Below are 576,716 nucleotides of genomic sequence, written 5' to 3' on the forward strand. Positions count from 1 at the left end.
TTTCCTGACCAAACCCGATCCTTTCCAGAATTACTATGAGGTATGGCCATCCCACAGTGTCAAATCCCTTCTCGATGTCTAGGTACAATGCCACGGGGGGGTCTACCATCCGTCTGTGTCTGCTCAAAAATGGAAAACTGTTGTGGAAGGTTGAGAAATGTATTCTTACCCAGTATAAACCCATTTTGGCCTGGGTGTATCAGTCTGTCAATTATCAAGATAGCCCTATTGGCTATTACCAGTTGTCGCTCTATCTAGCATAACATCATATACACAGTTAAAGTCTACACCCCATGTGCATGTTGCTGCCTGGTTCTGCAGGGGAAGGCCATCTAGAAAAAGTGGTTGATTGCTACCACAGGTGTAAATCTCTACTAGCATTAGTGGCTCCTCATCTAGTACATCCTCTCCCACAAAGTACCATCCTTCCTTGTCGGTGGCTCTATGATGTATCACTGGTAGGACAAAGGGGGGAATCTATATTATTAACCCCCCCGACATCTGCTGAGTAGGCAGTGCCCACTGTCTGTTCCCTCCATTACTTTGTCAGTTTCCTGAAGCTCTGAAGATATCAAGTGTGTCTTCTGTAAGAATGCAATGTGCACCCCCTATGTTTTAAGTATTTATGGATCCTGTGACATTTCAGGAGTGTAGTCATCCTTCGCACATTTCCGGTTGGGTCATTGCATGTATGGTGTGCCTCCCACTATCTGTTTTTGATAGCTTTCAGGAGTACATTGAACTTCCCTTTAGGGGTCTGCAGTGTCTGCTCCAGAGGGCTTGCCCTTCATGAATCTGTGAGGTTTATACTTCATGTGCCTGCTGCTCCAATCCATCTTTTGGTTCAGAACCTCTGTTCAACCCACCACTTTTGTAATCTCCAGCAATTCTGGTGCCTAAATTGGTAACATGAAGAAGACAACTTTTTTTTATTTCAACACCCTGAGTTTACCTGGGAACAATGAGAGCGTTTAATTCCATTTTACATAAATTCTGTTTGATGTCTAGGAAGGATCCATGGTATTTCTGGACTTTTATAGTGTTGTCTGGAAATATGCTCACTTTCCATTGTTCACTTTTCATGGGCCCTTACGCTTAGAGATCTGCAAAATGTAGTCCCTATCTGGGTAATTGAGTAGCTTAGCCACCACTGGTCGTGGGCACTCTTACAGGTGGTTTCCTAGATGGTGCCCCATGCCCATTCAACGGAGAAAAAGTGTGAATTATCCCCTCCCAGTACTATGTTTACCAACCAGTCTTCAAATTTCAGCAGGCCAGTGATGCGTACATTGTTGCATCTCGACTGGCCCTCCTCATTGTCCTCTTTCACTTTGAGTGTCACAGCTTCTGTAGGTCTGTTATTTGTGTTTGCATATTAGTCATTTATCACTGCATAGTCGGCAATGTTCATTTTGCAGAGTCTACTATGTCCACAGGTTTTTTGTGAGGTGCTCCCAATAGTCCCATCTCAATAGTTAGGGTGTTGAGTTTAGCTTCCAATGTTGTTTTGATGTCTTTAATAGCTTGCATAAGTGCATCGAACTTCCTTGAATGGTTTTGCAGCATCTTCTCCACATTGCTGCCCAATGTCCTATTCTGGGCTTGCAGACCTAGCTGATGCCCCTGACCCCGGGATGGTGCCCATCTTGCAGTCCTTCAGCTTCACTATAGCTCAAGTTCACCCTGTATTGGGTATACATTCTCTGAGCCACACTCTGAATAGTAGGATTCTCACCTCACTTCAAACAGGCCCACTCACCATCACCGGGAGGCACTGCCACCGTCTTTATCCATGTTGTCTGGTATCGATCTGGCCTCGTATGGACTCTGTGCTGCGATTCCCACACTGGGCCCCAACCTGTCTCACTTGAGGAGGTTCTAGGTGGGCACACTGTGTGTTTTCTGTTTGGTGTCTCATAGAGGGTTCAAGGAATGACATGCCCCCTCAATGCTTTCGCACCATGGGGTTCTGTTGTGTCAGCATGCCACCTCCTTTGCAACTCAATTTGTGCCAGTCGCTTTGGGTCCTCTCCTCTCATATTGTGGCCTGATTCACGGGCTGCATGTTTCAAGCTCCCAGAACTGTGGGCTGCTATTCCATCCAGGTAGGACCCTAAGGTCCTCCTCTGCACCAAGGAGGCCTCATGCTGGCTGGCCGAGGATGGGAGGCTTGTCTCTCTGGTGCTGTGTACTTGAGTCAGTGCAGCATCTCACTTCCACGCCGAGTTGCACAACTACAGCTCTCTCTAGACCTTCCTCCTGGCATCAAAGAAGGCTCATCTTTGTAAAGGAGCCTGGGGCTTCAACGCGTGTCGCCTGCCACCATATCAGGTGTGCCTGTCGGCCGCAATCTTGTGGATGGAAAATACCTTGCAGTTTGAAATAGTTCAGAGCCTAGATAGATTGCTTTTTCATAATACAGTCAGGACTGGATTAAAGCACTGAAAGCTGACAGATGGAGATGAGAGTCCAGGAATAGGAGAATTGTTTTTGAAATCTTCAGGTGGAAGAATCAGCTGCTGGCACCCGTGGTGGCTTGATGTTTAAGAGATTTGAAGAATGCAAAGATTTCTTACAGTGCTAGTGGGTACTACAGAAGGAAGTGCATGATTAAAGGCCAACACACATTTTTCAACTGCTCTGGGTTTGCAGGGTAAGTAAAATTTCAGCTTTGAGGTGTTTAGTTGTAAAAAGTAAGTGGACATTCACCATTAAATGATTACTAAACAGTTACTCATATTGGTTTGATTATTATTTATTCAGCTGCCCCAGCATGCACCCCAGCACGCTGAGCATGCGTATTTGATTGAGGCACTTCACCCACACCACAAGACGCGCCCGGGCCAAGGGTGAGTCCCTCTGCGCACGTCCACTGCTGGTCAAGGCTGGCTGGGCCACACATCTAGGCCCCTTTTGTTTTGTATCAAGCCTCTGACATTGTCCTGTTTCTGCTCAAGTTGAACTTCCCCTTGTTTTAAGGTAAGAGACCATGGGAAAAAGGAAATCTGCTATGCTGCCCACTAATGATTGTCCACTAACTGCTTCTATCACAAGCTTTCTTACTACCGCCATGGGATCACTCAATAGCGAATCCGCAGAGGAGAGGCTGCAAAAAAAAAGTTACAAACTAATGTGGTTGCCGGTACCACTGTGGCTTATTTATTTTAACACAAACTATGATTAATGAAGCCACCCCTATTAATTTCAACCCATGTGTATCTAATGATGACCTGGTTACCGTCTCTAGCAACACCCAGGGGGACTGCAATGAAAATACTAGTTCTCCTCCACCAAAAAACACCAGAAGCATCAAAAGTTCCACTTGTAGAGTTGTCGCTGGGCTCTGATATTCAGTGCGCGCGCCGCCCTGGAGAAGAGTAAACAAGGCCTCAATATAGTTTATGGATGGCCCCCAGCAGGATATTGGCATGTTGCATACTTTATTAACCTGCCTCGTCTGCCCGCACATCCATATTTATTACTGTTACACGTCACAGCCTGGACTCACCTAGGCCCTCATTACAACCTTGGCAGTCGGTCTTAAAGCGGCGATAATACCGCCAACAGGCCGGCGGTAACAAAAATGGGATCACGGCCACGGCGGAAATCACCAACACATACAGCCACTTTAACACACTGACCGCCACGGCGGTAGCAACAAACACTGCGGCAGGAAGTGCCAACAGCCAGGCGGAAGACAATGTACCGCCCACACTATCACAACCCGCCAATGCGCCAATCCGCAAGCTTTTCTGGGGCGGTACCAATGCCATCAAAAGCACAGCGGAAACAGGACTTGGAAGGGAAACCATTCACCTCTTGACAATCCACAAAGAACCAGGACGCCATGGAGCCCGAGCTGCAGGTCCTGCCGATGCTGGTCTACCTCCTCATACACAACAGATATCAAAGGCGGCGGCGACGACCCCGGTGAGTACTGCACCTAGCACACAGGGGACAGGGGAGGAAAAAGAGAGTGACACACACACGCAACACCCCCACCCCCACCCTCACCCACAACACCATACACACAAATACATGCAACAACATTACATTTACACCCCGTAACCCCCTGTAAGAACGCAAGGACAAAAGGAATATAGTCCAATCAGTGATATATTAGAAATAGGCAGATATACGTATTGAATATAAAATCAGTCTTTACAAATATTTACAATATGTACAAAAGGCCGTACACTGTCCTCTGCAAATGTCCGTGGCCCAGTGGGCCAAATACCATGGGCAAAGCCCACACTTGACTCCTGCCTCAAAATGGAGAGAACAATGCAGGGGCATCAGGTCGTAAACACACAGGCACCACAGGGGGAAGATGGTAGTACACCACTGCTCCTGGAGGGGGCTACATGCCCACAGCGATGTCCTGGGGAGTGCAAAGCCACAGTCTCACAAGTCTCTCAAGTGGGTGGTTTCCCCACTGCTTGGTCCTGGGGAGTGCAAGGCCACAGTCTCTCAAGTCCCTCAAGTGGGTGGTTTGCCCACTGCATGGGAAGCGCAAGGCCACAGTCTCTCAAGTGGGTGGGTTGCCCACTGCCTGATCCTGGGGAGTGCAAGGCCACAGTCTCTCAAGTGGGTGGGTTGCCCACTGCCTGGTCCTGGGGAGTGCAAGGCCACAGTCTCTCAAGTGGATGGCTGCTACACTGGTTCTGGAGGGGGCCTTGTGCCCAGTCTACTTCATCCTGCCAAGGATAGGGAGAGTGGATGCATATCTCCACTGGTTCTGTAGGGGGCCGTGTGCCCAGTCTGTTTCATTCTGCCAAGGATAGGGGGAGTAGATGCAGTTCTCCACTGGTTCTGGAGGGGGCCTTGTGTCCAGTCTGCTTCTACCTGCCAAGGATAGGGGGAGTGGATGCAGTTCTCCACTGGTTCTGGACGGGTCCTTGTGCCCAGTCTGCTTCATCCTGCCAAGGATAGGGTGAGTGGATGCAGTTCTCCACTGATTCTGGAGAGGGCCTTGTGCCCAGTCTGCTTCATCCTGCCAAGGATAGGGTGAGTGGATGCAGTTCTCCACTGGTTCTGGAGGGGGTATTGTGCCCAATGATGCTGCACTTGGAGTGAGACAGTTCACATTCCCTCACCTGGGTGTCTGAGGCACAAGATTTGCAGGGAACAGGTAGCATGATACTCCATGGAGGCAGGGCCAGACTCCATCCTGCGGCGACTAAGGCTTCAAACTGATGGTACTGTCAGTGCTGATGGGGGTCCTTCAAGTGGTGGTGGGAGGCTCCAGGCCGTCTCCTTCAGCCTCGGACGGCTGCCCACTGGGGATGCTGCTGCTGACAGTAGTTGTGGCACCGGCTGGGCAGGTGGCAGTGCAGGTGGTGGTGCAGGTGGCGGTGCTTGCGGCGGTGCCTGCGGCAGTGCTTGCCAAGGTACAGGTTGCGGGGCTGTCTGTACTGATGGTGGGCACCAGTCCCTCACCTGGAGCCTCCGAGGCCTGTAGTGCCTTGCCTTGGGTTTCCTTCCCCTTCCCCACCTTGGCAGATGCTGCTGGAACCTTGCTACTGGCAGCTTGAGTTTTGGAGAAGGCCTTGCTTGGTGGGTCGTGCACCTTGGCCGTGCTGCATGCTGGCTCCTTCTTCACCTTGGAAGGTGGCGGAATGGGTTGGTCCTTTGCAGGTGTCGGTGGCACACTGGCTGCCCTGACAGGTGCCCCCTTTGATCCTCTGAGACTTGCAGGTACCACAGAGTCCGCCGACTTGGTGGCTGAGGTGCTGGCCTGGGATCTGAACACCCTGGCCCGAGGGGAAGGAGGAGGGGAGGCATAGGGAAGAGGTCAATGTTTGCCAGGAAAAGTTTTTTAGACACACTGGGAGGGGAAGATGGAGAGGGTTTGGGAGTGGAAGAAGAGGTAGTGGTTGTAGGAGGTGTACGTCTGCTGAGTTTGGGTGAAGGTGCATAGGCTGGATGCTGTTGTGAGGTGGATGGCTGTTGGGTGGGTGTGTGCTTGCGTATGTGTACTTTGGGAGGAGGGGTCACAGACACAGGGAGAGGACACAGGGGATATGTGCATGGTTGTGGGGGTGGTGACTGCTCGTGAGGGCTGTGTTGTGATGGGGTGCTGGTGATGGAGGTAGTGGATGAATATGTAGTGCATGCAGGTGTGAGTGGAAACGCTACTGGGAGGGAGGTGGACGAGGAGGAGGAGGGGGACACAGTGGAGGCAGTGGATGTTGGTGTGTTTGAATGGGCATGGTGCTTGTGTGAGTGCCTGTGAGATGAAGAGTAGTGCTTATGTTTGCCTGAGCAACTTTTGTGTGGTGATTTAGGTGCATGCTGGTCTGAAGGTGTGCTTGGGATAGGCTGAGGTAGAGGGGATTGGGTCTGGGTAGTGGAAGTTGATGGCGGAAGGCTGGACACAGGGACAATGGCTGCCATCAGTGCTGAGGCCAGAGCCTGAAATGCTCTCTGTTGGGCCGCCACGCCAGAGGGAATGCCCTCCAGGTATGCATTTGTTTGTTGCAAATGCCTTTTGACACCCTGGATGGCATTCAGAATGGTTGACTGCCCAACAGTGAGGGATCTCAGGAGGTCAATAGCCTCCTCACTGAGGGCAGCAGGGCTGACTGGGGCAGGGCCTGAGGTGCCTGGGACGAAGTGTCGCGTTGGCTCTCATTATCCTAATGAGACTACTGGATTTTTGGGTGACAAGGTCGTTCTCAGTGCGGGGGAGTAGGTCTAACCCACGTAGAAGGACCTTTGCCGCCCTCAATCCGGTTTTGCTCCGGCTAACTAGCAGTGCCTCATCTCTCCCAAAGGGAAGGGATGATTGGGAAGCCGAGCGCATGACATCTTAGAGCTTCTCAGGGAAGTCGTGGTCACTCAGATCCCAACCAGTTCTCTCATACACAGTGTGGTCTCATATACAAATGACAGAGGCAGTTTAAGTTTTATAGATTAATTTAATAAAACGACTGCATTTTAGATAACAAGGCATGAGCCGCAATAACCAGAACCATACAACACAGTAGGATTGAAATAGTAACGAGGAGAGTAAAACATAAGAATAAAGCTATCATAGTGCTATCAGACTACGTTCTCTCTTCTAAGTTCTATTTAGAGCACAGCATGTTAAGCTCTAAGCTTGCCTTTCAGGTTCCCCGGGAGGACATCAACTCTCATACCTGAGCAAAGGCCTGTGATCTGGATCAGCATCTGCAACAGGGCAGTCAGCGTCTTGTTGTGGTTCCCTGGTCGGAATCTCCCTCTTACCGGTACTAGGACTAGGAAGTGATTTTATAATCAACACGCCGGTGTTCTGAGAAACGTCCCTACGTAAGAATGTGTACTGTCTACGAATCCTAAAGACTAAACTCCTACCACGTATATCGGCAATGTACCAGACGGTATCCTTGACTGCAGCACAGAGCAAGCAAGAATGTATTGTTTGAGAACTCCGGTGCTGAAGTAAGCTAAACAGTGTGATAGAAGAAAATAAAACAAGACTGTGAAACTGGTTATTGAAAAATAACAGTACGAGGCTGAATAAAACGCATCTAGAACAAAGTGCACAGAGGCCTAATGCTTTAAGCAAACGCGCAAAGGCTATATTAAAAATGGCTACACTATAGAAGGAGATGCCCACCTTCCTGGGTGAGCAGGCAGGAGAAACACGCTGAGGGGCTGCTGGGAGGGAGGTGCTGGTACAGGGGTGGCGGCTGTACCTGTTATTGGGGTGGCCAGAGAGGTGTCCGCCACCACCAGGGAGCTTCCGTCAGAGGAGGAGTCGCTGTTAGTGGTGTCCCCTCCTGTCCCCATCGTGGAGCACCCCTCGCCCTCCGTCCCACTGGTGCCTTCACCCTTGGTGGATTCGGCCTCCAGGCCCATGTGGGTTGCAGCTGCCTCCGTCGCCGGTGTCTCTGCTCCTCTGCCAGTTGAAGCTAATGCGAATCTGCGCAGCTGTTATCGACTGCCTACCGCAACAGCACACAATGCCAACTCACCTACCTCGTTTACACTTGTCCATCCTCACAGGTCAGGCAGCCGCCATTTTAGGGGGGCACAGGGCATGGCACCTAACTGCGTCACAGCAGACATTGGCACAGCAACTGACTCTCGACTTCACATACTGCTTCTGTAAAGTAAATTCAGCAACATTAGTGCAATATATGTAGAAATATGACCCTATGCTCACCGTTCTCTTCCATAGACCACAACCGCTGAGGCAGATTATGAGATGGCGGCATCCTCTGGTGTACAGACCCCTGGTGGACCTGTCGACAATGGAGAACAGACACATTCTCATCACATACAGACTTGATCGTGCCACAATCCAAGAACTGTGTGCCCAATTGGAGCCAGAACGGATCTTAGGTATCCGCCAGCCCACAGGTATCCCCCCTCTAGTGCAGGTCCTGTCAGTGCTCCATTTCCTGGCAAGTGGTTCCTTTCAAATCACAGTGGCCATGGCATCAGGGATGTCTCAGCCCATGTTCTCCAACCTGTTGACCAGAGTGTTGTCAGCCCTGCTGAAACACATTCGCAGCTACATCGTGTTCCCCCAGGTAGATGATTTGGCCACAGTGAAGGCTGACTTTTATGCCCTGGACATATCCCCAACATCATTGGTGCCCCGGAGAACTGAACAGGTTTACAGGAATAGAAAAAGCTATCACTCTCTGAATGTGCAGATGGTGTGTTTGGCGGACTAGTACATCTCCCATGTGAATGCCAAATATCCTGGCTCTGTGCATGACGGATTTGTATTGAGGAATAGCAGCAGCCCATATGTGATGGGCCAACTCCAGAGGCACCGGGTGTGGCTAATAGGTGAGCCCAAAGTCCCCACCCAGCATAAGTTAGTGTCTGTGTATGGGGTTGTCACTAAGGGTTGGTGTGTGCCTAGGTATCCCTCGATAATTGCAGGTGACTCTGATTACCTCACCCTCTCATGGCTACTGACCCCAGTGAGGAATGCCAGGACAAGGGCAGAGGAACGTTACAATGAGGGACATGGGCGAACAAGGAGGGTAATTGAGAGAACCTTCGGCCTCCTGAAGGCCAGGTTCCGGTGCCTCCATCTGACAGGTGGCTCCCTGTACTACTCACCCAAGAAGGTGTGCCAGATCATCGTTGCATGTTGCACAACCTGGCCTTGAGACGCCAGGTGCCTTTTCTGCAGGCGGATGTGCCTGGAGATGGTCTTGTGGCAGTGGTGGAGCCTGTGGACAGTGATGAAGAGGAGGCAGAGGAAGAAGAAGTTCACAACAGAACAAATATAATACAGCAGTACTTCCAGTGACACACTGGTAAGACACTGTAACTTCACCTAACATTTCAGTAATCTGTTGGACATTGTACATGGCAGCCTCTTACCCTATGTCTATGGCCACTGACTGTTCCCTTTGGATTCTCTATTTTCAGATCTGGGTGCCCCATTCTGGCTCCTGCTATATGTACTGCTGCCCACCAAAGGTCATCCTGTAGTATATTTCACTGTACATATATGTTGCAATGCTTTGAGAATGTTGTATTAATACAGTTGAGATTCATTACACTGACTCCAGTATGGTATTTAATTCAAGGGTGTTTATTTATGTGCCAATAAGTATAGAGGTCTGTGCAAGGGGCTGGGGTGATGGTGGAGGAATGTCCAGTTAGAGTCCAGTCTCTTGGTATCACAGGTACATTGTCAAAGGGGGCATAGGAAGTGGAGCAATGGCAGTTCAAGGTGGACTGGGTAACAGAGTGGGACAGAAGGGTGACTATCAGGAGAGTCCTATTTCCTGGCAGGGGTCTTGGCAATGTTCTCTGTCTTTTGCCTGGATCGCAGGGACCGTTTGTGTGGTGGTTCTCCTTCTGCTGGGGGTGGGGTGCTGGTGGCCTGTTGTTCCGGTGGCGGGCCTCCTGTCCACTAGCGCCGGCAGAGGTGGAAGGCTGTTCCTCAGTTTGCTAGTGTCAGGTGCCCTTTGTTGTGCCACTGCCTCCCTCATGGTCTTGTCCATGTCAGCCAGCACCCCTGTAATGGTGACCAGGATGGTGTATATTTTTATTAGGTCCTCCCTGATCCCCAGGTACTGTCCGTTCTGCAGCTGCTGGGTCTCCTGCAACTTGGCCAGTACCTGGCCCATGGTCTCCTGGGAATGGGGGTATGCTCCCAGGATGTTGGAGAGAGCCTTGTGGCAAGTGAGTTCCCTGGGCCTGTCCTTCTCCTGTCGCACCGACGTCCTCCCAGCTTCCCTGTTGTCATGTGCCTCTGTCCCCTGAACCGTGTGCCCACTGCCACTGACCCCAGGTCCCTGATTGTCCTGTGTTTGTGGGGTTGCCTGGTGGACACACTGCTGTTTGACGTGTCCTGGGGACAGTGGCATGGGCCCGCTGGGTGGGTACTGTGCTGGTGTTTCCTGAGGGGGGGGCGGCTCTGTGGTGGTTTGGGACTGTAGCAGGGGAACCGACTGTCCAGAGGTCCCTGATGGGCCAAGTTGGTCATCCTGATCCAGGCGTGCAGAGCTGCTGTCGTCACTGTGGGCCTCTTCGGGGGGGGGGGACTGGATGTAACTGGCACCTCCTCTCTGGTGACGTTGAGTAGGGGTCCTGTTGGGATGCAAATGCATTGTTAATGTATCTGTGTGTGCCATCTTGTACATGGGTGTGTTTCCCTGTATGATTGTGCTTTCCCTGTTAGCTTGGCCTTATGTGGTGGTGAATTTGTGGGCTGGCTGAGTCTCCCTACTTGGCATGCTTTGGTGATGGGTGTCCATGCAGGTCTGTGAGTGGTGTCTATGCATTGGTGTTGCATGCAGGGCTTGGTATTGGGATGGGTGGGTTGTGATGGTGGGGTAAATGTGAGGTGATGGAGTGATGGGAGTAAGGGTAAGGGTGGGGGTATGTAATGGTATGCAGGTAGGGTGGGGGATGTAGTAGTAAAGATTTGACTTACCAGAGTTCAGTCCTCCTGCTACTCCTGCGAGGCCCTCAGGATGCATTATTGCCAAGACTTGCTCCTCCCATGTTGTTAGTTGTGGGGGAGGAGGTAGGCGTCCACCGCCAGTCCTCTGTACAGCAATCTGGTGTCTTGCTACCACGGAACGCACCTTCCCCCGTAGGTCATTCCACCTCTTCCTGATGTCATCCCTTGTTCTTGGGTGCTGTCCCACGGCGTTGATCCTCTCCACTATTCTCTGCCATAGCTCCATCTTCCTTGCAATGGATGTCTGCTGCACCTGTGATCCGAATAGCTGTGGCTCTACCAGGATGATTTCCTCCACCATGACCCTTAGCTCCTCCTCAGAAAACCTGGGGGGTCTTTGGGGTGCCATGGATGTGGTGTGAGTGATATGTGAGAGGATGTGTGGGGTGATATGTTGTAGTGTATGCTGTGATTTGCGTGAATGGTGTATGGGAGATGGTTCTGTGCCTCTGATTGAGTGGGTGCTCATTGCTTGTCTCTCTGTGCTTGGTCTCTTTTTTTTCACTGTAAGTGGTTGCGGGTATTGTGAGTGTGTGTTTTATATTGTATTGGGTGTGTGGGTGTGGTGTGTGTATGTGTGTCAGGTGTGTGTCGTTTGAATTGCCCAATCTGGTGTAGTTTTGTAAGTGTGTGTGTATTTTGAGCGCAGCGGTAAGTACTGCCAATGGTTTACCGCGATTGAAAGACCACGGCGGTGATTCGTGGGTTGTGATACTGTGGGGGTATTGCTGTTGGCGTAACAGTGTGGGTTTTGGTACCGCCAGTTTATCACTGAACTTTGGTCTGGCGGACTTGTGTGGGTGTCTGTGTTGTGGTGGAATTCTATGCGTGGGTCATGATACCCGTGGCGGATTACCGCCGCGGTCACGGTATATTGGCGCCCGGCAGCACGGCAGTAAGTGGCATTTACCGTCAAGGTTGAAAAAAGGGCCTTAATGTCCTGGTCAGGAGGTGGGGAAATGGGACTGAGGGGGCGACCACCCCTCGGTTGCTGGGTCTGGGTGGTAGCCCCTGCACTCCAGTTCACGTCACTGGGCGCAACACTACATTCTCCCCAACAATGAGACTGACTTAGTTCAACCATTTAAAAAAAAAAGTTGTAGCAAAGATTAGCGCTTGCCAAGCATGTGGACTACTTCAAATTTTAAACCACAAAGTCTTTGAGTTTTACGGATGGTATTGGGCTGCTGCTTAGGTGGTACCTTGTGCGGACAGTCCAGTCTGGGATCCCGACATCCGGGGGCTGAGAAGGTTCGTCTAAGCTGTCTAGCAATGGGCCACCAAAGCAGGCACTTGGGACATAGCGTCCTCAGGAGTAACAGAGATGCTTTTGTCTGTGATGGGGGTCGGCTCTGGTGACTGGGTTGTGGGATGGAAACGCTTGAAAACAGAGTTGTTGCTGGTGACTACTTCGGTCCCTCGGCAGGTGACTACCAGAGAACCCTGGTGCCACACAATAGTCCAGGGGTGAGGGTCAAACGGGAGCCTGAACTTGCTTCCAGGGTTTCAGTCCTTCACTAGTACTTTGTCATTGACTCAAAGGTTTGAGGTCTTGGCACCGCGGTGGCGACTAGCCTGATCATTCGTGGCTTTTCTTCTCGCATAGGTCTGGTCTTCAATCAATGGAGCCAGGTGCCCAGCCTCGGTGATGAGGAATAGAGTCTCGCACCACTTGCCCTATGGAAAGCTGGGCTGAGGAACATCTAGTCGTGCCATGGGGAGTTAGGCTATAGTTCCGTAAAAACAAATAGATGGCCAGTTCAGGAGGTTGATGGGACGCATTGGAAATTCTGAGGACCTTGTTAAGGGTCCTCATGAACCGCTCCACTTCGCCATTCGCTTGGGGCCAGCAAGGTGTTATTTTCCAATGGAGAATTCCCAAAGACGCCAGGTCAGATGCAATCTCTCATCCATGAAATGGTGGCCTGTTGTCAGTCTGTAACTCCTTTATGAGGCCATGAGTAGCTATAATTTTTTTCTATTTTAGGGATCACTTCAGTGGCTGTCAAGGACTGAAGCATCTCTGCCTCTGGGTGTTTTGAGTAGTCATCAATTAGGACTAATGTATGTCGACCATCTGTCAGGCTTCTGAAGTCGAGACTCACTGTTTCCCACGGCTGTTGAGGTCCTGGTTCTGTGGCAATGGGAGCTGGAGGACTGGGGCTCCCTACTGCCTGGCACCGTTCACATGATCGGATCAGAATTTCCACCTTTTCATCCATTAGGGGGAACCACACCTTGGCCTTTAGTCAGTTCTTTGATTTCACCATGCCCTGATGACCTGCGGGGGCTAACTGAACGGCTTGGTCAGCTAGGCTGGAGAGGATAACGAGATGATGTCCCTGGAGGAGGCACCCTTCAGGATCCACGGTGAGCTCTTCTCAAACATGGTGTAAGCTTTCCATAATGCGTCTGGAGTGCATTGTGAGTTGGGGCCACTCTCGTTTAAGGACGTGCCACTGGCCACTTCGGACGGCAGCGAGTGCTTTTTGTAGACACTCATCCTGTAGGGTGGCTTAGCGGAGCTCCTACTAGAAATGTGTTGAGGACAAGACCTTTCTGAAACATATCTCACATATTCGTCTGTTTTCTGCGCTTCTTGCTCTTCTTCTTCAGTCGTTGATCACGGTTGGTGCGAGAGGTAATCTACGGGATTATTAGAGCTGGGGCGATATTTTACTTGGCAGTTGCATTCTCGCAGTTGGAGCATCCACTTCTCGATTTGAGGGGTGGGTTAGACGCTGTTCCCTTCAAGAGAGAGATTAGGGGTTTGTGATCTGTCATGACTATGAAGGGCTGTCCGTACACATAGAGGTGGAAGTGCCTGCAGCCCCAAAGTATCTCAATAGCTTCTTTTTCTATCTGCGAGTACCTCTGTTTGGTCGGGGTGAGAGACCGACTGGCGTAAGCAACCGGGGACCAGTCTTCTTGATCTTTCCTTTGCAGCAACACTGCTCCTAGCCCCTTCAGACCGGGGTCTATGGCTATTGTGTTGTCTTTGGAAGGGTCGAAGTATCTGAGGATGGTGTCTGCAGATAGCGCATCTTTGGTGGCTTGGAAGGCGGCATCTTGTGCGGCCCCCCACTCGCATGTTGTCGTTGATTTGGTGAGGTCTCCTAGCGGCTGTGTTAGAAGGGTGAGGTCTTAGATGAAACTGCCACAATAGTTGACCATTCCTAGGAAGCGGCGCATTTCTGTTATTGTTGTCGGAGGAGGGGCATCCTTAATGTCTTGGACATTGGCTGGATCAGGAGCAACATCTTCCGACGAGAAGACGTAGCTGAAGAATTGCAACTTCCTCTTGAGAAGCTCACACTTACGGCAATGGAGAGTCAGGCCTGACTCCTAGATTCTCTGGAGAACCTTTCTTAGGCGAGCCTGGTGTTCAGAGAGGGTGCGGGCATGCACAAGAATGTCATCACTGACATTTAGGACGCCAAGGAGGTTGGCCAGGAGTTTGTGTATTGTGTTTTGGAACACCTCTGCAGCGCTGGAGATTCCAAAATTCAGCCGGCTAAATCGAGGGAGCCCCACTAGTGTTGACCAGGACTCCTCAGCAAGAACCAACTGGTGGTATCCTGACCTCAAATCCAGCTTCGAGAACCAGCTGCCTCTGCTCATTCCACTGATCAGGTCATCGATGGTGGGGGTGAGGTGTCATTCCCTTCGGATTGCTGCGTTGGGCAGCCACATATCAACACAGATTCTCACCTCTCCCGGCTGCTTGGGTTTCCTGGCGACTACAATTGGGGACACCCACAGCGTGGGACCAGTTACCCTTTCGATGATGCCTGCCGCTTCAAGGTTGTCCAGTTCTCATTCGACCTGTGGTGTCAAGTAAAATGCAATTCGGCAATGGCGAAGGGCTACTGGCTGGATGGTCTTGCCAATGTGCAGTTTGATTTCTTTACTTTTGAGGCAGCCAATACCTTCAAAGATGCCTGTGAACTCTTTCAACATCTCTGTGATGGACCCTTCATAGACTCCAAAAGTGAAAGACACTATGCAAAGTGCTTCGGCGGCTCCACATCTTAGCAGCATGCCATGGCCGTGCTTCGCCACATATACGTATTGTTCGATTGAACAGGGTCCGTAAGTGAGTGTTGTTTTGAATTTTCCTCCCATTGCGAGTGGGGAGGACTGGCTATATGCAAACACCAGAATGGTTGTTGGAGTCAGGCATGGAGGTGGTCTCATTTCTTCATAAGTGTCGGACATCATGATATTGATTGAGGCACCAGTGTCCACTACCGCTGGAGTCGAGTGTCCTCTGATTTGTATGTTTCATCTGGATAGCTGTCGTACAGTACAGGACGCTATCATGAAGATGGAGTGAATGGCGTGTTCTTCATCATCATCATCGTCCATGTCACTGGCTGGGACTCGTGTGTTGAAGATGGCGTTGGTGGCGTAGTTCAGGGCCTTTAGTTTGGCTGACCTGCACACTTTCAGAAAATGGTTCATTTTTCCACATCCTGCACATGTCTTTCCCTTGGCAGGGCATTCCGATGGGCGGTGAGATGGTTCCCTGCAATAGCCACATGTTCTTGGCAGGGCATAGCGCTGTCTGGGTTTTGGTTTGCCGGGTGTCACTGTGACTGTATTCACTGGTTCTTTCTTGACATGTCAGTGTAGAGCTGCTTCCATGTGTGACGCCCTAGGTTTAGACTGCTCTTTTGTCCTTCCCATAGTAAGTATGCCCGCTAGAGATCTTCCAGATTCTTCCAAAATTCTTTCTCATAGCTTTGTGGACACACACCCTTGTATTATCTGTCCTCTGATTTCCTCGTTTTCGTTTGCAAATTGGCATGTGCTGGCTAATTCTTTCAGACGCATGTGAAAAGTGTCTATTGATTCTTCCGCCAGTTGCCGTTCTTGACGAAATATGAAACGTTTGTAGTCTGTCTTGGTTCTAAGTGGGCATTGAGGGCAGCAATTAGTGTGAGGTGGGTCTTTGGGGTGGCTTCATCGATAGTCTTAGAAATTCGCTGTATGTCTTTCCCTCCAAGGTGGAGGAGCATCACTCTTTTCTGGTCATTCTCCAATTTGGTTGCTTCAAAGAAAAGGAGGACTCAATCCACCCAGTCCTTCCACCTGGAGGCTTGAGTGGATGGTGCACCCTCAATGACAAATGGTTCAACTGCTGGGATGGTGGCCATGTTGTGTGAATCTGGTTTGCGTACTTTGGGCCAGATGTAGGTAGGCTTTTGCACCTCGCAAACGGCGAAAAACGCCGTTTGCGAGGTGCAAAAGCCCTCAAGCGATGCAGAAACACATTTTGCGAGTCGGAACCGACTCGCAAAATGTGTTTCCGACTCGCAAATGGGAAGGGGTGTTCCCTTCCTATTTGCGACTCGCACCGTGATTTAAGTTGATTTGTGACCGCGAAAGCGGTCGCAAATCAACTCGCAGTTACCATCCACTTGAAGTGGATGGTAACTCATTCGCAAAGGGGAAGGGGTCCCCACGGGACCCCTTCGCCTTTGTGAATGCTCACAAAATTATTTTTTCAGAGCAGGCAGTGGTCCTATGGACCACTGCCTACTCTGAAAAAAACCGAAACAAAAGGTTTCGGTATTTTTTTCTATTTGCAGCTCGTTTTCCTTTAAGGAAAACGGGCTGCAAAGAGAAAAAAAAAACTGCTTTATTTAAAAGCAGTCACGGAGATGGTGGTCTGCTGTCTCCAGCAGGCCACCATCCCCGTGAGTGCCTAGACTCGCTATGGGGTCGCAAACTGCGACCCACCTCATAAATATTTATGAGGTGGGTCTTTGCGACCCCATAGCGAGTTGCAGAAGGTGTCTGAGACACCTTTCTGCATTCCAAATTGCGACTTGCAATTTGCGAGTCGCAGGGACTCGCAAATTGCAAATCGCAATTTGGAATCTTTCTACATCTGGCCCTATGTCCCTTCACTATAGTAATAGACTGTGCGCTGGTGGTTTCTGACACTGTGCCAGTTGGTGCCCAGCATCTAGTCAGGGGTATTTATCCTGAGCTTTAATAGTGTTCTCCAGCATGGCAGGTGGGGCAGCAGACTGACATGTGCACCTGGTTCCTTTATATGTGGCACCAATTGTCTCCAGGCCTGTGGGAGCGATGGTGCCTATGCACACACTGCAGGTAGTGACTGTACCTTTTTGCTTCCTGGAGGCTGGCAACTCCGTGAGACAGAAAAAATGGCGCGGAGTAAGGCAAACGTCTCCTGGGGATCGCCGTGGGGTCAGGAAGTCACTCTGGTGTTCTTGGAGCAGCAGGAGAGCAGGCCACGCACCCCAGTGACACTCCGGCCGGGGATTAGGAGAAAGGCAGCTGTGAGGTTCGGATTGCGGGAGGCTACAGGGATGCCTCTGGCGTGATACGTGCTGCAGGTGGGGCCCGGGGGTCGTCCCTCGTCACCAGTGTAGAGTCGTCGCTGGACTCTGATATTCAATGCCAGTGCTGCGCTGGAAAAGAATAGACGAGGCCTCAATATGGTTTATGGATGGCCACGAGCAGGGTATTGGCATGTCGCATACATACCCTCGCCTGCCCACGCATCCGTATTTATTACTGTTACACATCACAGCCTGGACTCAATTATTGTCCTGGTCAGGGAGGGTGAACGTGACTGAGGGTACGACCACCCCTCTGTTCTTGGGTCTGGGTGGTAGCACCTGCGCTCCATTTCACGTCACTGGGGACAACACTACACCACTGTTACCCGCATTAAAAAGCAAGAGAGCTCCACCAAAGTTATTACTGCATCAGGGCCCTTTGAGCCTTCCTCAGACAGCAACGAGATGGGCATTCTGGGGGAGAGTCCACTTTTACTACGTTTACAGATATCGTCGAGGCTGCACTGAAAAATTTATTTAATCCGATATTATTGGCTATCCTGAAGAACATTGAGTCCTCATTTAAAACTTTTGTCTGACCAGGAGCACACGAACATGGCCGCGAAAAATTCAGTGCCCATGTTAGGTCTGCATGTACCTTTATGCCCAAAAAAACGTTTTTGAAGGCTGGTCATCCCTTTGGGTTTCCCGACCAACTCTAAATAAATCTACCTTGAGAATGCATGCTTGTATTGAGAAGGAATAAGAGCCCCTGGAAAAAAAGACATTGAGTGTTGCTTCCACTGTGGATCAACTAACTGTTAACAGCATTTCTTCTGTTGAGTCTAACTGCACCCATCCTGTCTCAGCTGCTGGGGCACCGGTGCTAGGTTCTAAACACAATTTGACACCAGAGGTTGACACATATCACTATTATAAGTGTATGTTTTGGAACTTGGCTGGTGTGCTTAATGAGGTGAAGAATGTTGAGGGGAATTAATTTGCTAAGGTTTCCAATATTGTTTGTTTACCAGAAACCTGGAGTAGAGAAATAGTGTACATTGATGAGTCCCTCTCAATTTATACCCCAGTGGAATATTCTAGAGGAGGGAATCATAGAGGTGGTTTGCTAACTTTGATCTCAGCCACCCTCGATAAAAGGGTTATAAAATCGAACCCCGACTCCTCTTGTTTTCAAGTTAGCATGTATATACCATGGCTTGTTGTTGCCAACGTCTACCATAACAACTTCTCCCCTAATATTGTAGATATTGCAGCCTCTCTTCTACAGGCCCTTAGTAAATTTTAAAGTGTACTGAATATGGAGTTTATTGTGATTGGAGTGGTGGTGATTTAAATTGTGTATTATTCCCATTGAATGAGTCATCAGTCTCTGGGATGCCGGGTGTGAGATGGAGGATACACCCAAATTGAGCATAACGCCTGTGGGGACATTTTCAATTCTATTCTGAATATGTTTTCCCTTTTCCTAACCATTGACCTCATCTCCTGTTCTAACATAGGTCATGTTACCTATGTGGGAGGAGGCCGGGGTCATCCTTATTGATTTCATCACACTTTCCCTGCATTACAAGCCCAAACCACTGATTTCTCAATCTTGCAAGTTTGTTTAAGTGACCATTATCCTTTGACTCTCTATTTTGATACAGGAATCAGACAGTTATATCTTCTATTATGCCAATAGCACTTAGTAAAAACATGAGGATCCTACACAGGTGGGCAATGGTGTATCCAGGTGCTGCAATGGAGGAATTATTAAGTAGACGTAGGGAGGCAGGTGTAGCTTGCTTGGACAACAAACTAAATCCCAGACATTGGTTGCAGACATTTTAGGAAATCTGTTACATAGTCACTGACATCTTGTCATCTGAAAAAAAATAGTAAGCCGAGGCCACAAAGGTGGTTTGACTGTAACTGCTCAAAGACTCATAGAAATCTTATTTTATTCTTTAAACAAGGGCCTTGAGACAGGGGTTAGTGAGTCTTTGTAGACATACCTACAAGCAGGCAATCACACAGAGGAAAGCAGCCATTAGGCAAGACGTATGGGAAAGGTTGCATCAAGCAAGTACAATAAAGAACCCGTGTCTGTTTTGGCAAACAATTAATGATCCTTATTTTAAAGATAATCATAACTCACACATTGATGTCACCTTCCCCCCACATGACTGGGTCAGATACTTTATCAGGTTATATAGCTGCAACGATGGCCAAATGGAGCTAGTCATTGGTAAATCGTTATGGGCTGGCTCAGAGTAACTTTACCAACTCATGAGGAGGTGAGACATGCACTAAAACGGAATGCAAGAAACAAGGCTTCTGGCTCTGATGAGGTGCCAACTGATCTTTTGTTTAATAATCCTGACCTATGGGCACCACTACTTGCAAACGTTTTGAGAAGCGTACTTATTGAAGTTTCACCAAGTTCTAATCAACTGCTATTATAGTACCTATATTTAAAAAAGGTGGCAGAGCAGACCCCCAATGTTATCGCCCAATTTCCCTAATTGACACTACAAGTAAGATTGTCAATATTGGAGTAATCAATGTTGATACACACAGCAATACATTCACATACACAAATGAAGTTGCATCACCATTATTAGATTCCCCCGTTGTGAAACGCTCCATCAACCCTGGCACATAGATACGTGGTCAGGCAGGCACTGAGACCTGGGACTGAAGTTACTGACTAACAGTTTACAGGTGGGGTAACACATAGCCAGCAGACAAATCTGCAAACAGGAAAACTTAGATCATATCCCAAGGATAAGCACAGCAACACCACAAAACAGACCCAGGAGATTGGCCTCAATAAAACACACATGGCCAGAGGGGTTCACGCATTCCCCAAAACACCATAAAGTTAGATGCCACATATATTTAGGACCACTTAGCCAACCAGAACACAGCACACACAGCAACCACACGCCCCCTCAGGCCAGACATCTGGACACGTACTTGCTGGCACGCATAGTGTCCATGCAAGGTCGAGGCTCACTTGCATTAGTTATCTGGACCTCCTTTACGACTCTTTGATAACTGTTCAGATTCTTAATCGAGAAAGGAATGTCTTTTACTACCTCATGGTACTCAGAGAAATGTACAAAAATCTACTTCAACTGATGTACATTGAGAGACAGTCCTCAGACTTCAGTTCTGCAACTGCTCACCCGGCCGTAATGTTTAATTAAACAAACTGTTCCTGCTCTGCCAGACGCTTCTTGTCTTTTGTTTTTTAAAGTAAATTCACATTTGAGCAATAAGCTTATGGGTAGAATTTTACTTTATCGGGTGGAGGCATGGGTGGCAGAACGGGGGTGTTTCTCCTATGTGCAGTACAGGTTTAGACGAGGCCTTGGCACTGTGTAACAGTGTCTCAATCTTCATTTGATTATAAGTAAATATACATTGGCAAAGAGTGGCACTCTTCATCTAGGCTTCATGGACCTAACTTCAGCTTTAGAGTGGGTGGAGAGAAGGAAACTTGGTCAAAATGCTTGAAATGGGGATAGACAGCACAGGTATACTTTCTAGCTCAGATGTACAAAAATATGACAGGGCGTGTAAGGTCTGGTATAAATGGTGAATGTACTGAACCTATTGAAATTAAACGTGGAGTGAGGCAAGGATGCGTATCTGCCCCATTTTTATTCTGCCTTTATATTAATGATCTTGAGAGTCATCTTAGCCTAGGGGAGGTAGAAGCTCCGAAGATAGGCTCAAGGAAACTGCCTGCCTACCTTGCATGCTGTCCCTCTAGGGTTATTTACGGACCTGGGGTTTGGGGATATTGCGATGTCTCCAGCCTTTCAGGTCGCAGAAAACTTTTTTCCGATAAAGCTTTTGTTAGTCCCTAATTGCCTCGCTATCCTCCTTTGCCACACTGAGCTAGGTAGGCATGGTGACACTTTAAGACTGCATCAAACTAGCACCCCTAATGTTATGGGGCGGAATGTGGGTCAAGGAAGTAATCAGTCTCAATCAGCTATAATTATTGATTGTCTCGTTCTTGACGGCCTGCTTTGTTTTATTTACAGCTTTTACAGTCAGAATATATTTGCTTGATGGTTTACAAATGTATCTGCTCTGCTGTTTCTATGAGAAAGTTAGTGGGGAAATGAATAGTCTCTGTTTACATATGCACAAGTCACTTTGATTTTTATGTAAGTTAGGGCCTTTCAGTTGAGGTTATGACTGATTGTTTTAGAGATTTAATTCAAAGCGAGGTTTACCTTTTAAGATATTGTTTCAATTAGTACGAGATAGAGCTCTTGACATAAACCTGATAAATATAAATTCCTATGTCCGCACTTTGCATTTTATAATCTCAAACAATAATTTGGGCTGCCTAATTACATTTGCACTTTGCACTTCTGGTTAAGATTACTGAGTAGAGCTTTGCTGGGCTCTAGGAACTGTGGCAGTATGTGAGCAAGGGTTTTTTGAGACCATGTACTGAATAGGCAATACTTTATGTAATGTACTGTATTATTATTTTATGTGATTTTATTTGAATTTATCTTGTATAGTCTTTGTTTGACCATATAAAGGTAGTTTTGACTGACTGACTGGTTTAATTATCACAGAGAGATGGATTTTTTGAGGAACAACACATAAGCCCTCATTATGACCTCAGCGGTCTTTTCAGAAGACTGCCAAAGCCACGGGCGCCAGAAGACCATCAGTGCTGGCGGTCTTCCACCCACCATATTTTGAGTACTGACGGATTTCCGCTCCAATTTGGGTGGAAATTCTCCAGTAGTCGTGCTGGCGGTCGGAGGCGCAGGGGTAGTTCCACCACTGGCCCTGCCCAGCCTAAAAGGACTCCACCAGCCGTATTACGGCCTGTAATACAGCCTGGCGGTGTCCTGATAGTAGGGCGCTGCCAGCGGTGGAAGCGCCTGTTCCCTGCGGGAAGACCTTCTCGCCGGTCACAGTAAGTCGATTGTCCGACAGGGGAGGGGGGCGGGAGGGTGGTGGGTGTTGTGTGTGTTAGTGGGTGTTGTCTGCGTGTGTGAATGTAAGTGTTTATGGGTGTGTGTATGCATGTGTGTATGTGTGTGTGAATGGGTGTTTCAATGCGTGTTTGAATGCGTGTGTGTATGCGTGTGTGAATGGGTGTTTGAATGAGTATATGGTTGTTAAAGTGAGTGCGTGTTGGAATGTTTATGTTAATGCGAGTATGGATGGGTGTGAGTGAATGCAAGTATGGATTCGTGTGAGTGAATGTGAGTATGGATGCGTGTGATTGAATGCGTGTATGTAAGTGTAGGTGAATGTGGGTGTGTGTGGGTGCGTGTGTGTGTATGCGGGGATGGGCGTGCTGTTCTAGAAGAGGGTTGGGTGGAGGGGGATGCTGTTCTGGAAGGGGGATGGGGGTGCTGGTATGGAAGGGGGTGGTGGGGGGGTACTGGGTTTGCAGGGGGGTTTGGGGGAGTCATCTGCTGGTGACAGGAAATAAATTTCCTGTCACCGGTAGCCTTTCCACCAGGGTTTTTGTAGCGGTGCTACCGCAGCAGAAACCAGACTCGTTATACCGCTGGCGGACTTCAGTGGATCACCGGAACGGAGATGCTAATCTTCGGCACAGCTGTTCAACTGCCCTGGCGGTATAAGCGGGATGTGGCGGGTTGGCAGAGGCCAACCCGCCACACTCATAATTTGGTGATCTTCACTGCCGGCCTGTCTGCGGTGAGACCGTCAACATGGCCCTGGCAGTCTTTGGACTGTCAGGGGCATAATGAGGGCCGTAGGAAAGATGATCTAAAGTCAGCTGCATAAATATAGAGTTGTTCACCCTTCTGATGGAGTAAATTTGCTAGGCAGTGCATGTACAGACTAGGGGGTTTACTTACAAGGAGCTTGTGCCACCATTGGCAGCACAGTCAGTACTCCACATTTACAAGGTGGTGCATCAAGGCCAATGTGTCACTTTTATGAGTCCTGCATCGAAATCCACTAGCATCTGAACTGGCTGCATCGCTCAAGTGTTAATGTTTTCAGGGTAGACATTCCTGGGCAATTTCTATTGCCAAATTGACACATGGATATTTACAGGTAAATGGAAAAGTGATGCAACACGGGCAAGTGTTGCGCTGAGGCCCAAGTGCATCAAAACTCTTGTGCGTCAGAAACCCATGCATAGGAAATTACGCATTGGCTTAGTTCCATAAAGATAAGCTAGACAGAGAATTCTGACAGCTGGGAGTCGCAAGGAGAAGACCACAACCACCACCACCCCAACCACTCCCTCCCCTCACTACCGCAAAAGCAGCACAGGAGAAGGGAGCTCAATTATCGGCAGCAGATTTCCCTTATTGATCTCAGGGAGGATGAGGTCATCACATACTACCGACGAAGAAGGGAATCCATTGTCCAACTGCTACACCAGATACCGCCAAAGCTCCCCCACCAACTGGGAGGTCCACCAACATCCCTCTGCAGGTCAAGTTCATGGCTGCCTTTCTCGTTCCAGATTACAATAGCCACAGTGGCAGGTATCTCCCAGCCATCTTTCTCAGATTTTCTACCCTCTGTCCTGGATGCCATCATCTGCCTAACACCGCAGTACCTCCTCTTCCCCACCACACAACAACTACAGTTTGAAATCAAGCAAGGCTTCTATGTCATCGCTGGGTTTACACATGTGCTGGGTGCTATGGAATACACACATGAGCAACTGGTTCCCCCTGCAGCCATTTCCTATCTATACAGGTACCGGAAGCACACATACTCCATGAATGTCTGGGCCATCGTGGGCATCGAGGCATGTTCAACAACATCCTGGCCAAATATTCCAGGAGTGTGCATGACGCATACATCTTCTGGCACTACATCATTAATGAGCGGTTCCAGAATGTCCAATATGGGAATGGCCTACCTGTTCGTAAGTACATCTGAAGTACATGACAGACCTAATAACAAATAATGATAAATGACCAGTTGGTCATATCCGTGTGTGCTACCTGAGACAGTGCATATGTAGGAGGGGTGTACCTCATACTTGCACCATTCATCTGGGCCCATCTGCAATGCAAACATGCAAGTCCCAAGTGTTCTGAGACACGCTAAGCCAAAGCTGTCTGTCTAGCAATAATGGGGAGAACCTAAGCAATGTAACACTTTGAAAAATGTATGTCCAAATGTAATCCCATGGTACGTGAGGTATCTCATGTATCCCAGACCAGGGAACCTGTGTAGAATGCATCACATGTACACACCAGATTACACCTAAAGGAAGTAAACAATTCAAAGGCTCTGCCATTGGTACGCAGTGCAGCTGGTGTTTGTCCGTCGACCAAGGACATCACGTTGAGCAGGTTGACTCAGTACGGTGTGTCCTGCCTTGGCTGATCAGTCCGGTGCGGGATCGGAAAGCTCTGCCACACACCAGGCACAAGTAGTCTGCTGGGTTGGTTGGCAAAGAGTTGGCTATGAACTTGTGCAGCTCACGCTTCTTCTGCTCCTCTGCAATCCTGCTCTGCTCGTAGTAGATAGCGCCTTTGCTGATGCAGCTTCGCCAGGAGTGGTGGTCTTGTGCTAGGATTTCCCAGGAGTCCGGGTCAATACCAAAGCTCTTCAGAGAGACTTTGAGTGTATCCTTGAAGCACTTTTTCTGCCCAGCTTGTGTGCGTTTGCCTTCTGCAAGTTCACCATAGAACAGTCTCTTGGGGCGTTGTATGTCTGGCATACGTACAAGGTGGCCTGCCCACCTGACTTGGGCTTTCAGCAGCAGGGTGTAGATACTTGGCAGACAAAGCTTGAAAGAGGACATCTGCGTCTGGAACTTTGTCCTGCCAGCCTTCTTAAGCAGTTCATGTGGATACGATTCAGCTTTTTAGCATGGCGTACATACATAGTCCATGTCTCACAGGAAGACAATAGTGTGGACAGTACGACTGCCTTATACATCTTCAGCTTTGTGGATAGTTTGAGGCCCCTCCTCTTTCACACAAAACTCCCACAACCAACCAAATGCAGAGTTTGCCTTGATGATGCATGTGTTTACCTCATCGTCAATGTTTACAGATCTGAAGAGTGTGCTGCCAAGGTATGTAAACTTGTCAACAGCCTTCAGGATTTCTCCTTCAGCGGAGATAGTTGGTTCCCTATATGTCTTCTGTGGTGTGGGTTGATGCAAGAATTTAGTCTACTTAGTACTGATTGTGAGGCCGAAATTCCTGCAGGCAGTGTAAAAAACTGTTCATACTCTGCTGCATCCGGGCCTCTGTGGCAGTGTTGAGTGCACAGCCATCTGCAAACAGGAAATTGCGCATGGAGTCCTTTTCAACCTTGGACTCGGCCTGTAGCCTCTGCAGGATGAAGACCCTGCCATCAGTTCTATATCTGATCTTGATGCTGGTTCCTTCGTCATCGCAAAATGCATCTGACAGCATTGGCCGAAAACATCATGCTGAACAGCTTTGGTGCCAGTACACAGCCTTGCTTGACTCTGTTGGTGACTGGGAAGGCATCGGAGGAGTCTCCATCGCCCAGTACTCGAGCAAGCATACCGCCATGGAATTGGCGCACCATAATGGTGGCCATACATCCAAGTTATTTTTTTTTCACAGAGGGTGTACAAATGTAAATTAATTTATAAACACTTCCCTTGTGTAAGGACTTTCATTCGACCTTCACTGTAAAAATCTAAACATTGACACCTCACCTCTTTGAATTTGACACATCACAAAGTTCTGTAGCTAGGTGTTATTCCCACCCAAGGACACCATCATGTGGTCAAAAACATGTGTGCAGGGGGGCATTGCCAATGGCCAGACAAGATGGACACTACTTAGAGCGGCTCCAATCCCCTACGTAACAATCAGCCTGAAAACATCCGGAGCACGATCCGCTCACGTGTGAAAGGGGTCACTCCCAAGTCCAGACCTGAGGGACCTGCTGAGCCGTTCTGAGGAGAATATGGACCTGGACAGCTGGGGAGATACCCGACATGGCCCACCATTCGACATGAGCCTAAGCGGAGGAGCAGCAGCTTCACGACAGATTGAGGACCGGCGGCGATGCTGTGGGCTGCCGGTGCAGACAAGAGAGGACTCCTGAAGAGGACCCGCGCTGAGGGCCCCCCCCACAGGGTGCTGTTACTGGGAGGGGATCTTAACACAACGCACTGTGAGACTCAGGACTGCTGGCCCTCCCGGGAACCAGGTTCCCAATGTCACTCCTTGTCGGATTTTCTGGGAGCCATGGGGCTGATAGACATGTGGCAGACATGCCACCCACAGGAATTACAGTACACATTCCACTTTGGGGCCTACGGTAGCATGTCACGAATTGACTATGTCCTTGTCCTTCCACACATGACCCCTTGCGTTAAACAGGTTGACCAATTGGCGAGAGGCATATCAGACCACTCCCCCATCTGCCTGGTATATGGGGGCCCGCCTGTCTTAGAGCAGCGTCGTTCGGTGCTCAGCCCATGGTACCTCCCAATTCCACACATACAAGAAACTCCGAGCAGGACAGCGAAGCACTACTTTGAGGGAAACACAGGCTCAGTAGAGTCAGCACAGATACTTTGGGAGGCCTACAAGGCAGTGAAAATGGGTCAGGGGATTTCATTGATTGCAGGCCACAAGAAAGACAAGAGGTTGTGCCTAGACACACTGGAGAAGGAGATTCTAGAACTAGAGGCCATACGTGTGGGCTCAGGGCGGGAGACAGTGTGCCATCAACTGGCCTTGAAAGAGAAAGAGCCATCAAATACCACACCCTCACCCTCACTCCCATCACTCCACCACCTCCCACACCCCCCACCATTACATCTCACTCATCCTGATGCCAAACCCTGCATGCCATGCCAATGCATGGACACCACTCACAGACCTCCATGGATACCTATCACTAAAGCATGCACACTAGAGAGAGAACTAATAATCCCATCATACACCAACGTACACAAGTGAGAGCTCCAGGGCAAATACAAACAAAGCGGGCAACCAACCGATGCACCATATGTCACACACAGAAACAATGTCAGTGGAGAAGAGATGCCAGCACTATACAGTCCCCCAACTGAAGAGGCCCACAGTGATGACAACAGCTCTGGTCGCCTGGATCTAGATGACCAACCTGGTCCATCAGGGACCTCTGGACAGTCAGTTACCCAGGCACAGTCACACACCACCACAGAGCCTCCCCCATCTGGAAACACCACCACAGCACCCACCCTCCGTACCCATACCTCTGCCCCTAGGACACATCAATCAGCAGTGGGTCCACCACTACAGGCATACCTCATACCCAAGACAATCAGGGACCTAGGGTCAGTGGCAGTGGGCACACGGTTCAGGGGACAGAGGCACAGGCCACAGGGAAACTGGGAGGAGTGCTGTGCGCCAGGGGGAGGACAGGCCCAGGGAATTGACTCTCCAGGAGGCACTTGCAGAGATCCTGGGTGCCTACCAACATTCCCACGAAATGCTGGGCCAGATCCTGGACAACGTGCAGGAGAACAGGTGGCTGCAGGAGGGACAGTACCAGGGGATCAGGTAAGACTTGCAGGCCATCAACACCACCCTGGTCTCCAAAGCAAGGGTGCTGGCAGACATGGCCAACATTACGAGAGAGGCAGTCTCACAACAGCTGGCCCCTGCCACTAGCCAGACATCTGAACTGCCTTCCACCTCCACTGCCGCTAGTGGACAGGAGGCCCCGCCACAGGACCAACAGGCCACCAGCACCCCTCCCCCTGCAGAAGGTGAACCACTCCGCAAATGTTCCCTGAGATCCAGGCAGAAGCCAGAGACTATTTCCAAGACCCTCACCAGGAAATGAGACTCTCCTGATTGTCACCCTTGTGTCCCACTCTGTCACCCTGTCTAGCTTGAACTGCCATTGCTCCACTTCCTATGTCCCCTTGGACAATGCACCTGTGCAACAAATAGACTGGAACTATACCCAGGACTTTCCTCCATCATCACCCCATCCCAATGCACTTGCCCCTCTTCTTCTTAGCACTTCAATCAATACCCTTTGAAAAAATACAAGTATGGAGTATGTCAAAGTTATTTAAGTATGTATTTGTTTAATCAGGTTCAAACATTGCAATTCAACTGTACAGTAATGTTCACATTGGAAAAAGCTGTAGCTGGATGCAGTGATCACACCAGGAACATTAAAGGGGAACCAACATCTGCAAAATGAGTTGCCAAAGGGTACAGTGAGTTGGCATAGAAGTGTGAAATAACAGCATGCCAGTGCCAAAGATAATCTAAGTAATGACAATGAAATGTGAAGTAACACTGCCTTACCTGTATGTAATTGGAAGTATTGTCGTATCACTGCTGTTCTGTTGTCCTCATCCTCTGCCTCCTCATCCTCACTGTCCACAGGGTTCACTGGTGCCACACGGCCATCTCCAGCCTCCTCCTCCTGCAGAAAAGGCACATGGCGTCTCAAGGCAAGGTTTAACAACATGCAGCATGCCACGATTATCTGGCAGACCTGCTTGGGTGAGTAGCACAGGGATCCCCCAGTTAGATGGAGGCACCTGAACCTGCCCTTCAGGAGGCCAAAGGTCCGTTCAATTATCCTTCTTGGTCGCCCATGTGCCTATTGTTACGTTCTTCTGGCCTTGTCCTGGCATTCCTCACAGGGGTCAGTAGCCATGATAGGTTGGGGTAACCTGAGTCACCTGCAAATATCGAGAGACAACATTTAGACACACCCTATCCTATATGGCCCACACCATACCCCTACACCAACATCTACTGGGTGGGAACCAGGGCTCACCTATTAGCTACACCCGGTGCCTCTGTAGTTGGGCCATCACATTTGGGATGCTGCTATTCCTCAGGATAAAGGCATCATGCACTGACCCAGGATACTTAACATTGACATGGGAGATGTACTGGTCCGTCAAGCACACCATCTGTACATTCATGGAGTGGAAACTCTTTCGATTTCTGAACACCTGTTATTTTGTCCGGGGGACACAAATGCAATATGAGTTCCATCAATTGCCCCAATTATGTTGGGGATATGTCCCAGTGCCTAGAAGTCAGCCTTCACTGTGGCCAAATCCTCCCCCTCAGGGAAAACAATGTAGCTGCACATGTGTTTAATCAGGGCAGACAACACTCTTTTCAGCACTATTGAGAACATTGGCTGTAACATTCCTGCTGCCAAGCCCACTGTCACTTGGAAAGAACCAGTTGCCATGAAATGGAGCACAGATAGGATTTGCACAAGAATCGGGATCCCAGTGGGGTGACAGATAGCAGATATCAGGTCAGGCTCCAGTTGGGCACGCAGCTCTGTGATTGTGGCCCTGTCAAGTCTATAGGTGAGGATAATGTGCCTGTTCTCCATTGTTGCCAAGTCTGACACGGGTCTCTACACAGGGGTATGTCTACATCTCCTATTCATCTGGAGCGGTTGCAGTCTAAGGGACAAAAGAGTGAGGAGCCTCTCACAAACTGAACATCGGAGCCACAACAGTACAATACATGATGTTAATTTGTAATGGTTAGGTGGTATTTGTCCTGTATGTTCTATTTTTAACTGTGACGCAGTTATTATCCAGGGCCTGCCCACCCCCCTGTCCTGTGTGGAGGGACAGGTGGAAGGGAGGTAATTCCGCTGACATTGTGCATCGTTGCGGTAGGCAGTCGGGAACCACCATGCAACTTCTCATTGGTTAACATTGGGCCCTATGGGGTACAGTGGCCAATGGTGATGTACGTAGGCGGTGACGGTACTCACTGCCGCATACGTGACCACCATTTTCTATCTGTTCACTCACTTGCTACCTGACCTTCAACAGGAGAGGACTTACACTGCATGTACTGCTTTGACCTGTGTCTGGAAACTACCATGGTTCATGTGACTGGGGAAAGGGCCCCTACCTTCACCTCAGTGGAGTTGGAGCGACTGGTGGCTGGGGTCCTATTCCAGTACGGACTGCTGTATGGGCCTCCAGACCAACAAGTGAGTACACTGTGGGCACGATGCATGTGGCATGAATGCATGGAGTGGTGTGTGTGAAGGCCTCGTGTAAGGGGGGTAAGTGAATGTCCCTTGGGCGGCGTACAGCTTGTGTGCTGGGCCATGTGTGTGTAAATGGTGATGTGATGGGGTATGGTGGGCCATAAGTGTAACTGGCAGGACGGTCTGACTGATAACATTTCCTGTGTGTATTTCTCTGGAGGTCAACGTCCATCAAAAGAAGGGTATATGGCGTGCCATTGCCAAAAACGTGCACACCCTGGGGGTCTACGGCAGTTGGAAACGGTGGGAGGACCTGAGATGCTGGGCACGGAAGATGACAGAGGTCCAGCTGGGGGTAGCCTCCCAACGAGGAACCTGCATACTGGCGGTGGCCTATCCGGAGCAGGATGGGCACTTGAAGGCATCACAGCAGCCACAAGGGGTCGAGTACAGTGCCCATCATTACAACTTACGCATGGTAGGGGGGTACCCGGGTGAGGGATATGTGTCAGTGGGTGCCCCTAGGCCAGGCCTGACATTGCAGAGTAGGTCCCATGTTGTCCAGGGTTCTGATTGATAATCCTGCTACCTAGCTAGTAGGCATCCACAACTGGTCAGGGCTGTGTGGGTCCCAGGTGTGCTGCATTTGGCGATATGTTCCCCTCCCCATGCCTTGGTGGCTAGCATTATAAATGGTAGTGCAATGCATATTGTGTAGGGCTGTTCCCTGTGTGTGACAGTGGTGTGTACGCCAACGGTGGTGTTGGTGTAGCCATTGACCAAATGTATCCTTTGTCTCTTCCCTCCCCTTTTTGTTTTGTCACCCTGTCCTTATGTGCATTAGCATCATCTGGCGGAGGGGCATACGCACCGGCGACGGAGGGAGATGCATCCCACAGGACCCAGGAGGAGGAGTCCACCGACGCTGAGGGCACCAGTGGGACAGAGGGCGAGGCGAGCACCATGACGGAGACAGGAGGGGACAGTTCGGACACAGATACCTCCTTCGATGGAAGCTCCCTGGTGGTGAGGGACACCTCTGTGCCTACCCCAGCTACAGGTACTGCCACCACCCCCATACCAGCACCGCCCTCCCAGCAGCCCCTCATCGAGTTGCCTGTACCAGCTCACCCAGGAGGGTGGGGATCTCCTTCACCTCAGCCACCTCAGGCCCTGCCCCAGTTAGCCCTGCTGCCCTGAGTGAGGAGGCTATTGAGCTCCTGAGATCCATCTCTGTCAACCATTGTGAATGCCATCCAGGGGCTGGCAGCCCAGATGCAACAGACTAATGCATTCCTGGAGGGCATTCACACTGGCTTGGTGGCCCAACAGAGATCAATCCAGGCTCTGGCCTCCTCTCTGATGGCAGCCATTGTCCCTGTTTCCACCCTCCCCCCTCCAACTTCCTCTTCCCAATCCCATTCCCCTCAACCCCAACCTACCCCAAGCACATAGTTAGATGAACATGCACACAAGACAACACACAAGAGTGGCACAGGCAAACACAAGCACCACACATCATCCCACAGGCACTCACACATACACCATTCAGATGCAGACATACCAACATCCACAATTTCCACTGAATCCCCTTCCTCCTCCTCCACCACCTCCCTTCCAGTTCCGTCTACACTCACACCTGCATGCACTACATCCTCATCCACTACCAGTATCACCACCTCACCTAGCAGAACACACACCTCACTGGCAGACACCTCCACAACAGCCATGCACACGTCCCCTGTGTCCTCTCCCACTGTATTTGTCCTCCCCCCGGGTACACAAACGCAAGCACTCAGACACTCAACAGCCATCCAACTCACAACAGCATCCAGCCCATGCACCTATACCCAAACACAGCAGACAGGCACCTCCTACAACCACTCCCTCTTCCCGCCCCAATGTCCCTAGGACACCCACCAACCCCAGCCGCCCCAGGAACAGAAGCACAGGGCACGATGCCCCCTCCAGAACCAGTGGGTAAGACCCCCACCAACCCCAGCCTCCCCAGGATCAGAAGCACAGGGGACGATGCCCCTTCCAGAACAAGTGGGAAAGTCACCCACTTGAGAGACTGTGGCCTTGCACTCCCAAGGATCAAGCATAGGCCATGTTGCCCCCTTCAGAGCATGCGGGCAAGTCACCCACTTGAGGGACTGTGGCCTTGCACTCCCCAGGACCAAGCACAGGGCATGTTGCCCCCCCAGAGCATGTGGACAAGTCACCCACTTGAGAGACTGTGGCCTTGCACTCCCCAAGACTAAGCACAGGGCATGTTTCCCCCTCCAAAGCATGTGGGCAAGTCACCCATTTGAGAGACTGTGGCCTTGCACTCCCCAGGACCAAGCACAGGGCATGTGGTCCCCTCCAGAACCAGTGGTCTTGTTCCATCTGCCAGCTGAGGTGCCTGCCTATTTTCCATCTGATGCCCCTGCAGTGTTCTCTCCGTGTTGGTGCAGGTGACAAGTGGGGCCTTGGAATTTGGCCTGAGGCCCTGTGGTCCACAGAAACTGAGGACTGGGCAGTGTCCCTTGAACTGTACATATGTATATACCATTACATTGCATCTTTGTATTTCTATTGTGTTGTTATTATTACACTCACTTTTGCACATTACTGTTGTCCTTGCATTATTCCTCAGGGGTACGGGGTCAATATGTTTTATTACTGCAGCTGATTATGTGTATGGAGTTGGGGGTGTGTGATGCGTGTGTGTGTCACTCTCCTTTTCCTTCCCCCACCCCCTGTGTGCTAGTTGGATGTACTCACGGTGCTCGTCTTTGCCATTGTTGGTGTTCGTAGTGGAGCAGGACGTAGAAAATCATTGGAAATATTTGCAGTTCGGGCTCCATGGCGGCATGGTTGCTCCCTGTGTCTCCAAAAGTGAGTCCTTTCCCCTCTATGCAGTGTTTCTGCCAGGCTTTTGATGTCGTTGGTACCGCCCCGGAAAAGGTGGCGGTTTCCTGTCTCATAAAATGGTGGGTGGAACATTGACTTCTGCCAGGCTGTTGCCGGCTACCGCCTTTGTGGCTGTTGTTTCCACCCTGGCGGTCGGTGTGGTAAAGTGGCTGTCTATCTGAGTTCTCACCACCATAGTCATAATTTGGCGGTAGTTACCGCCAGCCTGATGGTGGTATTACCACTCCTTTATCACCGACCGTCAGGGTTGTAATGAGGGCTTTAGTTCACTGGGTTGGAAAAACATGATTACACAAATAACCCAGCTGTGGGACACTGCATGCTTGGGCACCCTGGGCACACACCTGGGATTTAACAACTAGGACACTATTGGTATAACAAATGTGGGAGATATGTGAAAAAATGGCTCAGTCCTTTCTTTACTCAGATCTTCAGGTAGAATACCAGTTGGCAGCCACAGAAACATACTGATACCTACAAATCTGACACGCACTGGAAGGGGTGCTTCCGAGGGGGGTGGACCCCACTGGGTCCTCCCCGCTCGACGAGCGATTACTCACTGACTATATGCCCAGGAAGGCCATCTCTCTCGCTTATCAGAAACTCATCAATAACTCCCCTGATTTTTTCAGGGCCTTGAGGGGTCAGTGGGAGTGAGACCTGTGCGGGATGGATGACGGAGAGTGGCAGGAGGCTCTTGCTTCCACGAGGTAGGGGGCGGTGTGCTCTAGATTCCGCCTAGTCCAGTTGAAAATCCTCCACAGAAGTTACTATGCCTGCTCGACATTGGAGAAGATGGATAGTGTAGAAACCCCCCTTTGCTCTCGTAATTGCGGCCAGGAAGGGACCTTCTAACATATGCTATTGAGCTGCTCGATCATACAAAGATACTGGGAAGCAGTGCAGCTATGCCTAAAGGCTGTTGAACTTTCCCCTGAATGTTGCTTGTTGAATGTCTGGGGTGAAATGGACATTGCCCGACTGGACTGGGTATGGATGACTCTGGGACTGATCATAGCGAAGCGTAACATAGTCCGTGTGCGGATGGTGAGTCGCTCACTTGGCGGACTGAAAACAAGATCTAGACTGGTGCATGCTGGCGGAAAGAGTTGTCTATGCGAGTAGAGGATGTCCAAGGAAATGGACTGGGGTTTGGGGAAAATTGAACACCTGCAGAGGGGGTTTGTGCTCTCCGCCTAGCCCCGCAAGAGCGGAGAGATGCAGTCAGACATAACCGTATCTATATGTAACGTTTTGATTGTGCCGAGAAGGGTAGGGAGCGAGCTGGCCTTAGGGATCCCCCTGAGGGAAGTAGTGCGGCTAAACTGTATCCTAAGATTGTCTACAATGCTGCTGCAATGTTATTTGTTGTTGTTCACATGCAATAAAAAGAATTACAAAAAAATAAAACATGTGTGCATATTACCAACGTGTGCTATATGCATCTATGTGTGTAAGACTCACACCAAACAAAGGTAGCAATGTGGAAAATTATGCATGTCGTGAGTATGTGTGCTGCAGCTGTGTACTGACTGTGAGATATCCTACCACAATCTAAAGGGAGAGCAAATGTAAACAGTGTGCTGTGACTGAGTGTGTGTGTTGTACGTCTTTACATATTTTTACAGCCTTACACTCATTGAGTTCAGTATAGGGAGCAGATTGTTTTATGACTGTGAACAGAGGCCTAAATGATGAACATTGGCACACACTACAACCCAGTCAGTATACATATTCTACACAAATGTTTGCAAGTACATAGATACATCAATGTCGCATCTCACATAACACATATATAAATGTGGAATCCTAACCCATGCCGGTACTGGATAGGCAACCTAGCCACAAAACAGCCACACGTGACCCAATAGGCAAGGATGCAACTGTTACATGCAGAATGGATGGGATTGTGTTGCTCTGTCTTAATCTGAAACAAACAATGCTGTGATTTCTACAGCTCCATATATGTGTGCTACTTTGTTCCAGACACAAAGCAAATCTAGTAGACAAATAGATCTCAAGGTAGAACTATGGCCCTCATTGTAACATTGGTGGTATATACCGCCTATCGCCCCGGCGACGGCTGCCAAAAGACCGTTGCAGCGGCTAGCAGCTGTCAGCCGTATTATGACCACAGCCGGATTTCCGCCAGAGGAATGGCAGAAATCCGGCTGTGGCCATGCCAGCCGATGGCGATAAGGTGGCGCTGCACACCAGTAGAACGTGGCGGGCCGTATTATGGCACATGATACGGCCTGGTGGTGTTCTGCTGGTGGACGCTGCTGCTGGCAGCAGCGCCATGTCCCATCTCCTGCCAGAGGACCACCTCACAAAAGGTAAGTTGGGTGCTACAACAGGGGTGAGGGGTGTTGTGTGTGTGTGTGGGGGGGGGGTGTGCATGTCTGTGTGTGTGTGAATATAGGTTAGTGGTGTGTGTTGTCTGTGTGTGCATGTATGGATGTGTGAGTGCATGTATGTTGTGTTGTGTGAATGCATGTGTGCTTGTATGTATGTGTGTGTGGATGTGTGTGTGAATGAATGTCTGCATGCGTGCTTGAATGTGGGTATGAGTGTGTGAATGCATGTGTGCGTGTGTGAATGCATATGAATGAGTGAAGGGGGGTCTGGAGAGGGAGGGGGCTTGGGGGGGAAACCAGGGGAGGGGGGGGTGAGGAAGACCCCTAGCCGTGACAGGGAAGGGATTCCCTGTCACTCATAGTACCTACTGCCATGGTGGTATGCGGGTCATAATCCCGCAGGCGGCCTATTGACGGACGCCTGGCTGGAGACTGAATTCTCCAGCCCGGCGTTCGTTACAGCCGTGGCGGACGATGTGGTACGTTGGTGGTTTGGCCTGTTGGCAGTACTTTTCTCCATTTTGCCACCGTCTGCCAGGGTCATAATGACCCCCTATATGTGATGTAACTCCTGGCAAGGTAGATGCACCGACGCATCCCAGGTCAGAGTGGCATAACATGTCAATAACTGCACATGCAACCATTTGGTGTGAATGCCCACCCAAATTCTAAGTTCACATAAGCCCTCTCTGTTTTTGATTATTGTGATCCATGGATTTGCTAAACATATTACTACTTGGAAAACATTACACTTGTCAGGCCTACTCAATCAGACCTTGGGAAGAACAAGTTAATTGTTAACACTTTTGGCTGACCCTTTTCTGCATGTGTAATGTGCATATGATGAACATATAGTGCTAGACACCAAGGCAGGACAGCAGATGTGTGTGCACCAGTACATCATATGGTGGTCGTTGGCCATTATAGTCTGCTATATATATGCCATGCACATATGAGCAGGTACCCTATTGGCCTAGGAAAAAAGCGTACACATCTAGACAGCCAATCTATGAGCTGGATGCCACATACACTGTGGACAGGCTGAAGTAGCCAGTGTATGTCATTGTCAGTGTTTTTTGCATTGTAACACTTCCTTTTTCAGTAATGCATATAGATAGTACATTCACAAGCATGGTCACAGTCATATATGACAATGTGGATATTATTTGCATAGGAATGCAACATCTGTGAACAAAAAATGCCTACTGTGCCGATACCTACACCAAGGCAGGCATAATACAAACTGTAATTCATATTTAAAATGTCAAGATATGCACAATTAACAATGTCTTTGTATGCTACGTCAATATATTGCCTGTCCTAGTGCCTGCACCATGAACGCAAGGAGTCACACATATGCGCACTATTGACATATACATTCCAAGTCTACAAGCATGTCAGCAAAGAGAATATGAGATAGAAAAGTGATCCCTGGGAGTAATTTCCTGCATTGCAGCAATCAATATGCTGTACCACACACAAAGGGCTAATTGCGTCAAGGAAAACACATGCATTGGCCCAAAGCTTGGCGTATTGCACACGGAGCGCCATTCGGAGGCCACGCATCAACGTCAAAGCGTCAAAAACAATGCATTGTACTTTGTCAGGTGCTGTGTGAGACTCACGCATTGCCTATTTCATTAGCGATGCGTCAGGAAAAAACAACGTTGAAGTTGGAAATGTGACACTTTAGTAGAAAACATGAAGCTTTAGTAGGAAGAGCATTGGTCAGAAGCCCCGTATGGCCACAGTCATGTATGACAATGTGGATAATATTTGCATAGGATTGCAACATCTGTGAACAAAAAATGCCTACTGTGCAGATACCTACATCAAAGCAAGCATAATACAAACTTTAATTTATATTGACAATATCAAGGTATGCACAATTGACAATAAGTCTTTGTATGTTACAGCAATATATTGCCTGTCCTAGCGTCTGCACCGTGAATGCAAGGAGTCACACGTATGTGTACTGTTGACATACACACGCAGCACATTCTAAGTCTACAACCATGTCAGCAAAGAGAATTTGAGCTAAAAAAGTGATCCCTGGGAGTATTTTTCTGCATTGCAGCAATCAATAAACTGTACCACACACAAAGGGCTAGTTTGGTCAAGGAAAACACACATATTGTCTCAAAGCGCAACGTATTGCACACGGAGCTTCATGTGGAGGCCACACATCAACACCAAAGTGTCAAAAACAATGCATTGTATCTTGTCAGGTTGTGTGAAACTCGTGCATTGCCTATTTCATTAGGGATGCGTCAGAAAAAAATGACGCTGAAGTAGGAAATGTGACACTTTAGTAGAAAATGTGAAGCTTTAGTAGGAAGACGTTCAGTCGGAAGCCATGCATAAACGTAGAAGCGCCAAAAACAATGCATTGTGCATTGTCCTGCGTTGTGTGGAACTCACGCATTGAATGTTGTTTCATTAGCGATTTGTCAGAAAAAAACAACGCTTAAGTAGGAAAGGTGACGCATACGTAGGAAACATGAGGCATCCACACAAGAAATGAGGCAATGTTTCGGCCATGCTTCAAACAAGGAAGTGTGAAATTCCTTTCACTTTCACATTCAGTCATTTTGTCTGTGCTGGATGTGCTTGGTGTGTGCTCTTGAGATTTGGTTTGTTATTGGTCTTGTTGGTGTCTCTGCTGTCCCTGTTGTGTAAGTAAACTGTAATTTGTGAAATGCAATTGTGTTTTGTATAGTTGTGTCTACTGTATTGTAGGGTGTCTATCTATGGGTTTGTAGTCTTAGGGGAAGGGGGAAGGATTCGTTTTTGTAGCTTTTCGGGTTAAGGTGGCTAGTTTGGATTGGAAGATGTCAGGCAGAGGCAGGTCCAGGAACCTGATGGAGTAGGAGTTTGGTGGGCTGCTGTGGCTGTTGATGCATTACCTGCCAAACATGATTGGCTGTGGAGGTAGGGTGAGCCAGGCCAAGCCTACCGTACATGAGAGAAGGTAGCCTTCCACATGAGCTGGATCTTCAGTGTCCAGCGAACTGTCCACCAACTTAAACACCTATGGGCTGATTTTGTCATCCAGAAGCAAGATCTCCTCTATCACCTGGGGTTTGAAGTTGATGGGCCTATCGGTAAGTCCCTATATTCCATGAGCTTGTAGCTGTGTGGCTTTCGCACACGTCAAAATGTTTTTTCTTTAGGAAGGCACAGAATGTATTTGGCTTGGTATGGCCTGTTACACGCTAACTCAGTTAAATAATTAGAGCATACCACAGGTGCCTGTTGACAGTGGCTTTACAATTGTCAAAACACCTTGATGTGCAGGGTAGACCCATAGGTGATGTGTGACCCATCTGGCACTGTGCCGGGAGGATTGTCACTCAACCTGCTAGGTCATTCCTGACTTTAAACTGTATCGACCAGGATCCATATAGGTTGCAGGGGAGCACACTCGCATGTCATCAGGCCACAGGTCAGCAGGGTGTTTGGTTGACCCCAAACATATCATAAATTGTAAGAAATGGTCATAAGTCCTTCATGAGCCTGTACAGGGCGTGAATGATCATTGTCATTTGTAGTGCACTGGTCACATGTAAGGAGCTAAGTGAAGAGGAAAAACAAGCATGGGCACTGTCTGGTGTATGTATCATTGTTAAGAGCGCATGTTAACATGAGAAGGCCCTAGCATTGTCTTACTCTGCAAAGTGTGGTCAGTCAAATTGGAGTGTTCACATAGCCATCAAAGCAAGGCACCCATGCACCATGTAGCAGGCTATGTTGTTCCTGTACCTTGCGTGCACTCTGTGCATCTGATATGTGATGTGCCTGTTATCTGAGTACAATGCAACATGGTACACAAATGTCCATCATTTGGACATTCCAACTTTGCCTTATGCTACATATCCAAAGTACAGACATCACCATGCATTTGTGAAGTAGATGAACTGTGCTTCACACATACGCAGTGTGCATTTTCAGCATTCACAGAGCAATGTACAATGCTTTTGTCTTGTAGGTGGGTCTGACCCATACACCCATGGCGAGTTGGACAGCTTAAAAAATCTAAATGCTACCAGTGAGTGTCACCTGATAGTATCTGTGCACTGTAAAGATTGTGTGTGTTCACACATATTGGTTGCAGTGAGATGTGTGAGGGGTATCACTAGTTAGTGGAAAAAAGCTTTACCTGATATGTAAATGCACAACAGAAGTATGACAAAGGCATATGTGATTGATAGGGCAAAATTACAATATTCCTGCTTTTCCAGTGTATGCAGTCCCACATGATGAATGGCTTTGAATCTGCTGTGTTAATGTTGTGCCATCTAAGGTGTGGATGTTTATGGCACGTGCACCATCACCTGCTCTAGAACTGAAAGATGGTCATAAGTTCAAATGCTTCTCACCCATACCACGAACAGAAACAAACAAATATTTTCCAAACTCATGTGGCGGAAAAGTTGCATGAGATAGGCTGTGATTTTCCTGACACAGTATGTTTGCCCAAGTCTAATTTGAACAGGTCACAGGTGTGGTTGGGGAGTAACACATATACCAGACAATGCTACCAATTCTCAACTGCACATTTAGGACCTCATTACAACCCTGGCAGTCTTGTTAAAGCGGTGGTAATACCTCCAACAGGCTGGCGGGAAAACAAATGGGATGACGACCACGGCGGAAACCGCCAACACATACAGCCACTTTAACACTCCGACCGCCACAGCGGTAGCAAGAAACACCGCAGTGGTAACCGCCAACAGACAGGCAGAAGACAATGTACCGCCCACCCTATCACAACTCGCCAATCTGCCAGCTTTTCCGGGGCGGTACCAACGCCATCAAAAGCTCGGCGGAAACAGGATTTGGAAGGGAAATCACTCACCTCTCGACAAGCAACGAAGAACCAGGACACCATGGAGCCCGAGCTGCAGGTGTTTCCCATGCTGGTGTATCTTCTCATACATGACGGATATCAAAGGAAGGCGGCGACGACCACTGTGAGTACTGCACCTAGCACACAGGGGAGGGGGGAGGAAAAAGAGGGTGACATACACACGCAACACCCCCACCCTCAACCACAACACCATACACACAAAAACATGCAGCAACATTACATTTACACCCCGCAGCCCCCGGAAGAACAAAAGGAATAGAGTGCAAATAGTGATATTTTTAAATATGCAGAAATAGTTAATGATTAGAAAAACAGTATTAACAATTATTTACAATATGTACAGAAGGCCGTATACTGTTCTTTGCAAATGTCCATGGTCCACTGGGGCAAAAAAATAATGGGCGAAGCCCACACTTGACTCCTGCCTCAAAACGGAGAGAACGCTGCAGGGGCATCAGGTCAAAAACACACAGGCACCTCAGGGGGACAGGGAGCACCTCAGCTGGAAGATGGTACTACGCCACTGCTCCTGGATGGGGCAACATGCCCACAGTGATGTCCTGGGGAGTCCAAAGCCACAGTCTCTCAAGTGGGTGGTTTGCCCACTGCTTGGTCCTGGGGAGTGCAAGACACAGTCTCTCTACTGGATGGCTTCTCCACTGGTTCTGGAGGGGGCCTTGTGCCCAGTCTGCTTCATCCTGCCAAGGATAGTGATAGTGGATGTATTTGTCCACTGGTTCTGGAGGGGGCATTGTGCCCAGTGATACTGCACTTGGGTTGTGGCAGTACACATTCTCTCACCTGGGTGTCTGAGGCACGAGATTTGCTGGGAACAGGTAGCATGATACTCCATGGAGGCAGGGCCAGACTCCATCCTGCGGCGACTAAGGCTGCAGACTGGTGGGAGTGCCGGTGCTGGCAGGGTTGCTTCAAGTGGTGGTGGAGAGGGTCCAGCCCGTCTCCTGCAGCCCCGGACGGCTGCCCACTGGGGATGATGCTGCTGACAGTTGTGTATGGGGCAGGGATGCTGCCGGTGCTGGCCGTTGTGCCGGTGCTGCTAGTGGAGGAGAGAGACATGGCCACTGTCTGGTGTATGTATCATTGTTAAGAGCGCATGTTAACATGAGAAGGCCCTAGCATTGTCTTACTCTGCAAAGTGTGGTCAGTCAAATTGGACTGTTCACATAGCCATCAAAGCAAGGCACCCAGGCACCATGTAGCAGGCTATGTTGTTCCTGTACCTTGCGTGCACTCTGTGCATCTGATATGTGATGTGCCTGTTATCTGAGTAAAATGCAACATGGTACACAAATGTCCATCATTTGGACATTCCAACGTTGCCTTATGCTACATATCCAAAGTACAGACATTACCATGCATTTGTGAAGTTGATGAACTGTGCATTACACATACACAGTGTGCATTTTCAGCATTCACAGAGCAATGTACAATGCTGTTGTCTTGTAGGTGGGTCTGACCCATACACCCATGGCGAGTTGGACAGCTTAAAAAATCTAAATGCTACCAGTGAGTGTCACCTGATAGTATCTGTGCACTGTAAAGATTGTGTGTGTTCACACATATTGGTTGCAGTGAGATGTGTGAGGGGTATCACTAGTTAGTGGAAAAAAGCTTTACCTGATATGTAAATGCACAACAGAAGTATGACAAAGGCATATGTGATTGATAGGGCAAAATTACAATATTCCTGCTTTTCCAGTGTATGCAGTCCCACATGATGAATGGCTTTGAATCTGCTGTGTTAATGTTGTGCTATGTAAGGTGTGGATGTTTATGGCACGTGCACCATCACCTGCTCCAGAACTGAAAGATGGTCATAAGTTCAAATGCTTCTCACCCATACCACGAACAGAAACAAACAAATATTTTCCAAAATCATGTGGCGGAAAAGTTGCATGAGATAGGCTGTGATTTTCCTGACACAGTATGTTTGCCCAAGTCTAATTTGAACAGGTCACAGGTGTGGTTGGGGAGTAACACATATACCAGACAAACGCTACCAATTCTCAACTGCACATTTAGGCCCTCATTACAACCCTGGCGCTCGTGTTAAAGCGGTGGTAATACCTCCAAAAGGCTGGCGGTAAAACAAATGGGATGACGACCACGGCGGAAACCGCCAACACATACAGCCACTTTAACACTCCTACCGCCACAGCGGTAGCAAGAAACACCGCAGTGGTAACCGCCAACAGACATGCAGAAGACAATGTACCGCCCACCCTATCACAACCCGCCAATCTGCCAGCTTTTCCGGGACGGTACCAACGCCATCAAAAGCTCGGCGGAAACAGGATTTGGAAGGGAAACCACTCACCTTTCGACAAGCAACGAAGAACCAGGACACCATGGAGCCCGAGCTGCAGGTGTTTCCCATGCTGGTGTATCTTCTCATACATGACGGATATCAAAGGAAGGCGGCGACGACCACTGTGAGTACTGCACCTAGCACACAGGGGAGGGGGGAGGAAAAAGAGGGTGACATACCACGCAACACCCCCACCCTCAACCACAACACCATACACACAAAAACATGCAGCAACATTACATTTACACCCTGCAGCCCCCGGAAGAACAAAAGGAATAGTGATATTTTGAAATATGCAGAAATAGTTAACGATTAGAAAAACAGTATTAACAATTATTTACAATATGTACAGAAGGCCGTACACTGTTCTTTGCAAATGTCCATGGTCCACTGGGGCAAAAAAATAATGGGCGAAGCCCACACTTGACTCCTGCCTCAAAACGGAGAGAACGCTGCAGGGGCATCAGGTCAAAAACACACAGGCACCTCAGGGGGACAGGGAGCACCTCAGCTGGAAGATGGTACTACGCCACTGCTCCTGGATGGGGCAACATGCCCACAGTGATGTCCTGGGGAGTCCAAAGCCACAGTCTCTCAAGTGGGTGGTTTGCCCACTGCTTGGTCCTGGGGAGTGCAAGACCCAGTCTCTCTACTGGATGGCTTCTCCACTGGTTCTGGAGGGGGCCTTGTGCCCAGTCTGCTTCATCCTGCCAAGGATAGTGATAGTGGATGTATTTGTCCACTTGTTCTGGAGGGGGCATTGTGCCCAGTGATACTGCACTTGGGGTGTGGCAGTACACATTCTCTCACCTGGGTGTCTGAGGCACGAGATTTGCAGGGAACAGGTAGCATGATACTCCATGGAGGCAGGGCCAGACTCCATCCTGCGGCGACTAAGGCTGCAGACTGGTGGGAGTGCCGGTGCTGGCAGGGTTGCTTCAGGTGGTGGTGGAGAGGGTCCAGCCCGTCTCCTGCAGCCCCGGACAGCTGCCCACTGGGGATGATGCTGCTGACAGTTGTGTATGGGGCAGGGATGCTGCCGGTGCTGGCCGTTGTGCCGGTGCTGCTAGTGGTGGAGAGAGACACCAGGCCGTCTCCTGCAGCTTCGGACCGCTGCCCACTGGGGATGATGCTGCTGAGAGTTGTTGTGGCAGCGGCGGTGCAGGTGGTGGTGCAGGGGGCGGTGCAGGTGGCGGTGCCTGCGGCGGTGCTTTCCGCAGTACAGGTTGCGGTGCTGTTGTCACTGATGGTGGGCACCAGTCCCTCACCTGGAGCCTTCGAGGCCTGAAGTGCCTTGCCTTGGGTTTTCTTCCCCTTCCCCACCTTGGCATGTGCTGCTGGGACCTTGGCACTTGCAGCTTGAGTTTTGGAGGAGGCCTTGCTGGGTGGGTCGTGCTTCTTATCCGTGCTGCATCCAGGCCCCTTCTTCACCTTGGCAGGTGGCAAAATGGGTTGGTCCTTTGCAGGGGTCGGTGGCACACTGGCTGCCCTGACGGGTGCCCCCTTTGATCCTCTGGGACTTGCAGGTACCACAGGTACCATGAAGGATGCCTCCTTGGTGGCTCAGGTGCTGGCCTGGGATCTTGACACCCTGGCCCGAGGCGAAGGATGGGGGGAGGCGTAGGGAAGAGGTCAATGTTTGCCAGGAAAAGTTTTTTAGACACATTGGGACGGGAAGATGGAGAGGGTTTGGGAGTGGAGGAAGAGGGAGTGGTTGTAGGAGGTGTACGTCTGCTGAGTTTGGTGAAGGTGCATGGGCTGGATGATGTTGTGAGGTAGATGGCTGTTGGGTGGGTGGGTGCTTGTGTTTGTGTACTTAGGGAGGAGGGGTCACAGACACACTGGGAGAGGACACAGGGGATGTGTGCATGGTTGTGGATGTGGTGACTACTCGTGAGGGGTGTGTTATGATGGATGTGCTGGTGATGGAGGTAGTGGATGAAGATGTAGTGCATGCAGGTGTGAGTGTAGACGCTACTGGGAGGGAGGTGGAGGAGGAGGAGGGGGACACGGTGGAGGCAGTGGATGTTGGTGTGTCTGCATGGGGATGGTGCTTGTGTGAGTGCCTGTGAGATGAAGTGTGGTGCTTGTGTTTGCCTGAGCCACTTTTGTGTGGTGATTTGGGTGCATGCTGGTCTGAAGGTGTGCTTGGGATAGGCTGAGTTAGAGGGGATTGGGTCTTGGTAGTGGAAGTTGGAGACGGGAGGCTGGACACAGGGACAATGGCTGCCATCAGTGCTGAGGCCAGAGCCTGAAATGCTCTCTGTTGGGCTGCTACGCCAGAGTGAATGCCCTCCAGGTATGCATTTGTTTGTTGCAAAAGCCCTGCTAGACCCTGGATGGCATTCAGTATGCTTGACTGCCCAACAGAGAGGGATCTCAGGAGGTCAATAGCCTCCTCACTGAGGGCAGCAGGGCTGACTGGGGCAGGGCCTGAGGTGCCTGGGGCGAAGGAGATGCCCACCCTCCTGGGTGAGCGGGCACGGGAAACACGCCGAGGGGCTGCTGGGAGGGCTGTGCTGGTGGGGGGGAGTGGCGACTGTACGTGTTGTTGGGATGGGCACAGAGGTGTCCGCCACCGCCAGGGAGCTTCCATCGGAGGAGGAGTCGCTGTCAGTGGTGTCCCCGTCGTGGAGCTCCGCTCGCCCTCTGTCCCACTGGTGCCTTCACCCTCAGTGGATTCAGACTCCAGGCCTATATGGGATGCAGCTCCCTCCGTCGCCGGTGCCTCTGCTCCTCCACCAGATGATGATAATGCACACAAGGACAGGGCGACAAAACAAAAAGAGGGGCGAGAGACAGAGGATACACTTGGTCAATGCCAGGAACAACACTACCATTGGCGTTCACTACACACAGTGAGCTGCCCTATGCACTAGGCCAAGCCCAATCAGTCACTAAGATTGTCACCAGCACATGGGGTACAATTCCTAATGCCAGCATCTGCATGCCTGGCACCCACAGGACTCTGCCCAATAGTAGATGGCCACTTATACCATTGGGGTAGGAGTGATCCAGAGCCTGCACACAAGGGACCTACCCTGCCATGATCGCCCTGGCCTAGGGGCACCCACAGCCCACATCCCCCGCCCAGCCACCTCCTAAAGCACGCAAAGCCATGAATCTAAATCTGTACTCACACCCTTGTGGCTGCTGTGATGCCCTCAAGCACCCATCCATCTCCGGATAGGCCACCGCCAGGATGCGGAACATCAGGGGTTCATGGTGCGATACGCACCCCTTCCATGTTGGGAGGCCAGCCCCAGCTGGGCCTCCACCATTTTCTTGGTCCAGTGGCGCAGGTCCTCCCATCTCTTGTGGCAGTGGGTGCTCCGCCTGTGTTAGACCCCAGGGTCCGCACCTCCTTGGCGATGGCATGCCAAATACCCTTTTTCTGGTGGGCGCTGACAAGGAAATCACTCACCCGTCCGGACCGGCATACCCATTGCCCACCAGTTCCCACCCAGGCTCTGACGATCATACACTGACCACCTCTCATGCAGCACTCAGGCCAGGATGCCTCAGCACCCCCCAACATGTGGCTTACATCCACACTGCTCCAAACAAGCATTGTCCACACATCATGCTCACAGTGTACTCACCTGTTTGTCTGGAGGACAGTAGAGTAACGTGTACTGGGGTAGGACCCCATCCACCAGTTTCTTCAACTCCTACACAATGAAGGCAGGGGCCCTTTCCCCAGACACATGAGCCATTGTCGCTTCCAGACTCAAGTCACAGCAGCACTTGCAGTGTAGGTCCTCTCCTGTTGACGGTCAGGTAGCAAGTGAGTGAATAGTTAGAAAATGGCGGTGACGTCCACGGCGGTGCGTACCGTCACCGCCGGCGTACATCGCCATTGGCTACTGGAACCCATAGGGCCCAATGATAACCAATGCAAAGTTGCGTGGCAGTCATCGACCGCCTACCGCGACGGTGCACAACATCAGCGCAATTACCTCATTTCCACTTGTCCCTCCTCACAGGTCAGTCAGCCACATCAGGGGGGCACATGGCATGGCACCTAACTGCGTCACAGCAGACATTGGCACATCAACTGACTCTCGACTTCATATACTGCTTCTGTGACGTAAATTCAACATTAGTGCAATCTATGTGGAAATATGACCCTCTGCTCACCGTTCTCCTCCATAGGCTACAACCGCTGAGGCAGATTATGAGATGGCGGCATCCTCTGATGTACAGACCCCTAGTGGACCTCTCAACAATGGAGGACAGACACATTATCATCACATACAGTCTTGATCGTGCCACAATCCAAGAACTGTGTGCCCAATTGGAGCCAGACCTGATGTCAGCTATCTGCCAGCCCACAGGAATCCCCCCTCTAGTGCAGGTCCTCTCAGTGCTCCATTTCCTGGCAACTGGTTCCTTTCAAACTACAGTGGCCATGGTATCAGGGATGTCTCTGCCAATGTTCTCCAACGTGTTGACCAGAGTGTTGTCTGCCCTGCTGAAACACATGTGCAGCTACATCGTGTTTCCCCAGGTGGATGAATTGGCCACACTGAAGGCTGACTTTTATGCCCTGGGACATATCCCCAACATCATTGGTGCCATTGATGGTACACATGTGGCATTTGTCCCCCTCCGGAGAAATTAACAGGTTTCCAGGAATAGAAAAAGCTATCACTCGATGAATGTGCAGATGGTGTGTTGGGCGGACCAGTACAGCTACCATGTAAATGCCAAATACCCTGGCTCTGTGCATGACGCCTATCTTTTGAGGAATAGCAGCATCCCATATGAGATGGGCCAACTCCAGAGGCACCGGGTGTGGCTAATAGGTGAGCCCAAGGTCCCCACACAGTATGAGTAGGTGTCCGGGTATGGGGTTGTCCCTAAGGGTTAGTGTGTGTTTAACAGTTGCCCCTCGATATTTACAGGTGACTGTGGTTACCCCAACCTCTCATGGCTACTGACCCCAGTGAGGATTGCCAGGACAAGGGCAGAGGAACGTTACAATGAGGCACATGGGCGTACAAGGAGGATAACTGAGAGAACCTTCGGCCTCCTGAAGGCCAGGTTCCAGTGCCTCCATCTGACTGGTGGACCCCTATACTACTCACACAAGAAGGTGTGCCAGATCATCGTGGCATGCTGTATGTTGCACAACCTGGCCTTGAGACGCTAGGTTCCTTTTCTGCAGGAGGATGAGCCTGGAGATGGTGTTGTGGCAGCGGTGGAGCCTGTGGACAGTGAGGAAGAGGAGGCAGAGGAAGAAGATGTGGGCAACAGAACAAACATAATACAGCAGTACTTCCAGTGACACACACGTAAGAGACTGTAACTCCACTTAACATTTCGGTAATCTGTTGGACATTGTACATGGCAGCCTCATACCCTATGTCTAAGGCCACTGATTGTTCCCAGATCATGACCAGCTCTCTCTTTAGGCTATGATTTAGGCCTCTTTGTTAGGAACTGCATAGTTCATTTTTATTTAAATATGTTGGGGTTTTCATATTCACCACTTTTATCCCCACCTTTCTGCTTCTGTTATTTCTCATTGTCATAATCATTGCAGCACATGCATTTTTTTGCAGATTGCAGTCTTTTCAATAAATCTATTGAAAACTATCATGGATCTTCTTCATTGCCTGTGCATGTGTGTGTAAGAGATTTATTTCTAACAAGAGAAAAGGGTAAGATTTGTTACACCGCAACTTCCCTGAGAGGACTCCAGAGTCCATGTGCTAGGTTGCCAGAAATCACCTTTACTTTTTATCGTTTGGATGCGGTGCTGCTAAGGAGCCTGGGGGTTTGGGCAGACAGCTTCCAAGTGGCGTAGGAGAGACTCAGTCACCTATGAGTAGAAGGCTTGCTGCCCCTCATCCAACAGTTTCGCTGAGTGGCAAGAATCATACATGACACTGCTTCTCATGACGGTTGGTCATGATTCATTCCATCGAAGACTTGTTTAGGCTGGACATGCCACTTGTGCTGCTAATACTAATTAATGCATGTAATTGATGAGAACTTGGACAACTTCAGCTTGATGTGATACATATGTCCTTCCTCTCCAACAGACAACATTACACCAGAACAGGAGAAGGCCTATTGGGTCCGCCTAGAAGGAAACCACCACATCAGGCATGTTGGCAAGGGCTTCAGGCGCAATGGGTGGAAGCATGAGGAATGGAAGGCAGCAGGGACCTTGAAGTCACCACCTTGGGGACAGAATGTGCTGGACAGGGCAAGCACCAGGCTGAATGTGGCAATGTCCCATGCTGCAGATCCAGGGGCAGTTCCAGGACCCTCTACAGCCGGGCCGGCAGTGGCACCACTGTCTGTCACCACTACACCAGCACAACAGTCTGAGCTCGAGAAGAAGGCCCTGAAGGACAATGCAGAAATCAAGTTGAGGCTGGCTGGATTAGAACAGTAGGTGGACAGTCTATTGACAATGGTCTGGAAATTGCAGCAGTCTGTGGATGTATTGCAGAACAAATGTAGGGCTCCTTTAGACTTGCTGCCCCTCCCCAGTTTTTATTTTTTTTAAGTAGGTATCAGCATTTTATCATAGTTTGGTATAGGTTTTAGATTCGGAATAGCTTAGGTTAGTTTTAGTAATTTTATAGATTTGGATGTTTAATAGTTGTTATGTGGGGATATGAGTAGGTAGGTTATTTAGCGGGAGGGGTCAAGGCTTAGTATATGTATAAAAGATAAAACATTTAAAATATATATATTTGTGTAGGATTTCATGTTTAGGTAGCTTGTGTTTAGGTGTAGTTTATGTTTGTCTTGTGTGCAAACATGTCTTGTGTGGTATATGTGTAGAGTAGGATAAATTAAAGTTAGAAAGGTTGGGTTAGTTGTAAGTTAAGGTAGCATAGGTAATTTAGCAAAGGTTAGTTGAAGCATAGTTTACAAAGATTTACCTAGTTAGTGTAGGTTAGTTAGGTTTAACTTTTAAGTATTTTATGGTGTTTTCAATAAAAAAGTGCATTTTCATAACTGCTTACTTATTGACTGGGTGGCAGTTGTTATACCTGCTCTGGTTGGTTCGAGCACATGCTCTTGGTTTCCCCAACAGTGTTTTTATATATGTGTAACTAGGTAAAGTACTTAAGGAGTAAATACTGTCAAGTGTGCAATGGAGTCACTTAAAGGATCCTCCAATGTGATTGTCCACTGTAAGTGGCAATCTTGCTGTGAGTGGACACAGCTGGAAACAAGTATTCATCTACTGTTGCACTGTGTATGTAAGTGTTGCTACATGTTGTGAATTGATGAATAAGTTAAACACCTGTGACTAATCTAGGGTGTGCTGGGTCACACAGTGATTCCAGCCACTTATATACTCTCCCTTGCACCTATTTATTGTCACATCAGTGTTGTTTGCTAGCTCTATATCAATGGAAATGTTCACCACCTGGGCAGAAACTTCATTCAGTCCTATGATTGACTGATTCATAATTGTAGCACTTCATGAATGTTGCCTCGGGTAAATAGTTGGTAGTTTGGATGCACATAGATTTCACATATACTATTTCTCTTGGTCTGTGCAAATTTTCCCATGTGTCTATTAAACACATTTCCTATTCGAGAGTAGGTTGTGTCTTTAGGGGCAGCACATCCTCCATGGTCTACTTAGTCCGATCATGAACAGACATACAACATGCTGGTTCCGCTAAGTGTTTTTATCGACATGTGAACCAAGGAGCAAGTGGCAGCCTTTGCAGCAACAACCCCAACATTGTTTGTGAGCGATAGGATGTCCAGAGTCCATGGGGGATACATTGCATGGGACATGTGGAGAAGAGGAGTGTTTCAGTGAGGAGGATGAATAAACTGCCATTGGATGAGATAGGCCACGTCAGCAGTCCACAAATGGGGGACATCAACAGGTGGGACAGGAAATTGAGGACACTACTAATTAAGAAGTACATTGGCATGATCATCAGCACAGCTCAAAAGAGAAACTGGGCATTTGGCACACAGAAATGCTACCACGCAGTTTTTCGGTGGAAAGAGGTGCAGTCCACATCTTCTTTCACTGTTGTGTCTGGTGTATCCCATGAGGTGGGTGTTGTCAGTGCCGGAGGCGACAGTGGCACACAGACATCAGAGGCAGAAGATGTGGATTCCCCTGTCTGCAGCAGCATTATCTCCACCAACCAGCAAGGCAGCACTGCACTAAGAAGAGTCTGCTGCTTTACCAGCACAGCACCAATTTCATGGTGGTAGGCATCCATTGTTGCTATGTAGGTGTCCTGCTTCCCCTCCATGGACTCCAGAATGCTTCGGATCACTCCCAGCTGGTTGACAACCTTATAACCTTGTTGGTGGCACTTTGGCAGGGCAGTTGTTTGTGCCTATGCCTCATGACACCAAGAATGTCAGCCAGGGACTGTTCCACGCCACGGAGCAAAGGGTAAATGCCTCTTATAGCTGCTGAGGTATCCTTACTGGGACTGAGGCACCTTTGGACTGCCTATAGGTTTCTCGCCAAAGTCTCCATCCCTGACAGCACCTCATCTACCACGTCCCGCTGGACTCCTACCGTACGATGTTGGAATACTTGGGGGTCCTCCGAGTCCAGGACTGGGGTGGGCTGGCAGGTGGTGTTTGTTGGGTGATAGGTGGATCCTCTTGAGACCCCACAATGCTGTTGACCCTTCCTGCAAACAGAGATGGCGTATAAATGGAGGCCAGGATTTGCCAGAATGTGTCTTGGTCAAGGGTTGGCAGGCTGTCATCCTCAGCAGGATCCTCATCCAGGACAGGCATCTAGCCAGGAGGTGTAGGTACATCCTCTGCAACTAGATAGAGATACGTTATTGGTGATCTATGTTAGATGTTGACAAGAGTAACCTGGTTGACAATGAGACTTGCTACTATTTAACTTTCTTTTCAACATTGATGTGTAGGACATCTGTTAGCCATAGGATGGGCACAGTCAAACAAGTTAGATTGATAGCACTGACGCTCAACCCATTTGATAATTGCCAGAGATGGTTATCTGCAGAGTATCACACATTGTTTGACTTAGGCCTGCTCACTTGTACATGTACCTGCCTCCTCTGCCACCCCTCATTATAGGCCAGGGGCTCAACTTAGTGCCACGCAGTGATGATACCCAGATCATAGATTGATTCTCATGTGCCTACGACACCAACAATATGCGTGACTACAGTATATCCAATGGCCTGACATGGCTGGCTTTTATTGAGAGCTATGGGTCAAGTTGTAACCCCCACATGGTATTAGTGGTGGAATTGGTGATATGTATCTACTCAGGTTTGCCACATAACTAGGCCCATCCACCTCAGGATTCAACCATCTCTGACTCCTGCCCTTTGTGGTGGCAAACTAGTTCTTCATCCTTGTCCTTGACATATCCCTGTTTCACATCCTGCACTTAAATATATGTGGTATGGTGAGACAATTTTCCTTCAGACTCCCCCGGCAATGTGCTTCATCTTCACCCAGTGCCACTGCACATGAAGGATGTTGTACCCTAGTGGGCTCTTCTCTGTCATCCCTTCCCTGCTTCAACACAAGTGTGACACTGTTAAGCACAGCAGTGCATGCATATTGGTTAGGCTACCTTGCAGGAGACATATCCTATCTGACCTCCTTGCAATGCAATGTCTCCCCATTTAGACACAGTGTCAGTTCAACATACTTAGCCAGTGTATACAATGCACTGCACTACCAGGGGCCCACCAGGGCCACACATCTTTTGTTTCAAAACACATGGCTCTCTGGTGTGCATCACTTGCATTCACCCTCACACCCAGTCTGATTTAGTAAATGGCAGGAGTTGTTGTGGTCCCTACCATGGCAGTTGACCCCTGTGTGCTCTCACCCCACACGATGGGACAGTTGAGTGCTGTGTAGTTTCATGCTGGTTTATATACAAGTGGCTATTGGCATGTTCCTATGTGTTGATACATCACATGCCCCACACCTAACTCCCCTCAGGTGAGCTGTTTCTCCTCTGACAAGCCCATTTCATTCTCTTGCTTTATAGTCCAGATTTGCATGCATGGATTCAAGTATGAAACAGTGACCTGATGTAAGATGGCTTACATTGTCACCATCAGGTTGTGCAGGGTTCAAGTGTCAATGCATCATGTGTTGTTCCAGTCCATATTTTATTACTTTGTATTGTGGGACTTTTAGTTCTGGTAACTCATGTAACTCATGTTGTACATTTCACTACATGTGCCCGTATACAAAGGTGGACCTGGAATGGTGCTGCACTTCACACAAGGAAGTGGGAAACATGACAGAACTGGACTAAGCTGTGCAACATGTAACTGGGCAGTGTGATTTACATTTATGTGATGTTTAATGGGACATGAGCCAGATTCTTGCCCTTTGCCCTGCACACAGCGCAGTGGAGCGCTAGGACATGGGAAGCTGCAGTGCACAACATGACATTTTTGCCCACATTGCTTCTTATTGGGTATTACCCTGTAAATCTGGCTGTTCCTCATGACCAGCACTGTCCTGTCCTGGTACCCCTGCCACCAGCTTCTCTGGGATGACAGCTGCCACTCGCTCCACCAAGGCATCCAGCTCCTCCTGGAGCTTTAGGCTTCCTCCTCTGGTCTGCATGGCTGTCTTTAGGTTGTTGGCTAGTTTCTCCTTCGTCTAGCGCTTATAGTCATGCTAGTGTTTGTTAGTCAGTGACTGTCCTCTTCGCTTGTCCCATGCTGTTGATCTTGTCGACATGGACTGCCAAATGGCCTCTTTCCTCCATAATTGCAACTTAAAAATGACAAAGTGCTGATGTTAGTGCTCTGTCACATCAGTGGTCAAGATGACCTTCTCCTCCTCACTGAAGTTGAACTTCCTCTTCCCCTGGGAGTATTTTTAGACACCTGGCTTTTGTTGTTGCAAGAAGCGTCAATTGTTAAAATGTTTTAGATGCATCACTCACTGAAAAGTGACTCTAAGGTGGTTTGCGTCACTTTACATGCCGCTGCCTCATATCACTTTTGCTCCTGATGCATCAGTTTCTACTGTGACATCACGCCCACGGATCTGCTAACATTTTTTACGTAGCTCAGACTTTAAAACATGGTGCTCCACACCATAAATACGTCACATCCATGGCGATTAATAATGACATGCAATACAAGCTATTTTGATGCTTGCTGCAGAAATTCAGCGATGCGTCAGTCCTTGTAAATATGGCACTGGATAACCATGGCAGGGAAACAACATTTACCATGCTGCCTTTACAACTGTCCTTACCACGCATTACACTTATCACACAGTCTTTACAACACATATGCCTTTACCACACATGTGCCTTCACCATGTATGCCTTTACCACACATCTTTACTACACATTTTTGGGTAAGTATATATGTAAGTATACAGAGGTATGGGCATGTTTTTGTTCTAAGATTTTAGTAACTGTGTTTGTTATGTTTCAAATATATACAGATATGTTATAAGTTTTACATATAGCTTTACTTACATGTTACTTAATAGAAAAATAATTTTGTTATTTTTTTTAAATTAACAAAATAAAGTGCCAGATTGCGAGTCTATAGGTCCAAAGACCGCCAGGTTCGTGGTGGAGGTTGGACTGCCACAGCTGTTGCACCTGGCCTGAGGTAAGTAATCTGTGGAGTTAACATTGTAATTTTGCCCGCCAGTCACTGTCTAGCACCTTCTCTGGTGTAAGTACTTGGTGGTGTTAGAATAATAATTTTACCCCCAGTCACTGTCCACTACCAACCCTGAGATAAGTACTGGGCGGAATAGGAAGAGTACTTTTGCCCCGCAGTCACTGTCCAGCACCCTCCCTGAGGTAAGTACTCGGCAGAGTTAGAATAGTAATTTTTCCCCAGAGTTACTGTCCAGCACCTGCCCGACATCAGTACTAAGCTGATTTACAATAGTAATTCCCCCCACTTGTCACTGTCCAGCACCCTTCCCGAGTATTTAATACGTTTTTGATTTAATTAAGTATTGCTATTATCTTTTTTGTAAAAAAAGGCCACATTTTAACCTACATTGCTGTAATAGTTGAAAATGTACCCATTGTCTTGAAAATGTCTGAAAAATGAAAAAAATGTATGTATAATTATTTGCTGCCGTGACAGTGTAGGTAATTTTACAGTGCATTAATTGTTAAGGTTATACTTGCTTTTTTAGATAGATGGCAGTGTTTGAAAAAGGTGTACCACTAAATACAAAATGGTGGATGGCTGTTTTTATGTTTTAGGGTCTATTTTATAATTCACAATAAAACAAGCATTGGAAAGTACTTTTTTCATGAATTAAATCATGACTAAATATATATAATTTTTAATTTGTGAAATATTACACATTTTTTACCTTCTTCACAGTAAGTGGCAGCCATTTGGTTGGGGAAAAGAGTTTAGCATATGTAGAAATGAAAGAAGGATGACTGTTTATATGCTTAAACCGTTAATTTATTTTTGAAAACCGCTTTGGCCCATACCAATCCCTAGATCAAGATTGTTCACTGGGGATTTCTTCCCAAAGAAAAGATGGAGAGAAGACCTGAGTTTCCCCTGGGTTGAAGGGTGAAATAGTGGATGCAGTGTAGTACCTGCAAGCTGGGGCTAGTGTGGAGGTGAGGCTTGCACATACATGGCCATTTTTTCTTGTGCCTGTGGACAAAGGAGATGGTTGGCCAACAGTGAAGTGGCATGCGATGCGTCTTCCTACATGGTTCCAACAATCTTCCCTTACACTGCAGTGCTGGAGGCTACTGGGATGGTGTCAGCTCAAAATACGGCTGGAGCGAATTACATTGTTGTCAAGCTGTTGAGACCTAGGTGCTGCAATGTAATAGAAATCAAAGTAGGACCTTTGACATTTGAAAGTGTAGCGAGGCCTAGGCTTTCACACAGCAAAACATGTTACATTGTAACTTAAAGGCACAAAGAATGATTAAACATAGACAGATGAACATATATAGGTATCTGCTGCTTAGCATGGGCTCATTGACATAACACAGGGCTGTGTCTTACCTGGCAGTGCAACAGAAGCTAGTTGGACACAAACCCTATGATGTCAGATGCACACAATTGCTGCCTGAAGGTGACTGTTGATGTGTGTCCTTTGATTCAGCAGCGGAAGAAACAAATATCAGACTTTACTCTTATGATAGTGTGATCATTGACAACTGTGATAGGTGTAATGACTTGTGTTGATGCTGATTTATATTAAATAGGGTTATTGAGTATTCCTTTCCTGTGGACAAATAGATATTTGGACATAACAGTTGTTTAAGATGACAAAAGATGTCAGTGAGATGCACGTGGATGTGCATTATAATAAATGGACTAAGGCCATAAACTTACTAGATTGACAAATGGCACAGGGTCATTTTACTGCTTGCAGGATGTCCCCTGGTTTGGGGGTGTTGTGTCACTGGAGTTGTGGAGAAAGACAAAGGCAAATTACTGAATTTTATACTAGAAACATATGTGGGTGTGTGAACAAGCCACTGTTATGCAGTAATTAAACATCAAAGTAGTTGTTCCTGGGTGACAGCTACTGGTACTAAGTTGCCAGTTAGAGGCTCATATGAAAGCCACAGGAAACCTTAGTATGGACTGTGATGAAGGACATTTAACTCTAAGGTTGCCTGTAATGGGAACATTGGTGGATTGAGCAGGAGAGAGGACACATTCACCTGTGCTTTCTACTGAAGTAGTGACATTCAAAGGTGAACAACTATATCAGACCAATTGCTTCCCCCATTATATCTGTTGGTAAAACATGCTGAACATAGATGCATGGACCATTGCAGAATCACCTAGATGTAGACTTACCAGTCTCCATCATGGTTCTTGTGTCTGAGGCCACCCCATATGGCAGCACAGACAGCACAGCAATATTGGAAGTAGCAGCAGGTGATCTTGAAGCTGGCAATATAGAATTGTAAAGGAGAAAATGACATGATCAGGATGAGCATACTTAATGCCTAGTCACTGATAGTTTCCCTATGAGGGAGAACACTGTCATATTGTCCCAACACAAACAGACTAAAAACATTTAGGGCACTTGTGAGGCACAACACTCAAAGTTGGACACCTCTCAGGTTTGTGGTTGTTTTAGGGATAACAGTGAGATGTACCTGGATAAGTATAAGGGGTACATTTTATTGTTCATCATGGTAGGAATCCTGCAACAAAAGGGTTTGTTATAAGAGTGGGTGAATTATTCAGTTCTGCCGGCAGAGTTTGCAGCGTGTGATCCACTTGGAGCGCAAAGTTCCAGCAAAACTATGCTAACTGCCATATGGGGGGGATTTTTTTCTGGTGCACAGCTCTCCAATGTTAAGTTGGTGAGTGTGAACAAGAATTTGAATCCCTAATGCAATTTTCAGGCGTTAGAACATTTACCAGTGAGATTACTCATTTCGGGCGGTCGCTGCATTGAGAAAGTTGTCACTAGAGTAGAAAATCTACTCAAGTGGCAGAAAGAGGCAGCTCTCTATGGCGTGCTGCTTAGTGCCATTCACTCTGATTTTACAACACAGAGCAAACTCACAGTGCTAAAAATCAGTATAAGCAGCACAACATGCCTGAATTCTGCCCACTTGCAGAACTCCCTACAATCTTACTGAATGTTTATGTAACTCTGGAGAATTCCGTGGAGTGAAACTCCGTGAGTTCTGCCCAGGGCTAGTTTGGTGCTGCAGCAGCTATCTCTTACAACACAGCAGGCATGAGGATTTACAAAGTAAACATAACATTAGTATATTCCGTTTTCAGTCTATGGGGAAAGAAAGTATGTGAGTGAAATAGTAGAATGTTTGTATATGTGTGAAGAGTGAGATAAGTAGTGTTGGATTAAGGATCTAGTTGATACGTAGAGGTGCATTGCTTCTACGTGGCCCAGTGTTGGGAATTCCTGTGACAGGCAGGCCATACAGCAGGACAGGGTGCATAGTGGAGAGTATACTTTCATTGAGGGTGGAGGAAATGAGATCATGATATGGGCCATCTATATCCTGGCAAATGTATCCCCTTGTTCACCTTCCACCTTTTGTTCTGCAATTTCTTCTTCATGGCCCCTGCAGTGCATACCTCCATCAGAATGCATTCACAATGTCAGTGACCTCCTGCCAAATGGCTGTCTTCTCTGCTCCACTGACGGCGTGTGGAGGCAGACCATGTTGTTTCCTTTAGTGATCCTCTTCCAAATTAACTGTAAATTTTGTCTCCTCCTCAGTGAAATTCCTCTTTCTCTTGAGTGGGATGATCTGGACCATAATGCCTTTAGGTGACATGTTGCTACACAATGCCTCACACCATGAGGGGAAAAGGGCAGAGCCCAAGGTTTGAACTGAATGTATGTGCTTTCAGTGATAATGTTTGTCAGGTGTGTGTGATTTCCCTCACATTATGGTTGTTTTACTATTCTTTTTAATTTGTAGTTCTACATTACCTAGATGGAGCTAATCTAATCTTGTCCCATGTACACCTAAAATCCAACTGTGGGATTATTAATAGTAACTTTATGGTCGTACTTTGAATCATGGGTCCCCACCCCCTCATGTAGGGGTGTGGGGACAGAAGCTCCTTGTGCTAGGCTTTAAGCTACATCCAGAGATGCTGATTTGTATATTGCAGGAGATGGGGGAGTCAAAGGAGGAAATCTATGTCTGCGGAGAGCTCTACACATAGATCTACTTTTATGAATGAGGCTCAATATGTATGCCATGAATTACATAAGTGCCATACATGTTAAACTTAAATCAGCCATATAAGCCTTTGTTATTAGAGCAGATTACATTAGCAATGCAGCATATATCAAACTTAACGGCCTCAAATACCACAGCTTAGTCCCTTATCACAATTAATCTGACAATATAATGAGTAAGAAGTTGTAGGTATCAGCCTAACATAATTAGCAAGCAGAGATAGCTGTTTAATTGTTTAATAATGCTGCTCAGCCTTTGCTTTTACAGATTGGGCAATGTTTTTCTCAATAAGAGCAAGTCTGGAATGCCCCACAATGAGAATGAAATGGAATTCCAAAGTTGTACCCTCTAAATTGAGAACATGCATACCTTACATGATTTGGATCCCAAATATTGTCTGATTTCTACTGTGCTGACCTCAGCAGTGTTGATGTGGTTTACAATTCTACTACTGTTCAGGTAGACAAATGCTGTAGAACAGAAGAACTTATGCAACATCATATTCAGAAATGAAATGCCCATGTGCGTGTGTGGTTTGTGGCACTGTCCTTAATCAGCTAACAAGATTAGGACCGAAGGCATTCCAAAATTAGAGTCTGCAGTATGAGGAACCATTTATGTTTTTCTTGTACTGCTCTAAAAGCTGTAGGAAAGTGTTATCTGTGTAGATGGAGTGATTGTTCCAGAAGTGGGCCATGATAAGATGCACTAATAATGAACTTTGGATCCAACTGGAGCAATATGTGCTTCCAGAGTTCTCCAAGCCCACTGCCAAACCTACACTGCCAATATGCTGGTTGGAAGTACACATGAGGCAAGATGAACAGCACAAGCGGGAGAAAAAGAGACAATTGATATCGTCACAGTGCCTGGAGATGTACTTGGTCTTCACTGCAGCAGTGTTGATATCTAAAGGCAAGGGGAAACATTTAGGTGTTGATTATGAATTTGGCAGTAATTATCACCTACCGCCACGGTGACGGCCACCAGCATACCACAGCGGCAGCGACTATCCGACTGCCAGATTATGAGTACTGCATGACTTCCGCCACAATAAGGGCGGAAATCCGGCAGTGTTCATACTGGCGGACAGTAGTGACCTGGCGCTGCTACCACCAGCACCGCCTCGCCGGTAGAATGCCGCCAGCCGTATTTTGAGCTGAAATACGACCTGGCGGTGTTTTGCTGCTGGGGCGCTGCTGGCGGTAGCAGCGCCCCTTCCTGTTCCCTGCCGGAAGACCTCCTCGCCCAAGGTAAGTCTGGCTTCCGACAGGGGAGGGGGATGGGAGGGTGGTGGGTGTTGTGTGTGTGTGTCTGAGTGTGTGAGTGCGTGAGTGAATGCGTCTGTGTGTGTTGTGTTGTATGCGTGGTTGTATGCGTGTGGGTGAGTGCGTGTAAGAATGGTGAAGTGAGTGCATGTCTGCATGTCAGTGTGCCTGTGTGTAAAGTGTGTGTGAGTATGTCTGGACGAATGCGTGTATGCCAGTGAATGAGTGAATGTGTGTGTGGTTGTGAGGGGTGGGGGTAGGTGTGTGGTGGGTGTGTGTCTGCATGTGTGTGCATTTAAGGGTGTGAATGTGTGTATCGGAGGGTGTGGGGTGTTTGAATTAGGGGGTGGAGATGGGTGTTTGGATCGAAGGGGGATGGGTGGTGTCAGGTGTGTGTTGGTGGACCAAGTGAGCGGGCTACTGGTGACAGGAAACTAATTCCCTGTCACCGGTAGGGCCTACCACCATGGTTTTCATGGAGTTGCTAACGCCACGGAAACCTTGGCAGTAGGCAGGCTCATAATGCCGCTGGCAGTACTCTGTGGGCCACAGGGTCAGAGATTGATATCTTCAGCCCACGGCTCATACCGCCATGGCTGTATGAGTGCGGAAGTGGTGGGTTGGCTGCAGCCAACCCGCCACACTCATAATGTGGTGGTATGTACCACCAGCCTGTTGGCGGTATGTACCGCCAGCCTGTTGGCGGCACTACCGCCACTTTAACCCTGGCCGTCAAAAGACCGCAAGGATTAAAAGGGCCTTAATATTGCTATCATTCTGACTCCAGCACCTAACAGCAGGTATTATATCTGATATATATTTTGATAATCTCTGCATTTTTGACTCTCAGTTGTTGGATAAAGTTTTTTGTTTTACATCTTTTGAATCTATGTAACATATGCTAAGTGTACTCTGGGCTATTAAGGTTGTTTGAAAAAAATGACTACAATCAGTGTTAAGCAGTAATATTCTATGATTTGAGTTATTTTTAACTTGACTGGTTCATAAACTGCAACATATTAAATGTGCAGTAATATATAATTCACCAAACTACCATCAACCATTTTCCTATCTAAATCAATATGTTAATACAATGGTGGTCATTCTGACCCTGGCGGTCAAAGACCGCCAGGGCGGAGGACCGCGGGAGCACCGCCGACAGGCCGGCGGTGCTCCAATGGGGATTCCGACCGCGGCGGTAAAGCCGCGGTCGGACCGGCACCACTGGCGGGCTCCCACCAGTGTACCGCCGCCCCGTAGAATCCTCCACGGCGGCGCAGCTTGCTGCACCGCCGCGGGGATTCTGACCCCCCCTACCGCCATCCAGATCCCGGCGGTCCGACCGCTGGGATCCGGATGGCGGTAGTGGGGGTCGCGGGGCCCCTGGGGGCCCCTGCAGTGCCCATGCCACTGGCATGGGCATTGCAGGGGCCCCATAAGAGGGCCCCTACATGTATTTCACTGTCTGCCGCGCAGACAGTGAAATAAGCGACGGGTGCAACTGCACCCGTCGCACAGCTTCCACTCCGCCGGCTCGATTCCGAGCCGGCTTCATCGTGGAAGCCTCTTTCCCGCTGGGCTGGCGGGCGGTCTGAAGGCGACCGCCCGCCAGCCCAGCGGGAAAGTCAGAATTACCGCCGCGGTCTTTCGACCGCGGAACGGTAATCTGACGGCGGGACTTTGGCGGGCGGCCTCCGCCGCCCGCCAAGGTCAGAATGAGGGCCAATGTGTTTCTATAAGATCCAAAATCTATGCAAGAAGAGAATCCTTTGCACTACTCTCATAAAAACAAACAAGTGCAAAATATGAGTTCATAACCATAATGGATAACCTGAAAACAATGTATAGTGTTGCGCCTACTTTGGAACCATGAAGCCTTGTTCTAGGTGGCACACACACTCTGTGCATTCCATCGGCCTCTTCTGAAGACACGTGTGTGTGAGTAACACGTCCATGCACAGCACCAGCGTACAAAGGTACGTATCATGACAATTAGGCAACTCAGTGCAGTTGGTTTCTTTTTTGACAGTCGACCAATCCTTCCAGGTACAGGCACACAGTGATCCAAACAGTCAGGCTTGGAGGGAGGAGGGCTAGTCATTCCTATCAAGGGATTAGGTAGCTCGGAGGCTTCACAGTAGCAGGGTCACAGAATATACCTGTGGCAAGAGGAGGAGCTGCATTTTGATGACATGCTTTCAGTGCAATGGCAACAGCAGGTGCACTCCATGTAACAGGTCCTGGAGTGCTTTGGATTGCATGTGCAGAACAGCTTTGGTTGCAGGTGCAGGAGTACTTCAAATTAAAAGAGAAATAATTTGGGTTCTAGGTTTGGTGTCACTTTATTTGATGGTCTGCTTGCAGTGTGGTGCGTAGGTCCAAGGGAGGCAGTTCACAACACTTCACAGCAGTATCTGAGGTGATCAGAATCAGGTTCAAATTTGTCACCAGGATTTTAGTACTAACTTTCGCTGGTGTAAATTCTCATGGGTCCAGTCTCCAGGTTCTAGATCATGTCAAGCTTCCGTCAAGCTAGTTATCAGTGCAGCTTGAACCTGAGAATGGAAGCTACTGATACAGTGAGCCAGTTATTTGCAATGTGCAAAATAAGCAAATCTGGAGGCACTTGAAGGTTAGTAGGAAGCCTTCTAGACTGATTGATAAAATTCATGTGGACACAACCAGTCTTTTGGATGGTGTGGCTAAAACTGATATGATTGTCAAGGTAATTGTATCAGCTCAGACACATAGCTACACTTCGATCCATTCTGAAAATATGCATAGTAGAACCAGCACATAAACATAGGAACAATATTTAGGTTTTTGAATGAAATTGAATGATGGGGTTTCATGGGTGTAATCAGCAGCTGGACTTGTTTTGACTAAGGGCCATATTGTGAGTCTGGTGGTCTCAAGATTGCCAGACTCGCGGTGGTGGCTGAACCACTGTGGCAGTGGCAATCTGACGGCCACATTACAAGTTTGGTAGTCGGACCTGCCAAAAGACTGCTATCTCTGCCAGGATCTCAGATCCTGATGGGTTGATGGTAATCTTGGTTGTAATCAGCCACGGTGGCGCTGAAGTCAGCGCCACCATGCTGATTACAACCTTGTTCTCCACCAGCCTTTTCATAGCGGTTCAACCGTCATGAAAAGGCTGGCGGAGAAAAAATGCTGGGGGCCACATAATTACCCCTGCACTGCCCATGTTATTAGCAGTGCAGGGCCCCCAATGCCCAGCACTGTCAGAATGCACACTGTCTGCACTGCAGATAGTGTGCATTCCACGGGTGCTGGGTGGGGCCCCCTCTGCGACGACAAGGACCTCAGCTCCATGTGGAGCAGAGACCAATGCCACCGCACAGTTTCCAATGGGCCGACTGGCGGAAACCTTGGTCAAGTAGAAAACTCATAATGGGGCTGATGGGGAGACCGCCAGCTCCGCGGTGGTCTCCTCACCACGGGTCTGACGGTTGGGTTGCCAGACTCATCATTAGGACCTAAGTCTGAAATGGATTTTCACATTATGCTTGTTATTTTAAAATTCCTGAAATTGCACTATTATGCCTCCTCATGTGATTACCCAAAATTATACCACAGGATTGCAGGAACAACATGAACAATAAGAATGACAAAGGTTTTTGTTTGCGGCATTTTTGTTCTTCATGCTATATATTATAGTATGAAATGCATCTTTGTTTTCAAAATTAAAATGAGGAGGCATTTCACTTTAAGATTTAGGCCCTCATTACGACACTGGTGGGCCACATTACGAGTGTGGCGGTTTGGCCTCTGCCAAACCGCTACATCTCCGTTGGTACCGACAGGATGGTAGGACAGCCGGGCCAAAGGACAGCACCTCTGGGCCGGCTGTCCACTGAAGACTGCCGGCAGTAATACGAGTCACCTTTCCGCCTGGATTTCCTCGGCGGTAGCACCTTCACGAAAACCCTGGCAAAAAGGCTGCCTGCGACAGAAAATTCCTTTCCTCTTACTGGCAGACGACTCCCCCAAACCCCTCACTTTGATTCCATGAACCCCCCTTCCATGACAGCACCCCCGGCCCCCCCTCTCCCTGCATACACACACATCCACACTCACCTGCATACAAGCATTCACCAACACTTACATACATGCATTCACCAACACCCATACATACACTCATTCACCAACATGCATACATGTACTAATTCACCAACACGCATACATACACTCATTCACTTGCACCAACAGACATGCATTCACACACAAATACCAACACATACTCACTTCAACAATCATACATGCATACACACATGCATACAGACTTACATTCACACACACATACACACTACACACACACTTACATTCACACATGCATACACACTTACATTCACACACGCATACACACACTACACACATACATACACACATGCATACACACACGCAGACATACACCCACTCACACATGCACACCCAACAACCCCCACCCTTACACCCCCTCCCCTATCGGACAATAGACTTATCTTGTCCGGCGCAGAGGTCGTTCGGCAGGGAACGGGACCTGGCGCTTCCACCACCGGCAGAGCCCCTCCATCAGGACACTGCCATGCCGTATTACTGCTGGTAATACGGCGGGCGGAGTTCTTTTGGTGTGGCGGTGATGGCTGTGGAACCGCCTCTGTGCCACCGACTGCCAGCACAAATGCTGAAGAATTGCCACCCAAATTGTGGTGGAAATCCTTCAGTACTTGCAATATGGTGGTCGGAAGACCTTCAGCACTGGTGGTCTTCTGGCACCTGTGGCTTCGGTGGTCGTAACGAGGGCCATAGTGCTAAATGCAAGATTGGCACATTTCATAATTATTTGTACTTTTATGTAATTACACAAAAGCAAATTACACAAATTTCACACATCTCTTCACTTTTTCCAACTTTGTAGGCTTGACAAGTAGTGCTGGCATGACAATACTGCTAGAAAATGGACAGGAAGTAGGATGTGGATCAGTGGATATCAGCCACTTGCATGCCGTTTGTACTGACAAGAGCAACAATGTAGCATAGTCAAACTAAATTAGGGCATTCAATTCTGGGGCAACACGTTTCCCTGTTTATCTCTCCATCCTCCATTGTGGTCCCTTTCATAATCATGTTCTAACCAAGTGTTCTTTTCACTGTTGAGGACACTCACTTGTAGCAGAAGGGCACAGTGATGCAGCACATGTAGAAAGTAATTTCAAAATATGGGTGGTAGGCCAGCCTTTTTGTCGATCAGCTCAGCAAAAGCATTTGGACACTTCTTCTTGGGTGATATGGTGAACAGAATATTTAATAATAGCAACTTTAGAACACACCTGGAGAGCATTGAGCAAACACTTTAAATAAATCTCATTTTTTGTTGGGGTTCCCGCAGAGGTGAAAAAGTCCTAATGCATACATCAGAAGCCGTGAGCAACAACAAATGTGTATTTTGAAGCAGTAAAAATGATTACAGATTTTGTGCAGCTGATATATATGAATGGATTAGGGCTATCAGCAACTTGAGCTGAGTATGCATGAGTTCTCAGTAACATCAAAGATTGTATAAATAGCATAACTAGCAATCAGGACACATTGAACGCATTTATGATTTCTAAGGTAAGAACCATCAACAAAATATATCAAAACACAGTTCAGCAAGGGTGTATAAGTGAGATCAATATGAAGTGGGCAGTGGACAGCAAACAGTCATGCGGCTGCCCTTCCACTGCTGTATGGAGCAATGAAGGAGGTTTTTTTTTTTTACAAAAGTCATCATACCATTGTAGTGTGAGAGAGCCACCACACAAATACAGTATTTCATAACCAGGATGTAAGAAATTTGAGTTTTAGTTGAAGAGGGTGAGAACCCTCCTCAAATAATAATCACAATTGGTGTCGGGATGAACTGCAATGACAATCTGCAGGCGTGGCAGGTCTCACAGCAAATTTCAGAGTACCAGAGACCACCCCCCACTCAAAGGGAATGAGAACCACCGGTAGGTGACTCTCACGATTGTCAGCGACTATGACCTGGTGGAATGTATTGGGGATGACTTGCCCGGGGGGCGGGGGGCTTTGCCCTGTTAGAACACTTGGAGTCATCCTTGTAGTGACCATACTTGGTGCACTCTAAGCATTGGGGTACAAACCTCCCTTTCCTCTTATCAAAGAACCCCGGTTTCTTTTCAGAATGAGGTTGGGACTGGTTACCACCATCCCCCTGGGAATTATTTTAGGGGCCTCCTTATTTTTAAGTTTTTCTCCCCCTCTTTCTTCTGATGGGAACCCTGACCACCTTTGTGGGTGTCCCTCCCAGAAACCTTTTTGGACACTCTGGTGCTAGCCCAGATGTCCGCCTCCTCAGCAAGCTTCCTGGGATCAGTCGGCTTACTGTCAATCAGGTGCTGGCGCAACTCTGTAAAGCAAACACTGAGCAAATGCTCTCTCGGGATCAAATTATACAACCCCACATAATCATTTACTTTACTGCCCCACACCCATCCATTCACTACCTTACTGGAAAAATAAAAAATTCTACCCACGTTTGTGTGGAGAGTTTGGTGCTGTCCCTGAACCTCTGACAGTAATTTGTAATCAAAATGGCTTTCATGAGCGGGTATGTGTTCTGATTCTTTGGGTCTAATGTGAGGAGTGCGTCCCTCCCAATAGCTGGAACATGTTTCCACAGAACCGCCCCACCCCACCTCCATTGTTCCCGAGAAACCCCATGGGCCCTTAGTGCAACTTCATATGTAGCAACCATTTATCAATGCCACATCACAAATCTGGCACTACTTATTTGGGCATATGAACCTTCTTTTCTCCAGCAGGTCCTGCATGTATGCTGCCGCCATCACTGCTGGACTCAGACTGCCTAGATTTGAGGTCCAGCTCTTTGAGACTCAGTTCATAAGCCAGAAGAAGTTTCTTTTCAGCCAAGGCCCTTTCAGCCTCAGCTTGCTTGGCTTCTCTTTCAGCTGCAGTCTGAGCTCTCCTCTCCTCTGCTTCTCTCTGAGCTTTCCTTTCCTATGCCTCCATGTTTAACCTTGCCATTTGGAATTGGAACTCTCTCACCTCCATCCTTTCCTCTGCGGTCAGGCCACGACTAGGGACACTGCTCCATGGTTTAGCAAGGGGCACAATTCCAGGGGTAACATCCCCCACTGCTGGTGGCAAATCCTCTGGAGAGCACTCCTCTTGCTCATTCAATTCAACATTCTCCTCTGAACGGGCTTCTGACCAGGCCTTCAGTGTCTTTTGGTACTGCTCCTTCTTGGGGGCACCCCAGATAGGTACTCTCATCCCCTCGCAGAACCCTTTCATCTGCTTAACAGTGTATATCTCCAGCTCGGTTAGGTCAAACTCTCCAGCTCCTCCTTGAGACGCAGCCAGAAACATGTTGTTTGAGGACCAGGTTAAAATATCAAGCAGTAAAAATGAAATTGGTATAAAAAGAGAAAAAATCAAGTTGACCTTTCACTGTGGGTAGGTAGTGTACACGTAGCTATTGTATGTTATTGCACAAACACAAGTCCTGTCCTCACCGCTGATCACCAATGTTAGAAATGGAGTCTCTAGTTGGCAGAGGTATAAACCCTTTTCCAAGTAGGGACCACAATCCTAGTCAGGATAATTTACACACAATCCAAATTATCCTGTCCCCACCCTCTGGTAGCTTGGAACTGAGCAGTCAGGCTTAACTTAGAAGGCAATGTGTAAAGTATTTGTGCAATAAATCATGCAATAACATAGTACAAAAATACACCACACAGGTTTTCAAAAATATAAGATATGTATCTGAGTAAATTAAGGTCAAAACGATCAAGATTTGATAAGCACAAGTTGAAATATCATTTTTGAAATGATAAGAAGAGTCTTAAGTCCTTGAAGATCAACAAATGTCTCTTGTGTGCACAAAGTACCTGGTATGTGTCAAAATTACACCAACGGAGACTGCAGAGGAAGAGATGCGTGGACAAAGGAAAGTGTGTGTCAGACTTCTGGACGTGCACAGACGATGCGTCGATTCTTCCCACACTGCAAGAGCTTTGAGTCGATTTTGGCACGAAGTCTTGAATCTTTACTGCGATGATGGGTCTTTTGATGCCCTGGGACGATGCGTGGAAATCCTGAGCATGCAGGACTAAGTCACAGGTGCTGGTCAATCCGGTGTCGCAATGCGTTGGAGTTTATGTCGCACGGCAGGCACTGTGTCGATCCCTCAAGCAGGAAGTCAGCTGTGCCGTTCCGGCTCAGTGATGCGTCAATCTGGGAGGGCTGTGCGCCAAAGTTCTGGTCGCACTGCAGGCACTGCGTTGATCTCCACTGGGGGAGCCGGGCTGCGTTGTTCTGGTTCGGCAATGCAGTGATTCTTTCACCACTGGGCAGGCTGTAAGTCAATTCTGGCAAGCTGTGTGTTGATATTCGCCGCACAAGGAGTTTCCTTGAAGAGGAGAAGTCTATTTGGCTCTGAGACTTTAGAAAGAGGAGGCAAGCTCAATCCAAGCCCTTGGAGAGCACTTCTCAGCAGAGGCCAGCAAGGCAGTAGGGCAACAGCAAGGCAGCAGTTCTTCACAGCAAAGCAGTCCAGGTGAGTCCTTTGGGCAGCAAGGCAGCTCCTTTTGGCAGGTTGCAGGATCTGGTTCAGAGTGTCTGTCCCAGGAAGTTTCAGAGTTGGTGGGGTCAGGGACCCAGGTTATATACCCAAAAGTGCGTTTGAAGTGGGTGAGACTTCAAAGAGTGGTTTTGAAGTGCACAAGGTCCCCTTTCAGTACAGGTCTGTCTATCAGGGTCCCAATAGGGGACTTGGCAGTCCATTGTGTGAGGGTAGGCCACTAGCCTTTGAAATGTAAGTATCAGGCCCCTCCACCCTTCCAGCCCAGGAAGACCCATTCAGTATGCAGATGAGTGCAGGTTTGACTCAGCATCCTGTGTTTGTGGTTGTCTGGTTGAAATGCACAAGGGAGCTGTCAACCAGCCCAGCCCAGACGTGGGTTGGAGACTGGCTGTAAGGCACAAATGGATTTTAAGTGCAGAGAAATGCCCATTTTCTAAAAGTGTCCTTTCTAAACTAGTAATATAAAATCCAACCTCACCAATAAGCAGGATTTTGTATTACCATTCTGGCAATACTAATATGACCTGTTTACACCTTTCTGATCAGAATCTACCACTCAAACAGTATATGAGGGTAGCCCTAATGTTAGCTTATGAAAGGAGCAGGCCTCACAGCAGTGGAAAATGAATTTAGGAGTTTTCTACTACCAGGACATATAAAACACACAGGTCTATGTCCTGCTTTTTACCTACATAGCACCCTGCCCTATGGGTTACCTAGGGCCTACCTTAGGGGTGACGTATATGTGGAAAAAGGGGAGTTTAAGGCTTGGCAAGTACGTTTCAATGCCAAGTCTAAATGGCAGTGAAACTGCACACACAGGCCTTGCAGTGGCAGGCCTAAGACATGGTTAAGGAGCTACTTATGTGGGTGGCACAACCTGTGCTTCAGACCCACTAGTAGCATTCAATCTAAAGGCCCTGGGCACATGTATTGCACTTTACTAGGGACTTACCAGTAGATCAACCATGCAAATTGGGTATGAACCAATGTTACCATGTTTTAAGGGTGAGAGCATATGCACTTTAGCACTGGTTAGCAGTTGTAAAGTGCGCAGAGTCCTTAAACCAGCAAAAACAGTGTCAGAAAAGTGGAGGGAGGCATTCAAAAAGTTGGGGGTTAACCACACTAAAAACAATTTTAATGTGCAGTAGCTCACGTTGCCATTAGCAATCTTAGCTGCTGGCTGGAGAGCTGTTCTGCCAGTTCCATAAGCAACATAGGTGGTCATTCTGACCTCGGCGGTAAAAGGCGCCTACCGCCGGTCAGAAATCCTCCATAATCCCGCCGCGGTCGCGGAAACCCGCCACGGTCATTCTGACCCGCAGAAGGCAAACCTCCGAAAATCCGACCGCCACAACAGACCGCCAGACCAGCGGTCGGCGGAAAAGTGGAGGTGACAAAACCTCCACCGTCACGCCAACAGAAATAGGCCCATGCCATTACGACCCACGAATCCACGCGGCGGTCTTTCAAACGCGGTATTCCATTGGCGGGACACACCGCCGCGGTCAGAATACACACAAACAAACAAAACTCAGCCACATTGGACGATTTGAATCCCACACACCTGATACACATACACACACCACTCCCACACACACAATACAATATAAAACACACACCCACATCACCCACAAACCCCTACGCTAAAAAATTCTGAAAGAAGGCCAGAGCGAGACACCAGCATCCACAAACTAACAGCCACAGCCACTCAACACCATCACCCACACACTATCCACACACAAAACAACACACACCACCACATTCAACTCACTTAAATACACATACTCCCACCCCACACATCATACACACCACCCCATGGCACCCCAAAGACAACCCCGCTTCACAGACGAAGAACTCAGGGTCATGGTGGAGGAAATCGTTCGGGTAGAGCCCCAGCTGTTCGGCACACAGATACAATACACCAGCATTGCCCGGAGGACGGAGCTATGGCAGAGGATTGTCGACAGGGTCAACGCAGTGGGACAGCACCCCAGAAATCGGGAAGACATCAGGAAGCGATGGAACGACCTACGGGGGAAGGTGCGTTCCATGGTATCCAGGCACAACATCGCCGTGCAGAAGACTGGCGGAGGACCCCCACCTCAACCCCCACAATTCACATCATGGGAGGAGGAAGTCTTGAACATCCTGCATCCTGACGGCCTCGCAGGAGTCGGCGGAGGAATGGATACTGGTAAGTTGAAGCTTCACTACTGCTTCCCCCCCACCTGCATGCCAAATCATACCCCAACCCTCACTCCCATCCTCGAACCCCACCCTCACCCCCACCCCCATCCTCACCCCCACCCTCACCCCCACCACCATCCTCACCCCCACCACCATCCTCACCCCCACCCCCAGCACACCTATTCCCCACCAATGTCTCACCATCACAACCCACACATCCCAAAACCTAGGCCTGCATGCGTCCACTAAGCATGGACACCCATCACCAAAGCATGCCCAATGCATATACACATCCCCCCCACAAGCCACCCTCACCAAAGCCCCCACACACGAATGCCAGCACTTGGGGACACGAGAACCCATAGATACACCCATATGCCACACATTGAAACTATAACCATACCTCTATACCCCTGCAGGACCCGACCGTCAACACACCGCGGCGGAGGGGCCAGAATTCTCCACACCCCCCACCCAAGAGGCCGTCAGCGATGACAGCAGCTCTGTCGACCTGGACACCGATGACCAGCCCGGACCATCGGGGACCTCTGGACAGTCGGTTCCCCTCACACAGGCACAGGCCACTACAGACCCAAACCCCTCTGGGAACACCAGCACAGCTCCCACCCAGCGGGCCCATGCCTCTGTCTCCAGGGCGCGTCAATCTGCGGTGTGTCTACCACTACAGGGCACCCAGGATAACCCACCACCCCAACAACAACAGGGACCTGGGGGCAGTGGTAGTGGGCACACCGGCCAGGGGGCAGAGGCCCAGGGAAACAGGGGAACTCGGAGGGCAGCTGTGCGACAGGGGGGGGAAGAGAGGCCCAGGGAACCCACTCTCCACGAGGTCCTCACCACCATCATGGGAGCATACAACCGCTCCCAGGAGACGATGGCGACGGTACTGGCCCGGTTCCAGGAGATCCAGGTACTGCAGGAGGAACACTATCGGGGGTACAGGGAGGACATCAGAGCCATCAACACCACCCTGGTTACCATGGTAGGGCTGCTGCAGGACCTCGTCAACACCAGGGCGGACACTCAACAACACCCAAGGGCCCCTGCCACTAGCCTGGACCAAGAACAGCCAACCACCTCCGCCGGCGCTAGTGGACAGGAGGCCCCCGCACAGCAGCAGCCCACCAGACCCCCACCTCCTGCAGGAGAAGAACCACCCCGCAAGAGGGCCCTGAGATCTCGCAAGAAGACAGAGTAGGATGTCAAGACCCCCGCCAGCAATGGATACCACCTGATGTCATCCCACTGTCCCACATTGTCACCCTGTCCATCCTTGAACTGCCCATGCTCCATCTCTCCACAGGCCTCTGGACAATGCACCTGTGTGACTGTTACTCTGGACTCTGCCATGGACATTCCTTCACCATAGCCCCCACCCACTTGAAACCACCCATCCCATTTTGAGCACTTAAATAAACACCTATTTTGCACCAAAATATCTGGAGTCTGGCTGTGATTTCAATATATTGTAATTGACATGACAGTGCAAATATGTCCTTGTACATGGTGAAGTCAACAAACAGCTGCCACAAAGCTGTAGTCCATGGGGAAACGAAGCACAGGGCTCGTAGTGGGGACCCCAGATCTGAAATAGGGAGGGAAAAGCCAAAACTCAGTCATCATACACTGGGGCAAATAGACAGGCAGCAGAGATGCAGGAGAGTAGTTAACATTTACTAAATTATCTTTGAAATGTTACCTGTGTCCTATTGGAAGTACTGTTCAATGATTCTGTCCCTGTTGTCTGTTTCAGCCCCGTCGTCTTCCTCCTCGTCACTCTCCTCAGGTTCCACCGCTGCCACAACACCACCGTCTCGACCATCCTCCTGCAGGAAAGGCACCTGGCGGCGCAAAGCCAGGTTGTGAAGCATGCAGCAGGCCACGATGATGTGACACACCTTCTTAGGTGAGTACATTAGGGATCCACCTGTCATATGCAGGCACCTAAACCTGGCCTTTAGGAGGCCAAAGGTGCGTTCGATCACCCTCCTAGTACGCCCATGGGCCTCATTGTACCGTTCCTCTGCCCTGGTCCGGGGATTCCTTACTGGGGTCAGTAGCCACGACAGGTTGGGGTACCCAGAGTCCCCCACTAGCCATACACGGTGTCTCTGTAGCTGTTCCATCACGTAAGGGATGCTGCTATTCCTGAGGATGTAGGCGTCATGCACTGACCCAGGGAATTTGGCATTTACATGCGAGATGTACTGGTCAGCCAAACACACCACCTGGATGTTCATTGAATGGTAATTTTTTCTGTTCCTGTACACCTGCTCCCTGTCTCTTGGGGGAACCAAAGCCACATGGGTCCCATCAATGGCACCAATTACGTTGGGAATATGTCCAAGGGCGTAGAAATCACCCTTCACTGTAGCCAATTCGCCCACCTCAGGGAAAATGATGTAGCTCCTCACGGATTTCATCAGGGCAGACAACACTCTGGATAACACCTTCGAAAACATGGGCTGAGACATCCCAGAAGCAATTCCCACGGTTGTCTGAAATGACCCACTTGCCAAGAAATGGAGTACTGACATGACCTGCACCAGAGGGGGAATCCCTGTGGGTTGGCGGATGGGGGACATCAGGTCGGGCTCCAGCTGGGCACACAGTTCATGGATAGTGGCACGGTTAAGACGGTAGGTCAGGATAATGTGGCGTTCTTCCATTGTCGACAGGTCCACCAGCGGTCGGTACACGGGAGGATTCATCCGTCTCCTCGCCCAACCCAGCGGACGGTGCCTAGGAAGGACAACATGGAGCACACAGTCAAGCAACCCACAGGTACGTACTCACAGCTAGCACAGTAAACGATTCTCTATGCAGTGAATGGCGTGTCTGAGTGGCTATGCAAGGCCTAGGCCTGTGTGACGCAGTTGAAATTGAGCCATGTGGGCCCTGGAAATGGCGGCTGCCTGACCTGTGAAGTGTGACAATGGGATGTGAGGTCAATGCGCTGGCGTGGCACACCGCGGCGGGCGGCGGGCGAAGACCGCGGCGCCAAGCCGCATTGGTTAACATTGAAGCCTATGGGTTTCAGGAGCCAATGGCGAAGGGCGCCGGCGGTGGCGGGACGCACCGCCGCGGTACGCACCGCCGCGGACGTGACCGCCATTTTCTATCTACTTATCCACTTGCGACTTGAACTTTCACAGGAGAGGACCTATACTGCAAGTGTTGCTGTGACCTCGGTCTGGAAGGGACAATGGCTGCTGCGCCTGGGGAAAGGGCCCCTGCCTTCACTGGAGAGGAGTTGGAGAAACTTGTGGATGGGGTCCTCCCCCAGTATGCACTACTCTACGGTCCTCCAGACCAACAAGTGAGTTTAATTCAATCTGGATTTGGGGCCACTGGCTGGCTTGGGGGCCTGGCGGGGGGCCTGGCGGGGATGGGGGGCATGTTGGGCCTGGCGGGGGGCCTGGCGGGGGGCCTGGCGGGGATGGGGGGCATGTTGGGCCTGGCGGGGGGCATGGCGGGGGGCCTGGCGGGGATGGGGGGCATGTTGGGCCTGGCGGGGGGCATGGCGGGGGGCCTGGCGGGGATGGGGGGCATGTTGGGCCTGGCGGGGGCATGGCGGGGGGCCTGGCGGGGATGGGGGGCATGTTGGGCCTGGCGGGGGGCATGGCGGGGGCCTGGCGGGGATGGGGGGCATGTTGGGCCTGGCGGGGGGCATGGCGGGGGGCCTGGCGGGGATGGGGGGCGTTGGGCCACTGGCAAGGAAAATGCTGACAAACTTGAACGTGGTATTTCTCCCTCCCTGTACGTGTCACATAGGTCCGCGCCCATGAGAAGATCGGGATTTGGCGTGCCATCGCCAAGGAAGTCCGGACCCTGGGGGTCCACCATCGACGGGGCACCCACTGCCGCAAGAGGTGGGAGGACATCCGCCGCGGGACCAAGAAGACCGCCGAGTCTCTGCTGGGGATGGCCTCCCAACGTAGGCGGGGTGCCTGCCGTCAACTGAGCCCCCTGATGTTCCGGATCCTGGCGGTGGCCTACCCTGATTTGGATGGGCGCGTGAGGGCAGCACAGCAGACACAAGGGGGTGAGTACAAGCATTATCTACTCTGTTGTCGCGCAGTGGAGGTGTCTGGGTGGGGGAGGAGGGCTGTGGGTCCCCCTAGGCCAGGGCGATATCTGTAGGCTGGGCACCCCCATAAGCCCCTGTGTCCCCAGCCACCACCCTCAGTAGTTTGTCAGTACAGCCATCCCTGGGCCGTGTCATCCATGGGTGCAGTTGTCAACTCTAGGCGTGTAGGGCATGTTCCACGGAATGCGTAGCGGACCCCAAGTGCGCAACTTAGTGCAGGGGGCATCTGTGTCTGTCATGTCCGCTAACTGTACCGGAGATCCATGTAATCAATATCCCTTTATTTCTCTCTCCCCCCCCCTTTTGGTTTGTCTTTCTGTGCTTGTGTGCATCAGCATCATCAGGCGGAGGAGAAGTGGCATCGGGGCAGGAGGGAGCTGCATCTCACATGGCCCAGGAGGGCCATGCCACAGAGTCAGACTGGACCAGTGAGACGGAGGGCGAGGGGAGCTCCACGACGGGGACGACTGGACCCTGCAGCGACACGGACACGTCCTCGGAAGGGGGCTCCCTTGCGGGGGTGGCACCATCCGTGCCCCCCGCCATTACAGGTACAGCCGCCACCCAGCGCACCATCTCCGCCCTCCCAGCAGCCCCTCAGCGTTCGCCCCGTGCCCGCTCTGCCAGGAAGCCGGGCATCTCCTTCGCCCCAGGCACCTCAGGCCCTGCCCCTGTTACCCCCGCTGCCCTCAGTGAGGAGGTCATTGACCTCCTCCGAACGCTCATTGTTGGGCAGACTACCCTTTTGAATGCCATCCAGGGGGTGGAGAGGGAGGTTCATCGCAGCAATGCGTACCTGGAGGGCATTCATTCGGGTCAGGCTGCCCATCAGCGATCGTTCCAGGCTCTGGCCTCAGCACTGACGGCAGCCATTGTCCCTGTCTCCTGCCTGCCTCTACTAACTCCCTCCTCCCAGTCTCCTGTTCCTCTGCCTGTCCCACCCACACCATCAGACCAGCCTGCACACACCTCAACACCCAAGAGAAGCTCATCCAAACATAAGCACCACAGATCACGCAGACATTCACACACGCAACATTCCGATGCAGACATGCCAACAGTCACTACCACCTCTGTGACCCCCACCTCCTCGTCTCCCTCCTCCCTCCCTGTGACGTCTACACTGACACCTCCATTCACCTCACCATCAGCCAGTGTTTCCATCACCAGCACACCCTCCACTCCAGTCCGCACACGTGCAGTCACCACCCCCACTGCCATTTACACGTCCCCTGTGTCCTCTCCCACTGTGTCTGTCACCCCCTCTTCCACACCACACAAACGCATAAACAGCCATCCACCTCACGACAGCCTATCCCTCCTGCACCTGCACCCAAAGACAGCAAACGTGACTCACCTACAACCACATCCTCTCCCTCCACTCCCATTCCCACTGTACCTACCACTCTCCATTGTCCCAAGAAGCTCTTCCTCGCCACTACTAACTTCTTTCCTGACCCTGAGCCCCCCCTCCTTCTCGTCGGGGTAAGAAGAGCACCTCAGCCACCACCAGCCCTGCAGCCCCCTTGACAAGGGTGCAGGGGTATTGGAGCCCGCCAGCCCGCATGTCTGGATCTTCGCCCAGCAGCAAGGGGACAGCCAGCCCACCCCCTGGGAAGAGGAGCAGAAGGCGGAAGGGGCGCCGCAGGAGCCCGCCTTCTACATCCCCCCCGGACACCACCCAGAGACAGTCACCAGCCACAGCTCCAAAGGGAGGAAAGGGCCACAGGCCCATGACTAAGGAGGGCAAGGGCAGCAAGTCGGAGAGGTCAGGCAGCAGGCCTGCTGCCCAGGAGGAGCCCACAACCCCCATAGCCGCTGCCCCGGGAGGAACCGGCACAGCTGCCCCGGGAGAGCCCACCACCCCCATAGCCGCTGCCCAGGGAGGACCCAGCCCACCTGGCCAGGAGGGCCCCACCACCCACAGCCCAGGTGGGCATTGAAGGAGCACCATCCCCGCTGCCCAGGAGGGCACCACCAGGCAATTAGCAGTTGGACATAGACCGGCCGCCGTCTCCAGAACCGCTGAACTGGGCCCCGGCGTCTCAAGCACCGCTCCGCTGGGCCCCGCCGTCTCAAGAACCGCTGAACTGGGCCCCGCCGTCTCAAGCACCGCTCCGATGGGCCCCGCCGTCTCAAGAACCGCTGAACTGGGCCCTTCAAGGCAAGGAGCGCTGAACTGGGCCCCGCCGTCTCAAGCACCGCTCCGCTGGGCCCCGCCGTCTCAAGAACCGCTGAACTGGGCCCCGCCGTCTCAAGAACCGCTGAACTGGGCCCTTCAAGGCAAGGAGCGCTGAACTGGGCCCCGCCGTCTCAAGCACCGCTCCGCTGGGCCCCGCCATCTCAGGAACCGCTGAACTGGGCCCTTCAAGGCAAGAACCTCTGGCCCTTTGGCAGACGTGGCAGGGCAGGATCTATCTCGGGCAGGGCTGCAGGATGTCCTCTGGCCAACTTGCCTCCTCCAGTGGCAGTGGGGTCTGTTATGGACTGTATGGACTGTGGCTTTGCTCTCCCCAGGATGGCCCAGTGGGCAGGCCACCCACTGTATGGACTGTATGGACTGTGGCTTTGCTCTCCCCAGGATGGCCCAGTGGGCAGGCCACCCACTGTATGGACTGTATGGACTGTGGCTTTGCTCTCCCCAGGATGGCCCAGTGGGCAGGCCACCCACTGTATGGACTGTTTGGACTGTGGCTTTGCTCTCCCCAGGATGGGCCAGTGGGCAGGCCACCCACTGTATGGACTGTTTGGACTGTGGCTTTGCTCTCCCCAGGATGGCCCAGTGGGCAGGCCACCCACTGTATGGACTGTTTGGACTGTGGCTTTGCTCTCCCCAGGATGGCCCAGTGGGCAGGCCACCCACTGTATGGACTGTTTGGACTGTGGCTTTGCTCTCCCCAGGATGGCCCAGTGGGCAGGCCACCCACTGTATGGACTGTTTGGACTGTGGCTTTGCTCTCCCCAGGATGGCCCAGTGGGCAGGCCACCCACTGTATGGACTGTTTGGACTGTGGCTTTGCTCTCCCCAGGATGGGCCAGTGGGCAGGCCACCCACTGTATGGACTGTATGGACTGTGGCTTTGCTCTCCCCAGGATGGGCCAGTGGTCATGGAGTCCCCTCGTGGATCTGGCGTCGTGTACTCAAGTGGCTGAGGTGCCCCCCCTTCCCTTCCCCCTGAGGTGCCTGTCCTATTTTCTTTCTGATGCCCCTGCAGTGTTCTCTCCGTGGAGTTCTTGTCGTGGGACTGGGCCTTGCCCCTTTGCACAGGACCCCTGTGATCCACGGACAGTGGTTGGACTACATTTAGTAGCTGTATATATTTTGTACATAGTTTATTTATTTATTGGGATTACTGGTGTACATATTTCAATATATCTGCCCGTTTATGATCTCTTCTTTTGGTCTTTGCATTATTTCGGTGGGGGGTGGTTTGTGGGTTGTGACAGTGATCTGTGGGAATGCATTGATGTGTGTGTTGTAGTGGGTGTGGGTGGGTGGGTGTGTGCCGGTAATCTTTTCCCTCCCCTGTGTCGTAGGTGCAGTACTCACCGATGTCTTCCGCGCCGCCGGGCGTGCTCCTGGTATATGAGCAGGTATAGGAGTGCGGGGATAACCTGCAACTCTGGTTCCATACTGCCGGAATCTCGCGTGGAGTGCGTAGAGGTGAGCGTTTTCCCGTTCGTAGTCTGTTTCCGCCGTGTTCTTATCGGCGGTGCTCCCGCCCCGGAAAAGGTGGCGGATTGGTGGGTCGTAATAGGGTGGGCGGTACATTGTCTGCCGCCTGGCTGTTGGCGGGAACCGCCGCGCTGTTTGTTTGTACCGCCGTGGCGGGCGGAGTGTTAATACGGCGGACTGTGTTGGCGGTTCCCGCCAGGGTCAGAATTGCATATTTTAGACCGCCGGCCTGTTGGCGGCTTGGCCGCCGCTTTATCACCGACCGCCAGGGTCAGAATGAGGGCCATAGTGCTGATGCAACAGGCTCATATTTATTTATGTTTCCTAGCACTGTTATGTGCAGGACCTCTTTGAATAAATAACAGTTACATATCAGCAGTCCTCCATGTCCTGCAATTGTCATGGTGGATGCAAAAAAAGTCCCCCGTGTATCACTAGGCATGACTAGGATGGTTGTTCTATCCCACTGCACCACCGTATGCCAACTCATCCACTTCATTCTATCAAACTGAGAGGGCAGGCCAATTACTTAAGATTTGTGGCTGCAATCTAGGTTCATCAATGTGAGACAATATATCGCTCCAAATACTAGTAAATAGCAAAAAAACTACTTTTAGAGTTAAACGACACTGACATATGTGACGTCCATTAAATATTCTTATCTTTATAAAGCATAAATAATGAACAGTGTAATTGTTCCTTATGCCTACATTATATCAATTCAGAGAAAGTCCTCACCCGGATTCAGAATGAGCTTTCATACAATGTAACATATAAAGCTTAAACACCACCCAGTCCCAGACTACCCTAACAGGTGCAGCAACCTTCACAGCAGTTTAAACCACTGTCACACCAAAAAACACTAGAACATCATAAGCAAAGGAACAAGAAGCAGGAAAAAGGTTAAAACATGCCCTGTGAAGGTGGATGTTCAAAGCTACCACATACAAAGGAGGAGGGTTGTAGAGAGTCACCCCACAAACAAATAAGAAAGCTCCACAAGAAAAGGAGGAAAGTGTCAAGATCCATAAGATCAATGGTAAAAGAAGAGGACGCCTCTGAAATCCCAGGTAAATTAGCCATCAGAAAGAGAAGAGCCAGTGAAGAACTCAAGTCAGTCTTTTGCAAGGAACTTAATGAATTGTTGTGAGGAGACTATACATTCAAACTTGTAGAATACTTGGAATCTGGGGAGATTAAACAATGAGAGAGAAACTCATTCCAAACTGTGAACATACCCAAAAGACATACTGCAGGCCATCAGTTATTGGGGGCGAACTACATCATAACTATCAGCAAGGTGTCTGAAAGTACAAAGAGACTATGGGGGTCATTACAACATTGGCGGTAAATGCCGCTTACCGTCGTGCAGAAGACCGCCAACACACTGCAGCGGCCGTGGGATTCTGCCACAGCTATTACGACTCACAGCTCAGAATCCGCCAAAATTTAGACACCCACACAAGTCCGCCACACCAAAGGTCAGTGATAAACTGGCGAAAACTAAACCTCCACTGTCACGCCAACAGGAATACGCCCACACTATCACGACCCACGAATCCACGCAGCGGTCTTTCAACCGCGGTAAACCATTGGCGGTACACACTGCCGAGCTCAAAATACACACACACTTACAAAACACAAACACATTGGACAATTCCAAATACACACACCTGATACACATACACACACCACTCCCACACTCCCACACCACTATAAAACACCTGTCCACATCACCCACAAACCCTTACTACCTAAAATATTGATGAAGGCCAGAGAGACAGCACAGCAAAGACAGCCCCACCATACAGAGGCACACAACACCATCACATATCCACTTCCACATCCACGCACAAAACACCACACACCCCTAAACATCACACCACACATCACAACACACACCACCTCACACATCACCCACACCACCCTATGGCACCGCAAAGACACCCCACGTTTTCTGAGGAGGAGCTCAGGGTCATGGTGGAGGAAATCATCCGGGTAGAGCCACAGCTATTCGGATCACAGGTGCAGCACACCACTATAGCTAGGAAGATGGAGCTATGGCACAGAATCGTGGACAGGGTCAATGCAGTGGGACAGCTCCCAAGAACAAGGGATGACATCAGGAAGAGGTTGAATGACCTACGGGGGAAGGTGCATTCCGTGGTCTCAAGACACCACATCACGGTTCAGAGGACTGGCGGCGGACCCCCACCTCCTCCCCCACAACTAACAATATGGGAGGAGCAGGTCTAGGCTATACTGCATCCTGAGGGCCTTGCAGGAGTAGCTGGAGGAATGGACTCTGGTAAGTCAAATCTTTCACTACTTCATCCCCCAACCTACCTGCATGCTAACACATACCCCCACCCTCACCCTCACCCCCATCATTCCAACTCCTCACATATGTCCCACTATCACAAACCACAAATCCCAACACCAAGCCCTGCATGCAACAACAAAGCATGGACACCCATCACCAATGCAGGTCCACTGCACATACCCACACATACCCCTAAACAATTAGCACACAAGGTCCTACACAGGAGTGCAAGCACTGGGTACAGGGTCACCCACCCATTGCACACCATGGCACACACAGATACTAAAACTATGCCTTTACACCCCTGCAGGACCCCTACCCAATGTCACCAGACAGGAGGTTCCAGACATGTCTACTCCCCCCACAGAAGAGGCCCACAGTGATGACAGCAGCTCTGTCCAACTGGATCGAGATGACCAGCCTGGCCCATCTGGGACCTCGGGACAGTCAGTTCCTCTCACACTGGCACAAGCCACAACAGAGCCTCCCCTCTCTGGAAACAGCAGCACAGCACCCACCCAGCGGGCCCATACCTCTGTCCCCAGGACACGTCAAGCAGCAGTGTGTCCACCATTAGGGAACCCAGGCTAACCCACCACCCCAAGAACAGCAGGGACCTGGGGGCAGTGGCAGTGGGCACACGGTTCAGGGGACAGAGGCCCAGGAACACAGGGGAACTGGGAGGGCTGCTGTGCGACAGGGGGAGGACAGGCCCAGGGAACCCACTCTCCACGAGACCCTCTCCAACATCAAGGGAGCCTACCACCATTCACAGGAGACAATGGCAACGGTACTGGCCAAGTTTCAGGAGACCCAGCGGCTGCAGGAGGAACAGTATTTGGGGTTCAGGGAGGAACTCAAATCCATCCACACCACCCTGGGCACCATTGTAGGGGTGCTGAGGAAATTCGTGAACACCAGGAAGGACTCTGTGGCACAACAAGGGGCCCCTGACACTAGCCTGGACGATGAACTGCCCACCACCTCCGCCGGCGCTAGTGGACAGGAGGCACCGCCACAGGACCACAACACCAGCACCCCACCCCCTGCAGATGGAGAACCACCCCGCAAGCGGTCCCTGATATCCAGGACAAAGACAGAGAACAATGCCAAGACCACTGCCAAGAAATGAGACCACCCTGATTGTCATCCTTCTGTCCCACTTTGTCACCCTGTCCATCCATCAACTGTCCCAGCTCTACTTCCTATGCCCCTCTGGACAATGCACCTGAGAAACAAATAGACTGGACTCTGCCATGGACATTCCTCCACCATCACCCCTGCCCATTTTTCAACCCCCTCCACTATTTAGCACTTAAATAAACACCCTTAAGTAAAAAACTATCTGGAGTCAGTCTGTGCTTTCACAAATGTGTATTTTCAATAACTGAGGAAAATAGCAATATCCATTGTATTGTCAACATACCTATGTCACAAAGCTCTAGTCTATAAGGAAACATAGCAGAGGTCACACAGTGGGACCCACATCTGTGAAATCGAAAGGGAAAGTGACAAATCAGGGTCCATACACTGGGTGAAAGTGACAGACAGATGAGAGGTAGAAGAAGTGTATCAGATGTAGCAGGCAGTGATGTCTTCTTACCTGTGTCTCACTGGAAGTATTGATGAATCACGGTGTTTCTGTTGTCAATATCCTCTTCTTCTGCTTCCTCTTCTTCACTGCCCACAGGCTCCACAGCTGCCACAACACCTCCTTCAGGACCATCCTCCTGCAGAAAAGGCACCTGTCGTCGCAAAGCCAAGTTGTGCAGCATACAGCAGGCCACAATGATCTGGCACACCTTCTATGGTGAGTAGAATAGGGACCCACCCGTCATATGGAGGCACCTGAACCTGGCCTTCAGGAGGCCGTAGATCCTCTCTATAACCCTTCTAGTTCACCCATGTGCCTCATTGTAGCGTTCCTCTGCCCTTTTCCTGGGATTCCTCACTGGGGTAAGTAGCCATGATAGGTTGGGGTAGCCAGAGTCACCTGCAAATGTCGAGGGACAACTGTTAGACACACACTAACCCTTAGGGACAACTCCACACCCAGACAACTATTCACATTGTATAGGGTCCATGTCCTCACTCATAGCCACACACAGTGCCTCTGGAGTTGCCCCGTCACATAGGGGATGCTGCTATTCCTCAGAATGTAAGCGTCATGCACTGAGCCAGGAAATTTGGCATTCACATGGGAGATGTACTGGTCGGCCAAACACACCATCTGCACATTCATAGAATGGTAACTCTTCCGGTTTCTGTACACCTGTTCAATCCTGCGGGGGGGACCAAGGCCACATGTGTCCCATCAATGGCACCTATGATGTTGGGGATATGTCCGAAAGAAATAGAAGTCACCTTTCACTGTAGGCAAATCCTCCACCTGAGGGAACACGATGTAGCTGCGCATGTGTTTCAGCAGGGCAGACAACACTCTGGACAACACGTTGGAGAACATAGGCTGGGACATCCCTGATGCTATGGCCACTGTCATCTGAAAAGACCCACTTGCCAGGAAATGGAGTACTGACACCACCTGCACTAGAGTGGGTATACCTGTGGGATGGCGGATACCTGACATCAGGTCCAGCTCCAACCGGGCGCACATTTCATGGATTGTGGCACGGTCCAGTCTGTAGGTGACAATTACATGTCGCTCTTCCATTGTCGACAGGTCCATCAGTGGTCTGTACATTGGAGGATGCCGCCATCTCCTCACCTGCCCCAGTGGGCGTGCTCTATGGAGGAGAACAGCGAGCAGAGGGTCAGCCAACACTGAGGTACGAAAACACAACTTTATTGCACACATTTTTCAATCCTCTATTGGCCTGTCTTAGTGTGTATACAAGGCCTAGATATGTGTGACGCATTTAAAAATAATGCCATGTGGCCCCCTGAAATGGCGGCTGCCTGACCTGTAAGGTGAGACAATGGGATATGAGGTAACTGCGCTGGCGTTGGACACCGTTGCGGTAGGCGGTCGAAGACCGCGGCGCAATCCAGAATTGGTTAACGTTGGGCCTATGGGTCCCAGGAGCCAATGACGATGCACGCCGGTGGTGACGGTACGCACCGGCGTGGACGTGACCGGCTTTTCTATCTGTTCACTCACTTGATAACTGACCTTCAACAGCAGAGGACCTACACTGCAAGTGCTGCTGTCACCTCAGTCTGGAAGCGACAATGGCTCATGTGTCTGGGGAAAGGGCCCCTGCCTTCACCACGGAGTTGGAGAAACTAGTGGATGGGGTCCTCCCCCAGTACACGCTACTCTACGGTCCTCCAGACAAACAGGTAAGTACACTGTGAGCATGCTGTGTGGGCAATGCCTGTGTGGAGTGGTGTGGATGTAAGATACGGGGGGGGAGAATGAGGCATGCATGAAACGATGGTAAGTGTATGTGCGTCATGTCAAGGGTAGGAATGCGGGACAATGATTGTGACGGTCCGTACGGTTATATCTTCTCCTTTTCCCCTGTACTATTCCTGTAGGTCAGCGCCCACCAGAAGAAAGATATTTGGCGTGCCATCGCCAAGGAAGTCCGGACCCTGGGGATTCACCACAGACAGAGCACCCACTGCCGGAAAAGATGGGAGGAGATTCGCCGCTGGAGCAAGGAGACGGCGGAGGCCCAGCTGGGGATGGCCTCCCAACGTGGAAGGAGTGCTGTCGCACCATGACCCCCCTGATGTTCCGGATCCTGGTGGTGTCGTACCCGGAGTTGGATGGGCACTTGAGAGCATCACAGCAGCCACAGGGAGGTGAGTATACTCTCATTCAGCCGAACAGCGCGCATTGGAGGTGTCTGGGTGGGGGAGGTGGGCTGTGGGTACCCCTAGGCCAGGGCGAGTTTTGTAGACAAGGTCCATTCGTAAGGCAGGCCATGTGGCATGTGGCACCGCACCCCGCCAGTGTTAGGAGCCAACTACACCTAGCCAGGCTCCTGTGACTTCTATGTGTGCAGCAATCGGGCATAGGCCTTGTACCCCATGACCCTGTGATTAATTAGGGAACTCTAAGGGCATGGCGTAGTGCAGATGGCTGATGTGTCTGTAGTGTCCACCAACAGTAGAAGTATTGCATGCACTGAACATGTCTTTCCTCTGTCCCCCACTTTATGTGGTCTCCCTCTTATGTGCAATAGCATCATCAGGCAGAGGAGCAGTGGCACCGGAGCAGGAGGGAGCTTCATCCCACATGGCCCTGGAGGGCGAGACTACGGACTCCCAATTCACCAGTGGGATGGAGGGCGAGGGGAGCTCCACGGCGGGGACAGGAGCTGAGACTAGCGACACAGACTCCTCCTCTGATGGGAGCTCCCTTGCGGTGGCGGGCCCCTCTGTGCCCCCGCATCTACAGGTACAGCCGCCACCCCCCTACCAGCATGGCCCTCCCAGCAGCCCCTCAGCGTGTGCCCCATGGCCGCTCACCTAGGAGGGTGGGCATCTCCTTCTCCCCAGGCACCTCAGCCCCTACCCCTGTCAGCCCTGCTGCCCTCAGTGAGGAGGCAATTGACCTCCTCAGATCCCTCACTGTTGGGCAGTCTACCATTCTGAATGCCATCCAGGGTGTAGAGAGGCAGTTGCAACAGACTAATGCATACCTGGAGGGCATTCATTCTGGTCAGGCAGCCCAACAGCAAGCTTTTCAGACTCTGGCCTCAGCACTGATGGCAGCCATTGTCCCTGTGTCCAGCTTCCCCCCTCCAACTTCCTCCACCCAGACCCAATCCCCTGTAGCCTATCCCAAGCACACCATCGGACCAGCATGCACACACCTCAACACACAAGGGTAGCTCTGACAAACATAAGCACCACACATCCTACAGGCACTCACACAAGCATCATACCCATGCACACATACCAACATCCACTGCCTCCACTGTGTCCCCCTCCTCCTCGTCTCCCTCCTCCCTCCCTGTCACGTCTCCACTCACACCTGTATGCACTACAGCTTCAGCCACTACGTCCATCACCAGCACGCCCATCACCACACACCGCTCACGTGCACTCACCACCCCCACTACCATTCACACATCCCCTGTGTCCTCTCCCAGGTGTCTGTGAGCCCACCTCCCAAAGTACACAAACTCAGTCACTCACCCACCCAACAGCCATCCACCTCATGACAGCATCCAGCCCATGCACCTTCACCCAAAGTCAGCAAACGTACACCTCCTACAACCACTACCTCTTCCTCTACTTCCAAACCCCCTCTATCTACCCGTCCAAGTGTGTCTAAAAACTTTTTTGTTTATTTAAATGCTCAATATTGGAGGGGGTAGTGAAATGGTGAGGGGTGATGGTGGAGGAGTGTCCATGGCAGAGTCCAGTCTATTAGTCTCACAGGTGCATTGCCCATATGGGCATAGGAAGTTGAGCTGGGGCAGTTTAATTATGGACAGGGTGACAAAGTGGGACAGTAGGATGACAATCAGGGTGGTCTCATTTCTTGGCGGGGTCTTGGCATCGTGCTCTGTCTTTCTCCTGGATCTCAGGGACCGTTTGCAGGGTGGTTCTCCGTCTGCAGGCGGTGGGGTGCTGGTGTGGTGGTCCTGTGGCGGGCGTCCTGTCCACTAGCACCTGCGGAGGTGGTGGGCAGTTCATCGTCCATGCTAGTGTCAGGGGCCCCTTGTAGTGCCACAGTGTCCCTCCTGGTGTTGATTACTTCCTTCAGCACCCCTACGATGGTGCCCAGGGTGGAGCTGATGGTTCTGAGTTCCTCCCTGAAGCCCATATACTGTTCCTCCTGCATGCGCTGGGTCTCCTGAAACTTGGCCAGTACCGTTGCCATCGTCTCCTGGGAGTGGTGGTAGGCTCCCATGATGGAGGAGAGGGCCTCGTGGAGAGTGGGTTCCCTTGGCCTGTCCGCCCCCTGTCGCACAGCAACCCTCCCAGTTCCCCTGTGTTCCTGGGCCTCCGTCCCCTGGACCGTGTGCCCACTACCACTTCCCCCAGGTCCCTGTTGTTGTTGGGGTGGTGGGTTATCCTGGGTTCCCTGTAGTGGTGGACACACTGCTGATTGACATGTCCTGGGGACGGAGGTATGGGCCCGCTGGCTGAGTGCTGTGCTGGTGTTTCCAGAGGGGGGAAGGTCTGTGGTGGCCTGTGCCTGTGTGAGGGGAACCGACTGTCCAGAGGTCCCCGATGGTCCGGGCTGGTCATCTAGATCCAGTTGGACAGAGGTGTTGTCATCACTGTGGGCCTCTTCTTTTGGTGGTGTGGACATGTGTGGACCCTCCTGTCCGGTGACGTTGGTTAGGGGTCCTGAAGGGGTATAAAAGGATGTTTATTAAATCTGTGTGTGCAACGGTGTGCAATGGGTGGGTGACTGTGTACCCCAGTGCTAGCATTCCTGTGTGGGAGCTTGTGTGATGATGGTTTAGGGGGGTGTATGGGTATGTGCAGTGGGCATGCTTTGGTGATGGGTGTCCATGCTTTGTTGTTGCATTCAGGGCTTGGTGTTGGGATGTGTGGTTTGTGATGTTGGGACATATGTGAGGAGTTGGGGTGCTGGGGGTGAGGGTGGGGGTATGTGATAGCATGCAGGTAGGGTGGGGGATGTAATAGTAAAGCTTTGACTTACCAGAGTCCATTCCTCCACCTACTCCTGTGAGGACCTCAGGATGCAGAATCGCCAAGACCTGCTCCTCCCATGTTGTTAGTTGTGGGGGAGAAGGTGGGGGTCCGCTGCCAGTCCGCTGAACCGCCAGGTGGTGTCTTGAGACCACGGAACACACCTTCCCCCGTAGGTCGTTCCACCTCTTCCTGATGTCCTCCCGATTTCTTGGGTGCTGTCCCACTGCGTTGACCCTGTCCACTATTCTTCACCATAGCTCCATCTTCCTAGCTATGGAGGTGTGCTGCACCTGTGATCCGAATAGCTGTGGCTCTACCCGGATGATTTTTTCCACCATGACCCTGAGCTCCTCCTCCGAGAACCTGGGGTGTCTTTGCCGTGCCATGGGGTGGTGTAGGTGATGTGTGGGGTGGAGTGTGTGGTGATATGTAGTGGTGTGTTGTGTGAGGTACGTGGAAGTTGTGTGGGTGATGCTGTTGTTCTTGCTGGTGGTGTCTCTCTCTGGCCTTCTTTCAGAATTTTTTGTCGTGGGGGTTTGTGGGTGATGTGGGCGTGTGTTTTATATTGTAATGGGTGTGTGGCAGTGGTGTGTGCATGTGTATCAGGTGTGTGTATTTCAAATTGTCCAATGTGGCTGTGTTTTGTAAGAGTGTGTGTATTTTGAGCGCGGTGTTGTGTACCGCCAATGGAATACCGCAGATGAAAGACCGCCGCGTGGATTCGTGTGTCGTTATAGTGTGGGCGTATTTCTGCTGGCATGACGGTGGAGGTTTTGTTTTCACCAGTTTATCATTGACCTTTGGTGTGGCGGACTTGTGTGGGTGTCTGACTTTTGGTGGATTCCGAGATGTGGGTCATAATAGCTGTGGCGGATTTCCGCTGCCGCGGCGGTGTGTTGGCGGTCTTCTGCACGGCGGTAAGCGGCTTTTACCGCCAATGTTGTAATTACCGCCAAAGTAATGTCCTGGGAGTGAAAAACATCTAACATCGTTTTTCATTGCTGTAAGGCCATATCTCCGATAGACTAAGAGTGGGTTAACTTTAGGGGTGGATGGAATGTGTCATTCTGCCCATGGAATTTGGCAAGTCTATGTTTCTCCTGTATCAAGAGGCTGTGGGTGTGGGGCAGGATGTTTCTCTCCTGAGCAGGATGTCCTGGGGGTCACAGTTAGCCTTCTTGAGCTTCAAAGAATAGCCTCAGGGCTTGCTCACCCCCTTCCTAACTTCTAAGTACTGCCTGCCCTGCCACTGACAAATGCAGCTCACAGGTAGGCCACCTGCCCTCAGCTTAGGAAAGGGGGAAGGTTAGACTAAGGGTGCAGCTGCGCATTCAGGAACTTTCATCAGAGCACTTTTGGACCAGTGGAAGATTCAGAAGAAGAGCTGCCCTGCTGATCCAGGAAGGAGGATTGGACCCCCTTGTCTTGAACTCTCTCTCCTTAGAAGTGACTCCAATGATCAGTTGGATGACCTCCTGTCTGAGGTACAGGGGCACAACAATCATTCAGCGTGCTGTCCTGCAACTGCCCAGCTGACAAGCACCAGCTGGATCTGCTTGGACTTGCTTGAGTCCTGCTGCTGGCCTCTGCTGGAGTGAGTCCTGAACCCCAAGAGGTGCACCTCCAATGCCCTGGAAGCTTGAGTGGTATCAGAGATCACTCTTCCTGCCTCAAAACTAGAAGTCATGAACTCCAGGTGAAAATCCAGAGGTTGTTTAGCTCTTTGCAGCCATGAACAAACTCCTTGCTTCTTGCGACAACCATCTGTGATGCCCTCTACTCTAATCTCCAGGGTCAATGTGCTGATTGCATCAGTCCTGATATCCAGCTCCAACAGTGACAGTTCACATCGAGCACCAGTGCAAAGCTCCAGCTACGAAGGACTCTTGACCAACTCCCGACCTGCTCCTTGCACCCACAGCGGCCTCCTTGTGTCAACCACCAATGTGAAGTATCTTTGCAGTTCTCCACATGGTCTTGGACTTAAGGAGAGTTAAACTCTTCAGCTGGACGAACCTGGTCCCTGTATCTGTAGTGCTACATTAAAAATGTTTAAAATTGCCTCCGAGTTAGGCCTGAATGTTCTTGTACCAAGCTACCGGTGGATTAAGCACTTGTTTATTTAGTGATTTTTTTGGTTCACCCTTACAAGGATTGTGTTTTTTACTTTAATGGAGCTCTCACCTCCTTCAACTAATAACCTAATTTCTTACAGTCTTCCTTCTCATGCGACTTACCCTATATAGGATCCTTACATTGTGTAGTGGATGGTTACACCTTCCTTTTTCTCTTACATCCTTTGGAAGCTGGGATGTACCTTAGTGCTAAACATCTTTATTGTGTGCATGCATTAACTTGATCTTAACCTAGACAAACAAGGCAACAGCTATTGCATGTACATAAAAGACCTTCTGGTCAACATTTGTAACTCATAGAAAGCAGGGTCTTACTATGCATCATGGACTACTTTGCTGATGTTGAACATTGGCTGCATATAGTTCAACCTTGAGCTCTCTGCAGGATCTCCTCAAACTTGTGGGTGGCAAAAGGCTTTCGGGATTCTGTGTACTTTTCATTGCTAATCAGTGGTAAAGTGCTTCTTTTCACCCCCTAAACATGGTACAATTGACTTACACCTGACTGATACATTTAATTACTTGTAAGACCCTAGTAAATGATACCACATGTACACAGGACCTGTAAATTAAATGCTACTAAAGGGCAGTAGCAGTCACTGTGCCACCCACTAATTTTGGCCCTCATTATGACAATGGTGGTAAATCCCACTTACCGCAATGCCGACTGCCTCCAACATACCGTACATATTTTGACACACACACAGCAATCCGTCACTATTCAGCCACACACAAAAGTCTGCCACACCAAAGGTCAGTGATAAAGTGGCGCTATCAAAAACCACACCATTACGCCAACAGAACTACGCCCACAACATTATGACCCACAAATCACCACAGGGGACATTCAATGGCGGCAAACCATTGGCGGTACATACCGCCACACTCAAAATACACACACTCAAACAAAACTACACCACATTGGTCAACTCAAACTACACACACCTGACACACATACACACCACACCCACACCACTATAAAGCACCGACCCACATTACCCACAATCCTTTACGAATACAAACAATTGCCACAAGAGAGATAGCAAGACCACAGACAAGACCACAGCCACACACCACCATCATCTATACACCACCCACGCATCCCACATCACACAGCCCAACACATCACCCTACACAAACTCACCCACTCCACTCACACAACACCCATGGCACCACAACGACACCCCAGGTTCTCTGAGGAGGAGCTAAGGGTCATGGTGGAGGAAATCATCCGGGTAGAGCCACAGCTATTTGGATCACAGGTGCAGCAGATATCCATTGCTAGGAAGATGGAGCTATGGCGGAGGATCGTGGACTGGGTCAACGCATGGTACAGCACCCCAGAACGAGGGATGGCATCAGGAAGAGGTGGAATGACCTATGGGGAAAGGTGCGTTCCATTGCAGCAAGACACTAACTGGCTGGACCCCCTACTCCTCCCCTACAACTAACAACATGGGAGGAGCAAGTCTAGGAAGTAATGCATCCTAAGGGCCTGGCAGGAGTAGGAGGAGGACTGGACTCTGGTAAGTCAACTCTTTACTACTATCACCCCCCTACCTGCATGCCATCACATACCCCCACCCTTACCCTCACTCCCATCACTCCACCAACTCCCACACACCCCACCATCACAACCCACTCATCCCAAAGCCAAGCCCTGCATGCACCACCAATGCATGGGCACCACTCACAGCCCTGCATGGCCACTATCACCACAGCATGCACACTTGAGGTAAACAGCTAGCCCACCAAATAACAACTCACACAAGGCAAAGCTCCCAGGGTAATAACAACCATAGAGAGCAACACACCCATGCACATGATGTCACACACAGATAAAATAACACTGCATTTACATCCCCACAGGTATCCCAGCCAATGTCACCGGCGAAGAGGTTCCACTGACATCCAGTCCCCCTCCAGAAGAGGCCCACAGTGATGACATCAGCTGTGGTCGCCTGGATCTGGATGACCAACCTGGTCCATCAGGGACCGCCGGGCAGTCGATTACCCAGGCACACTCGCACACCCCCACAGAGTCTCCCCCTCAGGAAACACCAGCACAGCACCCACCCATTGGGCCCATACCTCTGTTCCCAGGACATGTCAGTCAGCAGTGTGTCCACCACCACAGGGACCGCAGGTCACCCACAAACCAAAGACAATCAGGGACCTGGGGTCAGTGGTAGTGGGCACACGGTTCAGGGGACAGAGGCACAGGACAACAGGGAAGCTGGGAGGACTGCTGTGCAACAGGGGAAGGACAGGCCCAGGGAACCGACCCTCCAGGAGGCACTCACCACGATCCTGGGAGCATACCAACATTCCCAGGATACGCTGGGACAGATCCTGGACGAGTTGCAGGAGAACATGCGGCTGCAGGAGGGACAGTACCAGGGGATCAGGGAGGACTTCAAGTCCATTAACACCACCATGGTCCCCATTGCAGGGGTGCTGGCTGTCATGGCAAACACTATGAGGGATGCAGTGGCACAACAGCTGGCCCCTGACACTAGCCAGACTACTGAACAGCCCTCCACCTCCGCTGCTGCTAGTTCGACAGGAGGTTCGGCCACAGGACCAAAAGGCCACCAGCACCCCTCCCCCTGCAGAAGGAGAACCACCCAGCAAACGTTCCCTGCGATCCAGGCAGAAGCCAGAGACTATTGCCAAGACCCCCGCCAGGAAATAAGACTCTCCTGAATGTCACCCTTGTGTCCCACTCTGTCACCCTGTCTACCTTGAACTGCCATTGCTCCCCTTCCTATGCCCCCTTGGACGCTGCACCTGTGTTACAAATAGACTGGACTCTAACTTGGACTTTCTCCCATCATCACCCCAGCCCAATGCACTTGCCCCCCTACTCCTTAGCACTTAAATAAACACCCTTTGAAAAAATACACGTATGGTGTATGTCAAATCATTTAAAAATGTATTTGATTAACAAGGTTCAAACATTGCAATTCAACTGTACAGTAATGTTTACATAGCAAAGACCGGTATTTGGCTGCACTGAACACAGCAGGAGCAATAGTGGGGCACCAATATCTGCAAAAAGAGATGCCAAAAGGTACAGTGAGTGGGCATAGAAGTAGGAATCCACAGCCTGCCACTGACAATGTCACACATCAAACTGTCTATGATACAGTGGCGGCTGGTGATATTTGAAGGTGGTGGGGCGGAAAAGTTCAGGATGAGTGACCTGTGGTGAGTGAGCATAGAGAGTGAGTCGGAAAGGGGTTTTGTGGGGGGGGGGAATGTCCCTCTGTGAAGATTTTGAAAAAGAAGTGGGCAAATTATGCATTTTCAAGCACATTTCAGAAGTCAAGAATGTTTATACAGCAATTGACAAAGTGTAGACTTATAATACTGAAACATAAAAAAATGCTCCACATCTTGCTCAATTACAATTGTTCAATATCTTAAATATTAGCTGTATAAATTACAAGTTAAACAGTCTTCTATCACTGTTTGCTGCAGATCAAGTTGCACAGCACATTTGCTATGTGATGAAGAACTCAGACTACCAAGACTCATTTTTGCCTTTCCCAGAAATCGAAATTCTATTCAAATCTAGAACGTTGGATGGTACCACCTTTGTACAAAAATTCATCACATACATGCAATAGAGCATTAACCACTATTAATATTAACTACATGGGTACACGTATAACACGTATTCCACTTAGCCATATGACTAACTGTAGTTATGCCGGTGTGGCCTTGGTTATGTAGGAGAGACAGGACAAGAGTTTTGCTATAGATTCAGCAGCAGTCCGTAATAAAAAAACACAGGCCCCTATGGTACAGCATTACATTAAATATAGCGATGGAGAAAATAGTCTTACGTGGGTCATACTGGAAAAGAGAAAAACATTAAAGGGATAGAGAGGTATACTGGATTTTTAGTCTGGGCATGCACAAACAAGATGTCAAGGATCCTATTGAAAAAGGCTATTTAAAATGGGTTGGTGTAAATAATGAAGTGTTCCCAGTGAACATCACCTGTGGTGTGTCCCAGGTGTCCTAAGGATGGTATTTTCATCCACAGATATGTAAAAGCTTGTTCGCCTCTGTTAATGGTTTCCAGTAGCGTGTCTATGGTAAAAATGATGTGACGATGTTGATAGTTATTACCATCTGGACTTTTCGCTCCCTTTTTTTGTCTTTTGGTAAATATGTACCCATTTAGTCAGATTAGTGTGCCCATTTCTATTATTTCTATTGGTCACGCATGATTAGGTTCTCTAGTTTCATTGTATTAAAGATTATGGTGCACCTGGTAATATAGCAATGGTGTTTTCTATACAATTTGGAAAGCCTCGTGTTTTTCTTGATTTAAATACATAGGGAAGGCAGTTTGAGATAGAACGTCTTTATTATTTAATTGTTTTTTCCAATATAATTAGATCAGTCAGTGATGGCAGCTGAGGTAAGGTGGGTTGTGAGATGATCCTTGACCCCCCCCTCCTAAAAATGCCTATATAAGGTTGGTTGCATTAAGAGCTAATTTGGGTTGACTAGCTTACTAGTATACCTTGAAGGTACTTTTGGAGGAGGCTTTGTTCTATTCTGGGTATTTATAGAATGATGTACACAAAGGCGTGATCCCCTTGTAGTGTCCGCCAATAATAGTATTGCTCCGGAGTTACGTTCGAGCCATTCTAGGACAGCTGCTGAGGTTATGCCGGTTTGGTATCGGGATCTGCGGCTGCCCATTCACCTCCCCTCCCATGCACATATCGTGATAGGCCTCTAGTGCACATGTCGGGCTGGTCGCGGAAAGGCAGTCGGCCAACCTGAAATGCTCACTTTGAAATGCAAGTGTGTGTTGAGGTAAGCCTGTACGGTATTTTTAAGCCCCACCCACTCATCACTAAGCAACCCTAGGGCTCCTGACGAATAAAAAATATGCACAGTGCCTGCTGCCGGAAAAAAAATATTCAAACTTTAATTTTATTTACATTAAATTCAGGGACTGGGGGGGACCAAAATATAGAGGGGCTGCGCCCGACGCTCTTATATAGGAGCTGCCACTGAGAACTACAAAACAGCGTGATCGAAAGTGCTTGATGTCTGATGTAAGAGCCATTGTTTTAGTGCAACACTGTGTTTGATTGTTTGTTTTATGTTCTGTTTTAATTATTACTAGATAGCTTGTTTTTAACAAGAGTGGGTGTAGATTGAACCTTACCTATATTTCTCAACAGCTCCCAATCTGTTGACAGAGTGCTGAATTACACAAAGTGCTTTGTTGGCGCTTATTCTCATCTTTGTGATATTTATCACCTTATCAACTATATTATGGATGTGCTATTTTGTTCTGTTTCTCTTTTCAGCGGAAAGTGCTGATAGAGTCACTCTGGGATCTCGTGAAGGAGTGATGTGAGGGGCAGTTCTCTCCCCACCACGCTGCTCTTTTACTTCTCCTGCTGTCCCTCTCCCCTTTCCTCTGTCTCCCACAGTCTCACACATCTCCTGTAGTTCTCGTCACACAGTTTCTCCTCTCCGCTGTCTCTCTCTGTCACTTCCTTCCGCAGTCTCGCACACATGGTTCAGGGTTCTTTCCCCTCACCGCCCCTGATTCTCACTCTTATTCCGCCTTTTCTCCTCTCTTCGCAGTTTCACTCATCGTTGGCGGGGTTCTCTCGCTTATACGCACTGTTTTCTCTTGTTTTATAGCGCGCTCCCCAACTCCCTCTAGAACGTGCCTCCTCAAAATTAAAAACCGGTATGCTGTCGAAATTGCACGACAGAATCTTTTTAAGACCATTTTCAGATCTAGAAAATACATTTGGTCTGTTTAGTTAGTACACCCATATACTCACAGACTGGATCTGGTAACTTCACTTCTTTAGAAGAAGGTAGTCTACAGGCTCCGACCGACTCCCAACAGCAGCGCGGGAAGCTGACACCTTGTGTTTGCTGCCTTCAGCCTCTACCCCGCCCACCATTTCCCAACTTGTCACAGGGCTGGACCCACCCTCGTGACGAATTGGGAAAGGGTGGGGTGACCATCCTCTACTTCCTGACTGACGTGAAGCCCCTAGCGCTACAGGGCTTCAGCCTGAAGCGCCCGGGGCTAACTTTATCCACACGTCATTAGGGGGTGGAGACTGGTCCTTGGAGCTATGTCTTTGCCGAGCTAATGACCTCACAGGCCTCAGGCTGTGAGCTTGTCAGCCCCGCAAACATAGACTCAGTCAGGGGAGGGCCTGCCCTGCCCAGAGGAAAATGCATTGTCATCATCCTGCCAATCTCATGTCACGTGACAGGAGTAGCCCTGGGCCAGGCCCCAGCCCCGAGCAAGAAGTGTGTGCATTTTTGTTTTAGGGAGTTAGGGTAGTTTGTTTTCACTTTTTTTGTTTTTGTTAGGAGGGCGGAGCCCCTACGCCCTCATGCAGAAACCGCCACTGCTATGATATGCTAAATAACACTGTCTTACCTGTGTGTCATTGAAAGTATTGACGAATGACTGCACTTCTGTTGTCCTCATCCTCTGCCTCCTCATCTTCACTGTCCACAGGATCCACTGCTGCCACACGGCCATCTTTAGCCTCCTCCTCCTGCAGAAAAGGCACATGGCAGCGCAAAGCAAGGTTGTGCAAAATACAGCATGCCACGATGATCTGGCAGACCTTCTTGGGTGAGTAGCACAGGAATCCACCTGCTAGATGGAGGCAACGAAACCTGGCCTTCAGGAGGCCAAGGGTCCTTTCTATGATTCGTCTTGTTCGCCCTGTGCCTCATTGTAATATTCCTCTGCCATTGTCCTGGCATTCCTGCCAGGGGTCAGTAGTCATGAGAGGTTGGGGTAACCAGAGTCACCTGCAAATATCGAGGGACAACTGTTAGCCACACACTCACCCTTAGAGCCCACAACATACCCATACGCCAACATCCACTGGGTGGGAACCAGGGCTCACCTATGAGCCTCACCCGGTGCCTCTAGAGTTGGGCCATCACATTTGGGATGCTGCTATTCCTCAGGATAAAAGCATCATGCACAGACCCAGGATACTTATCATTGACATGGGAGATGTACTGGTCCGCCAGGCACACCATCTGGACATTCATGGATTGAAAACTCTTTCGATTTCTGAGGACCTGTTCATTTCACCGGGGGGGGGAGTGGACAAATGAAATATGTGTCCCATCTATTGCCCGATTGATGTTGGGAATATGTCCCATTGCATAGAAGTCAGCTTTCACTGTGGCCAAATCCTCCACCTGGGGGAAAACAGTGTAGCTGCACATGTGATTAATCAGGGCAGGCAACATTCTTGTGAGACTATTGAGAACATTGGCTATGACATTCCTGCTGCCAAGCCCACTGTCACTTGGAAGGAACCAGTTGCCAGGAAATGGAGCACAGATAGCACTTGCACAAGAGGGGGGATCCCAGTGGGGTGACAGATAGCATATATCAGGCCAGGCTCCAATTGGGCACACATCTCTGTGATTATGGCCCTGTCAAGTCTATAGGTGAGGATAATGTGCCTGTCCTCCATTCTTGCCAAGTCCACCAGGGGTCTGTACACGGGGGATGTCTCCATCTCCTATTCATCCACAGCGGTTGCAATCTATGGGGCAAAAGAGTGAGCAGTTGGTCATTATCTGTACATTCTAACCACTACAGTGCAATGCATTTTGTGATTGTTACAATATTGTGGTGGGATATGTCCATAATGTGTATTTGTGTACTGCGATGTAGTTAGGATACATGGCCTGCCCCCCCCGATATGGCGTCAGCCTGTACTATATGGAGGGACATGTGGAAATGAGGTAATTCCGCTGATGTTGTGCGCCGTTGTGGGAGGCGGTTAAAAACCGCCATGCGACTCCTCATTGGTTTATATTCGGTCCTATGGGGTACAGTGGCCAATGGTGATGTACGCCGGCGGTGACGGTACACACTGCTGCAGACGTGACCATCATCTTCTATCTGTTTACTCACTTGCTACCTGACCTTCAACAGGAGAGGACCTAAACTGCATGTGCTGCTGTGAGCTGTGTCTGGAAACGACCATGGCTCGTGTCACTGGGGAAAGGGCCCCTGCCTTCACCTCGGCGGAGTTGGAGCGACTGGTGGATGGAGTCCTACCCCAGTACCGACTGCTGTATGGGCCTCCAGACCAACAGGTGAGTACACCGTGAGTACAATGCATGGGGCGTGAATGCATGGAGTGCTGTGTGTGAAGGCTTCATGTAGGAGTGGGAGGGCGGATGGGCCCTCAGCAGCGTGCAGCCTGTATGCTGGGCCATGTCTATGATAATGGGGATGAGATGGGGCCTAGTGGGCCATAAGTGTAACAGGCAGGGCAGTCGGACTAATACCTTTCCCTGTGTATATTTCCTCTGCAGGTCAGTGTCCATCAAAAGAAGGGTATATGGCATGCCATCACCAAGGACGTGCGGACCCTGGGGGTCTACGGCAGGTGAAGCACCCACTGTCGGAAACGGTGGGAGGACCTGAGACGCTGTGCACAGAAGACGGCGAAGGCCCAGCTGGGGATTGCCTACCAACGAGGAAGGGGTGCCCGTCGAACCCTGACCCCCTTGATGGCCCGCATACTGGTGGTGGCCTAACCAGAGCTGGATGGGCGCTTGGGGGCATCACAGCAGCAACATGGGGGTGAGTACAGTCCCTTCATTACTACATATGCCTGGTAGGATGGTATCCGGGTGGGGGATGTGGGCCTTCGGGTGCCCCCTAGGCCATGCCGGACATTGCAGAGTAGGTTCCATGTTGGGCAAGGTTCTGATGTGAAAGTCCTCCAACCATGCTAGTAAGCATCCATTACTGGGCAGGTCTCTGAGGGTCTCAGCTATGCTGCAATTGGTATTAGGTGTCCCTTTCCATGGGCTGGTGACTAGCATTGTGACTGGTAGTGCATTGCCTAATGCGTAGGGCTGTTTCTTGTGTGTGAGTGTGTTGTGTACCCCAACGGTGGTGTTGGTGCCACCTTTGACCAAGTGTATCCTTTGTCTCTCCCCCCCTTTTTGTTTTGTCACCCTGTTCTTATGTGCATTAGCATCATCTGGCAGAGGAACAGAGGCACCAGCGACAGAGGGAGCTGCATCCCACAGTACTCAGGAGGCCGAAACTACCAACTGTGAGGGCACCAGTGGGATGGAGGGCGAGGCGCCACGGAGGAGACTGGAGGGGGCAGTTCTGACACAGATACCTCCTCCAATGGAAGCTCCCTGGTGGTGGCGGACACCTCTGAGCCCACCCCAGCTACAGGTACAACCACCACCCCCCATACCAGCACCGCCCTCCCAGCATCCCCTCAGCGAGTTTCCTGTGCCCGCTCACCCAGAAGGGTGGGCATCTCCTTCGCCCCAGGCACCTCAGGCCCTGCCTCAGTTAGCCCTGCTGCCCTGAGTGCGGAGGCTATTGAGCTCCTGTGATCCATCTCTGTTGGACAGTCAGCCATTGTGCATGCCATCCAGGGCTTGGCAGCCCAAATGCAACAGTCCAATGCATTTCTGGAGGGCATTCACACTGGCTTTGCGTCCCAACAGAGATCAATCCAGGCTCTGGCCTCCTCTCTGATTGCAGCCATTGTCCCTGTTTCCACCCTCCCCCGCCAACTTCCTCTACCCAATCCCATTCCCCTCAACCCCAACCTGTCCCAAGCACACAGGCAGACGAGCAGGCACCCAGGACAACACACAAGAGTGGACATGGCAAACACAAGCACCACACATCATCCCACAGGCACTCACACAAACACCATCCAGATGCAGACATACCAACATCCACTGCCTCCACTGTGTCCCCCTCCTCCTCGTTCTCCACCTCCCTTCAAGTAGCATCTCCACTCACATCTACATACACTACATCCACATCCACTACCACCATTGCCAGCACACCTATCAGAGCACACCCTTCACTGCCAGTCACCCCCCACATCCATGCACATGTCCCCTGTGTCCTCTCCCACTGTGTATGTGTCCCCTCCTCCAAAACTACACAAACACAAGCACTCAGACACCCAACAGCCATCAACCTCACAACAGCATCCAGCCCATGCACTTGCACCCAAACACAGCAGACCGACACCTCCTACAACCAATTCCCCTTCCTCCACTCCCAAACCTTCTCCGTCTTCCCGCCCCAATGTTTCTAAGAAGCTTTTCCTCTCCACCATTGACCTCTTGCCTACCCCTCCTCTCCCACGTCCCTCATGTCAGGCCATGGTGACGAAAACCCAGGCAAGTACCTCAGCCACCCAGTCCACAGGCACAGTAGTGTCCACAGCTACTCCAGGTGGGAATAGATCCCGGGCACCAGGCAGCCAGATGGAAAGAGTGCCTGCACCAAGTGCTGCAAGGAAGGGCTAGGAGCCATCCCCAGCTACTTCAAGGAAGGGCAAGGAGGCACCTCCAGCTGCTGCAAGGAAGGGCAAGGAGCCATTCCCAGCTGCTGCCAAAAGGAGCAAGGAGCCATCCCCAGCTGCTGGCAGGAAGGGCAAGGGGCCTGGTGCTGGGACTCAGTCAGAGCCCACACCACCAACCATGGTGGTGCAGCCGTCCGAGGCTGCAGGGGATGGGCTAGAACCTCCCCCCACCACTACTACCACCACCAGCTCTGCAAGCAGCACCACTGCCACCAGAACCACCAGCAGCAGCATCAGCCCCAGTGAGCAGCTGTCCGAGGCTGCAGGGGATGGGCTGGAGCCTCCCCCCACCACTAACAGCACCACCACCAGCAGCAGCACCCCAGTGGGCAGCTGCCTGAGGCTGCAGGGCATGGGCTGGAGCCTCCCCCCACCACTGCCAGTAGCAGCACCACCACTGTCACCACTGAACAGCCATCACCGCCGGCTGACAGTGTGTAGTCCTGCATCCATGGGCTGTTGTGCCCCTGCGAATCGTGTGGGTATGACACCCAGCTGAGAGACTGTGACCTTGCACTCCCCAAGTTCTGCATCACTGGGCACGATGTCCCCTCCAGAACCAGTGGGTAAGACACCCACCTGAGAGACTGTGGCCTATCACTCCCCAGGACAGAGCAATGGGCATGTTGCCCCCTCCAGAGCCAGCGGGCAAGTCACCCACTTGAGAGACTGTGGCCTTGCACTCCCCAGGACAGAGCACAGGGCATGCTGCCCCCTTCAGAGCCAGTGGGAAAGTCACCCACTTGAGAGACTGTGGCCTTGCACTCCCCAGGACAGAGTAATGGGCATGTTGCCCCCTCCAGAGCCAGTGGGCAAGTCACCTACTTGAGAGATTGTGGCCTTGCACTCCCCAAGACAGAGCACAGGGCATGTTGCACCCTCCAGGACCAGTGGTGTTGTACCATCATCCGTCTGAGGTGCCCCCGTTCCCTGTCCCCCTGAGGTGCCTGGCTATTTTCAACCTGATGCCCCTGCAGTGTTCTCTCCATGTTGTTGAAGGAGTGAGGTGGGGGCCTTGGACTTTGTGATGTGGCCCTGTGGCCCATGGACATTGAGGACTAGGCAGTGTCCCTTGTATTGTAAATATGTATATACTTTTTTATTTGGTTGCACGTATTTCTACTATATTTATCTTATTACACTCTTTTTGCTCTATAGTAGTTGTCCTTGCATTATTCCTGAGGGGTACGGGGTGGATATGTTATGTAACCGCATCTGCTTGTGTGTATGGTGTTGGGGTGGGGGTGTTGTGTGTGTGTGTCACTCTCTTTTTCCTCCCCCCTCCCGTGTGCTAGGTGGCAGTACTCACCGTGGTCGCTTCGTCGTTGTTGGTGTTCGTAGTGGAGCAGGAAATAAAACAACATCAGGAAGACATGCAACTCTGGCTCCCTGGTGGCGTGGTTGTTCCCTGATTTCCAGAGGTGAGTCGTTTCCCTTCTGTGCAGTGTTTCTGCCAGGCTTTTGATGTCGTTGGTACCGCCCCAGAAAAGATTGGTGTGTCATATTACAGTGGGTGGAACATTGTCTTCCACCTGGCTGTTGGCAGTTACTGTCGTGGTGCCTATTAAATCCACCCTGGTGGTCGGTGTGTCAAAGTGGCTGTCTGTCTGAGCTGTTTCCGCCGTGGTCATAATCCTGCATGTATTATCGCCAGCCTGTTGGCGGTATTAACGCCACTTTATCACCGACCGCCAGGGTTGTAATGAGGACCTTTGTCAAGTCGGTCACTGGAATCTATAGTGCAGTTTTAAACTGCCATTTGGATTGGGAAAAATAAGCCTTTTGCAAGAATTTCTTTTTTAATACTTATAAGTCACCCCTAAAGTAGGCCCTAAAGGCTCAAATGGCAGGGTACATTGCATTTACGAAGGAGGACATAAATATTTACGTTTTACATGTTCTTGTGGTGAAAAACTCCTAAAGTTTTTTTTCACTTTTGTAAGGCTTATCTTTCAAATTGACTAGCACTGGGTTACCTTATTACATTTAGTAAGTGCTAACCTTGGATTGGGAGCAAACAGAGATATGCTGTTCACACTCTAATGAATTGTAACTTAAAATCCTCTTTAATGGTAAAGTCGGATTAAAGTCAAAATTCTGAAAATGAACTTTTCTAGTCCCAACCATTTGTGCCTTCAGCCAGTATCCTAGACCATATGACTGTGAAGGGCTCTGCTGTTGAGAGTTGTGTATTGCTTGCAGACAGTAAAACAAAGTAGACTTTAGTGTGGATAGGATGGCTTGGCAGGGACTGCCTCCAGCCCACATACACTTCAAAGGCTTTTGCCTCAAGGAAACCCAATGGAACCTGAAACCATGCTTGCTCTGCCTTTTGCCCCCCACATACATTTTGGAGCCTTCATAGGAGAAGGGCAAGAAGTTTACAGAAACAGATATGGGGGTAGGACAGGGAGTCCCCCACAAACAAAGGCTGGGACCATGTATAAATATTAGTCCTTCTGAGCCACTCATCAGAACACTCCTAGACCTGTGGAAGATGCAGAAGAAGAACTACCCTGCTGTCAGAAGACTGCTCTGTTGCTTTAATGACTGGCTTGCTGTCCGAGAAGGAAGACCTGACCTGCTTGCCCCTTCATTCCTGGCTGACCACAGTGACTCCAAAGGTCAGTTGGCTGACCTCCTGTGTGAGCCACATGGCCACAACCAGTTTCAGATGCCTCCCTGCAACTGCCTAGCTGACATTCTGCAACTAAGCTTGCCTGGACCTGTAACAGAACGTGCCTGATCCTTTCTGATGACATCTGCTGTAGTGAGTTTCAGATCTCCACAGGTGCCTCACTAGGTGTTGGACTCTTGGCTGGCATCAGAGAGAACTCCTCCTTGCCTAACTGAAGGTTCCATCAAATTTGGCATGAAGCAATACAAAGTCCCAGAAAGCCTCACTGCTCAGCTGAGAGCTTCAACAGAACCCATGCTGATTGACACAAAGCCTCACCATAAAGCTGAGAGCTTTATTGGAACTGATGCGGAGCAAAGGAAAGCCCCTACAAAGCCTCGCCGCACAGCTGAGAGCTTCATCGGAACCAACGCTGAGCAATGTGAACCCTTGCAAAACCTCGCTACACAGCTGAGCTCTTCATTGTAACAGACGCCATGTGACGCAAAGCCCCTGTGCACAGTTTAAAACTTCAATGGAACTGACGCCAAGGCAAAGCCTAGAAAAGCTATGCCACACACAGCTTGCACCAAGGACATAAGGTACAATTCCCATTAGGCCAAAGTTGGTCCTCTGCCGGCTTGAGTTCCGTTGTGATCCTGTTTAACTTGTCATTTTGCTCCAGTCCACCCTGGCAACATACCCTTAGTTGGCCATTTGCACAACATGGCTCTATTGTTTACCTAAAAACTTAAAAATGCAATATCTCTGGTTCAACTAAATGGTTTTTGTTGTTCAGGTATTCATTTGGTATTTTTTATGTTGTGTTTTTCACTTTATTGCTGTGTGTTTGCTCAATGCATACTTTTCACCATTGGTTCCCAACCTGTGGTCCATGGACCCCTGGAGGTCTGCAAAACCTACTCAGAAGGGGCACAATTGCTTAGAAAATTAAATAATATTAACAGATTAGGTCCCCAGCTTTTAGAAATGGCTCAGTGGGGGGATCCCTAGATTCCAATAATGATTCTATGGGGATCTCCTAGTTCCTGTAATGATAAAGTGGAGGTCCACAGAAGTCAAAAGATGGAGAACTGCGGTTTTACACATTGCCTTTAAGTTAAGCCTGGCTGCTTTGTGCCAAAATACCAGTTGTTTTAACCTCTTAGCTGCTGGGTCTTTCCCCCCCCAAGTGCTGAGCCCTTTTTTGGCTATTTGGGGTAGTTCGCGCTTAGGCCTTCATAACGTTTTGACCACATAAGCTATCCACGCCAAATTTGCGTCCTTTTTTTCCAACATCCTAGGGATTCTAATGGTACCCAGAGTTTGTGGTTTCCCCTGGAGGAGACCAAGAAATTAGCCAAAATACAGTGAAAATTTCATTTTTTCAAAAAAAATTGGAAAAAAGGGCTGCCGAAGAAGGCTGTTTTTTCCCTGAAAATGCCATCAACAAAGGGTTTTTGGTGCTAAAATCACCATCTTCCCACCTTTCAGGAACGGGCAGACTTGAATCAGAAAACCACATTTTTCAACAAATTTTGCATTTTACTGGGACATACCCCATTTTTACTATTTTTGGTGCTTTCAACCTCCTTCCAGTTAGTGACAGGAATGGGTGTGAAACCAATGCTGGATCCCGGAAAGCTCAACATTTCTGAAAACTAAACAAAATTCTGAATTCAGCAAGGGGTAATTTGTGTAGATCCTACAAGGTTTTCCTACAGAAAATAACAGCTGAAATAAAAACATATTGAAATTGAGCTGAAAACAACAGCCATTTTTCTTTATGTTTTACTCTGTAACTTTTTCCTGCGATGTCAGATTTTTTAAAGCAATATACCGTTATGTCTGCTGGACTCTTCTGGTTGCGGGGATATAAAGGGCTTGTAGGTTCATCAAGAAGCCTAGGTACCCAGAGCCAATAAATGAGCTACACCTTGCAGTTGGTTTTCATTCTATGCTGGGTATACAGCAATTCATTTGCTGAAATATGAAGAGTGAAAAATAGGTATCAAGAAAACCTTTGCATTTCCAAAATGGGCTCAAGATAAGGTTTTGAGAAGCAGTAGTTACTTGCACATCTCTGAATTCCGGGGTGCCCATACTAGCATGTGAATTGCAGGGCATTTCTCAAATAGACGTCTTTTTTACACCCTCTTATATTCGGAAAGAAAAAATGTAGAGAAAGATAAGGGGCAATAACATTTGTTTTGCTATTCTATGTTCCCCCTAGTCTCCCGATAAAAATGATACCTCACTTGTGTGGGTAGGCCTAGCGCCCGCGACAGGAAATGCCCCAAAACACTACATGGACACATCCCATTTTTTGACAGAAAACAGAGCTGTTTTTTGCAAAGTGCCTACCGGTAGATTTTGGCCTCTAGCGGAGCCGGCACATAGGGAAACGTACCAAACCTGTGCATTTTTTAAAACTAGAGACCTAGGGGAATCCAAGATGGGGTGACTTGTGGGGCTCTGACCAGGTTCTGTTACCCAGAATCCTTTGCAAACCTCAAAATGTGGCTAAAAAAACACGTTTTCCTCACATTTCAGTGACAGAAAGTTGTGGAATCTGAGAGGAGCCACAAATGTCCTTCCACCCAGCGTTCCCCCAAGTCTCCCGATTAAAATGATACCTCACTTCTGTGGGTAGGCCTAGTGCCCGCGACAGGAAATGCCCCAAAACACAACGTGGACACATCCCATTTTTTGACAGAAAACAGAGCTGTTTTTTGCAACGTGCCTACCTGTAGATTTTGGCCTCTAGCTCAGCCGGCACCTAGGGAAACCTAGCAAACCCGTGCATTTTTTAAAACTAGAGACCTAGGGGAATCTAAGATGGCTTGACTTGTGGGGCTCTGACTAGGTTCTGTTACCCAGAATCCTTTGCAAACCTCAAAATGTGGCTAAATAACAAGTTTTCCTCACATTTCGGTGACAGAAAGTTCTGGAATCTGAGAGGAGCCACATATTTCCTTCCACCCAGCGTTCCCCCAAGTCTCCTGATAAAAATGATACCTCACTTGTGTGGGTAGGCCTAGCGCCCACGACAGGAAATGCCCCAAAACACAACTTGGACACATCCCATTTTTTCATAGAAAACAGTGCCTACCTGTGGATTTTGGCCTCTAGCTCAGCCAGCACCTGGGGAAACCTAGCAAACCAGTGCATTTTTTAAAACTAGAAACCCCGGGGAATCCAAGATGGGGTGACTTGTGGGGCTCTGACCAGGTTCTGTTACCCAGAATCCTTTGCAAACATCAAAATTTGGCCAAAAAAACACTTTTTTCTTTCATTTCGGTGACAGAAAGTTCTGGAATCTGAGAGGAGCCACAAATTTCTATCCACCCAGCATTTCCCCAAGTCTCCCGATAAAAATGGTACCTCACTTGTGTGGGTAGGCCTGGTGCCCATGACAGGAATAGATCACACAACGGTCAATGTTGGTCCTTACATGAGGCAGCTGTTGACCCTGGGGTGATCCATTCCTGACGCAGGCACTAGGTGTAGGCACTCAAGTGGGGTAGTGTTTTTATCAGGACAGGTGAGGAATCAAAGGGTGGTAGGAATTTTGTGGATCCCAGCATATTCCTGTAGTTTGTGTGACAGAAATGCGAGAAAAATAGAGTTTTTATTCAACATTTCAGCTTTGCAGGGTATTCTAGGTAAGAAAACTTTGGGGAATCCACACAAGTCACACCTCTGTGGACTCCCCCGAATGTCTAGTTTCCAGAAATGTTTGGGTTTAGTGTGTTTCTCTATATGGCTGCCGCACCCAGGACCAAAAACACTGGTGCCTGCCTTACAAAACCAGTTTGTTTTGCGATAAATAATTTTGATGTCTCCACAATATGATTTGGGCGGTGGAATTTGGGGCTGAACTAAATTGGGGAGCTCCCAAGAGAGCACTCTCTCTCTCTCTCTGCTTGCCGCCGCATTCACCTGCTCTCTGGGTTGGGCTAACCCACTATTAGCCAGTTGCACAGACTGCTTGCGAAGGGACAGCAGGAGGGTCCTCATCACCTCCCTCATAATGTACTGGAAGAGGAGTTATCGAATGGGACTCCTCCGACTGAAAAATCACTCCCAGAGTCTGCGCCATTGTCCTATCCCTCAGATGCTGTCTCAGTATCTATGTCTCAGTCTCTGATCCTATGTCAGAGCTGTCCTCTATAACCCGAGTGCCAGCAGCAGTCCTCCATCAAGATGCCATCTCTGCTATTGGCTAAACTGTTGCTCTAAAACACTAGCCTACATAGACAGTCACAAAATCGATGGTGTGTGTGAGATACGTGCAACAGTAGAGGCCACCTTACCTGCGCTTCTTCCCTCAATCAGCACGTTCTTTCAAGACACTCAAAAAACACCTTGTCACATACCATTCGTCACAGTCTTTAGCACCTCCTGCGCCCAGTCCAACAATCATTATTGGTGCTCCCACTCCCTCCTCCTCGGATTCCCTCATTACCACCCAGCAAAAGTGCTCTTCATCTCTCCATAGCCGCCCTGCACATACATTTCATTTGTATTATAGCGCAGGTAATGGCTGACTTTACTAATGTACTCAGCTATTGACATAAAACACAGATTTGCTCTTTGCAGTTGGCATATAAACCTTCTGCGCTTCTTTATGGCACTAAGGCCCTCATTCTGACCTTGGCGGTCGGCGGAGAGGCGGCGGTCGGACCGCGAACAGACCGGCGGTATTAAAAATGGCATTCTGACCGCGGCGGTCACCGCCGCGACCGACCGCCACTTCCCCACTCTGACAGCCACGGCGGTCATGACCGAGGGGCTGGAGTCTGCGCACTCCGGTCCGGCGGTCGACCCAAGACCGCCAACGGTATCATGACCCTGCTTACCGCCGCGGTTTCTGGCGTTCGGGAACCGCCATGCGAACCATGGCGGTAGGCACTATCGGGGCCAGGGAATTCCTTCCCTGGCACTGATAGGGGTCTCCCCCACCCCCCACTGCCCCCCCGAGTCCTCCCCCCACACCCTCCACCCCCCTGCCACCCCCCAGAGGTGGTACGAACCCCCTCCCCACCCCACCCCGACATGCACATACACGCACCCCGACATGCACACACCCCCAACATGCACATATACACACCTCCTACACACACACATACACAACGGGGACACATACCCGCACACATACATGCCGACATGCGCACCCGCCGAACTACACACATTGCCCATAGGCACAGCAGCACTCCCCGCCCGCATGCACGCACTCACACACCCCCTCTACACACTCACACGCACACCCCCATGCACGCACACATCACACAACACCCCCACACCCCCTCCCCTCACGGACGATCAACTTACCTTGTGCGTTGGTCCTCCGGGAGGTGACAGGAGCCATGGGGAGGTGACCGCCAACAGAAGACCGCCAACAGAAGACCGCCACACAGAAATGTGGGTCGTAATTCTGTGGGCGGTGTTCTGCTGGCGTGGCGGTGGAGGTTGACCAGTCTCCACTTTCCCGCCGACCGCCAGTGTGGCTGCTGGCGGTTTTCCGGCGGAACGCTCCCAGCGGTCAGAATGCGCACAGCGGCATACCGCCGCGGTCGGCGGTCTTCACCGCGGCGGTAACTCGGCGGTCTCGCGAAAAGACCGCCAAGGTCAGAATGAGGGCCTAAAACTGCCACTAGACAAAAGTCTGATCCTTTTGTAGCAGAAACATATTCACAATACTTACTTGACTTTTTTATTGCTGCCTAAAAGCTACAGGTGAAATGCGTCAGTTGAAGTATGTGCATTGCTTTGAAGACGCAAGCTGCAACTGCAAGACAACTGTTGGCAAATCTATATATATCACTTTTATATGTGGGTCTGGTTTTCCTGGAGGCTGATTGCAGCCCCCAGGGAAACCACACACATATTGACAAAAGTGATATATATATATACATATATATCTATCTACATAGATATATCTATAGATAGATCTATATATATATCTATAGATCTATCTATAGATATATCCATGTACATAGATATATCTACATATATAGATATATGTATATATATATATATATATATTTTTTTTTTGTATGGTTTCCTTGGGGGCCAAAATGGCCCCCAGGGAAACCCTACAACAACAACAAAAATATTTGCCCCCACAGGGGGTCGCCCTGCCTACGGGCGACCCCCTGTCCATGTTTTTTTTTTTGTAAATAAATTCCCCCCCCCCCGCAGTGGGCACCTACCTTTTTTTAAAAAAAAATATGCCCCCGGGGGGCGGCCCGTTTTCCGAGGGGGCCGACCCCCCAAGTGAAATCCCTGGCGTCTAGTGGTGTTTCCTGGCCCCCGATCGCAGCTGTGCTGCGATTGGGTGCCAGGAAACACTTTCAGAAGGCCTCGTAAGAAAGGGGAGAGTGCTGCGATCGGGGCCAGGAAACACTTTCAGGAAGGCCTCGTAAGAAAGGGGAGACTCTCCCCTTTCTTACTAGGCCTTCCCGAACGTGGGGAAGGCCGTTTTCCCCATCGGAGCAGGAAGCGGCCGCAAGGCTGCTTCCTGCTCTGATGAGGAAATCAACTTTGTTACATCACGTCACAAAGGGGCGGGTGGGGGGTGGGGGAGAGACACGGAAGCTTCCGTGTCTCCCTGGGACACCAAAAATAAAAAATCCTCGGGTGAACCCCCTCCCTGGTGTCGGCCACTGGTCGTGACCCGCACCAGGGAGGTAGTGCAGGCGTTGGCCAGTGGCCGACGCCCGCAGTGAAGGGGTTAAGTACAGGTTCATTTAGTGACTTTTTGCAGTTCATCATAGCAATGTTTGTGGTAGTTGCCTGTGCGGGGTTTCTACCCACTCACCCAATAGCCCAATTTCTTACACATCTCAACTAGTTATTCTTGAAAGCATCAGCAAAAGATGCCCCGCTTTAAGATCCCAATAAGCCCAGATATGTCCTATTCAATTAGTGCCATTTGCCACACCTAATTTCTAATGAGATAATCACATTTGATGATAGACTGCTAAATTTCACCAAAAAAAATGTGGACAATACCTAATTTGTCAACTTTGCATGAGCCTGTTGTTAATACAATTCAACCATCACATCCCCAATAGTCATCATCTTCAGAATCAACCATTACAAAGGAATCTGTGATAGACTACCATCTAAAAAAATCAGCCTGCTTCAATGATCACAGAATTAAGTTGTCCAACCCATCCTCGGATTGAAGCTGTCTGCAGTGCTTAATTAGTCAATAAAAAACATGCTTGTACCCATAATAATCCTTTGAAAAATGCGGCTGCTGCAATTAAATGTGCGAACACGGAATACTAAGGCACTGCAATCCTGAAGCCATCTCCGGCCTCTTTAATCTATTTACAGCCACTCTCTGTCCTTTCAGCTCACTCTTGCAGCTTTCTGCTTTCTCTCTTTGTGACGCTTTTTCCTTTTACTCTTCCTCCGGCTTTCCCATATGTGTCTTTTGCTCGCAGTAAATGTTTGAGGCAGAAAAATAAGTGCTGACCCTCAAAAATAGGTGCCGTGCCCGCTCCCGAAACCATCGGCTCAAATTAAGCATTTCATGTCTGCCTACACAGTAGATAGTTGAGTTTAAAAACCTATGATTCAAAGACAGTCCTCTGCACGGAGTTGACAATAACTATCCTATATTATCCAACCCAGTGCACCCAACGCCTGTTGTCATGCTGGGTGGCCCCATGCAAGCGCTTTCAGACAAGACCCGTGCATTATCAACGCTTTTCCATATAAACCCCCTTCTCTTGAAGACCTACTTAAGAAAATACTTCAATAGTTTGAAAAAGCATATCTTCCACCAAGCATGTTTTCTTGCCCAGCAGAACTATTTTCAGAACGGTCACCATTACCACTTTCTGATCAGGGGTGGGTGTAACTCGTGTGATTTTCTGTATCAGAACTACTCACAATTACAGCAAAATTACATGAAATTATGTAGAATTATGTGAGGCATATAACCCTGCATTTAGCGCTATTATCTTAAATCGAAATGCACACTCGCTTGCAAAATGGACCAGTGGACGCACTTTGCTCTATGAAAATAGCTCTAAATGTAACAGAACATTAACAGCAGGAGCCAGGGGCTGCTCGCGCTCTGTTCCCGTGTTCTTGCAGTGGGCATTGTTGCCCCAGTTTACCCTAAATTACGTGAGTGATGTAAGCGTGCAATTTTCAGTAATTTTGTATCACAAGAGGACCGAAATTACTGCGATTACTACTTCTTAATCAAAATTTCACTCAGGCCTACTTATGTTGATGGCATTTCAAACACTTTTTGGTGTTGTTCACTCTGTTGATTCCCTTCTGAGCTGCCTAATATTATTGTTGCACAAAGTCAGCACTTTATGGAAACATTGAATACACCGTATGTCAAATATGGCAGTTATAAGTATGTGAATTAGCCAAAACAATGCTTTATTACAAAGTTGCACCTGCTTAGATCTATTTTATCAAATATTTTTTATGACACTGTTAGGACATATAGTAGCAACACCCCTACAAATTTAGACATATGCTAACAATGTTACTGCATATGAAAAGCAAGTAAATAAAAAACAAACGAACCTAGTGCATCACTACGAAAATACTCCTTTAACATTACATGACACGTTATCACTAATTGAAACCATTATGTAAAATATAATCCATGGAGAAATCTATGATGTAATAAAATTGCCGTTTGTTTTTATAATGTTGAACAAAACATATCTTACTGCAGTGATTCCCAAACTTTTTAAAATCATGACATACTTTTTAGAATGACAAAGTTTGTTTCCCACCTATTTTTAATGGACATGAGGGGGGACGATGTTTTAATGCTGCTAAATCTCGTGTGACAGCACATTGCCTATCACAAACAACACATTTTCCTATGAAATTGCCACTAATTTTGCTCAGACATACAGATTTACGGATAGAACTGTAAAGGACAGAAATGGTAATGTGTGGAGATCAGGTTTCTGTGAATATTTATCATTGTGCTTAACCAAGTAAAATATCTTGATTTGTTTTGATCCTATTAAATTCTCTGTTTCCAGCACACTTAAAACAATTTACTGTTTGCTTTCCTAACTGCTGAATGCATACAATTAATTTACAGATTTTTAAATGGTGTTGTTTGTTGCAAAAACACAACATCCCAGAGCCTTTCCTTTCACATTCCCTGGACTCCAGAAAGGTGGTCACATAATCCACTTTAAAAATTCCTCTCACGTTACAGCCAGGGAAACAATAATAAACACCAGTCCTGCAGCAAGTATCAAAAGCCATAGCCTGCCATTGACCTCTGTCTTTGAAGCACCTGTATGACAACTTAAATACAGAATTTAAAGACATCTCTATTTACTACTCCCATTTCCCCATTCCACCAAAAATCAGCTCCTCACTGTTTTGGGCTGCAAATTGGGCTTTCTTGAGTTCGCGTCATGGCTTGCTGTTCCTTGTAGATTGACACAGATCCATGTTTAAAACATCTGGGCTCAATACTATCCAAAGAAGGCAACTGGGAATAGGGGCAGTAGGCAGAGTAAAAAGAATCTCAAATGGGAAGCAAGAAACCCCTGAGAGCAGGAAAGTTCATAAGTTGGAGTAGGGGTGCAAACTGGAGCAGAGAACTAAGGGCCAGGTGTAGCAAAGGTTTTTACCCATTCTGTGTCTATGGGAAAAAGTGTTCGTACATATGGCCCTAAGAGTAGAAAACAGCAAAAACTGCTTCGAAGTGAACATCTAGAAACAATGCTGTGACTGAAAAAGTCATCCTATGTTTGGTAATGACCTTTAAACCAGGATTCTAATATCTGACATGCTGCAGTTGGCTGTGGCTTGGAGAAGAAAAAGGCAGTGACAAGTTAACCAAAGCCAAAAAGATGGACTGGATAGCCAACCACTGAACATCAAGAACCTTGCCATCAGCAGCAGCTGGTATTATATGAAAGTGGCGGGCAAGCAAATTGCCCTAAGGCATCAAAAACAGTGAAAACAGTACACAAACATTACACAAGCATGCACAATAAAACACTTGCATGCATTATATTAAAATTAAAAATAAAATAAATGTACTTACCCGGGCTGCATCGTCCTCTGTGTCCTTTGCAATCTTCGACCAGCACAAGTGGAAGAGGAAACTTCCCTAAGCAATCCTGGTGCTGCTGTCAGGCTGGCAACCAGCATGAGAGCAGCGCCAGGATTGGATGGAGAGGGCTGGTTGGATGCTCTTTCAGGCCCTTTAGGCCTGTGCTTGGTCTCCACCCAGCTGTCCAAGGCAGCCGGGTGGCGTGCTTCAAAGTGTGCAAGTCTACTGGCCAAACTGACATGCCTAGTTTGCAGTGTCTGGCCAGCACTGCTCTAATTCTCCATTCAAAGGAGGACACGTCCATTAGTTCTCCTGGCTCCGAGGCAGGCTGTACTGTTGCGTCGCGCCTTGTGAAAAATAAAATAGCAATGAAATCATTTAATTGGCATTTTATTGTTCACGTTTAGTGCAGCTCGCAGCAGGCGGAGGGGTGACATTCACCTGCCCTCAAGGAGAAACCACAGCTGCTTGCCATTGGGTCTTCCAAAACGGGAGAAGCACCAGGCAGGACACCCTGTTACCTCAGCAGCAGGGAACAAGGCAAGAAAGTGGGAACACAGCTCGATGAAACCCTTCTGCAAGCACAATCAAAAACGTGATGAAAAAACACAAATGGCACCACAACTGAGCCACTGCCCTGGTAAAAAAAAATACTTACAACTTACAACCAGTGGGATAAGATACAGCCAGGGAGATATGAAGAGGATATTAAACCAACTATATGACAGGCGTCTGGATGAAATCGGCGGGCCTGTCTAAAAAGAAAGTCAAAATGTGTTGCTGGAAACTATATTTGTGATGACCCAAGTGTTCGGAAGATAATGAGTATGTACCATTGGACAGATTCAGCATACTGGAAGTCTTGGGTTTGAAGAAACTGCGGGAAACAATGCAAGGGAGACATGAATTTCCCCTGAAAGAAAGATGGAAGACTGCAAAACGAAGTAGCCAACACATGGGGCCACTCAGAATTCACAGTCACCTGTTTAAGTAACTGACACCCAAAGGCTTCCAAGAAAGCATGAACTTTTCTGCTACTAGCAATGAAAATGATTATGAGACATAGAAGCAAGGCACCCAATTTGACAAGCATTTAGGGAGGGATGAGGGAGGTATTGGTGCCTCAAACTGAGGCAACAAGCAAAGTTCCTATCTAGCAGTCATGGACTAATTGAATGAATGTTGTTCTTTGACTCCATTAAATATAGTTAGCCGCACTCTTAATGTGCTTTTGCTCAATGATGTATGGTAGTTAAGTACTATTATTGCTATCAGCTGTTTTTTTTATATCTGACCGAAATAGCCCACACACATCTTTTAATTTGACCACTGCAATGATACTTGAGTCTTAAGTTAACGCCACAGCTCTGCAGCTTCTGCAAAGAGCTTGTGCAAGGAATACCAATGAGTGGACACTGTCCATGCAGTCCGGTGGAGAAGGATGTAAACGTTATGATGAACCTTCCGGACACTGGTGTTGATTTTCCAAAATGCCAGGGATAGTGGAAGTGGCATTACATACCCTTTTACCAAAATGACATCACAAGTAGTGTAACTTGACCATGCTTTTCATGTGACATGTCCTTAACCATGAGGACATCATAAAAATTGACATTGATGAAGTTCCATCATAAGTGCATGAACCCAAGCAAAGGTGTACTTTAGATACCACCTATATTATGGTGATGTCTTGATCTGTGAAAGTTCTGGAATGCAAGACTTGTCCGCAATTGTCACTCTCATTCATTCTCACTCATTCTTACTCACATTCTCCAACACTACCTTACACTCATTCTTATTGATTCTCACTCGATTGCTGTCACTCGTTTTCACTCATTATGACTCCCTCCTACTTACTGTCAATCGATCCCACATTTTCTCACTGCCTATTACTGACTAACTTACACGCACTTGCTCACACATACGCACGCTTGCTCTCACATAAACACACTCTAACCCACAAGCATGCACACAACTTACATTTAAAAGTATTTTTATAATTATCTTTGCTGCCACCAAAGGTCCCATTCGAGCTAATTGTGCTTCACTTTTTTATTACACTAATAGTGAATAATACAATACCATTCACAATTAGTAGAAAGAAAAATGGACAGAAAATAAGGAGTACGGAATCTACCCTATTTTCTTGGATCTGACCTTCCCACTTATGAGGCCTGGGGTTGCAAACACAATGCCAGGAGATGCATAGGAGCAATCCTGGGGTCACAGCTGCGACCACTTGCTACCCCTAAATAATATCCATGAACATTTCATACATTCCCAAAGGGCCATAGGTCCATCAGCACACGAAAACAAGCACAGTCTATTGTATGAACAGCATCCCTGGTAGTTCCTTCTCAATGCTGTCCAGTCCTCCCAGAGCCTGCAGATATAATATGTACCTACCTACCTTGAGGATTTTTAGGTATGAGAGTCCCTGAAGGGTGTGATGCTAGGCAACACTTTGAGCAAACCCTTAGCTGATGTAATAGACTGAAGCAGTTACAAGCTGCAACTGTTACTTGCCCCCAGCTATGTAGCAGCCTCCAAATCCCAAAAGTTGATTTTATCTTCAGAGGAAAATGTCCTGAGCTCAGGGGTCACAATGACAAAGCCAGAGGCGTAGGAGGAAAAGCATGGGGCGCAACTGCTAAGTGACGTTCATGCCTCCGCATTCTACGCTTTAAAGAATATCCATTCGGTATGGGAGAGGAACAGTAAGTTAAATATTTACAAGCAAAGGATACTCTGAAGACAGTGCTACATAACGTTAGGTTGCTCTGTTAACACACCGGTGAGAAACCCACTGAGGAAGGCAGACGTGTTTGGGAGGTGGACTACCTGTGGCCTTTAAATCCGAAGAAAGATAGTTACTGATTGCACTTTGAGTAATGCGTAATAGGAGAGTATGGCCGCCTGACTATCCATATCTGCCTTCTATATTATCTGTTCACTGCTGGTTTATTGACCACAATGTGCCATAGTTATCTTTTTTTTAAACTGTCAGAGATCTCTGCTTGCTTAGCCACCAGATTCATTAAGATGACTGTGCCTGGTGACTTTGATAAGTGGTATGAAACTCCACCCACCAACTCTTCTCAGACTTTCTTTGACTTCCTTTCAGGCTCAACCAGGTGGACTAGAAAGCCACTCATCATTAGGGGCATACTGTCAACCCTATATTTGCTACCTTTAATCTAATCAAGGCCAGTTTATATTTACCTATGAATGGAAAGACCACGCCTTAATCTTAATTCATTTTGAAACTACACATCTCAATACATCTGTATCTATTACCGTCCTTAAACAAACTCATTTCTGACTAAAATCAGATTTGAGGAAGCTAATTCAAAATGTAAACAAAAACTCTGGGATTCTCACCCATGAATTGTAAACCTAGAAGAACTCTCTTTAGCATGTGTTTTAGAAGGTTGATGCATGTTATTTTCCTCTCAGTCATTCCTGCCTTTTCCACATTTCTCAAAGCCTCCTTTTCCTCTGGTACTGTTCCAAGTTGCTCGAAGAAGAACACTGTCAAAGTCATACCTCGTTATGCAGTAGAGAACGACTACAGACCAATATCTGTAACACAGCCAGTTGCTGCCAAGTTGGAGGAGAGATATTTGACCAAAGGCTATCCAACCATGTAAAAAGACAGGAACAACTAAATGCAACCCAGGCAGGACTTTCCCCTGATATTGTATATAGAAACAACTCATGTTTCAGTAATAAATGACCTAAGAACAGCCTAGACAGTGGTCACTCCACAGGGATTAGTCTGTTGAACCTTTTTGCACTTTTCCATATGGATGATCATTCTATCTTAGTTTAACACTTGCTTAGCGTTTGTCAATGATAGCAGGATGCAGCCAGTCACTGGTTCTCTGCATCTATACCACCAGGCCACTGCCGTGTTGTGCTGTGTTCCTTGGGACCTTCATTTTTACTCTTTCTGTTTAATTTATTTGAGACTTTTGTTCAACATCATTAGATCTTTTGGTCCGTACTACTTTTTGCTGACAATACCCAACTCATGTTTCGACTCAGCCACTCTCCAGAAGAGATTGCATATATAAGTGACTAGCTTGTCTTTTGGCCATCCAAACTTGGATCATGCTGAAACCTAATGCTGACAAAAACTGAGGTTCCCAGTGACTTCGGAATACTGTGAATGAAGAGGTTGAACTAGCCACATGTGCTTTCCTCCCTGTCCTGCTGGCATGGTGAAGATCCTTGGCTTTCATTTTGTCAATGAACATTTCATGGAAGAGCGGGCTGATATTTAATGGCATTCTCTTCATTCTGCTGTTAGCAACAGTACCTGGCTTTAAGCTATCCATATTTAGAGGCAGAGATTTTTCTGTGTTGGCCACAGAATAATGAGACCGACCAGGAGCCTCATTATGAGTTTGGCAGTCCCTCTGCGGGACCACCAAACTCACAGGAAGAGCGCCATCATCATGGTGGTGACGTTCCCCCTGAGCGTATTACAATGTTTTCGCCGGGCTGATCGGCGAGAACATTGTAATACGCGTTCCTGACAGGCTGACTGGTGGGAACAGTTCTAGGATATTGGCCTCAGCTCCTCCAAGGGAACCAAGGGCAATATCCGAACACTCCAGCAGCCTCGGAATGCACACTGTCTGCAAAGCAGACACTGCACATTCCAACGATGCTGGGCAGAGGGGGCCCCTGCACTGCCCATGCTATGGGCATGGGTAGTGCAGGGACCCCCCCCAGTGGCCCCCAGCACTGGCTTTCTGCCATCCTTTTCATGGTGGGGTCCCCCCATGTAAAGGCTGGCAGAAAGTGGAGTTCTAATCAGCCAGACGTGCTGAGTTCAGCGCGCGCTGGCTGGTTACAAGCCTGACTGCCGTCACCGCATCCAGAACCATGTTCCTGGTGGGGACGGCAGTCTTTAGGCAGATCTGCCTGCCAATGTTGTAATGGGCAGTTGACTGCCACAGCCGCGGAAGACCGACTGCCACCGCAGGGCTCGTGGTCCTAGGACCTCTAACCTCGTAATGAGGCTTTAGGTCTTATTCTTTGCTTTATCTCAAATTGTACATCTTTTCACAATGCTTTGAAGATTCAAATTTTTCACCTGCTCTGCTGTGTCCTCATTTGAAAATTAGCCCAGTCTCAGTGTCATAGACCATTCCTTTCTTCCTTGTCTCCCACTTCCCTCCCAACCACATCCCTAAGTTATTTTGCGCTCTTCCATACCCAGAGTTGTTTGCACCCGAGATGCAAAAGGCAATTTTTAGACAGAGACTTGAAACTAGAAAAACGTAAAATATAAGTTGTGTCACAACTCCTCATATACCCAAAGGGCCTGATTACAAGTCTGGTGGTCGGAAAACCTGACCACCAGACCCGTGGTAAGTAGACCACTGTAGAGCTGACGGCCTCCCCACCACCCATATTATAAGGTTTACACTAGGCTGACCCGCCATTCAGCCCAGTGGAAACTGTGCGGCAGCATTGGTGTCAGCTCCTCGGAGCCAAGGCCAATGCCGTTGCACGGGGGGCTGACCAGCACCATCAGAATGCGCACTGTCTTCTAAGCAGAGAGTAAGCATTCTGACAGTGCTGGGCAGGGGTGCCCATGCTGTAGGCATGAGCAGTGCAGTGCCCTCTCTGTGGTCCCCTACACTTGTTCTCAGCCAGCCTTTTCACTGTGGTGGTACCATCATGAAAAGGCTGGTGGAGAACAAGGTTGTAATCAGCACAGTAGCGCTGAGTTAATCACCGCCATGGCTGATTATAATCAAGACCACCATCAGCCAATCGGGATCTGTGATCCTGGCGGAGCCTGCAGTCTTTTGGCAGGTCAGCCCACCAATCTTGTAATGTGCCGGTCAGACCACTACAACCGCGGTGGTCCGACCACCACCGTGGGTCTGGCAGTCTTGAGACCACCAGACTCTTAATAGGCCCAAAATGTTCAATGTCCAGTTCTCTCAGTTTGCAAGAAACTGCGAGAAAAATATTCACTGACACTAATAGCAAAGAACTTTAATGAACTCAATACTGCGTTTGTAGCAAACAAATTCAAGTGTTATTAGATATTTATCAAAATGTCATGCATAAAAAGTTTTAAATTGCTTACATCAACCTTGGGAGTTGGGGCCTTTTCCCATTTTTTCCATTAATGTCCTGAAGCCTGACCTACCTACACACAGCATACTTGGGCACCAAGCATGCTCTTTGTGCATGTGATTCTCAGGTTAGTGACAGCAAGAAGTCAAAGGCTTCTCGGGTAAGCAGTGTGTGGAGGCAGAGATCCAGGACTCAAATAATTTCATAACAGAGACAGTGAAGCTCCTCAGCCCATTGTCTTTCCTTTTAAAAAAAGAAACATACTTTTCATAGATACCAAAACATATGTCTATATAAAGTGAGGTCAATCTGGCACAGGGATCTAACAAAGGTGCAATGGGGTTATACTCAGACAGAAAATGAATAGGCAGGACTATGATACATGTAAGAGGTCACCTGACAAGTGCAAGGATCCTTCCCGGTTCTGTAAACCAAAGGTCACATCAAACATATTCAGTTCTAATGAGTTCCTATAGGGCTTAGATGCATGAAGAAGTTCAGGTTAGTGATAGAGGCTCCATAAATGTTAAGGGTCCCTTGGATGGTTTACCTGAAGGATCAGATGCTTTTAGTGTGAAGGCTGAAGAAAACAGCAGTACAAGTGGTCATGTTCCTAGCTGACAGCAGCAGTGCAAGCATATATTGGCTAAGGAATTTGTCTTTTGCCGCAAACAGTAAGACAGACCAAGTGGTCACACCACCCAAACAAGGAACCCGTGCACACCCTTAGTGATCACAGGTTTTCTGACTGTGGTATCAGCTTCCGTCAGAGTAAGCATACATCAGTCTGTGTAAGTATACAATGCTTGGTCAGGAAACATATATGGTGGATGGTATAGCTACTCCTAGACATGGGTCAGCAGTGCCGTTACACTTCCTTACTTCAGTCCACTCTCCTGGACTGTTCCACTCTCCGAGTATGCCGTCTTGGTTTCTCCTCCTCAGGAGGTCCTCTCCCCATCAGACGCAGGCACTCCTTCCACTTTCCCAGCAAGACCTGCAGCCTCTCAGGAACCAGGCAGACACACAGCCCGTTCAGCAACATAGTGCACACTTCAAGTGATGTCTCCTCACCTCTGGTTGTCAAGGACACCAGCCTTGGATCTTAGTATTTCTCCTGTGTACTCTACGGACTACTCCCTCCCTTAGTCATGAAGGATTAGAACCAAGCTTTGCACTAATATACCATATATATTATATTCATTTATACAGCAATGTTCATAGATACAAACCATAAGTTACATGAAAGTGCCCTATCAGGTGCACCTACATAAAAATAGCAATATCATGATGAAGAATGACATTCAGAAACAGAACCACAACTGCACTTCACAAAGCAAGAGAAAAGGAATACATGCGACAAACATCACTGTACTTCACAAAGCAAGAGAAAAGGAATACATGTGATAAACATTACACTAGTGCGTTGTAAAGCATTCCAACATTAAAGAGTCAGAGAGTAAAAGAGCAGATGGGGCATTTTCTGGGAGAATTAGTGATGACTGGATGGATTGGGGAAGCTGAACACATTGTATAGGAAGGAACACTCATAATGACGAAAGTAAAGACAAGGATATTTGGTTAAGTGGATCAGCATTATAATTAGGAGACCAGCGATGAGACCAGAGACGGAAACAGAAGTGCAGTAGAATGATAAATTAAAAAGAAATATCACTTACTGCTAGAACAATCAGAAGAGGTTGATGACTGAGAGAATGAGACAAAGAGTTTAACCATCTTAGAGATAAAGCACGTGGGGCTACATGTATGCAGCATTTTGCACATTGCAAACAGCAAATCTGACCGTTTGCGATGTGCAAAATGCACTTCTGTATGTTAAAACCCATTTTTGCAATTCAGTAAACTATTTACTGAATTGCAAAAGGGATTGCGAGTCACAATTAGGAAGGGGTGTTCCCTTCCTAATTGCGAGTCGCAGTCCCATGTATGATTGTTTTGTGACCGCGAATGAAATCGCAGTTAGCACCAGTGTCAAACCCATTGGGACCCCTTCCCCTTTGTGAAAGGCAGTAAAACCATTTTTTCAGAGCAGGTCCTACAGACCACTGCCTGCTCTGAAAAAATGAAACGAAAACGTTTCATGTTTTGTTTTTGAAATGCATCTCATTTTTCTTTACGGAAAATGGGCTGCATTTAAAAAACAAATGGTTTAATTTAAAGCAGTCACAGACATGGTGGTCTGCTGTCTCCAGCAGGCCACCATCCCTGTGAGGGCTGCCATTCCCAAGGGGGTCGCAAATTGGGACCTACCTCATGAATGTTCATGAAATAGGGCATTTGCGGTCCCCTTGCGAATCGCAAACAGTGTCATTGACCCTGTTCAACATACGGTTTTGCGACATGCAAATTGCGAGTCGCTCTGACTCCCAATTTGCGAGTCGCAAATCATTTCTTTGGTACATGTAGCCCATAGTTACATCTGAGGAAATCATTGACGAGAGTGAAATAGAAAGGCATGAGTATTTCTATAAGGGGATTGGATAAGTATGATGAAGAGTCACCGAGAATATGGAAAAAAGAGAGCTGATCGCGTTTTGATAGCAGTGCGTTTGGTGTTCAGTACAGCTGATTCAAAAGAAGAGTAAAGAGGGGAAAAAACATGTAAAATATAGTGACATTTCTTTCACCTCCTATCTGCTTACAAGGCACTTTGCAGGTGGGTTTAAAAGGACCATCAAGCCACGGCTTGTGGGGATTTAGGACCAGGGATGAACTGAGACGAGACAGAGTGAGGCTACTGTGAGCAAAGATGCAGAGTGAATGCTAAAAAAGAGTTGACGTGGAAAGAAAAAATGAAAAGGTGAAGGCGAGCTACAGACAATGGAATACTGCAGTGTGTTGTTAGTGCTCTTTAGGAATATTTCCTATTTCATAAATCAACAGGTCTTTTTAATGCAGTTAAACCAAGGTGTACGTGAGGTATAAACCATCTATAGCATTCATCAATTTCACACAGGGCCTTTGGGTATTCTCGTAGAATTTATATATAATTCGGCCATCATCTTGTCCTTTATCATCATGTTACCCTCAATAGATAGTGCATGGAATTCTGCAATCACTGTATAAATGTCTGTCACTAATGTCTTTATAATTGCCGACTGGTGACACGCCTAATCATGATGATAAAGAAACAATGTCAGAGCTCAACTATAATAAGGGATGAAAGACAAATCAAAATGAAATGTTGCTTTTCTTTCTTCTGCTCTAGTTTTCTAGCTTAAAATAACTAGCAGAAAGAGCATGATTATTTTTTGCATTCCTTAGATATTATAGATTATAGAAATGTTAGAATCTGTCTGCATGTTTCTACACATTCTGAACTACTGCAGCTTTTGTTTTTAAACTGACTTGTATTGAACTGTTTTTAATATTGCTTTGTAACAAATATCTAACAGGTTTTGAGGTGTTTCATTTTGCACTAAATGTTCTAAATGTATTCTTCATGTTTGCAACATGCTTTCTATTTCATATGAAAGAGCCATGCACCTAATTGCATATTGAAGAGCCCCTCTGCATCGCTCTTGCAACACCAACTTGGTGCACGAGTGATGCAACTAAAAAATGAGATTTATGAAGCCTTGCAAAGCCATATTGTGTGGCCCTGGGTGGCTTCATAAATCTCAAATAATGCCACGCAGCTTAAATAGCTGTGTTGTATTACTCTGCGCCAGAGCGGCATTTCCATGAGTGTAGCGTGGGTGTTCCCACACAACCGCCATGGATTTTGATGCATTCCCAGATTTACCAGATGTGGTAATGCACCAAAAACCTACGGCTCCCCAGGTAAGACGTAACAAGGAGAAATATATTTTTTTCACCCCATCTTTTCATCTTTCTAGGTGTGCTTCATTCTGCAGCACACATAGAAAAAGGAAAAAGCCTCAGAGGACTGTTTTAGGGCAGGAAGGTGCTCCTTCCTGCACAAAAACAATCCTACATGCAACGGAGGCCTCCTTGCACCATTGTGCATGGGTGCCTGCGCTGGTGACTGCCGCCCATTTTGCGCTGTGCTGGGGAAAGGACTCTAGCCCTTTACCTCTGATGGAGCGCAGCAAGGTGCCTAGCTGCACTGCGTCACTGGCTATAAATATGGCCCCAAGGTTTTAAGTGGTTTGTGGAAAAGGTGATGGTGAGACTATATATTACATGGGATAAAGTACCTCTGCCGTACATGATAAGGATAGTGCGAGTCACCCTGGAGTTCCGTAACCTTATAAAGGAACTTGGCCTTTGGCCTTCTTCCCCTATATGGTTATGGAACTCCTCGGTTACTTGTAATATCCTTATCATATATGTCAGGGTGTACTTTATACCTCGTATAATACAAATACCTCTCATGCATCGCCTGGTTGTTTTTCAATATTTGCAGCGCATCAGTATTCATAGTATTGAATGCCTTCATTAAGTTACCTTTAAATGCATAGATTGCTATTTGCTGCAGCCCCCATTAAGATTTACAGGATCTGGAAACTTACCTAGTACTCTGAGCACAGTCCCATTTCCTTTCTCCTTCCGGACAGGAGGTGGTACAATTGTGTTTATTGTGCAGATGTAGGTTCCAGTATCGTTGATTTGCAGGGCTTTGATCACCAAGGAGGATGTATAGTTTGTATGATGACCAACGAAACGTGTTTCTTCTTGAAACGCAGCTTCCAAAGTCTGTCTTTCTTCACCTCCGCGCCATACTGTTTTAGCGTTGTTGTTGTGATAGATATCCCACCGTGAAGACGACCTGTTTGCACTTCGTCCTTGGCACTGGCAGGTACAGTTCAGAATCACAGACGACCCCATTAATCCTATGAGCTTGGAAGGCTGGAGCACACCCATGCCCCCCAGAAAACCTGCTGGAGAGAAAACAAGGTGGTTGTGGAATGAATGACAACACATCTTTAAAACATTCACACAGCGCAGGCATTGAAAATTATTACCTGTATCTAATATGTAACTTAAAATCCGTCAGGTGCAAACACACTGTGAGCAACATGCAGGATTGCTTATGACCTTCTTCACTTATATGAATTTTATCAATAGTGGAAGCGTGAATTGGATCTTCAACTAAGCTTTGAGCCATGGATTTGCAGATTGTACAAAGAAAACTATGGCAGGAGTACTAATCAGTTGAGCTATAACTGTGAGGAAGAAGAGCATCACGTATTTGACTACTTATCGACAGCTTGTTGGAAAGTTGATGGGGGTTCTCCATTATGAATTTAATTACAGAACATTGAGTCACCTACAGGCAATACGCTGTGTGTGTGTGCGCGCGTGTGCGCAAAAGAAGCAGGAAGACCTAATGCCGTGCCTGAATACGCAGGAAAGCATCTTTGCCACTCGTAGATTACTTCTTAAATGCACTAAAACTAAATTCCTGTTTTAAAATGAGTACACAAGTTACTTTCTGCACCTGACTGTGCCCACTCAGGTCTCTAACATTCATGTTATGTTAATGGAAACTGATACATATATATTAAAACTTAATAAATATATGGCCCTTTTAAATGCACTTTGCAATATTTGCTAGGATTATGCCAAAAAAAGGCAGGAATTTAATGCAGATTTCCACAGTTTTAATGTCCTGAAAATCGTGATTTTATTAAAGGAATGGAGGCAAATATTCTGCATCGTCTCTTTATTGCCTCAAATACACAGCAGCAACAAGAATTTAGAATTATAATTTTTTTAAACTCCAGTGCCACTTAGAACATGCATATAAACCCTGAACACGCGGCCATCTTTCATCCTTTTTGCTGCGATTAACCAAATGTCCAACTTGAAGTTCCTTTGAGAATCCAACAGTAGTATAATCACACATTCTTGATAGCGTCAAAATCTTCTTCGACACTGCCATCTTAACTTTGTCCTGTAGTATAAAAAAAACACATCAGCAGGGGCACAATATAGGGAGGGATAATATTAGCTTTCGTGCCTTTAATAAAATCACGATTTTCTTCCCATTAAAACTGGGGAAAATCTGCATTTTAGGTCAAGGCCCAGAGGCCAATATTAGGCATGTTCAATGTTCAATGCTCACCCAAAACCCTTTGTACAGTATTTTCTACAGGTTTAAAATAAAAACTCACATCAACACCTGCCATTTCCATGACCTCCTTAACCCACCTAGCCAGGGTATGTGCTGGCACTGCTCTAAAAGGATACCTAAAAGAAATCAACAATTGCGACCATCCTTGTGCTCTCAATTCAGCTGTTCTTCTCTCATAGTCTCAAACAATATACTACACACAAATTGCCACTACTCTCCATTTTAGGATAAAAAATAGCCCTGGAAATAGTCTTTGCCAGCTTCTGTAATTAAAACACACACCCTCAGGTTGATAAGTCCGAGAGTTCACCTCCAAAGCTCTAATAACAGAAATTCTCCTAAAAGACACCAGACAAAGTAAAATCATCAATTTCCAAGATAGCAATTTAAGTGTCATTAACTGATTGCTTCCCCAACTCTCAACTTTCTTCAGTACTTGAGAAGCATCCCACAGTGAAGTATACTTAGCTCTTGGAGGTACCTCCAATTGGACACTCTTAACAATCTTGTGTACCAAAACAGGTTGACCAATCGGAATGCCTTCCACCAACTCATGATCCACTGAAATCGCGGATCTACCTAAATTGACTGGTTCGTACTCCAAACCTTTCCTAAATAACTCTGTTAAATAATTCACCACCTCCACAACTGGTGCAGATATGGGACCCAGCACCCTTGCTACACACCAATTATGCCATCTTCCCCATATTGACCTGTGTGCCTTAGTTGTCCCTGGTGCTCAGGACTCCTTAACAAGTTCTGTAGCCTCCTTCGATAGCCACACTCTCCTGAAATCATTCAAGCTATCGACTTCAACTGCCCTTCTAGAAGGGAGTGAGTAAGATCTGTGAGCGTAAGTAATATGTTGTTGGCGTATAGATAAATTACGGAGCAACCCCCCGGGATAGCAACGCCAACTATGGTGGGATTTCTGCGTGTAAGTGCTGCTAGAGGTTCAACAGCCAAGAGAAATAGCAGCAGCGATAGTGGACAGCCCTGCAGTGTTCCCCGGTTAACGGGGAACGCTTCAGATAGAAAACCCCAGCAATTGGCCTGTGCCTTAGGTGAGTCATACAACCATCAGACTTTTCCAATAAAACTATCTCCGAGGCTGAAACGTTTCAGAGTTTCAAAGAGGTACCACCATTCAATTCTATCTAAGGCTTTCTTGGCATCAAGGGTGATAGCCACTGCCTCCTCCCTGGAATCTCCAGCAGCCCAGAGTGTATGCCACTAATGTGTGGAGGTGGTTCCTCGAGGATCTCCTGGGTACGAACCACGATTGGGTATTATGAATAAGAGATGGGCTGACTTTCTTGAGGCGGGCCGCTAAGACACCAGCCAATATTTTAACATCTCCATTAAGGAGGGAGATTGGGTGGTAACTGCCGCATAACAAGGGTCTTTGCCGGGCTTTGGGAGAACCGCTTTGGATGCTCTATTAGAAAGAGGGTACCGAAAGCCTGTCCTTTCTGCTCCTTTGAAGACTTCATACAAGGGGTCCACTGTTTCAGAACCTTTCCATTTATAGAACTCTGCCGGTAACCCATCTTCCCCGGGGGCCTTGGGATCAGGTAAGTTAGAGAGGGCATGTTTGATTTCTTCTTTGCTGATCTCTCCTTCCAGGAGCCCTCTACCCTCCTCCTTGAGGCTGGGTATGAAGGCCTCCAATAAAGAATGTAGTTAATTGGTCATGATTCTACACAGTTTCTGGGGTATTTAGGGTCTGGTAGAAGTGTCCAAAGGCACCGGCTATGTCCTCTGGGTGTGTAAGGATCGTGCCATCAGGAGCTCGTATAACAGGAATGGCCAACACTGCCTCTTGTTGGCGCAGTTGTGCTGCTAGTAGGTGCCCTGCCTTTCCCCCTGCTCATAATGCCTGCCCTTCAGCCGAAGTAGTGCGTGCTCCGCCTGGGTGGTATAGAGGGCGTTAAGTTCCATCTTTGCTTTCTCAAGGTGGCAGCGTGTGGCCACTAGTCCATGATCTGTCAGTGCATCTCCCCACAGTGCCCTGTCTGCATTATTGCCGATATCTAGTCTGCCCATGCGGTCTAGGACCGTGTCGCTAGCCATATTCCAATCTCCACCCAGAAGGTACTGTGTGGCCCAAATCTCTGTGAGGAGATGATTAAAATGCAGAAAAGACGAATGTTTGGAACCCGTGGGGGCATATACGGAGCCTACACAGAGTGAGAGTGTGTGCACACAGATGCTGAGTTTGGTAAGAATGTAGTGTCCATCCGGGTCAGACCATGATTTGAGTATCTTTCACTGTAGTGAGTGGCGGAGTGGGATTGCAACTCCAAATGTATGTGCTGTGCCCAGGCCCCCAGATGCGAGTGATGTGCTTCTGCTATAAAACACCCAGCCCACCCAGTCACATCATAGTTTCTTAAACTCTGAGGGCGACAAATGTGTTTCCTGCTGTAAGGCAATATCTGTATGCTTAGATTGTAAGTAGGAGAGGACCTTCTTTCATTTGGTATAGAATGTAAAGCCATGAACATTCCACGAGATTGCCGTCAGCGGGAGGGTAGTTTCCACGCCTTGGATTGTCACGTGGGTGTTCTCTTTTAGTTCTGAAAGGTGCGCAGTGGGTGTATGAGCTAGCTATGCTGGGGTGGAATATACGGCGGGGAAAATGGGAAGAGAGGTAAGGCGAGGGTGAAAAGGGGGTCCGCGTCGCACTCCGAATGATTAAACCAAACAAAGATAAGAGTAGAAGTAGGAAGAGTGGGAGGAGTGGGTGAAGGCCGGGGATGGGTATTGAGCAATAGTAGAAGCAGAGGGTAAGAGAAAGGAGAGGTTATAAGAAAAGAGAGATACAAGTGTCAGAAGGAAATGAGAGAATGAACCAGGTTTATCACAATATTTTGGGATATATCTCACAGGAGCTTGGTGCTGTTAATCCATGGGTCTAACCCTGCGAAAACCCGCTGCCGGCCGCGTCCAAGGGAGGGGGAAGGGTACAGTGAGCCGATCGGTAACAACTATGATATACCATAGCTAGGTTGGAGGGAGACGAGGCAGTAGGGGGGGCAGAGCGGAAGAAGGGGTCCGTATTACGCGCAGACATAACTGTTGGCCATTAAGGGGAATATTGTGGGTAATAGAGGAACCAGTCGGAAAGGGGCGTAGGTGAGTACCTGAAGGTGCCATGAAGCACCCACTAGGCAAGAAAGGTGTGATTAGAGAATCATGGTGATGAGGATGAACAACGAGAACAGCAACAGGGGCCTCAACCTAGGTTAACAGGGTGTCAGAAGGTATGTGGTGGAAGGGAAGACCTCACGGTCTTCATCTCGGTCAATGACAGAGTATCAGCAGACATGCTTACAAATATACATATATACCACCTTGGGTTGGTGGGGTGAGTGTCACCACCCCAAACATCCTAGGTATGCTCAGTGCCACGTGGCAGTCCACATCATTTGGGGAGTGGCTTTAAGCTCAGTAAAACAGTGACAGTATTAGTAATAACAGCAGCAATAAGATAACAATGATACATTCTAACAATATAGCACTAACAACATATACAAACAAGTGTGGTACTTTGCACTCAGCCACTGGTCGCCTCAAAGTGTCACTGGCGAAGAACAGGAGGTCCGTGAGGCAAATTCAGGGGACAGTGAAGCCACCAGGGAGTTAGGGCTTCAGGGGGGACCTTGATTTCTCTCTGTCTCTAAGTGGCCCCTGGGTGATGTCTGCCACAGCTTGGAGGGCCACGTCCCTTCCATCTTGGGACCTCTGGGACGGTCCAAAAACCTGCCTTTTTTCTGCGTTGCAGTTTGAATGTGTGAGTCACTAGTATCAACAGCCAAGAGCAGAGTGTAGTCACGTAGTGAGGGAGTATTCGCCGTGGGAACCTCGGACTCCTGATCCATAGGTTGGGTGGAAAGATTATTAAAAAAGAGCACAGGTCTGCGGGGTCGAAGAAATCCTTGGAGTTACCATCTGCCGTGATCCACATTCTGGCCGGTTCAAAGAGCCCAAATTTGATATTCCATTGATGCAACTGAGGCCTAAGAGTGAGGAACGCCTTCCACTTCTTATTCGTCTCTCGGGAGAAGTCTGCAGCAATCTGCATCTCATGACCATCTTGTCGGTATGAGCCGTGCGCCCTCACGGTTGTCAATAGCTGACGGCCCTGTTCATGGCACAGGAAACAGTCAACTATAGGGCGGGGTCTCTCATCGGCTTGTTTGTGAAGGGTAACAATCTGGTGAGCTCACTGGCATCCAAGAGTGGGGGAAAAAGTAAGTCCTGTAATGGTGGGGATAAAGTCACGGAAAAATGCCCTCATGCTGGCACCCTCCAATTTTTCCAGCAGGCCAAAGAATCGGACATTGTCTCTACGGCTCTGATCTTCCAGGTGTGTGAGTTTGTGTTGGAGATATTGCGGTTCAGGTTTATTATCCGGTAGGCTCACCACTTTGCTTTCAACGGCGTGGAGACGGTGGTCTAGATCCGTCGTGACCGTGGCCTGGAAGCTTGCAATATCCACTCTGATTGATTTGGAGTCGGCTGAGAGGTCTGTGATCTTAGAATCAGTGGCTTCCAGGTGGCAACCCACTGCAGAGATTTCCTGCAGTATATGTTCCATGGCAGTATCCGAGTATGTGCCCGCTGGTACATCTGTGGCAGTATTATCCGGGTGTGCCATGGAAGACAACATCGGTTGTGGCTGTGAGACAGCTTCCGGGAAGGGTAGTTGACGTGTGGCTTTTCCGGACATTTTGCCAGATGATTTGCCCGGGGACATCTCTTCAGGGTGGGGGGAAGTGGGGCACCTGGAGAGCCGCTGGGCACAAAACCTAAAATCGGAGGCCCGGGTTTGCTGGGGCAACTGCAAGTATCTCGGCAAGACCAGGGGTGTGCCCGACACCACTCTGGATATGCGCAGTCTCCATTGATTCTTGTTTGGAGTAGGGATTGACAATGATGGGGAGGAAGGAGTGGATGAGGCCCTCAGGGCATCATTACCCACCCTCGAGGTTCTGTACTGTCCAGACACAGGACCACGTTGGCCTCCCCTACTGTAATAAGTGGGTCCTTTTTACTGCCCGGAGGACATGATGACCCCACAAATAGTCTTGTCTACTGCTCTCTGCTACTCCCAGACGTACCCAATCGCTCTCTGTAGGGGAGGGGTATTTCCTTGGTGCCTAAAGGCCCTGTTTGCTGCCATCTGTGAGCTCCCCGGTGCAAGACAATAGGAAGGTGGCCCTTCCAGAGGCACTGCGTAGTCTGTGGGTTCTGGGTGATGCAGTTGCAGGCCCTTTCAGCGCTGGGTGGGGGGGCGACTGAGTCCTGGGCGCTCCTGGTAGTTCCTCGGAGTGTTCCAATAGATGCCATTAAGTACTTCTGATAGTCAGATAGTGATTGCCTTTTCCAAATGATAAGATGTTATCGCCTCTGGGCACTTCCGTGAGCGCTTTGGAGCGAGGGCGCTTGCTGGTGAAAACTCAGGGCCCGACGGCACCGGGTGTGGAAACTATGGCGCCCTAGAGCCCCCTTAAAGTGCCAGAAGCCCGGCAGCATTAGGTGAAGGCGCGTCTGTCCTGTGGGGCGCCAGTATCCTCTGGGGCCACAACTGGGGATGTCTTGTGGGGGGTCCTTCAGAGTAGGGGAGAGACTCAATGAAGGGAGTGAGCGCCCCTCCAGATGGGGAAGGGTCACTATGGCACTGGACTGTCTCTGCCGTGGGGAGTAGGGTGCCACCAGAGAAGAAGGGCACTCCCCGCAGGTGCTAACGGAAATGGCATCAATAGCGTAAAGCCCACCTGTAACAGATATATCTCATTCCCTTTTCTTTCCTGTCCTTTGTTTGTAATATTAGTTTTTCCTTGTTTCTTTTTTTTATTTATGGGCTGGTCTCATTTGCAATGTTGGAATTGCATGGGAATTCGGAATGTGCACCTCGTGGTATGTTCTGAAGGATAGAAGCGTAGGGCCCCCCAGTTCCTGGCACTCAACGGTGCCCGCGGCTCCTGTGGCAATCTAGGTGGAGGCCGTGGGCACTGCTCGTCTCTCACAAGGGCAGGTAGGGGGCATCAGAACATCAGAGGGCCTCCAATTGGTTTTCCAGGATGTCCAGTGCCATCTCTGCAGCGGATTCACTCCGCCAATTCTGCTCCTAGGTCAGGTGCTGCGGCTGAGATTGTTGGTGCATTCGGGTCTTCCTCAATGGGAGCCCGCCACACAACGTTCCATCATCGGACGGTGGTAGGCTAGATATCAAGCCCACGGCTGCTGTCTGAGCCTCAGGCCGCAGGCTCCGACGGCACTGCTGCACCCCCACACCCCCTCAAAGGGGCCTACCTGGTCTCAGGTTCCGCTCCACATCTTCTGTGGTGGGGGAAAGGGAGTGGGCTCCCCGAGGATCCAGCCGGCTCCACCAACTACTTCGAAGACGCACCGGGCTTCAAAGCTTGGTTTGAAAGCAGCCTCCATCTTCGTGGCTAGACCATGCCCCCCCAGAACGTAACTTTTGTGGAAAGATAAAATGCAACAAGGAAACATCAACATATGAGAAATTAATCAAAGCCTCGGAGCTTAGAGTAGACAAAAGGCTTTGAAAGTGTGCAACCATTAATTGTGATTTAAAGATCATAGCAGTTCGTAGTAGGGACGTAGTGGTTGCAGAAGCCTGGGCATGGGTAGTGCAGGGTCCCCCTGTGGCACCCTGCACAGCCTTTCCACCAGCCTTTTCCTGCCCGTGGAGCCACCATGGAAAGGCTGGTGGAAAGGGGACTTGTGCTCAGCATGGCGGTGCTGAGTTCAGCACCACCCTGGCTGAGCATGAGTCAGACTGCTGCCAACCTATCGGGAACCATGTTCCTGGTGGGGACGGTGGACTGACCGCCAGGTTAGTAATGTGGTGGTCAGACCGCCTGAGGTGTGGCGGTACAGCCACCAACGCGAGTCTGGTGGTCCTTGGACTGCCAGGCTCCTAATAAGGCCCATAGTACCTGACATATTTAAGGTGTATTAAATAGGTGAACAGTGAAACAGAGCAAACTATGCATATAATTGATATCAATATATGAGGAATACGTTGAAAGTTTATTGTTATTATGTTAAGGACTATTTTGTTATTATTACAATTAATAATCATAATTATTTTTAAATTATATTGGATTTAACCAACCTGGTGGTATTAGATTTATTTTCCCATATATTATGATGAATTTATGTGCTATTTATCAAAAATATTAAGAAATATATTATTTTCTTTTGGCTATGGTTGCTAATCCAATTTTAGCAGGTAAAAGGGAAAGAGTGATGACTTGCTATCACATATTGGCCATTTCTAGGCATCCATAACTTGCAAAAAAATCATGTTACAACCTATCCCCCCTAGTGGTACCAACGTCCTAAATGTAGGGTCCTGGCTCATGGGCTATAACTTTGTATGCATTTAAGTAAACATCAAAATTATGCATTTTTTTTTATTGAGTTTCACATATAGATGACAACAAGTAATAGATCAACATGAAAGCCTCAGTCCACCAGTGTCTGAAAGTAGATAACTGTTAAAGAGAGGAATGGAGGGGGGGAACATGCACTTCTACAATCGCAATGCAGTAACACTACCATATATTTCATTGGCAACCTCCAGTGGTGGACTACTCTACAGCCCAACTGGTTCTAGCACAGTGCCAGAAATCAGCTCACCTATGTCCCAGGTGATGCGGCCTGTATGCAAAGAAATGCCTGAAAGGGGGCCTATATGTCTACAGGTCACGAGTTTGCTGGCATTAAGTCCCAATAAAGATTTAGTTGTTCCTGACAATATGCCTCATCTTTCAGCCAGTCCGCCTTGCGCCGGCTGCAGTCACGGCCCCTTGAGAGTGCAAGCAGTGGGGTGAACAGGACACTATGCCAGATATCTTGACAATCACACCAAAAACCTCCTGCCAAAATGCTTGAATCAAACTGAAACCCCAAGCGGAGTGCAGAAAGTCTGCAGTCGATAATTAGGGGAGAGGACACGCCTATGTGCACAGCAGTATTTCCAGACTTCGCTGGACAGGAGCATATCTAAATAAGTGACAAGTCTCTTAGGTGTTGGGGCGGAGTATAGCAGCTCCAAGGCCTGAAATACCTGTGGAGGGGAGGAAAGGTCAATCTGCTGCGCACGGAATGCTAATTGGATCTGGAAATATGCACACAGCAGTATTTCCAGACATCGTCAGACAAGAGCATATCTAAATCGTGTGTCTTGGCGCTCGGCCTTGTATATGGAGCAGTAGCCTGCATAGTTCCATATAGTTGAGTTACAAGTCACTTGGGCGCTGGGGCAGAGTATAGCAGCTGCAAGGCCTGAAATACCTGTGGAGGGGAGGGAAGTCACTGGTGCACACGAAATGCTGCCCGGATCTTGAAATAGGTAAACAATATAATGCAGTGTTTTAGGTTTCGCGGAGCACTGGCGTGGGAGTCACAAATTGGCCCTCCGGGTACAAGGAACCCATAGTAGTCAGCTGCATATTGCGAAGGTGCATGCGCACATGCACATTACCCTCCTTGTAATAGGCAGCCTGGGTTGGCCTAGTAGCAACCTGGAGGGCACATACAGAGCTGAAACGCCAGTCGCCATGCAATGAAAGAGCGACTGCCAAGCCAAAGTCGTGCATGCTACTGATACTATGTACGTGCACTGCCGAGGCGGGGAAAAGTATAGTGTCCTGGAAAGTCTATGCAGCCAAATAGAATCCTGTTCAGGTGCAGTGTGTGGCAGGTAACAAATGGGATGGGTCTAGAAGTGAGCAAAGTGTGCCTGGGTGCAGTTGTAACATAGCTCCAAATCTGTAGCCTTCAGTCCACTCAGTATAAAGGGCTGGTTTAGTATGTCCCATGGGATTCTGGGGTGCCTACCCACCCAGACTAGAGATATTAATAACTAGCGGAGACCCAAATGGGCTAGAAGCGCAAGCAAGTATAGCCACACGAGGGAGCCAAATGCCTTGGCGGCATCTATGAACATCGCCGCAACTCGACTCTCAGGGTTCAGTTGTACACGTTAGAGCGGCCATGTACGAACCCCAACTAGTCCGGCAGCACAATGGTAAGGAAGAGAGTCTGAGGTCTGGATGCAATCAGCTTCGCCAAAATCTTGTTATCTACATTTATTAATGACAACGGTCTGTAGGAATCACAAAAGCTAGGATCCTTCCTGGGATTCAACACAGTGACAATAAGCGCATCTCGTAGCGAAGGAGGAAGTGTGCCAATTTCCAGGGATTCCTCAAACACTCCAAGCAAATGCGGTGCCAGCAGCTCAGCATATTCCTTACAAAAGGCTCCCATGACCCCATCAAGTCCCTCTGCCTTGTCACTCAGGAGACCTCAGATTACCCAAATTACATTGTCCTCCGAGAATGGGGAATCTAGATACTGCCTGTCCCCACCCTCCAACCATAGAAGGCTGATCGTATCAAAGTCATCAGTGTACCACTCAAGGTCCAAATTATTCATTGGAATTAAAGCCCTTCCTAATTCATTGAACCTCAAATGCCCCCATATGCGGCGCCCCTGTCGTCCCAGAGCTCCACAATATAATCACTGCCTCAAGGTTTCAGCAGCAACATGGCAAGCACCTTTCTGGCGTGTTCTCCCTCAGTACTAGACTGAGGGAGAACACGCCAGAAAGGCCCTTTCCATCACCTCCTTCCCCAAAAAACAATCTTCACAGTGCACTGCCTCATCCATATTGTGACATCTTGTCCCTAGCCTCCACTAGGAGGGCACTGTCTAGGGACTTGTAATAGCGTTGTTCCAAACACGTAAGCTGACCCTCCAGACCCACAGCTTGCGGCATAGCACCCGGAGAATGTCACGCTGCTTTGCAATACATACTTCCCAGGTAACCACCTTGAAGGCTTCCCAGAGTGTACTGGGAGAGGACACCGATCCCTTGTTATGGGCAAAATAGTCAACAATAGCATCCTGCACCTTCACCCTAAATACATGATCATGGAAAGCGCCCACAGGGAGATGCCATGCAGGGGCCTGCCTAACACTCCCAGGATCCTGCAGCTCCAGAAACACCGGAGAGTGGTCTGATAGAGTTCACAGCAGAAGCCTAACAGCAGCTGTCTGGAGCTTCACGTCTCTAGTAACGAGCCACAGGTCAATGCGGGTTCCTTCCATAAGCGTAACACGTCTAGCTTGCCAAATATCAACCAGGGCGTGGTCTGACATTATAGCGTTCAAGACCATAGCAGAGGCTGGGTGTGGGGGTGCCTGTGATTACTGCAGTCTACAGCTGGATCAGGCACAACAATAAAGTTGCCCCCTCAAAATAGTGTCCCAGAGCCAAGGGTGCCTGCAAAAAATTCCAGGTCATCCAGATTCAAGCCATATACTGACAGCAGCCAAAATGGGAGATCAAAAAGCACTCGTGAGGGCATAACATAGAGCCCCTCTGGGTTGCAAAACACCCCCTGGTACACCATGGTAGCCCCTTGCGCATAATGATTACCACGCCACAAGAATAGCAAGAATACACAGCAATATGACACTCCCCCATCCAACCCGCACGCAGCCGCGACTTAAACACTGAAGCCAACCGGACCTCATGCAGCATACAAACATCTATGGCATGGCGGCACAGGTACGCCCACGTCAGACGCATTTTGTGCATATCATTCAGCCCTCTTATGTTCCAGGACAATCATCTTAACGTTGAACCATCGACCAGATGCAACATACAAAATCACTCATGCCATGCAATTGCACCACCCATCCTGAGGAGTTGCCCAGTTTGCATGAGTGTGGGGAGGGGATATGGAAAGTACAAGGACAACTCTACAACATTGAAATCTGTGTTTAACACCTATCATACCATCTGCCACCCAAATCCGCCAAATGGGCCTTCAGCCTACACCCACCCAAGTTGTCCTCGCAAAAACTCCCAAGCACTGGGGGCACAACAGTAACCATAGACTCATCCTTGGAGGCACCGGAGAGGCCAACAATCCCCTTCCCAACAGAGGGATGGGTGGACAGGAGAAAATAAGGAAGAAAAAATAGACATGGAACCATCAAAGCCGTCAATCATATTGCATAGCACTCAGGGCTGTGGGACAACCAGCGATTCAGTGCCCAACCAACACAGTCTGATGGTGAGTGTGTTGTTGTTATAGATAATTGGACTGCGCTGAGCCAGGTGGAGCACAGTGGAGCACGGTGTTGTGATATCTATAATTTAGCAGGTGCACTATTATGGGTCGGGCCGGAGTCCCCGACAGAGGCCTTGGGCCCAGAATTATATGTGCCAGCTCCACCACCAGCACTGAAGGCACTGAGCCGGAGAAAAGCAACTTCAGCATGTTCTCTACATAGTCCTTGTAGGAAGTTGGTTCTGTATATACTATCTCAAGGTGCGAGATAGAGTGCACAGAGTCCAAGGGTTCCCCTTAGAGGTTGGTAGTGGTAAAATTAGATAATACTAATGCTCTATTTTGTGGTAGTGTGGTCGAGTAGTAGGCTTATCAGAGGATAGTGTTAAGCATTTGTTGTATACACACAGAAAATAAATGAGGACACACACATTCAAAGATTTAACTCCAGACCAATAGGTTTTTATATAAACAATTTTTTTAAAAAAATTTATTTTTAGAACAACAAGATTCTAATTTTAGGTAAGTACATACGTTGTAAGGTACTTCACACAGGTAAGTATAGAACTTTTATTTAAAAAAAGTAGTACACATAGTTCTGGTTAAAATGGCAAATAGCTATTTTAAAAGTGGACACTGCAAAAATCAACAGTTCCTGGGGGAGGTAAGTAATAGTTAGGTTTTCAGGTAAGTAAAGCACTTACAAGTTCAGTCTCCTGGGCATAGGCAGCCCACCGTTGGGGGTTCAAGGCAACCCCAAAGCCACCGCACCAGCAACACAGGGCTGGTCAGGTGCTGAGGTCAAAGGAGGGCCCAAAACACATAGGCGCCTATGGAGAACAGTGGTGCTCCGGTTCCAGTCTGATAGCAGGTTAGTACCTGCGTCCTTGGAGAACAGACCAGGGTTTTTTTGTAGAGCACTGGGGGGGAAACACACAAGCACACAAAACACACCATCAGCAGCACAGGGGCGGCCGGGTACAGTGTGCAAAGTAGGTGTCGGGTTTGCCATAGAAAACAATGGAAGGACCCAGGGGTCACTCTGGTGATGCAGGCAGGGCATAGGGGGGCTTCTCAGGCCAGCCACCAACTGTGCCAGGATGAGGGCTGCCTGCTGGTCACTTCTGCACTGGTAGGTGGTTCCTCGCCATCCTGGGGGCTGAGGGTGCAGTGCTTGGTCCAGGCGTCGGGTTCCTTTGTTACCAGGCAGTCGCAGTCAGGGGGAGCCTCTGAATCCTCTCTGCAGGTGTCGCTGTGGGGGTGCAGGGAGGTCGACTCAGGGTGTCCATGTTGTTGGAGCCGCCTGGGACCCCTCTCTGCAGTGTTGGTTTCTCCAAACTCGAGCTGGGGGTGTTGGGTGCAGAGTGTGTAGACTCACGCTTCTGGCAGGAAGTTGGAGTCTCTTTAAAGTTGCTTCTTTTGTAGTTGTTTCTGGATAGAGCCACCGTCCTCGGGAGGTTGTTGGTCCTTTAGGTGCAGGTCAGTCCTCTAAGTCCTCAGAGGTTGCTGGTCCCACTGGATGCGTCGCTGTGCAGGTTCTTTGAGTCTGGAGACAGACCGGTAGGGCTGGGGCCAAGTCAATTGTCGTCTCCATTGTCTCTGTGGGACTTTCAGGTCAGCAGTCCTTCTTCTTGTTGTAGGTTGCAGAAATCTCATTTCCTGGGTTCAGGGTCACCCCTAAATACTGAATTTAGGGGTGTGTTTAGGTCTGGGGGACAGTAGCCAATGGCTACTGTCCTTGAGGGTGGCTACACCCTCTTTGTGACTCTTCCCTGAGGAGAGGAGGGCACATCCCTATTCCTATTGGGGGAATCCTCCAAAACCAAAATGGAGGATTTCTTAAGGCAGGGGCCACTTCAGCTCAGGGCACCTTAGGGGCTGTCCTGACTGGTGGGTGACTCCTCCTTGCTTTTCTCATTATCTTCTCTGGACTTGCCGCCAAAAGTTGGGGCTCTGTCCAGAGGGGCGGGCATCTCCACTAGCTGGGATGCCCTGGGGCGCTGTAACAACAGGCATGAGACTTTGAGGCTCACCGCCAGGTGTTGCAGTTCCTGCAGGGGGAGGTGAGGAGCACCTCCATCCAGTGCAGGCTTTTTTCCTGGCCACAGAAAGACAAAGGCACTCACTGCATGTGGTCAAAAACCTGTCCGGTTGTGGCAGGCTGGCAGAAACTGGTCAGCCTAACACTGGTGTTTGGACTGGTATACAGGGGGCATCTCTAAGATGCCCTGTGGGTGCTTGTTTCAAGTGGCATCAGTGTGGATTTATTGTGCTGAGAAGTTTGATACCAAACTTTCCAGATTTAAGTGTAGCCATTATGGAACTGTGGAGTTCATGTTTGACAAACTCCCAGACCATGAACTCTTTATGGCTACTCTGCACTTACAATGTCTAAGGTTTGGCTTATACACTGTAGGGACTTATTGCTCATGCAACTAAGCCCTCACCTGTGGTATAGTACACCCTGCCTTAGGGCTGTAAGGCCTGCTAGAGGGGTGACTTATACCTATGTCACAGGCAGTGGGTTAAGAGCATGGCTCTCTGAGGGGAGTGCCATGTCGACTTAGTCATTTTCTTCCCACCAGCACACACAAGCTGTGAGGCAGTGTGCATGTGCTGAGTGAGGGGTCCCGAGGGTGGCATAATACATGCTGCAGCCCTTAGAGACCTTCCCTGGACACAGGGCCCTTGGTACCAGGGGTACCAGTTACAAGGGACTTATCTGTGTGCCAGGGCTGTGCCAATTGTGGGACAAAAGGTACAGTTTAGGGAAAGAACACTGGTGCTGGGGCCTGGTTATCAGGATCTCAGCACACTTTCAATCATAACTAGCATCAAAAAAGGCAAACATTTATGGGGATACCATGCCAAGGGAGGCATTTCCCTACAGTCCTCCATTTGACCCATTTCTGTGGATTTGGGGATGCAAAGATTGTTTCGGCTTGAGCGAGCCTCAAGGTCCTCATTTCACCTCAAGCACACACTCCATCTGAAGAAGTCGCTTATTGGAAGCATGCCACACATCCTCGAAGTCAGAAGTGTGGGTCTCCACATGGTGAAGCCGGATATTATGGTCATCGACTCTGTCTTTTAGATGGTCTATGCGGTCAGTGAAATGGTCCAACTTAGTTTCAATGCCAGCAAGGCTCTGCTTGAGGTCCAAGAACGTAGCCTTGATTTGACGAAGACTGTGCCTTATCCTTCTGAAGCGATTCCATTGCATCCTAGTTCGAAGCCGCTCTGCTACGTAGGAGGACTTCTTCCTGCCTTCGAATTAGAGTTTTTGTTTGCCTGTGGTCAGTTTTCCTGATACTGGCAATCTCCAGGCCCAGCTAGCAACAGTGTAGGTGATGTGCCACTCGAGATCAGCACCCCGCATATCTTCACTTCGCAGTTTCTCGCAGCCAGTATAAGAGCAGCAGCTAAGTAGCAGGTCCGCTCCAGGCAGCAGATAGGGTTAGCCATATGAATGTTCCCTCCTTCCTGCCTGGCAGCCTAGGGTTCCTCACTGCCCTCCAATACAGGACGACTGACACTCCTCAGTGGTTTCCAGGAGGGCCCACCTTATATAGTCCACGGCTAAGTCCAACTGGGCCTTAATCATCCCAGATAGGGCCAGCCAACAATTCACTGCGCAGGATCAAAATCCTCACTCCAGCCCATCAGCTCAGGAGCAGCACAGGCTCACAAGGTCTCCCAGCAGTGCCCCCGTTCTAAGGTAGGGCCAGCAAACACTCAGTTCAACCCCATGAGGGCCACACCTCACCACTCAGTCGCTCACTCCACCAGAGGTACAGCTGTGTCCAGACCCCAAAAGGAGCCCAGCGTAGCCTCCTCAATTCCCCCCTCCATGTGCCCAAGCAGGCCACCCGAGTGTGCAGCCCTCCGCAGCACACCACTCTAGAGCGGCAGGAAGCCACAGCTGCCACAGCACTCCCTCGGGCCTCCTCCCATTATCAGGATCCTATTTCGGATGGGTGCCATTCCAGTCAGCACAACCGCCTGAGGCTACGGCTGGTGCTACCCACTGCACACACGGCTCTGGCGCACAACTCCATGAGCTACGTGGCCTCTGCAACAGCCGTCCTACTCACAAAGCACTCTCATAGTCCCCCACCGACAGTAGTGGGGGCTGCCTCAGTGCTAACAGGCCAGTACTACTATGGAGACGGGGCAATCATGCTGTACCAGCCCTACCAACAGTCCAGCCTCCGGAGGCGGGGCAGTCTCACCATCAGAGCCCCAGAGGCCCCGGCCCACCACCAACGCAGCCGGCCACCTCCCTAACTCCCACGGCCGCAGATCAAAAGGAGGGCAAAGTCTACATCTGGTGCTGCAGAGCTCCAAAGTGCACTTCCACACCATGTTTGCAGTGGCCGAAGGTTCCCGGGATCAGGAGAAATGCAGGATTTATTCTCCCATTCCGCCGAGCCTCACAGAGTGGTGGCCATCTTGCGGTCCGGCCAAGCCATGCCCCACCCAAAATTATGTAATTATCTGTGTATGAGCAGCAACAAAGAAGGAAGATAGCTATGTGTTCAGGGTTTATATGCATGTTCTAAGTGGTTCTAGAGTTTTTAAAAGTTCTAATTCTAAATTCTTGTTGCTGCTGTGTATGTGAGGCAATAAAGAGATGATGCATAATATTGGCCTCTGGCCCTTGCCATAAAATTTACAAATTTCCAAACAGAATCCTTGGCTCAAGCAATGACATGAAATACAATAATCAATTATGACGAGGTAGCCACAAGCCATGAAAATACATCAGTTCTCTAGTATTATGAAGTATCTGACTGAACTGGAAGAAAACTGGAATGTATATGTTTATTCCCATTATTACTTGACTCAAAATGATCCTATTGCTATTGTATATCTCTATCTTTACCACTGTCTGCGAAAATTGGAAAATTATGGTCAGACACTAAGCACATGTAACCAATTGCAAACATTGAGCAAGGCCATGTCACTGGCATGAACTGGTCTCTCATCGCTTTTCAAGAAATTAAACAATTTGTCTCCTGATTTTGGCCTAGTAGCCAAGCTCAACATTCAGATTTGCTTTACAATTATTGGTATGTAATAAACTTCTACTGATATTATATTTCTTTCCCTTAGTTAGATTTATAAAATTAATTATGTACTCCATGGTTCATAGTTTTCATCAACAGTGTAATACATGGGTTCTACATCTGCACCCTGCCAACCTTGCACATTTTCCTGTGCTAGCCCACAGTCAAAGCAGGGCATATAGTAGAGAAAAAGGCATTGCAAAATTTTTGCCAGTGGTTTTAGCACTGGTTTGGGCATCAGCATTCATTTTTGGGGAGCAGAAATTATCTGTAACCATCACATTAACTGTGAGCAAGAGATAAAAAGGTAAGAAAAATGGAGAAAAAACAAGATAGGAAAAAAGAAAGATAGGAAAATGAAGAAATCAATATGGAAAAAGAAAAATAGACAATCATGCTACTTTGGTCCCTACACCTTTTTTTACACATTAAGGATTAGGAACATGATCTGCGCATTCACACATCCACTGTATTCCATTGTGAATTAGGAATGCTGAGAAAACTGTACCTGCAACAATTAGTGAGGATTACACAATAAAATATAGTTTTTGCCACTTTAGGGGATTTATTTTAGAAATTAAACTTCATAAAAATAGATTCCATAAATAAATTTAAATTAAATTATTAATGCTCTAAATTCTATGTTGTCCTTCTTTTACAATAAATATAAAAAATAATTTACATTAATATTTAACATAAAAGTATTGTTCCAATTTTTAATCAACTTTTTTTTTTTACTTTTCCCTATACTTTACCATAGGTAGATCTCCACCACTGGGGAAATTATTGCAAATAATTTTATGTTAAATTCATTTTAAATTAATTTTAAATACTTATTTTGAACATAAAACAAATGAAAAGTCTGCAGTACAAATTACAGATATTTGATTTAAATAGATAACTAATTGAAAAATATTGAGTTAAATTAACATGATTTATTAAGAAGAATTATTAACATAAACTATCACACCTAAAGTATTATTATCTATTATTTTGTATTAAAAATTCTCCAAAGTGGGTGAACGAATAATTAAAAGTAATATAATTACATTTCAATAAAAACAATGTTGCAATAATTTTTTAATTTGAAAAAATAATTAAAATAAGGTAAAATAAAGAAACATGGTTTATTGTTAGTAGTTTTTTTACATTAACTTAAAGGTATTTATATTTTTACTTATTTAAATATTGTAATTTAATTGGACATTATTTGCTACATGGTTTTATTGTAAGTCTCTTTCCCCATTATTTTCTATGGCACGGTGTTGCAGTATAAGTAGTTGGCCATGTATGGTGCTGGACTTACTATTGCTCCTTTTGGAGAGTAGTAGCTAACACTCATAAATTTGGCTCAACCCCGTTTCAGGGAGGGGAGACAAGTTAGTCTAAACTTTTGAGGATTTTTACACTGGGATTTTGTTGATAGCCCAAAGTAGTAAAATTACTCAAATTTGTAAGAGCACATTTACTAGTAGTAAATTTATACATGTAAGTTTACCTTTTTGAATAGGCCTCAGGGAATGCAAACCTTCACCTATACCTCTTCTATTTTCTTTATGGGGCCAGGGAGAGTGGGTAGAAACCTTGGAATACTTACTACTAAATGTGAGGGGAAAGGAGGGCTTTTGAACATGGACGTAATTTAGGGGTCACCTTGGATTGCAGCTGCAACCCCCAGCTTGCCCCTTGTGAACCCTGGCACTGCCTCTGCGACCTGGCCTTAGAGTTGGCAAACTCAGTGCAAGGGACACAGTGGCAGCTCGCCCTTGGTCCTCAACTTCCTTGTTTTCATCAGTCTTTTGTATCACACTAATAGTGAATGATGTAGTGTAATAAAAAATGAAGTACATTTAGCTGAAATATGATCCTCCTTGGTAGCCGAGGTAAGCAAAACACACTTTTAGGTGTGTGTTGTGTGCATGTTTGCTGGTAAGAGTTCCTTATGTAAAAGAGAGTGTATGTATGAGTGAATGTGTGTTTGTGTAAGCATATGTTTCTGAGTGAAAGTAAACATGAAATGGCATGTGATGTTTCTTCTGCTACCCCTGGCATTGTGGTGAATTGACATCCATGCTTTTGAGAGGGTTAGGAAAGGGTTAAGGGAGGGACAGACACCCACACGCAAAACAGTAAGCCCACTGCTATTCACTGTGGGAATAAATCCATGCCCCAATATACAAGGCACCCCATAGCTCATAACACCCAAAGTTTACCTCAGATGATTCTCCCAGTGGTTGATCTTGCATGACAAGGCAACCTCCACAACATCAGTGTAGCAGAGCAACAGAAATAACTAATTGGGATTACCCAATAATTGAATATGAGATCAGAAAGAAGTTAAAGGGTTTTATTACAAAAATCTCAAAATCAAGGAGTGCAGAATAAATGCAATGATGGCTTCAATACAGAGTTATACAGATTGTCAAAATCAGAAATTAATCTAAGTCCCAAATGAACAGCAAAATCATAAAAGAATCAGACAGCCACCTTAATGAAAACCAAAAATGGGAGTCAAGTGGAGCTCTCGTCATGCTCCGTGACTGAGAGCCCCACAGCACAGCAGGATGGTGGGCTTATAGTGCTGGCGAACGCGCTGGCTTAACTTAGTTTTCAAATCTCCCCGTACAATGGAGGCAGGGTGCAGCGAGGTGCAGGTGAGGAGGAGCTCAAAGACTGCAGCCGGTGTGAGGCCGGCGTGAGGACAGGACGGCGGCTGTGCAAGCTTGTGCCACCATTGATGAGAACAGCCGAACGCGCAGGCAGATGCGCTAACATTGAGGGGAGAGGCCCTCGTGCTATGACAGGAGGCAGGCAGCAGGCGGTAGGCCTGCTTGGGAGTGCTGTACTGTACCAGTGGGGGCAGCGGCATGAGGGCAGATTGGGCAAATGAAAGGGGAATCCCTAATGCTGACGGCTGTTGCTTTTCTTCTTTTCCTCTCTCCTGAATGAACTGATTTCCCTCCTGGGGAGGGCTAGAAGCAGAAAAACACCAACACGATGATTTGAAACAAGAGGCTTTTCCATTGTGAGGACAAGCTGCTCTGGAAGTAATACGAGGGGAAGGTGGAGGACAATAGAAAAGAACATTATAAATAAAGCTCTCACCCCTTTCAAAATTAAAGAAAGTTATACACCTCGTCCCCTGAAGTTGCAACCAGTCATATGGTACCATATAATCTGACTATATAGATACCAGCAGTGGCCCTCTGTATATGGCAACAGGAGTCTGTAATTTTCCAAATCAAGTCAGAGTTTGAGGAATTACAATTCAAGCTTGATGAGATGGAGAACAGATCTCGTCGCTCAAATCTGAGGTTCATTGGGGTTCCTGAAGAGATCGAATCATCTTCATCTGTGACCAAGGTAGTCACGACCTCATCTAGAAATTTATTTGACCAGAAAAAGCCACGACCAAAGAGGATCTCTCAATTATGAGGGCGCATAGGGTTCCTTTTAAGTGGGCCTCAAACTCAAAATACTATCGCACCCTACTGGTCACCTTCAGAGACTTCAGGAATATGGGTCAAATTCTGTCTCAGGCTACAAGAACGATCATTTTTTATTCTGGTGATAATTTAAGCTTCTGTGTGTTTTCTGATATGTCTATTACAGCTGTGCATCAGAGGCTTGAATTTGTGGGTCTCATAGATGACTGGGGGCCCCAGCTGGCATTGTGCAATCAGCTAAACTCAAGATGTTGCATAAAGGAAAGGCCCACATCTTTCAGGGTGTAAAGAATGCAAAGAACTTCCTCGCATTATTACAAAGGCAATGATGTGGTTTTGGAAAAGTTGTGCTATTAGGGAGAAACGTACTTAATTGCCTTATGTTTTTCTGTTTATCATTTTTCGCCCAGCTGTCTTGTTGTGTTTTTTTCCACAATCGAGGCCCTCGGAGTGCCATGCCAATGTGCTCTTATCTTGGGTCTGGGGGAAGTGATTCATGGGTGTTTCACTGTTTGGTGGGGCCATGAAGGGTGGGGCCCTCGGGGGCAGAGGGGGGAGCCATCCACTTCTGGTGGGGGGATTCATTCACTAGGGTGGAGAAAAAGAGCAGATATCAACAACAGAAAATACAGAAAAGTTTGTTGGGGGTTTGACTACTGCTTTGTTACATGATGATATCGACTGGTAGAGGGAGTTCTGGGAAAGAGCTAAAGGTTATTTCTTGCAATGTAAATGGTGCCAACAATCATTTAAAGTTTGCTGCTATTCTCAATTGGCTTAGGGCTTCACAATCTCAGATTTTTCCTTTGCAGGAGACGCATTTAAAAAGTTGAGGTAATCAGCCAAATCTCCCTAAATTTGTTGCACATGCCTACTATGCATAGGCTAATGCTGCGGTCCAAGGGGTGGCCATAATGGTGTCTCAGGAATTTTCTGGGACAATTTATCAGATTCATAGACACCCGTAGGCACGATTGGTGGTAATTAGTACACTTATCTCAAATGATCACATACATTTTGTGAGTTTCTACGGTCCAATAGAAGATGATCCAAGTCCCCTACAGGGTCTATACAAGGTGGTGAGTACACTGCTTGGCCTTTTTATTATTGGTGGAGTTTTTAATGTTATTCCTGATGCCCAGATGGACACTTCTTGCAAGAACAAAATGCAGAATAAACCTAGGGTCTCCCGGTGGCTAGGTAAGATTGTATCTGATTTAGCGTTAATAGATGCATGGAGGGCTGACCATTCTCAAGATTATGACTATACCTGTTTCTCAAAAAGATATAATACAGCCTCTAGAATTGATTTTATATTAACTTTGTTCTTTCTTACAAGAAGTGGCACCGCTATGCATGTTAATCCTTTTTCGGATCACACAGCACCTCAGGCTAATGTCTACTTGCCGGATGAGATGCACGCTCGTCCACGTTGGAGCTTTGACAAATCCCTTTTAACAGATGAAGGATGGGTACAGATCCTTAAGACCTCGCTTACTGATTTTTTAAAAACGAACAAAGATTCTGCTTCCATATTTTCCTTTTGGGTAGCTCTTAAGCCTCATATAAGAGGGGAAACAATAACCTACAAAGCTTATACAATCAAGACTGCTTAGCAAAAGGTAAAATAGTTTCAACAAGTGTTTAATCAAGCACAAAAAGCCCTGCAGACCTCCCATAATCCAGAGGCGGCCATAAGACTGACACTCAGGCTAAGTTAAAGGACTACTTTTTATCTCATGAGATAGTCAATCAACATACAAGCTCTCAGAGATGCTGTGAAGAAAGTGAACATGTAGGCACATTTCTGGCTGGGTCGGTAAAAAAGATAAAATCCAACAAAGAGACTATCAAAACTATATTTGATGTAGGACAAGGTATTCTCATCAATTACTCTGAAGATATTGAAAGGGTGTTTCTATCTCATTAATCAAATATTTATACTTCCACTCTTCCAACCAATATCCAGTGGATTATTCAATATCTTGATGCACTGACTATTCCAGTATTAGACGAGACTTCAAGGGCAAAACTTGTATCTCGAATTTTACTTATTAAAGCTAAGGAGGCAATTATGGCCTCATCGAATGGAAAGGTGTGCGGGGAAGATGGCCTCCCTGCTGAAGTCTACAAAGTTCTTCAGGGTCAATTAGCTGGGTGCTTGGTCTCTCTTTTTAATTATTATCTTCAGGGGGTAGAGATACCAACATCCTTTACAGGGGCCTTTGTTTTTAGCTTTCTAAAAAAAGATAGGCCACCTCAACAACCTGATTCTTATCGCCCGATTAGCTTACTTCATTTTGATTATAAACTTCTAACAAAGATCCTGGCACAAAGACTGGCCAAAGTAGCACAAGATTTAAATCATGAAGATCAATGTGGCTTTCTGAAAGGTAGGCTGCTAGCAATATACACTAACTTCCAAATCCAGGCAATTGAATATTATTCCCACACTAATAAACCGGCTGCAATTATAATGCTGAATGCAGAGAAAGCCTTTGATCTAGTTTAATGGGAGGTGCTTTTTAGGATCTTAGCAAAGTTTAACTTTCCAAGACGGCTTATTCAAGTAGTCAGAAATCTTTACTCCAAGGCTCAAGCCAAAATTCTCGTCAACACACGCATTGCTAGAACCTTACAAATCCATTGAGGCACGCGGCAGTGATGCCTCCTTTTTCCTTTCCTTTTTGCATTGTTTATTGAGCCTTTAGCTGTGGCATTATGTCAAGATAATTATATTCTCCCTCCCCTTCCACAGGTGCCCAAATTGAAACTGTTTGCAGATGACATGATCTTATATCTTTCAATGGAGACCACGAATATCAATAGGGATTTTTCAAAAATAAAGATCTTTTCAGATCTGGGGAGGATATAGGACTAACCATGCTAAATCAGAAGCTCTGCTATTTAATACCACTGATAATATTATTCCTTTGGATATGCGGGCTGAGGTTCATGTTTCTTGTCCCATTAGATATTTAGGTACATATGTATAACATAATTTCTCTGATCTTTTCAAGCTAAATTATGTCTCTACTTTTAAGAAAGCTCAACAGTTATTACAGAAATGGCAAGCTTCTTCTTTGTCAATTATTGAACGTGTTGCATTGGTCAAAATGATAATCCTTCCTCTCTTTTTATTTATTTTTTCCAGTGTGATTTTGAAAATCCCTCAAAAATTCTTTAAGGATCTTGATATGATAATTTGGCAGTTTATGTGTGCCAACAGAAAACCACGGGCGCAGCTTGAAGTTCTATCTCTTTCTATCGAAGAGGAAGGTTTATCTCTACCACATTTTAGGATGTACTATGAGGCTGCACTTGCGTCATTCCTTAAGTTTACGCGGCAGCCCAAACTTACCAGATACAAAGTCCCGACTTTCATCTCTACTTGGCTTCTCCAATTTCTACAGTAATATTAAGTTCCCATTTCTCATCCAGCAGCATCGCTTGTCGATGATGGGGCTAAAATTGATTCAATCCCATGTTAATCAATGGGCAGAACTGGGGTTTACTCGATTATGTGATGTTTTAATTGGTAATCAAATTAAGACCTGGACACAATGCCAGGGTGGAGTACCAATTCAAGGCAGTCTTAGATTTTCCTACCTCCAGATCTTGCATTTTCTGCTTCCCCCGTCCCACTAGTTGACTAATCCTCTTCTCTAATTTCCCAGGTGTTTTATGGGAACCAGAAGGGGATAGGCAATTGGTATCGGATTTTGTGCTCCCAGGGAGCATCGCGAGAATTCCCTCATCTTCTGACAAAGATTGAAAATACCACCGGGTGCAAAATAGATCTACAAGTATGGAGGAACTTCAACAGTATATCTTATAAGGCAATAAGGGAGGCAAACTTCAAGAGAATGGCTTTCTTTTCAAAATGGATGCTGTATTTCACTTCAGCACAGATCAAAAAAGTTTACTCAGTCGCTTCTGGTTTATGTCCACGATGTAACAATATTCAGGGGGACTGGCTTCATATATGCTTTACATGCCCCAAGCTTATACCGTTCTGGGACAGAATTTTCCAGTGGATTAGTGCAAAGGTACAGTTTGTACTCATTCCTGATGCTATGGGAGCCCTGTTTGGAACTTCTTGTCATTCTGAGTTAACTCGTCGGGTGAAACAGATTTTATTTATAGCATCACTGATTGAGTTAGCACATCTGACCTTAATAAGGAAACTTACAAGGGGAAGCGAATCGGTCGATGAACCTTTTGACTCACAATTAAGATGTTCTTACTATAGCTCCAGTACATGCAAATCAATAATCAATAACCAATACACATTATCAATAATCAACAACAATCAATAACATTAATAATCATAGAGTCAGTAATTATCACACACCATGACCTTTCAGTCATGAATAACCACACCTTTTTATTAAAAGTTAGAATATTTATTTCCCTATATTAACAATGTGTAGTGAAAATAAGTATGTTTGACAACTGACTTTGTGTTTCACCACTGTGCATATTAGTTGTTCAATGTTCACCAGTAGCACATTACATTTTGTATTCAGTTTAGCTGCCTATTGGCTTTAACGTGGCATTAGACATTACATTCGGTATTCAGTTTAGCTGCCTATTGGCTTTATCGTGGCGTTAGACATTGCAGTTGAGACATTGCAGATGACCTATGTTTTTCCACATGGTAAACTAAGCTTGTGTTTTTCGTATTTTCTCCTACCAAACACAATAGCATGATAAGGAAGCGCATATTTTGTGTTTTTCTTTAGTGAAGAAAGCAGATTGACCTTGAAAGGCGTGTCTTGAAACGGTGGCCAGCTTTCAACACATTCTTGTCAAGGTTTACCCAAACAAGCCAGCATTATTTAATAATTCACATCTGAGAGGGAATGCCTTTTAGAAGGCTTTTTCCCATAATTATTTAATCTATAAAAGGTGTCCCTGGGCAGCCGCGAGGGTCATTTTCCGAGACTTCAGTCAGGAGTGGACGTCAACTGCCTGACCTCCCATGAGGGTGGAAAAACTCTTTCTCGAAGTTGAACAGGGGTCCTCAACTTGCAGGCATGAGAAAAATGAAGAGCAGTGATAGGCCCTACGATGGAGAATTTTGACTTTATTCTTTGCTTGGCAGTTATGCTATAATATAATCACATTTATTTGCTGTGTACATTGCAGTTGAGAATCACTTTGATATATTTTCCTTTCATTGCTGTGACTATTTTTAAACGTGTGCTCCTCTCTCAGGAACCTCATGGTGAAGTAATAATAAATGTCTTCTTTAAACTAAGAAGTGCTTTCCAGAGATTTTTGTCAGCTCAGTCATTAGTGAAAGCAAAACACAATGCTAAGGTCTGGTAGATCAATCTCAAAATCAAATGAAACACATACATAAACAATACTGGCTGTCCACAGCAGCGGAAGAAACGTAATCTTATCAAAGCTTGAGCTACTTTCTAAGGTTTCAGTGCAAATTAATAGCAAAGTCAACTGTGTCAAAGTGATTACATACATTTGAATTCAGCAGATAAACTTATCAAGCATTTTCCCTATTAGCCTAATTTCATTTATTGAGGATCCTTAACTAACACCAGATTAGTATCAGCATGTTGGGCTTCATGCAAAACTATTTAGTAACACCAATTTGGAAAACCATCTAACTATGGATCTATCAAAACAGTGCAGTTGGTACCTAGAAAGGAAAAGCAAATATGCATAATAATCAACAGTCTAATTCATAATACCTATCCTCAATGCAGATCAACAAGCAGAGTCAGTTTTCGTCCTCAGGACATCAGTCGATTAGCAAGGCATAAGGATTCAGCATCAAAGCTCAGAAAAGTTTTTAGGCAATAAAGTTAAGCACGACTCTCGTCAGGATGCAAAATGGGCAAGAATGAGCTATCCCTCTCCTGAGCAATTCTGTTAAATTAAAGCCACTAAAACTATTTCCCAAATCCCAATTGGTCAATTAATCGTATGTTCACACTTTGTCCGAATAAAAACTAAAACTCCAAATCTATGAATTTTATTATTAATCCGTTCACATGTCGTTGGTTGGCTGGCCTGTAATGTCCTCATCATCTGGCTTGTCAGGAAACAATATTGTTACAGCTTCTACTCCAGTCTGTATCTCCGTTGTTCTCCTCCTGAGAAAGTCAGTCTCATACGCATCACATACAAAATGTTACATGAGCAAGAACAGCATTTTCTAGAATTCCTTTCTCCTGAGAACCTTTAGTTATGAGCACATTTAAACAATGCACAATGGAAAATCACAGTTTAACTCTCTAGGGCAGCCATTTCTTAAACGTTAAGAAATACAGCTTTTGACATGAGGCCGAGCAAGTAGGCCAAGACCTTCACTGAGTTAAGGCCTACAATTAATAAAGCTAGGATATAATGCATAACACTTAATATGACATATTACTACATTAGTCAAACATATATTCAACATTTCACAATATTAGACTATTAATAAGTACACTTGTGAACATTGGAGCCCACTCTTCCTAATCACATTTTCAAATGCATGCATTATTTTTCTACATTATTATATTTTCTACACAAACCCCCTTATTCAGAATACATGAACAATCGTTAATAATTTTTATTAAACCACCTGCGCTAGCAATTGCCAAATCTTTAATATTACAAGCCTGGAAATCACCTATTCCCCTGACTTATAGGGTTTGGGAGGTGAAAATGAAAGCTCTGCGCTTTAAGGAAAAACTTTATGCGCAACTAATAGGTGCACTCCGTAAGTTCAAGGGCCTATAGGCACCGATCTTCGAAATACAACACTCAGATCTGGTATTATAGGATCCTAAAATGAGTACTGCTGTATTATAAGGTGGAATGCTGGCTAAGAAGTATAACTCAGGAAAAAATTGATACTAATGCTGTATAGCTGTACGAGCTTTTTCTTGCTCTGTTTGTCAGTCTGGTTCAGGTACCCAACAGTGTCATGTTCTACTCAATGGATTGCTTTGTTTAATAATCATGGTGTATATTTGCTCAATAAAAAAAAAAAAAGAACAAAAAAAAATCTTAAATCTTAAATCTTGCTCACCCCCAGAGTCAAGGGGTTCTAATATGCAACATGTGGGTAAAATGATAAGAGCTAAATAACAGAAACATTTAACCTGTGTAGGCTTGAGGCTTTCGCAAGGAAATGGTGAGGTCTCCATGTTGTTTAGAGAGTGAGTCAGCACATATAGGGTTGCTACAGATCGAGGGGCACACAAAGTGATTCCTGATGTCACTTTATACATTTGCACAGATCTTTTATCCTCTGTGATAATACCATGATAAATAAGGTGCTCCTAGCTCCAAGGGACATATTTGATGGGCACCTGAATCTGTCAAACTCACTTTTTTGTCTAGGAAGGAACACTTTGCATTATAACTATATATATTTCACAGAGAACAGTAGACGTTTTTGTAAAGGCAATATTATACATAAATACAATTCCAAAAAGACAGATGACACATTATGCTTGAGACATCTCTAATGCAACACAAGTATTGGTGCACTATGAAAGGTCTGCCACAGTATGGGTGCACTATGAAAGGCCTGCCAAGTAAATGGAAACATGATACCTCAAACCCTCCCTGTAGGATATGTAGGTTTGCTGACGTTTTATCATCAGGAAGGTGACATAATGAGAAAAGCAGCTCGTAAAACGAGTCACCTGTTTTTAGGATCACCAGACACGAACGAGTAGTGTATAAAGAATATGGGTGGGTGTAACTGTTGTAATTATCTCTAGTGGAATTACTCATATTTATGCGCAATTGGGTGAAAAGCGTAATCCACCACTTAACATTTTCTTAATGCAAAATGCACACTTGCTTTCAAAATGGGCCTGATGATGCATTTTGGGATAAGAAAATAGCACTACATTTTACAGGACACAAACAGCAGAAGTCAGCAGCCACTCGCTCCCTATTAGATTGTTGTTTCTACGTTCCTGTGGTATAATTTTTGCCCCAATTTACTCAAGATGCCGTAATTGTGTAATTGCAGTAATTTTGCATCAGAGGAGTAATGAGTATTTATTAAAATACTCTGATTATTCCGGAATGATTAACATTTCGCCTAGGCTCAGTAAAAACTTGATCGAATGGATTAACACTGTACAAGGGATTGTTGATGGTGTCTCGGGTGCAGTGTTTTTAATTAATGCAATGCATAAGTATGAGGGTCTGAATGAGTGAAGTTATGGATTAGGGATCTTTTTCGATATTGTGTTTTTTTTATAACGTGTTTTAATAAGAATTATTGCTAATACGTCTATAACTTTGGATACTGATTATTAGGATAGAAGATGTACTTTTGATATTGTAACATTTATTAAACGACTATAAAATGTTGAAGAAATGATGCTACTATGCACTGATATGTTGTGTTTATTGCCATGAACCGTTTGATGATATACAAGTTTACAAGTAATATAGGTTAAGCGAGAGTACTGGTTATCTTGTTGTTTTCAATATACCCTTTCCACGAACTTTAAAGCTAAATGCAAGGAATTCTAGTATATTGGAAGATTTGCAGAATAGCCACAGAGAAAAGTTAATGACCTCTCCCTGAGCATCTCCTGTGGGGATTGGCACGATACGTTCCTTGTAAAATTCACAATCACATAGGGATCGTCATAGGGGTCTAAACGGACCGTTACTGCAATGACTTACAATAAAAGGGAAACCATTAGCATCAAAAAATCTGTACTACACACACTGCACATAATGCTCCCCACTCCCTGTGGTCACCACCAGGGCAAGGCACCCATCGAAACTGCAGGCCTAGACAGATTACGGTTTCCTCTAGATCTCCAGGAGCAAGGATGTAAATGGCAATGAGTAATTGTGAATCCTATAGTCTACCACATGACCATGACGATCCATGACCTATATATGAGCTACTGTAGGGCTCACACAAGTCATGATACAGGCACTTTTGTGCACTATCACCCTCCGTCAGGGTCAAATAAGGAACTATGATAGGGAGACATTCCCTGCATATTCAATTAAGGCACAGGCATCCTGTAGGAGTCACCAGGATTGTGAAAAGGACACCTATGATTTCCTCTGGGCATACCAAGAACATTAGGAATCAAGGGCCAGATGTAGGAAGCACTTTGCGAGTCGCAAACGGCAAAATTTGCCGTTTGCGACTCGCAAATGCGTGTTTCCTATGCAGAAATGCATTTTGCGAGTCGGGACCGACTCGCAAAATGCATTTCCGAATCGCAAATAGGAAGGGGTGTTCCCTTCCTATTTGCGATTCGCAATGGTATGCAATTCCATTTGTGACCGCGTATGTGGTCGCAAATGGAGTCGCAGTTACCATCCACTTGAAGTGGATGGTAACCCATTCGCAAACGGGAAGGGGTCCCCATGGGACCCCTTCCCTTTTGTGAATGGACCCCAAAACATTTTTTCAGGGCAGGTAGTGGTCCAAAGGACCACTACCTGCCCTGAAAAAAAACCGAAACAAAAGGTTTCGATTTTTTTTTAAAGTGCAGCTCGTTTTCCTTTAAGGAAAACGGGCTACACTTAAAAAAAAAAAAACTGCTTTATTTAACAGCAGTCACGAACATGGAGGTCTGCTGACTACAGCAGTCCTCCATGTTAGCGAGTGCCCATGGTCGGTATGGGGCCGCAATTTGCGACCCACCTCATTAATATTAATGAGGTGGGTCTTTGCGACCCCATACTGACTCGCAGAAGGTGTCTGAGACACCTTTCTGCATGACATTTTGCGACTTGCAAATTGCGAGTCGCTAGTACTCGCAATTTGCAAGTCGCAAAATGTTCTTTTGCTACATCTGGCCCCAAATGCTTACCTTAATTCTTCACTTAGAGAGGGATGGACGAGATAATATTAGCATGTTCAGTGCATTGGAGACTGGCCTCAAACTATCATTTGGGGACATCATGGGACACCTCTGACTTTAGATGCACACTTTTAATGCCTGGCTCTCACTCTAGGTTTTTTCGGTCACCATCATGCTTTCGCAGGTGTCCACCTGAAGCATCCTGCGATGTGGATGGACCAGTCCTATTTCGAGGCCCAGAAATAGCAACTCTTCCGGGTCTAAGAAGTGGCTGGCCAAGGCCTTTGACCATCTTTGCACTTCTGCCATCATCTGCGCTAGGATCTGAAAAACATAGTCCCATGTAATCTACTATTGCTTTCCACACACTTCTTCTTCCAAGTTGCTGGCTCCCTTTGACATACTAATGTGCCACAGGGCATAAGAGATATCAGCCCCGAAATGTAAAGACGACCGTCAAAAGGCAACCTACAACTGTGTTTTCTATCCATCCTGTCCTTTTTAAGTTTAAAAAACTATTTTGAATTTTTTTGCTGGCGTGACGCCCAATGCACTAGAATTGAATACTTTTTGGGAAATAAGTACCACCCTGTGATTTAATAGAGCGTTTCTGCAAACTATTTGGTGAAACTTGAACTGATTTTTCATAGGAATATCTTAGTATTTAAATTTCCTGCAGAATTTTTCAAAATTGTATGCAGTCTTTGAGTTGCGCAATTAGTCCATGTGCTCAGTAAGTCACAGATCTTGATTTATCCTTGAAGAGCTGACTCGGTGGTCTCTCCTTACGAAGTCCTAAAAGGAGTAACAACTGAATTAAGTGAGTGGATGTGGAAATTGGTGGCAGAAACATGTACTTCTGCTGCTTCCCATTCGTCCGGGGAAATGTATACTACCACATCCAAAAAATATTGCAAGCTTAGGCATCATGAGTACCGGATGTGGTATTACCTCATCAGAATTGTCTCGGCACTCACAACGCTCGTTGTGGCTGTCGGCTTCCTTGAAACTGAACCTATAATTCCTTCAAAAACTATGTTTGCAGAAATAGTTTAAACATCTTCGGAATGTCCATGTTACTCTGTCACAGCCTTTTTCAGCGCCAAATTAATGAGTAAATCCTACCTGCAAAGAGGGCCAGGTCCAGCAGCAAGATGCAAGGGAGATGAGGCCGTGCCATCCTCGCAGGGGAACAGATTCTGATCGCGTGACTTGATAACAAGAGAAGTAACCGCAGGTCGCACGTCATTGGCGTTAGTCACCCGTTGAAAAACATAGAAAACAATTTCTCTGCAGGGCTGTGTATACAACATTAGAATTTTCACCAGGCCGTCAATTAGAAAGATGAGGTTTCAATGCTTGAACATTTGTTTCCTTTAGGTTTGAATCTTTCAAGTGTTTTTGTGACTAACGTTGGAGATGTTCTGTAGTGTGTCACTTCAGCTGCAAGCAGTGGCATATCAACGATGCCACCAGCCTTGTTGGGCTCATACAAAATGAGACCCTCTGCCCTGATGATTAGGTACTGAAATAGAGCCAAACTGGGGTTCAGCTGGCCCTTCTGGCCGATGGGCCCCGTTGCTACCTGCACCTGCTTCACAGTTTATAGCTTCGACTCTGCACCTAAACGAAAATGTGCTCTTTTGTAATTAGGGCTATGTAAAATTATATTTAGGGATGTTTGAAATACACCTTAGACATTTACCATGTCTACACGAGAGGTGCAAAATGTACCATGACAACGTCACTGTTGACGTTTTGTCCTTAAAATAAATAAACAAAACACATCATTTCCGGGTGTAAGTCAGTGTTCTGGAGCCTGAGATGCTCTGGAAGGCTCATTTGAAGCTTCAATCCATTTCAAGGTACAGGAGGCCAGATACTTTCTCTTGAATGTTCTCCTCTATCACTCGGCGTGCACGGAAAGTGTCTGGGGAGGGCTCCCCTGATCCACGAGACTGAAAAGACCTGGCTGAGTGCTGGGTCAGAGCTCTGGTGAACCCTGGGTGTGGCCACTGGGATCAGGGATCTGTATACTGACTTGCTGTGTCGCAATGTGTCCAGGACTGGGTCCTGCAGGCCCAGAGCATGCCCCCCCTCCTTGAATGTTTACATAAGCTCTAATCAGGTCATGGGTAAGAGCTCCAATTAACCCAGGGGCAGAAGGCCCCATCCTGAGTTTCATGCTCTGGTCTGTCGTTTTGTAAAGTGCATGGGACCGGGTGTCACAGGCACATGGAGGTCTCCCCCGCTTGACCTGGTTAAGAACTCTGATCGGACCCTGGGTCAGACCTCTGACTGACCTTAGGGTGGAAACTCCAGGGTAAGGACTGAATTCTTTGGCCCGTCATGTTGCGAAAGTGTCCTACAGGCACTGAGAGGTCTCGTCTCCTTGGCTGGGTGAGGAAGCTCTGACTGAGCACTCGGTCAGAGCTTTGGCAGGCCCAAGGATAGAACCCTCTGTCCCTGTGTTCTATTCTTCGGACCACCATGCTTCAAAGGGCCCAGGATGGCATCACGCCAACACGGGTGGGGAGCTGCCCTGCTTGTCTGTGTTAAGAAGCTCTAACTGGGACCTGGGTCAGTGCGACAACTGACCAGAGTGGAAGTCTCCCTCCCTGGGCTCCATTCTCCTGCCTGCAGTGTAATTTAGAGCCAGGGACGGGGTGCTGTAGGCCCAATGAGGGTTTCTCTGCTTGGCTGGGTTGAGAAGCTCTGACTGGGCCTCAGGTCAGGTCTCTGTTTGGCCTTACGGAGGGCCCCAGTGTGCCTCCCTCTATCTCACCATCTATGCCAATTGTGCAGTGATATAGTATAGTTCGTAGGGAACTGCCAGGTCATCCTAGGTTGAAGGAAGGCTGAGTTTAGTAAGTGATAGTCTGTGTTCTTGTGTGCCTCAGAGCAAGGACAGAAATAGTCTATCAATTTCACAGAAGAAGGTCTAAGGCAGTTCGAAAGGGAGGGAGCTAAAATAACATTTGTAATCGTGGTAACATCACCATTTTGGCCTGGGTGGCTTGGCCCATAACGGACAGGGGCGGGGTGCGTCAGAAGGTGATTGTGTAGCTCCTGGAGGTATGGGGCACTCATATACTGTATTAACTTTTTTTTAACTGATTTTCCAACCAATAAATCTGTATGCCAAAGTAGTGGAATGTGTACGGCTCCCAGTGCATCTCCACTTCTATTTCCAGGGGTCTTGTCACTGATTCAAGTTCATGAACAGAGTAGGGTTGGGTTTACCCCAGTTTACTCGCAAGCGGAATTAAGCGCTGAAATCGGTGAGTGCCTTGACAGTGCTCTCTGCCTGTTTCCCATGAAGGTAGAGCAATAAATCTTCACTGTATAGTGATACATATGGTGTGGTGTTATGAACTTATAGACCCTGTATGAGTAGCCCTATGTTGGAAATGGGGTCTCTAGTTGGCAGAGGTAGACACCCTTGTCGAAGTAGGGACCAGAATCCTAGTCAGGGTAAGTCACACACAATCTAAATGATTCTGTGCCCACCTTCTGGTGGCTTGGCACTGAGCAGTCAAGCTCAACTTAGAAGGCAATGTGTGAAGTATTTGTGCAATAAATCAATAGCAACACATTAACAGTGAGACAGTGAAAACACCACAAAAATACACCACACAGGTTTAGAAAAGTAGATAATATTTATCTGAATAAAATAAGGTCAAAACAACAAAGATCCATTAAGCACAAGTTGAAATGTCACTTCTAGAATGTTTAAAAGAGTCTTAATCTTTGGAAATAAACAGTTGTCTCTTGGTTACACACAGTACCAGGTGTGCATCAAAAATAATTATGCATGCAGACTGCAGAGGAGTTGCGTGGAAAAATAATGTGGCCCGTCGATTTCTCCAATGCGGCACTGATGATGCGTTGATTCTTTCCATGCTGCAATGGGTTTGCATAATTTTTCTGTGTGCAGTCTTGGTTCCTCACTGCGATGCGGGGTATTTTGACACCCAGGGGCGATGTGGGGGATGTCCTGGAAGAAGGCATGGGCACTGCATCGATCCAGTAGACGTGTCAAATTTTGCATTGCATGGCAGGCATTGCATCGAACTTCCACTCTGGAAGTCGGGCTGTGTCATTCCAGTCGGCTGTGCGGCGATTACTTGGTCGCAATGCAGGCTTCATGTCGATTCCGGCAGGTGGTGCATCGATTTTCAAAGCACAAGGAGTTTCCTAAAGAGATGAAGGCTTTTTGGCCCTGAGCCTTCAGAAAACAGGAGGCAAGCTCAATCCAAGCCCTTTGGAGAATACTTATGGGGAAGGCAGAGTCCTTCTCAGCAAAGTCAGAGGCCAGTAGGACAGCAGGGCAGCAGGCCTTCTCAGCAAAGCAGTCCACATGAGTCCTTTAAGCAGCCAGGCAGTTCCAGTTCCTCTTGACAGGGTGCGGGTGTAGGTCCAGAAGTGTCTGAATTGGTGGGGTCAGAGACCAAGTTTATATACCCAAAAATGCCTTTGAATTGGTGGACACTTCAAAGAGTGGTTTTGAAGTGCACAGCTTCTCCTTTCTGTGCAGTCCTGTCTGCCAGGGTCCCAGTCAGGGGTTTGGCAGTCCAATGTGTGAGGGCAGGCCACTGGCCTTTGAAATCTATGTGTCAGGCCCTCAACCCTTCCAGCCCAGGAAGGCCCATTCAATATGCAGATGAGTGCAGGTGTGACAGAGTGTCCTGTATTTGTAGTTGTCTGGGTGAAATGCATAAGGGAGTTGTCAACCATCCCAGCCGAAACGTTGATTGGAGGCAGGCTGTAAAGCATAGATGGTTTTAAAGTGCAGAGAAATGCTCACTTTCTAAAAGTGACATTTCTAAAATAGTAATATAAAATCCAACCTCACCAATAAGCAGTATTTTCTATTACCATTCTGGCCATACTAAATATGACCTGGTGACCTCTTTCAGATCAGAATCTAACACTCAAACGGTATGTGAGGGCAATCCTAATGCTAGTCTATGAAAGGAACAGGCTGCACAATAGTGCAAAATGAATTTAGGAGTTTTTCACGACCAGGACATATAAAGCACATAGGTGCATTTCCTACCTTTCACCTACATTGCACCCTGCCCTACAGGTTACCTAGGGCCCACCTTAGGAATGACTTATATGTAGAAAAAGGGGAGTTTCAGGCTTAGCAAGCACTATTAAATGCCAAGTCAAAGTGGCAGTGAAACTAAACTGCACACACAGGCCTTGCAATGGTAGGCCTGACATGGTTAAGAGGCTACTTGTGTGGGTGGCACTATCAGTGCTGCAGTCCCACTAGTAGCATTTAATTTAAAGGCCCTGGGCACATGTAGTGAACTTTACTAGGGACTTATAAGTAAATCGAATATGCCAAATGGGGATGAACCAATGTTACCATGTCTAAGGGAGAAAGCATATGCATGTTAGCACTGGTTAGCAGTGGTGAAGTGTGCAGTCCTATCAGCAGCAAAAAATGTGTCAGAAAAGTGGAGGGAGGCAGGCAAAAAGTTGGGGGATGACCACTCTAAAGCTGTCAGGTATAACAACTTGTCCGAGCATAAGCTCAAGGGATTCATCTGCCATTGCAAAGAGTACTGGGATAGCAGACACCCCTGCCTAGTGCCTCTTTCAATAACACAGGGGTTGGAAATGAAACCCCCAGGTCTTGACTTGTGCAGTTGGGATAGTGTAGAGAAATGTGGTCCATGTAAGGAAACCCTATTCCAGTCCTATATTGGTCATGACAATGTACAAGTAATCTCACCAAAGAGAATCAAAAGCTTTATCCATGTCCACTGCCAGCACCAGTGCCCTGGAGTAAGTCAAAAGAGGGGGGTGCAATACATGCATGAGTTGTCTGACATTGGTGGCTGTGCTGCGGGTTGGGACACATCTGGATTGATCCGGGTGTATTAGATACTGAAGGTGGGGTAACAATCTAGTGACCAGTATTTTAGTGAGGATTATATTGAACCTAAGTTTATGATTGAGAGCGGTCTGTAGGAGGATACTAGGTCGTCCTCTTTCATGCTTTTCAGGAGCAGGACCAACAGAGACTACTGCATAAAGGAAGGCAGATCACCCAGGTCCTTTTCAGTATTGCAGAGTTTACTTAACCTGGGAGCCAGGACTTTGGAAAATACATAATACAATACAATGGATAGACTGTCAGTTCCAGGGACTTTCCCCCAGGCCAGAGTCTCGATGGCTCCTCGGACCCCCTGCACCTGTATTTCTCTCCCCAAAACTGAGGCGATGTCCTGCCCTACTCTATGACTCCAGAAATTTAGGACATTGGAATGCAAGGTTTGGGGACCAGGACATGGTGGGGAAGTGAAAAGATGGGCTTAATACACCTGAAACGTGACATTAATCTGCTTGAGTGTTCACTCTAAGTCCTGCAGAATTGACAAACAACAGTATTTGTGCTTGGTATTGGGAGGGGTTAACGAGCCAAGCAAGTAATCGACCAGCCTTATACAGCTTGTTATGAGCTTTGTTTATGAACTGGCGATCATCATATTCCCTCAGTCTCACTCAAACTTGAGAAGTTTCTCTTTTGCAAATGATATCTGCTTACGAGGGGTCTTGTATCACTCATTGTGAGCTTTGTTATGAATTGGAGATAGTTATATCTCCTCTGTTTCTCTAAAACTAGAGAAGTTTCTCTTTTGCAGACAGTATCTGCTGGTGTGCAGCAGAGTGATGGGGTCCGCTCTGTCTAGCGTGTCAGTCACTTGTTTCTGCCGGGTAATATCCTGCAGTAAATGTGCACGGGCCCCTGCTGTTGCCGCTATGCAGTGTTCTCTAACCACCACTTTGAATGTCTCCCAATCATACAGATGAGAGGAAGCAGTTCCCAGGTTCTTTGAGAAATAGTCACGAATAGTAGTTGCTAGGGAGTCTCAGAAGCCCAGGTCATCCAGGGGATCCATATTTATTCTCCAAGATGGGATTAGTGTTCTGGGGGTATCCCACCACAGTGTCAGTAAAATGGATTGTGGTCTGAATGAGTTCTAGCAAGGTACTCTGAGTGGAGTACTCTGCTGCATAATAAGCCATTACAGTAATGAGCCCAACTGTACAAAAAGGTCATGCATTCCTGAGTAGTAAGAATATTCCTTGTGCTGGAGGTTGTGTTCTTTTCATACATATACCAGACTTCTCTCCAGCTTCCACCCCCAAAAAGCTTTAGCCACAGCATGCAGAGAAAGTGATTAGCAGAGGATGGGATCTATCAAGAGTCAGCTATACAGTTAAAATACTCCCAAGCACCAAGGTGTAGTGTAATAGCATGGAGAGCTGTGATGACACTGAATAAAGGAAGGTTTTTTATATGTATTTGTGTCATAAAGATAGTAGAGCTACATCTTCCCCTCTAACTTACCCCGAGTACATTGTATCTGCCTTCTGGGTTGGTTAAGACAAGCTGAGCAAGAAGGGTACTTCTGGCAAGGCGTGTATAAGTACTCCTCTCAAGAACATACAGTAGGCTGTACAGTAAATCAGACCTCTCCATCTCTTCTGCAGCTCAATCCCTTCTGTTTTAGAGGGGTGTGTCTCATATTACCGGGTGCTTGCACTTTATGCCTTTGAAAGTATGCCTAGATTTTGTATCTCTTACTCAGGGAGTTAAGGCCACTCAGGTTCCAGGTGAGCAGAATAATAGTGGAGTGTAGGAAGCTGGCTCTGTATATACTATATCAATGTGAGATATAGGTGGTCATTACAACCCTGGCGGTCGGTGTTAAAGCGGCGGTAAAATCGCCAACAGGCCGGCGAAAAAATAAATGGAATTACGACCGTGGCGGAAACCGCCAACAAAGACAGCCACTTTAACACTCCGACCGCCACTGCGGTACAAACACTGCGGCGGTAACCGCCAACAGACATGCGGAGGACAATGTACCGCCCACATTATTACAAGCCACCAATCTTCCACCTTTTCCGGGGTGGATTCACCACGAACAAAATCACTGCGGAAACAGGAGTTGGAAGGGAAAACACTCACCTCTACACATCCCATGAGGAACCAGGACGCCATGGAATCGGAACTTCAGATTCTTCCAGCCCTTATCTTCCTGCTCCTCTATCAGGAGCACGAACGCCGGCGGTGAAGACCACTGTGAGTACTGCACCTACGACACAGGGGAGTGGGGAGGGAAAAAACAGTGACACACACACGCAACACACAAAACCCCCACCCTCACTCACGACAACACACACACCAATACATCATGATACATCACAGTTACACCCCCCAACCCCATCTGGAAGAATGCAAGGACAAAAGGAAATGAGTCGAATGATTGTAATATCTATGAAGACAGTAATCAAAAATATATACATACTGTATATCAAGATATTCACACTATAAACAAATATATACACCAAGAATCCAATTCCAAGGTATTCCACTATCATAGTCCGTGGACCACTGGGCCCAAAAGGCATGGGCGAGGCCCACACTCAATACCTGAACAAGACGGAGAGAACACTGCTGGGGCATCAGATTGAAATAAAACAGGCACCTCAGGGGGAAGGGGGGGGGTGCACCTCAGCCGGATGAGTGCACGACGCCAGATCCACGAGGGGGCTCCATGCCCATTGATGTATCCTGGGCAGTGCAAAGCCGCAGTCTCTCAAGTCTCTCCAGTGGGTGGGTTGCCCACTGCTATATCCTGGGGAGTGTAAAGCCACAGTCTCTCAAGTGGATAACATTCTCAACTGGTATCTGGAGGGGGCTTTGTGCCCAGAGTGCTTCATCCTGCCAAGGACAGAGGTAGTGGATGCCTTTCTCCACTGGTTCTGGAGGGGGCTTTGTGCCCAGAGTGCTTCATCCTGCCCGTGGCGGCCTCAGTAGCGTCGGAATCATTGGCGCTCACTGACCTGCGGTGCTGCTGGCGGCAGTGTCCTGGGCAGCGGTGCTGGTGGTGGCGGTGTCTTGGGCAGCGGTGCTGCTGGCGGCGGTGTCTTGGGCAGCGGTGCTGCTGGGGCGGTGTCTTGGGCAGTGGTGCTGCTGGCGGCGGTGTCTTGGGCAGCGGTGCAGCTGGCGGCGGTGTCTTGGGCAGCTGTGCTGCTGGCGCCGGTGTCTTGGGCAGCAGTGCTGCTGGCGGCGGTGTCCTGGGCAGCGGGGATGGTGGCAGCGGTGTCCTGGGCAGCGGTGCTGCTGGTGGTGATGTCCTGGGCAGCGGGGATGGTGGCGGCGGTGTCCTGGGCAGCGGGGATGGTGGCGGTCTTGTCCGCTGTGCAGATCTTCCCAGACTTGCCGGTTTTACTGTGCCCCTTCCCCACCTTGGATGGTGGCACAGCTGTCTCCACACCCCCAACTGTACCTATGGGAGCGGTTTTGGTGGCTGATTTCTTTCCCCTCTCCCATCGGGCACTGGCCAACTTTTTATGCTTTACAGGTGGGGGACTGTCCGTGCTCTGGCTCCTTGCCACACTGGCTGCCCTGCTGCCTGGCGCACTCCAGAAGCCGGTTACTACTGGCACTGCTGGTCCCGAAGATGTTGTGGCTGAGGTGCTGGGTTGGGACCTGGAGAGTCGGGCCCTAGGAGACTGAAGGGGTGGGGGAGGTGAGGAAAAGAGGTCAAGGTTGGACAGGAAAAGTTTCTTAGGAACTCTGGGACGGGTAGATGGAGGGGGTATGCGAGTGGAGGAAGAGGTAGTGGTTGTAGGAGGTGTACGTTTGGTGACTTTGGGTGAAGGTGCATGGGCTGGAGGCTGTCGTGAGGTGGATGGCTGCTGGGTGGGTGTGTGGCTGCGTTTGTGTACCTTGGGAGGTGGCCTCCTCACTGAGGGCAGCAGGGCTGACAGGGGCAGGGGCTGAGGTGCCTGGGGCGAAGGAGATGCCCACCCTCCTTGAGGAGCGGGCACAGGTTAGGTGTAGTTGGCACTGTACACAGGTGGGGTGGGGTGCCACAGGGCCTGCCTTAAGATGGGTCCTTGCCTACTAAACTCGCCCTGGCCTAGGGGAACCCGCAGCCCACCTCCCCCACCCAGACACCTACAATGCGTGCCAAATCAGCAGAATGAGAGTGTACTCACCCCCTTATGGCTGCTGTGATGCCCTCAAGCGCCCATCCAACTCCGGATACGCCACCACCAAGATCCTGAACATCAGGGGGGTCATGGTGCGACGGGCACCTCTCCCACGTTGGGAGGCCATCCCCAGCTGGGTCTCCGCTGTCTTCTTGCTCCAGCGGCGAATGTCCTCCCATCTTTTAAGTCAGTAGGTGCTCCGTCTGTGGTAGACCCCCAGGGTCCGGACTTCCTTGGCGATGGCACGCCAAATGTCCTTCTTCTGGTGGGCGCTGACCTACAGGAATAGTACAGGGGAAAAAGATAAGTTATTACCGTCCGCACCGTCACAGTCATTGGCCTGCATCCCTACCCTTGGCATGACACACATGTACTCACCGTCGTTTCATGCATGCCTCATTCCCCCCCTATCTTTCATCCACACCACTCCACACAGGCATTGCCCATACAGAATGCTCACAGGGTACGTACCTGTTTGTCTGGAGGACCGTAGAGTAGCGTGTACTGGGGGAGGACCCCATCCACGAGTTTCTCCAACTCCTTCGTGCTGAAGGAGGGGCCCTTAACCCAGACACACTAGCCATTGTCTCTTCAAGACTGAGGTCACAGCAGCACTTGCAGTGTAGGTCCTCTCCTGTCGAAGATCAGGTATTAAGTGATTGAACAGAGAGAAAGTGGCGGTCATGTCCGCGGCGGTGCGTACCGTCACCGCCGGCGTACATCGTCATTGGCTCCTGGGACCCATAGGGTCCAGTGTTAACCAATGCAGGATTGCGCCGCGGTCTTCGACCGCCTACAGCGACGGTGTACAACGCCAGCGCAGTTACCTCATATACCATTGTCCCACTTTACAGGTCAGGCAGCCGCCATTTCATGGGCCCACATACCATTATTTTGGACTGCGTTACACATATCTAGGCCTTGCCTAAACACTCATACAGGCACATGTCGATTTGCTAATATTTCTGAGTATGCTGTGTTTACGTACTTCAGAGTTGGTTGACTCTCTGCTCGCTGTTCTTCTCCATAGGCATCGTCCGCTGGGGCATGTGAGGAGATGGCGGCATCCTCCGGTGTACAGACCGCTGGTGGACCTGTCGACAATGGAGGAGCGACATGTGATCATCACCTACAGACTTGATCATGCCACAATCCAGGAACTGTGTGCCCAGTTGGAGCCAGACCTGATGTCAGCTATCCGCCATCCCACAGGAATCCCCCCTCAAGTGCAGGTGCTGTCAGTACTCCATTTCCTAGCAAGTGGGTCATTTCAAACAACAGTGGCCATAGCATCAGGGATGTCCCAGCCTATGTTTTCCAACGTGTTGTCCAGAGTGTTGCCTGTCCTGCTGAAACACATGCGGAGCTACATCGTTTTTCCTCAGGTGGAGGATTTGCCTGCAGTGAAAGGTGATTTCTATGCCCTGGGACATATCCCCAACATCATAGGTGCCATTGATGGGACACATGTGGCCTTGGCCCCCCCGCAGGAGTGAACAGGTTTACAGAAACCGGAAGAGTTACCATTCAATGAATGTGCAGATGGTGTGTTTGGCCGACCAGTATATCTCCCATGTGAACGCCAAGTTTCCTGGCTCAGTGCATGACGCTTACATTCTGCGGAATAGCAGCATCCCTTATGTGATGGGGCAACTCCAGAGGCACCGTGTGTGGCTATTAGGTGAGGACATGGACCCTATACAGTGTGGATAGTTGTCTGGGGTTGTCCCTAAGGGTTAGTGTGTGTCTAACAGTTGTCCCTCGACATTTGCAGGTGACTCTGGCTACCCCAACCTGGCTACTGACCCCAGTGAGGAATCCCAGGACAAGGGCAGAGGAACGCTACAATGAGGCCCATGGGCAAACTAGGAGAGTTATAGAGAGGACCTTCGCCTCCTGAAGGCCAGGTTCTGGTGCCTCCATATGACAGGTGGTTCCCTATTCTACTCACCAAAGAAGGAATGCAGATCATCGTGGCCTGCTGTATGCTTCACAACTTGGCTTTGCGATGACAGGTGCCTTTTCTGCAGGAGGATGGTCCAGATGGAGGTGTTGTGGCAGCTGCGGAGCCTGTGGACAGTGAAGACAAGGAAGCTGAAGAAGAGGACATAGACAACAGGAATACGGTGATCCTGCAATACTTCCAGTGAGACACAGGTAAGAAGACAACACAGCCTGCTACATCTGATTTAATTCTACTACCTCTCATCTGTCTGTCATTTTCACCCAGTGTATGGTCACTGAGTTGTCACTTTACCTTACGATTTCACAGATGTGGGTCCCACTGTGTGATACCTGTTTTGTTTACTCATGAACTAGTGCTGTGTGACATAGGTATGTTGACATTACATTTGAATGAGCATTTTGCCACTGTAATTGCTAATACACTATTTCGAAATCACAGACAGACTCCTGATTGTTTTGTGCTTTAAGGGTGTTTATTTAAGTGCTCAATATTGGAGGGGTTGTAAAATGGTGAGGGGTGATGGTGGAGGAATGTCCATGGCAGAGTCCAGTCTATTAGTCTCACAGGTGCATTGTCCAAAGGGGTATAGGAAGTGGAGCTGGGGCAGTTTAATTATGGACAGGATGACAAGGTGGGACAGTAGGATGACAATCAGGGTGGTCTCATTTCTTGGCGAGGGTCTTGGCATCGTTCTCTGTCTTTGTCCTGGATCTCAGGGACCGTTTGCGGGGTGGTTCTCCCTCTGCAGGGGGTGGGGTGCTGATGTGGTGGTCCTGTGGCGGTGCCTCCTGTCCACTAGGGCCGGCAGAGTTGGTGGGCAGTTCATCGTCCAGGCTAGTGTCAGGGGCCCCTTGTTGTGCCACAGTGTCCCTCCTGGTGTTGACGAGTTCCTTCAGCTCCCCTACAATGGTGCCCAGGGTGGAATTGATGGATTTGAGTTCCTCCCTGAAGCCCAAATACTGTTCCTCCTGCAGCCGCTGGGTTTCCTGAAACTTGCCTAGTACTGTTGCCATCGTCTCCTGGGAATGGTGGTAGGCTCCCATGATGTTGGAGAGGGCCTCGTGGAGAGTGGTTTTCCTGGGCCTGTCCTCCCCCTGTTGCACAGCAGCCCTCCCAGTTCCCCTGTGTTCCTGTGCCTCTGTCCCCTGAACCGTGTGCCCACTACCACTGCCCCCAGGTCCCTGGTGTTGTTGGGGTGGTGGGTTAGCCTGTGTTCCCTGTAGTGGTGGACACACTGCTGATTGACGTGTCCTGGGGACAGAGGTATGGGCCCGCTGGGTGGGTGCTGCGCTGGTGTTTCCAGAGGGGGCAAGCTTTGTAGTGGCCTGTGCCAGTGTGAGGGGAAATGACTGTCCAGAGGTCCCAGATGGGCCGGGCTGGTCATCTTGATCCAGCTGGACAGAGCTGCTGTCATCACTGTGGGCCTCTTCTGTGGGTGGAGTGGACATATCTGGACCCTCCTATCCGGTGATGTTGGGTAGGGGTCCTGTAGGGGTGTAAAGGCATGATTATTGCATCTGTGTGTGCCATGGTGTTCAATGGTGTTCAATGGGTGGGTGACCGTGTACCCCAGTGCTTGCATTCCTGTGTAGGGCCTTGTGTGATAATGGTTTAGGGGGGTGTATGGGTATGTGTAGTGGCCATGCATTGGTGATGGGTGTCCATGCTTTGGTGTTACATGCAGGGCTTGAGTTTGGGATGTGTGGTTTGTGATATTGGGAACATACGTGAGGAGTTGGAGGGATGGAGGGGCGGGCGAGGGTGAGGGTATGTGATAGCATGCAGGTGGGTGGGGGATGTAATAGTTAAGATTTGCCTTACCTGAGTCCATTCCTCCAGCTACTCCTGTGAGGCCTTCAGGATGCAGTATAGCATAGACCTGCTCCTCCCATGTTGTTAGTTGTGGGGGAGGAGTTGGGGGTCCGCCGCCAGTCCTCTGAACTGCGATGTGGTGTCTTGAAACCACGGAATGCACCTTCCCTCAATCTACCTCTTCCTGATGTCATCCCTAGTTCTTGGGTGCTGTTCCACTGCGTTGACCCTGTCCACGATTCTTCGCCATAGCTCCATCTTCCTTGCAATGGATGTCTGCTACACCTGTGATCTGAATAGCTGTGGCTCTACCCGGATGATTTCCTCCACCATGACCCTGAGCTCCTCCTCAGAGAACCTGGGGTGTCTTTGCGGTGCCATGGGGTGGTGTGGGTGATGTGTGGGGTGGTGTGTGTTGTGATGTGTGGGGTGGGCCAGAGGGCATTGTCGTCGTTTTGGGGGGGCGGCGAGAGAGGAGGGAGAAATGTTTCAGTCGTGGCGTCGCATTGACCTATCCCGGATTTGCATTTTCACAATTGTTGCCTGTGATCTGTTTGGCTTGTCTGTCTGTGTGGTCGGTCACTTCCTGTGTTTATTTAGTGCAGCATTTTTTGAGTGAGTGTTGTGCCGGCAGTCTAAGGTGGACGTGTGTCGTCTTTTTCCTTCAACTGATCTAGGAAGGTGTCCCATATGTCTGCGCCCTTGACCTCGACCCCGATGTCGCGGAGCGTACGCAGTACTTGTACCTCTGCATTTGTCCAGTGTGTCAGGACTTTTGTCCATCTGTGTATGTCTGGGGCGCCAGGTGACTTCCATTCTGTTGCGATGAGCCGTTTAAGCATGACAACCGCTAAATCTGGCATCTGTGTTTTTGTTTATCTTTATTATGCCTTTGGCGTACTCCTAACATGCAGGATTCGGGTGTGGTGGTCAGAAGGAGTTCTGACCATGTAGCGATCTGTTTTGTGACATCATGCCACACACGGAGTAGCGGTGGGCAATTCCAGGTCATATGATAGAAGTCTGCTTCTATGCTACCGCACCTTGGGCATTCAGAGTTAGCCTGTGGGAACATGCGTTTTATGTGAATTGGAGTTAAGTATGTCTGGTGTAGGTAACTGGGTTGAGTATTTCTGAAGCGGGTGTTGCGTGATACCTCCTGTGTGGTTGTGAGGGCCATGGACCATGCTTGCGCTGTGAGGTGTGTATGTAGGGGCTTGTCCCATCTGGTCTTGGCTTGCGATTGTGCTTCTTCTGGGCAGGCCTGTAATGTATTATATATCCAGGAGATGCTTGCGTGTGTGCCAGCACCCATCAGCAATTCATGTAGGGTGGGTGATGTTGGCGGTTCTGTGCTACCGCAGCCCCATATTTTGTGTATTAGACACTTTAGTGCCCCGTGCATGATAAATCCGCCCGGCCCCAAGGTGTATGTTTCCGCTAGCATTACATAGGAGATAAAGCGGCCCTCTGCAAACAGGTCACCAACTAGTTGTATATCTTTTGTGGTCCACGAAGTGAGGACCGGTCTGCCTGTAGTTTATCTATTCCTGGTACAGCTAGTAATGGGATCTTGGGTGAATATAGTGGCGTGTGGGAACCCGCTAATATGTAGCGACGCCAGATATGGTCAGCCACTGTTATCAGAACATTGCTATGATGTGAGGGAGCCTCGCGTCCGATTAGCCAACCCAGCACGTCTGAGCGACCCAGGCATGTTCTAACTTTGCGACTCTCCATGCTGAGGGGATCCTGTAGCCAGTCCAGGATCCAATGTAGTTGTGCTGCTGCGTAGTAGAGTTCGAATTGTGGGCCACCCATCCCACCCACCTCCACTGGGAGACAGATCTTGGCCATGGCCACTCTCCTGCGTCAGCTAGCCCATATTAGTTCGGTGAGCAGCCTGGTCAGCTGTGTAAAGAAGGTTTTTGGCAGTATGAGCGGTAGTGCAGCGAAGTAGTACAGTAGCTGAGGAAGTACAATCATTGTGGCCAAGGCCCCTCTACCCATGGGCGAGAGAGGTAGTTAATACCAGAAAGGTATGGAGCCCTTTATTGATCTGATAGCCCTATTCAGGTTCCCCTCCCTTAAGTCTGAGGCACTGTGGTAAATATGTACTCCTAAATATTTAAAAGTTGTATGTTCCCATTGTAGGTCATTGCCAGTAAGAGTATTGTTTCGTGGGTCTGGAAGCGGCTACATGCGGAATATGCATGATTTGGCCCAAATTACACATAGGCCAGATAGGGCACCATAGAGATTGAGCAGGTGTAGTAGATATGGTAGCGATTCGGTGTTATTGAGTAGGTATATTAATGCATTGTCTGCATATAAGGAGACAATGCGGAATTCCTCTCCGTCTGGGCTGCCCCACCTCGTTGCTTCGTTGCGCAGTCTAGCTGCCAGGGGTTTGATTGCTGATGCAAACAATAGTGGTGACAATGGGGAGCCCTGGCGTGTGCCTCTACCTATCTCGAATTTCTCCGAGATGATAGCACCGGTCTTGACACATGCTTTGGGGCTAGTATATAGTATGGATATCCAGCGCATAAACACTGCGCCGAATCCCATTTTCTGCAGCGTTGCTATCAGGAAGGGACATCCCAACGCGTCGAAAGCTTTCTCGAGTGAGACCGCCACACGGGAGTGGTGCACTTCGGGGGTCTCAGCCATTAAGCGCAATAAATTCCTAATGTTGACAGAGGTGTTACGTCCGGGTATAAAACCGGATTGGTCTGGGTGTATCAGGGTAGGCGATTCTCTAGTACCTTCCCTAGTAGCTTGCAGTCTGAGTTTAATAGTGATAAGGGTCTGTAGGAACGGACGTCCAAAGGGTCACGGCCCTTCTTGTGAAGGACTACGATTGTCGCTTCGTGAAGTGAGTCTGTGAGGCGTCCTATTTCGTACACCTCCTGCAACATTGTTAGGTATGGCTTGAGTGTCTGTGACGGGAAAGTCTGGTAATATTCAATTGGTAGCCCGTCTATCCCCAGGGCTTTATTGTGGGCTAGCTGCTTCAATGCCTGTAGTATCTCCTCCCTTTCTATGGGCTTGTCTAGGTCCACCAACTGTTCTGCATCCAGACGTGTCAGCGGGGCATCTCGGAGGAACTCCGCCAATTGTGTCGGGTGTGGGGGGGGCTCAGCCTTATATAGCATGCTGTAATATTGCTTGAAGGCATCTTTAATCTCTGATTGCATATTTACTATTGTGCCCGTATCATGTCGAATGGCATTTATGGGGTTATACCGTTGCATCCCTTTTACTAACCAAGCCAGCATTCTGCTGGAGCGGTCTCCCTCAGCATGCAGGTGCGCTGTGTAGTGTCGGTAATCGAATTTTCGCAGGCGGGTTTCAGTTTCGCTCCATCGTTTTTTAAGATTGATTATATTGTCGCTGGTGTCTCTGCTCGAGAGCATTTCGCACTCCATATTCCGTAATTTCCCCTCGATGTCATGTAGTTCTAGGTTTAATGCACATCGGACCACTTCCACTATTGACATGCACATGCCTCTCATGACAACCTTGTGTCCGTCCCATTCTATTGCACGTGATGTGGCCGTCTTAGTATTTGTTGAGAAGTAGGACTCTATGGTGTCTGCTAGCTTTTCACGGAAGGGGGGATCTCGCAGTAGGGTGGGTTGTAAACACCGTGTGGGAATGCGTGTTAACTGTCTGCCCTACTACAGTGTGGCAATTAGGGGACTATGGTCCAATAGGGTTTTAGCCAGGTAGGATGCCGAGCATAACAGTAAGTCTATCCGTGTGTGGAGCTGATGTACCGGTGAGTAGAAGGAGTATTCCTTATCGGTGGGGTGTAAGCATCTGCAAACATCATGTAATCCCCACTCTTGTATCCAGGCACCCAATGTTCGAGACAGATTCCTACTCTGGGCGCCCTTTACTGGGGGATGGGATCTTTCCAGCAACACGTCCGCAACGCTGTTAAAATCTCCCCCCCAAATGATAGGTATAGACGATCATGAGAGATCTGTGCGGATGTGGCGTGAAAGAACTCCCCCTGTCCCGTATTTGGTGCATAAATCCCGGCTATTGCTAGTCGTCTACCATCCAACTCTCCAACCAGACAGACATACCTGCCATTGCTATCTATGTGAGTGCCTTGGACCGCGTACGGAACACCCGAGGCAATCCAGATCAGTACCCCCTTTACGTACGTTGAGGTTTTAGTACCATGTATCATGCCTGACCAGTTTTTGCCGATTTCGCCCAGTTCATGTGCGGTTGCATGAGTATCTTGGAGTATAGCGATGTGTATCTTGTGGCGTTTGAGGTAGGTGTGTATTCTGTATCTTTTAGTGGTGTTGGCCAAGCCCCTGACATTCCAGGTTACTATATTATATGACATTGGTATGCTTGGGGGTTGTAATATAGTGTAGCACCAACCCCTGTAGTAACCCTGCCACACCCGAGCCCCCACAAGCCCCCCCCCCTTGGCCCTCCCCGCCCCATGAGTGTGAAAGAATGAAGAGCGTGGTAGAAGAAAAGAGTGAGGAAAAGACATATTAAAACTTACATTGATTAAACTAACTGTGAGCTGCCAGGCACAACTGGTGCAACTAGGAACATTGGTCCCGACTAGGTCCATTCGGTAACCCATCTGGGTTAGGGGGAGTGTTTGATGCTTAGTCCAAGACAGCTCCTAGGTTCCAGCCCATACGGATATGGCTGTCTCCCTTCCTGGCCCCTGTGTTGCTCCGTCCGGAGCCTTTACGTGCATGGTGTAGCGGGTTGTATATTAGTGTATCCCCTGCTTACATTCCGTGGGGGTCTGTGATGATTTGTGAGCAGCAAAGTCTATTCAATCGCCACTATTGACTGGACAGGCAGGATGTGGGCGTCGCTAGGTGTGTTTTTGCGTTGGTGAGGACACGTGAGGTTGTATGGTTGCAGCCAACGCATACTATTTTAAAGGTCATCTGCCAAGCGTGGTGTAAACATTGGACCGGAGGTTAGAGGTGATGCAGAGGGGCCATGCTGACTACTCGCTGAGTCCGAGTCCGTGATGCTAGTGTCTTGGTTGGGCTGTGGTCGTATACTCGAGAACCTGTTTACCTCCTTTAAAACTTGGGCTTGTTCAATCGCTTCTTGCGACTTAGTTGGGCATGACTCAGCTCTAGACTTCGATCTTTTCTTTCGACGTGGCTGCTGGGTTAACCATTCCTTTTGTTTCGGGGTCTCCGCGGTGGGGTCTACCAGGCCCTTGGCGTGTATCCAGGTCCACGCGTCTTCCGAGGTCGGGAATATATGAGATCTGTCACCTTCCACTACGCGCAACCTGGCCGGGTACATAAGGGAGCATGAGTAGTTTTTGTCCCGCAGTACCTGTTTAGCTGTGAAGAAGTTGGCACATTTATGCTGGACCTCGGCTGTGTAGTCCGGGTAAGCCGTGATTTTTGCATTCTCAATGTCTATTGGACCAGATGTGCGGAAGCCCTTCAGGACCTGGTCTCTGTCCGGGTAGTTTAGGAATCTTGCTATTAATGGACGAGGGGGGGGTCCTGGGCGAGGGGGACCCCCCGGGATTTGATGGGCATGTTCCACCGACAGTAAAGGTGAGGTCCCTTGTGTTAGTATGGTATCCTTTAGCCAGCGTTCCAGGAATAATTCCACGTTTGGAAGTTCAATCCGCTCCGGGAACCCCAGGAATCTCACATTATTTCAGCGCGAGCGGCCTTCTGCTTCATCCGCTCGCCTGTGCAGCCGCAGTATTTCAGATTCATGGTGCTGGATTCGGAGTTTCATGTCCTCGATGTCAGGTTGGGCAGTTTCGAGGGTTGATTCAGCTGCAGTGACCCTATCTGTTAATTTCCGATGTTCCATTTGGAGGATGTTGACTTCCGCCACCACTGTATCTATCTTGCCCTCTAGTGATGTCCTGGTGTCGAGTACCGCTTGCAGCACTTTATCGATTTGTGTGGAGTGGGTGGCCAACGGCGGATGTTGCTTCATGTGCGCCCTGTGATCCCAGCCCCGGAGCGTCAAACGACCGGCTCGGGCCGACACGGGCGTCCCAATTTATGTCAGCACTAAATGTGCTGGCTCATGCAGGTGGTGACCTTTGCGTGGGTGTCCGCAGGGAGTCTTCCAGGGGGGCCCACTCAGGGTCGCTGGTTAAAAGTTGTGAGGTGGGCAGTCGTAGAAGAGGCAGAACCCGACTAGCGCTGTGTGGCGCGGAAGGCCGGGGTGGCATATTCTATCTGGGTTCCCTGATGTTTGGTTCCTAGGGCGGCTGTATCAGGGCCCCCAAACCAGGCAACTGTTGATCGAGTCCACGCTTTACAGTGTGTGCTTTCTTGCCCCATGCGCAGCGGAAAGACGCCTTTGTGCCTCCTGTCTCTCACGGGCAGGCCCGCGCAGCATGCAGGTCTCGGCGCTGTTGTTCTCCTTCCCCGACCCTTTTTGATTTATTTGTCGCAGGGGACGCTCGCCGCAGCGTCCCCGCAGTTCAGGCCTCCTTGACTTTGTTGGGCCAGGCGGCCCGTTTCTACGCCCCCACAGGAGTATGCGCCGACGGGCTGCGTCCCCAGCCTGCCGCTCGCGCCGTCCACCAGCTCCAGGCACCTCTGCGATCTCTCCGGGCCCGGCGGCCCGCCTCAGCACCTCGACGAGAGTCAGTGACGCCGGGCTGTGCCACCGGCTCATCACCTGCGCGTCTGATCACCTCAGGCGCCTCCTGTACTCGGATGTCGCCATCAACAGCTCCAGTTGCCGGGACACGCAGGGTCTCGTCATGTCCCCGTCGTGGCCTCCACCCCGCAGTCGGCTCAGGCCGGGACCAGACTGCGCCGACAGCGACATGCACAGCGGCCGGGCCGGCCCGCTGGTGTGTACCAGACCACGGTGTTCCAGACACTCCGCGACCTGGGTTAAAGTGTCCTGGGAGCGGATATTTTTCAGGATCTTTGCGGGACGTGAGCGGAGCTCACTGTTGAGCGTCTTCTCACGTCGCCATCTTGGCCACGCCCCTCTACTGTGGGCAGTCCTTCCTTCTTCTTTTCAGGTCGCCAGGAATCTGATGAACTGGGTTCAGGGGGGCCCTTAAATCCTAGATTTAGGGGTGTTTTAGGGGTCAAAGGGCAGTAGCCAATGGCTACTGACCCAGAGGGTGGTTACACCCTTCTTGTGCCCACTCCCTTTGGGGAGGGGGGCACAAAACTAATCCTATTGTTCCCTGTCCTCCGAACCAAGATGGAGGATTCTGCAGGGAGGGGGTCACCTCAGCTCTGGACACCTTAGGGGTGGTCCTGGCAGCGGTGGTCACTCCTCCCTGTTTTCCCTAATTTTCCCACCGGACTTGCTGCCAAAAGTGGAGCGCCACTAGCTGGAGTGCCCTGGGGCACTGTAATCTGCGGCTTAAACCATTGAGTCTCACTGCCAGGTGTTTTGGTTCCTGTAGGGGGGAGGTGTGAAGCACCTCCTCCCAGGACAAGCTCTGTTTCTGACCACAGAGTGCACAAAGACACTCACCTCATGTGGGCAGAAACCACATGGGGTGAGTGCCTGAAAATGGCGGGCTGGCACAGAGTGGTCAGTCCTACACTAGCAGTTTGGCTAACATTCATGGGGCATCTCTAAGATGCCCTCTGTGTGCATTTTTCAATGATTCCCACACTGGCATCATAGTACGTTTATTGTGCTGAGAAGTTTGATATCAAACTTCCCAGTATTCAGTGAAGCAATTATGGAGCTGTGGAGTTCGTAATGACAAACTCCCAGTCCATATACTCAATATGGCCACGCTGCACTTACAATGTCTGAGAATGGACTTAGACACTGTAGGGGCATATTGCTCATGCAGCTATGCCCTCACTTGTGATATAGTGCACCCTCTCTTAGGGCTGTAAGGCCTGCTAGAGGGGTGACTTACCTATGCCACAGGAAGTGGTTTATGGGCATTGCATCCTGATATGGGTGCCATGTCATCTTTGCCTTTTTCTCCCCACCAGCACACACAGGCTGCAAGGCAGTGTACATGTGCTGGGTGAGGGGTCCCCTAGGGTGGCATAATACACGCTGCAGCCCTTAGAGACATTCCCTGGCCACAGGGCCCTTGGTACCATAGGTACCTTTTACAAGGGATTTAATGGTGTGCCAGGGTTGTGCCAATTGTGGGAACAAAGGTACAGTTTTGGGGAAAGAACACTGGTGCTGGGGCTAGGTTAGCAGGATCCCAGCACACTTTCAATCAAAGTTGCCATCAACACTAGGGAAAAAGTAGGGGAGGGGCTAATCATGCCAACAGTGACACTTTCCTACCCAACCCCGCCCAAACGAAAGAGAATGAGACTAATCTTTCCCATAATAAAGGGTCTTCATTATCTAAGTGAAAGAACTTGGAAAGGGCATCTGCATTGGCATGGGCAGTCCCAGGTCTGTGTTCCATTACAAAGTACATTCCCTGTAGGGATATGGATCACCTCAAAAGTTTATTGTTCTCACCTTTGATTTGCATTAGCCATCTGAAAGGTCTGTGGTCAGTTTGAACAAAGTGAGTGCCAAACAAGTATGGTCTCAGCTTTTTCAGGGACCATACCACAGCTAAGGCCTCCCTCTCAATGGTACTCCAATGCTGCTCCCTGGGGAGTAACCTCCTGCTAATGAAAGCAACAGGCTGGTCAAGGCCATCATCATTGGTTTTGGGAGAACACTGCTCCTATCCCATGTTCAGAGGCTTCTGACAGCACAATGAACTGCCTAGAATAATCTGGAGCTTTAAGAACTGGTGCTGAGCACATTGCTTCTTTCAGGGCGTCAAAGGCCTTATGACAGTCAAGAGTCCAGTTTACCTTCTTTGGCATCTTCTTTGAGGTCAAGTCAGTGAGGGGAGCCACAATAGACCCATATCCCTTCACAAACCTCCTGTAGTACCCAGTCAAGCCAAGGAATGCCCTCACTTGAGTATGGGTTTTTGGAGCTTCCCAGTCCAGAATTGTCTGGATATTCAGTCATAAAGGTTGCACTTGGCCCCCACCTGCAAGGTGGTCCAAGTATATAACTGTGCCCTGCACTATTTGGCACCTAGATGCTTTAATAGAGAGGCCTGCTGATTGCAAGGCCTTCAAAACCTTTCCCAGGTGGACCAGGTGATCCTGCCAGCTAGACCTAAAGACAGCAATATCATCTAGATGTGCTGCACTAAGAGACTTCAAGCCATCAAGGACTTGATTCATCAACCTTTGAAAGATGGCAGAGGCATTCATTAAGCCAAAGGACATAACAGTAAACTGATAATGCCCATCAGGTGTAGAAAATGCTGTCTTTTCTTTTGCTCCAGGTGCCATACTAATTTGACAGTACCCTGCAGTTAAGTCAAAGGTACATAGAAATTTGGCTGCATCCAGTTTATCAATCAATTCATCTGCTCGGGGAATGGGGTGTGCATCTGTCTTAGTGACAGAGTTCAGCCCTCTGTAGTTCACACAGAACCTAATTTCTCTCTTGCCATTGCTGATATGAGGTTTGGGGACCAAGACCACTAGGCTAGCCCAGGGACTGCCAGAGTTCTCTATTATCCCTAACTCCAGCATCTCTGACTTGGTCAGATTGTCTATAAATTTTGTTTTTGACAAGGAAACTGTCTCCTGTGTCCACATCATGGGTACACAGGTGTGTCTGCCTAGGGGTCAAAGAGAAGAGCTCAGCATACTGCTGCAGTCAGCTTGCTGTTGGGCAGAGAGGGTGTCTGAATAGATAACTCGATCTACTGTCCCACCCTTAGGGTCAGTTGAGAGCAGGTCAGTGAGAGGTTCACTCTCTGTTTCCTGCTCCTCATCAGTAACCATCAGCATGGTTATGTCTGCCCTGTCATTAAAGAGCTTCAGGTGGTTAACATGGATCACCCTCTTGGGTGTCCTGCTAGTGCCCAGGTCCACTAGGTGAGTGACCTGAGTCTTCTTTTCCAGGACTGGGTAAGGGCCACTCCATCTGTCCAGAATACAGACTTTCTGCCCTGGCTGGAATTCAACCATTGCAACCTTTTGGTCATGCCACAACTTCCAGAGTTGTTGGGTGACCTCAAGGTTTTTGGATACCTTCTCCATGTACTCAGCCATTTTGGAGCGGAGGTCAAGCATATAGTCCACTACATCTTGTTTAGGGTCATGGAGAGGTCTCTCCCAGCCTTCTGTAACAAGTGCCAGTGGTCCCCTTACAGGATGGCCAAACAGAAGCTAAGAGGGGGAAACCCTACTCCCTTCTGTGGCACCTCTCTGTAGGCGAAAAGCAGGCATGGCAGGAGGACATCCCATCTCCTTTTGAGTTTTTCAGGTAGCCCTATGGTCATGCCCTTCAATGTCTTGTTGAATCTCTCAACAAGTCCATTGGTTTGTGGATGCTATGGTGTGCTGGATTTTTATAGATTACGAAATATGTGTTTCAGGTAAGCTGACATGACATTTTTACCTCTGTCAGAAACCACTTCATTAGGGAAACCACTCTGGTAAAAAATACAATTAGGGCCTTGGCTACTCCAAAGGCAGTAGTTGACCCAAGGGGAATTGCTTCAGGGTATCTGGTAACATGATCCACTACTACCAATATATACTAGTTCCCTGAGGCTGTGGGTGCTTCCAGTGGACCCACAATGTTCACACCTACCCTTTCAAAGGGAACCCTCACTACAGGAAGTGGAATGAGGGGGGCCTTTGGATGGCCACCTTACTTACCACTGGCTTGACAGGTGACACAGGAGCTACAAAACTCCTTCACTTTCTGGGACTTATTGGGCCAATAAAGTGGTAGACAAGTCTGCTTCACGTTTTGGTTTGTCCCAAATGCCCAGCTAGGGATATGTGATGGACCAAAGTGAGGATAAACTCTCTAAACTGTTGAGACACTATCACTCTCGTAGTGACACCAGGTTTGGGGTCTCTAGCCTCAGAATAAAGGAGTTCATACTCCCAATAGACCCTGTGGGAGCAACTGACATCTCCCTTCTCCTGCTCAGCAGCTTGCTGTCTCAAGGCCTTCAAGAGTGGAACAAGTATTTTGCACCTAGCACAGCTGTTCCCTTGTGGGTCCCCCTAGGCCAAAGAGCTCTACCTGATAAGGTCCCAACTCCATGGACTCTGTTCCCTCAGAGGATAAGACATCTTCCTGGGAAGCGATGTCTTGTTTCTTTTGCTGTTCAGAGTCTGGTCCCCCAGTCCTCTTACCTTTTCTCTTAGAAGGTTGGGCCATTTTTCCAGGCTCCAAATCTTCTTTCTCACCCTGTGCTATTCTCTGTGCTCTGATTTTCACGCACAGCTGTTCAGCAATTCCCAGCATGGCTGCATGGGTTTTGAGCTCTACCTCAGCCCTAGCTGAGGACTCCAGATCATTCCCTAGCAAACATTCCACTGGGATTGCAGAAGAGACCATTACCTGTTTCAGGCATGTAACTTCTCCCCATTCTAAAGTCACCATAGCCATGGGATGGACTTCAGTTACATTGTCAGCATTGGTAACTGGATATGTCTGTCCAGCCAAATACTGTCCTGTGAAAAGAGTTTCTCTGTAACCATGCTGACACTGGCACCTGTATCTCTCAGGGCTTCTACCTTTGTCCCATTGATTATGAGTTGCTGCCTGTATTTTAGCATGTTAGGCAGCCAGGCAGCCAGTGTGTCTATATCCACCCCACCCTCAGAGACAAGAGTAGCTTCACTGTGGACCCTGAGTAGTCCTGCAAATGCAAAGTCGTAGACCCCACCGCTGATCCACCAATGTAGGAAGCTGGCTCTGTATCTATAATATCAAAGTAAGATATAAATGGTCATTACAACCATGGCGGGCGTTGTGTTAAAGCGGCGGTCAGACCGCCAACAGGCCGGCGGTAAACAAATTGGCATTACGAGCGTGGCGGAAACTGCAAATAAAGACAGCAACTTTAACACTCAGACCGCCACGGCGGTACAAACAAACAGCGCGGCGGTCACCGGCAACAGACAGGCGGGAGACAATGTACCGCCCACACTATTATGACAGGCCAATCCGCCACCTTTTCTGGGGCGGATTCACCGCGGATAAAAACACTGCGGAAACAGGAATTTTGAAGGGAAAACGCTCACCTCTACACACCCCACGAGGAACGAGGACACCATGGAACCGGAACTCCAAATTCTACCTGCGATAGTCTTTCTGCTCCTCTACCAGGAGCACGAACGCCGGCAGCGAAGACCACGGTGAGTACTGCACCTACGACACAGGGGAGGGGGGAGGCAAAAAACAGGGACACACACATGCAACACCCCCACCCTCACCCACTACAACACACACACTAATACATGTTGATACATTACAGTTACACCCCCCAAGGCCCCTGGAAGAATGCAAAGACAAAAGGAAATGATTGTAACGATTGTAATCTATAAAAATCCAGTACTCCAAAATATATATACACTATAAACAACTATATACACCAATAATACAAGTCCAGGTATTGCACCATTTATAGTCCGTGGACCACTGGGCCCAAAATGCATGGGCCAGGCCCACACTCAATACCCGATCAAAACAGAGAGAACACTGCAAGGGCATCAGATGGAAACACAACAGGCACCTCAGGGGGAAGGGAAAGGGGACACCTCAGCCGTATGAGTGCACGACACCAGATCCACGAGGGGGCTCAATGCCCACTGTTCAATTCTGGGGAGTGCAAAGCCACAGTCTCTCAAGTCTCTACAGTGGGTGGTTTGCCCACTGCTATATCCTGGGGAGTGCAAAGCCACAGTCTCTCAAGTCTCTAAGGTGGGTGGTTTGCCCACTGCTATATCCTGGGGAGTGCAAAGCCACAGTCTCTCAAGTCTCTACAGTGGGTGGTTTGCCCACTGCTATATCCTGGGGAGTGCAAAGCCACAGTCTCTCAAGTAGATAACAGTCTCCACTGGTTCTGGAGGGGGACTGGTGCCCAGAGTGCTTCATCCAGTGAAGGACAGAGGTAGCGGATGGATCTCTCCACTGGTTCTGGAGGGGGACTGGTGCCCAGAGTGCTTCATCCAGTGAAGGACAGAGGTAGTGGATGGATCTCTCCACTGGTTCTGGAGGGGGACTGGTGCCCAGAGTGCTTCATCCTGTGAAGGACAGAGGTAGTGGATGGATGTCTCCACTGGTTCTGGAGGGGGACTGGTGCGGTGCCCAGAGTGCTTCATCCTGTGAAAGACAGAGGTGTTGGATGGATGTCTGCACTGGTTCTGGAGGGGGACTGGTGCCCAGAGTGCTTCATCCTGTGAAGGACAGAGGTAGTGAAGGACAGAGGTAGTAGATGGATCTCTCCACTGGTTCTGGAGGGGGACTGGTGCCCAGAGTGCATCACTCATCCCATGACGGACCCAGTTGTGTCAGTGCCCCTGCCGCTCATGGGCTAGCGGTGCTTGAGTTGGCGGTGCCCTGTTCAGCGGTGCTTGAGTTGGTGGTGCCCTGTTCAGCGGTGCTTGAGTTGGCGGTGCCCTGTTCAGCGTGGCTTGTGCTGGCGGTCCTTCATGGCCCAGCGGGGCTTGAGTTGGCGGTGCCCGGCCTAGCGGGGCTTGTGCTGGCGGTCCTTCATGGCCCAGCGGGGCTTGAGTTGGCAGTGCCCGGCCCAGCAGGGCTTGTGCTGGCGGTCCTTCATGGCCCAGCGGGGCTTGAGTTGGCGGTGCCCAGCCTAGCGGGGCTTGTGCTGGCGGTCCTTCATGGCCCAGTGGGGCTTGAGTTGGCGGTGCCCTGTTCAGCGGTGCTTGAGTTGGCGGTGCCCTGTTCAGCGGTGCTTGTGCTGGTGGTCTTTCATGGCCCAGTGGTGCTTGAGTTGGCAGTGCCCGGTCCAGCTGGGCTTGTGCTGGAGGTCCTTCATGGCCCAGCGGGGCTTGAGTTGGCAGTGCCCGGCCCAGCGGGGCTTGTGCTGGCTGTCCTTCATGGCCCAGCGGGGCTTGTGCTGGCGGTTCTTCATGGCCCAGCGGGGCTTGTGCTGGCAGTCCTTCATGGCCCAGTGGGGCTTGTGCTGGTGGTGGCCTCCTGGGCAGCTGGCCTGGGGCTGGTGGGGCCCTCCTGGACAGCTGGGCTGGCGGGCCCTCCTGGGCAGCTGGGCTGGGGCTGGCGGTGGCCTCCTGGGCAGCAGGGATGATGGCGGTCTTCTCTGCCGTGCAGCTCTTCCCAGACTTGCCGGGTTTCTTGTGGCCCTCCCCCATCTTGGGAGGTGTAACAGCTGACTACATACTCCCACCGGAAATGGTAGTGGGGGTGGTGCCTGCACGTGCGCAGGGTGTGCTGGTAGGTGTGCTGGTGAGGGACGTAGTGGCTGTAGAGGTAGTGCATGCAGGTGTGAGTGTAGTCGAGACCCGGAGGGAGGAGGGAGACGACGAGGATGGGGACACAGTGTAGGCAGTGGATGTTGGTGTGTCTGCATGTGTGTGTTGCTTGCGTGAGTGCCTGTGGGATGGGTGGTGCTTATGTTTGCCTGAGCTTCCCTTGTGTGGTGAGGTGTGTGCATGCAGGTCTGATGGTGAGCTTGGGATAGGCAGAGGTACAGGGGATTGGGTCTGGGTGGAGGAAGTTGGAGGGGGAGGCTAGAGACAGGGACAATGGCTGCCATCAGTGCTGAGGCCAGAGTTTGAAAAGCTCGGTGAAGGGCCGCCTGACCAGAATGAATGCCCTCCAGGAATGCATTTGTTTGTTGCAACTGACTTTCTACACCCTGGATGGCATTCAAAATGGTAGACTGCCCAACAGTGAGTGACCTGAGGAGGTCAATGGCCTCCTCACTGAGGGCAGCAGGGGTGACTGGGGCAGGGCCTGAGGTGCCTGGGGCGAAGGTGATGCCCACCCTCCTGGGTGAGCAGGCACGGGGCGAAGGCTGAGGGGCTGCTGGGAGGGCGGTGCTGGTGGGGGGGTGGTGGCTGTACCTGTAGATGCGGGGGGCACAGATGTTGCCGCCACCACAAGGGAGCTACCATCAGAGGACGAGTCCGTGTCGCTGCTCTCAGCTCCTGTCCCCTCCGTGGAGCTCCCCTGACCCTCCGTCCCACTGGTGAATTCCGAGTCCATAGTCTCGCCCTCCAGGGCCATGTGGGATGCAGCTCCCTCGTGCTCCGGTGCCACTGCTTCTCCGCCTGATGATGCTAATGGACACAAGAACAGGAAGACCACAAAAACGGGGGTAGACAGAAGAAAGACATGTTGAGTGCATGGATTACCGCTACCGTTGGCGGACAAGACAGACACAGAGGCCCCCTGCACTACGCTGCGCTCTTGTGCTCCACAGTTCAATTCCTGGGAAATGGCCTACAAGGCTATGGACGACATCTGCACACGTAGATGACACAGGGGCATGAATAGCTGTACTTGACACTCTACAGTGGTGGGGTGGGGTGCCTCAGGGCCATGCCTTACGGAGGGGCCTAGCCTATGGAACTCGCCCTGGCCTAAGGAAACCCACAGCCCTCCTCCCCCACCCAGACAACTCCACTGCGCGAAAAGTCAGCTGAATGAGAGCATACTCACCCCCTTGTGTCTGCTGTGATGCCCTCAAGCGCCCATCCAACTCCGGGTAGGCCACCGCCAGGATCCTGAACATCAGGGGGGTCATGGTTCGACAGGCACCCCTCCCACGTTGGGAGGCCATCCCCAGCTGAGCTTCCGCCGTCTTCTTGCTCCAGCGGCGAATGTCCTCCCATCTTTTCCGGCAGTGGGTGCTCCGTCTGTGGTAGACCCCCAGGGTCCGGACGTCCTTGGCGATGGCACGCCAAATATCTTTTTTCTGGTGGGCGCTGACCAATATGAAATGTACAGGGGAAGAAGAGAAGTTATTACCAACTGCACCGTCAAAGTGAGTGGCCCCCATCCCTACCCTTGCCATGTGGCACATGCACTCACCGTCTTTCATGGACGCAGCACTCTGCCCCCTTCCTTCTTACATCCAGCCCTCTCCACACAGGCATAGCCCATACAACATGCTCCCTGTGTACTTACCTGTTTGTCTGGAGGACCGTAGAGTAGCGTGTACTGGGGAAGGACCCAATCAACGAGCTTCTCCAACTCCTCTGATGTGAAGGCAGGGGCCCTTTCCCCAGACACTTGAGCCATTGTCTCTTCCAGACTGAGGTCACAGCAGCACTTGCAGTGTAGGTCCTCTCCTGTCGAAGATCAGGTATCGAGTGATTGAAGTGATAGAAAATGGCGGTCACGTCCACGGTGGTGCGTATCGTCACCGCCGGCGTACATCGTCATTGGCTCCTGGGACCCATAGGGTCCAATGTTAACCAATGCAGCTTTGCGCCGCGGTCTACGACCGCCTACCGCAAAGGTGTACAACGCCAGCGCAGTTACCTCACATCCCATTGTCCCACTTCAGAGGTCAGGCAGCCGCCATTTCAGGGGCCCACATGGCTTCATTTTTAACTGCGTCCCACATACCTAGGCCTAGACTCAACACACATACAGGCCACCTTTTGTGTATGATTGGTGTTCTGGGTAAACTGTGGGGACGTACCTCTGAGTTGTTTGACTCTGTGCTTGCTGTTGTCCTTCATAGGCACCGTCCGCTGGGACATGTGAGGAGATGGCGGCATCCTCCGGTGTACCGACCGTTGGTGGACCTGTCGACAATGGAGGAGCGACATTTGATAATCACCTACAGACTTGACCGTGCCACAATCCAGGAACTTTGTACCCAGTTGGAGCCAGACCTGATGTCAGCAATCCGCCATCCCACAGGAATCCCCCCTCAAGTGCAGGTGCTGTCAGTGCTCCATTTCCTTGCAAGTGGCTCTTTTCAAAAAACTGTGGACATGGCATCAGGGATGTCCCAGCCTATGTTTTCCAACGTATTGTCCAGAGTGTTGTCTGCCCTACTGAAACACATGCAGAGCTACACCGTTTTCCCTCAGGTGGAGGATTTGCCTACAATGAAAGGTAATTTCTATGCCATGGGACATATCCCTAACATCATAGGTGCCATTGATGGGACCCATGTGGCTTTGGTCCCCCCCACAGGAGTGAACAGGTGTACAGAAACCGGAAGAGTTATCATTCTATGAATGTACAGATGGTACGTTTGGCAGACCAGTTCATCTCCCATGTGAAAGCCATGTTACCTGGCTCAGTGCATGACGCCTACATCCTGCGGAATAGCAGCATCCCTTATGTGATGGGTCAACTCCAGAGGCACCGTGTGTGGCTATTAGGTGAGCACCTGGAAGCAAGTCAGTGGGAATGGGTGTCTGGGTCTGGGGTTATCCCTCCAAGTTAGTGTGTGTCTAACAGTTGCCCCTCACCATTTGCAGGTGACTCTGGTTACCCCAACCTGTCATGGCTACTGACCCCAGTGAGGAATCCCAGGACAAGGGCAGAGGAACGTTACGATGAGGACCATGGGCGAACTAGGAGGGTGATCGAGCGGACCTTCGGCCTCCTGAAGGCCAGGTTCAGGTGCCTCCATATGACAGGTGGATCCCTATTCTACTCACCAAAGAAGGTGTGCCAGATCATTGTGGCCTGCTGTATGCTTCACAACTTGGCTTTGCAACGACAGGTGCCTTTTCTGCAGGAGGATGGTCCAGATGGAGGTGTTATTGCAGCTGTGGAGCCTGTGGACAGTGATGAGGAGGAAGTAGAGGAAGAAGACATGCACAACAGGGACTCATTGATCCTGCAATACTTCCAGTGAGACACAGGTAAGAATACAATCCTGCCTACTACATGTACTTTAACACTGCTACCTCTCTACTGTCTGTCGTTTTCACCCAGTGTATGGTTACTGAGTTGTCACTTTCCCTTACGGTTTCACAGATTTGGGTCCCACTATGTGACATCTGCTTAGATTCCTCATGGACTACAGCTGTGTGACATAGGTATGTTGACATAACTATTTTAAGAAACATTTTGTCACTGTAATTGCTAATACACTGTTTCGAAATCACAGACAGACTCCAGATCTTTTTGTGCTTTAGGTGTGTTTATTTAAATGCTCAAAATTGGAGGGAGTAGTGAAATGGTAAGGGTTGATGGCGGAGGAGTGTCCATGGCAGAGTCCAGTCTATTAGTCTAACAGGTGCATTGCACATATGGGCATAGGAAGTGGAGCTGGGGCAGTTTAATTATGGACAGGGTGACAAGGTGGGGCAGTAAGATGACAATCAGGGTGGTCTCATTTCTTGGTGGGGGTCTTTGCATCATGCTTTGTCTTGTTCCCGGATCTCAGGGACCGTTTGCGAGGTGGTTCTCCTTCAGCAGGGGGTGGGGTGCTGGTGTGGTGGTCCTGTGGTGGAACGTCCTGTCCACTAGCGCCAGCGGAGGTGGTGGGCAGTTCATCGTTCATGCTAGTGTCAGGGGCCCCTTGTAGTGCCACAGTGTCCCTCCTGGTGTTGAGTACTTCCTTCAGCACCCCTACGATGGTGCCCAGGGTGGAGCTGATGGTTCTGAGTTCCTCCCTGAAGCCCATATACTGTTCCTCCTGCATGCGCTGGGTCTCCTGAAACTTGCCCAGTACCGTTGCCATCGTCTCCTGGGAGTGGTGGTAGGCTCCCATGATGGAGGAAAGGGCCTCATGGAGAGTGGGTTCCCTTGGCCTGTCCGCCCCCTGTCGCACTGCAACCCTCCCAGTTCCCCTGTGTTCCAGTGCCTCCGTCCCCTGGCCCGTGTGCCCACTACCACTGCCCCTAGGTCCCTGTTGTTGTTGGGGTGGTGGGTTATCCTGGGTTCCCTGTAGTGGTGGACACACAGCTGCTTGACGTGTCCTGGGGACGGAGGTACGGGCCCGCTGGGTGGGTGCTGTGCTGGTGTTTCCAGAGGGGGGAAGGTCTGTGGTGGCCTGTGCCTGTGTGAGGGGAACGACTGTCCAGCGGTCCCCGATGGTCCGGGCTGGTCATCTATATCCAGTTGGACAGAGGTGCTGTCATCACTGAGGACCTCTTCTGTTAGTGGTGTGGACATGTGTGGACCCTCCTGTCCGGTGACGTTGGGTAGGGGTCCTGCAGGGGTATAAAATTATGTTTATTAAATCTGTGTGTGTAATGGTGTGCAATGGGTGGGTGACCGTGTACCCCAGTGCTAGCATTCCTGTGTGGGAGCTTGTGTGATGATGGTTTAGGGGAGTGTATGGGTATGTGCAGTGGGCATGCTTTGGTGATGTGTGTCCATGCTTTGTTGTTGCATGCAGGACTTGGTGTTGGGATGTGTGGTTTGTGATGTTTGGACATTTGTGAGGAGTAAGGGTGCTGGGGGTGAGGGTGAGGGTGGGGGTATGTGCTGGCATGCAGGTAGGGTGGGGGATGTAATAGTAAAGCTTTGTCTTACCAGAGTCCATTCCTCCACCTACTCCTGCGAGGCCCTCAGGATGCAGAATCACCAAGACCTGCTCCTCCCATGTTGTTAGTTGTGGGGGAGGAGCTGGGGGTCCGCCGCCAGTCCGCTGAACCGCCCAGTGGTGTCTTAAGACCACGGAACGCACCTTCCCCCGTAGGTCGTTCCACCTCTTCCTGATGTCTTCCCGATTTCTTGGGTGCTGTCCCACTGCGTTGACCCTGTCCACTATTCTTCGCCATAGCTCCATCTTCCTTGCAATGGAGGTATTCTGCACCTGTGATCCGAATAGCTGTGGCTCTACCTGGACGATTTCCTCCACCATGACCCTGAGCTCCTCCTCCGAGAACCTGGGGTGTCTTTGCCGTGCCATGTGGTGGTGTAGATGATGTGTGGGGTGGATTGTGTGGTGATAAGTGTGGTGATATGTAGTGGTGTGTTGTGTGAGGTGCGTGAAAGTTGTGTGGGTGATGGTGTTGCCTGTGGATGCTGTTGTTCTTGCTGGTGGTGTTTCTCTCTGGCCTTCTCTCAGTAAATTTGTCGTAGGGGTTTGTGGGTGATGTGGGTGTGTGTTTTATATTGTATTGGGTCTGTGGGAGTGGTGTGTGTATGTGTATCAGGTGTGTGCATTTCGAATTGTCCAATGTGGTGGTGTTTTGGAGATGTGTGTGTATTTTGAGCGCAGCGGTGTGTACCGCCAATGGAATACCGCGGTTGAAAGACCGCCGCGTGGATTCGTGTGTCGTGATAGTGTGGGTGTATTTCTGTTGGCGTGACAGTGGAGGTTTTGTTTTTGCCAGTTTATCACTGACCTTTGGTGTGGCGGACTTGTGTGGGTGTCTGAATTTTGGTGGATTCCGAGATGTGAGTCATAAGAGCTATGGCGGAATTCCGCGGCCGCGGCGGTGTGTTGGCGGTCAGCTGCACGGCGGTAAGCGGCTTTTACCGCCAATGTTGTAATGAGGGCCATAGTGTGCACAGAGTCCAGGTGTTCCCCAGAGGGCAGAGGCTAAAGTTGATAATACTAATGCTCTTTTGTGGTAGTGTGGTCGAGCAGTTAGGCTTGTCAGAGGGTAGTGCAAAGCATTTGTTGTACACACACAGACAATAGAAGAAGCACACACTCAATTACTTAACTCCAGAACAAAGGTTTTTGTCAATCAAAAACATTGTTTCCTAATTTATTTTTAGAACCACAAGATTCAACTTGCAAGTACTTCAATAGATTTGTGTTTCACACATGTATCAACAGTACTTTGAAATCGATAAATTACACAGTTTTTGTAATTATTGGCAATAATCTGTTTTAAAAATTGACACAGTGCAATTTTCAAAAGCAGTTCCTGGGGGAAAGAAATGTTAGATTGTTTTACAGGTAAGTAGAACACTTACATTTTCAGTATCTGAGTTTTAGGAAGTCCACTGGTTGGGGTTCAAGTTAACCCCAAACACACACCACCAGCAACACAGTGGCTGGTTGGGGGCAGAGGTCACAGATGAGCAAATTTGTCGGGGGCTCTTATGCAGACAGGGTTTAATCAGACTCAGGTCTGCCTGCAGGTAAATACCCGTGATTCGGAGGGCAGTCCAGGGGGGATTAGAGGAGCACTGGAGGGGCCACAAGTAGGCACCAAACATACACCCTCAGCAGCACAGGGGCGGCTGGTTGCAGGGCGCAAATAGGAAGTTGGGTTTCCTATGTTGGTCAACGAGGGGACCCCGGGGGTCACTCAGAGGCTGTAGGTGAGGTCCGGGTGGTGTCTCGGGCACCCCACCGGTCGGACAGGGAGGAAGGCCGCCTGCTGAACATAGCTGCACCGGGTGTCAGTTTCTCCAAGGCCTGGGGGCTGCGGGTGCAGGGTTTTTTTAGGCCTCGAATATCTTTGTCCGCAGCTTCACGGTCAGGTAGGTCCTCAGGATTCCCTCTGCAGGCATCGTCGTGGAGGGGTGGAGAGGTCGTCCCAGGGTGGGCACTTGCTTGCAATCACCTGGGGGCCCTCTCTTGCTGGGTGGACCATCTGGACAGGGGTCGTGGGTGTCAGGTGTAGAGTGGTTAGGACTCACGCATTTGGAGTGAGGTGAGAGTCCCTGGTTGTTGGTTTCTGCTTGGACAGGGCCGCTGTCCATGGGAGTTCTTGGTACTATTGGGTGCAGGGCAGTCCTCTGGAGCTTTTCAGATGTTGCTGGTCTAGCTGGATGTGTCACTGTTCTTTTGCAGGTTCTTTGAAGCAGGAGACAGACCAGAAGGGCAGTGGCCAAAGCAGTTGTTGTCTTCCTTCTTCTCCACTGGGGGTATCAGCTAAGCAGTCCTTTCATCTTCTTGTCAGGTCACCAGGAATCTGGTGAGCTGGGTTCAAGGAGGCCCTTAAATCCTTAAATCCTAGATTTAGGGGCGTTTTAGGGGTCAGAGGGAAGTAGCCAAAGGCTACTGTCCCTGAGGGTGGCTACACCCTCCTTGTGCCCACTCCCTTTGGGGAGGGTGGCACAAATCTAATCCTATTGGTCCTTGTCCTCCAAACCAAGATGGAAGATTCTGCAGGAACGGTGTCACTTCAGCTCTGGACACCTTTGGCGTGGTCCTGCCAGGGGTGGTCACTCCTCCCTGTTTTCCCTAATTTTCCCACCGGACTTGTGGCCAAAAGTGGGGCTTTGTCCCGGGGGCGGGCAGCTCAACTAGGTGGAATGCCCTGGGGCACTGTAATCTGAGTCTTGAGCCTTTGAGGCTCACTACTAGGTGTTATAGTTCCTGTAGGGGGGAGGTGTAAAGCACCTCCACCCAGGACCGGCTTTCTTTCTGACCACAGAGTGCACAGAGGCACTCACCCCATTGTGGTAAGAAACTTGTCTGAAAGTGGTAGGCTGGCACAGACCGGTCAGTCCTACACTAGCAGTTTGGCTAACATGCAGGGGGCATCTCTAAGATGCCCTCTGTGTCCCGTTTTCAATAAATCCCACACTGGCGTCAGTGTGGGATTTATGTGTGGGTATGTGTGGGTTTACTGTCACCAGGCAGGTCGCTCCCCCCATCTGCCACGCATCCCCCTGTGGGTTGAACCTCCGTTGCCGCTTTTGCCGCCTGACTACTCGCTCCCTTTTTCCTATTCCCCTGAGCTTGTGCTCCTGTGCCACTTGTTTTTTTCATTCTGTGCCCCTGTGTTTTGCTTTCTGTACCCCTGTGCTCTGTTGTCCCTCTCCCGCAGTCTTCTCCTGCCGTTTTTTCCCCGGGTTTTCCCCTGGGTTTTTCCCCGGGTTTTTCCCTTGCTGCTGAGCCCCTGCTGCCCCTCCCCCTTCACTCCCGTTGACCGCCCCGCTCCCACCTCCCAGCTGCTCCTCCCTCTGTCCTCATATGGAGGCCACGAAGCGGGCACGCAGCGGGCGCGCAGCTGGCGCGCCGCTGGCGCGCCTAAGGCAAGCCCGTCTGCGCCCGTCCGTGTCTGGACCGCACCCAGCACCAGAACCCCTGGTACCCGCACCACCCGCAACGCCAGACTGCACTACGACGCAAGCACCCTCGACGCACTCAACACCAGACGAGACGACCCCTGCTACCGGGCCACCCCGAAACACACTCAGGGGCCTTTCACCTGCCGGAACTGCAGATTCACCAGCATCCAACCCTCCACACCACCAGCCAGAGAACCCAACCACCTCCGCTGCATCCTCCTCAACACCCTCTCCGCTCGCAAGCACGCCATCGAACTTTGGGACCTCCTAGACTCCACTGCCCCTGACGTCGCTTTCCTGACGGAGACCTGGCTGAACGCCACCTCAGCACCAGACATTGCCATAGCCATCCCACAGGGCTACAAGATCTCCCGCAGAGACCGCATCAACGGAGTGGGAGGAGGAATCGCCATCATCCACAAAGACTCCATCAAAATCTCAACGAACACCGATGACACCCTCACCACCGCCGAGCACATGCACTTCCAGATCCACACCGACCCCAACACCACCCTCAGAGGAACTCTCATCTACAGGCCTCCCGGACCCCGCCCACAGTTCAGTGACACCATCGCTGACCTCATCAGCACCCACGCCCTCGCTTCCACGGACTACATCCTCCTCGGGGACCTGAACTTCCACCTCGAGAACAACAACGACGCCAACTCCACCGCCCTGATCGACAACCTCGCCAACCTCAGACTCAAACAGCTAGTAACGACACCCACTCACGCCGCTGGACACACGCTCGACCCCATCTTCTCCGCAAGCCCCAACGTCTCCTTCAACCACACCACCGAACCACACTGGACCGACCACAGATGCGTCCACTTCACCTTCAGAAAACCCACCACACACCACCGCACCCAACAGCTACCACGCCGCTGCTGGGGCAAGGTCACCGGGGACCAACTGACTACCGCCCTCGCCCTGAGACCACCCACCGACCCCACCGACCCAGACACTGCCGCGACCAACCTCACACAGTGGATCAACGACTGCGCCAACACCCTCGCGACTCTCAAGACCTTTACAACCAACCACACCAACAAGAAAGCCGCCTGGTTCACCGAGGACCTCCGGATCTCCAAGCACACCTGTCGGAAGCTGGAGAAGAAATGGCTCCACGAACGAACACCAGACAACCACACAGCCCTCAAGAGTGCCACCTGCAGACATCACCAACTCATCAGGACCGCCAAGAAGACCGCCTTCAAGGACCGCCTAGACAACAACGCACACAACACCAAAGAGCTCTTCAGCATCGTGAAAGAACTCTCCAACCCCAGCTCCATCACCAACGACATCCCGCCATCTCAAGACCTGTGCGACTCCCTGGCCACCTTCTTCCACCGCAAGATCACCGACATCCATGACAGCTTCAACCCCGACCCCCCGCACCCACCACCGAGTCCACCACCCCTGCGACTACCACTCGCACCAGTCGCCTGACCGTCTGGTCCAGCGTCAGTGACGAAGACACCATCAAAACCATGAACTCCATCCACTCCGGATCCCCATCGGACCCCTGCCCTCATCACGTCTTCAACAAAGCCAGCGCAGCCATCGTGCCCCACCTCCGGAAAACAATCAACTGTTCCTTCGAGACAGCAACCTTCCCAGAAAGCTGGAAGCACGCCGAGATCAACGCCCTTCTGAAGAAGCCCAAGGCGGACCCCAAGGACCTCAAGAACTTCCGTCCCATCTCCCTGCTCCCTTTCCCGGCAAAAGTGACAGAGAAGATTGTCAACAAACAGCTGACCCGCTACCTCGAAGTCAACAACATCCTGGACCCGTCCCAATCTGGTTTTCGCAGTAACCACAGCACCGAGACCGCCCTCATCGCCGCCACTGACGACATCCAGACCCTGATGGACAAAGGAGAAACAGCCGCCCTCATCCTCCTGGACCTATCAGCAGCCTTTGACACGGTCTGCCACTGCACCCTATCAGCACGCCTCCATGACGCCGGTATCCAAGAGAAGGCCCTGGCCTGGACCACATCCTTCCTCTCCGGCAGAACCCAGAGCGTCCGCCTCCCACCCTTCCGCTCCAAAACCACTGAGATCATCTGCGGCATCCCACAGGGATCCTCCCTCAGCCTGACACTGTTCAATATCTACATGGCCCCCATCGCCCACGTCGCACGACAACACAACCTCAACATCATCTCCTACACCGACGACACCCAGCTGATCATATCCCTCACCGAAGATCCCCACACCGCTAAAGCTAACCTCCACCGTGGAATGAAGACCATAGCCGACTGGATGAAGGACAGCAGACTGAAGCTGAACTCAGACAAGACGGAGGTCCTCATTCTCGGACCCACCCCATCAGCCTGGGACGACTCTTGGTGGCCCACGTCACTAGGCACAGCCCCGGAACCCACGAACCACGCACGCAACCTGGGGGTCATCCTTGACTCCACTCTCTCCATGACCAGGCAAGTCAACGCCGTCTCCGCGTCCTGCTTCAACACCCTCCGTATGCTCTGCAGGATCTTCAAATGGATCCCCCTCGACACGAGAAAAACCGTTACCCAGGCCCTCATCACCAACAGACTCGACTACGGGAACGCCCTCTACTCAGGAACTACAAACAAGCTCCTGAGACGACTCCAACGCATCCAGAACGCCTCGGCCCGACTCATCCTCGATGTCCCCTGCCGCAGCCACATCACACTCCACCTGAGAGGCCTGCACTGGCTCCCCGTCAACAAAAGGATCACCTTCAAGCTCCTGATCCACGCACACAAAGCACTGCACAACACCGGACCCACCTACTTCAACAACCGACTCAGCTTCCACACCCTCACCCGAAGCCTCCGCTCAGCCAACCTCGCCCTCGCCACAGTCCCCCGCATCCGAAAAACCACCGCCAGCGGCAGATCATTCTCCTACCTCGCCGCCAAGACCTGGAACACTCTCCCCACCATCCTACGACAGACCCAGGACCTGCTGGCCTTCAGAAGACTCCTCAAGACCTGGCTCTTCGACCAGTATCACCCCCCCTCCCCAGCGCCTTGAGACCCTTGCGGGTATGTAGCGCGCTTTACAAATGCAGTGATTGATTGATTGATTGTGCTGAGAAGTTTGATACCAAACTTCCCAGTATTCAGTGAGGCCATTATGGAGCTGTAGAGTTCATAATGACAAACTCCCAGACCATATACTCAATGTGGCCACACTGCACTTACAATGTCTAAGAATGGACTAAGAGACTGTAGGGGCATATTCTTCATGCAGCTATGCCCTCACCTGTGGTCTAGTGCACCCTGCTTTAGGGCTTTAGGGCCTGCTAGAGGGATGACTGACCTATGCCATAGGAAGTGTTTTTTTGGGCATGGCACCCTGAGAGGTGTGCCATATTGACTTTGTCTTTTTCTCCCCATCAACACACACAGGCTGGAAGGCAGTGTACATGTGCTGAGTGAGTGGTCCCTTAGGGTGACATAATACATGCTGCAGCCCTTAGAGACCTCCCTTGGCCACAGGGTCCTTGGTACTATGGGAACCTTTTACAAGGGACTTAACTGTATGTCAGGGATGCACCAATTGTGGAAGCAAAGGTACAGTTTTTGGGAAAGAACAGTGGTGCTGGGGCCTGGTTAGCAGGATCACAGCACACTTTCAATCAAAGTTGGCATCAACGTTAGGCAAAAAGTGGGGGTGACCATGTCAACAGTGGCACTTTCATACAACGCATAAGTACACACAGCCAGTACAGTGAAACTGCGAATGGCTCATTAAATCAGTTATGGTTGCTTTGACTGCTCAATCTGTTACTTGGATACCTGTGGTTATTCTAGAGCTAATACGTGCCAGCGAGCGCTGATCTCCCGGGATGGGTGCATTTATTAGACCAAGGCCAATCTGAGCTCAACTGGCCACATCGGTGACTCTAGATAGCCCCAGGCTGATCACATGTCCCTGTGATGGCAACAATACATTCGGCTGTCTGCCCTATCAACTTTTGATATTACTTTCTGTGCCTACCAGGGTGACCACGGGTAAAGGGGAATCAGGGTTCGATTCCGGGGAGGGAGCCTACAAATTGGCTACCACATACAAGGAAGGCAGCGTGTCTGCAAATTACCCACTCCCGACTCGGGGTGGTAGTGACAAAAAATAACAATACATGACTCTTTTGAGGCCCTGTATTTGGAATGAGTACACTTTAAATCCTTTAACGATGATCCATTGGAGGCCAAGTCTGGTGCCAGCAGCTATGTTAATTCCAATTCCAACAGCGCATATTAAAGTTGCTGCAGTTAAACAACTCACAGTTCAATCTTGAAATTGAGCTGGCGGTCTGCCAAGAGGTGAGCTACTGCCTGACCCAGCCCCTTCCTCTTGGCACCCCCTTGATACTCTTGACTGAGTGTCATGGGGGTCTGAAGCGTTTAGTTTGAAAAAATTTGAATTTTGAAAGCAGGCCGGTCCCTAAATACTTCAGCTAGGAATAATGGAATAGGACTGCAGTTCTATTTTGTTAGTTTTCGGAACTGGGGCCAAGATTAAGAGAGACGGCTCTCTTCGTATTGTGTCGCTAGAGGTGAAATTCTTGGACTGGTGCAAGACGAACCAAAGTGAAAGCATTTGCCAGGAATGTTTTCATTAATCAAGAACAAAAGTCAGAGGTTCGAAGACGATCAGATACCGTCGTAGTTCTGACCATAACCGATGCCCACTAGTGAACCGGCGGTGTTATTGCCATGACCTGCCGAGCAGCTTCCGGGAAACCATAGTCTTTGGGTTTCCGGGGGAAGTATGGTTGTAAAGCTAAAACTTGAAGGAATTGATGGAAGGGCACCACCAGGAGTGGAGCCTGAAGCTTAATTTGACTCAATACTGGAAACCTCACCTGGCCCGGACACTGAAAGGTTTGACAGATTGATAGCTCTTTCTCAATTCAGTGGGTGGTGGTGCATGGCCGTTTTTAGTTGGTGGAGCGATTTGTCTGGTCAGTTCAGATAACGAATGTGATCCTCCATGGTAACTAGTTACGCGACCACCAGCAGTCAGAGTCCAACTACTTAGAGGGACAAGCGTCATTCAGCCACATGAGATTGAGCAATAGCAGGTATGTGATGCCCTTAGATGTCTGGGGCTGCACATGCGCTACACTGAACGGATCAGTGTGTGTCTACCCTTTGCCGACAGGTGCGGGTAACCCGCTGAACCCCATTCATGACAGGGATTGGGGATTGCAATTACTTCCCATGAATGATGAATTCCCAATAAGTGTGGGTCATAAGCTTGTGTTGATTAAGTCCCTGGCCTTTGTACAAACCGCCCATCACTACTACTGATTGGATGGTTTAGTGAGGCCCTAAGATCGGACCTGCCAGGGTCAGCAACGGCCCTGGCAGAGCGCTGAGATGATCAAACTTGACTATCTAGAGCAGTGGTCTTCAAACTTTTTAATGCCGCCCCCCCAGTTGAAAAATAAAATTCATTCGGCCGCCCCCTCACAATTATTTTATAAAAATAGCAACTTTCAAATATGTCTAAACTTATTTAAACATTGCACTTAAGTACTGTTACTTTTTAAAAATTCAAAAACATGTTACTACTTAAAACAAAGCACTGTTATCTGTATAATGCTTCTGTTGGGCAGAGCCTGGCGCCCCCTCCCTGGGATCACTTGAGGCCCCCTAGGTGTCCCACCCCCCCAGTTTGAAGACTCCTGATCTAGAGGAAGTAAAAGTCGTAGCAACGTTTCTGTAGGTGAACCTGTGGAAGGATTATCAACAAGAGAGTGGCCCGAGCGACTGACACCTCCAGCCTGAAGCCCTCAGCCTCCTCCAAGAACGAAACACCTGTAAGCAAAGTGCCTGGCCCTCCCCTCGTGCTCCCTGGCCGGTGGAGCAGTCTACAGCCAATGGGTTGCTTGAGAGAGGACCAGGTGAGTGGCGGGTTCCTCCACCTCAGAGGATCAGGCCCTCTCATGTGGGAGGGACTGGGTAGTGGGGAGCATGCCCCACCCCCAGATCCAGCCCCTTCTGGAGCTGCAAGACAGAAACCCTCCCCTGAGACGGAACCCGCACTCTTCACGCAGCAGGACCCTGGGAGGGAAACCGAATGGAAGTGCCTCACCGGGCTCGGACCACCCCCCCCCCTCAAAGGCCCTCCCGTGCCCGATCCCCAGCCTGACTGGGCTTCAAATGACTGAGGAGCAGCCCTTCTTAGGCGGCAGGGCAGCCTGGATGAGGAAGTGCCAGGGCCCTGAGGGAACCCTTGCTCCCCTTGACGGGGGTGTGCCGGAGGGAGGCGGGGTCCTCCCTTTCGGTGCCTCTGACCAGGGCAACGGGGTGGTCAGCTATCCACCCAGCCCACTGGCACAGTTCGAGGCCGCCACCTTAAGCCAGTGACTCTTGATGCGCAGGGGTCAAGACCTGGTGAATAATGGCTGGTGTGCTGGTGGGGCGACCCTCCCTCATTGCCAGGTACCCCGGCTTGTCCTGCTCCTGTGCTGCTGGGCTAAGGATTTGAAGAATTGTGTGGTCCCTCCCATTCCTCTGGGAGGGACGAGTGGTGGGTGGGCTGCCTGGCCCCTGAGCTGCTTTGGGAGCCCCCCTTGCCTGTGGGGAGGTTCCTAAGCTGAACGCCGGTGATGTTCTTTGAATCATGGAGGATGACTCCCAGAGGAGAAGCCTGATGGACTGTCTTGCCGCGCGTTTGGTGGACGGGCGGCGCTGCCTTCCTTCTTGCCTCTCCTGTGCCCGCAGGTGGGTGAACATTGAGAAAAGATGCCTGTGACGCTTGGTGGTAGATCACTCGTCTTGTGAGTCAATGAAGAATGCATCTAGCTGCGAGAATTAGTGTGAATTGCAGGACACATTGATCATCAACACCTTGGGCTACGCCTGTCTGAGGATCGCTTGATTGCCAATCGCACGGGGGCGTTCTCGGGGCGTGGCCGGGGCTGTTGCAGGGTAGTTCTGCTCTGTTTTCCCCCCCTCCACCAAGGTCATACCTCCTGATTCCCCGCAGTAAGATCCCAACCCCCGGTCCTGCCGCGGAGGTACGCCGCTGGCATGCCTAGCCTTGCCACCATGCTATGGCGTGTCTGGCTGTGTGCCTTGCGTGGCTGTCTAGATGGAAGTGACCAAAAAAAACACTCCACATGGTCCAAAAGGTACACAAACTCCTTCCCAGTGTCAGTTCTGAGCCTTCCTTGCCTCTGGCACATTTCTAGCCTCCCAGCACCTGTTTTAGTGATATTTACGACATTTTCAGTTTTTCAGGTTAAAGTGGGCAAAGTCACTCCTTCTACCCAGGGAGCTCTGAGTCGGGTAAGATTTCCAGATTTATCCTTGGATGTATCTGAACAAAAAAGAAACACTTCAAGTAGTCTAAAAGGTACACAAACTCCTTCCCAGTGTCAGTTCTGAGTCTTCAGTGCCTCTGGCTGTGTCTGCCCTGTCTTGGTCTGGAAGCTATGGCTGGGCCTGGCTGAGTGGGGAAGCTATCACTGGGTAAGAGCTCCGGCTGGCCGTGGGTGGAAGCCCCAATCCAGTCTGCCAATCCGCAAATATAAATCAACCATTTATAAGTGCTTCTAGGTAAGTAAACCTTGTGGATCCACACAAAGCACACCACATATTACTCCCTTAGTGACCAGTTTCCAAAAAGATGTGACGGCAAGGTGTTTGCTACAGAGAGAGTATGCATGGAATGTAGAAAGAAAAGAAAAACACCAAAACATTATTACACACCCTCCCACTAGTCCATCTCAGGCACACCTGCTGGATTTGGCATGAGGGTAAGTAAATGGATCATAAAAAATAAATTGATTCACCAATGACTTTATGAAATAAAATCCCTAAATATCATTGATAAATCAACCATTACAAGGGCTTCTAGGTAAGTAAACTATGTGGGAGCTACACAAAACACACCACATATTCTTCACTGCTCTGATGAGGTGGGCGCGCCTTGCGCGTGCCACTGTCATCAAATCGCTGAGGGGAGAGGTCGGGGGTGGCGGCAGAAGGTCTTCTGTTGCCATTCCTGGTGGGAGCCTATGGGTGGCCCATGGGGGGAGCACCAGCACTTCCCTCATGGGTCGCTCCCAGGACATAACGGTTATGCCATTGGCACAGCTGTGCTGCAGCCGAGGACGTATCCATTACGCCCTGGGCACAGAAGGGGTTAACAAAGTCAAACTTTGATTTATAATCAACAAAGCAGAGGTAGATGGTGCTTTTCCTACTTCCCCATTTGATCCAAAATGGTAAAAAAGGCTAAGATGTTTATGATGGTATCAGATCCCCTCTGAAAACCAGAGTGGGTGATTGGGATTAACTGATTAGCATCTCCCCAGACAGTTAGATCATGAAGTTATGCACAATATTTTGCTTCATTGTCAAAGAGCATGAGAAGGCTGCAATTTTCTGAGCTTTATCTCCTACCTTGTGAAGAGGGGTAATAGCAGCCCGCACCAGGAATCAGTTATGAACCGCGTGGAAACCACATGGGAATGCAGAGTTGTCAACTTTCTTGCTCAATAGGGCGGCTCTTGCTTATAGATGGCCTGAGGTATTCTGTTTGGCCCGGGGCCCCACCCTTTCTGACTTTATTGATAACATGCATAGTTTCTTCTTGTGACAGTTGCATCTCTTCAGACGTGAGAGAGAAGAAAAGATCCAGCCCTAACGACAGATTGCCATGTGAGCAATGTTGTAGGTGGTCAGTCTCTCCATTGGCAGCTTGATCTACAGCAAAGGCCCCCATCGTTGATGAAGTTACTAGCAAATGTACTGCAGGGAAAGGCTCATCATGGGTGGGTGCTTGACCTCATGGTGTGGCAAAGTGTAATTTTGTTGATGTTTTTGGTGCTGGTTTCATTCTGCACGAAAAATATTTCTTCAAAAATGTAACCCACCATTTTTCCCTAATTGGGATGATCCAAGGGGCCTGCAGTTGGTGATTGAAATTGTTCAGTTTGTCAAAAAAGTCAAGTTGGGCTGTAAAGCAGCTTAGCCCAGAAAGCATCTGTATCTTTCCTTGTGTGGGTCCAAATAGGTTTTGGTATTCCCTTTGTTGCTGCACTTAAAGCATCTATGTTGTTTTTTGTTTTGAGGAATCTCCTACAAGTCAGCTGCAAATCTAAATTGAGCTTATTCTTGGCCAGGCGACAAGCTACTGATTTCCTGTTGAAGTTCGGACGGAGTTCTGGAGATACTAGAACATTTTGCTGAGATGAATCGCACTTGTTTCGGTAGCTGGCAGTCAAGAGGTGGTTTCACACATTTATCCCAGGTTTCTAAGAGAGGTAGGTTGAGATATTCACACAGGAAAGACGTTGTTCTTTGATAGAAGTGTACTTTATTGGTTCAGGTCATAGGATAAATGAAGCCCCATCCTGCCAGGTACAGCGTCTCTCATCAACTGACATGGAGCCTCCTTTGTACTATGTCATGATGCACTCTACATTCCAAGAATGCCTCATGACATAGTTACAGAGTTTCCACAGATACATAATACAGCGCTCATAACTTAATGCACTAACATTACCACATCACCTCCCTTTCACCTCAAACATTAAAACTATAATTCTAAACATAACAACTACAAATAGATCTTCACATATAACATTATAAAATTAATATCTCTAATGTCTAAAAGGTATGTAACATATCGGATGAATATGTAACTCCAATTTTATATTTCAAAACTCATATGTAGTCTTGTAACCGTGTTGGTTTCTTTACTTCTCCTTTCAGTCTAGAGTGCAAATCACCACCTACATCGAAACTAGGTGCAGCAACACAATGCTCGCTGTTCGGTACACCATTAGGTGAATGTTCAAGCAGGGCCGTTTATCTTAATCTCTCCTGGTGATCCACGATAAAATGGCAGAAATGGAAAAATGTATTCATAAATGCTATGCTAAAGTGTATAGTACCTCTCTCAGTGCGGAGAGGAAGATGTCTCTATTAATGAACTGCGTTGGTACTGAAGGGCAGGAAATGTTTGAGAAAAACAGCACTGCTGGAACATTCTGCAAAAATAACTATGATGTTACACCTTCTTACAGAAGAACCTTGCCTTTATGGAATTCTGTAGTGCTTGACAATGTGTTCTACAAAGCAGCTGCGCACTTGTTTTGAAATAAGTCACTAATCAAAGCAACTCGGTGTGCGCATCACCATGTATGTTAATATTATTATTTTTTTATTTCATCAACAACAGATTCTTGGTGTGCGAATCACCGTGGTATCCGCACTTTGTTTTATAGTGGTTTCCTGGTGTGGGGATCACCTTGGAGTCTGTTTCTAAAAATAACAGATTCTTGGTGTGTGAATCACCATGGTATCCGCACTTTTATTTCTAATAGTTTTCTTGGTGTGCGCGTTATCACTGGGGTTTGTTTCCAAATATATGCCGTTGCGCACACACATTTGTAAAAGGGCATAGGGGTCAAAGCTGTCAGAGAGGGGAGATGCCTTCCCACATTGTGCGCATGTCACCAGATGTTGTCAGAGAGAGGAGACGCCCGTTGCGCGTACATCCATCGTCTGTCAAAGGGCACAGGTGCCAACGCCTTCACATGTTGCATGCATGTTATGTGTTCTGTTGAAGAACAATGCTTTCTTACACTGCGCGTCTAGCAATTACTCCTATCACAGAGCGCATGTTCTCGAGCGTCCAGTCATGTGCACCTGCACCAGCACTTGTAAACGGTCGCGAGCCGAACAACAATAAAGAGATCAACAATAATGTAAGTCTCTTTTGACTTGCCTGTAGTTCGTGGGCTCTGTGTTCTCTACAAAAGAAGTGCGTGTTGTAATCACTTTGAGAGTATCGTTCCTCTGTAGGTACTGTGTAGTTTCGATCCTCTGTATATACTGTGTTGAGTCGGGACTTCACACTTCTCCATATCTAGTATAAATCCTCTGTTGCCAAAATGAGGTATTCACACAGGAAAGACGTCGTTTGATGATAGAAGTGTACTTTATTGGTTCAGGTCATAGGATCCGTGAAGCCCCATCCTGCCAGAAAACAGCGTCTCTCACCAACTGACAAGGAGCCTCCCTTGTACTATGTCATGATGCATTCTACATTCCAAGAATGCCTCATGACATACTTACAGAGTTCTCATGGATACATAATACAGTGCTCGTAACTTAATGCACTTATGTTACCACATCAGTTTCAACTTTCACGCTCTTCCAAGGCTGCCCTGACACTGACGGTAATTGTGGCAATAGATGATTCAGAACATTTTAGTTTTTTATAGTTAACAGTGAGCTGGGAACTGAACAGGGATAGCCTGCTTTCAACAACCTTCTTTTTGAGGTCCAGTACTAATGTTTGTAGAAGATGGTCACTATCACAGCACTCCACAATGTGAGCGACCGAACAACAGCAAATTAAGGGAGCAATAGGAAGGTGTAATGGATGATGGAGGCCGAGCGCAAGCCTACATGGGTGGAGTTTGCTGGGCAATGGCAGGCGTGTAATGCTCTCATCCTTAAATGCTCAATGTCAAGTACAACTTTTTCCCCACTTTTGTCCTTCAGGTTCCTTAAAGTTGTTAACTGTGACAGGATGTTTCAGTATTTGTTCTGTTCAATGAGAAACTCTTTGGTAACTTTTGTTCAGATCAGATTAATATTAAAGTCCCCTGTGAAATTCAAGATCCGGAACGCAGAGCATTTGTCAAGATGAGTGCTTTAATTTTCTTAGTAAAAATATCTTTTACAGTAGGGGAAGGGTGGATGTAAACATTTAGTATACGCAGGGACCATTTAAATGCCGTGCTGGAGATTAATATAATTAATATGCCTGGGTCTGGTTCTGGTATGTCTCAATGTAATTAGCCAATGAAAAAGCTAAATAAGTGGCCACCGCCCCGGCTGGACGGACGAATTTCGGTGTTTTTTCTGCGGGTTTGGGAGAACTACCCAGGTCTTCTGCAGGGCAGCTATATATTCCTTATTATGGAAAGGGAAGATGTCTACGCTCCCTAGTTTGTTTTCCAGACCAGCAATATTCCAGGAGCATATCTTGAGGCTTGCGTGACTAGGCCTGATCTCTGTGCTGTGATGTCAGTATCTACTCCTAGTATTTAGGACGCCTAGAAGCCAAGCTCTTGTTATGTATGGATTTTTTAATAGACTGGCTTAGAAGGAGAGGAAAGCGCTGGAAGTGTTGTGTAACGAGGAGCAATATGGGTCAAGAATGTTATGTCCCATTCCTTACTGTATCATTGAGCAATATGGCTGGTGAGGAAAAAGTGACCATCGTCGATTTGTTCAAAGGGCACCTTTTGTCCATAAAGAATTCAACAGATGTAATGTCCTCAGAAGTGATCTGAACTAGTGAGGGGGAGAGCCCTGGACAGCTTTAGTAAATTACCCCAAATTAAGGTCCCGACAGCCCTCAGATTCTAAGTCTGGATAAAAAACAAGCTTTACTTCCCCGTTATGAACTAGAGCGGGTGGTTTGGCTGGAGCTTGTGCCAAACTTGAATACTGAGGCAGGTGTTGTGGTACAGTCGGGGCCAGGGTCCTTGAGCAGATTCCGTGACTGAGACCATGACCATGATTAAGGCTGGTATTCGGGGCAGGAAGGGAACCAGGATTCATCTCCTGGGTTAGCGCAATGTTGCTCATGCCTGGAAAATGAAAAAAGCCCAATACCCTGGGCAGGAAAGGAACTGCAGTCCATCTCCTTGGTTATCACGTTGTTACTGATGCCTAGAACATATTGGCTACTCTTCTGATTATTAGATCTTATAATGGGTTGTTGTGGGGTGTGCAATAGGCGTTTGATGTGCATATTATGGGTTGGGAGGCCTCTAAGTGCTGTGGGGAATACAAGCCAGAATCTGCTAAATCAAAGGACCCATCATGGGTATCAATTGGGGGGAAATGATAAAGGTTGGGTGGCTGCAGATTAAATCTTGGAGGGAACGTTTGTACCATCCTGAACAACATTAGGTGTTTGATCAATCTGGTCATGATCAGGTACATGGAATGATACAACATTTTTTGACAACACAGGTTAAGGCTTTGAAGTGGTTTTCAGTTGGGAAACAGGGCACAACTTTATTCATCAATTTTATGACTGTTTGCATCTTCCTTGATTTCCTTACTCTCTTCTTTTGTCGATTGGTAGGGAGTGTGTGTGTGAACCTAGGGACGCTGAACTAGGATAGAGACCATGGTGAGGTCTCTATCCATCTTGCTTTTAGCGATGATGCATTTATGGTCACTGGCCGCATGCTGAAACATGGCTAAGGCATCAGCCTCAGGTCAGTTTTCCCCTCTTCCTCAACCTATGCGGAGTTCTCTGTACTAAGTTGGGCCTGTGTTGTTACCACTTTCTCCTGTATCTGTGCAAAGACTTCTACTTGAAGATTACCTGTGCAGAGTTTTAAGCCCAAAAATACTGCATTTAGGGTTTTAGGGACAGTGATGAATTTATCAATAATGTGTATGCACGCGCAGGAGGTTTACTGGATGTGTGTTGAGGCTTGGGCTTCAATGACAAAATTATTTAATTTAGACAACTGTAGGAAAGTGCCACTGTTGGCATGGTTATTCCTCCCTACTTTTTGCCTAATGTTGATGTCAACTTTGATTGAAAGTGTGCTGGGATCCGGCTAACCAGGCCACAACACCAGTTTTCTTTCCCAAAATCTGTACCTTTGTTTTCACAAGTGGCACACCACTAGCACACAGTTAAGTCCCTTGTAAAAGGTATCCATGGTAGTAAGGGCCTTGTGGCCAGGGAAGGTCACTAAGGGCTGTCCTAAGGGACCCCTCACCCAGCACATGTACACTGCCTTGCAGCCTGTGTGTGCTGGTGGGGAGAAAAAGGAAAAGTTGACATGGTACCCATATCAGGGTGCTATGCCCACAAACCACTACCTGTGACAGAGGTAAGACACCTCTCTAGAAGGCCTTACAGCCCTAAGGCAGAGTGAACTATACCACAGGTGAGGGCATAGCTGCATGAGCAATCTGCCCCTACAGTGTCTAAGTCCATTCTTAGACATTGTAAGTGCAGTGTAGCCATATTGATTATACGGTCTGGGAGTTTATCATTACGAACTCCACAGCTCCATAATGGCTTCACTGAATACTGCGAAGTTTGATATCAAATCTCTCAGCACAATAAACCCTACTGATGCCAGTGTGGGATTTATTGAAAAATTCACATAGAGGGCATCTTAGAGATGCCCCCTGTATGTTAGCCAAACTGCTAGCGTAAGACTGACCGGTCTGTGTCAGCCTGCCACTTTCAAACAAGTTTCTGACCACATGGGGCGAAAGCCTTTGTGCTCTCAGTGGCCAGAAACAAAGCCTGTCCTGGATGGAGGTGCTTCACACCTCCCCCATACCAGAACTGCAACACCTGGCGGTAAGCCTCAAAGGCTCAAGCCTCGGGTTACAGTGCCCTAAGGCCTTCCAGGTAGTGGAGTTGCCCGCTCCCTGGAAAAAGCCCCACTTTTGGCGGCAAGTCCGGTGGGAAAATTAGGGAAAACAGGGAAGAGTGACCCCCCCGCCCCAGCTAGGACCACCCCTAAGGTGTCCAGAGCTGAGGTGACTCTCTCCCTGCATAATTCTCCATCTTGGTTTGGAGGACAGGGACCAATAGGGTTAGGTTTGTGCCCCCTCCCCAAAGGGATTGGGTTCAGGAAGGGTGTAGCCACCCTCAGAGACAGTAGCCCTTGGCTACTGCTCTCTGACCCCTGAAACACTCCTAAATCTAGGATTTAAGGACCTCCCTGAACCCAGATCACCAGATTCCTGGAGAACTCACAAGCAGAAGAAGGACTGCATAACTGGATCCCCAGCAGAGAAGAAAGACGATACAAACTGAATCAGCCCCATCCCTCCCAGCCTGTCTCCTGCTTCAGAGAACCTGTACAAAGAAAGTGACGCATCCATCGGGACCAGCGACCTCTGCCAAGCTGCAGGGGGCTGCCCTGCATCACAGAGGTTAGAGGACCAAGAACTCCAGAGGACAGCGGCACTGTTCACAAAGAACTTTCTGACAAAGGACTCCAGAGCCTCCCTGGATCCATGAGTCCTGACCACCCTGCACCCGACGCCTCTGCCCCCTATCCAGGTGACCCAACCAGCTAGAGAGAGTCCCCAGGCGATTGTGAGCAAGTACGCACCATGGGTTAACCTCTTCTGCCCTCCACGACGACACCTGCAGTGGAAGTCCCGAGGACCACCCTGACCGCGACAGCCCCGGATGAAGATATCCGACGCATACAAAGATCACTACACCCGCAGCCCCCAAGCCTTGGAGAATCCGCCCTCGGGTGCAGCCCCGTTCAGCAGGCAGACCTCCTCATTGCCCAGCAGTGGTCAGTCCCAACTGACTCCCTGAACCTCGCCTGCAGTGTCTGAGTGACCCCTGGGGATCCCCTGGACTCTGTGCACACTATGAGGGTCATTCTGACCCTGGCGGCCGGTGGCCGCCAGGGCCACCGACCACGGGAGCACCGCCAACAGGCTGGCGGTGCTCCAACGAGCATTCTGACCGCGGCGGTTCAGCCGCGGTCAGAAGCGGAAAGTCAGCGGTCTCCCGCTGACTTTCCGCTGCTCGTTTGAATCCTCCATGGCTGCGGAGCGCGCTCCGCAGCCATGAGGATTCTGACCCCCCCTACCGCCATCCTGTTCATGGCAGGAAAGCCGCCATGAACAGGATGGCGGTAGGGGGGGGTCGCGGGGCCCCTGGGGGCCCCTGCCGTGCCCATGCCAATGGCATTGGCACGGCAGGGGCCCCCGTAAGAGGGCCCCGCAAAGTATTTCAGTGTCTGCCTTGCAGACACTGAAATACGCAACGGGTGCCACTGCACCCGTCGCACCTTCCCACTCCGCCGGCTCGATTACAAGCCAGCATCCTCGTGGGAAGGTCGTTTTCCCCTGGGCTGGCGGGCGGTTTTTCAGCAACCGCCCGCCAGCCCAGGGGAAAACTCGTAATACCCGCCGCGGTCTTTTGACCGCGGCGCGGTATTTTGGAGGGCGGCATCCTGGCGGGCGGCCTCCGCCGCCCGCCAGGGTCATAATGAGGCCCTATATCTCATTTTGATATATTATATACAGGGCCAGCTTCCTACAACAATTTTGTTATCAATATGTGTGATATGGACGGCAAGTATGTGAAGAAGATCCACTTGCAGGTCCAGCTTGAGTGAGTGGTAGTTAAGGGCAAGAAATATGTAATACACTGTTCCAACCAAGAGAGAAAGAAAACAAATGGCGGGGGTCCTAAATTTTAGGAGCAAGAAACCTCACACATCCAAAGGATGTCATGCTTCATCATCGGTACTGCTCCTCGTCAGACCGGCGCTGCAATGTCTGACGGGCACCACCCCTAATGGGGGGGCTCTTTGCCGGAGATCTTTTGCAATGATGGTGCCGTGACCCCAGAAGTAAATGTGTGACAAAGGAGATCGAAAAAAATCGTGGTTAAAATTGGCTCGCAAAACTGCCACTGGGTCGATAGTTTTATTGGACCACATGGACGGTCAGGGCCAAGATTAAAAGATATGTATAGTCAAAACGAGTGAACCAGAGGTAATGCTCAATCACTCTGTATGAGATAGTGAAGGGGGGGAATTGGGGATTTTCCAAAACCTACCCTATCTTGGGTCAAGTTAAGGGCATCCAAAGATGCTTGAAAGGTTTTTAACAGAATAGACCAGGTATCCGAGCTGGCGATACATTCACTTGAGCGCATACTCAATGAGCCATTCGTCAGAGGCAAATGGTTAGGTGACTGGTAAGTGCACCACTGACGGTCTGCTGGATCTGGCAAAGATACATTCTCCGTTTCCAAAGGAAAAGTGCCTTTGATAGTCTCGGCCATGTGTGCTAGAGTAAACTTCATCGACGTGGTGAGGCCTAGCGGGCTGGGGGAGAGTTAACGACAAGAGTCTGCTCCTGAGTGGGTGGGTGTGCTGACAAGCACCTTGCTGCATTTCCTACTCCCTCTAGGGCTGTTGAACCTGCAAGGCTTTGGCCATTAACCTCAGCCTCCACCATTATAAGCTGCTTTGAGCATTGAGGCTGAGGCAGCGGAAGAGGGAGCAGGTCTACCGGGACTACAGGCATGCCTGGAATTTTGAAGCTCGAGGACTGGTTGACCTGTTGGTCCTGTGTAACTGGACATGTGGGTGCTTAGCACGCTCCCTCTAGGCTGGCTACTTCCAAGGTAGTTGGAGGTATAGCTTGGACGTGGTCATCGAGCAGTACCTCTGGGATTAGTGGCTCAGGCAGGCCTTCTAGGTTCTCAAAAACCTGAAAAGGCCCCTTATGTTCCCCCTGCGAAAAGGAAAACCTAAGAGGGGTAGCCTGATTCCTTTGAAATATTTCCCTTATGGAGGCTGAACATAAACAAGTCATGGCTCTGGGGAAAGGCAATGGAGCAGGCTGGAGCTTATGGCTGGTGCCCGTGCCCGCGATGGGTGATAGGTGAGGCTGGGACCAAATCGGCAGTGGCTAACGGTATCGGCTCAATCCCCACTGGCCCTGCGTCAGCCTTTGGTTACTTCAGGCTCCAACCCCTGCGCCTCGCTCCGCTGCTCCACTCATCCATGCTGACTGCATGCTCGCTGCTACCGCCCCAGATGTGCTTCGGAATCTCCTGGAAGTGCGTGCTTTTTGGGTGCTCTTTGGAAGAAATGTTCAAAGGCAGTTCCAGTTAATTACAGAATGATAGAATCTATTTTACTCTCAAGGGCATCTTGAGCAGAGCCGATGGTAGCGAGTAATATGTCTAGTTTTTGCTCAGGGGGAAGAGGAGTGCCCCCAGAAGGGTGCACTGACTGTGGTGTCCTCCCTGTAGTGCTGGGACCGCCCCATGGTAGGGTGAAAGAGTGGATGTGGTGTGGCAGGAGCACTTAGGTGGATGTGTGATTTTTTCCCCACCACAGTAGTCAAAAACAGCGTGCTTGGCCCTGTTTCAAGTGGACAGCTACAGCAGGCACAGTAACAACAGCCTCCATCCCCCCAACCCTCCAGGAGTTACTGAATCAGGTGGGGTGGTGCACTCACCACGACAATTTTTTGCCCTCTGCAGGGAAGGTGGACTGCGGTATTGACAGTGGCCCTTGCTTTGCCCCAGGGGGAAGCAGACTCCCACTGAGCAGGCTCTATGCAATAGGATATGGGTGCTGTTTGTCCTGCGGTACCTGTACAGCAAGGCTCCTCAGTGGCGGGAGAGCAGAAGGCTACAGAAAGTCAGACCTCCATCCCCACATGCTGTAGACAACAAGGCCCCCTCCTAGAGGCAAAGGTGGTCAGGTGGAACTCAGACTGACAGTAGGCGGACAGCCGCTCCTCCACCGCAAGGTGAAGGAGGAAGACCGGGCCCGCAAGCCTCAGGCACTCATCTGCCATAGCTCTGGGCGGTCAGCAGGTGGACATGTCACTCCCACTGCCCGCAGGTACTGTTGCTACTGCAGCTCATGAGTGATCTCTGCCGGCCCTGTGCGATCCCCAACTGCTCCAATCTTGGGTCCTGCCCAGCAGTGTGGAATTCACTTGCAGCAGGCATTTGGGCAACCCCTGCAAACCCTGGGAGAGTGCCATGGGGTGCCACGGAATAATCTCTGGTGCCCACAATGGTAGGGTGGTCATGTGGGCAACAGGGTTTGTGAGATTGCCCAAGGCTAGGGAGAGAGCTTACTCAGCCCAGTCCATTCATTATGGACGCTAATCCAACCCCTCTTCCAAGTCCTGCTATTAACAAATTATTTTCTTTATATCTATACTTCCTGTCTCAATTTCTCTCAGTAATGTAATATGATTTTCTAATATTTACATGTCTGGCTCCACCACATTTGCTTCTATTTGGTGAGGGCAAACTTTATTGCAGGTTCTGACTCTTCTGTCTCATCAGCCACAATCTGATTCACATGATAAGATGGAAATCCTGTAAGCCACACAACCATCAGGGATGATCACAGGGGGGGACATTTATTTAGTGAGACATCCTCACCACCAACCCCTGAAGTGCTTGTTGCTGCCACTCGTGAATTGGAGGCTTCAGTACACAGCCCTGAAAATGTTTCATCAGGTGATTCTAACCACATTACAACACCTGAGGAATCTGTGCATGGAGATAGTATCAGAGAAGGGAGCTTTGAAGGACATGAACTTAGAGCTGTTGTACAGCGACAAAGGAACTAAGCAAATGCCACAAGAGGTCCCTCATTTGAATCACATCCATGGCAGAATAAATTAACACATTTGTTCATAGTCAGCATCAACACAGGGGCAGGTCTGCTGAAGGAAGATTTGTGCCATCTACTGTTAGCCAGGATGACAATGCTGACAGTTAACAAAATGTGACTGTAACAAAGAGAGAGGGAGAGATAGCAAACTAATAAAAGTAACCAAGGTGACAACTTGGTGGACCACACAAGCATCCACCTGCAAATGATTAATGCTAAAGATTAGTGCAGATGCAAACATAGTACTCTGGTATGCATTCAGAAGTCAAAGAAGCTAAGTAAAAAACTGTCATTTATGTGTGATGTAACAAATCCCTGTGCATTATTTTCTTTTAGAGGACAATTCATTGTTACATACTGTTGTGGCCTCTTTCTATCTTATGCATTCTCCCCACTACCTTCATGTTCCTTGCTGCTGAGCCAGGGAGTGAGGTCATTGTATGGTTGAAATATTGACAGTGTTTGTGCTTGGATGAGTGGACAGATGGAGTGAGAAGGGCTGAGCGGCAGGATGATGCTCCTGGTGGGGCTTTATCTGTAACCTACAACTAAGCTAATAAACCTACTTCTTTTCTAACCTACGAGTATCAATCATTGATTACAACACTGGCGACGATTTAAGGAAGAACCAGCGCATGAAAAAAGAAAGAAACTGAACCTACAGAAAATCTAATGAGGAACCAGATTACAGAGGAAAACTAAGAGAAGAGAGATTGAAAATCTAAGATGAAAATATGAAGCAAAAGAAACTGAAAATTGAAGTGAAGAAGAACACCCTGGGAGCCACACCAGTGTCATTTCTACCAGACAGCCTGTACTCAACAGAAGTTAGAGGGCGTGTGACCTGTTAACTTCAAGGCAAGCTGTTTAATCTACTAGGTGCGCAGCAAACAGGGAGTGCAGTGGCCTGCAGATTGAGAAGGTGGTCTGCTCAGCTGTGCCCAGAGCCAGACCTCTTGTACCTGTTTGTATGTACTGGGTATATTGAGGAAATGGTCTGCTGAACTGCGTGTGTACAGAGTTAAAAATGTATAGTGGAAAGTCAGTTGGAGGAACAGCTTGTGTCAGCATTTAAACACTATCAGAAGAGTGATCAGTGAAGCTGCGCAGCAGGCACTTGAAGAGCTGTGCATAAGGGCATACATTGTGAATAACAGTAACAGTCTACCTGTTCACTGGGTTGCTGAGTTTCCCTGCCCCCTTTTCTACAAGAAAGATCTTTGGATACCGGATGTGTTTCCAGGAAGCTTTGTGAGAGGAAGACTATAGCGCTGACCCGGCACATGGGACAGCTAATCTGCAGTGGAGAACGTGTGCCAATTTTTCGTATGAGGATAAAGAACTGTGCGTGCATTTAAATGGAATAAAATGTACAGTGGCAATGTATTTGGGTGAGAAGCCGCTCACCGGCATGGAGTATTTTAATATTTTCAAGGGAATAATTTGACTTTAGCTATACTGTCACGTGCATTTTACTCAATACCATACATTGCTTGAGTGTATTTTTCAATACTGCTACACTGGATTTTAAAGATGCATTGGGCTGAATTGAGTAATGTTATGTTTATGCTGACAATGCTTGCCACTGCTGAAATGAATTTTTAATGCTGCATTGACTTGAGAAATGCTATGCTGCTACTGATGTGTTTTAAAGTAGTTGAGTCGTGGCATGTATGTTTCACGTTTCACATGGGAGGTGCGCCCTGATGCTTTTTTAACATGAAATTTGGCTTACCATATTTTTCGTGTTTATATTGGGCTCAAGTTTTAAAGCCATGCTTGATTTTAGAAAAGTATAATTTGAGGTTGGATGCTAGAGTCATGTGCAGAGGTTTTTAATGTTGTGATATTAGTATCTTGGTCTGTATTTTGGACTGTGTTTTTGACCATCCTTCCTAAGGGGTAAGGATGTGAGGGCAGCATGTTAAGCCCAATGCTAAGTGGGGGTACACCACAGTGATATGTAAACTCCTCCTATGTGGTTAAGGATGTGGGGGCAGTGTGTTAAGCCCAATGATAAGGGAGGTACACCCCAGTGACATGTGTCAATTATTTCTATGGGGCTATGGATGAGGCGGCAGTGTTTTAGGCCCAATGATAAGGGGATAAGTAGTTACATCCCAGTGCATTACAGGGTAGGTGAAACCCTGGTCCTGTTCGAGTATGGGGTGATGGACCTACGTGGTTACACCCCAATACAGTAGAGGTTGAAAAAAATCTAGTCCTATTGAGTGTTGAGTTGTGGAAGGCAACAGGCTGGTCCTGTTACAGTGTGCATAATGTGGAGGGGAACATGTAGTTAGTGTTCTCGGTTGGGTGCGCAGGGAAGTCTTGAGTTACTTGTACACTTGTATTGTTAATTTGTGCAATGTAATGATTAACTGTGTTTTACCATCTTACATCCCATTGGAGTATTGAAGTTATGCAGAGAGAGTGTTTGTTAATGCTTCTGTTTATTACAGAGAGTGTTTGATAACCTGTTCTGTTTATTTCAAAGGGGTGGTACTCATAATTTTGGAGGACGGTTTATGGGGGTGTTTTGCCGTTTTCCATTCTGTTGAATATTTCATTGTTTTCATAAGGGGGGGATGTGTTGTGGCCTCTTTCTACCTTATGCATTCTCCCCACTACCTTAATGTTCCCATGCTGCTCAGCCAGTGAGTGAAGTCATTGTATGGTTGGAATGTTGACAGTGTTGGTGCTTGGATGAGTGGACAGTTGGAGTGAGAAGGACTGAGCGGCAGGATGCTGCTCCTGGTGGGGCTTTATCTGTAACCTACAACTAAGCTAATAAACCTACTTATTTTATAACCTACAAGCATCAATCATTGATTACAACACATGCACATATTTATTTTAGCAGGCATTGGTGGTGCAGCTAAATAATAACTTTGTAGTATTGTGTTGATTATGTAATGTATCACATAAATCTATATTGTTTTGTTTTACATTTAAAAAATGATTGGATAACCTATTCTTTTCTTCACTTAATGCTAATTATTACATATGCAAATGATTTAGATGTATGTAATTATAGTGCTTCAAAATTATTAATATAAATTGCATACCCTTATATATGTGCTACTATCAAGGTTAAACAATCTTCAATGAAAATGACATCATGTAGGGCAAAAGGATATCATCTTATCACTAAACTAATCATAGTAGCCCACTGACAACAAGCATCACATCAACAAAAGTGCTTATTTTGAAATCTATAATTTATTAATATGTGTATCATGAATAACAGTTCAAGTTACAATACCATCTTAATGTGCTTATGCTCACCAAGAAGGTACATATCACCATACCCTTCAGCTTCTAAATGAAGGACTACTGCAGGCCTGTAGAGGAAACCGTCATGGGTAGAGCCTGTGGAATTCGCAACTACATTAATGATACCAGTTGAATCACATACCACTTGGACATTTATTAAATGCCAAATGATGCTATTCCCAGCAGTTAGTGAGGTGAGTTGGATTGTAGAAATCTATGCTTCCAATGCTCCCGAGGGCCCCAGTAAGTGTGGTTGTTTGTATAGGTACTACTGTGTTCAAGGAATAGAAACAATAGAAAGATAATAGGAGACGCAGTGTGCAGTCTCCGCATTGGCAGGGCAGAGATGCTGGTTGGTATGTATATATATGTCTATTATATTTGTATGGTGTGAACCCAGCAAAAAAGGGAGAGGAGAAGTGTAGGGGGTCAAATGCAAACAGAAAGTCAACTAGTAGTAGGATATACTAGATTATTACTGCATTGTAATGCAATGTTCTTCAAAGAGGTGTGTCTTCAACTCACTGCTAAATTGATATCAGTTGAGGCATTCCTTATGGTTACAGGTATGTTGTTTCAAATCCTGGTTGCATACACAGTAAATGTCTGCTGCTTTGTCGTTTTCTTTTGTTATGTTTCCAATTGTCCTGTGGAGTATTAGTAGGGTTTTGTGCTTGCTTGCTTTGCTTTTGCTTTTGCCTGAAGAGTGGGGGGTAAGTGAGATGTTGTGAAGTGTTTTGCGGAGTTGTTGTACTAGAAATAATTGTGGCACTTCTTGTTCAAAAATGTCTGCAGTTGTGGTTAATGGGTTGATCATGGCCTGAGATCCTGGGATAACAAACAAGTGTAGAAGAGACTTGGTTAATTTATTATTTACAATAAGGTATTTGTCATGAGATGTAATTGACAGTGCCAATAGTTTTCCTTGCGTGACTGTGAGTTATTGGTTAGTATTAAGTAAATCCTGAGTGTACATGGAGGATCTGCATCAACCGGAGTGAGAATTGCTGGACAAGTTTCAGTCCTTGTGAAAGTGTGAAAGCTACAGTCAGAAGTGTAAGCCCGTACAGATTTGAAGTGTTTGTGTTCATACCCGTAGTGTACAGACAGGTTGTTGGTTTTTGCTTGAAATATTTAGCATTAGGTGTGTGTGAGAGATTGTGTGAGAGACAATTGTGAAGCGACTGTAGCTGTTGAAGAAGTGAGTGTGATGTTATTCTGTGCTGCACTTTTGTAGGTTAGTTAGCGTGAAGCCATGCTGGTGTTGGAGGACAGTGCTGCTGTGCTATTGTTTGAGAATATCAAGAGCAAGTGATTGTGGGATTGAAGTTACTTCCTGATTTGGTTGAAACTGTTGCAATTCTTTGAATCTGACTGAAAATAAAATATTTTAAGGCATTTTAAAGTGCATTAAGAGGAGATGTATTTATTCCAGTTAGAGAGGATATAGAAACACCACAGGAAGGTACTCCAGGTACCATCCAAAAAAGGTTTTCATGCATGCATTACTGAGAAAGATAGTGCCTTAGCCTTTCCCCGATATGGAATATTTAATTTGAGAATTTTAGACAATTTGGGGCAAATAATGTACGAAATGAAACCGTCACCAAGACTCGTACAATTTGAAGCCTTTAGTATTTGAGAACTTACTGACCATGAAAAAATGTCAGCCAAATACGAGAATAGAAAGCAGGAAGAAATGAGGGCACTTTCAGAAGCCAGATGGGATGGAGAGCAAAAAATGTGAAGGGCAGATATATTAGATGTAGTCAGAATGTTTGCAGCTATTTCAAAGGAAGATGACGAAAGCACTAAATCCAAGACTAAAAAGAAATCAGAAATGTCAAAACAGCAGAAGCTGAGAATAAATAGTGACTCAGATGACAAGTTTATTAATCAGATCCTGATGAATAATCTGCCACCGTACCACTCAGTTGAGGTAGTAGCGAGAAGTAAAGCAACACAAAATGTAACCCAGAATGTGCCAACGGCTCCAGTTGCGCAAACCCTGCATCAGATAGTACCAGGTATACTTGCATATTCAGTGACGCAATTGCTACACCAGTTCCAACTGTTAACACAGTACAGCCCGTACCAAATCCAGTTGTAAATCAAGTCGTACCAAGTCCTAATGTTAGTCAAATGGTGCAGTCACCCTATGTGAATCCGCCCATACAAAACTGCACCTTGAATCAGCCTATGTCAATGTTTAGTCCAGTTCAGTCAACGCCAAATGTTACCCATAGTCAAAAAGGATAACGTTTCAATATAGTCTTAACAGGACAGAGGGCAGGAATGACAAAGCTTCAGAAACAGACAAATCTTATAGGTCTCGATGCATTAGCAGCTCCTGGGACTATAGGTCCAGTTGTTCCCTTGCATCCTTCAGGCTAATCTGTAAGTAATGCTCATTCAATAAGTGTCTGGCCTGTTCCTGAAACACCAGTTACATCTGCTGGGATATCACCAATTGGTATGCAGAGATCAGTATATTCAAACAATTCAGAGATGGAGCGAACAGCTTCTCTTGTTCCACCTTTGACCCCTACATGAATTGCAGAACCTAATCCCATGTCAAATCAAGTAGGACTTATTCGTGAAGTGAGGTTTCCTCAGGGAGATCTACCTCATTTCATGCCCAGACCTGATCAGTACCATATATATTTTGCAGCACCCCGTAAGCAGAAGTACCCCAGAGAAATAATATCTGTTTGTAAGGTTTCATGTCACAACAATTGACTAATTGGTTAAATAATTTGAGTCCTCAAGGTGGAACCTGTGCAACAATTTGCAGAGCCAGAACAAAAGAATCACTAGACAGAGCTAGAGCAGTAAAAGTGTTCAGATTAAAATTGGAATTCAATGAAATGATTTCAGCATTCAGGAAACTGGAAAAGGGATCAGCAATGCACCTTTGGGCATCTGGATCTGTCAGGAATCTGGAAAGCATCTGAACAAAATCCAACTGATCAACAGTATATTAATGGTTATAAAACATTATGATTTGTATCAGTCCATGTCACGTTAAACGGACATCATCCAATAGTAATGGACCACCTGACTCCAAACTGAAACATCCACATCTATTTCCATGTCTGTCATGGGAACATCTTCCATCTGTGTGACTTCACATAAGTTTGAAACAATTTTTATAAAAAGTTGGTCCATGTTCCACAATGTTCTGTTTTCAAGGACAATATGATAAATTGGCTCTCATCACCCTGCCACCAAAAACCTGGCAGTCATGGTCGGTGACAGAAATCCCTATTCCTGTCGCCGGCACACGGACCCCCACATGTCAGCACACATGCAGACACCCCTCTCCACCCATATACACACTTACAAACACCCACCCACCCCTTCAAGCAAGCATGCATTCACATGCACACCCCTCAGCATATGCATTCATCCACACAGTCACCCCCACTTACTCGCATTCATCCACACAGATACCCCCACTCACTCGCATTCATCTACACAGACACCCCCATACATGCGCACACATGCAGACAGACACCCCTATTCATGCACACATACATGCACACATTCACATTCTATCCCATACACTCATGCACTCACACTACACTCTGCTCCGCATACACACACTTACACTACACCCCCTTCCGCTGACACGCACTCACACTACAACCCCCTCCGCATACACGCACCCTCGCACACAGACACCGTCCCGCCCCCTCATCCCATTTTGGACAATCACTTACCTTCTCCGTCGAGGAGGTCGTCCGAGAGGGGATGGGTCCTGGCGGTCTTGCATCGCCAGCACCACCACACCAGCAGGACTCCGCCACACTGTATTACAGCTTGTAATATGGCGGGTGAAGTTCTGCTGCCGTGGTGGTGCTGGCGATGCACCCGCCTCTTCGGAGTGGGACTTCCACCCAGAAATGGGCAGAAGTCCTCCAAAGACTCCTAATATGGTGGGCAACAGACCGCCAAAGTCGTAATGAGGCCCATTGTCTCTATGTCTAAACATGAGGCTCTATTACCGAAATCTTGTCTTTTCATGGGAACTTTGTCTGAAAGAAAACTCATGTTAAGAAACAAATTTCCTGTACAGTCATGAAGTTCAAGCTTGAACAGGCTAATGCCAGAGAATTACAGCAATACATTCAATTAATATTTTAATAAAACGCATGTAATATACAAACTTACGAAGTCAACATTAATGATACTTCAATGTATTGATAATATATTTCATTTTAAACAGGGAAAAATTTTGTTATTGCATTTCATTAGATATAACAGGGAAGTGCATTTCTTTGCATATTTTTAATTGATTATTTATTGGAAATTCAATATTGTTTCAATATGTTCTATTAGTCTAGAGTCTGAATTACAACATAATATCAGTTTAATCCTTCTTGTATGTGATTTAATTCCAATACTATCTAAGTAAACTAATACACAGTTAAATTGCATGTCAGTGCAGCTTCTACATTACAAACAATTAGTGCTTTGATAAACATAAGACTCAAACTGTCACATTTTGAAGACTTTTGTAACACAATCAACACTACTTAAATTTATATTACATCAGGGGCCAATACATTCTCATCAGGATGGGCGAGATGGTATCACATTTCTTCCAGCCCTGAATGACACGTAATACAGCATCTGTTATCCCTTAATGGGTATCAGTGTGAAGTCTGGTAGGTCATGGAGAAGGGCATTACCATCATCCAAATTTGAGAGTACAAGATACAGCAGTTCTAAAGGCACTTTCTGGAAGATACATATTCACTTTCTTTAGAAGAAAGAGCTAGCACCAGACCACCTTTGTTTATTTCACATTGTGTTGCTTGAAGGTGAGATTGGTTCATTTCACTGAGCAAGGTTTGCACTATTGCTTGCTTGTTGTTTTTGGCAAATAACAGGAATTTTGGTTTGGTTGGGATGAACTTCATATTGGCGCTGGACTTCCAGATCTGGATGAGGTGCAGGCAATGTTTGAAGTGTTGGATGTCTACAGTGGAGGAGACTTTCAAGTAGAGTTGTGCATCATTATTTGTGAATCTTGGTACTTTTATCTGTGCGTAGAGCCCCAAGGGTGTCCATGTAGAGGTTAAAGGTGACAAACGACGATATGGAATCCTGGTCGACTATACTGGTGATAGGAATCTTTGGAGACCTGGAGGTGTCCATGTTAACAATCTGGTGTCAAACTGAAAGGTAGGAGGAGAAGCAGTGAAGAACATTGCCAGTGAATTCCATTCAAGACTCCAGGGCGTGGCTGAGGGCTGGACAGCTGAGACGACCAGAACAATCAGGAGGCATGGTCATCTGTGATCATGAGGGCATTGTCTATGATGTGTACACTACTGCAGCGTGATTTGAAGACAGATTGGACATCATGCAGGAGATGGATAGCATTTATATGATTTCGAAATTGAACATGGACTGCTTTTTCAATTATCTTACCAATGAAGAGTAGATGAGTGATGGGTTGGTAGTTGGCGAGGTCATCAGGGTCTAGTGTAGGTGTCTTTAGGAGTAAAATGATATGACCTGTCTAGAGATGACTTGAGTGAGGGAGGCATTGACAATGGTGAGTAGGGGTGAGAGAACTTCCCCGGAGAGAGTTTTGGTGAAGGATAATACATCATCTTAATAGAAAGTGCATTTGAAAGGGTTGAGTATATTGATCAGATCAGTGAGGCATAGCGCATTGAAGGATGGCCGGTGTGGTATTCTCCGAGAAGGGGTGGGGAGTAAGAGTTGAAACAGGCTTGGTGTTAATGGCAAAGGCAAAAAGAACAGATAACGGATGGAATGCTGAACAATGCAAAAATTCATCCCCAGTTTGGGCTAGACTGTTCCAAATTTTGTGTTGCTAGAGTTTCCCTAAGTGGGAAGGAAACTGAAGTGGCAGGGTGAGCAAAAAATCTATGGATTTAACCGAGATCTGTGAGTGGGGGTGTGTGTTTGACAATGTTTAGTATTCCATCCATCATCTGTATATGCAACTATGGTGTTAGTGGCATGTTGGTGGATCTTCTTTATTTTTTTCCCTGAAGAAGATGTTGATGGTATTGCACATGTCTGTGGAATGTGGGCTAGACACTGCCTACCTTGAGCAGGGATTTGCTATTAGGGCAGACCAGCACTCATTTTGGGGACAAGTATTTATTTGTTCTCAATCATCTCTGATTTAGAGCAAGACAAAGATAAATACAAAACAGTGAACAAGGATGAAGAGAAAGACTGAAAAACTGTGACAAAGAGAGAAAGAAGGGCTGTGAAGGAAGCTGCAAGGATACGATAAAGAAGCAGATGTGACTCGGGGTGTATTAAAGTTCCATTAGTCAAGATCCTGCAGGTTTGATGTTCGGAACCCAACCTTCGATAGCACCTGTCGCTGGCTTCCAAACAAATATTTGGGCCTTGGCATTTAGGCCCTCATTACAACCCGGCGGTCGGTGTTAAAGCGGTGGCAATACCGCAAACAAGCCGGCATAAAAAAAATGGGATTACAACCGTGGCGGAAACCGCCAACATAGACAGGCACTTTAACACTGTGACTGCCAGGGCGGTACAAACAAACAGCGCGGCGGACACCGCCAACAGACAGGCGGAAGACAATGTACCGCCCATCCTATCACAACACGGCTATCCGCCACCTTTCCCGGGGCGGAACCAACGCGAATAAAAACACGGCGGAAACAGTACACAGAAGGGAAAACACTCATCTCTCCACACCCCACGAGGAACAAGGACGCCATGGAGCCCGAATTGCAGATCCTGCCGGCGATGGTCTTCCTGCTCCTCTATCAGGAGCTCCAACGACGGCGACGACGACTACGGTGAATACTGCACCTACAACACAGGTATAACATAAGGATAAAAGGAAATGATTGTAACAATTGTAATCAATAAAAATCCATTAGTCAAAAGTCAAAGTCCAGTATATACAAATATGTACACCAACTACACAAGTCCGGATAGTGCACCAATCATTATCCGTGGACCACTGGGCCCAAAATGTATGGGTGAGGCCCACAAATGATACCTGACTCCAAACGGAGAGAACACTGGAGGGGCATCACATAGAAAATATACAGGCACCTGTGGGGGAAGGGGAGGTGGGGCACTTCAGCCTGATGAACGCACGATGATACTGCTCCACGAGGGGGCTCCATGCCCATTGATGTATCCTGGGGAGTGCAAAGCCACAGTCTCTCAAGTCTCTGAAGTGGGTGGTTTGCCCACTGCTTTATCCTGGGGAGTGCAAAGCCACAGTCTTTCAAGTCTCTCCAGCGGGTGGTTTGCCCACTGCTTTATCCTGGGGAGTGCAAAGCCACAGTCTCTCAAGTCTCTCCAGTGGGTGGTTTGCCCACTGCTTTATCCTGGGGAGTGCAAAGCCACAGTCTCTCAAGTGGATAACAATCTCCACTGGTTCTGGAGGGGGCTCGATGCCCAGAGTGCTTCATCCTGCCAAGGACTGAGGTAGTGGATGTATCTCTCCACTGTTTCTGGAGGGGGCCTGGTGTCCAGAGTGCTCCACGTGCAGTGTGGCCGGTACAATTCCCTCACCTGGGTGTGTGTGCCACGAGATTGCCGAGGTACAGGTAGCATGATACGCCATGGAGGCAGCGACATACCCCACACTGCTGCGCCTTCGCATTCTATATGCAAGTGACAACTGTGATGACAGTGTTGCTTCATGGAAGCTGTCCAGGGTCCTGGAACTCACCACCAGCCTCGGACAACTGAGCACTGGGGATGGTAGCCATATCTGCGGTGATGCCACTGGCTGACGATGTCGCGGGGCCGCTGGTGGTGCTTGCGGCAGTGTCAGTCGAGGGGGTGCTTGCGGCGGGGTCTGTGGCGGCGGTCCTGGCGGCGGGGTATGTGGCGGCGGTGCTGGCGGCAGGGTCTGTGGTCGGCGGTGCTGGCTGCGGGGTCTGTGGCGGCGGTGCTGGCGGCGGGGTCTGTGGCGGTGCAGGTTGCAGTGCAGGTGGCGGTGTTCTCCGCTGTACAGGTTGGTGGCGACGTGGACAGAAGGTGTGACATTGGTCCCTCAGTTGGTGCCACCATGCCCTCTTCTGACCTGCCCTTCAGTTTTTGGCCCTTCCCCACCTTTGATGGTGGCGCAGCTGTCTTGCCACTATCCCCTTTCGTTTTCCCTGGCCCCTTCATGGCAGGTGTTTTCGGCTTCTCCCTCTGGGATATGGGCACCTTTTTCACCTTGGAAGGTGGCGAAATGTCCTTGCCCTCGCTCCGAGGCACATTGGCAGCCCTGATTGTTGGCGCACTCCATGAACCCGCAGTTACTGGCACCACTGTGCCTGGGGATATGGTGGCTGAGGTGCTGGGCTGGGACCTGGGAAGCCTGGCCCTAGGAGAAGGACGGGGGTGACGTGTAGGAAAGAGGTCAATATTAGCCAGGAAAAGTTTTTTAGACACACTGGGAGTGGAGGTAGAGGTAGTGGTTGTAGGAGGTGTACGTCTGCTGAATTTGGGTGAAGGTGCATGGAGGCTGTTGTGAGGTGGATTGCTGTTGGGTGGGTGTGTGCCTGCGTTTGTGTTCTTTGGGAGGAGGGCTCACTGACACACTGGGAGAGGACACAGGGGATGTGTGAATGGTAGTGGGGGTGGTGAGTGTACGTGAGCGGTGTGTGGTGATGGGCGTGCTGGTGATGGAGGTAGTGGCTGAGGATGTAGCGCATGCAGGTGTGAGTGGAGATGAGACTGGGAGGGAGGAGGGAGACATGGAGGAGGGGGACACAGTGGAGGCAGTGGTTGTTGGTATGTGTGCATGGGTATGATGCTTGTGTGAGTGCCTGTGGGATGTGTGGTGCTTATGTTTGCCTGTTCCACCCTTGTGTGTTGAGGTGTGTGCATGCTGGTCTGATGGTGTGCTTGGGATAGGTTACAGGGGATTGGGTCTGGGTGGAGGAAGTTGGATGGGGCAGGCTGGACACAGGGACAAAGGCAGCCATCAGTCCTGAGGCCAGAGCCTGAAATGCTCTCTGTTGGGCTGCATGGCCAGAATGAACTCCCTCCAGGTATGCACTTGTTTGTTGCAAATACCTCTCAATACCCTGGATGGCATTCAGAATGTTAGACTGCCCAACAGTGAGAGATCTCAGGAGGTCAATAGCCTCCTCACTGAGGGCAGCAGGGCTGACTGGGGCAGGGCCTGAGGTGCCTGGGGCAAAGGAGATGCCTACCCTCCTGGGTGAGCGGGCACGGGACACACGCTGAGGGTGCTGGTAGAGGGGTGGCGGCTGTACATGTTGATGCAGGGGGCCCAGAAGGGCCCGCCACGCAAGGGAGCTCCCATCAGAGGAGGAGTCGCTGTCACTGCTGTCTGCTCCTGTCCCCGCTGGGGAGCTCCCCTCGCCCTCTGTCCCACTGATGGCTTCAGACTCTGTTTTTTCACCCTCCAGGGCCAAGTGGGATGCAGCTCCCTCCTGCTCCGGTGCCACTGCTACTCCGCCTGATGATGCTATTGCACACAAGAACAGGGAGACCACAAAAAGGGGGGGGAAGACAGAAGAAAGACATGTTCAGTGCATGCAACACCACTACCGTTGGCAGACACTACAGACACAGCAGCCCTCTGCACTACGCCGTGCACTTATAGTTCCTAGATGAATCCCATGCCTATGGGGTACAATGCCTAAGCCCGATTGCTGCACACATGGAAGTCACAGGAGCCTGACTAGGTGTAGATGGCACTAACCACTAGTGGGGTTGGGGTGCCACTGAGCCTGCCTCACAAGGGACCTTGCCTACCAAGATCACCCTGGCCTAGGGGAACCCACTGCCCACCTCCCACACCCAGACACCTTGTAATTCGCGCAGAGTCAGCTGAATGATAGTGTACTCACCCCCTTGTGGCTGCAGTGATGCCCTCAAGGGCCCATCCAACTCCGGATACACCACTGCCAGGATCTGGAACATCAGGGGGGTCATGGTGCGACGGGCATCCTTCCCACGTTGGTGGGCCATCCCCAGCTTTGCCTCCGCCGTCTTCTTGCTCCAGTGAAGGTCCTCCCATCTTTTCCAGCAGTGGGTGCTCCATCTGTGGTGGACCCTCGGGGTCCAGACGTCCTTGGCGATGGCACGCCAAATAACCTTCTTCTGGTGGGTGCTGACCTAGAGGAAAAGTACTGTCGCGCCGCTGTGCGCGGCACGAGCCGAACATTCGGCTCGGGCCGCAGCACGCGGTATGAAGACGCGCCGCGTCCCCAGTCTGCTGTGCACATTTCGAGGCTCCAAATTGGGCATGGGGCCTTCTTTCTTTTTTAGCGCAACTCGCTTCCAGACAGGTCTGACCTCCCCCACTCACCTGTTCTTCTTTTCTTCTTCCTTTCCTGTTGTTTTGTTGTGCCTTCCTTTATGTTTTTTCCTTTTTCCATATTACCCCTCTCTTCCCAGCATTCCTGGTTCCCTACTCTCTATGGCTCCTAGTCCATTATGTTCTATGTGTTTTTCCCTATCTAAGATGGTGTCCTTGTACTTCCTGTTGGTCGCTTCCTGTTTGTTGGTATTTAAGGGCTGTGATTCTTTCTCTCCTTGCACTGCAACACTTTCTGTTTGTATGGTTTCTTCACTCCTGCTTCCTCGTATTCTATATTGGCTCATCTGTTCCAGTGTTTTTTCCTGTACTTTTGCTCCTGTATTTACCTATTAATTTTGTTCCTGCTTTAGGAACCTTTCCTTTTTGGAGGTTTTTTCCCCTTTCAGGTTTTTTTTCCCTCTGGCACTACTTCTGAGGGACAATGCCTGCTCTTGGCGTTTCCATTGCCTGCAGCACAGTGGCTACCAGAAAGAGTCGCTACCTGGGCCAAAGCCGAACATTCAGGAACAAGATCCTCACCACTCGTTCTGCGGACTCCAGGTTAGGGCAGCATGTAAGTCATGACAAGTACAGGGGGAAAGGAAAATCTTTACCCGTCCGGACCGTCATACTCTTTGTCCCCTGTTCCAACCCTTGCCCTGACGCACATACACTCACCGTCTGCACATGGAGGCCTCAGTCCCCCCCCCATGTATCTTCCATCCACACCACTCCAAACAGGCATTGCCCATGCAGCATGCTCACAGTGTACTCACCTGTTTGTCTGGAGGACCATACAGTTGTGTGTACTGGGGGAGGACCCCATCCACTAGTTTCTCCAACTCCTCCGAAGTGAAAGCAGGGGCCCTTTCCCCAGACACATGAGCCATCTTCGCTTCCAGAATTGAGGTCACAGCAGCACTTGCAGTGAAGGTCCTCTCCTGTTGAAGGTCAGGTATCAAGTGAGTGAACAGACAGAAAATGGCGGTCATGTCAGCGGTGGTGCGTACCGTCACTACCGACGTACATCGTCATTGGCTCCTTGGACCCATAGGGTCCAATGTTAACCAATGCTGGATTGCGCCGCGGTCTTCGACCGCCTACCGCAACGGTGTACAACGCCAGCGCAGTTACCTCATTTCCCCTTGTCCCACCTTACAGGTCAGGCAGCCGCCATTTCAGGGGGCCACTTGGCATTAATATTAACTGCGTCACACCAATGTAGGCCTTGAATACACACAGTAACAGACACATTGCGGATTAATAAATGTGGGCAAATGACATGTTGTCATATCTCAGTGTTGGTTGACTCTCTGCTCGCTGTTCTCGTCCATAGGGCACGTCTGCTGGGGCAGGTGATGAGATGGCGGCATCCTCTGGTGTACAGACCATTGGTGGACCTGTTGACAATGGAAGAGAGACACGTCACCTACAGACTTGATCGTGCAACAATCCATGAACTGTGCCCAGTTGGAGCCAGACCTGATGTCAGCTATCCGCCATCCCACAGGAATCCCCCCTCTAGTGCAGGTTCTGTCTGTACTCCATTTCCTGGCAAGTGGTTCCTTTCAAACAACAGTGGCCATTGCACCAGGGATGTCCCAGCCAATGTTCTCTAACGTGTTGTCCAGAGTGTTGTCTGCCCTGCTGAAACACATGCGCAGCTACATCGTGTTCCCTCACGTGGAGGATTTGCCCACAGTGAAAGGTGACTTCTATGTCCTGGGACATATCCCCAACATCATTGGTGCCATTGATGATACACATGTGGCCTTGGTACCCCCCCGCAGGAGTGAACAGGTGTACAGAAACCGGAAGAGCTACCATTCGATGAATGTGCAGATGGTGAGTTTGGCCGACCAGTACATCTCCCATGTGAATGCCAAATTTCCTGGCTCAGTGCATGTCGCTTACATTCTGAGGAACAGCAGCATCCCTTATGTGATGGGGCAACTCCAGAGGCACCGTGTGTGGCTAATAGGTGAGGACAAGGACCCTATACAGTGTGAATAGTTGTCTGGGGTTGTCCCTACGAGTTAGTGTGTGTCTAACAGTTGTCCCTCGACTTTTGCAGGTGACTCTGGTTACCCCAACCTGTCATGTCTACTGACCCCAGTGAGGAATCCCAGGAAAAGGGCAGAGGAATGCTACAATGAGGCACATGGGCGAACTAGGAGATTGATTGAACGCACTGTCGGTCTCCTGAAGGCCAGGTTCCGGTGCCTCCATATGACAGGTGGTTCTCTCTACTACTCACCAAAGAAGGTGTGCCAGATCATCATGGCCTGCTGTATGCTGCAAAACCTGGCTTTGCGACGGCAGGTGCCTTTTCTGCAGGAGGATGGTCCGGCTGGTGGTCTTGTGGCAGCTGTGGAGCCTGTGGACAGTGAAGAAGAGGAGGCAGAAGAAGAGGATATCGACAACAGAAACAACATAATCATGCAATACTTCTAGTGAGACACAGGTAAGAAGATGTCACTGCCTCCCACATCTCATACTATTGTTGGAGCTAGCATAAGTCTGTCATTTCCACTCAGTGTATGGACCCTGACATGTCACTTTGCCTTTCCATTTCACAGATGTGGGTCCCACTTTGTGCCCTCTGCTATATGTCCTCCAGCCCTACAGCTGTGTTACATCGGTATGTGAACAATTAAATTGACATTGCTATATTCCATGATTATTGCAATTACATGTTTGTGAAAGCACAGACTGACTCCAGATTGTTTTGTGATAGAAGTGTGTTTATTTCTGTGCAAATAAGTGGAGGGGGGTGTAAAATGGGCAGGGGTGATGGTGGAGGAATGTCCATGGCAGAGTGCAGTCTATTTGTTTCACAGGTGCATTGTCCAAAGGAGCATAGGAAGTGGAGCTATGGCAGTTTAAAGATGGACAGGGTGACAAAGTGTGACAGAAGGGTGACATTCAGGGGACATTCAGGGGGGTCTTGTTTCCTGGCGGGGGTCTTGGCAATGTTCTCTGTCTTGTTCCTGGATCTCAGGGACCGTTTGGGGGGTGGTTCTCCATCTGCAGGGGGTGGGGTGCTGGTGTCATGTTCCTGTGGCGATGCCTACTGTCCACTAGCGCCGGCGGAGGTGGAGGGCTGTTCATCGTCCAAGCTAGTGCCAGGGGCCCCTTGTGGTGCCACAGTGTCCCTCTTGGTGTTGACAAGGTCTTGCAGCACCCCTGAAATGGTGACCAGGGTGTTGTTAATGGCTTCAGGTCCTCCCTGATCCCCAGATAGTGTTCCTCCTGCAGCTGCTGGGTCTCCTGAAACTTGGCCAGTACCATTGCCATCGTCTCCTGGGAATTATGGTAAGCTCCCATGATGTTGGAGAGGCCTGTCCTCCCCCTCTCGCACAGCAGTCCTCCCAATTTCCCTGTTTTCCTGAGCCTCTGTCCCCTGAACCTTGTGCCCACTGCCCCCAGGTCCGTGCTTTTCTTGGGTTGGTGGGTTTGCCTGGGTTCCCTGTAGTGGTGGACACACTGCTGATTGACGTGTCCTGGGGACAGAGGGATGGGCCCGCTGGGTGGGTGCTGTGCTGGTGTTTCCTGAGGGGGGAGGCTCTGTGGTGGCTTGTGCCAGTGTCAGGGGAACCGACTGTCCCGAGGTCCCTGATGGGCCGGGCTGGTCATCTTGATCCAGTTGTGCAGAGCTGCTGTGATAATGTGGGTCTCTTCTGTGGGGGGACTGGACATGTCTGGTACCTCCTTTCAGGTGACGTTGGGTTGGGAGCCTGCAGAGGTGTAAAGGCATGATTATTGCATCTGTGTGTGCCATCGTGTGCAATGGGTGAGTGACCCTGTACTCCAGTGCTTGCATTCTTGTCTTGGTCCATGTGTGATATTTGGTTTGGGGTCTGTATCTGTAGTGGACATGCTTTGGTGATGGGTGTCCATGCTTTGGTGTTGCATGCAGGGCTTGGTGTTGGGATGGGTGGGTTGTGATAGTGGGGCACATGTGAGGTGTTGAAGTGATGGGGGTGAGGGTGGGGTGGGAGTATGTAATGGCATGCAGGTAGGGTGGGGGATATAATAGTAAAGCTTTGACTTACCATAGTCCAGTCCTCCTGCTACTCCTGCGAGGCCCTCAGGATGCAGTATTGCCAAGACCTCCTCCTCCCATGTTGTTAGTTGTGGGGGAGGAGGTGGGGGTCCACCGCCAGTCCTCTGTACAGCAATCAGGTGTTTGGAGACCATGGAACGCACCTTCCCCCGTAGGTCGTTCCACCTCTTCCTGATGTCATCCTGTGTTCTGGGGTTCTGTCCCATTGCGTTGACCCTGTCGGTAATTCTGCTCCATAGCTCCATCTTCCTTGCAATGGAGGTGTGCTGCACCTGTGATCCAAAAAGCTGTGGCTCTACCCGGACGATTTCCTCCACCATGACCCTGAGCTCCTCCTCAGAGAACCTGGGGTGTCGTTGAGGTGCCATGGTGTGGTGTGAGTGATGCGTGAGGTGATGTGTTGGGTGATGTTTTGGGGTGTGTGGTGTTTTGTGCATGGGTGGTGTATGAGTGGTGGTGTTGTGTGCCGCTGGATGCTGGTATGGTCTTTGCTTTTCTGTCTCTCTGCTTCTTCATAAATATTGATTGTAAGGGGTTGTGGGTAACGTGGGTGTGTGTTTTATATTGGATAGGGTGTGTGGGTGTGGTGTGTGTATGTGTGTCAGGTGTGTGTATATCAATTTGCTCAATGTGGTTGTGTTTTGTAAATGTGTTTGTATTTTGAGCACGGCGTGGTTGAAAGACCGCCGCGTGAATTCGTGGATCGTGATACTGTGGGCGTATTCCTGTTGGCGTGACGGTGTCGGTTTTGTTATCACCAGTTTATCACTGACCTTTGGTGTGGCAGACTTGTGTGGGTATCTTTATTATGGCGGATTCTGAGCTGTGAGTCGTAATAGCTGTAGCAGAATTCCACGGGCGCAGCGGTATGTTGGCGTTCTTCTGCACAGCGGTAAGCGGCATTTACCACCAGGGTTGTAATGAGGGCCTTAGGGCCAGATGTAGCAAGCCGTTTGCATGGCGCAAACTGCGATTTTCACAGTTAGAGCCATGCAAACGGCCGAACGCGATGCTCATTCCCAAATTGCGACAAATTGCGAATTTGGAAATGCGACTCGCAAATAGGAAGGGGTGTTCCCTTCCTATTTGCGACTCGCATCGCAATTCAGAGTTGCTTTGTGACCGCGAATGCGGTCGCAAACCAACTCGCAGTTACCACCTTTGTGAATGTCGTCAAAAATATTTTTTCAGAGCACTATGGACCACTGCCTACTCTGAAAAAAACTAAACCAAATGGTTTCAGTTTATTGTTCATTTTGCAACTTGTTTTCCTTTAAGGTAAACGGGCTGCAAAATGAAAAAAATATTGCTTTATTTATAAAGCAGTCACAGACATGGAGGTCTGATAACTACAGCAGGCCACCATCCCTGTGAGTGCAGGGACTCGCTATGGGGTCGCAAAATGCGACCCATCTCATGAATATTGATGAGGTTGGTCTTTGCGACCCCATAGCGAGTCGCAGAAGGTGTCTGAGACACCATTATGCATATGCTTTTGCGAGTCTGAAATTGCGAGTTGCACCGACTCGCAAAAGCATATCTTCCTACATCTGGCCCTTATTCTTTAATAAATTAGGCCCTTGGGCTAGATGTGTGGGAGGGGCTTTATTCAGTGTTTGATTGTCTTGAAATGTGTTCTGCTTCAGTTGTTGGGTTGATTTATGGTGTTGATATAGTGCTTTGCTTCGCCTGATGTGATGAGCTTCTCTGTGGGTTGTAGGGAAGGACTTCAATAGTTTGAGGTCTTTGGGACGTCTCTTTTTCTTTCATTTTATTTCCTGTCTGTGAGATGGAATATTTATTATGAGTGTTTATTTTTAGCAAAGTATTTAGCAACAATGGTTAAAGAGTGTAGGCTTAATGGCTCTTTTCACTTGCGTGCGCCCCCAGACGCCATAATAAGTGCCCTCCCTGTGCCTGAATGGTGGCATGACACAGGCCTGGAGACCGATTCCTTTGCATGTGTAAAGGCAAGATGGCGCTTTCATCTCTTTTAACATTGCCTTTTTCAAAGATAGAAGTGCCCTTGAGGGCTGTTGTGTGTTGCTAGAGACGGTTTCCTTCGCTTTTCATGAGTATTCAGGTGCAATGCAGCAAGATGCAGTCACTCATACTACTTGACAGTCCAAACATCAAATGCCTATTTTGGGTGGATCCAAATCGAGAATATCACAAACGTAGGCACACCCAAAGCCTCTTTGTGCATGTATGTATTGCATTTTATTATGTTGAAGATGTCTGGGAGACAAGTTAACTTTTCTCTAGATCAGGCATAAAATACATTTGGACTTCAGCCCTGCAAAAGGATTGCTAATGTGAGTGTGTGAATTTTCTAACATGTTCAGTAATGATTTTGGTATGGTAATTGTATAATGAATTAATATGTAAAACGGGTGACTTTTGGAAATGGTCGCCACCGTTCTTTTTCTGTTCCTAACTGAGCAAAGTTCTAACTAAATGTTGTGGTTATTTTCCAAAATTCAATGCTTACATAAAAGTGTATTTGATGTTTTAGTAGATGTGTCCACAGCTACCCCTAGTGGGTTGCTGCATTATGTCTTACAAGGCCATGTTTTAACTGAGCATTGCATAGGTTGAATGTTCGATTGTTTGAGAATGTTACTAATATGTGATTTCTTCCTCGAGGATGGAAGTAAAAGTTACAAGAGTAAAAGTTTCTTCCTGAGAAGAGAAGTTTGGGTAGGTGGAACAATGGAGCTACAGACGAGAGGGAAGACAAAAAGTTACTGTTGAGAAAATGTTCTAGTTAATTTAGTATTGTCCTATTTTAGGTTATCAATTTAGTTCTCTATTGGTTGAAACTTAACCACCCCCATGAACTGACCAATCCTAAGCTTTTTAGAGATTAGTATAACAACCTAGGTGGGTTTTTCTAGTGGCAGAGCAGATTTTAGAGGGATAGATCGAGGTCGTTAGAATCCAGTGTTCCTGTAGCAGTGTGGGTTTAGCTGATGTTAGACCCGTTTCTTCTGAAGACATATCTGATGGTGTCCCCTTGCTGAAGTAGTCTGCATGTTATGGTCAAATAGGGTAACGTATGACATTGTCATGTTGTACGTGTCTCTTCTGCTTTCCAGGTACCAGCTGCAACTTATAATTTGATTGCTGCATATTATTAATATTTTTTATTATTAACTGAGTTAAAGAGTTTTTCTAAATTTGTGTTTCTAAATTCTTTTTACATGAAACCCAACATGTTAATGCTAATTTGTGATTAGAGAGGGCATTAACTTAAAATGCTCATGGTTTATAGTGACATCTTTGAAGTGTAGTACTAATGTTTACTTTGCCATTACTACCAGTTTTGGTATTATTAGTAAGAGTTATTCTTTTGGAGATTATTTGCTAAGTTGTTTTGATTAAACTGAGATATATGAGACGTTCTAATCAACCACTATTAATTCTATATGCTTACCATTTGTGTTTGAGAGTTATTTTCATAACATTAGCATTGTTAATCTAGGGAAATACATCTAATAATTCTTCGTAATAAATTGGTGTGGTTATTGTTTGAGGTTTAATATAATTGATTATGCTGATTATCGTTGATGCTTAAATTCCTCATTGATGACATCCCCTCAAACCTATGTCGCTTTGATCTATTGACCTCGAGCGCAGAATCCACCATACAGTAGAAATAATAGCTAGGATACCGTGGCACTGCAGCACTAATATCACACATTGTAGCGTAGCATTTAAATCCTTTAATATACATCCAACAGATAGATTGGAGTGATACAAAAAGTAATAATCTTCCTGTTATAAATTACATTGTAAAAAATTTCAAGACAGTCTATAGCAGGCATTTCAAGAGTAATCAAAAGTGCACATTGTGGAGGACCAAAGGAGGCTTGCTGAATGTGAGAGCTCATGGGGCCAGCAATGCTCATATGAGGCTCAATGCCCTATATGGAAATAATAACACACAGCCCAATTTGCAGATCTAGACAACAAACGGTCTATCTACATTTATTTAAGGTGCACTTATGTGACTCACCCCTCATAAAGCAGTGGCAGGTTTGTTCCTTTCAAGATCTTGACTGTTTGAGCAGGAACACCTGCAACAGGCTTACATCAGCTTGGGGTCAGCCACTCGTTGTTGCAGTTGGAACCCCTTTGTTATGACTGTAACACACACACAGATAAGTTTAAAAACTGTCATGTTTGTCATTTGGGTCCTTATTTTTAACTCCAAAGACCACGTTCTTTCTCCAGCGACTGGCTCTGTGTATCAACTCTACACAACAGCAAGTAGCATCCAAAGTTATCTGTTCTGTGCTCAGGACATACCTCTATTTGAATCAAAATTAAGAAGATAAGTGGTCAACCAAATTCCTCTCATCGGCATCACTTCTTAACCCACCGCCCAAAACTTGCCTAAGCAACTATGAGGACGATTTACAAAAGTATTTATGAGTACCGGAAATAGTACTACATGATTCTATTTTAAATGCTTTCGCATGCATTTGTGAATCTGCTCTATAATGTCCAGCTCGCCACAAGCAAAAGTGAAAAGAGGGCATACCCCTGTATATGTGTACTACTTGTATATGACTATTCCCTAAATACTCTCATTTTAGACGTTGTAGTATCAAAACACAAAGGCAGGCAAGAGTATGTGAAAGAGTACTACTGGAGTACTACTTAATGTACGCATAAATGCATTTTTTAAATGACCAACCTGTGTTTCTAACCTCACAGTGGATGACCAGTGAACAATGCTAAGCAGATGTGTGCTTTTTCCATGTAAGCACTGCTTGAGCTTCCAGTGTGTGTTGTTTTAATCATTAATGCAAAGACAACTAGTCAACAGTTTAAACAGTTTTGCCACTGAGGTAATAATGAAGGAAGATTTCAGAATTCACATTTAGTGAGTGGTAACACTCTATTTGTGACACATATTTGGGTCAGAAGGTGCAAGGGATGAGGAATAGTAGTTAAACTGAAATACTGTACCGATTATGTAGATATATTTTTGAACTAATTCTCACCTTTATGTTTACCAGTACTCTTGTTAAACAAGACAAAGCAATTTAATCTACAAAGTGGAAACTTAATAATAAATTTTAACTTGTCATCAGTCGCGGCTCGCGGGACAGAGGAATGGTGGGGCGTCGCAGAACGGCGCAGAACAGCGCAGAGGGGAAGTGCAAAAAAAAAGTACCTGTTTTGCTGTGCCCCCCTACCTCCGAACCGCTCCCCGCTCCTCATCTGCAGGGACAGGCTCAGGTTCCCAGCCTGTCCTGTGTCCAATCATACTGCTGCCAGCAGCATGAAAGCAGCGGTAGGATTGGACGGAGGTCCCTGGCTGGACGTGCTGAGGCAGAGTGGGAGCCTCTGCCTCCTCTCTCCAATCCGGCACTACGGTGCCAGGTTGGACAGAACCTACTATGCATGTATGGTTGGCCGTGCCAAGACGGCCTGCCAAACGTACATGCGCATTGAGGGGGAGCCTCAGTCCCTGTCATGCCAGTGACCCCACCCCTTTTGCAGTAAAAACATAATAAACATAGTTTATTATGTTTTTACTGTAAAAGTTTTGCGGCTGCTGCTACTGGCGGGCGATGCTCCTCCTCCATATCAGAAGAGCTGCCCCTGCTTGTCATAGAACCTGTCTTGCTGAGGCGTTTTATTATTTTGCAAGGAACTGCAAGATACTCCTCACACAGATTCCAGATCTGAAGCATATAGATTGCTTCCCTTTGTTCATGTTTAACTGTTATAAGAGAAATGCCAAGGATTGGGTTTGGAGACCAAAGTGCTTATTCATAAATAACATTTGGCCCCTGCAGTGTGTTGTGAGGTGCCTCTGGGCATTATCTGTTTCCATTGATTTATGTTCAGTATCTATTCTGAGCTCAGGATCTTTTTCAGACATTAATGACTCCTCTTTCACCACACGTAAGAATATAGTAAAGAGCATTACTTGGTTCACACCAATGAATTAAAGTTTGTTCTGCTTATGACGGGTTTCAATCTCAAACACTGCATGTCTACTTTTATAAGTTTATTCAAGGGTGGATACTTTTCTACAATCTGAGTCCAGGCCATCCATTGTCTAAGGTAAGGGCAACTGTTTCAGGTGGCATGATGTCACCAAACATTGGAATATGTGGTAGGCATGTGCCTTTGAAAAGCTGCCACCTTCAAATGATGAAAAAGCCAAGGGCTTATAAAACCTCCTTATTGATGAAGACTTCGAAGGATTGAAGAATAACAGAAACTAGGAATCCAGCAGTCAAATTGTTCTGGAGCAAAAAGATAGGATCAGCAAGTGGACGGAGAGAGGAATGGGGTGAAGAAATACAGCTTTGTTGTGACACACCCTCCAACCAGACTGAAGCCTCAAAAACAGGAAAAGGAAATGACTTTAAACACCACATGACATGATTTCTTCCTGATTTGGCAAATCAGGAAGAAATCAAGAAAAACACAGCCATGATGAAAAAGGATAAGAGAAGTGAATGAAAAACCTGGACTAGCTGCTGAGTAGCTTTAAAAGGTAGTTACAAACCCTAAGGCTGGTGATTTCTATTTTGGAGCTGGAGGAACATGGAGCTGTAGCCAGTAGCCCAGGAGCACAAGACAAGGGAGTCCAAGGAGACAGAGACACTCAGCCTGCAGCTGTAGGATTCTTCTGGTGTTTACTGAGGCCTAGCAACTGTGGACTACGTGAGATACCTTGGGTTTCCTACATGCAGATGGCTTAGACACTGCATTTACAATAATACTGTAGTCTCAAAGTATGTGTTCCTTTCCCTGTGCAGGGAGGCTGCCCCAGTGAAGCAAGAAATGTGTGGCCTTACAAAGGCAGGGTTGGAGCCTTAGGGTCATTGACAATTCTGGTATTCTGCAGTATCACCACACTTCAGAATAGAGTCCTATCTCAGACCCTGGAAGCTGAGCTAAAGGGGGGCAGACTTCCAGTCCATGCCAAATAAATGAGAACCCAGTGGAGTCAGTATGGTACATTAAGGAGGAGAATTATTAGGAGTGGAGAAAGACAGTAATGTATATGGAGAAGGGGAAAGAAGGCAGAGGGTTGGGACAGGCAGGGGCACCAGTGCAAAGCAGTATACAAAGAACTTCAGCATGCCTAGGTAGATTGTCTGCCTTCCTGTCAGAGAGTGTGTTTCTTTATTTATAAAATCCACAAACACTCAGCATGGCTGAAACAACACTAGTGAGGAGTGCAGGTGAATATCAGGACAAAACCAATCACAACATAATAGAAGAGTAGGAGGCAAGCAGGAGTAGGATGTAACATCTGATGAATGGAGATCAGAGAAGGAGGCTGGAGTGAGGAGGCAGAGTGAGTAGTAGGTATGGTAGGACCAAACAATAACATCAAAGAGATGTAGATGGTAGAGAGAAGGCAGAGGGAAAGGAAAGTAGACACCAGGAGAAGCAGAGCTGAGATCAAGAAGAAACCTGCAACCAGACACAAGAGAACAGTGGCCCAGTTGATCTGCTGTATGCTCATTCCAGATCAGTGGCCATCAGGTGGTGGGAGCTGATTGTATCTGGATTACATGACTCACTCAACAGATTATGGTTTAGAGAAAGTGTGGACATTGTCTTGAGGAAAGATTAGAAAGGATCAAGAGGCTACCAGTAGTATAGATTCCATGAATTACTTTTTTTTATACTTCAGTGTAACACCAAGTGGGACAGGTATGCCCAGATGTGGGTCCTGTGCACACTGTGCCACTGGAACCAATCTATGCTAGCTGATGAGCCCTAATAAGGGTGAAAACGAGATTTGGTCGCTTGTGCTCCATTTCAGGAATGACCTGGCCTGATAGTTTGCGTTGGACGTTTTCCAGTGGAGTAGGACAAAGACTGAGATAGCATGGTGTGCAAAATAACAATAGAGGGGGATGTGGCCCGAGTGATTACCAGTAGCAAAGATGAAATCAGGCATTCAATCCATCACTTTTTTGGATACACCAGTGAAATGAAGAGCTCTATTGATCACCAAATAAGGGGCCAATACAGCTATGAAAGATGTCAGGAGCAAAGGTGTGTAACATATGGGTGCAAAAGCGAACAAAGAGATGCTCTTAACATAATGCCCGTGGCTATGCGTGAAACACTGCATGGTAAAAGAATGGGTATTTAGTTGATGTTTTATTTCACATAATGTTGCAGCATAAGAGGCTGGGATTTTTCTGACTGAGCTTGTATGCACTTGTTCAGCCATCAGTGAATGTTTTTTTCTAAAGTGTAACAAAAACCATTTGGAGATTGCTGTTTGTTTGTGCACATACGTTTAGATATATGGGAGGCCATTTCGCTATGGTTTTTACTACACACTATAGCCCAAAAATTACAACCAGCCCCTGTGTGCGTCCACACACATTCACATGCATGGGCAGCCATCTTTGAGTGGTTTTGTTATACTTTAATAAAAACCATTCAAAGCAAACAAGCAATGACAAAGTCAGTAGCTCAGCAGCCAAACTATACTATTTGCCTCAGGGTCACCGTTTGGTGTGCTATGACAGGACAGTCTTCTCTTGGTCTCCCCAATCTTAGGGCTACATGTACAAATGTTTGGATTTGCAATTTGCTAATTGCGATTCCATGTGAATCGTAATTAGGGAATCACAATTCCAAATGTAAGAAACTCTATTCAGTTTCTTTTGCCATTTACTGTGGGCCGCAGATAGACCTGCCTCATTAATATAAATAAGGTAGGTCGCAATTTGCAGCCCACCAGGAATCGCAAAAATCACAGGGATGGTGGCCTGCTGGTGTCAGCAGACCACCATGTCTGTAATTGGTTTTAAATAAAGCAATCTTTTCTTTAAAACGCAGCCCGTTTTCCTTAAAGGTAAATAGCCTGCATTTAAAAATAAAGAAAATGAAACGTTTCAGTTTCATTTTTGAAGAGTAGGCAGTGGTCCGTGGGACCACTGACTTCTCTTAAAAAACGTTTCGCTACCATTCACAAAGGGGACCTCTCCCCCTCTGCGAATGGGTTACCACCAGTTTGAAATTGGTGTGAACTGCGATCGTTTTGCGACCGCATTCACTGTCACAAAACAAGCATACATACTAATTAGATTTGGTATTAGGAAGAGATGCCCTGAACATGCCCCTTCCTAATACCAAATCGCAAAACCCAAATTGTGATTCGGTAACAAGTTATCGAATCGCAGTTTGGGCCTTGTACATCCCAAAAAGCATTTTGTATGGTCGCAAACGGGCCGATTCTGCAAACCAGCCCGTGTGCAATAGAAAAATGTATTTTGCATGCGTCTGCTGAAGCAGATGTCTTAATTAGAAATTATTAATGAATGGTTATGTATTTTGAAAAATGACTTATGTAGAATAATGAATAACGTAGGAAAATAATGTGCACGTTTGAAATTGTGACCTCAAAGAATGGCCACCAGTGTTCACGAAATGTACTAAATTATTATTAATCCATATGAAATATTGAAAATGTATTAAGATTAATGTAGTAATATGTTATATTAAGGGTTATGAAATATGTTCTTGCTTATTAATTGTAGGCCTTAACTTAGTGAGTGTCTTGGCCTAGAGTTGCCAGGCCTCCTGTAGAAGCTGCGTTTCTTAGCGTTTAATGAAAAATGCTGACAGAGTGAACTATTTGTGAAATGCTCATTGTTTTAATAAAAAGCTTAGCAGAAACCTTCTTTGGGAACCGACAGACAGGAGATGAAGACTCTAGCAATGTAACTAATCGTGTGTAATGTGCATGAGATGTACTTTCCCTGGATGCAGAATGAAGACACTGACTGGAGATGAAGATGCAATAAAATTGATACCTGACGAGCCGGATGATGAGAACATCGTAAAGCAGTCCAACCAACGACATGTGAACTGTGAAATATTAGAATTCATAGATTTGGTAAAAGGACATTATTGGGTAGAGTAATAACATACGATTAATTGATCAATTGGAAATTGAGGGGTAGGTGTGGGTGACTTTGTTATAACAACTTGACAGAGGAAAAGGACGTCAGACTTATTCTGATTTGTGAGGCAATATTTGGGAGAAGAAGAGATTTGAGATTCTGTCATTGGACTCATACTCTGACTGAGAGCCTGATGTTTTGCTGATTGACTGATGACCTCAGGACAAAGACTGATTCTGCTTGCTGACCCATACCCTGGATAGGTAGATATGACAATGACTGAATTGCAGTTTATGACTTTTCTTTCTAGGTACCAACTGCGCTGACTTAATACTTTTCTTGAGGTAGATGTTTTCTAAATTTATGTTCTAAATTATTTTGCATGAAGTGCCACATGCTGATGCTAATCGGTAAACTGTAAACTTCACACCTGTATAACGTACTACTCACCCGTTAGGGTCTCAAGGCGCTGTACGCATACCACTGTGGAACCCCACCTGGCTTTTCCCTGTGAGGAACCCACTCCTGGGCAACCCCCAGGGTGAAGCCAGGCATCCAAGCACTGTCAGGGCCGTTGTGAAGATTAAGCAAGCTATTGCCCAGAGTTACAGAGTGGGACCCATTAATCAGATTAGGCACCGGAGTGAGAATTATCTGGTCCAAGGGAATTGAGCCCAAGACCCACAGAGGTGGGAATTGAAGCCTGGTCCTGGGCCAGATCTCTGCTTCAGGGTCTGCCGCTCTAACCATTGTGCCACACTTCTCCTCGGTGTTAGCTGAGGTTACTTACTCACATGACGACTGACAAATTACAGAGACAAATGGTTGATTAACTATTTTGCTGAACTTGATGGATATCATAGTTTTGCTGAATTGGGTTTTACTAATGTTTTGTGTTGCCGCCTTAGAATGTCTTTTGATTCAAGCTTTGATTAGATCAAGTCTTTTGCAACTTGCTGATTAACAAGTGTTTTAAAATCTGTTTCCAATTTGAATTGATGAATTAAGATTCCTGACTTAGTATTGTTAATGAAAGGGAAATAAAACCTATTAAACTTATAATCAAGGTGTGGTTATTCATGGTTGAAGAGTCATGGTGTGTGAAAATTATTGACTCCATTGATTGTAGATTTGACTAATGGTTATTGGTTATTGTGTGTTGATTATTGTTTCTGTATGAAAACTACGGTAAGAACACCCTCTACAAATCAAAAGGTTCATCGACCTATACGTGTCCCCTTGTAAGTTTACTTATTAAGGACCGATGCGCACGCATGGCCCTTTGACCGTACCAGAGGCTCGGCAACATGTACAACTTACACGCATTGTGAAGCAGTAATGCCAGGATAACAACAGCAACAACAACAAAACACCCACTCGCTAACAAAGTAAAGTGCTTCTATTTCACTAGAACTATGTCAAAGAATAGCGCGGAAGTAGATCGATGGTCTGCCAAGTATGAATTGTCTGCTGTTAAAGTTGGAAAAATAAAAATCAGAAGTTATACTGGAAAAAATTAATAACTGAGTAATTCTGGTATTTTTGGAACAGTGACATTTAATGCCTAAAATGTTGTTGGTAACAACCCTTTGAAAAGGACAAATAGGGTACCGTCATCCATTTCTGATAATTGTATACAAATGTGTTTATTTTCAGTTATCGCCATTTTAGATGTGTTCAGACCAACTCACAAAAGCAGGTAAGAATACATACAAGATTACTATATGAGAACTATCTGACACCTTCATCAATGTGTCAGATAGTGACTCTTCCCCAAAATTGGTTATATGAATATTGCACTTTATGTTGATATCTACGTCTTTGAAGAAGTCCACCATTTTAAGATGGCTAATTAAGTGACAGTAAACCAATAAAGTACTCACACAGTGATGGTAAATTTCAAGCTATGTAGCTAGATCGCTACAGTCTCTGTGTAGATAAATAGTTGTCTGGACAAACAAGTAGAAAGCGAGACCTAGCTAACTATAAAGAAGATAAATAGAGAGACGATAATTAGACAGTGATGGAAATACAGACACCTATAGGTTACAGACAGGGGTGACATTTTGCTAGACAGGTATTCCTCTAGACATGCAAATGGGGAGATCTTTAGTTGTTTATATTGTTTACATAACTGTGGACAACATATTTCCGGTTCAATAAGTAACATATTTACAACCTTACTTTTATTGTTTTGGTAAATGGTCTTTACAATTAGACAATTATTACAATTCATTTTAAATACAAATATGTATATTGGCAGACAAAAACAGAGTGCATCAGAGAAAAATGTTTTTGAATTGCTTGGAAGTTGCTTTTTGCCTATGAAGTAGTAAGATAATGTATATATTTGCCCACAGCGCTCACTGCTCCATAATATCATTGGTTCACTCTTCTGGTCCCATGTTTGGCTGCTGAACTTTCTGTTTGCTGTTTATTCAAGCGACGGATGACTCCTTCTGCGTTAAATAGAGCACAGAAATGAGAAACACTAGTAACAGCTGTCTTACAATGCAGAGATTTGCTGAGTAGAGTCATGTAACAAAGTCTCCCCCAAAGGAATAGTGGGCGGTGAGAGATAAAACAATTGTGTGCTGTATAAAGTCACAGCTCCCCACACATCATAAGGACGTCATTCTTTAAGTAGTTAAGGACTGTTAATGCCGCTTGTTCACTACAGTCTGTGTCAGTTTACGCAAAACATTTGCAGTCATATGTACACAAAAATAGGAATTACGATTTCCTAATCGCGATTTTTAGTGAATTGCAATTAGGAAATTGCAATTCCTAATGTAAGAAAACGTACAGACTTCAGATAGCAATTCCTATTGAGGGCGCAAATAGACTTACCTCATGAATATTAATGAGGTAGGTTGCAATTTACGACCCATTAGTAATTGCAGCCACCACAGTGATGGTGGCCTGCTGGGGGCAGTAGGCCACCATGTCTCTGACTACTTTTTAGTAAGGCAATATTTACTTTTTTTTCAAATACAGCCCATTTTTCTTAATGGAAAACATGATGCGTTAAGTTTCATTTTTTAAGAGTTGGCAGCGGTCCACAGAACCACTGCCTCCTCTAAAAAAATATTTGTTTTAACATTCACAAAGGGAACGGGGTCCTGTGGGGACCCCTACCCATTTGTGAATAGTTACCAACAGTCTGGTGGTGTCGGGCAAAAAATTATCGTTTTGCAAACATATTTTAGTTGCAAAACATTCATACATAGCACTGTAATTCAGTATTTGGAAGGGACTTCCTAAACACACCCCTTCCAAATAGCAATTCGCTAAACACAAATTGTGATTCAGTAACATTGCAATTTGGGTTATGTACACATGAAAAAGCATTTTTGCATTCGGAAATGGCCAAGTTCTGCCATTTCCCGACCGCAAAATTGCTTTTGTACTTATGGATCATAATCACTTATTCTCTCCGCCCTAATACCTCAAATGAAAAAATACCTGATTTCACCTGACATGCTCTCCCTCCTCCCTTGTACCTCTTTGTGACACACAAATGTAGATGATTCTTCTGCTTCTCTTCCTCTCCTCCCTTGTCCCATTTTTCCGCAGAATGAGCAATTCCTGCTTGCCCAGAGTCCTTGTTTGTAACTCACTAGCAAACATAAAATAGTGCTTATATTCGACCTTCCATCAAAACCTTTCTCTGATGTTCTTAACATCAAATACTATGCTATCACTGGGCCACACTCCCCTTTGATAAGAATGGGAGGTCTGAGATCCTGAGATGAACGTAGAAATGACTCATTGTGACTGAGCCAGTGCTTGAGAGGTCCTACATTTCCTCACTCTTACATACCGAGGGAAAAGTGGGACTCCACGTAACAGCCTTTGCCTACCAACCTCCATGTTCTATATTGAGAATTTGGAGTTCTACCGACTCAGGGGGTGATTTAGAGTTTAGCAGAGAAGGAGATGAACTGTCAGTCTACCAAACATGCAGCTACCCTGCTTCCTTTAAAGTTAGGAGAACTTCTGGATTTCTGAAAGTGGAGTCTCTGGGGGGGCGCACTTATAAAAACCTTGACCCAGTGGCCCGTCCATCACAGAGCTGCAAGTTTACTGTGGCAGATGTCCCACACTTTAGAATTTGTAGTCCACCACTGTTCTTTCCAGCCTGGAATAGCCTAGCAAGACATGGCAGCCCAGGCCAGAAAAATATTTTAAGACTCTATGGCAAAGAGAAAATACTCCCTGTGTTTAAAAATAAAAACCTGCTTTGATGGGCTGCTTCAGAAAATTTTAAAAAAATGTTGGGTCACAGAAACATGCCAGCTTATTTTGCATTTTGGTTTGCCAAATGTTCATACATCGCACATCAGGTGCACTTTCAGCACCTCGCCAAGCAAATGTGGATCCCTTAATAGGGCAGCCATTCTTTCACTAACAGGTGAAGTCAAGAGTGTAAGAGTGTGAATTTTCTAATATGTTTTATTAATAATTTCAATGTATTACCATATAGTGAATTAACATGCGGAAACAGGTGACTTTTGGAAATGGTTGCCATACTTGATTTCTGTTCTTTCGTTGAGCAAAATTCTAACTAAAGTTGTGGTTATTTTACGTGGTTCAAAGCTTACATAAAAGTGTGTTAAATGGCTTAATAGATGTGTACACAGCTAGCCTTAGTGGCTGCTGCATTATGTCTTACAAGGTCAAGTTTATAAAGTTCTTGCATGAGTTGAATGTTCTATTGTTTGAAATTGTCACTAATACGTGGTTTCTTCCGCGAGGATGAAAGTAAATGTTTTGGTTTGAGGAGTTTCCTCCTGAGAATAGAAGTTTAGACGAGATGGCATAACGGAGTCACAGACAAGACGGAAGAGGAAAAGTTACTGTTATGAATGTGTCCTGGTTATCACTAATGTCATAGCAATTTAGGTTATCAATTACAGCTACTATTGGTTGAATTGTAACCACCCCATGTACCGACCAATCATAAACTTTTAGAAGATTAGTATAACAACCTGGGTAGGATTTTTCTAGGAGAGATTATGAGAGACTATAATAGAAGAGAAGACAGTGAGACTCTAGAAAGGGGTTCCGAGATCCTTAGTTCGAGTTGCTGATGATTTGAGTCATATTAGCTGTGGGAGTTTAGCTGTCGATAGGCCCGATTCTCTGAAGACTTACCCAATGGTGTCCCTTTGCTGAAGTAAACTGCATGTTGTTGTACTATAGGTAATGTATGAATTGTAATTGTTATATGTGTCTCTTTTGCTTTTCAGGTACCAGCTGCAACATACAGTTTAAATGCTGCATATTAACAATAATGTTTTTTTTTTCTCCTTAATAACTTGAGTTAGTACATATTTCTAAATTTGTGTTTCTAAATTCTTTTACATGAAGTCCATTAGTGAGGGTATTAACTTTCAAATACCCAAGATTCATATTGACACTCTCTGATTGTTTGTACTAATTTATACATTACCATTATTACCAATTCTAGTGTTATTAATCAGTGTTATGATTTTAGAGATTATTTGCTTGATTGTTTTGATTAAACTTAGATATATAAGACGTTCTAATCAGCCACTATTGATTCTATATGCTTATCACTTGTGTTCAAGAGTTATTTTGGTGATATTAGCATTGTTAATCTAGGAAAATAATTTCATAATTCTTCTTAATAAACTGGTGTGATTATTGTTTGAGGTTCAGAATTCTAAATATGTTGTAAACTGTTGATAATCACATTGCTCATTTATGACATCCCCTCAATCCCCTGTCACTTCGATCCATTGACCTCTTGCACAAAATCCACTATTCAGCTTAAGTAATAGCTAGGATTTAGTGGCACTGCAGCAAGGGCTTCCACAAACTCAAGGTTCTGGCAGATACCCACCAGATTCTAAATGAAACCTGACAATTCTCCCACCCATAAATGGGGTGGGACAGCTATGGGTTTGACAGAAAGGGAGCTCACTATTTTATGGTGGAGCCCCTGAGCTTTTAAACTCTAAATTACCATTCAGTCTGACAGATCTGCTGGCATATGTCCTCCTCTTCCCATCTCTCGTTGATAAGTGAGTTACTACTGTCTCTGTCCCCTTGCTCCCTGCTCCCCTGTAATGCAAGTGCAGAGGAGCAAGAGGCAGCCCCTCCATTAAAACTCTGCTGAGCAGGTGACAATTACTTGTCCAGGTTGTCTCATTTTAGAGAGCCAAGGAACAGGGTTGAAGGCTGAGTGATAATGTTGAACTGACCAGTGGCAGCTTTCTAGGTCTTCTGTGGCACATTGCCACAAAATCACACAATTACGTTATAACATTTTAACTTCTTCCTCTGTCCTTTACAGACAGATTCAGGAAGATTACAGGAAATACAAATGTTTCTGCTGACTTACAAGGTACACACGGAAAACATTTTGCATGAAACTGATGTGGCCAAAGTGATTTTTCAATATTTTTGCATACAAGCTATTTATTATTGGGATAATGCACAATATATGTTAACAATGTACACAAATAGTATATATATCACAGTCTAAATGCCCATGACCATTTAGTACCATCAGCTCCCAGTTCTGTGCATTGCTATTTTTTACACACACATCCACTCACATGTACTTTTCCACACATTCACACACAGTTCAAAGAGGAACAATGTACTTATTCCACCATGTGAAAATCAGAAAAATATAGATTTCTGTTTACCTTTGGTTGTTCACAGCACGTTTTATCTGTAAAAAAACAAAATAGTTCAATAGATCAAAGATTCTCTCTATTGCTGGTCAAATTTTTTTACTACAGACTTCACAACATGCCCCACAATCACACAAGGTTTAGAGGGTTATTTATGCACCAGAGGTTTGTCTTGGGGGGGGGGGGGGGTGTTGTTCCCCACCAGATGCAAGCAGCACTAAATGTGAACAATAAAGAGGCAATGTTGGACCTGGCTTTTTTGACAGGGACATCCCCAAACTTTTTGCCTCCTTCCTCCTATTTTTTCTGACCTGTTGTTGTTGGCTTTTGACCTCTGGGCACTTTACCACTGCTAACCAGTGCTAAAGTGCATATGCTCTCTGTGTAAATTGTACTACTGATTGGTTTATCCATGATTTACTATTTAATTTACTTGTAAGTCCCTGGTAGAGTGCACTACATGTGCCTAGGGCAGGTATATTAAATGCTACTAGTGGGCCTGCAGCACTGGTTGTGCCACCCACCTCAGTAGCCCCTTAACCCTGTATCAGGCCTGACATTGCAAGGCCTGTGTGTGCAGTTTCACTGCCACTTCGACTTGGCATTTAAAGGTACTTGCCAAGCCTAGAACTCCCCTTTTTCTATACATAAGTCACCCCTAATGTGTGCCCTAGGTAACCCCTAGAGCAGGGTGCTGTGTGGGTAAAAGGCAGGACATGTACTTGTGTGGTTATATGTCCTGGTAGTGTAAAACTCCTAAATTCGTTTTTACAATACTGTGAGGCCTGCTCCCTTCATAGGCTAACATTGGGGCTGCTCTCATACATTGTTGAAGTGGCAGCTGCTGATCTGAAAGGAGCAGGAAGGTCATATTTAGTATGGCCAGAATGGTAATATAAAATCCTGCTGACTGGTGAAGTCGGATTTAATATTACTATTCTAGAAATGCCACTTTTAGAAAGTGAGCATTTCTTTGCACTAAAATCTTGTTGTGCCCTTCAATCTACGTCTGGCTAGGTTTAGTTGACAGCTCCTTGTGCATTCACTCAGACACACCCCAAACACAGGGTACTCAGCCTCACTTGCATACATCTGCTTTTTGAATGGGTCTTCCTGGGCTGGGAGGGTGGAGGGCCTGCCCTCACACAAAGGACTGCCACACCCCCTACTGGGACTCTGGCAGACAGGATTGAACTGAAAGGGGGCTTGGTGCATTTCTTAGACACTCTTTGAAGTCACCCCCACTTCAAAGGCACAACTTAGTATAAAACAGGGCCTCTGCCCTACCTCATCAGACACTTGCTGGAGAAGAAACCTGAACCAGAAACTACATCCTGCCAAGAAGAACTGCCTGGCTGCTCAAAGGACTCACCTGTCTGCTTTTCTACAAAGGACTGCTGCCTTGCTGTTGGCCTGCTGCCTTGCTGAACTCTTGTCTGGCTGTAAAAGTGCTCTCCAAGGGCTTAGATAGAGCTTGCCTCCTGTTCCCTGAAGTCTCAGGACCAAAAAGACTTCTCTCTTCCTCTTGGACGCTCCGTGCGCTGAAATTTTCGACGCACAGCTTGTTCCGCGGCAAGAAAAACGCCGCACACCGCCGCTGATCGACGCGACGCCCTCGGGACGACCGAAACTTTGACGCAGGCCTCGCAAGGACAACGCGCCCGACTTCCCGGGAGAAATCGACGCGACACCTGCCGTGAGATCGAAACTTTGACGCACGGCCTCGCAAGGACAACGCCGCCCGATTTCCCAGGAGAAATCGACGCGACGCCTGCCGTGAGATCAAAATTTTGCCGCACGGCCTCGCAAGGACAATGCCGCCCGACTCCCCAGGAGAAATCGACGCGACGGCTGCCGTGAGATCGAAACTTCGACGCACAGCCCCGCAGAACGAGGCGCAGCCGGAAAACAAGCAGGAAAATCCACGCACAGACCCGGGACATCTGGTACTCCCCGCGAACCACAGAAAGAGACTGTCCGCGCGCCGGAAAACAACGCACGACTCCCCGCGTGGAAAATAACGATGCAAGTCCGTGTGTGCTGAGGAGAAATCGACGCGCACACCAGTTTTCCACGTACCTCTTCTCCTGTGGCCCTCTGAGGAGATTTTCCACCAGAAACCAGGTACTTTGTGTTTGAAAGAGACTTTGTTTACTTTCTAAAGACTTAAGACACTTTATATCACTTTTCAGTGATATCTTTACAAATTCATATTGCAACTTTGATCGTTTTGACCTGAAGATACCCAGATAAATATTATATATTTTTCTAAACACTGTGTGGTGTATTTTTGTGGTGTTATGCTATGGTGTTGTATGATTTATTGCACAAATGCTTTACACATTGCCTTCTAAGTTAAGCCTGACTGCTCGTGCAAAGCTACCGGAGGGTGAGCACAGGCTGATTTTGGATTGTGTGTGACTTACCCTGACTAGAGTGAGGGTTCTTGCTTGGACAGAGGGCAACCTGACTGCCAACCAAAAACCCCATTTCTAACAGGCAATTAAATTATTTCATTGTCATTTTATATTTCACAAGGAGCGCCACAGCAGTACAGCCTGCCCCAGAGCCAGGAGAAATAAGGGGCGTGTCCTCCTTTGAACAAAGGACTAGAGCAGTGCTGGCCAGACATTGCAAAGTGTGCATGTCAGTTTGGCCGGCAGACTTGCGCCAGCTAAACTGACATGCGCACTTTGGAGCTCTTAACATGGCTGCCTTGGACAGCTACGACCACAGGCGTAAAGAGCCAGCCTGCTCCATCCAATCCTCATGCTTCTCTCATGGTGGTAATCAGCATGAGAGTAAAGCCAGGATTGCTTAGAAAAGTTTCCTCTTCCACTCATGCTGGTCAGATATTGTAAAGGACAAAGAGGACGATGCACCCTGAGTAAGTACATTTATTTAAAAAACAAATATTATAATGCATGTGAGGGTTTTAATTGTGCATGCTTGTGTAATGTTTGTGTACTGTTTTCACTTTTTTCCGATGCAATAAGGCACTTTGCTCACCCCACCACTTTTATATATCACTGCACGCTGCTATATTTATGTGGCTGAGAATCCTGCCCACCAAACTGATGGTCTACCTGCTTTATTTGGAATAAGACTATCATGTTTCAGCATTCAGAGACCCAGCTGGTGCAATCATTACTTTGGTGGCCCCACAACAGTTTTAAAAATGTTGACACTGTTGTGGTAATGACCACTATGGTGCATCATATTGTAAATACAGCTCAACCTGGTGTCGTTGGGCGGTTAAGGGGGACGCAAGAGAAATGGGGCATAGGGAATAATGCACCACTTTCTCATAAATATGCCAGTAAGAATGCTTTCAGAGGTCTGGCAGCAGATCCTTTGAAGGCACAGCAATCTCCACCAGGAAGACTGGAATCCCTAAATATGGCAGGTTGTAGTCCTCCAGGGCATTGGCTGCTTTGATGGAATTAAATACCGCCCACCAAACCCTAAATGACCCAATTAGTTCACCAATAAAGAAGGGCTCAAAAGGGAGAGCAGGAAAAGAAGTATATTGTTATGAACATTCTCTAATGCATACAGAGAGCCAATAAGTGACACCATAGGTTTTAAGTGAAACTCAGACATAACAAGTGCTAAATATTTCAACTTTAAACAATTGAGGTTTTTTAAAGCCAATTAGCTGACCAGGAATTAGTAGATGATGGTAAACAATAGACAACTGCTGAGAAACTATTTTCCTTTTCCTTATGCCCTCTATATTCCGCAGCACCTCCATACTTGACACTGCTTAGGTGACATGAACCTCTCAGATTTATTCGCCCAATATACCTCTAGAAAACACATCATTTATACCTCCTGAAAATTGTGCTAAATTAGCTATCCTTACAACAGCATCCTAGTGTCCATCAGGACCTCTCCTGCGCTGCTTCAATTTAGGAAGAAGTTGAAGACTCATATCGTTAAATAACACTACATCACAGTGTAATAACTATCCACAGCTTAACTTCCTCCCCTATTACTTGCTTTCTTTAAGCTTGCCTTTGACCATGTACAGCATTCTGCTTCCTTTTGGTTATGTTTGTGCAATAGAAATACCATATACATATAGACATATCCTAACAATGCTGGTATAAACTCCCAACAAGCAGAAATCCAACATCAAACACTACACTCAGCATCTGTATAGCCTTTTATTCAGGATCTCACAGTGGACTACAACAAAGCATCCTCATACACAATAAAGATAAGCATAATAAGAAGGTGCCATACACAGAAAAGATGTTCTAGGCTGCCAGTAGCATAAAAGGTCACTCAACTTACTGTATTCTTATCTAATATGGTGTAGATCACACCATACATCACTGCATTTCTGAAGAGAACTGATGAAAAGCAAGCTAATAATAAATTGAGTATTCTAAAAACAGCCTGCTCAAATAGATGTGAACCAAATATTATGATAGCTTCAAGAAACAGATAGCTTTTTTGGCTATTGGTCAACAAAAGACTTAACCAGAAACATTGAGGAACACCTGCAGAACTTTAATAAGGAAATAGAATATATTGTGGTCAAAGTAGCTCACTCTGGGCCATATGTATAAATGCATTTTTGCAAGCACAAGCAGCACTATTGGTAGAATACGGGCATTTGCGACCTCAAAAAGGCTATTTTATATGCACAAAATACAAATTGCAATTGGGTAGCATGTTAACGAATCACAATTTGTGTTTAGCACATGCATGTCTAGGGTGTCCCGTTCTAATATTGAATTGCAGTGGAAATGCTGTGTGACCAAGCAAAGGTCACAAAACATTCATTTATACCACCACCTCTGGGGAGGTGGTAATCATTCACAAATGGGAGTACTTCCCTTTTGTGAATGTTGATACAAATATTTTTTAGGAACAGGGAAACAATTTTTTCTCTTTAAGGAAAATGGGTTGCAAGTAAAAAGAAAGGTAGCTTTATTAAAAAGCCATCAGGGACATGATGTCTGCTAACTCCAGCAGGCCAACATCCCTGTGATGGCTGCAATTCCTAATGCGTTGCAAATTGTGACCTACCTTACTAATGTTTATGAGGTATGTATATTTGTGACCCCATTAGAAATCACTGTATTTTATACATTAGGAATTTGAATTTTCTAAATGGGATTCACAAAGAATCACAATTAGGAAATCACAATCCATAAATTATGTACATAGGGTCCTAGAAGCTGAAGTGTATACAGATATCCAGGAAGTAATGAAAGTAAAAAAAAAAAAAATTGATTTTGTTGTCTTAAGAAGGGCATGCCAGCACCTGGGGTATTAAAGTCACAAAACAAGAACCCAAAATGAAGAATCAAATGTGTGAGTGGCCCTAGAGGCTAACTCAGAACACAATAACCCATAATAAACACACAAAGATACTCTTTCAATGTATTGCCACACAAACATAATAAACATCAAAATAAAGATACTGACAATCCCATCCTTGCTCTCTATGTGAAATCTAGCTATTCTTCTTTTCCAATGGAAGCTCCAAAAGGTTGCCCCAATGTCCAAATAAGAAATAACAAAATGGGCATATGGCATGGAAGTATCATTAACGCTGCCAGTGCCTTGCTCCAAACGACTAATAATAGTACACACTCTAAAATACCATATTTTAAGTACAGCCCATATGAGGGCGTAGGATCCAGCTGGGCACCTCAAAGTTCAACATTTGTGGAGATTCTGGTATGACTCTCTTCAGGCTAGACCCAGTGGTTAGTCAAAGTGCTGTTCCCCAGTGGAAGAAAGCAGAGACCCAACCTGTGAAGAGCCCATCAATGATACAGGCTCACAATGAGCCTGCAACCCTGAGGAGAAAGAGACTACACCTTTCAGTCACAAAAGTAATGATGCCCAAAATGGTGCTGTGACAGCATAGTGGTCTGAAACAGATTTTCTTCAGCAGTGGGTAGTCCTGCTGGTAGTCTGCAATCTCCACATGGCGGCATGAGAGTCTGATCTTGAGTACCCCAGGAAAGCAGTACTAGAGGAATTGGTTTGGCTAATTGACTCAGCACTGGGAAGGAAAGAGGATTTGCAGGGCAGCACAGGGATCTGGAAATCACATTCTTATCATAATACATGTTGGTGAAATCACTGTTGCTTACATGACACCCTCCCAGGAGGTAGGAGGCACACTCTTGTAGCCTGCTATCATGCCCTTGAAAGGAATGCAAACAGAAATTGAAGTGCAGCTTATTTTCCCCAGCATCATCCATATTGTGGGTACCTGTGAAAATTACCTTATACATACTCACACTGACAAGCCCAGATTGATGCAGTTTGAATCATTAAAGATGGCCATCCTGGGGAAGCGTGGCTTGTGCCCAATCAAGAATGGCAGCATCCCACTTCTCCTCGGAGTGACGCACATTTTCTGTCTACAGAGGCGGTTTTCCCTGATGTCGCCAGCTATTTCCTGACCCAGGGAGGTGGTGTGGACCTGCAGCTTTCCTGGGCTGCCTTTTATGACCTTTCACAGTCATTTCTGTCTATTTTTAAACAAAACACATTCTGTTCAGCTGCAATGAGCATTGTGTGAAGAGAGTGGCAGCAGTGGAATGTTCATGAGGGGCCAACTGCTGCATAGCAGTTACAATAAACAGAGCCTTATAAATGATGTTTCTCTCATTTCCTCTGTAAGTATTCTTCTCTCATCATTCTCTAGTGCATATTTTTGAACTTTCTGAGTTTTTAACATTATGACATTTTTCTTGTGGCTGCACTGCAATGCAGCTAAGGAACGTTTAAGAAGAAATAAGTCTGGCCTTCAATACAACGTTTTGAGAAGATTCACTTTTCGATGAAATATAATGTTTTTTAGCACTGTCTCCCCTTTGGTTTCCTCTCAGCTATAATATGAAAGACATATTTTTTACCAAAGAAGTGTATTCATTTGTTCTGTCCTTTTTGCATTTTAACTGCGGTGTCTGTGAGGGATGGTTTCCCTTTTAATCACATTAGAGATCCTCTCCTCATTGTGGCTCAGTAATTAAACTTGCAATTGCTTTCATCTATAACCACACTTGTTAATTTTTTGCGCATTGCTGTTTGCACAGATTAAAACAAACTTCACATCGCTCTAGATCATCATTTGGCTATTTTACTTCACAAGTTCATGCATTATCCTTTTGATATCAAATTTAAGATGCAAATGCCTTGATCCTTAGATACTCTTCCTCTTCTTCATCTTCAGGAAATGGTGCTCTGCCACATGCAATAGGGAAAGCTTCAGCCGGAAGATTGAAAAAGACCCTCCTTCTTTCACTAAATCTTCCCCTTCTGTTTGCATGGATCTTCTTCTGGAGGAGATAAGAGCATTGTGCCCATGCATTAAGGAGACTAATACGAAACTTCAGAGTTTGTGGGATAAATGCTCCAAGTTGGAACAGCGGTTGGTGGTGGCTGAACAGCGCATATTGGATCTCACCAATTCAGTTCATGAAGTCCCAATTCTTCAGTCCCAAATCTCCTTGTTTCAAAGGAAGGTTGAAGATTTGGAAAACAGGAATCAAAGGAACAATCCACACATGTATGATTTGCCGGAGGAGATGAAGGGCTCTGATCCTGTCTCATTTTTTTGGAACTTTTCTTCTCAAACTATTTCAGTTGTCAAGGTCCTCACCTCTAAACATTCAGAGTGCAAACAGACTTGGCCATGTACCTCATGCAACATCTACTTCCACTAGACTGAGAGGTGTTATATTATATTTTCTTGAATACATCGATTTGCTTAAAGTTTTAACAGCTGCTCAGTCCTAGATACAAATTTTATGGAATGGAAATCTTTTGTACTTCTCTCAAAATTATGCCACGAATACAGCAGACTGACACAAAAATGTACTTTCTTTGAGACCTGCACTTCGCTGTCTTGGTTCCAGTCACCTATATTATAAGACTTCCCCAGATGAGGATCCTGCACATAGACTTTGTTCTTATACTGTTCTGACTTGTTTCTTCCTATTTGCGTCATCTTTTTTGCATTAACCCATCACATGATGTACCGTTAACCTTCTCCTTATGTTTGATATTAGATTTAACCAATGTTTAATGTTTAATTTATACTCAACTTGTTTTTCTTTTTACAGACTTATGTTCCTCAAAGTTAACTTGTGATCACCCCAGTGCGTCTCCTACATCGTTCACCTTACACCATTCAATGCTTATCTCCCATTGTCATCTACCTGGAGCTCAGATGTGTCATCCTTCCATGTGGTCTCAACACCCATCGATTGTTTTTAAGTTCTTTAGAGGTATGCTTTCGCTCATTCTTCTCCTTTGTTCTTCTTTTACTTTTGTCTGTTCTTCTACGATTCCAATCATTTCTATCATTCTATTCTCTATACACCTATTTCCTTCCCTTTTGGCACTACATTTTTCTTCTCTCTTTTCCTCTCTTTTCCTGTGTTGTCTTCTGTTGTACCTAATTTTATGCATCATATGTGTTTTAAGTGCATGCTCAAATAACCGTTTTTACTTTTTTATTCAATGACATTGAAAAAAAAATCTTGGAATGACGAAGAATTTGGTTCACCAATTAAGCGCTAAAGGATCTTGACTCATCTAGCTCAACTTAAATGCTGACATTGCCCTTATTCAAGAAACACACCTTGCTGAATCTGAGTCTATAAAATTAAAGAGAGGGTGGGTGGGCAATACTTTCTTTTCACCAGATGAAGGAAAGATAAATGGTGTTGCTGCTTTATGTTGTATATCACTCAATGTTAAATGTATTTCACAGGCATTTGACTCTGAATGAAGATAGTTGCTCACTTGTCTCTTAGTTGATGGTGTTCTAGTTTCTATTTGTAATGTTTATGGCCCTACTAGTCCTGACAGTCAGTTTTGGTCTGATGTCTTCCAGAAACTTTTACAATGACTTGATGATCTTTTATTTTTGCAGGAGACGTGTAATCAAATTGCTGATCATTTTATTGATAGAGTTTCCTCCTCCACATACATGCCTCCCCAAAGTCAGAAATTGTTCTTCATGCCATTAAACAGCGCACATTGAAGGATGCGTGGAGACTTTCTAACCCAACTCTGTGTGAATACACATACTACTCCCCACACACCATTCTCAATCAAGAATTGATTATATTTTTATTTCACATTCTTTAACACACAATTTACACTCAGCTGATATAGGCTCTATTCTAATTTCTGATCATGCCCTAGTATTCATACTTTAGGTATTCTACCCAACACTGATTTGTCAAATCGATTTAACAATACTCTTTTCCTAGACCCTTCGTTCACATCTGCTTTCTCCTCATTCTTTGACTTGAATGACACAGATCAAATTAACTTTCACTGCATTTGGGACGCATTCAAAGCCTCTGCTCAGGATTTTGTTATTAGATATGTTTCTAGAAAGAAGAAATCTTCTCTTAAAAATAATTTGAATTATTTCAGCATATTAAACAATTAGAACAGTCATTACACTTCTAGGTCTAAGGAGTGCCTTTAAGATCTTATTATTGCTACAGTTCAATGCAATAAATCCTCATTTGATGATGCATCCTCTTTTCTCCTAAAATTTAGTGCCAAATATTATGGGGGTCAGAATAAATCTGGCAAATTGTTACCTAACTATCTCAATATTAAAAATAATAGAAACAAAATTGAATCCATTAAAGATGCTCACTCTAATTTGTTATATAATGATGAAGAGATCTTTTTTTATAAACAACTATACACCCTTGAGCATACCCCTGTAGACTCCAAATTTACTTAAAAATAATCACACTCACAGAAGGATTTTGATAAACCTATTGAATTCTTTTAATTAGAAAAAGACATTAACTTATCCGAACTTGTTATTGAATTATCTTCTCTTAAATCAGACAAGCACCAGGGTCTGATGGATTTAGTACAGAATTCTGTCTCTCATTTTCCCAAACTACTCATTCCCAAATTGTCTCTCCTGGTTAACCATTTTCTTTAGTCAGACAAATCTTCCAGTTCCTATCCTGATGCCCTCAGCCGTCTTATTCAAAAGGAAGGCAAAGATTCTCAGCACTGTAAAAATTACTGACCAATTTCTCCTGTCAATATTGACGATAAAATATTTGTGAAAACCTTAGCTTTCCATCTGGAACCCTTTCTACCTAATTTGCTCAGAAAAAAACAATTCATATTTGCCAAGAGACGATATATAACTGATAACACTTGCTTATTCTTCGATGTACTTTCCAAATCTCAGAAACCACTTCATACTCTAGCAGCAATTACCCTTGATGCAGAGAAGGCATTTGATCATGTCAATTGGTCCAAATTCAAAACTGGTTTAGTTTAGAACCGAACATTAACTCACTCATTTCTCTTTTATAATCCCCTCCTCAAGCAGCCATATATGAAATGGCATATCTTCTCCTATTTCCCTTTAGGTAGGGGGGTCATCAGGATTGCCTTCTTTCTCCTTTCCGTTTTAATATTGCTCTTGACCCTTCCCTCCCTTGTATTAGGAATAATACTACAATACAGGGTTTCACGAGGAACACTCAACAAATTAAGATAGCAGTCTATGCTGACGATAGCTTTCTATTTATATCTCATCCTCATACTTCACTTTTTGCTAGACGTCTCCTCTTATTCTCTCATATCTGATTACAAATCTAACTATTACAAATGTGAAATGTTACCCTTAAATAAATACACTTTAGGACATCACTTTTCAGACACACATTTCTTGTAAAATGCTTCCAAACTCATATATATAGTGTTATGGTTTTTATCTTGGCTTAAAACTTCATTTTTTTTCCAAGCCTGGAAGAGTGCAATATTATGGTCAATCATTGGCATCCACTGAATCCTTCCCGGTGGGGTCGTTTGGCCACCATCAAAATGATAATAGTGCCTATTGTTATCTATACCATATCCAATATCCTCCTTTCCTTCTAATACCCCCCTTTCCATACCACAAATTCTTTTTAGACAAATTAATTCCATACTTTCATCTTTCCTGTTGAATGGGAGGAAACCTCATCTTTCTCTAATTAAATTAAAATGCCCCACAACAGATGGAGGTGTTAATTTCCTTGAGTTTAAAAAATATCACTCGGCCTTCTTATTAAGACAATCAGTTCATTGGATTCAGGATGCTAATGAAATGTTTCCTTTATGCATGCTATTGGAAGAGTCTTTCCTTTCCCTCTTTAATTTCCGTGAGTATTTCGTCTTCTCAAAAAAGCTTCAAAATCTCTATTCCCCTATTTTTTTTAAACATCTTGGTTTGTTATTAAAACTCTCCCATTTGGCACAATACTTCTATTTACACAAAAACACTTTCATTTATTGGAAATCATGGTGGAAACAAGGCCTAATTTGGGTCAAACAACTATTCAATAATGATTGCTTCCTAACTTTTTTTTCAGACCCAATCTATTTTAATTTTCCTTTATCTTTTTAACACAAATGTCTCAATTTTCAGAATATCATATTCAACGCTGTTGCCCGGATTTCCTCCACCTCCACAACACCCCCCTAATATACATCTATATTAGGTACTCCTTTACGTACTAACCCAAAAACGTCTGTTATATACTGTGCTTTATACTACCCTCCCACTGGTAGACCTAATTCTGATACTAAGTTGACTTGGGAATATGATCTGGGAACGATTTGGACCGTTTCTTTCTGGAGACAAATTTGTACAAAAATAAGTTCTTCCTCTCGAGCTGCCAACACCATTCAAATGTTATTTTTTATTTAAAATGGACTTCTCCTTTCCTCAGTCTCTTTACATTGTATTTACCCGGATCACCCAGACTCTTGTTGAACTTGTCACTCACAACCAGCTGACCTCCTACACATGCTTTTTGAATGGCACTCATTCACTCTTTCTAGTCACAGGTCTGGAATCAAAGTAACACTATTTTTTAAACCAACATACCCTTCCCACACACTGCATTTTTTTAGGAAGTTTATCTATTGATTGTGAACATATATCACCTCACATAAAAATCATTGACCTCCTATTAGCAGTTGCATTTCACAAATTATCAGAAATTGGAGGGACTTTTCTAAATTGGAATTCCAGGCATGGTGATATGAGGTCTGTTACAACCACAGACTTGATACAGCATACATTCATCCTATTTCACTTGCCATTAAGCATGCCATTTTATGGAGCCCCATCACAAATTTCAAATATCATCATGATAGGTCATCATCCTATCATTATCCCATTAGAGATGAGGTTTCCAAACCCTCATTGATATTCTTATGTTGTTTTCTAAACTAATGTATGATTTCTTAAAACTTTAAAATACTTCATATAATCATGAGCATGTATTTTATTATTGTTTATTCTTTTATTTAGATTGGTCTATGTATATTTAACACTTTGAACATGTAGTACCTTGCCATTCTTCTCCCCTCCCACTTATTTTATTTGTTGTATTAAGCTTGCATCAACTTGCATTCAGTAAAGTTCTTCCAAACAAAAAAAAAGATGGTCATGCTAATGGACCACCACAAATCAACACAGAGAGTTGAAAATAGAATCTTCTTTGTGAATGGAATGTTGGAGGAAGGGACGGGCCTGTGGCAGAGACTAAACTAGAAGCTAGCCATTTCTAGACTAAACCAGAAGTTGGCCATTTCTTCAACAAAAGTGGAGTCAGTGATGTAGGCGGTAGAGATGATTGTGCTCTCATTTTTCTGCTCTGTTTGATACAAAGATGGAAAGGCTGGAAAAGGCAGCTGAAGCTTCATTGGTCAGAATCTTAAGGACCTCCTTTTCCCCTGATGAAAGGGATACTTTACGGACAGTGTGACATATGTCGTAGGGGCATATCCTTCTACATTGGTCTCCATGGTTGAAGTAATGCGATTGCTTACCATGAGCATTACAGTTGCTCAGTGTTGGGAGGAAACACTCCCCGTGGAGTTGATGGACCTTGAACAATTAGATTGCTTAACTATGTAGTGTAACTAAAGAAGATCCTGGTCCAGCATAAGAACACAATTCACATTGACCTGAACCTCTGCTACAGCCTGCATTTACTTAAGCAAGAGCTTCAAGGAATATAACACAGACTTCAAGCAGCCCTTTCAAATTGAGAGAAGGTGAGAGACAAACACAAGGGAAGAGTACATGTTTTCCACCAACCAAGTGCTGCTCCAGACTTAGTGGTCCACCAGCAACTTGAGATGGCTGGATCTGATATGGCCACATCACATGACTTTTGTTTTGGGGAAAATGATAACGCTGAGACTACTAAGTGACTGTTTCATACAAAAGTATGTACATTGTGTCATTGTGCTTCCCTTTCTCGAACTCCCCTTCAATGAGCTAGCACCAGTAGCCCTGAGGATATGTAATGATCTTGTGTTCGAGACTACACATGCTACATGTGTGAATGGTACTTTTATATTTAAAGACCTCAGCCCATAAATGTCATTTAGGGATTGCAGATGTGACCCCTGGCTTACTCCTTGCAACCTCTGTGTTAGACCTTTCATCCTTGGTGTGGTCTTAACATTTTGCCTCTGTTTCCCAGGTCATTGATGTGTGCTGGACTCTGTTTTTGCTGTTTTTGTTACTCTGGGCACTTTACCACTGCTAACCAGTGCTAAAGTGCAAATGCTCCTATACAAAGTGTGTATGTAATTGGTTCATCCATGATTGCCATATTTGATTTACTAGCAAAACCCTATTACAGTGCACTAGAGGGGCCCAGGGCCTGTAAATCAAATGCTACTAGTGAGCCTGCAGCACTGGTTGTGCCACCCACATGAGTAGCCCTGTAAACATGGCTCAGACCGGCCACTGCAGAGTCTGTGTGTGCAGTTTTAAACTGTAAATTCGACTTGGCAAGTGTACCCACTTGCCAAGCCTAAACCTTCCCTTTTCTATCATGTAAGGCACCCATAAGATATGCCCTACGTAGCACCAAGGGCAGGGTACAGTGTATGGTTAAGGTGGGACCTATAGTAACGTGTTTTATATGTCCTGACAGTGAAATACTGCTAAATTCGTTTTTCACTGTTGCATGGCCTGCCCCTCTCATAGGTTAACATGGGGACTACCTTTAAATATGATTAAAGTGTAGATTACCTTTGGGAGCGGATAGACATGTGGCGTTTGGGGTCTCTGAGCTCACAATTTAAAAATGCATCTTTTAGTAAAGTTGATTTTAAGATTGTGTGATTGAAAACGTTACTTTTAGACCGTGAACATTTTCTTGCTTAAACCATTTCTGTGACTCTGCCTGTTTGTGGATTCCATGTCTGGGTCAGTTTGACAGTTGGGCTGGTTGCACCTCTCCTTTTGTGGTTCTGCACTTTTGGCAGTCACGCACCAATGCACAGACACTTGCTCCATTGTGCAAGGGTGTGTACATTCTCTGATGTATAGGTTTTGTACTGGAAGGGGTCTTTAGGGATTTTCCCACTTTGTGTGTGGACTGTAAAATGCAGCATAGTGCAAATGTGGATATCAGTGGGATACTATCCATTGCAATTCAGGATTTGCACTGGATAGTAAATGCCACCCTAACAGTTGGCACCAGGCTGGCATCACAGAAGTGCAAAGCGTTAGCAAACCTGGGTCTGATTGCCATTATGTATGAGTATGAGTGAGATTCAGAGTGAATGCAAGTTAGTAAGAGAAAAATAATGGGTTTATGGGGTGTAAGAGAGTTCGGAGTTTGATTTTAGGGTCCTGTGAAATGCCTTTCTAGAAAAATGAGGGTCAAGGGGCATATGATGTCACTTCCTGTGATATCCTTAAGGCCAAATGGTATGTGATTTCACTTCCGCTACCCCTGGCATTTTGGAGAGTCAACACCCATACGTCGGCCTGCAGGAACAAGCAGGTGTTTTTGTAACCAATGGAGCGAACTAAGCTGTACTCTATGCATTTTAATACAAATATTTGAACATTAACTATGGCCCTTAACTCGCCAGATGTATCAAATCCCCTTAATCAAAGGACTCCCTGAACACTGCAGCCATCTATCCTGCTTCAGGACAATACCACCACAGACATGCATCCCCTACCAAACGTTTTCCTGATGTCTAACATCTATTCCAAAAGGAAGCTATTGAAAAGGAAAGCAAAGAGTCTACTCAGAACAGCCTTGAAATATAAAAACACTCTACGATCACAGATCAGGGTTTGTACCTGACTAAAGAAATGTTAAACAATGAGTTCTATTAAAGTACTTCTATCCAAAGGGTGCTATAAATAGAAGGGTTAACTCTAAGTGATCAGCTGAATATGAACAGCAAAAAAATGAAACTATCAAGATCTCAATATATGGTACTTGATGATGAGTAATTACACGTATAAGTCATTTTAGGCAAGACTGAAAGAGCCAGAGAGAGACAATGTAGTCCCAAACGTCAACACTGACATGGTTAGAAATGAAAATGAGAGGTTGCATGAGGAACATATATGAAACATAAATCAACATGGCAAAGGATTTGATGGAGTTGATACAGAAATGCAGGAACGTAGATAACTGGGATAAAACAAGTGAATGCATTTAAAGAAAAAGTGAAGAGATCATAATTGAAAACGACCAAAGATTGAAAACCATATCAGTTGTAAATGAGGTGAGAAATGTGAAGATTGAGGTAATTTAAATAGCAAACACATACATGTTTTCTAAATAAAACTCAAAGATGATGGAAAGTTACTTTAGAATTGGGCAAGAAAAAAGAAAGACAAAACCGAAGCTAACAGCACAAGTAGATAATGAATAAACAGAAAGGAAATATAAGTAGGTGGAAGAACATATCACAAGCTTTGGATTGAGCTTAACAATTATTGTAGCCTCAAATCTCAGTAAGGGACAAACAAATAGCAATATGATCACAAGGTGTGTCAAAAAGAAGGGATCAAAATGTTTGTGAGCATTTATCAGAGGGACTGGATTTAAGGCTGGAAACATACCATACATTATTGAGTTTCTCATGAAGTAACCAAAGTTACTCCACGTTATATAAACCAAAATATCCTGATAGCCCAAAAGCAGTGAGACTTAGGGCTCGATGGTCAAAGCATTTTTGTGGTCCTAAATGGCCTGATTCACAGACTTTGGCCCATTTGCGACCTCAAAAATGCTTTTTGGGATGTACAAAGCCCAAATTGTGATTTGGTAACTTGTAACCCAATTGCAATTTGGATTTGTTCAATTCGGTATTTGGAATGGGCAGGTTGAGTGAGTGTCCCTTTCTAATACCAAATTGGAAAGGTATGTACAAATTGTTTGTGGTCAAAATACGGTTGCAAAAATTTTTCTATTTACCACTATTTGACAGTTGGTGGTAATCCATTTGTAAATGGGAGGAGATCCCCAAGGGGCCCTCTCCCCTTTGGAACTGGTTAGGAAGATATGTTTTAAGAGCAGGGAGTGATCCAACGCAGCACTCCATGATCTTAAAAAATGAAATTTCAAAGATTAATTTTTTTCAATTTTTAAAGCATCCCGTTTTCCTTGCAGGAAAACTGTCTGTATTTAAAAAAAAAGGATTGCTATATTTAAAAGCAATCACAGACACGTTTGTCTGCTTACCCCCAGCAGGCCACCATCCTTTATTAATGGTAGCGAATCACAGTGGGTCACAAATTGCAACCTACCTCATTCATCATATTCATGAGGTAGGTCTATTAGCAACCCACTACTAATCTCAAATGAAACTCAAAAGAGTTTCATACATTAGGAATAGTGATTTCCTAATTGTGATTCACAAAAAAATCACAATTAGGTAATGGCTATTCCTATTTTTCGTACATCTAGTCTACAGGGCTATATGTACAAAGCATTTTTGCCAACGCGAAAAGCCCTAGTTGCAAAATGGTGCCTTTTGTGAAAGCAAAAATGTTTTTACTGCTTTACAAACATCCAAACTTCGACTCTCCAGAATCGCAGTTAGGGTGTGGAAATCACCATTTGGAAGGGGCACATTTAGGGCGTCCCTTCCAAATAGCGATTTCTAGTTTTATAAATCACTGTTCAGTAACGAAAATGAGGTGGCAAAACCTTGATATTTTACCACATACTCAAAGTTGGTGGTAATGTATTTGCAAATGGTAAGGGGCCTCAATGGGACCCCTTCCCCTTTGTGAATGGTGGAAAAATATTTTTAAGAGGACCACTGCCTGCTCTTGAAAAGTGAAAACAAAGCGTTTCACTTTTTTTGTTGAAACTTATGAAAACGAGTTGCATTTTTAAAAAAAAACTTCAGTTCAAAAGCAATCACAGACATGGTGGTCTGCTGACCTCAGTAGGCCACCATCTCTGAGATGGCAGGCATTAATAATGGGTTGCAATTTGTGACCTACCTCATGATTATTCATGAGGTAGGTCTCTTTGCGACCAACTAGGAATCGCATGTATGAAACAAAAAGTTTAATACATAAGGGATAGCGATTTTCAAATATCGCTTCGGATAAAATTGCTGTTTGGAAATCCCTATTCCCAATCTATGTACATTTGTCCCTTAGTGCCTGATTACCAATCAGACAGAGAGTAGTGTAGGTGTACCATATCAAATTTCACAGTCTGGTAATTATGCACAGAAAAAGACTTAACTACACGCCTGCACTCCCAAATTTATATTGTACTACTGTCCCCCGACATAAAGAACAATGCAGTATGATATGTATTATTTATCTGTGTACAATGTGGACCGCTTGCCCTGATTGATTTGTAAAAGGTTGAAAACTGCATGTAGCCCTGCAAACTGGGACCAGATATGTGTCTTCTCCCTTTTATTTTTATTCAATGTATGCAAAACTTTCAATAAAGAGCAATTAAAAAAAAATGCACAGAAAAACTCAATGAGGTTTCGACTGAAACACCAACCGTGCCTCATTCCCTGTTTTTTTGTTTCTGACAGAAAACATGTTCCCTTCCGCTTCCCTCACCCCTTTCAGAGGTCCCCATGTACATTTGTCACCAGATGAGCTAAGATTCGATTAGAGTCTTTTTCTATCTGTATTGAGTATGGGATGAAATGATGTATAGGGTCGGAATGAAGATTGTATGTAAGGTAAGGTAAGTATCTTTACTGTTTAGTTAATAAAAACCATTACAGTATATGCATTGTATGCAAAATATAAAATCATATAAAATAAATTGTTATTAAAGGTCCAGACAAACAAATGTGTCTGTGATTATAATTACGAGGCTAAAATGCAACATGCAAATTTCTGATCAATTTTGATTGTAGGAGGCTGAGAGGACAGAATATTAAACAATTAACTATTCATTAAACTCCAAAAAGTACTGCTCCAAAGAAATATTAATACTATAAAAAATGGCAATACTAAAATCAATTGATGGAACCGGACTACAAAATGAAGGGTAAGTAACTGCCATAAGTGTGTTCCCATATTATTCTAAAAAACTAGACCAAAATTCATTTTTGCAAATTTAAAATATTTATCCTGCTATAAAAGTGCCAGAGCATAGACTAAAAGTCCGTACTCACATAACTATCTACAATGGAACTACGATATATAGCATGAAATAACCTGCATAAATACCTGCTATAATCCTGTTATATCAATACGACAGCTTGACCTGGCTCAGATTTGTGCACAAGAGAGAGGAGCTGCCCTACTATAAATGCACATACTTAAATTAGAAATAGCTTGTGCATGCAAAAGCAAAAAAATAACTTGTTTCATATTTAATTGAGGATTAGATGGGTCGAGGCTTCTTCTAATTACCCTTCTGCACGTTCTAATACCACAGACCTTAAAGCCTTTTTTAACAGCATTACCCGATGCAAATGCAAATGGAGACATATGCAGATTAGATGTATAAAGTCCTCTAACCTAGAACCGCAAAGTTAAAAAAAAACATCACGACTGCTTCTCCATGATGGTATATCTGCCAATATTGGATGACTACCATACCGAATAGACATCACATTTCTTTTCATATAGGCTGAGAAAGTCTGGGTCAAATACACTGCAAGTTTCAAGCTTTTATAATATTTGAGCACCATCATTGCCTGCAAATCGTATTTTTAGCCAACAGAGAATGTTGTCTTGAGGCTTTGTTTAATAAATTCCTAAAGGAAGCAAAAGGCAATTACATGTCCCACAACTCTGTTGCTTTTGTGTCCTGTAGTGCTTTTTGAAGATATTGATTATATACCAACGTATGATCATCGACTAAAACTGACCATACTGCACTGCTTAATCAATATTGATCTTTTTTTTTTGTTTGTAGCAGCTTTTTATTTATACATACATTCTTCCCAGATTTTCATTGATCAAACCGAATTCCAATCGTACATACGCAGAAGATGAATTTTGGGGGAGCTGAGGCACCTTCTTGTAGGAGATAGCCTGAAGTCAGCCTCTTTTCTTTTAGGGCAATACTTGCGTGGGACAGTGCAGGCAGCATTTTAGCTGCCATTACGGTTAACAATGGTTTGAATGATGGTCCTTCCAGTTTATTTGCTAGTATATGGAAGGCCATAACCAGGGCTTGATCCTTTTTAGAAGGTGCTGTTTCTGTTCCTGAAAATTAAATTAGCTGTCAATGCAAATGCCCAGGTATTTGTTGGATTTAACCTCCTCCAATTGGAGTCCATCCAACCAGATTAAAGGAGAGCCAGCCTTCCGACCCATTGTCATGATTTTTGTTTTTATCTAATTTATTTCCAGTTTATTTATTTTTACATAGTTCCTTAACTCATTAAATGATCTTTGCAGTCTCACCTTTGTTAGGCTCATTAACACCACACTGTCTGAAAAAGCAAGGTGCATCAGTTGGAGGGAACCCAAGCATGGGGGACGTGAGTTAACTTGGTCCAATCTGGGTGTTAGGTATGCCATGAATAGATAGAATAGGTGAGGAACCAAACACACCCCTGTTTTAAACCCTTATTGGTTGGAATCTTCCTAGATGTGTGTGTACCATCACTTAATTTTACACGGTCACAGGTACTCTATCTGGAGCATTCCACAGTTGCAGCTATGGCCCGGTAATCAACAAAACATAAATTTAGTTTCTGATGTTTCCTCTTGCATTTATCCTCTAATACTGAGATGGCTAGTACATTAGTATTTGTACCGAGGCCCTTCCGGAAGCCGGTCTGATTCAGCGGAATGAGGTGCTTTATTTCTGACCACTCTATTAGATCTTCTAGCATGAGTGATGCATAGCTGCTTGCTTCTGCATCTATTCAAGCAATTAACCTATAACTGCCTTGGTTCTTGCAATCTCCTTCCTTAAATATTCGGTTGATGATTGACCAACACCAGCTAGCAAGTAGGTTGCCAGCCAGATCCACTTCTTCATACAAGTCCGAAAGTGGGCGAGCCCAGTACTCTGGCTCGCATTTGAAAATGGCCTGCGGAATGCTGTTGGGGCCGGTGGCACTATCTCTTCTGTCTCTAGTTATTACTGCTTTGATTCTTTCATGGGAGTACGAATAGTATGTTGCTGCTGCAGACTTAAAGCCGATTAATTTCCTCTGAGATCTGCCCCTTGCCTGGGACTACTCACACCCCGTCTTGGTTATGTTTTGCTGAAACAACGTTTACCAGAGATGCGACCAGCACTTGGCCACCTCTACACATCTCCATCAGGTAATCCACCCAGTCAGACTCTTGCAAATTGGAATTGCTTACAGATCTACCTGGCCTGTTCAAACCATTCAAAATATTTCAAGATGTAAATAACTTTTATCCAGAATGCTTCTTCCATTGCATTTCTATCCACCCATAGCTGTTTCTTGTAATCTTTCCTCAGCTTCTCAACTTACGGAAAGGACAAGGAGTGCTAGCGCTCCACATGGAGACAGAGGCACCACACAGGACACTAGAGAGGGAACTGTGGACAGTGAGGAATACCCTAGCCCCTCACAAGGTCCTGGACTGTCACCCTCCAGCAGCCCCACCCAGGACACCACTGACATCCCTACCACCCAGCTACCAACATCAGCACATGCCAAACGACCCCACACCAGTGTATCCAGGCCACAGACTGGTGTAACACAAGTACAGAGGCCAGAGTCTCCAACCACCAACAGGCAGGATGACGATGGGCCCAGTACAAGTGGTACCGCCAGACCTGTGAAGGGGACACAGGCACAGGGGGATAGGCCCAGTGGGAGGGCATTAGCGGCCCAGGGGTAAGCCAAAGGATGGATGCTGCAGCCCAGGAGGTGATCTCAGAGGTCCTGGGAGCATTCCACCATAAAGAAGACAGGATGGGCCAGATCCTGGCCACCATGGAGCAGAGTCAAAGGCTCCAGATAGCCCAACATCAGGAGACCATGGAGAAGTGGAAATAACTCAATGCCACCATGGCCACTATTGCAGGGGTGCTGCAGCACCACAACCCAACCCAGCCTGAGACCACCACGAACCAGGAAGCCCCTACCACTGCCCAGGACACAGACCAACCATCAACATCAGCAGCAGCAACTTGACTGGTGTCACTGTCTGAGGACACACATGAGACCAGCACCCCTACCCATACAGCCCAGCACCAGACACTCAAAGGGTCCCTCAGACCCAGACATGGCACTGGAACACCTGCCAAGACCAAGGCACCCTCAAAGAAGTGACTTTGGCACAAACTGTCTTGCAAGTGTGCCACCGTGCCACCATCCTCACCCGCCAATAGCAATTCAACAACTTGAAAGGTACAGATGGACATATACCCACTGCCACCAATCGCTGAGACCATGTAGCCAGTATGGACATCCACCATCAGCCCACTCCTTATCACTGTAAAGAGCACCAATGCATCCCTGACAATTATTAAAACACATGTACACCAATTTCAATGTCCCCTGACATTATGTTGAATCAATTATAAGTGTGAATGCATTTGCCAGTAAAATTAAAAATCATACCTTTATTGCAGGAATGGCACCCCACGCACAACATTGTGTGGAGTGAACAGAAATGTACACCATGTTGGTTATCATGTCACATGGCACCTGAAAATCATGTAGCAGTGTCAATGGATACAGACCCCACACCCCCATAGTGAATAAGTCAGACTGACATTATGCAGTGCAGACAACATCATAAGTGAACAGTACCTCATAGGGACTGGAAGTATAGTTGGATCAGGTGGTTCTTGGAGTGAACATCTTCCCCCTCTTCATCATTACCATCACTCTCATCTTCTCTCAGAGGAAGCTGGTCTGGATATACAGCACCCTCCTTCTCCAGTAGGGGGTTAGTTTTCCTCACAGCCACATTGTGCAGCATGCAGCAGGCCACCACTATTCTACACACCTTCTCAGGGCCATAGCACAGGGATCCCCCCAGAGAGATGGAGACAACAGAATCTAGCCTTCAGGAGACCTATAGTGCGCTCTATCACCCTCCTAGTAAGTCCATGGGCCTCATTGTAATTCCTCTCAGTATCTGTTCTAGGATTCCTCACTAGTGTCAGGAGCCAATGCATGTTGAGGTAGCCAGAATCAGCTGCAAAAGTGGGCAAAACAGGACTGTAACTAACTACCCTCAGTTGCAGACAGCCTGGCTGACAGCTATGTACAGAAAAAGTGTCAAACACACTTACTTATGATCCATCCTCTGTCCCCTTGTAGTTGTTCCATCATGTGTGGCACACTGCTGTTCCTCAGGACAAATGAATCATGGACTGATCCAGGGAACATGGCATTCACATGTGAGATGTACTGGTCTGCAGTACACACCAATTGTATGTTCATGGAGTGGAAGTTCTTCCTGTTTCTGGACTCCTGTACTGTTGGGGGATGAGAGCTATGTGGGTGCCATCAATGGCACCTATCATATGGGGAATTTTGGCAAAGGCATACAATTCTGACTTGATGGCACGGAGTTCAGCACTTTGGGGAAACTTCACACATGTCTGTAAGTGTTGTAGAAAATGCATCCAGAAATCTGGACAGGATAAGGCAAAACATTGGCTGTGAAAACACTGCACCCAAGCCCACTGTCACCTAAAATGACCCAGTGGCCAGGAAATTGAGTACAGAGAGCATGGGGGTGATTCTAACCAAAGTACCCCCGCCAGAACACCGCTGCGGGGTCAAAAGACCGCTGCGGTGATTCTGGGTTTCCCGCTGGGCTGGCGGGCGACCGCCAAAAGGCCGCCCGCCAGCCCAGCGGGAAACACCCTTCCATGAGGATGCCGGCTCCGAATGGAGCCGGCGGAGTGGAAGGGGTGCGACGGGTGCAGTAGCACCCGTCGCGAATTTCAGTGTCTGCTAAGCAGACACTGAAATTCTAAGTGGGGCCCTCTTACGGGGGCCCCTGCAGTGCCCATGCCATTGGCATGGGCACTGCAGGACCCCCAGGGGCCCCACGACACCCCATACCGCCATCCTGTTCCTGGCGGCCAAAACCGCCAGGAACAGGATGGCGGTATGGGGGTCGGAATCCCCATGGTGGCGCAGCAAGCTGCGCCGCCATGGAGGATTCCCATGGGCAGCGGAAAGTCGGCGGTACACCGCCGACTTTCCATTTCTGGCCGCGGCTGTACCGCCGCGGTCAGAATGCCCAAAGGAGCACCGGCAGCCTGTTGGCGGTGCTCCCGCGGTCGTTGACCCTGGCGGTCAATGACCGCCAGGGTCAGAATGACCCCCCATATGCACTTCAGTAGGGATGGCATGCTGATTCCAATTTGCTGGTCTCAGGCCAGGATCCAGTAATGCACAAAGTTCATGGATAGTAGCACAAGTGAGTCTGTAATTGATAATGATGTGACTTTCCACCATGGACTCCAAATCAACAAGCGGTCTGTACGCAGATGGGGCCCTCCCTCGCCACATGGGTCTGCACCTAGGAGGAGTGGAGAACACATGTGAGGGATACACATACATATGCACAACCTTTTGTGTATTAAACACTGCTGTCAAACATGTAGGTTACACATAAGCATTGCAGGATGTACAACTGTAGTGACATGTCTTAACTGATATATTTGGACTGTTGTGGTGAGTAAATAGTCATTTGGGTATGCGAATGGGGGCTGGGGTCCATAGGGCCTTCATGGGGCCAATGAACAAGAAATATCTGCGTAGTACATGCAAAATGGCAGCCCCCTGTCATCCAGATATGTAGCAGTGGAAGTGACCTCATACCGCTAGCGGTTGTTGTAATGGCGTAAGGCGGTGTTCACCGCTGAGCACCCATTCATTGGTTAACATGGATGTCAATGGGGAATATAGGCCTACCATGAACGCCGCCGGCGGTGATGGTGCACACCGCCTCATAGAGTATGCCATTTCATCACCCCAGGTTCACTTGACTCCTGGATTCCGTGCATTCAAGTACTCCACTGAGTGTGCTGCTGTGTCCTGACTCTGGTTACTCAAATGGCACGAGTCACAGGGTAAAGGGCCCCGGCCTTCATCATGGAGGAGCCGGACAAGCTGGTGGCCGGGGTCCTACCCCTGTATGCCAAGTTATATGGGCGACCAGAGGTGGAGGTGTGTAGGAGGATGGGGAGCATGGATGTGTGTGATGGTGGTGGATGCCTGTATGCATGTGTACATGATTTGTAACTGCAGAGGCGTTGAACGTTTGCCAATCAGCGTGAGTGAGGTGGTGGAATGATGTTGTTAAGTGTTCATCCCATAAGGGACGTATAGCCAGCGGTCTCAAATGGCTATTGTCTGACTTCTGTTTTCCTTTTATGTATGTGCCCTACAGGTCAGCGCCCATCAGAAAAGGGTATTCTGACAGGCCATCGCCAGGGAGGTGCGGACCCTGGGCGTCTACAACCGGCAAAGCACCCACTACAGGAAGCAGTGGGAGGTCTTGCGGAGCTGGGCCAGGAAGACCTGCGAGGCCCAGCTGGGGAAGTCCTCCCAATGAGGAAGGGGTGCCCATCGGGCCCTGACCCCCCTAATGTGCCCCATTCTGGCGGTGGCATATCCAGACTTGGATGGGCGCTTGAAGGCTGCACAGCAGACACAGGGAGGTACAGAGACCATTTTATGCCTCCTTGATGGATGTCTGAGGGTGCTGTTGTGTGTATGCTGTCCAGAGGCAGGGACTCTGACTGGTGTCTTATAGCAATATGGCCTCCAAGGGCAGTTAGAAGATAAGGGACAGGTCTGCAGTTCCTCAGGTCCTTCTGTAATGTGGGAGTTGGTTGTATACTAGGGTTGTGGCCACTAGTCAGGGGCATAGGCATAACTATAGCTGTAGGTGCTGCATTTTGGTGTATTAGCTGGATGGGAGTCTAATGAACCAGATATGCACATCCATTCAGGTTTTAAAATTTTCTCTCCTGTTTTGTCTCCCCACCCCTACACTTTTGTGTTGTCTGTGTACATCAGCATCTTCTGGCAAGGGAGCAGTGGCACCGGCGAGTGGGGATGCAGCGGCCTACGGTCCCACGGAGGCAGAGTCTATCGACGCCAAGGGAACCAGTGGGTTGGAGGGCGACGGGAGTACCACGGGGAGGCAACTACCACTAGAAGTAGTGACTCTGATTCCTCCTCCGATGGGAGCTCCCTGGTAGTGGCAGACCCTTGTGGGCCCACCCAATCTTTGACATCTTCCGCCACCCCCATACAATCACCACCCTCCCAGTTGTGCCCCACCCAGTTGCTTGTGCCCACTCACCCAGTAGGGTGGGCTTCTCCTTCACCCCAGGCACCTCATCCCCAGCCCAAGTCAGCCCTGCTGCCTTCACTGAGGAGGCTATTGACCTCCTGAGGACCATCTCTGTAGGGCAGACAACCATCCTGAATGCCATCCAGGGGCTAGCATCCCAGCTGCAGCAGTGCAATGCATACCTGGAAGGCATTCACGGTGCCATATCTGGCCTACAGAGATCTATTCAGGCTCTGGCTTCCTCTTTGACGGTAGCCAGTGCCCCTGGTCTTTCCGTTCCCCCTCCAGCCACCTCTACCCTTTCCAGCACCCCACTCCCTTCACCCATCTTAAGCACATGTTCAGACAGCCATGCACACACCTCAACACACAAAAAACATACAAAAAACATACAGAGAAACACAAGCACCACACTTCCCACCACAGCCAACATACAAAGGCACACACAACAACATCCACTTCCCCCACTGTGTCCACCTCTCCCACCTCCCTGTCTGTCAGCTCTACATGCACACTCACAAGCACTGCACCCTCATTCACTGTTGCTGGCCCCATCCTTGAACTCACCACAACATCAGACATCCAGTCATGTACCCCAGACACCACACCCGCACTCACCACAACGACTTTGAGTAACACTTGCAGCACACTCACCAAACTTGCAGACACCCATACAACATCCATTTACACTGGCAGCCTGTCTTGTCCCAATGTGTCCACCCCCGTCCTCCCATTACACTCAGACGTTCCCAGGCACCCACCCAACACACATCCACCACACCTCAGCATACCGTACAGGCACCTACATCCACGTCATGCACACCTACACCTGTTACAGCCACTCCCTCTACCTCCACTCCCACACCTTCCTCCAAGTCCACCCGACTGCCCCTAAAAAGCTTTTCCTGCCCTGTGTAGACCATTTTGAACCCACTGGCCCACCCTGTCTCATCCCTAAACGTGCCCACCTCCTTGCCCTGTCCACTCTGTCCACGTCCAAGTCTGCCCCTGTCTGGCCTTCCCATTCCAGTGCTCCTTTCCCAGTGGTCCATCTGCCACCACCCGGTCCAAGCCCGCTCCCCCACCTTCCAAGGCTAAACCCAAACCCCCTCCACCTCCCAAATGGAAGCCCAAACCACCTCTCTGTCCATGTCTGCTTCAGCGTGTTGTGTGTGCCTCCGTTGAGTGTTTCCTTTTATTTGATTTGTTTCCGCCAGGCTTTGAATGGTGGTGGTTCCCGCCCCGGAACTGACAGCGGTCTAGTGCTTCATCATTAGTTGGGCGGTAGGGCCTTTCCGTCGGCCTGTCTTCCATCGTTGTCGATACTCCTCTGCTGGCGGTAAGTGTTTTTCAGGCTGCCCGTTTTTCATGTGCTTTATTGTTTGGCGGGCCAGACCGCCAGCCTGTTGGCGTTAGTTACCACCACCGCCGGCAATGCAGTCTTTCCCGCTGTGTTCATAATGAGTGCCTATAGTTTTATTTCTTGCTTTCCTTAATGTACTCTTTTGTCTCTTTGTTAATTTGCCACTACCAAATTTACTCCCAGATAGCTGTTCTGAATTGGTTCCTTGAGTTACCACAGCAGGCTCCGGCATTATTAGATGTAGTGCCACTTCCTCAACGGGCATTACCACCTCGGGCTGGGCTTGCCATGGTGCTAAACAAGGCTGGCTGGGCATTTGATCCCATGAGATGACTCGTTATTAGGTGCTTCATGTGTAACAATGACTCGCAAGTCATATGAGCTACGCTTATTAGAAAGCTCCTTTTCATGGCTGTTCTTTTTCATGTCTAAGAAATCAGCAATGACTGTAGGCAACGTGCTTAGTTTATCAAAAATAGGACCACATGCACAAGTTGGTAATAACGGTGAATGAACTGCTTGTACTCTAGTAATTAAGTCTACCAATTTTCAACTTTTACATTTATGCCTGAGATTTCTAAAGCCATTAATTCCATCAATCCTATCTTAATGTCAGGTTTATCTGATTGCATATTAATGGCTGCAACCAAAGCTTCTAATGTTTTTAGCAGCGTACTATAAAGGTCCTACATGTCTACTAGCCCTGGCTTGGTGTACAGATGTGCCGTAGTTATTGTTATGATATTTGGGGCGGTCTCTATTGGCGCTGTTGTTGCGGATAGTATAGACTCTGCTGGCCGAAGTGCGTTTACTTGTATACTACATTTGATAACTTTTTGGTGGTTGATCAATTCCAGTGAACCTTTTACCACATTGAAAACTCTTGTGACTGCTTTCATGTACTGGCAAATTTGCTATAAATGGTTCAGCAGTATTTGCTATTTTGGCATCCACATTGTTTTCCAATGAAGTTTATTCATCCACTAAATTAATAGTTTTTACTTCCATAGCCTGGATTAAATCTGCATGGCTTGATAGTGAGATTGATCTGAGCCAGGAATTATCCTGATGGTCCTGAGCTGACTGGAAGCAGCTTTCTAACTCCTTCCAATGATACAACCTTGTGCTGAGCCTGGGTGTTGAGTGTGTTTGAGTTACCCCATGGGTCTTAATTCCTTTAGCCGTTACTTGAGGTATCCCGATACCCTGATGATGAGGCAGAGTTGTAGCTTTCATGGAGCCGCTTAGTCCATTAGGGGAGCAGTTCTTTATGAATTTGTGCTCTAAGGAGCAGTCTACAGACTGTACCTGTGCCTACGTTATCATTATGTTTGAGGCTAAAGGCACTGTTCTTGGAAAGCCATTCTGAAACTCCCCTATAGAAAGTCCTTTGTCGGTCACATTTCCTCTCTGATAAGCAGCATCTCCATGACATATATGCTCTGGTACATCCTGGATCTTTTGTGGAGTTAATTTTTCAGGAGTCAATGGATTAAGAAAACCAACTAAATTACCTGGCATTGTGTGTATTATTGCTCCAGAATTTTTTACAATATTATACTTTGCACTGGGGTTCTGATTCCCAAAGAAGGTTAGCAGGGGGAAATTATAGAAGAACTATATTGAACTACCCCTGCCCCATCAACTGATCCTTCCATTGCCTCTGCCTCTTCAGTTTGTTTGGATACTTTTGGATTCTTGGTAGTTTTCCCCTGATTTGCCTTTTTTCTGGCCTAGTTGTTGTATCGTTCCAGATCTCATGTTTGTGCATGTGTACTACAGTTCTCCTGTGTACTCTGGCCTTGCCTCTGCGTTGTGTATTAACAGTAAGTGGAATTTCATGGTCTTCTATAATTTAAAAACCTCCAGAAAAAATGAGGGGCGAAACTTTTTGGACATCCCTTTTAGTGTCTCCAAACCCCTTGGACAAACTCAGCGGTCTCCGCTACCTTGAAGGCAAAATGCCCCGCAGATGTTGTAAAAATGTCCTGCCAAAACAAGGAACCAATCAGAGACCTGTGGGGCAGATGTACACTCTCTTTGGGCGGTCATGAATTGATCCTCATGGACTTTTATAACTTGTACTTAATGAACTGGTGGCTGTTCATCATATTTATTACATTGCCAGAATGATGAAATGTTGAAGACAACTGTAGCTTCAGGATGTAAACTCTAGACTGCACAATTGTACATACAGTGTGGTAGAGTAGGGGTGCCATAGCGGATTTAACAAGGAAGCAAGTCACAGCAGCCTAATGCTACCATTGTGCTGGAGAAGTTTATACTTGGAGTTGCGGTCATGGCAATAATATAACTATGATGCAACAATAATGTAACAATGTCCACTGTGGCAGCAGGTGCAAGAGGAACCCACGCAATTATGCAAGGTCAAATATTCAGTATGCAAGGCTGTAGCAGACTCAAACTTACTAGTGTGCCTGTTTGAAGGGTCACCAGCACAAATGGGCTGCAAATTGGTGCTAAATACTCCACGCCCTGCCCTGAGACACTCCGGAGTACTCGCCAGCAGCCCTCAGTGTCACAATTTGACATGGGGCTCGACCGCATGCACAATGTCCCGTGGCGAATTCCGCCCTCTGCACCAGTCCTGGATATTCGTGCCACATGACATGTTTGCCTAATCTGGAACTGCCTCCTCCACCTCCTCTGCCACCTCTGTCGTCTGTCATCTAACATGGCAAGTGGAGGCAGTGGCAACAACAGGCAGCAGAGCGGCAACTTGCAGCAAGCGCCGGCTGGGTACAGCAGTGGTTCAGCAGCTCAGTGGCTCAGCGCTTCCCCACCTCCAGTGCTCAAGTGCTCCGGTGCTCCAGTACTCGACCTCTGACCAGCTTACATTTACGCTTCTAAACAGCGTGACAAACCCAGTACTCCCACAAAAGAATGAAGATTGTAAATATTGCACTAAGATAGTTTGATTTAGAATCAGTTTTATTAATGTAGGTTTTATATGTAGTCCTATTGTATGCAAGATTAAAACACAAAGGAGTGGGAGAAACTAGGTAATTATTATGGCCTCACAATCCTGCTACTGTAAAAATATTTCAGATCATTGGTGACTAAAGTGTCCTGGCACTTTCATCACGATTATAAGCCCTGACCTAATTTTTTGCCATACTAGGATTCTCTCAACTAATGAGGGGAAGGAGAATAACACCTTATCTGTTATTGACTCAATTCCTGGTATCTTAAGGAAAATCACATAAACAACACACTGAAAATGATGTGTCAATGGAAAACAAAGGCATATATAAATGCATCTATTGTCTTTATCACCGTTACAATAATGGTAACCTCACTTGTGTGATACACATTACTTGTACTGATGCTCACCTGTACCCTGTTGCCCTCAACAATATAACAATTCAAATATTAAATTATACATGAAAATGAATTTATTAAACAAATATAAGCCCTCATTATGACTTTGGTGGTAACTGCCGCCTACTGCCACGGCGACGGCCGCCAACATGCTGCCTCCGTGGCTACCAGCTGTCTACGCGTATTATGACCGCAGACGGTAATCTGCCAGAATGCTGGCGGAATACTGCTGATGGTCAAGGCGGCGGACGGTAGTAAGGTGGCGCTGCTGATAGCAGCACCGCAACACCAGCAAAACACCGCCGAACATATCATGACCAATGATACGGCCTGGCAGTGTTTTGCTGGCGGACGCTATTGCTGACAGCAGCGCTGCGGACCGTCTCCAGCCGGAGGACCCCCTGCAAGCAGGTAAGTCGAGTTCTCCGACAGGAGAGGGGGGTGTTGTGTGTATGTGGGGATGTGGGGGTGTATGTTTTGGTGTGCACGCATGTGGGTGTGAGTCACGTTGAATGAGTGCATGAATGACTGAATGTAAGTGTATGTTGTGTGTTGTGAATGCGTGTGTGTGACAAAGTATGTTGGTGTGTGTTGTGGTATGTGAATATGTATGTGTGCATGCGTGGGTGGTGGTGGGTATGCATGTGTGCATGTGTGTATATGGGTGCCCATGTGGGTATGCACATGTGTGGGGGGCAGGAGAGGCAGGGTGGGGGGAGGACTCTGAGGAGGAGAGGTGGGGGAGTCCCTATCAGTGCCAGGGAAAGGATGTCCTGGCACTGATAGTGCCTACCACCATGGTTTTGATGGCGGTAAGATTGTCACGAAAACCATGGCGGTAGGCCGGGTCGTAATCCCGAGGGTGGGATTGTGACGGCTGCCGGTCTGGAGACCGAAGTCTTCAGCCCAGAGGCCGTTACCACCCCGACGGTCGGAGTGTTAAAGTGGCTGTCTGTGATGGCTGTTACCGCTATTGTCAAAATCACCTTTTTTTTTACCGCCAGCCTGTTCGCGGTATTAACGCCGCTTTAACACTGACTGCCAGGGTCGTAATGAGGGCCATAATGTATAAATACAAATATCAGAATAGTAAATTATATTAAATAATAAAAACAATATAAAGATGTATAATTATGACTAATTAAAAAATGAAACACATATATGTATCAACAATTAAAAGTCAAATTTAAAAATATCTTTCTAAAACTAACATTTGTCAACTACTTAACCACATATAGAAAAATATGATTTATAAAAACTAAACATGCAAAAAAAGAGAAATGTAAATATTTAAAGCATTTATATTTTTAAGTTAAATGCCATAAAAGTAGTTTAGATAAAAGACAGAGTGAAATAAAAAAGAGTAACCTAACTACAATGCATTTTTTTTAAAACCTAAAAGAATTTTAAACACACTTCTTTATATAGAATACTACAAACATTGAAAAATCATACATTGCGGGGAGGAGAAGAAAAATCAGATACTAGATTTAACAGACATTGGGGAAAATGCACATAGAGGCAAGTCAAATTTAACAAACATTGGGGAAATGCACTCCGGGGGGGAGTCAAATACACTACTCTAACAAACAAACAATGGGGAACATGCATACATTTATGGATGTCAGATTTATTATTCTAACACTTGCATAAAAAACTTTGGGAAAATGGCATACATTGGGGGAGAGGGCTAATGTTTGCTATTCTAACTCTTCTCAAACAAACATTGGGAAAAGTGTGAACAGTGTAGGGGGTCAGATTTACTATTCTAATTCCAACCTAACAAATCTGGGAGAAAGAATATAAATGGGGTGGAGTTGGTGTGTGTTATAATTCTAAATTGAGTCTAACAATATTGGGGAAAGTGTAGTCATTAGGTTGAGTTCAGATTTACTATTGTAACTCCAGTCCAATAATTTTGGGGAAATTACATGCATTGAGGGAAATCAGTTTTACGATTGTAATTCCAGTCTAGTAAAAAAAAATAGGAAACATGCTTACAGGAGGTCGGAAAAAGTCAGATTAAGTATTCTAACTTTAGAACTCCAGTTTAACTAACTTAGGAGAAAATGCATACATTTGTATGGAGGGGTGGGACCAGATTTATCATACAACTCAAATCCAACAAACAAAGGGGAAAGTGTATACTGTGAAGAAGAAGGGAAAGATTTTCTATCCTAACTGTAGGCCAATACCCACTGGAGAAATTTAATACATTGATCTACTATTGTAATTCTATGTTTACAGAAGTTGGAAAAAATGCCGATATGGGTGATGTTAGACCTGCGAGCCTTAGGATGACCTTCCCCCCCAAATGTTTGCCTTCTTCCTTCATTTTTGTTGGCCTTAGGACTGCTACCACTGTTACCAGTGCTAAAGTTCTTGTGCTCTCTCTTCTAAACATGGTAATACTGGCATATCCAAAATTGTCATATTTAATTTACTTATATGTCCCTATCAAAGTGGTACTACAGGTACCCAGATCCTGTAAATTAAATGCTGCTATTACAGAGTCCATTACAGAGCCTGCGTGTGCAGTTTTAAACTGCCATTTTGACCTTGCTAACTAAACCTTTTGCCAGGCCCAAACCTTCCTTCTTAATACATTTATGTCACCCCTAGGGTAGGTCCTGGCCAGCCTTGGGTGCAGGGTACAATGTATTTGAAAAGTAGGACATATTTAATATGTCCTGGTAGTGAACAATTTTTAAATGTATTTTTCACTTTTGCAAGGTCCAGCTCTCCCATAGGAAAATTACATTTTATAAGTGTAATTTCCGAAGAGATAAGTTCATGTTTGGTGTCTCTGGAATCACAACTTTAAATTCTAGCTTATGTTGAAGTCGGATTTTAAAATGCACTTCTGAGAATTCCATGTTTAAAAAGTTGGCATTTTCTTTCCTTTGGCTAGTGCATTTAAGCTGCCTTTGGTTACATTACTGGGTGTCGTCCTCCTAGACAGCCACGCACAATAGGGAAGTTTGGTATACCTGGTTGGGCCATCACTGGCAGGATGGGAGAGAGTAGCTGAGCATAGCCCTACTTACACCTGAATAGGATGTGTCCTGTCGCCACATAGAGGACACATCCCCTGTAGGTAGTGCAGAGGGCAAGATGCCTATGGACTGCAAAGAGAAAACTCAAGATGTTCTCCCCCACTACAAAGGCATAAATGGGTGTGAATACTGGACCTCAGACACCAACTCTTAAGTACCCTTCTGGACCTGTTGATACTCTGCAAGGAAGAAGGACTGCTACTCTAAAGGAACTGCTGCCTTGCTTGCCTGTGTTTACGCTGGACAGATTATGAGGTTTCACATCACCAATTTGACTATAGTGGTCCAACCAATCACATGTCAGCAGGCGTAAACGGAGAGTGTAGAGGAAGACACTCACTTGCAGACAGCCTCACACATCCAGTGCCGCCACGGAGTCCATCACACACGTCCTACCACTGCTGCTGATCATCGAAGGTGCACAAAATCCACGCCCCCATAGATGCAATCGACTGTAGGTACACACATCTACCTTCATCATTACGTTCAACAACAGATCGGCATGCTGTCAGCCCCATTTAATGGAGGTCTCTCTACGGCACCAAAAACACAAGTCATTCTGTCCCTGGTCGGAATCATTCACAAAAAAGGTCACATTCACAGTTACAAAATGCCTTCTTTGGGCAGGTCACTCACACTGCACCGCAACACTACACTAAAAACACATGTCTGCTCATCTCAGGCACAGGGGCAGTGAAGTGTAAAGAACATTGTGTCGCACAACACCAGCAACACAGAAACATCAACTCTACAAATACAACTCACGCACACATTGAACACATGCCATGGACTGTCATCACATTCAAAACACATATGTATTGATGTGGCATGGAACACATACACCACTCTCATGAAACTGCCCTGCAATGGACCCATACATCACACATGTGGTTCACAACAGACAAATAGACAAAGCTCACTATGCAAACAATACCTGCGTAATAGGGATGGTGGCATCAGGAGCACTCAGGGAAGTAGGCTGCACTAGGACACATCACCCCTAAACAACATTTGCACAGGAACTGACCCTTCAGGTATCTCTGGGACAAATAATACTAGAGTCAAGTGACATGCCAATCTGCACAATGTGGAAGTGCAAGTTAAGAAAGCAGATACAACCCCAACTGCATGGGACATACATCCTCATGAAGTAGCTGCAAGATCCACACAGCTAACTGGACACATGCACAGTCAAATGCAAACCAAGGAGCACAAATAAACACACTACATGTCAGCACAAACAATACTCAAACTGCCACACATTAGATGAATCTATAATTCATATCAGGGCGGCCGGTCTAACAACATACATGCTCGCATTTGGCAACACAAGATGAAATACCATACCAAACAGAGCACAATGCTATGACACTACAATTGCATTAACACCCACATATCCATACAGCCAACATCTACCTTTGTCTCTGGTGACACCTGCACTGCCCAAAAAGTCAGATACTGCAAAAAATAGCAAATGGATCAGCAAGCAGGCTGGAGCACACACAATTATAGGCAGACAACACAAGTTGCTCAGGAACAACATAAACATAGAAAAGGAATTGCAGGACAAATGTGTACCCAAATGTCAGTGACGCCGGATCCTCGGGGTTTGCGCATGTTCCCAATATGTCCACCTCTTGGCAGCTCCAAACTCTACTAGCTATCATAGCACAGAGTTAAAGAATGGCCAAGCGGGGATGGGGTTTAAGTTGGGAACAGCGGGGAAGGAGACCTGTGAAAGCAAGAGTTAAGAACACAATAGCAAGATCATTCACATTAATCTTCATGAACTTTGTTTTAATTCTTTAAGCTCTAATAAAATGAGAGATCAAGAACTTTTCAATAACGTGACCTTTTTATAATCATATATTCTGAACATTAAACTCTCTCAAGGTAATCCTTAGAATAGCAATTACGTCACAACAAGAGTCAATGAGTACATTCGTTCCTAAAGAATTAACTGCTATAGGATTCATGAATGATACTGTAGAATAGGCAAACTGACTAAACTTGTTTTGTCTAGAAAGATCACAATCTGTTTGATCTAAGTTTAAAGATTCAATTTCCCAGAAATTATTGTGCACCTTAATGCCAGATTGCGCATCAAAACTCAAGTACCTAGAATGATCGCGTGCTCTGCCGATCTGAACTGCAAGGGTTAATTGCTAAGAATGAATCGCGCACCTTGTTGCCGATTCAACCATCAAGATTCAAATGCCTTGAAATGATTGCGCACTCTGCTAATCCGAACTACAAGAGTTAATTGCCAAGAATGAATCGCGCACACTGTTGCTGATTCAACCATCAAGATTCAAATGCCTCGAAATGATCGCGCACTCTCCCGATCTGAACTGCAAGGGTTAATTGCCAAGAATGAATCGCGCACACTGTTGATGATTCAACCATTAAGATTCAAATGCCTCGAAATGATCGCGCACTCTGCTGATCCGACTGCAAGGATTAATTGCCAAGAATTAATCTTGCACACTGTTTCCGATTCAGCCATCACGATTCAAATGCCTTGAAATGATTGCGCACTCTGCCGATCCGAACTGCAAGGGTTAAGTGCCAAGAATAAATTGCGCACACTGTAAATCTCAAAGCCAAAAACTCAAATGTTTCTAGAAACGGAGTCGTGGGGCCTATCCCAACTTCCGCCTTACCGCCCTGCTTGAAGATCAGCAAGATAATGAGGACAGGGCCAGGAAATGTCCAAGTAGGCCTCCGGAACAGGAGCCTAGGAAAATGCTGCTGCTCTGCACTGGGACCTCTGAATAGTGAGCACGTGGAGCTGGGCTGGGTTCCTTAAATAGACCCAAGCCCCGCCCACATGCCACACCCAGCCAGGCTGCAGGAAAGGCTTGACGATGAACAATACATTACAAACAGCATTAATGACATTTCAAGATAAATACCTGCAATGCAAAAAGTTTATATGCAATATTAACACATAATGCATGAATTATTACATTGCATAAGGTTTGTTATTTTGCATTATGTTGCCGTAGAGCGTGCACTGTCCTGGTGTTGACAGTACTCCCCACTCCTGAACGCGCTCTAGGGCCTGGCTTGTCTGGATTTAGGCAGTGAAAACGCAGCACTAGTCGTTGAGCATGAATGTTAGATGCTGAGACCCATGAGTCGTTCTCTGGACCGTACCCTTTCCAAGATATTAGATACCAGAGAGTACGACCTCTAAATTTTGAATCCAGAACCTGTTTTACTTCGTATTCCAATTCTCCCTGTACCAGTACTGGAGTTGGTTGAGAGCGAGTTTTCTGGAAAGCTCTTTTCAGGAGAGAAGTATGAAACAGTGGATGAATACATAGTGTTTTTGGTAACTAGTTTGTAGGTTACTGGATTGATCTGTTGAAGAACTGTGTAAGGACCTATGTATTTGGGATTAAACATATGTCTTTTCTTGAAATCAATGTGGCGTGTGGAAAGCCACACTCTATCTCCTGGATTATATTGTGGTCCCTTACAATGTTTTTTGTTGTAATGCTTTTTATACTTTTGTTTTGCTTTGTTTAGATGTTGCTGGATTTGTTTCTGGGTTTGATGTAGTTGTCGTATTGTTTCTGACACTGCTGGTGTAAGTGAACTTTCTTGCGGAATTGTGATTGGCAAAGTACCTGGATGATAACCAAATAGACCAAACAAGGGCGTCGCTCCAGTAGAAGTATGAGGCCAGTTCGGATAACCAAAACATTGATACCCAAGAATGGAGTGTTTTTTCAGCGTAAGCACGCAAATATTGTTTCAATGTTTGACTGAGTCTCTCAGTTTGGCCATTCGTTTGAGGATGATGACTGTTAGATAGTGTAGATGTAACTTGCAGCGTTTTGCACCATATTTTCCAGGAGTTAGAGGCAAATTGTGATCCTCAATCGGAGAGAATTACTTTTGGTAATCCATGATAATGGACCACTCAATTTAAAAGTATTGTTGCCAATTCACCGGAGGTAGGCAATTTCCTGTAAGCAATGAAATGTGCATATTTTGTGAGACTATCTACCACTACAAGGATTACTGAGTGATGTTGAACAACTGGCAGTCCTGTAATAAAGTCTATTGATATATGTTCCCAAGGTCGGAGTGGAGTTGGGAGAAGATGTAACAGTCCTTTTGGTTTTGAATGACTTGTCTTGGTACGAGCACAAACTTCACAGTTAGTTACCATTTGCTTGACGTCTTTTGTCAAAGTAGGCCACCAGAAATATCGTTGGATTAGTTCAAGTGTCTTAGGAATACCTGGATGACCTGCCGTAGGTATAACGTGCAACCAATGAAACACTAATTTGCTCAACTTGGTAGTGGGAACAAATAAACATGCATCATGAAAAGGTAGACCTTGTTTGATTGATCTTTTGTGGTCAGCTTGAGCCCATTTCTGTAATTTTTCGATGGTGAAAGAATTAAGAATATTATCAAAACAATCTTCAGTTTTAAGGATACAAAGGATTTTGTATGGAGCAATGATAGCTCGCGGGGGCTGGATTGTGCGTAACATGGTAGAATCTTGTCTGGACAAGGCATCCGCTTTGTGATTGTCTTTGCCGGGACGAAAGGTTACCACAAAATCAAACTCGGCAAAAAACAGCACCCATTGTAATTGTCGAGGAGTCAAAAGTCTAGCTGAACTCTGTAACTGGAGATTACGATGATCTGTGTATACTGTAATAGTATATTTGGTGCCTAGCAAATAGTGTCTCCACTCTTTAAAGGCATCACAGATTGCTAGAAGTTCCTTCTCAGCAATGACATAATTTTGTTCCGCTTCGTTCAGTTTTTGAGACATGTAAGCTAAGGGTGTAGCTGACTGGTATCTTTGTTGTGTTGCGATAACACTGCACCAATTGCCACATCTGAAGCATCTGCTTCAACTAGGAATGGACGTTCAGTATCTGGGTGAGTCAAGACTGGGGTGAGGGAGACGGCTTCTTGTAAGGTTCAAAAAGCATTGTCAGCTTCTGGAGACCATACAAATGGGTCTTTCTTTTGAAGGAACTTGGTAATTTGTGCCACTGTCTGTGAGAAGTGGTCTATGAACCTGCAATAGAAATTTGCAAAACCATGGAAGCACTGAACATCTCAAATAGTTTTTGGGATTGGCCAATCAGATACTGCTTGCACTTTTCTTTCTGCCATGACCATGCCTTGAGGGGTAAGGATGACCCCTAAAAATTCAATGGTGGTAACATGAAATTCACATTTGCTCAATTTGCAATATAAATGATGTTTCCGAAGAGCTGTGAGAATCTTTTGGACATGTTGTACATGTTCGACTTTGTAGTCAGAATAGATTAGAATAGCATCAATATAAACTATTGCAAATAGATCTAGATATTCTCATAGGACATAATTCAGAAAGAATTGAAACGCTGCTGGAGCATTACAAAGTCCAAAGGGCATGACTGTGTATTCAAATAGACCATATCTAGTTTTAAAGGCGGTTTTCCACTCGTCGCCTTCTCTCATCCTGACTAGGTGGTAAGCTCCTCTTAGGTTTAACCTGGTGTAATTTTGGCTTTTTTAACTTGATCCAAGAGGGCACGGATCAAGGATAATGGGTATTTATTCTTTACTGTGATTTCATTTAATCCTCTATAGTCTATACAAGCCCTAAGATCCCCATTAGCCTTGGGAACAAAACAAAAGAGGAGATGCTGCAGGAGACTTGGATGGGGGGATAAATCCATTTGCTAGAAATTGATCTAAATAGCTTCTTAGATATTGATTTTCGTGTTCAGACAGGGCATACACACGACAACTAGGGAGTATAGCATCAGGAGTCAGATCAATTTGACAGTCATAGGGTCTGTAAGGTGGCAAGGTTCCTGCTTCGTTTTCATCGAAAATATCAAGGAAGGATGAATACTGCAAAGGCAGAGTTACATCTTTTTCAGCGGCTGCGGCTATGTGGGATTTGTGGGAATCTGTGACACTTGATGTCAGGAGACATTTTTCTCAGTCTTTTTGCGTGTTCCCCGTCGTTCTGCAAGACGATGGTCTAATCTTAAAACAAGATTTATCAGATCTTGACAATCTGTGGGTTGAGGATCAACCTGTGCAAGAATGTCTTTTAACTCATCTTTGAGTCCTTGATAGAATAGGGCTGATCTATTTTCCTCAGGCCAGGCCGTTTCTGCTACCAGCCGATTAAAGTTAGCCAAGTAAGAGACAAGATCCTTATTTCCTTGTCGCAATTCTAATAGTTCTCGGTCTGTGGACAGATTAACTGTTCTTCAATCAAAAACACTTTCAAATTCTCGGACACAGTCTCTCCTGTTATAAAGCAAAGGATTATCTCGATGCACAAGAGGGATTGCCCAGGTGCCGCATCTCTAGTCAAATAAGAAATCAAGAAGGCCACCCTGGATTGGGGATCAGGGAAGGTGTTTGGTCTACAGGTGAAATGCAATTCTACTTGAGTCAAAAAGGATTGTACCTTCTGAGGATCACCTGAAAACCTTTCTGGGGGAGCCAAAGGAATGGGTGTGGGAACTGTGAGTGATATGTTAGTTGAAGAATTCCCTCCTTAACTTTGAGGAGGAGGATTAAGCCAACCCGCACCCAGAGGACTTTGCTCCTTCTTTCCCACTCTGTCTTGTAACTGATCCACCCTTTCTGCTAGATTGGCTGCTATGCTTTTTGATTCAATTACATCCAATCGAAGCTGAGTAATTACCTTAAATAACTCGTCCAATGTGGCCATTTAGAAAACCTAGCACAAACCAGGAGGATTCAAATTTGTGGGCTCACTATTCTGTCAGCGAGACCGGATCCTCTGGGTTTGCGCCTGTTCCCAATATGTCCACCTCTTGGTAGCTCCACACTCTACTAGCTATCATAGCACAGAGTTAAAGAATGGCCAAGTGGGGATGGGGTTTAGGTTGGGAACAGCAGGGAAGGAGACCTGTGGAAGCAAGAGTTAAGAACACAATAGCAAGATCATTCACATTAATCTTCATGAACTTTGTTTTAATTCTTTATGCTCTAATAACATGAGAGATCAAGAACTTTTCAATAACGTGACCTTTTTATAATCATATACTCTGAACATTGAACTTTCTCAAGTTAATCCTTAGAATAGCAATTATGTCACAACAAAAGTCACTGAGTACATTAGTTCCCAAAGAATAAACTGGTATAGGATTCGTGAATGATACTTTAGAATAGGCGAACTGACTAAACTTGTTTTGTCTAGAAAGATCACACTCTGTTTGATCTAAGTTTCAAGATTCAATTGCCCAGAAATTATTGCGCACCTTATTGCCAGACTGCGCATCAAGACTCAAGTACCTAGAATGATCGCGCGCTCTGCCGATCTGAACTGCAAGGGTTAATTGCCACAAATGAATCGCGCACACTGTTGCCGATTCAACCATCAAGATTCAAATGCTTCAAAATGATCGCACACTCTGCCAATCTGAACTACAAGAGTTAATTGCCAAGAATGAATCGCGCACACTGTTGCTGATTCAACCATCAAGATTCAAATGCCTCGAAATGATCGCGCACTCTGCCAATCTGAACTGCAAGGGTTAATTGCCAAGAATGAATGGCGCACACTGTTGCCGATTCAACCATCAAGATTCAAATGCTTTGAAATGATTGTGCACTCTGCCAATCCGAACTACAAGGGTTAATTGCCAAGAATGAATTGCGCACACTGTTGCCGATTCAACCATGTAGATTCAAATGCCTCGAAATGATTGCGCACTCTGCTGATCCAAACTGCAAGGGTTAATTGCCAAGAATGAATTGCGCACACTGTTGCTGATTCAACCATCAAGATGCAAATGCCTCGAAATGATTGCGCACTCTGCCGATCCGAACTGCAAGGGTTAAGTGCCAAGAATAAATTGCGCACACTGTAAATCACGAAGCCAAAAACTCAAATGTTTCTAGAAACGGAGTCGGGGGGCCTACCCCGACCTCCACCTTACCACCCTGCTTGAAGATCAGCAAGATAATGAGGACAGGGCCAGGAAATGTCCAAGTAGGCCTCCGGAACAGGAGCCCAGGAAAATGCTGCTGCTTTGCACCGGGACCTCTGAATAGTGAGCATGTGGAGCTGGGCTGGGTTCCTTAAATAGACCCAAGCACCGCCCACATGCCACACCCAGCCAGGCTGCAGGAAAGGCTTGAAGATGAACAATACATTACAAACAGCATTAATGACATTTCAAGATAAAAACCTGCAATGCAAAAAGTTAATATGCAATATCAACACATAATGCATGAACTATTACATTGCATAATGTTTGTCATTTTGCATTGTATTGCCCGTAGAGCGTGTACTGTCCTGGTGTTGACACCAAAAAAACAATAACTTGGGTTTATTCATAAACAAACGTAAATTGTCCAAGGCCGTTGGCCACTCCATATGGAATTGTCCATGCACATCACTGTGCTCTCATTTGACTCATTTACTGTCAGGGAACCTCCACAGGGGCATTAAGTGGGCAGGCAGGCTTAGGGATCATCCTTGGGGAGGGGACAGATTTCAGATGTGTGGGTTTGGGAGGGTTGAAGTGCTTCTTGAGGGGGTGGGCTTCGTTTTGGGAGGAGGGGTATGGGTGCTTGCAGGGGCTCAGGTGTAACAGGGGAAGACTTGGAGGTAGAAGGGATGGGTTGGGAAGTGGGTGGGGGCCTTTTGGGTTTGGGATGAGGATAGAGGGAACAGCGGAAAGGGCAAGTTCAAAGAAAAGAATTGCCTTAGTATAGGAAGTTGGCTCTGTATGTACTATTTCAAAGTAAGAGATAGTGTGCACAGAGTCCAAGGATTCCCCTTAAAGGTAAGATAGTGGCAAAAGTAGATCATTCTAATGTTCTATTTTGTGGTAGAGTGGTTGAGCAGTAGGCTTATCAGAGGGTAGTGTTAAGCATTTGTTGTACACACACAGGCAATAAATGAGGAACACACACTCAAAGACTCACTCCAGGCCAATAGGTTTTTTATATTGAAAAATATATTTTCTTAGTTTATTTTACGAACCACAGGTTCAAGATTTACATTAAACACTTTAACCCCTTCGCTGCCAGGCCTTTTCCCCCTCCTGTGCCGAGCCTTTTTTGGGCTATTTGGAGCAGTTCGCGCTTAGGCCCTCATAACTTTTTGTTCACATAAGCTACCCATGCCAAATTTGCGTCCTTTTTTTCCAACATCCTAGGGATTCTAGAGGTACCCAGACTTTGTGGGTTCCCCAGAAGGAGGCCAAGAAATTAGCCAAAAAACAGTGAAAATTTCATTTTTTTAAAAAAAATTGGAAGAATGGGCTGCAGAAGAAGGCTTGTGGTTTTTTCCCTGAAAAGGGCATCAACAAAGGGTTTGCGGCGATAAAATCACCAGCTTCCCAGCTTTCAGGAACAGGCAGACTTGAATCAGAAAACCCAATTTTTCAACCCAATTTTGGCATTTTACTGGGACATACCCCATTTTTACGATTTTTTGTGCTTTCAGCCTCCTTCCAGTCAGTGACAGAAATGGGCATGAAACCAACGCTGGATCCCATAAACCGCAACATTTCTGAAAAGTAGACAAAATTCTGAATTCAGCAAGGGGTAATTTGTTTAGATCCTACAAGGGTTTCCTACAGAAAATAGCAACTGAAAAAGAAAAATATTGAAATTGAGGTGAAAAAAACATCAATTTTTCTCTAAGTTTTACTCTGTAACTTTTTCCTGCAATGTCAGATTTTCGAAAGCAATATACCGTTACGTCTGCTGGACTCTTCTGGTTGCGGGGATATATAGGGCTTGTAGGTTCATCAAGAACTCTAGGTACCCAGAGCCAATAAATGACCTGCACCCTGCAGTGGGTTTTCATTCTATGCCGGGTATACAGCAATTCATTTGCTGAAATATAAAGAGTAAAAAATAGCTATCAAGAAAACCTTTGTATTTCCAAAATGGGCACAAGATAAGGTGTTGAGAAGAAGTGGTTATTTGCACATCTCTGAATTCCGGGGTGCCCATACTAGCATGTGAATTACAGGGCATTTCTCAAATAGACGTCTTTTTTACACACTGTCTTACATTTGGAAGGGAAAAATGTAGAGAAAGACAAGGGGCAATAACACTTGTTTTGCTATTCTATGTTCCCCCAAGTCTCCCGATAAAAATGATACCTCACTTGTGTGGGTAGGCCTAGCGCCCGCGACAGGAAACGCCCCAAAGTGCAACGTGGACACATCACAGAAAACAGACCTGTTTTTAGCAAAGTGCCTACCTGTAGATTTTGGCCTCTAGCTCAGCTGCCACCTAGGGAAACCTACCAAACCTGTGCATTTCTGAAAACTAGAGACCTAGGGGAATCCAAGATGGGGTGATTTGTGTGGCTCGGACCAGGTTCTGTTACCCAGAATCCTTTGCAAACCTCAAAATTTGGCTAAAAAAACACATGTTCCTCACATTTCTGTGGCAGAAAGTTCTGGAATCTGAGAGGAGCCACAAATTTCCTTCCACCCAGCGTTCCCCCACGTCTCCCGATAAAAATGATACCTCACTTGTGTGGGTAGGCCTAGCGCCCGCGACAGGAAACACCCCAAAGCGCAATGTGGACACATCACAGAAAACAGACCTGTTTTTAGCAAAGTGCCTACCTGTAGATTTTGGCCTCTAGCTCAGCCGCCACCTAGGGAAACCTACCAAACCTGTGCATTTCTGAAAACTAGAGACATAGGGGAATCCAAGATGGGGTGATTTGTGTGGCTCGGACCAGGTTCTGTTACCCAGAATCCTTTGCAAAGCTCAAAAATTGGCTAAAAAAACACATGTTCCTCACATTTCTGTGGCAGAAAGTTCTGGAATCTGAGAGGAGCCACAAATTTCCTTCCACCCAGCGTTCCCCCACGTCTCCCGATAAAAATGATACCTCACTTGTGTGGGTAGGCCTAGCGCCCGCGACAGGAAACACCCCAAAGCGCAACGTGGACACATCACAGAAAACAGACCTGTTTTTAGCAAAGTGCCTACCTGTAGATTTTGGCCTCTAGCTCAGCCTCCACCTAGGGAAACCTACCAAACCTGTGCATTTCTGAAAACTAGAGACCTAGGGGAATCCAAGGAGGGGTGACTGGCGGGGCTCGGACCAGGTTCTGTTACCCAGAATCCTTTGCAAAGCTCAAAAATTGGCTAAAAAAACACATGTTCCTCACATTTCTGTGGCAGAAAGTTCTGGAATCTGGGAGGAGCCACAAATTTCCTTCCACCCAGCGTTCCCCCAAGTCTCCCAATAAAAATGATACCTCACTTGCGTGGGTAGGCCTAGCGCCCGCGACAGGAAACGCCCCAAAGCGCAACGTGGACACCACCAAAATTTTGGAAGAAAACAGAGGTGTTTTTTGCGAAGTGACTACCTGTAGATTTTGGCCTCTAGCTCAGCCGGCACCTAGGGAAACCTACCAAACCTGTACATTTCTGAAAACTAGAGACCCAGGGGAATCCAAGGAGGGGTGACTGGCGGGGCTCGGACCAGGTTCTGTTACCCAGAATCCTTTGCAACTCTCAAAAATTGGCTAAAAAAACACATGTTCCTCACATTTCTGTGGCAGAAAGTTCTGGAATCCGAGAGGAGCCACAAATTTCCTTCCACCCAGCGTTCCCCCACGTCTCCCGATAAAAATGATACCTCACTTGTGTGGGTAGGCCTAGCGCCCGCGACAGGAAACGCCCCAAAGCGCAACGTGGACACATCACAGAAAACAGACCTGTTTTTAGCAAAGTGCCTACCTGTAGATTTTGGCCTCTAGCTCAGCCGCCACCTAGGGAAACCTACCAAACCTGTGCATTTCTGAAAACTAGAGACCTAGGGGAATCCAAGGAGGGGTGACTGGCGGGGCTCGGACCAGGTTCTGTTACCCAGAATCCTTTGCAAAGCTCAAAAATTGGCTAAAAAAACACATGTTCCTCACATTTCTGTGGCAGAAAGTTCTGGAATCCGGGAGGAGCCACAAATTTCCTTCCACCCAGCGTTCCCCCAAGTCTCCCGATAAAAATGATACCTCACTTGCGTGGGTAGGCCTAGCGCCCGCGACAGGAAACGCCCCAAAGCGCAACGTGGACACCACCAAAATTTTGGAAGAAAACAGAGGTGTTTTTTGCGAAGTGACTACCTGTAGATTTTGGCCTCTAGCTCAGCCGGCACCTAGGGAAACCTACCAAACCTGTACATTTCTGAAAACTAGAGACCCAGGGGAATCCAAGGAGGGGTGACTGGCGGGGCTCGGACCAGGTTCTGTTACCCAGAATCCTTTGCAAAGCTCAAAAATTGGCTAAAAAAACACATGTTCCTCACATTTCTGTGGCAGAAAGTTCTGGAATCCAAGAGGAGCCACAAATTTCCTTCCACCCAGCGTTCCCCCACGTCTCCCGATAAAAATGATACCTCACTTGTGTGGGTAGGCCTAGCGCCCGCGACAGGAAACGCCCCAAAGCGCAACGTGGACACATCACAGAAAACAGACCTGTTTTTAGCAAAGTGCCTACCTGTAGATTTTGGCCTCTAGCTCAGCCGCCACCTAGGGAAACCTACCAAACCTGTGCATTTCTGAAAACTAGAGACCTAGGGGAATCCAAGGAGGGGTGACTGGCGGGGCTCGGACCAGGTTCTGTTACCCAGAATCCTTTGCAAAGCTCAAAAATTGGCTAAAAAAACACATGTTCCTCACATTTCTGTGGCAGAAAGTTCTGGAATCCGGGAGGAGCCACAAATTTCCTTCCACCCAGCGTTCCCCCAAGTCTCCCGATAAAAATGATACCTCACTTGCGTGGGTAGGCCTAGCGCCCGCGACAGGAAACGCCCCAAAGCGCAACGTGGACACCACCAAAATTTTGGAAGAAAACAGAGGTGTTTTTTGCGAAGTGACTACCTGTAGATTTTGGCCTCTAGCTCAGCCGGCACCTAGGGAAACCTACCAAACCTGTACATTTCTGAAAACTAGAGACCTAGGGGAATCCAAGGAGGGGTGACTGGCGGGGCTCGGACCAGGTTTTGTTACCCAGAATCCTTTGCAAAGCTCAAAAATTGGCTAAAAAAACACATGTTCCTCACATTTCTGTGGCAGAAAGTTCTGGAATCCGAGAGGAGCCACAAATTTCCTTCCACCCAGCGTTCCCCCACGTCTCCCGATAAAAATGATACCTCACTTGTGTGGGTAGGCCTAGCGCCCGCGACAGGAAACGCCCCAAAGCGCAACATGGACACATCACAGAAAACAGACCTGTTTTTAGCAAAGTGCCTACCTGTAGATTTTGGCCTCTAGCTCAGCCGCCACCTAGGGAAACCTACCAAACCTGTGCATTTCTGAAAACTAGAGACCTAGGGGAATCCAAGGAGGGGTGACTGGCGGGGCTCGGACCAGGTTCTGTTACCCAGAATCCTTTGCAAAGCTCAAAAATTGGCTAAAAAAACACATGTTCCTCACATTTCTGTGGCAGAAAGTTCTGGAATCCGAGAGGAGCCACAAATTTCCTTCCACCCAGCGTTCCCCCACGTCTCCCGATAAAAATGACACCTCACTTGTGTGGGTAGGCCTAGCGCCCGCGACAGGAAACGCCCCAAAGCGCAACATGGACACATCACAGAAAAAAGACCTGTTTTTAGCAAAGTGCCTACCTGTAGATTTTGGCCTCTAGCTCAGCCGCCACCTAGGGAAACCTACCAAACCTGTGCATTTCTGAAAACTAGAGACCTAGGGGAATCCAAGGAGGGGTGACTGGCGGGGCTCGGACCAGGTTCTGTTACCCAGAATCCTTTGCAAAGCTCAAAAATTGGCTAAAAAAACACATGTTCCTCACATTTCTGTGGCAGAAAGTTCTGGAATCCGAGAGGAGCCACAAATTTCCTTCCACCCAGCGTTCCCCCACGTCTCCCGATAAAAATGATACCTCACTTGTGTGGGTAGGCCTAGCGCCCGCGACAGGAAACGCCCCAAAGCGCAACATGGACACATCACAGAAAACAGACCTGTTTTTAGCAAAGTGCCTACCTGTAGATTGTGGCCTCTAGCTCAGCCGCCACCTAGGGAAACCTACCAAACCTGTGCATTTCTGAAAACTAGAGACCTAGGGGAATCCAAGGAGGGGTGACTGGCGGGGCTCGGACCAGGTTCTGTTACCCAGAATCCTTTGCAAAGCTCAAAAATTGGCTAAAAAAACACATGTTCCTCACATTTCTGTGGCAGAAAGTTCTGGAATCCGAGAGGAGCCACAAATTTCCTTCCACCCAGCGTTCCCACAAGTCTCCCGATAAAAATGATACCTCACTTGCGTGGGTAGGCCTAGCGCCCGCGACAGGAAACGCCCCAAAGCGCAACGTGGACACCACCAAAATTTTGGAAGAAAACAGAGGTGTTTTTTGCGAAGTGACTACCTGTAGATTTTGGCCTCTAGCTCAGCCGGCACCTAGGGAAACCTACCAAACCTGTACATTTCTGAAAACTAGAGACCTAGGGGAATCCAAGGAGGGGTGACTGGCGGGGCTCGGACCAGGTTCTGTTACCCAGAATCCTTTGCAAAGCTCAAAAATTGGCTAAAAAAACACATGTTCCTCACATTTCTGTGGCAGAAAGTTCTGGAATCCGGGAGGAGCCACAAATTTCCTTCCACCCAGCGTTCCCCCAAGTCTCCCGATAAAAATGATACCTCACTTGCGTGGGTAGGCCTAGCGCCCGCGACAGGAAACGCCCCAAAGCGCAACGTGGACACCACCAAAATTTTGGAAGAAAACAGAGGTGTTTTTTGCGAAGTGACTACCTGTAGATTTTGGCCTCTAGCTCAGCCGGCACCTAGGGAAACCTACCAAACCTGTACATTTCTGAAAACTAGAGACCTAGGGGAATCCAAGGAGGGGTGACTGGCGGGGCTCGGACCAGGTTCTGTTACCCAGAATCCTTTGCAAAGCTCAAAAATTGGCTAAAAAAACACATGTTCCTCACATTTCTGTGGCAGAAAGTTCTGGAATCCGAGAGGAGCCACAAATTTCCTTCCACCCAGCGTTCCCCCACGTCTCCCGATAAAAATGATACCTCACTTGTGTGGGTAGGCCTAGCGCCCGCGACAGGAAACGCCCCAAAGCGCAACATGGACACATCACAGAAAACAGACCTGTTTTTAGCAAAGTGCCTACCTGTAGATTGTGGCCTCTAGCTCAGCCGCCACCTAGGGAAACCTACCAAACCTGTGCATTTCTGAAAACTAGAGACCTAGGGGAATCCAAGGAGGGGTGACTGGCGGGGCTCGGACCAGGTTCTGTTACCCAGAATCCTTTGCAAAGCTCAAAAATTGGCTAAAAAAACACATGTTCCTCACATTTCTGTGGCAGAAAGTTCTGGAATCCGAGAGGAGCCACAAATTTCCTTCCACCCAGCGTTCCCCCACGTCTCCCGATAAAAATGACACCTCACTTGTGTGGGTAGGCCTAGCGCACGCAACAGGAAACGCCCCAAAGCGCAACATGGACACATCACAGAAAAAAGACCTGTTTTTAGCAAAGTGCCTACCTGTAGATTTTGGCCTCTAGCTCAGCCGCCACCTAGGGAAACCTACCAAACCTGTGCATTTCTGAAAACTAGAGACCTAGGGGAATCCAAGGAGGGGTGACTGGCGGGGCTCGGACCAGGTTCTGTTACCCAGAATCCTTTGCAAAGCTCAAAAATTGGCTAAAAAAACACATGTTCCTCACATTTCTGTGGCAGAAAGTTCTGGAATCTGGGAGGAGCCACAAATTTCCTTCCACCCAGCGTTCCCACAAGTCTCCCGATAAAAATGATACCTCACTTGCGTGGGTAGGCCTAGCGCCCGCGACAGGAAACGCCCCAAAGCGCAACGTGGACACCACCAAAATTTTGGAAGAAAACAGAGGTGTTTTTTGCGAAGTGACTACCTGTAGATTTTGGCCTCTAGCTCAGCCGGCACCTAGGGAAACCTACCAAACCTGTACATTTCTGAAAACTAGAGACCTAGGGGAATCCAAGGAGGGGTGACTGGCGGGGCTCGGACCAGGTTCTGTTACCCAGAATCCTTTGCAAAGCTCAAAAATTGGCTAAAAAAACACATGTTCCTCACATTTCTGTGGCAGAAAGTTCTGGAATCCGAGAGGAGCCACAAATTTCCTTCCACCCAGCGTTCCCCCACGTCTCCCGATAAAAATGATACCTCACTTGTGTGGGTAGGCCTAGCGCCCGCGACAGGAAACGCCCCAAAGCGCAACATGGACACATCACAGAAAAAAGACCTGTTTTTAGCAAAGTGCCTACCTGTAGATTTTGGCCTCTAGCTCAGCCGCCACCTAGGGAAACCTACCAAACCTGTGCATTTCTGAAAACTAGAGACCTAGGGGAATCCAAGGAGGGGTGACTGGCGGGGCTCGGACCAGGTTCTGTTACCCAGAATCCTTTGCAAAGCTCAAAAATTGGCTAAAAAAACACATGTTCCTCACATTTCTGTGGCAGAAAGTTCTGGAATCTGGGAGGAGCCACAAATTTCCTTCCACCCAGCGTTCCCCCAAGTCTCCCGATAAAAATGATACCTCACTTGCGTGGGTAGGCCTAGCGCCCGCGACAGGAAACGCCCCAAAGCGCAACGTGGACACCACCAAAATTTTGGAAGAAAACAGAGGTGTTTTTTGCGAAGTGACTACCTGTAGATTTTGGCCTCTAGCTCAGCCGGCACCTAGGAAAACCTACCAAACCTGTACATTTCTGAAAACTAGAGACCTAGGGGAATCCAAGGAGGGGTGACTGGTGGGGCTCGGACCAGGTTCTGTTACCCAGAATCCTTTGCAAAGCTCAAAAATTGGCTAAAAAAACACATGTTCCACACATTTCTGTGGCAGAAAGTTCTTGAATCTGAGAGGAGCCACAAATTTCCTTCCACCCAGCGTTCCCCCACGTCTCCCGATAAAAATGATACCTCACTTGTGTGGGTAGGCCTAGCGCCCGCGACAGGAAACGCCCCAAAGCGCAACGTGGACACATCACAGAAAACAGACCTGTTTTTAGCAAAGTGCCTACCTGTAGATTTTGGCCTCTAGCTCAGCCGCCACCTAGGGAAACCTACCAAACCTGTGCATTTCTGAAAACTAGAGACCTAGGGGAATCCAAGATGGGGTGATTTGTGTGGCTCGGACCAGGTTCTGTTACCCAGAATCCTTTGCAAACCTCAAAATTTGGCTAAAAAAACACATGTTCCTCACATTTCTGTGGCAGAAAGTTCTGGAATCTGAGAGGGGCCACAAATTTCCTTCCACCCAGCGTTCCCCCACGTCTCCCGATAAAAATGATACCTCACTTGTGTGGGTAGGCCTAGCGCCCGCGACAGGAAACGCCCCAAAGCGCAGCGTGGACACATCACATTTTTTCATTGAAAACAGTGCCTACCTGTAGTTTTTGGCCTGTAGCTCAGCCAGCACCTAGGGAAACCTACCAAACCTGTGCATTTCTGAAAACTAGAGACCTAGGGGAATCCAAGATGGGGTGACTTGAGGGGCTCTGACCAGGTTCTGTTACCCAGAATCCTTTCCAAACCTCAAATTTTGGCTAAAAAAACGCATTTTTCACACATTTCGGTGACAGAAAGTTCTGGAATCTGAGTGGAGCCACAAATTTCCTTCCACCCAGCGTTCCCCCAAGTCTCCCGATAAAAATTATACCTCAGTTGTGTGGGTGGGCCAGGTGCCTCCAACAGAATAAGGCCCAAAACTTGTAGAGATACAGGGGATAGTACTGCGAGTTTATAAGGACATATTCTTTTATACATCTTTAGACTGACTCTGCTTTGGGGACCCACATACGTGAGGTGTCATTTTATTTGGGAGACTGAGGGGAACACTGGGGAGTAGGAATTTTGTGCTGGAGTGGTGATCGTACGAAGAAAAGTCAGGAAAATATGCTTTTTTTAAGCACATTTTGAGGTTTACAGAGGAGTCTGGGTAAGAAAATGTTGGGGGATCCACGCAAGCCACTCCTCCCTAGACTCCTTGGGGTGTCTAGTTTTAAAAAATGTCTGGGTTTGGTAGGTTTCCCTAGATGAAGGCCGCACACAGGACCAAAAACATAGGTGCCCTCTCCCCCCCCAAACACAGGTAGTTTTGTAATATATCGTTTTGATGTGCCCACATACGTCCGTGATGTGCCAAACACTAAAATTTTGAAAAGAAACACACTTAGGTTATGTGAAAAAGACCCCTCACCCACCAACCAAGTTGGTGGCATGCTTCATCATCGGGGTCCCACCTGAGGCACCTAGCGTGTCATAGGTGTGCTGCGACGCCTGATTACAGCGGAGCAGGTTTGGTCATTTTTACCACACATACTGGTTGGATTTGGCACGAGGGTGAGTGATGGTTCAGTGGATCAAATTTTACTAACAAGAGCTTTCACAAAAATGAAAAGCACTGTTAGTAACTGAAAGGCAAAAAACTGAACCAATGACTCACAGCTCGTGAGCTGTAAAGCCGCGACAAGGCACCAACCGCTTTACAGTCCATTCACACAACTTTCATACATGACACACACAAGGCCATTCACACGCCAGCCACGGGCCCAGCACATTACAACACTCACATCGACAGACAGCGCCACTCAAGGGCCCATCACTTACATACGCCCACATGCCTGATACAACAATCACACCAGCTGATGGGAGTGTGTGGACTGGTGTTTGGCTGGCAGTGTGTTGCAGTAGCCAACATCAAGTCAATATGTACAGTCTCAGCCAAGCCCCACTCCACACACAATGGCATCATATATATATATTTTTTTTTAAACAGAGGAACCCCTAACTAAGTAGAAAGAATTACAAAACAACAAACACAAAAGCTCTAACTAACAGCATGACAGAAATGCTAACCATGAAACTAAACACATGAAAATACAAAACAGACATGAGTTTACACTCATGGTTGTTCCCAGAAATTCTTCTGGGTGTGGTAATTCTTAAAACAAGCACCGACACACAGCCCAGGCTTTGAAGGACAATCTGGGCAGTACATTCGAGACTCCCTCCGGATACCTCTTCGAAAACACACTCTACATTTCTTAGCTGGAAAGTCTTTTTTGGGTGTGGGAGGAATGTGCTCAGCAAAGTGGCGATCTTTCAATCTAGCCACATCCTCCACCACTGCTTCTCTAGGAACTCTGGCCTGTTCCACCACAATAAGGCTCTCTATCACTGACTCCTGAAATTTCACAAATGTCATCTTTGAGTCTGGAGACCTATCCCTAAACACAATAAAAGCATTGAAGGTTGCTAAGTGGAAGAGGTGAAGTGCTAACTTCTTATACCAAACATAAGACTTACGAATAGCAGTATAAGGTTCCAACCTCTGGTCAACTCTATCTACACCTCCCATGTGCTTATTATAATCTAAAATGCACACAGGTTTGCGCACTTCAGCAACCTGGCCCCAAACAGTCACAGGGGAAGTACTCTCATCATGGATGGTACTTAGCATGTAGACATCCCTCTTGTCTGAAAATTTCAAAGCTAGCAGCTCCTCGTTCCGCAAGGCACAGCACTGTCCCCTCTCAAGTTTTTTACAGACAAGCTCCCTTGGATAGCCTTTCCGGTTAGAACGGATTGTGCCACAAGCAACTGTGTCCACTCTAAACAATTCCTTGAACAACTGCACACCAGTGTAGAAGTTATCTACATACAAATGGTGACCTTTGTTGAACAGTCGTCTACCAAGATCCCACACTATTTTCTCAGTAACTCCAAAAGTGGGAGGACAACCAGGGGGGTCAATATTGGAATCCCTACCAGTGTACACACGGAAACTATACACATATCCTGTCCTACTTTCAGACAGCATATACAATTTAATTCCATATCGTGCCCTTTTGCTAGGAATGTACTGCCTAAAAACCAAACGACCCTTGAAGAGGACCAAAGACCCGTCCACACTTATCTCTTTGCCTGGAACATAGACCTCCGAAAACCGATCTAAAAATGATCAAGGACAGGCCTAATCTTAAAAAGACGGTCAGAATCTGGGTGATCTCATGGCAAGGCTAATGCATTGTCAACAAAATGCAGCATCCTAAGAAGAAGCAAATACCGATTACGACTCATGGTAGCTGGAAATATAGCTGTTGCCATCAAGGGACTAGTAGACCAATAAGAAGCCAGTGACGGCTTCCTTATCTACCCCATCAAAAAAGTCAAACCCAAAAACTTTTTTAGCTCCTCCAAATTTGTGGGAATCCACTGGGCAGCTCTAGAGTGTGGCCTAAGTCTAGCAGCGTTGTCCCTCAAATGCTGCTCCGCATACAAATTAGTCTGCTCAACAATCTCTTCCAAAAACACATCATCCATGAATAACTCAAAGAAATTGATAGGCATAAAGTTCTCTGTATTGGCGTTACACCCCGGGAGACCAGTAAAGGCAGGCAACTCTGGCTGCTCCATGTTTGGGGCAACCCAGACATCAGGGCTTCTAACGGGAAACCTTTCAGCCCCAGGTTGCTGCACTATTGGCACATCAATGTCCTCCTCTAAAACAGAACCTTCATCTGCACTGAGTGTGGCTTCATCATCAGAAGATTCCCCTCCAACAGAAACATCACTGCCAGAATCTCTGACTTCCTCCTCTGCCTCAGATGCAGAGTCCGTCTCATAGTCATGATCAGACTGTGACTCAAAAAGCATACCAACCACCTGCTGAGCGGTCATCCTGCGGCTAGCCATGATCTCTCCTGCTAAAATTAACTGGACAAATTCACCACCAACAACCAGCACTGTGTAAGACAAGTAACAAAGTGTAGCTTTGTTAGTAAGAGTTACAAACTCAAAAACTATACCGCTCACTTGCCTGAAAAAGCTTGATTCACCAGCAACTACACAGCAATCACCAATGATATCCCACTAAAAAGAAAGAAAGAAAGGCAAATTAGAAATAAGACAAAACAAATATCATTGTGCACAAACCTAAGGACAATTTCACACACAATCCTGCATTTAGTACACCCCCTACAAACATGTCATTCATGCATGGCAACAATACTCCTTTGGAGTAAATTGTTTTTACTTACCTAAAACATGCAACTGTGCAAACTGCAGGTCAACCACCGCCAAAACCGCAAGGAGCCACAGCAAATAAAGCAAAAGCTTTGAACTAGAACAAAAAGGAGGAAAACATTTTTTATCACAAATGCAAAGACTTCTTCAGTTGACAAACACCCCACCATCAAACATTTTAGAAATTGGTGCCTAAGTGGATTCTGCCATAGGGGCAGATGGGCCTACTAAAAAAATAGGCCTGTCTGCCCCAAGGAAGCCAAAAAATACCTTTAGTACTGTGTCCCCATGGAGAGCGACCCTTGCCAAAGGGGACAGCCCTCAAACAAAAAAAACACACACAACACTATCCCTGGTGCCTAAGTGGCTTCTGCCCCCTTGGGGGCAGGTGGGCCTAAGAAAATAGGCCCATCTGCCCCCAGGGGGTGTAGAAATGGCCAACAGGTCAATGCCCCCCTTGGGGGGGCGCCCCGTGACCAAGGGGACGCCCCCCCCCACAAAAATAAACAAATAAAAAAAAATTCCCTGGCGTTCTAGTGGTTTCTGCCCCCCTTGGGGGCAGATCAGCCTAAAAATAATAGGCTGATCCGTCTCCAAGGGGTGCAGAAATGGCCTGGGTACATGTGCCCCCAAAGTGGGGGGCGACCCTTGCCCAAGCCCCCCCCCATCCACTAACACACACACACACACACACACTATCCCTGGTGTCTACGTGGCTTCTGCCCCCCTTGGGGGCAGGTGGTTCTAGAAAAATAGGCCCATCTGCCCCCAGGGGGGGCAGAAATGGCCAACAGGTCAATGCCCCCCTTGGGGGGGCGCCCGTGCCCAAGGGGACGCCCCCACACAAAAATAAACACATAAAAAAAAATCCCTGGCGTTCTAGTGGTTTCTGCCCCCCTTGGGGGCAGATCAGCCTAAAAATAATAGGCTGATCTGTCTCCAAGGGGTGCAGAAATGGCCTGGGTACATGTGCCCCCAAAGTGGGGGGCGACCCTTGCCCAAGCCCCCCCCCATCCACTAACACACACACACACACACACTATCCCTGGTGTCTACGTGGCTTCTGCCCCCCTTGGGGGCAGGTGGGTCTAGAAAAATAGGCCCATCTGCCCCCAGGGGGGGCAGAAATGGCCAACAGGTCAATGCCCCCCTTGGGGGGGCGCCCGTGCACAAGGGGACGCCCCCACACAAAAATAAACACATAAAAAAAAATCCCTGGCGTTCTAGTGGTTTCTGCCCCCCTTGGGGGCAGATCAGCCTAAAAATAATAGGCTGATCTGTCTCCAAGGGGTGCAGAAATGGCCTGGGTACATGTGCCCCCAAAGTGGGGGGCGACCCTTGCCCGAGCCCCCCCCCCATCCACTAACACACACACACACTATCCCTGGTGTCTACGTGGCTTCTGCCCCCCTTGGGGGCAGGTGGGTCTAGAAAAATAGGCCCATCTGCCCCCAGGGGGGGCAGAAATGTCCAACAGGTCAATGCCCCCCTTGGGGGGGCGCCCCGTGCCCAAGGGGACGCCCCCCCACAAAAATAAACACATAAAAAAACATCCCTGGCGTTCTAGTGGTTTCTGCCCCCCTTGGGGGCAGATCAGCCTAAAAATAATAGGCTGATCTGTCTCCAAGGGGTGCAGAAATGGCCTGGGTACATGTGCCCCCAAAGTGGGGGGCGACCCTTGCCCAAGCCCCCCCCCATCCACTAACACACACACACACACTATCCCTGGTGTCTACGTGGCTTCTGCCCCCCTTGGGGGCAGGTGGGTCTAGAAAAATAGGCCCATCTGCCCCCAGGGGGGGCAGAAATGTCCAACAGGTCAATGCCCCCCTTGGGGGGGCGCCCCGTGCCCAAGGGGACGCCCCCCCACAAAAATAAACACATAAAAAAACATCCCTGGCGTTCTAGTGGTTTCTGCCCCCCTTGGGGGCAGATCAGCCTAAAAATAATAGGCTGATCTGCCCTCAAGGGGGGCAGAAATGGCCCTAAAAGACATGCCCCCCAAAGGGGAGCGACCCTTGCCCAAGGGGGCGCCCCCCCATCCACTACACACACAATCCCTGGTGCCTAAGTGGCTTCTGCCCCCCTTGGGGGCAGATGGACCTAAAAAAAATAGGCCGATTTGCCCCCAAGGGGGGTAGAAAAGGCCAACAGTTCTCTGCCCCCTTGGGGGGGGCGCCCCTTGCCCAAGGGGGCACCCCCCCCCACATAAATACACATAAAAATAAAAAACCCTGGTGATCTAGTGTTTTCTGCCCCCCTTGGGGGCAGATCTGGCTAAAAAGTAGCCAATCTGCCCTCAAGGGGGGCAGAAATGGCCCTAAAGGACATGCCCCCCACAGGGGAGCGACCCTTGCCCAAGGGGGCGCCCCCCCATTCACTACACACACAATCCCTGGTGCCTAAGTGGCTTCTGCCCCCCTTGGGGGCAGATGGACCTAAAAAAAATAGGCCGATCTGCCCCCAAGGGGGGCAGAAAAGGCCAACAGTTCTCTGCCCCCTTGTGGGGGGCGCCCCTTGCCCAAGGGGGCACCCCCCCCCAACATAAATGCACAGAAAATAAAAATCCCTGGTGATCCAGTGGTTTCTGCCCCCCTTGGGGGCAGATCCGCCTAAAAAGTAGGCCAATCTGCCCCCAAGGGGGGCAGAAATGGCCGTAACAAATTGCCCCCACAAGGGGAGCGACCCTTGCCCAAGGGGCCGCTCCCCGCAAACAAGAAACCGTAAAGAACAACAAAAAAAAAAAATCCCTGGTGTCCAGTGGGCATTCCTGCTGCCCGATCGCAATGCGATCGGGCAGCAGGAATGCTCAAAGAGACACCGGGGGAAAGGAAAAGCCTTTCCTTTCCCCCGGTGCCTCTTTAGCCCAAACCCCCCACCCACCGGGAAGAGGAACTCACCTCTTCTCCGTTCGCCGCACAGGAAGCAAATGGCTTCCTGTGCGGCAAAATCCCCATAATGAAGTCAGCGCGCGATCGCGCGCTGACGTCATTTTGGGGGGGTGGGGGGGTCGGGGGTGGAAGGGGAAGGGCTTCCCCTTCCATCCCTGACTTTGGGGGGGTGGGGGGAAGCACACAGAGGGAGCGAGAGCGCTCCCTCTGGGCTGTGTGCCGAGGACGTAGTGGTTACGTCCTCGGCACAGCAGCACTGTGCCGCGGGACGTAACCACTACGTCCGCGGCACAGAAGGGGTTAAATGTAAGGTACTTCACTTAGATACTTTGGGAATAAAAACAATATCATGTACAGTCTTTGTAAAAATGGCAATAAGCTATTTTCAAAGTGGACACAGTGCAGAAATCAACAGTTCCTGGGGGAGGTAAGTAAAGGTTAGATTAGGAGGTAAGTAAAACACTTACAAGTCTCAGTCCTGGGGCATAGGCAGCTCACCGTTGGGGGTTCAAGGCAACCCCAAAGTTACCACACCAGCCGCTCAGGGCCGGTCAGGTGCAGAGGTCAAAGAGGTGCCCAAACCACATAGGCGCCTATAGAGAACAGGGGTGCTCCAGTTCCAGTCTGCCAGTCTGCCAGCAGGTAAGTAGGGGTTTTTGTAGAGCACTGGGGGGGATACAAGTAGGCACACAAAACACACCCTCAGCGGCACAGGGGCGGCCGGGTGCAGTGTGCAAAGCAGGCGTCGGGTTTTGTATAGGTTTCAATGGAGGGACCCGGGGTTAACTCTAGCGATGCAGGCAGGCACAGGGGGGGCTTCTCGGGACAGCCACCACCTGGGCAAGGCAGAGGGTTGCCTGGGGTTCACTCCTGCATCGATGTTCAGTTCCTTCAGGTCCTGGGGGCTACGGGTGCATTGTTGGTTCCAGGCATCGGGTCCCTTTTTACATGCAGTCGCGGTCAGGGGGAGCCTCTGGATTCTCTCTGCAGGCGTTGCTGTGGGGGCTCAGGGGGGTCGTCTCTGGTTACTCACGGGCTCACAGTCCCCGGGGAGTCCTCCCTGATGTGTTGGTTTTCTGCAAATGTGAAGTCTTTGGAAGTTGCTTCTTTGTTGCAAAGAAGTAGCTGGTTTTGAATAGGGCCGCTGTTCACAGGAGTTTCTTGGTCCTGTAGTCCAGGGCAGTCCTCTGAGGCTTCAGAGGTTGTTGGTCCCTGTCGGATGCGTCGATGGAGCAGGTTTTCGAAGTTGGAGACAGGCCGGTAGGGCTGGGGCCAAATCAGTTGTCGTCTTCCTCCTTCTCTGCAGGCTTGTAGGTCAGAAGTCCTTTTTCTTTCTTCAGGTTGCAGGAATCTGATTTCCTGGGATCTGGGGAGCCCCTAGATACTGAATTTAGGGGTGTGTTTAGGTCTGGGAGGGCAGTAGCCAATGGCTACTGTCCTTGAGGATGGCTATACCCTCTTTGTCCCTCCTCCCTGTGGGGGGGGGGCACATCACTACTCCCATTGAGGGAATCCTCCAAACTGAAGATGGAGGATTTCTCAAGACACGGGTCACCTCAGCTCAGGACCCCTTAGGGGCTGTCCTGACTGGTGGGTGACTCCTCCTTGTTTTTCTCATTATCTCCTTCAGCCTTGCCACCAAAAGTGGGGGCAGTGGCCGGAGGGGTGGGCATCTTCACTAGCTGGGATGCCCTGTGGCGCTGTAACAAAAGGGGTGAGCCTTTGAGGCTCACCACCAGGTGTTACAGTTCCAGTAGGGGGAGGTGAGAAGCACCTCCACCCAGTACAGGCTTTGTTCCTGGCCACAGAGTGACAAAGGCACTCTCCCCATGTGGCCAGCAACCTGTCTGATGTGTGGCAGGCTGGCAGGAACTGGTCAGCCAACACTAGAAGTCGGGTAGGTATTCAGGGGGCATCTCTAAGATGCCCTCTGGGTGTAGGTTATAATAAATTGCACACTGGCATCAGTGTACATTTATTGTGCTGAGAAGTTTGATACCAAACTTCCCAGTTTTCAGTGTAGCCACTATGGAACTGTGGAGTTCGTGTTTGACAAACTCCCACACCATATACTCTTATGGCTACCCTGCACTTACAATGTCTAAGGTTTTGCTTAGACACTGTAGGGGCATAGTGCTCATGCACACATGCCCTCACCTGTGGTATAGTGCACCCTGCCTTAGGGCTGTAACGCCTGCTAGAGGGGTGACTTACCTATTCCACAGGCAGTGTGAGGTTGGCATGGCACTCTGAGGGGAGTGCCATGTTGACTTAGTCATTTTCTCCCCACCACATACACAAGCTGTGTGGCAGTGTGCACGTGCTGAGTGAGGGGTCCCCAGGGTGGCATAAGACATCCTGCAGCCCTTAGAGACCTTCCCTGGCATCAGGGCCCTTGGTACCAGGGGTACCAGTTACAAGGGACTTACCTGAGTGCCAGGGTTGTGCCAATTGTGGAGACAAAGTTACAGTTTAGGGAAAGAACACTGGTGCTGGGGCCTGGTTAGCAGGGTCCCAGCACACTTTCAAATCATAACTTAGCATCAGCAAAGGCAAAAAGTTAGGGGGTAACCATGCCAAGGAGGCATTTCCTTACACTTAGGAACTCTGGTATGGTCAGGAGAAGGGGTGGGAATTTGGAGGTCAAGAGAGAGGTTGTCTTCTGTGTTGGTGTGGATGTGTTGGGTGGTGTCTGTTGTGTGTATGTGGCCATTTGCGTGTCTTGGGGGCTGGGACGTTGAGGAGCTGTGTGATGGAGTGGTGGATGTGTGTGTGTGTGTGTTGGGGTGGTTTCTATAGGTTTGCTGGATGTGGTAGATGTGTATGTGTCTGTTGAGGTGGTGCCTGCAGATATGGTGGATTTGGTGGTTATCTGTGCGTCTGTTGAGGTGGTGCCTGAGAGTATGGTGGGGTGGAGGGTGGTCCACTGACTGTTTAGGTGGTGCCTGAGGGTATACTTGATGTGGTATGTGGCATACAGTGGGGGTGTTTGGCAAAGTGGTGGTTGATGTGTGTGTCTGTGTGGGTGTCTGTTGAGTACTTGAGTGCCAGTGTATTTTGTGGTGTTTGTGTTTATGTGTGCTGCTCTTGTGTGTTGAGGTGGGTGCATGCGGGTCGGTCTGTGTGCTTGGGATAGGTACGGAAATGGGGGATTTGGATTGGAAGAGGGAGGTGCAGGGGGGACGGAAGGTGAGGAATGACTGGCTGCCATCAGTGTGAAGGCCAGAGCCTGAAAAGATCTCTCTATAGGCCAACCATTGCACTATGAATGCCTTCCAGGAATGCATCTGTCTGCTTCAGTAAAGTGGACAACCTCTGGATGGCATTCACAATGGCTATCTGACCCACAGAGATACTTCTCAGGGGATCAATAGCCCCCACACTGAGGGCAGCTGGAGTAACAGGGGATGGGGCGAAGGTGCCTGCGGCAAAGGAGACACCCACACTCTTGGGTGAGCGGGCATGGCCAACTTGGTGTGGAGCAACAGGGAGGGTGGCAATAGAACTGGGGGTGGCAGACAAAGATGAACAAGGGTATGTCTTGATGGGCCAGCCACCACTAGGGAGTGGCCACTGGAGGAAGAATCTGATGATGACGAGGATGTAGATCCGATCTCCCCACGGCACTCCCCTCACCCTCCGGGCCACTGCGTCCCTCTGTGTTAGTGATGTCTTGACTCAAGGTCTCATGGCCAGATGCTTCTTCACTTGACTGTGCCCTGTCTCCTTTGCTTCCCTGGGCTGATGCTGCAAATGCAAAGAGAAAAAGGGTCATCACATGTCCATGTTCGCACTTGAACAACAGTTGTGATTAGCAAAAAATATCCTGATGTTAAGTAGGCCCCAGCAACAAACTCCACCTAAGTGGCCCATACATGTACCATACCATATGCATGCATCCAACGTGAACTGTCAACAGCTGTCACTGGAAAATGAGGATCTTAGACAACTGCAGTTATATGGCTGAAGTTATACAATCACAGTAGTCATTGAACAAGTAGGAGACCTCATCATCTTCAATGATTTGCTTCATGGAGCATACATCACCTACTTGTTGTCATACAATAGTAGACCAATGCCAACTCCATTCCCGCAGATCTTAAATAAAGGTCATGCAGACATCTATTTGTTACATACACAATAACACAACAATAAAAAATGATGCCGCCAGAACATGCCCCGTTGCTGACAACAGTAATATAACCTGGAGAAGGTGACATTGAAATACTCATGTCACACTGGAAGCAGATCCACAATGTACACTTCACTAAATGATATTTGTCCCACTGGAGATATGGAGGTAGTACTGATGTTGCACAGATATGCCACACATTTTGCATGGAAATGTACACTGTAGACCAAATGTGCAAAATGTTAGGGAGATATGTCTCTAAACTCCACAACACAATGACTCAGGAAGTCCCAGGGAAATCACCACTAATGTCTGACATCCCTTACAATGACATACTCTGAATGCATCAGTAGATGCCATCAGTCCTTTTGGATGTTGAAGAGGCCCAGAGATTTGTGAATACTTGTAGAAGGCCCTCAACATGTTGCCGAATCGGAAGCTACATCGTTGGCTCTATTTTGGTCATGCAAACCCAGATGTCTGTGGATGAATGCTTGTACCCAAACACATGTGATTCCAACATAACTGGGAGTCACTTCATGATGCATGCCAACAGTCAAGTTACAAACCTTCCCCATTTCACATGTGCAAAGTACTTTGCTACATGATTCTACATCAATGGCATGCAAATGAGCATTGTGGGTAAAAACTTCAGACCTACCCGTTATGCCCCTCATTGGTCCTGCAGTTGTACATGCCAAATTATGTGCTATGACGGGTGAGGGTATGAGTTAGCCAATAATCAATGGTGACACTCTGCTATTTGTGGCGTAACATGAAATATACCTCCATTGTAAATGTTCTACTCCACACACAGGTTGGCATGCACATATATGTGAGGGAATACAGAAATGATCCCCTCAACACAGGTTGACCAAGCATGAAACAGCAGCTTAAAAATGCTTTTCTAAAGAGAAAAGGGCACACGCTGACATGTAGACTCAAGGAAAGTTGGCAACAGTGATGGCACATAAATCGTGCAAATGTACATTTCCCACTTACCAAGATAATGTATTGATCTATAGCTGCACACAAAAAACAATGTATGCTCTGTCACATGTATGATAGCCATCTTCTCATAACAGACAGTAGTGTGACACCGGCAACCATCATACGCTGAAGACAAGTAGCCTCTGGGTGGCACAGGCCAATATACTCCTTCCACCAGACAGATGGCTGAGGACAGTGACCATCACTACCTTTCTTTTGCCCTGTAACACTGAGGAGTAATGGTCTGTTGCATAGAAATTACACCCACTACAACCGCAAACAGTACACGATTGATCACTGTACGCAGCTATTTGTGGTCCCTGGAGAGCACATTGGTTTTGGATTGTACATAGTTGTGCCCTAGGTCCCTGTGCCAATAGGCAAGGCACATCACTATGCAACACATGACATGTCTACATAAACAATCACTCATCTACTGTGTTACACGTGATACATCCCTAATCGTCAGGGGGAGCTGTCAGAACCTTACATATTCACTTGGCAATGTGCAGGCAGTAATATGTCTTGTACTCACTCCATTATGGCTGTTGTGCTGTCTTCAAATGCCCATCAAGGTCTGGGAAGGCCATCACCAGAATGCGGGCCATTAGGGGGGTCATGGTCCAATGGATACCCTGCGAACATTGGGAGGACCTCCCCAGCTGGACCACAGCGATCTTTCACGCCCAGCATCTCAGGTCGTCCTACCTCTTCCGTCAGTGGGCACTCAGCCGACTGTGGACCCCCAAGATCCACACCTTCTAGGCAATGACTTACCATAGCTCTTTTTTCTGATAGGCGTTGACCTGCATGGATGCAAAAGACAAATCAAGAGATTACATTCACAAGTTTTTTCACACATGATTGAGTCACATACATGTCAGAAACACAAGCTAGAAATTTTAAATTTGTTACCACTCCACAAGTGTGAAACACACAGTACAGGGACATAACTATAGACATATGTATTTACATCTGCAGACAAACCCACTACCCTGTTCATGGAATACAATGATTAAGCAAGCCTACTGACAACAGGTAGCCCCCGCTCCAGCAACCTGTACTATGATGTGAACCATAATGAAACATTACACACCTATGTGGCTTCTGAAGGGTAAACTCCATAGGCCTGAAAGGACCAACACATTCACACTCTGTGAGATTGGCTCACTGCATCCAGTCCCTACAGGCAAATGCCATAGGACAAACTTCACCATTACACTTGAGGTACAATTGAGGGACTGGCATGGTGGGTACAGAAAGTGGCTTCCTTGTCCATGTGTGGACATGTGGAATAACAAATGAAGACTCATGCCACTTCAGGGGGTGGTTTCTGTGGTATGTACCTGTCCCACATAACAGTCCTTTGGACATATGTGTCTGTCCTGCAGAGATGGCATCCAACATACAAAGACATTGTACACTTTCTGCCATGTGACTAATCCACCAACGGCCAGATGTGCCAAACGTTTTGCACGTCGCAAACAGCGAATTTTGATGTTTGCGACGTGCAAAAAGCACATCGCGATGTCCAATCCCCGTTTTGCAAGTCGGTAACTTGGTTACCGACTCGCAAAACGGAACTGCGAGTCGCAATTAGGAAGGGGTGTTCCCCTTCCCAATTGCGAGTCGCAGCGTGATGCTGTATCGCTTTGTGACCACGAACGCGGTCGCAAAGCAATCACAGTTACCACCAGTGCCACATTGGTGGTAACCCATTCGCAAAATGGAAGGGGACCCCTTCCCCTTTGTGAATGGGATGGAAAACATTTTTTCAGAGCAGGCAGTGGTCCTACGATCACTGCCTGCTCTGAAAAATAGAAACAAAAACGTTTCATTTTTTCATTTTGTAATGCAACTTGTTTTCCTTTAAGGAAAAAACTGCTTTATTTAAAAGCAGTCACAGACATGGTGGTCTACTGTCTCCAGCAGGCCACCATCCCTGTGAGTGCCGCCACTTGCAAGGGGGTCGCAAATTGCGACCCACCTCATTAATATTAATGAGGTGGGCCTTTGCGACCCCCTTGTGATTTTCAGATGATGTCAGGGACACCATCTTACATTCTGGATTGCGACTCGCAAATTGCCAGTCGGTCTGACTCTCAATTTGCGAGTCGCAATCCAGAATTTTGCTACATCTGGCGCCAAGTCACATATCATGGCATCCCAGGAATCAACCCATTGTCTGTACTGTGGGACTGTTATTTATGTAATAAGCCTGTACAGGACAAATATGCCCTGTGTGAAGGTGGCAACAGAGCTGTGGGAGTAAGGGACCAGCCATGAGTCTAAGACACACATTGACAATGATACAAAATATGAACTACTTTAATGATTTACCTCGGTACCCATTCTTAACCTAGTCAAATGAATGAGGCATTCAGGGAAGATTTTAGTTTTGCCACTAGAGCATCATATTGGCCACATGCCATGATCTGCTGGTGTATAGGGAGTGTGCACAGTGCCCCTGTTGCATAGCCATAGTGACTCTCCCACAGCCTGGACTAGGTCCCATACTGTGAGATACACTTGACAGGCCCTGGTCTCTGCAGGCTGAGCAGACAGAACCTACATGACACTCCATCCCCATCACTTCCATGCATAACCGTACATCATGTGCCCTCAGCAATTTGGCATGTGGTGTGTGTGTCAACCTGAAGGGCATAGTGAGCCATGATATGCCTTCCACACAACAGTTTAGCAAGGGCAGATGTGGTTTGAAAGATCTGTGGCACTGTACACATTCCTCATATGACTCTCAACTGACTCATACAACATGCAGACACAGTTCATGCTGTCACGCACATACATGTTGTCTGGCATTTACAGCAATAATGAGGAAAGAAATGTTATTGGATGGCAGTAATGTCTCCATACTTAGTTATGTGCATCCAACCCAAGGATGATATAGGACCCCAAAAACCTCCCAAAACTCATTGTTACTGAACCTAACATATGGTACTGGCCACAAATACCTGCACATTCTACATCCCACTGATGCCACACAGACTGCACACAAGAAGCCTGACTGTTACACAGGGGCACACTGAAGCCTGTGAGGAGGAAAAGGATGGTGAAGTACATACAAAATTGTGCACATGAGGTACTTACCTGCTCCTCTGGTGAGCCAGAGAGCTGCCTATACAGGGGTAGGACCTGAGTCACAATCCTCATCAGCTCCTCTGGAGAAAAGGCAGGGGCCCCATCACCTGGTGGACGTGGCATGATTGCTCCCAGAGGCAGCATACAGCAGCTCAGGTTTTGGAGGTGTTGCCGGCCCCAGTATCAGGAGTAAAGTGAGTGAATCTTTAGAACATGGAGGTCATGTCTGCCACTTATGCGGTCGTCACAGACTGCGGACATAGTCAGTGGGCTGCGACCACCACTGGCAACAAATCTAGCCTATGGCTGTGTCCACCACAGTTGCAACGGCCTACCGCCATGGCGACTTTCACCGGTGGTTGCGGGTGGTTCCAAATGTCCAGTGGAGTAGGTCAGGCAGCTTCTGTTTTGGTGGCCTAAAATGCTTATTTGGGCTTTATAAACTGCATCACACCTAAAAATATGTTATTTTACTTCACAAACATCCTTATCCTGTCTTGTCATTTAGGTCCTAGTAATCAACCACTATTGTACTATGTTGTAAGGCACAGATGGCCTTTAACAGCGGGCAGAGTCCACCACTGCCAACGGTAATTTTGGCTGTCGGAGTATACAGTCACATTTCGACGGGTAATTGGGTTGCACATCTTTGAGTTTTGTCCAAATCCATGTTGTGAACACATGTGTTGAAAACCATGGGGGGTCACATGTGACTTTTGTGTAGTTGGCAGCTGTGATGTGTACTGGGTCCCATGTCTATGCAGTCAGAAATGATTTGTCATGACATCATTAACATGCATTATGTATGTTGCTTTGGACACATTGACTAATGTTAGAAACCATGTCTTGTTATACCTAGGTACCCTGGTAGTTGGAGGATGCAAAAACCTCCTGTCTACCATCCACTGCCAAACCTTTAGACCATGCAGTAAAGGCACATTACCATGTACTGCCACCTGGATAGCCAAACAATAGTGGACTTATGTCGTCAGCGGAAGCCAGATCTGATGCCAGCTATTAGTTGTCCAACCAGCATACCACCCTTTGTACGATGCCATGTCAGTATTGCAGTTCCTACCTCATGTGAAGACTGACATTTATAGTTATGCATGCCTCCCACATGTGGTGGGGGCCACTGATGGCACACAAGTTGGCTCAGTGCCACTGTAGGCCAATGAACAAGTTTATTGTGACAGAAAGAAATTCCATTCCAGTGCAAGTTGTCTCTTTGGCGGATCGCTACATTTTACATGACTGTGCATGTTACTGTGTTCAGCCCATGATTCCTTCATAATGCGTAGCAGCACCATACCCCAGCTGATGTCACAACTGTACCCAGAGAGGGCCTGGCTGGTGGGTAAGTCACATCTGTCCTGATTGTGTGTGTGCAATGTCAGGTGCTACAATCATGGACTAAGGCGGTCATTATAAACATGGCGGTGTGGGCCGCCATGCGGGACATCCTGCCAGCCGACATGGCGGCCCACACCGCCACATAATGAAGCCATGGAGGGCCGCCATAGGGGGCCCTCACCCACCACCAGGCTGCCTCCGTCAGTCAGCCTGGCGGTGGACAGCATCATTGTCCGACAGGGCAGCGGTGCTGCCCCTTGGATAATGATCCCTTAGCCTCCAGCCTTTCTGTGGCGAGTTTCCCTGCCAGGGAAAGGCTGGCGGAAGGGGTGCACTGGGGCACCCCAGGGGGCCCCTGCACTTCCCATGCCCCTGTGCAGTGTCCCATCACGCAGGTCACGATCTGTGCAACGGGTGCAGCTGCACCCGCCACACAAAGGCATTGGGGGTGGCTCCCTGTGGAGCCACCGCCAATGTCCCGGCCAGGTATTCCTCTGGGCTGGTGGGCAGAACCAATGTTTCCGCCCGCTGGCCCAGAGCAGTGTACAATATACTGCTGGTGGGGTTCTGGGGGCGCTGGCGGTCACAGAGAAGACCGCCAGCATGAACACAGCGGTTTTTACTGCTGTGTTCATAATGAGGGCCTAAATGACTAATTGCTGCACACATGTGCCATTCCTTAACAGGAGACTCTGCATATCCAAACCGTCCTTGGTTGTTAAAGCCACTAAGGAATCCAACTACGCCAGGGGAAGTCCACTTCTATGAGGACAATGGAAGGACATGGTGGTAGGTAGTGGAGTGGGCTTTTGGGATCCTGAAGGCAGATATAGGTGTCTGGACAGGACTGGAGGAGCCCTCCTCTACTCACCTGGAAAAGTGTGTCAGATCAATATGGTATGCTGCATGCATCACAACACCGCCCTGCAGGAAGAATGTCCCATACATCCCAGAGGAGGGGGAGCCTTCAGTGCCACCGGGTGAGACTCCTGAAATACAAAGTGAGGATGACAGTGGTGAAGAGGAAGGAGCTGACTTGCGGGAAGATCTCACCAACAGCTACTTTACATATGTGTAAGTATGTCATGTGATGTAATGACTGTGATGGCACAATGAATTGGAGTTGTGAGAATGTGTGGAGTAGAGTGTTCAGAAACAACTAAAGAGCCAATACTCTGCAATATTTAGCCAAAGGCTGCTGGATGAGTTAGCTTTTGACATCTCCCCACCTTGATGATGTCGCTTTGTTTGTTTTAGTTTCCTTGTAATGTAATTTCATTAAGGGATGCTTGCTATGTGATTTGTGTATTAGATATGTTTTCAAGCCAAGCTTCCTTGTTTTGTCTTTGTACAGGTACCTTCACCATGACATCCCCATGTGGGCATTTTAGAGTTGTGCCATTGGCCGGTATCTGACACTGTTCTGACATAAAAGCGGACATATATTGTTCCAGGTAATGTAGGTCACAGATTTTGTGTGTATGAGACCTGTGCCAAGACAGCTTGCACAGTATTTTGGTGGAAGGTATTTTGTGTGCTGTGGTGGGCCATCATGTGTGTCATCATGTTAGCATGGAATATGTACTTAAATATTGTGACCAAGTCATTTTCCCTTCACATTGGCTAAACACTATTCTTGTATGACTTGAATGTAGCTATAGATGTATTTCATCATTGCAAGCCACAGTACCTATGCTACAACACAGACATGTCTGTGTCATACCATCAGATGCATGGTCATTGGTTTATGATGGCTGTGTGATCAGGGATTGATATTCTGCCATGTGTCTATGTCTTGGATTATGTGATGTTGGATTATTTTCATGTGGTATGTGATGAGGCTCAAGCTGGTGACATCTTCCACTTTAATATTTTCCTATACTACAGGACAATGTCTGACAAATCCCTTCCTTCAGTGGTCTGCTGGGCTGTACCCTAGAATATGTACAAATTCCTGTTTCAAAAACCTCCAGACATGTAGACTGTCTATGTGCTGTCCCAGGTGAGTAAACGTCATTTGAGAGTTCACTAATAGATGGATTTGGGCAAGTGAAAACTGGTTTTGTGGTTGGAGTTAGAGAAACAAGACCTATTGGGCTTTGCATTCTGGTCACTCCCTCTACTTCCCAACAGGCTACAAATGGTAACATCCCAGGTTAGTAAACTTAAATTGAGTTAACAGACATGGGTATGTGAACATGTGAATACTGGGCTTGTGTTTGGAGTTAGAAAAACAGAGCCTCCTGGCCTTAGCAGTCATGTCACTCCCTCTATTTCATACACTTGATAAATGACCCCCCCACCCAGGAGAGTACACTTCAATGGTGAGTTAACAAACAAGGGTATTTGGAGAAGAGAACACTGGACTGGTGGTTGCAGTGATAGTAACAGAGCCTCCTGGGAGTTACAGTCATGTCAGCCACTGTACTACACACACTATGCAAATATTATCCCCCCAGGTGAGTACACTTCATGTGTGAGTTACCAAACAGGAGTCTTTGGAGAAGAGGGCATTAGGCTGGTGATTGGAGTTAGAGAGACAGAGCCTCCTGGCTTAGCAGTCATGGCTCTCCCTCTACTTCATACACTTAATGAATATCATCCCCCAGGTGAGTACACTTCATTTGTGAGTTATCAAACAAGGGTTTTGAGAGAAGAGAACATTGGACTGGTGGTTGGAGTGATAGTAACAGAGCCTCCTGGGAGTTGCAGTCATACCAATCCCTGTACTACACACTAAGCAAATATTACCCCACAGGTGAGTACACTTCATTTCTGAGTTCCCTAACAGGAGTCTTTGGAGAAGAGGACACTAGGCTGGTGAGTGGAAAAACAGTGACGGGCCTCCTGGTCTAAGCACTCCTGTCACTCCCTCTACTACACACACTATACAGATTGTATCCTCCTAGCCGAGTAAACGTACATTGAGAGTTGCCAAACAGAGATCTTTCGATGAATGAACACTGTTCTGGTGTTTGGAGTTGGAGAAGTTAATCCATCTACTTCATACACTTGACCAATGTTCTCCCCCCAGGTAAGGGAACGTTATTTGGAGTTGACAAACAAGGGTCTTTGGACAAGGGAAAACTGGGGTGGTGGTTGGGGTTATATAAACAGTGCCTCCTGGGAGTTGCAGTCATGCCACTCTCTATACTACACACACTTTACAAATGTTACCCCAGGTACTGATAATTGTGAAACAGATTGGGGCATGTGACCACTGTGTTGGTGGTTAGAATTAAAGGAATAGTGCCTCCTGTGAGTTGTAGTCAGGTCACTGTCTCTACTACAGACACTTGACCAATGTTCTCCCCTCAAGTGAGTACACTGCCATTGAGAGTTCACTAACAGATGTATTGTATCATGTGACCACTGTGTTAGTTTTTGTGTTTACAGGTACAGTATCTGCTGGGAGTTGATGCCATGTCAGTGCCTGTACCATACACACTAGCCAAATCTTATCTCACCAGGTGTGTACCCTTAAATTGATAGATAACAAAAAGGGGTCTTATGACAAGTGACCACTGGTCTAGTGTTTTGAGTTATAGAAACAGTGCCTGCTGGGAGTTGGAATCATGTCAGTCCCTGTACTATACACAGTTGACAAATGTTTCTCCCCATGTGTGTACCATTATATTGATAGATAACAAACAGGAGTCTTTGGAAAAGTGACCAATGGTCTGGTGTTTGGAGTTATAGACACAGTGCCTGCTGGGAGTTGGAGTCATATCAGTCCCTGTACTACACACACTATACAAATGTCATCTCCCCTGGTGAGTACACTTCAATTATGAGTTGCCCAATAGAGGTCTTTGGACAGGTGAACACTGGGCTGGTGAGTGGAGAAACAGTACATGAGGCAAAAGGTGAGCTATGAGCATGCATGGCATTCCACTTTTGTGACATTTTTTGTGTTGTGACTTACCATATTTCACTCCCCTAGGTATTCCTCTCAAACCCCCAGGATGCAAGAAAGCCAAGGCCTTCTCCTTCCAGGGAAAGAGATGTAACTGGGCACTAAGAGGGCAACCCCCAGTCTTCTTGGCCTGCAGCTGGTACCTGGAGACCAAGGAATAGACCTTACCCATAAGGTTGTTCCACCTCTTCCTTTTGTACTCCCTTTTGCACGGGGTGGTGCCTACAGCTTTTACTCTGTCAATGATCCTGTCCTACATTTCCATTTTCCTACTAAGAGGAGTATGCTGGATTTGTGCTCTAAACAATTGTGGGTCTACTCTTATGATTTCATCCCCCATTACTCTTAACTCATCATCAGAAAAATGGGGATTTTTGGAACATGGCATAATCGAAGAAAACAAAACGGGTGACAGTGACTCACTAAATAGGAGAAATGCAAAAGAGTGCGAATAGACAGAAATGTGTGCAGGGTGTTCAATGGGATGGTAGAAAAAAGGGTTGCCTAATCTATGTGCTCTACAAAAAAACATTGCTCGGGCCTCTTGTCTTGCAGTGGAAATGCAAAGGATTGGGATCTGTGAAGGGGTGTGTTTTATAGTGTCCTTTGCAGGTGAGTCTAGTGTGGCAATGTGTATCAGCTGTGTTGTTTTCACATTCAGCCAATGTGCAGCTGTGTATTACTTTGCTGACTGTGGACCGCCGTGGTTTGAGCCGCCATTGACTGTGTGCTTGTAGTAATGTCAGTTGTTGGTCGCTGTGCTGTCAGCGCTGGAGGCTGAAAGACCGCGACCATGGCAGTTTTTTCAGAATCGCCACTATGGCAGTCTGGTGGTCCAGCTGCCAAACTTGTAATGAGGCCCTGTGTCTGACCTGCACTCCATCACGATTGTTCTGAACTTTGGACTTTGACCCGTTCAAGTGCACCATATAGCCACAGTTGGCGCTTTGGCTTGAAAAATATATATTTAAATCTACATATTATTTAAAACTGCCAGTTGATGAATAATAAAAAAATATAAACTTACCCATATTTTATTTAAAGGCCTTCTCAACCAATCTCCCAATAAACCCCCTAAACCAAGTTTAAATTCAATGTATAGTTTGCAAAAAATATGCAATTAACAATTAGCAACTATTAAGTTATTAGAAAAAAAACCAAATAAATCAATAAGCGTTGAGTTATATACATTTAAAAACCACTAACTCTCCAACCCCTCAAAAACCCCGGCTTCAACCTAAATTTTCATAGATAATTACAAAATATTCATAAAACAAACACATATGTAATAAAAGATATAACAAAATTAACCTATTAATTATTTCACATTACCATTAGTTAATATAGAACAAATACTGGCCCCATCTCCCAATATGCCAAACAACAGAAAATTAAATTTCAATACAGTAGCAATTAAAAAACATAACATAATTAACAAAGTAAATAATAAACATTAATAAATACATAAACTAAACAAAAACACTACGACCCATTCCACCAATAAAGCAAACAACCAGGTGAAAATATACACTGTAGTAATTTTTTTAAATAAAATTTGAAAATCACATACAATGACAGAAAACATGGTAAAATACAAAAATACACCTAATAAAAATGATATTAAAATAAATGATAGTTTAATCTTCAATATTATAATAAAACAATAAAAAACAATATACGAATCTTCAGGATTTTGGTACACTATATTTTTGTAGACAGAATATTTTGACCACAATATTAAGCCCAGACTATATTTATGTTTGAATCTCTTTATTGACATTTTTACCAATAGAAGCAGACAATATAGCAGTGATAATTCACCGGCACTGTCACTCAAACGTTATGGTGGCATTACATTATAACCACAGACTATATTTATGAATTGATATTTAGGTGGAAACCAAGATAATATGAGAGAGGTTATCTTATTGGATAAGATGTTTTGAATTAATATACTAACGTGGACTTAATGACAAGCTGGCTCTCCCTAGCTTCTTGTAACTCAAAAACCTTGAGGAACTTTAGTTTGCCAAACATAGCACCTCTTTGTAGAAGAAAAGGATTTGCTTTTACCAATTTGTGTGAACAAAAAAATTGTAATGCCACTTAATTCACAGATCCAAATGTGTCACAAAACATAGGAGAAACTGACTCTAAAAGACTTAAAGGTTTCAATTACAGAATTGCGGTTTAATTTTTGCTAATATTTTCATTTGTACCATGTATTACATTGTTTTTTTAAGCATTGTTTCTGTTTTTCAGATATATTAAAAAGGCTTCTTACTAAAAGGCAGATTCTTTACTCCCAATGAAGATTGTGCTACACTGCTAGAAATGATGCATCGAGTCCTCACCTTAAAAATACATTTTTCTCTGTGGATGAATTACTGAACCTACAATTTGCTGCATTTGTGACTAATACATTAAAGAAGAATCAACAAATTATATAAATGTGTGGTTAATCATTTGAATTATTATAAGATATTATAGCTGGATGAAATTCGGTCATGTATATACAAAGTAATCCAAAGGTGATACTGACCATGATGGATCCTTTTCATCTCACTTTTGACAGGGCAGTTCCATGCCAGAGCTCCAAATGCTGGTGATGTAATTGGTGAAAGAACTTCAAATTAGGTGTGCAATTATATGAGCTGGCACAATAATCTCTTTTCCGAGATGACTCAAAACATGAACATCTGGAGATGAGTAATTGTGTTCCGCAATGGTTTTCCTCCTCTTTATCACTGCATGTGCTCCCCGTGGTGGCCTGTTCCTCAAGCTGCCTGCACAGCAACAGGCAGGATAGCAAGGATGTCAAAGTGTCCTTGTTGTCTGCCATCTGGAAATTATGAGTTTCATTTTCCAAGAACATGTCTTCCTTATGTTTGATCCTGTCACAAATACTAGAAGCTTATGTTTATAATTTCTTTGAAATTGTGACCGGTCTTTGTGATTCAGTATTATTGCTTTTCCTCTTGCATGTTTTTGCCAGTAAAGTGTTTACTTTCCTTAGGAATCTAAGATGTCAGACACCTTCCTAGATCATATCTTATCTTATTCTTCACTACTTTAGGAAGTTCTATTGTAAGTCCAGTTGCATCGCAATTGTTCCTAAATTGTTGCTCGCTCACTGGACTTTGTGAAATCTGTGTCTATGCAGTTTCCATATTATTCTTCATGCCACCACCTAGCCCGAAGTCTAGTTGGTAGGGTTTTTTCTGGTCTCCAGATTTTTACCCTTCTTGAGCAAAATAGTGTCAGAAACAGAGCTGGACTTCCTGTTACATACCGTTAGTCTGGTGCTGTCGCTGGTGATACAGGCTCTTTCTTCGAACCATGAAAACCATTCAAGCTTCACCCAGAAAACCAGACCTTGATAGCAATGGACAACCCTACACCTTAGCAGAATGGATGTGTCTTTTGGCAGACACATCCATGGACTTAATGTTCAATGCAGAACAAGTCACCACTACACACAATAGAATAGCACCACATTCATTCGGATCATCGAGTACGCCAAAAACATAAAGGATACCCTGATTACAAATGCACTTAGGGGCCATACAAATGGTAAATAACATAACATTCATGTGGTAGATTTAATAAAATCCATCCAGGAAGAGACTGATTCAAACATCTGACCTGAACTCATTCAAAATATGGATTAAATTAGGTGAACTGTATAATATAGAAAATATGGTGTCAGTGACATGTTTAGTGGTATCTTGGTTCGTTAATATGCCAAAAGACAAGCACTTCGAAGAACAACAGGAACAATTAGTCCAAAAATGGTTCAACTACATTAACCTGGTCCGATTCGAACCCCAATTTTTCACCCAGTGTCAAATCTCTCCTCTCATATTAATGCTGGACAATGATCTCACCTCAATGAACACATTGTCAAAAAAGATGCCAAGAAAACTAAGAAGCCTTTCTACTGTATAAAATGAAATAGTTCCTCCAAGAAAGTAGCTTCTGAATTTGCTGTTCAAGCCCATACGCTTCACTCAATCTGGCAATGCCCTACTCCGTTACTCAACAGTGGTATTTGTTTTTATTGATTATTGAGCCTTGACCATTGGTGAAGAATGCACTTCTTTAGAGCTTGTTCTTGCTTGGCAGCCAAAGACTTATCTTTGCACTGGGCCGAGTGATGGGCTGGCAGACTACTTCTAGGCACCTATCAAACAGTGGCAGCTCCTCCGTTATGCTGGAGGAGCATCTCACCTCTCACCCACCAGCAGCAACCGCTGCAAATCCTTTCACAAGGGAAGGATAATAAAATGTTAATTATCTTTTCCTTGTGAAAGGGATGGGGCATTGGGGGTGACGAGCAGAGGGGAGTGCACTGTGCACTCTCCTCAGAGCTCATGTGTGTTTGGCCGGCTGTCTCAGGCTGGCCAAACACACGTGCACAGGGCTCTCTCCAGCCCAGCAACACAGTTGCTGGGCTGGAGAGAGAGACTGCACAGGCTCCCAGTCTGCGTGGGTGCACCCTGGCTGGGCACTCCCAGCCAGTCCTGACGCTGCTCTGAGCAGCATCAGGATTGGCCACAGGGCAGGTTGGGAGCCTGTGCCTGCATGCTGCAGAGAAGCAGAGGAGCGGCGCAGGAGCAGAGGTTCTTTCTTTAAGTTCTTTTTTTTAATGTTATTAATCCCCCCCACATGCCGCCCCCCCAGTAACCCTGCGAGCAGTGACTGCTATCAAAGGAAATTTGTTTTCACCCAAGGTACCAGTCCATGTGCCTCTCACTCCACTCATAGGGCAGCCACTCAGGCGTCTAACTTTGTCCCTTGCCTCCTTACAGTTTGGCTTAAAGTACTTTATTTGCTGACTACTGAATTACCTTCAATAGACATTGTGTACACATACAAATTTTTGAGTCAATTAATTTTTTGTGTAAATAAGGGAACCATGGCCCTGGTGGTTAGTTCAGGTTCCAGTGCTTTTAACTGGTACAGTGCAGGACTAAGGGTTGACCTCAAAGAGGAATATTTCATGTCTCTTGCTGACAATTTGTTAGTTGTACAGCAAAGCAAGTTATTTACTGTTGTATGCATTACTAAATGTCTGTACAGCTTTGAAGTAGAGTAGTTGTATTGGTAGGTTACATATGCACCAGGGTAGGGTTGTATCAGGCTCTTTTCCCATTACTGTTAGTGTTTTTCTCTGCACCTATCTCGACATAGATTGCTCAAGTGCATTCTGAGTGTCTCTAAGGTTTCAGCTGGTAGCTGCCCTGAATGCAACATAATCCCTCTTCCCATTGAACGCATGGGTCACCGTCCCCTTTCTTTATTCTACGCTTGCTGATTCTCCCTTTCCACTTTCCTTCACATATTTTTTCTGCTCTCTCTCTCTTCTGGCTGTTTGGCAGCAAGGTGTGGGTCCTCCTCTGAGACTAGCACCTCTCATGCTTACTTTTGTTTGTACACACACTTTGTATGTTTTAGGAGAAAATGTGTATTTCATCCGAACACTCACCCTTCCCTCTGCTGTCTCTCCTTCTGTCTTTCTCTTTTCTCTTGGAAGGGCATGGGAATATGTCTTGGAAAGTAGTTCCGTGGACAGCTTCTTTCACTTGATTTCTATATTATTCAACCTGTAATGCTCCAACGGTCAGTGAGAGCACTTGCAAATAATGAGCTCGCAAAACAGTAAATGCATCAATGATAGTGACCTGAACCTGCAAAGGGGTTCTCTGGTCTATTAGATGGTCACAAATGTAGGCCTAAGGTCCTGTATTTGTTCGCTCAAATCACATGCCTTAAGATCTGAAAAGGAAGAAAATAAGTTTCCTTTAAATTATATTTTTGAATGGTTGTGTCTAGATTATTCAAAGCAAATGTTGTTTCTTAAAGACGATAAGATTAGACCAACAGAATGTGAATCTTTCAATGAATGGCACTTGGCTGCTAAGGATATTTGCACACCCAGTGAAATAAAAGGCAGAGTGCATAAAGAACTTCAGTCTTTAGATACCTGTAAATGCCACCATGCACAATCCAGGGCACAGGAAGGAAAGGAAGTGTGTCACAAGCAGGTTGTAGCCAATATAGGTATTTATCTGTCTCTCCCAGTTCTTAGTGCAAAAGCTCCAGAAGAAGAAGATAAAGAGGACCCCTTCATGTTGGAAGTGCCTTTTGGACATATCCTGAGACAACCTCCTTGCGTCAAGATAGAGGACCATCAACATCTGCAGCCAAACCATCACTTGCCACCTAGGGAATTTTTTGCTAGACTAGTAGATAAAGAATTAAGAGGGTGTGCTTTCTGTCTTCTTACCAATACAAAATTCTTGCATCAGATCCTTGATGCAGCCCCTAATGATTTGAGGAATTTATACAAAGATCTTGACAAACCTATTATACAATGTTCTAAGGACAAAATAGAGGTCAGATTAAAGTATAAGGTAACCTTTCCTGCCAGCAGAAATATGATGATCACTCATTTGTTTCTGATCCTTCCACTGTGGTATTGCAGTCACTAGAGATTGGAAGACTTATGGCCTCATTACAAGGCTGGAGGTCCTAGGACCACCAGCCTTTGCAGTGGCAGTCGGAGCTCTGCACTCCAAGTGGTCCAACCACCAAATTACAACTTTGGTGGGCAGCCCACCTAAAGACTGCCGTCCCCACCAGGAACATGGTAGGGACAGCAGTCGGGGATGTACTCAGCCTGGGAAGCCCAGAACTCAGCGCCACATGGCTGATTACAACCCCACTTTCTGCCAGCCTTTTCATAGCAGGGACCAGGCCATGAAAAGGCTGGCTGAAAGGCAGTGCCCGGGGCCCATCTACCCAGTCCCCCTACCAGCCCTACCTGGTCAGCCCCCAGAGTGCTACAATATAAGTCAGGACTCTGCTCCATTAAGGGAGCCGAGTCCTATATCATAGCACAACGTGTATTACAATGTTCCTGCCGGTTGGCCCGGTGGGAACATTGTAGTTACCTTTTGGGGGGGACGCCACCACCATGCCGAGTGATTTTGGCAGTCCCGTAATGAGGGCCTAATTATTTCAAATGTCTAGCATTATGGGAAAAAAGCTCTTGACAAGCAAACAAAAGATCTAAACAAGACCCCTTCCAATACAGACTAGGACATGCTAACTACAAGTACTGACACTGATGACTGTAATGTTCTGCTAGACTTTACACCTAGCAAACAAACACACCCCATGTGCCTCCTCCCTCTTTGAGGGTGACTACGAACAATTTGTCTGCTCATCTGGAGTAATTGTGGAGTCACCACTTAACTGATCGAAATATGTCTGATACGATATCATAGGCTTCATTAGGCCTTCAGCTGTGCTCCTGAACTGATCCATACGTCGGATAAGCCCAGACTACTTCAGCAAATATTGGAATTATTACATAGACCTAAACGCCACTAATACAGCAATAAGAGACTTCAATAAACAAAAGCTTAAACACGCCTTACAGGCCCAACAACCACTCCATGCGGCTATACCGAATGACAATTCATTGTCTGACAATGAACTAAACAAGTTATACCTTTGTGCAAACTCCCTGATGGGGACAAATGTCACCCTACTGCCTACATTGACATCCCCTGGTCACAGGTTATCTTACTTTCATTTCCTAGAGATTTTCTTATTTTTCGTATGGAGGCCTATCACTGGTATACAGCACTAAATAAAATAAATGCAATGGCAGATCTCCTATGGAGGGATTTAGACATTGTTTGTGGGAGGACTGTTAGAGGGGCGTAGAATGGTCTTCAGCAGAACCAGCTCAAGGTTCCAATAATGGCTCTGGCCCAACTTTGCCTAAAATGTACAGAAGGTACTGGAATTCATTAGGAAGAAGGTGCCAGAGCAAAAGGCTGATTGGGCTAAAATTATGCACACACACAAAACAAAGATGAGACTGTTTATGTATTTTATGAAAGACTACTACAAATGCATCTATTTACAGAACAATGGTCCAGTGGGACACTATATTGCAATAGATCCACGCCTTCCTCACCGGAAGAACACAGAGAGTCAAGCCACGTCCCTTCATGTCCAAACCAATAGAAGTCAGCTGCGCAGTCGGTCAGGGATCCTCCCTGAGTCCAACGCTCTTCAAAATACATACATGGCCCACTGCCAGCCATTGTCAGAGACCATGAAATTAACATTGAGTCATACACCGATGAAACACAACTCATCATATCCCTCACTGAAGACCGGGACAAAGCTATGAGGAACTTTCACATTGGGATGAAAGCCATCGCTGTCTGGATGAGGGAGGGCTGCCTCAAGCACAACTTGGACAAGATCGATCTAATCATCTTCCGAAACTCAGCCTGGGGTGACTCCTGGTGCCCCTATCGCTCAGTGCACCACCTACTCCGACTGATCACGCCCGCAACCTGGGAATCATCCTCGACTCCTCCCTATCAATGACCCGACAGGTAAACACAGTCACCTCTTCCTGCTGGCACACCCTATGCCAACCCTGCAAACTCTTCAAATGGGTCCCAGTCGACTGCCCCAAAGCAATCACCCACGTTCTAGTCACTAACGAGCTCGACTACGCCGCACCACAACAAAAAACACCAGGAAACTATAACTCATCCAAAACACCTCTGCAAGACTCATCCTTGACCTCCCCCGCCAAGAACACATCTCCCAAAAGCTGAGGACCTTCCATTGGCTCCCAGTAGAGATGCACATCAACTTCAAACTACTCACCCACACCTACAAGGCCATGCACAACTTCGGACAGGTCTACCTTAACCATTGCATCTCCTTCATAACCCCACCAAACCCCTCGGCTCTGCCCAGCAGGTGCCAGCTACCATTCGACGCATCTGGAAAAACACCTCTGGAGGAAGATATTTTGCATACCTCGCAGCCAAGCTCTGGAACAACCTGCCCATTCACCTTAGACAAAGCCCATCTGTCACCGTCTTTGGGAAGAACCTCAAAACATGGCTCTTCGAGTGAAGCCCAGACCCACCACCAGTGCCTTGAGACCCTCACAGGTGAGTAGTTGCGCTTCACAAAAACTGATTGATTGATTGCTATATCCAAAACAGGAGACCACTGTATATGTACCAGTGGTAAACTGAACTAACCCAACCATTCAATAGCCATAGTTCTTCAATAACCATAATCATAGGTGCATACAAAATGCAGGCCTTCTTTATAAACCATTGATTGTGTATATTCATATTCACAGTGTGTCATCATGTAGGTACAGAACATGAAACTATTTCTTGGGAACAATAGCGCAGATCACGCAGTGTGTGAAGGTGAATAAAGTGACTATTTACAAGCAAAAACAACAGCTCCTTATTACAAACCCCGGTACTTACATCAGTCTAAGTCAATCCTGTTACAATTTACAGCCTTTCCTTCTACATGAGTCAGATAGTACAGACCAAGAAATTTTACTGTCAACGTTTCAACCCTAAAAGGCTTTTACAGAGTCTAATCAGGACAGGTCGCCTAAATAGTTAAAGTATTAAATTAATTTAAATTAATTCTATACATAACTTTTTGCAGTTATAATACATAATAGAAGACTTCAGGTGGATTTTTTAAACAAAGCTTTACAAAAACATAAAATCTAACTTAATATGCTTCAACTAAATACATATTTAATTCAAAATTAAGTTAATAGCACTGTAGAGTTTTGTATTGTGTTTTACATTTAAAATACAAATATAAAATGTATTTACATTAATATTTAACATAGAGATATATTTTTTTTATTTTTTTTAGAGTTTCAAAAACACTTTTTATATTTTTACTACACTTTACTTTTGAGGTCAGCAGAAGCTCCCCCCGCTGCACACCTCCACCGTTGTACCTGCGTCCCTCTCCCCGCCCTCGCAGCTGCTACTGCGAGTTCAAGGCCCTCCTCCAACCGTAGGCCTCTGCGTGCGCCTCATCCCTGGTGATCTAGTGGTGCCGTAACTATTGTCTGTCTGTTTGCCTTGTGTCTGTTTTTCACTTTCTTTTTCACTGCTTCTCTGTATTTCTTGCTCTGTTTTTTTGTGCCGTTTTCACTGTTTCTCTATTTTCTTGCCCTGTTCTCATTCTTTGTGCTTCCCCCGTGGTTCTCCTGCCACTGCGTTCCCCGCAGACCCCCCTCATGCGCCCATTCGCACTTCCCTCCCACCTCCCAGCAGCTCCTCCCTCCCACCTCCCCCTCTTAATGGCGGCCGCTGCGTGGCTGCGCTGGAGGCACACCAGGGGCAAGCCTGTCTGCACCCGACCGCGCCCAGCACCAGTCTCCCTGGCCTCCGAGATCCCCCCGGCACAAGACACCACTACGACACCAATGCCGTCCACGCCCTCAACACCGGCCGCTCTACCACCTGCTTCCAGGCCTCACCAAAGCTCGCCCACTGACCCTTTTCCTGCCAGAGCTGCACTTTCTCCACCCTCCGAGCCACCACCTCACCTGCCAGAACCGGACGCAACAACCTCAGATGCATCCTTCTCAACATCCGCCCCGTCCACAAGCACGCCATCGAGCTCTGGGACCTTCTCGTCTCTTCCTTCCCGGACATCACATTCCTGACAGAGACCTGGATGAACCCATCCTCAGCTCCCGACATCACCATAGCCATCCCAGACATTTACAAGATCACCCGCAGAGACCGCACCAACAGATCGGGAGGAAGGATCGCCATTGTCCATAGGAACACCATCAGAATCTCAACCAACACGAAGACACCCTCAGCAATGCTGAACACATGCACTTCCAAATCCACATCGGCCCCAAGACCACCCTCAGGGGTACCCTCATCCACAGACCCCCCAGACCTCGACCTCAGTTCAGTGACTCAATCGCCGACATTATCAGCACTCAAGCCATTGCCCCTACAGATTACATCCTCCTCGGGGACCTGAACTTCCACCTTGAAAACACCAATGACAGCAACTCGACCTCCCTGCTCGCCAACCTCGCCAACCTCACCAACCTCACCAACCTCGGACTCAATCAACTCGTCACATCTCCCACCCACTCCACCGGACACAAGCTCAACCCCATCTTCTCTGCCAGCAGACACATCACTTTCAGCCACACCACGAACTTCACTGGACCGACCACCGCTGCGTCAACTTCACCTTCAATAAACCCACCACCCACTACCACCCGCAACTGATCCCCCGCTGCAGCTGGAACAAGATCACCAACGACCGGCTAATCTCCACCCGAGCCCCACTGACTCCACCGACGCCGACACAGCCGCCTGAAACCTCAGGCAAGGGATTGACAACTGCGCCAACACTCTTGCCCCTATCAAGAAACCCTCTCACAACCACACCATCAAAAAGGCCACCTGCTTCACCACCGACCTCCGGACCTCCAAACAGGCCTGCTGGCAAACTCGAGAGGAAGCGGCGCCAGGAACAGACATCAGCCACCCACAAAGCCCTCAAGAATGCCATCCGCAAGCACCACCAGCTCATCCGGACCACCAAGAGATCCTCCTTCAAGGAACGTATCAAAAACAATGCGCACAAAGGCAAAGAGCTCTTCAACATCGTGAAGGAACTCTCCAACCCCAGCTCCAGCACCAGTGACATCCCACCTTCGCAAGACTTCTGCGACTCCCTAGCCACCTTCTTTCACCACAAGATCACAGACATCCATGACAGTTTTAACAACAAGACCTCACCAGCAGCCAGCAACACCTCTGACTCATCGCCCCAACCACACCAACCTCCTGCTGTCCTGGACACACATCAACGACGCCGACACCATCAAAGTAATGAACATCATTCATTCCGTCTCTCCATCATACCCCTGCCCGCACTACATATACAACAGAGCGAGCTTGATCATCGCCCCCCCAACTCCGTATGATCATCAATAGCTCCTTCGAGACCGCCACGTTCCTGGAAAGCTGGAAGCACGCCGAGATCAACACCTTACTCAGGAAACCCCAGGCCCTTAAGGACCTCAAAAACTACCGCCCCATCTCCGTGCTTCCGTTCCCGGCAAAGGTACTCGAGAAGATTGTCAACAGACAACTGTCCCACCACCTGGAGGAAAGCAGCACTCTGGACCCATCCCAATCCGGCTTTCGCAGCAATCACAGCACCGGGACTGCCCTCATAGTGGCAACCAACAACATCCGGACCCTCCTGGACAAAGGCGAAACAGCAGCCCTCATCCTCTTGCACCTCTCGGCCGCCTTTGACACCGTCTATCACCACACCCTGCGCAAACGCCTCCACGACACAGGGATCTGCGACAAGGCCCTGGATTGAATCACCTCCTTCCTCACCAACAGAACACAGAGAGTCCGCCTCTCTCCATTCCTATCTGAAGCCACCAAGACCATCTGCGGAGTACCACAGGGCTCCTCCCTAAGCCCAACACTCTTCAACGTCTACATGGCACCGCTCGCCAAAATCATCCGATCTCACAACCTCAACATCATCTCTTACGCCAATGACATCCAGCTGATCCTCTCCCTCACTAAGGACCCCGCCACAGCCAAAACCAACCTCCACGAGGGTATGAAGTCCATTGCCAACTGGATGAAGAACAGTCGACTAAAACTAAACTCAGGTAAGACAGAGGTCCTCATCCTCGGCCCCACCCCCTCCGCTTGGGACACCTCCTGGTGGCCGCCCTCGCTAGGAACCGCACCAACGCCCACCAACCACGTCCGCAAAATCTACAGATGGATCCCTACTAAAACCAGAAGGACGGGTACCCAGGACCTCGTCAGCAGCAGACTGGACTACGGCAACGTTCTCTTTGCGGGAACCACGGAAGCTCTCCAGAAAAGACTGCAATGGATACAGAACGCCTCTGCACGGCTCATCCTCAACATCCCCTGCCACAGCCACATCACAGCCCACCTGAGAAACCTACACTGGCTTCCCGTCAACAAAAGGATCACATTCAAACTCCTAACCCATGCCCATAAAGCACTCCGCAACGCTGGACCAGCATACCTCAACGATCGTCTCACCTTCTACAGCCCGAACCGTCAGCTCTGCTCCGCCAACCTTGCCCTCGCCACCATCCCAGGCATCCACAGGACAACAACCGGCAGCAGATCCTTTTCCTACCTCACGGCCAAGACCTGGAACACCCTCCCCATCCACCTACGGCAGACCAAGGACCTACTGACTTTCAGGAGACTCCTCAAGACCTGGTTGTTCGAGCAGTAGCAGCTCCCCCCTCCTCAAAGCACCTTCAGACCCTCACAGGTGAGTAGCGCGCTTTACAAATACACTGATTGATTAATTAGATCTAATATTTATTTAAATATTATCGATTTCTCTACATTTTTAACTAGCTTAAATACTTTTAGAACAATGTGACATTATTTCCTATGAGGTTTTATATTAAGTCCTATCTCCATTATATTCTATTGGAGGGTGGTGTTATAACAGTGGTTAGCTATGTGTGGGGCCGGTCTTACTCCAGCTCCAAGCCAGAGTACATTTACTACTTGTTTGGGTCGTTTTTGGCTGTAATAAATCAAATAGAAGGGGTGGAGATTGAAACTTGTAGGCTTTTGAGTTGGGCATGGGTAGTGCAGGGGCACCCCTACAGCACCTGACGCTGGCTTTCCATCAGCCTTTTCATGGCAGGGTCCTGGCCATGAAAAGGCTGGTGGAAAGTGGGGTTGTAATCAGCCAGGCAGCGCTGAGTTCAGCACTGCCATGTCTGAATACAACCCCGACCGTGGTCACCATGTTCCTGGCAGGGTCGGCGGTCGTTATGCGGGTCCACCTGCCAAAGTTATAATTTGGTGGTATGACCGCCTGGAGTGCGGCGGTCCGACCGCCACCACGAGGTTGTCGGTCCTAGAGCTGCCAGTCTTGTAATGAGGCTGTTACTTCCCCAATCTCAAGTCAAAGGACTTTTAAATTAATTAATGTCACTATCATATTTTCACTATTGTAGTCACTGGAATAGTCTGATTTGTCAAACTTGTAGGTTATTAGTTGTGTTGGTAATGTGATTGGCAGTCCTGGCAGGGGCTATTGGTGGTGCAAGCTTGAGTGGACTCTTGACCAGGGCCCTGAAATCAATTTTTTAAATAAAATAAGCACTGCTTTGCTGTCTGATCTAGACCTAATACCTATATGTGTTTTCATCATAAATGTGAAGGATCTGACCTCCTGCTGCAGTGTGCGTACATCGATTCTTCGTGGGCACTCCTACAGAAGATCCACTTACATGTCAGGAAGATCGCACAGATAATACACGCAAATGCTGCAAAAAATCCTGTTCTTATTAAGAACTCTGGTGGGACTTGGTGTGGCAGTCCTGAAACAGACAAAAGAGGAGATATGAGTCAGACAGCGCGTGAAGTTATAAAGGTCATTAGAAGCCAATCTGATGACTCATCAGATCACGTAAGATGTTGGGGAGAGTACAATTCTCTGAGATGTTGCAGGCAAATATTAAGGTTTAACAAGAGGTTCTACTTTCTCCAATATTGTTCAAAGTGTATACCACTGAACCACTGGATTTTATGAATGACAACATTGCAAATACACCAAAATTGGTAAATCTGTAACCCTCCCCTATCTAATGTATTTTGCTGACTAAGAGATCCTTTCAATGGCTCTTGATTGGAATATCAGAATATTGTTTTAGTAAATGAAGCTAAATTGATAGTTACTCAGTTCATTGCTATAGCTCAATTTCTTTTTCAGATGCACTGCTATACTGCCTATTACTACGGTATTTTCAGTTATTTCAACAATAGTGTAATTTGAGATCACTATATATAACTAGTATGTGTGAGTCCATAGCATAAACCTGGCGGTAACCATGCTTGAACATGCTGAAAGTTTATTTTGTTAATTTTAGTTAGTTTTTCCAACACTGAGGTATCATTTCTCGCTTTGCTCTTAGTATACTATAGTTATGTCAACTAACACTCCAGCATGCATTATACAAGTATTTGTTGCCAATTTGTTTATTTAGTACATAACAAAGAAACCATACAAACAAGAAACACAGTTCACTATTGCGCCATTACACCTATTCTCTCCATTTGGTTGGTCCAATATCGGTCACCCTCCTGGTCAACCCCCAAACCATAATTTGACATGTTTGCCACTAATAACCATTGTTGTAAGTTCTGCTCCATGTTTGCAATATTGCAGGACCCAGCCTAATCACTCATAATCACACACATGTCCTGATATAAAAATACCTTCACATTCGTTTTACCATTTTCTATTCTATTTTCTGTTTTGCCAAGTCAGACCAGTTCTATGGCGGCCTAGCGTCTCAGAGATCAGTCAGCAGTCTGATCATCTCCGCTCACCTCATAAGGTTTTTTTATTTACAAGCTTTTTAACCTGTATAGTTAGGTTCATTACTCAGCTGTTGCGCATTCTACCTTTCCTTTTATCCATCTATCAGTGGTCGTAGTTTGGGTTCCAGACCAATAAATAGTAATTATCCCTTTGGCAAGAAAAAATCCCTACCAAAAAAAAACCTTCTAGTCATCTTTCCTACTTCCTTTTTGGGAATCAGCTTTAGCCAGGAACACTGAATCTTGTGTTGTACTTCTCGGCCTGTACAGTGACTGAGTTTGTTGAAGTTATCAGAACAGATGCTTTGCAATCCCGGTCAGGTGTATAATAACAGCCTCTTCCTGATTACAGCGTGGGAAAGCAGAGGAATGGGCAATGTGAATTTTACTCAGTTTAACCAGGGTTAGATATGTCATGGTGGAGATAGTTGGATTGAAAAAGCTTTAAACTTTACTAATGTTGAGTTATGTGGTGCTCTGTTTGAAATGATTAAAGTTTGAGGCGCAAGTATTACTCTCTGTTAAAGAGAGGTGGGTGAGCCAACCAATTGACAGGGAGAGCTGAGCCAAGTATCTGGGTCAGTAGCTTTAGAGTTAATGCAAGTTGAAAATAGTTAGCATGTAAATCATGCAACATGCATTGTGTGAAAAAAAAAAAAAAAAAAAGTGTATTTGTTTGACATGCAGAAGTGTTTTATAATAGTACATAAGATTATATCACTACATTAGGAGTTAATTATTAAAAGTGATCATTTTTAGATTGAGCATAGCAGTGCGCAAGCACTGCTTTTCCAACCTGTTGTAATGTATTTGTGGGGTTTAACCACGCCCACCTCACGCCAATCACTTTAATTTGTTCCTTGGTTTTCCTTTCGAACATCCCTCGATGTCATTATTAAATGCTTTATGTTTGTCCAGCATTGAGACTGACCCTGTTATATGGATAATTGCATGATTGCTGATATACTTCAGCGTGGGAGAAATACTTTTTCCTTTTGTCTCTCCCCTTCATGGTCCATGGCAGCCATGGCACTCACAGCGCAAACTCAATATGCTGTATTGGAGCGCTCATCACATTGTTCAGTGGTCACAAATGTATAGCAACACAAAAGGTCAATGGCTTACAGTGCCTTTTACTAAGGTGGGCACAAATGAGCTGTCCAACAACAACAAAAAATAGTGAACCCAGGCAGGTACAATTTACACGCAGAGGCGTTTAGCAAACACAGATCTTGTAAGGTGCGCTTGGGCTTTGGGGGGGTAAAAACAAGTTTATTAGTTAATTAAAACCATAAAACTTTTCCTTCCACGTAAACATTTAACAGAACAATTTTAGTGCAAAAAGACAATTACGGTTCTTTGGCTTAGGGTGAAATGGTAAGTAAAATTTCCTTCCACATAAAAATTTTAAGAAAAAAACATACTAGTGCTATAAGGCATTAATAATAGGACAACAGAACAAACTTATTAAAGGTAAGAAAAATACAATGCAAAATAAAATCTTGTGATTAAAATGAAATGGTATATAATGTTTCCTTCCACAAAGAAATATAAAGAAAACAGTGACAGCCCAATGAGGTATTGGTAAAAATGGGACAAAGTGGGAGGAGGCCTTCTATCGATTTTATTTACCCCTACTTAAGTCTGGTTGTTGGTACCAGACTTTATTATGACACAAGCTAAACAACCCAATGGACTACCTAGGAGCCTTCCCTTCTTTAAGATGTTTAAAGTGGGTTATAGGGATTTCGCTATCTTTTCCGCCCTCTCTCTGAGTTGGTTATTTCGAGAGGCTGTGGTTTTTAGAGTGAAAATTTCCAAAAATTGAACCAGCCTAATGTTCAATATTGTATTTTGAGGGTTAAAGGCTGCAATTAATGCTTGTCTGCATGATCTAATTGTTAAACCGTGAAATTCTTTTTTTAGTAGGAGTCTCCTTTCGGCCGCCAGGGCAGGGCAAATGCAGACCACATGCATCAAGTTTTCATCTGCTAGATGACAGAGACGGCACTCCCGGGAGCCTACTTGCCGCTCCTTCTTCCATTTTGGCATGAGGTCTAAAGTAGGGACTTCACCCAGCCTAAGTCTGAGAAAGGATTGCTTTATTTTCAGTGAGTAGGAGCCAGCCATCAGTGGTGATTCTTTAAATGTTTTGTAGGAGTTAAGGATCAACCAACTATGCTCCCTTTTGGCCAGTGAGATCTTATCTTCTAACAAACTCTGTAATTTACTTGCTTTATTCACTGCTTTATTGAAGGCGGAGATGGGTAGAGACCGGTTCCATACCTCATCTAAGCTCAAAAGATTCTTACTTTTTTCTAGATACCTTATGTAGTTGGGGTTCCCTCTTTCTAGGCTAATTTCCTGCCAGACTAGATTGGCTAAAGACCCTTTTGATGCGCGGCTCAGTTTGTAGCAGCATTTAATGTATGCTGCCGGTCGGGCTAACGACTGTTTGACCAGCATAAATTCCAGTCTGACCTGGGCTGGCGATGCACGTCCGGGCAGCTGAAAAACGTGCTTATATGTTTTTATCAGAAGCTTATACAGAAGACCTACTTCCATCCCCCTCATTATTTCGGTCCCATAGGTGATAGTTGGAAGTAGTTTCGCTCTCATTACTGCTGTTAATGGGTTCAGAGAATGACCACAGATTGAATTTGCTAGCTTGCAAAAGGCGTAAGTAAGGGCCTGCGTCTTGTTTTTTATAGCCTCTTTTTGTGGCATGTAATTACCTCCAGCATCCACCACCAATCCTAGGTATCTGTATGATGTTACTTCCTCTAGGGTTTTCCCATTCATATGCCATTTACCTTGGGTGGTTGGCCTGCGGTTTAAGGTAATCATTTTAGATTTTTTATAATTAATTTCTAAATCATTAGAACCTGAGTATTCTTCTAATGCCTTTAACAATTTCTGCATGCCTATTCTGGTATTACTGATTAGTAGTAGGTCATCTGCATATAGTAGGTTGGATACTTGTTGACCGCCCAGTGATGGAGAGTGGGATGAGTGACCATTTAACTTGGCGGGGAGATCTGCTATGTACAGGTTGAAGAGTGTTGGAGCCAATACACAGCCTTGCGTCACCCCCACTGTTGTTTTGACTGCCCTGGATAGGTGAGAGCCTTCCCCCAATTTAACCTTTACCCAAGTATCAGAGTATATCATTTTGATGGCATTTAAAATAGAGTGTGGCAGCCCCCACTGTAGTAATTAGGCCCACATTTTGCCGCAGGAGACACAGTCAAAAGCAGCTTTAAAGTCAACAAAACATAAATAAGTTGGAGTCCCCTTTGCTTTTGCTCTGTTTATGATCAAGCCTAGCCCCATAAGATTTGTTAATGTTCCTTGGTGCTTGGTGAACCCAGTTTGATTAAAGGGTAGAATATTGTTCTCTGTAATCCAGGCTTCTGGATGTTTTAGCACACAGCAGGAAAAGTACTTGACGTCAGCGTCTAAAGAGCGATTAGTCTGTAGTTGCTTGGGGAGAGCGCGCTCCCACCCTTATATATGGGGTGGATTATTGAGCCTTTCCAGGATGCCGGGACAATGCCTGTTGTGATCACGTCATTAAACATTGCTGCCAGGAAATTGGCCCATCTTTCTGTATCTTGTTTAAATAGTGCTTGTGGTAAGCCATTGGGGCCCGGGGCACAGTCCATCCGTGACTTTCCAATGATTTTTAATAGTTCTGGTGCCGTGAATTTCAAAGGTTCAGGGGTGTTGGGATCCCCACCACTCATATGTGACTGCATTTGGGGGCCTTCTTCGATGGTCAATTCTTTTAGATGTGACTTTAAATGTGATACCCATACCTCCTCTGTTATGTTTGCGTTATTGCCTGCTTTTGCACCATTGTCTATTGTATTGATGATTTTCCAGAATCTTTTGGAGTCAGATGTTTTGGTCGCAAAATGTAGTTTGGCCCACAGGGCCTCCTGTTGGCCTTTTTTAAAGGTCCATAGATCCCTTTTGTACAATTTCCTTTGCTCTCTAAGGGCGGTCAATATTGATCCATTATCTGGGCATTTACGCAGTGACCTTAATAATTTACCTACTGCTGCTTTCCTTTTGCGCACTGGCGGCGGTAAAAGTGAACTTTGGCGGTGATTCAATTGTGCTCCTTTTCTCGTGTTACTTAAGGAATCTTTTTTTATGAGGTTGAGGTTGAGGGCAAAGTTCTGTCAACTTTGCCCCACTTGTGATAGTTGATTCTAGCTTCTGTAGGGCCTCTTCTGCCTGTCTTTCAATGGTGTCAGAGGACCATTTGAGTCGCTTTAGATTTTCGGTGCCTAGTGTCCCGTTTAGGGCTGCCACTTTCTCCGGTTTTCGTGGTGATGCACAGATCTCAAATACCTGTGGTTTGTGGTCGCTTTCCGTGCGGTCCATGATGGTAAAGGTGTTTACTAATTTATATAGAGCAGGGGACACCAGAGTGTAGTCTAGATAGGAGACCGACTTCCCGGAGAATCTTGTCCATGCCGGTGGAATATCCGGGCACTTCCGTCCATTTAGCGCGAAGAGGCCCACTAGTTCACAGGTGCGTATGAAACTCTCCCCAATTTTGTCTTTCCTAAGTTTTTTTGGGAGGGTTTGACTGGGCATTCTTACAACTGTTTGGATGTGATCCTCACTGGGGTTGTGGAATAAGCCGAGGTTGAAATCGACGGACATTAACCAGAATGCTGATTTTATTGTACCTTTTATCCTTAATAGTTGAGTTAAAAGTTTGTTTGCTTCAGTTTTTTTATTTTTAGGATTGATGTATGTGTTGACCAGAATCAATGGCTCCTGAGTGTTTTTCCCCCAATCGTCTATCTGGAGAAATTGGAAAGGTTGGTCTTCCTCCTTATACTCAGAAATGTTTACCAAAAGGCTGGTGCTAACTTAAATGGCAAGGCCTCCCTTTGGCCTTCCAAGCCTATTTGTTTTCGTTGCTGGGCTAAGATATTCCATGAATCCGATTATCGGTATTGATTCCATTGCCCAGGATTCCTGTATGAGTAAAATGTCGAAGGAGGTGAAAAAATGTATTACTGCCGGATCCTCCAGTTTTGACCGTAGGCCACTGACGTTCCAGGAGCAAATGGATAAAATGCCGTGTGCGGGTTGATCCTTACCAATTCAATTGTTGCCCATCGGTCTTGGGGGTAAAACCGTCGCTACCCGTTCCCTTTCACGATACTTTTGTTGCCCCAAGACCACTCTTTCCCTCCCTTCTTCTCTCCATACTTGGACTGTCAGCGGGTGCTTAAGTGGATTCTCCTCACTACACCTTTCTTCAATGGGTCTGCCGGCCTGATGTACTCCTTTCAGAACCGACCATGTGCCTTTGGGAGTTCCCAGGTATTGTGAGGCTAGTAATGGAGTTGGGTAGCGGTCTCCTTTGTAGGTGGTTACCTCAATGCCCCAGGCTTTCAATAGGTCCTTTCTTTTCAAGATCCGCTTTGGGATATCTGGTGCCGAGAAGATGGTGAGTGTTGGATCCGTGTGTTGGTTTCCTCTTGCTTTGATAAATTTTATAGCTGCCAGGTCCTCCGAGGCTACAAACTGAAGATCCGGTAAGACTTTTATGATTCTTAAGATCGAAGAGCGATTAAGAACATCTGTGGGGGACCTGGAGGTGAATTCTGGAATCCAGAGTAACTGGAGGGTATTTGTGTCTGTTATACGTGACTGATTTTGCTCTATGCACGGGTCTTGCTCCATATAGCCGTCTTCCCTCTGACTAATGGCAGACTTGCTGCCCCTATTGACCAGTGTTAGTTGGGGAGGCAGCGCAGGCGTACTGGGTTTTGGTTTTGTGCTCTGCTGGTCCCTTGTGGGGCTTGGTCTTAAGTTCGTTATAGTGCCAATCGCTTCGGGGGGTCTTAGGGGGGACCTTGTTGAGTGGGTGATGTCTGCTGTGGCAGGGAGTGTTGTCACATCTATTATTGTGTTAGGGCTTGTACTTGTGTGGGTAGTAATGTCTCTGTTATACCCTCCATTTGACGTCGCCTGGTCTTTAGATGAATCCTTTGATGAGTTGAGTTGATGGGGTTGGGTGGACTTCCTTCCCTTCCTTGCCCGCTTTCGTTCTCTTTTAGAGAGGGTCCGGGTTGTGGGAAACTCAGGGTTCCCAGGCTTATTGATGGACTGTAGCGGAGGATGATTCATCATGGGTTCCCTATGGGCACTTGCTGGTTGGCGGCTGTCAGCCAATATTCTCTCCTCACTAAAAATCGATGCGGCGGGCGCTAGGGAGGAAAGGGGCTGCTGCTCTTTTTGTTTCTGCTCCCTCGGAGTAGATTTTAGCATGGTGGCGAGTGGTTTAGGCCATGTATGTTAATCCTTCCGGGTTGAGCGGATTTCTTGAAGTATTCCCTCTAAGATTTGCGGCAGTTGAGATATCTTTTCTACTACCTCTTTACAGGAACAGATTGTAAAGTCATTAGAGTGAGTGACTTGTGCCCTTGTTATAAGTGCGTTTAATTTTTCCAACTTACTGTCAATCCCGGAGACAAATACTGCCAGGGTGTTTAGCAAGTCAACTTGAATGTCCATTTTATTTGAATGAAATTGCTGCGCCATGACCATTGCTTGCATTGAGTTTAGGATTGCAGCCCACATTTCTTCTGACCTGACTGCCACAGGGGCTTGTGACTTTAAGTCGGGCTCTTGGTTACCACTTGATAGTACTTTGTTTATTGTTGTTTTATGGGGGACTTTATGTGAGGCTGTCACTATTTCTGCTTCTACTGACCCATTTGTGATGACCTGTTCTATACCCCAGAGGTCCTGTTCTTCTTTTTCACCATTATACATTGGGAATGAGTGAAGTTTTGGACTTTGACAGAATGGGCCACCTTCCTGAGATTCTTGTTCTAGATGGTCTGCGATTGCTACCAGTTCTGAGTCGAGGATGGGTAGTTTCGCTGGACTAGATGTCCATTGGTACTTAGTGGCGTCTAGGGGTTTATTGCATAGAGTTAAGTCTTGCCTAGGATTGTAGAGGGATCCTGGTGAAGGGGTAGCTGGCATTGCATTGTCCTGAACTATACTTAATGCGTCTACTTTCGTAGGGTGATTTTTCCTGATCACTACTGTTGGCGATAGGGGGGGGGGAGGAGGAGAGTTCATTCTGAGTTTCTTTTCGCTGCTTCCTTGCTGTTGCCGGTCTTGGCTGGGTGAGGTTACTTCCCCAAAACTTGTTTGGGTTGGAGCGAGGGAGTCGATCCTTTTTCTGGTGACGATGGTACCAGCAGTAGGGAAGTAATCAGTTATCCTGTGATGCTTGGGAGAGGCTACCGTCTCTGGAACCCCCACCGGCGGGGTCGCCGGTTTCCAAAAGCCGGGCTCTCGCCAGATCGTTTCTTCCATGCTGGAACTTTGGTCGCCTCCCCCGCGTGTGCCCTTTGTTAGGTTTTGCCTCCTGCATGGGAGGGGGTGGGGGAGATCCTGTTCGCTACTTTTTCTCTTTCCTTGTTTTGCTGGACGGTTGGTAGTACTGCCTCGTGCTTTGCCTGATCTCATGATCGGTATATTTTGCTGCCTTAGAGCAGGATGATTTTGGGCGGGCTGTTGGAGTGAGGGAGAAGGGCCTTGTTGGGCCTTGTTGTGCCTTTGTTGTTTTTGAGGCAGTTTAGGAGTACTGTCCTCCTAAAAGAGGCTCTAATCAGATGTTGATATCTGAGTGTACGATCACACTCAGGGGAATTTGGAGCTGGTGAGGGCCTGGGTCCTGGAGTCCGGAGATGCTGGACCGTGCCAGTCCTTTTTGGGCCGAGTTGGTCCCTTACGCTCCTGGCCCTTGCTGCCCTGGGCAATGTGCAAGGGTGGGTGGAGGAGCAGGGCAAAGGGGGGTGGGGGGTGAGGGGGGGTGAGGCCACGAACTGCCTGGTGAATCTACCAGGGTGGGTCGGGATGGGGGGTGCTGTGCACCCTGGCAGTGAGACCAATGCCAGAACCTGGACCAGTTTCCCTCCGCCCTGATTCCCTCCTTGCCCCTCTCGGCCCCTTCGCCCTCTGTTGCTCACTTGCCTCACTTGTCTCACTTGCCTCTTGTCTCTTGCTGGGGGGTCACGTCACGGGCAGCACCTGGAGCACCTGGAGGAGAGGGCCGGTAGCCTGTGTCCTGAAGCCTGATGCCTGATGTCCGGTGTGCCGTCCTTGAGGGGTCTTTGCTTGCCACCCAAAGATTTGTAGGAAAAGGAGCCCCTGTGCCCCTATGCCCTCCGCAAACCGCACCCGCGATCGGGCCGCTTCCGCGGGGGTCCGCAGAGGGGGGGAGTGGAGGGGGGGGCGCTGTCTTCTGCGCACGCTGTCGGGGTGCTGGGGGCACCGGTGGCAGCTCAGCTCACAGGCGAGCTACGGACAGGGCGATCCCGTGATCCGTGATCCCGTGATCCGGAGGCCAGAGGGGCACCGGGAGGCTGACCGGTGCAGGTGGTGAGCTGTGTGCGGCACCGCTCTGCTTCAGCGCTTCGGCTGGCTCCGACGCGCTGGCTCCACGCTGGCTTTGCACTCCTGACCTGGGACCTGGACCTGGGACCCGGCACCGGAGACCGGAGGAGCACCAGGAGCACCAGGAGCACCAGGAGCACTGGGAGGCTCGGTGCGGGTGGTGAGCTGTGTGCGGCACCGCTCTGCTTCAGCGCTTCGGCTCCGACGCTGGCTCCGACGCGCTGGCTCCGCGCTGGCTTCACGCTCCTGACGTGGGACCCGGAACCGGAAAAGAACAGTCGTCACCCTTCTGACTGGGGAAAGAGCATACAAGCTCTTGACAATTGGCGACACTTGTAATGTGCCCTGCACCCAGCAGCAACCATCCCGGGTCTGCAGAAAATGACGTGGAGCCCGAGCGTCCTGTGTGAGCGTGTCCGAGAGGAACGAAAGCACGCGCTGCGCAGGATTAGAAAACCGCTAGGTTGTGTGCATCAAGCACGGAGGACGGTACTGCTTCTGGGCAGCTTTTTTTTTCAAACATCCTGTATGTAAGGGGGAAAAAAACAGAACAGGAAACATCAGCCAGCGGAACGAGCCTTGCCGCAACCCTAAGGCCTGCACCGCTTGGGCTTTAAACATGTTTGATATTACTCAAACCTAATAGTTATGGTGCCTACTTAAATCTCGTTATGTACACTACATTCTGGCATGCTAAGATCCCTTACTTGAGTAGGTCAGGCCACACATTACTGAAGAAACACATTCTGAAACACATCCAACTCCATAAACTATCAGGGGAGTCCGGCTATTTCACATGCACAGTCACTTCACGCACAATCACCTGCTACCAAGTAGTCTGAGGCGACGTGTGTATGCAACACCATCAGTCAAAGCTAATTTTGACCAGTTATTCTGCTAGTTGCACATACTTGCATCCTGAAATAGAACAGCACTCCTTGCCCAAAAACTGTTCTACCATCACCCTTAGATATCAAGTATTCAGTGTCAGGTACGAGTAGTTTAAAGAAGGTCTGTTGCTTTCTTTGCATTTGGAACTTATAATTTGGCTTTTCCATTCTGAAATACATGTATTTAAATTTGGAATTTATTTAGCATTTTTTACATGTGACGAGGCCACAAAGTAGATTGCACTGAAAACAAGAACAGGGTAGTGAGAACATCTGACACGTGACAACAACTATTGATCTTGGTACTGCATTATCCAAACCTTTAGCAGAGGTGGCAAAATTTAAGCCACTACCCATAAGACTGTGCTGCAGTGGATGCCACCAAGTTCAAAGATCAGGTTTTCAAATGTATGTATGCAAAAGAAACAAGCATTTGCAATGCAGTGGGTCTTGCGTTTGCTCGAGTTAGCGCTATCAGAGTTGTAAATTCCTAACTGGACTTTTCTTGCCACATAAATTGAAAATGAAAAGTAAAACAGTTGACATAAGAAAGCCAATTCAAACTGCCACGGCCGCCATGAGCGAGAGTGCAAAGGTGAGACACAAAAGGAAAAAGACATTATCTTGCAGTCAAAAGTATTGGCAAACGTGCAATTATACATGTAACAGGGTTGATGGCCAAGGCAGTAACAAAACTGCCCCAAGGAGGGACAAACGTAAAGCATTTAGCAATGATAACAAAGGATTTTTGAAAGGCATGCCCAGGAACGAGTGACAGTGGTGGGTGTGCCGTGGGCGTGGATAAAAGTCCACAGATAGATTACAGCACGTCAGAGTGCTTGCACACTTGCCCTAAAAACCACAATTTAGTGTTAACCATCTTTTCAAGTGAATTGCAAATCTGATGGGAAACCATCAGATCCACCAGTAGTGTGCAATCTACACATGGAAGAATTCTTGTAACCTCTGTCCACAACCGCATAAACTAGGAGAATCAAATCTAAGGGTAATCAAGGGGTGTTACAAATGCACAAGCCTCATGCAATCTACTGAGCTCAGCTACCATTGTAGTGAACCTCCCAAAGGACTAAAAGCCATATTTATACTTTTTTAGTGTCGCATTTGCGTCATTTTGTGATGCAAAAGCCGCACAAACTTGCAAAATACTATTGTATTTTGTACGTTTGCACCTTTTTTGCATCAAAAAGCAGCGCAAATGCGGCACTAAAAAAGTATAAATATGGGCCTAAATCCCTAGCCTCTTACCATGCTCAGGGTTTCCTTTTCCAGGTACACCAGTACATGTATGAGGGTATTTTTGCTCTGTCTAGCTTAGCCCCAGTGGGCATCTGAGTGATGGCTAGACCGCAAGCAGCAATCAGAGGGTTAGCTATAGTGAATGTTTACATATGAGCGGAATGCTAGAATGGGCAGCATGGAAGTCCACGGGTGCTACCATTCTAGGGTCAAGCAAAACATTACTAGTTTATATATTTTTAGGTTGAGCATAGCAGCGCGCAAGAGCTACTTTATCACCCTGTTGGCAAATGCGCTGTTTTAAAAACAGAGAAATCCTCAAAGCGGCTCTTCCAACACAACAGGAGAACTGATACTACAATATTCACTTCATTTGGGAAACTCGCTCAATGATGCTTTGCAGGGCATTACTTTTACAAAACATTTTGGCCATAACTCAGCCTGTGGTGGTCCTAGGACAATAGAACCACCACCAAAACATTGATAACGATGTGCTCTTTCTGTCCACATAATCTCTTCACACTAGGTTTGTGGGGACCCCAAAATAATAATCCCTCCTACCATTCAGTGTCTTCTTAAGAGCTCTCACGGCTGGAACTTGTTTTACAGCTGGGAGTAGTTTGTGTTTTAAGGCCTTGTTTGCAATATCATTGCAGTAGGCCTGCTAACCCAGAAAATGTGTCATGCAATATGCCCTCTAGGAGCTCAGTATATGGTTACACTGCTTACCTTTCAGTCATTTTCTTTTCCAATGGTTATGCTCTCTAGTGTCTGATTATATGGTTGCATGACTGTCCTTCTTACAAATGTTTTTTTATTGTGGTGTCCTCTAGGGGCTGTTCTGAGCATTACAGTGAACATACTATAATATTCACTGCACATAATCCTGTCCCATAAAACCTTCAAAACGTTCACCACAGCATGTTCTTTCTGTCTAGATCATCTCTGGTTCCCCACACTAGGTTAGTGGTGACCCCAAAATAATAATCCCTCACACCATTCAGTGTCTTTTTAAGCTCTCTTATAGCTGGAACTTTTGTTTTACAGCTGGGAGTCATTTGTGATTTAAGGGCTTTGTTTGAAATAATATTCCAGTAGGCCTGCTAGCCCATTAGTTATATGCAGGGTCACTGGAATTATCTGGCAAAAGTTTGTGACGGAGTATCCCATCCGCCAAGATCGTAACCAGGCCCATAGTTTGTGTTTTTTGCAATTTATTATTGTTGTATACAATCTTGTATATTACTGTATACAATTCTGTTTTCTTTAATCTATTTATATATCAAATATTTGCAAATATTGTTGTTTATGTAATTTAATAGATATTATATGTTTAATTTTCTTATTATAATGTAATAAACATGATATTATTTATTTTCTACTTGTTTAGTACAATTTGGTGATTATACTGTGAAACCTAACTTGTTTTTAATTTATTTAGAGATTTTAAATTTAGTAGCAGCTTGCTGGATTTGTAGGTGCGTAAGGTAGGAAGTTGTTTAAAATATAAATTATTTTTATTTATCTTTAATTATTTTATGTTAGTTATATTATTAATTGATAATTGTGTAAACTATTTAATTGATTTTGTGTTTATTGGTTGCTTTTTCATTAACTGTTAATTGGTTGATCAATTTATTCAATTATAAAACTTTGAAAATTAGTTCTATTATTCATTATTTGTTTTATTTGTAATTGTTTTATTTAATATTTAATGTATTATTATTAGCAATGTGTAGTATAAAAACTTAATTGATTTTCATAGTTTGTCTGTGTTTTTTCTGGGTAGTAAGTTGGAAAGTGAATTTATTTTAAAGATTGTTTATTTTTTATTTAGTTTGTAGTATAAAATTGGTATTTTGTATATGTTTAAATATTTGAACTTGTTTTACATTTAAATGTTTGTTTAAAAAGTTTAGGAGTTGGATTACTAAATCTAACCCCTCCAAATTCCATCATTTCTCCTATCGTTGTTCAGATTGAAGTGGGAATAGTAAATATAACCCCTCAAAACAGCAACACTTCTCCAGCTTTTGCTTACCTTGGAGTGCGAATAGTAAAGTGGACCACTTCAAAGACCACCACTTTCCCTACAGTTGTTTGATTAGAATGGGAATAGCATATGCAACCTGACAAAGTCCAAAACATTCCCTATTGTTATGTAGATTGCAGTGGGAATAGTAAATATGACCCCTCCAAAGTCTAACAATTTCACAAGTATTGCTCAGATTGAGCAGAAATAATACACCTGATCCTTCCGAAGTCAAATGCTTTTCCAACTGTTGCTTACTTTGGAGTGAGAGTAGTAATTCTGACCCTTTCAAAGTCCAACGTTATCTCCGCTGTAGCTCAGGTTGAAGTGGGACAAAGTCCAATGCTTCATCTTTTGATTCTCAGGTTGGAATGGGAATAGTTCATCTGACCTCTCCAAAGTCTAACACTTTCCCTACTGTTCCTCAGATTGCAGCAGGATTAGTATATGTAACCCCTCCAAAGTCTAATACTTCCCTACTTTTCCTGAGATCAGAGAGGACATAGTAAATCCAACCCGTTCAAAGCCCAACATTTTTCCTACCATTGCTCAGATTGGTGAGTGGAAATAGTAGATCTGATCTCTACAAAGTCCAACACTTTCCCTTTTTTTGCATACATTGGTGTGGGAATTTTACATTTGAACTCTCAAAAGTTCAACAAATTCTCTATTACTGTACCAAAAGGAGTGGTGATAAGAAACCAAACCCCTCCACAAAAACTTGCCAAAAAGTTATTACTTTTGACTAGTTTGTGCCTGGAAAGGGGGTCCTAAAACACAAAATACCCTTGCTTTTTCCATAGAGTTCTTCAAGAAGCACCATTGCATATACTGCTGAACAGAATTATACCTGGCAGCAAGCTAGATCTTTGACCGCATATTGTGCTTTTTGTGATATGGTGTAAATTTATTCAGTAGTTTTTTAGAAATTAAGGGTCAAACATATTTGTATATCTCGAAGGTAAGGTCCATGAGAGGATCAAGAGACTCTTGCCTGTGCACCAGTTCAAAATAAGAGTCTTCTGATTGTCCAAGGGAGCTTTATTTTCCTTTGGCCAATTAACTCAGGTGTGAGTCCGACTCCAGTGGGAGCTAGCGCTCTGATTGGGTGTCAACAACATCAGAAATATGCTGCTAAAAGCCACTGCAGGACTCGGGTACTTATGGCTTTATTTAGATATTGGCAGAGGGGTTACTCCGTCACAACGGTGATGGATATCACATCTGCAAAATTCCGAATCATATTATATCCAGTGGGATTTAGATTTTGGTGGACGGGATATCCATCACTGTTGTGAAAGAGTAACCCCTTCACCAATATCTAAGTCAGGCCCGTAGGATCGCCAGACCCACGTGGCGGTCGGACCGCCACTGCTGTGGTGGTCTGACCTCCACATTACGACCCTCGCTGCCGGGGGACCACCATCTCTGCTAGGATCGATGATCCTGATGGGATGACGGCTGGTGCGGGTTGCAATCAGCCAGGGCAGCATGGCATGTAGTGCCGCCCTGCTGATTATAACCTGGTTCTCACCAGCCTGAAACCACCATGAAAAGGCTGGTGGAGAACAGGTGAAAGAGGAAAGGGGTGCTCTGCCTCCCTTCTCAAACCATGAAAGGCCCCAGGGACCCATCCCCTAGGATTGATTTATTTAATTAAAGGGGAGGTGGCTGTGGGTCCTCCTCCCTGAGCCATTATAAGCCCCAGGAGAACCCAAAACTGGGGCTTCAAGTTCTAAAAATAAAAAGGAAAGGGGGCTGCCCAGCCCACTCCCTGACCCTTTAGAAGGCCATAGGAACCTCATTCCCCAGGGTTGCTATTTACAGGAAAAGGGGGAGGGACACATGGCCCCCTCCCTGAGTCTTTAATGATTCGGGGGACCTCATGCCCTGAGGTCAGCTCACTTGCTGTGTCCCCAGGAGCCCTAGTCTTTGCTCCTACCAAAAGGGAACATTTTTAATAATTCTGCCAAACAGGAGCAAACCCAAAGTCAGCTCTAAGCATGTAAGAGCATACTTTTGACCTGCTTCCATTTCTGCACTGATATCTTGATCATGATATGGTATTTGAGGCGTGAAAGTGAGTACAAAATAGCTCAGAATAATATAAAGCATCATTGATGCGATCACGGACACAATTACCTTAGTTGTAGCAAGCATGTGTTAAGAGAAATATTGACTCTATACCATAGACTTCATGGGTAGCCTAGTTCACATTATAAATCAACCACAGGTATATGAAAAACCCTCATTGCACACGGTATTCAATATTTATACAACTGTTCAGAAAAAGCCAAGTTACTCATGATACTCAACATCTGTTCCAAAATGAATGCCCTACTACAGACATCTTTTATCTGTATCAAACCCCTCACAGTCACTGAACTTACATTGAGAAAAAGAGTTTATTTGAGTATAAAGTAGTTACTGTAAACAGTGTTTACCCTGTGGAGAGAATTCACTCTGTACCACACTGTTTGCAGACAATAAAACTCTCATGAGAAATACACCACTGAGTATTAGAAACTATCTACTAAGAGCAGTGTACACTCTATGCAACACTTGTCAAAAGACACTATTCTCTTAAAATATTGATGGTCTGAGGGTGCTAAACATTATACTACCGGCAGTCTGTCTCCATATACCCTTGATGAGAGAGGCTTGCGAGAGTCTCATAGGTGTCCTGCGAGAGTGTGAAATCAAAAATGGAGTCTTGTGATTGGTCGAGAGGTTCGTTTTTCCCAAGAGCCTTCATGCTATTGCGGATGAGTCCCACGAGTACTCTTCTAAGAGAAATGGATATTGTGCCTCCCATCATTGAGAGGGGGTGTGTAAGACATAAATATTTTGAAGAATAGAATGTTAATTATTTTTTTTAAACCATGTTATGAACTCACTAGACTCTCGTGGTATAATGAAAAATACGAAGCAGTAGGTGATCTATTAATATATTCTGGTATACACACTGTAGTAAGGAGTCTTAATTGAGATGGTGTTTATCCAAACCTACTATTTACATCCATCAGGTAGGGAAGAGTTATGAGCAGAAAGTTAAGTCACTCCCCACACCGTACTATGCACACCCATCATACAACAGCAGGATCTCAGCAGAGATAGCAGTCCCTCCCCACACCCTACCACACATCTATCATTTGAGATAGAGGTCTGAAAGGGGAGGCCAGTCTAGCCTCACACACTACTACAGACATCCGTTATTTTTTAGAAAGATCTGAAAGGAGAGGTCACTCTCTCCCCATTCACTACTGTGCACACCCTTCATCTGAAAGAAAGGGCTCAATGAAGAATGCAGTCTATTCCCACACACAACTACACATATCTGCCATCTGAGAGAGAGAACTGAAAGGAGAGGCCAGTCCATTCACACACCCTACTATGCATACCCATTATCTGAGAGAGAGGTCTCAAAAGAGAGGTCAGTCCTACCCCCATTCACTACTACACACAGCCCTCATCCGAGATAGAATGCTCAAATGAGAGGTCAGTCCAGCCTCAAAACCTACATGCATACCTGTCATCTGAGAGAGGGGTCTGAAATGAGGGGCAAGTTCATCCACACACCCTGCTACTCATACCTGTCATCTGAGAGAGAGGTCTGAAAGGAGAGGCCAGTCCATCCACACACCCCACTATGCACACTTGTCATCTGCGAGAGAGGTGTGAAAGGACAGGCCAGTCCATCCACATACCCTACTTCGCACACCTGTCATTTGAGAGAGATATCTGAAAGTAGAGGCCTGTCCATCATTTACCCTATTACGCACATCTGTTATCTGAAAAAGAGGTTTTAAAGGAGAGGCCAGTCCCGCCACACTCCATACTATGCAAGAGTGATAAAACACTTTAAAAATAGATTTACATGGTCAAAACTAACAGTAAACAATGATGTAAAAAGTGATGAGTATTTTACTGAATTACAATTACCTGTTTCATGTAAAACACATCCAGTTTCCTTAAGATGTCTGCCAATAGATTATTAAAGACCTTGCTAGGAACATCTCTCAATGTGATAATTACAAGCACTGAGGAGATTGCCAATCTCAATTGAAATACTGTCTTGTTACAGCATATTAAATTCAGACACCATTTATTAGAGAGATCTTGAAAACTGTGCACCCTTTCCAAGGTATGTTACAATATAAAGCAATTTCCTATGAAAATGATGTGCGCAGACACAATATATTCCTTAGCCATCCTACCATATATACATTAAAAAAGAAATTAATTCACTTTAAAAAAAAACTGAACATCCTCTGGAAAAAAAACAAAGGTTAAATGAATGTTATAGTTAGGTGAATTTCGTAGTGACATCTTTAATGTTTTGAAGTAAAAAAAACACAGAAATTCAGCAGTTTTAGTTAGCAGCACTGACTATACCTTAATCTCCCACCTTGCACTGCTTATGACCGCACATATGACATCTCTCATGACATGTTTTATGACATCATTTATGACATCATTGATGACATCTCAAATTACATCATTGATGACATCATCCAATGAGTGTGTTAGTTTGTTTTATAGTTTACATAGTGGTGGGTAACTACCATTTTACTTTTCTACCTCATTTTGAACAGTCTGGGTCCAACTAATGGGTATAAGTGTTTTCCAAACACATGTGCTCCTAATGCATTGTAGCTGTGTAGAGGTACTCAACCAGTTATAAGAGTAACTTTGTGTGCAGGTGACAATTGATTTGTGTTAATTATGTTTCACACAAGTTTTTTGGTTCTGCAGAAAAAGTATACAACAGGAGAAATAATCTGCATAGTAGAAATTAACTTTTGTTAGGAGCCTTGAGTTACAAGAGAGAATCATGACAAAATGGCAATATCTACTTAAAATAGAAAACTGTGTGCACCAGGTACTGACCTATGTACGTGTGCTTGATTTGCTTCAGAAGATGGGCTATCTGTACTTTTCATCACATTATGAAGGGTGCATGTAGTATGATCTTTAGCACCTTCAGATCTTGGTTATTTTGAGGAAACAGTGCTTTTTTTGACAATTGTTACATGGAGTGTGTACTGTTCTTAGTTGATTTGTTTTTAATACTCTGTGGTGTATTTCTCATAAAAGTTTCACTTTTTGCAAACAGTGTGGTACAGAGTAAACACTCTCCATAGAGTAAACAGTGTTATCACTACCCAGTTTGCTACTGATATCAACTACATTTCTCCATGTAGGTTTGGTGAGTGTCAATGGTTTGATACAGATAAAAGCTGTCCGTAGTAGGGAATTTATTTTGGAAGTAGCATTCACTATTTTGGATTTCTCAGAACAGTTATATACAGATTGAACACTGTATTCAATAAGGGTATCCCATATATCGTTGGTTGATTGTCAACCTGTAAAGTGTATGCTATAGGGTGAATGTTGAACAAAATGCTTGTTTTCAACACCTAAGGGAGATGAATCTGTGATGGCAGTATATATATATATATAAGCATTTTTCTACTTGTCTATATCTTTGGCGCCGGTTGATGAATCTTCACAAGTTTTTCCAAAGTTTTGGGGTGATCTGTCAAGCGGGGATCGAGAAAAAGGGTGGTCCCTAAAAATGTTTTCCAGGTTAATTTTTCCATAGGGATTTTGAACAGCGATAGCGCCGAAACCACTGGATGAAATTACACCAAATTTGGCAAAAAGGTCGCTCTTCGACAAGAAAGAGGCCTTGTTTTATTTGGTATAAATCCGTTTAGTAGTTTTAGAGAAATTAAAGGAAATTTAAATTCATATATATAGGGACGTGAAGGATTGACAACCCCTCCCGATCTCGTGCTGAGATCTGCTTGGCTGACAACACTTGAACAAGGAAGTGTTGTCAGCCAGGAAGCCCATGAAAGAAATGTGAAAAATAAGAAAAGGGGTCAAGGTACGGACTCAGAGCTAAAAAGCTTTTTTTTAAAAACTTCATGGAGGGAGTCGCAGCAGATCCATGGATCAGCTGAAATTTTGAAAAAGAAATAAAGCACAGTGTTCTGTGCTTCATCTTTCCTAAGACCCTGGGTGGGACAAGTTATGGGGGCATTGTTTATTTACAAAGGGGGGGCGTCCGACTCCGCCCATAGATCTGGGAACCGACTCTCCCCGGGCGATGCAGTAAATATATGTGGGGGGCTGCACAGCCCCCCCATGGACCACCACCTCCCTGAGGCTGAATGATTTATTTATTTATTTCTGTGGGGGAGGCTTGTCACCCTCCCCCACAGCACCAGGGACCACCACCTCTCAGGGGCTATCTTTGAATTGTGTGTGGGGGGTGCATGCCTCCCGCAATGCCAGGGACCCCCACCTCTCCAGAACTTCAAACATTTAAATTGCAGGGGGCACCTGGCCACCCCACAGCCCTGGAGAACACCTCCTCCCTGGGGCTTCAAACAATTAAAATGCGAGGGGAACCAGCCACCTTACAGCTCTGAGGGCCACCACTTACCCGGGGCCTTACAGACATTTGGTGTGGGGGCCACAGGGACAACCACCTCCCCAGGGTATCACAGAAATTTGGTATGGGGGCTGTGTGGTCGCCCCCACAGCTCCGATGACCATCACCTCCCGAGGGCATTACAGATATTTGGTGCGGGGCCACATGTGCCTCCACAGCCCTGGGGACCACCACCTTTCAAAGCGTCAAACTATTAAATTGCGGGGGGACCCCACCCTTCCCGTATCCGTGGGACCACCATCTCCATGGGGAATTACGGACCTTTGGTGTGGGGGACCACATCCCCCTCCACAGCCCTGGGGACTACCACCTTCCCGGGGCATTTCAGACATTTGGTGTGGGGGCAATGCAACCCCCCCACAGCCACGGCGACCACCACCTCCACAGGGCATTACAGACATTTGATACAGGGGCAGCGTGGCCTGTCCACAGGCCTGGGGATCACCACCTTCCTGGAGCTTCAAACAATTAAATTGCAGGGGGCACCCAACACCCCCCCACCCCGCAGTCCAGGGGACCACCACCTCCCTGGGGCATTTCAGACATATAGGCTCTCATTATGACTTTGGTGGTAACTTCCGACGGCCGCCAACAGGTCGCCGCCATGGCTATCAGCCACCTTCATGTATTATGACCGCCACCCGGTATTCCGCCAGAATGCTGGCGGAATACCGCCGACGGTCATGGCGGAAGGCGGCGCTGCTGACAGCAGCACCGCCACACCAGCAAAACACCGCCAACCGTATCATGACGGCCTGGAAGTGTTTTGCTGGTGGACGCTACTGCTGACAGCAGCTACGCGGAATGTCTCCAGCAGGAGGACCCTCTGCAAGCAAGTAAGTCGGGTTCTCCAACAGGAGAGGGGGTGTTGTGTGTATGTGGGGGGGGTGTATGTATGTTTTGGTGTGCGTGCATGTGGGTGTGAGTCGCGTTGAATGAGTGCGTGAATGACTGTGAGTGTATGTTGTGTGCTGTGAATGCCTGTGTGCAACAAAGTATGTTGGTGTGTGTTGCGGTGTGTGGGTATGTATGTGTGCATGTGTGGGTGTTGGTGGGTATGCATGTGTGCATGTGTGTATATGGGCGTGTACATGTGTGGGGGTGGGAGAGGGAGAGGGATGGTGGGAGAGGACTCTGGGTAGGGGGGCGGGAGAGACCCCTATCAGTGCTAGTGAAGGGATTCCCTGGCACTGATAGTGCCTACCGCCATGTTTTTTGTGGGGGTAAGATTCACACAAAAACCATGGCGGTAGGCCAGGTCAAAATCCTGAGGGTGGGATTGCGATGGCTGCCAGCCCAGCGGCCGTTATCTGGTGGTTGGTGTGTTAAAGTGGCTGTCTGTGATGGCGGTTACCTCCAGGGTCAAAATCCCTTTTTTTTTTACCGCCGGCCTGTTGGTGGTATTAACGCTGCTTTAAGATCAACTACCAGGGTCATAAAGAGGGCATAGTGTGGGGGGGGCGTGCAATCCCCCGCCACAGCCCCAGGGATCACCACGGTCCCAGAGCATTACAGACATTTGGGGCCATATGTATAAATTTTCCCAATAGCGATTACCTAATTGTGATTTTTTGCGAATTGCAATTAGGTAATCGCTATTTGAATGTATGAAACTCCAGGAGTTTCATTTAGCGTTTCCCAACGGCTCACAGATCAACCTACCTCATTAATATTCATGAAATAGGTCCCAATTTGCGACCCATTGTGAATAGCTACAATCACAGGGATGGTGGCCTGCTGGGCTCTGCAGACCACCATCTCTGCAATTGCTCTTGAATAAAGCAATCTTTTTTTTAAATGCATCCCGTTTTCCTTAAAGGAAAATGAAATGTGTTTAAAAAATAAACATAAAAGGTTTTCTTTTCATTTTTTAAGAGTAGGTAGTGGGACCACTGCCTGCTCTTAAAAAATGTTTGTGCATGCATTCACAAAAGGGAAGGGTTCCCGTTTGCGAATGGGTTACCACCTACTTGAAGTAGGTGATAAAATGCTAATGTTCTGTGACCGCATTTTGGTCACAAAACATTCCTACATACCTCTGCGGTTTGGTATCAGGAAGGGACGCCCTTGACAAGCGCCTTCCTAATACCAAATCGGTATGTAGTCGCAATACCAATTTGCGATTCGGTAACAAGTTACTGAATTGTAAATTGGGATTCATACATACCAAAATGCATTTTTGTGATCGCAAACAGCCCTGTGTGCCGTTTGCGGTAGCAAAAATGCATGATACATCTGGCCCTTCATATATATGGCCGTATGCACCTCCACAGCCCCGGGGACCACTACCTCCCCGGAGCGTTAAACAATTAAATTGCCAGGGGCACTCGGCCCTCCCCCACAGCCCCAGGGACCACCACCTCCCCGGGCCTATGCATGTTGGAAGGGGTGCCGTGCAACCCTCCTCAAAGAGCCACTGATGGCCCTGAGGACCACAACCCCCAAGGGCTGGCTCCTGCTATGTCCCAGGGTACTCAACCCCCAGACGTAGCTGTTTGCTGTGGCGTGGCTGCTACAGCTTTCACAGCTGCAGCCAAGTCACATCAAACATAAGTCTACTTTCTGACAGCGGGATCTGTCAAACATGTTCAACTGTCAGAAAGCGGAGTTTTCATCTGTCTTCCCTGCACGCAGATAAGCATGCAGGGAACACGGTTGAAAACATTGCTCCAGCAATTAGGGAGCTGCTATGAAAAGCAGATCCCTGCTTGTAGGAGCAATGCGGACTCACACAGGAGGCAGGAGCCAACTGGGACCGCGGGGAGGACTTGAGCCTTCCCCTGCAGACCCAGGTAGACGGTAAAGGGTAACAAAATGGAAAAAATGTGGTGGGAGCACGGGAGATGCCTTGAGGTTCCTCCTTGGGTCCCAAATAGACCATCAAGGGCAAAAGATTTTAAAAAATAACAATCTGGTTGGACCGCAGGGGAGCATTGAGGCACCCCACAGACTCAGATAGCACATAAAGGGCAGAAAAAATAGATGATTGAAAAAAAACAGATAGCCTAATGGTGACGGTACAGACCTTCAAATTGAGAGTTCAGTGTTTGAAGTGTATCTGTATTCATTTCCCTCCTTTAGTTTTTTTTTCAACTACAAATGTTAAAAGCTCATACTGAAAGGTGATCTTACTCTTTGTAATTGACAAATAAACTTTTCTTTTCAATTTGTGCAGAAAGATTTCCTTCTAAGTATATCATCCATCAAAGACTAAAAACCTCTCTCTCCCCCCTCACTCTCTTTCTCTCTCTCTCTCTCTTTCAGTCTTTTTCTCCCACTCACACAACCACTCAGACCCTTATGCACACACTCACGAATCACTCAGACACTCACACACCCACTCACAGACCCACTCAGACTCTCACACAGCCACTCACAGACCCACTGGTATCTATCTATCTATCTATCTATCTATCTATCTATCTATCTATCTATCTATCTATCTATCTATATATATATATATAGATTCACTGAAGAAAACAAAGGCTATAGGCATGTTATAGTTTGGAAATGGAATTTAAAAAAAACTTAGAAATTCACTTTCCGGCTGAACTCGAACCCTCAACTCTCAGTGCAGTGTGAAGGTCTGTATTTTTTTTACTATAGAAGAAGCCCTTTGTGGGCTATCTGGGACTACGGGGAAAACCTCAAGGCCTCCTCCACGCTCCCATTGCTTTAGCAACCAAGGAACTGCTTTAAGTAAGAGCTCCAGCGTTGCTGAACTGGCCAGCCCAGAAGGTTACATCGTGTTTAAACATCGCTTGTGGCAAGCCCTTGGGGCCTGGTGCCCAATCAGTTTTTGCTCTACATATGATACACTGTAGGCAGTGCAAAATGGGTGACGTAGCCCCAGCCTTGGGGTATGGGCAAGCTAGTACTAAGGATGAAGAATTAATTACGGATGAGCTCTGCTTTCTCTGACGCAAGAGATTGTCTTCTAAGTTCCCTGCAAAAAATTATCAGCCAAGTAAAGTGCACACTCCCTTTCCGTAATGTTTGCACAGCTCAGCCCCTTCAACCCATTCACTTGTTTTTTTATTAGAGCCCAAAAGTTCCTTGAGTTGAAATCCTTACTGGCATATATAAGCCTTGTCCAAAAAAGACCTAAGTGATTCCACTTTTCTCCATAGATGGCCTGCCTATAGGCTTTATGTGCTTGCTTGAATGAGACAGGTAAGATCTTTGATCCTGGGTGCTTGTGAATTGTCCCGGTGGCTCTATTACAGGTTCTCTTTAAATCTCTGATCGAGCTTGAGGTGATGGATTGATTGGGCTGAACAGATTGATTAATTGACTGTTGAAATCTTGTCCACAAACGAGCGACAAGACCACCCCAGGCCACAACTAGGGATAAACTCCCAATGCCAACCATATGTAGATGTTTCACACATTCTGCCATTATTGCATCGCAGGTACGGGCATGCCATTTTATATGCTTTATGGTTCTCAATGCATTACCCTAGGCCTTCAGCCCTTGCCGCAGAATGGTGCTAAAGGCTGGACCTTATGACAGTGATCTGTGGTTTGTGTTTTGTGTTTTCTGATGTACACACGTTGTAATTACCTATCTTTCCTGCAATGAAACATCACTCTGTTGGGACTCTGCTGCAGTATAGACCGCCTGCCCATCCGGAACATCGTAATATGATGGGAGACTGTCAACTCAGAGGTATTTTTGAGACCACTACCTCAGCGGTATGGCGGTCTATCTGGGAAAACGCATAATCAGGCCCAACGTCATGACCTACAGCACTCTGCATGGATAAATGTTGATAAAGGTTGACAGTGTCTCCAAACAGCTGTATCAGGACAACCTGTGATGGCTATGTTGGCATTACAGCTCAGGAAGTGCTAAACCTAGAGGAATGGGCAAGTCACCCCCAAAAAGAGAGGGGCAGCATGCCAAGAAAGTACCTAAGGTTCAGAAGATTCTTACCCTTGTAGGAAGGCCAGTGAGACTGAAGTAGACTGCCTATCTGCCCTGATCATCTTACTGCACCCACATACTTTTAAGCTGCAGCAGAATCAACCCACAAAGACTTTTAATGGGTGCAGAGAGTGCCCCACCCTTGAAGGCCTGCATCTTAAAGCTGAGGTGCAAGCAAAGGAGGAACCAATGGGGTGCTATAAAATCTTCTAGGGTAATGATGTCCAATAATGAATAATCAAAGGACCCTGGCTCTTTGGTTTCTAGGTTGTTAGACAAGCTTCAGTGCTTTCCTGTTAGATTTGGCCTCTATTGTGAATTATAGTGAAGTTCGGTACCTAATGCTTAACCGGTCAGGCAAATGACAGGAGGACTACACAAGGCCTCAGTTACTTACTAGTAGTAAAACATCGTTTGAAATGACAGCTCTGCAGGAAATCCATCATTTGTGTGATTTTCCCAGCTTTCTTCTCTGGACATTTAGGCGCAGATTTTCTAAGGGCTTATGTTGCACCTATGTCATGCAAGGCGATACAAGGCAATGCAAGCCATTAAATGAGATTTACTTAATCATGCAAAGCCACCTTGCATGGTTCTGCATGGTTTAGTAAATCCATAGTAATGCAAGGCAGCCCATCTTGCTGCATTGTGTCACCCTCCATTACGGAGGCATTCCACGGGCTGAGTACGGGCATTCCCGCGCATCAACCCATGGATATTAACGCATTCCCAGATATACTATGGTCAGTGAACCTAGGATTGACCCTAATAAGGCAAAATATCTTTATTTCTCCTTGTTAATTCCTTTTTCCATGTGTGGATTTTGCACCATACATAGAAAGAGGAATATGTCTTGTTGTTGTAAAGAAAGTTATTGCTTCCTTCACAAAAACAATTCTGCTTGTAATGCAGGCACCCTTGCACCATGGCGCATGTGTGCCTGTATTGATGCTATGCAGCCCACAATATACTAGCACAGGCAAACTGCAAAAATGTGTCATATAATTGTAAATATGGTGCATTTCTGCTATCTGTCACGCAAGCAGCGCAGCATGTTCCTTCCAGCGTTTTGGTGCATGACTTTTTAGGAAATTTGGGCACTGGTATTTTGTCTTCTGGGCAGTAGGAGTCTCCCAAACATCTCCCAACTGAATGTGTTTGTCAATAAAATTGAAAAACATATTTTCAAATAAGCTGGAATATTTGAATGTTTGTTAAATCATATGTAGTGTATGAACGAATAGCACAAGTTAGCCAAAAGCCAAATTCCAGATGTAAATACAGAAGTGATAAAGGGCAACAATAAACATAACCTCTCCCAATGTTGCCCTGATATAGATGTCAAGGGATGATTATGGTGTGGCAGTTCCTGAAAAAACATACAAATTTGCTTATGGACTGTAATTTGAATTTAGCTTTTGGAATCACGTTTTTGAATCTTTTTATTAATTGTAATTTTCAACTCCCAAATATTTCAATTGTTGCTTTAAAAAAAAAAAAAAAAAACAATTTAGTATAACATTTTTATGTAATTATATTTTTTTGTTTTAATGGCATTTCTTTCTGTTTGTTAATATGTTTGTAACCATTAGCGTATTTTATTTTCTGAAATGTAAGAAATTAGGTTCGTTTTTAGCGTAAATAGGTAAATCTAAGGTTTTATTATTTTTTTATTTGACAGGTTGTGGTTACGATTAGAGCGTGAATATTCAATATATCCCACAAAAATGTAACACACTCCCTTATGCATGGGGTTGGATTATTAAGTGTAACCCCCTCCTCCAAAGTCCAATCCTTTACCTAATGTGATTAAGGTCCTCATTATGACATTGGTGGTCCTCAGAATGCCAATGCCGCAGTGGTGGTCGGGCCACCGCACTCCAGGAGGTCTGACCGCCATATTACAATGCTGGCGGTCAGACCTCCAAAGGACCACCATCCACGCCAGGAACATGGTTCCCGATGGGCTGACGGTGGTGGGAGGTGTGGTCAGCCACAGCGATGGTGATGCGTCCAGTTTCCCCTAGCCTTTTCATGGCAGTGATGCCACCTCTAAAAGGTTGGTGGAAACACAGTGCAGTGGGCCACAGGGGGGCCCCTGACCAGCACCATCAGAATGCCCACTGTCTGATTTGCTTTGCCGGGAACTGTGTATTCCGAATGTGCTGGTGCGTATTAAAGGAGCCAAGGCCAATACCACAGCACTGTTCCCACCTGGCTGACTAGCGGGAACATCATAATGCAATGTTCCCGCCGGTCAGCCCGGTGGGAACATCATAATACGACGGGGCTGAGGCAGCCAGGTTGATGGCTGATTCATCCCTGTGAGTTTGGCGGTCAGTTTATCTGACCGCCAAACTTGTAATGGGCTTCTAATTTTGGTGTGGGAATAATTAATATAACCCAACACGCCCCCCCAAATTCCAACACTTTCCCCGAGATGGCTAAATTTAAGTGGGAATAGCAAATGTAACTCCAACAAAGTCAAACACATATGGCGGTTGTGAGGTAGCCATCAAGCCGGCAACCTCAAAAACTGTCGTATTACGATGTTTCTACTGGGCTGACAGGCAGAAAAGACGTATTACGACGTTCTCACCGGTCATCACCAGAATAGCACCAGAATAGCAAATGTAATTCCCAAAAAGTCAAACACATTTCCAAATGTGGCCTAGGGGGCCTATTACGAGTTTGGCTTTTGAACCACCCAATCCCCAATATGGTGGTGGTGAGGTAGCCATCAAGCCGGGAGCCTCACAATTGTCGTATTATGATATTTCCACTGGGCTGACCGGCGGAAACAGCGTATTATGATGTTCCCACTGGTCATCCCGGTGGAAACAGTGGAGCGATATTGGCCTCAGCTCCCTCAGGAAGCCGAGGCCAATGCCATCGCACACATCACCCTCGGAGTGCACACTGTCTGCCGCAGCAGACAGTGCGCATTACAAGGGTGCCCACAGTGGGGCCCCTGCACTGCCCACAACATGGTCGCGGGCAATACAGTGGTCTCCTGTGGCCCTCAACTCTGCCATTCCATCAGCCTTTTTATGGCAGGGACCCTGCCATAAAAAGGCTGGTGAAATGGAAAGTTGTGATCAGGATGCCGGTGCCGAGCTTGGCACCACCGTGGCTGACTATGACTTTCACCGCCGTCAACCCATTGGGATCCCTGATCCCGGCAGAGGCGGCGGTCTCTTGGCAGTCTGACCGCCAGGATCGTAATCTGGTGGTTGGATCACCAGGATTGTGGCAGTCGGACTGCCACTGTGAGTTTGGCAGTCCTAGGACCACCAGACTCGTAATGAGGTCCTAGTAGAAATTAGATATCTAACCCCTCCAAAGACCAACACTTTCTTCAGTGTGTTAAGATTTTGAGTTGGAATAGTAACTCTAGACCCCCCCAAAATCCAACACTTTTCCAATATGGTTACAATTAGAGTGAAAATAGAAAATTAGAGCAACCCAAAGTCCAACACTTTCCCAATGGGCTAAGATTGAAGTTGGAATAGTAAATATAAGCCCTCCAAAGCCCAACGATTCTGCCAAAGTGATTATGGACGCGCTTGTTTTTCCTTCTGACTCTGCTCACCTGGGAGGTCACGGCAGCCAGCCAGTAGTAAAGGGCAGGAGCCCTTTAAAAACACCATAGCAATCCCGCCTCGCAGGACGCACGCTGGTTTTTTCCTTCTGACTCTGCTCACCTGGGAGGTCACGACAGCCAGCCAGTAGTAAAGGGCAGGAGCCCTTTAAAAACACCATAGCGCTCCGCCTCGCGGAAAGCGCACAGGTTTTTCCTTCTGACTCTGCTCACCTGGGAGGTCACGCCAGCCAGCCAGTAGTAAAGGGCAGGAGCCCTTTAAAAACATCATGGCGCTCCCGCCTTGCGGGACGCGCGCGGGCGGTGCCCGGGCGAAGCACGGGCCAAGGGTGGGCCCGTCTTGTGCCCGTCCAAGACCGGAGGAGACTGGGCTGGGCCCACTCTCTTTCATTCTTAGCAAGAGATTAGTCTGCCATTCGGTATTGAGTCATTACATACCTCAATCTAAGTCATTGCTTCTCTAGGCAGCTCTATTAATGGTAGCCTCCATCCCCTACTATTTTGTAGTTTGATACTTAAGATAATATACAGCAGTATCATAGAGCAAGAGGTCAGAGCCCCCCACATCATGTACTAGATCCAGGAAAAACCGAAGAATCAAATAATTTTAAACAAAGGGGATATGGGGAAATGCAAGACATCAGAGCCACCACGGGGAAAAGAGAAAACCATAAAAAAGCATAGAAACTCGGGTAAAAATTGTACAATATCTGAAATCGATGACCTCATTGAGGAGGTTTAATCTCTACTAAGTGAGAGGACTACAGCTCGGGAGGGCTCGGATAAGAAGATAACTTCATATTATACAAAAAAGGCAGAAATAGGGAATGCTGAAGAAACTGATAGGAAAGAGTGTGGTAGTCAGCAAGAGGGTAAATCATCCCCTCTAATTAGGACAGATAGTTATAAAGATGGCATAGCCAAGGCAAAGTACCCTCCCCTAACTACACTAGAAAGTGCCAAGAAGAAGGACCATGTGCGCAAGAGTGGTATAGTGTGCTCTAACAAGTATGCGGTCCTGGCTGAACATGCCACATGTGAAGCGCAGGAGGCTCAGGGAAGGAAACCTGTGGGTAGGCATGATCAAATTATTCCCTTGGAACAGACAACTAAGGGAAAAGTTTCATCAGCTAACCAAGGTCCCGAGATCTGCTCAAAATGTAAAACAAGGAATCTAACAGATCTCCATGAACTAATGATTGGATTATTGCAGGAAGTGAGAGAGCTTAAACTCGAAGTGGGGAAACTATCAACCCTCGTGAAGAAGGGGGGGAATACAGGAACCACTAGAGAACAACGTATAGATGAGACCCTACCAGTAATACCACACGTACAAGGCGGACGTGAGTCCTCCCAAACTCTGAATGCCCAGCCTATAACTACCTCAAATATAGTTAGTAAACCACAAGTACCACAAGATTATATGAGAGGGGCAAATGAGTGCAGTAGATGGACTCGCTTTTATTCTGTGGGCAAGGCAAGAGAATTACAAGAATCTGAAAATTCCTTAAGGGAGGCATGTTTGGGAATAGGGCTTCAAGAAGAGAAGATGGAAAGTAGATTTAAATCTTATGCTCTATCACAAAAGGGTTGCATGTATTCTCCTCAAAGGGATGGATACCAAGAAGGAAAAATAAGGACCCTTAGGTCTGATATAGTTTACCTGTTGAATGTCCCGAAACTGGCTCAAAATTGTAGTGAGGATGAAGACTCCTTAAAGAACAAACTCATACATTGGATCAGGCACAAACGACATTGTTCACCTCTAATCCGCTCAGATATTGTGAGGGCGGAAAGGATCCCAGGAGAAGTAGGAATGCAAGATGTTGTTGCTCTGACATTAAGGGTTGAAACACTAACTGAAGGTCTGATCAGTATGGAACAGAGAGCCAGTCCATATATGGGAAATGCTATGAGATTTAGTTTGGATCCCTGTACTTGCAGGCCTATAGCACAGAAGAGTAAAACCGGGGGTGGGAGACCGCAAATGAGAAACAGCAACTCTCACCTCAAAGCAATCGACTGACTGAATCAAGAACACTTAAGCCCACCCAGAGTCCCACTAGTAGTAGAGACTCAGGAAGATACTAGCTACCAAGATATAGGGGGAGGAAGTACAGAGGAGCACTTACCCCGTAGAAAGGAAATGATTATTTCCCAGAGCCCTACTACCAACAATATGACATCTATTAGTAGGGGACTGATTTCTATGGTCTCCTGGAATGTAGCAGGGTTAAAAAGCAAGCTTATAGATCCTGACTGGCATACTTATATAGAGCAGTTTCATGTCTGTCTCTTCCAAGAAACCTGGATAAAGGATCCACCGCACAAGCTGGTATACCAAACTTTTTGTATTAGTGCAACTGCCGCAGCGAGAGGAAGGGCGTCTGGGGGGCTGGTTATATGGGTAAAAATTTCTCTCAATATTAAGACATGTAAACTCGATACAGGGTCGGCCGATATACTGTGGCTAGAACTAGGGGATAAAAATAAGGTGCTTTCCCATTTATTTAATGTGTATATAAGGCCTAGAAGATCAAACCTAGAGTCACATGAAATAGATATGTTGGATGTCATGCTGGGAAAGATCTCGGTAGGAGAGTCAATTACGATTGGGGGAGACTTTCATTGCACCTTTGAGCCTATAATTGGCCTCGAACATCTGGCAGAGGAGGAAGATCTTGTTAGAGCAGTCCCTCCTCTCTCAAATGAAAAGTCGGTCCCTGGTACGGTCGCTGCAATACAGTTAATGGGCCTTACGTTAAAGTATGGATTGAGGGCATGCAATGGTAGGGTGGGCCAAGGTGGCCTTGATATGGATACTTTTCAGAGAGGTAATACGAGCTCAAAACTAGATTACATGTTGCATAGAACCAGTACGTGGGAGAGAATAGTGACTTTTAAAATAGACAAGAGGAGGGAAAGCGATCATTTTCCGCAAATAGTTGAACTTAAGGGCTACTCTACAGAATTGAACTGCAGCGAAAGGGATAAGGTGGAGCTACAACCCACCCTTACTAATAACCGAAGGGCAGTAAAATGGCCAGTGATATCGGGCAATTTGGGTGTCATGACTAACATTTATAATATATACATAGAATTAATGGAACCCCATGTCCTTAAAACCTGTACTGATATCCCAATCATGGATATCCATCAATCCATGAGTATTGCACTAAGACCATACTTTACTAAACAGATACAGCATAGAAATAAAAAGGGTAAGGAACAGATTTTCCCATCTAATCCCTGGTATACCACAGAATGCAGAGAGAGGAAATTATTATTGGTAGAGGCCCTTAAACAGAAAGATCTAATAACTGTGAAACAGGCAAGGGCTGGATATAAGAAAAGTTTAGCTTCAGCACAGAAGCATTGGGAGGATCAAAAATGGCATGACCTTTTAGAGGCAGCTAAATGTAACGATACAGCAACATTTTGGAAGATAGTTACTAATGGCAAGAAAGAGGGGACATACACCACTGACCACTATATAGATCCCAGTGCTTGGGTCAACCATTTTACATATCTATACTTTGACTCGCCTAACCTTGGTGTACAACTCTCTTCGAATAAAGTAGCACCTGTCTGGAGTAGCTTTCCAACCATACAGTTTAGCCTGAAAGGAACAGTGTCTGCTATTGAAATGACCAAACTAGGCAAGGCCCCAGGACTGGATAAAATTCCTGGGGATCTGTTCAAGCATAATATAGAAATCTGGGCACCGTATGTAGACTTACTCAGCAACGCCATAGCAAGGGGAGAACCAGTTCCTGAGTCATGGAAAGGTGCTGAAATAATCCCTGCCTATAAGAAAGGATCTAGGGAGGACCCTGGGAACTATAGGCCAATTAGCTTTATTGATGTTATGCAAAAGGTTTATGCCAGGCAGTTGCTGAGAAGAATAGGATGTTGGATAGAGGAAAAAAACATCCTGACAATATACCAGGCAGGCTTCAGACAGCAGACAAGTACAATTGATCAGGCCTTTATATTATTAGCAATTGTGTGGAAATACACAAAATTTAAAAAAGGCCACTTGTATATCGCGTTTGTAGATTTGCGTGCGGCCTTCGATCTGGTGCCAAGAGATTCATTATGGACTGCATTGGGGAAGCAGGGCATGCCGGGGAACCTCCTCCTTCAGATAAAGAGATTGCACGAGAATAACTTTGCAAAAGTGCGGTGGGGCCCTAATGGAGAATTGACTGACCCAATACCTATTACAAGGGGAGTGAGGCAGGGCTGTGTGCTTGCTCCGACTCTCTTTTCATTGTATATTAATGACTTGGTAGAGTATTTAATAGAGAGTAATCATGATTCGCCAAGATTGAATGGAGAACCAGTTCCTGCCCTCCTGTTTGCTGACGATACCATTTTGCTTTCTCAAACTCCCATGGGCCTACAATCCCTGTTAGGAATGTTTAGTAAATACTGCAACATGAAAGGGTTGGAGATAAATGCAACCAAAACAAAGTATCTGACTGTCAATCCCCACAAAGCACTTAAAAGGGGCATTGTGGTTAATGGGCATGACCTAGAACGTGTTAAAATGTTTAATTATCTAGGGATATTGTTGGATGCAAAGTTGTCTTGGACGCCGCAGATTAATAAAGCAGCAACCTCTCTAGTCCACAGCTCTGCGGCTATAAACAATAACTATAAAAGTTCAAGAACAGGGATTTTCTCACCAGTGCTTGAGGTTTATAGATATAAAGCGCAGGCTGCTGCATTATATGGTGCTGAACTCTGGGGTATTGTAAATCTAGATACACTAGTATCTCAAGAAAATAGCTTTTTGAGGGGGTACAGGGATTACCACCATCTACCCTGTTAATCCCTTTTATCTATGATACAAATTTGAAGCAAATAGGTAAATTGGCAGTTTTGAGGCCATTACTATACTGGTGTAGACTGTGGACGACTCCAGAATTAATCCACTACAAGCAAGCGCTAATGGAGATAATGGATCTTGATAAATCTCTACTGTGGTTATATCACGTGAGGCACTGGTTTTATAACCTAGGGCTGAAACACTATTGGGATGAACCCCATACACTTACGATGCAATCCAAGGCCTGACTAAAACAAGCATATTGGGAATTCCATTTGAGTAGTCCCTTTCGCAACCAAAATTTGGGTAGATTGACGTCCAGTTTCTTGGATATTAAATCTATACCAAGAGCTGAGAACTGGCTAGATACAATCTATCCTAGGCGAGCAAAAACATTGTTCATGAAATTTAGATATAGGATTCTTCAGATTAAAGCTTTTACTATTAAATGGAGCCCCCAGAAAGAGAATAACCATGAAGTGATATGTGGGCTATGCAGTATGGAGACTACTGAAACTGTGGACAATGTTTTGTTCTTCTGCAAAGCGTATGACAAACCTAGGAAAAAATGGATACAACCTATTTGTAGGAATGCAGGAATTAGGAATTATAAAGAAGCGTCCAGATTACTTAGGTCCAATACTATTCCATCTATTGTTTTTGGAGTAAGCCGTTTTCTTTTAGCGACTTCATTTATCAGGGATAAGGTGGGCCTGAGGCTCTAAGAAGCCTAGACCTATATTTATAGACAAATCTTATGAAGATTAAATGGCTAACAGGCCCTTCCTTAAGCAAGTTAGTTGATCCTGAGAAACTACTTTACCTAAGATGTAATATAGCCCTCTAAGTGAAGGGAAATATAGGCTTTTAGATATTTTTAGGAATTCTTCTTATCTCTTTAGATTCATTTATTTATTGTTCATTTAAATGGTTAAATAGTCCTCCCATAGCTAGTTAACGAGTTTTTGGTGGTATGGGAGGCAAATTTTAGGATTTGAAAACTTTTCTTCACTTAATGTAATAATGTAAATGATTGTTATTTATTGCTTTTAGGATTTCCATCGGTCATTATTTATATAACTTGATTCTAATACTTAAGTGAATAATTGTTGCTGGAATAATGTGTTTTTTGCTTGATTGTAGTTTCCTTTTATGGCTTGTAGCCGAATAAAGGTGTGATGATGATGATGATGATGATCATGTTTGGAGTGGGTACAGTATACGTAAGCCACAAAGTCCAACACTTTTCCCAATGTGGTTAGGTGTGGAATGGAATTAGTAAGCCACAAAGTCCAACACTTTCCTCAAAAAAGTTTATTTGTGTACACATGTATAAACATTCTTCTACACATTTACATTTATATTTTTGTTAACCTTTTAATCAATTCTTTTTACATTTTTCCATTTTTTTATTTTTTCATATACTGAGCTTTTATAAATAATAAATATACATTTTTTTTCATGTATTTGATAGTGTTTTTATATTTATATTTTTGTACGGCAATTTGTAATAGAGGTTTAACATACATCTATAGTTTTCACACATTTTGTAATTTATTTGTAGCAGAACTATTATTTACATTTATTTATTATATTGGCTTGTATAGTAAGATAATATTTTTTATTTACATTATTCTACCATGTTTTTGTAATTGATTGCTTTATTTTATAGTCTGTTTTATTATTTTTGAACACCAGCAACTCTGTATGTTAGCAGTTTGTGATTTTAATCTATTTTCCATACTTAGGGACGGATTACGAGTTCGGTGGACGGGAAGACCCATCCGTCGAACTTCCGATGGGGAGGTTGCCACCTTACTGGCGACCTCCCGCCGGCCCCATTACGGCTTTCCCGCTGGGCTGAAGGGCAGAAAGCAAGGTTTCCACCTGTCAGCCCAGCAAAGCGGCAGCACCATTGTTGCCAGCTCGCGATAGAGCCAGGTGCAATGCTGCTGCATGCAGGGGCACCAGCACCATCGTAATGCCCACTGACTGCACAGCAGACAGTGCAATTTATGAGGAGGCTAGGCAGGAACCCCCTGTGGCCCCCAGTATCTGTTCTCTGCCGGCTTTTTCATGGCAAAAGGCTGGCGGATAACCAGGTTGTAATCAGCAGGGCGGCGCTGAGTCCAGCGCCGCCCTGGCTGATTCCGAACTGCACAGCCGTCAGCCCGTCTGGAACACTGTTCCCCATGGAGATGGCTGTCATTTGACATTCTGACCGCCACACTCCTAATTTGGCGGTCGTACCACCAAACCTGCTGCAGTCATGACCACCACTGTGAGTCTGTTGGTCTGTTGACCGCCAGACTCGTAATGAGGCCCTAAATATGTCTGCACTCAGATGGTTGATTGTTAGTAACATTAGACTTAGTACGGTTATGTGTTTCTTATGTTAATGTTGGTGTGGGTCTTTTCTTGAGGTGCATACAGGAGCATAATTCTGTTGTATTATATATGTATTTTTATTGTTAGAAAGTATATTTTATTTTAAATATTTGTAGGTATTTTGATTTGTGCCTTAGTATTTACATGAGGTATGTTTGAAATTAAGGTTGTTTTTTGTTTGTTCGCTTGTTCAGGGTTTTTTTATGTTGAACATGTACTTTTGAATGGTGGATGTATTTTTTTGTTTACAAGAAAAAATAGTTTGGATTTTTTTTAACTAACTTATCATTTTATTTTCCTTCTTTTGTGCTGTTTTCCCGGAGCGGTTTTTGGCATTTGAATTATTTAGGAGGGGCTGGGGTTTGGATAGCTCCCTTGGGTATTATTTGAGTGTAATGGATGGTTTATATGTGTTGTATTTGTGCATGTTTGTAAATTTATGTTCACTTAGATTTTGTTTCAGATATCATATTGTCTACAGAGAATTTCAAATACAAAATCATAGTAATTATATGTTTTAATTACTTCATTGTTTTTTTTTTTACTGTGTTTTCTTATATTCTACAAATTTATAATTATGAGTAATGGTATTGTGTTATTTTATGTGTTATTTTGATCTTTGTTTACTTTATGTTATTATATAAAAAAACATTTTTGGCAAAGCTGTTCCTACATAATAATCATTGTGATTTTGTTCACTCCGGAATCATGATTCTGTTTTGTAATTTTATTAATAGGGATCATTTTTAAAAATAATTTATTATTTATATAATTGTGTAAGGTTTTGTTCTTTAATTTATTTAAATCAAGTTTTAATTTGATTTATTTTCTGTGTTTTAAAGTAGCATTCAGGCTATTGTTTCACAGTAGAGTAGGCCTTGATTGTCTGTAAACAGTCCATTAGAGGTGAGATTTCTTTTTTTGGATAATATGGAGATTGTATACCTCTGACTTACTGTTTGTTTACTCTGGTGACAGAAGCATAGGCTTATACTATCAATTATTTTGTATCATAGGGCAATTCAGCATTAGTGGTGTATTCTATACTAAGGGTCTCATTATGAGTTTGGCAGTTGAACTGCCAGACCGCTATGTTGGCAGTCTTTTAGATCATCCTATTATGAGTTTTACAGGCAGGACTGCCGACCAAAAAAGGCAGACCGGCATTGGTACAGAGGTCTAGAAATAGGCATTCTGACCTCCAGCGCCGTCAGCACCGTGACAAACCACTGACAGTTTACAAGTACACAGTCGCCATGGCGGACCCTCATGTCGGCCAGTCAATGGCAGTCTGAACTATAGCTGTCCACAGCCAGCAAATATCCAACTGCATATTCGATGAATTTGGAAACACAGCTGACACACATTGCCACACTGGACAAACCTGCAAAGGGCACTATAAAACACACCCCGTTCATAGACCACAATCCTTTGCATTTACACTGCAACACACACAATCCAGAGCAACTTTTTTTCACACTGTATATGGCACATGGGATGTTTTTGTTCACCATCCCATGCAACACCATGCAAACACTTTTGTCTTTTCACATCCTTTTGCACTTCCCCTCTTTAGTAAGTCACTCACACCCATTTGTTTTCCACCATGGCATGTTTAAAAAATCCCCATTCTCAGAAGATGAGTTAAAGAGTCATATTGAATGAAATCATAACCGTAGAGCCACAATTGTTTGGAGCACAAGTCCGGCATACTCTTCACAGTAGGAAAATAAAAATGTGTGACAGGATAGTCGACAGAATCAATGCTCTAGGCACTACCCTGTGCATAAGGGAGGACATTAGGAAAAACTGGAACAACCTCCGGGGCAAGGTCATTCCCTGGTCTCCAGGAACAAGCTGCAGGCGAAGAAGACTGGCGGTGGCCCTCCCACTGCACCATTAGATCTCTTTCCCTTGGAAGAGAAGGTCTTGGCCACCCTGCATTGTGCAGGCTTGACAGGAATACCTGGGGGAGTGGAGTCTGGTAGGTTACAACACAAAAACTGTCACTAAAGGTCCATATCATGCATGCTCACAGCTCACCAATACCCACTTTTACTGTCACACCACTCACCAGCCCAGTGTCCACCAGCCAAATACCTCTATTTGGCAAATCACACTTGACATGTCCTCACCTGGGGAGATGACATTTGTATAGTGTGTGTAGACCACAACTCCCAGCATGCACTGTCCTATAATGCCAAACACCGGACCAGTGGTCACTTCTATGAATATCCCTATTTGGTACCTCTCAATTTAAGGGCACAGACCTGGGAAGATAACATTTGTCAAGTAAGTGTATTACGGGCACTGACATGACTACAACTCCCGGTAGGCACTATTCCTGTAACTACATACACTAGCACAGTGGTCACATGCTATAATATAATTGTTAGTGAGCTCTAAATTGAAGTGTACTCACATGGGGGGAGAACATTGGTCAAGTGTATGTACTAGAGAGAGTGACATGACTGCAACCCCCAGCAGGCACTGTTTCTGTAAATCCAACCACCAGCCCAGTGTATTCTTGTCCAAAGACCCCTGTGTCTAAATCTGAATTGAAGTGTACTCACCTGGGAGGATGATATTTGTATAGTGTGTATAGTACAGGGACTTACATGACTGCTAAGAGCAGGAGGTACAGTTTCACTAACTCAAAACAGCTGTCCAGTGTTCAGTTCTCCAAATATAATTCTTTGGAAACTCACAAATGAAGCGTACTCATCTGTGGGGATAGCATTTATCAAGTGTATGAAGTAGAGGAAGTGACAGAACTGCTAAGGGCAGGAGGCTCTGTTTCTCTAACTCCAAACACAAGCCCAGTGTTCTCATGTCTCAAATCTCAAATTGAGTTTATTAATCTGGGAGAATAACATTTGTAAGTGGAGGGAAGTAGAGAGAGTGACCAGAACGCTAAGCCAAATAGGCCCTGTGTCTCTTACTCCAACCACAAAAACAAAGTTCCTTTGCCCAAATCTATCTATTTATGAATTCTCAATAGAAGTTTACTCACCTAGGAGGATACTATTTGTCAAGTGTGTGTAGTATAGACATTGACCTGACTGCAACTCCCAGAAGGCCCTGTTTCAGTAACTCCAAACACCAGACCAGTGGTCACTTGTCCAAATACTTTTGCCTGCTAACTCTCAATTGGAGTTTATTCACCTGGGAGTGACCAAGATACAGATCATGCTCGACTCTGAGATGTGTCTGGCCACCTAGCTCCATCTTGACCAGCTAACAAAAGATGAAACTATTAAGGACAGGATGGACAGCTTATCCCTTGTGCACAACAATGACCCCAAAGGGCTCAAGATGCATTGCCAGAAAGGTATTGCCAGCAAATACATTCACAATGCACTGACCACATGATGACTCCAGTCACATACACAACAAAGTCCTGGGTCTGCCTGCATAACAATCAAATAGGCCTCAAAATGGCTAAAAACATCTTGCCAAGCTGCTGTTTTCCCTGCTCTGTTGGCAAGGTGACATTCTCAGGCCATCCTCCCAAGTGATAATGATCTGCACATTTTAGCAATCAATATAATGACTACTTGCCACAATAAGATTAACTGCAAAATAACTTTGAGCAAGATCTATGCTTAATGTAACATGAAATTATTGGAGGTAGACGTCACAATGCAACCAGTAACATAGTATCTTTCACATCATCAAGTCGAGCTGCCACTCAGCACACAGAGGCCATAGAAGACACTGACACTACCCCTCCGGATGAAGCCCCCAGTGAAGAAGACACTCCTGGATTTCTGAATGTGGATGACGGTTCTGGCCCACCTGGGGAACTTGGTCAGACACCAATAGTGAGTCTCATTTTAGCCACATCAACACCTCCCAACACAGCTGCCTCAACATCACAAGCAACCATTCTCCCCCGACCTGTCTCCCTAGCACAGAGTTTACCACCTTGTGCCCCCCAGTCAAGGATCCTGAGTTGTAGTGCTGCACTTCCAACAATGAGGGTGCATGACCCAGTGGGAGATAGCACCCTGTGGCAAGGATGCATGGGAGGGATGCTGTGGGCCAGCGTGGTGAGGCCACTTGGGGCTGTTTCTGGCCAGGACACCATCAGCAATTGTCTTGGGGGTCTATCAGGAGTCCCCAGGCGTGATGGGTGATGTTTTGACGGCCTCCAATAAATCAAACAGCTACAGAGGGACAACCATAGGGATATGCATGAACGGTGGGAGGTTCACAATACCAAAATGGTCTCCCAAACAGGGGTGATGAAGGACATTAGAACCACCCTGAGCAGGGCTCTACAACAGCCAGGAAGAGAGGCCCTGCCAGAGGAACAAGCCCTTGACACCCCTGCCTCTGTAGCATCAGATACCCCTTTGCCCCCCCCCCCACCACCACACTAGTGGGGTCATCCGTCAAATAATCCAGGTGGTGCTGATGGCAAGACACCCACCACTGCCAGCAAGTGACCTCTTCCTAAAGGAACTCTTTTGTGTGCCATACATTCACTCTGTTGACTTATCCTGAACTACCTACCAGCTCCAAGGGGAGGAGTACTGTGGACTTCGAACTCCCAATGGAGTGGCATCTGCTCCAATGATTTCATTCACCATGACTAACACTTTCACTTTATAATTTTTCTCCTTTTGTGCCAATTGATTTTACTGCATCAGTACTGTAATAAATTCACCCACCACAAACTCATTGTCAGTTTTTTTAATTTCAACATTTTGCTATGTAGAGATTTAAGACCATGTGAACCATATGATGAAGACATAACTTACTTGTGCAAGGAGGGATCTGTTACAGGTGCACATTGTCTTGCTCAGGATTACACCCATTGCACACAAACACCTACACCACACCAAATGTTTTATTCCACTGTACAGCACATAGGATGCCCATATGTCTGGACCTTTTTGACATCGGAATGTGTGACTCAGACTTAGTCTAAGTAGATATTACAGGGTACAGCCCCACAGACCATGAAGGGAGGGATTTGTTAAGCAAACATTAACTTAGATGATGTCAGCAGCTTGAGCCTTATCACATACCACACCAAAGTGATCCAACATCACATAATCCAAGATAAAGACAGATGGCAGTACAACAGTCCCTGATCACAGGCCCATCATAATCCAATGACCATCAGTCTGGTGGTATGACACAAACATATCTCTGTGTTGTGGCACGGGCACTGTGGCCTGCAATGATGAAACACATCTACAACAACATACAGTTCAGACAAGAAGTGTTTTTAGCCAATGTAAAGGGTGCATTATTTGTTCACAATCAATGACTACATATTTCATACCCACATGATGACACACATGATGCAATCGGCCCAACATAGCACACAGAACAAGCCCAACATCCACTTCTGAACTTCTACCCAAACACTGTGCAAGCTGCCTTGGCAAAGGTCTCCTGCACTCCATCTCTGTGACCTACATTACCTGGACTCATCCATGTCCACTTTGTATGTCAGGACAGCAACAGATACTTGCCAATGTCACACCTCTGAAATGTCCACATTAGGATGTCATGGTGAAGGTACCTGTACAAAGACAAATCAAGGAGTGTAGGCTTTGAAACATACCTGTTGCACAAATCAGCAAACAACTGGAAATGTAATTACATTGCAATGAAACTGACACAAACAAAGCAACATCATTAAGGTGAGACATGCCAAAGGGTAACTCTTCAAGCAGCCTTTAGCTGAATATTAAAGAGTATCAGCTCCCTAGTTGTTGCTAAAATACTCAACTCCACACATTCTCATAAATACAGTTCATTGTACAGTCACAGTTATTACATCACATGACATACTTACACTCATGAGAAGTAGCTGTTGATGAGATCTTCCTGCAAGTCAGATCCTTCCTCTTCACCACTGTCATCCTCACATGGCATTTTGAGGATCCTCACCTGGTAGCACTGCAGGCTCACCCTCTCTGGCATGTTCAGGATATTCCTCTGCAGGGCGATGTCACAAAGCATGCAGCATTCTACAGTAATTTGACACACTTTTCCAGGTGAGTAGAGGAGGGCTCCACTAGTCCCCTCCAGACACCTACATTTGGCCTTCCGCAGCCCAAAAGTCCACTCCACTACCTTCCATGTTCTTCCATGGGCCTCATTAAAGCAGACTTCCCCTGGCATAGTGGCATTCTTTAGTGGCATCAACAACCAAGGACAGTTTGGGTATGCGAGGGCTCCTGTTAAGTACTGGATCATATGTGCAACAATGAGTAACCCACTTCATGATTGTAGCACCAGACATTGCACACACACAAACAGGACAGATGTGACTTACCAACCAGCCAGGCCCTCTTTGGGTACAGTTGTGACATCAGCTGGGGTATGGTGCTGTTCTACATTATGAAGGAATCATGGACTGAGCCCGGATAATGAGCACAGACATATGAAACATAAAGATCCGCCAAACAGACAACTTGTATGTTGATGGAACAGAAGTTCTTTCTGTTGCGATTTTCTTGTTTTTTGACCTGCGGTGGGACCAAGTCAACATGTGTGCCATCAAAGGCCCCACCACATGTGGGATGCATGCAAAACCATATACACCAGCCATCACATGGGCTAAATCCTCACGTCGGGAAACCATATCAAGCTGTGAAGGTGTTTCAGCATTGCTGAGAGGACACCCTTCAACACCAGACTGAAAATAGGTTGGGACTTGCCAGCAGATAGTGCCGATGTACGTTGGAAGGACCCTGTGGCCAGGAAGTGCAATTCTGCCACAACATGTGTGTTGGTTGGACAACTCATAGCAGGTATCACATCTGGCTCCAACTGATGACATAACTGAACTATTGTTTGTCTATGAGGCGGTAATATGTTGTTGTGTGCCTTTGTTCAATGGACTGAAGGTGTGGCAGTGGGCTGTAGAAAGGAGGTTGTCACATCCTCCCTCTCCCTGGGTACCTAGGTATGATAAGACATGATTTATAACACTAGTCAGTTTGTCCACAGCAACATATATGATGCATGTCAATGATATCATGTAACAAGGCATTTCTGAATGGAGAGACATGGCAACCAATACACATCATAGTTGCAAATAACACAAGGTTTTCCACATGTGTCCACAACATGTATATGGACCAAACACAAAGCTGTACAACACAATTGCCCCTCGAAATGTGACTGGATATCCACACCGCTAAATTGACTATTGGCGGTGGTATACTGTGCCCCACTGTTAAATGCCATCTGTGTCCTGCAACATACTACAGTGGTGTTTGAGTAGTAGAACCTACATGATAAAACAGGATAAGGATGTTTGTGAGGTCAAAACAAAAATCCTTTTTTGCAGGGGTGAAGCAGTTTCTAAAGCCCATTACAGTATTTCAGACTGCCAAAATGGCAGCTACCTGACCTACACCACTGGAGATTAGGAACCGCCTGCGACCACCAGCAGAAGTCGTTGTGGGGGTTGATAGCTGAAACCGTGGTAGACACAGCCATATGCTAACTCTGTTGCCTTTTGCAGGCGCAGGCCAATGGTTGTGTCTGCCGGCGGTGACACCAGTGCACGTGGCAGACGTGACCACCATGTTCTGCAGATTCGCTCACTTGACTCCAGACACTGCTGCCAGCAACACCTCCACGACCTGAGCTGTTGTGTGCCACCTCTGGGAGAAATAATGCCAGCAGGTGACAGGGCCCATGCCACCTCACCCGAGGAGATGAAAAGGCTGGTGACTGAGGTCCTACCCCTGTATGGACATCTCTATGGCTTCCCAGAGGCACAGGTAAGTACCTCATGTGCACAATGTTCTCTGTACTTCACCATTCTTTCTCTCCTCACAGGCTAGAACATGCCCATGTGTGTCAGTTAGACTCCTTGTGTGCTTGTTGTTGCAGTGTGTGTGGCATCAATGAGATAGACAAGGTGCGGGGATTGGTGGCCAATGGCATATGTTAAGTTCAGTCACATTGTGTTGTGTGAGGTTTTTGGGGTCCTAGATCCTCCTTGTATTGGATGCACATAACTAGGTAAGGAGACATTACTGCCATCCACTCACATCTCTTTCCTCATGATTGCTGTAAATGTCAGGCAACATGTATGTACATGACAGCATGAGCTGTGTATGCATGTTGTATGAGTCATTTGAGAGTCAAGTGAGCAATCTGTATAGTCTCAAAGATCTTTCAAACCACGTCTGCCCTTGCCACACACAACACATGCCAAATTGCTGTTGGCTACATGATGTACTATCCTGCATGGAAGTGATGGGAATGGAGTGTCGTGTAGGTACTGTCAGCTTAGCCTGCAGTGACCAGGGCCTGTCAAATATATCTCTCAGTATGGGACCTAGTCTAGGCTGTGGTAGAGTCACTGTGCTATGCAACTGTGGCACTGTGCCCACTACCTGTACCCCAGCAATCCTGGCATATGGCCAATGTGAGGCTCTAGCGGCAAAACCTGTCCTGAATGTCTCATTCCTTTGACTAGATTTGGAATGGGATTAAAGGTATATCATTATTCTAGTCCATATGTGCGTTTACCATAATTGTCAATGTGTGTCTTAGACTCAGGACACATCCCTTACTCCCACAGCTCTGTTGACACCTTCATACAGTTCATATTTGTCCTCTACAGGTGTATTGCATAAATGACAGTCCCACAGTGCAGACAGTGTGTTGATTCATAGGAGGCCATGATATATGACTAAGCAGTTTGGCCACATAGCAGAAACTGTTAAATGCATGTCTTTTTTTGTTGGATGCCAACTCTGTAGAATACACACATACGTCCAAAAGAATGTTCTGTGGTAAAGGTACACAACACAGAACCCCACTCCTTGAAGTGGCCTGTGTCTGCATTTAGTAGGCCACATGTCCACACATGCACAGGGAAGACACTTTCTTTTCCCACCATACCAGCCCCTTGATTGTTACTCATGCGTAATATCAACGTTTGTACTCTGGCACTTGCCCTTTAGAAACTGTATGTAGTGAGTCATTCTCACAGAGTGTGAATGGGTTGGTTAATTCATGTCTAAGGAGTTTACCCCACCCAGGTGTGTAGTGTTAAATTGTGGCTCGCATCACAATACAGGTTGCTATAGCATGGGCTACCCGATGTCAGTAAGCTTGCTTAGTCAATGTTGGCCATGAGCAGGGTATTAGATATTCTGAAGATGCAAATGCATGTGTCTGTAGTCATGTCCCTGTACTTATTGGATTGTGTTTCAGACATGGGGAGTATTAATAAATAGAAAAGTCTTAGTTTGGTGTCACTGACATGTATGTGACTGAATCATTTGTGAGGAAACTTGTGAGTCTTTATAATCTCTTTATTTGTCTTTTGCATCTATGCAGGTGAACCCCCATCAGGAAAGAAACTATAGAGAGCTGGTGTGAACCCTGGGATCCACAGTCGACGGAGAGCCCACTACAGGAAAAGGTGGGAGGACCTGAGATGCTGGGCCCAGACAATGTAAGAGGTCCGGCTGGGGATTTCCTCCCAACATGGGCGGGGTGCCCATCGGACCATGACCCTCCTTATGGCATGCATTCTGACGGTGGCATACCCAGATCTTGATAAGAATTTGAGGACAACACAGCAGCCACAAGGAGGTGAGTACAGGGCAGTGAATGTGTTAGGTTCTGACAACTCCCCCGGATGATTAGGTATTAGCCTTGTGTAATAAGGTAGATGAGGGATTGTGTAGGCATGTCATGTGTTGCATACATATATTCCTTGCCTGTTGGCCCTGGGACCTAGGACACAACTGTGTACACTCCACAAACAACTTGCTCTCCTGGGACAACATACGACTGTGCACAGTGCTCAATCAAGTACTGATTGTTGTTGAAGTGGATGTAAATTCAGTGCAACAGACCACTACTCCTCAATGTTACTGGCCAAAGGTAAGGAAGTGATGGACCACTGTCCTCAGCCATATGACTGGGTAAATGAGTATTTTGGCATCTGGCACCCAGAGGTGTACCTTCAGTGTATGACAGGTGTTAGTGCCTCACTACAGTCTGTAATGTGAAGATGGCCATCATACATGTGACATAGCATACATTGTACTTTGGGTGCAGCTACAGATCAATACTTTTCCTTTGCAAGTGGGAAATGTCCATTGACATGATTTATGTGCCATCACTGATGCCAACATTCCCTGTGCTTACATGTCACCATGTGTCCCTTTCTCTTTGGCAAAACATTTGTAAACTGTGGTTTTATGCATTGTCTACCTGTGTAGATGAGATGATGTCTATATTCCTTCACATATATGTGTATGCCAATGTGCATGTAAAATTAGACATTTACGATGGGGGTTCATTGGCTGACACATACCCTCATATGCCATAGCATGTCAACTGGCATTTACAGCTGCAGTTGCAATGAGGGACATGATAGCCTACCACAATAACCAATAGTTTTGAGCCACAATGTGCATTTATATCCCATCAATGTGGCATCATGTAGCAAAGTGCACTGCACATGTGAAATGAGTAAGGTTTGTAATGTGACTGTTGACATGCATCATGGAGTAACCTTCAGTTATGTTAAAATCGTATGTGTTTGGGTACCACTATTCATCCAAAGACATCTGGCTCTGCATGACCATTGTGGAGACAATGATGTAGCTTCTAATTGGGCAACATGTTGAGGGCCTTGTACAAGTACTTGAAAACCTCTGGGCCTCTCCAACATCCATGGAACTAATGGCGTATACTGATGCACTCAGAGTATGTCATTATAAGGGGTGTCAGAAATTTGTGGTGATTTCTCTGGGGCTTGCTGACGCATTGTGTTGTGGATTTTAGGGACATCTCTCCCTGACATGTTGCACATGATGTCTACAGTGTCAATTTCCATGGCACATGTGTGGCCTGTCTGAGCAGCATTAGTACTAGCTCCATGACTCCATTGGGACAAATATCACTTGATGAACTGTGCATTGTGGAACTGCTTCCAGAGTGACATGAGTATTTTTTCCATGACACCTTCTCCAGGCTATTGTACGTTTGTCAGCAACATGGCAGGATTTTGGAGCATAATTTCTTAATATTGGTTCATTATGTATGTGACAAATAGATGTCTGTATGACCTTGTGTGGGATCTGGGGGAATGCAGTTGGCATCGGCATACTATTGTATGACAACAGGTAACTGAGCTCTGATCCCTGGGGCAGTGCTTTGAGGGTGATGAGGTCACCTATTAGTTCAATGGATACTGTGATTGCACAACTTCAGCCATGCAATTGTAGTTGTCTAAGCTCCTCACTTTCCTGTAGACAACTGTTGACAGTTTAGATGGCATTCATGCATGAGGTATGGCACATGTGTGGGCCACTTAGGTGAAATTTGTTGCTGAGGCCTACTTAACTTCCTGGTAATGTTTGATAAACAGAGCTGTTGTTTAAGACTGATCATGTAAATGTGATGACGCTATTTCTCTTTGTATTTGCATCATAAGCCCATGGAAGCAAATATAACAGGGCACAGCTGAGTTGGGACCCATCTGGCCACGGGATCATGGGTCAAGATACCATAGATTCAGAGGGACCCAGTGAGGGTGAGTGTAGTGCCACGGGGGAGACTGGAACACCATCTTCATCATCAGAATCTTTGTCCAGTGGACATTATATAGTGGTGGTGGACCCATAGGGGCATACCCCTGAAACCACCCCCTGTTCTATCATCATCCTTCCTGTTGTTCCCCACCCAGTTGGCCGTGTCTGCTCACACAAGAGAGTGAGCATCTCCTTTGCCACAGGCACCTCTGCCCAAGTCCCTGTTACCCCTGCTGCCCTCAGTAAGGATGCTATTGACCGCCTGAGGATTATCTCTGTGGGTCAGACAGCAATTGTGAATGCCATCCAGGGATTGGCAACCCAACTGCAGCAGACTAATGCATTCCTGGAAGGCGTTCATGGCCAATGTCTGGTCTACAGGAATCTTTTCAGGCTCTAGCCCCCACAATGATGGCAGCCAGTTACCCCCCACCTTCTGTCCCCCCTCTTCTTCCCCCTTCCAAATCTAAATCCCCCATTCTCCTATCCATCCCAAGCACATAGACTGATTTGCACGCACACATCTCAACACACAAGAGCAGCTTACACAGACACAAGCCCTGTAGCGGTTACCACAAAACACTCTGGCATGCAAGCGATCAACAGACACCTCAACACATAACATCAGTCACCTCTTCCCCAGACACCCCCATTGCCCCACACACAGTATCAAGCATACCTGCAGGCACCACCACAGCAGTCAGTGACACACCCACCACACCCAGCATATCTGCAGGCACCACCTCAACAAACACACAGACATCCACCACAAACACCATACCTGCAGACACCACCCAAACAGGCACACACACACACATCCACCACTACCAGCATGCCCACAGACATCCCCCAACAGACACACACACACATCCACCACTCCACCCCCAGCACCTCCACCTCCTAGCTCCCAAGATACACAAATGCTCACACTCAATCACGCAGCAGACTCCACTCAAACATGAGCATACCTCCCACACACACGCACTCATGACTTCCACACCGACACAGCAGACAACCACTCCTATGATCTCCAAATCCCCACCCCCTTCTGCTGACCATTGCTGTGTTCCTAATAACTTTTTTTGTTTGACCATGACCTTTTCTCATGTTCCCTCCACCCCTCCCAAACCCAAGAGGTCCCAACCCAGCTCCCAACCTATCCCTTCCACCTCCAAGTCCTCCCTGTCACACTTGCCCCCTCTGCAAGCACCCAAACACCTCCCCCAAGAAGAAGCCCATCCCTCCTAAGAAGCAGTCCACCCCTTCCAAACCCAAACCCACCCCTCCCAAATCCAACCTCCCCAAGATGATCCTGGGGAGCCTGCCTGCCCACTTGATGCTCCTTCCTGTGGAGGTTCCCTGGCAGATAGGAGTCAAGTGAAAGCAAAGTGATGTGCCTTTGTAGAAAAAATGGACTGGCCAATGGCCTTGGGATTTTCAAGTTTGACTTTAATAAATCCAAACAGTTGTTTTTGGGGTATACATTTGTCCTGCAATTTCTTTTCTACCTTTATGTTGTTCCTGAGTGACTTGTGTTGTCTGCCTACAGTTGTGTGTGTTTCAGCCTGCTTGCTGATCCATTTGCTGTTGCTTGCAGTAGCTGATATTGTGGGCAGTGATGGTGTCCCCCAAGGCAAGAATATATGTTGTCTTTATGGATATGTGCGTCTAAATTCAATGGTGGTGTCACACATTGTGTACAGTTTGGTATGGTAAGTGTTTCATCTTGTGTTGTCCAATGTGAGCATGTATGGTGTCAGACTTGTCCCCCTGATATGGATTATGGATTAATTTAATGTGTGGCAGCTTGAGTTCTGTTTGCGCAGACATGGATTGTGCTCAGTTGTGCTATCTACCTTTGCATTTGACCATGCATGTATCTATTTAGCTGTGTGTATCTTGCAGCTACTTCATGTAGCAGTATATCTCATGCAGTTGGATTTGTATATGCTTTGTTAACTTGCACTTCCAAAGTGTGCAGATAGGCATGTCTTTTGGGTCTAGTATTGTTTGTCCCTGAGTTACATCTAGGGCCATTTCATGTGTCAATGTTGTTTAAGGGGCATGTGCAAAGTGACATGTCCCAGTGCAGCCTCCTTCCTTGAGTACCCCTGATGGCCTCATCCCTATTGTGCAGGTATTGTTTTCATAATGACCCTTGTATATTTGTCTCTCTCTGTCTGTTGTGCATCCCATTGTCCTTCCATTGTGTTGCAATGTGGGTGATGTGTGCGTCCATTGCAGGGCTGTTTACTGGGAGTGGTGTTTCTGTACCATGCCACATCCATACATATGTGTGTTGAATGTGAGGGCAGGCCATGGCGTTTGAGCAATATGAGTGTGTGAGCTGAAGTTGTAGATGTGATGTTGGTGTGTTGTTGATGTTGTGTGAGGCAATGTGGTGTACACTTCACTGTCCCTGAGATGAACATACATGTTTTTGTGGAGTGTTGCAGTGCAGTGTGAGTGACCTGCCAAAGGGGGAGTATTGTTACTGTGAATGTGTACTTCTTTGTGTCTGATTCCGACGCAGGACACAATGAAAAGTGTACTTGGTTCCCGTAGCATGAACCTCATCATTTGGCTCACACAGCGACGATCTGTAGTTGAGCGTAATGACACAAGTAGGTGTATGTGTACTTACGTTTGGTTGCGACCACGGCAACGTCAATTTTGAGCTCCATCGATGAGCAGCAGCAGCGGCAGGATGAGTGTGATGGGCTCAATGGCAGCCCCGGACATGTAAGGCTACCTACAGGTGAGTGTCCCCCTTCATACTTCCCTGTTTCCACCTGCCGAGATGTGGCGGTTGGACTGCCATGGTCACATTGGCGGTGTGCAACCTCATAATGTGTCATGTGACAACACAGGCTCTGCCGGCCTGTTTGTGCTGCTTCATGACTGCAGGAGTCTGTGCTGCCTGCCAGTGCCAGCGGGACTGCAACAGTACTTGCTCCTTATGTCCCAATGACTCATGTCACAATGAATACAGCGGTCCAACCACCAACCCAACAGTGGTCAGACTGCAAACTTTGCCATGGGGGTGCACAGACTGCCAAAATTGTAATGAGGCCCTAAGTGTAGCATTTTGTAGGTGCCTTCATATATTTTGATTGACGTAGTAGTAGTAGCACCCTAGTATTGTGGTGTGTGAGCAAACATTTAGAATAATAGAAATCATAGATTGTTCATTATCAGTAATGTTTTTTGAGAATTATAGAGCTTTGGTCTTTTGTTTGATCATTGTTGAGTTCTCTAGCTGGTTGCATGTTTCTTGTTGGGCAGAAGTGGATATATTAAAGAAATATTTGTGTAAATGGTGGAGCGAAGGATTTAAATGTCCTGCCCATTTTCCATGTGTTGCACTACGTTAGGATTAGCACATTATAGTTAGTTGCACAAACAATGATTCTTATGTCATTATTTTCATTGTCATGAAATCGGGACATGTTATTTTGGAGTGTTGGGGGATTTGTAAGATTTTGGTGGTCATGGTGTTTTTCTAGTGACTCCCTCTGTTGTACTTATTAGTCTGTTTAGATTTTCTATAGAAGGGCTTTGCTCCGTCTCTTAGTAGCATATGCTTGTTTCTTCTAAGTCCTTTAGGATGTTCCTAACTTGAGTTTTGGTTCTGTTTGAAGAATGATTGTCTTCCTTTATACTTTCAACAACACCTTATTTGGTGGTGGCTCTGCCATAGCAAGAACTAGAATAATTTGTAGCACATTTCCAATGTGTCCTTTACCTAGAAGTGCATCCTTTGCTGCAAGCCCATCCCCTAATATTCCCTTTTGTGATTCAATATATTTTGCAATTTCCAAAATTATGTCTATGGGTTTATTGCATTATTAAAATATATGTTACTCTTATGTGTATTATATGTTATTAAAAAATAGTGTTACATATTTGCAACATCTTATACATTATGTACTTATATCTTAGATATTTGTTCTTTTTTCACGTTGGTCCACGTAGCGGCTGGACAAGCGGCCGAATAAGGCTTTCCTACACCCCCCCCCGGGTGCCCTGCGGCGAGGTTGTAGCGGCGCTCGGGTACAGGATGCCTAGCGCCGCGTGAAGTATAGAGACTGCCTGGGGGCAAATGCGTGAACGCGCTGGACCCCCCAGGCGGCACAGGGCTAGAGGCCGCGTTGGGAGGCCTGAAGAACGAGGTGGATCTGTTTGGACTGATCCTACTCACACCCAGAGGAGAAGAGGGTGTGAGTAGTTTTGAAATTTACAGCAACCAGGTACCGGGAGGAGGGCAGGAGGAGAATTCACTTTATATCACAAATAACCTGCTTTTTCATGAAAAAAGAAAAAAAAAGAGAAGGGGTAGAGAATTTTTTCGTTAAAATCCTTTTTTTTCCACTGATATTGACTGCGAGGATATTATGAACCTACTCCCATTTGTAAGATGGACTATTTAGGTTAAAATGTGGAGAACTCTAAAAACAGTTTATATTTCCTAATACTATTTGATACTGCCCCTTTCTTTGCCCCGCAACTAGAAAAAAGAGGAGGGGGGTTACTAAAAAAAAGAAAAAAAGAAAGGAGAGAGGTATAAAAGGAGAACTAAAAAACTTGGGGGCACTAATGTTGTTGGGCGCACAAGTCAATCCATCTTGGCATCTATATACCCCCTCACGGCCCTGGAAGAGTTTGATAAAATGAGCAATTTCTGATGCGTTAACGGCACCGGCTGGAATAATAGGACTCTTTAGGCTGTTATCCCACGTGTTGAAGACAAAGATGGCACCCAACGCCACTCGGAACCCTGAAGATAAGACTGAAGGAGTAAAGGTGATGCGTGTCGGCAGAGATAAAGGAGAGCTAGCGGGAGTAAATAAACGCCTGACATCAATAGCCTGCAAACCAGCTGGGAAAAACATGCTGAGTTTGGGGAAAGATGCTAAGATGAGCGATAGTACTACTACTCCCCTGTTGGAAATTAAGGTAAAGGGCAAAAGTCAATCTAGTATTACAACTTTTCTTGCAGGTGGGGCACAAGATAGCCTGTCTGCACATATAACGCCCCCCTCTGAAATTAACATGCTTGGGAAAGAACTTTCTCTCCCGAGCACCAGCATCAAGAAGGTGTGTATTGAAAACAATGAGCCCCTAATTAATCTTAGACAAGGCACTGAGATTGTGTCAGAGACCGAAGACAATAATAGGGAGACAAGAGAGAAGAACTCCAGCCCTCCTGCTGGGAACAAGCAGTCTCAAGTACAACAATCTGACCAGCTTGAGCAACTGGCGCATCAGAGCGGGGAAGGAGTTGCAAGTATATCAAGACCTGCAACGGAAGGGGAGATCTTACATAAGTCTTCAGCAAGCCCTAAAAGGTGGGGTAAAATAACTGGAAAAGACCCCCAATTTGTGGATTGGGGCAAAGATAACAGCGATAAATTCTACTCTTTGACAGAAGAGTCCGATCTCAGTAGCGGCGATCACAGCTTTGGTGGATCTGATGATAGCGAGACATCTGAGGCTGAAAATAAATCATCAAGTAACGAACCTACAGTGCGGCAGCTGCGCCGACAGCGGAAATCTGTAAAATCACGACCCTGCTCTCAGGAGGGTCTTGAAAACGTGACATCCACGGGTGGTAGGACTCTAAAGTGGGACTATTCCGGTATTGGATTAGCAGACTCTTCCTCTATAAGCAACCAGGGCTCAGTTAACGGTAATAAGGAAACAGACACAGGGCCCCCTATTTATAATTCGTCTACAATGGGCACCGAGGCAGGAATGCTGCAGTCAATATATAGTTCAATTAAAGAGCTGCAACCAGAGACTAGGATTGAAAGCCGGCGTGCAAGGATCGCTACAAAGAGACTGCAGGGAACGGTCCGCAAGGTTACAAAATCATGCACAGAAATTGAGACTAAGCTATATTCAATGGAAGAAAGGATAGTGGCAGTCGAGGAGGATGTTGATACTCTTAAAGAGCAGAGTGCTACGAGAGACGAACAATTGACGGATGTAATGTGGAAATTGGAAGATTTTGAGAATAGGCAGAGAAGGAATAATCTTCGATTTTTGGGTATACCGGAAGGGCTAGAAGGAAGTAATATACGGATGTACATGGTCAACCTCCTACGCGGGGCTTTCCCCGAACTGGGGAATTGGGACTGGGAGAATGAGCTCCAGCGAGTTCACAGGTTTCCGGTAACCCGGTAACCCGGCGGGAGGGGGGTCAACGGGCAGATTCTAAATACCCTAGAGCTATTCTAGTTTATTTTGGAAATTATTTATTGTGACAGGAGATATCTGATAAAGCTCGTCCTAACACCCTTCGCACTGTGGATGGGGTTACCTTCTTCACTCGCCCTGATTTCTGTCATGCCACTGTCGGGCGGAGATGGCGGCTCCAACAGCTTATTAAACCATTTTCAGACAAAGGCGGGGAGGTGTATCTGTTGGCCCCTGCTCGACTTAAAATAGTAATGAATGAAAAGTAAAAGTATTCACTTCGGAAATTAAAGCAAAAGAATACCTGATGGGGGTCGAGTAGTAAAGGGCAGAGATACATAGAAGGCAAAGGTGTTCGGGAGACTGGTGGGTGGGTGGGGGTAGGCCCGCACATGCACAACGCCAATATTCAGACCATTGGTGGTCTGATTGCTCAACAGGATGGGGGGCCAGTCCCGGGGAGGGAGGAAGCATGGGAGAGGGATGGAGGAGACTGGTCTGGGGTGGAGGAGGGGGGAGGGGAAGGGGAGGATGGAGGAGGAGAGGGATAGGGGAGAAGGGTAGGATATAGAGGGAAGGGATAGGAAAACGGGGGAATAAAATGGAAAGGAAAGGATCAAGGGAAGCAAGGGAAATGGAAAGAAACAAAGAGAAAAGAGAATTCAAGAGAGTGTGCAGTGGGATAACATAAAGAGAAACGAAATGAAACGGGGGTGAAAGGGAAAAAAAGAAGAAAAAAAAATGTAGTAAATGGCTAGACCTCGAATTGCCTCAATTAATATATGTGGACTAAATGACCCTCGTAAAAGAAGGAGAGTGGTTGAAGAATTAAAGACTTTTAAGGCAGATACCTATTGCCTACAGGAGACACATGTGGAATATAAAAATTCTGGAATTCTTGCCTCGCTTGGGATGAAAGTGATCGCCCGGTCGAACTTATAATTAAGCCCTGTATCTCTGAACTGTGGGGACCAAGGCTGCCAAAAAATAATACCAAAAATGCAAAAGGTATCCTTAGCCACTGAACACTTGTAAAATGATCCCACAAGACAGATAAGAAGAAAGGTAAGCCTATTAATAAAAAAAAGAAACTTAACCAGTAAATATATTTAATAGAAAACATGCCTTTTAATTTAGTAACCTCTACAAAAGAAGTAAAACCTCAAAAAATAGATAAGCATTGATAACTGAAACGTTTCTACTCCTCAAGAGTAAAATTTGAAAATTAAGTATAACGTGGAGGAAAATGGGCATCCTTCCTTTTTTTTTTTATTTGGAAAGGAATAATACAGCAAAAGTACTCTTACATCACTTTACACTGCATGAAAGAAATTCAAACTAAAAAGACAAAGAACATTAAAAAAAAGGCACCACCTAAATCTATACTGGGAAGCACAGCAGCCCGACTCATCCAGACGAAGAGAGATTTTCCAAATGTTTAGATTGAATTAAGTTGGGGGAGGATAATCTGGTTTCAGTTTAAACATTAATCATTATGAGCCAGGATCCAGTCCTGAAGTGACCCCCAAATTGCCTTCCCTTTCCTCCTACCACGTTTCCCCTTGCGTTCATACAGTGCCGTCTCCAAATAATATACAGACAACAACCTAGCCAACCGTTGCTGCCAGGACGGAGGTTGTACATTCAGCCATGCGGATGATATACATATTCGATACACTGCCATGGCCACAAAAATAAATGCTCTATGTGGACCCCCCACTTCTCCAGCGACTCCCAAAACCATAATCTCTGGGGTAAGGACCAGATCATATCCCAGAACCCCTTTCAAAACAACTTGAATACCCTTCCTCAAAGCCATTAGTTCACCACAGGTAGCCATCATGTGTACAATGTCTATTCCATGCATCCCACATCTTGGACAGTTTACTCCTGACAAACTCCCCCATTTGACAAGATGAGCTGGGGTATGCAGGAACGACTTGGGCTAGAAACTTCCCCTTGTCTACTCATCTCAGGTACAGGGACAGAGAAGTGTACACAACATTGTCTCACACAACACCAACAACACACCAACATCACATCTACAAGTACAACTCACACATGCACATTCCTCACATGCCATGGACTTTCATCCATTCAACACCCATATTTATGCATATGGCATGGAACACTAACACCACTCTCAGTATACAGCCCTCCAATGGACACACGCATATCACCCACATTGCAACACAAACGAAGAGCAATGGGATGCACAATAGACAGAGAGACAAATATACAAAGATCACTTTGTAAACAATACCTACACAATAGTAATGGGACCAACTGGAACACTCATGGAACGAGGAGGCACTGGGACCTTATCAATTTGTACATGTTCCTTAGACCACATTTGCACTGGAATTGACCCTACATGTGCCTCAGGGACAAATAATACTAGACCCAAATGACATGCCTATCTGAAAATGTGGAAGTGCAAGTTAACAAAGCACATACAACTCAAACTGCATGGGACATACCTCTACATGAAATAGCTGCAAGGTACACGCAGCTAAATGGATACATGCACAGTCAAATGCAAACAAAGGTAGCACAATTGAACACACTCTATGTCAGCACAAACAGAACTCAAGCTGCCACGCATTAGATGAATCCATAAACCATATCTGGGGGACAAGTGTAACACCATACATGCTTACATTGGACAACACAAGATGGAATACTTACCATGCCAAACAGTACAAAATGTCATGATGCCACCATTGCATTTACACCCACATAGCCATACAGTTAATATATACCCTTGTCTTGGGGGACACCAGCACTGCCCAGAAAGTCAGATTCTGCAAGCAACTGCAAATGGATCAGCAAACAGCCTGAAACATACTCAACTGTAGGCACACAACACAAGTCACTCAGGAACAACATGAAAATGTTATTGCAGGACAAATGTATAGCCATAAAAAACAACTGTTTGTGCCTAATAAAACTAAACATTTAAAGTCCAAGGTCATTGGCCAGCTCATAGGTTAGCGCACAGGCACATTGTGGTGCCGTCCCTTGACGCCTAACTGCCAGGGAATCTCCACAGAAAGGGACATCAAGTGGGCAGGCAGGCACCTCAGGGATCATCTTCCGGGGGGGGGGGGTCAGATTTGGGAGGGTTGGAGTTGGTCTTGGGATTTGGAGGGGAGGACTGCTTCCTGGTTGGGGTGGGCTTTTTTGAGGGAAGGGTATGGGTGCCTGCAGGGGGGGCAGATGTGACAAGGGAGGACTTGGAGGTCAGAGGGAGGGGTTGGGAGGTGGGTCGGGCCTCAGGTTTGGGATGAGGTTGGAGTGAGCAGGGGAAAGGCTAAGGTAAAAAAAAAAATCTTAGGTATAAGGGGATGGTCAGCAGAAGGGGTAGGGATTTGAAGGTCAAGGGAGTAGGTGTTTGTTGTGTCGGTGTGGTTGTCATGGGTGCATGCGAGTGGGAGGTATGCTTGTGTTTGGGTTGTGTCTGCTGCATGGTGAGTGTGAGCATTTGTGTGTCTTGGGGGGCTGGGAGGTGGAGGTGCTGGGAGATGGAGTGGTGGATGTGTGTGTCTGTTGGTCTGGTGTCTGCAGGTATGCTGGATGTGATGGATGTCTGTGTGTCTGTTTAGATGATGGCTGTGGGTATGCTGGGTGTGGTGGGTGTTTCAGTGACTGTTGTGGTAGTGCTTGGGAGTATGCTTGTTGTCGTGTGTGGGCCAGTTGGGGCATTATGGGGGGTGTAGGGGGAAGAGGTGACTGATTATGGTGTCTGTGGTCTGTGGGTGCTGTTGTTTGCTTGAGTGCCAGTGTGTTTTGTGGTGCTTGTGTCTGTATGTGCTGCTCCTGTGTGTTGAGGTGGGTGCATGCAGATCGGTCTGTGTGCTTTGGGTAGGTAGGGGAAAGGGGGATTTGGATTGGGCAGATGGGGGAGGAGAGGGGTGACAGCTGCCATCAGTGTGGAGGCTAGAGCCTGAAAAGATCTCCGTAGACCAGACTTTGCACAGTGAATTCCTTCCAGGAATGCATTTGTCAGCTGTAGTTGAGTTGCCAATCCCTGGACGGCATTGACAATGGCTGTCTGACCCACAGACATACTTTCCAGGAGATCAACACCCTCCTCACTGGGGGCAGCAGAGGTAACAGGGGCTATCGCAGAGGAGCCTGTGGCAAATGAGACACCCACCCTCTTAGGTGAGCAGACACAGCCAACTGGGTGGAGAACAATAGGGAGGGTGGTGATAGAATGGGGGGTGGTAGACAAAGATGGTACAGGGACATGCCCCAATGGGTCCATCACCACTAGAATGTCCACTGGAGGAAGATTCTGATGATGAAGATGATGTTCCGGTCTCCATGTGGCACTCCCCTCGCCCTCCAGGCCACTGGCTTCCTCTATGTCTGTGGTGTCTTGACCCAAGGTCCCATGGCCAGATGAATCCCCACTCGTTGTGCCCTGTCTCTTTTGCTTGCCAGTGCAGATGTTGCAAATACAAGGAGAAATAGGGTCATCACATGTCCATGATCACTCTAAAACAACAGCTCTGATTAGCAAAAATTACCATAAGGTCAAGTAGGCCCAGCAACGAACTCCACCTGTGTCCCATACATGTGCAATTCCATATGCATGCATGCCATCTGAACCGTTAGCCATTCTTATCACCCTCAAAACATTGCCCCATGGATCAGACCTCAGTTACCTGTTGACATAGTAGGCCAACTGCATTCCCACAGATCCCACACAAGGTCTTGCAGACATCTATTTGTCACATACATAATGACCCAACAATAAGAAATGCTGCATCAAAATCCTGACATATAGCCTGGAGAAGGTGACATGGGAATACTCATGTCATTGGAAGCAGTTCGACAATGCATACTTCACCAAATGACAATTGTTCCAATAGAGTCATGGAGGTAGTACTAATGTTGCTCGGATAGGCCTCAAATATGGCATGGAAATGGACACTGAGGACATCATTGTGCCATATGTCAGGGAGAGATGTCCTCAAAATCAACAACACAATGAATCAGTAAGCCCCAGGGTGATCACCCCTTACAATGACATACTCTGAGTGCATCAGAAGACGCTATTAGTTCCTTGGATGTTGGAGAGACCCTGAGATTTGCAAGTACTTTTTGAAGGCCCTCAACATGTTGTCCAACTGAAAGCTAGATCATTGTCTCCATTATGGTCATACAGACCCAGATGTCTGTCTGTGGATGAAAGCTTGGTCCCAAACACATGTGATTTCAACATAACTGCACGTCACTCCATGATGCCTGCCAAAAGTCTGATTGCAAACCTTACCTATTATAAATGTGCAGTGTACTTTGCTAGATGCTGCCACATCAGTAGCATAGAAATGCACATTGTGGCTCAAAACTCTAGACCTACCTGTCATGTTCCTCATAGCTTACGCAATTGCACATGCCAAATTACATGCTATGACACAGGAGGGAATATGTCAGCCTATAAACAATGGTGGCACACTCCTATATGTGGCACAACATGAAATGTTCCCCCATTGTAAATGCCTAATTCCACACAAAGGTTGCCATGCATGTACATGTGAGGGAATACAGAAATCCCCCCATCAGTACAGGAAGACCATGCATGAAACAGCAGCTAACAAATGTTTTGCTAAAGAGAAAGGGACACACGCTGACATGTATTGAAAAGGAATGCTGGCAACAGTGATTGCACATAAATCATGCCAATGGACAGTCCCCATTTACTAAGGGAAAGTATTGTTCTGTAGCTACACCCAAAGTACAATGTATGCTCTGTCACATGTATGATGGCCATCTTCACATGACAGACTGCAGTGAGGCACCAGCATGCTGATAACAATTAGCCACTGGGTGGAAGATGCCAATATACTCATTTACCCAGACACATGGTTGAGAACAGTAATCCATTACTTCCTTACCTTTGACCTGTGACATTGAGGAGTAGTGGTCTGTTGCAAATAATTTACACCCACTACAACAACAAACAGTACTTGATTGATAACTGTACACAGTCATATGTGATTTTAGGAGAGCAAGCTGTTTGTGGTTTGTACACACTTATGTCCTAGGTTCCTGGGGCAATAGGAAAAGCACATCAGTATACAACACATGACATGTCTACACAAACAATCACTCATCTACTGTGTTACACATGGCTCATCTTCAGTTGTCAGGGATTGCTGTCCGAACCTAACACATTGACTTGGCACTGTGACAGGCTGGAATATGCCCTGTACTCGCCCTCTTGTGGATGCTGTGCTGTCTTCTAATGGCCATCAAGAGCTGGGTAGGCCACCTCCAAAATGTGGGCCAATTAGAGGGCTCATGGTTCGACGGGCACCCCGCCCATGTTGGGAGGACAGCCGCAGCTGGACCTCTGTGACTTTTCAGGTTCAGCATCTCAGGTCCTCACACTGTTTCCGATAGTGGGTGCTCTGCCGTCTGTGTACCGCAAGACAAATCAAGAGAATATAATGGCACGTTTTATCACAGATGGTTGAGTCACACACATGTCAGTAACATCAAGCTAGGAGTATTGACAAATAGAAAAGTCCTATTTGTCAATACTCCCCAAGTGTTAAACAAACAAACCAATAAGTACAGAGACATGACTACACACATATAGATCTCCAACTGCAGACTAACCCACTACCCTGCTCAGGGCTTACAATGACTAAGCAAGCTTAGTGACATCAGGTAGCCCATCTTTGAGCAACCTATACTGTAATGTGAGCCACTATGAAACACTAAACACCTATAAAACTTCTGAAGAGCATAAATGGACCAACACATTCACACTCTGCGAGAATAAGTCAATGCATGCAGTCCCTACCCATAACTGCCAGAGTCCATACTCCAAGATTACACGAGTAACAATGAAGGGGCTGGCATGGTGGGTACAGAAAGTGTAGTCCTAGGCCTCATGAGAACATGTGGCCTCACAAATGCAGACTCATGCCACTTCAGGGGGTGAGGTTGTGTGCTATGTGCCTGTCCCACAGAACACTCCTTTGGACATATGGCTCCATCCTACAGAGATGGCATTCAACAAACAAAGGCATACATTGTACAGTTTCTGCTATGTGACCAAGCTACTGAGTCAGACATCTTGGCATCCCAGGAATCAACACACTCTCTGCACTGTCAGATATGCAATACGCCTCTACAGGACAAATATGACCTGGGTGAAGGTGACAACAGAGCTGTGAGAATAAGGGACGTGTCATGATTTGAAGACACACATTCCCAATGATGCTGAATGCACATATGGACTAGAATATTGATTTACCTCTGAACCGATTCTTCATCTAGTCAAAGTAATGAGGAATTCAGGGCCACATATTGGCCACATGACAGGATCTGCTGGGGTACAGGGAGTGGGCGCAGTGCCACAGTTGCATAGCCACAGTGACTTTCCCATAGCCTACACTAGGTCCTATACTGTGAGATACATGTGACAGGCCCTGACCTCTGCAGGCTGAGCTGACAGAACCTACATGACACTCCATTCCCATCACTTCCATGCATGACAGTACATCATATAGCCAACATCAATTTGCCCATTATCCTCACTCGTCTTTGTGATCTCAGTGGAACTGCTGAGACGATTAGGCAAATGCATGAAATAGAGGCAATAGATGTTGAGGGAAAACCTCATAAAGTACTTTTTTGTAGATTAATTACTTTTCTACCTCACAAACTTAGACAAATCTGCACCAGTGCTGCAAATCTATGGTAAAGTTTCAGGACTTAAAGTGAATCTTCCGAAATCCGAATTCTTAGGCATACAACTCAGCAACCAAATGAGAACCACCGTAGAGATGTCTTTATCATTTACGAGAAAAGCATCAAATAATTGGGAGTAGAAATAATACTTACGTTATGGGGCCTTTATAAAGCAAATTACCCATGCCTTCTGAGAGAGTTTACAGATCAAGCTTGAGCTACAAAAATGGAGCCCCCTATCTGTATCCTGGTTGGGAAGAATTGCTGCTTTGAAAATGACAGGGTACTCAGTTGAAAATGAACTGAGGCACTGTACTCACTAAACCCTTGGTTTGCCACCCTCATTTAGAGATAGGCTGACATTATCTTTTCAACTGATGAAGCCCCCATTGGCTCTGTCGATGAAAAGATTCAATCCTTTACCACCCTGAATGACAGATTACCATCCATCAAATTAAAAATGAGGCCCTATACAGTTTTCAAGCACTTTCCATGGTGATCCTAACACATGATTAGGGGTGTGACAATGTTTGTACTGTGCTTTTGCATAATTAATTTAAATTGATGGAACATTATGTGCAACTACACTTCATTTAGCAATATATTTTAGCATGATATGCATCCTTGAGCCAGTTTTTGACAGAGACACATTAAACACTACAAAATAGCACAGAAATACCACTGCTGTGAACAACAGCCACTCACATTGTTAGTTTGTGTTGTTCCAATGCTCTCAATCTATATTCGTCCAATGGACAGGAGCATAATTACGGATCCGGTGTAATGGCGTCATTTCAGAACTTTCATGTAACAGTGCGACGTGAAATTCACCAAATTACGCAAATTATGGTGGCATAATAAAAGCTTAACCTATACCTATGCAGGATAGGTATGGGTGAACCAACTACAAAAGGACTCAGTAAATGTATATTGCAAGCATAGCAGACCTGGGCTAGTCAAAAACTAATGCAGGTTACAAGGATGGTTTGGGAATTTGGAGCACTGGAAACATCCAAATACTGTGTGGCAACCCAATTGAGAATAGACTTTGAATGGATCCTTCAAGAAATGGAAAACACTGGCCATGCATGAAAGTTGTTGCTGCTTGTTAGACCACCTTGGGTTGTACTCTGGTTGCCCCAACCACAAAGACTCTAAGTAGCATATATCTCCAGTATTATATGCCCATTTTTGGAAATATGGAACACATTATCCAGGCCTAAAGACAGAGGGCCTGATTCCTACTTTGGCGGGCGGCGGTCGCCACCCGCCAAGCGGGAACCGACAGAAGACCGTACCGCGGTCAAAAGACCGTGGCGGTCATTCTGAGTTTCCCGCTGGGCTGGCGGGCGACCGCCAGAAAGCCGCCCGCCCGCCCAGCGGGAAACCCCCTTTCACGAGGATGCCGGCTCCGAATGGAGCCGGCGGAGTGGAAGGGGTGCGACAGGTGCAGTTGCACCCGTCGCGATTTTCAGTGTTTGCCAAGCATGGGCACAGCAGGGGCCCCCAGGGGCCCCACTACACCCGTTACCGCCATCCTGTTCCTGGCGGTGAAAACCACCAGGAACAGGATGGCGGTAAGGGGGTCGGAATCCACATGGCGGCGCTGCAAGCAGCGCCGTCATGGAGGATTCCCTGGGGCAGCGGGAAACCGGCGGGACACCGCCGTTTCCCGTTTCTGACCGCGGCTGTACCGCCGCGGTCAGAATTGCCCTTGATGCACCGCCAGCCTGTTGGCGGTGCATCCTCCGTCCCCTACCCTGGCGGTCTCGGACCGCCAGGGTAGGAATCACCCCCAGAGTGTCTTCCCTGTCAATGATGCATGAAAATTCGGACTTCACACCAGCCCCACAGGAGACACAGTTTACAAGGTGGCAAGCAAAAGGCTGTATAATGCTGAGAGACCACTTCTAAAGTCAAGAAATCAATTCATTTGAGGCATGTCACAAGGAATTTGGGATCATGGAAAAATAGACAGTAAAATACCTACAGTTACATTACTGGGACCTTAATTTCTAGAACCAGGCAGCTGGGATAAGGGAGTTGACATATTTTGAAAACCTGTTTCCAAACTAGGCATCCATTAAAGCCTAATATCCGAAATCTTTGTAGTTTTGCAAACTATCCCAGATGGACAGAGATAAACATCAATGAACCAATTGTGAAAAATGGTGGATAAGGAATTTGCGACCTAAGACTGGGAAACTTTCTAAAATAGTTAGGAGTGTACAAGGAAGGACAAGGAGGTACAATTTCAAGTACGATTAGTAAATGACCCCTAGATACTCAAAAACTGCCCCAGCTAATATTCAGCAAAAGGCTTTAGTCTCTAATGGAAAAATAAATTATTACTTTTGGCTTGAGAAATAAAAACATAAATTCAATGATGTTTGGAAACCCTTGATGGATACCTTCAAAAGGATATCCAGATCTCTACCTTCTTTGAGCATAAACTGGGAACCAGATCTGAGACCCACGACTGTTAAGAGGTGCCATGATAAAAGTCATTAGAGGTTTTCATAAAACACAGAGCATCACTGTGAAGCCCACTCTAACTCATCGCTGAAACATAATTATGGTTGGGATAAAGATGAGGCATGGAAGGAGTAACACTTGTGTCCAAACCCAGGAAGATTGTGGATAGTTTGGAGGCAAAGCTACTGATGTTTTAAGTTTTAAAACAGCAAAATGTCTTTACAAAACTGTGATGTGACAGCACAGGCAATGCCTTTATTTTAAAAGGCATCCAAAAACATTTCTTCATTTAAAATGACAGACTTCTCTACCTAGTTATAAGTCAGCTATAAGTGTGCACTACAACGCCAGATACAGCAGCTTAGTGTGTGTATCTAAAAAGTAAAATGCTTTCCTACTTACAAACAAGAAAATTAACATGAGCCTAGAAGCTGCAAATATAAAGTGACATTTGACATAAATCCTTATTCTGTTTAAGTACTCTTAGGAAAATGAACTAACTCCATTTTCATGCAGAGTGGGTAAATAAGTGTTAATAAAATCAATGGTCACATTGGATGTATTTCTATCTACACTCCTAAAATAGTTTTGTAATCTTGCCATATTTCTGCCTAAAACTACAGCCAATCTGACGTCTAGCTGTACTTCCGGTGGCTCAAAAATAATTGCTGAGTTTGGGCCTGATTTAGATGTTTGCAGACTAGTTACTCTGTCACAGCAGTGATGGATATCCCGTCCTCGGAGGCTAAATCCCATTATTTCCTATGGGATTTAGATTTTGGCAGAAGGGATTTCCATCCGTTGTGATGGAGTAACCCGTCCACCACTATCTAAATCTGGCCCTTTGTCACCTTACTTCTTTGAATGAGTTGGCCAACTCACAACCTTCAAAGCATTCTCAGCACAATAGTCTTCCTTTTAGAGCAGCCAGCTTGAGGCATATCTTCCTGTCAATAGGTTTCATGACACTAATTTATTTTCATGGGAAAGGGGCTTGCAGACTTAGAAAAGCTCTTATCTCCAACGGGTAGAAGTGAATGTGCCCAGAGGGAATTAAATGTTTCATTATTGTATGTATGAGTGTATGCATGTGTTGGTATTTGTAGAGCACGGAGCACTGACGTATGGATAGGGGCCCTGGAAATAGACAATGATTGGTTGATAGATAAGAGTAGACAGTCAAAACAGGGGAAGTGCCTCTTGAAAAGGTGTGGTTCACTTTTTTCCTGAACAGTAGTAAATCAGTGCTGATCTGACATGAGGAATATGCTGTTCCAAATCCTTGAAGTATGAACAAAGAAGCCCTACCTTTTTTTTAATTGTTTGTTTCCAATCTGGAAGTATCCCGGCTCCTAGGCTGATGTTGTCCCCAAACATGGCTACTTTATTTGCCACGGAAGCTGTGGCCTTGCTGAGGGCTTTATGAGTGATGCTGATGGTTTTAAAGATGATCCATGTTGGAAGGGTCACCAAGTGGTGGTCTTTTAATAGGGCTTATGTGGTTGAATTTCATGGAATCCTTGATGAGATGTTTTGCTATGTATAGGATAGCTTTCACAGCTTCTAGGGTAGTGTCAGGGAGAATGCTGAGCAGAGTTTTGGCTCCATCCAGGTGGAAGAGAACTAAGGCTTGTACAGTTCTTTTGAAGGCATCTTCCATTATAAGTGACTTCAGTTTCTTCAAGAAGGAGAGTTGAAACTAAGCTGCCGTAGTTTTATTTGTGAGATATCATTACAAGTGTATTTTTGTTGAAGGTGGATCCCACAGATGTTACATGGAGTGTCAGCTAAGGGGTAAAGTCTAGTAGCTATTGACAAACAGGAGGGATTTAGCCTTTGTGGGTTTAGTTTCAGGATGTTAGTCATCGGTCTAGCTTGGACAGTAAAATGGGGGAGAGGGAGTGACCTTCAGATTTTCCAACAATCACACTGGCGTATAATGTTAAAATATATTATGTGACAAGTAGGGTGCATAAGAGGGGCTTAATGGGCAGTAGAAAGAGAGAGAGAGGAATGCAGATATGCAGGGGTACTGCATGAGAGAAGGCACAATAATTTGTAAAATAACCAACTGTTTTGAAGACTTTAAGAACAGAGAGGAGATAGTGTATGTGCATTTTTGAGTGCATGACACCTCACCATACCTGACTGAAATTACTTGTAACCAACTTTTCACCAGTAAATACATTTTTGGGGGGGTCATAATACCCCATACACCACCCCTGAAGCTATGCCTCTGACATTAGTTAAAATCCAAGATTGGAGAAGTTTGAGGCAGGATGTGAGTTTCTATATTGCATTGTTTAAGCTATTTTAGGCAGAGTTATGTACCATCTGTGTACTGATGTATTTCCATGCAGAAGTTAAAGGTTGTTTGAGATGGGATTAGCCCTGGTGTACTTCGCAGAAACGTCTGTGATCTTGTAGAGCATATTTACATGAGCTTCCATTGGTTGGTGAGGGAGGATGGGAACCATATCAAGATAGAGACTGAAAATAACAGGAATTTTTACAGGATGGTGATCAGAGCTGGACGATGGACTATGTTACAGGCTTCAAAGAGATCACTCAGTGTCAAGAGACAGTGTTTGTTTCTGTCAGTGAAAGAAGGCCATTGTCTGTTACCTGGAGTGTGGCTGTTTTATTGCTGCAGCGTGGTCTGAATGCTCATTGTTGGTCCATATAAGATTATTCTTGCGTATGTGCTCCTGTAGCAGGCTGGGGATTGCTTTCTTGATGAGTTTCTCTACGAATGGGAGGTGGGTAATGGGTTGGAAGTAAGGGCAGATGCATGGATACAGGAATGCTTCTTTAGCAGGGGAAGAGTCTAACATACTGAATAATTGCTCTTTTTTCAATCAAGTCAATCAGGTGTAGACTGCATATATCTAAGTAGAAAGAATGGTCAGGTGTAGAAAATAATCAGATTCAAGAAAAGTGAGATCAAAGATTTGCATTTGGATTACTAATTGAAATATAACACAGAACAAGCTTTGCAATTCAATGGGTCTCGTGTTCTCACGTTTTACAGCTAATAGCGTTGTAAACTCCTACCCGGACTTTTCTTGCCACATAAACTAATAATGAAAAGTAAAACAGTTTCACATGTGCGAGACACAGAAAAGGAAACAGAAGTTCGTTTGCAGAGAAACTTATTGGCAAAAGTGCATTATCGATGTTACCGGCAAAAGTGAAATTATCCATGTAAACCATAAAAGTGCAATTATCCATGTAACAGGGTCAATGGCATGCAAAGCGCTTGACTTCTGCCCAGCGAGATCACACTGCACAGAAAATGAAAAGATAAAGTAGTCCAGAAACCAACTGAAAACACAGAGACTTGTATGTTTTCAGTAGGTTACTAGTGCCCTCCAGGAGGGCTAAACACCATAAAAGGCATGACGTATGCATGCCTTTCACAAATAGAATCAATTGATTTTTAAAAGGCAATCCCAAGAAATAATGAAAGTTATGGCATGACATGGGTGTGGTTAGAAGCCCACATAGAGATTACAACATGGTCCAGAGCTCTTGCATGTGCTCCAAACTAAAAATCGTAACCATTATTTGAAGAAGCGCATTAGGGACAAATGGATTGTGACATTTGTAGTCTGGGAGATACACAGCACATGTGATAACAATGTGTACAAGAGCACAGATTGTTTTTGTTTAGACGAGCACTAATGCCCACGGAACTTCTATGGATGATCATTTGTTAAAATAATTACATTCCTCTCAGGTGCAAACATTTTATCTATATCTACTTATTCTCATATGACTTTACAGTGATAATAGACTACCAGCCACAAGAAGCAATTTTCAGCAGCGTTGTTCCACATGTTTTGGACCAAACATAGAGAAAAGACTTAAATGTGAGAGAGTAAACTCCCTCAGCCTTAGGCCTTCTACAGAAAATCTGAAAATGGAATTTTGGACAAACCGTGAGAGTAGTTGCCACTCAAGCATACAGGTCTGACAGCACAGAAATAACAAGCTACTGCACATGGGACAAACAAAAGGGTTAACAGATAGGCCTTACAAAAAGGAAAAAATAGCTGGGTATCAAAATGTCACTTATCTACAAGGATGTGTTTTTTTTCTGCCACTGTTTGGCACTACATACATGAGACAACTATCTGTAACCCCTGTTTCATCTGAACAAACAGTGAGGCTTCTGAAAATAGTCACCCTTATTTCAAGATGGTTAAGGAAGACCCACTCATGCATCCCTTGACAACACATTAAAAAATATATTTGAGTCAATTTGATTGTTAACTTCATTGGTTTGGGATTTTATGTGTGTTGCTTTCCCGCTTATGATTCCTTTAGCTCTGAAATTATTAAGACATTGTCCCTCATTACAACCCTGGTGGTTGGTGATAAAGCGGCGGTAGTACCGCCAACAGGCCGGTGGTAAAAAAAATGGAATCATGACCACGGCAGAAACCGCCAACAGATAAAGCCACTTTAACACACCTACCGCCGCGGCGGTAGCAACAAACACCGCAGCGGTAACCGATAACAGCCAGATGGAACACAATGTGCCACCCACTGAATTACAACCCGCCCATCCGTCACCTATTCCGGGGCGGTACCAACGCCATCAAAAGCATGGCGGAAACAGAACACAGAAGGGAAACAACTCACTTCTCGACACTCAGGGAAGAACCAGGACGCCATGGAGCCCGAGCTGCAGGTGTTCCACATGTTGGTGTGTCTTCTCATACACCAGGAACATGAACACCAGTGACGAAGACCACGGTGAGTACTGCGCCTAGCACACTGGGGAAGGGGGTGGAAAAAGAGAGTGACACACACATGCAACATGCAACACCCCCACCCTCACCGCCAACACTATACACACAAACACATGCAACAACATTACATATACACCCCATAACCCTCTGGAATAACGCAAGGACAAAAGGAATGGAGTAAAATGAGTGTAATATTAGTAATTTTAAGAAATGTGTTCATAAAGAAAAAACAGTATGTACAATATATACAATATATACAAAAGGAGGGACAATGTCCACTCCAAAATTGTCAGTGGCCCACTGGGCCAAAACACATAGGCCAAGGCCACACTTGACTCCTGCCTCAATATGGAGAGAATACTGCAGGGGCATCAGGTCGAAAACACACAGGCACCTCAGGGGGACGGGGAATGGGGGGCACCTCAGCCGGAAGATGGTACAACGCCACTGCTCCTAGAGGGGGCTCCATGCCCACTGCTTGGTCCTGGGGAGTGCAAAGCCACAGTCTCTAAAGTGGGTGGTTTGCCCACTGCTTGGTCCTGGGGAGTGCAAAGCTGCAGTCTCTTTAGTGGGTGCTTTGCCCACTGCTTGGTCCTGGGGAGTGCAAAGCCACAGTCCCTCTAGTGGATGGCTTCTTCCACTGGTTCTGGAGGGTGCCTTGTGCCCAGTCTGCTTCATCCTGGCAAGGAGGAGCTGAGTGGATGCCTTCTTTCACTGGTTCTGGAGGGGGCCTTGTGTCCAGTCTGCATCATCCTGGCAAGAAGGGGCTGAGTGGATGCCTTCTTCCACTGGTTCTGGAGAGGGCCTTGTGCCCAGTCTGCTTCATCCTGGCAAGGAGGGGCTGAGCGGGTGGCTTCTTCCACTGGTCCTGGAGGGGGCATTGCACCCTGTGATGCAGATGTTTTGGAGTGCAAGGTCACAGTCTCTCACCTGGGTGTCACAACAACAGCTTTTGTAGGGGGAAGGATGCACTGTAGCCCATGTAGTCACCACTACACACTGCTCTCCAGCGGTGACGGCTGCTCAGTGTATGGCAGTTGCGCTGCAGGTGACGGTGCAGGCAGTGATGGTGGTAGCCTCCAGGCCTTCACCTGCAGCCTCAGATGGCTGCCCACTGGGGCTGCTGCTGCTGGCAGTGGTGCTTCTGGTGGCGGTGCTGGCTGCGGTGCAGGTGGCGGTGCTGCCAGTGGTCGTAGCCTCCAGGTATTCACCTGCAGCCTCGGATGGCTGCCCACTGGGGCTGCTGCTGCTGGCAGTGGTGCTGCTGGCGGTGGTGCAGATGGCAGTGCAGGCAGGTGGTGCAGGCAGTGGTGGTGTGGTAGCCTCCAGGCCTTCACCTGCAGCCTCGGACAGCTGCCCACTTGGGCTGCTGCTGGCAGTGGTGCTGCTGGCGGCGGTGCAGGAGGCACTGCTGGCCTCGGTGCAGGTGGTGGTGCTGGCAGTTGTTGTGGTAGCCTCCAGGCCTTCGGACGGCTGAAGTGGCATGGCTGGTGTTCTGTGCCCCTTCCTGCCCTTGGCAGATGGTGGTGCCTCCTTGCTTCTGCCAGCTGGAGTCTTTGACTTGGCTTTGCTTGCTGGTTGTGCCTCCTTCCCCTTGCTGGCTGCTGTCCCCTTCTTGCCCTTACCAGGTGGCGAACCCTTCTTGGACTTGGCAGGTGGTGCTGGCACACTGGCTGGGCTGACGGGTACCTCTTTGGAGCCTCTCACAGCTGCAGAAACCACAGTTGCCATGGACTGGGTGGCTGAGGTGCTGGGTTGAGTTCTGGCTACCCTGGCCCGAGGTGAAGGATGGGGGGAGGGGGAGGGAATAGGTCAAGGGTGGCGAGGAACAGCTTCTTAAGGACACTGGGACGGAAAGAGGGTGAAGGTTTGGGAGTGGAGGAAGAGGGAGTGGTTGTAGGAGGTGTCAGTCTGCTGTGTTTGGGTGCAGGTGCATGGGCTGGATGCTGTTGTGAGGTGGATGGCTGTTGGGTGTGTGTGCTTGCGTTTGTGTACTTTGGGAGGAGGGGGCACAGACAGCGTGGGAGAGGACACAGGGGACGTGTACATGGATGTGGGGTGGTGACTGCCAGTGAGCGGCATGTAGTGATAGGCGTGCTTGTGATGGAGGTAGTGGATGAGGATGTAGTGCATGCAGGTGTGAGTGGAGATGCTACTGGGAGGGAGGTGGATGAGGAGGAGTAGGGGGACACAGTGGAGGCAGTGGATGTTTGTGTGTCTGCATGGGGATGGTGCTTGTGTGAGTGCCTGTGAGATGAAGTGTGGTACTTGGGTTTACCTGAGCCACTTCTGTGTGTTGATTTGGGTGATTGCTGGTCTGAAGGTGTGCTTGGGATAGGCTGGGGTGGAGGTGATTGGGACCGGGAAGAGGAAGTTGGAGGGGGGAGGCTGGAGACAGGGACAATGGCTACCATCAATGCGGAGGCCAGACCCTGGAATGCTCTCTGTTGGGCACCCACGCCAGAGTGAATGCCCTCCAGGTATGCATTTATTTGTTGCAAATGCCTTGCTACACCCTGGATGGCATTCAATATGGTTGACTGCCCATCAGAGAGGGATCTCAGGAGGTCAATAGCCTCCTCACTTAGGGCAGCAGGGCTGAATGGGGCAGGGCCTGAGGTGCCTGGGACTAAGGAGATGCCCACCAGCCTGGGTGAGTGGGCATGCAAAACACGCTGAGGGGCTGCTGGGAGGGTGTCACAGTGCCCTTTCCGCGGGATCTGCACGCTGCTGAACAAAAGGCCCACCTCCCGGCGTCACCAACTCAGAAAGCTATCAGAGCACAGAGTTATGATGAAGCCAGGCGGGGGGAAGATAATTAGGGTAGGGAACTGCAGGGAGAGAGATCTGAAAAGAAACGGTTTGAACAAATATGCATATACTCATTCATAACAGTATAAACTCACCAATAGACTCTTCAATAAAGTCGTCTCCCTGGTATCAGATTGAGACCCTTTGTGAATTGGGCGTAGCCCCTTCTTTGAATCATGGAACAAGATCAAACTGCAACCTCTGAACCTAGAGATGGCAAGAGCTTTGGACTATGGTCATACTCTGAATATCAATCATGTAACAATTATGCATTCATAACATAAACGTTTGATCTCAGCCTAGAAATTGTCAAAGACTTAAATATGTATCTCACATATCATGCTTCCCAAAAAACAATGAAACAATAATTTGCTTATCTCCAAAACGTTTTCACATTTACTACTAAGGCCTGAAAGTTTTACTCATTGAACTTGAAGCGCTTTGTTCGTTGGGCAGAAGTGCCTTGTTTATTGTTCATGAAGCGCTTTGATCATCATACATGAAGCGCTTTGTTCGTTATGCAAGAGAGCGCTTTTACTTGCTTTGTCTGAAGCGCTACGCTTGTGCTAACAGGCGCTTTACTCATGTGGCCTGAAGCGTTTTGATCCTCATGCCAAGACCGCTTTACTCATGTGGCCTGAAACGCTTTGTTTGTCGTGCCAAGGGTGCTTTACTCTTGTGACCTGAAGCGATTTGCTTGTTGTGTTAAGGGGGTGCTTTACTCATGTGACATGAAGCGCTTTGACTGTCGTGCCAAGGTCGCTTTACTCTTGCGGCCTGAAACGCTTTTGATTGTCGTGCCAACGGCGCTTTACTCTTGTGGCCTGAAGCGCCTTTGATTGTCTTGCCAAGGGCGCTTTATTCGTGTGCACTGAAGCGCTTTGATTATCGTGCCAAGGGCACTTTACACATGTGGCCTGAAGCGCTTTGCACATTGTGCTAAGGGGCGCTTTACTCATGTGGTCCGAAGCACTTTGATCGTCACTCCAAGGCCGCTTTACTCGTTTGGCCTGAAGCGCTTTTATCGCTGTGCCAGGAGCGCTTTACTCTTTGGACTGAAGCGCTTTGCTCGTTGTGCTAAGGGGTGCTTTACTTTTGGAAGTAACAACTCCCTTCAAGATTGGGCTCATCAAGACCTTACCCCTACGAGTACGACCTACTCGTATCTGAATTCACCATGGAAACAAGGATACTCCGATTTGATGTCAATCTGCCATGCAGGAAATCTGCTCTTCTTCAGAGGAACCCCCACGAAGTCTGACTGCATCGAAGTCTTCAAAATAGTGAGCAATGTGCTTGGGTGTGGCTGGGCTTTATAGGCCTGCCACACCCCAAAATGGCCGCTGCCTCTAGAAACCTTGGAATTGTAGTCCATTCATAGAATAGCACTGATAAGTGCATCTTGTCCACCAATGTCCTGACCCTGCAGCTACATGAGCTTTACCACAGGGCAGGCGACGCTGATAACCACTTCTAGATTAAGAGGGGATGACAAGTGGTGCCCATGAAGTGCCGCAAATACGCGCAGCAGAGGTTCAGGCGGGACCCGGACTGCGCACAGCCTTATTCCTGACAGAGGGCAGTGCTGGTACGGGGGTGGCGGCTGTACCTGTTGTTGGGGTGGGCACAGATGTGTCCACCACCGCCAGGGAGCTTCCACCGGAGGAGGAGTCACTGTCGGTAGTGTCTCCTCCTGTGTCCTTCGTGGTGCTCCCTACACCATCCGTCCCACTGGTGCCCTCACCATCGGTGGATTCGACCTCCAGGCCCACGTGGGATGCAGCTACCTCCGTCGCCGGTGCCTCTGCTCCTCCGCCAGATGATGCTAATGCACAAAAGGAGGGGGTGACAAAACAAGAAGGGGGGGGAGAGACAGAGGATACCCTTGGTCAATGCCAGCAACAAAACTACTGTTGGCGTACACAACACACAGGGAACAGCCCTATGCACTAGGCCATGCACTACCAGTTACAATGCTAGTCACCAACCCATGGAGTACAATGCCTAATGCCATTAGCTGCACACCTGAAACTCACAGGACCCTGCCCAGTAGTAGATGCCCACTAACACTATTGGGGTTGGAATGCATCTGATCTTGCCCATTATTGAACATACCCTGCCATGTTCGCTCTGTCCTAGGGGCACCCACAGCCCAAATCCCGAACCCAGGTAAAACCTTAACGCTCACAAAGTCATGATTCTGATTCAGTACTCACCCCCTTGTGGCTGCTGTGATGCCTTCAAGCGCCCATCCAACTCCAGATAGGCCGCTGCCAGGATGCAGAACATCAGGGTGGTCAGGGTACGACGGGCACCCCTTCCTTGTTGGGAGGCCAGCCCCAGCTGGGCCTCCACCGTCTTCCTTGCCCAGCAGCGCAGGTCCTCCCACAGTTTGTGGCAGTGGGTGGTCGGCCTGTCAATGACACCCAGGGTCCGCACCTCCTTTGCGACGGCACGACAAATACCCTTTTTCTGATGGGTGCTGACCGACAGAAAAAATACAGCAGAAAAGGGATTAGTCATACCGTCCGGACTTTCTAACTCATGGCCCACCATATCTCTCCCATCCCCTTACGCACATGCATTCCCTACCATACATGCAGCACTCTGGCCAGGACCCCTCAGACCCACCCCTACATGGGTCTTACACACACAGCAATCCATACATGCATGTCCCACGCATCATGCTCACAGTGTACTCACCTGTTTGTCTGGAGGACCATAGATTAAAGTATCCTGGGGTAGGACCCCATCCACTGGTCTCTCCAACTCCTCCAAAGTGAAGGCAGGGGCCCTTTCCCCAGACATTAGAGCCATTGTCGCTTCAAGACACAGGTCACAGCAGCACTTGCAGTGTAGGTCCTCTCCTGTTGAAGGTTAAGTAGCAAGTGAGTGAACAGATAGAAAATGGCGGTCACGTCCGCGGCAGTGCGTACCGTCACCGCCGGCGTACATTGCCATTGGTTCCTGGAACCCATAGGCCCCAATGATAACAAATGCGATGTTGCGCAGCTGTCATCGACCGCCGACTGCAGTGGAGCACAACGCCAGTAGAATTATTTCCACTTGCCCCTCCTCACAGGTCAAACACAAAAAATTAGCAGGCAGAGACAAATCTGCTCTATATTTTAAGCAACCAAATATTCACTATTGGTTACAAGGGTGAATTACTTTCCCAAATTTATTAGATTTGTTCACAAACTACAGCATACAAATCGTCATACCAACACATATTACTTATTCAATCAGTATAACACAAATATATATACATCGACAAAACATCTCACACATTGATTACATCTACTTATAAAAATAATGACACATAACATAAATACCCAAGAGGAGGGTTATGCCCATCAACATCATGTTCTATTGTGGTCACTGTAGCACAATTAGCATTGTGATCCCAAACACTGTAGGTCACCAAGGGTCTAGCACCCAGCTGTAAAATACCTAACTGTTTTTTAGAAGGTATTATGTAGTACTCCATCAATCTTAATTCTCAATTTTTAAATTTCCAAGCCCTTGATCCCACTATGCAGATGTCGACGCGTTTCGGCCTCAACATTCATGGCCTCTTCAGGACTGTTGGGGGGCACTGGCACCTCTACAAAAATTAACACACAAATTAAAACCATGCCAATTGAATAAATATATTCTCTATGCACCTTCATATGTGTACAGTATCAATCCCAAATTTATTTCAGTATATAGCAATGTACCTCTGCTAGAATTGTACAATTGCTTCTTAAGTGGACAGACCCCAATGTTGGACCTTACCCAACACGTACCTTAATCTCAAAACCACCAAGGGTGACCGTAGCATCACACTAAACACCGCGTGTCTCAATATATTAATTAAGCATGCCCCTAAATCATGCAGCCAAAACAGTGAATCTCACTGTGAGCCATACCTTTCTTTCCGTTGTATGACAACTTCTATTTATCCACTGCATTTGTGTGCTTGTTTCTAATTAATTCTATACATAAACAAAAAGGGGGGAAGAAACCGGTGGTGAGCCCATATTCAATGTTATCCAAAACCAAACGTGCCCATTTCCAGGGTCAAATAGGCTTAGTCACTCTACTCTTACCTCTTTACCTCTACATCTCAGCCTTAGAGTATATATCTCTCTCCAAACGGCAGTGTCCCTGCAGAAATGCGTAAACATAACTGAGCTTAAGTGCGAGTCGCTGCAATCTCCGTTATCAATTAGTTAGAGTGAGAACAGTCTGCGTCTAAGTCAGCTTTGTCTACTTCCTTGGGCTTTATACTCCAAAACATACGGCTGGCGGCATTCTCATTGCCGGCAGGAGCGTATTCAAGATTGTATTCCACTCCGTGCGAAACAAAGAACCATCACCTTGCGTACGTCAACGTTTTAAGTTGTCCGTCGGGCATACGCTAGCCCACATTTGTTTCTTGTGAGTGTCAATCGATGAGCGCCACCTTAGGGGAATTCGACCCTATTCTGTCTATTATCTTTACTCTATCTCCACACATGCAGCCCTAATCATTAACCTATTATTTTCCTAAGGCACGTTCACAAAAACCCGCTCTTCTAGGGACTCCCAAGATTTTCATACTCTGTTTTTTGCTCGTTTATAATCCTTACGCCCACGTGGAATTGTAGCGTTAGCCCAATCTGGTGGACATCTTAAGGGTATTTCATACTTATTATTACCAGGGTAACCTATACCATGTTACCTTAAAACTCCGAATTCACTACTATATTCAGACTCCTACCCGGAGATTGTGAGGACAAACATCAATATAGTCTCTCGTTGCTGTTCAAAAACAAATCAATCTACAGCATGATCATAATAATAGTATTGACATCATCTTTTCATTACATTTTTTGGGTTATCTCAATTTAAATGTATGCATTTTATCGAACAACATGAGTCTAACATCCTATATTGTTGTACCTTTTCACTCACTCTGATTGTAACCTAGATACACAAGGAAAGCATTTACGTAAATATCACAAAAAATTGTTAAAACATTTTTACAATTTTTTTTTTTATCTGCCAATCAAAGCCCAGACTTCGTCGCAATCATTTAGTCCAAGTTTGACAGTCTGGAATTTCTCAATCAATCTTGCTTCCAATTTAAGTAGCCTTGTCATCGTTGTTGGGCCATCCGCTTTAGGTTGTACCACAGCTAAAACTGTCCATCTGATGTCATCTGCTTTGTGGTCAAGTTCCAAAAAATTTTCAACCAGCGGTGCTCCTTTTGTAGCACATTTAAGTCTTGACCGATGTGGAAGGATGCAGCTTTTTACTGTTTGTGAGGTTTGTCCAATGTAGGCTTTATTACATGGGCACACTATACAGTAGATCACATTTTTTGTGTTACAATTTGAGAAATCATATTGTACATGGTTTCTACCATTTATAGCTACCTCTTTTGAGTCTTGCGTAAATTGGCATGCTGTACATTTGCAACATCTAAAATGTCCCTGAACTGTTGGCAGCTGTAACATAGTCCTCAGATCTTTCTTATCTGTTTTTTTCACAGCGGCTTGTACCCACTGGTCTTTTAAACTACGTGCTTTCTTAAAAGCGAACAATGGTTTTTCAATGTTTAGATCTTTAATAATTCGCCAATTCTTTTCTATAATCTTGGGGATTTTGTTGGCCTTTGGACTAAATGTCAGTACACACGTCAAAGGAATCTCGTTTGTTTGTTTTTTAGGCGTTAGGAGTGTTTCCCTTGGGGTAAACCATGCTCTTTTAGAAGCCGCTTTAACTAACTTTTTTGGGTACCCTCTAGTAATTAATTTTTTCTTCAGTTCTTCAGCATTACAGAAATAGTCATCTTTATCGGTACAGTTTCTTCTTATCCTTAAAAATTGCCCATATGGCAAATTCTCTTTCAAAGCCCTTGGGTGTCCACTAGAAAAATGTAGTAGTGTATTACGGTCTGTCGGTTTTTTATACAGACTAACTTCTAGCTTACCGTTCTTAGATAAAATCCATAAATCCCCAAAAATTATTTTTGATTTATCTTCACTCATAGTGAAATTGAAGTCAGGAGTATGTTGGTTAAGCCAATTAAGAAAGGAGTCAAGCAAAGTTTCCTGGCCTTCCCAAATCATTAGGATGTCATCTATATATCTAAACCAGTGGGAAATGTGTATTCTAAAGGGATTATTTTGTTCATAAATCCACTTTTGCTCGAAGCAATCCATCACCAAGTTGGCGATCTCTGGGGCGAAGCTGCAGCCCATTGCTACTCCTTTCACTTGTCAGTATAGCCTTTCGTTGAATTTAAAAAAGTTGTTTTTCAGACATAGGGGGTCATTCCAACCCACAGGCCGGCGGTGCTCCCAAGGGCATTCCGACCGCGGCGGTAAAGCCGCGGTCAGACCGGCAACACTGGCGGTCTCCCGCCAGTGTACCGCCGCCCTTTGGAATCCTCCAAGGCGGCGCCCGTCGCACCTTCCCACTCCGCCGGCTCGATTACGAGCCGGCATCCTCGTGGGAAGGGAGTTTTTCCCTGGGCTGGCGGGCGGTCTTTTGGCGACCGCCCGCCAGCCCAGGGAAAAACTTAGAATACCCTCTGCGGTCTTTCGACCGCGGAGCGGTATTTCGGAGGGGGGAAGTCTGGCGGGCGGCCTCCGCCGCCCGCCAGACTTGGAATGACCCCCATAATGTCGCTAGATCGACTATGAAATCTGTGGGAGTGCATGTTGGCTCTGTGTTGTTATTTAGAATCTGTCTCATAAGCTCTAAAGCCTCATCTTGTGGGATATTCGTATATAGAGACTCGATATCGAAAGTAACCAAGATGTGTTTCTCCTCACTATATGTAAAATTTTCGATTTTATTGATAATATCCATAGAGTCTCGGACATATGCTGGTGTCTTAACTACGAATGGTTTCAAAAAAGTGTCAACAAATTGGGCGAGAGGTTCTAAAATGGATCCATATGCCGAGACTATTGGTCTCCCTGGGGGTTCTTCTATGTTTTTGTGTATCTTTGGTAAGATATAGAAGCACGGCATCCTTCCATCATTTTGGTTTAGAAACTCAAATTCTTTTTTGCTAATCCACCCATGCTCTTTAGCTGTCTGTGTCAATATATCAGTCTGATACTGGACTTATTTAGGTGTGTTGGCTGGCACCTCACGGTAATGTATCCGATTGTCTAACTGTCTCATTACCTCTTTATTATATTGTTCCAAACTCCAGATCACGATGCCGCCTCCTTTGTCGGCTGGTTTAATTACAATACCTTTATTCACAGCCAAACTCAAGATGGCTTCTTTTTCTATTTTAGAGCAATTGTCCTTAAAAAACATCTTCTTAGAATTAAGGGAATCTAGTTCTTTCAGCACTAAATCCTCAAAGACCTCAATTTCTCTGGGCATCTCATTCCTTTCAGGTAAAAAGAGCGATTTATGCTTAAGACCACTATTTGAGCTCTCTACTTGTGGAGTGGCTGAGCTAAAATACGATTTTCCAGAGGAAATTCAGTACTTCTATTTTACTGTCTATAGGGTCCTGATTTCTAATTGGAACGAAAGACAAAGCTTTACTCAGTACTTGTTTCTCTACCTGTGAAGAGGTGCATAGAGAATATATTTATTCAATTGGCATGGTTTTAATTTGTGTGTTAATTTTTGTAGAGGTGCCAGTGCCCCCCGACAGTCCTGAAGAGGCCATGAATGTTGAGGCCGAAACTCGTCGACATCTGCATAGTGGGATCAAGGGCTTGGAAATTTTAAAATTGGGAATTAAGATTGATGAAACACTACATAATACCTTCTAAAAAATAGTTAGGTATTTTACAGCTGGGTGCTAGAACCTTGGTGACCTACAGTGTTTGGGATCACAATGCTAATTGAGCTACAGTGACCACAATAGAACATGATGTTGATGGGCATAACCCTCCTCTTGGGTATTTATGTTATGTGTCATTATTGTTTATAAGTAGATGTAATCAATGTGTGAGATGTTATGTCAATTTATATATATTTGTGTTATACTGATTGAATAAGTAATATGTGTTGGTATAACGATTTGTATGCTGTAGTTTGTGAACAAATCTAATAAATTCGGGAAAGTAAGGTGCTAGACCCTTGGTTACCTACAGTGTTTGGGATCACAATGCTAATTGTGCTACAATGACCACAATAGAAAATGATGTTGGTGGGCATAACCCTCCTCTTGGGTATTTATGTTATGTGTCATTATTGTTTATAAGTAGATGTAATCAATGTGTGAGATGTTATGTCAATGTATTTATATTTGTGTTATACTGATTGAATAAGTAATATGTGTTGGTATGACGATTTGTATGCTGTAGTTTGTGAACAAATCTAATAAATTTGGGAAAGTAATTCACCCTTGTAACCAATAGTGAATTTTTGGTTGCTTAAAATATAGAGCAGATTTGTCCCTGCCTGCTAATTTTGTGTGTTTGAGTTTAGGATAGTACCCTAAGCAGGTTGGGGTTATAGGGTACCCCCCTTTTTGTGAATGACAACCTCCTCAAAGGTCAGGCAGCCTCCATTTTAGGGGGACACAGGCCATGGCACCTAATTGTGTCACAGCAGACATTGGCACATCAACTAACTCTCGAGATCAAATACTGTTTCTGTAAATGAAGAAATGCATATTAATATTAACATATGTGTGAATATGACCCTCTGGTCACCGTTTTTCACCCTAGAATTCAACTGCTGAGGATGAATAGGAGATGGAGACATCCCCCGTGTAGAGACCCCTGGTGGACCTGGTGATAATGGAGGACAGGGACATTATCCTAACCTACAAACTTGATAGGGCCACAATCCAAGAGCTGTGTGCCCAATTGGAGCCAGACCTGATTTCAGCTATCCGCCAGCCCACAGGTATACCCCCTCTAGTGCAGGTCCTGTCAGTGCTCCATTTCCTGGCAAGTGGTTCCTTCCAAGCGAAGGCCCTTTGGCATCTCTATTTTCAGATCTCTGTGCCCCACTCTGGCTCCTGGTGTATTTACTACAGGCCCACTACAGGTCATACCTATGTTAATATTACAGCACATTTGAATTGCAATGTTTACAGTTTGTGAAACTAATTCATTTGTCATAGAATTCACAGACTCCATACTTGAATTTGTTCCAAGGGTGCTTATTTGTGTGCTAATAGGTGTAGGGAGTATTGCAATGGACTGGGTTGCTGATGAAAGTCCAGGGTAGAGTTCATTCTATTTGTCTCACAGGTGCATTGTCCAAAGGGGCATAGGAAGTGGAGCAATGGCAGTTCAAGGTGGACAGGGTGACAGAGTGGGACAGAAGGGTGACAATCAGGAGAGTCTTACTTCCTGGCGGGGGTCTTGGTAATGTCCTCTGGCTTGTGCCTGGATCGCAGGGACCATTTGCAGGGTGGTTCTCCTTCTGAAGGGGGTGGGGTGCTGGTGGCCTGTTGTTACTGTGGCAGGGCCTCCTGTCCACTAGCGCCGGTGGAGGTGGAGGGCTGTTCTACGGTGTGGCTATTGTCAGAGGCCTGTTGGTGTGCCACTGCCTCCCTCATGGTGTTGGCCATGTCAGCCAGCACCCCTGCAATGGTGACCAGGGTGGTGTGGATGTCTTTCAGGTCCTCCCTGATCCCCAGGTACTGTCCCTCCTGCAGCCGCTGGGTCTCCTGCAACTTGTACAGTATCTGGCCCATGGTCTCCTGGAAATGGTGGTATGCTCCCAGGATGTTGGTGAGTGCCTCGTGGAGATTCGGTTCCCTGGGCCTGTCCTCCCCCTGTCGCACAGCACTCCTCCCAGCTTCCCTGTTGTCCTGTGCCTCTGTCCTCTGAACCATGAGCCCACTGCCACTGACCCCAGGTCCCTGGTCGTCCTGTGTTTGTGGGTTTGCCTGGGGTCCCTGTAGTGGTGGACACACTGCTGATTGATGTGTCCTGGGGACAGTGGTATGGGCCTGCTGGGTGGGTGCTGTGGTGGCGTTTCCTGAGGGGGGAGGCTTTGAGGTGGTTTAGGACTGTGGCTGGGTCACCGACTGTCCAGAGGTCCCTGATGGGCCAGGTTGGTCGTCGTGATCCAGGCGTGCAGAGCGGCTGCCATCACTGTGGGCCTCTTCGGGGGGGGGACTGGATGTGGCCGGCACATCCTCTCCAGTTACGTTGAGTGGGGGTCCAGTGGGGATGTAGATGTAGTGTTAATGTATCTGCGTGTGCCATCTTGTATATGGATATGTTTCCCTCTATGGTTGTTATTAGCTACGCAGCTTTGGGTTGTGTGAGTTGTGCTTGGTTTCTCAAAGTGATTGTCACTAGTGTGCATGCTGTGGTGATGGGTGTCCATGCAGGTCTGTGAAGGGGGTCCATGCATTGGTATTGCATGCAGGGCATGGTATTGGGATGGGTGGGTTGTGATGGTGGGGTAAATGTGAGGTGGTGGGGTGATGGGGGTGAGGGTAGGGGTTGTTGTCTGTGATGGAATGCAGGTGGGGGGGGTGATAGTAATAGAGATTTGACTTACCAGAGTCCAGTCCTCCTGCTGCTCCTGTGAGGCCCTCAGGATGCATGATCGCCAAGACTTGCTCCTCCCATGTTGTTAGCTGTGGGGGAGAAGTTGGGAGTCCACCGCCAGTCCTCTGTACAGATATCTGGTATCTTGCAACAACAGAACGCACCTTCCCCCGTAGGTCGTTCCACCTCTTCCTAATGTCATCCCTTGTTCTTGGGTACTGTCCCACGCAATGACCCTGTCCACGACCCTCCGCCATAGCTCCATTTTCCTATCAATGGACGTCTGCTGCACCTGTGATCAGAATAGCTGTGGCTCTACCCAGATGATTTCCTCCACCATGAACCTTAACTCGTCCTCTGAGAACCTGGGGTGTCTTTGTGATGCCATGGGTGTAGTGTGAGTGGTGTGTGTGAGGGTGTGTGCGGTAATGTGTTGAAGTATGTGTTGTGAGGTGCGTGGATGGTGTATGGGTGATGGTGTTATGTGGCTCAGATTCAGTGGGTGCTCCTGGCTTGTCTCTCTCTCAGTTGGCAATATTTGTATTCATTGTAAGGGGTTGTGGGTATTGTGGGTGTGTATTTTATATTGGATTGGGTGTGTGGGTGTGGTGTGTGTATGTGTGTCAGGTGTGTGTAGTTTGAATTGTCCAATGTGGTGTAGTTTTGTTAGTGTGTGTGTATTTTGAGCGCAGCGGTGTGTACCGCAAATGGATTACCGCGGTTGAATGTCCGCCACAGTGCTTCGTGGGTCATGATGCTGTGGGTGGATTTCTGTTGGTGTAACGGTGTGGGTTTTGGTACCTCCACTTTATCACTGACATTTGGTCTGGCGAATTTGTGTGGGTGTCTGTATAGTGGTGGATTTCTCTGTGTGGGTCATAATACCCGCAGCGGTATACCACTGCGGTTACGGTATGTTGGCAGCCGTTAGCACGGCAGTAAGCGGCATTTACTGCCAATGTTGTAATGAGGGCCATTGAGTTGTCCAACAATTCTTTTTAAATACGTACAAATACAAACATAATTCCATACAAGGGCTTTTAGTCAACCCTCTTCATCCATTGGTCTGTTATAGTGTGATTCCCATTTTGCTTCCACCCACCACAACATACAGCAAGGTGTAAAGGGTTAGGGCCATATGTACGAACACATTTCCCCATAAACACAGAATGGGTAAAACCGTTTGATACATCTGGCCCTTAGTTCCCTTCAACCATTGGTTCCTCTGAATACATTGCTGCTAAAAGTAGTTCCTCTCACTGCTAGGGACTACAGAACCAACGTAATGTGTTTCTAAGTGAAAATATTTTCTTCCCTTTAGTAACTTGAAAAAAAAATTAACTGAAGTAGTCCCTAGCGCTCTCGCTCTGTTTCTTACTGCATGTTCCTTGCAGGTAGCTCTCCTCAGCAGCCCATCCATGTATGAGTGCTTCTACTGTGCAAATCCAAAATATGGTCAATTAACTTTGTAATATGGTTCAAAACCACTGTAAATCTTACAAAAGAAACCCAAAACCAGCAGGGCCGTAGAAGACAGTAAAGTAAAGTACCCTTTTTCTATATGTTTTTACCTGCTGTACTTTCTTACACTGTGTTCTTGTACTGTATCTTGCGGCAGCTTCTCTGTGAGTCGCTTTCCTCTGCAATAATCTAGCTCATGGGTACTTGCAAACATTTTCCCAGGGGCCAAAAAGTTTGGTCTGTGTTGTGCCAGAAGGCCAAATTGATGCCAGCAAGGTGGCAGTTTGGGGAGTTGAGGGAATGGCAGTAAGGTGGGTAGAGGGGAAGCAAAGCATGTAAATCTAGTGGATAAATTGCACAATGTAATACCAGAAAACCTGGGATTGATCCCAGCTTCCCCACTTTACCAAACTGTGTGGTCTTTGGCAATTGTTTTATTTCACTTTCCATCCTTTTTCTTTATTATAATGTATGATAGGACCTTGAAAATACATGACTTCAGGAAGTGCTCTATAAAAAACCTTCTACCATGTTTTATTTAATAAACTACAATGTTTTACATGTATAATAGGAACCCGGGCCAACCTGCGAGTGCACATTATAAGTGGCTTATCTCTTAGTTCACTATTGGCAAGGTTGTCAGTGTGCAGGAAGAATGAATGTTTCTAAATTCATGTTTGCAAGCTATTACTTTAAAAAAAGAATTCTCAACGCACTGGTAGAATCTGATGTACTAAGGTGAAATAGTTCTTCACATTTATGAAATACACTTTTTGAATTTTGAAGAGACTTTGGTGGTCATTATGACCCTGGCGGTATTACAACCGCAGGGCCAAAACGACGGGAGCACTGGCAACAGGCTGGCGATGCCTCCCGGCGTATTTTGACCGCGGCGGTAGCACCGCGGTCGCACCGCGTCGCACCGCCGGGGCCGGCGTTTTTCCACCACAATGGCCCCGGCGGATGCAATCCGCCAGGGAAGCGCTGCTTGCAGCGCTGCCCAGGGGATTACGAGTCCCCGACCGCCAGCCTTTTTCTGGCGGTCTGAACCGCCAGGAAAAGGCTGGCGGTACGGGGAGTCGTGGGGCCCCTGGGGGCCCCTGCACTGCCCATGCCAAAGGCATGGGCAGTGCAGGGGGCCCCTGACAGGGCCTCATGCGGCTTTTCACTGTCTGCTGGGCAGACAGTGAAAAGCGCGACGGGTGCAACTGCATCCGTCAAACGGCCGCAACACCGCCGGCTCCATTTGGAGCCGGCTCCTATGTTGTGGCCGTGATCCCTGCTGGGCCGGCGGGCGGAAACCAGGTTTCCGCCCGCCGGCCCAGCGGGGATCTCCAAATGGCCACGGCGGGGGTGTGGCCGCATGCCGGTCAGATCTTGGCAGGCGGCATCATGACCCCCTATATCATATTTTCACACTTTTGCTGCAAAATGGCTTTGAAAAGAAAAGTATTCCTAAAGTTGAGTAGTGCAGGACAGTCTAGTTATTGCCTTTCCTTAACTTCAATTAACATTTAAGTTGAGACATACCTGTTTATTTAATAGTTTTATGTTAGTGCGGAGTCAGGTGAACAGTTGCCCAGTGCTGCTGTTGATCAGGGGGGCACAGGTAAAGGTCATGGGGGGAGGCACATGCGCCCCAAGGCCATACTCTGAGTATCACTGACCTATCCCATGTGCTGGTCATTCCGTATCTGAGAGTGCTGGCAGATTCAAAATTCAAATCAAAGTCAGCCAGCTTTAAAAAGGTTGGAAAGCATTGCAAGCATCACAACAAACATAATGTAGGATCTACAGAACGCATAGGCCTCTTTTTAACATTGGTTGGCCTTGTTTTTTATTTCAGACTTACCAACATTGTCAGTCACTCAAGACCGACTTTCATATGGACTGGGCAGCTCCAGAGGAAAGCTACTTGCAGAGAAGCTGCAGCAAGAAACAGCGAGAGACCCACGGTGGCAACAGTGAAAAAAGTCATCCTTTTAGTGTTTTTTTGCATTTCTGCAAATCATAACACAAAAATCTTTTTAAAGGATTTCTTTCAACCCCACCTCTCTCTAGTTCCTACTCTTTAGACCTTCCTACTCAATCAGTGTGTGTGTTCTTGTGTTCCAGTCGATCTGTCCCCTTCAGCACCAATACCACCAGTGCTTAATTTGCAAAATAATGAATGCTGGTGCCAAACGTTTTTTTTCAGATGCCAGCTGGCACTGATAAATGTATGGATTATCGAATACAGAGTCTGTATTGTCTTGATTCCACCTCATGCAACTTTCTTCCACTAACATAAGCTCCCTGCCCCTTAATCTCGTTCTTGCAACCAATTTTTCATCACTGCTTTTTCCCTTCCTCACTATTTTTCTTCTAATTGTTTGTTTAAAGTCTGTCGGCATCCAAGCTCTTTTACTCTTCCTTTTATCCTTTTGTGTGTTTCTCTTTTACGCCGAAGTCTGACGAGGAAAAGTAAATGGTGGTCACCATAAATGGGTGTTGTGAGCCCCTCCTGCAACCACCGGCTCAAATTAAGCACTGATGTGCGCACTTTCATTGTGCACTTCGCCATGTAGGGAATCGGCCGAAATGTAAATTGAAAACTTCTACTCAGTATCTTCGTAGTCCTGCTTCAGAGAAGTGGCGGTGAGACTGGCTGATGCTGTGCGGGCTTCATACCCACCAACACTCATTGTTTGGGGACCAGTATTTATTTTTCCTCTGCAGAATTTGACCCAGCTCCAGAGAGTTAAATACACACAAGGGAAAAGAAGGAGAAAGAGAAAGATGGAAAAACGTGACAAACATAGAAAGCAAGAACCTGCAATAGTAAGGCAAAGGGGAAGGGAGTGTCTGGTCGTGGATTAAAGAGGCATGCGATAGAACCAACACAACATGCTTGGTATTCAGCATGCTGACATACAATAGCACTGGCCTCAGACGTCTGTGCAAAACTTTGTGCCACAGTACCTATTCTTTTAAAAATGAAGTACTGTAGACAACTCCCAAACTTCCCTTTTGCCAGAAGGCACCGCTGCATACTCAAGATGGATCTTATGTTCAGTAGATGATTCTGGTTAGTTCAACCCATCCATTACTATTGTCAGTCATATGCGCCCGAATGATCCGCTCCGTTCTGCAGCTATTAACAAACCTCTGTGAAAAAAACACGTTCCTGTTGCATGTACCGTTACTGCCTCCGCCACTGACCTGTTGACGCCCGTCACACCATCACCCACTTTCCCCTCTCAGACATCTTACAGGGGAAATGACAGCAGTCCCAGAGCAAGAAGAGGAAACAGAGGTTAGGGTTTCGTAGAGAGTTTGTCCTTTTTGTGTGGGCTCCACCATACCCTCTGACCACTCCTACAACCTCTGTACAATAATCTGGCAAGCGAAAGACAGCAAACCAGTAAACCGCAGGTCGCGTGTGGATATTTCTGCAAGGGTACGTGACTGGCCCTGAGCTCTGGTCTCAGGGCCAGACGTGCGTTTTCCCGGTCGGCCGGAAGGGCAGGGGCCGGTTTTGTGACTGGGGGTCGGTTTTGCAGCAGTGCTGCGAACTCGACTCCAAAACAGCAGCAAGCTCGCGCTTGCACACCCCCTGTGAGGACTTAAAACTGTGAGAGGTACATTTGTACGCAGTTTTAAGACCTCACTGTGCGTGCAAAGGTAACAAAGCGCCCTCTCGCCCCCATTTTCCGCTTCCCCACCAGGGGCTGGTCAGAAAAAGTTGCCAGGGCTGCTTTTTGTTCCCAGTCCGTCCGTGTTTGTTCTGCAGGCTGCAAAGACTTGATGCCAGACAATGTACTAAATACTAGATAAAACGCAGGCCCCTTGACTTCTGCATGTTAAAATTGGATTTCACCCTCCAGCGAACAGCACTGTACCCGAGGCATTTATATATGTGTTAGGGGCCTGCACAAGTGATATTCCACCAAATTTTACAGTGCGTCTTGGTACGGCACTGAATGGATAACATTATTATCATACTAAAATTGAACGCTTGAGGTAAATCCAGGGCGAGACTGGAAGCTAAAAGCTACTAAAATGCTTTAGCACCTGCCTCTCAATATAATGACTGTGCAAGTCTGACGCTCAAAAATGTTACTGGGATTCTCCCCACAGGGTTTTTATGGGGCCAAATGATATGCTACGCATGGTGTATAAGCAGCCATACTTTTTACCTAAAGTTCTGAAGAGATACTCTTGACATATTTAAATTCTTGATGGTGTGCCACTAAATCGAAGAGCACTGCTGCAACAACACAACTATGTACGGGTGACAAGATAGCGTGCGGCTCCCTTAAACTGGCAGGCCAAGGATCCCTCAGCCAGTTCTAGACTCTGGCAGTCCACAGATGGGCAGAATCTGAAGTCGAGACATGAAGGCTAGGGCAGTGTCATGAAGGGCAGTCACCTGGAGCAGTCAACAAGAATCAACATCATCTGCCGGAGGAGGGGGCACTTATGTGATAGATATATCGCATAACAAAAATATTGCACCCACTACATTGACATCAGTAGAACGTTAAGAAAAGTAAATCTATATTTACATTGACAATCCAGTGGCACTGGATGTTACGGATGCTCTATTTTTGTAGGACAATTTTAAAGACCTCGACATCTTAACATGAAACGCCTGCCAGAACGTGTGCATTTTTTGCAAACTCCACCATCACATAAATTGGTAACAATAAAAAATGTGGAAGGAAAGCTCCTCTGGTTTACCCCACTGGTAACCAAGACACTGCACTTTAATATTGCTTCGGGCATTACATTTCCGTCTGCAGAAAGCTACGTGAAGGCAACAAGCCTCAGGGTATTTTATTGGTTCAGACACGATGATAATAGTTTCAACTATCATAATGCACTGTGGAGTCTCATCGCTTTAATCATCACTGCGCACAACCTGCTGAACGGTAGAAAATTCGTTTGAATACATGCTTCGCGCTGGTCCAGCACGAGACACAACACTAACACTTACCTCGCACATGGCCATGTGAGGTAATAGAACAGAACATGTACTTCAACGAAGTGCAAAGAATTTAACAAATTTCCCTTTAGTAGTTTACATGTACAGTTTGGAAAAGGTAGCTATGTTGTACAAATGAATTTACATGTTCAGTTTTTACTAATAACAGCTACATTTTACAGATTTTCTTTATCCTACCATGGCTCTTGTCTCTGTTGAGAATGGTATCAGAACCTATACAACTTCCATTATGCAAATCAGATCCAGAATCACTTGAGGGAGCTAGTACTCCCCCCACCATAACATCAATAATTCTTGAGTTTCTAGAAGTAAAATGTTAAGTAACTCTTGATGAGCCTCCACAGGTATACTTGTATCCTCCCCTCACTGGAAATATTTTGCTGGCCAAATTTGAAGAAGGAAGAACCTTATTATGTTCTGCAGAAACCACTTTTGTCAAGAATATCCTCATCTCCACCTTTCTTCACAACGCCATTATCTTTTCCTAAACTCTTCACTACATACCTGACAATCCAGACCCGCCCATTTTGGGTCACATCACAGTGAGATCTGACATTCACCACCCTGATCGGACTACAGAACTTGGAATCATCTTTGTTGACCGAACCAGGCTTCTACGCACTGACTCAATTGTCTACCACAAACTATAGACTTATGACATGTTTTCATATTTCACCTTCTCTGCAATTATTTTAGCTACAACCTTCTGATTAAATATTCATGGTATTCCTACTACCATTTTCTCAGGAAAACCACAACGGTTTTAATTTGGTAACTGGGTTTATCAAAGGATAATCTTCAAAGAAAATCAGCAGTTACACTTTTCCCTGGCAAACATTCCATCTGATTTTCTGGCGAAAACAATAGTAAGTAAGTAATTTTACTTGCATAGTTAATTAAAACCAGTGTAATACAAACAAACAGTAAAGCAAGGGTTAAAATGCAATACAACCACAGTTAAGAAATGCAGGGTTAGGCAGCATTGTCTTGTGTAAAGAAATGGCTCCCTGTTGCAGTTACCCCCCACTTTTAGCCTGATACTGATGCTGACTTGACTGAGAAGTGTGCTGGGACCCTGCTAACCAGGCCCCAGCACCAGTGTGCTTTCACCTAAAATGTACCATTGTTCCCACAATTGGCACAACCCTGGCACCTAGGTAAGTCCCTTGTAACTGGTACCCCTGGTACCAAGGTCCCTGATGCCAGGAAAGGTCTCTAAGGGCTGCAGCATGTCTTATGCCACCCTAGGGACCCCTCACTCAGCACAGACACACTGCTTGCCAGCTTGTGTGTGCTGGTGGGGAGAAAATGATTAAGTCGACATGGCACTCCCCTCAGGGTGCCATGCCAACCTCACACTGCCTGTGGCATAGGTGAGTCACCCCTCTAGCAGGCCTTACAGCCCTAAGGCAGGGTGCACTATACCACAGGTGAGGGCATATGTGCATGAGCACTATGCCCCTACAGTGTCTAAGCAAAACCTTAGACATTGTAAGTGCAGGGTAGCCATAAGAGTATGTGGGCTGGGAGTCTGTCAAAAACGAACTCCACAGCTCCATAATGGCTACACTGAAAACTGGGAAGTTTGGTATCAAACTTCTCAGAATAATAAACCCACACTGATGCCAGTGTTGGATTTATTAAAAAATGCACACAGAGTGCATCTTAGAGATGCCCCCTGTATTTTACCCAATTGTTCAGTGCAGGACTGACTGGTCTGTGCCAGCCTGCTGCTGAGAGACGAGTTTCTGACCCCATGCAGTGAGAGCCTTTGTGCTCTCTGAGGACAGAAACAAAGCCTGCTCTGGGTGGAGGTGCTTCACACTTCCCCCCTGCAGGAACTGTAACACCTAGCAGTGAGCTTCAAAGGCTCAAGCTTCGTGTTACAATGCCCCAGGGCACTCCAGCCAGTGGAGATGCCCGCCCCCTGGACACAGCCCCCACTTTTGGCGGCAAGTCCAGGAGAGATAATGAGAAAAACAAGGAGGAGTCACTGGCCAGTCAGGACAGCCCCTAAGGTGTCCTGAGCTGGTGACTCTAACTTTTAGAAATCCTCCATCTTGCAGATGGAGGATTCCCCCAATAGGGATAGGAATGTTACCCCCTCCCCTTGGGAGGAGGCACAAAGAGGGTGTACCCACCCTCAGGGCTAGTAGCCATTGGCTACTAACCCCCCAGACCTAAACACGCCCTTAAATTTAGTATTTAAGGGCTCCCCTGAGCCTACGAATTTAGATTCCTGCAACTTACAAGAAGAAGAGGACTGCTGAGCTGAAAAACGCCTGCAGAAGAAGAAAGAAGAGACCAACTGCTTTGGCCCCAGTCCTACCGGCCTGTCTCCTGCCTTCAGAAGAAAACTGCTCCAGCGATACTTTCCCCAGGACCAGCTACCCCTGAATCCTCAGAGGACTGCCCTGTTTCCAAGAAACCAAGAAACTCTCGAGAACAGTGGCTCTGTTCAACAAAGACTGCAACTTTGTATCCAGAGGAGCAGATTCAAAGACCCCTGCAATCCCCGCAAGAAGCGTGAGACTTGCAACACTGCACCCAGCGACCCCGACTCGACTGGTGAAGAAACAACGCTACAGGGAGGACCCCCAGGCGACTCCAAGACTGTGAGTAACCCAAGTTGTCCCCCCTGAGCTCCCACAGCGACGCCTGCAGAGGGAATCCCGAGGCTCCCCCTGACCGCGACTGCCTGACTCTGAAATCCCGACGCCTGGAAAAGACCCTGCACCCGCAGCCCCCAGGACCTGAAGGATCGGAACTCCAGTGCAGGAATGACCCCCAGGCGGCCCTCTCCCTTGCCCAGGTGGTGGCTACCCCGAGGAGCCCCCCCCTTGCCTGCCTGCACCGCTGAAGAGACCCCTTGGTCTGTCATTGAAAACCATTGGAAACCCGACGCGTGTTTGCCCTCTGCACCCGGCCACCCCGCGCTGTTGAGGGTGTACTTTTTGTGCTGACTTGTGTCCCCCCTGGTGCCCTACAAAACCCCCCTGGTCTGCCCTCCGAAGACGCGGGTACTTACCTGCTGGCGGACTGGAACCGGGGCACCCCCTTACCTCCATTGAAGCCTATGTGTTTTGGGCACCTCTTTGACCTCTGCACCTGACCGGCCCTGAGCTGCTGGTGTGGTAACTTTGGGGTGGCTCTAAACCCCCAACGGTGGGCTACCTTGGACCCCAATTTGAACCCCGTAGGTGGTTTACTTACCTGCAAGAACTAACATTACTTTACCTCCCCCAGGAACTGTAAAAATTGCAGTGTCCACTTTTAAAACAGCTAAATGTGTTTTATGTAAAAAGTATATATGCTATTGTGATTATTCAAAGTTCCTAAAATACTTACCTGCAATACCTTTCAAATGAGATATTACATGTAGAATTTGAACCTGTGGTTCTTGAAATAAACTAAGAAAAGCTATTGTTCTATACAAAAACCTATTGGCCTGGAATTGTCTCTGAGTGTGTGTTCCTCATTTATTGCCTGTGTGTATGTACAACAAATGCTTAACACTACTCCTTTGATAAGCCTACTGCTCGACCACACTACCACAAAATAGAGCATTAGTATTATCTCTTTTTGCCACTATCTTACCTCTAAGGGGAACCCTTGAACTCTGTGCATACTATTCCTTACTTTGAAATAGTGCATACAGAGCCAACTTCCTACATCTTGTTTCTAAAAAGAAGGGAATAAAAAACAAGTTATGTAACTAGACAGCAAATGGGCCTATCAGTACTTAAGGTGTTACAGTATGACTTTATTCTCTGGAGGCCACCATTTGCCACGCCTTCTTGCAGGATAATCTTGACAAAGTGCCACATGCAATGTGACCCTAAACTGAAAGAGAAGGGGAATATTTTGCTGTATGTCTCTTGTGGAAACTTGTCTAACACTGCGCTGCTTGTAAATGCCACTAGTCCGGTACAATCCCCATCTGTTGTAATTGCCGATGCAGTGGAAACTTGTTAAGAAACTTGTTATATTTTCTTCTCTTCCGCCTCTAAACATTTTACCAGCTTGCAGTTCATCTGTGGGTCCACTGGTTTGAAAAACAATAGAGGACACCCATTCTGATGAATTACATTTTTCAATCACCCTTGCTTTGACTAAGTCCTCGAGGTAGTTATTTAAACTCGTTACGTGCACTCAAAGGTACGTTCTGCAACTTTTGTTTTATATGAGTGACATTCTTTTGCAACTTTATATGATGTGAAAACCCCTTCAAGGCCAATTATTACTGTCAGCCTCTATTATAACAAGTATTTGTCCCATGTTTCTGGGACTTATTATGATTCCTAACTTCCACAAATCCTTCCACCATAAGACATTAATTCCTTTGATAGCTACATACAATATGGCCGGGTATCGCTAAGGCCGCCTACCACTAAACACCACTGATTCCCCCCATCGCGCAAGCTTAAATTAAAACCTTAGATGCATTTCCCTTTGGTATTAGGGGTCATAAACATCCAGCTGTATTTTTATTGACAAAATATTGTTAATCATAATAAAAATGATACGCAGTAACCACAATCATATTCACAAAGTATTTACAGAGTTCAAGGGATGCCTAGCCTTTACAGAGTACCCTAATTCATCCACATTCCTGTCACTGACTAAAACAGGTCGTACCCAATGTTGGTGGCTGTGAATGAGATCATGACTGTTTTCCTATTACCCCAAACCCTGCCCCTCCGTTTGCTACGAATCCCAGGGGTAGGATCTCCATCAGGGTGTTCTCATACCTTCCAAACTGGATTGCTGTGGAGGATGCCCGGCAGCCCGCTAGGATACCTACCTCAGGCACCCCCACCACCCTCAGACTCCACACCCCCAAGGGCCAGTGCTCGCTTCAAACCTTCTGCGCATGTGTGGGTGGTTGGCGCTAGGGGCCAGATGCCAGCGACCGCTCCCAACCCCGCACCCTTGTATGTTGTCCACACTTCGTAGCCAGCACCCCTTGGAGGGTCCAATTAGCTTGTCACCCAATTTTGTAATAAAAAAAGTACCCGTTTATATTCCCAGTCATGATCTCACCCCGCCAGACTGACGCCCAACAACGGGGGGAGGTGGGTGAGTAATTCTTGTTCTGGCCACTGAGGCCCCCTGGCCATGTCGGCGAGCGTGAGAATGACGCGCTCACCGGCCGTAGCCCCCTTATAAGGACGGCCGCATTACTTCTTAGTCGTGCACGACCCCGGAAGCACAAACAGAGCTTCCGGAGCATCGGGCCCCTTTTCAGCCAATCGGCTGTGTTTTTGCTGTGGGGTGTGGGCCGGGAACCCTGCAGCTCCCTGACCCCCACCACCACGTCCTGGCCCGGCGGCGCCACCACAAGCGATTGGGGTGGCCCTGTGAATTTAATATCTACAAATTCGACCTTAAATCTAAGGTTTACTCTGGTAAACCCTACCATGTCGTCAAACACTTCAGGATCATTAAGAACCAGCACAATCTATTTTCCATCCTCAGAGCGCAAACATTCATTGTTTTTTCCTATAACTCTTGTTTCTTGATGTTCATAAATCCAAGCCAACTTGCTTTTCTTAGTCATAATACTCTTTTTGGCTTTCCACACATTAGCAAAATGGTCCATTATAACCAATATTTTGCATTCAGCATCCCAAAACCTCGAGTTTGCTAAATGATTCTTATTACTAAGTTCATGGCATAATCGGTCATCTTTACTTTCATACCTTCTACCTGGTTCCGAGTCCCACTGTCACTGGAAATCTCTGTCCCATGAACTCACTCTTATTTTAATTAACTGTGTGCATCCATTTGCCGGACTGTTGTAGGAGGCTGGCCTGGCTTGTAGTGGGTACCAAGGGGTACTTACACTCTGTACCAGGTCCAGTTATCCCTTATTAGTGTAGAAGAGGTGTTTCTAGCAGCTTAGGCTGATAGAAGGTAGCTATAGCAGAGCAGCTTAGGCTGAACTAGGAGACATGCAAAGCTCCTACTATACCACTGGTGTCATATGCACAATATCACAAGAAAACACAATACACAGATATAGTAAAAAAAAGGTACTTTATTTTTATGACAATATGCCAAAAGTATCTCAGTGAGTACCCTCAGTATGAGGATGCCAAATATACACAAGATATATGTACACAATACCAAAAATAAACAGTAATAGCAAAAGGAAGTAATGCAAGCAGTGTATAGTTACAATAGATTGCAATAGGAGTACATAGGTATGGGGGCAACACAAACCATGTACTCCAAAAGTGGAATGCGAATAACGTATGGACCCCAAACCTATGTGAGCTCGTAGAGGGTCGCTGGGACTGTAAGAAAACAGTGAGGGTTAGAAAAATAACCCACCCCAAGACCCTGAAAAGTAGGTGTAAAGTGCACCTATATTCCCCAGAGAGCACAGAAGTCGTGATAGGGGAATTCTGCAAGGAAGACCAACACCAGCAATGCAACCTAAGTGGATTTCCAGACGAGAGTACCTGTGGAACAAGGGGACCAAGTCCAAGAGTTGCGACAAAGTTGCGATTGGGCAGATGCCCATGAAATGCCAGCTGAGGGTGCAAAGAAGCTGCCACCGGATGGTAGAAGCTGTAGATTCTGCAAAAACGAAAAGGACTAAGAACTTCCCCTTTGGAGGATGAATGTCCCACGTTGTGAAGAAGCTTGCAGAGGTGTTCCCACGCAGAAAGACCGCAAACAAGCCTTGCTAGCTGCAAAGGTCACGGTTAGGGTTTTTGGATGCTGCTGTGGCCCAGGAGGGACCAGAATGTCGCCATTTAGATGAGGAGACAGAGAGGGCGCCCTGCTAGTCAAGGAGCCCTCACAGAAGCAGGCAGCACCCGCAGAAGTGCCGGAACAGGCACTACAAAGAGGAGTGAACCATAGCTCACCCGAAGACACAAAAGGGAGTCCCACGACGCCGGAGGACAACTCAGGAGGTTGTGGACTGCAGGTTAGAGTGTCGGGGACCCAGGGTTGGCTGTGCATGAAGGAAATCCTGGAAGAGTGCACAGGAGCCGGAGCAGCTGCAAATCACCCGGTACCCAGCAATGCAGTCTAGCGTGGGGAGGCAAGGACTTACCTCCACCAAACTTGGACTGAATAGTCACTGGACTGTGGGAGTCACTTGGACAGAGTTGCTGAGTTCCAGGGACCACGCTCGTCGTGCTGAGAGGGGACCCAAAGGACCGGTGATGCAGTCTTTTGGTGCCTGCGGTTGCAGGGGGAAGATTCCGTCGACCCGCGGGAGATTTCTTCAGAGCTCCTAGTGCAGAGAGGAGGCAGGCTACCCCCAGAGCATGCACTATCAGGAAAACTGTCGAGAAGGCAGCAGGATCAGCGATACAAGGTTGCAGTAGTCATCTTTGCTAATTTGTTGCGGTTTTGCAGGCGTCCGCAGCAGTCAGCGGTCGATCCTTTGGCAGAAGGTGAAGAGAGAGATGCAGAGGAACTCGGATGAGCACTTGCATTCCTTATCTAAAGGATTCCCCAAAGCAGACACCCTAAATAGCCAGAAAAGGAGGTTTGGCTACCTAGGAAGGAGGATAGGCTAGCAACACAGGTAAGAGCCTCTCAGGAGGAGTCTCTGACGTCACCTGCTGGCACTGGCCACTCAGAGCAGTCCAGTGTGCCAGCAGCACCTCTGTTTCCAAGATGGCAGAGGTCTGGAGCACACTGGAGGAGCTCTGGGCACCTCCCCTGGGAGGTGCAGGTCAGGAGAGTGGTCACTCCCCTTTCCTTTGTCCGGTTTCGCACCAGAGCAGGGCTGGGGGATCCCTGAACCAGTGTAGACTGGCTTATGCAGAGATGGGCACCATCTGTGCCCATCAAAGCATTTCCAGAGGCTGGGGGAGGCTACTCCTCCCCAGCCCTGACACCTTTTTCCAAAGGGAGAGGGTGTAACACCCTCTCTCTGAGGAAGTCCTTTATCTGCCTTCCTGGGCCAAGCCTGGCTGGACCCCAGGAGGGCAGAAACCTGTCTGAGGGGTTGGCAGCAGCAGCAGCTGCAGTGAAACCCAGGGAAAGGTAGATTGGCAGTACCCGGGTCTGTGCTAGAGACTCGGGGGATCATGGAATTGTCTCCTTCTGGCATTGGGGTGACAATTTCATGATCTTAGACATGTTACATGGCCCTGTTCGGAGTTACCATTGTGACGCTGTACATAGGTAGTGACCTATGTACAGTACACGCGTGTAATGGTGTCCCGCACTCACAAAGTCCGGGGAATTGGCCCTGAACGATGTGGGGGCACCTTGGCTAGTGCCAGGGTGCCCACACACTAAGTAACTTAGCACCCAACCTTTACCAGGTAAAGGTTAGACATATAGGTGACTTATAAGTTACTTAAGTGCAGTGGTAAATGGATGTGAAATAACGTGGACGTTATTTCACTCAGGCTGCAGTAGCAGGCCTGTGTAAGAATTGTCATAGCTCCCTATGGGTGGCAAAAGAAATGCTGCAGCCCATAGGGATCTCCTGGAACCCCAATACCCTGGGTACCTCAGTACCATATACTAGGGAATTATAAGGGTGTTCCAGTATGCCAATGTGAATTGATAAAATTGGTCACTAGCCTGTTAGTGACAATTTGGAAAGCAAAGAGAGAATATAACCACTGAGGTTCTGGTTAGCTAAGCCTCAGTGAGACAGTTAGTTATCACACAGGGAACACATAGAGGGCACACTTATGAGCACTGGGGCCCTGGCTGGCAGGGTCCCAGTGACACATACACTAAAACAACATATATACAGTGAAATATGGGGGTAACATGCCAGGCAAGATGGTACTTTCCTACAACTGTACAATGGCTATAGCTGTCATAATTGTATCTTGTAAAGTGGGCTTCTTACTCTTCATGTGAACTATATATTGATCCCTTGTCATTTGATCTTCATAATACCAAAATAGAACAGACATAGATATGTCTCTTGAAGCATTTAAAAATTCATACAACCCTTCACTCTCTTGCCCTAGAATAGAATGTATGCAACACTAGAGTAACACTAGGCTTAAATTTTATTTCCATTCTAAGCATTGCTTCCTTAAGATCATCTAAATCTCCATTACCTTCAGGTCGTGTTACTCTAGGTAATGCGAAAAGCTATTTGGCCTTTTGAGCCCAATTCATGTAAAATGTTTTTTTTTAATAGACATTTTATCTGCTTCAATTGCTCTCATAAAGGTAACAATTCTTCCTTCTATCTACTCCCTTGTAATTGAGGTTCCCCTTTACTTCGAAGAAATGTGGATAGTGGATCGAATTACACTTTCCTGACACTACTAATAGGCTACTATATATTAACTATGAACAACCGTAGACTAATTTACATTAAATGAAGCTCCTTGGTACTTAGAGAATGAAGATTTGTAGGCACATCACAGATAAAGTATCTCAAGTATGTGCACATCACATATGTATGGGTCACATAGCCCAAAGTATTGTGTGCATATCACAGTAAACCGAACAAAGTGTGCACTTCACAGTTGTCCCAAAAATGAATGTCATACAACATGTACTTCCCAAATATAGCACAGATGAAAGATTGTCTTAAGATATATTTTTGGTCTGGATGTGCCACACATGCGTGGACATCACAGAATTGACAATTTAAAGACTAAACATGAAATCTGAATATTATGTATGCCGTTTTAAAGATGAATTAAATAAACTGGTTCAAATATCAACATATAGGGTTCAGACTAATGAATGTTCGTTTTGCTCTTGGATGCACACCACATAATCTCTAATCTAATAAGAGCCTTAACCAGTAGCATGTATATTATAGTGGTGAAATGTAAAGTATTGGCTCAGTTCGCATAATGCTTATATTTGACAAGCATAATGCACATCACCATCCCCACGAGATGTGCTGAATAGGTATCTAGAACCACTGCCTCTCATTACCAGGACAGAAATGCTTTAGTGACTGTACGAAGCTGGCTCTGTATATACAATATCAAAATGAGATATTGGGGGTCATTCCAACCTCGGCGGTAAAAGGCGCTTACCGCCGGTCAGAAGACCGCCATAATACCGCCACGGCCGCGGTAAACCGCCACGGTCATTCTGACCCGCAACTGGCAAACCGCCAAAAACCCGACATCCACAAAAGTCCGCCACACCAACGGCCAGCGTAAAACTGGCGATGACCAAACCTCCACCGTCACGCCAACAGAAAAACGCCCATTCCATTCCGACCCACGAATCCACGCGGCGGTCTTTCAACCGCGGTATTCCATTGGCGGTACACACCGCCGCAGTCAAAATACACACACTCTTACAAAACACAGCCACATTGGACAATTTAAAATACACACACCTGATACACATACACACAACACTCCCACACACCTAATACAATATAAAACACACACCCACATCACCCACAAACCCTTACGACCAAAAAAACCGACAGAAAGCCAGAGAGAGACAGCACAGAATAGAGAACACCATCACACAGAGGCAAACCACACCATCACCCACACAATATCCACGCACAAAATACCACACACCACCACACTCACCACACACTACAACACATACACCAACCCACACCTCATCCACACCACCCCATGGCACCCCAAAGACACCCCCGGTTTTCAGACGCTGAACTCCGGGTCATGGTGGAGGAAATAGTTCGGGTAGAGCCCCAGCTCTTCGGGACACAGGTGCAGCACACCACCATTGCCAGGAAGATGGAGCTATGGCAAAGAATAGTCGACAGGGTCAACGCTGTGGGACAGCATCCACGAAATCGGGACGACATCAGGAAGCGCTGGAACGACCTACGGGGGAAGGTGCGTTCCATGGTATCAAGGCACAACATTGCGGTGCAGAAGACTGGCGGCAGACCCCCACCTACTCCACCAGAATTTACAGCATGGGAGGAGCAAGTCTTGCACATCCTGCATCCTGAAGGCCTCGCAGGAGTAGCTGGAGGAATGGACTCTGGTAAGTCTCATCTTCACTACTTCATCCCCCCACCCCACCTGCATCCCAAATCATACCCCCACCCCCATCACCCCAAATCCTTGCAAATGGCTCACCATCACAATCCACCCATCCCAACACCTAGCCCTGCATGCGTCCACAAAGAATGGACACCCATCACCAAAGCATGCCCAGTGCACATACACATCTCCCCCACAAGCCACCCCCACAAAAGCCCCCACACAGGAATGCCAGCCCTGGGGTACACGGGCACCCACCCATTGTACGAAATGGCACACACTGAAGCAATAACCATACTTCTATACCCCTGCAGGACCCGAACGCCACCACACCGCCCAGGAGGGTCCAGAAATGTCCATCCCACCCCCAGAAGAGGCCACCAGTGATGACAGCAGCTCTGTCTCCCTGGGCCCAGATGACCAGCCCGGACCATCGGGGACCTCGGGACAGTCGGTTCCCCTCACACAGCCACAGGCCACAGCAGACCTAACCCCCTCTGGGAACACCAACACAGCTCCCACCCAGCGGGCCCATGCCTCTGTCTCCAGGACACGTCAATCAGCGGTGTGTCCACCACTACAGGGCACCCAGGTTAACCCACCACCCCAACAACAACAGGGACCTGGGGGCAGTGGTAGTGGGCACACGGTCCAGGTGACAGAGGCCCAGGGAAACAGGGGAACTGGGAGGGCTGCTGTGCGACAGGTGGGGGGACAGGCCCAGGGAACCCACTCTCCACGAGGCCCTCTCCTCCATCATGGGAGCATACCACCACTCCCAGGAGACGATGGCGACGGTCCTGGCCAGGTTCCAGGAGATCCAGGTCATGCAGGAGCGACAGTACATGGGGTTCAGGGAAGAACTCCGAAGCATCAGTTCCGCAATGGGAACCATCGTCGGTGCACTCAACCAGATTTTCACCACATTGTGGGACCATGTGGCACCACAAAGGGCCCCTGTCACTAGCATCGACCAAGAACAGGCTACCACCTCCGCCGGCGCTAGTGGACAGGAGGCCCCCAAACAACAACAGGCCACCAGAACCCCACCCCCTGCAGAAGATGAACCACCCCGCAAGCGGGGCCTGAGATCACGAAAGAAGACGGAGTAGGATGCCAAGACCCCCGCCAGCAAAGGGTACCCCCTGATGTCATCTCACTGTCCCACATTGTCACCCTGTCCAACCTTAAACTGCCCCTGCTCCATCCTTCCACAGGCATATGGACAATGCACCTGTGAGACTGAAAATCTGGACTCTGCCATGGACATTCCTCCACCATCACCCATCACCGATTTTCAACCATGTCCCTAAATTCAGCACTGTAATAAAATCACTTATTGCACAAAAAGAATCAGGAGTCTGCCTGTATTGTGAACAAATGTATTAGACATAACGCTGCCAAAATATCCAGTTACATTGTGATGATAACATACCACTGTTACACAGCTGTAGTCCATGGGGAAACAAAGCAGAGGTCACGCAGTGGGGCCCACATCTCTGAAATTGGAAGGGAAAGTCACAACTCAGTTAACATACACTGGGGAAATAGGACAGACAGTAGAGAGGCAGGAGACTGTAAGTAAATGTAATATGCCGGTGTTGATTCTTACCTGTGTGTTATTGAAAATACTGTAGTATCACTCTGTCCCTGTTGTCTGTGTCGTCCCCGTCGTCTTCCTCCTCTTCACTCTCCACAGGTTCCACCGCTGCTACAACACCACCATCTGGACCATCCTCCTGCAGGAAAGGCACCTGGCGTCGCAAAGCAAGGTTGTGAAGCAAACAGCAGGCCAGGATGATATGGCACACCTTCTTCGGTGAGTACATTAGGGATCCACCTGTCATATGCAGGCACCTAAACCTGGCCTTCAGGAGGCCGAAGGTCCGCTCGATCACCCTCCTAGTACGCCCATGGGCCTCATTGTACCGTTCCTCTACCCTGGTCTGGGGATTCCTCACTGGGGTCAGTAGCCAGGACAGGTTGGGGTAACCAGAGTCACCAATTAGCCACACACAGTGTCTCTGTAGCTGTTCCATCACATAAGGGATGCTGCTATTTCGCATGATGTAAGCGTCATGCACTGAACCAGGGAACTTGGCATTTACATGGGAGATGTACTGGTCAGCCAAACAGACCACCTGGACATTCATCGAATGATAACTTTTTCTGTTCCTGTACACCTGTTCACTTTCTCTGGGGAGAACCAAAGCCACATGGGTCCCATCAATGGCACCAATGACGTTGGGGATATGTCCAAGGGCATAGAAATCACCCTTCACTGTAGCCAAATCGCCCACCTCAGGGAAAACAATGTAGCTCTGCATGTATTTCATCAGGGCAGACAACACTCTGGACAACACCTTTGAAAACATAGGCTGAGACATCCCTGATGAAATGGCCACTGTTGATTGAAATGACCCACTTGCAAAAAAATGGAGTATTGACAGAACCTGCACTAGAGGGGGAATCCCTGTGGGTTGGCGGATGGGTGACATCAGGTCTGGCTCCAGCTGGGCACACAGTTCCTGTATAGTGGCTCGGTCAAGTCTGTATGTCAGTATGACATGTCTTTCTTCCATTGTCGACAGGTCCACCAGCGGTCTGTACACGGGAACATTCCTCCATCTCCTCGCAAGTCCCAGCGGACGGTGCCTGGCAAGGACAACATGGAGCACAGAGTCAAGCAACCCACAGGTTGGTTCCCACAGCTTGCACAGTACACGATTCTCTATGCAGTGAATGGCTTGTATGAGTGGCAATGCAAGGCCTAGGCCTGTGTGACGCAGTAGAAATTAAGCCATGTGGGCCCTTGAAATGGCGGCTGCCTGACCTGTGAAGTGTGACAATGGGATGTGAGGTCAATGCGCTGGCAAAGCCGCATTGGTTAACATTGAACCCAATGGGTTTAAGGAGCCAATGACGAAGTGCGCCGGCCGTCGCGGTACGCACCGCCGCGGAACGCACCACCGCGGGCGTGACAGCCATTTTCTATCTGCTTAATCACTCGAGACCTGATCATCCACAGGAGAGGACCTATACTGCAATTGCTGCTGTGACCTCGGTCTGGAAGAGACAATGGCTGCTGCGACTGGGGAAAGGGCCCCTGCCTTCACTTCTGAGGAATTGGAGAAACTTGTGGATGGGGTCCTCCCCCAGTATGCGCTACTCTACGGTCCTCCAAACCAACAGGTTAGTACACTGGGACCATGCTTTGTTGGCAATGCCTGGGTTGAGTGGGTTGAATGAACGATGGTGCGGAGGGGAGCGAATGAGGCATGCATCAAACAACTGATGAGAGCATGTGCCACATGGCAAGGGTAGGGAGGGGGGGGCACTCACATTGAGCATGCAGAAAATGTTGATTTTTTTTTTCTCTCACTGTACGTGTCACATAGGTCAGCGCCCATCAGAAAATAGACATTTGGCGTGCTATCGCCAAGGACGTCCGGGCGCTGGGGGTCCACAACAGACAGGGCACCCACTGCCGCAAGAGGTGGGAGGACATCCGCCGCGGGAGCAGAAAGACCGCGGAGGCTCTGCTGGGGATGGCCTCCCAACGTAGGAGGGGTGCCAGTCGTCAATTGACCCCCCTGATGTCCCGGATCCTGGCGGTGGCCTACCCAGATTTGGATGGGCGCGTGAGGACATCACAGCAGACACAAGGGGGTGAGTACAAGCACATTCTGCTATCTTAGCGCGCAGTGGAGGTGTCTGGGTGGGGGAGGAGGGATGTGGGTATCCCTAGGCCAGGGCGCTTTCTGTAGGCTAGGCCCCTCCGTAAGGCATGGCCCTGTGCCCCCGCCCCCCACCTCTGTAGGGTGCCAAGTACAGCTATCCATGGCCCTGTGTCACCTATGTGTGCATTTGTCGTCCTTTGCCTTGTAGGCCAGGTCTCACTGATTGAGTAGTGTACCCCAAGTGCGAGGCGTAGTGCAGGGGGCTTCTGTGTCTGTCCTCTCCGCCAACTGTGTTGCCAATGCATGCACTCAACATGTCTTTATTTCCCCCCCTGTTTTTTTATCTGCTCTTCCTGTTCCTGTATGCATTAGCATCATCTGGCGGAGGAGAAGTGGCATTGGAGCACGAGGGAGCTGCATCTCACATGGCCCCGGAGGGCCATGCAACGGACTCTGATTTCACCAGTGAGACGGAGGGCGAGGGGGGCTCCACAACGGGGACACGTGGAGACATCAGCGACACTGACACGTCCTTGGAAGGGAGCTCCCTTGTGGTGGCGGCAACATCCGTGCCCACCGCAACAACAGGTACAGCCGCCACCCAGCGCACCAGCTCTGCCCTCCAAGCAGCCCCTCAGCGTTCGCCCCGTGCCTGCTCGCACACCAAGGCGGGCATCTCCTTCGCCCCAGGCACCTCAGGCCCTGCCCCAGTTACCCCTGCTGCCCTCAGTGAGGAGGTCATTGACCTCCTCCGGACGCTCATTGTTGGGCAGTCTACCCTTTTGAATGCCATCCAGGGGGTGGAAAGGGAGGTGCATCGGAGTAATGCATACCTGGAGGGCATTCATTCGGGTCAGGCTGCCCATCAGCGATCGTTCAACGCTCTGGCCTCAGCACTGACGGCAGCCATTGTCCCTGTCTCCAGCCTCCCTCCTCCAACTCCCTCCACCCAGTCCCACTCCCCTGTTCCTCTGCCTATCCCAGACACACCTACAGACCAGCCTGCACACACCTCAACACCCAAGGGCCGCTCATCCAAACATAAGCACCACACATCCCACAAGCATTCACACAAGCAACATCCACATGCAGACATGCCAACATCCACTGCCTCCTCTGTGTCCCCCTCCTCGTCATCTCCCTCCTCCCTCCCTGTGACGTCTCCACTCACACTAGCATGCACTACATCTTCAGCCACTACGTCCATCACCAGCACACCCACCAGAACACTCCGTACACGTGCAGTCACCACCCCCACTGCCATTTACACGTCCCCTGTGTCCTCTCTCACTGTGTCTGTCACCCCCTCATCCGAACCACACAAAGCAGGCAGCCACCCACCCAACAGCCATCCACCTCACGACAGCCTCCAGCACAAGCACCTGCACCCAAAGACACCAGACTTGACTCTCATTCAACCACATCCTCTTCCTCCACTCCAATACCCACTCCACCTACCCTTCCCATTGCTCCTAAAAAGTTTTTCCTCTCCAAAATTAACCTCTTTCCATCACCTGACCCACCCCCTCCATCTCGTAATTGTCCAATCAGCACCTCAGCCACCACAACCCCTGGACCTACAAGGACCATAGTCCAGGGATATTGGAGTCCACCACCTTCGAGGGCAGCCACATCGGCCAGCAGCAAAGGGACAGCCAGCCCACCCCCTGGCAAAAAATCTAAAAAAGGGAAGGCCCGGCGTGAGAGGACAGAGGCGGCAGCCTCCACAGCCACCACCCTGGCACCGTCAGGAAGTGGGGTGCCACCTGGCACATCTACAAAGGGAGGCAAGGGCCACAGAGACTCACGAAAGGATGGCAAGGGCAGCACGGCCGACAAGTCAGGCAGCAGGCGAGCAGCCCAGGAGGGCCCAACCTGCCCCATTCCTGGGGTGAAGGAGGACACCCACGGGCACGGGACACAAGCACAGGAGGGCCCCGCAAGCGAAAAGTCAGATGGCGAGTGAACACCATCTATTGTCCGGATCTGGTGCCCTGGAGACACATGTGAAGAACCGCTGAACAGGGCACCGCCGCCTCAAGAACCGCTGAACAGGGCACCGCCATCTCAAGAACCGCTGAACAGGGCCCATCAAGACCAGCACCGCTGAACAGGGCACCGCCGTCTCAAGAACCGCTGAACAGGGCACCGCCGTCTCAAGAACCACTGAACAGGGCCCATCAAGACCAGCACCGCTGAACAGGGCCCATCAAGACCAGCACCGCTGAACAGGGCACCGCCGTCTCAAGCACCGCTCCGCTAGGCCCTTCATCTCAAGCACTGCTCCGCTGGGCCCTTCATCTCAAGCACCGCTCTGCTGGGCCCTTCATCTCAAGCACCGCTCCGCTGGTCCCTTCATCTCAAGCACCGCTCCGCTGGGCCCTTCATCTCGAGCACCGCTCCGCTGGGCCCCGCCGTCTCTCCACCGCTCCGCTGGGCCCTTCCTCTCAAGCACGGCTCCGCTGGGCCCTTCATCTCAAGCACCGCTCCACTGGGCCCTTCCTCTCAAGCACCGCTCCGCTGGGCCCCGCCGTCTCTCCACCGCTCCGCTGGGCCCTTCATCTCAAGCACCGCTCCGCTGGACCCTTCATCTCAAGCACCGCTCCGCTGGGCCCCGCCATCTCTCCACCGCTCCGCTGGGCCCTTCCTCTCAAGCACCTCTCCGCTGGGCCCTTCCTCTCAAGCACCGCTCCGCTGGGCCCTTCCTCTCAAGCACCGCTCCGCTGGGCCCTTCATCTCAAGCACCGCTCCGCTGGGCCCCGCCGTCTCTCCACCACTCCGCTGGGCCCTTCCTCTCAAGCACCGCTCCGCTGGGCCCTTCCTCTCAAGCACCGCTCCGCTGGGCCCTTCATCTCAAGCACCGCTCCGCTGGGCCCTTCCTCTCAAGCACCGCTCCGCTGGGCCCTTCATCTCAAGCACCGCTGGCCCATTGGCAGAAGGGGCAGGCCCGGATCAGTGTCGGGCAGCGCTGCACAATACAGTCTGGGCACCAAGACTCCTCCAGTACCAGTGGACTATGTCATCCAGTTGAAAGACTGTGGCTTTGCACTCCCCAGGATGGCACAGTGGGCAGGCCACCCACTGTAGGGACTTGAAAGACTGTGGCTTTCCACTCCCCAGGATGGCACAGTGGGCAGGCCACCCACTGTAGAGACTTGAGAGACTGTGGCTTTGCACTCCCCAGGATGGCACAGTGGGCAGGCCGCCCACTGTAGGGACTTGTGGGACTGTGGCTTTGCACTCCCCAGGATAAAGCGGTGGGCAGGCCATCCACTGCAGAGACTTGTGAGACTGTGGCTTTGCACTCCCCAGGATGGCACAGTGGGCAGGCCATCCACTGTAGAGACTTGTGAGACTGTGGCTTTGCACTCCCCAGGATGGCACAGTGGGCAGGCCACCCACTCTAGAGACTTGAGAGACTGTGGCTTTGCACTCCCCAGGATGGCACAGTGGGCAGGCCACCCACTGTAGGGACTTGAGAGACTGTGGCTTTGCACTCCCCAGGATGGCACAGTGGGCAGGCCACCCACTGTAGGGATTTGAGAGACTGTGGCTTTGCACTCCCCAGGATGGCACAGTGGGCAGGCCACCCACTGTAGAGACTTGAGAGACTGTGGCTTTGCTCTCCCCAGGACGGCACAGTGGGCAGGCCACCCACTGTAGGGACTTGTGGGACTGTGGCTTTGCACTCCCCAGGATAAAGCGGTGGGCAGGCCATCCACTGCAGAGACTTGTGAGACTGTGGCTTTGCACTCCCCAGGATTGAACAGTGGCCATGGAGGCCCCTCGTGGATCTAGCGTCGTGGACTCATCTGGCTGAGGTGCCCTCCCTTCCCTTCTCCCTGAGGTGCCTGTAGTTTTGCTATCTGATGCCCCTGCAGTGTTCTCTCCAATGGATTCGGGTCTCTTGTGTGGGCTTCGCCCATGTGTGGAGGACCATTGGCCCACGTACGATGACTGTAAGACAATTTTGACGGGACAATTTACATATGTGTATATAGTTATAGGATGTTCGAATTACTTATTTACTTAGCCTTACAATATATTTGGATTTCGATATCATATTTTTTTGTCTTTGCATTCTTCCGGGGGGTTTGGTGGGTGTCACTCTGAGTTGTTGCTCTGCATTGGTGTGTAGGTAGTTGGGGGGGGGGGGGTGTCGCGTACGTGTGTGCCCGTAACCTTTTCTCCTCCCCCCTCCCCTGTGTCGTAGGTGCAGTACTCACCGTTGTCTTCTGCACCGGTTTTCGTGCTCCTGGTAGAGGAGCAGGTAGACAATAGCTGGTAGGATGTGTAGTTCTGGTTCCATGCTGTCCAGATTCCTCGTGGAGTGTGTAGAGGTGAGCGTTTTCCCGTTCGTGATCTGTTTCCGCCGTGTTTTTATCGGCGGGGCTCCCGCCCCGGAAAAGTTGGGGGATTGGTGAGTTGTGATAGGGTGGGCGGTACATTGTCTGCCGCCTGTCTGTTGGCGGTGACCGCCGCGCTGTTTGTTTGTCCCGCCGTGGCGGTTGGAGTGTTAAAATGCCGGTCTGTGTTGGCGGTTCCCGCCAGGGTCAGAATTCAATTTTTTTGACCGTCTGCCTGTTGGCGGGTTGGCCGCCGCTTTAACACCAACCGCCAGGGTTGGAATGACCCCCATAGTGTGCACAGAGTCCAGGGGTTCCCTAAGAGGCTTGACAGAGGCAATAATAGATAATACTAATGCTCTATTTGTGGTAGTGTGGTCGAGCAGTTAGGGTAGTGTTAAGCATTTGTTGTACACACAAGCAATAAGTGAGAACACCCACTCAATGACTTAACTCCAGGCCAATAGGTTTTAATATAGAAAAATATTCTTTTGTTAATTTATTTTTAGAAACACAAGACTCAGATTGCAGGTAAGTACATTAAATGTAAGGTACTTTGCAGTGGTATAGTTAGAACTTAAACCAAAACAGTAATGTACACAGTTTTTCATAAAATGGCAATAAGCTATTTTAAAAGTGGGCACTGCAATTTTCAACAGTTCCTGGGGGAGGTAAGTCCAGTTTCGTTAATATGGTAAGTAAAGCACTTACAAGTTCAGACTCAGGGGCATAGGTATCCCACTATTGGGGGTTCAAGTCAACCCCAAACACCCAGCACCAGCAACACAAGGCCGGTCAGGTGCAGAGTTCAAAGAGGAGCCAAAATAACATGGGCGCCTATGGAGACAGGGGGTGCTCTGGTTCCGGTCTGCTGGCAGGTAAGTGCCCGCGTCCTTGGGGGTGCAGACCAAGGGGGTTTAGTAGAGCACTGGGGGGGCCTAAGTAGGCACACAAAACACACCCTCAGAGGCACAGGGGCAGCCGGATGCCTTGGGCAAACAGGGTGTAGGGTTTGCAATAGGATTCAATGTAGGGACCCGGGGGTCACTCAGACGTTGCAGGCAGGGCACAGGGGGGCTTCTCGGGCCAGCCATCGACTGTGCAAGGGTGAGGGCTGCCTGCTGGTCAGTGCTGCACTGGTGGTCGGTTTCTCACAGGCCTGGGGCTGCGGGTGCAGTGCTTCTCCAGGCATCGGATATCTTCGCCCCAAGCAGTCGCGGTCAGGGGGTCCTCAGGATTCCCTCTGCAGGCGTCATAGTGGGGGTGCAGAGAGGTCAGCACAGCGTGGACACATTGTCAGAGTCGCTTGGGGATCCTCTCTGGGTCATTGGATTTTCTGGACATGGGCCTGGGTCGAGTGCAGGGTGGTGGGGACTCACACTTCTGGAGTGAGGTGAGAGTCCCTTTAAAGATGGTTTCTTCTTTCTTTGGTTGGACAGGTCCACTGTCCACGGGAGTTCTTGATCCTTTGTAGTTGCAGGGCTGTTCTCCAAGTCAGCAGAGGTCGCTGGGCCCGCAGGATGCATCGCTGGTGCAGGTTCTCTGAAGTTGGAGACAGGCCGGTAGGGCTGGGGCCAAAGCAGTTGTCGTCTTCCTGCTTCTCTGCTGGGTTTTTCAGCTAGGCAGTCCTTTTTCTTTGTAGGGCATCAGGAATCTGAAATACTGGGTTCAGGGTCACCCTTAAATACTGAATTTAGGGATGTCTTAGGGTCACAGGGAAGCAGCCAATGGCTACTGTCCTAGAGGGTGGCTACACGCCCCTTTTACTCCGTCCCTTTGGGGAGTGGAGCACATCCCTATACCTATCCCTATTAGGCTAAATCCTCCAAACCAAGATGGAGGATTTTCCAAGAAGGGGGTCACTTCAGCTCTGGTCACCTTAGGGGTGGACCTGGCTGAGGGGGTGACTCCTCCTTGTTTTTCTCATTATCTCCCAGGACTTGCTGTCAAAAGTGTGGGCTGTGTCTGTGGGGTGGGGGACGGGCATCTCCACTGGCTGGATTGCCCTGGGGTGCTGTAACACCAGGCTTGAGCCTCTGAGGCTCACCACCAGATGTTACAATTCCTGCAGGGGGAGGTGTGAGCATCTCCACCCAGCACAGGCTTTGTTTCTGACTACAGAGTGCACAAAGGACCTCATTCCATGTGGTCAGAAACTCACCTGGAAGTGGCAGGCTGACACAGACCGGTCAGTCACACACTAACATCTCTAAGATGCCCTCTGTGTGCATTTCCCAATAATTCCCGTCTACATTTGCGGTCGAAACATCAACATGTGTTTGAATGTGGATTAAAAACTTTAAAGAAGTTCTATGTGACTTCGGGGCTTCCTGGATTGACGAGGCCCTTGGAAGTCCATATTGTTCTTAAACCACCTTCTGTAAATATTGTACATATCACCTTCACTTTGCTTCACAATATTCACTTTCACTGTGTTTTTTTAAGTAGGAGCACCTACAACACAAGTACAATCTTTTCTTGTGATAAACTGCAAAGAAGTAACAAAAGATATAAAACACAATTGATGCTACATAGATTGTATATCTGTAATTGCTTAGTCAATTGATTACCGTGGAAGTCTAGGTATACTTCCTCATTATGATCCTGGCGGTCTGGGCCACCATGCCGGCGGTGGCGGTAAATGCCGTCATCCGGCATGACGGCCCAGACCGCCATATAATATCCTGCCCTAAACCCTACGGCAGAATACACTGCCAGCGGAAACAATGGCAGGGCGGTGTATTCCAATCCGACAGGGAAGCGCAGCAAGTAGCGCTGCCCTCCGGATAATGATACCCATTCCACCAGCCTTTTCCCAGCGGTTCACACCTCCAGTGAAAGGCTGGCGGAATGGGTATCTTGGGGTGATTTGGGGCCCCCAAGGGGCCTCTGCACTGCCCATGCACTTGGCATAGGCAGTGCGTGGGCCCCTGTGCAGTGCCCCATCGCGCAGGTCACTGCCCAATTTACGGGCAGTGATCCGCGCGACGGGTGCAGCTGCACCCGCCGCACAACAACATTGGCGGCGGCTCCATTTGGAGCCACTGTCAATGTTACAGCCCTTTTCCCTGCTGGGCCGGTAGGCGGAAACACTGTTTCCGCCCGCTGGCCCAGCGGGCAAAACATTATACGGCCGGCAGGGGGGTAGTCGCGCTGCGGATCTCGGTGGTTTGAACCACCGAGATCATAATGAGGGCCTTAGTCTGTTTCTCCCCACCAGCACACACAAGCTGTGAGACAGTGTGCATATGCTGAGTGAGGGGTCCCCAGGGTGGCATAATACATGCTGCAGCCCTTAGACACCTTCCCTGGCCACTGGGGCCTTGGTACCAGGGGTACCTTTTACAAGGGACTTAACTGTGTGCCAGGGATGTGCCAATTGTGGAGACAAAGGTACAGTTTTAGGGAAAGAACAATGGTGCTGGGGCCTGGTTAGCAGGGCCTCAGCACACTTTCAATCAAAGCTGGCATCAACAAAAGGTAAAAAGTTAGGGGGTAACCATGCCAACAGTGGCATTTTCCTACACAAACCCCCCACCCCCAAATGAAAGAGGATGAGACTAACCTTTCCCAAGAGAGTCTTCATTATCTATGTGGAAGAACCTGGAAAGGCCATCTGCATTGGCATGAGCAGTCCCAGGTCTGTGTTCCACTACAAAGTCCAATCTCTGTAGGGATGTGGACCACCTCAACAGTTTAGGCTTCTATCCTTTCATCTCAATGAACCATCTGAGAGGTCTGTGGTCAGTTTGAACTATAATGTGAGTACCAAACAAGTATGGTCTCAACTTTTTCAGTGACCAAACCACAGCAAAGGCCTCCCTCCCAATGGCACTTCAACGCTGCTCCCTTGGGAGTAACCTCCTGCTAATGAAAGCAACAGGCTGGTCAAGGCCATCATCAATGGTTTGGGACAGGACTGCCCCTATACCATGTTCAGAGGCATCTGCCTGCACAATGAACTGCTTAGAATAATATGGAGCTTTCAGAACTGGTGCTCAGTACATAGCTTCTTTTAGGGTGTCAACGGCCTTTTGAGAATCTAAGGTCCAGTTAACTTTCTTGGGCATTTTCTTGGCGGTAGGTTCTGTGAGGGGAGTCACTATGGATCCATATCCCTTCACAAATCTCCTGTAGTATCCAGTCAAGCCAAGAAATGCTCTGACTTGAGTCTGGGTTTTTGGAGCTTTCCAGTCCAGAATTATCTGGATCTTCGGTTGTAAGGGTTGCACTTGGCCTCCACCTACAAGGTGGCCCAAGTATACAACTGTTCCCTGCCCTATCTGGCATTTGGATGCCTTGATAGAGAGGCCTGCTGCTTTCAGGGCCTGCAAAACCTTCTTCAGGTTGACCAGGTGATCCTGCCAGTTGGAGCTAAAGACAGCAATATCATGTAGCTATTCTGCACTAAAGGACTCCAAGCCAACAAGGACTTGATTTACCAACCTTTGGAAGGTGGCAGGGGCATTCTTTAAGCCAAAGGGCATAACAGTAAACTGATAAGGCCCATCAGGTGTTGAGAATGCTGTTTTCTCTTTTGCTCCAGGTGCCATCCTAGTTTGCCAGTACCCTGCAGTTAAGTCAAAGGTACTCAGAAATTTGGCTGCACCTAACTTATCAATCAGGTCACCTGCTCTTGGTATGGGGTGAGCATCTGTCTTGGTGACAGAATTGAGCCCTTTGTAGTCTACAAAGAACCTCATCTCTCTTTTTCCATCTTTGGTGTGAGGTTCCGGGATCAAGACTACTGGGCTAGCCCAGGGACTGTCAGAGTGCTCTATTACTCACAACTCCAGCATCTTGTGGACTTCCACTTTGATGCTTTCTTTGACTTGGTCAGACTAACTGAATATTTGGTTTTTGACAGGTAAATTATTGTCTCCTGTGCCCAGATCATGGGTATACAGATGTGTCTGGCCAGGGGTCAAAGAAAAGAGTTCACCATACTGTTGAAGGTCTTGCCTACAGTCAGCTTGCTGTTGGGCAGAGAGGGTGTCTGAATAGACAACTCAATATGCTTATCCATTCTTAGGGTCAGTTGAGAGGAGGTCAGGAAGAGGTTCACTCTGCTTCCTGATCCTCATCAGTAACCATCAACATGGTTATGTCTGCCCTGTCATTATAGAGCTTAAGGCAGTTAACATGGATCACCCTTTTGGGTGTCCTGCTAGTGCCCAGGTCCACTAGGTAAGTGACCTGACTCTTTTTCTCTAGCACTGGGTAAGGGCCACTCCATCTGTCCTGGAGTGCCCTGGGAGCCACAGGTTCCAGAACCCAGATTTTCTGCCCTGGTTGGAATTCAACCATTGTAGCCTTTTGGTCATACCACAACTTCTGGAGTTGTTGGCTGGCCTCAAGGATTTTGTATGCCTTTTCCATGTACTCAGCCGTCCTTGAGTGGAGGCAAAGCACATAGACCACCACATCTTGATTAGGCTCATGGAGAGGTCTCTCCCAGCCTTCTTTTACAAGTCCTAGTGGTCCCCTTACAGGATGGCCAAACAGAAGCTCAAAGGGGGAAAACCCTACTCCCTTCTGTGGCACTTCACTGTAGGCGAAAAGCAGGCATGACAAGAGGACATCCCATCTCCTTTTGAGTTTTTCAGGGAGCCCCATAATCATGCCCTTCAATGTCTTGTTAAATCTTTCAACAAGACCATTAGTTTGTTGATGTTAAGGTGTAGTGAACTTGTAAGTCACCCCATGCTCATTCCACATGTGTTTGAGGTAAACTGACATGAAGCTGGTACCTCTGTCAGACACCACCTACTTAGGGAAACCCACTTTGGAAAAGATACCAATTAGGACCTTGGCTACTCCATGGACAGTAGTTGACCTAAGGGGAATTGCTTCAGGGTACCTGGTAGCATTATCCCCTACTACCAGTATGTATTGGTTCTCTGAGGCTGTGGGAGGTTCAAGTGGACCCCCAATGTCCACACTAACCCTTTACAGGGGACCCCACCACTGGAAGTGGAATGAGGGGGGCCTTTGGATGGCCACCTGTCTTGCCACTTGCTTGACAGGTGACACAGGAGCTACAAAACTCCCTTACCTTCTGGGAAAATTGGGCCAACAGAAATGGTTCACTAATCTGTCCCATGTCTTGGTTTGTCCCAAAGGCCCAGCTAGGGGATTAACTCTCTAAACTCCTGAGGCACTACCACTCTCCTAGTGGAACGAGGTTTGGGATCTCTTGCCTCAGTGTAAAGGAGACCATCCTCCCAATAGACCCTGTGGGATCCACTGACATTTCCTTTTTCCCGTTCAGCTGCTTGCTGTCTCAGGCCTTCAAGAGTGGGACAAGTCTTCTGTCCCGGCACAGCTGTTCCCGTGAGGGTCCCCCTTGGCCAAAGAGCTCTACCTGGTAATGCTCCAGCTCCATGGACTCAGTTCCCTCAGGGGATAGGACATCTTCCTGGGAAGAGAGGTCCTGCTTCTTTTGCTGTACAGAGTCTGGTCCCCTAGTCTTCTTACCTTTTCTCTTGAAAGGCTGGGCCATTATTCTAGGCTCCAACACTTCTTTCTCACCCTGTGCTCTGCTCGGTGCTCCTGTCTTTACACACACCAGTTCAGGAATACCCAGCATGGCTGCATGGGTCTTGAGCTCCACCTAAGTCCATGCTGAGGACTCCAGATCATTCCCTAGCAAACACTCTACTAGGATTGCAGAATAGACCACTACCTGTTTCAGGTCAGTATCCCCTCCCCATTCTAAAGTCACTACTGCCATGGGATGGCCTTTAGTTTCATTATCAGCATTGGTGTTTGTCCAGCCAGATGCTGTCCTGGGGAAACCAGTTTGCCTGTCACCATGGTGACACTGGCACCTGTATCCCTCAGGGCTTATACCTTTGTCCCATTTATCAAGAGCTGCTGCCTGCATTTTTGCATGCTAGGTGGCCAGGCAGCTACTGTGGCCATATCCACCCCACCCTCAGAGACTAAAGCAGTTTCAGTGTGAACCCTGATTTGCTCTGGGCACACTGTTGATCCCACCTGGAGACTGGCAAGACTGGCTATTCTAGTGCTAACTGGAATAGAAGATGTGGGACATTTCTTGGGACAGGCCTTGTCTCCAGTTTGGTGTCCATGCTGTCTACAGGTGTGACACCAGGCCTTCTTGCGATCAATGTTTTTAACCTTGTACCCATTTGTGGACTGTGGAGAGGCTCAAGGCCCATCCTCCTGAGCAGGTTTTTGGGGCCCTTGAAAAGACTCTTTAGTTTTGTCCTGGGATGTCTCACCACCCTTCGCATGGGGAGGCTTTGTGACCCCTTTCTTTTGGTCAGGCCCTGTGGAAGTCTTGGTCACTCTTGTCTTGACCCAGTGGTCTGCCTTCTTTCCCAATTCTTGGTGAGAAATTGGCCCTAGGTCTACTAGATGTTGATGCAACTTGTCATTGATGGAGTTACTTAACAGATGTTATTTCCTAAATAATATATACAACCCATCATAGTCATGCACTCTACTGCCAGTTATCCAACCATCTAGTGTTTTCACTAAGAAGTCAACAAAATCAACCCAGGACTGGTTCAAGGTTTTATAAGGCCCCCTGAACCTAATTCTATACTTCTCAGTTGAGAATCCAAAGCCCTCAATCAGGGTAGCCTTCATGAGGTCATAGGATTCTGCATCCTTACCAGAGAGTGTGAGGAGTCTATCCCTACACTTACCAGTGAACATTTCCCACAGGAGAGCTCCCTGGTGAGATCTGCTTACTCTTCTGGTTGCACTAGCCCTCTCAAAGGCTGTGAACCATTTGGTGATATCATCACCTTCTTCATATTTTGAAACAATCCCTTCTGGGATTTTTAGGATGTCAGTATTCTCTCTGACCCTATTAGTATTGCTGCCACCACGTATGGGTGCCAAGCCCATTTCTTGCCTCTCCCTTTGTATAGCTAGGAGCTGTTTCTCCAAAGCTAAAGCTAATCTTTTGGCCATCCTTGCTAAAAAGATGTCCTCGTCATTGAGGCTGCCCTCAATGTTCACAAAGGAACTGGACTCCCCCGTGGAAGAACCAGAATCTCTGAGTCTGATTTGTGGAGACGGGGTCTTGGAACCCTGGTCTCCCTAGTTATGGTAGTATGAGGAGTTCTACCTCCAGATCCTCAACTTCTTCCCCATATGAGGGGAGGTCTTTCCCTTCAGTAGGGTGGTACCTAGTGTACTCTGCCAAGAGCTCCTGGAGCTTGACCTTGGTAGGGTTGGAACCAATTTTGATTTGTCTAAACTTACAGAGGGACCTTAGCTCTGTCATCCCTAGATGCAGTTAAGAGGTGAGGTTGAGTTTGATCACCATCTCTTCTGAGTTACTCATTTCAAAGTTTGGATTACTTTTTAAGAAACTAAAAACTACTTCTAGTACTAAAATCCTAACTTTTACAAGACTTATAAAGTAAAAAAAAAATGCTAACAGGGACTTGCACAAGGCACTAGCAGGACTTTTAAGAATTTGGAAAAATAGTCAAAATTCAAAAATCAATTTTTTAATGACAATTTTGGATTTTAGTCGTGTGATCAGGTATTGGCTGGGTAGTCCAGCAAATGCAAAGTCTTAGACCCCACTGCTGATCCACCAATGTAGGAAGCTGGCTCTGTATATACTATGTCAAAATGAGATATAGGCCTTCATTACAGCATTGGCGGTAAATCCCGCTTACAGCCGTGCAGAAGACCGCCAACACACCGCTGTGGCAGCGGAAATCCCCTACAGCTATTACGACCCACAGCTCGGAATCCGCCAAAATCCAGACACCCACACAAGTCCGCCACACCAAAGGTCAGTGATAAACTGGCGATAACAAAACCTCCACCGTCACGCCAACAGGAATACGCCCACACTATCACAACTCACGAATCCACGGTATTCCATTGACGGTACACACCGCCGCGCTCAAAATACACACACATTTACAAAACACAACCACATTGGACAGTTCCAAATACACACACCTGATACACATACACACACATCACTCCCACACACCCAATCCCATATAAAACACACAACCACATCACCCACAAACCCTTACGACCAGAATTGCGAAAGAAGGCCAGAGAGAGACACCACCAGAAACAACACTAGCCTTCACAGACACACAACATCATCACTCACACAACATCCACGTACCTCAGACAACACACAAAAACACATCCTCTCACACATCACAACCCACACCACCTCACACATCACCCACACCACATCATGGCACCCCAGGACACCCCAGGTTCTCATAGGAGTAGCTCAGGGTCATGGTGGAGGAAATCATCTGGGTAGAGCCACAGCTATTCGGATCACAGGTGCAGCACACCTCCATTGCTAGGAAGATGGAGCTATGGCGCAGAATCGTCGTCAGGCTCAGCGCAGTGGGACAGCATCCAAGAACTAGGGATGACATCAGGAAGAGGTGGAACGGCCTATGGGGGAAGGTTCGTTCTGTGGTCTCAAGACATCAGATTGCAGTACAGCGGACTGGCGGTGGACCCCCACCTTCTCCCCCACAACTAACAACATGGGAGGAGCAAATCTTGGCAATACTGCATCCTGAGGGCTTTGCAGGAGTAGCAGGAGGAATAGATAAGTCAGATCTTAACTATTATATCCCCCACCCTACCTGCATGCCATCACACACCCCTACCCTCACCCCCATCACTCCAACACCTTACATATGTCCCACTATCACGAACCACCCATCCCAACACCAAGCCCTGCATGCAACACCAAAGCATGGACACCCAACACCAAAACATGTCCACTACAGGTACCCACACAGACCCCAAACCAAATATCACACAAGGACCTAGACAAGATTGCAAGCACTGGAGTACAGGGGCACTCACCAATTGCACACAGTGGCACACACAGATGCAATAATCATGACTATGCACCCCTGCAGGACCCCTACCCAACGTCAATGGACAGGAGGTTCCAGACATGTCCAGTCCCCCCACAGAAGAGGCCCACAGTGATGACAGCAGCTCTGTATAACTGGATCAAGATGACCAGCCCGGCCCATCTGGGACCTCGGACAGTCGGTTCCCCTGACACAAGCCACCACAGAACCTCCCCCCTCAGGAAACACCAGCACAACATCCACCCAGCGGACCCATCCCTCTGTCCCCAGGACACGTCACGCAGCAGTGTGCCCACCACTACAGGGAACCCAGGCATACCCACCATCCCAAGAAAATCAGGGGTCTGGGGGCAGTGGCAGTGGGCAAAAAGTTCAGGGGACAGAGGCACAGGAAAACAGGGTAACTGGGAGAACTGCTGTGCAACAGGGGGAGGACAGGCCCAGGGAACCCACTCTCCACAAGGCCCTCTCCAACATCATGGGAGTGTACCATAATTCCCAGGAGACGATGGCAACGGTACTGGCCAACTTTCAGGAGACCCAGCGGCTGCAGGAGGAACACTACCTGGGGATCAGGGAGGAACTCAAGTCCATCAACACCACCCTGGTCACCATTGTAGGGGTGCTGCAGGACCTTGTCAACACCAGGAGGGACACTGTGGTACAACATTGGGCCCCTGACACTAGCCTGGATGATGAGCAGCCCACCACCTCTGCTGGCGCTAGTGGACAGGAGGCACCACCACAGGACCACGACACCAGCGCCCCACCCCCCGCAGATGGACAGCCACCGCGCACACGGTGCGTACCATCATTCCCAGGTGACGATGGCAACAGTACTGCCCAACTTTCAGGAGACCCAGCGGCTGCAGGAGGAACACTATCTGGGTAACAGGGAGGAACTCAAGTCCATCAACACCACCCTGGTCGCCATTGTAGGGGTGCTGCAGGACCTTGTCAACACCAGGAGGGACACTGTGGTACAGCATTGGGCCCCTGACACTAGCCTGGATGATGAACAGCCCACCACCTCTGCTGGCGCTAGTGGACAGGAGGCACCGCCACAGGACCACGACACCAGCGCCCCACCCCCTGCAGATGGACAGCCACTGCACAAACGGTCCCTGAGATCCAGGAATAAGACAGAGAACATTGCCAAGACCCCCGCCAGGAAATGAGACCCCCCCTGAATGTCATCCTTCTGTCCCACTTTGTCACCCTGTCCATCCTAATACTGCCCTAGCTCCACTTCCTATACCCCTTTGGATAATGCATCTGTGAAACAAATAGACTGGACTCTGCCATGGACATTCCTCCACCATCACCCCTTACCATTTTACAACCCCCTCCACTTATTTGCACAAAAATAAACACACATCAATCACAAAACAATCTGGAGTCAGTCTGTGCTTTCACTAATGTGTATTTAAAATAACTATGGAATATAGCAATGTCAATTGTATTGTCAAAATACCGATGTAACACAGGAAATATAGCAGAGGTCAAACAGTGGGACCCACATCTGTGAAATGGAAAGCCAAACTGACAAGTTAGGGTCCATACACTGGGTGAAAGTGACAGACTTATGATAGTTCAAACAATAGTATGAGATGTGTGAGGCAGTTTCTGTTGTCGATATCCTCTTCTTCTGCCTCCTCTTCTTCACTGTCCACAGGCTCCACAGCTGCCACAAGACCTCCAGCTGGACCATCCTCCTGCAGAAAAGGCACCTGGCATCGCAAAGCCAGGTTGTGCAGCATACAGCAGGCCACGATAATCTGACACACCTTCTTTGGTGAGTAGTAGAGAGAACCACCTGTCATATGGAGGCACCAAAAGCTGGCCTTCAGGAGCCCGAAGGTTCTTTCTATAATCCTCCTAGTTCACCTATGTGCCTCATTGCAGCGTTCCTCTGCCCTTGTCCTGGGATTTCTCACTGGGGTCAGTAGCCATGACAGGTTGGGGTACCCAGAGACACCTGCAAATGTCGAGGGACAACTGTTAGACACACACTAACCCGTATGGACAACCCCAGACCCAGACAACTATTCACATCTACCATTGCGAATGACATCCAGGGTGTTGAGAGGCATCTGCAACAAACAAAAGCATACCTGGAGGGCATTCATTCTGGCCAGGCAGCCCAACAGGGAGCATTTCAGACTCTGACCTCAGCACTGATGGCAGCCATTGTCTCTGTGTCCAGCCTCCCCCCTCTAACTTCCTCCACCCAGACCCAATCCCCTGTACCTCAGCCTATCCCAAGCACACCATCAGACCAGCATGCACACATCTGAACACACAAAAGTGGCTCAGGCAAACATAAGCACCACACATCCCACAGGCACTCACACAAGCATCATACCCATGCAGACATACCAACATCCACTGCCTCCACTGTGTCCCCCTCCTCCACGTCTCCCTCATCCCTCCGAGTCTCGTCTCCACTCACACCTGCATGCACTACATCTTCAGCCACTACCTCCATCACCAGCACCTCCTTCACCACACACCGCTCATGTGCACTCATCACCCCACTACCATTCACACATCCCATGTGTCCTCTCCCAGTGTGTCTGTAAGCCCTCCTCCCAAAGTACACAAACGGAGGCACACACCCACCCAACAGCCATCCACCTCACAACAGCCTCCAGCCAATGCACCTTCACCCAAATTCAGCAGACGTACACCTCCTACAACCACTATCTCTTTCTCCACTCCCAAACCCCCTCCATCTACCTTCCCAGTGTGTCTACAAAACCTTTCCTGGCTAATATTGACCTCTTCCCTATACCTCCCTCCCGCCCGTCCCCTAGGGCCAGGCTTTCCAGGTCCCAACCCAGCACCTCAGCCACCACATCACCAGGCACAGTGGTGCCAGCAACTGCGGGCTATTGGAGTGTGCCAACCATCAGGGCTGCCAGTGTGCCTCAGAGCGAGGGCAAGGACATTCTGCCACCTGCAAAACTTAAAAAGTTGCCCACATCCCGGAGGGAGAAGCCGAAGACACCTACCACCAAGGGCTCAGGGAAACCGAAAGGGGATAGTGGCAAGACAGCAGTGCCACCATACAAGGTGGGGAAGGGCCAAAAAGTGAATGGCAGGTCAGGAGTGGGCATGGTGGCACCGACTGAGGGACCAGTGTCACACTTTCTGTCCACGTCGACGCCAACCTGTACGGCGGAGAAGACCGCCACCTGCACCGCCATCTGCACCGCCACTGAGCCCGCCGCAAGCACCGCCACAACAGAGCCCGCCACCAGCACCGCAGTCACTGAGCCCGCCACCAGCACCGCTACCACAGAGCCCGCCGCCAGCACCGCTGCCACTGAGCCCGCCGCCAGCACCGCTGTCATTGAGCCCGTCTCAATCACCTCTGCCACAGAGCCCGCCGCCAGCACCGCTGCCACTGAGGCTGCCGCCAGCACCGCTGCCACTGAGGCTGCCGCCAGCACTGCTGCCACTGAGCCTGCCGCAAGCACCGCCGCGACTGACACCGCCGCAAGCACTGCCAGCGGCCTGTGACATCCTGAGCCAGTGGCACCACCGCAGACATGGCTGCCATCCCCAGTGGTCAGTCGTCCGAGGCTGGTGGTGAGTTCCAGGAGCCTGGCCAGCTTCAATGAGGCATCACTTTCAGTGGAGAGATACAGCACCTACCTCTGTCCTTGGCAGGATGAAGCACTCTGGGCACCAAGCCCCCTCCAGAACCAGTGGAGATTCACATCCACTACCTCAGTCCTTGGCAGGATGAAGCACTCTGAGCACAAAGCCCCCTACAGAACCACTGGAGATTCACATCCACTACCTCAGTCCTTGGCAGGATGAAGCACTCTGGGCACAAAGCCCCCTCCAGAACCAGTGGAGAAAGACATCCACTGCCTCTGTCCTTGGCAGGATGAAGCACTCTGGGCACAAAGCCCCCTCCAGAACCAGTGGATATTCACATCCACTACCTCAGTCCTTGGAAGGATGAAGCACTCTGGCCACAAAGCCCCCTCCAGAACCAGTGGTGAAAGACATCCACTACCTCTGTCCTTGGCAGGATGAAGCACTCTGGGCACAAAGCCCCCTCCGGAACCAGTGGAGAAAGACATCCACTACCTCAGTCCTTGGCAGGATGAAGCACTCTGGGCACAAAGCCCCCTCCAGAACCAGTGGAGATTCACATCCACTACCTCAGTCCTTGGCAGGATGAAGCACTCTGGGCACAAAGCCCCCTCCAGACCGAGTGGAGAAAGACATCCACTACCTCTGTCCTTGGCAGGATGAAGCACTCTTGGCACAAAGCCCCCTCCAGAACCAGTGGAGATTCACATCCACTACCTCAGTCCTTGGCAGGATGAAGCACTCTCGGCACAAAGCCCCCTCCGGAACCAGTGGAGAAAGACATCCACTACCTCTGTCCTTGGCAGGATGAAGCACTCTGGGCACAAAGCCCCCTCCAGAACCAGTGGAGATTCACATCCACTACCTCAGTGCTTGGCAGGATGAAACACTCTGGGCACAAAGCCCCCTCCAGAACCAGTGGAGATTCACATCCACTACCCCAGTCCTTGACAGGATGAAGCACTCTGGGCACAAAGCCCCCTCCAGAACCAGTGGAGACTGTTATCTACTTGAAAGACTATGGCTTTATACTCCCCACGATAAAGCAGTGGGCAACCCACCCACTGGAAAGATTTGATAGACAGTGGTTTTGCAGGATAAAGCAGTGGGCAACCCACCCACTGGAAAGACTTGAGAGACTGTGGCTTTGCACTCCCCAGGATAAAGCAGTGGGCAAGCCACCCACTGGAAAGACTTGAGAGACTGTGGCTTTGCACTCCCCAGGATACAGCAGTGGACATGGAGCCCCCTCGTGGAGCAGTGGCGTTGTGCGTTCATCCGGCTGAGGTGCCCCCTCCCCCTGAGGTGCCTATTTATTTTCCATCTGATGCCCCTCCAGTGTTCTCTCCGTTTGGAGTCAGGTATCGAGTGTGGGCCTCGCCCATGCATTTTTGGCCCAGTGGTCCACGGACAATGATTGGTGCACTATCCGGACTTGTGTAGTTGGTGTACATAATTGTATATACTGTATATAGAGTTTTGAGTACTGGATTCTTATTGATTACATTCATTCAAATCAATTCCTTTTGTCCTTGCGTTATTGAAGGAGGGTGGGATGGGGTGTATATGTAATGTTGCAGCATGTATTTGTGTGTATGGTGTTGTGGGTGAGGGTGGGGGTGTTGTGTGTTGCATGTGTGTGTCACTCTCTTTTCCCTCCCCACCCTGTGTTGTAGGTGCAGTACTCACCGTGGGCTTCGCCGCCGTCTCTGGTGCTCCTGATAGAGGAGCAGGAAGACCATCATCTGCAGGATGTGAAGTTCTGGCTCCATGGCTTCCCGGTTCCTCGTGGGGTGTGGAGAGGTGAGTGATTTCCCCTTCTGTGTACTGTTTCCGCTGTGTTTTTGATTGCATTGGTTCCACCCCGGAAAAGGTGGCGGATTAGCATCTTGTGATAGTGTGGGCAGTACATTGTCTTCTGCCTGTCTGTTGGTGGTTACCGCCGCGCTGTTTGTTTGTACCGCTGTGGCTGTCGGAGTGTTCAAGTGGCTGTCTATGTTGGCGGTCTCCGCCACGGTCATAATCCCATTTTTTTCCCGCCGGCCTTTTGGCGGTATTACCGCCGCTTTAACACCGACCGCCAGGGTTGTAATGAGGGCTATAGTGTGCACAGAGTCCAGGGGTTCCCCAAGAGGCTTGACAGAGGTAATATTAGATAATACTAATGCTCTATTTGTGAGAGTGGTCAAGCAGTTAGGCTTATCAGAGGGTAGTCTTAAGCATTTGTTGTACACACACAAGCAATAAGTGAGAACACACACTCAATGACTTACCTCCAGGCCAATAGGTTTTTATATAGAAAAACATTATTTTGTTAATTTATTTTTAGAACTACACAATTCAGATTGCAGGTAAGTACATTAAATGTAAGATACTTTGCATAGGTATAGTCAGAACTTTGAACCAAAACAGTAATGTACAGTTCTTCATAAAATGGCAATAAGCTATTTTAAAAGTGGACACTGCAATTTTCAACAGTTCCTGTTGGAGGTAAGTACAGTTTAGTTAATATGGTAAGTAAAGCAATTACAAGTTCAGTCTTTGGGGCATAGGTAGCCCACCATAGGGTGTTCAAGTCAACCCCAAACACACAGCAACACAGGACCGTCAGGTGCAGAGGTCAAAGAGAAGCCAAAATAACATGGGCGCCTATGGAGATGAGGTGTTCCGGTTCTGGTCTGCTGGCAGATAAGTACCCGCGTCCTCGGGGGGGCAGACCAGGGGGGTTTAGTAGAGCACTGGGGGGCCCCAAGTAGGCAAACAAAACACACCCTCAGCGGCACAGGGGCAGCCTGGTGCATTTGGCAAACAGGGTGTCGGGTTTGCAATAGGATTCAATGGAGGGACCCAGAGGTAACTCAGACGGGCAGGCAGGGCACAGGGGGGCTTCTCGGGCCAGCCACCAACTGGGCAAGGGAGAGGGCTGCCTGCTGGTCACTGCTGCACCGGTGGTCGGTTTCTCAGGCATCGGGTGCAGAGTGGTGGGGACTCACGCTTCTGGAGTGAGGTGAGAGTCCCTTTAAAGATGGTTTATTCTTTCTTTGGTTGGACAGGTCCGCTGTCCACAAGAGTTCTTGATCCTTTGTAGATGCAGTGCAGATATCGCTGGGCCCGCAGGATGCGTCGCTGGTGCAGGTTCTCTGAATTTGGAGACTGGCTGGTAGGGCTGGGGCCAAAGCAGTTGTCGTCTTCCTTCTTCTCTGTGGGGTTTTTCAGCTAGGCAGCCCTTCTTCTTTGTAGGTCGTCAGGAATCTGAAATTCTGGGTTCAGGGCTGCCCCTAAATATTGAATTTAGGGGTGTGCTAGGGTCACAGGGCAGTAGCCCATGGCTACTGTCCTTGAGGGAGGCTACACCCTCCTTGTACTCCCTCCCTTTGGGGAGGGGAGCACATCCCTATCCCTATTGGGCTAACTCTTCCAAACCAAGATAGAAGATTTTCCAAGGTGGGGGTCACTTCAGCTCTGGTCACCTTAGGGTTGGACATGGCTGAGGGGGTGACTCCTCCTTGTTTTTCTCATTAACTCCCCGGACTTGTCGCCAAAAGAGGGGGCTGTGTCCGGGGGACAAACATCTCCACTAGCTGGAGTGCCCTTGGGTGCTGTAACACCAGGCTTGAGCCTTTGAGGCAGTTCCTGCAGGGGGAGGTGGAAAACACCTCCACCAAGGACAGGCTTTGTTTCTGACCACAGAGTGCACAAAGGGTCTCACCCCATGTGGTCAGAAACTCGTCTGGAAGTGGCAGGCTGGCACAGACCGGTCAGTCACACACTAACAGTGGAGCTGGCATACAGGGGGCATCTCTAAGATGCCCTATGTGTGCATTTCCCAATAAATCCCACACTGGCATCAGTGTGGGTTTATTGTGCTGAGAAGTTTGATACCAAACTTCTCACTAATCAGTGTAGCCATTATGGAACTGTGGAGTTTGTTTTTGACAAACTCCCAGACCATATACTCAGTATGGCTACCCTGTACTTAAAATGTCTAAGAATTGATTTAGACACTGTAGGGGCATAGTCCTCATGCAGCTATGCCCTCACCTGTGGTATAGTGCACCCTGCCTTAGGGCTGTAATGCCTGCTAGGAGGGTGACTTACCTATGCCACAGACAGTGGGTTGTGGGCGTGGCACTCTGAGGGGAGTGCCATGTCGACTTAGGCCCTGATTACAACCCTGGCGGTGTTTGGCGATTGTACCCCCAACAGGCTGGCGGTACAAATTCCAATATTATGACTGCAGCTGTAGCGCCGTGGTCACGCCGCAGGGACCGGCAGTTTCCCGTCATCATTGTCCCTGGGGATTATGACTCCCCTTCCCGCCAGCCTGTCCATGTCAGTAGAGACCGCCATAGAAAGGCTGGCAGGAAGGGGAGTTGCGGGGCCCCTGGGGGCCCCTGCACTGCCCATGCACTTGGCATGGGCAGTGCAGGGGTCCCCAGGCACAGCCCCACCCTGCTTTTCACTGTCTGCACAGCGTGTATTAGTTTAGTTGCTTCAGTTTAAGTAAAACATAACTTCAAGTCCAGCGTGCACTGACTTGTGAAAATTGTCCAGGAATGGAAGCAAAAGGGTTTATTCAAAGTTAAGCATGCTGTACTCCATCCCCCAGGGCAACATAGGGATGTACTCCACTGCCTTGGCAGTCTACAGACTGACATATTTACAGATTCCTGTCTGCCCGGCATAGATATCGATACCTTTAGAGAAGCAGCTGCCACAGCGGTTCATTTGAAGGCGTCAAAGATTGCTGCGCTGGTGCTGTGGTCGGTATGCCAGCACAGCAACGTTTTTATACATCAAAAAAGAAAAAAAATTCAAAAAGAAAAGCTAAGGGGCAGCGCCACATTCCTTGCGCCCCTTAGCAATATCATAATTTTACATGACACTATTGATGTACTCTGCTGGAGTAGCACCAAAATATTGGAGCTACTCCTGCTAAAGTACATAGGGGCCCATGAAAAATAATGGAAGCCCCCATTTAACGCCTGCTCTGACCGGCATTAAAAGTGCCGTAAAAAATGGCGCAAGGAAATCTGATAGATTTCTTTACACCATCTTTTCAGCCCCCCTAATGGAGGAACTTCCCCTTTGCATACATTATGCCTGGCGTAGGCGTAATGTAGTGCAAAGAGTTGAAGAGTGGCCCAATGTCTGCATTGCTCCACTCTATATTTACGGCACTAGGATTTTGGCCTCGTTGGGCCACATTAACGTAAAAAATGATGATGTTAATGTGGCACAAGGTGGCTGTAGAGGACTATAAATATGCACCTAAATGTCTTTGACAAGCTGGGAGTTTTCTCCCAGTGAGTGGGGGTCCGTTATTTGTCTTCCTAATTGAGACCGCCATGCTTTCCTTATAGATCCCTAAGTGGTAAAATAAGTGCTTTAAAACATCTGTCCTCAAACGGGTGGACAGTGTGATATAATTTGATGAACATCCCACCATCAACCAGGTCATTGGTTCACCTGTTTCTGACTTGGCCCTTTTTGCAGGGTCACCCACAAACGTTCTGCTTTTACCCTCCACTTTTTGCTGAATTTGTTTTTGTCAGTCTCAGGACTCCATACACTTTACCACTGGTAACCAGTGCTAAAGTGCTTGTGCTCTCTCCTTTAAATATGGTAAAATTGCCTTACACCTAACTGGCATATTTAAGTTACTTTTAAGACTCTTGTAGAGTGGTAAGCCATATACCCAGGGCCTGTAAAATGAATGCTACTAAAGGGCCTGCATTTCTGCCACTCACTTAAGTAGCTCCTTAAAACATATCCCAGGCCTGCCATTGCAGTATGAAAGCAATTCTAAATTGCCAAATTGACTTGGCACTATAACCCAGTGTCAAGCCTTAAAGAACGAGTTACTTACCTTCGGTAACGACTTTTCTGGTGGATACATTAGCTACCTGTGGATTCCTCACCTCATGAATACTCCCATGGCGCCAGCATTCTACGGAAATCTTCTTACTAGTCTCTGCACGTCGACGAGGACGTCACTGTCTCGCACGCGACGCCGTCTGACGTCATACAGGCAATAAGAGGTCCTCGACGACGTGCGGACGTCAGTACCAATCATTTTTTACGTGCATGAGAACAACCAGGCAATGCAATGAAAGAACAAAGCAACATCCATTATAATGTAAAAATACACCACATTGTATGAATAACTGTAAATCTTTTTATGTACATATATATATATATATATATATAAAACTCTCTCTTTTAAAATATATACACACACCAAGTATATACATAAAGATATATAGACATATACCTACATATATATAAATATATTATATATATACATCTATTGCACCCTCAAAGACCAAGAGGAGCACACTCAAGGATTACTTGGCAAGACCATAAAGGCAACGGGGAGGCGGGTGGGACCGTGAGGAATCCACAGGTAGCTAATGTATCCACCAGAAAAGTCGTTACCGAAGGTAAGTAACTCGTTCTTCTGATGGATACAACTACCTGTGGATTCCTCACCTCATGAATAGAGTCCCAAAGCAGTACCACGCCCGGCGGTGGGTGCCTAAATGGTCAAACCAAGAAATCCTGCAGCACTGACCGTGCAAAATGGCCGTCCCTTCTAACCTCAGAATCTAAACAGTAATGTTTTGCAAAAGTGTGAAGGGACGACCAAGTTGCGGCCTTGCAGATGTCGACCACAGGAACACCTCTGGCTAAGGCCGAAGTGGCCGACTTAGCTCTGGTGGAATGAGCTCTAATGCCCTCAGGAGGATCCTTCTTTGCCAAAGAGTAACATATTTTAATGCAAAGAACAACCCACCTGGATAGTGTTCTCTTGTGGACTGCCTTTCCTCTCCTCTTGCCCACGTATCCAATAAACAGCTGATCCTCCAGCCTGAAATCCTTTGTTCTATCGATAAAGAAGCTCAACGCTCTCTTTGGGTCCAGACGGTGCAGTCTTTCTTCCTCTTTGGAAGGATGAGGCGGAGGATAGAACGTGGACAAAGTAATTGCCTGAGCCAAATGGAAGGGTGAAACAACCTTCGGGAGGAAAGCAGCCTTGGTCCTCAACACCACCTTATCCCCATAAAAAGTTGTATAAGGGGGTTTTACTGATAAGGCCTGCAACTCACTCACTCTCCTTGCTGATGTTATAGCTATCAGGAAGACTGTTTTTAAAACCAAATACCTCAAGGGGCAAGAATGCATAGGTTCAAAAGGGGACCCCATAAGGAAAGTCAGGACTAAGGACAAATCCCATTGCGGCATAACGAATGGCTTTGGAGGATATTGATTTAGAAGACCTTTCAAGAATCTGATAACAATAGGGGATTTAAATAAAGATGGTTGGTCTGGAAGACATATGAAGGCTGACAAGGCCGATAAATAACCTTTAATGGTAGCCACTGCACAGCCTTTCTGCGCCAGAGATAGAGCAAAAGACAAAACGTCCGATAGATGAGCATGTAAAGGATCAATCTGCCTCTCTCCACACCACGCAACAAATTTAGACCACCTATTAGCGTAGATAGATTTAGTGGAGTGTCGCCTGGCCGCTAATATAACATCCACTACCTCAGGCGGGAGAGAGAAGGAACTCAGGTTGCCCCGTTCAATCTCCAGGCATGTAGGTGCAGACTCTGGAGGTTGGGGTGTAGAACCTGCCCCTGCGACTGTGAGAGGAGGTCTGCCCTGAAAGGGAGACGGAGCGGCGGGCACGTTGAGAGTTGGAGAAGGTCGGAGTACCACACCCTCCTTGGCCAATCCGGAGCTATTAAGATTACTAGAGCCCGGTCTTGGCGAATCTTCCTCAATACTCGAGGAATCAAGGGTATGGGAGGAAACGCGTAAAGCAACTGGCCGCACCAGGTCATTTGAAACGCGTCCCCCAACGCTTCCTGCATCGGATACTGAAGGCTGCAGAACAACGGACAATGCGCGTTCTCTCGAGTGGCGAACAGATCTACCCGAGGAAACCCCCACTTGTGGAAGATTAAACGGACTTGATCTGGATGGAGACGCCACTCGTGGTCTGCCGAGAAGTGGCGACTGAGACTGTCCGCACGCACGTTCAAGACTCCGGCCAGATGGTTTGCTATCAAGCAAATCCGATGGTCCTTTGCCCAGGACCATAGTCGAAGAGCTTCTCTGCAGAGAAGGTACGACCCCACTCCTCCCTGCTTGTTTATGTACCACATCGTGGTAGTATTGTCCGTTAGGACCTGTACCGACTGACCACGAAGGGAAGGGAGGAAGGCCTTGAGAGCCAGACGTACAGCCCGTAACTCTAACAGATTGATGTGAAAAATCTGTTCCTCTGGAGACCAAAGACCTTTGATCTCCAGATCCCCCAGATGAGCTCCCCACCCTAGAGTGGAAGCATCCGTTATGACTGTGGCCACTGGTGGCGACTGCTGGAACGGCTTTCCTTGTGAAAGATTGTTGCTTGCAATCCACCACTTCAAATCCACAGCAGCATCTCTGGAGATCTTGACAGTACCCTCTAGATCCCCTCTGTGTTGAGACCACTGCCTTCGGAGGCACCACTGAAGAGCCCTCATGTGCCAGCGAGCATGCATGACCAACAGAATGCAGGAGGCAAAAAGACCGAGCAGACGAAGGACCTTGAGGACTGGAACTACCGCTCCATTTCGAAACATTGGAACCAAATCCTGAATATCTTGAATCCGCTGAGGCGGAGGAAAGGCCCGACCCAATGTTGTATCCAGTACTGCCCCTATGAACAGGAGGCGCTGAGAGGGCTCCAGGTGAGATTTGGGCTCGTTCACCGAAAAGCCCAGGTCGAACAACAACTGGGTTGTTGACTGCAGATGACGCAACACAAGCTCCGGGGACTTGGCTTTGATCAACCAATCGTCCAAGTAAGGGAATACTGCTATCCCCTTCCTTCTGAGCTCTGCCGCAACCACCGACATCACCTTCGTGAAGACTCGAGGTGCTGAAGTAAGACCAAACGGAAGGACCGCAAACTGGTAGTGTTGCGATCCCACCACAAACCGGAGATACTTCCTGTGTGACTTGAGTATCGGGATATGAAAGTAAGCATCCTGCAAGTCGACAGACACCATCCAGTCTTCCATGTTCAACGCCAAAAGCACCTGTGCTAGGGTCAGCATCTTGAACTTTTCCTGCTTGAGGAACCAATTCAAGATCCTCAGGTCCAGAATTGGTCTCAAACGACCATCCTTCTTGGGAATCAGGAAATACCTTGAGTAAACTCCTTGACCCCTTTCCTGCTCCGGGACCAACTCCACCGCGCCCTTTAAAAGGAGGACTTCTACCTCCTGTTCTAGCAACAGGAGGTGTTCTTGTGAACAATACGAAGGGCGGGGCGGGATGAGGGGCGGAAACTCCCGAAAGGGAAGGGTGTAGCCTTTTCCCACAACACTGAGAACCCAAGTGTCCGACGTAACAGTCTCCCATTTGGTGAGAAAATGCTGTAATCTTCCCCCTACAGGAGAGGAGTGAGTGGGAAATGGTGGAAGCCTAAGGCTGCTTCCCCTGCTGCACCCCGCCAGAGGATGAGGAAGAGGCAGAGTGCTGCTGAGAGGCTCCCCTGGTGCGGACCCTACCCCTCCCCCTAAAAGATCTATAGGGGTGGGAAGAGGCAGGTTGCTGATATCTTCCCCGAAAGGAAGAGGAGGAAGAGCCACGCCCAAATCCACGAAACCTCCTGAAGAATCTGGAAGAGGCCGTGGAAGAAGGAGCTTGGAGTCCCAACGACTTAGCCGTGGCCCTGCTCTCCTTAAACCGTTCCAAGGCCGAATCAGCCTTAGCCCCAAACAGTTTGTCCCCATCAAACGGGAGATCCAACAATGTGGACTGTACATCTGGCGAAAAGCCCGAGTTACGGAGCCAGGCCTGTCTCCTTTCCACCACAGTTGTGCCCATTGCTCTGGCTACCGAGTCGGTGGTATCCAGTCCCGTCTGGATAATTTGGGTCGCAGCAGCCTGGGCATCAGAGACAAGATCCAAAAGACCCTGGGGAAGCTCTGTAAACGAAGAGGAGATGTCATCCATCAGAGCATGAATATACCTCCCCAGGATACAGGTCGCATTAGTGGCCTTTAACGCCAGACTGCAGGACGAAAAAATCTTCTTCGACTGCGCCTCTAGCTTTTTTGAGTCTCTGTCCCCAGGCACCGTCGGGAAAGAACCAGGCGCTGACTTGGACGAACAGGAGGCCTGCACTACCAAGCTCTCCGGCGTAGGGTGCCTAGATAGGAAACCAGGATCAGTTGGAGCCGTCCGATACCTCCTGGCCACGGCTCTGTGAACTGCTGGGGAAGATGCCGGCCTCTTCCACACCTCTAAAACCGGATCCAGCAGAGCGTCATTAAAAGGTAACAGAGGCTCCGCCGCGGCTGAGGCCGGATGCAACACCTCCGTCAAAAGGTTTTGTTTTGCCTCCACCACCGGCAAAGGCAGGTCCAAAAAACTAGCTGCCTTCCGTACCACTGTATGAAAGGAAGCAGCTTCCTCAGTATATTCCCCCGGGGACGAAAGGTCCCACTCAGGGGAAGTGTCCAGCCCACTGGCCGACTCCAGTCCACGCAGCCCATCACCCGAGTCCTCTAGCTCTCCTTCCTCTAGGGCTCGTTGGTACTCCTGCTCTTCTAGTACCCGGAGAGCACGTCTCCTCGAATGAAGTCGTTGTTCAATACGCGGAGTCGACAATGCCTCCGCCGAAGTCGAAGATCGGCGCCGATCTTCGGAAGCCACCGACGCCGCGTCCGGCGCCACATGTAACTTCGGCGCCGACGAAAGAGCAGCTGAAGCAGATGGACCCACCGGAGTCACAGGCCGAAATCCCGACGTCGACGGGATGGAAATCCCCGGGGCCAATCCTTCTGAAGCCACCGGAGCGGCCACCGGCGCCGACACTGGCGCCGAGCCCACGTTCCCAAACGGGAGAAAGGGCATAAAGGGTGCCGGCCGGAGAGGCGCAGGATCACCCAAAGAAAAGGCCAAAGGCCCAGCCGGAGCACCCCCTGGAGCCATCTGTTGGAAGATGGCATACATCGCATTCAAGAATGCGGAACTATCGGCTCCAGGGGTGGGAAAAGCCGGATACTGGGGTGCCTGTCTCGGAGGCGACCCCGACTCCGGCCTCGGCGTCTGCGCCGGAGAAAACACTTGAGGCTCCAATACCTCAATCACCGACGCCTGTCCAGGCGAAGTTGGTGACGCCGGAGAGGGCAACGGCGTCGAAGGATGCGGCGTCACCGTGGGGCTGACCTCCCATGTCTTTCGGCGCCGATCCGGAGACCTGGAACGAGCCTCCCTTGAATGACGCCGAGATTCTCTACGGCGCCGGGAGTCTCGATGACGCCGATGTTTTGGAGAAGACTTCTTGTGATGCTTCTCCTTTGACTTGGCCATAAACAGCTTCGCCTCACGTTCTTTAAGGGCCTTCGGATTCATGTGCTGACATGAATCACAAGTCGAGACGTCGTGGTCGGAGCTCAAACACCAAAGGCAATCGGAATGAGGATCCGTCACCGACATCTTGCCTCCACACTCACGACAAGGCTTAAATCCAGACTTTCTCTGCGACATTATTTCCACGGAGAAAGAGTACGCAGCAAGATATACACTGTAACCGCAAGAGTAACAGTTGCTCCCTCGAAGATAACCGTTTCGAATGCACGGAAAAAAGGGAACTGACGTCCGCACGTCGTCGAGGACCTCTTATTGCCTGTATGACGTCAGACGGCGTCGCGTGCGAGACAGTGACGTCCTCGTCGACGTGCAGAGACTAGTAAGAAGATTTCCGTAGAATGCTGGCGCCATGGGAGTATTCATGAGGTGAGGAATCCACAGGTAGTTGTATCCATCAGAACTTCCTTTTTATTGTACATGTCACCGGTAACTAAGGTAGGCCTTAGGTAGCCCACAGTGCCAGGTACATTGTAATTAAATGGTTGTACATATACTTGTAAGTTTTACATGACCTGGTAGTGAAAAACTCCTAAATTAGTTTTTTATCACTGTGAGGCCCACCTCTTGCATAGGATAACAATGAGTTGCCTTCTTACTTTTAATATGTGCTAATGTTTGATTGGGAGCAAATTTCATGTTTGGTGTCTGAATGGTACAGTCAGATTTTAAGTTACAATTTTGAAAACACCACTTTTAGAAAGTTGGCATTTTCCAGCCATGAACTATTTGGTGCTTGCAGTCTATCTTGGGTTACATGTCTTGGTGTGGTTGGCAGTTGGACTTTATTTATTCCTCCTAGACAGCCACACAATAGAGGTATTGGGGTGGCTGGATGGCCATCAAGTGGCGGGATTGGGGGGCAGAGCTGGGCATAGCCACACTTGCAACTGAATAGGCCGTGCTCTGCCTTCTTCCATACAGAGGACTTGTCACCTCTGCATTGTTCATGTATCCAGCTTGGAGCCAGGACAGGGAGTCATGAAACTTTAAGCAATTCAAAGGGAATTATTTAGAAACTTCTCCTACCTCAAAGAAAGCACAGTGTATAAAAAAGAAGACCCTCAGACCTACTCTTCAGTTCACTTTCTGGCCCTAATGAAGGACTCCCAGAGGAATGCCTGCTGCTGTGGCCCGCTGTCTTTGCCAAAAGACTGCACCTGAAAGGACTGCTTTGCTGCCAGAGGCCTGTCTTGAACCCTCAGAGGCCTGCCCTGCTGCTTGAGACCTGATCAGAGCATCAGGGACATAAATGGCTCCCAACCATCTTGAACATGCACCCAGACCCAGCCTGAGTTTACGTCCTGAGCCCCCAGGTGCTTGCCCAAATAACCAAAATCTAAATCTTGGAACTTAAAACATTTTTGGATAATAACTGCCCTGAGAACAGAGTGAAGACTGGGAGCAGCTGTTCATTTATTCACCCAAATTGCATCATCAACAGTTGGATAAAAACTGCCCTGAGTACAGCGTGAGGACTGGGAGCATCTGCTCATCTACTTGCCCAAGTTACATTGCCAGACGGCCTGATTTCGCAGTATCACACACTAAGCAGTTTTATGAAAAGTGGCGCTAAACCTAGTGCAGCGCCACTTTTCTTGCACCCTTAGGATCCCCCTAACACCACCATGTGTGCACCGTATTTAATATATGGCGCACCAACATGGTATTTAGGGAACTAGTGTTTCCATTTTTTATGCTAGTTCGGTGCTTTGGAGGATTAGCATCAAACATTTTGACGTTAATGCTGAAAAGCACCCAGAGGCCCATTGAAAACAATGGGAGCCTCCCTTTAACACGTGCTCAGAGCAGGTGTTAAAAATGCAGATAAAAATGACGCAAAGAAATCTCTCTGATTTTTTCTTCACAATTTTGGGGGAAAGCGTCAAGTGGCCAATCCGCTTCTTGTATTATAACCCACGCTCCATCATGGTTGGCCACATTTTTTTATTTTCACCTGGTCTCACATGATTAGATGTCTGCAGTTGGCGATTTCATATTTTAAGTGCTAGTTTTTACCTTGAACATTGGATTCTTGTCATTTTGGTGTCTTATGATTTATTAACATTTACGCCATTTTTCTAAATTGATGTGGGATTGTTCTTGTGTCATGTTCTCACTTTATTACTCTTAGTGTGCTGCATAAATACTTTACGCATTGCCTCTAAGTTAAGCCTGACTGCTTTTGGTCAAGCTACGAAAAGGGTAAGCACAGATTAATTTGAGGTTGCTTGTGTATCACCTTGACAGAGATTGTGGTTGCTGCTTAAATAAGGGTTCACCTCCCTCAACCAGTAGCCCAGTTTCCAAAAACCTGACTCTAAAAACAGCAGACAAACCAGAACTGTGTCAGAAAGGGAATTCCACCTCTTCTGTGATGAAGTAAACTGCCCACCAAATTCTAAATAAGGCTCAAAGTGTTCACAGTGACAAAGAGTCATCTGGTAACCTTACACTCACAGGTATAATTTATGGAAACACATTTCACACAGGTTTTAACTCAATATCATGTTTTGGGCTGTGTCACAATATCTCTCTAAGTCATCCCACACAACATTTGTAGTTCTTGGATTTCTTTTTATGTCTCATTGTTTTCAGTAGGCCCAGTCCAACTGTGTCAATTAAATTGAACTAAGACTACATGTATGGAAAAGCCTCTTTTTGCATGCTCACTCCCAAAGTTTTGCACTGATGCTGCTGGGTTTTTTGACTCTGAGAGTGCTCTGAGGCCTGCAAACCAGCCCTCAGTTCCAGTGTTATGACCCTCAAAAGTGCAGGTGTGATTGATTTGTACCCAATTGGCATAAAGTGACTTACTTATAAGACATAAGTATATGGTGCCAGAGATACACAATATCATTAAGTTAGATTCCCTCATCGGGTTCAGCACTTAAAGTGCCACCCTGAGAGACAAGGTAGAACCTGTCTCCAAGCCTGCCACTGCAGACTAGTAAAGCAGTTGTAAACTGATAACTCAACTTTGCTATTTAGATCAATGAAAAATTCCAGACCTCTCTTTTTATGATATGTAAGTTACCCCTACGATAGGTCTACAAAGCCCTAAGGCAGGGTGCAGTATATTAAAAAGTAGGTAATATACTCTTATGTGTCCTAATAACAAATAAACACAAATTGTTGTTTTCAATGTACAAAGGTTAGTAGCCCCATTGACAAGTGCTGAGTTACAACCTGACAACTCAGCTGTGCCTGCTCCTTAATGAGGCTTTCACTTTTTTCATTTTAAGGTATCAAAAGAATTGTTCGTTTAAACCTGACTTGATGTCCAAGTCAAATTTAATCTAACCATTGAGGAAAAGCAACTTTTAGAAACTTGCCACTCTGTTGGTCAAGTTTTCCTGTGGCCATTTGAAGGTGCTGGCCACAAGACAGCCTTCTGCACTCCTGGGGATAAGTGTGAACAACTGCCAGGAAAGGGAACAATAGAGGCCTGCTGATGAAGGAGGTGTTACCTCTCAGTGGCAGGAAACCATTTAGGGTGTGAGTCCAAAAAGGGTGTTTCAAAGGGGAAGCCTTGCTGTTCCCCGTACCTGGCAAGAGAGGCTGCACCAAAGGCTGGACTGCACCTGTTGATCCTAACAAAGATTGGACTGTGCCTGCCTCTTCTGTCCTGAGCCCCGGACAAAAGACGTGACTCTAAGAGTCAGCTGGCTGACTTCCTGTTCTGAGCTACAAGGCCACAACAAGCTGGTAAAGCCCACCTGGCTGGTCAGTAGCTATCATCACTTGATTGTCACTGACTGCCAACGTTAGGCCCTGGAGACCAGCATCCATCACCCAAAAGTTGCACCCAAGTCTGCTGTCCCTGGGAGTGTTGGTGAAGTGCAGTAGTTTCCACTAAAGGGTACTGCTGGTTTCTTTGTGATCGGAGCAAAGTAATCCAGTATTGCTGGACCCATCAGACACGACTTAAAGGACACTGACCCCTGTGTCCAAAGTCACCCCACAAAGACTGTGGATCAAGGAGTAGCCCCAAAAAGCTGCATCTACTGCATAGCATCCTCAGCAACTTACAGCATCTTCAGCATCCTATATCCCTTGCATCAGGAACACTTTATTGATGTCTATGGCGGTTTACCCATAGAGCCTAGAACTGGACTGGAGACTGTTTGGTGACAAGGTAACTGTTCTCCAACTTCTCACTGGCCCCCTTAACTTGTGCCCTGCTGGAGCTGGTCATCCAAAGCAGGCAGGAGTACCCGAAGACAACTTTGCAAAAGTTTTACAATGCCGTCTGGAGTTTTATTTGGCCCACCAAAGTACATACTCAATGCAAGGTTTTTATCTATTTGAGCCAAGCTGTCAGTAGGTGTGCTGGGAACTTTACAGCAGCTCTTGTGGGCTATTGTGCAAGGCAAATTATCAGATTCCTATGAATTGTATCAGTTGGTGATCAAAGTACTTACAGCCAAAGAACTCCTGCAAGCTGTTATTCCAGTAAAAACGCTTTCTAAAATTGTGCTGAAACAAGTCAGGTTAGTTTCAGCCCATGATGATCTTCATACCATTTGTGCAAAAAGTAATGTGCATCTTATAGTGGGCTTATATGAACCATGAACCAAAATTTTTTCCAGATTATAATGAGGGCCATAGTTCATAGACGCTGTGCTCCAGGTCAGTCCAAAGTATCAAAGGGTCCACATTTGAGTTGTCAATCACTAGCTATAGACTGAAAATCCATTTGTTGATCATGCCATCTTGTGCTTGACTTGTTTATTTTGGAAATCTTCAGGTCATTTTCTGCGAGGTGCTCCACCGCCCACTCATAGTTGGAAAGTGCAAGCCTTCCAACCAGTCCCCCCATCCGCAGCTGGGGGAGTCATAGGAATTAAAAGTCGAGCATCGTCTGGTGCCCACGCAAGAACTTGCTTATTATTGAGAATAAAGATTAGTTGCAGCAGAAAGCCCCAGCGGTAGGTGACCCCCCTCTCTCACAGGTAGCGCAACACGTCACTGAAGGTGCTTTTTTTTAACCAGGGTTTACACATAGAGACCCTAGTACAGCTGGATTGTATCTCCTCGGAATGTAACTGAGTCTAGTGCCCTGGCTGCTTTGATGATTGCGTCTCTGGCCTGGTAAAAACAAGCCCTAGTGAGAATGTCTGGAGCAAGGTGGTTCCCCTGTTGATAGGAGGAGAAGACCCTGTGTGCGTGGTCAAGGGTGAAATCCTGATGTGTACCGTCAGGGAGGAACTGGTAGAACAGGGCTCGTACATAGCTTTCAAGTTTGGAGTTCAGAGTTCGGAATAATAGAACTCTTGCCTCAGATTTGAATGTTATTATAGGTGGAGCGGTTTGCATTTTACTCCAAGGCATCTGATAGTGCGTGTTGATGGGTCTCTAGTGCCTTAACCCTTTCTGCCAACCCTTTGTGTTCCTGATCCTGCTGCACCACTGCCTCCTTCACTGAATCCATGAGGGACTCCACCCCCTTCACTGACTGGTCGAGTTCTGTGAGGGCTTGAGTAAAGTTAGTATGATGGCAGAGATGTCTTTCCTCATGCCCTGGAGGAGTGTCTGGATGTCGCCCTTCGTAACAGGTGAAGTGAGATACGTTCCAGTGGTACCATCTCCTGTCGGTAGCTCTCCTGCCCCCCACTTGGCCCCAAAGCTTTGCAGGCTTAGCATGTGTTAGCACTTACTTGATTGTGGAAGCCCTTTGGTGCTCACCAATGAAAATGCCATCAGTAAGGCTCCCCTGGGGGGAGAAGGGTGTGCAGTATGCTGCAACCAAAGAGGCCATCCGCTGGCGCCTAGGAAACAGCCTTAACAGCCGCCCTTGAAAGATGTGTCTTAGTGTTTTCATTATTTAGACAATTGAGTGGGACAGCCGGTTCACTTCAGCAGTCATGGAAAAGTGTAGTCAAAGAACCTTCCGAAATTATTCATGCTTTGTAGAATCAATGTTGAATGTTCCTTGCCACGTATATGATGTATTGGAACCTAGGACCAGATGTAGGAAACTGTTTGCGACTCGCAAACGGCAAAATTTGCCGTTTGCGAGTCGCAAATCACAGTTTCCTATTCAGAAATGCATTTTGCGAGTCGGGACCGACTCGCAAAATGCATTTCCGACTCGCAAATAGGAAGGGGTGTTCCCTTCCTATTTGCGAGTCTGAGTGGGATGCAATACCATTTGCGACCGCGTACGCGGTCGCAAATCGTATCGCAGTTACCATCCACTTCAAGTGGATGGTAACCCACTCGCAAATTGGAAGGGGTCCCCATGGGACCCCTTCCAGTTTGTGAATGGACCCCAAACATTTTTTTCAGGGCAGGTAGTGGTCCAAGGGACCACTGCCTGCCCTGAAAAAAAACCGAAACTAAAGGTTTCGTTTTTTTTTTAAGTGCAGCTCGTTTTCCTTTAAGGAAAACGGGCTACACTTAAAAAAAAAAAACTGCTTTATTTAAAGCAGTCACGAACACGGAGGTCTGCTGACTACAGCAGGCCTCCATGTTTGCAAATGCCTTGACTCGCTATGGGGCCGCAATTTGCGACCCACCTCATGAATATTCATGAGGTGGGTCATTGCGACCCCATTGCGAGTCGCAGTCGGTGTCTGAGACACCGTACTGCATAACATTTTGCGAGTTGCAAATAGCGAGTCGCTATGACTCGCTATTTGCAACTCGCAAAATGTTTCGTTTCTACATCTGGCCCCTAGTGTCAGAACCTTGATGAGATTTTTATTTTACTGGCAGTTACTGGAAACCTGTATGGGGAGGAAAATGGCTGTAAACAAATCTATTTCCTTACCTTAGAAGAGTGGTGAATTTCTTCAAACCAACTTTACAAAGTGGCAATGGCTGCATTCCTGTGGGGACTCACATGGATGTTCCTTCATCTACAAGGTCACAAGAGTACATGCAGTGCTTTCAGTCTTGGTAATAAGATTTTTGATGCAATGCTTTGGTGGTGGTGGTGGTGGTGTATGGAACAGATGCTGGCAAGCATACAAAAGGAACTAAAGTGATCTAAGATATTTCAGTATCTCAACCACTTTCAACAAGTGCTTTTGTGTTCCACTGCAATGTTTTTTACTCAGAGTGTGTTCTGTTGGAAAGTTGTGAATGTCAGTATATCAAGGAAGTAAGCCCACTCAATTAAAGGCATGTTATGTGACCTGCATCTAAGCCTTTTGAGTGACCATATTTGTAGAAGAGTAAAGGCCTGATTTAGATTTTGGCGGACAGGCTACTCTGTCATAACTGTGAGGGATATCCAGTCCATCGCATTACAATGTCCATAGGCTGTACTGGAATCGTAATAGGGCGGAAAGGATATCCGTCACGTTTGTGACAGAGTAACTCCATCCACCAAACTCCAAATCAGGCCATTAGAAAGTCCTTGTGCACATAACTTCATCAGTGATGTCTAATGTTTGGCTGTCACTTGAATTACAGAGAGAATTACTAGTGCCACAGAGTACTGCGTATGGCTGAGCTTGCAGAGTAACTACAATTGGGATACCATTTTAAAACATTTGAGTTTGAAATGTTGTACTCTTGTCCACAGAAGGAATCCAAGACTTGTCCAACAACAATTTCTCTTGAATTTTTTGAAACCTAGTGTTCTATATTCTGCTGTATTGTATAAACAATGTGCACTACAAAGCTTTACATTAACACCACCAATTCCTGTCATGTTGATTCCATGTGTAACAGCAATCAGGTGGCATAAATGAAAAGGGCACTGAAGTATGCTTCATACAATTCAAGACATCCAGGATTGAAGATTTACTTGAATTTCAATTTATTGTTAAATCCTCAGTGAAAGAAACTCCATCCACAGTAGGTCCAGTCTTAATCCAGTCTTCACTTCTCCAGCTGTCATCTCATGGAACACTTATTCCAGAAGAGACAAAGATAATCACAGTTGGAGGGGAAGACGGACTATACCAAACATTACTATGCAAACCATAAGATACAAACAATGAAATTTACCCAATAACAAAAGGAAATATAATAAATATTACCAAAACATTCTCATGACATACTACAGGTACTCATGTATTATATGGAAACAGCTCAAAATGACTTATTTACAATAGAAAAAAAGAAAGAAAGAATAATACATTCACTTGACCCAGAAGCTATACAACAATGCAACCAAATGGAAAAGAAAGCAAGAACAGCTGGAGAGGATGCACTAGATGACTTTGAATGCTGTTATCGATTCATTTCTTCATACTAATGTCTCACATTTACACGTTGGATTACCAAGGTCCCAGTTCATCTGGCCCAAATGATATGAGGTTATATCTTTTCTTACACCACATGTCTGTATTTAGTGTTTGAAGCATTTAGCTCGAGTTGATTCCATTGTCATCCATTAGCTACATCTATGAGGCAGGTGTTACGTTTGATGCTCCTATGTCCTCAGGGCTGACATTTCCATGTCCTTACTGTTTTCCAGTTTGTGAATTATCTGACTATTGTCTGCATAGTTGTAGTCGATGAATTCAAAACTGTTGATAAGATTTAGTAATGGTTTCATGTATATGTTAAAAAGTGCAGGTGAGATGATATATCTTGGTAGGACTCCTGTCTTGTGTGCAGTAAAGTGTTAGAGGAGAAATGGTATGTGTGAATCTGGTATGATCTGTCAATTAAGTTTAAGAGGAAATGTATTTGAGAACGATGCCATCTAATCAAATGTCTTTCAGTCTCAGAAATAATGTGTCATGGTGAATTGTATCACAAGGTAATGAAAGGTCAAGGAGAAATAATTCAGCCACTCAATATTTATTAATTATGCTTTTTAGGTCATCACAAATTTAGACTAGGGCAGATTCTGCCCCTCTTGTTAGGGAGGATCCTGTTGGCTACTCTGAGGGCAGTTCATTTTCTCAAGGGAGTTCTGAGATCTGGCAAAAGGCTGCTCTTTTCCTAAGTTTGCTAATGAAAGGTACATTGGAGCTTGGCCTGTAGCTTTTGAGTCCAAGTTCTTCTTCTTAAGTAGTGGATGGATGTGTGCCTTCTTTCAAATGTCTGGAATGTTCCAGTTTCTAAAGAGCTATGGATAAATATTTCTTATTGAGAAAGATGTTGACCGAAGGATCTTTTCGAAAATGTTTGGAGGGCAGGAGTTAGATGGATAGCCAGCAGCTGTACTAGCTTTTAGTAGGTTCTCAAATTCAGAGGTTGTCATTTTTTGGAAGGCTGATATAGATGGAAAATGTGAATAGGCTATGATTGTTCTTGGGTGTGTAATAGGGGGGCTGCTTTTTCTCATGGCTGTTAGACACAAATCCAGTAAGTTTGCTTTATTTAGATGAGTTTATTGCAAAAGTGTGGTGAATGTTGGGTGGAGGTTTGTCTACTCTCTGTACTGGGAAATTCAGGTAGAATTCTATAGACTTCCTTTAATGGACATTTTATATTGTCGATCCACCTTGAGCACTGGATTTGTTTGTGTCTGCCTTTTCGTGTGATTTATACATCCTATTCTCTCTTAGACATGAGCCATTTGTACTGAAATGTTGAGATCGCTCCCTCAATTTTTCTTCGGCTCTAAATTCATCCGAAGGACCCTATTCTACATTTATCTTGTTTTGAAGCTGTTTTTAGAATGAATATGTCATAGACTGAGGGCATTCATTCAAAGAGGTTTTCCACTGAGTTTCTTGTTTCCGCTGAGTTTTTATAGTTAGATGTGATTCCATTGCATGCATGTTTAGTGTGTAACACTGTCTGTAGGTTATAGTAAGGTGGTGATATTTAATTGATTATTTATTTGGGACATTGAATGAGAAGGGAATAATGTGATGATCTGTCCATTTAACAGGCAAGGTTTGTTGAATATTGGGTTGCTTTGGGTTGGACAATATTAAATACAGTGTATGACCTACTATGTGAGTGGGTCCAGAGATGATCTGCTGTAAGTTCTATATATTTAAACATGATATGATAGCACTTCTTTGGGGCATATTTTGTTTATCAAACCAGATGTTTAGTTCACCACATATAGACATAATGGGCAGTATTGCTGATAGATCTAAATCTGTATTAAAAAAAGTATCATTAAAAATTCTGTCATTGGGTGGAGTTCTGTCAAGCAAAGGGAAAGAGAAAGTGGCAGGTGAAAGTGGGGTTTGGTTGTCATCTAGCAAGAAGGGTTTCAAAACCTTGTATGGTCACCTCTTCCAATCTCTCCTTCAGTACAATGTCTAGCATGCCTCCTTTTGTCTTTCTCAGATTGCTTCATGTAGTACTGGGGCCATGGTTTTTCCCAACAAGGTATCTGTGATAAACATAATGTCTGGTGCTGTATCTGTCCGTAGAGCAAAGATATTCCATATATTTTAGTCTTATCAATTGAGCTCTTTGTGGATATGTGGTTATTATTGGTTAATATTTGTTTTTTGTGTGTGTGGGAAGTTAAGGTGATAGGAAGTGCGGCTGGATTGATGGCACTGTAACGGTTGGACTCCTCGTCTTCGTTATTCTGCTCAAGTAGGCTCATTAGAGATTTGATGACGTTTTTATGGGCAGAACCATATGGATCAGATGGTGTTTGTAAAATTGTTGTTGATGTAGGTTTATGCTTTGGTGAAATCTTAAAACCAAGGTGAGTTCTGTTGTAATGGTGTATGAGTTAAGTTTTGTTTGTATCATTGCTAGTGTTTATCTTTCCCTTTTGTTAGTTGAAAGTGAAAGGGGTATGAGTAAGAAGTGGTGTGGGAGAGCGATGGACATCTTTCAGCTCTAAAATCAGTGATTAATGAGATTCTTTGATGAGTGAGTACGATTTTTACATTAGTGGGTTTGTGTAGTTAAACAGTGTTAAGTTGTGCTGAATAATTAATGAGGTAGATGAAAAAAGAGACTATAGGGAATAGTTTGTAAGAAGTGAAAACAGGAAGACCTATGATCTATTCTAATGACAAAGTCAGTTGTGGTGTTAGTTGAGAATTGCTGGTGAGTGATAGTATGTATATATGTAGTGCTTTTGTGGATAGGCAATTGTGTGTTTTGCTGAGGAAAGCAAGGAGGAGACAGGAGAGTTAGGACAGGGAGTTGTGAGTTAAGATATGCGTGTGAGTGTGGGTGCCTAGGGATTCTGCTAGCATACTATATTGGGAGTAGGATGAGAAAGAGGGTAGGAAGAAATAGCAGGTGATGGGACTGGGTTTATAAAGTATGATAGATTTTAATCACAGAATGGACAGGGGAGGTGTTAGGTGGTAATGATGTATTTATTAGTGGTGGAAAGGAAGGGTAGTGCGTGGGATGTGAGCTTGGTAGGCCATATGAATTATGGTAATTAGTTGGAGTAGCAGTTTGAGATGAGAGAGGGTATGTGTAGGAAGCTGACTCTGTATATACTATATCAAAGTGAGATATAGTGTGCACAGAGTCCAGGGGCACCCCAGAGGCTTGACAGAGGCAATAATGGATAATACTAATGTTCTATTTGTTGTAGTGTGATGGAGCAGTTAGGCTTATCAGAGGGTAGTGTTAAGCATGTGTTGTACACACACAAGCAATAGAAGAAACACACACTCAATTACTTAACTCCAGACCAATATGTTTTTATATAGAAAAATATATTTATGTTACTTTATTACTAGAACCACAAGATCCAGATCAGAAGTAAATACTGTTGTTTCCAGTTGAGTTTTTAGCATAACAAGTAAGTACTTAGCATAAACATAAATGTAACTTTATTTCACTTTAGTCAAGAAAACAGTTTTCAAGAAACCAGAGAATATTTATTTTAAAAGTGGACACTGCATTTTCTGAACAGTTCCTGGTGGAAGAAAATAAAGTACAGTTTTAGAGGTAAGTACACAACTTAAAGTTCCTGTCTCCGGAGTATAGGTAGTCCACCTTTGGGGGTTCAAATTAACCCCAAATACCCACTACCAGCAACACGGGGCTGGCCGGATGCAGAGGTCAAAGAGGAGCCAAATTAACATGTGCCCCTATTGAGACAGGGGGTACTCGGAATTCGGTCTACTAGCAGGTAAGTACCTGTGGCTCAGAGGGCAGACCAGGGAGTATTAGAGGAGCACTGGAGGGGCCCCAAGTAGGCACCAGTCCCACAGCCTCAGCTGCACTGGGGTCGCTAGGTGCAGGGTGCAAACAGGCCGTTGAGTTTCCAATGAAAGTCAACGAGGGGACCCCGGGGGTCACTCAGATGCTGCAGGTGAGCTCCAGGGGGTGCTCGGGCACACCACCAGTCAAACAGGGAAGAGGGCCATCTGTTGATCTTTGCTGTACCAGATATCGAGTTCTCCAAGGCCTGGGGCTGTGGGTGCTGTGGGTCCTTTGGCGTCGGTTTTCTTTGTTCAGGGCAGTCGCGGTCAGGGGGTCCTCAGGATTCCCTCTGCAGGCGTCGTGGAGGGTTGGAGAGGTCCACTCAGGATGGGTGCTTGGTCACCATCATCTGTGGGTCCTCTCTGGACGGTATGGCCACTTGGACTTGGGTCTTGGGCGTCGGGTGCAGAGTGGTTAGGACTCACGCTTCTGGAGTGAGGTGGGAGTCCTTTAGAAGCAGTTTCTTCTTCTTTTCTTTTGGACAGGTCCGTGGTCCACAGGAGTTGTTTGGTCCTCAGTGATGCAGGCAGTCCCCTGGAGGTTTTTCAGAGGCTGCTGGACCTGCAGGATGCGTTGGTTTTCTTTTGCAGGTTCTTTGAAGCAGGAGACAGGCGGGTAGGGCAGGGCGAAGTCAGTTGTCTCCTTCTCTTCTCTGTGGGGTTTTCAGCTCAGCAGTCCTTCTTTTTCCTTGATGTCGTCAGGAATCTGACTAGCTTGATTCAGGGAGCTCTTAAATACAAGATTTAGGTGCATTTTTAGGGGTCAGAGGGCAGTATCCAATAGCTACTGTCCCTGAGGGGGGCTGCACCCTCCTTGTGTCCACTCCCTTTGGGGAAATGGGCACATTCCTATCCCTATTGGTCCCTGTCCTCCAAGCCAAGATGGAGGGTTCTGCAGGGATGGGGGGTCACTTCAGCTCTGGACACCTTAGGAGTGGTCCTAGCTGAAGTGGTCACTCCTCCTTGTTTTTCTTAATTATCCCTCTGGACTTGCTGCCAAAAGTGGGCGCTTGGCCAGGGGGCAGGCATCTCCACTAGCTGAAGTGCCCTGGGGCACTGTAACACGAGGCCTGAGCCTTTGAGGTTCACCGTCAGGTGTTTCAGTTCCTGTAGGGGGGAGGTGTGAAGCACCTCCACCCAGAACAGGTTTTGTTTCTGGCCTCAGAGGGCACAAAGGCCCTCACCTCATGAGCTCAGAAACTTGTCTCTCAGTGGCATGCTGGCCTAGACCAGTCAGTCCTGCACTCGAGGATTGGGTAAAATATATGGGGCATCTCTAAGATGCCCTCTATGTGCATTTTTTAATAAATCCAACACTTGTATCAGTGTGGGCTTATTGTGCTGAGAAGTTTCATACTAAACTTCCCAGTATTCAGTGTAGCTATTATGAAACTGTGGAATTTGTTTTGACAAACTCCCAGACCATATACGTAATATGGCCACATTGTACTTACAATGTCTAAAAATGGACTTAGACACTGTATGGGCATAGTGTTCATGCAGCTATGCCTTCACCTGTGGTATAGTGCGCCCTGCCTTAGGGCTTTATGGCCTGCTAAAGGGGTGACATACCTATGCCACAGGCAGTGTTTTGTGGTCATGACACCCTGAGGGGGATGTCATGTTGACTTTGCCTTTTTCTCCCCACCAACACACACAATCTACAATGGCAGTGTGCATGTGTTAGGTGAGGGGTCCCTTAGGGTGGCACAACACATGCTGCAGCCCTTAGGGATCTTCCCTGGTCACAAGGCCCTTGGTACCACTGGCACCTTTTGCAAGGGAATTATCTGTATGCCAGAGGTGTGTCAATTGTGGAAATAATGGTACATTTGTAGGGAAAGAACACAGGATCCCAGCACACTCTCAGTCAAGTCAGCATCAATATCAGGCAAAAAGTGTGGGGGGTAACTGAAACAAGGCTCATTTTCCTACAGTATGGGTCTGAGGTTGTGCATAAAGGAGTAGGTGTAGGGAGAGATGTGTGATAGGTGGGATGTAACTATGCATATATGTCTGTTTGAAAATGTGATGATAGGATATCAGAGACGGATGTGATAAAGCCAATAGTACATTTTATTTTCATGAATAAAATAATATTTTCCTCTGATGGACATTAAAATTAAACAAGCATTGGCAAAGCCAATAGGTTTCACCATTGCTGTTCAGTGTGACTAAAGATTTTTTTTTTAAATCACAAAAGGCGGGACATCAAAGCAACACAAGACAAAATGTGAAAACAACCATTGGAGTGGTGCTGGAGGGGATGTGAAAGCAGCAGGGGAGGGCAGGAGCGAAACCAACAGAGGAGTTGGTGTAAAGGTAAAGCAACAAAGAGGGCTTGGGTGGGGGATTATACACAGGGGAATGCAAGAGGCAGGGAGCGGGGGAAGCAGTCAGCTACAGAGAGCAGCACACGCTTTGGCGATGCCCACACATTTGACAAATAAAGCCCCCTAACAGTGCTCAGTGGGCAGGCTCCAATAGCCTCTATAGTCTTGGTAAGCCACAGTATGCCTTGCAACAGACAAAGCATGCGCTAATAGCTCGACCTAAACAGCAAAACTGCGTCTCACCTAGTGAGCCAGAAGCCTCTTTACAGTTATGAAGGTTAATCAAATCTAATCTCTTCCTCATCACATGTGAGGAAATTAAATGGATTGTTTTTTATTTAGTAAATGCACCAGTATTTTACATCTATCCTTCATTTCAAGAGCATCAAACCAAAAGCCCCAGTTTGATTTTAATTCTCTTGAAATATTACGTGGCTTGCCCAACATGGTCACCGTCAAAAGCATTTTAAGCTAACGTTCAAACAAACATATACAGAACAGATTTGCATCACAGGCTCAAGGAGAATGTGACGCAGATTTCAAAGGAGTTAAATGCACATTTAAAGACCTTTCCAAAGCACTCTATCTGTAATATGTAGAACAAAATATAAAATACAAGGCTAACGTTTTACTCAAACATGCTTTCTCTCAAACATAAATCTGGTGTCATACACCAGCTGAATTAACCAATTAAACAACATGTGCGGTTGCCAAGGTCATCCATAACATATTTCAGAATATACCCTGTAAACAAAATGGTGTCTCAAAATCAGACTCCTTAAATAAGTAAACCTGAAACTGTTTAGGGTGTCGACAATGGTTTTATCACAAAGTCCACTTCGAAACAAAAGAAGTGCATTGTATTCCCTGACAGTAAAAGCCTAACAACAAACTCAGCACCAACAATTACAAAACTGGAAAAAACAAGCCACAACTGAAAGTATATAAGACACTCAGAAAAGCAAAGAAGTAGCCTGCAAATTGTTGAAAGCAAATACTGAGGCCTAATTAAGAGTTTGGCAGATGGGAAAGTCCATCTTCCAAACTCCCAAGAGGGTGGCCACCACCTTTGTGGCTACCACTCCGCCAGAGATTTTAAGAGTTTCCCGCTAGGTCGGTAGGCAGAAACCTCAGTTTCTGCCCCCCAGCCTAGCAGAAAACAGGCTACAGCATTGTCCCCAGCTTGTAACTGAGCCAGCAGCAATACTATACCCCACAGGATGATCCAGGCCCCCATGCAATGTTCACTATCTACTATGAACATTGTGACAGTGCTGTGCAGGGGGACCCCTGCACTGCCCATGAAAAATGAATGGGCAGTGCAGTGGCACCCTGTGGCCCCTTGTTCTCTACCAGCCTTTTCATGGCAGTGTTACCGCCATGAAAAGGCTGGCGGAGAACAAGGTTGTAATCCGCAGGGCAGTGCTGCATGCGGGTGGATTACGATCTCTGCCACTGCCAGGCTACCGGGATCATGGATCCTGGTGGTACTGGCGGTTTCCTGGTGGTATGACCACCAGGGTTTTAATGTGGCGGTCCTGACTGCCATCGCAAGTGTGGCTGACTGAAGACTGCCACACTCGTAACGAGACCATGAGTGTGTCGGTAGACATTCACATCGCATTTTCGGTCAAAGGCATGCAAATGAAAAGTTGCAGTTGAGGACTTGAGGAAAAGTTATGAAGAAACTAAATATAAAAAAGTTATAACTACAAAAGGAGAAAAAAGTTTCAGAAACAAGACAAAACAAAATAAACAATAGAGTGTCATGTTTAACAATATACTATAACTAACAAATAGAAAGCAGGAAGGTTTGTAAATTATTCAGCAGGCTACATGCACCTCTGCCCACCCCCCCGCTTCACAGCTGTGAGGGCTATTACTGCCGTCACATGATGTTGCAAGGACATGAATAAAGGCAGTCTGTGAAGAGGTTGAATGAAGCCAAAGGACGGTGGCTTGAGACAAGTCAGTGAAAGCTCACTATGTGACAGCCTTTGCCCAACACTGTACCATTAGGGCAGTGAAGTTTTCAACAAAGCTAATTTTTCAGGCCATACTGACTACTTAATTGCATCTGTTTTTGTTTTACTTTTAAGCTCCACAAACACGCAGTTCGTTACTGACTGCACTTGGTGGCAGTACTCATGGAAACCTGTAAACACAGGTTACCAGGGGTGTTCTTTTGGCCATCTGTTATTCCTATGGCCTCTTAAGGGTGTGTTTGTTACCTGTATGGACCCACAGTCGGAACACATACAAAACAAAGGCCCTCATTACAACCCTGGCGGTCGGTGGAGAAATGGCGGTAATACCGCCAACAGGCAGGCGGAAAAAAAATGGCATTACAAGCATGGCGTGCTAAACCACCACTTCTCCACTCCGACCGCCAGGGTGGTAACAACCGCTTGGCTGGAGACTTCAGTCTCCAGACCAGCAGCTGTCACAACACCGCCGGCGGTATCACGACCCCGTGTACCGCCATGGATTTCATGGGGTACTGTACCGCTACAAAATCCATGGCAGTAGGCACTATCAGTGCCAGGGAATTCCTTCTCTGGCACTGATAGGGGTCTCCCTCCCACCCTTCCCCCTCCCCAGAGTCCCCCCACACCCCAACCCCCCTACAACCCTCCAAAGGTGGCAGGGTCCCCCTCCCCACCCCCCCCAACATCGAAACACACCCTCACCCTACACGCATACAGACACCACCATTACACATACCCGCACACATACCAACAAACATACCAACAGACACACACACAGTCATACACGCACACATACATATAGACATACATGCACACATACTCACAGACATACAAACAGACAGACACGCACACATTTTCAAACACACAACACCCCTGCATGCATACACGCACTCACACACCCCCTCTACACACTCACACTCACATCCCCATGCACGCACACAACACACAACACCCCCATCCCCTAACGGACAATCACCTTACCTGGTCCAGTGATCCTTCAGGAGGGAACGGGATCCATGGGAGCTGCTCCGCCGCCAGCACCCCATCACCAGAACATCGCTACACCGAATCATGGGACGTGATTCGGTAGGCGGAGTTCTGATGACGTGGCGGTGGAGCAGCCTCCACTTCCCCATCGACCGCCAGTATGGCTGCTGGCGGCTCTCTGTCTGAAAAAGGACGGAGGGCTGCCAGCAGTCATAATACGCTGTGCGGAAAACCACCTGCACTGGCGGTCTTCAGCACGGCGGTCCCTCGGCGGTCTTCCAAAAAGACCGCAGAAGTTAAAATGAGGGCCAAAGTGTGATGGAAATATTGCTAGTTTGTAAAAAACACAAGCAGTCTTGCACCATTTGTGTCAGTGTAGAGTCAGCAAAGCTCTCAGTGTCACCACCGGCTTAGAACATATAAAATTACATTAGCTGGGTGGGGGTGGCAGTATGGGAGACTCGTTTTTTTGCGCCAAAAAATGAAGTTAGGCTGGTTAGAGTACAAAAAGATGACTCTAACCAGCCTAAAGTCATTTCTTGACGCAAAACCATCCATACCACTTGACTCCTGTCTTAGAAAAGACAGGAGTCATGCCCACCAGCCCCATGGCCAGCACAGGGGACAAGGGTCCCCTGGGCACGGCCATTGCACCCAGTGACATGTGAGGGGGGGCATTTCAGGGCCCCCAATGGCACTTTACAAATTAAAAACAAATGACTTACCTATATTTACCTGGGATGGGGTCCGCCATTCTCTGGTGTCCCTCTGATGTGGGTGTGGGTGTTTCTGGGGCTTAGGGAGGGCACCTGTGGGCTCTTTCCATGGAAATGAGTCCACAGGTCCTCTAACTCCTGCCTTGACCCAGGTGTTAAATAATGGCACCATTATTTAGGCCTGCCTCCCTCTATTTGTGCACAGGAGGATAAATAAGGCGCTAGGGCCCTACAGTCATTTTTTGGGACGGGAACGCCTACCTTGCATCTCATTGACACAAGGTAGGTTCACGCATCCATAAAATGACTATTACTCCAATATTTTGGGGCTAGACTGGTCTAGCCCCAAAATAGAAATATGCAGTTAAGTTTGTGCTGAATTAGCATGAAAAAAGTATGCTAATTCAGCGTAAACAGGGTATAAATCTAGGCCTTAATATTTGAAAGTCAGTTGCGTCTAGATTAATGTGGCAAACACACCATCTCCTATTTAACTGAGGCTGGTGCATAAGCCGTAGTTTTGCACTGGTAGGTGTTTGGAAATAACAAAATACCTTCATTATTTGTAGTTTTCAAAAAGGTCAATGGTGTATACATGCCAGATAAAAAGCCACTGAAGTCATGTGGTCAATGAGTGATAGAATAATAGTTACACATTTTTTTCAATCTCTTTCTTTTGTGTATATTACTTAGCCAGAATACATACCCTTTAAAAGTTATAATACCTTTACTCACCTTTACTCTTCACATTTAAGGTCCTGAGAGTCCGCTTCCATTCTCCGGTCTCATGCTTTACAAAGCAAGTCACCTCGACCACATCTGTGCAGCTTGTGGTGTTCAGTAAAGCTCTCCATGTTGTGTTGTAGGTCTCATCAGTGTTCTTTACTTGGGGTACGATGTTCTCCAACTCCTGTGGTTCTCCACATGTTGAAGTTATTGTGATGTTTATGGTGGCTGGATAGAACTCACTCACTGCACACGCCACCTGCTTTACATAGGGGGACTCAGTCACAGAATTGGATGAAATCCAGACTCTTGGGGGTGCTGTGAAGGAGACACGACAACTAGTGAGGTCTCAGAGTGATGGCTATACACACAATGCCCACAATAGCCTATTTGCACATTTATCATTACCTATGTCAGACATTATGAGTCAGATCTCTCCCTATGCTTGGGAAAGGGATGTGCATGTATGCAGCTGTGCTACTTATTTCTCCTGTCACTCAGTAGCATTTGGTGTGTTTTAGCCGATCTGAGCGATAAAAACGTGGGTGAGCGTCGCATCAGTAGGATAACGCACATTCAAATGAAAAAAGTATTCCGCTAATTCAAGATTTTTATTTTCATTAACCGTGATAACATGAATCTTTCATGTGTCTCATATGGATCTTCCATAATGAAACCAATATGCTCTTGGATGGAGGTAGATGCAACACAAGGACAATTTTGCATAGCTTTGACTGCACAATTTAAACCAAACTTTTGCCCTAAATATGGCCAGGTAATGCAAGAATTTATAAACTTAATGCGGGAAAGTTTAGAGGCGACAAAGACATGGTCCTAGACTGTGGATTTTATTTTTACCAGGTACGTCTAGTGGCAGCTAATTGATGCTAAAATCTATACAAGATACTAAATAGTTTTCTGTCTGAGATGCCTATTAGATATCCCTGAACATTTTACTTCTCCAACACACGAGGTGTTTAAAATGTTAAACTAGGCCTAGATATCAGAGAAGAAATTGATAAAGTTTGCCACTATTTGTCATATGTGTTCCACACAATGTTTCAGTTTCCTTGGGTTAAGGGCATCCTTGTTCTGGTCTGAATCGTAATTAGATAATTTCACTAGTATACAACTCCATGAAGATGGCATCAGAAATGCAAATGAAGATACAATGTGTGCATTATATCAATAGTTCTGCGATTTGTAGATAAGGGACTGTAAGATCTGCAGGACATTACGAAGTATGTGACTTAATGTATGCATGTTAACGTGTATAGTCCATATCTACAAAGCAATTATGCTTCCTGCACAAGTGGGAAGAATGCTATAAAGGGTACTTTAACCCCTTCGATGCCAGGCCTTTTCCCCCTCAGGTGCCAGGCCTTTTTTTGCTATTTGGGGCAGTTGAAGCTTAGGCCTTCATAACTTTTTGTCCACATAAGCTACCCATAAAACATTTGCGTCCTTTTTTTCCCAACATCCTAGGGATTCTAGAGGTACCCAGAGTTTGTGGGTTCCCCCGGAGGAGACCAAGAAATTAGCCAAAATACCGCAAATTGTATATTTTTTTTTTTTTAAATGTGAAAAAAGGGCTGCAGAAGAAGGCTTGTGGTTTTCTCCCTTAAAATGGCATCAACAAAGCGTTTGTGGTGCTAAAATCAGAAAACCACATTTTTAACATATTTGTGGCATTTTACAGGTACATACCCCATTTTACTGTTTTTTGTGCTTTTAGCCTCCTTCCAGTTAATGACAGAAATGGGTGTGAAACCAATGCTGGCTCATGGAAAGCTAAACATTTATGAAAAGTAGACAACATTCTGGATTTACCAAGGGGTCATTTGTGTAGATCCTACAAGATTTTCCTACAGAAAATAACAGCTGAAATAAAAGACATTTTGAAATTGAGGTAAAAAAAAGCAATTTTTCTCTATGTTTTACTCTGTAACTTCTTCCAGCGATGTTATATTTTCAAAAGTAATATACTGTTACGTCTGCTGGACTCTTCTGGTTGCGGGGATATATTGGGCTCGTAGGTTCATCAAGAACCCCAGGTTCTCAGAGCCAATAAAGGAGCTGCACCTTGCAATGGGTTTTCCTTGTATACATGGTATACAGCAATTCATTTGGTGAAATATAAAGAGTGAAAAATAGGTATCAAGGAAACCTTTGTATTTCCAAAATGGGCACAAGATAAGGTGCTGAGAAGAAGAGGTTATTTGCACATCTCTGAATTTCAGGGTGCCCATACCAGTATGTGAATTACAGGGAATTTCTCAAATAGACGTCTTTTTTACACACTGTCTTAAATTTGGAAGGAAAAAATGTAGAGAAAGACAAGGGGCAATAACACTTATTCTGTTATTCTGAGTTCCCCCAAGTCTCCCAATAAAAATGGTACCTCACTTTCGTGGGTAGGCCTAATGCCCGCGACTGGAAACACAACAAGGACACATCACATTTTTACATTGAAAACTGATGCATTTTTTGGTAAGTGCCTAGCTGTGGATTTTGATTTCCAGCTCAGCTGGCACCTATGGAAACCTACCAAACCTATGCATTTTTGAAAACTAGACACCTAGGGGAATCCCAGATGGGGTGGCGAGTGGGGCTCTCACCAGGTTCTGTTACCCAGAATCCTTTCCACACCTCAAAATCTGGCCAAAAAAACACTTTTTCCTCACATTTCGGTGACAGAAAGTTCTGGAATCTGAGACGAGTCACAAATTTCCTTCCACCCAGCGTTCCCCCAAGTCTCCTGATAAAAATGGTACCTCACTTGTGTGGGTAGGCCTAGTGCCCGCAACAGGAAATGCCCCAAACACAACGTGGACACATCACATTTTCCCAAAGAAAACAGAGCTGTTTTTTGCAAAGTGCCTAGCTGTGGATTTTGGCCTCTAGCTCAGCCGGCACTTAGGAAAACCTGCCAAACCAGTGCAGATGTTAAAACTAGACACCTATTGGAATCGAAGATGGAATGAAATATGGGGCTCTCACCAGGTTCTGTTACCCAGAATCCTTTACATACCTCAAAATTTGGAAAAAAACAATTTTTTCCACATATTTCGGTGACAGAAAGTTCTGGAATCTGAGAGGAGCTACAAATCTCATTCCACCCAGCGTTCCCCTAAGTCTCCCGATAAAAATGTTACCTCACTTGTGTGGGTAGGCTTAGCGCCCGTGACAGGAAATGCCCCAAAACACAACATAACCACATCAAAATTATCAAATCCAAAACTACCTGTTTTTGGTCCTGGGCTCAGCAGCCATATAGAGAAATCTGCCAAACCCAAACATTTCTGAAAACTAGACATCCGAGGGAGTCCAGGGAGGTGTGACTTGCATGGATCCCCCAGTGTCTTCTTATCCAGAATCCTAGGCAAACCTTAAATTTAGCTAAAAAACTGCATTTTTCCGACATTTCTGTGTGGGATCACCGCACTGATGCAAATTTCCTACCACCCAATGTTCCCCTCAGTCTCATGGTAAAAATGATACCTCACTTTAGTAGGTGGGCCAAGTGCCTGTGACAGGGAAGAGACAAAAACATGTTGAAAATGAGGGGGAACCAAAGTGTGTAAAAAAGGGCAGTTTGAAAAAAAAAGTTTTTAGGCTGACAAGTGGAGCAGAATTTTTATGGGTATAGATGGGACAATGCTGGGTGATAGGAATTTTGTGGATTCCTGCAGATTCCGGAAGGTTTCATTGCAAAAATGTGGGGAAAATGTGTGATTTCCATCAAAGTTGGAGGTTTGCAGGGCATTGTGGGTAAGAATATGGTGCGGGTACATGTGAAGCACACCACCCTGGAGTCACCCAGATGTTTCGTTTTCAGATGTGTCTCATAGATTTTTCTACATGGCAGCGTCCCAAAGTCCTAAAAGTGCAGCCCTCACCATTCCTAGTGGGACGATTTTGAGAGTTAGACAAGCTCTCATGGCCCAAATGTGAAACCAAAACCCAAAATAAAAGAAGAAAAGAAGAAAGATGGTGAAACATCTCAGGATAAGCATAGGGATAAAAATAAACATAAAAATCCTTCTTCAGGTCCAAAACACTCCTCTGGGGATGGGGATAAATCATCTTTCTCTTCTTCACACTCTACACATGTTAAAAAGCCCTGGTGCTATGTGTGCAGATGTAAAGACCATAGGCCAGGGGATAAGTCCTGCCCAGGTAAAGCCCCTGAACCTACCACCACTAATACATCCACTTCAAACTCTAGTTCCCCTAGCAGTAGTAGTAATAGTGGTGGGACTACTGGCAATAGTCAAACAAAAGGTGTAGTTGGATTCACTTCTGGGTCCATTATAGAAACTGTGGTAGATATAGAAACTCCCAAGACAGTTTCTGTCACACCTGGTGGCATTGGCCTTGCCACCTTGGCTGCTTGTCCCCTTAACACGGACAAGTACAAGCAGTCAATTCTAATAAATGGTGTTGAGGCCCAGGCCTACAGGGACCCCAGTGGCAGTATCACTTTTGTGACTGAGAACCTGGTGTCACCTGCACAACACCTCCTTGTCAGAAGTACCAGGTGACTGATGTCAATAACTAGACTCATTCTCTCCCCTTAGCTGTAGTGTAACCTCCTCCTGCTTCCACACACTCCGCACTCTAAAAAAATCCTTCAAATGGATCCCCCCAGAAACCAGAAAGACAGTCACCCACGCACTCATCAGCAGCAGACTGGACTATGGCAGCGCCCTCTATGCCGGCACCACACTCAAACTCAAACACAAACTCCAAAGAATCCAGAACACAGCAGCGCGCCTCGTCCTTGGCCTCCCCTGCCACAAACGAATCTCACCACACCTCAAATCCCTTCACTGGCTCCCCATAGACAATAGAATCACATTCAAGATCCTCATCCACTCACACAATCCCTCCACAACACCGGCCCAACCTACCTCAATGAAAGGGTAAACTTCCACACTCCCACACACAACCTCTGATCAGCCGACCTCGCCCTAGCCACAGTCCCCCGCATCCAGCACACCACCACAGGAGGCAGGTCTTTCTCCTACCTCGCCCCCAAAACCTGGAACTCCCTCCCAACCGACCTTCGCAAAACCAAAGACCTACTGGTCTTCAGAAAGAACCTCAAGACTTGGCTGTTCGATCAGTGACCCTCCCTGCCCCCCCCCCTCCAGCGCCTTGAGACCCTCATGGGTGAGTAGCACGCTCTACAAATTTCTTTGATTGATTGATTGATTGCAACTTAGTTGGGGTCGAGTTACTGGCCCAAAGCAGGTGGTCGTATCACCTAGCTTACCTGTAGACTGTCTTTTAGGTAATGACCTGGAGGCCTCAGGGTGGGCTAAGGTAGAGTTTAGGGCCCATGCATCCATGCTGGGCATCCCATAGGAATTGCTTTCTCTCATATCTAATGAAATTAAAAAGCAAAGAAGAGAAGGAGCCCTGAAGCCTCAGGATCCTCCTCACCCAACAGGTAAAAAGGGTATCAAAGTATCCTTTCCCCACCCTGCCACTAAGGATACTATTCCTGTCATATGAGAAACCTCTCCTGGGGTGGAATCTGTACCAATGGAGTCCACAGCTGCCACTGCTGAACTCCCAGACGTAAAAGTCCCTCTCTATGGAACCACTAAACCAGATAAGCAAAACTGCACTGTTTTAATAAATATGGAGCAACCCTCCAGCCCTCCCAGAGAAACTTTAGTGCAGCAACCCTGCACTACCTCTAAACACATAGGACATCAGCCATGATCTTGTGTGGAGCCTGTAGAACAGCAGCCCTGTCCTGCTCCCACCCAAGAGAAACAGCAACCCTGTTCTCTCTTTCAGCCATTTGGACAATCTTTGTGCCCAGCTACGGCCTTGCTGAGACAGCATCCCTGTCTAGCATTCTCATACTTAGGACAGCAGACCTGTCTTGAAATAGGATCAGTGGAACAGTTACACTGCCCCACTTTAAACTTTACAAATAGAGAATCTGTGAGTAAGCACTTGCACGGATTTCTATGCAAAAATCTCCAAACAGGGTGGTTTACCTCCCCACAGGTAAGAAACCAGACAGTGGATGATAAAGGGAAAAACCACTCTATTGCACAGCCACCCTCCACTTATCACCACTTAGACAATAATGTCTCAACTGGCCAAGGTTAGCCTTATTGTCCTTCGTTTGGGGGGTGTAGGAAGGTGGCTTTCTTCTAGCCATTTTTGGCCTGTTTGTCAGTGTTTGTCAGTGTGTTTCTACTGTCTCACTGGGATCCTGCTAGTCAGGACCCCAGTGCTCATAGTTTGTGGCCTACATGTCAGTATGTTTTACTGTGTTGTCAGTATGCTTGACTGTGTCACTTGAGCGCTACTAACCAGAACTCAAGTGCTTATGCTCTCTCTGATTCCAAATTTGTATTTACATACTGGTAACCCAGTATTCCACTCCAGATTGGCATAATGGACCCCCTTATAAATCCCTAGTATATGGTACCTAGGTACCCAGGGCATTGGGGTTCCAGGAGATCCTTATGGGCTGCAGCATTTGTTTTGACACACATTTGGAGCTCATACCGACACTTCTTCAGGACTGCCATTGAGGCCTGAGTGAAATAGTGTAAGCACTATTTCACAGCCATTTTCACAGCACCACGTAACTTACAAGTCCCCTATATGTCTAAACTTCAGACTCTGAAGGCTAGGTGCAAAGTTACTGTGTGTGAGGGCACCCCTGCACTAACAGAGGTGCCCCCACATCATCCAGGCCCATGTTCCTGTACTTCATGAGTGTGTGGACGCCATTATAAGTGTGCATTACATATAGGTCAGTACATATATGTAGCTTCACAGTGGGAACTCCGAATATGGCCATGTGAGGTGTCTCAAAACTGGAAATTGTACCCCCAATCTGATTCTGGTATTGGAGGGCCCAATCCCATGCACCCTGTGGGCTCCACCATGGACCCCCAGTACTGCTATACCAGTCTTCTGAGGTTTTCACTGCAGCCCCATCTGCTGCTACCTCACAGACAGGCTTCTGCCCTCCTGGGGCTTGGGCAGCCCAATCCCAGGAAGGCAGAACAATGCTTTACCTTTGGGACAGGGTTCTTACACCCTCTCCCTTTGGAAATAGGTGTTACAGGCATGGGAGGGGTTTCCTCCCAGAGCTTCTGAAAGTGCTTTGAAGGGCACAGATGGTGCCCTCCTTGCAATAATCCAGTCTACACCACCGGTTCAGGGACCCCCACCCCCTGTTCTGGCACGAAATAGGACAAAGGAAAGGGAAGTGACCACTCCCCTGTCTATCACCACCCCAGGGGTGGTGCCCAGAGCTCATCCAGAGTGTCCCTGGGTTTTGCCATCTTGGATTCCAAGGTGTTGGGATACTCTGGGAGCATCTGATTGGCCAGTGTCAGTAGGTGATGTCAGAGACCCCTCCTGATAGGTCCATACCTGGTTAGGTGACTAATCCCCCTCTGAGGGCTATTGAGGGTCTCTCCTGTGGGTGTTTCCTCAGATTCAGATTGCAAGACTCTAGAAGGACTCCTCTGCATCTTTTGCTTCACCTTCTACCATTGGATCAACAGCAGAACTGCTCCAGGAACTCTACAACGGCAACAAAGTATCCAAGAAAGCTACTGCAACTCTGTAACTTCAGCTCCTGCCCGCAACTGCAACAGTTTCCAGGTTGTGCATGCTCTGAGGACTTCCTGTCGTCATCCTGCACCAGGAGAACCGAAGGAATCTCCCGTGGAGTGACAGTGTCACTTCCCTGCTTCAGCAGGCACCTCTCTGCAGTGACGATTGGTACTCTGTGTCCCCTCCCCGATGGCAAGCATGGATCCTGGAACACAGGTGGTGGACTAAAGTGACCCTGACTGTCCAAAGGTCCAGCTATCCAACTTTCGTGGAGGTAAGAGCTTGCCTCCCTGTGCCAGGCAGTGCCCCTGTGCAGCATGTATTTTGCAGCTCCTAGGGCTTCCGTGATCTTCTCCAAGAAATCCTTCATGCACAGCGTAGCCCAGGTGCCCAGCACTCTATCCTGTGATGCTCAGTTCCGTGATTTGGTTTCCGGCAGCGTGGGATCCCTTTGTGTAGTGCTGCAATGACCACCATTTGCAACTTCTTTGCCCTTGTGCTGTGGGACTCCTGTGCCCACTGCTTGGTCTTCTGAGGGTTCTCTGAGTTGCTGAGAGCCTCCTCTATCTCCCCTTCATGGGTAGAGTCGACCTGGTCCTTCCTGGGCCAGGCAGCACCATATTTCACAAAACACAAATTTTGTGTTTACCAAGGCTTGTTGGTGGAATCCTGCAACGCAAACCAGACTGCATTCATCCATCCAGTGTAGGACATCTTCTGCACCAAACAGGAACCCGTATATGTCTTCTTTGGTGCAATACTGACTTTGTCTTTTCACCAGTGGTTCCTCTTTTGCACCTTCATCCGGGTTAGCAGGGACTCCTGTTCTCCCTAGACTTTTCAGTGCTTCTTGGACTTGGTCCCCTTCTTCCACTGGTCTTCAAGTCAAGGAATCCATCATTGGTGTCTTGCAGTCTCTTCTTCTTGTTTTAGGAAACTTTCTGTGTTTTACTCCTGCTTTCCTGGGCTCTGGGGTGGGGTATTTTACTTACCTTTGGTGTTTTCTTACACTCCCAGCAGCCCTCTAAACACTACACTAGACCTAGGGGGGAAACTGACTTTCACATTCCACTATTTTAGTATATGGTTTGTGTTCCCGTAGGCCCATTGCAACGTTTTTTGATTTTCACTATTTGCACTATTTTATGACTGTGTACTTACCTGATTTTGGTTATTAGGGTATATTTTGTGTATAATAGTTACCTCCTAAGGAATTATAGCCTCTAAGATATTTTTGGGCCTTGTGTCACTAAAATAAAGTACCTTTATTTTTGGTAACACTGAGTATTGTCTTTTCTTGGGTGTAAGTGCTGTGTGACTACAGTGGTATTGCAAGAGCTTTGCATGTCTCCTAGTTCAGCCTTGGCTGATCTGCCTACAGCTACCTCTAGACAGCCTGGCTTCCAGACACTGACTAAATTTCACTAATAAGGTATAACTGGACCTGGTATAAGGTGTAAGTACCTGTGGTACCCACTACAAACCAGGCCAGCCTCCTACACCAGAGCATCAATTTGTGTGACTCACCAGCTGCGCATAGTGCAGGCCCAAATCTACAAGGCCATGAAAAGCCACTTTGCTCTGCTTTTCATGGCCTATTAGATGTGTAGGGCAATGCAGCGCAAGTCGTTATTTGCCTTACACTGCGGCAGGGAGGCGTTCCATGGGTTTTGCAGTGTTTTTTTCCACCAGTGCCCATGGGTTTTGACACATTCCCATATTAAGAAGCATCTGTAAACCTAGGAATGTGTCAAAATCTTACACCTACTTAGGGGAGGAGCAACGAGGAGAAATGCAGCACACATGGAAAGAGGAAAAGCCTTTGTGGATTGTTTTTGTGCAGGAATGTGTTCCTTTCTGAACAGAAACAATCCTGCCTGCGATGCAGGCATCCTTGCACCGTTGTGCAGGGTGTCTGGGTTGGTGCTAGCCCATTGTGCGCCAGCACAGGGGGGAGAGAACAGAAATGCACCATATCTGGTAGACACGCCACATTTATGCCCTTTCTTTGTGGCGCAGGGTAGCGCAGCACGTCACCCGCTTCGCTGCCCTGCACCATGCAGCTTGTAAATAAACCCCCTCTTAAATACTTCTGACAAAGTCATCAAACCTCTCTATCAAGATTTGTCCTGTCAAGCTCTTGGAAGAACTCAGACCAAGTTTAAACTTCCTAGCCTTTCGTAAAGCTACTACAGCCCTACAAACTCATCTATTTAGACTCCACCTGAAACCGGATAAATAATGCACCCATCCCTTGATGCTGTAATAGCTGATACTTGTTCTTGACACTTAATAGCTTTTTGTTTATTCTCCTACACAAGTATAGGCTGGTGTGTTGCTGATTGTTGCTCATTCTGATGTGTGTCGATCTGCTGCCAAGAAGTACAATGCAAACTGTTGATTTATGCGGAGCGCTCAGCTATTCATGTAGTAAGGTTCTTCCTATTTAAATACCACACATATAATGATAATAAAGTAGACTTCCTAAAAATTATTCCTTCTCTCAAATAATGTAATGCTTTTCTTGAAATTAGCAAGAGCAATTTTCTCCCACCACCTCTAACTGGGCTCAGAAAACTAGAACTGCCTTCCCAACCACATTCTATTGTCAAGCCACACCTGGTAGTTCATTCTAAAGCAAAACATTTGCACAACCAGCAAACAATTTCAAGGCTAGTCATAGGTGTTTATAGATATTATGATTTATTAGACCATACGTTACCGAATACAACAAGCGTGGTCCAGTGTCCTTTGAAGCTAAATGCAGGCGGTGGTAAAATGACATGGATAGTGCAGCGATAGAGTCCAGCATCACTAAGCTTTACATCTGTGATCTGCATGATTGAAACTCCTTTGTTTTCAACTTTTAGGATGGACATCCGGCTTTTACTCGGTGTGAGTTCCTGGATGAATAACTCCTTATGTTTACCATGAAATTCCCACTCAGAACTGAATCGGGTGAGGTTGGGCAATCCACAAGAGCATGTCAAATTCACTGAATCTCCGCTCATTGCAGTTACAACTGGGATCTTTTTTAAGGCTGCGGATGCCTGCTGGGTGGTGCAAGCTGGGAAAGAGAAAACAAATGGAATGATACTTCATAGGTTGTTTAATGTAAAATGAAGCCTTCAAATATCAACTGTAAATACCCTCTTTCGCCAGTAGAATCTTCCCAACCTTGGGCCCTGCAGCTAAGTCAATCGGAATTAATATCGACTAGAAATAATGATTTTAACCCACGTAGCTAAGATGATCAAACAAGTCACTTAAACACCCAAGACACAATCAACTTCGAGAAGCCAAATATGGCTCTAATCAACTACTTAGTGTAGGCGAAAATGTTCTCAAGACCCTCAGAGGTAACATACCTCTCCGGAAACGTGCAATCAGTGAGTAGAGCATCTGATTGAAAAGTCCATGTTTTATGATGAGAGTGAAAAAATCAAAACTACTAAGAAATCTTTTTGTCCTAAATGTCAGAAAAAGTGTCACCTAAACTGGGCAAACTTCATTTCTGTGTCCCCTGAAATATTTGTTCCTTTTCTGGACACATTATAGTCAGGCTCTCCTGACAATCCTTCACCACTCCCATTGGTACTTCAAATTTTAGCTGTTGCCTTTTATAAGGAAAATGACAAAGTTGTTGAATCTGTATCTTCTGTGAGGCACCGTACTATGAGCCTAGAAGAGCGTAGTGCCTCCATTTCTATACAAAAAAAACTAGCCTGGATGAAGCTGATGCGAAAGACTGTTGCCCAGTGACTTTGTTCCCACCACTTAGTACTATCCTGGATATGGCGGTCAACAAACAACTCTCAGGATTTCCATGAGAGGATAACAGTTTCGGTGACTGGCAGTTGTGCTAGGGTAGCTCTGATGACATCAGATTTACACTGGGTGAAGCCAATGCAGCTATAATTGATGCTACTGGATCCTTGCACTTTTTTCAGCACAAACAAATCACTAAGGGGGTCATTTCAACCCTGGCAGTCGGAGACCGCCAGGGGTAATGTAGCGTCCGTACCGCCAACAGGCTGGCGGTACGGAGGCCCTCATTACAACCGCAGCGGTAGCGCCGCGGTCGCACCGGCGGGGCCGGCGGTTTCCCACCGTTTTAGCCCCGGCAGTGATAATCCGCCAGGGCAGCGCTGCCCTGGGGATTATGACACCCCTACCGCCAGCCTGTTTCGGGCGGTTTGCACCGCCAGGAAGAGGCTGGCGGTAAGGGGTGTCCTGGGGCCTCTGGGGGCCCCTGCACTGCCCATGCCACTGGCAAGGGCAGTGCAGGGGCCCCCTAACAGGGCCCCTGCCAGTTTTTCACTGTCTGCATAGCAGACAGTGAAAAGCGCGACGGGTGCTACTGCACCCATCGCACAGCCGCAACACCGCCGGCTCCATTAGGAGCCGGCTCCTATGTTGCGGCCTCATCCCCGCTGGGCCGGCGGGTGCAAACTTGGTTTGCGCCCGCCGGCCCAGTGGGAATGTCGTAATGGGGGCCGCAGGAGTGCGGGAGCATTGGCGGCCGCACAGCGGTTACCGCTTGGCAGGCGGCTGTAGCCGCCCGCTAATGTCGTAATGACCCCCTAAATGTTGATGAATAGAGTCACATCGGTGGGTGTTAACAACACTGTTTGGGACTAATTAGATCATTCCTGGCTGATCAGAATTAATCTTCAAAAATGTCAACTTTTTTATCTGACAGCAAGTCAGTGACCCGTGGTGAGTCTCAGGGATCCTCACTGTCACCCATCCTTTTTATTTGTCCACAAGACCACTGTTAAGTATCTTTCCTTCATTGGGTGTTGTGCAACTTTTTATGCTGATTGTAAGAAATTGGGTTACTGCTTGAGAAAGGTGAAACCATACTCAAGGGGCAACAGAAACCTTGTCAGGGGGAAGTCATAAACACACCCCAGATGAACCTGTGCTCATTCCTCAGGTAGCTTGGCACAAAGTAGTCAGGCTTAACATAGAGTCAATGTGTGAAGTACTTATGCAGCACCACAAACAGCAATGAAGTAAAAACACAACACAAGAAAAATCCCACACCAATTTAGAAAGGGTAAAATATAATAAATAATGTGACACCCAAACAACAAAAATCCAATCAGTAGAGGTATGAATTGTCACATATTTAAGTGAAAATAGTACCAAAAATCCCATAACGCCACTTGTGGCCATCTGGCCGTTCAAGGCTGTGAGAAAGCCACAAGTTCAGGCCAAATGAGATGGAGCGCAGTTCGGATACAGGAATCAGGTTAGTCCAGCCGAAACAGTTACCTACTCAGTCTAGCACCAAAGTTCAGTTTGTGATGGAATGGGCCACGAGGAGCAGAGAGAACATCACGGGGTCAGTTGATGTAATGCAAAAAGCCATTGGGCATCCTGGACAGTTGTTGTTGCATCGCAAAGATCCTCTCGGCATTATGGATGGTTGGGACTGGAGCTTCTTCTTGGCAGTCACTGAGGGGTCAATGCTGTAGCATGAAGAGTTGGTTCACTGGACCTTTGTGTTGGTTATTGGTGCAAGCAAAAAGGTTTTGGTGCCATCAGGCCCATTTGCGGTCATGAAGAGCCCAAAAGCTTCAAGGAGCTCAACAGAGATCACACCAGAGGTCTAGGTCCTGAGGGGCACTACTTGGGTTCAGGAACTCGCTCAATCAGAGGCTAGTAGAGCTCAGGCAGGTCCAGTTGCAGGTCTAAGCAGCAGGTCAGCTGCAAGGAGTCTCTGTAGTTTGTTAAGTCCCTGCAGTTTAGAACAGGAGGTCAGTTGGTTGATCCTTGGAGCCACTTCAGCCTGGGATGAAGTGTGCTGGTCCAGTTTTCCTTCTCAGCAAGCACAGCAGCAGAGTAGATCACAGTAGAGTGGCAGTCCTTCTGGCAGCAAACAGCACAGCAGGCCTTCTTCTGTAATATCCACAGGTCAAGGAGTATACTGAAGAGTTGGTGTCTGAGGTCCAATACTTATACTTGGTGCCTCCTTTGAAGTGGGAGACGTTTCTAGAGATTTCACTATGAAGTGCACATGTTTCCTACCTCACCCTGTCCTGGCTCCAGACTGGCAACAGGAGGTATGCAATCCTTAGTGTGAATGGGGCTGTGCCTAGCTCCACCCTCCCACCCTGCCAGTGATGGCCCATCCAGCTATCCTTAAGCTCTCTATTGTGTGGGACTGAGAGAGCGTAGCTTATATAATCTATATTTACATGAGATGCTTTTGAAGTAGTGTGTGATAATGCCATTTGAGTAATTGTGTTGATGTATTTGTTTAAACATGCACCTGATATGTGACCACGGGGAGTGGCCGTCAATGTATACGTGGACTAATAATGATGACTAAAATGTTTATAAAATGTTATACTGAATAAGTTTTCTACTAATTATTCATGATTAGGCTATTGAATTTGTGCTGAAATCCTTGTAGGCCTTAAGTTAGCATGAGCCAAAGCTTAGCTGCTTGGCTCTCATATTAAATGTATTTTTCCTATCTTGCAGTGTGCTGACTCGCAAAAGAACATGACCTCTTGTTTTCTTCAAACTAGAAGCTGAATGTAGCCATAGCAGATCCGTTCTCACGAATGGCGATTTGACTGATGTCCTGAAGATGAAGACTGAACCTGTGCGCTGACCTAAACCTTGGAGGGTAATTATGACAATGCATGTGTAATTTGTCTGTTTGCTTTTTCTTTCTAGGTACCAACTGATTACTTTTGACAGAGACCATAGTTAGATGTTTTTCAAATTGGTGTTCTAAAATGTTTTGCATGAAGCCCAACATGCTAATGCTAATCAGTGGTTAGGACAGGTGTTCACTAAACTGACGCAAATAGACAAACGACCGAAACTATGCTTTGTTGAACTGACACGTTATTGACACTCTGCTAAATTGATCTATGTTTACGTTGTGTTATGTTCTGATGTTTGTGATTTTCGCCTTAATGAAATCTTATCAAAGTTGCCATATCGTGACTATGCTAATATGTTTCTTGGTTTTGAGATTAACGCATCTGCTTTTAGAATTGTAACCAATAGGGAATAAAACTGATAAAATTCTACTAAACTGGTGTGGTTATTCATGACTGCAAGGTCATGGTAGTAGCTTTGAATTGATTAATGGCTCTGACTAAAGTGAAATGTATTGTTGTGATAAATATTGATGACATATTGACGTATTGATTGACATATTGATTAGCTATCTCGTCCTAAGGTGTCTCTCAACTGGGTCAAAACATTCATTGGCCTAAAATGAGTCCTGATGTGTAATAAATTAGCATAAAGGGACGCGTTAACAGTTCTGGTAGCAGAGCGACGGTTTGTCCCTTTGGGGCCATAGGATGGAGAATTATTGTTTAGATTGTTTTTCTGAGATAATGCAAATTGGAGATATGATGCGTTTCTAAATTCACCATGACTTTCCTGGGATCTCAGAGCCTGCCTAAGTGAGTTAGGGATGTTCTTGGAGTTTTAGCATGTGTGGTGTAGGATTTGCGCTGGCTCAGCTTATGCATTTTGCAGGTGATTTGTGAAGTTTGTGTGTATTCAGGCCAGGTAATGTTGTCTTAGTAGGAGTGTGCGTACTCTGCAGTATGAGAGTAGGGAAGTCATATGAGTGTGGCACTTTGTACTCAGAATTATCTACGTGGTTGGTTGTTAATGTACGGACCCGTCGTGGTCTAAGACTCCGGAGTATATTGACAAGTGTAGGAGACAGTTGGGTTTATGTTGTAATTTGTGCTGTTTAATTAGGTCAATCGGGCGTGGTTGACAAGTCGAGTTTGTGTCAAATGATATGTGTGAAACCTTCGATGGAGATTTGGCAAGTTCTAAAGTGCACTAGAGCAAGTCAAGAGTAGGATTTGCGGGTTGAATTCTGCTTGCGGATGCGGGAATTGAGAAGGAGAGAGTAGCGGCCGAGGCTTCAAGTGAAATCTCTGTAAAGTTCTGAAGCAAATGTGTTACCCTTCCTGTAGTAAACCGACACATTTGAGTTATTGTTGTTGTTAAAGGTGCTTGCAGTAATTTTGCATTAGTTTGGTGTGAATCTAGTGAGGGGCAGATGAGCCACAAGACTTTGTCAGCTGCAGTGTGTGAGTGTGACATCAGTGGTGCCACGCTGAGATAGGTCAGTTGCCGAGAGGGGTCACGCACGGATTGGCTGCCGTCCGTGAGAGGCAATAGGTTGAGAAAGGTGGGTGAAGAGTGTCCTGGGAATTAAAGTCACTTTCTGATTAAATACAACTAAAGTAAAGACGCAAAGATGAATTTTATCAAAGCTTTTAAGAGCGCTCTGAAAGGAGACGCATACATTATGGCGAGTGAAGGAGAGCCTACACCGACTGAGGGTACTCCAGCTAATACAGTCATGTAGGAAAAGGGTGTTGCGCCTTGCTTATGGATTTAACAGTGGCGCAAATTGACAGAGAAGGAGGGATGTTTGGCGTTTCCGGAACACGGAACGTTCAATACAAGAATTCGAGAGAATTTGAGGTGGATGTTAAGTGTACAAAAGCCACCTCCGAGGCCAGCTCAGTACGAGGCTTTAGCAGTTTGGGATTTAATGGCTATTAAACAGAGACAACAGAAATTCGAAAGGAGAATAAGAAGAGCAGAAAAGACTTTAGCTGAGGCTAGATTGGACAATGAGAGCAAAATGTGGAGACAAGGAATAGTTGACGGACTCAAATTGTTCCCAGCAATAGCCCAGGGAGATGAGACGCAGGGAAAGAAAGCCACATGTAAGACAGACTAGGACTCTAGTAAGCCCAAAGAGACTAAGAGGTCTTGGATAGAAGAGGATGACTCAGACGATGAGGAGTTTCTTAGTCAGATATTACATGATCCCCCGCCACCTTATGCGGTAAGCGACAATGTCCCGAGCACTAGTGTGGGTCCTGGGAACCAGACGCAGGAGAAGGGAGTTACTGATACAGTACAAACTAGTGATACGGTTTTGACACAGAAGGGTGTCAGTGTACCCACTGCACCAGACATGCAGATACAGTTGCAACCTCCACTGCAGATACAGAGAATCTATCCAGACGTCCCAGTACTAGAGACTACTACGAATCTGATAGTGCCGCCAGACCCGATATATACAAAATCAAGGTTAGTGCAGATTGAGCCAACTCCACAGTTGCTGCCCCAGCCACAGCAACAGCTGATACCAGGGTATAATCCAGCAGCAGGACCTCCATTAGTATCTGCCCCGGCTTCAGAGAATCAAACTTTTGGAGTTGCTGCTTCACGGGGTTTGGGACCAGGTCAGACACCAGCTGCCATATCATTGCCAATTACTCTTGGTCCGCCGGTGCCATTGTATGCGCAAGGTAAGCCTGGCATGTGTGATCAGGGAGTAATGACCCAAGATGCAATAAGAGGAGGGTCCATAGGAACTCCCCCGTTAATGGTCCCGGGAGAGCAATTAATCGAAAGACCAAGGTCGTTGTTAGACCTTAGCCCGGTTGAAGCACCGTTGGAGGCAATGAGACAGGCGCGGCTAGGTGTGCTAACTCCGCAGTCAATAAGTACAAATGCTTCACATTCGCCAATGATGCATGCAGGGAATATTTCACTGCAAGGTTTTACGGTGCAACAAGTGAATGAGTGGTTAGAAAAGCCACAGCAACTGTAGAGAGGTTAGAAAGATCTGAGAAAGATGACTACCTGAACTTTGTGAGATTGGGAGTGGAGGCTGCCGAATTAGTAGAGGGAACAATGGGGGTAAACAGATTAGAGTCATACACCGAAGCAGAATTGAGGTATCTGTGCCCTAAAGTCACTAAAGAAGTAGGTAAGGTACATCAGAGGTTGGCGAACTTGGCAGACAAATATAATATCGATATTGAAAATACTAAACATTTGAAAAGAAGCTACAGATTAGACTTTAACTCAAAGGACTTCGAGCACATGAGGTCTGCCGGAATGAAAGTGTATCTAAAGGAAATACTGCAAAGTGCTCAAACCTGGGGAGTTTTAGAAAAGTGGGAAGGCAGATGGGCAAAGAATAGAGATAAGGAGAAAAGTGACAGTCTGGGATCAAGTCAAGCTAAAGCTTCACCAGATACGGGATCAGTAAAGATGTTACCGATGAGAGAAACAGCTGGTGGGGTTCTGATCCATGTACCGTGGACTAGGGGAGACATTCTGTCATTCACAAATGATTATCCCCGGTTGAGGGAGAAGCCGAGACAGTGGTATCAGCAGACAGATAGGTTTGTGAAGCTCACAAAGTGTCTCTGGGAAGACTGGAATACCTTGTTTGAGATCATTGTTCTGCCGGACTTATGGCTTGAGTGCAAGAGAGGTGTAGACTGGCCGACACAGGAGCCGGCAAGGGATAAGGCGACCGGAGCACCCTCCGAGGAGGCGATGAAGTACTATCATAAAGTGATTACGTTTTTTAAACAGAAAGTATCGCCGAAAGTGACAGATTGGCAGAAAATCGACCGGACCTCACAGGAGGTTAAAGAATCGATCCATGCTTACTATGAGAGGTTGTCAAAAGTGTTCAAACATTACAGTGGTACTGAGACTATTGAGCCGAAAGACATGAACCATCTTGTGTTCAGATTTGTTGAAGGGCTGAGACCAGAGGTTAGCCAGATGATTAAGAATCATTTAATTTGTGGCCATCGAAGCCGATTGATGAGGTGTTGCAGTATGCAAAATACTTTAGTGATGAGATTGAGCTGAAGCAGAGAAAACTGAAGGAGAAAGTGATGGTGATGCAGATAAGGGCAGCACAGGCAGGTATGCAGGGAACTGGAATCCAGCAGATGGTACAGCAGCAACCGCAGGGGAATGGCGTGTTTCAGGCACAACCTAGAGGCCGAGGTCGAGGTTTTGTGAATCGCGGTCCAGATTTGTATACTGTGGTGGTTCAAAGTGATGCGCAAGGGATGAAAAAGATGTCACCATGTCACACCTGCGGGGGCGTGGGGCATTGGAAGCGGGAATGCCCGAATGCGGTGCATGATGGTGTCGTTCAACAAAACACTAATGTTGGTACATTTGAAAATGTGAGAGGTCCAAAAATGAGAGGTCAAAATCAGAACTTCCAAAATAACATGGTCCAGATGTAGGGGTTGCAGCCCATGCAGCAAATGCTGCGTGTTCAACCAGCACAAATGCAGCAGGTACAACAGCAGGTTCCCATGGTACATAGGCAGCAAATGCAATTACCATTAGCTCCAATGGGACAGCAGCAGGTGATGCTTCCTCAGCAGGTCACAGGTCAAGTAGTAAGTCAAAATAATACAGTGCAGCAGTTCCCAATACGTGGTGAAGATGTAATGAATGAGGAATGGTCGGGTGACAGTTCAGATAGTGAAGAGTGCAGGCTTGCAGCGTCCCTAGAAGTAGATCAGAGGGGACCCTATATAGAGGGAAAGGTAATGGGTCACAAGGTTTCATTCTTGGTTGACACCGGAGCCACACGCTCTACAGTCAGAAGTGCAGAGGTTTCGAAATTACCACTTTCAAGGCGTACCATAAGAGTGGTAGGAGTAGCAAACCAGTACTTGACAAACCCGATTACAGATCCGGTGCAAGTTGAGATTGGCAACCTCCAGGGACTGCATAAGTTTGTAGTCTGCGATTCAAGTCCTGTGTCCCTACTAGGAAGAGAATTACTGTGCAAAACGAAATGTTCGATTACTTGTTCCAACGATGGAATTGAGGTGCAGACAAACAGTGACGATGAAGGGGATGATGGTCAGTTCTCAGAGTTAGAGACAGAGACCGCGAATGAGGATTACCCTTTGATAACCTTATTCCCGATGCTTACAGTGACTGACTTACCAGCTGAGTTACAGGGAACAGTGACAGAGAAGGTGTGGGACTTGACAGGAAAGGAAGTGGGACTGATAAAAGGAGTGGAACCAGTCAAAGCACAACTGATGCCAAATGCAGTGTTTCCCCAGGTGCTGCAGTACCACATGGCACAAGATGTCCTTATTCAGGTGTCGCAAATAATTGCGGATTTTGTAAAGCAAGGAGTTCTGAAAGAGGTATTGAGCAGCCCATGTAATTCACCAATAATGGGTCTGAAAAAGCCTTGTGGGAAGGTTCGAATTGTGCAGGACTTGAGGAAAATAAACAAGATTGTGGTAAAGTGTTGCCCCATAGTGCCGAACCCAGCAGTGATCATGTTTCAGGTTCCATGTGATGCAGAATGGTTCACTGTTGTTGACTTATCACAAGCATTCTTTTCGGTGCCTCTTCATGAGGACAGCCAGTTTTTATTCAGTTTAAAATTCCTGGACAAGGTGTACAGTTGGTGCAGAATTCCTCAAGGGTTTTCTGAGTCACCATCCATCTTCAATCAGATATTGAAGAAGGATTTGGAGTCACTAGAATTACCTTTCAGTTCGACTCTGGTGCAATACATTGATGACTTACTAATTGCGTCCAGAACAAAAGATGAGTGCAGGTATGACACAATTGCCTTACTGAATCATTTGGGAAAGAACGGACATAAAGTGTCTCCAAAGAAGTTGCAGTACAGTCAAAAAGAGGTGAAATACTTAGGACACTTGATTGAGAGAGGGTGCAGGATAATATCAAAGGAAAGGGTGACAGCTATTCTACAGATGAATCCCCCAACAACAAAGAGAGATGTCAGGATGTTTTTGGGAATGGTGGGCTACTGTCGCCAGTGGATACCCAACTTTTCAATTATCTCTAAGCCATTGATAAAGCTGACAGGCAAAGAAACTAAGGATGACCTGTATACCATAACTCTGTCCAAAGTAGAGCTTGAGTCATTCATGGAATTGAGAGAGGGCATGTGCAGGGCACCAGCTTTAGGTATGCTTGATTACACAAAGCCTTTTCTACTGTTTTGTCATGAACGATGATTGTTCTTTGTCTGTCTTAACACAGGTCCATGGAGGTGCAAACCACCCTGTAGCATATTTTTCAGCTACCTTGGACCCCGTCGCAGCAGCCTTACCGGTTTGTTTGAGTGGAGTTGCAGCAGTTGGTCAAAGCCTCACGCAGTGTGAAGGCATAGTGATGGGACATCCCTTAACAGTAATGGTTCCACATTCAGTTGAAATTTTGTTGGCTCGGACTAAAACCCAGCACATGACAAATGCCCGACTTACCCGATATGAGACAATTATTTTGGGGTCACCAAATGTCTCCTTGAAGTGATGAACCCGGCAACTCTACTTCCTGTTGAAAGTACTGAGATTAATAATGAAGAGGAAGTAGAGCATGATTGTCTTGAGGTAACAGAACTATGTACCAAGCCCCGACCTGACATTCAAGATACACAGTTAAAAGAAAATGACTGCATTATGTTTGTTGACGGATCCTGTTTGAGAGACTCAGTTGGAATGCTGAGAGCTGGTTATGCTGTGTGTACCATAGCTGGTATCACTGAAGCTTCCAGGCTCGAGAAAGAGCATTTCGCACAAGTGCCAGAATTAATTGCCCTTACTAAGGCATGTCACGCAGCTGAAAATCTGAGAGCCACTATCTATACTGACAGCAGATATGGATTTGGAATTGTACGCGATTTTGGCCAATTGTGGTCACAGAGGTGTTTTATGACCTCTTCTGGTTCTCCAGTGAAAAATGGCAAACAAATTAAGGACTTGTTACATGCGATTCAGTTACCTCTTGAAATAGCTGTGGTGAAATGCAATGCTCATGTTAATCCACAAGACTTTGTGTCAAAGGGAAACGGCTATGCAGATCAAGTCGCAAGGTTTTGCGCATTGAACTGTATATCGTTCAAGGATCAGTGGAAATTGTTACCGCAAACTGAAAATGTAACATGCTTGAACTTTGCATTAAGGGTAGTTGATACACTAGATGAGCTAAAATCACTAAAGGGTCGTGCTAGCAGAGAGGAGAAATGCTCCTGGCAGAGAATGCAATGTGTACAGAGAGCTGATAACTTATGGGTCTCAGAGGAGGGGAAACTGGTTTTGCCAAACAGTCTTCTGTCACAATTTGCAAGGCTTTATCATGGACATGCACATCTTGGGAGAGATGCAATGGTCAGGACATTCAAAATTGACTGGTTTAACCCGAAATTCAGACAAGCCGCAGAGGTTACTTGTCACAGGTGTATCATCTGTCAACAGATGAATGCAGGAAATGGGACTGTGGTAACTTTGAGCCACATAGGGAGAGCTGGCGGTTCATTTAGCAAGATGCAAATGGATTTCATTGAGATGCCTGTTTGTGGAGGATTGAGATACGTGTTGGTCATTGTGCGTGTTTTCAGCCATTGGATTGAAGCTTACCCCACACGTAGAAATGACAGTCTCACAGGTGCAAAGCTGTTGCTTAGAGAGCTAATACCCAGGTTCGGTTTTCCGGTCTCTTTAGAGTCAGATAGGGGCAGACATTTCGACAATGAGGTGATTAAGCTCTTGTGTGCTGCATTAGACATTGAACAGAAGCTGCATTGAAGCTACCGTCCTGAAGCCTCAGGACTAGTAGAACAAATGAATGGTACCTTGAAGTCGAGAATGGCAAAATTGTGCGCAGCCACCAATATGAAATGGCCAGATGCATTACCTTTAGTACTGATGTCAATAGAAACACCCCAGATAAGAAGACAGGACTATCACCCCATGAGATCCTTATGGGCAGACCTATGAGGTTGCCTGCATTACCTGCAAATGCTCTTGTGAATATCACGGATGATATGGTGTTGTACTACTGAAAAGGTTTGGCTGATGTGGTTTGCTCTTTTTCCCACCAGGTGGAAGCCAATACATTGCCACCGACCAGTAATCCAGGTCACACCCTGCAAACCAGTGACTGGGTGGTTGTCAAGAAGCACGTGAGAAAGTCGTGTTTGGAGCCGCGATGGAAGGGGCCATATCAAGAAATATTGACAACAGCCACTGCTGTGAAATGTGCAGGCGTTCCAAACTGGATACATGCCAGTCACACAAAGAAGGTAACGTGTCCGACTGATGAGGAACTTGAAGTTTCCGATTCAGCAAGTCCAGAGAAGCGAGTCTCAGGGCCAGAAAACAGCCAAGGAGGAACTGAGACTGCAGGAGAGCCCATCGAGAACAGCCTAGTCCCTCACACAGTAAACGAGTTCGAGAGAGGTGACAGTGTGCCTATCTCAGTAGAGGCAGCAGCAGAAACAAGGAGAGGTTCTCCCAGAAGTAGACGGATACGGGTTAGAGCTTGAACCTGTTACAGACCCAGAAGAAGAAGAAGGGGAAATAGTAGAGAGAGATCAGAGCACACCGGCATCCCCTGAGCCAGTTGCAGGTCCATCAAGAGAAAACACCATAGCACAAGAGGAGGGTGCTGTTCAGCGTCCAGAAAGGACAAGCAGGAAGAAGACGCATAAGGGTGATAACTGGCCAGAGAAGCAGGCTGCGAAAGAAAAGGTCGTACCAGGTGAAACAATAACAGAAGCAACTGATACATCCCGAGTAGAGGATCTAAGTGAAGGAGAATTGCAAGGTGAACGCAGATTGAAAAGAAAAAGAACTGCAAATAGAAGGTACGCAGGTATTGAATGGGCATATGCAACGACATCTAAATGGCAACAAGAATTCTTAGCGTTCTGTTTTGATAGAGAAGTACCAGGCCAATACTACGGTACCTGAAATCAACCAGAGAAAGAGACTGTGTTAAAACTGAAATTGAGAAGGAAAATAGAAAGCTGAAAAGCTAAGAAAGAGACTTGTAAATTACCGGATGTGACACTGATAACATGAATTGACTTTGAAACCCGATTATGACAAGCTGCTACCTTGATTGACAAAAGGGTCCTGGAGTGAGTGAAACACTGTAAATATACGCAGAGAAAAAGAGACTTTGCATCAAGAAAAAAAAAAGAGCTTTTATATTGTCCTCAAGTTGAATTGTTTTTTGTTGTTCTGATATCTGATTCTTTACAGACCATGGCTTATAATAGAGGTAGTAGCAAGAAGGGTAAAGTGTGTGGTTGGTTAAGCCTTATATTAGGTATTGTGTGTGCAATAATAATTGTAGGTGTGATTGTGGGAATGTCATGGTTGGATAAGAAAGCAACTAACAATGCTTCAAAACCTGAAACTACAATACTAACACCGTGGGAAGGGTTTGAGCAGGATACAAAACTCTTGCATGAGGGAACTAATTCAAGGGGGGAACTTTCCACTAACGTCTTCTATTGCTTGCTAAATGAGTATGTTGAGACATGGATGCGAAAAACTGTTCTGTGTGCACAAAGTTTCCTTCATCAGTGCAAGAAGGGGTCACCTATCATAGTCTTCCTCTAACATACGGGATAAGTTGTAGTTTGCTACTAACAAGATTCTATAATGCATGTGCAATATTTTTACTCAAATTTGGATGTGGTGTTTTCTTTTGTGCCAGTGACTGAGTTTCTGAACAAATTATCTAAGGAGCATAGTATAAAAATAGTTAGAAGTTTCTTCGAACCAACACTTACATTTGGGACAGCTTATGCACACCACAATAATCTGACTTGCTTGTTATTACCTGTAGAGAAAAGCTTTTTAGATCACACTTATGATAGACGCAAAGCTTTAAAAGAGCGATTAGAAAAGGGGTTAGAGAAACGCACATATGCAAATGATTATGTTTACACTGCAATAAAGACACAAGGCAAATTAGCTATAGATGCATTACATGTAGGAAGGCTTTGTATATATAGGCCGAAATCTGAACATGACACTTTATTTGTGGGAACGAGTGAATGCAGGCATGTGTTTTTGTTTCAGAGTAAATGGACATTCATGTTAAATGGACAGGATCCAGCGATCCCTGGGATCTATTATATCTGTGGACTTAATGCTTATTACCGTCTCCCTAAGGGATGGTATGGGACATGTTATTTGGGGATAGTTTTCCCAAAGATTTACCAGATTGATGACTTAAAACAAATACCTAAAGCGTCTGAATTACAACATGCTAGACAAAAACGAGAGACAGAAGCTGCTGTCGTTGGTGACATATTTGGAGCCATAATTCCTTCAGTAGGGGTTATTCTAAACTCCATAAAGATTTGAAAGTTGTCTACCATTGTGGATAATATGCTGACAAATTTTACAGGGGCTATACTCTTGATGGATACTGAACTTGCTGCAGAAAGAGCTATGATTCTTCAAAATCGGCTTTCTTTAGACATTCTTTTATCAAAGAGAGTCGGAGTCTGCAAGATGCTCAACGAGCGTCATTGTTGCTCGTATATACCGGATAATAGTAAGAAGATTAGAGGTATGCTTACTAACCTAACTGGAGGTAGTGCAGATTTGAAAGATTTGAAGGAACATGGAGTGTGGGAGAAAGTGGGAAAAGGAATTGCCAAAGTAGAAAGCTGGTTTAGCAACATTTGGAATGGGGTTCTTGCAAAAATATTAGGGGGTCTATTAATTGTTCTGTTTATTAGGTTTATGGGGAGCATGCAAAATTAATGACAAGATTAAAAGAAATTGGACAAAGAGAAATAAGAAAAATGAGGAAAGTGAAAGGGAGAAAATGTTTAATCAAATTTGTGAAAGTTCACACAAGAGACAAGATGTTGAAATGCGCATTATGCGCAAGGTGAAAAATTAAGTTGCATGGTCAAAAGGGAAAGGTTTGTGTGATGACGAACATCATCAGAGGAGGGACTGAGAGGGCTTAGCTTATATAATCTATATTAACATGAGATGCTTATGAACTAGTGTGTGATAATGCTGTTTAAGTAATTGTGTTGATATATTTGTTTAAACATGCACCTGAAATGTGACCACGGGGAGTGGCCGCCAATGTATACGTGGACTAATAATGATGACTAAAATGTTTATAAAATGTTATACTGAATATGTTTTCTACTAATTATTAACCATTACGCTATTGAATTTGTGCTGAAATCCTTGTAGGCCTTAAGTTAGCATAAACCAAAGCTTAGCTGCTTGGCTCTCATATCAAATGTATTTTTCCTATCTTGCAGTGTGCTGACTCGCAAAAGGACATGACCTCTTGTTTTCTCAAACTAGAAGCAGAATGTAACCATAGCAGATGCGTTCTCACAAATTCTTCAATGCTTGTAGGGTGATATTAGACAAAATGCAACAGTGTAGATTAATGTAATGTACAAGGTCATTCAAACCGGTAAAGACAATGGAGCTACTGACCAAAAGATGTGCAAAGAATTACAGAAAGATGAAATCATACCGGACATGCCACCTCTGAAGACATTGAACATGAAGACCAATGAGAAGCTTGTAAAATAATATGGGGTGAAAGATTAATGACCTAATGTATTTTCTTATAGGTTAAAGATAGTGGGGTATAACCAATGTCCAATGAAACTTTAGGGGAATGTACAACGAAAAAGGGATAAAAACCCATGGCACGGGAGCCATTTAGAATTAGGTAGGGAATGCTATTGATTTTATCCAGAAACTTTGTCACTCTGTTTGGTGACTTACTTTGGTTTACTTAAACCATCCTTTTCCTTATATTGCCCATTTACACTTTACCTCCTTATGAGGGAAGTGCCCCCATTTTGCCCCGGAGCTGATGGCGATTTGACTGATGTCCTGAATACGAAGACTGAACCTGTGCGCTGACCTAAACCTTGGAGGGTAATTATGACAATGCATTTGTAATTTGTCTGTTTGCTTTTTCTTTCTAGGTACCAACTGCTTACTTTTGACAGAGACCATAGTTAGATGCTTTCCAAATTGGTGTTCTAAATTGTTTTGCATGAAGCCCAACATGCTAATGCTAATCAGTGGTTAGGACAGGTGTTCACTAAACTGGCACAAATAGACAAACGACCGAAACTATGCTTTGTTGAACTGACGCGTTATTGACACTCTGCTAAATTGATCTATGTTTACGTTGTGCTATGTTCTGATGTTTGTGATTTTTGCCTTAGTTAAATCTTATCTAATTTGCCATATCATGACTATGCTATTATGTTTCTTGGTTTTGAGATTAACGCATCTGCTTTTAGAATTGTAACCAATAGGGAATAAAACTCATAAAATTCTACTAAACTGGTATGGATATTCATGACTGCAAGGTCATGGTAGTGGCTTTAAATTGATTAATGACTGACTAAAGTGAAATGTATTGTTGTGATAAATATTGATGACATTATTGACGTATTGATTGACATATTGATTAGCTATCTCGTCCTAAGGCGTCTCTCAACTGGGCCTAAACATTCATTGGCCTAAAACGAGTCCTGATGTGTAATAAATTATCATAAAGGGATGCGTTAACAGGACCATTCTATGAGGAATACACAAAGACCAACTGCCAACTACTCCCAGTCCCAGAGCCAGGCTGCAGACATTAAATGGCTTAGGCGGGAAAATGCCAACTTTCTAAAAGTGACATTTTCAAACTTGTAATTTAAAATCCGAATTCACCATAAAACAGGATTTTTCATTACAATGCCAAAGACACAAAGCATTAACTGTTCACATGCTCCTATTTGGAAGTTACAGCTTATTCAATCTAATAAAATAACCCAATGCTATTCTGTGGGAGAGGTAGGCCTTACAATAGTAAAACACATTTGAGGGTTTTTTCACTATCCGAACGTGTAAAATTTAAAATTACATGCGCTACATTTTAAATACATTGCACCCTGCTATGTGGATTGTTTAGGGCCTACCTTATGGGTGACTTATATAATATTAAAAGGAAGGTTTTGGCCTGGCAAATGGTTTATATTTTGCTTGGAAAATGGCAGTTTAAAACCGCACACACAGGCTGCAATGGCATGCCTGAGGCAGGCTTCCAAGGCTACTTAAGAGGGTGGCACAACAGGTGTTTCAGGCACATTAGTTGCATTTAATTGACAAGTCCTGGGTACGTGTAGTACCACTTTACTAGGGACTTACAAGCAAATTAAATATGCAAATTAGGTGTAAGCCAATCCTACCATGTTACAGGAGGGAGCCCAATCACTTTAGCACTGGTCAGCAGTGGTAAAGTGCATGGAATCCTCATATCAGCAAATTGTAATTCAGCAAAAAAGTGGAGGGCAAAGGCAAGAGGTTTGGGGTGGCCCTGTGGCGATTGACAGGTCCAATATCGATGATCCTAACCCACCTGGATGCTCAAGCACCTCCTTTGGCAAAGAAGTTGCGCACCTGCATGGTAGCAGTTTAGAAGTGAGTGGGAGATTTTGTTTTAAAGTTTAATCCCAACAAAACAGAGCTCATGCATATGGACAGGCATAGACTCTTCTGCGATAATTGCTTATAGTCTAATTTCATGGCCAAGACTCCAAATAGTGATATCTAGGAGGTAATCTTGGGTAACATCCTGGCCATCAACCATCATACTTCCGTCATATCCAGGAGCATAGCTTGAGGGGGGTGTTTGAGCTGTGACTCCCTGTCAAATAAATGCATTCTTGGCAGTTAGGTCTGGGGGACCGAGTCGGGTCTGCTATGTATGTGTTGTTTTTTACTGTCATGCTAGTTTCACTAAAAGGTTTTAACTTTCTCATTGTTCGGATTGGGGACTTATATATAGTAACCGGTTACTTAAAAAACTTTAAATCTGCACCCATAGGAGTATTCCTGGAATGTGTGGAAATGTACTACTTTTGTAATTCACAAACATTGGCAGTAGTAGTCTTGGAAAGCTGCACCAGGTTTCCAGGCAAACTACTGGCAATCAAATATCCAAAAGTTGATGGACCGAAATTCTTGTGATTAGTCTAACTAATGGGAATCGGTCAGAGTATCATTCCATCCCATCTTTTTTCACCTGCTGCGCCACTCTATAAAAAGTTCACCTAATGGCCCAGCTAATGCCAATCAGTATTGGCCTTGTTCCTCGTGGGAAGAGTTCATTCAGAAACTTGGCTATCTCACCCATCCAACCTGCAGCTCTCTGATGTTTCATTTGGGAAATTTGAGACTCAAACAACCCGAATCTCACTGACTATTCCATTTCCCTGGCCACAGTAAATTTAGGCTGCACGTCTGAGAAATATTTTTTTATCAAACCATTGGCTGTAAAGTTATATTTAAACTATCAAACTACTTAAACATTATAAAAGATTGTGGATGTAATATATTGTGGATGTCTACCAAAATAGATTGTTTGGCCTTAATAGAAATAATAAGAATTCATCACTTAGCTTTGAAATTCTTCGAATATTGCAGTTTTCCATCTGCCTTGTATTATCAAGACGTCTAAAAAAATCTTCCACCTGGCCCCTTGGCTTAAAAACCCGCAGATTTCTGTAAGTGTGACTTACAAGGAACCAGAATGAACAAGTAAAGCTGGAATTGTCTTTCTGTATTTACGTGAGGCCATATAACATACAGTAGGCTATAGACAAAAATAACTTTGACAACAGCATTGACGGACTACGGCAAGAAAAAATTCAATAAAGCATCATCCCTCTAAAAAAATACATAACATAGCAGTGCATTAGCACAGTTGAAACAAAATCACCATATTAGGAGGTATCGAGGTCTCTCTAATGCGATTAATTTGTGAGTTCCGAAAGTAACAAGGCCAGCACTGTTAACACGGTCCTAAGAGCCTCCTTGTGTGCACTCTTGGTATTGCTCATTCACTTGGCACGAAGCTTCCCCTATGCTTTGAAAGCAGCCTTAAAGAAGAACCTTGGCTGCCTTTCAAGTGCTGCGTGGTGGTCAGTTACCAATAAACAGGCACATTAGCAGGCCCGGTACTGCCAGGACACACACTCTGGCTCTTACAATAGAGAATATAGGAGAGTGAGAGTGCCCTCATCCGCAATACACAAAACTGTATGCAAAACTGGGCAGATTTCAGAGCATCGAGCCCATGGTTTTCAAACTCCACCATGCGCTGCTAAACTCCATTTTACATGAATTAAAAGACTGCGTTGTTTTAAATTAAGGTCACTAAAGTATCCGTTGACAGGGGCATAGCTTTTGTGGGGTGGGGCTGTCACCCCCCCCCCAATAAATGTATTTTGTGATGATTAGTTGGGGGAAGATGCTTTTTGTCGTGTATGCACTGCACCAGGAATTTTTATACACTCAGACAAAAAACGCACACACTCTCCTATCTGTTTGGAAAGACGTCAAAAGTGTTGGTTATTTCATTAAATAATGCTCCTTTGCTCACCTAGTACCAGGCCTGGTTCCAGGAATGTATATCTGGATGGGCCAAGGGCGCGTTTGAGTTTGCCAATGTGTGCCTAATTTTCGACAATTCTACAGGTAGCCTACAACCTGGGCTCTGGTGTCACTGCACCTGCTGCATCATTGGAAGGAAAACCCTGGTCTCCTCTTCCCCAACACACACCTCCCCACGTTTGTCTCAGACATGAGCTAAGATCGCCTGGCTGTTTTCTTTTTAGGGGCATGCTGAGAGTTTTGTCTCAGTAGAAAAATAGGGAAAATCATCTAAAGGTGGTATTTTTCTCCCTATCACAGCTATTATTAAAACAATGTAGTCTAAAATGTATTCTAGAGATTTCTCGTTGACCAATGACTGATATTTAAAGTGAACAAAAGTGAGACAAAAGTCACATTTGCCAACATGGAGGAAGCACTCAACAGGTGCTTTCTCTGTGGCCTCTTTTGCTGATACTGGGAGGGCCAAAGGTCATGTTTGGGTGGGCCTGGCCCACCCACTAAAACCGGCCTGCCTAGGACACCTACCAATACACATTCCTCTCCCTTTCCACTGCTCTTTAAAACAAAAACCTCTTGAGCACCCTGCTTGTTGTATAATGTATTTTAGCATCATGTGCCAGTGTCATTGTCAGGAAATCTGAAGCTAACAACCCCACCCAATCATACTTACCAAGCTAAGCTTCTGTCCCTTAAATGCTTGAGGCATGTGCAGTTGCACAACTACTAGCATCTTCATGAATAGACAGCTGAAGCTTGTGTGCCTTTCATGAAGAGGAGGATGGCTGTGCTCCCATTTACTAGTTTAACGAAGCAATAAAAAAGGCAAATTGAATACATGTCCACATGCCAGTTTTTTACCTTTGTGTAAGTTCAAGGTTCAAAATTCACGGTCCTTTTGATTAACCTATTGTGACATCACTAATAGTTCCTTAAAAATTTGTCAGTGATTTCAGGCAGTGGCTTAAACAGAAAATAATAGTCTCTGTTCCAAAACTTGGGGACATATTCACAATATTTTGGCGCAGGGCAGTGCCGCAAGCCTTCTTGCGGCGTTGACCTGCATCAAAAACAAAGGGCAGGAATGCACCGTATCTATAAAATACAATGCATTCATGTCCTCTTCCAATGCCTGGTGCACAATTGGCTGCCATGCCCCAACGCAGGCACCTGCATTGTAGAAATTATTGTTTTTGTGCAGGAAGGCACATCTTCCTGCAAAAAAACAATCAATTGAGACGTTTCCTCCTTCTAAGTGGACTGCAGAATGCAGCACACATAGTAAGAAGAAAAAAACAAGGAGAAATAAAGTGTATTTCTCCTCGTTAATCCATGGGTGTTGCGTGCGAACACCCACTGCAATGCCCATAGAATGCCACTTTGACGCAGAGTAAGCCAACACAGTGCCTTACTCCAGGTCTACAAGGCCATGAAAAGCAATGCAAAGTGGCTTTGCATGGCCTTGTAGGTATGGGCCTACAGCCTGCGCCACTGATGAGTCAAAAAAAAGTAACGCACCAGTGGTACAATCTGCTTGTAAATATATCCCATAATCTCAAAATGTCCTCATCTGCAGTGTGGCTTACTCTCCTGACCTTCAGCATGACACATGCTTTTCTTCTTTCTCACTCGGGCCTATTAAAAGGAGTAAAACCTAAGAACATCTGCTGTGCCCCAGATTCTATTTCTATGCTATTTTCAGGATTCTTAAAACCATAACAGATACACCTGCTCAGTAACTTTACACAGACTATTCTGTGAGTCACAGAAAGACAAGCTGGTGATGCAGTACTGAGGCCGCTAGGTATTTATTATGTCAGTAATGTAGCTGTAATACGGGGAAACCATTGTCTGTTTAATGGGCCACGAGCTCTTCTCGTTCCTGGTATAAGACTTAGCCCTGGTTTAGGTCTCTCCGGTCATAGGCGACCACCTGGGACATCACTGTCAAGTGGTGTACTGTTGCTTCAGACCCTGAATTGTTGCTAGCCAAGAGAATTAAGAGGCACCCACAGTGAAGAAGATACAATGGAAACAGAGATGCGGATGGTTCCTACCTCCAAAGAGTGCTGTAATCTCCAGCAAGCATACCGTGAGAACCAGACCCACCATGTTCAGGGAGAGGGCCTCACTCTCTGCAGCTTGCCTAGTAGCAGGGTTGGACAGTACCGTCTACAAGAGCGCGCACGCAGCCGTCACCACCAGGGTCTTTAGTCTCGTCTTCGAAAGTGAAGCTCAGATAGGGCTTCTGCAGCACATAGTCGTAAAGTTGTCACTAAGGGTTCGTGACTGTGATGGCTGCAAGACGCGTGGGATAAAATCTGGAGCATGTGATGTCCACACTGTTTGTTTACTAAGGGAAGTGAGGCCCATCTAGGTCAGGAATGTAGGACACCAAGTTGCTTGTGCTGCCACTGACTTCAGCCTCTGCTTACCAATGTGAAATAACCCAGCTTGCAGTTTTTGGATAGCATGCAAAAACCTAGAAAAACTAGAAGCCAGTGGCATATGAAATGAACAGCAGGCTAAAAATGTAACATTTAATTGCATCATTCCACAGTTGATCGTGTTTCTATTTTTGATAATTTCTATTTCACAAAATAATTCAATAACAGAACAATGCTGCATTTAAGAAGGATATATACTAGGGGGCATTTTGGAAGCCCCTAGTGCCACCTTGCGCTGCCCTAGTGTCATTCTTTTTTACACTAAAGCGGTGTTATGGAGGCCTTTCTTTTGCCAATTTGTAAACCATTGCGCCACATTATGCCTGTGCCAGGCATAATGTATGCAGGTGTTCGTGCACCCAGATTTTCAAGGTGCAAGATTACCAGGCCCAATTCTACCTTACAGAAAAACAGGCTGATAAAATGTCATGCTTCTCAGGCTGCATGTACAGGCTAGTCTGGAGCCTGGCCCCCTCTAATAGCTAAGTCACAGAACGCTCCTGTCAGCCGACTTACTGTTCCAATCTCTGATACCTTGACCACTACCCACTTCCTGCTTTGATCCCACACAGGCTTCCTCATACCCATTTACAACATGATCATAACGGGTGATAAATTGAGGGTTTATCCCTAAGAAATCAGAAATTCTGTGTGGAATTTAACCTATAATAAATGGGTCTGTGTGGTTATTCTTCGTCTGTGAGTATTAATTTGCTATGTCCCCACTTAGGTGCATGAATACCAGCCACAAACATTATTTTCAGCTAAAGTGTACATCTAAATCAACCTATGTTGTAATTGGGACGTTAGATGGCTAGCTAAACTGATAAGAGACCCATACCTAGATAACAACTGCCCATCAAAACTTTAAAAACACATAAGGTATTTGGGAGCAATGCTTGCAATTTGTCTAAACACTGACAGTCACTCGGGGTAGCATCCCAACACGCCATTCTTTTGCTCACCATGCCACCTCAATTTGGACCCAGACAAATTAAAATTATCTTTGACCCTGCTTCTCATTGGACAGTTCACAACAAACTGCCAGTTCAGGTCTTCACTGATCTGGACCACCAGCAACTTAATACCAGTTTTGCCCTGATTAGAGCTCATCAACCATGTATATCTTGGTTTCAGTGTCACAGTGAGTACAGGACTCAGGTCTGGGCATACCTTTGCCACGTAGGGAGGTATATCAAGCACACAAAAAGTGAGTGGAGGAATGCTTGTATTTGTCTTATCACTGGCAATTGATCGGGGTAGCATCTCAACCCATCATTCCTTTGCTCACCATGCTACCTCAGCTTGGACCCAGTCATATGAAATCAGCCTTGACCCTGCTCCTAATGGAACAGGCCAGCCCAAACTGCCAGGCTGTGTCCTCACTGAACTGGAACACAACCAACCTAGGATTGGTTTTGCCATGATAAGGGCTTCTCAGCCAGGTATAGCTATGTTCCAGTGGCCCAGTGAGCAGGATACCGAAGGGACAGATATGCCAAGCTATACCCACCTGATGAGCCCATAGCAGGACCGAAACCGGTCCTGGGTTGCTTGTGTTCCGGTTCATGTACTGTGTACATATCTTCTGTAATTTTGAGGTAAGATTGACACATATTATCTGAATAGTTATGTGGAACTTGTGTTTAATTGTTCTTGAAAATATAAATATAATTTTTTTTAAAGTCCCTGTTCCTCACAGCACTGCGTTGGAGAACCACTGTTGTAATTGTTTGGCTGTGGACTACAGCAGTAGGTGACTCAAAGAGAACTACGGTATGCTTTTTTCTTTCAAGAAGTTTCCTCGAGTAGTTATGAAAGCAAATATGTCCTCTCTGTGCAGGATCCCTTGTTGTAAAAGTGGCTAAACAAAACAACAAATAGGGAATTTCAGTTTCCCATTGTGTGTGTGTGTGTTCTTAGACTTCCTAGCTCTTTACATGTACAGTTCTTCCACCACACCAGAGCTGTATAGCTACAAATGGGCACTAAGTACTTTGGATTATTCTTAGAACTGGGGTTTCTGGTTGTCAGAGTATACACCCTGTACAAGCAAGAACTGCCATTCTAGTCATGGTAATCTAAATACACCCAAAGAAATCCTGTGCCTACTCGTTGATAGCTTGGCACAGAGCAGTCAGGCTTATCTAAAGAGGCAATGTGTAAAGTTTCTGTGCAACACACACAAAGTAACACAATAAAAACGTAACAAAAAGACACCACACATGATTTGAAAACAGATAATATTTTAATGAATAAAACAAGACTAAAACAATAAAAATTCAATCAGTAAAAGTTGAGATATGCATTTTCAAATAATAAATAAAAAAAGCAGTGCTTAGAAATAAATAGTGCTTAGGGATTACTTGAGGTTACGCTAGACTGGGGTAAATCCAAAGTTCAGGCCAACAGCAATGGAGAGCAGGACCGATGTAGGGCCCTCTGAAAAAGTACCTTGGAAGGAGGATGCATCGATGTCAAAGACTCAATGCGCGGAGCAGAGGAGGAAATTAGTCTTTATAGATTGTGGAGACGTAGGTGATGTGTTGCTTCCGAGCTGCACCGTGTCGAGGAAGGTTTGAAGATCAAGTAGCAATGGGCATCAAGGTGATGCATCGTGTCGAGCTGCGCAGAGTCGGTGATTCATAGGAGACCAGGGACGATCTGTTGCAAAGTTGGCAGAGCGGTGTCCACAGCTTGAGCAGCAGCTGTGATGTATCAGTGTTGAGTTAAAATGCGCCGGTTCAGATCAACACAATGTCATCAATGCACTGGATTTCTTGGGTTGCAGCACAGAGAATGACTTCCAAGGGCCCATGACTGGGTTGGCACCACTTGGCAGAGAAGGACTCACAACAAACAGTCCAGGTGCTGGTTGCAGGTTGCAGACATTCTTTGATATCTATGAGACTGCAGAAGAACATGGGGCAAGCCATCAAACCCCTGGAGTCACTCTGGGTTCAGGTGAGATGGGTCCAGTCCTTATCCTCAGCAGAGATCAGCAGACAGCAGAGCAGGTCAGCAAATCAGAAAACAGGTTCACCAGGGCAGCAGTCCAGTAGAGTGGCACTCATTGTAGCTCAGCAGTCCTTACTCCTGGTGGAGTTCTTCACAGGTCCAGTAGTGTACTGTCTTGGCAGGGTCAGAAGCTCTTTACATATACCCAGTTGTGTCTTGGAAGTGGGGGTGACTTCAGAACAGGCCCTTGATGTGCACAGGTCACTCTTTCATCTCAACTCTGGCTCCAGACAATCAGTAGGGGAATAGAGGACAGAGAACACTTCCTATTGCAATGTAAGTGTCAGCTCCCCCTTCTGCTTCCTGCCCACAAAGAGCTATCAGAATGCAGGTGAACGCAGATGAGTTCCCTGTTGTCACAGCCACCCTTCCTGTGTTTGTGGCTGTCCAGAGGGAATGGACAAAGTGTAGCTGTCACCCACCCCAGACATGTATTGGAGACAGGCTGCAAGGCACACAGTTTATATATTAACCTGTTAACTGTTCCAACACACACAATGTCAACAGGTTATATATTACCTGTTGATTTTGTGTTTGTGGAGCAGTTAACATTTTGATGTAGAGATATTTAAAAGTTATGTATACCTTTTTCCGGATTCACAGAGTGATCCAGAAAAAGACTTGGAATCCAGACAATCAAAACCAACAGCAACATACATCACACAATTATGAAATCAATAAACATTAGACTGAACAGTTGAATAACTGAAAAATACATCAAGGGCCCCCATCTATATCTGACCTTATTTGTTTCTTTTAATAAATTTACAATATAAAGAAATATACATTTATCATGTAACAGTTGTAAAAACAGGAGAGCAGGGTGTACTTGATAGAATCTCCAGCCCTTCTACAGAGATTTAATAAAAACACTTTCTTGGGAAAATTAAAAACATAAATAAAACACTCACAGAAAATAGTAAAGTGCAGTGTGTCCTTGGAGACACACAATCACAGCTACAAGATCCTAAAGTCTTAACAAGATGCCATCCCTGTGGCATACCCAGAGAACAATGCAGTGCCTTTTAACTGAAACATAGTTAATTAGCATCGGTGACTGCTGCCAGTGTCAAATGTTAGGTAGGTCTCGCCATATGCTGTTGTCTTTAACAGTACAAAGGCCCTAACCGTGCATTTGTGTGGAAAGCTCCTTGTAATCCCAGTTATCACTGTAGGCTGTAGGCTACGGATTACACACATTTGGACCTGTATCTTTGTGGAATGGCTTTTACTGGCCTATTTCCTAAAATAGAGGCAAAGTCAAAGACCAAAGCAGCCGCCCTACACAAAAGACTTCTTCTTAGCAGATGTGCTCATGGGCCAGCATGGTCCAACCATACTCCAAGATAGGAAAAGGAATCTACTCTAGAAATGGCTCTTTCTTGAACAAAAAAGGATTTAGGGGTCATTCCAACCTCAGCGGTAAAAGGCGCTTACCGCCAGACAGAAGACCGCCATAACACCGCCGCGGTCGCGGTAAACCGCCACGGTCATTCTGACCCACAACAGGCAAACCGCCATAATACCGACATCCACAAAAGTCCGCCACACCAAAGGGCAGCGAGAAACTGGCGATGACCAAACCTCCACTGTCACGGCAACAGAAATACGCCCACACTATCACGACACACGAATCCACGCGGGGGTCATTCAACAGCGGTATTGCATTGGCGGTACACACCGCCGCGCTCGAAATACACATACTTGTACAAAACACTACCACATTGGACAATTCAAAATACACACACCTGATACACATACACACACCACTCCCACACACCCAATACAATATAAAACACACACCCACATCACCCACAAACTTCCACTCCTAGAGATTCGTGAACACGCACCAAGAAAAGACATCCGAGCACCCAGACGCCCAATTCACTGTCACCCAGCAATATTAGCACGCACTTCACACAACACAACAATACACATCACCACACTTAGCACCACACTATCCACCCTACACATCATCCACACCACCCCATGGCACCTCAAAGACACCCCAGGTTCTCAGATGATGAACTCAGGGTCATGGTGGAGGAAATTGTACGAGTAGAGCCACAGCTGTTCGGGACACAGGTGCAGCACACCACCATTGCCAGGAAGATGGAGCTATGGAGCAGAATAGTCGACAGGGTCAACGCTGTGGGACAGCACCCAAGAAATAGGGACGACATCAGGAAGAGGTGGAACGACCTACGGGGGAAGGTGCGTTCCATGGTATCCAGGCACAACATCGCAGTGCAGCGGACTGGCGGCGGACCCCCACCTCCTCCCCCAGAATTTACAACATGGGAGGAGCAGGTCTTGAACATCCTGCATCCTGAGGGCCTCGCAGGAGTAGCTGGAGGGATGGACTCTGGTAAGTCTCATCTTCACTACTTCATCCCCCCACCCCACCAGCATGCCAAATCATACCCTCACCCTCACCCCCATCACACCTACTCCTTGCAAATGTCTCACCATCACAACCCACCCATCCCAAAACCTAGCCCTGCATGACACCATCACCAAAGCATGCCCACTGCACATCCCCATCCCCCCCCAAACCACCATCACAATAGCCCCCACAAAGGAATGCCAGCAAGCACTGGGGTACACGGGCACCCACCCATTGCACGCCATTGGCACACACAGAAGCAATAACCATACTTTTGTACCCCTGCAGGACCCGAACGCCAGGTCACCGCGCAGGAGGGTCCACAAATGTCCACTCCACCCCCAGAAGAGGCCCACAGTGAGGACAGCAGCTCTGTCTCCCTGGATCTAGATGACCAGCCCGGTCCATCGGGGACCTCAGGACAGTCGGTTCCCCTCAGACAGCCACAGGCTACAGCAGACCTTCCCCCCTCTGGGAACACCAGCACAGCACCCACCCAGCGGGCCCATACCTCTGTCCCCAGGACACGTCAATCAGCGGTGTGTCCACCACTACAGGGAACCCAGGCTAACCCAACACCCCAACAACAACAGGGACCTGGGGGGCAGTGGTAGTGGGCACACGGTCCAGGGGACAGAGGCCCAGGGAAACAGGGGAACTGGGAGGGCTGCTGTGCGACAGGGGGGGGACAGGCCCAGGGAACCCACTCTCCACGAGGCCCTCTCCTCCATCATGGGAGCCTACCACCACTCCCAGGAGACGATGGCGACGGTCCTGGCCAGGTTTCAGGAGATCCAGCTTCTGCAGGAGCAACAGTACATGGGGTTCAGGGAGGAACTAAGAAACATCTGTTCCGCCATGGGTACCATCGTAGTGGCCCTGAATCAGGTAGTCACCACATTGCGTGACACTGTGGCACCTCAAAGGGCCCCTGTCACTAGCATGGACCAAGAACTGCCTGCCACCTCCGCCGGCGCTAGTGGACAGGAGGCCCGACACAAGACCAACAGGCCACCAGAACCCCACCCCCTGCAGAAGGAGAACCACCCCGCAAGCGGGCCCTGAGATCCAGGAAGAAGACAGAGTAAGATGTCAAGACCCCCGCCAGCAAAGGATACCGCCCTGATTGTCATCCCACTGTCCCACATTGTCACCCTGTCCAACTTTAATCTGCCCCTGCTCCACTTTCCACAGGCATTTGGACAATGCACCTGTGATACTGATAGTCTGGACTCTGCCATGGACAATCCTCCACCATCACCCCTCACCGATTTGCAACCACCCATCCAATTTAGAGCACTTGAATAAACACACTTATTGCACATAAACAATCTGGAGTCTGTCTGTGATTTTAACAAATGTATTAGACATGACCGTGCCAAAATGTTCATTCACATTGTGATGCCAACAAACCGTTGTCACACAGCTGTAGTCCATGGGGAAACAAAGCAGATGTCACGCAGTGGGGCCCACATCTCTGAAAACGGAAGGGAAAGTCACAACACAGTTACCATACACTAGGGGAAAAAGTCAGACAGTAGAGAGGTAGAAGTCTTTAAGTAAATGTAATATGAAGGTGTATACTCTTACCTGTGTGTTACTGAAAATAATGCTGTATTACTGTGTTCCTGTTCTCTATGTCGTCCTCTTCGGCTTCCTCCTCTTCACTCTCCACAGGCTCCACAGCTGCTACAACACCACCATCTGGACCATCCTCCTGCAGAAAAGGCACCTGGCGTCGCAAAGCCAGGCTGTGAAGCATACAGCAGGCCACGATGATCTGGCACACCTTCTTTGGTGAGTACATTAGGGATCCACCTGTCATATGGAGGCACCTGAACCTGGCCTTCAGGAGGCCAAAGGTTCGTTCGATCACCCTCCTAGTCCGCCCATGGGCCTCATTGTACCGTTCCTCTGCCCTTGTCCTGGGATTCCTCACTGGGGTCAGTAGCCATGACAGGTTGGGGTAACCAGAGTCCCCTAATAGCCACACCCGGTGCCTCTGGAGTTGACCCATCACATACGGGATGCTGCTATTCCGCAGGATGTAGGCGTCATGCACTGGGCCAGGGAACTTGGCATTAACATGGGAGATGTACTGGTCAGCCAAACACACAATCTGTACATTCATGGAATGGTAACTCTTCCTGTTCCTGTACACCTGTTCACTCCTGCTGGGGGGGACTAAAGCAACATGTGTCCCATCAATGGCACCAATGATGTTGGGTATATGTCCCAGGGCATAGAAATCACCCTTCACTGTAACCAAATCCCCCACCTCAGGGAAAATGATGTAGCTCCGCATGTGTTTGAGCAGGGCAGAGAACACTCTGGACAACACCTTGGAAAACATGGGCTGGGACATCCCTGATGATATGGCCACTGTTGTTTGAAATGACCCACTTGCAAAGAAATGGAGTACTGACAGCACCTGCACTATATGGGGGATCCCTGTGGGTTGGCGGATGGGTGACATCAGGTCTGGCTCCAGCTGGGCACGCAGTTCCTGTATAGTGGCTCGGTCAAGCCTGTATGTCAGTATGACATGTCGTTCCTCCATTGTCGACAGGTCCACCAGCGGTCTGTACACGGGAAGATTCCTCCATCTCCTCGCATGTCCCAGCGGAAGGTGCCTATGAAGGACAACAGCGAGCACAGAGTCAATCAACCCACAGGTACGTTCCCACAGCTTGCACATAACACGATTCACTATGCATTGAATGGCTTGTATGAGTGTTGATGCAAGGCCTAGGTATGTGTGACACACTAGTAATTAAGCCATGTGGGCCCTTGAAATGGCGGCTGCCTGACCTGTGAAGTGCGACAGTGGGATGTGAGGTCAATGCGCTGGTGTGGCACACCGTGGCGGTAGGCGGTCAAAGACCGCGGCGCAAAGCCGCATTGGTTAACATTGAACCCTATGGGTTTCAGGAGCCAATGACGATGTGCGCCAGCGGTCGCGGTACGCACCGCCGCGGTACGCACCACCGCGGGAGTGACCGCCATTTTCTATCAGCTTAATCACTCGATACCTGATCATCCACAGGAGAGGACCTACACTGCAAGTGCTGCTGTGACCTCGGTCTGGAAGAGACAATGGCTCATGCGACTGGGGAAGGGCCCCTGCCTTCACTACTGAAGAATTGGAGAAACTCGTGGATGGGGTCCTCCCCCAGTATGCGCTACTCTACGGTCCTCCAGACCAACAGGTAAGTACACTGGGACCATGCTTTGTGGCCAATGCCTGTGTTGAGTCGGGTGGATGAAAGATGGTGGGGAGGGGAGCGATTGAGGCATGCATCAAACGACAGATGAGAGCATGTGCCACATGGCAAGGGTGGGGATGGGGGGCCACTCACATCGAGCATGCAGAAGGTGATATTTTTTTTGTCCCCCTGTACATGTCACATAGGTCAGCGCCCATCAGAAAGTCGCTATTTGGCGTGCCATCGCCAAGGACGTCCGGACCCTCGGGGTCCACAACAGACGGGGCACCCACTGCCGGAAGAGGTGGGAGGACATCCGACGTTGGAGCAGAAAGACGGCGGAGGCTCAGCTGGGGATGGCCTCCCAACGTAGGAGGGGTGCCAGTCGTACTTTGACCCCCCTGATGTCCCGGGTCCTGGCGGTGGCATACCCCGATTTGGATGGGCGCGTGAGGACATCACAGCAGACACAAGGGGGTGAGTACACTCTCATCCTGGTGACTTTGCACGCAGTGGAGGTGTCTGGGTGGGGGAGGAGGGCTGTGGGTATTCCTAGGCCAGGGCGATTTCTGTAGGCTAGGCCCCTCTGTAAGGCATGGCACTGTGCCCCCGCCCCCCACCTCTGTAGGGTGCCAAGTACAGGTATCCATGGCCCTGTGTCATCTATGTGTGCAGTTGTCGTCCATAGGCTTGTAGGCCATGTCCCACTGATTGAGTAGTGGACCCCAAATTCGCGGCGTAGTACAGGGGGCTTCTGTGTCTGTCCTCTCCGCCAACGGTGTCGCCTATGCATGCACTCAACATGTCTTTATTTCTCCCCCCCCCTTTTTTGTGGTCTTCCTGTTTATGTGTGCATTAGCATCATCAGGCGGCGGAGAAGTGGCATCGGAGCACGAGGGAGCTGCATCCCACATGGCCCTGGAGAGCCATACAACGGACTCTGAGTACACCAGTGGGACGGAGGGCGAGGGGAGCTCCACAGTGGGGACTCGTGCTGATGTCAGTGACAGCGACTCGTCCTCTGACGGGAGCTCCCTTGTGGTGGCGGCAACATCCGTGCCCCCCGCAACAACAGGTACAGCCGCCACCCAGCGCACCAGCACTGCCCTCCCAGCAGCCCCTCAGCGTTTGCCCCGTGCCCGCTCACCCAGGAAGGTGGGCATCTCCTTCGCCCCAGGCACCTCAGGCCCTGCCCCTGTCACCCCTGCTGCCCTCAGTGAGGAGGTCATTGACCTCCTGAGGACCATCATTGTTGGGCAGTCTACCCTTTTGAATGCCATCCAGGGTGTAGAAAGGGAGGTTCACCGGAGTAATGCATACCTGGAGGGCATTCATTCTGGTCAGGCTGCCCATCAGCGATCGTTCAACGCTCTGGCCTCAGCAATGACGGCAGCCATTGTCCCTGTCTCTAGCCCCCCCCCCCAACTTCCTCCACCCAGACCCAATCCCCTGTACCTCTGCCTATCCCAGACACACCATCAGACCAGCCTGCACACACCTCAACACCCAAGGGAAGCCCATCAAGACATAAGCACCACACATCACACAAGCATTCACACAAGCAACATCCACATGCAGACATACCAACAGCCACTGCCTCCTCTGTGTCCCCCTCCTCCTCGTCTCCCTCCTCCCTCCCTGTGACGTCTCCACTCGCATGCACAACATCTCCAGCCACTACGTCCATCACCAGCACACCCACCAGAACACTACGCACACGTGCAGTCACCACCCCCACTACCATTTACACGTCCCCTGTGTCCTCTCCCAGTGTGTCTGTCACCCCTTCTTGCAAAACAGCCAAACGCAGGCAGCCACCCACCCAACAGTCATCCACCTCACGACAGCCTCCAGCCCAAGCACCTGCACCCAAACACACCAGACTTAAGACTGCTACAACCACATCCTCTTCCTCCACTCCCATACCCACTACACCTACCGGTCCCTCTCTTTCTAAATTGCTTTTCCTTTCCAAACTTGACCTCTTTCCAACAACTCCCCCACCCCGTCCATCTCATAAGACTGCAATCAGCACCTCAGCCACCACAAAAACAGGACCTATCAAGACAATTTGCCAAGGACTGTGGAGTCCCCCACCCTCAAGGGCAGCTAGTTCTGCTAGGAGCCAAGGCACGGCCAGCCCACCCCCGGAAAAGCACCCAAAGATTGCCAGTGCCTGGCGCGAGAGGCCAAAGACACCAGGGACCAAAATCCCTACCCTGGCTCCCGCAGGAAGTGGGGTGCCATCTGGCACACCGCCAAAGGTGGCAAAGGGCCACAGACGACCAGGGAAGGGTGGGAAGGGCAGCACGCCCGACAAGTCCGGCAGCAGGCCAGCTGCCCAGGAGGGCCCCACCAGCTCCATCCCAGGTGTGCAGGAGGACACCCACAGGCCCAGTACTGCAGCCCAGGAGGGCCCGCAAGCCACCAGAAAGATGGGCAGGAAGGCCCAGCCAGCCACATGTCAGGTGGCGAGTGACATCCATGCCATGGCCGGATCCGCTGACCTGGACACTCATCTCAAGCACCGCTGCACTGGGCCCTTTCTCTCAAGCACCGCTGAACAGGGCACCGCCGTCTCAAGCACCGCTGCACTGTGCCCTTCATCTCAAGCACTGCTGAACAGGGCACCGCCGTCTCAAGCACCGCTGCTCTGGGCCCTTCATCTCAAGCACCGCTGAACAGGGCACCGCTGAACAGGGCACCGCCGTCTCAAGCACCGCTGCACTGTGCCCTTCATCTCAAGCACCGCTGAACAGGGCACCGCCGTCTCAAGCACCGCTGAACAGGGCCCTTCATCTCAAGCACCGCTGAACAGGGCACCGCCGTCTCAAGAACCGCTGCACTGGGCCCTTCATCTCAAGCACCGCTGAACAGGGCACCGCCGTCTCAAGCACCGCTGAACAGGGCCCTTCATCTCAAGCACCGCTGAACAGGGCACCGCCGTCTCAAGCACCGCTGCACTGGGCCCTTCATCTCAAGCACCGCTGAACAGGGCACCGCCGTCTCAAGCACCGCTGAACAGGGCCCTTCATCTCAAGCACCGCTGAACAGTGCACCGCCGTCTCAAGCACCGCTGCACTGGTCCCTTCATCTCAAGCACCGCTGAACAGGGCACCGTCGTCTCAAGCACCGCTGAACAGGGCACCGCCGTCTCAAGCACCGCTGAAAAGGGCACCGCCGTCTCAAGCACCGCTGCACTGGGCCCTTCCTCTCAAGCACCGCTGAACAGGGCACCGCCGTCTCAAGCATCGCTGAACAGGGCACCGCCGTCTCAAGCACCGCTGAACAGGGCCCTTCATCTCAAGCACCGCTGAACAGGGCACAGCCGTCTCAAGCACCGCTGCACTGGGCCCTTCATCTCAAGCACCGCTGAACAGGGCACCGCCGTCTCAAGCACCGCTGCACTGTGCCCTTCATCTCAAGCACCGCTGAACAGGGCACCGCCGTCTCAAGCACCGCTGAACAGGGCCCTTCACCTCAAGCACCGCTGAACAGGGCACTGCCGTCTCAAGCACCGCTGCACTGGGCCCTTCATCTCAAGCACCGCTGAACAGGGCACCGCCGTCTCAAGCCCCGCTGAACAGGGCACAGCCTTCTCAAGCACCGCTGAACAGGGCACCGCCGTCTCAAGCACCGCTGCACTGGGCCCTTCCTCTCAAGCACCGCTGAACAGGACACCGCCGTCTCAAGCACCGCTGAACAGGGCACCGCCGTCTCAAGCACCGCTGAACAGGGCCCTTCATCTCAAGCACCGCTGAACAGGGCACCGCCGTCTCAAGCACCGCTGCACTGGGCCCTTCATCTCAAGCACCGCTGAACAGGGCACCGCCGTCTCAAGCACCACTGCACTGTGCCCTTCATCTCAAGCACCGCTGAACAGGGCACCGCCGTCTCAAGCACCGCTGAACAGGGCACCGCCGTCTCAAGCACCGCTGCACTGGGCCCTTCCTCTCAAGCACCGCTGAACAGGGCACCGCCATCTCAAGCACCGCTGAACAGGGCACCGCCGTCTCAAGCACCGCTGAACAGGGCCCTTCATCTCAAGCACTGCTGAACAGGGCAGCGCCGTCTCAAGCACCGCTGCTTTGGGCCCTTCATCTCAAGCACCGCTGCACAGGGCCCTTCATCTCAAGCACCGCTGAACAGGGCACCGCCGTCTCAAGCACCGCTGCACTGGGCCCTTCATCTCAAGCACCGCTGAACAGGGCACCGCCGTCTCAAGCACCACTGCACTGTGCCCTTCATCTCAAGCACCGCTGAACAGGGCACCGCCGTCTCAAGCACCGCTGAACAGGGCACCGCCGTCTCAAGCACCGCTGCACTGGGCCCTTCCTCTCAAGCACCGCTGAACAGGGCACCGCCATCTCAAGCACCGCTGAACAGGGCACCGCCGTCTCAAGCACCGCTGAACAGGGCCCTTCATCTCAAGCACTGCTGAACAGGGCAGCGCCGTCTCAAGCACCGCTGCTTTGGGCCCTTCATCTCAAGCACCGCTGCACTGGGCCCTTCATCTCAAGCACCGCTGAACAGGGCACAGCCGTCTCAAGCACCGCTGCACTGGGCCCTTCATCTCAAGCACCGCTGAACAGGGCACCGCCGTCTCAAGCACCGCTGCACTGTGCCCTTCATCTCAAGCACCGCTGAACAGGGCACCGCCGTCTCAAGCACCGCTGAACAGGGCCCTTCACCTCAAGCACCGCTGAACAGGGCACTGCCGTCTCAAGCACCGCTGCACTGGGCCCTTCATCTCAAGCACCGCTGAACAGGGCACCGCCGTCTCAAGCCCCGCTGAACAGGGCACAGCCTTCTCAAGCACCGCTGAACAGGGCACCGCCGTCTCAAGCACCGCTGCACTGGGCCCTTCCTCTCAAGCACCGCTGAACAGGACACCGCCGTCTCAAGCACCGCTGAACAGGGCACCGCCGTCTCAAGCACCGCTGAACAGGGCCCTTCATCTCAAGCACCGCTGAACAGGGCACCGCCGTCTCAAGCACCGCTGCACTGGGCCCTTCATCTCAAGCACCGCTGAACAGGGCACCGCCGTCTCAAGCACCACTGCACTGTGCCCTTCATCTCAAGCACCGCTGAACAGGGCACCGCCGTCTCAAGCACCGCTGAACAGGGCACCGCCGTCTCAAGCACCGCTGCACTGGGCCCTTCCTCTCAAGCACCGCTGAACAGGGCACCGCCATCTCAAGCACCGCTGAACAGGGCACCGCCGTCTCAAGCACCGCTGAACAGGGCCCTTCATCTCAAGCACTGCTGAACAGGGCAGCGCCGTCTCAAGCACCGCTGCTTTGGGCCCTTCATCTCAAGCACCGCTGCACTGGGCCCTTCATCTCAAGCACCGCTGAACAGGGCACCGCCGTCTCAAGCACCGCAGCACTGGGCCCTTCATCTCAAGCACCGCTGGCCCATTGGCAGAAGGGGCAGGCCCTCATCTGTGTCGGGCAGGGCAGCACGAAGCACTCTGGGCACCAGTCCCCCTCCTGAACCAGTGGAGACTGTCATCCACTTGAGAGACTGTGGCTTTGCACTCCCCAGGATGGCACAGTGGGCAGCCCACCCACTGTAGAGACTTGTGAGACTGTGGCTTTGCACTCCCCAGGATGTGACAGTGGGCAAACCACTCACTGTATGGACTTGAGAGACTGTGGCTTTGCACTCCCCAGGATGTGACAGTGGGCAACCCACCCACTGTATGGACTTGAGAGACTGTGGCTTTGCACTCCCCAGGATGTAATAGTGGGCAGCCCACCCACTGTATGGACTTGAGAGACTGTGGCTTTGCACTCCCCATAATGGCACAGTGGCCATGGAGGCCCCTTGTGGATCTGGCGTTGTGTACTCATGTGGCTGAGGTGCCTCCCCTTCCCTTCCCCCTGAGGTGCCTGTAGTTTTGCTATCTGATGCCCCTGCAGTGTTCTCTCCATTGGTGTCAGGTATCCTGTGTGGGCTTTGCCCATGTGATTTGGGCCCAGTGGTCCACGGATAATGCCTGCAAAAATTATCAGACTTTTAATATTTATGTATATAATAGTTTTAAATGTGTGATATTTTTATAAGCCAGTAATACAATATATTCAACTGTTTATGATCATTTCCTTTTGTCTTTGCATTCTTCAGGGGGGTTTGGGGGTTGTAACTGTGATGTATTGCTATGCATTGATGTGTGTGTTGTAGTGGGTGAGGGTGGGGGTGGGGGTGGGTGTGTCGCGTATGTGTGTCCCCGTAATATCTTCTCCTCCCCCCTCCCCTGTGTCGTAGGTGCAGTACTCACCGTTGTCTTCTGCGCCGGCGTTCGTGCTCCTGGTAGAGGAGCAGGAATACAATAGCTGGGAGGATGTGTAGTTCGGGTTCCATGCTGTCCAGATTCCTCGTGGGGTGTATGGAGGTGAGCGTTTTCCGTTCGAAATGGCTGTTTCCGCCGTGTTTTTATCGGCGGGGCTACCGCCCCGGAAAAGGTATCGGATTGGTGGGTTGTGATAGGGTGGGCGGTACATTGTCTCCCGCCTGTCTGTTGGCGGTGACCGCCGCGCTGTTTGTTTGTCCCGCCGTGGCGGTCGGAGTGTTAAAGTGGCTGTCTGTGTTGGCGGTTTCCGCCAGGGTCAGAATTCCATTTTTTTAACCGCCAGCCTGTTGGCGGGTTAGCCGCCGCTTTAACACCGACCGCCAGGGTTGGAATGACCCCCTTAGTCTTAACCAGGCCTGGGCCACATTTTTATTTCTCCAGAGTAACTGGAGTAGTTTTAGAAACTATGTCTTACTCTTGTAATGCTAAATTTTAGAATTATAGCAGCTTGAGTTTGTTTCCTGTAGCATTTAGTGCTATTTTCTTAGTTCAAAATGCATCTTCAGACCCAATTCGGTAACAAGAGTGCATCTTGCATGAAGAAAAATGCACTAAATGGTGGATTATGATTCTCACACTATTATACATAATTACAAGTAATTTTGCAGTAATTAGGCCAGAGAGAATTAGGTCAGTTACTACCACCCCTAATCTTAACATACATGGGGCCTGAAACCATGACAAATTATTTAGAATAGCTAGTAGAGTGTTCAAGCAAGTCCATAAAACTTGCAAATATGTTTAACAGACATTTCAATCTGAATGCTGTTGTTCCAAATAAAACTGCATCGCCTGCGAACAGAGTAGCAGGTAGAAACAAAACAGCTCCCTACGCATGGTAAATCAATACTATCTACCTGTAAGACCAATTACAGATTATTAATTATAAGGATACATATAAAAGGTGCAATAATGCATCCTTGGTTTATGCCAAATTTGATCAGTATCATAGCTCATTATGGTAGACATATTAATGTGCATATCCCATAAGAAATATCAGTCAATACTACTGCAGTGTGTGGAAAAGATTGACTCACTCTAATGCCCGTGGAGTACAGGCAAACGTGGAAAAGCCATGCAGGGTAACATCTGCCATTCTGTTTAAACTGGTCAAGGAACAAATCATAACAAATCAATACAATCCTAGACAAGCATAAGTGGTTTCTGGGCAAAAAGCATTCATCCAAGACTCCTGCAGTAATAACATGCTAATGAAAGGATATTTATTGTTAGACATGGCATCCTTGGAGTGGTCTCCCCTGTCTTTTTGCCTCTGATTCCCATGTTTTGACTGTGTGCTGGACTCTGTTTTTCTGTTTTTGGTACTCTGGGTACTTTACCACTGCTGACCATTGCTAAAGGTCAAGTGCTTCTGTGTAAAACGTATGTGTAATTGGCTTTCCATGAATGGCATATTTGAATTACTAGTAAGTCCCTAGTAAAGTGCACTAGATGTGCCCAGGGCCTGTAAATCAAATGCTACTAGTGGGCCTGCAGCACTGGTTGTGCCACCCACATTAGCAGCCCTGTAAACATGGCTCAGACATGTCACTGCAGTGTCTGTGTGTGCAGTTTTAACCTGCTCATTCGACCTGGAAAGTGTACCCACTTGCCAGGCCTAAACCTTCCTTTTTATACTTGTAAGGAACTCCTAAGGTAGTCCCTCGGTATCCCCATGGGCTGGGCGCAGTGCATATTAAAGGTGGGGCATGTACTGATGTGTTTTACATGTCCTAACAGTGAAATACTGCTAAATTCGGTTTTCACTGTTGCAAGGCCTATCTCTTTCATAGGTTAACATGGGGGCTGCCTTTAAAGAACTTTATAGTGCAGATTCCCTTTGGGAGCAGATAGAAATGTGGAGTTTGGTGTCTCTGAACTCACAATTTAAAAATGCATATGTTAGTAAAGTTGTTTTTTCGATTGTTAATTTGGAAATGTCTGGGTCAGTTTGACAGTTGAGTTGTTTGTTTAATCTCCTCTAGACAGTAAGACAAAGGATGCTGGAGTGTAGCCTGCATATCCTGATGAGCCATCTGTGTTAGAGTGGAGGGAGGAGTGGTCACTTACACCTGAATGGGCTGTGCCTGCCCTCTCGTAATGCAGTCTCCAACCCTCTGATGTGTGTCTGGCGCCTGGCCTAGGCAGGGCAGGATCTTGTGCACAACAGAGACTTTCCTTTGAAGTTTGCCTACTTCGAAGGCAGAAAGGGGTATAAGTAGTGGACCCAAACACCCACACATTAGATTTCTTCAAGATCACTTTTGGATTCAAGATGAACCTCTGCCAAGGAGAAGAGCTAAAAAGCTGAGGAGAAATGCTGCCTGTGACTGTGCTTTGTTGGGCTATCCTGCAGTTACTGCTTCTGCCTGTGAAATGGGACAAAGACTGGACTTTGTTGTGCGTTCCTGCTTGAGAAGAATCTCCAAGGGCTTGGACTGAGCTTGCCTCCTGTTTTGAAGACTCAGGGCCATCAAATGCTTCCTCTGCCAGCACCCTGCCAAGTGGTGCCCTATCCAGTCCCTGGGCCCTTGAAATCTGAAGTTAGCAGAACAAGAGCTGAAAATCCACACACAGAATGCTGTGAGGGGAAATTTTCGATGTACCATCTGCAACATGGCTGATAAACAACGCTCCGCCAGCTTTGCAGCTGAAATTAACGCTCCACCTGCATCGCGGCTGGGGGATCAATGCATCATGGCTTGAGAAATGACGTGCGACTCCCGCTGGCGGCTGCTGATAATGACGCAAACCCCATGCAGCGTGGTTTTCTAACACCATGCAACAGGATTTTCCATGCATCATCCCTGGGCGTCAAAGTCATCCCAACCCTGCGCAGATCTGAGGTACCTTGTCTTGAAATCGATGCATAGCTTTCTTGGAAGAGAGAAAACCCCTGCATCGTCAACCAGATCGAAGAAGAAACAATGCAAGGCCTCCCTTATGAGGAAGGAATCGATGCACCGCTGACTTGTTCGACGCAAGCTTGCCTGTGCAGCTTTATTTTTTACGCAAACCAGGTTCTTCATGCAAAATCATCATTTCCATTGTTTCCTATGGAGTGAGACTCTTATTCTTTTGTTAGACTTTTGCCGTTTTGATTTAGATAAATATTGCTTATTTTTCTAAACTGGTGTGGTGTCCGTTTTGTAGTGTTTTCACTGTATTACTGTGTGTGTTGGTACAAATACTTTACACGTTGTTTCTGAGTTAAGCCTGCCTGCTCGTGCCAAGCTACCAAGGGGATGAGTGGGGGTTAACCAGGTATGTTTCTCCTTTGCCCTGACTAGAGTGAGGGTTCTTGCACGGACAGGGGGTAGCCTGACTGCCAACCAAAGAGCCATTTCTAACATTTATTAATTACTGATAGATCTGCAAAAGTTGAGACTGAATGCCCTGGCAACTCTGAAGATTAGTTCCATAAATGGCTGTTTTAAGTAGACTTCCCTATTTATGAATCCACTTTCTCAGAGAGAGACGAATGCAACCTCTCCTGTGCCAGTCTCCCTTTTAAGAATATGTGTTTTTACATTGTAAATGTTTTATTTATTCAAATTGCAGGTTTGAAAAGACAACATGAAAATAGCAAGATAATACATACTCGAGTTCTAAAATCGTCAGATTGAATTCCTTAAAAATACAACAGCAGGGAATACAAAATCCGCCCCTAGGCTGAGGATAGATCACTAGCCATTCCCCAAAGACCCTCAAATTTATGCATAGCACCAATAAACTGAGCATATAATTGTTCTTTCAAGCGTACAACTTTCATTGTTGGAGGTACTGGTGACTTCCAAGCTTGAAGAATCAGAGATTTAGCAATAAGGGATGCAATAAACAAAATTTGCTTTGAACTGATTTACAGTCCTGGATATCTAGAAATACCAAACAATGCTCCCGCAGGATCTGGAGTAACAGTGGCCGAAACTGTGGAGCTTATCCACTGAAATATTTTATCCCAGAATTCTGTCAAGTATGAACAAGTAAAGCTTAAGTGGAGCCAGTCACCTTGATTCACCTTACAGTGAGGACTGGAACTGGACATAGCAGGAAACACTTCCCTTAATCGGGCTGGGATGTAATAGAGCATCCATTTTGAATAAAATGCAAATATTTTTAAATTAGTCCCTCTAATTGCTTTATCTGATAAAATATTATAGTTCCTCCATATCTGTAAGTCGATCTTACATCCTGTTGAGCTTTCGGCCTTCATCTAGAACCGACACAGTTCCGGATGAGAACGAAGAGTTGAGGATCCGATACCAGCTGCCTATACCTCATAGATTCCCATAAAAGGCCTGGAACATTGAGGAGCTGGATGCATTTGTTGTTTTCTCGACAGCAAGGAGAAGGGGCTGGATTTGAGTTTAGGAAAATATGAGACCCTCTTGGATAGGAGTCCCATCTGCTTGACATTGAGCCCATGTCTTGATGTGGTATGTGCTTTTACACTGTAATGGAAGGTAATTTGCGTGGAATTTATTTTGTTTGATTGGAAAAGTGCATGCTGTGAGCCAGTCCAAACCAAATTTCAGAGTCTTTAAGGGCCAGATGAATAAAAGGGTTTTACCCATTCCGTGTCTATTGGAAAATGTGTTCATACGTATGGCCCTTAGAGTCTTAGAGTGTGGGCAGAGAAAACCAAATTATCTGCTCAAATACAAAGTTTCTTCTAATTTGCTTCTGCCTTGCATCAGTTTTCTTAACCACAGTTTCCCCTTAGTAACATATTTCCACGACATGTTTTTCTCCAACCACAAAGGCCTTCAGAGGCTTTGTTGAAAATTTTAAAAAAACAAAAAACAATTGTCATCAACAGTATTAAGTTGGTGGCATTGGGAAAGAAATAGCGAAAAACACAATACATGGTGCACTAAGTCATGTTCTCAAACCTGCATGTGATAATTGTATATAGAATGGTTTGTGAAGAGATCTTCATTTGGTTTGTGACTGATGTACTAATCACTTAATCAGAAAAAGTACATTCACAAGAGGTCGAAAAAGCCATGCAAGTGCCAGTAAACTCAAGAACTGAAGAAATAGAGGTACCCCAAACTTCTATCCACTCTATTCTCATTCCTTTCAAATGGGCATTTTCATTAAAAGTAGTCGAATGACATCTGGCAGAGCATCTGTTAGTCCACTGTGCGCTCATCCCGCCTCTCTGGGCAGCTTCTGATCAGGGGTTTATGACTGCATTTGCAGCCTAGCACAACTGGTACATTGCACTCTAGCTCACAAGTAGAAGGGGATACTAGAGGTGGGGGTAACTGGTGTAGTACTTTAAAGCGTAATTGTAACTACTGCAAAATTACTTGTAATTATGTAAAATGACGGGAAAAGTATAATCCAGTATTTAGCACTATTTTCTTAGTTCAAAATGCACCCTTGTGTCCTAAATGTGCCAGAGGGTGTATTTTGCATTAAGAAAATAACATTAAATGCTATATGACAGGAACAGCAGAAGCCAGCAGCTGCTTACTCTTCCTGTCTTCCAGCACTAGGATTTGTGCCCCAAATTACTCTTTATTACTCAAGCTGGTGCAATTGCATTATTTTAATAATTTTGCATCACAAGAGTAATGCCTAAATACTGAAATTACTACACTTACTCTGGTGTCATTAAAAGTTTGCCCTAGCCTTAAGGGACACCCCTTACGCACCCCTTCCTATTTGTAAATTGGAATGAGCCACAAAGAATGTGTGCTGGAAATACCTTTTGAACCCAAAAAGTAACTTTTGTCTAATTTTGTTTTGCGATCACAAAGCATGTGATTTTGTGAATGACAGACTTCGCAAAAACAAAATGTATTTGAGCGTTGGCCCTATGTTCTGTACTACTTCTTTCCTACAATAAATGTTGTATGCGAATATAAAAATCTGTTGCATACCCATGAGCCAAAAAGTCTAAGAGTTCGTGAATGATCAGCGATGGGTTTAAAACATCCTAGAAATGTGAATGAAAACAACGGCCCTTTCACCTCTTGTATCCAAACATTAACAGATTTAACAATCCCGATACTGAATCTTCAGTTTGAACCATTTGGAAACATATTTTCTCAGTGCACTAAAAACTATTATTGGTTCTCAGAAATACTTTTAAAGCTACTGAGAAAACGAAAGTCCTTCTTGCCACAACTTCAAACCCGCTTCTCGACCTTCCACCCCAATTTCTCTTTGAACACCCCTCCCTCAACTCTCCTCCTCCACCGTTCCCCCAATGAGGCTTCTTCATGGTGTAAAGACCCTCGTATGTGAGCCCGCAACTGCCGGACACTGATGTGCAATCTGTGGTTACGATGTGTCTTAGAAGGTGACAGAGATCATAGAGTGTCGTCGCCTCCACGAACATGGAAGTGCCGTTTATTTCTCTCATGCTGCTGCTAGAGCTGGCCCTCTCGGCAGGTATGATTCGTACATGTGTTTTGTGCAAACTCCGTAAACATAGGTCTGAAGGGGGCATCTCCTGTTCCACTGTGATGATTATTATTTTTTAAACGGACAGCACTTATAAAAATATTTAGCGGGTCGTAAACGATCGCTCCCACAGAGCTGTTATACATCAATACAATGTGTATGTTCCTTGTTCACGGATGGGTCTTGCACAATTTTGAGAAGCCAGATATAGAATGGATATTTGTGTCCCCAATGAATACAGAGGAAGCTGGAGAGTGCCGGCTCCGACATGTTCACTGGCCCTCAGCCACCTAAGGGTGGAGAGGTGGAGGTGTGATGTGGGCAGTAGAATAGGGTCCTTAGGGTATAATAGTGAAATACCTAAAGGATGGTTTTAAACAACCCATCCGAGCCAGTCTGAACTTTATACCAAAGTTTATTTTATTCCTGTTGAAGATGTAAATATGGTTGAGATGTGATCATTCTGAACAATGTAGCTCTCAGAAGCCAGGATTCACTCCAGGGTGCCGGCACAACTCGTTTGAGGAAAACAAGAGTTGCGCCCATACATGTGGGATGTGAACGTACATGTGGGCTTAAGGCTGAATGAGGCAGTGGTAACGAGGAGCTTACCTATGTGTGCAAGTGTGTGTCGAGATGTGTACATGCAAATTAATGTAGTGAATTCACTGGTTTCATGTATTCACTTGTTTTAGGAATGTGGGCGCAAAAGTTATGCTTTGAAGATTATTTCCCAAAAAAGACACTCACAACGGTGATTTGAACGCTTGGAAGTTCCTCTGCTCCACTAAGTAGCCTGGTAACGCTCCAGATGTAAATTAATGATCAGGAACAATCGCTATGTAATTAAGTTACATTTAACATAATATTTGCATATCCAACCAGGAGCTAAGGTGTTAAATCCCGCTCTGCCTTAGGTTACCCTGGGGTGTAGAAAGGCAGGTGGTCCACTGGGCCCCAGGTGGAGGACCATCTGCCATATTTAGAGATTTCCACCAGGCAGTTGGCTGGTCTCCTTGCTTTCAGTGGAGGGGCTGCTGTGGTGACTAGAATAAAGGCAGTGAAGCTTTTCGAAACAGGAGCCATCTTTCAAACACCCACTTGGTAAACTGCCAAGTTGGAGTTTATTCTTGAAAAACAAAAAATAATCGATCCTAATGTGCACGGCAGTCCCGGGCACGTAAATAAAGATGGTGCCCTGACAAAATAGGGCAGGATGACTGAGCTTATCACCCGAATGACCTGCGACAGACAGGTTGTCAGGACATGGACTTCTGATGGCGAGCCTGCTGAGGCCTTGCTGTACAATACCCAGCGCTGCCACTGAATTGAAATACAGCGGAGAACATCAGATTTGTCAGCAGAAGCATTGTCGAGCTCTCACTCCACTAAACTCTGAATGAGGCTGCTGGAAATGGCCCTTTCTGCAGGGTCATCCCTAGTCGTTTTGCCTTCCTCTTCCCTATGTTGGCTGGCCTTGAGGGATGTGTGAAAATTACCACTGCTGACAAGTGCTAAAGTGTAGGTGCTTAGCCCTCTAAGACATGGTGACATTGACTTCTTCACAATTGGCATATTTAATTTACTTGTAAGTCCATAGTAAAGTACACTGTACATGCCAAGGGCCTGTAAATTAAATGCTACTAGTGGGTCTGCAGCACTGATTGAGCCACCCATCACAGTAGCACCTCAGACATGTCTCAGGCCTGCCACTGCACAGCCTGTGTGTGCACTTTTAAACTGCCATTTCGACCTGGCAAGTGTACCCACTTGCTGGCCCAAGGCTTCCATTTTATGGCATATGTCACCCCTAAGGTAGGCCCTAGCTACTCCCAAGGGCAGGGTGCAGTGTATGTAAAAGGTTGAACATGTACATTTTAAGTTTCACATGTCCAGGTAGTGAAATGATGCTAAATTCGTTTTTTCACTATTGCAAGGCCTATGTTTCCCATAGAATAGCATTGGGGGTGCCTTTAAACATATTTTAAGTATAACTTCCAAATGGGACAAGTTTAGGGTCCCTGCACTCACAATTTAAAATCACAACTTATGGTGAACGCGGATTTTAAATTGTAAGTTTGAAATGTCACTTTTAGAAAGTTGGCATTTTCTTACTTTAGTCATTCTGTGCCTCTGCCTATCTCTGAATACACGTCTGGGGTAGATGACAACTGGGCTTTGTGCATTCTCAATAGTCAGTCACACACAAAGGGAGCTTGGATGTGGCATTAGTATTTTGATGGCCCATCACGAGGCTGAAGGGGTCCTCCTGGGCCAGATGGGAGGGAGGAGCCGATACTTACCTCTGAATATGGCTGTGCCTCCCCTCACACAAAGGGCTGCATAGCCCAGCGTAGTGTCTGGAGTCGGGGAGGACACTGGGGACTTCAAAGGAAGATCTGGAAGTTTCCCCAACCTTCTAGAACCTGGGAACCAAAGTATAAATACTGGACCCCAAACCTTACCAATTTAGATCATGTTGGGGCCCTAGGGAGACTCTGTTGCTACGAGGAGCTGTGCTGCCAGGAGGGACTGCCACTGGATCATTTGCTGGGCTGGCCTGCTACATACTGTCTACTGTGCTGTCAGGAGGTACTGTCACTTAGCTTGTGCTTTGCTGTGTTGGCCTGCTGTACCCCACCCTTGTACCAAGAGGGACTGCCCTGTTGTCCTGTGCCAGGTGTGTTGACCTGCTGCCTGCTGTCTCAGGGGCCAAGGAGGATCAATCCCCTGCCTGCTGTCCACCCTAATCTCCCCATGGCTGCCTGGGATTCACCTCAACATAGTGCTGTATCACACCAAGAAAACTACTGCATCACCCAGCGACTGCTGCTTCGGACCGCTGGGTGTCATTTGGCCCAAGAGCACCGAAACACCATAGCGTGAACGAGGAGACCCACTACACCACCCTAAGCCCACTGCCTTGGCCTGCCTGGTGTATCGGCTCAACCACACCCCCAGGAGCACCACAGCACAAACCTGCAAACCCTTGCTTCCCCCAGCGAGAGCTGCCTCGGGCCGCCAAGTGTGCTCTGTGATGACTCTAGGCTCAAGCAATGGATAGACTCACATTCTGTCATGAGCGAGGACATCAGACTGCCTGCCACGTAGGCCTGTGAACTTCTCATCTTGACACTGTGGCCCCCTGCGACCAGAGCCCACCTCAGACGGACCCAGACACCCCCCAGGGAGTAGAGGTTGTTCATTTGAAGCAGCTGAGAGTTGTGGACTGTAATCACTGTAGTAGGAGAGCCCGCTTCTTTTTCCTTCACCTCAGAGGCTGCACTTTCATCGCAAGATGAGCAGGCGTGGGGCCTGAATCTTCACCCACACAATCCTTCTTTGACACACTTCCTTGGGGATAAAGGAACTCTCCCCTTGAATAAGGGGAGAGTAGCCTTAATAACACCCCCAACTTATTTTGATTAATCTGCAACCATAAGACTCAGTTTATTCTCTTAATAATTTATTGCTGCATAACGCTTGATTGATCTACTGGATTTGTGGTATGTTGGTCTCAATTTAAATACATAAAGTACCTTATATTTTTCTAACTTGGTGTTGAGTAATTTTTTTCTGTTATTGTAATTAAGTGTTGCACGAATACTTTACACATACTTTACACATTGCCTTCCAAGTCAAGCCTGCCAAGCTACCAGAGGGTGAGCACAAGTTGATGTGGGTTGTGCATCTGAGTTACCCTGACTATGGTTGTGGTCCCTACTTAGACAGGGCGCATACCCCGCCAACTAGTGGCCCAATTTCTAACAGAGGCTCCCTGTTCTAATTCACTCTAGTTGAACCTAGACTGCCATGGAACTCTTACTGCACTTCACTGATAAGGTCCTTGTTAGAAATGGGGTCTCTGGTTGACAGTCAGGTTACCCCCTGTTCAAGCAAGGACCCTCACTCTAGTTAGGATAAAAGAGAATCACCCTCAGCTAACCCCTGCTTACCCCCTTGGTAGCTTGGCAGAGCAGTAGGCTTAACCTCAGAGTGCTGGGCGTAAAGTATTTGTACCAACACACACAGTAACTTAATGAAAACACTACAAAATGACACAACACCAGTTTAGAAAAATAGGAAATATTTATCTAGACAAAACAAGACCAAAACGACAAAAATCCAACATACACAAGTCAAGTTATGATTTTTTTAAAGGTTTAAAATAAAAAGAGTCTTTAGGTAGTTGTAACACCACACTAGCGCTGCTAGCGTGAAAATGTACCTGGTTTGCGGCAAAAATAACCCCGCACGGGCGGTGTGCGTCGAAAATAACCCTGCACGGGTATATGCGTCGAAAACAGCTCGGCACGGCGATGCGCGTCGAAAAAGCCAGCCACGCGACGGTCCGAAAGTCCCGCGGCGCAGGTTGCGATCTCTCAGCCTTCGTCAGCGATGCTGCGCGTCGTTTCTCCTGCTCCGGGCGTCGATTCTCCGGTCGCGTTTCCTGCGGCGTCGTTTCTCAGCTGCGGAGCCGGCGTCGCGTCGTTTTCTCAGCCGCGATCGGATTCGCGTCGATCTTTTCCCCGCACGGCGCTCGGTGCGTGTATTTTTGTCCTTAGGCTGCCAGCCTCTCCTTTCAGGGTCCCAGGAACTGGAAGGGCACCACAGAGCAGAGTAGGGGTCTCTCCAGAGACTCCAGGTGCTGGCAGGAAGAAGTCTTTGCTATCCCTGAGACTTCAATAACAGGAGGCAAGCTCTACATCAAGCCCTTGGAGATTTCTTCTTCAAGATGGAAGGCACACAAAGTCCAGTCTTTGCCCTCTTACTCTGGCAGAAGCAGCACTGCAGGAAAGCTCCACAAAGCACAGTCACAGGCAGGGCAGCACTTGTTCCTCAGCGATCAGCTCTTCTCCAGGCAGAGGTTCCCCTTGATTCCAGAAGTGTTTCTAGAGTTTGTAAGTTTGGATGCCCTTCTTATACCCATTTTAGTCTTTGAAGTCACCTTCCTTCAAAGGGGACTCACACCTTCTTGTGAAATCCTGCCTTGCCCAGGCAAGGCCTCAGACACACACCAGGGGGCTGGAGACAGCATTGTCAGAGGCAGGCACAGTCCTTTCAGATGAGAGTGACCACTCCACCCCTCCCTCCTAGCAGAGATGGCTAATCAGGAAATGCAGATCACACCCCAGCTCCCTTTGTGTCACTGTCTGGTGTGAGGTGAAAAACAACCCAACTGTCAAACTGACCCAGACAGGGAATCCACAAACAAGGCAGAGTCACAGAATGGTTTAAGCAAGAAAATGCTCACTTTCTAAAAGTGGCATTTCCAAACTCACAATCTCAAAATCAACTTTACTAAAAGATGCATTTTTAAATTGTGAGTTCAGGGATCCCAAACTCCACCTGTCCATCTCTTCTCTAGGGGAATCTACACTTTAATCATATTTAAAGGTAGCCCCCATATTATCCTATGAGAGAGAGACAGACCTTGCAACAGTGAAAACGAAATTGGCAGTATTTCACTGTCAGGACATATAAACCACATTACTATATGTCCTACCTTATCCATACACTGCACCCTGCCCTTGGGGCTACCTAGGGCATACCTTAGGGGTGCCTTACATGTAAGGAAAGGGAAGGTTTAGGCCTGGCAAGTGGGTACACTTGCCAAGTCGACTTTACAGTGTAAAAATACACACACAGACACTGCAGTGGCAGGTCTGAGACATGATTACAGAGCTACTTATGTGGGTGGCACAACCAGTGCTGCAGGCCCACTAGTAGCATTTGATTTACAGGCCCTGGCACCTCTAGTGCACCTTACTAGGGACTTACTAGTAAATCAAATATGCCAATCATGGATAAACCACTTACATACAATTTAAACAGGAGAGCATATGCACTTTAGCACTGGTTAGCAGTGGTAAAGTGCTCAGAGTTGAAAAGCCAACAGCAACATGTCAGAAAAATATAGGAGGCAGGAGGCAAAAAAGTCTGGGGATGACCCTGCAAAAGCAAAAGTCCAACACGACCCCCTACCAGCCTAAAGCCAGGGGAGAACAATCAATACCTTGATGTACTTCCCTGATTGGGGCGATAGAACAGGGACCCAGGCCCACAACAGCAGGGGCATGCTCCAGTTCTACGCCTTCCTGACTCCAGTTGGATCCCTCTGTCCATACTCTCAGGGCCCACTAAGCTAACCCATGGGGAACCCTTCTCCACATCTACAGACACCATCTGTGCAACACCTAACTTTACTTTGCTCACAGATGTATTGCAATGGGCAGATAGTACCACTAGGGCCAACATAGTGGTGTTGCCCACTCCACCCCCGGGGTGTGACTCTCGTCCTCCCCCCCCCCAGGGGCAACTCTGTCCACCAGGACAGCAAGCCACAGTGGCCCCAGACAACTGTCAGGGATGAGAGCCCGACCTCAGGCCTCTCTAACCACTGTGACTGTGGAGAGTGGGGGGTGGTAGCCCCAGGTGCCTGGCACCCTTTGACCACTCTCTCTTCCACCAGGTCAGGGATGACAACCTGACCCTGGTCCTCCCCTCTGGGGCTCTGTACCCTTCCTGCAGAAGCGGCACCCCCAGAGTCAAAAACTGTCAGGGTGCTTGTAGAAGCAGTCCTGCACAATTCTTCCATCAGTGCAGGGATGTTAACCTGCAACTGATCCTCCAACCTGGGGTCTGTACCTTCAGGTTGGACCAGGGCCAGGGGTGAGGCTTCCCTCCCCCTGCCCTCTCTTCTGGGGTCCTGAACCACCCAACTAGGAGCGGCCCCCCCAGAAGACAACATGGTAGGGGCACTGTTAGCAGTAGCCCCTTCCTCCAGGTCAGGGGGGACACCCTTAACCTGGCCTCCCAATCCAGGGCCTGTACCCACAGACTGGATCACTGCCTGGCAAACCAGGACTTCTTGGGGGGCATACCTACCCCCTACCAGGTCAGAGTTTACCCTCTGAACCTGGTCATCCAACCCAGGGTCACCACCCTGCGGTTGAACCACTGCCTGGCACACCAGGACTTCCTTGGGAGCACACTTACCCCCCATCAGGTCAGAGTTTACCCCCTGAACCTGATCATTCAACCCAGAGTCACCACCCTGCGGTTGAACCATTGCCTGGCACACCAGGACTTCCTTGGGAGCACACTTACCCCCCATCAGGTCAGAGTTTACCCCCTGAACCTGATCATTCAACCCAGAGTCACCACCCTGCGGTTGAACCATTGCCTGGCACACCAGGACTTCCAGGGGGGCACACTTACCCCCCTCAAGGGACACACTGTCCCGAAGGGCCACACAAGAGTCTGGCTGGCGCAGGTCTCCTGACCTCTGCCCATCTGACAGAGTCTGGATTCCCCCCAACCCAGAAATGGTCTCACCAAGGTCATTCATGGGGGGCTCTGCTCTCAGAGCTGACCCCTGACCCTCCAGGTTCTCCACTGGGGTCCGCAACCCCCTCTCAACCCTCGGTCTGGACTTCTGCACCCCCTCACTAGGAGTGGTACTGCCAGACACCAGAACTGGTGGGACGCTGGCTACAGCCGCCCCCCCAAGTTCTCCTGACACTGTGGGGTCTCCCTCAACAGATGGCCCTATGGTACAGGCTAGGCTCCCCTCCTGGTGTTCCCGCAGGGAACCCTCCAGGACCTGGGACCGGATCTCGGGCACCTTGGGCCTCAACCCATCCCCATTCCCTCTCCTCTGAGACTGGACATGGGGTCCCTCACCCATCCCACTACACTGGGACCTACCTGGGACACTACAATCCTTCCCTACCTCACCTGGTTGGGAACTACCTAGACCACTCCTCTCAGGAGCACCCCCAAATGCCTCTTCAGACTCTCTGGTACTCACCCAGAAGTCTGCCTCCATTGTAAGCTCCCTGGGGTCAGAGAACTCACACTCCACCTGGTGTTGGCATAGCTCTGGAAAATAAGGACTAGACATATGCTCTCCAGCAATTACATCACTCAGCCCCTCACATGAATTAACCAAAGTACCCTTCACCCAACCATCCAGTGACTCTGCTTTGACAAAGCACCCCACATCACCCTCCTGAGACTGGTGAGACAGTACCTGACTGTCCCTGACACTCAACCCACACTCTTCTGGGATGTTTTCACACTCCATAACCAGGACTTCTACCTGGGGGGAACCCCTCTCCCTGTCACTCTCAACTAGAGTCAGTAGAGTGTCCCTCCCACCAGTAGGAATATGACTCCCCATGCCAGTTCCCCAATCTACCTCAGAGACCCTGTGCATCACTGGAGCTACCTCATACCCCTGAACCTCCTGGCGTGTGTTAACTCCCTCCTTCAAGTAGGGCACCACCTCTCTGGGCATGTGTACTTCTGCAGCATCACTTGATATACAATTGTTGCTGCCACCATTCCAGCTGGACTCAGCCCTCATGACTTCCAGCTCTTTCAATTTAAGCTCGTAAGCATAAATCATTTTTTTAATCTCTAAGTCCCTCCTCCTTTCTTCCAACTCCTTGAATCGGCGAGCCCTGTCTGCCCGTCTGTCCTGTAACTCTTCAGGAGTCAGACCCTTGGGTGACACCCTGCTATCCCTCCTGGGGACCCTCCCCCCAGGCGTAACAGGTACCTCCACTACACCACTGTGTATCCTCTGCACTTCCCCACCCACATTCTCCTCCTCTGTGTGCCCTCCAGCCTTCTTGATTGTCACCCCGGCCCTCTGTGCCTGTTGCAGCTCCCCCTCCCTGGTGGAGCTCTCAGTGGGACAGTCAAGATCTTTAAGGAACTGTTTCAATTGAGCAACTGAGTACTCCTTCAGTTTCTCCATTTCAAACACAGCTCCAGCTGTTGCATCTCCAGATTGAGACATGATGGTCACAAGTGCAAAGTTCCAAAGGCAGAAAAAAAATAATTTCCCAATGAAGTAAAAGGGATCAGCAAAATCATGGAAGTAGAATAAAAAGAGTCCTTAAGAGAAAAATCAAAAGATCACCAAACAAGTAGTCTGTGGTCGCGTAGTGGTCTGAGATCAAAACAGTAGTGTACACTTAATCACTGTATGTCAAGTACAAATACAAGTCCAATCCCGACCGCTGGTCACCAATGTTAGAAATGGGGTCTCTGGTTGACAGTCAGGTTACCCCCTGTTCAAGCAAGGACCCTCACTCTAGTTAGGATAAAAGAGAATCACCCTCAGCTAACCCCTGCTTACCCCCTTGGTAGCTTGGCAGAGCAGTAGGCTTAACCTCAGAGTGCTGGGCGTAAAGTATTTGTACCAACACACACAGTAACTTAATGAAAACACTACAAAATGACACAACACCAGTTTAGAAAAATAGGAAATATTTATCTAGACAAAACAAGACCAAAACGACAAAAATCCAACATACACAAGTCAAGTTATGATTTTTTTAAAGGTTTAAAATAAAAAGAGTCTTTAGGTAGTTGTAACACCACACTAGCGCTGCTAGCGTGAAAATGTACCTGGTTTGCGGCAAAAATAACCCCGCACGGGCGGTGTGCGTCGAAAATAACCCTGCACGGGTATATGCGTCGAAAACAGCTCGGCACGGCGATGCGCGTTGAAAAAGCCAGCCACGCGACGGTCCGAAAGTCCCGCGGCGCAGGTTGCGATCTCTCAGCCTTCGTCAGCGATGCTGCGCGTCGTTTCTCCTGCTCCGGGCGTCGATTCTCCGGTCGCGTTTCCTGCGGCGGCGTTTCTCAGCTGCGGAGCCGGCGTCGCGTCGTTTTCTCAGCCGCGATCGGATTCGCGTCGATCTTTTCCCCGCACGGCGCTCGGTGCGTGTATTTTTGTCCTTAGGCTGCCAGCCTCTCCTTTCAGGGTCCCAGGAACTGGAAGGGCACCACAGAGCAGAGTAGGGGTCTCTCCAGAGACTCCAGGTGCTGGCAGGAAGAAGTCTTTGCTATCCCTGAGACTTCAATAACAGGAGGCAAGCTCTACATCAAGCCCTTGGAGATTTCTTCTTCAAGATGGAAGGCACACAAAGTCCAGTCTTTGCCCTCTTACTCTGGCAGAAGCAGCACTGCAGGAAAGCTCCACAAAGCACAGTCACAGGCAGGGCAGCACTTGTTCCTCAGCGATCAGCTCTTCTCCAGGCAGAGGTTCCCCTTGATTCCAGAAGTGTTTCTAGAGTTTGTAAGTTTGGATGCCCTTCTTATACCCATTTTAGTCTTTGAAGTCACCTTCCTTCAAAGGGGACTCACACCTTCTTGTGAAATCCTGCCTTGCCCAGGCAAGGCCTCAGACACACACCAGGGGGCTGGAGACAGCATTGTCAGAGGCAGGCACAGTCCTTTCAGATAAGAGTGACCACTCCACCCCTCCCTCCTAGCAGAGATGGCTAATCAGGAAATGCAGATCACACCCCAGCTCCCTTTGTGTCACTGTCTGGTGTGAGGTGAAAAACAACCCAACTGTCAAACTGACCCAGACAGGGAATCCACAAACAAGGCAGAGTCACAGAATGGTTTAAGCAAGAAAATGCTCACTTTCTAAAAGTGGCATTTCCAAACTCACAATCTCAAAATCAACTTTACTAAAAGATGCATTTTTAAATTGTGAGTTCAGGGATCCCAAACTCCACCTGTCCATCTCTTCTCTAGGGGAATCTACACTTTAATCATATTTAAAGGTAGCCCCCATATTATCCTATGAGAGAGAGACAGACCTTGCAACAGTGAAAACGAAATTGGCAGTATTTCACTGTCAGGACATATAAACCACATTACTATATGTACTACCTTATCCATACACTGCACCCTGCCCTTGGGGCTACCTAGGGCATACCTTAGGGGTGCCTTACATGTAAGGAAAGGGAAGGTTTAGGCCTGGCAAGTGGGTACACTTGCCAAGTCGACTTTACAGTGTAAAAATACACACACAGACACTGCAGTGGCAGGTCTGAGACATGATTACAGAGCTACTTATGTGGGTGGCACAACCAGTGCTGCAGGCCCACTAGTAGCATTTGATTTACAGGCCCTGGCACCTCTAGTGCACCTTACTAGGGACTTACTAGTAAATCAAATATGCCAATCATGGATAAACCACTTACATACAATTTAAACAGGAGAGCATATGCACTTTAGCACTGGTTAGCAGTGGTAAAGTGCTCAGAGTTGAAAAGCCAACAGCAACATGTCAGAAAAATATAGGAGGCAGGAGGCAAAAAAGTCTGGGGATGACCCTGCAAAAGCAAAAGTCCAACAGTCCTTAATGCTAAAAGTGATAAAGTTATAATTTTGTTCCTGAATATAGGGGCTGTGGCCTGACAGTTTGGTCTTGAACATGCTTAGTGGGCTGGGATCAAGCATTACTTGAATATGTGTGGTCCCTGTCTGTAATGGGACAGATAAGCCAAAAAAGGTGGAATATGACTCAGAGTAATTACTAGTGGCTGATATGAACCCCTTTACTGCTGGGCCTTCCCCATTACCCCCGCCTAGTGTTGAGCCCTTTTTTGGCTACTTGAGGTAATTCACACTTAGGCCTCTAGAACCTTTTCTCCACAGAAGATTTCCACGCCAAATTTGTGGCCTTTTTTCCAAGATCCTGGGGATTGTAAAGGTACACAGGGTATGTGGAGTGCCCTGGAGGGGACTGAGAAAATAATCGCAGTAGAACAAAATTTTGATTTATTATGGGAAAAATAGGGAAAATGTGTTCTGAATAAAAATGTCTGTTTTTTCCCCTAAACATGACATCAACGAATGGTTTGCTGTGCTAAAGTCTCCATCTTCCCAACATTCAGGAACGTGCAAAGTTGAAAAGCAAAACCTAATGTTTTTACCACAGTTTTGGCATTTATTAAAGAGGTAGCCCATTTTTTCCGTTGTTTGTGCTCTCAACCTACTTCCAATTTATGGTGGAAATTCCAAATTCATCAATGGGTCATATATGTAGATCCTCAAGATTTCCGCAAAGAAACTAGCTGTCGGAACAAAGAAATATTGAAAATGAGCAAACAAATCAGCTGTTTCTGACAACATTTTTGTCTGCAACTTTTTGTTACGATGGCCAATTTACGGAAGCAATACACCATTACATCCCTCAGACTCTACTGGTTGTAGGGGTACAAAGGGTTGTATGTTCTCCAAGAACCCGGGATACCCAGGGACAACAACTGATTTGCACCATACAATGTTTTTTCATTGTGAACTAAATATAGACCAATTCATATGGTGAAATATGTAGAATGAAAAATGGATATCAAGGAAATCTAAGTATTTCTGAAATCGGCATAGGATGTGGAATTTAGGAGCAGTAGTTAGTTGTACATCTCTGAATTAGTGGGTACAGGCCCTAGCATAAGACTTAAATGGTAGTTTCTCAAAATGTCTTCTTTCTTACACACAATCAATAAATCAATCAGTCAGCATTTGTCAAGTGCAGCACTGTCACTCCTAGGGGTGTCAGGGCACTGGTGTGCAAGGTCTCCATCAAAAAGCCAGGTCTTGAGATTCTTTCTGAAGTCCGCGAAGGAAGGTGCTGTTCGAAGGTGATGGGGCAGGCCGCTTCAGGTCTTCGCAGCGATCTAGGAGAAGGAACAGCCACCTCTGTGGCTGCAACAGATGAGGTCATTGTGAGCAAGGGCTAATGAGGGAGAGCAAAGGTGCCTTGCAGGTTGATAAGTCAAGTTGGTGGTTGATGTAGGCCAGTCCTATATTGTGTAGGGCTTTGTAGGTGTGCATGAAGATCTTGAACTGGCATCTCTTCTGTATGGGGAGTCAGTGGAGGTTTCTGAGGTGGGGGCTGATGTGGGTCATTTGGGGAGATCCAAGATGAGTATGGCCACAACGTTCTGTATGGTCTGGAGTCTTTTGAGGAGCTGGGTGGAGTTGCTGGAGTAGAAAGGATTGTCATAGATAAAGCAGCTGATGATGAGGGCCTAGGTAATGGCATTTCTGGTGTCGACTGGGATTCATGGGAAGATTCTTTGGAGTGTACAGAGGGTTTGGAAGCAGGAGGAGTCAACTGCACTGACTTGTAATTTCATGGTCAGTTGGCTGTCGAGGATGATGCCTAGGTTGATGCCTAGGTTGCGTGTGTGGTCAGTTGGTGAGGGTGTAGGTCCGAGTTCAGCTGGCTACCAGCTGTAGTCCCATATGGATGTGTTTTTCTGAATATTAGTACTTCTGTCTTCTCGCAGCTGAGTTTAAGGCAATTGGCTCTTTTCCAGTTGGCTACATGGTAATGGCTTTGTGGAAGTTTGTTCTGATGGTGGAGGGGTCTTCAGTGAGTGAGAGGATAAGTTGTGTGTCATCTGCGTAGGAACTTATGCTCAGACTGTGGGATCTGATGATGTTCACGAGGAGGGTCACGTAGGTGTTGAACAATGTTTGGCTGAGGGATGATCCTTGAGGAGGTTGCATATGATGTCCTTGGGTTCGGAGGTGAAAAACGCAGCTGGATGCTCTGCATGCATCCTGTAAAGAAGGAGGCGATCCACTTGAGGGCATTTTGCTGTATGCCGATGTTGTAGAGTCTGTTGATGAGGGTGTGGTGGGATATGGTGACAAGAGCAGCAGAGAGGTCAAGAAGGATCAGGGCTGCAATTTCTCCACATTGAAGAGGGTTCTGATGTCGTCTGTGGCTGCGATCAGTGCAGTCTCCATGCTGTGGTTGGCTTGGAATCCTGATTGGGAGGCATCAAGCAGGATTTTTGTTCTAGGTATTAGGTGAGCTGCTGGTTGATGGCCTGCCCGAGTAGTTTGCCAAGGGTAAGGGAGCACAGAGACTGCTTGATAATGTTTGAGTTTGCTGGTGTCACAGGAGGGTTTCTTTAGGCGGGGTCTGATCTTTTCATGTTTCCATCTGTCTGGGAAGCCTGCTGTGGTTATGGATGTGTTGAGAATGCCAGTGGCTCCCATACTGGTTTGGTTGGTTCTAAGGTTGAAAAAATGGTTGGGCCATGGGTCAGAGGATGCTCTGGAGTGGCCGGATGGCATGATGGATGTGGTGGTCTGTGTGGTGACTGGAGACCATGTGGTGATCGTTCAGCTGGTCTGCGTTAGTTGGACAATGCTTTTGAGGTTGAGGGCAGTGGGTTTGGAGTCAGTAGATGGTGGCAATCTTGTTGTGGAAATAGTCTGAAAGTGTTTTGCAGAGTTCCTTGGAGTGGTGAATTGTGTTCTCTGTGGCTGCTAGGTTGGAGTATTCCTTGACTATGTTGAATAGTTCTTTCATGTGGTTGGCTGCTATATCGATGTGGGCTGTGATGGCTGCTCTCTTGGCTTCCTTGATGCGCTGTTGGTAATTGCTGAGGGCTGCTTTGTGAGCAACCCTGTTAGAGGGGGTTCCTGGTGGAGTGCCATGCTTTTTCGAGTCAGAAGCAGTTGCTACTCTAGCTTACATTTGGAAGGTACAAATGCAGTGAAATGCAATTGATAATAAAAAGTTCTACTATTCTGTGCTTCCACATGCCTTCAATGAAAAATGTACCTCACTTGTGTGGGTAGGCCTACTGCCCACAATAGGAAGCAAGCCAAAACACAACATGGACTCATCACATTTTTCCACTTAAAACTGACCTACTTATTCCAATGTGAGAAGCTGTGAATTTTGGAGCCTGGCTGAGTGGGCACAGAGAGAAACCTAGTAGAACATTTTTGAAACCTAGACACCTGGGAAATCCAAGGTGGGATGCATTGTGGGACTCTCACCAGGTTTTCACCCTGAATTCCATGCAAACATCAAATTTTGATTAAAACACATTCTCCTCACACTTCTGTGATGGAAAGTTCTAGAATCTGTGGGGAACCACAAATGTCCTTCTACCAAGCATTACCCAAGACTTCCAATAAAATGGTATCCCACTTGTGTGGGTAGGCCTTGTAACTGCAACAGGAAACACCTCAAAACGCACCATAGATACATCACATTGTTTTCACTCAAAACTGACCCTTTTTATACAAGATGGGTAGTTGTGGGTTTTGGGCCCTAGCTCAGCCAGCACCTAATGTAACTTAGAAAACGTGTACATTTTTGAAAACTAGCGAATCCAAGGTGGGGTGACTTGTGTGGCTCACACTAGGTTTTCTTTACCCAGAATTCCTTGAAAAACCTCAAACCTTGGCTACAAAACACTTTTCCTCACATTTCTGTGATGGGAAGTTCTGGAATCTGTGGGGGAACCACTTTTTGTCTTCTACCCAGCATTTACCCAAGTCTCCAAAGAAAAATGGCACCTCTCTTGTCTGGGTAGGCCTAGTACCCGCAACAGGAATTCCTGAGGATTCCAGAAATTTCCATCACAAAAATGTAAGGAACAAATGCGATTTCAGGCAAAATGTGACTTTTGCAGGGCATTATGGGTAAGAAAACTTTGTGGGATTCATACAAGGCACACCGCCCTGAAAGCTCCTGCTTGTCTAGTTTTCAAAAATGTCTGTGGTTGGTAGGTTTCCATCGGTGGAGGCCAAGCACAGTCTCAAATCACGCAGCTACCCCTACTACTGATCTCTCCACATAGCACTTTAGGGTCAATACCTCTTGGCCCACCCATACAAGTGAGGTGACATTTTTGTTGGGAGATTTAGGGGAAAGCTCTTTTGTAGGAAATTGTGGCTCCACAAAGATTCCAGATGTTTTTCTCATAAAAAGAAAATGGTGTGGGATGCATGCGAAGCATACCATTCTGGACTCTCCCAGATGACTAGTTTTCAAAACTGGGTCTGGCAGGTTTTTTTCAGGTGGAAGCCCATCCAAGCTCAAAAAGTGCAGCCATTTACCATTGCAGCTGGGACGATATTGGGAGTTAGCCACACACTCCTGGCCCATATAGAAAACAACACCCAAAATAATCAAGTATCCTCTTGCTTGCTATTGGAATGGGATGCTTTAGTCCGTAGGAGAGCAGAAAGACTGTTGAGGTTTTAGGGATGCGGGTGGGGCCTGTTGTTAGGATGTGCAAGATCCACCCCATTATTTTATTAACAATATAAACTTCTGTCATACAGTTGAGTTCCTGCCCCCAAAGGCAAATTGGGGCACATCCCTGTCTACCTCTAGGGAGAGAAAAGACCGGTTTCTCCCTTTTAGGGTGAAGTGTGGCCAATGTCAGAGTGCAACACCAGCCCCACTTTCTAGTGCCCCAAAAGAAAGATGTCAGGTGGAGTTTTTCCCACCAGGGGCAAGTTTGGGGCAACTACCCAAATTGGGACAAGCATCCCATCTGCCCCGCAGAACAACGATAATGACCCCACTGAGGCCGGAGTATGGCTGGATGCCAGGGTAAGTCTCCCATCTTTTGGTGTATTTTGGCACCATTTTGAAATTCCTGGTGTCTAGTAGGGTTTCTGCCCCCCCATAGCCCCAGACGGGCAGAAAGTCTAATTGGCCCTGGGATGGTGAGAGCACGAGCCCATGCCTAGCGGGGCTGCCCCCCGCCAAAAAAAATTACATGAATTCAGTTCCTGGTATGCTTTCTGTTCCACAGGGAGAGCAGATGGGGTAATTACACCCATCTGCCTCCCAGGGGGGCAAAAATACTGTTGCCCCATTAAGCAGATGGGTGGGGTAATAGCCGTGCCCATGGTGCAGCCCCATGCCTATATTTCTTTCCCTGTTGTCTAGTGGACTTTCTGGCCCAAGATGATCATAAAAGTGGTGCCCCATTTACATTGGATGGGAACTTGGCCATGCCTAGGTTGGACAGCCCCAATCGCTATATTTAACAAAAATATGCCCCCTTGGGGGAGAGATAATTGGGGGAGTTTATCCCATCTGCCACCTTTGGGGAGGCCGAGAGTCTGATACCCCATTTAGTTGGGGTGGGGCAGAGCCATGCCCTTAATTAAAAAAAGTCATTTCCCTGGCATCTAATGGGCTTTTTGCCCCCTTAGGGGTGCATCTGGGATAATTACCCCACGTTTAAGGTGAATGTGTATTTATAGACACACATATTTATCCATATATTCCTGTAACAAATCAAATATTAAAGGGACATTAAAGTTGTGTGCAAATGTCAGTTAAAACATACTGTTTAAACGAACAAAATCAGAACGCTGAACACAGGTGGCGTAAGGTTTTGGTGCTTTCCCAGGTTTATGTGTTTTTGTAAATCTGGGGCAGCATCAAAATCCTAAGTATTTACATTGGAGAATCCACTGCAACGGCCATGGAACACCTTCATGGTGCAGAGTAGTGACTTGTACTGTCTTGCCTTACTCCATAACTATGAGTCCATTCAAGCCACATAAAGTGGCTTTGCCTGACCTCAAAGATTTGGTTGAGAGGTTTGTGTGCAGAAGTGTCACGAAAAGTGATGCTCCAGTGGTACAAACCACTCATAAATATGCCCCAAAGTTTCATCAGTCTGCTACTCACATACCTCAAAATGCAAGCACAAGCATTCCATATATGTACACATCCTCCGCTTTATCTTCTGAATGCACAAATTAACTGCCACAAAATCACTCACACACCATGCTATTCCCAAGCTTTTGACCACAGATCTGTTGACACACCCTCATTCATTGACACAAAGAAGCACAAAACACTGCACACTACACACAGTGAGTGCTTTAGGCACAAAAAATATCTGCCTACAGCGCACGCAACCCACCATGTTGAGCAGCCCACTGCTCTGTGCATGTGCATACCATTCTTTGCCCCTACACAGACACACAGACCCTGCTCCAATTCAAGATGGAGCAAACACAATTGGTGTGAAGGATGCATGCTTCTTAAACAACATGTTTGCATATTTGCACCACTACCCAGTGTGCCCCAAGATGTTCCTGTTTAAGTAATCCATTTCTGACCACCCAGCATGCTCTGGGCTCTCCCCTCCACATTAAGGAGCACATTTTCTATGAATGCTGAACTACATTTTCCTTGGGCCCGGAGTGTCTCACATTCAATCGGCACTAATAGCATCTTTTGGACAATGTGGAATTCGCACTAGAAGTGGCCCTGGGAGGGTGTGGGTATGAACCAAAATAAACAAACAAATGCTAAGCAAACAAGCATACACAAAGTAAGTTAAACATTTAAGAAGCATGTGAATTAAACATTACTAAGTTCTGTGGAAGTGGTCTTCAGAGTGTCTCAGTCATTCCTGTTCTCCTCTTCACACAACTTTCCTCTGCAGTCTCTCTGACTTGTATGCCCCTTTTCTCCTAATATATTTCTGAAACTCTCCATCTGCATATCTCACACCACATCTCTTTCCTCTTCAGCTTCTTCTTTTCAGTCTCTTCTACACTTACTTTCATGGATATCCTTCTCCTCACTGCCACCACACAGAACACACCCATTCATCTGCAAACACTGCCTTTTCTTTATTTTTGACATTGGCAATATTTTGACTGTTGTGTACCTTCTTCACATGCTTCCGCATAGAATGGCAATGACAAATTGGCACACCTGAACAGTGTTATGTACACGAAGCAGAGAGTCCAAATCAAGGATTATATTAGCATGTATTCTGAACCCCTTTATGACCCACTGAGAGGCACGTGAGAAATTTGCTCTGCCATCGGCTTGAACTCCACAGTTCTCAATCAAGGCCCATTAAAAACAACCAGCCACAACTTGACCTCACACAGATATACAGAGGCAGCTCTATTCACGGTGCGCACTATACAATATGTTGCATGAAAAAACTACAGAAACGGAACATCCTGAAAAGAGTACATACTTTTAAGAAATTCAAGAGCAAGTAAAACATGAAATGTAAACAGAAACAACACTACTGCTCCCAGGCTGAGAGCTAGTGGTTGTTTATTGTCACCTGGCAGTGAGGCACAATGGGGTAGTGTTGGAAACTGGGTTACTGGCTGAGGGTAGTGAAACCATACCCAAGCAGCAACCACAATCTCTGTCAGGGTGAAACCCAAGCAAACCTCAAATTAACCTGTGCTTAACCCTCTAGTAGCTCGGCATAAAAGCAATCAGGCTTAATGGAGAGGCAATGTGTAAAATATTTATGCAGCATTTCAAACAGTAGTGGAGTAAAAATATAGCACAAGAAAAATCCCACATCGATTTAGGAAAAAAAAGTAACATTTGGTAAATTATTTAAGATTCAAAGGACAAAAACTCTAGTAGATCTGGGATTATACTTTGTTGCTGGAGTGCTGGCAGTGTGCTCCCTCTCTTTGAAACTGTCGCGCCGGACTGGGACAAAGTCACAGGTTCAGGCCAACCACTATGGAGCACAGGCCAGATAAAGAGACTAAGTTAGGCCCGCTTAATCCTGATTTGAGGAGCATTGCAAGATTTCGAGTCGAGGATACGTCGGGCAGCGACTGTTCCAAAGACGCTGTGGTGTGGTGATGTGGAGTCCTGCGTCATCGTCGAGGATGCTGTTGATGTGGGGCTTGCGACGTGAAGTCCTGCATCGAAGATGCATCGCGCACCAGCGGAAGCTGTGGGATTGTAATGCAAAGTCCTGCGTCTCTGTCAAGAATGCAGTTCACAAGAGGCTTACAATGTGAAGGCCTGAGTCAAGGATGCATTTTGCAATGGCAGTTCTGAGGAAGCTGTGGGATGCAATACAAGGTTTGGCAATGGGGATGCGTCACACAGTTCTGAAGAGCAGCTGCGAGGAAATGTGTTGCGGTGCATCAAATCTGCCCACAGGACCACAGCTATGTCGGCAGAGAACCTTCAGGTCCACTTCCAAAGGTCCAGGACTGGAGTGGGACCACTTGAGGGTTAGGACTCACAGCAGACAGAGTCCCGGTGCTCGGTTCAAGGTGTTTGGAACCTTTTCTGTCCCTGAGGCACTGATCAGGAGGCTAGGTATCTAGCCCTTGGAGTAAGTCTTGTGGTTTTTGGTTCAAGATGCAGGTCCAGTCCTTTCACTCAGGTAGTAGGGCAGCAGAGTAGAGGTCCTTCTTCAAGACCAACACAGCACTCCTTCTGAGTCATCCACAGGTCCAGAGGTATACTGAAGAGTTGGGTTTGAGTTTCCATTATTTATACCCAGTGCTCACTTTGATGTAGGAGTAGGCTCTGGAGGTTGTCACCCCAGTTGTGTCTGGAATTTCTTGCATCTTTGCTGTGGCCCCAGGTTGTCTGGGGTCACAAAAGACTAGTGTCAAACCCGTTGTGAGTGTGCCCAGGCAGAGTCTTTGTGATGTGCAAGTGTGGTAAGTGAAAGCTCCTTCTCCTGATCGAGTCACAGATGATTCATCTTGCCAACACTTATCTTCCATTTGTTTCACTGTCTGAGAGCAACACACAAAGACCAACTGCTAGCTACACTTAGCCATTTTACCCAGGATACAGGTACCAGATAGTTGGGACAAGAAAATGTCAACTTTATAAAAGTGGCCTCATCAGAATTAGGACTTAAAATCTGACTTTACCATTATAGAGGGCTTTAAATTATCAATCAATCAATCAGGTATTTGTAAAGTGCACTAACTACAGTTAAGGGTATCCAGGTGCTAAAACTGTGTCAGTCAGTTGAATAATCAGGTCTTGAGATCTCTTCTGAATTACTGGAGAGGCCTTTAGTTGGTTGGAGACGCTGTTCCAGGTCTTAGCTGCTAGGTATGTCAATCAATCATGGGGTCTTATACAGTGTGAGCTTGCCACCTGGGGAGGTGGGGGGATGCTGCGGGCCTCGTCTGCCTGGTGCTGGCAGTCAAAGAGCCAGGCCTTGAGCTGCTTTCTGAAGTTCTTCAGGGAAGGGGAGGTGCATAGGCGGATAGGGAAGTCATTCAAGGATCTGGCGGCGAGGTGTGAGAAGGAGCACTTCCGGATGCATTTGCGGCAGATGCAGGGGACATGGGCCAGGACGAGGGAGGCTGAGCAGAGATCTCTGGTTGCTTGGTTGGTGGAAAGTGAGATGGTTGTTCATGTAGGTGGGTCCGGCAATGTGGAGGGCCTTGTACGCATGAATGAGGAGCTTGAAGAGGCATTTTGCTGGACGGCGAGCCAGTAGAGGGCCCTGACTTGGGGGATGATGCTTGTTCTTCTGGGGATGTCAAGGACGGGTTTTGTGACTCCATTCTGGATGGTTTGGAGGCGGTTCATGTGCTCTTTTATGGTTTCGGCATAGACTATGTTGCCGTAGTCAAGTCAGCTGGAGATGAGGGCCTGAGTGATAGTTTTCCTGGTAGAGATGGGGATCCATTGGAACATCTTAATAAGCATGCAGAGCATGTGGAAGCAGGTAGAAGAGACGGTGTTGATCTGTTGCTTCAAGGTCAGTTGGGTGTCTAGGATGATCCCAAGGTTGCGTGCATGGTGGGTGGGTGTGTATGGGGGACTGAGGGTGGCAGGCCACCGCATGTCATCCCAGGAGGAGGGCTTGTTCCCGAGGATGAGGATCACCATTTTGTCTGCATTTAACTTGAGCCAGTTTGTCCGCATCCACAAAACGATGTTGGCCATAGTGCCATCTGTGAGGGAAAGGATGAGCTGGGTGTTGTCGGCATAGGAGATGAGGTTGAGTTTGTGGGTGCATGTGATGTCTTCTAGTGGAATCATGTACATGTAGAAGAGGGTGGGGCTGATGGAGGGATACCACAGATGATGTCTTTGGATGCGGAGGCATAGAGAGTGAGGAGTATCCTCTGTGTTCAGCCAGAGAGGAAAGAGGAGATCCAGTTGAGTGCGTTGTCTTGGATGCCAATGCTGTGGAGTCTGGTGATGAGAGTGTGGTGTGAGACAGTGTTGAAGGCTGCAGATAAGTCAAGGAGGAAGAGAGCCGCTGTTGCCTCTGGGTCAAGGAAGCACCTGATGTCATCTGTGACTATGATCAAGACTGTTTCAGTGCTGTGATTGGGCCTAAAGCTGGATTGGCATGAGTCAAACATGTTGTTGTGTTCAAGGTAGTCCAGTCCGTGAGTTGGCGGTTGATGGCCTTTTCTAAGACTTTGGCAGGGAATGAGAGGAGCAAGATGAAGTGGTGGTTTTTGAGCATGCTGGGGTCGGCTGAGGGTTTCTTCAGGAGGGGCTTTACCTCGGCATGCTTCCAGGTGCCAGGGACATGGCTGTAAAGATGGAGGTGTTGAGGAGTTCTGTGAGGGAGCGCGGGGTGGTTGAAGTCAGTGGGCTGGGATCTACATTACTGTTCATGTCGGCGGCCTTGTCGTGAAAGTAGTCCAATAGTATGTCACAGAGGGCTTTGGAGAGGTGGATCATGTTCTCTGTGGCAGAAGGGTGGGAGAATTATTTGACGATGCTGAAGAGTTCTCTGGCACGGTTAGTGCTTGCCTCAATGCGGGTGGTGGTTGCTTCTTTCTTGGTCTCTCTGAATCGGTGGTGGTATCTCTTAAAGGTGGCCCTGAAGGAGTCGAGGTTGGCAGTGCTCTTGTTGGAGCACCAGTGTCTTTCTAGTTTCCTGCAGTGTCGTTTGAGGGTCGGACTACGAATCGACTGGATTTACCATGATGCTTTGGGATTATACTTTGTTGCTGGAGTGCAGGCAGTGTGCTCCCTCTGTTTGAAACTGTCTTTTGATGGCTCCCAGGAGCCATGGCTGATGAGCCTTGGAAAGCACCTGTGTGCCATGAGCGGTACTTAAACCTGAGAAGATATTTGGCAGCATTACAAGCAAGCCCCTAGTCCATGCTGCTCCCTGCTGATGACGGTTTAAACCCAGAAACACGTATACAGGGATATAGAGCACTTGCTGCACCTACAGAGGTGAAAGACTCTTTTTACTTTTTGAACAGACTACGAATCGACTGCATTTACCATGATGCTTTGGGGTTATACTTTGTTGCTGGAGTGCAGGCAGTGTGCCCCCTCTCTTTGAAACTGTCATTTGAGGGTCAGGAGTTCTGTGGTGAACCAATTGGCTTGCTTGGTGGGCTGAAGACGATGTCTTTGGGTGTTGAAGTGAAGGGCGGAATGTGGACTCTTTGAGTGCTGCCTGAGAGAAATGAGGCAATCCATTTAATTGCTTTCCCTCTTATTCCTATCTGGTGCAGTATTATGAACGGAGTGTAGTGGTATATCGTGTGGAAGGCTGTCGAGAGTTCAAGGAGGATGAGGGCAGTTGAACTGCCTTGGTCTAGGAGGAGCCTGATGTCATCAGTGGCTGTAATGGGGCGGTTTTTCTGCTGTGGTTTGATCAGAAGCCGGATTGAGATGGGTCAAGGAGGTTGTTATCATCTAGGTAGGTGATGAGCTGTTGGTTTATTGACTTTTCAAGTACTTTTGCCAGGAACAGGAGCAGGGATTTCAGACAGTAGTTCTTGAGTTTGTTGGGATAGGCGGATGGTTTTCTGAGCAAGGTTTTGATTTCTGCATGTTTTCAGTCTTTTGGGTAGGTGGCTGAGCTTATGGAGGAGTTGAGAATGTTGGTGAGTTTGCTGATGATGGTGTTTATGTCAAGGGTGAACACGTGGTGTGGGCAGGTGCTGAAGAGGGGCCTGGAGTGGATAGATCTCATGAAGTTGGTGGTGTCACAGACAGAAATGTGTTCCCAGTTGGTTATAGTGCAGTTGGAGGCCAAGGTCAAGGGGCCCTGGTGCTGGTGGCATCTGAGGGAGTGAGCAGATTGATGGTGTTGGCAGCAGAGGTTTGGGGATCGAAGTTCCTAAAGATGGTGGCTATTTTATTGTGAAAAAATTGGGCGAGGGAGTTTCAGAGTTCCTGTGTAGGAGCTGAGCAGTTTTCTTATGCGAATGGCTTGGAGAATTCTTTGACAATCTTAAAAATCTTCCTGCTGTGGTTGGGGCAGGTTTGTATCCGTGGCTAGAGTTTCTTTCCTTTTTCCTGGCATTGTTGATGTCTTTGTGGTAGTGGTTGAGTTTGTTTTCGAAAGCAGATTGTTTGATGGGGTCCTTTGAGGAGTGCCATCTTCTTTTGAGTTGCTTGCATTTGTGCTTGGCATTTCTGAATTTCAGTGAGTACCAAGTGGCTTACTTAGCATGGTTGTTGGGCTTGCATAGTTTGTCGGGCCACTTTGTCTGTGCTATTTGCGATCGATGTGGAGACAGTTCCTGGCTGATTTGTCAGTATCTGTTGGGAAGCCTGGGCGGTGCGTGTTGAGGGCATCACTTCATTGTGCTTCTGATACCTTGATCCAGCTATGGTCTGGCTGTGATTTGGTGGGTTAATAAGAAGGTGAAGTGAATGATAGAGTAGTCGGTCCATGTGGATGCCAAATTGTGGCTGAAGGTGACCCTATTGCTGGATGTGAAGACGGGGTCCAGAATGTACCCCGTGGTGTGCAAGGATTGGGTGATGAATTGGTTGAGTCCAATTGTGGTTAGGCTGTCCAATAGATTGCCAATATTTGTGTTGCTGGGATTGTCAAGGTGAAAATTCAGATCTCCGAGGAAGATGTAAAGTTTGGTATCTACGGCTTGTGTGGCGATCAGCTCCTTATTTGCTTTGTGGAACATTTGACATGGTCTTGGGGCTCTGTATGCAAGGGCAGGGTTCCTTTGATGGTGGTTTTACCGTCTGGGAAGATCCGGATGTGTAGGTATTCCATGATTTGAGCATCATTCTCCATTGAGGTGGGGCAGCCAAGGGAGTCCTCCCTCCTCCCTTCCTGCCCATGCGATCTGCGTTGATGATCTTGTATCCATCCAGTGTCGCTGTGTTGATGACAGGTCCTGAGGAGGTGTTGAGCTAGGTCTCCTAGAGAACTCTACATTTGGGGCGAGGGAGGTGATGGTGTCCCATACTTTTATGGCGTATTTGCAGAGGGAGTGGACTTTGGGTAGGCGGCAGCGAAGGGGGTGGTTACTAGCCTCCGGTGACGGTATGTTTAAGCTTGCTCAAGGTGGAGTAAAGTTGTTGCAGGAGAACTGGCAGTAGAAGCAGGAGAAGTGCCCTTTATCGGAGTGTGGAGAGGCACGGCGGCATTAGCTGTTCAGGGTGTGGGCATTTAGCATGAGGATTTCCTCTCTGGAGTAGTGGCAGGTGGTAGTAGATCCAGGGTTCCTGGTACTTGGCGCATTCCAGAAGCAGATGGGCGTAGATCGGCTTGCCGTTGGCACGCTTGGGGGAGCGGGTGGGCTGAGAGGCGCAGGCGGGAGAAAATGGTGGGACTGGGCGGGAGAGGGGGCAGTCAAGATCTATGGCAATATTAAATAACAATGTCACTGTAACCAAAGTAACTAACTAATGACTAAAACCAACCCAAATAAGCAATATCACTATGCCACTATGCCAAACCCAATAAGCAATATCAGGTTAGAGATAAGATAGTGGTGGGTGAGCACAAAACACTCTGCGAGGGGAGTTTAGGTGGGCAGCACCCGAGTGTTCAGAGAGCAGGCCAGAGCAGAACTACTTGAGCTAGCTCATGCAACGGAGCAGTGGCAACAGCGGCAGTTCTTTAGACACTAAATCCAACATACCTACCTGCTCCCAATTGAAAGGTATCACTTCTGAAATGTGATAAGTTAACCCAATGCCACCCTACAGGAGAAGCAGGCCTTGCAGCAGTTTAAAAACATTTTTTTTACTACCAGGACATGTAAAAGTTAAAATTAAGTGAGAGTCACAATGAAGGATGCTGGCCCACTAGTAGCATTTAATTTACAGGCCCTGTGTACATGCAGTACCGCTGTACTTACAAGTAAATTGAATAAGCAAAGGTTACCATGTTTAAAGGAAAGAGCACGGGCACTTAAGCACTTGTTAGCAGTGGTAAAGTGGACAGACTCCTAAAAGCCAACAAAAACTGGTCCAGAAAGCAGGAGGTCAAATCACAAAGTTTGGGAATGAACCTTTAGAAAGGTCCAAGTTCAACAGCTAGCCACGACAAATAAAGATGGGTCACTAGCCCCACTAGCCATTATCCAGTAGGGAATATGAAACTATCCAAGGATACCAGTGGCAGTATCAGAAGATTTGATTTTTTTTTCAAGTGTAGTGTGGCTGATTTTGTGGAATATTCCAGTAGATCACTGGATGACTGGGTGAAGGGCAGCAAAGTAAATAAATGCCATTAAGCATCACTGGATGTAGAGAGGAGTTGGCCAGACATCATCCCGAGGATTTCAGAGACTGATAATTCCTTACAGGAAACATTCCCCTCAAGTTATTGCTACAAAAGAGGGTTTCACATGACTCTGTATAACAGAGTCCGCTTAGATTTCCATACAAGGCTATTGAATGTTGGCTTATTTTTTTGTGTGTGTTACCTGCACGTGAGATTAAAAAATGATCTATCAGGGCTTGGGGAGGACTATGTGAAGGTCACATATGTCTTAATATATAAGAATCTTAGGATGGCACTTTCTTGTTCACATAACTTTAGCAACCTATCTTCTTGTGTCATTTTATGTAACTTATTGTAAGTAAATGTATGTTGGAAGGGTTTTACCTGATAGCCTGGCAATAAGCAATAGGCAATAAGCAAACGTTGTTTCTCTGGCCTACCTCAAAACATCCACTTGCTGATGGTAAAATTACCAAACTGGGCAGCGTGGAGTTGGGTAATGGTAACATCTTCAACCTAAAGTGCTTGGATGTCCCACGGGGAGTTTAGTGCACACTACAATGCAGCAATGCTTGAATACTTTGATGTTGCATACATGGGTACTTGTCCACTGAAAACCTAGCTAGATAGCACAGAATCGCCGATCATAGGAGGAAGAGCTGGGATACGGTTCGAGATTGCATATACTGAGGCAGAGTTTCTGCAGGAGGTGATTCTTGTGGTGCAGAGATGTAGTGCTCTCTGAAGAGATGAGTATTCAGATCTTTTCTGTATTGTAGGAGGTTTGAGGGAAGTCTGATGCTGAGTTTAAATTTGCACTATAATGTGACATGGGCCTTGTTGTGACTTCTCTCTAGCAGGTCCGCAGAACCTTATTCGTGTGCTCCAGCCTGCTGACGTCACTGGAATAAGGGGAGACTCAACGGTTCTGAACTGCACATCCCGGGGACGAAACATTGAAAGGTTCTTTTCACAGTGGGATTTCTATCGCAGGTACACGCACATAAACACATGGACTGCCACTGCGGTGAACAGTGACTTGAGAAGAGCAGATGAAAAAGAAAAAGCTTTTGTTGTCCAGCATGGAAGTCATACGTCCTTCTTGGTGATCTCAGACCTTCAAATCAATGATGCTGGCACCTATATCTGCTCAATAAAAACAATTATACCACCACCCACAGTGAATGGGAAAGGGAACGGAACCACACTTAGAGTCATAGGTGAGTATTAATCTCAAATACTACATAGGGAGAATGGCACTCATTTTAATATAATCAGGTTATTGATACTGATATTTTTGCTAGATTATACATTAGTTACGTTGTATGTGTAATGTAAAAAGCTAATGATGGCAACTCATAATTTAACTCCGTCACAAAAGTAGTGTTAACGAGATAATACATTACAAAACAAAGTCTTCGGTCCTTCTTCCCACCCCAAATCTAACTCAAGGTCAAAGTAGTAGTAAATTGATTAACCTACAAGTCTCCTAATTGCAGAAACCTATCTCATTACTCCCGATTGCCCATAGGCAGAAATACAAGTGCACACATATAGCACTGCATTTGTCGCCCTAAGTGGGAAGGGTATCCCCAGATGTGGTCTCGTGCTCCCTATGCCACCAGATTCAAGCTAGGCTGGCTGATGAGGGGTGATACCCTGAAACTGGTCCCAAGATGCTTGTTTCTGGTCCGGTGAAGCCCTGGCCTGGCAGTTCATGTTGGACTGTTCCCATGGGGAACAGGGCCATGACTGATTTGCCTATGGCTAGATCCAAACTGGAATGTGGAGCAAAAAAAACGATGTGTGACCAGGGGTGAATGCTGGATTTGTTCTGCATTCCGTCCATCATCTGTTCTTTTTGCACTTATAGCACTGCAGCATCATTTGTACTTGATTCTGGAAGAAAACAACCTAATTGACATATGAGGCTCCAAAACAGAACATTCAATGTTCGTGAATTTACAAACGCACAAGGACATAAAATCACCATTAAAAACATCACACTTGCTCCTGCTGGATGCCTGGATTAGGTTCAAGGTTCTCAGTGCACAATGGCGGCTGAGGCAAAAGACATGGTTCAATAGCATCTAGGCATTTGGGGGCTCATTTCCTCGCACAGGACTAGTAGGGTCAATGCAACAAGTCAAATTCCCACCCTTCAACCAGCGGTTGGAATGTAATTGCGTGTCCCCGTTCTTCTGGGTGAAGGGAAGTACGGGGATACAATACGTGTGTGAGACATCTTTCGCCATGGCTTGCATTGCACCGTTACCTGTGGCAACCACAGACTGCCATAGAGGAACGGACTTTGTGCAGGTGCACTTCTGACATAACCCACCTATAAATGAAGAATACAATGCGTTGTACTCCTGTTACAACCTGGGGTACTCCACAACTTTGGGAGTAGATGCAAGGGAATACATGATTTTACACCGCCACAGTGTTGCACATGTGCAAATGCACTTTATGAATTAGTTAATGTGGAAAATGTATCCTGTTCCTCGTTCGCTACCGGAAAACGTTCAATAAATCTGTGTTTTGATCAAACATCACCGTATTTGCAAAAAACTGGTTCAGTTGGCATTGAGAACTCTGAGAATGATACTGTCCTGTTAAGGATTTTATTAACATCTGTTTACGTGTCCTTAAATCGAAGTAACGCTTTAACAATTCTCGCAAAATAGGTCACTTTTTTAATATGGAAAATGATGTAAGGAATTGATCAAGAAGGTAAAAAGTAATAGGGATATTAAAGCAATCTTGTTTTAACTATGCATATGTCTCAATTGATCCAATGCAAATACTTCGTATAATATAACTTTAGTGGTGACTAGTCTGATTTTCAAAAATATCTTCCAGATTTAGAATTTTAGTAAAGAATTTGAAATTTTGTGGAAGACGTTTGCATGAGTGTAAAAAGCCCCAGAGGTTTGCAAATTCTGATCAGTTTCAGTTTCAAGAAGGATGAGGGTGTCTGGAGTTATTCGTAGAATTACCGAAGAACAAGCATTGCCAAATCCAGTAGGTTTCACATATTAGGGCGACCAATGCTTGTTTTTTGTGCTGGCTAGCCACCACAAATGTGCATGCATCCACGGCACCAATCTTTGAATGTATTTACTTATATTTTAGGAAAGCCACATTCAAAGGTGGTCACCGCGTACACGCTAATTTAATATATAAAAGACATTCCACTTTTAGAGAATTACTTGTTTTCTCCCACTATCCTCACCCCAAAACCAAACACACAACTCCACGCTCAATTTATTGTAGACTGCCATTCCCACATCAACCAAGGAACCTTCCATACTTAAGTTGTTATTGGACATCCACTAGTATGCCATAATCAACAAAACCAGGCACTATTATTCTAATGTCACCTAAAAATAGTCATGCTCCACCACCACATGGAAGGTAGTACCCCCTCATCTTCATGCTGCAGCACCACAGCAATGTAGTTTAGAAAAACATTGCTAAATGAACAGTACTGCCACACACCAGACCAATAAACAGCTTAGAACTATGTAGAGAAAACTAGTATGAATAAAATACACTTTCACATGCTTAATTCTCATCGTAGATCACTGGCCTCGAAGGTAATGCATATGAAAAAGCACTAATGTTAGAAATTGAGATACTGGTTGACCGGGGTATGAGTGTTGGTTGAGCAGCAACCACAACTATAGTAAGGATAAGTGTCAGTCAAACCCTAAAATAACATGTGGTCACCCTCTGGTAGCTTGGCACAGAGCAGTTAGGCTTAACGTAGAGGAAGCGTGTAAAGTATTTGTGCAACACTTCAAACAGTAAAATAGAGAAAAAAACACACATAAAGATTCCATACCAGGTTAAAAAAATATAGAAAAATTTAATAAATAAAAACAGGACTAAAACAACAAAAATACATTTCAGTAGAACCGGAGTTAGGAACTTTTAAAGAATAAACTGCTATATAACTCCTAAAAGCATAAACTGTCAACCATGGCTATCTGATCCCACTGGACCGGGTTAAAGTCAAAAGTTCAAGCTGACCACGATGGAGGGTGGGTAGGATACAGTCCCAGAGTAGTCCAGCTCAGGTTTTGCCTTCTCAAGAATTGTGCCAAGAGTTGCATTCATGGAGAAGAATTTTGCCAGGAGCAAGGAGAGCATCTCTGGCGAAGAGTAGACTGGCCATCATGGATGGACAGGCTGGAGTCTTGCGGTGGCGGTCCACGTGGGTGGGCGAAGCTTGCTGTATGAAAAGAAGAACTTGCAGCTGCTTGTGCTGGATTTCCGGGTGAGCAATGAGGTTTCAAAGCGGACAAGCCCATTCGCTTTCACAAAGAGCCAAAAGCGTGACTTTAAGAGCTTAAAATCCACTTCCAATGGTACAGGACTTGAGAGACACCATTTGGGGCTCATGAGCATCTTGAAGGCTGGTCCAGGAGCTGTGTGGAGCCTGTTATGTCCCTGCGACTCAAATCAGGAGGCCAGCAGACTAACCCTTCGAGTCACTCTGAGATCCTTGGTCAAGAGGGGTTCTAGCTCCAGTTCTTCCTCTCCAGGCAAGAGGGCAGCAGGCAACAGGTCAGTACAGCAAGGCAGCAGCTCTTTCAGACTGGCAGTCCAGCAGAGGGGCTGTCCTTTGCGCAGCACAGCAGTCCTTTTTCCTAGGAGAATATCCACAGGTCCAGAAGTGTACTAAAGTGGTGGTGTCTGGGGTCCAGTACTTATACTCAGGAGTGCCTTTGAAGTGTGGGAGTCATCAAAGGCAGTTGTGTGAAGTGCAGAGAAGTCCTGCCTTTCCTGCTCCACACTCACTAAAGGGGTATTCAGCCCTTTGTGTGGGGACAGGGCATGTCTAAGTGAGGCTGGGTCTAGTTCTTCCCTCCCATCCTGTTAGGATGGTACATCAAGTCACACCTAAGCTCCCATTGTGTATGGCTGTCTAGGGGAAATACACAAAGCCCAGCTGTCACTCACTCCAGATATGTGATCAGGAACAAGCAGCAAGCACCTAATGGCTAAAGTAAGAAAATGCAAACTTTCTAAAAGTGGAACACAGCCTGATGCGCACCGTTTTTTAACACCTGGGTGAGGGCAGGCGTTAAGGGACCTGTGGGCTTACTTCCATGGTCTCAGACCATGGAAGCAGTGCAGGGGTGCCCTTCCCTGACCCCAGGGACACCACCTGCCACCCTTGCCCACCCCTGGAGGGCACCCATGGATGGGGAGGCCCATCCCAAGTAAGTACAGGTAAGTTGAGGTAAGTATTATTTTTTTATTTTTTAAAGCGGCATAGGGGGGCCTAATTTGGGCCCCTCTACATGCCACTCTGCCCAATGGCCATGCCCATGGGACAGAAGTCCCCTGGGCATGGCTATTGGGAAAGGGGGCCTGACTCCTGTCTTTGCTAAGACAGGAGTCATTTCAATGGGGGTTGTGCGTCAGAAAATGGTGCAATTTCGGTTTGAGCCATGATTTTTGACTCAAACCTGACTTGTACCATTTTTTGACGCACAACCTCAATTTTCCCCTATGCCGGCACTGCCTGGTTTGAGTCATTTTTTTTTACTCTGACCAGCCCGCAGTGCCGACTAACGTCAATCCTTAAATAAGGCGCCCGCATGGCACGTAGAAATGGCGTTAGCCGGCGGTACATTTTTTGGCGCAAAAAGTATAAATATGGGCCTTTGTCCTAAATGGAACTCGTTTACCTCTAGCTCACACAAACCACTTCATAGCATAATGCTAAACAAGCTCTTCACTAACCATACACAATCTTTGTCAACAAAATAACATACACAAACAGGGTTTCTCCGCTAGCTCATTAGTTAAGTTAATGACATGCTGTCCACTTTTACCTACACTATGAAGAGAACTATTCAGAAGGATTGTCTTCTTTTGTTTCCCAGAATGTATTATTCCAACTCCTTTAATTGAACACTGTAATCCAACATGTTAACCTAATCTACGTAAAGCGCTCTGTTTTCCCAGGGATTGTACATGCTATAAAACACTACAACATTAACAAAACTAAATACAAATTTAAAAAACAGCCTTAAGAGATCCACATAAAAGGGCATTGAGATAGAATTTGGTGCTAAACAAATGTGAATAACATAACATACCAAACTACAAGTATTTTTATACAGAAATAAATCTGAGAATCTGAACCCCAAATCTAAAACACCAATACCACTCTTCTTCACTCGTTCGTCTTCTCAAAACACAAATTATACATTGAAACTAGTTACTTCTTTTGCATTTTTGGATTTTCAGTCAAATCGGTAGTATAACAACTTGATGAGGATTTGGAAGGAAATAGGCACTTCAATCTTGAAAAACAGATACATTTACAAGTAAGGCAGGAATCAGTGATGTGTGAAGAAACACAACCTGCAAAACAAATTTGCGAAAAAATGTGTTTGTTTAGTGGCAAAGAAGCAAGTCACCACTGTGCAAGTGACCACAACTTGAGATTGGAGCTTAGGATAGCGCACTTCTGCCATTAGCTTGTTTAGGACAGCCATTTTCAGCCATTGCTTTGAGACTTTGGAATCACACCCAGGATCAGCCCAGAAAAGTATACTTCTCCCACCTCGCGCCAAAGGTTGGTCAGCGCGTTATTCCACCCTAAGGGACTCCTTTGCAGTGCATGGGGTGCATTGTTCTCAACATGTGACAGTGACTATTTAGTGAACACAGAAGTCATCTCGAAAAAGACTAACCCTTCTAAAATTAAGACGTTCTGCATTACAAGCAAATGATGCATGTCCTATAAATGAGCATGGAAAGTGTTGATAAAATGTGTTATGTGTTATTTTTTTAAAACAAAATAATGTTTTGGTGTGGTAAAATGCTACAAAAAAGTTTAAAAAGTAAAATATTATTTTCTTTAAAGTAGCCATCTACAACTATTATAAAGTATTTACAAAATATCCTTGATGAACTGTGCCATTACCTTAATCAGGTTCTGAAGATGTCTGATCAGATGGTTTACTTTCGTTGGGAGAATGACCCTCACAAACATGGCACCTTTCATCTACCTGTATTTCTAATGAAGAGCTTCAAAGTCTGGCAGCAGAGTTTAAAATCCGATTTTCTATGTCTACATGGAAGTAACCGTTGCATTGCTGGTAGATGAGGACTGTCCATTGTACAGTAGATTGGACACCAATCCATAACAAAGGGACAGGCGATGATATTCAAGCTGATGCAAATGTAACCTTTTGCCAGTATCTACCCATGCCTATTCCCATGGGCATAGCGTCTTAGAGGGGAGGTGTTTGGGATGTGGCACCCCCCAAATAAATGCCTTCTTGTCTTGGCAGTTGGGTCTGGGGTCCCGGAGTTGGGTCAGATATGTCTATGTTGGTTTTTCTCATTGCTCTGATTTCATTAAGAGGTTTTGACTTATTCATGTTTTGGGCCAGGAACTGTGTGGTATGCATAGTGACCGTTGTTACCGAAAAAGTAATAAATCTGCGCCCATATGAGTATTCTTTGAATAATTACCAATGTACTATTTTTGGGGGAATTTACAAACTTCAGCAGTAGTGGGCTTGGAAAGTTTCCCAGCCTCAGGTTTTCAGGCATACTGCTGGCAATCAAACATCCAAAAGGTGATAGGTTGAATGCTTGCAAATAGTATAACCACTAGCTCTCACTCGGGGTAGCATTCCAAATCATTGTTTTTCACCCACTTTGCCACTTTAGACAGAAGGTCTGATTTAGGGTTTGGTGGATGGACTAAAGGCAGACAGGTTGGCAGAGGAACTTACATCAGCCAATCAGCCTTTACTTTGCCCACAAAATTTAGACATGTCCACTGGCCCTGCATACATCCCTATACATTGACAGAAACCAACATCACGATGATTCCTGTCATGTTAGGAAAAGTTTGATGGGTGAATCGTACAGCAGGATGCAGTTTCCTTTTGCCAGAGGGCAAAAAAATCAAGTTCTCAAATTTCTTTTCAGAGATGGTAATTACAAACGTCACTTAAAATGATCCTTTGAATTTTGATTCCATTGAACCTCAATGAACTATCACAAATATGGAAATTTGAAGTGAGTGGAGGAGGGTGACACAGCAATGGATGGAATATTTAAGTTGTGTAAATGAGCAGCGTAATTGAAATAAACCACAAAAGCCATAATGGGTAACTGCAAGGAATGATCAATGATAGCTGCTACTGTCATGCTTAGAGGTTCATCATTAGTAGCCTATCATTATATCCTGAAAGAACAACAGCTCTCCCATTCCACCTCTGATTATAGCATCATCTGGGTCTCCAAGACTTGAATGCTTTACGGGATAGACGAGTGTAACAAATAACTACACAGAAAACAATCTGTTTATTTCTTAGGATTTTTTTAACCTGGAGCACGTATATATATATATATATATATATATATATATATATATATATCTCACTAAAAAAACCGAAGGTTACAGGGACGTTATAGTTAGATTCTGAATTTTCTCGCACAAAACTAGAGGAATTCAGCAGTTATAGGTACAGTTATTTCAAGTAACTATAACTTGAAGCCTAAGGTAATTATAACTCGCGCCCTCGCCATGCACTGCTAATTACTAAGATACTACAGCCCTTATGACAGCTTTTACAACGTCAATAAAAATAACAATGAAGAATTAGAAGTCAAATTATTGAAGAAAAACTGTACATGGTGGGGCGCGGATCTGGAGAGGAGAAGTGAGCCTCCCCCCCCACCCCAGGCTAAGCGGTAAGGCGGGCTGTGCTCGATCGGCTGGGAGTCGAGGCAGCTGCGTGGCACTCTGATGCTAGGTGGGTGGTGCATGGCCTGGAGGGACAGACTCCCTGGCTTGTGCCTCTGCTCCAGGGCCAACGCTGATTGGGGGGGGCCCTCTGCTTAATAGATGAACTGACCAGTGACTACAAAAAAGGCAGCAACACTACTGAGTGGCCCGGCGAGGCCTGTGACTTGTGTACGCTGGATGCGCACCCTCGGGGAGGGGCACCAGAGTGCATAGGAAGATGCACATCTGCCACCTGTGCAGCTGTATGGGAGAGAACCCACTTGTCCATCCAGTGGGGGCACCACTCGCCTATCTGAAGGACTATTAGCCTTAGGTGCCATCTACCATCAATACCTACATTGAGTGTGGACCTTCTCTCCCCTCCTTCTTTCTCATGGGCTGAGCTGGACATGGGGAGACACCTCCTAGCTGGGGTCGCTTACAGCCTGGTGTGGACTGCACTTCCAGCCTTGGACCATTCAGGGCTCCAACCCTCCACTACCCAGAAATAAATCCACCAGCATGAAGAGCCCAGAAGAGCGGAGGTCCCCGTGCACTGGCCCCTATGGTGCGCCTCTTATACAGAACTGACAATGAGCCCCAAACGTGGCTATAATAAGGCACGCCAAGACGGCACGTACTGTGTCTAGTCTTGGGGACTTCAGCAGTCGTCACAACCCCATGGTGAGACACACTATACCGGCATCAGCAGGCTGCATCCCCCCTGCCAATCCAGCTCCTCCAGCAGATAAGTTGGACCTGATACTGCAAGAAATACACAATTCGCGTGCTGCATTTGAACACCGTATAGGCACTATTGCTACAGACCTCGGCATCCTTCAAGACAACCACAGGAAACTGTCAGACAGGGTGCCCTCTGTTAAGGGTACCCTCACCGAACTGGACCCCCAGCAAACTCGGAACACCGGTGCCATTTCAGATCTTCAGAGGCAGATGCAGTGCTACATGATCACGCAGAAGATACCGAGGGCTGAGTGAGGCATTATAATATGAGAATAGTAGGAAAGCCCGAAGGGGAGGAGGGAACTAACCCCACCCAGTTAATCTAGGAGTGGTTTTGAAATGCAGTGGCCTCTCAAGGCCTCTTGGATGTGTTTGTGGTTGAAAGGGCTCACAGGGTGCTGGCGCACCACACACCGCCGGGGGTGCTGGCCCATCCCATAGTGGCCAGGCTCCTGAACTTTTGTGACCGAGACCACCTGTTGCAAATGGCCGGATAAGGTCAAAGGTGTGCAGACAACAGCAGAGGGTGGCGTCTTTGGCAGTGCCCTCGCTCCAGCAGGCTCGCATGGAGAGAGTTGCAGAAGTGCAGACGGTGAAATCTATGGAGGCCCAGGCGGATCGATCGCCCTCATGTCATTCAGCCACAACTCACTCGGACTCAGAGTCGACTTCTGGCATGGCCTTTTTCCCCTCCACCACACCGCAGACTGCAGACTCTATCATTTAACTAAACAAGAGAATCCCTCAGTTGATGGCCTGGTTTCAAGCATGACATGTTCCAAAGTTACATTACTCCTTTGTTCTTAAAATGCTTTCAAGCTGACACATTTGTATTCACTGGACTGGTGGTGGATCCATGGGGCCCCCTTGCCTTGCTCCTTTCCCTGACTTAACAACACTTATGTATTGATGGCTTTTCAAATACCACGGGCTTTATGGGGTGGACGGACCGGAGCTGAGAAAAACTACTGCACTTACACTGGGTTGGTCCAGACCAACCAGAATGGAATTTTGCATGGATCACTCAATAGCAAATGCATACATGGTTACTTGTCAATGTTTATTAGGTTGAAACAGCTTGATCAAACAGGCGTTTTATGTTGGACCTTAGAGTTGGGAAGGGCAGGAGGGGAGACACATCTGACCACATCGTCCCTAATACAGGGCCATGGCAACAACACCGTACCAATACAAGATACTGACATGGAATGTCAGAGGGCTTTGTTCCCCCCACAAGCGACATAGGGTTCTGGCCCAGCTACACCGCTATAAGACATCTATCACTTACCTACAGGAAACATGTCTCTCAGCCCCTGAAGTGGATCAACTCAAGACAAAGTGGAGAGGCCAAATAGATGCCATCTCATACTCAGGCTTTGCCAGGGGGTGGCCATTTGGATCCGAGCTAGTGTCCACTTCCAGATTATGAGTACTAAAGTAGACATCTTGGGATGCTATGCCCTGGGACATTTAGATGGGGTACAAATGGTTTTGGGGTGTGTCTATTATCCCAACATAGACCAAGAGGTTTTTTTGCAGTGTCTGTCAACAACACTAGCAGAGTGGGCACACATACCCTGGCTCATAGGTGGGGATTTTAATTCAGTTTTGGATGTCAAATTGGACTGCTCTCATCCCCCGTTGCCCAATACTAACTCAGTGAAACAAGCCTGGGCCCTCATAAACTGGATTTCCCATTAGGAACCAGAAGATGTGTGGAGATCACACCATGGGGGGGAGAGTGAGTATTCCTTCTTTTCCCCACCCACCGCACGGTTTACACACCGAGTTAGATTGCATCCTCTATCTGTCACATATGACAGGGTGTTTTACCAACACAACTTATTTAGCAAAGACCTTCACAGATCACAATCCACTGGAAGTGATACTCCAGTGGGGCCACATCCCCATACCTATTCTCACATAGAGCATGCAGCCGTCTCTCTTAGAGGACGCTGTATTCAGGTACTCCATGGGCACTACCATTGACGATTACATTGCCACGAGTGAGGGAACCACCTCGTCACATCTCGTAAAGTTGTGGGCCTTTAAGGTGGTTGTCAGGGGTTGACCATTAAGACGACGGTGGGGGCAGGTGGCAGATCCTTCAGGATCTGACCAATGTTGAAAACCAAATGAGTAACTTTGAATGGGCGACAATCAAATTTTATATAACATATTTGAATAATGCAAAAGTTGATAAAAATGTATGAGACCGCCATAGAACTCAAAGAACTCCTGGCTATTTAAAGCAAGGCCCTAGTCACCTCTCTATTAAAACCAGGTCACTCACCAGGCACACTTTCCTCGTACAGAGCACTATCGATATTAACCACAGATTACAAAATACTCAACAAAGTACTTGCTCAGAGGCTAATGCAGGTTCTCCCCCAACTGATCAATGAAGATCAATGTGGATTTATACCCCATAGGTGCATGTCCTTGAGTATCCGCTGAGTGTATCAGGTGATGGAGACAGCACAGCCCACCTTTCCAAGAGCAGGATGCTATTCCCTAGACCTACAACACACATTTGATTCCCTAGAGTGGGAATATCTTTTCAAGGTGCTCAGGAGGTTCAACCTGCTGACCGTGTTTATCAAATGGGTTAAGTTGCTAAATGCTCACCCTACGGCTAGAGCAAAAAAGAGAGAACACATCTGACCGCCTTACCTGATATCTAAGGGCACGCACCAGGGCTGCCCGCTGTCCCCTCTACTGTTCGCCCTGAAGATGGAGCCACTAGCATGAAAACTAAGTCAGAAGGGGTTATCCACAATGGGTGCCACATGTTAATATATGTGCTAGACATGGACCTTGAGCAGGTAGGAGACACTCTTGTGCGAGTTGGCGCCATCTCTGGCTTAAGAGTAAACCACTCAAAATTGTAGGCTTTCTCATTCGGAGAGGGAATAGCTTCCACTAACACGGTCAACCATTCAGATATTTGGGTATACAGGTATACCACTCCCAAACTGATATATTAGACGGCAATCTGCATAAGGCGATAACATCCTTGAGAGCACAGATCAAATTCTGGACTACATTACCCTTATCAGTAGCAGACCGCTTGGTGCTGGCCAAGATGGTGATGCTACCCAGATTGCTGTAGTCCTTTTAAACCTCCCTGTTCGTATACCACAGTTGATCTTCACAACACTGAATACACTGTTGACGGAACTAATCTGGGCCACAGGATTACGATGCATTGGCCTTCAAAAATTACACTTGCCAACAGATGGGGGGGGGTGGGACCTCCTGATTTCCATACATATTGCCTCGCAGCACAACTGCAGTGTAGTTTACAAAAGATAAACTTCTCACAGGCACAAATGAATGGCGGGGAGCTCCATGCACTGTTGCTATCAGCGGCACCAGCGCCAACTCAGCCAATACCCCTGTTATTATGCAATGTATTGTGGTACTGGCGCATGATGCTCCGGCTGATTAAGCTTACGACTCCCTATTCTCCTAACATTCCCCTATACATTGTCCCCACCCCTTCTGGTGTATTACCCACATCTCGGCTAACTAGTTGGGAGGAGCAGGGAGTATTTACCCTGGGGGAACTATTTGAGGAGGGACACCTTGTCGAACACCGAGAGTTTATGGCACAGAACCCCCTCCAGGCACCCTATTCCTAACACATGCCAATATATTGCAATACATACGGCGACAGTGGACACCAACAGGGGAAGAACTCCAGACACACGCTAGACACACGCCCTTGTGCAAGCTCTTTACAACATGGGATCGGGGAGGCATATAGTCAAGTGGCTGTACAAGGGGCAGCACATACATTCCTGCGCATCACGTGCCCGTTCCACGAGAATTGGGAAACAGATTTGGCATGCTCCCTACACAACACGGAATGGAAATTCCCAATGGAACACACAATCCAAATTCCATGCAATTCCCATTTCAAATGTATACAATTTGCAAATTTCCACAGGGCATACCTGACCCCCAAAAAGCTACATTCTCTTTTCCCTGCTGCAAGGTCTACATGTTCCCAATGCCACTCAGAGGAACCAGATCTCCACCACATGCTGTGGACATGCCCATCCCTGACACCCTACTGGTGAGGAATCCGGGACAACTCCAGACAGTTACGGGGTCCTCTCATTGGGAGTGTGCAGAGGGCTGCACACTTGGTCTCTACCCCAGACCCAAAGGGTCCTGATTGGTGGCTTGATTTGTTGACCTGGTCCTCATACTAGCTAAGAGGCTGATCACTCTCCGCTAGAAATGCCTGGCGCCCCCATCCAAATTGACTTGGAGAGCAGAGGAATGCAGAGGGCAGAGGAGGCACCCCATCTCGTCATTATAAGAAACGCTGCTAGAGTACCTTCGATAACAGGGGTCAGGTGGGAACTAGTGTACTGCAGGGGATACAAGGGTGGCCATGGTGGGTTGAGCGGAAACAACCTGCTCATACAAGCTGTAAACCCCTTCCAGTCCCTGAATCATACTGATTTGTGGCTCAAGAGGCAAAGGCAGGATGGAAATATCCCTCTCCTGTCTCCTAATCCACTGTACACATGGTACACATGGTCAACAGAACACACCGGGCAAGAAGCAGGTTTGAAACCAGTTGGAGGGGCAGGGGTGAAGGGAGTTCCATCTTGAGTTAAGTTAGCATCATCACCCAGGAGAGACCCATACTTATGCGAAGGACTTGTATTCATCCCTCAAAACATAGATGAACATCCTACACAGTGTCACAAGTTGTTAAGCAGGTTGGTATAATACTATGGTGAATTTAACTATAGTAGCACTGCTACTGGATTATCATATCTCCTTGTTTATGGTCAATTGTTTATCTAAAAAACCTTTGTTTAAAAAAAAAAAACTGAAAATGACAACAGACTCACCTGGACTAGAACCCTTAACCTTCAGTATGCATATTTAAGACCTTACCTACTAGGCCAGAGGTGACTCCCTACTGTGTAATGCCCAAACTTAGCTATTGCTATTTCTTTTTCTTTCTTTCTTTTTCTTTCTCTCTCTCTCTCTCTCTCTCTCTCTCTCTCTCTCTCTCTCTCTCTCTCTCTCTCTCTCTCTCTCTCTCTCTCTCTCTCTCTCTCTCTCTCTCTCTCTCTCTCTCTCTCTCTCTCTCTCTCTTTCTCTCTCTCTCTCTCTCTTCCATTCCATTATGGGATAGAAGAGAAAGAGAGAGAGAGAGAGTGACAGGACTGCAGGGAGAGTCTCAAGGCCCCCGCAGTCCTAGCTGGCTCCAGCGTCCTGTGGGAGTCCCTGTGGGAGTCGACATTGCTACCACAAGCAACGAGCTGCTTTAAGTAGCAGCTCCCTGCTTCAATGCTTTGACAGCTCTTACTTGCAGAAAAGTGAGAACAAACAGCTATACCCCGGGAATGGGCACCTAGGGACACAGCAGGAGCTGGCCCTGGGGGGTGGTGGTCCCCAGGGCCATCACAGGGTCTGTGAAGGGGGCCGCGTGGCCCCCGCATTATACTCGATTGATGCCCTGGGGAGGTGTTGGTGCCTGGGGCTGTGGGGAGGCCACATGGACCCCTGCATTTTATTTCTTTAAATCCCCGGGGAGGTGGTGGTCCCCAGGACTGCACCCCACATTCATTATAAGTAAAGCCCATGGGAGGTGGCGATCCCCGGGGCATCAAAATGCTCTAGGAGGGGGGCCCGTGTGCCCCCTCCTAATATTAAAACTGCCCCCAGGACCTGGCACACCCGGGGACTTCATAAAAACAAGCGCGGCCCTGGGCAGGCTCCTGCTATCTCCCGGGGTTGTCACCTCCGGGTCATAGCTGTTTGGTCTGACTTGGCGGGAGCTTTGACAGCTCACGGCAAGTCAAGGCAAAAGCTCTGGCTCCAGCAAGTGAGAGCTTTCAAACAGCTCCCACTTGCTGTAAGCGGATGTTTCCTCTGTTTCCCTGCCTGCAGGTACTCATAACATCTTTGATAACATCATCGATAATATCAACGTAATATTTGAGTAAAACTTTTGATGGAAAAAATGTGCATGGCAGGGGCATGAGTTATAGTTACCTTAGGTCACAAGGTATAATTACTTGCAATAACTAACAGGTGAATTTCAATGGGTTTTTCCATTGAAAATGTGAGCCTAACTCTAACGTGCCTGTGACCTTTGTTTTTTTACAGTGAATGTATGTATTTATATATATATATATATACTGTATATAGATATATATATATATATTGCAAAACAAGTTGTCCTCAGTGAAAGCGCACTCCAAAAAGGTTATATAATTGGGAAACTAAGGCCCTCATTACGACCCTAGCGGTCGGTGGAGAAGTGGCGGTAATACCGCCAACAGGGCAGCGGAAGAAAAAATGGAATGATGTCCAAACCACCACTTCTCCACTCTGACCGCCAGGGTGGTGACGACTGCTGGGCTGGAGACTTCAGTCTCCAGCCTGGCGGTCGTCACCAGACCGCCGGCGGACCAGGACCCTGCATACTGCCATGGATTTTGTGGGGTTTGGAACCGCCACGAAATCCATGGCAGTAGGCACTATCAGTGCACTAATAGGGGTCTCCCCTGCCCCCCCAGAGTCCTCCCCCCACACCCACGACCCCACTACCACCCCACAAAGATGGCAGGACCCCCCCAACATCGACACACACCCCTGTCACGCACACAGACACTACCACCACACATACCCGCACACATACTAACAAACATTCCAACAGACACACACAGTCATACACGCAAACATACATACAGACATACACGCACACATACTCACAGACATACATACAGACAGACACGCACACATTTCCAAACACACAACACCCCCGCATGCATACACGCCGTCACACCCCGCTACACACTCACACGCACACCTCTATGCATGCACACAACACCCCCCACTCCCCTCCCCTAACGGACGATCACCTTACCTGGTCCGGTGATCCTCTGTGAGGGAACGTGACCCATGGGGGCTGCTCCGCCACCAGTACCCCGTCACCAGAACACCGCCACGCCGAATCATGGGACGTGATTCGGTGGGCGGTGTTCTGATGACGTGGCGGTGGAGCAGCCTCCACTTCGCCGCCGACCGCCAGTATGGTTGCTGGCGGCTCTCCGTCCAAAAAAGGATGGATGGCTGCCAGCAGTCATAATACGCTGCGTGGAAAACCGCCTGCACTGGCGGTCTTTAGAACGGCAGTACCTCGGCAATCTTTCAAAAAGACCATTGAGGTCGAAATGAGGGCCTAAGTCAGCAACTCACAGTGAATTCTTTCAGCGTTTTCATTATTCCAGGCCTTGTATCATTAAATCATCTCTGGACAAGTATTTCTGGGTTAATCTCTTCATCAGCAGAGAAAAACTAAAACATATTTCACCCCTCGTAGGTGCAGCCATTGCTGGAGGTGTTCCAGACATCTCTTTCCTTTTTATAGACCAAGTGCATGGCTCTTCAGCTTATTCAATTGCAGGCACCTGATTAATCTGTTTGAATACCAGCCCAAATGCATGCTGGTTACGGTAGTCCTGCACATTATATTGTACCCTAAGTGGGTTGCTGGAGCCAGACAGAATAATGAGAATAAAGTACATAACCATTGTAGGCAAAGTCAAAGTGAAATTATCGAATTAGCTGTAAATGTCCCAACCTGCTGCTCGAAATGTGACAATCCATTTTAGTCTCACTGACCTGCTCATAGACACGCAGTGGTGCTGCTTTCCTGACTGGACAACCCGGTGATTTATTGCAAAACTAATTGTCCTCAGTTAAAGCGCACTCCCAACAGGTTATATAATCGGGAAACGAAGTCAGCAACTCACAGTGAATTATTTTAGTGTTTTTATTATTCCAGGCCTTGTATCATTAAATCATCTCTGGACACGTGTTTCTGGGTTAATCCCATAACACCCATTAAAAACTACTTCACATTAAAAATTATGTAAAAATTATTTTTGAAAACTTTAACCCTGCTCATAATAGGACTTCAGTAACTAAGCATACTT

The 576,716-nt window shown here is 47.1% G+C and overlaps 1 long non-coding RNA gene across 1 annotated transcript; it reads right to left on the reverse strand.

Moving 5' to 3' along the window:
* Positions 1-239,596: 239,596 nt before the first annotated feature.
* Positions 239,597-480,157, reverse strand: LOC138288575 (uncharacterized). The gene is made up of 4 exons (XR_011202468.1): positions 479,891-480,157; positions 328,861-328,950; positions 243,967-243,992; positions 239,597-239,745 (listed from the first exon to the last, which is right to left on the reverse strand). It is a non-coding gene; the product is annotated as an uncharacterized lncRNA (long non-coding RNA).
* Positions 480,158-576,716: the final 96,559 nt, after the last annotated feature.

Source organism: Pleurodeles waltl, chromosome 4_1 (genome assembly GCF_031143425.1).
Source record: "Pleurodeles waltl isolate 20211129_DDA chromosome 4_1, aPleWal1.hap1.20221129, whole genome shotgun sequence".
Lineage (NCBI taxonomy): Eukaryota > Metazoa > Chordata > Amphibia > Caudata > Salamandridae > Pleurodeles > Pleurodeles waltl.